The 576,716-nt window shown below is 33.6% G+C and overlaps 7 protein-coding genes, 1 long non-coding RNA gene and 1 other non-coding gene across 10 annotated transcripts; all 9 read left to right on the forward strand.

Annotated features, from left to right (window-relative positions):
* The first annotated feature begins 18,709 nt into the window (after positions 1 to 18,709).
* Positions 18,710 to 49,008, forward strand: LOC113403184 (uncharacterized). The gene is made up of 10 exons (XM_026643648.2): positions 18,710 to 18,838; positions 27,830 to 28,137; positions 36,371 to 36,573; positions 38,075 to 38,202; positions 38,374 to 38,624; positions 45,442 to 45,606; positions 46,405 to 46,537; positions 47,034 to 47,216; positions 47,708 to 47,846; positions 48,640 to 49,008. Exons 2-10 carry the CDS (start codon positions 27,893 to 27,895, stop codon positions 48,777 to 48,779), a joined length of 1,587 nt encoding a protein of 528 aa, XP_026499433.2. The 5' UTR covers positions 18,710 to 18,838; positions 27,830 to 27,892; the 3' UTR covers positions 48,780 to 49,008.
* Positions 49,009 to 50,457: 1,449 nt separating this feature from the next.
* On the forward strand, positions 50,458 to 233,667 carry LOC113403186 (uncharacterized). Its single transcript, XM_026643651.2, has 2 exons — positions 50,458 to 51,321; positions 233,657 to 233,667. The coding sequence occupies exon 1, from the start codon at positions 50,558 to 50,560 to the stop codon at positions 51,299 to 51,301; it is 744 nt and encodes a 247-aa protein (XP_026499436.1). The 5' UTR covers positions 50,458 to 50,557; the 3' UTR covers positions 51,302 to 51,321; positions 233,657 to 233,667.
* On the forward strand, positions 56,090 to 70,335 carry LOC113403185 (uncharacterized). The gene is made up of 5 exons (XM_026643649.2): positions 56,090 to 56,415; positions 57,342 to 58,196; positions 62,334 to 62,472; positions 68,700 to 68,902; positions 69,907 to 70,335. The coding sequence occupies exons 1-5, from the start codon at positions 56,296 to 56,298 to the stop codon at positions 70,171 to 70,173; spliced, it is 1,584 nt and encodes a 527-aa protein (XP_026499434.2). The 5' UTR covers positions 56,090 to 56,295; the 3' UTR covers positions 70,174 to 70,335.
* LOC113403190 (facilitated trehalose transporter Tret1-like) lies at positions 85,782 to 107,638 on the forward strand. Of its 2 annotated transcripts, none has more exons than XM_026643655.2 (7): positions 85,782 to 85,854; positions 97,330 to 97,494; positions 98,876 to 98,958; positions 103,252 to 103,308; positions 104,764 to 104,924; positions 105,381 to 105,556; positions 106,449 to 107,638. In XM_026643655.2, exons 1-7 carry the CDS (start codon positions 85,797 to 85,799, stop codon positions 107,372 to 107,374), a joined length of 1,626 nt encoding a protein of 541 aa, XP_026499440.1. In that variant the 5' UTR covers positions 85,782 to 85,796; the 3' UTR covers positions 107,375 to 107,638. The 2 variants fall into 2 exon arrangements, with proteins under 2 accessions (XP_026499440.1, XP_026499443.1); XM_026643658.2 differs by lacking the exon at positions 85,782 to 85,854 and adding an exon at positions 91,290 to 91,429.
* On the forward strand, positions 179,582 to 324,195 carry LOC113403182 (octopamine receptor Oamb). Its single transcript, XM_026643646.2, has 10 exons — positions 179,582 to 179,747; positions 284,221 to 284,427; positions 300,141 to 300,283; positions 316,691 to 316,927; positions 319,231 to 319,441; positions 320,849 to 321,002; positions 322,205 to 322,481; positions 323,243 to 323,460; positions 323,639 to 323,800; positions 323,948 to 324,195. Exons 2-10 carry the CDS (start codon positions 284,310 to 284,312, stop codon positions 323,949 to 323,951), a joined length of 1,524 nt encoding a protein of 507 aa, XP_026499431.1. The 5' UTR covers positions 179,582 to 179,747; positions 284,221 to 284,309; the 3' UTR covers positions 323,952 to 324,195.
* Positions 324,196 to 327,502: 3,307 nt separating this feature from the next.
* LOC113403183 (serine protease HTRA2, mitochondrial-like) lies at positions 327,503 to 360,623 on the forward strand. The gene is made up of 14 exons (XM_026643647.2): positions 327,503 to 327,662; positions 337,627 to 337,810; positions 341,565 to 341,727; positions 347,821 to 347,910; positions 350,310 to 350,486; positions 351,255 to 351,484; positions 351,817 to 352,021; positions 354,869 to 355,164; positions 356,138 to 356,269; positions 357,300 to 357,396; positions 358,169 to 358,336; positions 359,224 to 359,324; positions 359,853 to 359,917; positions 360,411 to 360,623. Exons 1-14 carry the CDS (start codon positions 327,631 to 327,633, stop codon positions 360,574 to 360,576), a joined length of 2,106 nt encoding a protein of 701 aa, XP_026499432.2. The 5' UTR covers positions 327,503 to 327,630; the 3' UTR covers positions 360,577 to 360,623.
* Positions 360,624 to 361,746: 1,123 nt separating this feature from the next.
* Positions 361,747 to 363,088, forward strand: LOC135194109 (uncharacterized). The gene is made up of 3 exons (XR_010309654.1): positions 361,747 to 361,879; positions 362,248 to 362,293; positions 363,038 to 363,088. It is a non-coding gene; the product is annotated as an uncharacterized LOC135194109 (long non-coding RNA).
* Positions 363,089 to 364,141: 1,053 nt separating this feature from the next.
* Trnav-cac (transfer RNA valine (anticodon CAC)) lies at positions 364,142 to 364,214 on the forward strand. The gene has a single exon. It is a non-coding gene; the product is annotated as a tRNA-Val (tRNA).
* A 153,461-nt stretch (positions 364,215 to 517,675) lies between these two features.
* LOC135194099 (uncharacterized) lies at positions 517,676 to 524,876 on the forward strand. Its single transcript, XM_064218715.1, has 6 exons — positions 517,676 to 517,757; positions 518,021 to 518,114; positions 518,460 to 518,570; positions 519,001 to 519,098; positions 524,174 to 524,233; positions 524,803 to 524,876. The coding sequence occupies exons 1-6, from the start codon at positions 517,676 to 517,678 to the stop codon at positions 524,859 to 524,861; spliced, it is 504 nt and encodes a 167-aa protein (XP_064074785.1). The 3' UTR covers positions 524,862 to 524,876.
* Positions 524,877 to 576,716: the final 51,840 nt, after the last annotated feature.

Consider the following 576,716-nt stretch of genomic DNA (forward strand, 5'->3'; position numbering starts at 1 on the left):
TAAAGTTACATATCAAAAAATTTTTTTTTTATTTCTATGGTTATTTATTTACAAGTCTAGTGTTCTTAATTGATTAGCAGTAAAAAAAATTGTATTGAAAGCTTATCCCTACTGGAGACTAGCTGTTACAGGCGCGCTTCGCTTCATATTGAACAAAAAAAGGTTGAGCACTATTTGTACTAATATAAAGTCTGAGTATTAGGTGAAACTACTGAAAATAGTTGAGTAAGTGATTGACTCACAAGGCAGAGAAATCAGTATATATAAATATAAAGATTTAATCCAGCCAGTTTGTCTAATATGAGTAAATACACCGTAATATTGGGTACGGTAACGGAGAAGAATCCAACACTCTCACGAATACATTAAGGACCGCTTTTCAAAAATCATCTTCATCAAATGTGCAAGCCACAATTGCACATCAGCGTAACTCATGCAGTTGTTGTAATAACGTGTTACACGAAGAAAAAACGTCGCGGAGAAATTGATAAAGAGGGCAAAAATGCTGTGGCAATCAAAATTATTCTTATTGGGTAGAGTCAGGCTGGGTGGCTAGTAATTAATAAGATTGAATTTTGAAATTAACAAATATTTCAGATTAAACAAAAACAATTCAGAACTTATTATCAGGTACGCGACGCCACTAACATAGTTTATGTTAGATATAAATCTATGTATATACCTTCTCAAGTTCAACTGGAATTTTAAGTGGAATTAATAGGATAATAAACTAATAATAATCTTCAGACGTGTACGTATGTTTGTGAGTGTGTATGTGGGCAGCGAGGTCAAAAGCTTTCCACAGCTCCTGTAAGATAATGAAACTAGTTCCTGGTTATCGCGAGATCTTGTATGTCTATTATGAACTTGACATTGCAACTAACTCGTGAACATTATGTTGTCTGCAAACAACATTATCATTAGCCGTGATGGGCCGGTGGTAAGGACCCGTAAATCTTTATGGAAGATTACGGGTTCAAACTCTAGTAAGCACTACAAAATTGTTGTATGATTAATTTGTGTTTATAATAATTAGTCTCGGGTTATGTTAAGGTAAACGTTGTGGCATGAAATATGTAATTCTGCACACTTGTACCAAGTCGCATAGGAATATCGTGGTGGAATAAGCTCCGATTTTTCAAGAGGAAGAAAACATCGGTCTAGCCGTGTCACATTTGCTGGCTGATAATTTCCAACATTATGGCTATAAATTGTCAAATCATAAGATACTCCAATTAAACGTTTTACATTTAAATGGAAACAATTAAAATGACACTATATGTAATTGTTTTAACTTTGTGACAATAATAGCCCACCGCTGATCGGAGGCCTCCTTTCCTTTTAACGAAAAAGTTTGAAACTTACCAAGTACCACTGCGCGCTGTGGGCATAAATGCGGAATGTGGCTGGATATAACATATACATTTTTCTAGCCTTGTTGAGATGATATTTTTTTCTTTTAATAGCAATGCCACGTTTTGACGTAATTACTATTATTTCTATTTACCCCTCCAGTTAAAATTAACGTTTGTGGTGAGAGTGGGGACTGCAACAGCACAAAGGAACAGGATCGAATATGCGACCGTTTAAATGGGATAATCTATACATATAATAAAATTGGAGTGTCTGTTTGTAATATTAAAATAACCGCTTTTTACTAAATGCGTAAGAATGTATACACGGTACACTGTTTGTTCCGGCTAGTCTCTGGAACGGCTGGACCGATTTTGACGGGCCTTTCACTGGCAGATAGCTAATGTAACAAGGAGTAACTTAGGCTACTTTTATTTTAGAATTATAAATAAAATAAAAATAAAGTCACACTGCAATGTCCAAATAACTTAAATTCAATCGAGCACCAAGTCTATTCTAGTTAGTTTAAAAATAAAAATTAAGCCATTCAAAATCTATGTTTCTTGCCCAGATTAGGATCTGAGGACGGTTATGAGTCAAGTGATTTACTGTGCCATGTTGGTTGGACGTCAATTTACATAATAAGAGCCGGAGGATTCAATGCACGTGTGAGAGTCAATGAACTCAAGGCGAGTTAGACCTTGTGAAGATTAAACAAAAGCGAAAGTTACCGAATGGCTAGTCATAGAGATCTTTAAAGGTCACGTCACACTCACATGAGCAAGCGGAGCGAAATGTAAGCGACTACGACACTATATTAAACCACTATTAACTCTATTTTAAAACTCTTTCTCTAATGAATCTCCGTTCTCTCTTTTGTGCTAATAATATGAATATAGTATAGTTTCGGTTAAATTATAGTTATAATATTAGATATTTAGATAGTAGCAATAATGTCATTTGCTGGCAATTAAAGGTGGAATTTAATTAAAATAATAAAAAGAGAATAGCAGGACGAATTGTTGCTTAGAACATCAGGGTCGTTATATGTACCGCTCATCACAATTTCTACCGCAAAACAACATTGTATTGTTGTGTTCCGATATGAAAGGCGAAAGAGCCAGCTACAGGCACGAGGGCCATAAGTACTTAGTTGTCAAGATTGAAAGCGCAGTGGGATGTATGGAGTGGTTAATATTTCTTTAAGCGCCAATGTAATGAAGACCACTTAGCATTAGGTATCCTTTATGTCCTTCGTAGCTTTATAGCAAATAGTTGATAAACAAATGAAGAATATTATCTTCATGCTTTCTGGAATCAAAGATTCAACAATGGTAGAAGCACAAAATAAAGTCGCTTTTCGATCCGTTTGTTATCTCATACTTTTGATATAATAAGATGGATTTTGATGGACGACATTCTTTTTAATAACAAAAGTTATACATTTTATTCTCCATAAAAATATTTAAAAGATTGTTCGTCTGAGACGCCATTTGATGTGAATGACTCAACTGTACAGCTTTGTCTGCATGTAAGTGCTCACGCGAGTCGTCAGGAAATTTCACGAATGCAACGATATTTTCACGGTCACTTTATGGACACAAGTGCACTATAATATGGACCAAGAGGGCCCATCGTATTTTGTTGACCATATTAAATTACATTACATTAACAGCCTGTAAATTTCCCACTGCTGGGCTAAGGCCTCCTCTCCCTTTGAGGAGAAGGTATGAAGCATATTCCACCACGCTACTCCAATGCGGGTTGGTGGAATACACATATAGCCGAATTTGGTTGAAATTAGCCACACGCAGGTTTCCTCGCGATGCTTCCCTTCACCGCCGAGCACGAGATGAATTATAAACACAAATTAAGCACATGAAAACTCAGTGGTACTTGCCTGGGTTTGAACCCGCAATCATCGGTTAAGATGCACGTGTTCTAACCACTGGGCCATCTCGGCTCTTACCATATTATAGAGATATAATATAAATGTACAAACTGTATTTTTTTTGGCTTCAAAATACTTAATAGAAATATTTAAGTTAACCCAACTGGTTAAATTAGCCATCCAATTAAACGCCTAGCTTACTAAACTAGCTACTTTACTAAAAGGCGCTGTTCAACCAGCGCGCGGCCTGAATGTCACTCAGCCAAATCATCTTCTACTCATAGAATAGGGACACTCATATAAATAAAAATATTAATATTGATAGTTTAGGTTGGTGCATAATTATTTAAATGTTAAATATTTAGAATATCGCGCCCATATAGGCGCGGTAAGTAACTGTAATAAAACTATAACTACTCTGGGTACTTACGTATTAACGCCGCCGCAGCAAAAAAAGATTGGGCTTAGAATTCCGTCGCACGATTTTGGGATACTAACAGGTGACCAGTCTGGTGTATCACTGTGTGCGTGTGCGTTTTAGTTTGTATATTTAATAAAGATACATTTCTTGTCACCGAAAATGTTTCTATAGTAGAGTATACGAGGCACAGAAATTAGCGGTAGTAATGAAAAAAAAATGAATCAGGTTCAATTAAAATAATTTCGCTTCCGATAGTGAACAAATTCTAACGACTAGATTATATATTCGATCCAATTAAATGTAGGTTGCTGTGTGTTTGTGTGTTTAAATGAAATTCTTTCGATATGATCTGAGTATTAGCATAGATTTAGAATTTCGATGCATATTTTATCGCAAACAAATACATAATGCAATTCTGAATTCCACCACATCTTAACGTATTAAATTATATATATCTTAACGATTCAACGTGGAAATGCTGCGAGCATTCTTGCCACCATTCCACGCGGTCATTATTTCTCCAGTAACTATTTTTAACTCTTGTTTGTATACAGTTAAAACATTAATGTTAGTAATTCTTATGTAAATAAAGTATTTTTATGTCATGAATTAACTTATTGTATTGTTAATAATATAATACTGTAATATGCAATTTTATTATTAAAATACTATATTGATGTTAAAAACTTAACTCCTTTAAAATTAATTTGTTGTAAGCAAAGCAGGTCTTTCCGGTACATTAAATAAAAAAGTAATACGTTTTCGAGGACTAGTCGTGCGGCGTACCACATCTATCTATATCTCAATCTGTCTATCTTTTTAATGACGAACTCTATACAAACTTTCATTCTCAATTTCACCCTCTCGAGTGATTAAGTTTCAAAAACGTTTAAACAGCTTTTTCTCATAAAGAAAAAGCGAAATTCGATACGTACGTTCATCCTCAATTAAACCACCTCGGGTGATGAATCTTTTTATATAGGCTCGCGGATGAAAAGTTGGGCTACGTTATGGTAAATGGTCACCACGCTCATAAACAATGGCACTGTAAGAAATATTAATCATTCCTTACATCACCAATGCGCCACCAACCTTGGGAAGTAAAATGTTATGTCCCTTGTGCTTGTAGTAACAATGGCTAACTCAAACTGGATCACAACAATACTGAGTACTGCTGTTTGGCGGTAAAATATCTAATGAATGGGTGCTACCTACCCAGCCGGGCTTGTATAAAGCACAACCACTAAGTGCATTTACGACAATGATGGACGAATCGTTAATGTATTTTTTAATATATAAACACAATATTAAAATTGTTGTCTATTCATTCGAGTTACCTGATAACCATTGAATGTATGTAATTAAAACTCAACATTATAGTTTAAATATTGTGCCAATCAAAATGCGTGGGAAGCGTTTCATTTAAGGAAAGTCCATGGTATTTAATGTAATTTATCTTACGACGATAAATTTTTAGACGGGCAGGTTTTGTTTTTATTGTATGGTATATTTACATCCAACCGCGTTTCAGAAAATGATCGATTCAATGCTAATAGAGCCAAAAGATTACAATCACGATTAGAGCATTATAAATCAGTTTAACCGAGTATGAGGAAGATAATAAAATATATACATTTAATAAAATCGTAACTGATCGAAATCTGTACATGGAAGAAATTTGAGAACAAATATTACTGGGGGTATTTATTAACGCAATAGATCACATAAATATGATTTTTAGTAATTTTTCTTCGTTGTCTGTTTATCTGGTCACGGAATCGGTTTGACCGTAATTGATGCGGTTTTCACTGATGTTTCAGAGATAAAACTTTTTTTTAAAAATTCCAGCGCAGTTACATCATCCCTTTGAAAATAAATATCCTACAAATATAAATAGATACAGCGAAGATAACTTTATATTTATCCCGATTGATTCTCATTCCAAAAAACTTTCCGTTTACTTTTAAGCGAGTCCAGTTTTTAGTGCACACGGCTAGCTTTATGTGGCTCTGACGCGTGTGCGCAACTGCAAAAAAATATATGCTTTAATACCCGACGGCACTGCGTGTAATATCGTGTAATATACATTACGCATTTAGACAAATACATCATAACTTTTTAATATTACATGATTTAATTATAAATTTAAAACGTTTGGTTATTCGTGGTTTGTTTTTTATCGACGGAAATCATAATCTGTCTGGACGGAACTACAATGAACTACACTAAAATCTTTGGGAACTACAATGCCACAACACACGCAAATATTCACAGATATGTAAACCATATAATACCCCTACTTTTGAGGCTTAAATTCATGCGAACGGAGTCGCGGTCAACAGCTAGTAATGTAATGTAACAAACATATTAGCTTAAAAATATTGACTTCTCTAATTAATTTGATACTCTGTGTGTGTCTGTTGTGCTTGGTGTATGTATAAATTTTTGGGCTGCCATTTAAAATATGTATTAATTATATATTTTAATTGTATCTTTGTCAAATTGAGTCAAAACAGCAAAAAAATAAATTAAAATAACGATTGGTCATAAAATACCTGATAATGTGCGGGACCCAGGCAGACCTCGACACGTAGCCATGTTTCCTACACGGACACATGGACTTATGATCAATAAATTTCAGTCACATCTCATAACATATACTCGTAGCTACAACAAGAATGTTATTTCCGATCGATCGGAACAAACGGCCTTTCACTTTTAGATTATTTAAATTTTATTGAAATATATCGCCACTGAGCCACTTGCATACTTCCAGACTAAAAAAAAAATAAAAAAAAATTCCACTCAACGTTTTTTATAATTGCTTCATTATTGGTTTTTGCGAATACTTAATTAATTGTATTCGTTTAGATGTCTTTTGGGAAATTAATTGAGTGCGGGGAGATCGAACTTCTTTAAGTGGTTTTATTTTTAATAATTTTATGACTATACCGTTAAAACAGTTTTTGGTCTTGGATAATATTGCTAAGCATACTTTATGAATATAATATAATATTTCAGCGAACGCGTTTCAGCGGGCAAGAATCCTACATAACCCGCAAGGCTATTTTTTATTTCAATGTCTGCTAACTGACGTGCTGTATTATGTATTGTTCAATTATTTTGATTTACTGTATGGTATGTGTATCCAAGAACTTTTTTTATTTTCAAAAAATCTCTGGATTTGTGCGAGGAGTAGAACTCATTAGACATCTTGATTAAAATTGTTACTATTTGTAATAAATTACATTAAACACTTCATGTTTATCAAAAATATACAAGTTGTCATTTTATTAAGCTAACATATCATTACTATTATTAGGATCTATATGTCTGTCTGTCTGTCTGTCTGTCTGTCTGTAATAAGGGCTAATATTTATACTATAAATATTGCCGTTTGATGGTACTAAATTAATTTGTTTTTAAATGTAATCATCGTGAAAGGCTCGCTTTAAATATTTTAACAAAGCCTTGTAGAAGTGGTTATCTACTGTTATTTCATTATCTAAAAATCTGACACGAAATTTAATGAGTGTTAGAAATACCTATGCACGTAATAAAAAGCTGTGGGAAACATTCTATCGTACTGCGTTGTACTGCGTTCGGTCAATCTTTTGATGACAGTGACTTGATAATTACACAAAATAATGAACTTTCTTAAACGTCTCGTGTATAACATGAAGGAAATTATTAGAATATAAGTCACGCGGCGGCGTCTTTGTGTAGAATGTTTTAGAAATAATATAATATTGTATGTATTATTATTTTCATCCTGTCACTCAATTTCTTCTTTGTTTTCTTCTGCCTTCCCTTATATTAAATGTGACAACTGTCTCTGATATTGTTGCAAATATTTTATATTAACGTTTCTCTCTGTTCTCGAACAATATTAATAAGGTAGTATTTTGAAAATAATGTCTGTCTTTTACAAGCATTTTCCTGTGTCTCGCCAACATTTTGTGAATATTATTTTCTTTTCTGCACTTTTTCAACGATCGTCTGGTGGAGAGTGCTGTTAACATTGATGATTATGATGATCAAAGTGATCTCGCCTCGTTATACATATATATTTTGTATAAAGAAATATTATTAATTAATTATTTATGGGATTGTATATCGTCCGAGTTTAAACGTACGAAATTGTAACCGGTTTTGTGACTATTTAAATTTTTTATGTTAGTAAATTTATTTATTTAAACACAGGAACATTCTTTATTTCCTCACTCTGATAATCCAATGGAACGGCAAATCCGACACGACCGGAAAGACTTCAGGCGCTGGATCAACGGCTTTACGTGTTTTCTGAGGCATGGGAGTCAACGCACTTCTAATTGCTAAACTCCGGGCTGTTACTCAGAATTTATTGATATAAATAATTTTTTTAAACATTTTTTTATCCGCCCGACTGTGGTTTGAACACAGAACCTGCGACCTTTTTTCTAGTCACTAGAGCAACGCAGCATTTAACATGAATCCTAATGTAAATATAAATAAATGAATATTTCGAATTAATCCATAGCCCTAGATGTAAACTTAAAAACTGGATTTATTTGACTTCAAAATAGAAAATATTGTATTTCGAAAACTAACTTCAGACCTAAAACTCCCACGAACATTTCATTATAAATATACAAAAGCCACTAAAACCAAACAATAAGTAGATAAGAAAGCATTTGTCAATTAACAGACGACGGCGCGTATGATATTCCCATAGAAGATAACGCGGAGCGAATAAAATAAAAGTGTTTTAATTACGAGATGTATAATTACGAGCACCGTGTGTGGCCACTTGATTGGAGAGACTGACCCTACTGTTTGATTGATGTTCGAGTTGATTTAATTACGAGGCCATTAGATTAATATATAAGTTCCGTTGATCTTTAATCTTTATCTTTCGTTTTCTCAATTTTAATGAAATATTCAGTAGCTTGACGTATCTCGTGGTTTGTACGTGTATGTGATAAAAAATAATCTCAAAATGTCATGTTTTATGAAATTGCTGGTAACTTTTATAAATAAATATTAAAAAATGAATCCATTATCATTTTTTTTTAATCTAAAATATCAACTCAAACAGTTATTACTTATTAAAGTGAACTGATTCAATAATACGACGGCTGATGGCGTCGTGTGGCGTGTTTAGATTAACTTTAATTAATTTCGTTAATCGCTTTTGATAATCGCGGGTTTAAATCTGGGCAAATAGCGCGCACTATTCTATTAACTGCTTATAGTTCATCTCGTGCAGCATTGAGAGAAATAACCGTGAAGAATTTCTTTATGAAATTCCTCAACCTCAACCTTCATAGGGAAGGAGTTCTGTCCAGTAATACGACTTAAAGGGACTGGTACATTACTCTTTTTGACAAGAGTAATGTACCAGTAAAATGTACCAGGTAAATACAGAACTCTTATCTGCGCTGTAGTCGAGTACATCTGAAGCTACTGGTGAGAAAAACTTAAAACATTCATCTTCTGTTCCTTTCAGAAATGTGACGGCTTCCTTCTTTTTATACAAATTTGAATGCAAAAATAAATGATACATCCGCTTTCACTGTCCCTGTCCACCGAAACCTGTTATTGGCTGATTTATAAAAACTAATGACACTGATTGGCGGTTAATGTAATTCAAGATTTAATTAATGATTATTTTCGGTTAAAACGATGTTATATCTACAGAATCGAACTGCACCATTTTAGAATGTTAAAATATTTATGATAAAACAGATTGTAATAACTTTTACTATTGGCAAGCATTTCATTTGTTTTTTTCTAAAAGAAGTAGGAACACGTCTAGCTTATAAGTATAAGGAATGATTTTGTTTCTTATAGATCTAACATAATGTCAAACGTAATGTGTGTGTGTGTGTTAAATTGCTCGAAGAAATACTATGTAGTTCATATTAAACCGTAGAGATATTTTTTTTATGTTATAGGGGCAATTGAGCAGGAGGCTCACCTGGTGGAAAGTGATTACCACCACCCATGGACATCTGCAAGCCCTTGCAGGGGCGTTGCCGGCCTTTAAGGAATGAGTACGCTCCTTTCTTGAAGGTTCCCAAGTCGTATCGGTTCGGAAAAACCGCCGACGAAAGCTGGTTCAACAGAGTGGTTGTGCGAGGCAGAAAATGTCTTAAAAATCGCCCTGTTGCTGATTTTCGGACATCTAGGTTAATTTTCATGCAGGATAAATAATAAAATAATTTTATTGAATTGATTATCAAGAGTTACTTGTGAGTTTCAAGCCTTTGATAAGTACTACTTTACAAACCATGGTAAATTTACATTTATTTTTTTAATCCTATCCCGATGATTTAAAAGTGCTCAGGGGTAACTTGAACTTCGGGTTTTTTTAATTAATTTTTCTAATTATATAGAGAGTAATGTGAACGTATAAGTTTATATATAGACACTTTGGAAGCTAAAAGAAAATAAAGTAATTATGACAATGACTTCTATTCTAGAGCCTATCTTAGGCAGGACAGGAAGGAGGTCAAGCCGTAGTCCCAACGGCTTTACAACCACAATCACAGTTCAAATAATCGCACTAAGCACTTGTAACAGTAGCTTTTAGCGAATTACCACGTACTTACGTAAACGTTAATATAAACTCAAATCTTTAAAAGAGAGACAGTATTCAAAGGAGGAAACATTAAATTATAAAATATGTGAATATAATTTATGAACAGAACTAACTTCTATTTCTTATTAACAATTAATTAATTTTAGATTTAAAAAAACTTTCTAAACCGTTGTGACGTAATTATTTAAGTCAAAATTATAACTCGCCCGAGCGATGAGCGGCCGCCGTTGGCAGTGCAATTATTATTTTAAGCTAGCTTTCCGTCCCGGCTTCACACGGGTACAATAGGACTATTTATTAAAGAACAAATATAAAAATTAAAAAATTTGTTTTATTCCGACTGGAAAGTTGAAATTCTCTGCATTTCTCTGCCACAATATGAATGTTTTACGAGGAAGATTTATATTTATACACATATAAATCTTCCTCGTAAAGCACTCTGTTTATTGGTGAAAACCGCATTAAAACCTGTTGCGTAGTTTAAAGACGTAAGCCTACAGACGGTGGGAAGTGAATTTGTTTAACACTATGTAGAGATTCTTCTTGACTGATTTTCATTGATTATTATTCATATCGTTGAGCAGAATACAAGTAAATGATTTCCAAAAAATTGATAAATCTTTTTTTACATGTAAGGCTTTAAGGGTAAGCGAATTATCATGACACGTTTTCCCGCGAACTTAATATGGTTGTGTTCCAGTTTGAAGGATGAAAGGTGCGGGTTGGTGACGGTGTAAGGCATCATTGAAGTTCAGTTCTTACAGCACCCGCCTCGATATTATAGGCAAACTCAAACCATTTTTTGAAATCATACATCGCCATTGTCTATTGGGGAGGATGACCACCCACAATTATCTGGTCTAATTGTGTCTCTTTCTTAAATCAATTAACATAAATAAATTACAATACGACAATATTGAATTTTGTATTAGAATTCTTTTTTTTTGGGATTTACGAGTAAAATCTAGATCACAAATTACAATAAAAAAAAAATGAGTTATGTCCTTCCGTTGAAATGATCACATCACGGTATACACTTTATATAACTAAGTAACTATTGAAAAATATCCTTGAACTCCCTCCGGTCGTGTCGGATTTGCTGTCCCGTCGCATTGCGAGAGTGAGGGAATATAGAGTGCACCTGTGTTTGCCCACACACTTGTGCACTCTCATTCTACGTAGTTAGCTAGTCTCTCTCGAGAATGCCCGCCGTGGCTAAGATCAGCAACAATCACTAACAGCTGAATTGAAATATATGCATGTATGTTTAAAATGTATATTCATTAAATTCGACAATAAATCTTCACTGCTGAATTTAAATCTTTCTCTTTTAAATTTATAAACGATTTCCTCCAAACGTGTAACAAGCACTGGGTTTATTTAAATCTCTAAAACTTGTGGACTTATTTTTTTGCTATTACAAGATTCATTACATGATTAATGTTATCATATTTATTATTACTTTCCTTATGTAATTAATTAAGTATTTCGCATCCGTCATCGTCATTAATTTCTGGCATTCTTGATTATGTAATAGACTTATCTAACTATCTATCTCATGAGAAACAAATCAATATCTAAGTTTCATTTTAAATATAGTAACAATGTAATTTACACGTAACTCTATTGGGTTTGGATGGCTGAAATCATTCCAAAAACAAATAAAAATCCACGAGAAAGACGTACAGAGTTTTGTGATATCAAATTTTGTGCTTTTAATTGATTACTCCAAATTAAGAGCCTTGTTTGGAAGCATATTCGATTTTATTCGTCTTCAGGTTTCTGACCAGCATTTTTAGAAGCTTCGAGTATTCTACGGTGTAGTTATTACTAACAAAAATAGCAAACATTTTGAAGATCACATGAGTAAATTCAATAGAAATTTTGGTAATCAACTACCTCACTATATAGCTGTAGTTAAATTTGATTTGTAAAGCATGAATAGGTTACAAATTTGAACCATCGATTAATACCTCTTTTCATAAATACATTACGTTAGTGATAGTTGGAATAAAAATAATATACATTTTGCCGAATTCTAGCAACAGCTACCGAACTCCAGTGATAGAGTAAAAACGGGGCCACCTGCCACAAGTACCGGTAGTAATATCAGTAACTTACTAGGAATACTAGTAACCCGATAAAACGGGTATCCTAGTCTAGGATGGCCCCAATTTTAAGTTAAAGATTTTGTAATATGTAACGACTAAAATAAATTTATTAATATGTGCATATCTAATTCTAAGATTTCTCAATGCGCGAACAATGTTTTGCTAAATCATAAATAAATAAAGCAAGCAAGAAATTACATTTTTATAATCAGAGAAAGTTCGGTCGTGAGTCGCGATCGAGTTGAACGTGTATTTACATATAGTACTTTGACATATTCACTTGAGGATATAATTTATAAAGTAACAGAAAATATTACGTAGTACATAATGTCCATAATTATATATGTGTCTACATGTCAACCGGCACCGATAACCGAGAAGTTATGTGGAATGGACGTAAAATTGGGATAAGGGCAGGAGGATGATGATGTCAACCATCAGCTATTTAACTCGGAAGTTGTCGGTAAAAGGCATTATGATTTTGGTTTTTTAAATCTACACACCGACCGTCAATCTTGCAACGTTTGTACGTGTATATTTAATAAAGTATAATTTGGCTGCGTTTTTCCACTATAGGCTTAGAATACTTACAATAATAAACAAATTTGTCGAAATAGGTTTCATGATTTGAAAAGTTAACAATTTCTACTTGAGATTATAGTTTTGTTATTACTTTGTTACACTTTCATTATCATTCAAATGTTCAATCAAAATATACACTATACAAATACGTTCTTATAATTTATGTTTGAAGGGAAACTTCGTGAGGAAATTGCCACGTGTCGGCTGTTAACCTCCACTGGTGCAGAGTGTTGGAACGAGCCACAAACCATACATAATGGAACTGGTATATTTACAGATAGTTATTTGTTAGTATACTTTTCTTGCAAGTACTATTGATGCTTCAATATACAAGACAATTGACACTGGAATGGATTTTTTATCGAAAACATCCATAGCTCTGTGGAAGCATTGAAATTTCTGCCACCAAAATAATACTTAGTATTTTGAGAGACCGGTTTGAAGGATGTATGGACTACAAACGCAAAAGCCATAATATCTCAGTTGCTAATGATGGTGGTGCTTTGGCAATGTAACTGTACAGCGTCCATATTTGTGGGCGATGCTTACCACTTATAATCAGTGGTCTATTTGGTCTTTGACAAGATACTGACAACAGTATTTACTAGTCATTAAAAACCCGTCGAGTTTCTTTCGCTAGTTCTTCTCAGGTCCAAGGTGTTTCTTTCCGAACCTGTGGGAGAATTTTGACAAACCATAAGCAAGCGTGACGTTTATTTATTTAGTAAAGATTATTTAAATGAATATTTATAGTAAATCAACGAGTAGTAACTACGATGCTTATCATTGTTTTGAAACAAACACAAATATGTTTCCAGAATTTTATGTTAGTTTTATTGCCAGCAAAAGAGAGTATTTCATTAGAATAAAGGAGGCGATCGACATATTTGATTAATTCGTCAATTCCAACAGTTGACTGACTATAATTAGTGATGTTTTTCGTTCATTTGACATTTAATTACCAATAAATCTAAATGTCCCGGTCGAAAGTGCGAAGGAAACGGAAGTTATTCTGTAAGAACTTAAACTATCAGACATTCGAAAACTTATAGCTGAGATAGTTATTTTTTACGACAGTTGGTGTGAAATTCCAGATCAGTGATTTTTGTGTTACATAATAATCGGCATTTTATTGATTAAAAATGAGATATACGACTTGTGTGTTGTGTGTTGTTATATAAAAATATTTACAGACTCAGTATTGTTGTTTTCCGATTTGAAGGGTGAGTCAGTTCCCAAGGTTGGTGGCTAATATTTCCTACAGCACCATTGTCTATGGGCGGTGGTGACCACTTACCATCAGGTAGCCCATAAGCTCGTCTGCCAACCTATACCATAAAAAACGAATCTAAAATCTTAATTAACATAAAAGGAAAATCTCATAAAAAGATAAAATATATTCATGAACATAAATAATTTAAAAAAAACAATCATTTTTTAAACACGACATACGACTATAATAGACGCATATTACTATAGCTTATTGCAGCAATCAGCAATCAGCACCGTGAATAACACATAATTATTATACATTTATGAGTTTATACGATAGGATTTAGAGTGAGCCAAGAAGATTGTGGGTTCAAAGCCAGGTTAGCAAAGTTAAATGGTCATGTTTAATCTATGTTTTAATTCATTTAGTGCTCGGCGGTGGAGGCAACCTGCATATATCGAATGAAAATCTGCCTCGTGTACCCATCGAACTTCAATGATCTTCATCGAAAAGTAAAGAGCCCTAAGCATACCAGCGGGGCCTATGTAGGATGTTACTTCATATACAGGGTTATTGGTAATTCGACGTATTCACAGTATAAGTTCTTAGTTGTTATACATTTTTGGAGAGCTAAGAAAACAATTATGTTTTTAAAATAACCTGCAGGACAAGTTTCATAACGTTTTTTTTTTGTTTTAAGGGCATTTTTGTCGTATAAAAATCAAAAAAATATTGAAATAATATCTTTTTCCGTCTCGCATTTTTAAATTTGGACCGATAATTATTGTTTTAATATTGACAAACAACTAGTGTTTATTCGTTTTTATAAATCAGAAGAAAAAAATAAATTTTAATTGATACTTTTATTTAAATAAATTTTTGAAGTTGCAACATAATAACTCAAAAATGGTTGACTTTTGCATATGGGGGTTAAAATTATCGTAAATAATCACCCCTATCACCTCCTAACGGGAATACGTCGAATTACCAATAACCCTGTATAAACATATGTTTTGGAAATGACACTTCAACGAGCGACAAACGAACTCTTGACTGAGCACCTAGTATTTGACCATTGGTTACACAATATTAGTGTAGAAAACAAATGAATGTAATATTAGAAAGTTTACCCGCGACTTGAGCATGTTGTTTGAACGTATTGGGATTTACTCGCGAATTCGCACTAACAAGTTGTCCTAGTAATTGATAGATGGATTTATTTTTGTGGCACATTTGTGCCAATTTGTCTGGTTAGGTACCACCCACTCGTCATAATTATATTCTACCAATAAACAGCAATAGTATAGTGCGACTGCAGGCACAAGGGACATAACATCTTAGCTGCCGAGGTTGGTGGCACATTGGTGTGATTTAAGAAATGGTTAATATTTCTTACAGCTCCATTGTTTGGACAGTGGTGACCAATTACAATCAAATGTCCATTTCGCCGACCAACCTATCAATTACACAAAAAAAAAAATCATTCAACTTATTGGCAAATTAAATGGCATAACACTAAAGGTGTAGGACGTATTAAAAAGTTAATATACATACTGATGTCTTTAGATTATAATTTTATAAATTTTGGTCGAAGAAAACCTTCAAAAGGCCGCCGCTCGCGTTGAGGAGGTTTGCAGTTAATTTAACATAGGAGATGAATCAACTTTAAGTGAACAAAATCTATGTCAATATAGTGGACATTGTCAAAGACTTCTTCCACTCTACATTCATTCACCATGAAATCTAACAATTGAGCCTTTTTAGATTTATGATATATCCAATAAAAAATGTAAACACAGCGTAGGGCTCTCAAGCCAGGTGGACCGATGATCTGAAGATGGCGGGATCCGACGGATGCGGAAGGCGGAAAACCGAGAGCGCTGGTGCGCCTTACAAGTCGCTTATATCCAGTATATTACGATAGGGTGAAGACCGAATAAACAAAGACTATATTTATAGGTTATGATTTATATTTGTAATAGTATGTGCATAGTCAACATTACTGGTATTTTTATCATAACAAGCGATCGTTGACCTCGAGCTAAGGTTGCGAATACATTATTATTTTATTTATTATTATTTCATATACATTGAAAAAACTACTTTAAATGTATTAACTAAAAGTGCAATTTTCCGTAATTGTTAATAACTTTAACTTCTGCTTCAAATTATCATTATCTATTTAAGCTAATTAAGTAAATTAAAGCCAATATAATATACAAATTACTCGTCTCAGCTACGCGAGGATAGAATGATGTATATCAAATCAAAATAAAATATACTTTATTCAAGTAGGCTTTAGCGACCACTTTAGAATCGTCATTTTACATGATTAAATTAAATTTGAGGCTACCACTGGTTTGAAATGTAGATTCTACACAAAATAAACGCCATGAAACTCAGTAGTTACTCCTTTTAGACAATTAGATACATTTGAATAGTTACGTTACAATTACTAAATAGAATCAACGGATTCAAATTCCACACTTTTTTATCATCTACATAATCCTATATCGATTAAAACGTCTTTACATTAAGGTTTTTTTGAACGTTTGATTGAAATTTATTAATTCGCAAAGCTAAAAGTGCATACATCAACGCATTTTATTACGAACACTTAGCCGAAGAAAGGATAAATTGACTCTGCGGCGACGGAAATCAGGTGTTACAAAATCATGACTTCTCGTGTTTATACAAAGTTTATCACGACATATTGAAATACAAACATACAACAAAAAAAGTTTTTATCGGTCCGAAACCTTCGCGGTACGCAGATCACCAAAGTTTCGAACACCGCGTTACAATCGGATGAATACTTTAGCGAAGCATACAGAACAAACACAGAAATATTCATTTGTGTTTATTAAGAAGATAATATTTGAACAAATAATTACAAAATAAAATTCGAACACATAAAAGAAAATCCAAATTTTTCACCATTGAAGGTGGTATTTTTTCAAAATTAAATGTGACCGTACGAAATTATATTCTTCCAATTAGTAAAATAATTTTCTAAATCGGTTCATAAATGACAGAATTATGAGGTAACCAATATAAAAAAGATACAACCGAATTAAGTGCCTCCTTTTTTGAGTCGGCTAAAAGTTATCGTTGAGTTTTGTGCGGGACACCCGACCGGTACCAACGACTGTACCAATACTTTGCAATATGGGATTATAACATGTTAGATTGACAGACTAAGAAGAGCGAAAGTGATCTTACCACCTAACTTACCGTCAGGTAGACAATTTGATAAGAGATTAAATAAAGATTTAATCTACTAACATTCACTATAAAAAAGTGAAATCGGGATTTGAACCGGTGGTTTGGTTAATATCTTTTTTATATTTACTGAACCATCTCGAGTTTATTCACTGTGATTATTTACATTAAACATGTAAGTGCTCGCCTGTACGTGTCACTCTTGTTATGAATATTTGTAGTTAACTCCACCGCGCTGCTCTAAAGGGGGTTGGTGGATACACATAAAGGTTTACTTACACGAAAACTTAAAGCGCTATTCGTCTTTGGCTTTTAGATTGTTGCGGCCATAACTACTGAGTCGTCTCAGTCCATTGCGTGCTTTTTAGTAGAATAAATGCAATGTAGTAGAATTTATGAACACAACTTAAGTAACAATGATTCATGTTCAATCAAAGGGAACCGAGCTGCAACTGGTGACAGACAGTGTGGCGAATGGAAGATCTTGACACCTGCTGGACGGTGTACAACGAGACAGCGCCGTGCGAGCAACACGACGTCTTAAAGTATATTCCAAATGAAGAATAAACAAACCCCAGATGTACGTGTGCCACGCGATTGGTACTAGCTCAGCTATATTGTGCACTACTAACAGTCCTTGACTAATGTATCTTTATTTATTATACATCAATATTCTACTAAACTACTTATATCTACTTTAATTTTATTTCCAAAGTAAGGGTGACAGTTTTTGACTTAATTTTTGGCTTAATCAATCAATCAATCATAATATACTTTATTCAAGTAGGCTTTATAAGCACTAAACTATATTAAGTGAAGCTACCACACCGGTTCGAAATGTAGATTCTACCGAGAACAACCGTCAAGAAACTCAGTAGTTACTCTTTTTCAACATCTAAAAATACAGTAATGTTAGTGAAATGTAATTATATATGTATGTTATATATCCTGCCTAGTACAATCATGGTGAATATCACAGATTGTCTATGCTCTCGACCAATATCCCGTTAATTTGATATTAAATGTTAATTATTTGGCTTTTGTTCTCTTGTGGTCGTACTGTGTCGCTAGATTTTATTTGTCATTCAATGTTTGGCGGCGTTTTTTCATTGTCTAAGCGATGGTTAATATTTTGTCAGTGGCAATGACTAGAAATGATCCAATCTATTTTGAAATAAATATATATCAGAATTGATGCTGTTTTGTTTCATTACATCGACCACACTAAATTTAATGACGAATTAAAACCTCCTTTGTGATCTCTTGCATGATACTGGCGGTAGGCTTTCACGCTGTTCGGTTGTAAGCTTCGCCCATCTCACTCGTTAGGTAAGCGACGCGCGCCGCGCACGTGCGAGGTACGTTACAACTGTATCGTCAGTGTTTGTGGACTTTATAGATGTTAGTGGAAGACTAGTGTGATCATTGTGCCCTGAGATTAACGGATTACATTGAATATACAGTAAGTAATATTTACTTTGCTATTGTCTATTTACTATGTTTATGTTTAATTATTATTGTCCGAAACTAAGTTATCCTAAACTAATTTAAAACTTATATTAAATGTTACACTTTAAGTTCAAGTAGGCTTCGAAATGTAGATTCTATAAAGTAGAACGAGTAAGAAATGTCATCAAATACCTTCGATTAAATGCACAATTTATAAAATATAGTACTTCCAATGATATATCTGATGGTTAAAGATAATCTAATATTTGACACATGAAAAGAAACTCAGTCGGTTCAAATTTTATTGCAAATTCGTTTGTAACAAGTCCTTAAACTATTTACTAAGAGTACACAGCTTACATCTGCTTCGTTTGTAAACAAATTTTGATGTTTGCTAATTTTAATGCGACTAACTTTTCACCGTATTCATTGATTCTTATCACTAGAACTAGAACTAGATTGGGTTATTTAGTTCCATGTAATTTAAAATTGCGAGAATTTTTTTTTAATTCAAACTTGCTAAAATTTCTTTGAATATTTTATTTAATGAGTTCAAATAAAAAAGATCGAATCGCCGCATTATTGATAAAGTAGGTAATCGTGTGTGTTAATCTACATATTGGCGCAAATTTAGTGATTGTGAGGAGTCTGACAACTTAAGTCAACTTACAGAAGTCAAATTGAGGAATAAAGACATTCGATATTGTATGGATTCATTTTGATGCACGTTTATCGCGCGGTTTGGGCACAATTTTTTTATCCTGTTGATAGTAATTTGTAAGTCTTTGTATTAACCTAGGACCCAGGTTTTTTTACGGTTCAAAGATTATAAAATACAAAATGTTATCATTTATAATATTAGTTTAATCGAAATGAGTAGAGTTGATACTCGTCAATTCATAGAGTCTTGATTTCAATTAAATATCTTCATCAGAAATGCATTTAAAATTACCAAAAGAAAGTTAAAACATAAGAATTAATATAAAAACAGGCGTGACCCCAACTGAGATAGAAAGTCATGGAGACCGGTTGATGGACTACACCATAATCGCACCATGCCCGATAACTTGTTTACTCTTGATGAGTTTTATTTTATAGGAGAGAAAGTATCCATAGGTATGTGCACCCAATTCCTATGGTCCTTGTCGTAACGAACCAGATTAGTACCACAGATAATACATACACTACGTATATAAGACGAGTGATGGATATCACCACATTTCTTGTGCTTATTTGTGCTGAATATTTATTTCCTACTCGTAACAATACCAAATATCTAAAGAAATCCCTAATAACTTTTTACCAACCCAACTCCGGATTCAAATCCAAGATATCCTGATCCGTTTATTAGGTAGCCACTAAAAACGAGGCCATCAATTATTCCAATCAGACGCTTGTCCAATATGAACAATATTGTAGTATCAATTGTTTTAAACGGTGACTTTATCCTAACTATACGTGTTTATAGGAATATAGTCCTTTGTAATCTTAATGTGTATCTTCTTTAAATGTTCGATTACTCAAATTTTTATACATTATAATCACTCCTCGCTCAGCGTCGCGCATCAGCGACCCCAGTTGTCCAAGTTCATTGACAGTTGAGCAGTGTTAAAGCATTTGGGGATAATTCGAACGCACTTGACCGTTTCACGGGGAAAAGAGAATTGTTTCTATTTAATTGTTTGATACTTTATTGTACAATATAAATATATTATACTAGCGAACTTTATGAACCCCAAGTAGTATTAGCGTGATGCATTTGTTGAATTCCAGAAAACGTTTATAAAAAATATAAAACTGTGTATGTTTCACTGTTGGATTAGGATATGGATATACATATGTCATATTGGTAATCGGAATGGCAAAGGGCCATCTAATGGTAAGTGGTCACCACTGCCCATAGATATAGGTATTGAAAGAAATCATTCCTCATATCTCCAATAACAAATATCAAGGTTGGAACCTTGGGTAATACCAACTAAAATGTTTTATCCCTTAAACCGACACACAGCAGTTCTAAGTATTTTTGCTTGGAGATAGAATATATGAGAAGTGGGTGGTACTTATCCTGACTCTTTTTTGAGAAAAAAAAACAAATATTTTTTGCAAGCTCGATTTAAACCCAGGTCTTCGAGATCTGCCACATTATACCTACTGTATCAACGAGGTTGTTAAGTAAATATCACGTTTCTTTACTATTCAATTGATGCCATATCATTCAGTTATACATTCATTCATTCGTTCCAACATACATTCAATAAAATATGTTCATCGACCAATAAATATTGACCGTTTAAAAAATATATTCTTATGAAAGATTTTCAATTATATTACAAAATTCGGTGGTCAAATATTTTTTTATGTACGAGACTATAAAAGTATTTTTATAACTCAATCAATATTATAATCTTGAAAGCAAAATACAATATTAGTATCCCATCACTGATGATCAGTTGTAACGTAAACGGTTAATATGAATAACATAACTTTTTAAGACTATCAAGTTTTGTCCAATATAATAATGAAACCTAGAATCCATCAACGAACAAAGGCTTAAATGCCACTGGCAAAATTATAGACCTCAAAGTCAGTAGCATTATAAATAAGCTACTAGATGGACTAGGCAGTCTATAAAGAACAATATAAAATTAAATAGAGTTCCCATGAAGTAGTCTTATTAAAAGGAAGATTTCTGTGTTTGGATTTTAATTGAACTAAGTATAATGTGTTTGTTTATCTGTGAAAATATTATCTTTCACTTTCTCTAGACAATGAAACTCATAAATATATAAATAAATAAAACGGCAAAATCAAGCGAATATTAATAATAGTCCTCGTGATAATAGAAACTCGTGTAGATGTGGTCGTCATAAGTTAAGGTTAATAAGAATCATTAACGCGTCACATTCACTGTAAAACTTTGTAATCTCATTAACTTGCTGTAACTTCAAATCTTAAGAATAGGAATAGAATAGAACAAATGGGGTTTTCTAGCAGATCACTCTAAATGATGATGTCGCCATTGTATTTAACCTGTATACTGTGTTCAACACTTCAATCGATACTTTTTTATCAACAGAATGACTGTTTTAGGCGTACGTAACATACGATCCTACCAAAAACATTTTCATGTAGACTGTTGTCAAGACGAGAACAAGACCATATGACTCGCACTGTCAAAAAGCTATCAGATGTAGAGCCAAGCTTTTAATTTCTAAATCTAGGTTGTTTTTAACAAAGTATAAACCGATTTCAACTAATGCTCTTTGAAAATAAATTATAAATTTTATCCCATAAAAAATAATGTCGTGTTTTTTCACCCTTCTCCTCAATAGGCGAGTATTCCCAGTCCAGCAGTGGGATATTTACAGACTGTTTCTTTACTTTTTATTTTTTTAACCTTAGAGGTTTTTTCCTGCAACATTTAAATGGGAACAAGCTGAAAGTATAATGTACACCCAAACAAAAAGACAATTATCCAAATCGCTTCACAAATTTAATGACGGAGTTCTGTGGTAACTAAAGTCAGTAAGGTATATAAATAAAGAAATTTAAAATGTTATGTTATTTAACTTATTATAGTTATTTAAATAATAAATATAAAAATAACTCATAATCACGCTTATAGTCTGATGGGATAGCACATCTCACATGACCAGATTTTTCTGGTCTCTGGTCAGGTTCGAGCTCAACGGATTAACGTGGTTGCCAAGGCGCGAGTGTAAAACAATGCCAGCTCCAGACTACGATCAACTACTCATTCAACATAATGATGATGACTGAGAATTTCTCAAAGAAAAAAACAACTTTTCATTTGTTCAATCTGAAGTTTGAAAGCAGGATCTCGACATTTGCGGCCTAATCAGTTAGCCACTGGACCACATACATTAAGTTATCCGTAATGTTAAGTAGATTTCTTTACGGCAGACGCTTCGCAGAGTTATTGTGAATATGTAAAAGGAGATGCAAAAATGAATGTCCAAAACAGAGTAGAGAGCGGAGTAAATGATCGCTACAAGTGTAAACCCGTAAATCAGGTGTCGGCTTTCATATAATGTATGTTCAGTGGTCTAGACGGCTTCGAGACTAAATATCCTCGACAGAAATGAATATATTGATGACTTTTAAACGACATACTAGCCGACTTTAAATTTATTTATTATCATTTATATTAATCTAGAAGACAACCAATCGGATATGTTTTGGAAGTGTAAATCAATGTGGTGTGGTAGCGTTATTTACAATGAATAAAGCATTTCTGCAAATATATCACAAAAACATAAACGATGAGTAGCAAGAAGAAATATCTTTAACTAAGAACATCCCTTTACTCATTTATTCGAATCAAAAATCGATTAATATTACAATTTAACTGACAACTTACAACATTCAATTTCCAAAATACTGAGAGGCAACTGAAATAGACTACAAATCCTAAAATTAACTTTTTAATCCAAAATGAAATTATATTAGATTAAAATAGTGACGTGATCAGCAATACAATTACGGTTAATAAATAAAAAAAAACCAATGAAATCATCGTTCGAGTCGACCCATTCATTCATTTCTTCAATTCTGTAATAATAGAAACAGTTATGGTGTCTAACGCTTCAAACCACAACGATCAAAGTCCAAAAGGCAGTCTTGCAACGATGATAAAAATAAATCGTCTATTAACCTGCTGATTTGTGAACCTGCTGATTGATTACTTGAAATCAATTCTCAATAATCATATTTTTAATTCAAGTAGCCTTTTATAACTAATTCTGACTCGACATGTTACAGGACTTGATTGAATGTAAAGTCACCACCGACTCGGAATGTGGATTCTACTGAAGAATCGCCAAGAAACAATAGCTACTCTTTTTCTCAAATTATTTACATAGTAAACAAATCTCCTAACAAATATTGAATATTATCGAATACGTATTGGTTTTTTGTAACAAGCCTTATCTGTTAATGTTTTTTATCATTTCTTTTTCAATACCGTCTATTTTGCTAATTCATCGTAAATAGTATTTGGTTAATGTTGTACCGTCCCTTTGGGGCAAGATACATATTTCAATTTCATCTTGCCAAAAACCTGATAATAATCAAACAAGCTTGATAGGTCCTTTTCTTAAGTTTCTGTCTGCATATTTTCTCATGGAGCTTCTACGTTGATTTGATTAAACTTGTTTTGTATTTCGATTCTAACGAATTTACATGTATTTATTTTAAATATAATTATTCTTTTGTTTGTAATTTTGCTTATGTTGTCATCAGTGTTATTTTTTTGTTTTAATTTTGTTTAATTTGCACCGTTCTTTGTTCAACTTACGGTCTATTGGAAGATGATCTCATTTGCGTTTGAATTAATAAAATAAACAGTTACATAGTGTATCAATACTAATATTATAAATGCGAAAGTAACTTCGTCTGTCTATCTATTGCTCTTTCACAGTAAAATCAATGAACCGAATTTCATGAATTTTCGTATGATACGAGCTGTAACTCCTAGAAAGGAGATAGACTACTTTTTATCCTAACAACTAATGACCAACCAATAAAACCTGAGCTTATCTTTGGGCGACAACTAGTATTCAAGAAATCTTCTGAATATCACAATCGACTCAGTAATTTCTTAAGTAATACATAACGGACGCTTCAGGCGATTCATAATTATAGCGAAGTTATTGAAGTCTATTTACTTGAACATTCCTCACACCGCGAAGTATCTAAGTATCCCTCATCTGTCCTGACGGCTAATGGCGACGAGAGATTTATATTATATATTGCTTTCAAGTAATAAATATTGATTGAGTTATAATTGTTTTTATAGCCTCGCACATAAAAATTCTTGATGACCGTAATATTACGAGTACGTCATTGAATGCTTTTCACATGAACATTTTATAAAAACTTTTATTAAATATATATTGGACATTGAAATAATATCGAATAATAGAAAAAATATTACGAGATGGCATCAATTGAACCATAGATTAGTGATATTACTTGCTAGTCTCGTTACTTTATTGGCCAAGTTTTAAGGCTTAAACAGAGTCATTGCGCTTAAGCATAAGTTTAAGCTGGCTGAGGAGGCTAACTGTTGTTGATATGCGCTCATAATTCCGAAAGCACTTAAAGCCGTTGGACTGCATCACTTCCTGATCTTGTCAAATTTTCCATCGAGATAATGTAAAAGAAGAGTTAAGGGTTATGAGATAGAGTACACTTGTGTAAGCACATATATTTTTTATAATCCTATTAAGTCAATAAAAGACCATAACTACATAGTTAAAACAAAGTCGCTTCCCATGGTATTTTTAGATCTTTAAAACTACGCAACGGATTTTGATGAGGTTTCTTTTTAATTGATATAATGATTTAAGAGGAAGGTGTATATGTATAATACATGCATAATATAGTACAAAAACACTGATCATTTTAGAGATTTCTAATGTGATGTCGTAAATAAATACATTTTCTTGCGCTTACATTGCAAACGCTGGCTGAATCTCGTATTGAGATAGATCAAATTAATATACTACAGTATCGTACACCTTTTTGTATATCACAAAAAGTCCGCGATGGTATATGTTTATCTCTTAGGGATAACCCACAATTACCATTTTTTATCATACTTTTTACGAGAAATAATGGTTTATTTACGAAGCGATTTTAAGCAATACATCATTAATCCTTATCCAATTAAGTACATTAAATACATTGTGCATGTAATATATATCAATATGGCTCTGAACTGACTGAAAAAGCTGTGAAAATTGTATATAAAGATATTCTGTAGTATATTTAGTATCAGCATTGCACCCGAGGGAAGCTCGGGCGGGTCGCTATTTACAAATAAAATAGTGCCGGCTCTTAAGTAATAATATTATGATACATATGCCATTTATGTTATCTACGTTCAGTGGAATACGTAGATCCTTATCACGTGTAAAATACACCGCAAACCGCGCTCAAAAATAATAGAAAACGCAATATTTTTTTTTTGTTAAAAGTGCCTTCTTTCGAATTTCAAATTAGGTACAGAGTTTATAGAAAGATAGAAATCCGCTCGTTCACGCTATTCGTGAGGCCAATAAAATTTAATGAATAATTTGAATATGTATAATGTATTCATGATTATATATCATGACGTACTTAATATACGGTTAAAGTATTTATTGTCATGTATGATGTACCTATTTATTGTAACACAATTTATAATGAGGTCTAACAGTTCAGTAAACGCCCGTTAGATGTCGTTAGTGAAGGTGAATTCAGGCCGCGTATTAGAAAATTATATTGTCATTAAATCGTATGTAATCATTTATTGCTCGACTAGTTGTTGTTCGTACGGTTAAATAACGTACATAGTTATTCTAGGAATGATTTCCGAATTATAATACATATAGATATACATATACCTAAGTAGGTTTTATGCTACCGAACGGGAATAACATTTAATGTCGTATTTTGTTTGAAATCGCGAGTCAGTTAAGAGGCATGTTTAAAGAGCCACTTGGTTTTTGCGATTTTAGGATCGATTTAAGAAGTCGTAAATTTATTACTTCGACACTGTGTACGGCTGAAGATGATAATTTACCAGGATTATACGTAACTGGTCTATAAAAATTGTCAATATAGCTTGTGCTGTAATATAATGCTATGCTATGAATCGCGAGAAGTTTTTTCATACCAGAAATACACTCTTCAAACCGGAATACATAAATACTTAATATAACTGTTTGGCGGTATATGTTAAGTACAAAGCCTCATTGTCAAGGAAATGGACTGAGGATATGTAGAAAAAATTAATTTTAATATATTTTTTTATGTCAATGACTAAGTTACATTATTGAAGATTAGCAAATAATAAATATGATGTTACAAAATCATTAAAAAATAACATGTTACTCAATATATAAGTTTATATAGATGATTTAAAATGTGGAATTTGTATTCGTTGATTTCCATACATGTTGATGTGTAATTTCAGTTGATAATAATCAGTCTAATTATTGAATTTTTGTCGGTTATTTCCCGTCGAATCTTTAATCCAAACTGATCAAAAAATCTAAATCAATATCAACAATTGAATCGTCATTTTATAGATTTGTATTCGGAATGTAGATTCTATTGATGGATTGATAGCAACCGGCAAGAAACTCAGTAGTTTCAACTACTCTTATCCAACATTTGGATTCATCTGCAAATTAAATGCATTCATATATAAAATATGCTGATATTCAACAAGGGTTAGCTCCACGCTTTTTTATCTTCCAAATAATCTTGTGTTGAATAATATTATATTATTTATTAATGTTTTTTTAACAGACGATTCGAATTATATATTTTTATTTTTTAATGTTAGACTTTAATTAATATCAGATCCCAGAGTATAATTCTGTTCCAAGCGAATAATCGCCTATAAAGATATGAATTTAATCAGTAACGTTATTGTATCTATAAAAAAACAGCGATGACTAACGATAGCACCCCGTTAACTTTATCTGTGGCATGGGACCGTAACGCGTCGAGACAAACACTCGCATCTCGATCATGTGAGAAATAGCAGCCTGTATTGATTTTAACGATCTCATTACATTGTGTGTGTTCAATACACGATTTACGTAAAAAATACTTCTCATAATATCTTACTTCTTATAATCATTGTCTATTGTTTTTTATTTTATGTAAGCACATAACAACTGATGGGTGATGATTTATGGGTGATTAATATATCTGTCGTTAAGCGTATTAAAAATACATTTATATTTCTAAGTTTTATTTAAAGTACTAGGGCTTGTTTAAAAGGCTTTAGATCCTGAGATCCATAAGTCAAACCAGTTTGGGAAATTAAAAAAGTTTAGAGCCAAAATTTATACCTTAACAGTATAATACCGACAATTATGTGACATCTTTATGTAAGCAATGTCCCATATCATTCTTTAACAGTTCACAATTCAATATCAAATTTGTTTTCTATATATCACTAATTGTAAAGTTTTTGTTACAGCTGAATATAATTCATTTGACAATCAACAATATAATGGGCTAGCCCTACCAAGAGAACTCGAAAATGAATGAGAGTCGAGAGCGCATACGACGTGAGAGGGAGAGAGAGAAGAACACATATACTTCTCCCCGTCTAGCGTTACGTCGCGTGCTCTTATTAGCCGAAGGACGTCAATTCCGGGAAGCGGCGGCCATCGTCGCGAGGCTCGGGCCAGGAGTGTTACAGAGCGTTGCGTCGGATTTGCCAGTAGATCTGCTGATAGAAGCCTTACCTCATTCTGCACATCTTATCGAGACACTGTTGAACAGGTAAGACAGTTCATATGCTACTTCAATTATATTTAGTGTTAAGATTTATATTATATATGATTATGAGATTTATAAGATTTTATATGATATGGTTTCTATGCTTTATTTATTTTTATTGAGTTATATAATGTAAAGTGGTCGTACAAGAAAATAAAAAACGTTTCACATAGGAGAAAAACAAAGTGAACTGATTTCGTCTGCGGCCTAACCGTGACGTACTACACAGGTGACATATTGTTCCACCAAATAGCAATATTTTGTATCGTTTTTTTCTGAGTTAAAAGATGAGAGAGCAAGTTTAATTACAAACATAAGGGCCATAACACTTTTTATCCTGCTGCTGGTGGCGTATTGGTGACAGGGCTTATCAGTATTTCTTACAGTACTAATTTTTATTGGCGGTGGTGATCCCTTACCATTAGGTGGCCTATTTGCAGTCACTCTTAAATTAAAATGTAGGATACATTTAAATTTCAATCCAGTCGAAATACTTGTTTATAAATATATATTTCACACGAGTCGCTGTTCGCTCGCCATTGTTTGTAAGCTCATTACCGAGTTCGAGATATTAATGAGAGCGTACAGTAGCGGTTGATTAAGATTACATTTGTTTTTATTGTTAAAATACAATATACTTCAATTAACAGGCTTATTCATTAAGTCGCTATATAATCATTACGATGTGTGGTCAGTGTAATACAGTAGAGTAGCTAGTTATACAGTGTAAGTTTACCTAATATCGAAGTCAAAATAAACTTTATTTAAGCAGGTCCTTACAAGCAATTTGAATCGTGATTTTATATATAATTTAATATTAAAATATATTTAAAGTCACCACTGGTTTGATAATTCAGTCGATGCATTTTAATTTACATATGTGTACACGCGAGAGATAAATGGACTGTATAGTTAAGTAAAAAGGGAAGTTGTTATCTCGAAACCTGGGCTCCTACTTTTGAAGACACTTTCTTCATGGGAGCGCTCCCTTGGTCTTCACACACTCGAAGAACACAGCCAAGGGATGGGTGGTGCTTTAGGAGAAGGATAATAAATTTACATAGTGTACGATTTTTGATGTTCACGTAATGTGTTTATTAAATTTAAAAACTAGTATTACTAAAGCTTAAATTGATTTTGATCCTTCTAGATCTAGATACAATCTTAAGTTATATGAGAAAGGCGAATATACGTTTAAATAAAACGTTGTATCTTTAGTTTTTTTTATTACTGTCTTTACCGTAACTTTTATTGTAATGTCAATCATTTTAATGTTTGTTTATTAGACTAAAGACTAATATTTCAAATGCGAGAGTGCATGTCTGTTTGTTACATAGTAACGTTTAAAAACGGCATTGTACGTAATAAAATTTTACCTAGAGATAACCTGGATACGAAATTAGGATCTATTTTGCGATTGCGGAATTGCGATTCAACGGGGAAATGCTGCTAGCATTCCTGCCACCACTCCACGTGGTTATGATTTATACAGTAACTATTTTTAATTTTAATTTATAGATACTTAAGACCTTAATATAAATAGTACATATGTTAATACATATGTCTTTCCGCCTTTTGTAAGTTCGTCTTGTAAGATAATAAATATCCTAATTCACAATCCACCCACTCCACGACATAATTTAATTTTAAATTTCAAATTTCGTTTGCCTGACCAACATCCAATATACTTTCACATTTTAATATTAGAAAGATATTTGATATACGGCTATATTTATTAAGTTGAAATGAATATCTACTAAATAAATTTACTAGAGCTGAGATGGCCCAGTGGAAAGAACAGTTTCGCATTGACCTGCGATCACAGGTTCATACCAGAACTTGCACCTGACGGAGAGGAGGTCTTTGATTATCTTATTATAGCCAATATATTTATAATAACTACCATTAAAGCTACTAATAAGTATTATTACTAAATATATATTATAATAATTTATAAATAATCCAGATTGTCCAGGATTATAAAATTTACCAACTATGACATATATGGAGCCGAGATTGCCCCGTGGTTAGAAGACCAGTATCAAAGTTCTGCAGTTGTGTTTATAATTCATCCCGTGCGCGCTGGTGAAGGAAAACATCGCGAGGCAAACAACATACATACATGTATTCGATATAAATCTGGCACATATGTCCACCAATCCGCATTGGAGCAGCCTGTTGGAATAATCAACTACCTACACCTTCTCTTTACATTGGACCTTCACGAGCTGTTACTTTGCTTATACAGGAGCGATTTTGTCTCGTCCATATTGAAAGAACAAACAGCCTTCCCAGAAGTGACGTCACCATATGACATATAACGTATACTTTTTAAACTATCAAAGCATATCCTAATATAAGATGTTGGATTTGAGTTCCTTAATTAAATAAGTTTGGTAATTACCAGGACGTTGGATATTTTATCGCCAATCAGGGATACTTAATATTATTGTGTTCCGTTTTGAGCCAGTATACCATCAAGCCCATTCGCCAACTTGCATATTTATTTTAAATAAAATATAAATATTGCAGAACAAGTAATTGGCATCGATAATATTAACTAATTCACGAAGTTTATGAAGTAACTTATCTATTTGAAGTTTTGGTAAAGGTAGTCGTAGTAAGTAGTAGGTATTTTAGAATTATCCTTCTCACATTATTGGTATCTGTTTTAATAACAAATCACTTGTTATAAGTAACTTAATAAAGTAAGAGACAATCATGTCCGGTGATGCTTTGAAATTAATAGACTAGGTACTTCACCCAGGAAACCTACTTCCATAGCACTAATAAATCAAATTACATCTAGACTAATACAATTAAACAAATTTGGACCTTAACCCTTTAACTTTAAGGTTCAAGACAACCGCAACGTGTAATACAGTTCACCTGTTGCAGACGCGACTTTATCTTAATAACACCAAACTGTTATAGACTCTATATAGTTCAAGATAGAGTTTATTTCAGCTTGTTATTTTTTATAATATTAATAGATTTATGATGAAAGTACTCCTGACCGGTTGTCCGTGTCGACTTTCTCAATGTAAAGTAATTTATACATGAAATATATGATCGTTATTCAATAAATTTCTACGTAAGGACAGATTGGAGTGATCGCCGCAGCTGGTTCCGCGTCGGCAACCGTCGCTGGATTTAGTATTTGTCAAGTCGCGCCCCCACGCTTCAATCGCGTTAAGTTTGTATTCGACAACTTAATTCTTAAACCTGAATATAATTATTAACGGAAATAAAACATTACATTTTTACCTATATCAGATTTTTAGAAATTTCTAAAAATAGTTTTTAGTAATTATAGTTACTTACATGCGATAAATGTCATTAAATATGCTTAAAAGATCGACATACAGATATGTCCGTAAATTTAAGTTGTTATAGTTTTGAGTCGACTCAACTCACCAAACGTCATCAAGGTAACCTAATAATAAATGTAAAAAATAACAATCACTGGATGTATATACAAATTCACATGATCCAGTAAAAATCAAGTCATTTGATTTGCTATATTAAGGGATCCTGAATATATGAAAATACAAATGGCATTCCAATAGTTAATCATACATCAATGTATGATTTATTGAGCAAAAAAATCAATGTTTTCTAAAAGTAGTCGACCTAATGGAAGTGGTCACGGTCGTCCTTAAACATTGGCACTGCGAGAAATACGACACACCGCCAATTATGTTCTAAGTCGGGGGCTTAGAACATCATTGGCGCATTAAAACAATAAAATCAAATAATATTATTGAGTCTAGCCATAATATTTATTACTGACTCAGAATATTGACTCTGTTGTAAACTGGTAGTTAATAAATATTAAATATCTATACTAATATTATAAACACAAAAGTATGTCTGTCTTTGGCTCTATCAGAACAGAACCACTGGACCAAATTTATTGAAATCTGGTTTGAAGCTTGAACTTCAAGGAAGGACATAGTATTATGCCTAATACCTGACGACCGACCGCTAAAAGGAGCAAAGCCGCGGGCGACAACTAGTCAAATATACATCTGTTCACTTACACGTGCATTACATTACGTTACATTAGCAGCCTGTAAATTTCCCACTGCTGGGCTAAGGCCTCCTCTCTCTTTGCGGAGAAGGTTTGGAGCATATTCCACCACGCTGCTCCAATGCGGGATTGGTGGAATACATATGTGGCAGAATTTCGTTGAAATTAGACACATGCATGCAAAACATGGTTTCCTCACGATGTTTTTCTTCACTGCCGAGTACGAGATGAATTATAAACACAAATTGAGCACATGAAAATTCAGCGGTACCTGCCTGGGTTTGAAACCGAAATCATCGGTTAAGATGCACGCGTTCTAACCACTGGGCCACCTCGGACCATCTCGGCTCCTCGGCTTCGGCTTCGGCTCACACGTGCATTAACAAATATATAATATAATTTGTATTTTTTTGATATATTTATTCTTATATTAGTCATCTCATGCTCACTAAGACAACTTGTAAGCACCTTCGTGAGTGACTGTCATAGGTAAAGTTCTAGATAAGAAGACATACGCGGACTGCGAATATCTGACGTATTTATTGTTGGAACATCAAAGTGCATGTCATTAACATTATTATGTAACATCAGAACATTACATAAGGTATATAATATCTTAGATAACATATGGTTGAAAGATATTTGGATATTACCTTTCATAATCACCATTGAAGATAATAATTGTCAAGACATATTTTCATCAATATTATGTATTAAATATTGAGATGGGACATTTTAATAGCTATTACTCTTAAAATTTTATTATTTTTAGTAGTTGGGCAGACTGGAAAATAGGCAATCTGAACTACTTTGTGCTAGTGACCAGTCGTCACAACTCGTCACAATAAAATTCCGCAGACATTTTTAACTTTGCCGTTTCATAGATTCAAGTCATTTGTAAAAAATACATTGGTAAAGAATTTTATTATTTATTCGATACAAGATTATATTGATGATAAAAAAGCGTGAAGTTAATGATTGTTGACTTCACGGCAGGAGACATAACATACATATATAATTGTATTTAAATAACATGACTGTATTTTTAGATGTTGAAAAAGAGTAACTACTGAGTTTCTTGCCGGTTCTTCTCGGTAGAATCTACATTCCGAACCGGTGGTAGCTTTACTGTAAATAGTTTATTAAATGACGACTCAAAAGTTACTTGAATAAAGTATACATATTTTGATTTGATTTGATTTGATATATTAACCATTCTTACAGCGTCAATGCGCCACCATTTTTGGGAACTAAAATATTGTGACCCTTGCGCTTATAGTTACAGTGACTACTCCAAGGTCAAAGTATTTACCTAAAAACGCCACAATGTTGTGTTTTGGAATTAGATACAGATGTTCGTGCCATTTGTTCTCTTTATCATTTATCGGCGCGGCTCAGGTCATTATTATTTTAAATCTTGCATGCAGCAATTATTATTAGATAAGTTATAAATCTTATTTGATTTTAATTTATTGGGTAGATCAACCGGTAGATCAACCTCATCCCTTTTATTTTTATCATTCTTAAATATTTATTAATTCATCTATTGTATCAATTTTTTGAAACTTCTATGTTATTATACTTGATTTGTTTGTCATTGGCTTGATGCGTGTACCTTAGTTATCAGATAAAGGGTTCATTAATTATGAATGTATTTATAATACATGAAACATATTAACCTTTTCGCTCCTGTGTTGCTCATCATAAAATTGCATTTGGCGGTTTATATTGATGGGTAATATAACCTTTTGTAATACTAATATTATATCCATGTTTTCTCTTCTTCCACTTGTTATGCAATCGTAGAAATTACCTATTTCGTAGATTGTTTTCCTATTGAATGAGAACGAATGAAAATGTGTACATTGAAGGATCGATATATTGTATTATTATATATGCGAACGGTATGAATGTTTTGTATGAGGTTTGGTCACGTATCAAGGGCTGGTCGGTGAAAGTGAGCAGGTTGCGACGGGCTGTCTGGTGGATCAGTTTTTTTAATAAAACTCGTTTTGGTGATTGTGAATGGAAAGTACTCAGGTGCGATTTTGGTAAAACATTATATATACATTCAATTAAGGACTCATCATATTAAGTCTGTTTTTCATCGTAAGGAGCATTACTTGTCTCACTTGAATTAAACTTATTGCTTTTATAACAGATACGACTTATTTCGAATTATGATAAAATTGATGACTTGTAACTAAGAAAAAAAGAAAAATTTATTCTATGTATAGTTATATAATATTCTTCAAGTTGCTATCTATTCAGACGGGCGTGAACAGAGCCTTTCCACCAAGTGTACCTTAGTTCCCAAGGTTCGTAATGTAAGTTTAATATTTCTTGCAGCGCTAATTTTTATAGGCGGTGGTGATCATTTGTCACAAGGTGGCCAATCAATTATGGCATGATTAGGAATAAAATTGTGTCGTATCGTTACAAAACAAGAAAGTGCTTTGCCTTGCCATTAACTATGGCAGAGCTGTCACATTTAATGGCCCAGCCTTAACTCTGGAATAAAAATAAATCCGTTTTCATTAATAATGAAATTAGTGGAACAGTTTGTTTGTTTAAACTTCTTATTAATTTTAGAAGTCGGACCCATAAAAATTCATGGTATTTTGAAATAGTTGCGATTGTGTTTTAAATCGATAAAGCGGTGAATATACTTCTTCTTGTAATGCATCTTTATTTAGTGTGCGTTTTGTTACAAATTCGTGATTTTAGTTCAGTTTGTAATACGTATAAACAACCCACCAAAGTAAAACTTACGTCTTAATATAAGCAATATATACTTATATAGTAAATAATAGTCTCGCAAATAAGCTACTAGACGGTAAGTCGTCACCACTGTTAATCGATGTTGGTACCAATGCGCCACCAACCTTGGGATGAGATGAAGATGTTATGTTATGATTGTTGTTATACTGGTTTAATCACTTCATCTTTCAAACCGAAGTACAACAATACTAAAGTATTGCTCAGTGGGTGGTACCCAAAAGGTCTTGCACAATGCCTTACCACAAATATTAATGATAATAATATTATTTATTTAAATATTTGTGACCAATAACGAGATACCAATATATACTTCCCTTACACAATTGACTGTCATCGGCAGTGTACAACAAGTTTATATAAACATAACATAACATAAACAGCCTGTAAATTTCCCACTGCTGGGCTAAGGCCTCCTCTCCCTTTGAGGAGAATGTATGGAGCATATTCCACCACGCTGCTCCAATGCGGGTTGGTGGAATACACATGTGGCAGAATTTCGTTGAAATTAGACACATGTAGGTTTCCTCACGATGTTTTCCTTCACCGCCGAGCACGAGATGAATTATAAACACAAATTAAGCACATGAAAATTCAGTGGTGCCTGCCTGGGTTTGAACCCGAAATCATCGGTTAAGATGCACGCGTTCTAACCACTGGGCACAAGTTTATATTACAAATCATAATATAACAGTAATGTCATAAAATTTGCGTTACTTTGTTTGTGCCTTTAAGAGATACAATAGCCCCGAGCCCCGTATTATTTCTTAAGAGTCGTACACAGTGTTCTTAGTGATATCTGTTCATAGCACTTCAATATGCTATCTAGAAACAGTACGAAATAACAAAAAGTTGCCAACTTCATAACGGTCTCACAGTACGAGCTGATGCTCTCACCGGTTTATGACGAACATAACCGATGCAATTGTTAGGTTATGATGATTTTTTTCTTTTCTATTGTCAATTGTGATGTGGTAATTACAAACTATGTAGATCTGGCATTGTTTGGACAAATACGGTGTAATTCACATCATAATGATGGGATCTAATATCATTCACATTACAGGGTTTGATTTGCATTTTATCGTTGTGACTTTTCGATTCTCCTCGATCAGACCATTTACTGCCAGTGTCGTGTCTCTTTCTAACGAAAGTATAGAATACATTGTGATATACTGTATTGTAGTATCAGCAAGATGTTAGAGTTAGTTCGGGGTTTCTTTCGTCAGTTCTTAGTTCTGAGCCATTTATTTTCAAAACACAAAACATTAAAAATCTGTCACTAAGCCTAGCCTATTCGCTATCCACATTTAATAGAAAAATAATAATATTAAAGTTAATCTAAATAAGTGGTTTGTTAATTTTTGCATTGAAGACTTTATCAACTAAATGGATTATATTATGATACATGACATTTCTTCTCAGGTTGTTATCACTTGAAATTGTTCCGCGGCCAGAGCTACAATGCGAGGCAGTCGCTTGGAGACTTGTCGGTCTACTTGGAGTAGATCAAGGGTCTGGTCTACGAGCTAGAACCATTCGCCTGGCTAACGCCTTGGCGAATTACAGCCCAGATGCAAGGGATGCTGTTGACAACAGGAGGAGACAGCTGGACGCAGCTGTACAAGGTAGTTTTTAAAAATGTAATATTTTTGAAAATGTTACTTTTGTATTATTTTGACCAAACTAATTTAGCTTGTAAATGGTTCTGCTGTTAAAAACTTATTTTTGAGAAGGTTTGAGATTTATCCACTATGCTGTTCTAATGAGAGTGCTGGTGGACACATATGTGGCAGATTTGCCTCACTTTTCTCTTTTCCTCACCACTGAGATCAAGATCAAATTAAGCATATGAAAATTTTGTACGGCTTTTAGAGGAGGACTCAGCCCGCAACGCCTCACGAGGAAAGATTTAAACCCCTAGCGGGACATTTATAAACTGTATATTTAGTTACGTTACACATAATAAAATACAGGTTATTTTTTAATATATAACAATATAGTAACCTTTAAAAATAATAAATAATTAAGGCGACGAAGTTATGTTATGAAACATTTCAAGTGTGGCGGTTCGCGTGGGTTGTTTATAGGAATTACAATTAGCGTATATAAAAATATTTGTGGCACAACGATATTTAGACTTTGGGTAATATTCTGAACCTTGAAAGTCGAAGTGTTAAAATTATTACTGTTTTGCGTCATACCGAAGCAACAATAATTTCAATTGCTCGGAAACATGTTGAAATTTTTATTTGAAATTAATTTTGGGATGAATAAAAAAAAATACATAAAAACATACATTTTATATATCTCGCTAAGAAGATAAGACCTTTTAAATATGGCCAGTAAAATCAGGTTAGATGCGTGTTTGTTTCTAGTGATACTTTTGTTTGTTTTTTGTCTAAATTCATACTTTTTTTTTAACTTTCATATAATAGTACATATATATATTATTTACAATTGTAACAGCCTGTAACTTCCTGTCTGCTGGGCTAAGGCCTCCTCTCCCTTTGAGGAGATACACATGTAGCAGAATTTCGTTGCAATTAGACACATGCAGGTTTTCTCACGATGCTTTTTTACTAATGACGAACTCAAGATTAATTATAAACACAAATCAAGTACATGAAAATTCAGTGGTGCTCGCCTGGGTTTGAACCCGCAATCATCGGTTAATATGTACGCGTTCTAACCACTGGGGCTCGAAAAATGGTCCCCTTGACGTTGGTTTCGGAAAGACGTGACGAATGTGGAAGTATGGATAATGCTTAATTTCCTAAAACGCCGGATGAAAATACGTAAAGTGGAGGATGAGCCAGAATTGCGTGATTTCCTCTTGATGTATATCTTTGTTCTGCCTTTGTTAGTAAACAGAATTATGGAAAAACATAATCTGATGAGAATTTAAGCGAACGAGATAAATTATATGTTGCACTCAGTAAAGGTTATATATGCGTGTAATACTTATTAAAGACTAGCGAATGGGCCAAATATTAAATAGTAAAGATTTTATCAGAGAATTGTTGAATAATTGGAGAACATCACGGGTAAAAATTAGATTTTCAATTCTCATAATCAGATCACCTCTATCAGGCTTTTGTTTTGATTTATGCATTGTGTTTATCAAAGGTCTAGGGACCCATGGTTTGACAGCTGACGCTTCAGGGTCCCTGATATCGCTCCACGTGGCGATGAAGAACGAGCTGCAGCGACACGTGGAGGTTTATAAACAAGCTCTACACAAGCTGGAGGAACTGGTTCGTGACCCCATTATAACTTACCTTTAATTGTATTATTATTGTATAATGTTTTCTGTTATTTAATGACAACAATTATTTTTAAATTGTGAATAAATATATTTTGTAATAACGATTTTACTATTTGGTTAACATTCACAGATATATATTCTTTTATTCCTTTGGTTCCAGTCATCTGTGACAGTGAACCAAGATCCAGCATCTTCATCCCACCAGCGGTTACTTGCGCTATCCCACGCTGACGTTGAGCGTCGACTTATCGACAACAAGTCACTCCTGACTATTGTCGATAAACCTGCTTTACGGCAGTTGCCAACACTAGTGGCTTCCTTGTCAGCTAGGGTTGAAAGCGACAAAGCTGTCCTGGCCTGCGTTGGACAAATCAAACGGAGTGATCCAACGTTGGATCTAAGTGACACAAGGTAAGATTAAACACTTATTATATAAAATTAATTTATCCTGTAACTTGTATCAACTGTAAATCTCGATTGACGATCTCCGTGGTCGAGTAGTGTGTACACTGGTTTTCATGGGTAGGCCACTCCGAGGTCTCGGTTCGATTCCCAGCCGAGTCGAATCTGTAGAAAAAGTTCATTAGTTTTCTATTTTGTCTTGGGTCTGGGTTTGTGGTACCGTCGTTACTTCTGATTTTCCATAACAATAGGGCTTTAGCTACTTACATTGGGATCAGAGTCATGAATGTGATGTTGTCCAATATTTATTTATTTATTTAATATTTAAATCTCGTTACTGCTCTATATATTTGTATTATGTTCTTTATTGGAACGAAGTTATTTTACGCGGCTTACAGTAGAGTGAACCGTCACCATAAGAAAAAGCGTTATTCCCTTATCTTCTGTCTGTTTCTTTCTAATATAATATTATTTAAACTCACTTCTGCAATTGCTTCAATCTACGCAGGACAATAATAACAATTTTATAATTTTCAATTAATTCTTCCTAAGCGTTTTTAGTTTATTTTATTGTATCGGTAATACATATAACAAAAACAACTGTTCCAATCGGGTGTCCCAATACACTTCTCGTTTTCATATTCCGACATGTAACTCTTGTTGAGTCGTTTGTTGCTAACCGAAACTGAACCTGCTATCATAAAAACAATTATAGTTCTCCTTACTATCGGACACTCATCTGTAACAGTTTTTTTAAAGTATTAGAATGCAAACTAAACTTTCTAATTTCTCATACGTAACATAGATAAGAAGCGTTCATTATAACACGTCGAAATTAAAATGCGACCTTGTATTTTAGGTTTATTAACGCAATAACCTTATATAATGATCGTTTTAAATTTGGTACATTAAAACAAATCATCGTCCGTCAAAATATTACGATTCTCATTCCTCGTAGGATGTGAGTGATGTTATCTGTGTAGGAAGAGGAAATGGCGTTTTCACGGGCTTGATCTTTTTTAATAACAACGGATATCATTCTTGGCCTTACTAGTCAGGTGCCCAATTACCAGATATGCAATAAATATAAACAGATTTTTTATCATCACTCCTAATGTAGGGTTACAAACATTAAAGAATAGTTACTTTTTTTATGGAATAGGTAGACCGGTAGGCAAATGGGAAACCTGATGGTAAGTGGTCATACGTTCCGCCACCGCCCAGACTTTGGCGGAAATTTTCCTCATTAGTCATTCCTATCATTTCTAATGCACCACCAACCTTGGGAACCAAGTTGTTATGCCCCTAGTGCTACAGGCACATTGCTGCTTGTCGGTAGAATATCCCATGAGTTGGTAGTACTTACTCAGATAAATCGTATTCCGTCACGCTACTGGAGTACTTTACCCATACTGAAGTATGGGTTGGTTGGAGAATACAAAGGCGACAGAATTTCATCTAGCACAGCAAGGAATAAACAAATCAAGAACTACAAGTCTTTTAAAAAAAAATCTTACAAATATAATATACTCTAATACATAAATATTGAATGTTACTTATAACAAGAATTACTCAATATGAATAAATAAATAAATATTGGACAACATCACATACATTACTCTGATCCCACCGTAAGTAGCTAAAGCACTTGTGTTATGGAAAATCAGAAGTAACGACGGTACCACAAACACCCAGACCCAAGACAACATAGAAAACTAATGAACTTTTTCTACATCGACTCGGCCTGGAATCGAATCCGAGACCTCGGAGTGGCGTATGAAAACCGGTGTACACACTACACGACCACGGAGGTCGTCAATATGAGTAGTATACAAAGCTTAAAAAAGCACTTTTACTTAGATTTCACCAGTGTTCATAAAACTAAACGACAGTCATAACTACCGGCAGCATAACATGTTGATTGCAAAGTAAATGTTTGTTCAACTTTATCCACAACTCATCTAAAAGCAAATTCAATATTGACGTGTGTTATGTATTAATAAAATGGCATTCGTGATTGATTTCTTCGTTACGTGACCGGTGAAAGCGGAAGTCAAAAAAGCGTGATCATAAATAATTATGTAATATTTACATTTAACTTGAGGAACAATTCCAGTATTACTGAAATTAAATATAATTTTAAGCCTCATCACGACGTTGGACGGGCTATACCTAAGGACATTATTATTATTATACTTTTAAACTATTCTATTCATTAAAAAACATGTAATTGTTCGTTATCAAACAATAGATCTGTGGTTACGTAGTGATGAGTGCAAAAGTAAAATCTGGACTTTGTGAAGGAACACCTGAGAAGATACTGTCAAAACCCCTGTTTGTTTGCAAACAAGATATTTTCAATGAATAACGTCACACGTGCTAGAGTTCAGTGACATTGGTATATTCTCTATTCTCTAACTATCGTTATAAAGAACTTTAAAAGACTACAGTAGGTATTTTTATAAACCTACATTTTTGCCTACCTACATCAAATGTAGGTACTACAAGATTGTAGACCCATAACGGCATATATCTATTTCTTATAGACTCGTGACGGTTACGGTAAATGAATTACGTAAAAATATGTTTTATTAAGAACAATGCTTAAAAAAAACACTAAACAGTGCTTGAGCTGTATGAGCGATAACCTCTAAGAATTTCTTACGAGAAGATTGCCTTGCCCACCTGTGGGACTTTAGCAGGCTTTTACTTTGATAAACATTCCTTAAAGAAAAATATTAAATTAAAAATATCATTAATTGTAATAACTATGGCCTCATTTAGTTATAATTAAAAGTAATCATGATATGGTCATCGAAAACAAAATTGATTATTTAAAATATACAAACGAAAACAAACTTTTGTCGTTTTAAAATTATCTTATATAAAAAAAAAACGAGTTTTATAAGAACGTAAAAGTAATTATCAAGTAGGCGTGAGTGTAAATTTAATTTATTTTAAATATTACGTGATATCGTTAAACCATAAGGGTTATGTAACACTTTGCAGATAACAGTTCTTGATAGCGATGTGTACCTGTTATTCAACTGTTTCCGTTTAGTTTAAATTACATGTTTTATAAGTGATCGGCGTTTTTGTTGCCGGCTTAATGACTTTTATTGCTGCATAAATCTTGGTGTTGCTTTTTATTATCTTCCTATTCCATCTTTGAGCCGTTTCTAAATCTATATACGTTATTAAACGTTTAAGTTTTTATCTAATGCGCTCGCTCGGAAGACACTCTTCTCCAACGATTGAATAACGCATTCTAATAACTAAAATATTTGTACATATTTGTGAGGCATTAGCGGTCGCTGAATCATTTTGGAGAACTTTTATGATGGTAGAAATTGGGGCATTTACCTTACAAAAATTTACCAAATTTCTTCACTCATAAGAACCGAGGATCATATGACACCTACGTGTTGAAATAAGGAGTCTGTTCCACTTTGCAAAATGATACGAAATTTTACATAAAAATTACCGACATAGATTGCATAATTGGCCGACAAAAGTGGCAGTTCAATGGTCACGTATGTCGAAAGAGCAGAGGAGTCCTAGAGTAGAGACTGTGGATTGGCAAACGCAGCGAAAGGCATCCTCCAGCAAGGTGGACCGATGACCCGAAGAAGGTGTCGGGAACTGACTGTATGCGACGTCAATTGATGGCGATTGGCCGACGACGACGACGGCGATTAATTGGTTTGAAAATTGGAGTTATGGCTACGATGACTAAAATCCTTACATAGGAAATTTACGATTCCTGTCATCTTGGTTAATTGGATGCGAAAACTTGGGGAGGCCTATGTCCAGCATTGGACTGTGATTGGCTCATGATGATTATGATAATATGGGAACGATCGCAACCGGTAAAAAAATCACAAAAGATTTTCGAATTTCAAATTACTCGACAAAAATTCTTCAGCCATTTGGTTGTGACGTAACAAAGTGACGGATAAATTAGCGCCTTATTCAAGCATTACGCAGCCCATAAATTTACCGTTTGAAGTAAAGTGTCCGCTGAACCGGCTTGTTTGTTCACACAATGTGCTGCTCGTGTTGTTATTGCTATTGTTAACTTTAATAAGGCTGTAAAGTTTCTCTCCATTCATATTTTAGATACATAAAATTACGACTGCATCTAATCTTATTGTTGAAGAATTGCTTGCTTTGTTATGATGGATGGACTTTTTTCGCTAGTCTATGTAACGTTTAATTTTTTGCAAATTAGAAAACGGGATATTATTTTTTGTTCCCATTTGATGCCATATTGACCGATTTTATTCATCCTTCATCTTTCTAATTTATGAAATGTTCACAGTGCTCGAAGAGTGACACTTATATTTAAGTTTTAGGGCTTGTGATCATTTGTACTGAGATCGGGTCCAAAATAAACGTAATTGCTGCTTCTAGTAGTTTCATACTTTACTATGGGCAACTGGAGGCAATTTTATTTCAAATCTGATTGGTAGATGTGCGATTAAAGCATTCAAACAAACAAACTTTTACTTGTTGGGCATCGGTAAGCATGTCTAGATAGTTACCACCTCCTCATCATATATTCTACCACCCAACAGCAATGGTTGGTATTTTTGTGTTTCGGTCTGAAGGGTGAGTGAGTGTCATGTTATACATCATCTGATTGGTGGCGTATTGGCGATGTAACAGAACCGAAGCCAGCGATGGTCACTTGCCTTATCTCATCCCCGCCTTATACTATATTTACATCAATTTAATCAAAACGTCTGTACTGGCAGGAAAGTTTACAAAATAAACTTTGATTAATATGAAAGTATTCGTAAACAACTTTCCGATGAAAGTTTTCGAAATCGAAGTTTTCCAACAAATCGTTTAAGAAAAAGTTAGGTACGCCGTTTTCTCCGGTATCTAGATGTTGTTTCACGTAGAGAGATGTTACTTATATCGCATTCATTGAGTTGTTAATCTCGTATTTCTTATTAACAGTTCTGATATATTTACTCAGACAACTTCGTAGCGTCTTAGTGAAATTCCTTATTAAAGAAGTTGTAATTGTATTTTTCTTTACGGATCAGTTTTTCTTTTTTATTACTTCTTGTTTTATATCAGCTGATATTTTTCTACACAGTTTTCATAATCATCCTTAGTAATGAGTCAAGTTGCATGTAATTTTCGTGTTGTAAAGGATTTTTATAATAAGAAAAATTCGTGGGTTACTTGTAAGGCGCTTACATTAATCAATAATTACTTGATATAATTGTACTAGCTACACCACGCGGTTCGACCTGCGACGAACGTTACTCCTCCTGCTATGGTGCCACTAAATAATTATTTAGACTATTTGATTAATTTATCTATATATTTTGATTTTCCGTCTCGTATGATCCTGTACAAACCGTATACACTCTTGTTCTATCTCTTCAAATTGAGTCCAAAGTTTTTTTGTTTCCTTTTTGTATTATAAAGTAATACACTTGGTTTTAGCTCCGTGACATTCTTATTTATTATTGAATTATTTGAAGACATTTACTGTAGTGTTATTAAGGTTACACATATAAAGATAACGTGTTTATTTTATTAAAAAAAATGAAATGCAGTCGAATAAAATGAATTTAAAGTAGAATAGAAATAATGAAACGGAAATCTTTAAGAAATGATAATTAATTTGCTCCAAACGGATAATCCGAGGCAAGACTTTCCTATTTCTATCATAACCGGCTCACATTTATGTATTAATTACAATATGAGTCTTCATTACACAAAAAAATTATATAAAACTTTCGTTCCCAGAAACATCGTCTGGGAAAGATTATATCATCAGACTTTGTTCTGAAGTCAGTTCATTACGCGAATTATCATTCCTCATTGTTCTTGGTGATTCTAATTGTTGATGTTCTTTGGACGAGTTGCCTGATCTTGCATTTGCGTTTGAAGACGTTGGATATAAAGACGATTGGAGACTTACTAGTGGATAATTTTGTGACTGGCACACAGCGTTCTGAGTCAATGAAGAAGCCGTTATCATAGAGTTCAACGAATAACTTGTATTAGTGTATGAATAGTTATCGTCAAAAATAATGTTTGTGAAACTGTCTGGCAATTAAAATGGTAGAAAATAATCGGTATGGAGAGCAGACAATCGGTTATTTTTTCCCGAGTAGTGGATTAGGACCTTTATTTAGTATCAACTCATCATTTGTTCTAAAACGTCGAACGAAATTAGGGTATTAACATCAGAATATTGATATTAGGTTAGATATTTTTATGTAATCATAGGTTTGACAATTAAAAGAAGAGAAGAGAAACATTTTTATTGTCATCGTTCGATTAATTACGTTTAATCAACATTAACAGAAGCAACTGCTAGACACAGATTATCAAAATATAAATCTAAAATGTAAAGTTTTTAAGTGTAATTTAATTGTCAGACAAAAATGTTCAATTTATAAAAGCACAATATTTAAACCTTTCAAAGTCATGACCATAGCTTCATTTGTTTCCACATAATGTAGAAGATAGAAAATTATTTACCTCTTGACGACCTCTTTGGTCGAGTAGTGTGTACACTGGTTTGCATGGGTACGCCATTCCGAGGTCCCGGGTTCGATTCCCGGCCGAGTCGATGTAGAAAAAGTTAATTAGTTTTCTATGTTGATTTGGGTCTGGGTGTGTATGGTACCGTCGTTACTTCTGATTCTCCATAACACAAGTGCTTTAGCTACTTGCATTGGGATCAGAGTCATGTATGTGATGTTGTCCGATATTTATTTATATTTCTCTTATATACATATAAACACTTATTACACCTCGGTGGTCACGATTCTATTATTAATTATTTCTATTCCAGGCCAGTTGCAGGTGTACTAATGAGCTACTCCCGAGGTTGTGCAGCTGTCTTGTCTCAGATGAATGAGGGTCATTTGACAGCGGAGACAACGCCGCGCTCGCCGACAGACTCCGCCAGTGACGGGTACCATTCGGACAGCGACGACTCACAGCAACATCCAGACAGGTGAAGAAACAGTTATGGTCCACGACCTTCTCGATATGTTTATAAATACACATACGAGTATAATAAGTTTAGTACCGATAAATATAATATCTCCTAAAGTAAACATATGTAATTATAGAAGTTTTAGATTTAATTCGATATGACGATTCAAAAGTGCTTTTATGAGTCTACTTGATGAAAGAATATTTTGATTTTGATTTTACGTTAGTTTCGGAAAGGATATACGTACATTGAATTAATTTGTATAGTTTATGAGACTAGTATTCTGTTATTTCCGTAAGAAATGTGCATGTTTGAGAATTTTCAGAATCAAGTTTCTATGCGAACGAAATGAACGTTCATAAGTATTACATTCAAAGCGTTGTTTGTTCTAAAATGGCGTCTCAGCTTTGAAGAGAACACATTATAGTAGAGATAGTATCTGTGTATTCCTGAGAAGGCGACTTGAGAGCATCTTGAGTTTATTGTGAAATTCGGAGACGTGGTCATACATATTTGTGAAGACCAAATACAAAACTTATGTCAATATTTTGAAGGCGCTCAATCTTGTTCAAACGCACCTTGTTAAGATCAAGATAGCAAGATTTAACGGTAGACGAAAAGAGTTTGAATAGTAATGTTGCTAATGTCCTATTTCTGGGCTCCATCCTACTCTCCTTAACAGAAAAAGGTTTGGAGTTTATTTAAATGTTCTTGGATGCCTGTGTTTGAACTTTCAATGGTCTATTATGATTCACATGGGATGTTCAAAATAATCTTGTTTATAATTATTTTTATTGGTTTTCCTTAAAATTGCAGAAGTAAACTAGTGTCGCAATACGCGGCGGTGTGGGCGCGTGCGGCCGATGAGACGTTGCCGGCGCTCGCCGCGCTCGAGCCGCTCAAGTCTACACCCAATCTGAAATATAAGATTGTCTTCTCTATTGTTGTTGTAAGTATATGATTAAGTCAATACAATCATGACAATAATAATGATATCAAAAGCGAACTAGTGTTTTTATGAGCAATTTATGTGATGTCAGTAATTGCCATAAGTTTTCTACAGGCGTTAACTAAATATAAATTGTATATTATTCATAGATTCTATAATTTGACTACAAATTATATATTACTTATAATAATAATATATTAAGATTAAGAAAGTTGAGTGCACTTAATATTTAATAAAAAACTAAAACAAAAATACTTATATATTATTACAATTTGAGTCGCTCAGTTTCATTCAAAGGTTCCTTTCAGGTATTTTTTTCCAGGATCAGTTGTCTAATTAATAAATAAGTGTAGCGCTGCTATATTAATTAATATTTTAAATTGATAAGTAGGTACATATTATTTTAATACATAAACCTACTGATTTTCAAATATTATAATCTAGTTTTAAAAGACTAGTAGCAGATTAAAAGAACCATGTTTCCTCATTTCGTTAGCTTTCCTTCCGGGCGGCGATTAGTCTCCGAGACAAGCGAATCAGCGAAGTGAAGGCTCTGCTCGGCTGCGAGTCGGAAGCGACGCCGGGCGCCGCGCAGCTGTCGGCCGCGGCTCTGCGTCTCCTACGGAACACTGCGCATACGTTCCCGCTGGGAGAAGCTGAACGTACCGTTATCAATCAAGTCAGTATGACAGTTTCTTCTATATAAATAAGGACGATTTATTTTGTAACGCCTTATTGTAAAATCTACTAAACCAGTATACAAGGAACTTAAGTCACTCGCCTTTAATTTCCATTAATGTGATGAGCGTGAATTTCGCGTTCTAGTCTTAACTATGAAACACTTTGTTTGGATTTTCTTTTATACCTGTGCTAGACGAATATTTATTTAGTTGTGTTTAAAATATAGTTCTAAAAATAAAAAATCAAACTTTACATTCAAAGCATTACAAAAAATATTGTTTACGTTACAAAAATATCTGTAAATTGCAAGTTGACATCAGCGATCTCGTGTACATGTATGATTTAATTCTGCACTTTCCCGTAAAATTTACGATGACTACTTTTCATACAGCTTATATTTATATTTGCACGTTTTTTTATGTTATGGAGATAATTCCATGAATATTTCAACACTTACGTGGCATCTTAAATGCAGCTTGTGTATTGTAGGTGGCGAATACGCTGCGGGAGTACCCCTGTCTGTCTTCGTGCGGAGCCCTCCACGCGCTGGCGGCGGCCGCGTGTCGCGCCGCGTGGGCCCTTGCTCTACATTCACCGCCATTGCGTATAGACACTGACTTCACACCAGGTAAGGGTCCGCCAATTGTTATACACACATAAGCATTTTCAAAATTGAAATAATTTCAATATTAATAACTACTGAAATGATTGAGAGCCGAGATGGCCCAGTGGTTAGAACGCGTGCATCTTAACCGATGATTTCGGGTTCAAACCCAGGCAGGCACCACTGAATTTACATGTGCTTAATTTGTTTATAATTCATCTCGTGCTCGGCGGTGAAGGAAAACATCGTGAGGAAACCTGCATGTGTCTAATTTCAACGAAATTCTGCCACATGTGTATTCCACCAACCCGCATTGGAGCAGCGTGGTGGAATATACTCCATACCTTCTCCTCAACGGGAGAGGAGGCCTTAGCCCAGCAGTGGGAAATTTACAGGCTGATTATGTTATATGTTATGTATTATGAAATGATTGACGACGAATGGTGGAAATGATCGCGATTTTGATATGACGTATACAATTATTTAACTTGATTTAAAAGTAAATATGGTTTTAAAATTTAAATAACAATAGCCATACTACATATAAACCCTATTTAAATTTCGATTCTTTTCACTTTGTATGCAATTTTGACATTGATATTTTTAGAGAAACTAAATCGAAACGGAGATTATTCATCCACCCTGCTACACTGTGTGTGTATAGAAATGAGGCAGAATTTCATTCGGCATCTTAAGCAGATCTCAGGGTGGCATTCCGTCCAGAGACGAAATTATAAACAAAATTAAGCACACGTATTTTAGCCCAAGCTCGAGTTAGCTCGTTAAAAAGTTTTAATGCATGTTATTGTGTTTGCAGTCGTGATGAACCCTGACAAACACGTACGCTTCTCCCTCGGCGACGCGCGCGAGCGCCGCTCAGACCTCATCAAGTCGTTCGTGTGGCCCGCGCTCATGGACGGCAACAGATGCGTGTTCAGAGCTGTTGTCTTAACTTGACACCCTCGTCTCATATTCATGGACGCATAACATACCACCTTCACTTTGATTGATTCTACTTTAACACCAGAGATTAAAGGCTATTGAAGTTTTAGTAAATAGTATTTATGGAGAATTATATCCCGACTATTTATAAGTGTACATGATACCTTTGTTTGTTACGTTTCACGTCTAACTACTCGACTGATCGTCATGGAATCTGTATAAGTGTCGTCAGTGGAAGATAAGAAAAAATCATGAAATTGAACGCAAAATGTCTTGGACCTAAATCATTATTTACAAAGAGAAATTAACTGATTTAACTTGTGAACATAGCTCTTTTAAAATGTTTTTTCTTTCAAATATCATATCCATGGTTACAGAAACTAAATAACCTTTATAAATAGGCCGTAAATAATAATAAATTAAATGTGACAAGATTTGTTTTCGTTCTTATAAATGATCTGTAAGGAGATCGATTTTAATGAAATCAATTACTCGTGGATATTCAATTTCCACTAATTGAATAGTGGATTTAATTGTTAAGTTATAAATTAGTACTTTGATGATATAATATTTATTTTGTACAAAATATTCTAGATATATTTTTCTATATGTTTTTGATGACAGTAGGTGTTTATATTTATTTTAAATCATTTAAACAATAAGCTATAATAGAATTTTTATTAATATATGTATATTGAATATATGTTGAATTTATTTTATCCTTTTTAACTTTAGTATATTATTGTCAAAAACCAAAATGAAAATATACCTACTATAATCAAGTAAGCTCTCGTACATTCATCATCATTTTAACGGTTTATATTGACTGTAAAGCTTCTATTGGTCAGTTGATTCTGCCAAGAAGAAACGGCAACGAACTCAGTAGTCACCCTATTCCATCACTAATATCAAGTACATTAATAAAATACAATTTCGTTAATATATTCCGCCTGAAACTACATAAGTACTAAAAAGGGATTGGTAAACGACTTTTCTGTCGTAAAATCCGCTGTAACAGTCTGGAGTCTGGAAATTAGTGGAAACCCGTGTTACGTGTTAATCTTTTGACCCGTGTTATTCTTTTCAATCGTGGAGCTGTGTTTTCGCACAGTTGTTTTATGATATAGGTACTATTTGACCTGATGGTAAGTGGTCACCACCGCTCATACATAATGGCGCTACAAGAAATATTAACCATTCCTACATCGCTAATGCGCCACCAACCTTGAAAACTAAGCTTTTATGTCCCTTGTTTATTGTCCCTAAATACAGGCTATTTACTTATTTATTTACACTGGCTCAATCTCCCTTCAAATCGGAACACAACAATATTGGGTACTGCTGTTTGGTGATAGAATATCTGATGAGTGGGTGGTATCTACCCAGACGGGCTAGCACAAAGCCCTACCACAAAGTAAAGTCTGGTCAACTTCCATGCCGTTGGCTAATCTCTATTGCAAAATTCAGAGGATGCGACCGCAATGGGCTTAAATAACATAATAACGATGGTTGTAAGACGGAATATAAAGCTTAATTGGTGACAAATCATACAAATTATTTTCAGTGCTGAAATGACTAACAAATAACAAATGATTCATATTAATCTATCGGATTTATCCATTTATCAGTAACGATAAGATTAAAACGGCGAACAATATAAGCCGTGACCCAATACAGCCGATAGTGATTACAAAAGATACGGTGCCCGCACTCGGACTGTAATTATTACGAGGAACCATTAAACACACACAAGTGTTATTTTGTTGAAAACTAATTACCGTTCTCTAGTGAAGATGAGCTATCCACCACACGGACCACCACCTCCTCCCTACTACGGACACTCAGGATGGAATCCACCACCACCGCCATATCCTCCTCGTCACACTTACCCGCCTACAGATTATGGCCAAGTTACACCGCAGCATCCCCCGCCAATGCCTTACTACGTTCCTGGAACAATGATGGTGCCCGTGCCCGTAATGCCACCACCAGACGCGAATCAACCAACGTACATCACCAACTATATCTACCACGGAGAAACTTCCAGCACGCCGTCTGAACAAGTACAAATATCTGAAACGGCAGGCGATTACGATTGGGTTCCAACGACTTCGACGACAGCCAGCAGTCTTACTGGGAAAGCAGTGATAGGAGGTCAAGAGGGTTGGGATGGCAGTCCTCTGTGGGTGATTCGGGCTTGGCACAATGGGGAATTGATTCCTGGAAAATTGTCCGTGAGACACAATGCAGCGTCTGTCATGTTTAACGGTAAAGAGATTCCAGTTCAGAACATAGAAGTTCTATGCGCTAAGCCTGATTACCTTAGATGGGTGCCGGCCTCTAATGGAGCTGTACCTCCTGGAGCGATCGCTGGAGGAAGAACGACGTCTGGAGAAACCCTATACGTCGGAAGAGCGAGACACCAACTATCATTAACGCCTGGCAAAGTTCATCCGACTCATAATACTTGTTACATAGGATTCGGGGGGGCGGAAATCGCTTACAAAATGTACGACGTGCTCTGCAGGATAAGTTAGATTGGATAAAGACTGATTATGTTACATATTGTGAATGTTTAATGACCAAATTTATTATGTAGTGGAATATCAACTACAATTCCTAAAATGGGAGTAAAGTATATTTTTATATAGTATATTCAATAAAACTATACAATTTCTCAACATTGATATTTTAGAACTTTTATTTAATAATATATTTACTTTAAGTATTGTGAAATCATACTGTGTTTGATTATATCCCTTATCGTTAACAGATATAGTATCAGGACGTGATAAATAACGATAGTGAATATACATTTTTCTTTGTGAGAATTATTGCACGTAATCCTTACTCAACTAGCTACACGACCCGGCTGCGCACGGGCACAACAAGGGTAATAAAGCACTCACATTGGAAGAAAACTTATACACACATAAATAATTTTCATGAGTGTACATTGGAAGTACTATATGTACGTCTCGCGGTGTGAGTAATTATAAAATAATAAGTGAATAAAATTAATACCGAATTAACTTTTGTTTATTTTAATTTTAATAGTAATTATAAGATTTTATAAGGAGTTTTGACACAATGATGTCCTGCCTGGAATGCCATTTACTTCCTTAAGAATATTAAATGCTATTAATTGATTATATCAGAAAATAATAAAGTATCAAATAGTTATATTTACATAAGTAGATCTGAGTGTACCATGATTCTTATTTACGGGCGATAAAAGGCATCGCGTCCGAGGTGTGCAAAGTGTTTAGTATCCATGTCTATCAACTGTTCTATCTACGGTATCTGCCTTGTTTGTTATAGATATTGAAATATTATCGACGTGACGTTTATTTTTTTGTCTTTTTTAGCTTATCTACGTGTTGTTATTGAATGATTCTGCTTTACTTTTTAATATATTGTTGACGTAAAATTTCTTTTAGTGCATTTTTATCAAAATTATGAACCGTTTTGTTCGGTCGAATTAGAATGTATCGTAAACTTCGTAAAGTTACAGAAAAATGCTTTTGACGTATAATATTTTATTTCTGTTTCGTGTACTGAGTGTGTTTATAAACAAAACCTTATATAGATTGGTCAACTGACGGTAAGTGGTCCCCACTGCTTATCGATATTGACGCAGTAGGAAATATTGTCAATTTGTTACATCGCCAATAAATCAACCAACAACCAACTTCGGGATTTAAGAAGTTATGTCTCTTGATAAGACTTATCAACAATTTTGAAAAATGAAATATATATAAAAAAGCAGGAGAAATAGTATTCAAATAAAATAATAAAAACGTAAATAATTAAATTTACAAGCTATTACGAGGCTAACATATAAAATCCGATATTTATATTACAAAAACACAGCATGCGCGACTCGGGTTCGTATTAAAGATATATTTTTTACAATGAAATATAAAAGACGAAAAAAGATAGCACTCTATTAAGTATATTAAATGTAAGGGGAGACGAGAAAAATAACGTAGCCCTCAATTAGGTATATTTCGATGGAAAAACAGTTCAGAGAAAATAGCGGTATATGAAAACAAACAAATGAGGAATACGTCATGACCGACGTGAACGCAAAAAGATCAGTTAAAAATCAAGCTTATAACACTTACTTAAACTGTACCGTAGCTATGTAACTATTGTATTAAAATAAGTAATCAAAGTGTGTGAAATATTACAGCTTTAAATTACATCCACGTGTGGAATTTAAGGATCGTTTGCTAGATTTCGCCCACACATGCTATCGGGTTATTGGGAGCCAAGATGCTCTAGTTGTTAGAGGTCATTTTAATCTATTAAATTATAAAAATATTCTGTGGATTTTATTTCTTAAACTTTTCTTCAAGAGCAGATCTTTGCTCAGCAGTGGGATATTCAAAGGATGTATTAACGGATAGTTACAGCGCCTACTGGAAATTAATTGAATTTGTCGTTTATGACAGCCAAAAGAGGACCTATTTGTAGGCTTTTCTTCCTCCTTCCAGATCATGATGGTCTCATAAAAGTAGGCTGCGGCACTCCATGCGGATCCGATAAGGAAAAGTCCCGTCGGACTTGGCCGTCAAGGGTCTACTTCCACTAAAAATAATACAAAAAGTCCACCACCACTTAAAGAAAGAAATTACTTTTTGATTATTTTTAATTAACAAATTGATAGGAAGACAATATCAACTTTTTAATTAATAATCAGCCCAGAAAGCCTTGCCTCGGATATCTTATGCAAATTAGGCCAACTTTCGTTGAAAGTAATTGCTGCTAAAGTTACAAATTCAATATTGAATATTAATTGGGCGCTGGCATTTTGATGGATAATTGTATTTATTATGCTAATAGCTATGACTGACGGATCGCGGTGAACATTTTGAATTTTATCCGTGAAAATATTGCACGGATCTTAAATATGAGTTGGAATTTATTGTTGAAAATGATGTTAATAGTGTGAAATATTTGGCGCACTTTGCGGCGCTCTCCGCTTCCTTGTGTGTGCCGAGAATAATTGGAAAATAAATCCCATACCGTTTTCTACACCAATTAACTTTCACAGCTACACATAAAAAAACAATGAATTTATTAAATATTCAATGAAATCAAACGAATATGAAACATTGCTCTTACGTCTTATTCATTAATGTATTTTTAAGGTTAAATTTAAATCTATTAATTGGTAAAGCTAAAGGTATCATCACAGAAAATAATATCTGCCTAGAAGGATGTATTGACATTGAGGTGATCTTTTTAACTTTGACATTGAGTTTTCTCAGATATACAGGTGAGGCACATGAAGTGTTATGGAGAATATTCGAGACAAAAGTCTATCTTTTATCGGTGGGCTTAACTACTTCAAGGTCATCTCCACTTTTTTTTAATGGAAGCATGTTTTTTTTCGATGCTGCAATTACCGATTTTAACCGAATTCACCGACCTGTAACTGTGTAGTTGAAACATCAAAACATCAGTATAAACATATTGAAAGGATCCCATTGGAAAAGTGTTTATTTAGAAGGTCGCTTCAATTTTCTGCTAAGCGTACGGCCTCAATTATTGAAAAACGTATCTTTGCATGTCCGCATAAACATGTGGCTGCAACATGACGGCGCACCACACCTGCTCTGTGTTCAAGACAAATGGTGAATAGGATTTTTGGAGAAAAGTGGGTAATACGCCGAAATCCTTTATGCCAGATCCAGACCAGATCTTACATCACCCCAACCCAACCCAACAAGTATTCACTTGTTAGGGGGTTTTGTCAAACATATAATGGCGGCATGTGGAGTAAGTTTTGCAGGAAAAGTAAACATGCCAAGTCAAAAAAAAAAAATTATCGGGCCAGTCAAAAAGTTACTGGGATGGTCTTGCCAGTTGAAAGGATTTAGTCTAGTCTTCTAAGAATTGCTGTCGTAATCGGTCGAGGAGATAACATATGTATCATTAACATCTTAGTTTTAATAAGATTTATCAATATTAAATATTATAATAAAAATTGCAACAAATTTAAAATTAAAGCAATATTGTTTTGTGTAAAAATTGCTTAATGTTATTAACCAGGCGCTTCTTTGGTTGGAACTTGATTATATAAGATCGAGGGAGCTCTTTTGAAACTAAATGAATACATTAAATAATTTAAAGTCATCGAATAACAAAATGATTGTGTTCGTTTGAAACTTTGAAACCATCGCCCACGTGATTTAAATACGAACTATTCAATTATACTAATTGCTATACTAATTTTACATATTTAAGCAAAATAAAAGCTAGGTTTTATAAAAATCGTTATACAATATTTATATATTTTAATATGTTATCTTATAGCATGTTGTGAGAAAGGTTTTGAAAATGGATGTGGATGGATATAGAGGTAGGGGACGACCCAAGAAACGATGGATGGACTGTGTGAAAGACGATATGGTTAGAAAGAATGTTACTAGTGAGATGACGTCCGACAGAGAAGTATGGAAGAAGAAGACATGCTGCGCCGACCCCAAGTAGAGTTGGGATAAGGGCAGGAGGATGATGAATATGTTATCTTATAAAACCAGATAAATATAATTTAATGTATTATTAAATAATAGAGTTGTATGTTATTTTTTTTAATATTAATACTTTTGTAAATATAAATGTATCAAGGTTAGAGCACGTGAATCTTAAACATAGATTGTAGGTTCGAATTTTTCGAACCCGAAGATTTAGAAAAAAAATTAGCAATTTGTATTGGCGGTACAATTCTATCACATAGCAGATTAGTGTAACTCCAACTTTTTGCTCGAAGATGAGGGGGTATTATTGTTTTAAGGCTGTGTACATTAATACTAAACTTCATACATTGAGACCATGCTCGTAATATTCATGCTAACGCGGCTCGTCCATAGTATCGTATAGACGTGTAGGGTTATATCAATTAAGCTAATTAAGCTCTACAATCCGCACATTGCTTTGTAGTTCCTCTTAGCTGCAACATTCTGCCATAACATAAAACAAATGAAGGTATAACAGAGCGTTGCGTGATGGCTTAGTGGAAAATTAGTTATGTGTCTTTAGTATTTAGAAAAAGAAGTGATTTTAATTTTACTTGAAGGATTTCAAGTTTTTGGTATCTTTTATGAATTGTTGTCTTCGATTAAAATCTGTTTTGACAATTTATATAACACTGATTTGTAGAAATTAATTTGAAGTTCTTGCTTATAAAATCGTTCGTTTAATACCGATTGTAAGGTAACTTTTTTAAATATATATATTTCCATTTTATATGTTCATTAACTGAATCTGCTTAGAAAAATAAATGTATAATATGTAAGTTGAAGTCTGTTAGTGTGACGCATTATCACTTCTGAATAAGTTCTATGTTTGTTATTTTTCTTAACAAGTATCACGTCATTGATAAATAAAGCACTTTGTTAAAGATCAGTGAAACAGTCAACTCAGTGATCACATAACATTTAAACGGCGAAGAAAATAAAGCACAAGTAAGAAATAGTGATGTACTTCTAAAAATAAACGGTATTCGTGTGAAATAAGAACGATGGCCTTAAAAATAAGTGGACTGAGTGTACAAGATGTCGTGAAGGTGCTCAAAAGCAGTGACATGAATGAGTTCGTTGATTTTGTGAAGGAGAAACAGATAAACGGTGAAAAGTTATTAGTGAGTTTCTTAAATCTTATCTAAATATTGCACGAAACGATTATTTTAACATTAATATATCCATCGAAATCTCCATGCCTTTGGTGTATTTTATTTTTAGTTTTTAACTAAGATTTAGTTAAGATTTAGTTTGTCTGCATGTTTTCATTAAAAGGCAGCGTCACAATTTAAGTACTGTGAATAAAATACACTTTCTTTCAAATTTAATTAAATTTTATTTATATGTTCTCTTGTTCGTCCCTCAAAATTTTACATAAAGTTAATAAAAATCATAATCATTAAGTTTACTGCAGGTCTTGTGATTCTGAGATTCTTGGGCTTAAAAAGCCATTACATTTTATTGTCAAGAAATTCTTAAGAGCAGGCGAACATTAAGACCGCTACTAAGAATTAATTGTCCGGCACTGAATCTCTCCTAACTGTTGTCGCATTGAATTAAGACGTGTGTCTGTGCATTTTTGCACTATAATCATATCTTTTGCACAATCCTTGATACTGTATTCGTGATGCCACCAGAGTTTCATTAGAACAAATAATTTAAAAAAAATTAGATGCCTATGATTTTATTTACAAAAAAAGTATGATTATATAAAAGAATAAAAATATAGAACACTCTACGACTAATAATATGGCATTTGCGAAATAAATACCTAAGTTTTATCACCGACACACACACACACACACTTGGTCTTAAGAGCGTTAGTAGCAAATATATGAAGACATTGTAATGGGCGTTCAACTTCTCATACGTTCACACGTTATCGAAACTCGGGTATTAAGGTATTATACGAGTATATATTACATGTACCCTACCGTTATCAATAACTCCAATATTAGAGTAATACAGTAAATTAACTCAAGCGAATAAATTCTCCGAAGTTACGAAACTTCGAAACTTGGTCACTTATCTGTGTCGTAATTTACAGGATGTCTCTGAGGGGGTTGTGAAAATATGGCGTCCAAATATCAATGCGAACAAATTCATACTATTCGTAAAAGATTTTAAAAACAATCCGCAAAAATTCCTTACTTGTTTGAATAATGATGATATTGTCACGATAAAAGAAACAAATCTGTGCAGCGAAAATCAGTACCAAACTGTTAGCGTCCGCAAGATAAGTCAACAGGAAACGATCAACTTCAGCACCGTTGAGGAGATCTTGAAAAAGATTACGGCTCCGAAAAGTTTTTTGTACAGAAATCACACAAAAAAACAAGAACGATCATCTTACGTACCCATGGATGGCGGGTCAGCTAAGAAACCTAACAAATTCTTTCGTCTAAGCTTGTACGAATATCCCATTTTCGACCTTAAGTCACGTTTTTCGAAGACTGATAATTGTAATGACAGAGGTTATTATTCTGTTAAGACGGATAAGACGTTTCATATTCAGAAAACTTGTAAAAAGTCAGAATCGAGACCTAAATACAAATCTCTAACTACAGCAGAAGAATTGAATGATAAAATAACAGAAGATCATTTTTACGAAGATCTGTGTTACAATGATATCAGGGATACAAAGAGAGGTAGTATAAAAGACTTAAATAAATTTCCAACGAATCAAGCAAAGCCTTGTATCGTTAAGATACAGGAGTTGTTTCAATCTCTTAAGTTACCGTTCTTTAGAAAGACAGAAGTAGCCGTAGAAAGAGACGAAAATATAAAACAAAACGATAAACAAATAGAAAGAGAAGGCAATGTATATGAGAACAGCTCGAATGATATGTACGATTCGATACATGTTGCGAGGGAAAATTATCCACAAGCAGATGAACCAGGTGTAAGTATGAACAAAGTTATATATTTTTTTAACATTGTTATGTTATTTATGTGCTAAATAATGTACTGGATCCTTTTATAATACAGTACTTACTATTGTGTACGAAATTATATCCTACTAGTGGCCTGCGGCTTCGCTCGCCATTTTGCAGTTGGTCGTCAGATGTTACGCTTAAAGAAGTACCCTATGTCCTGTTACTTGAGTTTCTTACTGAACTTCATCAAATTTGGTTCAGTGCTTTTATCGTTAAAGAGTGACAAACAGACAGTTACTTCGCATTTATAATATGCGAATGTTTTAAAACGAATTACGGCGACGCACTATTTCGATGAGTATGCTTTAAACAATAATAATTATTAGAGTTGACGTCACGTGAATTTTTAGCATTTCATGTTTGTGTTCCTCTTCGGTTTCGATTTTTCTATAAAGAATAGCTTTTCACTTCTCAAGACCAAATATAAATTAGATTTAAAAATTAAAAATAAACACCTACATTTATAAAAAATGCATAAAAATTTATTTAATATCTAGACAAATAAACAAATGTGCTCGAAGGGACGGTGGTTACGACGTGTGATTATGTATTTGTGATTTTAATGTCAGTTTTACGGCGTAATTTGATAAAACCGAAAGAATCAAATTACTAGATGAGACGAGGTCAGGAGTTTAATCCAATTTAATTATGGTAGGTTTGTGTTTATAGAATTACAGCCATTTGTCGTCGCTTGCCTCGTCGATGTTTAGGATTAACGTAATAAGTTATTTATGCATGTATTATTTTTTTCTTTTTAATTCAATATTCGCGTGTTCATTTGTTCCGAGCTGAATTCTACTAACATTTAACGGTTATGGCACGTTCCCAATTGTTTTCTGATCCAATTTCGACTATTTCTTAGAAACTTGTAAATAATTGTAAGTGAAGGCAAATTGTACTTATTTATAACGATTTTTTTCCGATCCAATTTCGAACGAATCGTGACTGGATTGTTGTGTTAGTTAAACGGATACGTTAAGCGGCCGAACGAACACGATAACATACCGATTCAATTGCGATGAATTGACAATTTGTTAGCAGAATTGGCGCCCTGGTGTTCTTTATGTTTTCATGATATTGGCGTTAAGGTTTTGGCGGTGGTGACTCACTCATAAATTATTCTTACACTTGAAATACTTGGCCCTTGGAGTAGTAGTGCAAAAAGCTTCATTAAAAGTATAACACCTCGCCTTATTGCCTTCACTGGTACCAGGAGGGCTGGTTCGTTTTTAGCCCAGAGGATCGGATTTGCGATTTAACGTGGAAATGCTGCTAGCATTCTTGCCACCATTCCACGCAGTCAAGATTTATACAGTAACTATTTTTAATTCTTATTTGTATATATTTAAGGACTTAATGTTAATAACTCTTATGACACTAAAAAGTAATATTTTGTATTGCAGTGTTCTGGTATGTAGGATGAGTGAGCCAATGTTATTACAGGCACAAGGGACATAACATCTTAGATATGAGCGAACGTCTTGCCAAGAGATAGCCATTCATTCATCTTATCTCGTATATGACCTCGTTTCAGATCTCCTTTTTTTTGTGGCATTGGTTGGCGGACGAGCATATGGGCCACCTGATGGTAAGTGGTCACCACCGCCCATAGACAAAGGCGTTGTAATAAGTATGAACCATTCCTTACATCATCATTGGTGGCGTATCACTAACACTCATCATCTCCGTTAGGTAAATGTAAAAAAAAGTTAAAAAATACATATCTCGTTTGTACGAGAAAACATCTATTCTTGTTTTTGATGTCTTTGAAAATTAAAAACAATGTTTGTTTCTATAACTATCACTTAACAACAAACTCGAAACACACCACAAACACAGCTGTTGCTGACTGACAATGATACGCTATTTTGATCTTCTGCGGTGAGTTCCGAGTTGTCTCTTATGGAATAATTCTACTGTACATGTCAAAAAGTGATAAGCGACATTGAATGTGCTCATAATTATAACTTTTCGTGTCAAGATAAAAGTGATAAATAATGATGCCTCATCTAGAACATTTAGTTCCATCTCTGATGCAGTTTTGAATTAAATCACGATGTTTGTATTCACTGCAGTGCTCGTAATGAAATGAACTAACTTTTTAACTCAACTATTTGTCAAAAATTTAAAAGCATTTTTAACTCCTGTCCACGAAGCACTCTGAGAGTTACAATTGCGTTATTGTTGCAGTCACGAATAAAGTCAACTAAGTTAATGACTTCGAAATTTTTGTTCTCTCGATTAACTAATGGTTCGTTTTATTTGTATTTATTAGGTTTTCGAACGTTACTTGTCACACTGCGACATTCCATTCCACACTTTGCAAATGAGATCTAGGCCGAAATATGAGCAAACTTCGACCGTATCGCTTTAGCGTTACATCACCCCTTTGTATCGTGCAGGATTGTCGTTTGGGAGTTTGCTCATTGCGGGTTTTAGTGAAGTAACCAATGAAACGCACAAAATAAATTTTTAATTAAAAAGTTCACTTTAAGTTTTGTCTCGCGTGCCTTGAGCCCCTTAGCACTGAATCCAACCTCGGAACCATGATTTTTTTTACGGCCCAGTCTAATCATCAGTTTTACCGAGGTTAGTGGTGCAGTGGAAATGTTAGGATTGGTTAATATTTCTTAAAGCGCCAATGTCTATGGGCAGCAGTGAACTCTTAACTTCAGGTGGCCTATTCCCCCCCTACCTATATCATAAAAATTGTATAAACTCTGGTATATTTTTTTTTAATTAGAATTACTAATTTGTTTAATTTTCGTCATCTGTCAATTAAGATACGATTAAAATACAAATTAGAATATATATTCGTCGCTATAAAATACGTACTCCGTTTGCCAATTACTTTCCAGATATAAAGTTCGTGACTTTAATTATATCTAACATTATTTAATAACATAATAATGATAGAAATAATAAAAATTAAGTTCTATATACTTATATTAAATATCATTAATTTTAAATATATATAAAAAATATATTAAATTGTACTTTATTCATATGCGCCGACCCCAAGTAAAATTGGGGTAAGGGCAGGAGGATGAGGATGATGACTTTATTCATATACTCTGTTATTGGAATGGTGGAAAAGAGTAACTACTGAGAGTGCCGGTTCTTCACGGCAGAATCTACTTTCCGAACCGGTGGTACCTCTTTACATTTAATTCAACTCTGTAACATGACGATATAAAATTGCTTTTATGAGCATACTTGAATAAAGAATATTTCCATTTTGATTTTATCTATACTAACATGTCTGTCTGTTTCTTGTTCTTTCACGGCCAAACGACTGAACTGAATTTGATGAAATTTGGTATGAAACGAGCTTGAAATACTTTTTGTGCCTAATACCAGACGACGAACCACTAAAATACGAGCAAAGCCGGGGCGGCAATCTATGTATAGTTTATATAAAAATATAACTATATATTATTAATTGCATACCCGTTTTCTCCCTCCCATATCCTTTTAATAGGGGTTGTCTAGAAGAGATGCGAGTAGTTTATGGCTTTGTATGATTTATATTTCAACTGTTTATACCTACTTATTCATCACAATTGCAATAAATACTTAATAATAATAGAATTGAATGAGTACAGTTTATTTAATACAGAAAATGATAAGCAAGTTAAAAAAGAAAATTTTAAGTTTGTATATTTATTCTGTAACGTTTATTTGTTACTTTGTTAATACAAGTATGTTATAAATGAGAAATATGCATAATATATTTATTATGACTGCGACACGACTAATAGATTAATATTTGAGTAATTAACTGCGTAATTGAGGGCGAAATGTAATTGTTGCAGCCTGTTTTATAGCGAACGAATCGTTTCGTTGCACGTAATTTTGAATCGGTTGTAACTTCTGAAGCTTTCATTCGAATAATATTGCGTAAAAGACATTTTAATCTATATTAAATGCCCGACTTATTTATAATGCAAATAAAGATTTATAAGTAATAGAATAAAGTGGTTTAATGACTATCTTTATCTGCAATAGATAAAATTAGTTATGATGGGTGTACCTAAACAGGTTGACTCGTAACATCGACTTTACTGTAAGTTTTTTTAAGTTATACATTTTTATTATTTTAGCCCGAGTTAGCTGTTGATGATTACTTGGAACCGGTGCAAGTGAGCAGGGATTATTGCGATGTCTGTCTCAAACAGAGAGACGATTCACTGCTGGGATTTATTATGAATTACTTCGAGAGTCGGCTCGGCATCAAGCGAGGTAAGAAAGTTGATTCGAGTTTATGATTTATAGATCATCAAACAAACTTCTTGAGTACGTACAACTACATTGTTCCACAACAGCTTGGAACTATGTGGTTGATATCTATTTTCGGGTGTACTGGTATGTAACTTCCTTCTCGCTGATAGTTGCTTTTACTCAAATTGAAAGGCGGAGTGGGGGAGGGACGCTTTTGATCTGCTTGTCTCATCTAGCTGAGTATCCGTCTAATCGATTAAAATCAGCGGTAAGAACTTCACGGGATAACTTGCGCATATTATCTTGTCGACCCGTGTCTTGGCTCTGTAGGATTATTGAACTTCACCTCAGAAGTCAATTACATATACTTTATTTTAGTCTCTTGCAATTTACTTTTATTGGTTATTTTAGAGTTAGTTAAGATTTGTCTTAGCAGCGGCAGTAGGATATAATTTCTGTAAGATACTTTACACAAATGATATCTGTCATTGTAATTGTGGGTAGGCCCCCCCCAAGGTGGTCCGACGAACTGGTGAAGGTCGAAAGCCGCTGCGGGCTGCACAAGACCTGTCGTTGTGGCGATCTTTTCGGTGGCCTATGTCCAGCAGTGGACGTCCTTCGGCTGAGAGATGAGATGAGATTGTAATTAGGCTGAGTGTGATCCTATCCGAGTAGATATAGTCCATATAATTATTATAATAACACCAAACATAAATATATTGGATTTTTGTGATCCGGTTTGCGAGGCGAGTAAAAGTAAGTTTTAAACTCTGACACACGAGTAACCTACCCACACAAAAACAGCCTTTTTATGTTATAGGTAGGCGAATGGACAAATACCACCTGATGGTAAGTGCCCCCACCCATAGCCATTGACGCTGTAAGAAGTACAAACAGACAAATCCTTATCTAGCGAAGCCTGGTATTAAGGCTTGGAGAAGGTTTAGTTTAATAGGAGAACTTCTTCCTAGCACTGTAAATGCAGTACAGGCAGTTACATATATTATATTTACATCGATTCACAGGTCTTTGCACCTCGTAATCATGTATGAGGGGACACGACGTCGGCGTTCATATCCGATCACGTTTCGGGAGGCTGGAGATGCCGGTCGGAGGAAATGATGACAATAACGAATAATCTCATTCGATATAATTTCCGACGCTTGAAACGTTTCGCTCGTTATATTCCACCAGCGTTGGAACTGGATTCGTAGCCATATCGCATCTCGTAGTTGATATATTCTGAGAAGGACTTTGATAGCCGCAGAACACGATCGTGTTATGTCTTTAAGTGATATGTATTTATCATCGCATATTGTTAGGTGGGCAAATGGCCCACTTGATGGTAAGTCAAATTTGGTCATAGATATTGGCTCTGTATGAAATTTACCAACTTTGGGAATTAAGATCTTATGCTCCTTCTGTCTGTAGTTACAGTGACCAGTGATCGGTGACCTTTCAAACCGAAACTTAGAAATACTAAGTCTTATATGGTAAAACATTTAATGAGAAGGTGATATCGACAAAGACGGGCTTGCACAAGCGCCTACTACTAAGTTATGCGACATTGCTCGTAAAAATTATAACATTAGAATGATACAAGATTCAAAATAGTCCATCATTATATTGTATTATTATTGTTAGTAATTTTTTTTTCCCCTTTTGTATAACATAGTAGAAAAAAAGTTGTGTTAGGTTAATAGATAAAACTGTCCCTTTCCATGCCGTGATAACTTTTAATTGAAACAACACTAAGCTAAAAATGTAGTTACCTTTATTTTAAAACCTATAAATGCTGTATGTTTTGTAAGTTGTGTGGTTTTTAATATTTAACAAGTAAGTACTTGAATAAAAATACTTAGTTTATTGTAAATAAAATGAATGAATGAATTATTATCATACCTTTCGATAAAAACCAAGATAGCCCAGTAGTAGAACCATGTGTTCATAATATATAGTCATCGTTTCAAAATCGTGAGGGAATCTGCACGTGTCGGACGAAATTCTGCTAGCTGTTCCAGAGAGGATGCGAGCCCAGTAATAGAACACATCTCATTTTTATTTCATATTTATATAGAGACATAATTAACATCAAGTGATAAGTCCTGGTCTGGTGGAAGGTATTTAAAAAATAGATACTGGTATAACTAAATGAATGGTCAGTCGCGCAATGGAACTAACAAATCTACTAAAGCGGACAGTCGTGTCTCGATTGCTCTGTTTTCTCTGTATTCGTATATGATCTCATCGGAATGACGTTTTAATTATCGTCGATAGAAACTGATAGCCAATATATGTTATCTCGTTGGTCTAGTGGCTGCATAATGCTGCAGATCCTGAGGTTCAAACCTCTCGGAGCTGTAGTAGGTTATTGGATAGTTTAATAAGTATTGAATTTGACAGTGTTTGACTGTCTTTGTGCTACTGAATCATGACACCTAAGATGTTATATCAATTATTCCTGTAATCGTTAACTCATTCTCTTAAAGCCGAGATGGTTCAGTGGTTAGAACGCTTAAGCTTATATTGATTATAATTGCGGGTTCAAACCCTGGCAGTACCGCTGAGCTACCATGTGTTTAATTAGTATTTATAATTTTTATATCTCGTGTTCGGGGGTGAAGGAAATCATCCTGATGGAACTGGCGTGCCCACATGTGAGCAGCGTGGTGGAATAAGCCCAAACCCCAATTATATATTTATCTCCTGATTAATAAACATTGTGTAGTAAACACGGCCTTGGACGCAAGTCTAGCAACTTTGGGTTTCGGTATAGGAGTTAACGCTCTCGTGCTTTGGAAAGCAAGCTTTTTGAATCTTTATTATAAATATCTTTATATAAACAAACTAGCTGCGCCGTACGATTCTATCCGCGTTAAGCCCTCGCTTTAATTTTAACCTTCTTTAACAAGGGGGTTGTAAAATACAAAATAAATCCGATAGACAGTATCAGAGATTTACATGTACAAACAAAAATAAATATTCACGATATTTGCTTTAATCTCAGATAATGAGATGAATTGTAAAAAAAAGTATTTACATGTTTACTTGCCTAGATTTGAAGCCGCTATCTTCTGACACCCTCGTATTTCAATCTAATGAGCCGGCACTGTTATTTTGTTGTTATAATAGTTTTGTTTTGACTAGACCTTTCCATCACTTTCTCATGAGTTTTTATTTTTTATTTGAAACGGACTTGTGTCATATGGAGAACACGTGGCCAGTGATGTGACATTGTTATCGATATATCATTTAAATTAATTTTCGATGTCAACGTGAGTTTTTATTAATATTTTTTTATTAATTTTACTTTATTGAATTAAATAAACACTTCAAGTATATTTACATTAATCTACTATAAAAATGATTTACAAAACAATTTAACTGAATCGTTTACACCGTATCTTATACAATCGTGTACATAGTATTTTTGTTATTGATAATTTTGAGAAAAAAATGTTTGTTTCAATAAAGCTTTAAACTTTATGAATAAAATATAAATTGTTAAATGAAGTTCGTAATATGAAGCCGTTTGTCATAAAACGGTACAACACTAGGGATTTTAAAATAAACGAACAATAAAATAAAACAAAAAAACAACAATATGAAACACTTCCAGTATTGTTTCAGTGTTTGTGAAGTGCGTGACATTACTAATAAGAATACATTTTTTAATTAAGACGGAAAGGCTTAAAATATATTATTTAAACATACTTTTATGACCTTATTAAATTGAATGCATAAAAAAAAAATCAAATGACCAAAATAGTAACTAAATTTGTAAATATATGAATATATAAATATAACTAATCGTAATACCAATAAGAAAAACTTCTAACTACATGCAACAAGACGCTCGAATGCTATGACTAATATTTGAGTCACTCAAGTGGCTCGTCGGTGAATTAACATTAATTAAACCACTCAGCACTGGACGCCATGTGACCTATATGTGACTTCATATTCAAATTTGTGTTTAGACATATATATCATAATCTTACAAAAATAAATCAGTGACAACATCAACTATTGCTACAGTTACCCTAAAAATGCGTAAAATTAAAGATATGTTATAATGCTGTCTTTTTCTTTCGAATGTCTAATCAAGGTGACAGAAAGAGAGAAAGCAGTGTTCAATGCCAATATTAAAAATACAGGACATTAATAGAAGATTTAATATGCTATTTTTGAAAGTGACGGATGCTTTAGTTACTGTATATAAAAGTGAAATTCAAATTCGACCTTGAATCACTCTCACTCAAAGAAGTTTCACTTCGAAGCATTCTGTGAAATAAATAAAAAATTGACATTCAAGTAAAATTAAAATTGCTAGTAAAAACTTCAAAATCTCGAATATATTCTGCTACGAGTTTTGTTTATCATATATTGTATATGATATTGGCAGAATATATATAACCTAACTATAGTCAATATATAATAGTCTTATTAAAGAACATATATACATACATAAATAAAAAAATGTAATAAATTACAAAAATGTGTTGGTGGTTCAAAGTGAGTGTACCATTAGTGTACAATTTGGGTGTACGATTTAGTGACGGCGTACTCGACTTATTTTATGGCGTGTTTCATTGCCTCACCGACGTGATTGCAGGTAAGAGAAAATCAACCAACCAATGACCAGGGCCTAATCATCGTTTACCCAATCAAACGATCGATATAAAGTGGTATATCAAAATGTCCTAACGACCATTAACCTCAACAGTAGTTAGGTTATATTTAGCCTACTATAATTGACGACTATGACAAAAATCTGAAATCATAATTTTTCATAATTCGAATATAAATCTGACGATCCCGAATTTTCGTTTATCGACAATTATTTGTTTTTTTTTTTTTTCTAAAAATCGGCAAATGTTTAATTTATCAAGACATTGATTTTCGAATTGTTATTTTTTTTTTAATTAGACAGATAATTTGTCCCTGATAGTAAGTTATCTTTGTCCTTTCAGCGCTGTCTTTGTGCCGCCAATCATGACACCTAAGATGTCATATCAATTATTCCTGTAATCATTGACTAATTCTCTTAAAGCCGAGATGGTTCAGTGGTTAGAACGCTTATATTGATTATAATTGCGGGTTCAAACCCTGGCAGTACCGCTGAGTTACCATGTGTTTAATTAGTATTTATAATTTTTATATCTCGTGTTTGGCGGTGAAGGAAATCATCCTGATGGAACCTGCGTTAAGCCCACGTGAGCATCGTGGTGGATTAAGCCCAAAACCTTCTTCTCAAAGGGAGAGGAAGCCTTAGCTCAGCAGACACTGACAGGCTGTTAATTTATTCTCTCATAACTGATTTCAACAAAAAATTGAAAGTTCACAAAACACAATAAAATATTGAGGATTATGGTTTATTAAAAAAGTCATTCCGACAAATTGCTTTTGCGAATAATTCTTTTTAGGTACTGTTTGGTCAATAATCCTCTGAAAAAAACGGTAATTAAAAGCGTTTATTACTTTTGGGAGTACATTCCAGTATTAGGATCGATGAAAGGGATATAATCTTTGACGACCTCCGTGGTCGAGTAGTGTGTACAACGGTTTTTATGGGTACGCCAATCCAAGGTCCCGGGTTCGATCCGACCGAGTCGATGTAGAAAAAGTTCATTAGTTTTCTATATTGTCTTGGGTCTGGGTGTTTGTGGTACTGTCGTTACTTCGAATTTCCATAACACAAGTGCTTTAGCTACTTACATTGGGATCAGAGTAATTTATTATTATTTATTTTTAGTCTATCGTGATTTCATAATCATGTTTTATAGGCATCTATAGGAGAAAGTCGAGCCTGTAAATGTCTGGACTACAGCCTCTCCCTTCGGTTTGGTAGATACATATAAGGGAGACTAGGTTTTCCTCACATACAGTTTTCCTGGTCATACAACACTCCTCAACACTCCTGTATTATATTTTTTTATATATTTATCTCCTGATTAATAAACATTGTGTAGTAAACACGGTTTAAATTTACAGGCTGTGACTGTATGCTTGACAGTTGTACTCGTTTAATGGAAACAGATGTCAAAACGGTAATGTTTAACGAAACTGTAGAAACAAACAAGAAATAACGAAAAATATAAAATGAACTCAAACTAACGCCCTCGAATATTTCAAACGCTTAGCCTATTCCGAAGAAATGACTTCTCACTTGAAATGTTTAATCAATAATATTATAACTAAACTAAGTTAATATTTAGAGCTTATCCATTTGTTGATGATAATTTCAGAAACGAACGACGTCACACAATCCGAAGAATCAGAGACGGAGGCGTCCTGCGAAAGGGAATGGGAACGTAACAACATGGCGGCCCGGCCGTTACCGGTGCCGGTGGAGAACGAGCCGTTTTACATGAGCATCGACAGGACGGAGGCAGAAAACCTTTTGATGGGACAACCGGATGGGACATTCATATTGAGACCCTCGAGTCAGGTACCTACCAATTATGTTTAATCTAATAAAAAGCTCGGCCTTTAATGTTCCTGACTGAATTCTAAATATATTTTATTCCAACAAGTAAAGAAGTTAAACGCTTTATTAACTAAAAAATATTATTAAACTTATTACTTAGTACTAATTATTATTTAAAAGAAAAAAAGGAGCTCTTTATAAAGCGATTTGTTATTTTTTTGTCAATTTGAAAAAATACCACTGGGAGATATGGAAAATTGCAAGATGACTTTTTTATGGCCTCGATTTTTTTTTAAATATAAATATATCTCATACTATATTAGTTTTTATATTTTATTTATATTACAAAATTAAATTAAACGTATAGCTAACATCGGGCCGGAAAGTAGATTCTATCGAGTAGAACCGTATGTACGTGTAAATACATATAAATTTAATTTATATGTATGGAAATCAGCATTAATTGCTTTCAACTTTTAACTTTTTTTTATCTATATATTTTTATATCGTATAATAAAGATTCAGTACCATTAACAGACGATATTATATTTATCTGAGGAACGTTATCACAGAAACAAATAGTTGTCCCGGAAGGACTGTATTGACTTTGGGGAGTCGGAAACTTAGTGTTAAACATTTACCTACGGTATGGAGCGACGGGATCTTTCTGATTTATCTTGACTTTATTAATTCATTTGGTATTACTGACTTTAACTGACTGGTAGGTCTTTGTCCGTCTGTCTATGTTTGACGGACTCTCTGTAATTGTTTGACGGTAGAATATAAGATTGTTGAGTGTGGTTTGAATGGTGAATGAGTGCATGTAAGTACCGACACAAGAATCATAAGATTTTAGTGCCGAAGGTTGGTGGCGCATTGATGTAAGGGATAGTAAATATTTTTACAGAGCCAATGAATGTTGGCAGTTTTGACCATTTACCATCAGTTGTCACATTTGCTGCCTATGTACATGTTATAAATACATAAATAAAATTAAATCATGAATCAATGTTGTTCAATTACAGCCAAACCACGCGTATACACTGAGCGTGTCCTGTGCTAACTCGGTCCACAACGTTGGTGTAAGGCGGCGACCAGATGGGCGACTGGCGCTTGGCTTCGCTCGACGCGGCGAACGCAGCTTCACTAGTGTGGCTTCATTGCTACGACACCATAAGAAGAAGAGGCTCCTACTGGTAGCGGGCGGAGAGATGATTGGGGCGACTACACTCAATGAGACGCCGCAGTACTACCAGATCCCAAGCAATCTTCCCGTCATGCGTTGCCCTTGATTTGACAATGAAATTGTTAATTTGTATAGCATACTTTATTTTCATAATGGTCGGTTTCTATATTTAAAGGAAATTTAATGTCCATCAGAAGCCGATCGTTTGTGAGTTTGTGAGTATCGAGTCGTTAAAATCATGCGACTTCGTGATTTACGCATTTGAATTTCGAAGGAAAACTAATAATTATTTAAATATTATATTATCTTTCGTAATAAGATATATTTTTAGTAATATTTGTGTAAAATATATTTGTATCAATGTCGATCAAGATATACAGGATAAGCGAAACTGCCTCTAGCCTAGACATTACCCCCGACTCTAACTCATATTATAAATTTGACATACAATTATGAAATTTTGCATACGCATTATGATATCTAACACCTGCCTCCTCTCCAACACGGGCGAAGTTTCGGCCGGAAACAAATAAAGGCTTAAAGTGCTGGGCGACGAAGCTAACTTATTAACGCTGTTTAGATTCTATACATTTGATAATTGTCGAATAGTTTCTATCCCTCTTTGCTTTAGCGATTCTAGATAGCGTGGATAAAATCGATAGATCAAAGAATAAACCAATGGGGACTCTTCAGAATCCTTTGTTTGAATTGTCAATTGTCTTGATTTCTGTATGGAAACCAATCGAATGACCCTTTCAGAAACAATGTAGAACAGACCGATGCGATATCTCATTTAATAAAACAATTGTCTGCGTCTTGTTACATCGTTGATCAATCATTTTGGTCACGTGATATTCTGAATACGTCATTTCCTCTTTGATCTTATCCCCAAACTAATTCTATGTATAATGAAACTAAGGACACGAATTGTGCTTGCTCCGGTTTGAACTCTTCGACTAGAATTTAGATACTCTAACCACTAAGGCATATCGGCTCTATATATTGTATTATATGAAAACTAATTATGTATTGTATTATATAAAATAATTTTATGATATAATAAATAGAATACAAAGAATTCATCAAATCGTTTCCTTTTTAGTTAAGTGGTTCTTATTATCTTAAAAAAAAAATAAACGCTATGCATAGTAGGTGACAGAAAACACAGAACGAAATGTATTTAAATATTTTTTTTTTTTATTTATTTTACAACATCCACGGGCACACAGTTGCCCGTGGATGTTTGCCTTTTTTTACATTTTATTTTTATAAATTGTGGCGTTATTTTATATTTTTACTGAACATCAGCAGATCTTCGCTGGACTTCGAGCTTGTCGTCTTCTTGGAAGACGTGGCCCACACTGTCATTTTTTTTTTTTTCAATTTAATATAATATGTAAATAGTCCATGTATATAAAATTATATGTATAATAGTGTATTCTCTAACTAGTTGACTTAACACCTTTTACACCGACCCGCATTGACGCAGCGTGGTGGAATATGCTACAAACCTTCTCCTCAAGACATAGGAGGCCTTAGCCCAGCAGTGGGAAATTTACAGGCTGTTACTGTTCTACCTAGTTGACTTTAGGTTACATTTACTCTTAACTCTACTTGTGACTAAATAGTTGAGTATGTTTTTCTTCTATTTTTCAATCTTTTTCTTTCAATATTTTTCAATCGTTTATTTTTGTTTGGTGGCGTTTGAGACGAGGAAGGAAAAAAAGTTCGTAACGTGTAAATTGATATTGTTTTCCTCAATTTTTCAATCGAAAAATATAATATAAATAAATTAGACGTCGAATTTCGACAATAAACGTTATTGACAATTTGGCGGTCGAATATATGTACAGGTTTACCCAGAGACGCTTGCACAAACCCATTCCTAGTGAAGCGATGTCTTGCCTCATCACCGAGCCAGATTTTGCTCAAGAAAAACCTGTGACCTCCGGCTAAGCTCTGACTTATCTCCGATTATATGATCATAACAAAAATCCTCAATATATATTTTGATTTCTATCGAAATGTCTTAATTTAACGGAACAAAGACGAGTCTAATTAGCAGTTTGAAAAGGATTGCTGAAAGTCAATAGGCTTAATACCGGTAATGATCGCCAGCTATCTCCTGAGGTTGACGCTTTGTTCCTGAAATTCGATAATATCTAAGGAAGGATTTTCATGAATGTGCTTTTCAGATCTCGCTATAGATCTTCAGAATTATTTTTTCAATGAAAATATGATTTATTCAATTAATTACAATAATTCATTACCTAATTATAATAACATACTGTTAATGTTCCCCTGTTTTGGTAAGGCTTCCCTTTTAAGGAGAACACTTGGAGGCTTGCGGGTTGTGGATGGATGTTGGCAGATTTCATCCGACATACAGGTTTTCTCATGTGGTTTAACTTTGCCAGAAGAGATTAATTCAAAGCAATATTTTAGTAAAACAAAGTTTCTGTTTTTCTAATCGCTTCCGAAATTACCCATTTCGGAATTTCCAAGATAATTGGCAAGTCAAATGTTTAAGAAGTAAATTTTAATAGTTTATTTTAAAAAGAGAGACTTATTATCTTTTCTCTTTATTCTTCATTGGTCTCTTTCAAATGGTGATGAAAGAGACAGCAACTTGTTTATTTAAGTTCGCATACTTCACTCACAATTGCATCGGTCCGTTGAACTATTAGTGACAGACTCATTTTGGACAATTGAAGCATCATGAAGTCCCTAGTTTTTTTTAAACCTTCTCCTTAAAAGTATTTTGCTATTACTGGGATGTTTGAAGGCTTTAACTTTTCACTTTACGTTTTTACACGGTACATGGTCTTTTATAAAGATCCACTAGTTATTGCGAAGAAATGATCTTGACATCATACACTTCACCCTGTGGTTGTCAGCCAACTTATGCTTTGTCTGGGAATTCAAAGTCTTTATAACTTATATTTTATATTCAAAGTCGTAACCGAACAAAGTTGTACGCACAAATAAAACGAAATATTCTCATAGCGGGTTCATTATTAAGAACAAGATTTTCTTATTGAAATAAAAAAAAAATGTTTTTTATATTTTTACGCAATTAACATCTTAGCTTCTTAAGGGCGAAGTTGCGTCCACTTTCACAAACAAAATTAAACATCGAGATTTTTCATAAGAAACTTTTAAAAATTTCGGATCCATTTCTATTTTGTTAATGGTGTTTTACATTTGTACTCAATTTCTAATTTATAATTTAACAAGCGGTTGTTTCTTTGACTTTGGTTACGTAGACGTTGAAAATTGCTAACACATTTTAGATACTCCATACAATTTCAAAGTGACTTACTGACATAGAACGCTCTCCTAGACCAGTGGGTCCAATAAGATGAAATTTTGCACATGAATACCTTATAGAACATACGTTAACACTAAGAGAGGATTTTTCAATAATCATCTTCTAAGAGGGTTGAATGGGTGATGAAAAATTGTATGAAAATTGTAAAAGAAAGCTGTCAAAGTTTTGAAAATTCGTCATCTAAAAGGGTGAAATGGGGATGAAGTTCCGTATATAATTTCGGCTTTTTTTAATAATTAAAATATAGGAATCGGTGACTAGGAGTCTGTTTATTAGTAAAATACCAACGTTACAGTATTATCGGTAGGATACCCGTTCAAGCACAGGGCTAGTTAAAATGAAAGATCATTATGATCAGAGAAAAGTATGTGATGTTGTCCAATATTTATTATATTATTTATTATTAAAATAATCATCAGCGCCCTCTATTGACATATAATATAAACATTACGCTTAACAGATACGAGTAACGTATCTGCGGATAATATACAAATCACACTAAATCAATCACGTGCATTGTATCGGAAACGACCGCGACCAGTTGATTAATGACAGCAACAACGACCTGTTACCGTCGACACATGCAGATAAATGAGTAAACATTACACACTCTAGCCGAGCCGATACGGCCCAGTGGTTAGAACGCGTGCATCTTAACCGATGATTTCCGGTTCAAACCCAGGCACCACTGAATTTTCATGTGCTTAATTTGTGTTTATAATTCATCTCGTGCTCGGCGGTCTTGGAAAACATCGTGAGGAAACCAGCATGTGTCTAATTTCAAATAAATTCTGCTATTCCGCCAACCCGCATTGGAGCAGCTTGGTGGAATATGCTCCAAACCTTCTCCTCAAAGTGAGAGGAGGCCTTAGCCTAGCGGTGGGAAATTCACAGGCTGCTAATGTAAAAAAACACACTAGCCGGCGACTTGTCATTAGTCGTCACCGGCAAAATAATACGTTACCACGAATAATACTTTAGCCGTTTCTTGCTGGTTAACACGCGCTCATATTCAACCAATCGCATCTTGATCTTGAGACATTTACAAGTTTTCATTAAACTCGTAATGTTTCTAAGTTTGTTTAGGTTATATTTTGAATTAGAACCATTGGTTGAAATTTTACACGTTGGCTCAATTGCGGTGATAATGCCTTTTTACGTAACTCTTCAACGATCAACAGCATACATACGTAATTTAACAAAATATTATAAGTTTAATATGAATATAAGGTATTAATGTCCAAAAAAAAAATTATTTATTTATATAAGGACAACAACAGTATTATATCAATTATGTTGGTATTAAAAAACAGTATCTAGAAAATAGAGCCAATTAATGTTTTCTATTGATTTATATAAAGTAATAGTAAACCCTAGAACAGATAGTCATAGCAACATTTAATCGTGGTAAAACAGTTGAAAAATAAAGCATTCTAAGTGTAAGAAAAAAGAACTTATCGAATATAAAACCGGCACCGTCATTCAGACATTGTATATGACGAACACTCAAAAATTACTTAAGGTAATGTACAACGAACTGTACCCGTTTAATTAACTAAACTACTATTTATATTGATTTGAACAAAGATTTACTACCTCAACTTTATGTTAAAGTTTATGTGTATAAACTGCCTATAAATTTACCAGAGCCTGAAACGTTCCGACGAGTTTGAACTTAGGCTTGGAGCTTATGTCGGCACGGTATTCCAATGCGGGTTGGTCGATTGGTACAGAATTTCATGCATCATGTGCTGCCTAAAGTAAATACAAGTATATCTACAATCTCTATTACAAATTTTCACAGATAATTTTACATATACGAATTAGAACGTTTATATTTCAAAATCGTTATTCAACTATGTAAAATTAAACTAATATATCTTGTTTAAAATAATTAATGAATAAATAATACAAATAATAACAAAATAAAAAAAATTACTACGTCCACAAATCACTCGCAATCTACTCCATATGTTTTCAATTACTTTGACATGGTGTTATGTAGACATAAAATACTTTCATCCCGGAGCGTGGAAGACGTGATGTCCCAGAGGATATTCGACAAACTGTTTCCACTTTTCACGTCAAAGACTTGGACTGGGAGATTAATGTCGAACCAACACAGAAAGAAATTGCTGAAATGTCGATTATCTTAATCTACTTGAATAAAAACTGTTTAAAATAATAATAATTTAATTCCAAAAACTTAAAACCGTCCTAATAATTTTGCCGGAATGTGCGCTTGGGATAAAAATTTAACAATGACTCACTTACAACGGTTCATTAGCAAATTGCCAAGTCGGTAAATAAATGTGTTTTAAAATAATTAAAAAAAAATAAACCGACTTTAATAATAAGAATGCACTTGAAATCAAAAAATACGTAATGAGATTTCCTATTAAAAGGATTTGAGGTACAAGACTTTGGGAAGTGTGCATCAAGCCCAAATACGAAAACTAGTATCAGTTATATGGGGTACTATCTTCGGGCTTGCTCTTCATACAACCATATCTAAGTGTGCGTCCTGAGTTACCGTGCACTGCGCACGCGGTTTCGCCAGCATGATGCAATTGTTTGTATGCGTGTCCGCTCGCAGACCGGACGGACAAGTTCCAATCGTTTCGAGTATACGTTACGTGCGCAGTTCGCCGTCACTCAGGACGGACACTAAAAGACAATGATGAGGTTGCAGTTGAACCGCGCTCGTCTAAAATCTATCTATTCACTCTTGCTTTAAAGATGCTCATGTTATGTGCTGTGTGAAACTTAGAAGTTGCTAAAGTATTCCACATCTAAACTGTTCTGTGCCAGAAACAACGCAATGAAGTTACAAGTAACGGGCTGTAAAAGTTTTCAGTTGTAAAATATATAAAATACAGGCGACTAAGTAACGTAAATTTGAATTGCGGACCCTTGTTAAATGCTCACAATTTTTCGATAGAAATCTCAATATTCCTATCCCTAGGTTTGAACTCTCGGGATTTGAGGCCTTATATCTAGCCACTGGTCCAAAGAGGCACTTAATATAATACAGTATAAATTACCAAATCGGTGTAGCCTTTTTGATTTATCGGTAAGCATGGAAAAAATAAGATCCAGGTCAGACATCCTCCTTCTTTTAAGTCAGCAAAAATGTCAGCCTTTCATTTGTCATATTTCATTCGACTATTTTTATCATATCAATGTAATTTATTTATTCAAGTACAAAAATTCAATAACCCAAAAATATGATCGTTTGTTATATATAACTCACTAGAGTTACACGAGAAATATTGATAGTAGCTTTCTTTCACGACACATCGTCTAAGAATCATTCGAATATTCCTTCCCTTTCCAACTTAGAAGCTCACAATTAGAAAGAGCAGGAGAGATGATTTCTAGCTTCTGAAATAGAGTCTGATAGGAGCGGAACGACTCAAAATGTAACTACCCAAGCAATTCATTCTCTTTGTGTCGCCCGAAACGCGCCTCGAGAAATAAATATGCGATTTATGTCAAAGAATATAATATGTGTAGCAGCTCAGTCTTAAGCTCAACAAGCGCCTGGGTAAAAATGTTCTGGCATTCCAAAAACATTTAAGATAACTCCTGGGGCACCTTACCGATAGTTCAAGACAAGTTGGTGCCCAGATTTTTGCAATTGATTAAGCCGGGCATAATGTTTGATATTTTTTTCTACTAAATAAAATTAAAGTAGCTAGCAAATGTTTTCCAGCTAGCAAATGTCATCCAGCCAGCAAAGGCGTCTTCTTTTATTAGGTAAGAGTTTTGATCCATTCCACCGCTCTGCTCGCTCGGTGCCAATTCTGCTACGGGCATGCTGCACGTGAATTTCATTCAATAGATGATGTTGGTTTCCTCGCGATGTTTTCCTTCACTACTGAGGACGAGATTATTGTACCTACAGGCACAAGGGACATAACATCTTAGTTCCCAATTTTGGTGGCACATTGGCGATGAAGAAATGGTTAATATTTATTTCAGTGACTTTATCAATGGGTGGTGGTGATTACAACTTACCATCAGGTGGTTCATTTGCTCGTCCACCTTATAAAAAAAAAGTTATAATAATTGTTTCTAAGAGTGAAATCTTTAGCCCAGTAGTGGAAGAATAATAACAGACTGGGAGAGAATATTAATTTATTAATTTCCTAATATAACAATTAACGTTCATGCCTATTGCCACATCTCCGCAAAATAATCATTGACACCAAAATTCCAATATCCATTGAATCTTGTCCGGGGCGGGTGTAAAGATCTGTTTTATGTGCTTCCACATTTCCTTACAATCGCAAACTATCTTTAAACATATCGCTCTTATGGTCAACGTGATAAAGATGATTATTGCTCGTTTTACTGGATAGAGCTATAAAATTAAGCGACACGCCGTGTTTTGTTACAGCTAGTTTGACAAGACAGATTGACGTTCGATTTCGGAAATTGTGTTTTGTCAGTCCGTAAAACTTTTAGTTAACATCCAATAGCTGGGCTAGTCTAGATGGCTGCTGTTAGTGCCTTGTGCCCGTCTGGGTAGGGACCAACAAATCATCGCATACTTTACCGTCAAGCATTTCTTAGTATTCTTGTGTTTCCATTTTAAAAGCGTTGGAACTTTTAATGCTACTCTCTCTAATCTTATAGATCCAGGATCTCGGGATCGGTGACCCTACAGGCTAGCTACTGAACCAATGAGATATACCATATTAAAATATTTGACAAGATAATTTTATTCATTTCTATGTTTCTTGGCTAATTAACTAATTAACTGGCTAGTGAATCTTACTTACGGATCATTGGAATAAACGCACCGCATCAAAATACGCACATGCATGCAAATAAAAAACACGCAATTTTTAATTAAAAACACACACTTACAGTTACACAAACACAAACAGACGCTTTATAGTAAGCAATTAAATATATATTTATCGTTAATATCACTATGTAATATTGTATCGATTGAGGGTTGAGGCTCTGGTCACTGGTGACGTCATGTACAGATCAACCTATTTTATGACGTGGTCGAGTAGTGTGTACACCGGTTTTCATGGGTACGCCACTCCGAGGTCCCGGGTTCGATTCCCGGCCGAGTCAATGTAAATAGAAATAATTAAATAAATACATTCATAAATTCTTATGTAGGGAAATGTTAGGGTTTGTCTAACTTCGAATAAAAGCACAATAAAATAAACAAGCCAGTGGATATATGACAATAATTAATTTTTGTCCAAAGAAAATATGCTAAATATTTTTCTTTTTTATATTTTACAAAACTTCCTATAGAATTTTGGCGCTTCCGCGCTGTAATAAATAAAGCTCCAAAATGACTTCTCGGCCTATTATAAAACTCGGTAAGGAATATAAATACAATATTTGCTTTTCTAATGTATTTTGAAAATAGAATAAAAAGGAACTTTATTTAAATAAACCTTTCTTCGAAAAAAAAAAAACAATCGAATCTATTAAATAAATGAAATCTACCGTGGATTTGTCCGAGTATATACTGCTAGGTATTAGCGTTATCTGACTAAGAAATGGCAGCAAAAAGTTATTCTTTCATAAAAATAATCCGATTACGAGGGATCTCATCTCTTTCTTTGAAAATTGGTGAGGTAGTACGGTGTCGAGGAATAATTATAAATGTACTTGTTATCCGCGACTTCGAATGGGTTGTATTATACACAGTATGCCTCGAGAGGGTTTATGTAAACCGTTTGTATAGTAATACGTATATTTCTGTTGTTTTACGAATCGCACGCGAGAACTCCGAGTCGGTATGATTTTTTCCGTGACCAATCATAGTCATATTTCCGCCAAAACCTTGATAAATTATACACGTAAGCCTTTCGCTCACTCCGTCCAATGACGAAAGCCATTGGACACGGATGATAAGCCTTTGGGTAAATTTTGAGATTATCGCTCTCAGACATAGGCAGATGCGGCAAGGTTACTTTGTTTTGAAATATATACTGGTTTAAAAAAATAAACTAAATTAGGACTCCATTGTGAGCAGAAGGTTTAAAGCTTATTCCACCATATTCTCTAATACATCATCCTCGAATTTTATTCGACACATGCAGGTTTCCTCACGGAATCCTTATAAATGCGAAATCGTAATTACTCAACCAATATTTATGAAATTGTGTACTTAATATATCACACACGCGGCTTAAATGTAGCATTATAAATAAAATCAAAGATCAAAAGTTCAGTGGTTGTCCGAAATTGAACTTGAAATATTCGATTGCAATCATCGTAGTCATCCACTAAACCATATTCGCACAGGTAAAGCATATATAGGCGACTTCCAATTCACTTCTAATAGGTCCGCTATACTTATAACATTAGCACTGCAACCGTAACTGTATAACTTTGTATGAACGCGAATGGCTTACAATTCCTGAAACTTATACGCTTAAAGCACTTGTTTATTCTTTCGAAGTACTTTTATGGTTTCCTCAACGAAGCGATGGTAACTTCCTGAAGCGATTTAGATAAGATCCTTTGATAGGTCAAATTCTTTTGTTCTTATGTATAAACAAAGAATAATATCATCAAAAAAACAAATGTTTTAAGCATACATTTCAACTTTCATTATTAATGAGAAACCTTCGCCCAGCAGTGGGATACTGACAGGCTATTAATTTAGTTTGCTTTTATTCTGTAACACTAAAAAAATACATTGACACTCTGTCTCTTCGGAGGGCGTTACATGTTTGACGGGCTCGACGGTTGTCCCGAGAAATACCTTCAGGCTAACGCCGAAAAGTCCCAGCGATGCTAACGAAGTTACGCATAGCGCTGACGCCTTCACTCTGGTCTTCTTTGGCGAACTGATCTTCGTTTACTGCCTCCTTCTGCGACATTCTCATAGAAAGAGACTACATAGGTCGAGCAGTTGGAGGAGAGGAAGAAAGAGCCTCCGCTAACTATAACCTCCGCGCAGCACACTTTGTCAGGGTCTGTATAAACAATACATATGAATAGGGTAAGCCGATTATTGTCCCAGTATGGTCTTATTTTGAAGAGCTCCAGCCGTAGATGTGCAGAAAAATAAAGAGGAGTCTTGATTGCAATTTAATAAATTGTTACGATTTAACAGATAATTAATTTTGGAGAGCGGAAAGAAGTCACTGGCCGGGTAGAGAGCGGCGCTGTAGCTGTATAAAAAACAAAAACAAATGTAAAACTTGCGAATAGTCGTCAAAAAAATCGACAAAAAACCTGTCATAGGTTTCGAAATTCCTAAAAATCTGTCGAATAAACGTGAAGATTCGCGGGCGACCCACTTAGTATCTATTAATATCTGTAAAAAGTCCACCAACCACCACTTACCATTTAAACGGACGAAATGAAATCAACGAAGATAGTGAAAATAATTACATAATCGTGTTGACAGTTAGCACATAACGGAAATGCAAGCCGATAGGGCAGATGAATGTTTCGGGTCAAGGAACACTCATTAGACTAAACATTGCCTAATGATCAATTACTTCAACTCAATTAAAGTGTTATCGAACGACTACAAATCATTCATTAATGTGGAGTAAGAATTAAATATTTATTGGCTTATTTGTTTTTCGCCCAGAGAATCAGAATTGACGATTCACGCGCTACAAGTGACGCTTGACTTTTTTCAACCACGCTACTAGGACTTCCGCTGTTAATGGCTTTTTTTTAATTTTGATTTGTATGTACTTAGTAGCTACCCTCCTGGTTTTGCATGAGTAGAATAAGGGTCTACAAAATGTTTTAATTAAAGGACAAACGAAAAAAAAAACGCTTATCTTTTTAGGTCTGGGCCTTCTTTCACTGGTCTACGCAAAATACCACCAAAGTAAAAAAAATCAAAATCAAAATATACTTTATTCAAGTAGGCAAGCACTTTTGAATCATTTAACAAAGTATTTTAAGTAAAGCTACCACCGATTCGGAATGTAGAATCTATCGAGAAGAACCGGCAAGAAACTCAGTAGTTACTCTTTTTTAACATCTAAAATTACACTCTCCTGCCTGGAAGACAACAAGCATTAACTCCACGCTTTTTTATCATCTATATAATCTTGTATCGAATAATATGCCTTCTTTACCAATGTATTTTCTACAAATGATTTAAATTTATGAAAAGGCAAAGTTAAAAAGTCTAATCATAATTGGATTTTGTAACGCATAGAGAACGTTTATATAAACGTAAGTTATTATTAATTAAGAAGATTCATTTCATCTTCTTTTAATAAAAAATTTACAGTGATATTTTAAATATAATTTTTCATTCATGATTTTCCATGAGCTTACTATTTCAATAAATTTATTACAAACTGACGCCGTTTAGAACCCAGTGATAGGTGTAGTTAATCCAATAGATCATTTCAAGTGAATTTGGATATATCTTCATATTTTTTTGAATTCATTGAGCGATTATGTTTGTTTTAACCTTGCTGTAATGTCGTCTGATCGCGCACGTGACCCAGTACATGTATTCCAACGTGTTATCTGCAATTCATGTACAATAACATAGATCTCTTCACGCGTGCAGCGAGTGACCTTTCATTGAAACGCAGCAATATTTAAATTGGATTTTTAAATTTCACTTTGTACTAAAATACAAATACAAGATAAACATAAATAAAATTCGATAATAAGTTAATTGAGGTTTTTACTAAAAATATTTCTACGTATAAAACTGTCGAAGTTTTTTTTTTATATAGTTGTAATGAAATAAGCGCTTGTCTTCCATCTCACCTGATGGAAAGTGTAGATGAAGACGAAGGTGGTGCACGCCCATCCAAAAGAAACCTGTTCACTCTACTCTTAAAGGTTCCAGAGTTCAACTTATCACGAAAAATAGGAATTCAGTGCCAAGCTTGAAGAATTGTAAACTTTTTATTCCAAGTGTATGCTGCTAGTGTACAGTGTAAAGTAAAAGGTTAAACGGAATTATAATTGAAAAATATAGTCGTAATTATCAACCGCCTTAACGTGCTTTAACTGTACACGTTTTCGTTAGGCTCAGTCATTTTCTTCTTATTTTTTTTTAAAACATCCTGTAAACAGGTAGTAAAATGAGTCCAAAATGCTGTAATTCAATAATTTAAGGTCTATTTTTTTTATTTGCAGAACACGTTTATATTTCGTATACTTCGCGTCAATTAACTACCCCAAAAGTTATTGAGAAGTAAATAAAGATTCATGTAAGGTGCATAACTATTTACGTTGTAAGAAAGTACAGCGACAATATCGTGATCGATGAGAAAATATATGGAATTGTGTCTAAGGGACTTCGCGCACCACATAGCTTGTAGCTTGTGGACGTTACGACGACTGGTCGTTGTGGCGTTGGTGCGTGAAGTTCATAAGGTTTCCTCAGTTATGGTTGCAATGGCGACAGGCAGTCGAGTGCACGAAGTCCCTAAATCTCTATAATTATAACGCAACCAGTGATGTATGTCCATTGTCGGCCCAAAACAATAAGAATCTTTCTTTTTATTTTTGTTCTTGCACAAAAACGTTGTAAACCTAGTGCGACGCCAAATGACCCGCCAGTCGTTTTAGTAAAAGATAATCCCATCAAAAACATAAATGTAAAAATGAGAGCCAAGTCCAATATTGTGATATATACTATATATATATATATATATATATATAGTGATATATACCTTGGTTGTTGACTTCAACGACAAAAGAAGTGACATCTAAATGGGTGCCAAGTTCAATGGTACTTCCTGAAATTTGTTTATCACTACATAAAATATCATTTCTTCTTATAACTTAGGCTAATATATTGTAGCCTAAGGTCTAATTTGACACGTTTATGTCAAATAGTTTATGAGTTATGAGGAGGTCAAAAGTGGCTCCAAATGGTTCGTGTAATATTACACACGGTGCTGCTCGCCAGTTCTGTTACTTGAACTTGGCTGACACGCTACCGCGTGTCTAGATACATATTGACTGAAATAAAATTTTAGTAGTGTAGTTAAAAAAAAACCACTTCATAAATTTTTCCCTCTGAGTTTAAACAATTAAATTGAGATACGTGTACATTGTATTATACATCCTCATATTTACAATATAGAGTGTATATTCGTTTAACTATTTTTAAAACTAAATTACACTTAGTCGGCTTTGAATATCTTCTTCTGCAAACCTACCCTATCCAACAAAACTTGTGAACGCCACAGCTGATAAGCGACTTGCTTAATTAATAACTTAACGAGTCTTCAAACAAACACTGTGATAACTGTTTTTATCTCAAGTTATAGGGTTTTTTACATAAATCTCTCCGAGTTCATTTATTGATGGCATTAATATACTTAGAAAATGGGAGGGATAATTTACATTTCATTCCTAGATTGGTAGCAATGTTAAGGAATGTAAATTTTCTTAAGGCGCCAATGTTTTGGGCTGTGGTGACCACATACCATCAGACCCATTTGCCAGTTCGCCTACCATAATAAATAAAGATTAATTATAATAGTATAAGGGAAGTGAGCGATGTTAAAGTCTCGAGTTTGATTCCCGACCCCGGTTATTGAATTTGATAGAAACCCATTTAAAAATTTAATAAGAATAATTTAGAAAGAGAAAGAGATGTAAAAGTCGCTTAAAGGGGATGACGATTTCTGCCAGTTCAGTTTACTGTAAAAGAACTTCGTTCCAAAAGGTGTCGAAACTCCATTTAAAATGTATAAAAAAAATATTGTATTTATAAAATCGTTGAATTTCTATATTTTACTGTATCCAATCGAATGTTTCTGTCTGTTTTGAATTAATTTCATATGTAATCCCGAAAATGAAATACTAATTCGTTTTCGAGATCTGGATCGGTTATAATTTTTGACGCCATTTTGAAATTAAGGATTAGACACACTTGCGCGATTAAGCGAAGCGTAAGGGAACATGACATGAATTTATCTCCTGAGTTAAAGTTACTGGAATTATTTTTATTGGTTGAAAGAGTTAATCATTAGCAAACGAAGATTTTTCTTAAAGTTTTTCTTTTTTAAAAGTAAGAATTGAATCTCAAATAAATTATAACTATGAAAGTAAATTTATACATTATTTGGTCATATTTTATTTATCTTTTTTGGGTCACTGTGGCCATGTACTGCTACAGATTCCACCTCTAAAACCAACTTTGTTTATAAATGATATGTACTGCTCATTGTAAAGTGAACTGTAAGGTTCTTTATGAGTAATAAAGTTCTATAACCTGAAAAGTTGCTGACCCAAATATATCCGTTACAACAAAATTAATCTTAAATTCCGTCAATTGAGCCTAATAGTATTTTCAGTTAAATATTTGTATTCAATCCCACAAAATTATTTACTTTAAACGATGACCCTGTGATCTGAATAATATACGCACACCTTACATATTTGCATGTTAAACAAACAGATAACGCTTGTTATTGCAACATTATTATTTTATATCATCGTTGTGACTTTCTAAAGCTTTTGTTTTAATAAACATCATTTATCATAAATGAAAATAAATTGTTTTAAATATTCACCGAACATTATAAACAAACGGGTATTTTATTTAATTTCATCTCAATAATTCAATGATTCCGATATTAATAAAGTTAATAAGTATTGTGTATTTGCTGTTTCCTATCCATCAAATTTGCCTAATACCAAAATAGGATTTACTTAGAGACTTAGAGAAGCGATTTCGTAAAAATGGCTCCACAATATAGTTTCAACATCAGGGTTTTAAAGCAGTAGTTAAATAGTCAGTATAATCCATTCTAACAAAAACCATTTGTTTGTCTGTACATCAACGCACATAAAATAATGCTAAGTCAGAGAGAAACATTTGGAACAGAGGTTTAATTTATACCGAAAGCATCCGCTAAGCGAAGATTATTGGAAATTTCGACTTTATAACAGGATAACAAAGACGAGAATGAAATGAAACGACAACACAAAACACTTTACCGTTCAAGTTAGCGGAAAGATATCGTTACAATCACTAATTATATTTTAATTTAAGGCATTTATCATTGTGATGACCTTTTAGATAGTCCCTTTTTTTACTAACCGACTTTAAATAACTTCTATAGAAACGATTCGATGGGAATCAATGCACTTGAACGTGTTACCACATTACCAATTAGGTATACAGTGTCTCAATTGGTACCCTAAACTAATCTTATAAGGAGTACTGAATAAATAATAATTATTTATTATTTATTTATCTCAACCTATCTTCAACTATACAAAAACACCTTATCACAGGACGGATGCATTGATATGGAAATGGACGAGACGTCACAGGCTACTGTTGAATCAGTATTGACTTTAAATTAATTGGAGAAGCAGTTAAAATAAGCACAACACACACAGCACAGTAAATACAAATGAAAAAATAGAATCAATAGACAATTTGGAATAAAGCGATGAGGCTGCTTCTAGTGAATTTTTTACCTGGAATACTGAGTCAATCTGATGGAAAACGTAAGTAGAAATTAATTCTTTGTAAGCGTACGATTAAGCTGGAATTTATCTAAGGGCTGTTTTCGAAATTGAATAGTATTTTATGCAGATTGTATAATCCCATGGGATGGCAGGTTCGGGTGTCACCTTAGTCATCCACGAGAGTGTAATGCTTTTCAACAAGTCATTCGATATTTCTGATATTTTTTTTCTGAAAGATCTAAGATATGATCTAGGGTTATTCTTTGGTAAGCGTGTTTAGAGTTCCAATATTCAAAAGAGTTTGATATGAAGAATTTGTCAGTGTTATGGTATTAGAGGCGTGACGACAATACCCATATAAATGCTGATTAAATTAAAAGATTACCAATAATCATATACAAAAGGTACGTAAGTAACTTTGTTTCGTTTACTTGGTGGGAGGGCTTTGCGCATGCCCGTCTGGGTAGGTATCACCCACTCATCAGATTTTCTACCGCCAAACTACGTACTCAGTATTGTTGTGTTCCGGCTTGAAGGGTGAGTGACCCAGTGTAAGTACAGGCACAAGGGACATAACATATTTGTTCCCAAGGGTGATGGCGCATTGGTGATGTAAAGAATGGTTAATATTTCTTTCAGTGCCATTGTCTATGAGCGGTAGTGACTACTTATCATCGGGTGGCCCATTCGCTCATCCGCCTACCGATATCATAAAAAAAAATATAACTTTTACTTAAAAAAAATATATACCAAAGCGTTTTATAATATAGTCAACAAAGGCCGAAATCGAAGTCATTCGGGTTTATAGAATAGTTCTTAAAAATTTTATGTATTTATTTGAATTCAAACTTTATGTCCTAAGCATAGCATTCAGAATCGATAGGTCCGTTTCGTGTGAAGCAGTCCTAAGCCATTCCCGTTATCTGCTCCTGTCACATCGTAAACCGTGGACGCGTCACTGTTTTCTTTTATCACTTATAGACCGTTTTTATGATTTCAGATATGAGCTTCGTAAAAAATTACGAAGCGCATAGATTTATTTCCATAGAATTTGGGCAGACATAAATCGAAATAATATTTTTTATGGTACTCGTGCAATCTTGGGACAGCGATAAAGTTGAAAATGTTTTTTTTTTTCTATATTTAATGTGAGTTGTATCCTCGTGGCCGTGAGTGAATTGCGCAGGAGGTGTTATGGTCCACAAAAGTGTGCGTTAAATACAGGTGTACTCTTTCTTAATCTCATAAACTGATGACACGGCAATCTGACAGAACCGGAGCTACATAGGTCAGCAGCAGGAATAAGAGTTTTATGTGCTTTTTTGTTGGTGGTAGGGCTTTGTGCAAGCCCGTCTGGGTAGCTACCACCCACTTATCAAATATTCTAACGCCAAACAGCAGTAATCGGTATTGTTGCGTTACGGTTTGAAGGGTGAGTGAGCCAGTGTAACTACAGGCACAAGGGACATAACATCTTAGTTCCCAAGGTTGGTGGCGCATTGGTGATGTAAGCAATGGTAAATATTTCTTACAGCGTCATTGTCTATGACCACTTACCATCAGGTGGCCCGTTTGCTCGTCCGCCTACCCATATCATAAATAAAAACGAGAGTACAAAAACTGCCAACTTTAAAGCTTTGAGCTACTACTAAAGGGTAAGGACGGAAAACCCCAGTATCTTTTATTAGCTTTACCTGGAGTAAGCCTAGAACAGAGCTGGCTGCCTTATGTAAGCTAGATATTTCGACTCTGCGTATAAGATTCGGACCTCATGTGACTTAATTTTTTTTTAATGACAAATATTATACAACAAGGTCACCAAAATGTGGCAATTATTTTAGCAATTTTTCGTGCTTATCTTAATCAGACTGGAATCCTTGACCATTGGTTAAGATTGCTATATACATGGATTACTTCCACATCCACTGGGTTACTTCGGTTCGTTATGTTATTTGTGTGCGTGCTTGTATAATAAATGCATTGATAATTTATGAAATCAATATTATCAGTAACATAGACAGAAAAATATTTTATTATCAATAACGGCTCAACACCGAATTCGATTAAATAATAATTCGTGAATTCAAATTTGGTACTTAGAGTCAGAGCAATAAGTGTTATAGTTCCGTGGATTATTTTATATGTTTTGTATAGCGGAGCTACGAGGTTAGGGTTGTGACACAGTTGAAAGGTTATCACATCAGGGCTGCTCAATATAAAATAATTTTATAATTTTATGTTTTCAGCAATATGTTTATTATTGGATGGACCTACCGTTTCGTTTTTTTTTTAATACGATTAACAAATTTGCTACTGAAGCTAAATCTATAATATCGTTTTCGGTATTTTTAATATTAATAATACTTTAGGATTTTATGGTGATCTTTTCTACTGTCAAATAGAAATGCATTTCCTTCATGAATGACATTATGAAGGGTCAGATAGATGGTGTATGATGATGGCGTTGCGAATGGTAGGACTAGGAATACGCCTTGTAGAATATCGAAATGTATGTTACTGTTTTTATTTATCGTATTTCACGGTTCCAGTTTTTTAGAAAAAGTGGAGGGGAGAAAGATGTCAGAGTAGATCTCTGACCTGGTGGGTTATTTGGTTATATGAGTTCTGTCAAAAACTTTTCAATCATACGTTACATATAAAAGTCAATTTTACTTCATCGCTTACCTGACGACTGTTTATTGAACTGCTAATCTTTTTGTGATTTTCCTACTAGGTACTGTTGTAGGTATCTAAATTATGCTAGTTCAAAGGAACGTTAAATAGGGGTATATTTGCTCTGCGTCACAACAAACAAACTAGTTTGTTTCGTAAACATCGACAGATTATCCATGTTGTTATTACGAGGTATGTTGTAGAATGTTTTTGGTTGTTTACCAAAACCCACACGGGCTTAAATGTTAAAATATAAATTAATAACAGAACTACCGTGTTGCTGTAGTGTTGGGCGTGTTCAGATTCTGTACACGGCTTTGGATTTATATCCCGGGTTCGGCAAGCTTTACTGTCATGAAAATCTTAGTAACAGCTGGAGTAAATTCAAAGGTGGTTGAGCTTCCTGCACATATGCGTAAAGCTGGTCCTGCGTCTGATCTCCTACCATTGTCGTATTGTTATGCCATCGGAATATGAGATTGATGGAAAAGAGATTGCTTTGTATGTGTATGTATATACTCCTGCAATATATCCTGCGTGGTGCGTTGCTTGATTTGCTACTATAGTCCAAATTATAGACCACGCTAAATTTTCATTTTTATTGGTGATCAAAAGCCTATTAAAGTTTCGCGTGACCTCCTCTGGGCCGGTATCTCTAGATCACTAGATGGTTTAACCCGTTGGTGTGTAATTAGTGTACTATCCAGCTTCTACGTTGTGTTACAGTAAGTTGAGTTTCCCATTATAAATAAATTAAACATAAAAAAAGAAAAAGAACGACAAACAAATCTCGGCAGGACTTCTTTTTAAATTTTTAATTACTAATTAGATCTGTATTTATGTTATGAATTACACGGAATATTTTAATTAAACCACTCTTTTTTCGATGTTCTATGAATTCTGAGTTTTGTACATTTATTTGCAAGCAAGTATTTCAGATATTTCGTCTAAAATATGAAAAGTTAAAAGTAAGTTTAGTTTTCCAAATTTTTTTAAAGTATATATTTTGCAACCCTACAAAGCACATTACATTAATCGGTCAATTTCAGACAATTAAATACTGCTAAAATTATCTGGGCATCACAAACCAGTAAATACAAGACACTTTGAATTAACAGAATTTTTGATTAGTCCGAGTGATGAAATTACGACATTTTATTGAAATCTTTACTTTTCCTGATTTGGAAGAAAAAAGTAATAGAGATCAAAAGCCGAGTCCCTTGTCGGTTCTTCTCGGTGTAATCGATAATTTGAACAGGTAGCGAATGAATACTGAAGTCTCGATCCGAAGGAACTTGTAAACGTCTTCCTTTAGATTCGAATATATTTACTTTCCACATCAATGTTTTGACAGAGATGGAGTTTAAATATTTTGAACTGTAACAATACAAGTAAGATTCGATGAAGAATGTCGTGTGGAATCTGAGAATTCAAATGTTGACTGATATTTGTATTGCCTGTGAATATCAATTTACAATTTTTTTTTTTCCATGATGGATAACTAAAATAACATTGACACAAATTACAATATGTATGTATACACATAAAAATAAAAAAAAAATAAAGAAATTTAAATAAAATAGTGGAGTAACAACTAGTAATTGCTGGATTCCGTTCCTTAGAATTAGATATCAGAAGGTTTTGAGCGTATTCCACCACGCTTTGTACAAATGTATTGTTTTCTCAAATGTTTTCTTTCGCCAAGCAGGATGATAAATTCAGAATTTGAAAACTCACGGGCACTTGCTTAGCCTTAAACTCGCTAATTTTCGTCAAATTTTGCATGGTCCAGTAACTGGACCACTTTCTTGACCTGACTTTTAGCTTCAGTCTGAGAACTTTCGTCACGTAGTTGTGTCTAAACAAAACACATAGAAAGAGCTTTGTTACATGCAATTTGCATAAATTCAGAACGGCTCATCTTCATAACATACGAAATTGCCTGCAGTATTAATTAATTCTCCTATTGATAACAATATCACGGTTGAGAATATCCTCATAAGAAGAATGAGGTGTCCATATATGAATAGTTTGATTTCTGACAAAAAAATTGGTTGTAATAATTCAGTGAATAATAGACACGAGGTCATGAGCCGTTTTTCATAAAACACGAATTTGTCGAACCTTTTCACAATGGCCATTTCCCTATTCGACCATTGTTACAATCCTCTAAATCTGACCCTTGTGATGATAGTTAATAATTTCTCGCTTAAATCATTTCGACAATGGCCGAGAAAAAATGTAAAACGTTAATACTCACAGACCGAAATTCTAGTACGACAGGAAATTTGGAAGATTAAATACCAGCACAGATTTAAGAGATAAAGTATTGTGCATAAATGTGTGCGCAATCAGAGGCTTATTCAATTTGTACCGACATATTGTCACAGCACATCAAAGCCGCAAAGGAGCCATTGAGAGAACATTGAACACTGGTTGGTTTGGGTTTTGAATCGTAACTTGGAATAATAATGAATTTTGTTCATTGTTGTTACGTATACATATTTAATTGTAAAATATATTTTTAACATATCTTATTGAATTGTGTTACTTGAACTTTTATTTTTATATAAAAAATGGTTCAAGCAAGTGATATGACCAAAGAGAGTTCAAGTGTAGAAGAAACGACATGATATAATTCAACTACTAAAACTATTCTCAAAGTACAGACAAAGAACTGACCGTTTAAAGTCCATGCGAATGAAATGGATAGTACGGATCTATTCTGGTTCTATTATTCAAAGTATCGTGTAAATAGCGACAAATGTATGAGCAGCCCTGTTATTTTGAAGACGCTGACTTCTTATCAAGATTACATTCATGGGACCAACAGTCAATCTCGTCGCGTTGAGATTCGCGCTTTATTTCATTTAATATAGAAAAGTTTTTAAAAGTTTCGATAACTTTGGGTTTATCGTCGCTGGGCGTCTGTTTTAAAAGAGTATGTGTATTTTTTTTTATTTGATCTAAGCGTATTATGAAAACTTTTAGCAACAATGTTTACTTTGAAATTTGCGTTAACTACATTGCAGATGTAGTGTTATATCACTAATTCCGTTTCTTAATTTGAAAGTTACAATTTGTCTTTTTTGTTTTCATATAAATCATCATTGATCAATATTTATTTAACAAAAATAAAATCATCTTCAACCGATATAATAATATACGTAAACTCATTTTCTTAACTTTAATTGAGTGTTTTCGATCAAAAAGAGTAATTACTTAATTTTATACCAGATCGGATCGATGTAATCTACTTTCCGATACTTTAAATTTGATTCAATCTTGAAAAACGACAGTTCGAAAGTGTTTGGAATAGCCTACTTGATTAAAGTATATTTTGACTTGATTTGGATGAGTATAATTTTGGAAAATTATTAACCAAGTGAATATCTGATGAATTCAGTGACTTATACGTTGATATTTAAAATATTGTCTTTTGCTAGTAATTGTTAATTCAAGAGATTTTCTCTCAACTTTTGGAAAGATATTGGTGATATAATAAATTATTTTATAATGGAAAATCTGTAATTATCTCACTGTCGTGGAAGTTCTCGTGGATTTTCCTTCCAACATTATTTTCTCAAACGATTCGGATCTTTAATTATTCAGTGTTTTTTTTTATTACATCAATCGGGTTTAGATTTGTCTTACAACCAACGACGATAAGATTATACGTGAGACTTGAAACTAACGATAGGCGTTAAGTGATTGTGCTAACCATTTTGAAACATGTCCTCCAGATTCATAATACACTAGTTTATAAAGGATAATAAGAAATTTTGTCGTTCGTAAGAATCATAATAATTGTATCCATAGTTTGCATCGTATTGACAGTTTCAAAATGTTTAATTATTCTAATAATGGTAATACTAATTATTAATGATAAACCACCATCAAATGAGTTAGTTGCAGACGATTATCTTGGAAAAAAGTATGGCAAATATTTTGAGGCCCCATAATAAATAGTTAATTTAATTGCAAACATACACTACTATACATCCACCTTAAACACAAACAAATACACACATATATTCACAGATTTAAATATATTTTTTAATTTAAAACTATTACTAGGCGACTTTAAAAAAATGGAGTTTATCAGGTCGGTCTCTTTTTTTTTTGGGCCTCGGTAGTTTTGTCAATTATGGTTTATTTTTTTATCTTCTAAGTTTATTTCCTAAGATTTATTATTTCTATTCAATTTGTAGTAGGGGAGGCGAAGAGGGGATTTTTGCAGTGGCTCGAGCGTGTCAGATAAATATATAAAGGAAGAATCCTTGTACCCTTTAATATACTTTTATAAAGTATGAACCCTTAGTATGGGGGCGTGTGTTGAGGAGAGCCTGTCAGATTAGTAAAAAAAATCGATCCTCTGAAAAACGCGAGCGCGTCAGAATAAGTAATGACAGATTAATTACATTTAGAAAAGTGTATATTTCAATAATCTGACGATTTGGGCGTGGCGTAAAGAAATTAGCGAGCTCTGAATTTGCAAAAAAAAAAAATTTATCTCGATATACTCGAGCGCGCTTCTAATTTTTTTTAAATCGAAGGAAACTCCGTTGGAAACAAAGACATATAATATTCTGACGGTTTCCATGGGGCGTTTTTGTGTTTGGTAGACGCTTGACGCTGTCGCGTGTTTGTGGTGTTTTGCTGATTTTAAGTGATTCATCTTACATCCATTATAATCATGATTGACGTAAGTATAGCGTGTGTTTTTTGTAAAAAAGAAACTGGTGAAAAAATCAAAAAAAAATCTTCAGAAACGTTAAGCCTACTGTAAGAAAATTGAGCAACAAATGGAAAATTGGAGCCAACTTGGTTACTTGGAAAAAAATCTACCTGAAGCTTATGAAGATATTGTCATAACACCTGACATTTCAGGAGATACTCCTGATTTAGGTACGTTTTATTTCATATATTATACTATCATAACATAAATATAACATAATGATCATAACCATTCTTGGTTACAGAACCCCGAGATGACGAGGATGTCCAGGAAATTGAAGAAGTGGTATCAAACTTCGAAGATGAATCAGCCAGTGAAGATGAGAATTAACATTTCTATTCGTATATTCCATACGGGTCTCTGTTTGATTTTTTTATTAATAAATTATACCTCTTTTATATATGAATACGTATACCTTGTTTCTAGAGTTCCTATAAATCGGTCAGAAGAAGAATAATCCTTCATATAATTGTCAGATTATTATTCAGGAAGACTATCATATCAATATGAACCCCCTGCATAAAAATCTGACGCGCCGGAGGTTCCCAGGATCACGTTTTTTTTTACAGAAAAAAATAATTATTCCTATGGGCCGCATCCAAATCGTCAGAAATTTTAATACGACACTTTTGAGGGTTCTATATACATATACTATGAATTTCTGACACGCTCGAGTAACTTTTTATTTTTTATTTTTCAATCTCTTGTTATAGGCAGCCTCCTTGACTTAATCGTCTGATGAATATATAGTGGTTGTCAGAAATATACAGCGTGTTTATACTATAAATGGCTGACACGTTCGAGCACTTTTATACCAGTGATTTTTTTTTACATTTTTAACAATGATTACCCGCTCTCCTCCCCACTAAAATTAAAAACTTGTAATAAACTTTTTTCTTTTTAAAACATTAACTTTCGAATTCAATAAGTTTCCATGACGCTCGAGAAACTGCAATTTAGCATCCCCGCCTCCCCTACTATTATAAATAAGTGTAAAAAAACTACTCGATACCTTTGCAGATTTATGGTTTTTATTTTTAGGCTGGTAGGTTTTTAGTATATTGAGAAATTTTAGCTAAATTTTATTAAAATTATATAACACTTGTAAAAAAAAAATCTTATACATCAATTTTATTTGATTAAATAATTAAAAGTAACTCCCGAGCTCATGCTGCGATGCTATGAATAATGCTTAAACTTGACTCATTAAGTTGTAAGTTAAGAGTTTATCTATATGTGTCGCTTCTGATTCGACATAAATCACTAAACTGGAACAATAAGATTACTTAGTCTAGACATGTAATTCATTACTATCACATAGTACTACATGTTTTCAAACATATATTATGTTACTATACTATACTATTTAAAAAAAATGTATTCTTGACTGGACTTTGAGCATATAATTTTATAGTCTTATAAGTTCTGACGACCTCTGTGGTCGAGTAGTTTGTACACCGGTTTCATGGGTACGCCACTCCGAGGTCCCGGGTTCGATTCCCGGTCGAGTCGATGTGGAAAAAGTTCATTAGTATTCTATGTTGTCTTGGGTCTGGGTGTTTGTGGTACCGTCGTTACTTCTAATTTTCCATAACACAAGTGCTTTAGCTACTAACATTGGGATCAGAGTAATGTATGTGATGTTGTCCAATATTTATATTTATTTATTTATTATTTATATTAGTTTCGCACGCGGCTTAACCCACGTTTTACTGAGGGGGGAAAGGGTATTGTTAGAGTATTTTGGGGCGGATTCGTAAGCACCTCTAAGGTAACTCTAAGTTACTTTGTCCTTTTCTGTAACATTAACAATGTATACGCAAAATTTAATAAATATCGCGAGCAGTTACTCTTCTATCGAGTATATTGTATTTGTGTATTTACTATTTCACTAAAAATCGTTTCAATGTTACCAACGTTACTCAAAAGAAATATGTCGTATGACATGCTACCTTTAGGTGACGTTTCTCTTTCTGTCTCTTCTCTTTCTGTCTCTTTCTATTGTATACGATTTTATTTCATGATATTTAAACTTAATTTAAATGGTATTATTTTAATTATTTAATTATTTCCAAATATTGTTAATTTATTTTACAGTTACTGTTAATTAATACATGGTATTCAGCGAAAGCAACTTCATTCAAACCGGGTCCCCCACGACAGCAGTCATTTTTATTTATTTTTAAAAAAGCTAACCAAGTAGTTATGTAGGTTAGGGGTTGCCGGAAATGTTGCGGAAAATTGCCGCGAAAGAGATTATAAAAGGCACTTTCTAGAGCGCATTTGATGCAAGATAAGCACGACCGTTCGTATCATGTATGTCCGTTGCGTAACGTTCACAGGTCAACTACTAGCGAGTAAACAAAATTACGTGTCAACTACTTCTCCTTGATAATCACATTTAATAATCACATTTAAGTTTACATTGAGTTGTTTGTTTCTAAAGTGAAACTTCGTTGGGATTCGTTGCGATGAGAGTCAAGTTTAAAGGTACAATTTTGTGTAATGTGTCTGCATAGAAATATCAGTAATAACATTGATTTTTGTTACTTTTAACAATTTTAGATATTAAATTTCATATCTGTGATAGATATTTTTGTCAATTACTAATTAATAAGATAGAATATGAAGATTTTGAGACAGTCTTACTACACCAAGTTCAACACATCCGAGTTATTCGAATTTATAATTAAAAAAAAAACACTTTTAATTAGTCAAAATTTTAATTCGTATTACAATATATTTATAGATATGGTATATTATATACATATACGTATATACAAATATATATATTTTTTAAATTATTTAATTATTTAAAGCAATGAAGGACTAGGAGTTCGTATTCATTGATTCAATACAGAACGATTCAATTAAGTGTACGCCCTTGTAAATTATAATGTTGTTTCTTCTGACTATAATCAAAACCGGTATTAATATTTTTTATAATATAGAATAAAAGCGAAGCGTCCATAGCGCAATGGTTTACGGGCCCACCAGCGATGTAAAAAGTCGCAGGATCGATCCTGATCCCTTGGGCTATTGACGTCTCCACTCCTAACACAAGTGATAAACTTAAAAGGAGGGGTAAATAGGAATATTAGTAATTCCATAATTAATTTGGGGCATTGCTAGAATTCATTTTTTTTTTTAAAAGAAAAAATATAGTATGGACGGGCAAATGTGCCACTTGATCGTAAGTAGTCTCCAACGCCATTTGGACTATTCCTTACGTCAATGCGCAGTTAGCCTTGGAAGCTAAGATGTTATGCCCCTTGTGCATTTACAATGTCTTACTCAATCTTCAAACCGGAACACAACAATACTAATATTTGTTGCTTGGTAGTAGAATGTCTGATAAGTGGGTGTTACCTACCCAGACGGACTTGCACAGCGCAATCCAGTAGAGAGGCAAGTTTACATTTAATTTAACAATGTTAAGTATAAAATTTGCAAATGGTTGTAAGATTTAATTTGTATTCTTTCATCAAATCATTGATTCAATGTATTTGCTTTATATATTGCAAAACATAATTAAATTGTTTAGAAGGTAGACTTAACGTTCAAAATAAAAATATTCTTTATTCAAGTAAGCTCATAAATTGACTTCTGAATCGTCATGTTACAGTTATGAATTAAATTTAAATCTACCACCGGTTCGGAAACTATATTTTACCGAGAAGAACCGGCAAGAAACTCAGTAGTTAATCTTTTCCACCATTTTAAATATAGAGTTATAACAAAGTACAATTAAATTTTACTCAATTTACTATCAGTCAAGCTAAAGTTGTATATGAAACTTATATTTCAATTTCAATTTGTGGAGGCATAAGAATTGACATAAATAACTTAGAACTAATAATAAGTCAAGGAAACTTAATGAATAGAACTCCTGCGAAGGATCGGAGAATGCTTCACGAGGATTCGACAACTATTTTTATTGTTGTAGTTTTGTTAGTCACGGAATCAAAATAGTTTGCATGTGCTCTTCAATGATATATTAAATCAGATAGGAACGTATGACCATATTAATTCATCTGTATGTATAAATTGATTTGACGAGTCGCACTTTTGAATATTAATTAATCATTGTAAATTTGTTACAGTGGACGAGCAAAATGGATCCGTCGATCAAGAAGCTGGCGGGTCACACTCAGATATGCTAGACCACAAAAACGGCCACTCGAAGATATTAAAGCGGTTGGAGACTGTTCCAGATATCAAGAGGGATACATCAGGAATTACTACCCAATACATAGCGACCGGCATAGGTAATGAAATTATGAAACATAACTAAATAATTCTTTAAATATATTAATGGAAAATCGTAGAATTACTTTGACTATAACTTTTCAATATATAGAATTATATTATGGGTTGTGTGTATCTAATAGATGTTGATACAGGCAGGCTAACCTCCTTAGATAAAATAGGTCAAGAACTATCTATCATCAAAGCAATGGCGCCACTAATACTTGTGATAGAATTTCTACATCTTATCGAAGGTTATTTATTGAAGTCAAAATATAAAAATATGTTACGCAGTAGTGTATCTTTATGCTGCGGCCACACTATTTGGATTCGCCGTATCAGGATAAATATGACTAAATATGTAGCACATCGCGGTACAAACGTGCGAAATTGAATACTTGTCGGGGCGCTGTCGGTAAATTGGCGCAAATCAAAACGTTTTGTCCCGTTGCTCGAATACCATAATATGCGAATGTGTGGACAGAATCCTCGTCAGGAACAGAAATTTATATCGAGACAGTCTGACATGAATTATAAAAATCCATATTAATTAATTTTCAGAAAGTTTCAACTATAGTCGGATAACTAACCTTTAAGATTTTAAAGACCGTTTTACCCGTTCTGAAATTTCTGTCCTACTCTTATTTCAATGTTTGCCTTAGACACAAGCGCGGTCACTATTTATATATAAATAATACACAAAATAAAGATGCAGTACTTTTTTCTCCCGTTGATAAACTCTTTTTTTTAAGTATTAAATTTTGAAAATGATAGTAGAGCAAAGGTTAATCGAAAATATATTTTCTTTCAGTTCTCAATAATGATTATATTTATATTACGACCGCTGGCCAAACACTAATTTTACAGACCATAGAAGTGTCTAATTGACATTGAAATATAGAATCTGTCATTTACTTACTTTTATTTGTAGCATGATCTGTATGTATCAAGCTAGCAGTAGCTACTAAATTGAATACGACTACTACTCTTACTAAAATATAATACTTAAATATACTAAACGTCTCGTAAATAATGCACACATTGGGTTATAATAATGATCTCTTTAAAATTTAAATTATACGATTGTGCTTATTTAAAACATGATTATATATCAATATTTTATCGTACATTATATTTATGTAAAATATTTTTGGGCCATATTTTTACGAATGTCACTAATAATTCCTCAGCGCAATATTTCTTATGATCCAATTCTGGCGAGGTAATTTAACCTACTTATTTGCCACAACTGAGTACAAAAAAAGGGCGTATCAACCAATGTATGATTTTAGCGCTAGTAATATGATGCTTAATATTACCAACATCATGAGACAAGTGATTTCTATGGGTTGATGCATTTTTAATATATTCTTGTAATCAATAAAAATGTTCGGTTTTCAGTCAATCTTGGAGCGTTTGCAGCTGGTGTCTGCGTCGCGTGGTCATCATCCGCACTGCCACTGTTCACATCTGGACAGGTTGAGGTGAGCTTATTGATATATTTGGATTTCATTTTTGTTTCAAAATGTTAATATTTTGGTTTGGTTCCCAACAAACTAAAATCCAAAAGGGGCCATAAGGCCATTTTTTTTCATCCAGAGCTGTTCAGTAGCTTGAAGTTAGAAATTTGACATTGCTTATATTCCAAAAATACGTAAAGAAATTTGTCATACGCTTGATCTCTCTCTGTGGTTTTGTTGGATTGCCGATCCATCAAAATATGAGAAAAAAGAAAAGAGCATTATCTTGCGTAAAATCTCGGGATAGAGAAAGCACTTGTCCTTGGACAAGCCCTTGTGCATAATTGTGCTCTTATATAACGTCAATCTCCGCATAACTTAACTAAACATTGAGATTACCAGAAATGTGCACATTTGCAGCTGATAGGGTTGATTGGAACTAATTTTCAGTTGCGTTGCAAGATTTGATTTACAGACTAACAAGTGACAAGAAATAAAATATTCTAGAGAACATTACAATAATACATTGTAATAAGAATCGTAAACCGTATTTAAATTATTCTCAGTCGTACCAAAGGTTATGTATTTAAAATCCTTGTAAATTTTAATTTGCACGCAGTTTGAAACAATATTTCTTGGCAGGCTATAAATAATATTTTCATAACCCGTCCAATAAATAATACCCTGCGGGCGCCGTCTTGGATTTGGTAGATAGGCGTTTTCACTTTTAGCATTTTTGTCGTTTATAACATGAAAAGTAATTATTTAATTACAATTTATTGTGAAATGTAAACTGCATAATAAAACATTTGAACCAAAGGCATATAGCAATACGGTATTACTGTTTGGGTAGTTGCCGGTAGAGCATGTGATGAGTTAGTCATACCTACATAAACTGGCTGCCGTAAAGTCCTACCACCAAGTACAATTACATTAGTAATATAATTGATTGGTACTTATACAGCCTCACTTTCCATTCAGAAACTCAACTCACTCGCAGAAACTTTTTATTTATTTATTTTAAATTACTTATTGTAAAATGGACGTTAAAAAAACCGTCCGTATGAAGCGTACGTAAAGTAATGTCGGTATTCCCAAGACAAAGATTACTGACGAACTTAATGAATCTTAACTAAGGGATGTGTTTGAGGATCTTAGAGTTTGCTAAATTGAATTAAGAAGAAACTGTGTGATAGTTTGACATACTTTGGAGGAAAAATTGAGATAGGAAATTTGTATCAAGTGTTGTATCATTCCAGCCTCGAAAACGATTGAACGAGTGTGACTTGATGGGGGTGAATTGTTTGTTGTTATTCGCAAACAAACTTTACCTATAAATGCTGATCAAGTAGATGTTGTTTGTTTTGTCGGATTAATGTTGCCAGAATTAGAGAAATCAGTGTTTATCTAAACACCCGATATCGATAATTAGTATGTCAACTATCACAGCTGGTTTTGAATGAGAAGTAATTACATATTTTAATTTATTTCAATGATTTTTTTTTTTATTTATTTTATAATTATAGATATTTATTCAAAAATCAAGTTCGAATATCGAAATATATAGCTTATTAGTTAGCGAATGGGCAAACGAAACAGTTTAAAGTGAACTAAGTTTAGTATAACTAAATACCATTCGTAGAATACCTTGTCAAAATAAACCATTTTTAAAACATCATGTTTAAAAAATCAAATTGTTAAGTATATTTATTTGGATTCAGTAATGGCTGATATAATACATTTATTTGGATTCGATAAACGATTGCGTGTAGATACTATAAATTTTATTATTTACAATATTTAACTTTCCACAAGATTTAACACGTATTGCGTTCACTGGTGACAGAATGGCTCTTTACGTTGATATATAAATCTCATTGCTCGTTCATTTTTCATCCAAAGAATCGGAATTACGATTCAACGATTCTCACAGTAGGTATATCATCCGCCATTCCACACGGTCTTGATACATGATCCTAAGATTTTTTTATAGTAACCAACTTTTCAAGTGGTTTGACCATGTTTTTATCTCGCAGGAGATACTGATTTCCGTGTTTTGCCCGCAAAGGGGTGTTGAGGAGAATTTCATTGAAGCTGAGTGCGACAGAATATTCATTAAAAAATATCTTGAAAACATCCCCGTGGGTCTTATATATAATCTTTCTCAATATATATGCTATCTTACGCATTTTTTAAATCGGACTTTTTAATGTTCTGATATTCGATTTTTTATATGTTTAGACTGTTTTCTATTATCTCATTATTTTTATTAATTTTATATTGTTTTATTTTATCAATAAACTTTTTATAATTATAGTTTTTACAATGTTGACTTATACTTCAACTCACAAGTAATTTTAGAACACCTGTAAAAAACATTTGGCAGTTACCCAATTACTTACGATGAATTTTTGGTCTATAGTGTATTTTTGTTGTACTATTTGTGGTTGTCAAATGAATAAATAGATACTTTTTTATTATAAAGTGTTTTTAAATGATCAGTGTAAGAAATCTGCTAAATTGACAAAAGAAATATTTAACATTTAATGTTTGCAAATCAAAGTATTTTATTCTGAATAGTCAATGACACGACGCGATGCCTCTACAATGTTCCTATGGCTCTTATAAAATCATCATTATAATAAAATGTTTTCAAGTGGTCTCAAGACTTCCTTTAATAAGACGACCAAGGTTTCGTATTATATTCGTTGCAAAAACTTTATAATTTCCGTAGGTTTGTTATTTAAATACGGCTGAACAAACTTTGGGCATGTAAGCACTCAGCTTACCTTAGAAAGTAAGGATTTTATTTCTTGAAGCTAAGCGTTATAGCCATGGGGAAGAATTGTAATTATGAAATTAGTAAGTAGCAATCAATGAATGACATTTTAAAAAATACTAACTTTCCACTTATTATTAATGTAGTGTACACAGATCTGTAATAACATAATTAGTATTATACTTATATTTTATATGAATATATATTATCTGTGCATTTATGTATCTGTCATTTCGAGTGACACACAACGCGGAAAGCACGGGAAAAGAAAAATAGGCGCACGGTGAAGACGTGTATGCACAGCGAGCTGATATTCAAATATAATATCTATTTAATGTAACTTGTAAATCGACCTTACATGTGAACATTACAATTAATTTAAAAATCATCAATTCTGCTATCGGACGTACTCGTCTTAGCGCCAAAAGGTCGCAACCATTTCGATCGCTCGCGCGTTTTAATATTATGATATATAAAACGTAAATAATAAAATAACATTGCATACTAAACCAAAGAGATTGAGAAAACGTGCAACCTCACACTCGACACGAAACAAAAAAAGCTTAAAACGAGGTTTTACTAGATTGTATTGTCACTGGCACTAAAATTGTTGCAACATTTTAGTTTAAGCGAAAACTTATGAAACATAAAAAGTGTACTCTATTTCGTTGTACAAGGCAAAATAAAGTGCACGATAGATACACTAATTCGTCTTGTTATTCTCGGTTTTGCTTGTTACCTTAAAAATAAAGCACAAGTTGATATTATTATAAGCTATTAACCTATGAATATTAAAATTCTAGAAAGTTCGTTCAAACGTCAAAGATTCTTGGAGTTAATGCAGTCTGAATTACGTTGAAATTGTCTTAAAATTTGAAATGAGAATTTTATTATTTGTAATCAAACAGAGTATCTTTTTTATATATTGCTGTTTTATGGTTGGTCGTTGTATGATGGCCGTACATCCGGAACAGACAAAAAATACTACTACAAAAATTAAAAAAAAACTAATTAAAATTATAAAGTAAACATCTAAGAAAAAAAATACATTATAGGAAAAAACAAAGAAAAAATATAAATACCTCTTACAGCAAATACAGCAGTGACATGAAAACAGTGTTATGGTAAAAACTATTTCCTTGTGTTAGAACTTTATGCAATATTATTTTAGCGGCCCGGTACGTGCTTCGCTACGTATAAAGTGATATAATACAAAAATGAGTTAGAACATCGATTCATTTCTTAAAGAAATATATGTACTTAATTGCTAGCTATTTCGACAAGTCCGAACAAACCCTGAAAATTTAGTTTGGATAGATGAGCCCGTTCTTGAGTTATAAAGTGACAACGAAAAATCCCACTTATTTTTATATATAAGATAATATTGCCCCTCATTGATCTATAACTAGTTACAACTAGTTTATGAAGCTATAGATTCAGACTTTATTATTAAATAATGGGTGTTTTTCAAACACAAATAATTCACTTCAGATAATAATGTACAATTCGGTATTTAAAATGTACTGTTTTTTTTTTAGTTTCCGTCGGCGAGATCTGAGGGCTTTTCAACCAATGGCACACATCCAAAACTCGTTGTAAGTGTCCGTCGTGATGAATTGTTCATTTTTTGGCGCACGTTTTTGTTGATTTTTATTAATCGTATTTGAATCTGTATATTTATGAGACGTCTGTAATGATTTATTTATCAACGCATACATTAAAAATGTTTAGATCTACAAAGTCAGGGGAAATTGAAAATTATATTCCGAATACCATAGGAACTTAATGAACTCTTTATAAATAGTTCATCTAAAGAAGAAAGAACCTTTTTTACCTTAAAATTAATAAAGTTATCTGCCCCGGATGAATGAGTAATTTTATATAAATATTAAATAATTCTTATATAAATAAATTGTTGTATTAATCTATGTATATCGTGTGTTTTTAAGAGCCGCGATGGCTCAGTGGCTACAAGACGTGGATGGTGATTTTGAGTTCAAATTCGGGCCAAGTACTACGCAGTTTTCATATGCTTAATTTGCACATGTCATGAAACGCTACCGCATACAGAACATAAACATTCAATTATAAACTAAGACAGCAGAACCCTTGGTCCTGGTATTAAATTTCGTGACTAGGGAAAATACACTGGGTTTTTTCCTGGGGGAAATACTCAACAGCAGCTAGAGTATGGTGTTTGGCAGTGACTACAGAGCAGAAATCGCGTGAATGTGTTGGTCCTATTCCTGATCTCTTTCTGGCAGTGACCGATTTGCCGTTCCATCGGAATTTGAGCATGATAGGGAAAAATATTTTCATGATGAATGAGCTCAGTATAAAACGACGCAGTTTATCATTTACTAATTTAATTGAACTTAGAAAGTTACAAAGTTTATTTAACAAAAGATGTCTCAAGCATATTAAATTCATCGTGCAATTTTAGCTTTATCAATAAATCCATTTAATTTATACTACAATATTTGATTTCTTGTAAATAACTCGAGAGCGTCTATTTACCTTTGTAAAGTTCATCGCCTAGTCAAATCGAAATGATCTTCGTAAATAAATATTAATTAAATCGAAGTAAACAGATTGAGAAAATAACAAAGTAAATCAGAATTTAAATTTAATTTACAAAACGACTAATACTAAATGAAGTGTGTTATACATATTTTATTTTCTACTGAAAACAAGTATGCATTTTAAGGCTTTTTAATTAAATTACGTAAATTTGAAATACTAAAACTTATCAAATATTTATTTATTTATTGATGTATTTAAATTGTATCTCTCTGTAATTGGTCTGCAAGACGTTGCTAAACACTAATGAGTCTGCCCGTCGTAAGATCCAACTATATTAATTTTTTAGTCCTACATTTTTTGCTGTATAATGTAGTGTTCATTATTAATTTTAGCTTATACACAATACACATATATAATACAATACTATTATTTCGTAATTAAATTTAAAAAAATGCGCTAATCTTAAGATCTATCACCAGTCCGATTTGGAAATACTGAATGATATCAGAATGTGTTGTTTCTTTTAGCTTACAGAATCAGAAGCATCTTGGGTTGCGTCTCTTCTGTGTCTTGGTGCGTTTTGGGGCGCGGTACCTGCAGGGCTCATTTCTGAACATTTCGGCAGGAAGAAGACGTTGCTGTATCTCGCTCTTCCGTTAGTTGTGTCATGGATCCTGGTTGCTTCTAGGTATGACATCTATGGTATGGTTTTCTATTGAAAGAGTCTCAATAACAGTCCGATGTTTGGGTGTTGGAAGTTTTTACACTCCCGTGCCTCGAAAAGTGAGTAAAGGTGAACTCTTTCGGATCGTGTCGAATTTGCATCACACCCGATAATGACCGTGAAGGAATACGAATTGCACTGGTGTTGGGCACATACTTGCGCACTATAATATGACCTGCTTAGTTGGCTGTTCTCGCTTGACATTAGAGTTGAAGATAGATTATATAGATCTAATAATATTTTAGATACAATATTTTTTCTAGCTACTTATAAAAATTAACGTAAACTTCAATCACGTCAACAACATCAGTTGAAAGTTTATGGGAAAATAAATTGTTCCTAAACCTTATATACAAAATAAAGTATCTTTTCATTAATTTCATGATTTTTTTTATGAAATGGTTTAATTTGCATCCACAGTCCAAATGTCTATGGCATTTACGTCGGGCGCTTTGTGGGTGGGATGGCAGTCGGTGCCTTCAGCGTTGGAATCCCTCCTTACATCGAAGATATCGCCGAGAAGCATATTCTACCAGCTCTAGTTAATTACTACCACGTCCACTTCGCCTGTGGTGTTCTTTTTGGATACATTATTGGTAAGTCGGCATATCGTGTCTAATAACACTCATTTAAAACATACTAGTGGTCGTGAGGTATTAAGTATAAAACAGTAGTCTAACATAATTTCATCGTGACAGAGCAACCGACAGACAGATAGACAAAGTTACTTGCATAATGAAAATACAACAAAGGTATGAATAAATAAAATAATTACCTCAAGCGAGATGACAAGAATGCCAGTAGATGCATAAATGCTAGCAGAATGTCTTTCTTGAGTAGTTGTTTCCATTCTCCTTGTAAGTGAAAATGTTCTCCCGCTACCAGCGGAGATGATTTTTTGTAATTGGAATTATTGATTTTTTGGAATCAGTTGTGCGAAGCATGAACACAGAATTGAAACAGAGATAAGCTGATTTTACAATTATGTAAGTTTCGAGATTACTAAAATATTTGCAACTAATTACAAGCGAAGCATATTTATTTTGTCCTTACTTTTTTGTTATATAAAAGTCGATTTGTTAGCGCTACACAAGAATTGTATTACATATTCTAAGTTAATATTATGATTTTACGTGAATTTTTTCGGGCCCGGCAAAGTCGTTCGTGCGAATACTAGGAGCTGATGTGGTGGCCTTTTTAGTATTCTCGAACCTGCCCTGTAACGCTCTTGTAATAATTTATATTTATTTTATAGCCACTTCAACCCTCATAACAATTTTTCGCACGTCGCGCGTTCTTGTGCCTATACAAGATTGCGCGATACACGCTTTGAGGTGAAAACTAGTTACTATAGAATATGTATAGACCTGAACTAGTTGCGTTAGCCGATTATTAAATTAGCCGTTAATACATTTCAGCTTCAAAGTCAAGTATTATCATCTCTGTTTTTTGGATTCATTTTAAATATTTGTATTCATTTCTTTTCAGGTATGGTTCAAAGTACATCTTGGTTATCAGTACTCTGTGCAAGTATACCAGTTGCCTTTTTCATAGCGTTTATCTTTCTGCCCGAATCACCTACCTATCTTATGTCACAAGGAAAACAGAGCGAAGCGAAAGCAGCTTTTAAATATTTTCGGGGAATAGACAATGACGTCGATGCGGAGATAAAAGTGTTGAAAGAACAAATTAGAAGTTACGCCAAGAATAGAGTAACATTTAAAGAGCTGTTTAGCTCGAAAGCAACATTGAAGGCTTTGTTCGTATCTTTTGGATTAATGATTTTCCAACAAATGAGTGGCATATATCCAGTTCTATTCTACGCAGAGAACATTTTTAAGACGTTCGCTATTTCTTTGAATCCACCCGGAGCTGCTATTATTATGGGTTTCTGTTTGGTGTCTTCAACATACTTCTCGACGATGTTCTTGAAAAAAGTGAGACGACGCGTTTTACTTTTGGTATCCTTTGCAGCTATGGCAGTTAGTCTGGGAAGTTTGGCAATTTATTATCATCTGAAAGCATCAAATTTATCCGAAAGCAATACTTGGGTACCGCTTTTTACTCTTTGCATATTTGTTTCCGTTTACGCCGCCGGTGTGGGACCGATACCTTGGCTGATGCTTAGAGAAATCTTTCCACCAAACGTAAGAAGACGTGCAACTGCAATCACGGCTGGATTTCATTGGTTTTTGGCTTTTGGTGTGACGAAGTTATACCAGAATTTAGTGGATATGGTTAGGCCTGGTTGGACGTTATGTCACTTTGCTGTGACTTGCGTCATAGGAATTATGTTTGTATATTTCTTCGTCCCTGAAACAATGGGGAGATCATTGGAAGAGATACAAAACGAATTTAATGGAATACATAAGAGAAGAAAACATACGCACGTTATTGAAGTAGAAACAGCATAAGTCTTCGTTTGAGCTAATAATTATGTGACTATACTTTATTTATTCAAATATAGTATCAGTATTTAAAAGAAAATGATATAAATTTGAACTTTTTGCAAAACATAATTTACATTTAAAATGTATTTTTTTTATTCGGTTGCATTTTATTTTTAAACTGATCGACATATTTTTTATTATTTAATTTAGGGGTTGCACTGAATTTGAATAGAAGTGTGCATGTATTTATTTATAAAATTAATTTTAATTAAAATAATTTAATATTTTGATTTGTATTATTTGAATAACATTTAGTTTATGACAGGGCGTCAAACTAAAACTTTGCGAGACACCTAAAACTAAGTTATGAAGTTAAGACAAATCCGAAGATTATACTAAGAGCGTAAGAATTAGCAGCCATAGAGAAAATTATTATTCTGTTCACGGTCCTATTTATGTAATTATATTGATTTACTTATACGTAAAAAGTCTTAATAGTGTGTGTAGGTATTCATTAATAAGAACACTAACAGAACACCAGTTAACACAATTCAATACAATTGAGGCGAACCAAAAAATTAAAATTGACATGCAAATAAATCGCATTTCAATCGCACAGCATTCATAGTAATACTTAATTACATAACATCGCCCTAAGGAATTAGTCTAGTACTTGATGAGAATACAAAATTGCCAAGGTTTAATTGAACATAGTTTTAAATAAAATAAAGTAAAAATAATAGTAATTCGAATGTAAAAATTAAATCATTATATATTTAAATCACACTTTTGAAAAAGGAATATTCTAATAGCTTAAGTTTAAATTTGTTGAACTAATCATGAAAAGTATTTAATTCTCGTAAGGCCTTAGAGACAATATATTATTATTTTGCGAGAACATATGGACGATAGAACATTGAGAATCAATGTAAGGTATGATTGGCATTTTAGACTTTTGACTGATCTGGATACGGCTCGCCTTGTGTACTTCAATTATTTCCACAGTATAATGTCGTATGGCATCCTACTCTGGGGTAACGCAGCTGACATTAATACCATTTTTGTACTGCAGAAGAGGCCTATTCGTGCAATTTATAACCTGGGCCCAAAAGGTTCATTACGAGGTAAATTTAAAGAAATTAAAATAATTACTGTCGCTTCTCAATTTGTTTTTGATAATTTTATGTATGTACGCAAAAACATAAATGATTTTCCCAGAAATTGTGACGTACATTCTATTAACACTAGGAACAAAAATAAACTTGTTACTACAAGTGCCCGATTACACAGGGTTAGTAACTCTTTTTTGGGGCAATGTATACGTTTTTACAACAGGATCCCAGAAAACGTTCAAAATTATTCAATTATAAAATTCAAAAGAATCGTTAAGGAGCGTTTGTGTGCTAAAGGATATTACAACACTAATGACTTTTTAGTTGACTGCACACCTTGGGAATGAAATGATCGCCTCCAGGCTGTTTCAAATAGCTAAAATAGAATTATTATTGTAAATGCAAAATGAAAAAAAAATATATATCCCGCTGAGTTTCTTTGGCCGGTTCTTCTCAGGTCCGAGGTGTTAAATTCCGAACCGGTGGTAGATTTTTGACTATCAATAAGCAAGTGTAAACACTTCTATATTGAATAAAGATTTTGGACTTTGACTTTGACTTTGCATTATAATTTATTAATCTGTTCATATTAACTTACCGATTTTTTTTTGATTTGTTAGAAAAAATTGTTGAAATTATTTTTATTTTATCATCGCTAACTTGAGTACATTTATTTGTCTACCAATTTCGCTTCATTAGTATCCATCGAAAAAAATCGAAATTATGCTTTTAAATATGCTTTTGTCATAAAGTTTTAAATTGAAAGTACTTTGATTTAACTAAAGTTTTAAATAAAGAATCGTTCGAGCAAGTTTCGTCCAACAAGTTCGCTGCGAACCAGGTCGAGTCGACGGCGTCTTATAAAAAACTAAAACTTTAAGTGTACGCGAAAATACGTGAGCTTCATAGAAAATTACCGACATTTGGCATGAAAATATGATTCCTTAAGAAATCTCTCACAACCTTTTTTAGGAAAATGGTCGTTATAGAGGTAAAAATTGTCGAGTTACCTCAGGACTGGGGTAATCAGGACGATAACATTCAAGCGGGTGTTTGTTCCGTGAGAAGAATTTTTCTAAACTTATTTGGTATTTGGTATTCTGAGGACGTTCCGCCCTTCGTTATTTGATCGGTTACCTTGGGTGAGGTAAAGATGTAGGTTATCACAGAGAAAGGAAACAATAAAATACTGTAAAGTTACTAATTATGTTTTTATCAATAGAACTGAGGTTATACGTCTTAGGGACGAATTCCTTTGTGAAAAAACGGTTTCATTTGATAAAGAATTGAAATACATACAAGATATCTTAGTATTTTTGCAGTCCATTTATAAAAGTGGACCATGCTTTTAGAATATTTACCATTGAACAAAATATAGAATACACACACGCTAAATATTTGAAATATGTTTTTATAATTTTGATAACAGTAGATGATGTAAATATATAATTTTCCGCGGATTCGTTTAGGTAGGTAACCATATGGATTATTCTAGTAATAATTATTTTTCAAAACCAATATTATAACATGCACGGGATCATAATGGTTGTACACCCTATGTCCGTAATTACCTATACTGGCTCATAGTTAGCGCCTAGGGACGTGTTGCTAGTGTATGGAATGTTTAATATTCTTACCTCTCTCTATATTGTCTCTGAATCACTTATCGCTAGTTGATACTTTTAATTATCTGCTTTCCGAGATTAACAAACAATGACACTAGATTCGTTGGACTTGCTGTTACGTATTAAAATTTGCCTATGGCCTTCTACTTCCATTATCACCATACAAGTTCCATCGTACCAGTCTTTATAATATACTCAAGCGTAAAGCTATATGAGTACGAAGTTTAGCTAAATATGTTTTGTTTGAAAAATTTTTGAAATTGAAATTGTAAGATATTTCGCACTAAAGTACATATAATATAAGACGAGATGTAGATACTGGCAACTATTTTGATTCAGGTCTAAGAAAATCAGCGTTGAATCTAAAATTTCGTTAGATCGCTGCATGCATACAAATGGTACCCAAAGTTTGCGTTTGGATGTGATTGGAACGAAACTCGCTTAGCATCGAGATGAGACTTGAGAGATTTCTAACGGTTGCTTGTTGTTAGTTGATAATAAGTGGCAGGTGATTTTATCGGTTTATGTTTACTTTTATATAAAATAAATTAGAAGATTTTATATTAGTGAAATATCTTATACAATATTGCCTTTTAAAATGGAATCTGTAATTTTCTTAGTGTTAATGTAATAAAAATACCGCCTGTACAGAAAGAATAGCAATATAATTTTAACTTACACGTTAACATTATTGCTAATGCAAAATGGTAAGGGGCCTCTTTAAAGTTTCGCTGATGTTCAAAACACACTTAATAACTGTAAGCTATAATGGGATTGTTCTGAATAAAATAATACCCGAGGGCACATTCATGATACTTACGGATTAAAATTTATATTTACTTCTTTGGTTTATTGGTTTATATTTAAAAAAAAATAGGCTCATGTCAAAAAAAAAAAAACATTGATAAATAAGGCATATTACTTAGTTCTTGTTGATGTCGAGGAAGGATTTATTATTTTTTTTGTACTTTATTGACATATTTTGTAATTAAGATGGTGTAAAAGAGTCGGTTTTTTCAATGGAGTCTACTTTCCGAACCGGTGATGACTTTCAACATTGTAACATGACGAACCAAAAGTGCTGTTGATTAAGAATATTTTGATTTATGAGGTTGGTATTCGGTATTTATGCCAAGAAATTATCATATTATCACTAAATTGGATACCGTGCTATCAGCACTATTAATTCACACAAGCGTTAAAAGCAGTCCAATTATAATAACGAGGGGAGTCGCGGGACAGCCGACTGATACGATGTTGCTTGCTCTGTATAAAATAACATAAATGATGATATAAATAAGATCGTAAATATTTGAATAACAAGAAATAAAATTGTTCTTAAAACGCGTGTGAATTAAAACAATAACATAAATTAAGTTTAATTTTTTTATAGAACCCTTAATGATAGAAGAGATAGATATAGAAATAGAGGGTGAGGTCGCCTGACGTAACGCTTTTGGCTTACATGACGACTGCTGTAAGTTAAATCACTTCGAAACTTGTAAAAGAATTTCATTCCAAAAGTTGAAGATTTATTTTGAAACAGCGACTTTGAAAAATCTTTTATGAATATTTAGTGTTGTATTGGATTAAGCCTTTCTAACTGCAATGTTATATGTGAATGTGGCTAATAAACAGGAACTTTAAAACAAACATTGCCTCATCGATCCTAATTTAGGCATAGTTTAGAATTTGTGTATCCAAAACATGCCAAACGAATTTGTAACGTAATGAAATACAATAGAGTAGAATTTTATATTTCTATGTTAAATTTAATGATAGCCAATTTTGGTTAGGTACGCCTATAATTTCTGATTTGGGATTTTAGTTTTACGATTTCTAGTGTTAATGACTCTGAACTCGCTTTATACAGTTATTTAGGTTTATAGCTTTGATTTAATTTTGAAGACTAATTATTTGATATTGATCTGAGATAAATGCTAAGTTGTATTCATGGATTTTAACATAGGTTATGGTAGTACTTTTTGCACGTTCAAGTAGGGTATCAAAAGCAATGTTCGAAGCAATGCACTCATTCTAACCACTGGGCCATCTCGACTCTTTAAACTATTGAGAGTCTGCATGCCTATAAAAAAAATAGAGTCATTGCTTCTATCAAGAACAATCACTCGACATAAAATTGTATTTCTAGTACGTTTCATTTTTTTTGAGGACAAGCGTAAGTCTCGCCAGATACATATCGCTGTCAGACGATATCGGTTAATAAAATATAAGTATAGTTTGTTCTTGAGCTAATAATAAATATGTTTATTGTTAGTTAAAAAAAATATATGTTATCCACCTTCATTGGGAAACAGTAGAATAGGTTCTAAACCCTCTTCTAAAAAGGAGAAGATACCTTATCAATTATAGAAATATGTCAATTAAGCTCTTTCATTTGAGACCCCAAAGCTTATCATAATGGTCCGTTATATATAAACGCATAAAAAGTACGGATGTGTGTGTGTGCTCCAATATGTGCACAATGCCCTGAACAATTGGATATTTTATTAATTTTTTGAATTTGCCCTGTCGCCAAAATGATCAAGTTATCTTTATCAAATTCTCAAAAATATTATTTATTTTCGTCACCTGATATTATTCATTCCCGAAATATATCCGAATGAATCCATAAATAAATCCCTGGGAATATATGGAACTTGCGGAATATGGGTTTAGTACTCGATGTGTAAAAAGGTCGAACGAAAACAGTCCTATTTTCATATAACACTCCTGATCACAAATACCAAAACACCTGGAGGGAGCATTTGCATGTTATTGTGAAAATATTCCGAAGCTTGTTTTTTACTTTCGTTTTGTGTATGCTTCGAGTAAAATTAAAACTACTGCAAGTGTTTTTTATTACAAATAAGACTTGGTAGATGCTTTATTGAAGAAGTTGCAGTAGTGGGAGCGAACTGGGCTTAAGACTCTTCTGGAGTAGATTTAGAATGTCTATGCAGTTTGATTATACACACGTGACATAATATCATCCGTGCAGGTTGTCAGGAAGAACTATAAACACAAATTAAGCACGAATTGGTCCGAGGCCGAAATCGATCAGGACATCGTCAATAAGGAAATCGAAGCTGATAACAGATTACGTAATTATTTTTTTTAGTAAAAACATGTTACATTAAAAAAAAATCAACTAAATGTCATTGACGAAGTTATGAAACGGATATTACCGACCGCTTCGACAGGTGAGGTCTTGTCAGATGTCGAGCGTGACAAGTCTAATAGCCTGCCGCGTCAAGTGTGCGGGATATTTTGTGGAAATAATAAAAAGCTTCCCCTACGTTGTGTTACATTATTTCTATATAAGAAAAAATAAAAGATTAGCTTGCTTCAATGTTAAATATGTCTCAAATGTTGGAATCGCTATAGCAATAAAGCTGCTCGCACACTATAAAACTGCTGAATATCCTTAGTTATGATGATGCATTGTGCAGTGCACAATGTTTGAATTTTCTTGGTGGCAGTGCTTTGTGAAAGCCCGTCTGGGTAGGTACCACTCGGTCATCAGATATTCTACCGCCAAACAGCAATACTCAGTATTGTTGTGTTCCGGTTTGAAGGGTGAGTGAGTCAGTGTAACTACAGGCACAAGGGACATTACATATTTGTAAATGAAACTTTTGTAAATCCTTATGTATTAAGTATTGGTGCAATAAAGAATAAATAAATAAATAAACATCTTAGCTCCCAAGGTTGGTGGCGCATTGGCGATATAAGGAATGGTTAATATTTCCTACAGCGCCATTGTCTACGGGCTTCTACCACTTCCTATCAGGTGGCCCATATGGACGTCCGCCAACCTATGCCATAAAAAAAATCAATCAAATTGTTAGGCGGATTGGGAAATGGATCTTCTCACGGTAAGTAGTCACTTATGCTCATAAACATTGCCACTTTTTTTTAATTTATTATTATTTATATTATAATAAATAAAAAAAAAATATATTGTTTGGTGATACAATATATGATGGTAACCAAGATGGGCTGGCGTAAAGCCACTCACCAAGTAAACCAAATAAATAAAAAAATTAAATTTTGGAACCGGTCCACAATCCGATCTCTAAGTTTTCTCTATATCCGTGACATTTTCAGAATATTTTGTTTTCAACTTTAGTGTTCATAACAAAAAAAAATGTTTCAGCTAATTTATAAGGCGAGAGAAAATGTCCGCTTCATTAACCCTTATTAGCTGGAGGTTTGAATTCGCCCCATCGAAAAAAAAACATATTCAGATCTGAAAATTACAAATTATTATTGCTGAACCAATTTTATTTATACAAATTAATAAAATTGAAGTATATTTCTGATATTTCAAAGTAACTACCTTGTTTGATGTTAATATGGCGAGTTACTTAAACCAAACCGCGGGTTTCTCTATTCTGATATACCATATAAATATAAATAAATTAAATGTTTTGGCCATTCCTATGTAAAGGTCTGTAGAACTGTTTTACCCTGAATAATAAAGTAGTTGTACTTAAACGGTAACTATTTATGGTAAAACACTCCCTAATCATTCGTTGGGCTTTTCCCCATTTATTTGCAGAATAATATAAAATAAAAAAAGACTTAAAATTATACTCTCTGGGAGTAAATTGTAAATAAAATTTGAGTTCATAAAAATGATATCCTGTATTTATTTTTAGAGGTGGTATATTTTTTAAGCACTCTCAAACAAAAACATATTATTTTCCCAATCGGTTACATATATAAATACATTTAAAAAAATCGATATGATAATCTTGATTTTACTCGGTAGGGTTTCGTGCTGACATTTTTTATCACCAAGGATTTTATTCGGTGTTGTTGTGTTCCGGTTAGAAAGGTGAGCCCGTTTAAATACAGGCACGAGGGACCTCATATAAGGAGTGGTTAAGATTTTTATGGTGCCAATGTGTATAAGCTGTGACCACTTGGAGAGATTTAGTGACCTTTTGTATGTTGCAATAACAGATAAATATAGCCTATTACTGCTAATCTTTTTGAGCATACGATTCGGAACTTTTTCCATCACGTTGTTTTAGTGGATGTTGGTGCCTAATTTGCATTTGAGACATGTTGACTTTCTTACAATGTTCCACCGTACGAGCAACGTAGAAGGTGGTTTATAAATAAAATCTTTTCATAAATAAATACACTTTAATGATAATCGATTAAGTATTTAAAGGATTTACTAATTAAGGTTGATCAAATAGTATTACTGAAATAAAAAATGACAGCCTGTGAATGTCCCACTGTTGGGCCCTTTAGCGAAGAAGGTTTGGAGCTTGCTCTACCAATCCGGTCCAGCGGGTAAGTGGCAAGCAATCATTACATGCTAGTTTAACTATTAATTACTTGTGCTTGCTACAACAATGTACACATATTTCGGCTTAAATATGATCTGATATTTAAACATTTGCTTCTGCTGCATACGTCCTACCAAAATATAGATTGAAAATATTTTGATTGCTTCTACTGAAAATACTTTTTTGTTCCAGAACACAATAAGTATTGATATGAGTGTTTTTGATTAATTCTGATTATTAATAACTGATCAAGATATCTTGCTATAATTTCGGGAAAAATTAATAATTTCGGGAAACTCGCAAACTCAAACGTACTAAAACAGATGGGAGGCAATCTGATGTTACTGGAGAGCATTCACGGGCTTTCTGTACGTATTGAACGTACCATATACATACTACCAAGTTACAAACTTCGATCTGCTTCTCTGAATTTCTTGACTGGACTTAATAAATTATGATTGCATCCACGATATCTAGTCTCGTATGTTCGACTACTTGGAAATCCGCCTTCCCTCTATTAATAAAAAACTATGTAATACGTCTTTGTTGATATTTCATAATCAAGTTATCTCTTTTGGCCCGAGTGAATCGTTGCGTTACTGTAGGCTGTCTACCTAATGATGTTTGTTTTGGGTGGCGCTGCCGCCGTTACGTGTAATGGCCTATGAAAATGACGGTAATCAGTGACGCGATAAGCTTTCTGAAACAATTTTATCAATGGTTGCCGCGTAATTTGACGCTTTATCTAGATTGGAATGAGGGTGCTCTGATCGGCGTATGTTTAACCCATTTCCAAGTTATGGTTTTTTTCTATACATTCAATATTAAATATAACTCGGACAATAGCTTAAAAAATGTCGCACAACATTTGATTTTTCGTGGGGTGTTTAAAACTAACTTGAAAGGGACAACTAGCTGTTGAAGCGTATAATTAAATCGTCTGGTTTTCATAAACTGTACTTTCATCACGCATTCATCTAACTTTGTCATCTTGTTAATGTAACAGCTACCGGTTTCATCTCCATCAAAGTTCATACGAATACGTTACTTTATAAACTTCATCATTAGAATTTATGATGATTGCTATTGAAGCCAATTATTTATTCTATCACATTTAATAGTTATTGAACTAATATTCAAGGTCACATAATATTATATATTTTGATTGTTCCAAAACATTTTTATAAATGATATTGTGAAATAGTGTCATATCTTTAAATTTAAATAACTTCTCATACAAGTATACCAACGTTTAAACAACTTCTTCTGTTGATCATATAAGCTTAATATAAGCTTTATCCATAAGTTCTGCAAGCTATTTCCTAATGACCTCTGTCTTACATTTTATAAAACCTTATGATCGAAAATTACAAATTCAAGCCCAGGCACACACTACTGATTTTTAAAGAAACCGTGGACAATATCACCTTGAATACCTTCAAGTTCGATGAAATTCCGCCCCATTTGTTAACTCCAAATCTTCCCCTCAAAAAGAGTAGAAATATTGAGCTCTGTTAACTTCTCTATCACACAAATTGGTCTTCTGGTCTTAATGATCAAACATCAAATAATCTATCACCAAACAGCAATATTTAGTATGTTTGTGTTCTGGTTTGAAGGATGAGTCACATCTACAGAAACAAGGGACATAACATTTTAGCTCCCAAGGTTAGTGACGCATTTGGAATGTAAATATTTTTTAATATTTCTTATTGAGCTAATGTTTATAGGTGTTTGCGACTTCTTTCCATCAGATGGATACGAACCACCTCTACTATTTTAAGTCGTGAGAATAAATCTTTACCCCGCGTTGGGACATATGTATGTATGTGTGCGTTACTATACGCCTGAAAGCGTATCTCTACAGTTCACGCTCATCGCTCTAAGTCGGCTCTTTGTTTTACCTTCGACCCTTGTCACTTTGAACATTTTTGTTGAACTACTTTTCGCATAATAGATTTATGGACATTCATGATTTTTATTTTTTATTCATAAAAATATTTACGGGTTATGAACTCGTCGTCGTTTATTTCTGTTAACTTGGTTTGATTTGAATATAGGCTTCGTTTGTATGTTTTAGGAGGAATATAGTACATTAAATATTTTTCAAAACCGCAATTATATTTACTTTTATTTTTAAATTGTATACCTTTTTTATAAAGACATCTAAAACATTTTCGTGATATATTACATGAGTTTATAAATATCTGAATTCTGAATATGTCTAATTTAAACGGAATTCTGCCACATGTAAATTCACCAAGCCTCACTGGAGCAGCGTGGTGGAATATGCAAAGTCAAAGTCAAAAATCTTTATTCAATATGGAAGTGATTACACTTTCTTATTGGCACCGGTTCGGAAATTAACACCTCGGACCCGAGAAGAACCGGCGAAAGAAACTCAGCGGGATATATATTTTTTTAAATTTCATTTTCACGATTATTTTAGTATATACAAACGATACGATGCTCCTAACCTTCTCCTTAAAAGGGAGAGGAGGACTTAGCTCAGCAGTGGGATATTTACAGGCTCTACATGTTGTTGTTGTAGGAGTATTGGCAAAACGCTGCAATTGTTATGCTTGTGTAAATATACCAACTGTCATGGCGATTGTTTGATCGGTGCAGAGATTGTTGTGCTGAAGCGGTGAATTACAACGAAGAAGATAGAAGAACAACCACAGATTAAGAGTAGGCTAGATAAATATTTGAACCAGCCATGCTTGAAAATGATAATAAATGATTATAAAATTATTTACACTTATTTGAACAACAAAAATACTTTACAGCTTATAACGGCACAATTACATGAACACAAACTAAACTAGTTTGTGCAAGTTTGTACAAACGGCTTGTGGTTTCTGACGTGATAACAACCTTGTGAATTATTTACTTATATATAATATTATCATATTTTAATAATAATGTTGCCTGGTTTTAATTAAGCTTTAATAGAATTATTATTCCGAAAGCGAACGTTGAAATCGAATCGAATTGTTCCAGATAAGGTTTCATTTTAATAAAAAAAAACAAGAGCATTTAGCGACAGACTGTTGCTGATGCTGCGATTGTTTGTCCATAGATAACTTATCCTACAGACGTAACAGAATATTTGGAAACTTATAGAATTGTCAGAGACATTTGCTTGGTGATAGGGTTTGTGCAAGGTCGTCTGGGTAAGTATCACTTACTCGTCAGATATTCTACTGCCAAAAAGCAATCCTTAGTATTGTTGTGTTCCGGTTTGAAAGGTGAGGGAGCCAGTGTAACTTCAGGCACGAAGGACGTAACATCTTAGCTCCAGAGGTTGAAGGCGTATTGGCAATATAAGGAATATTTATTATTTCTTTCAGCGCTATGGTCTTTAGGCGGTGGTAAGTATTACTACCATGTGACGTTTCGTCCGCTGTACTGTATTATAAAAAAGATAAATATTTTATAATGTTAGAAATATTAGCACAAGAAATGAATACTAAGCTATCTTGAGTAAGAATAACACCAGGAACAGTTAAAGAAAAAACAATGAATCAATTGAAATGAATACTTTAATGTATTCAATGATATTTTCGGAACAAAGTTTTTCATCGCAAGTTATGCCGAATGAGAGTCAAGTAAATATTACATTTACTTGACTTTGACCGTCACGACACTTGCTGAAGTATTTTCGTATACAATTCCTTTGGTAACTCGTTGTGATTGAAATACTCTTAAGCGATAGAACTCATGTTCAACGTTATATGATTGGTTGTTAATTGAATGCAAGGTTTATTAAGAAATAATATATATTCAAAAAAAACTTCACCTTAGCGAGGTCTTCTTCGACATGTTTCGTTTAATGTATTCTCATAAGTTTTAGCAATAAGTATTGGTCCCTCGAGCCGGATGTTAACAAACCAGACGAAATAAATCATATTATGTTATCTGGATATACAAAATTCATCTTACATTTTATTACATTTTTATTTCTAAACCTAATTCTTATTATTTTCTACCTACTTATACATCGGTAATTTCTAAACATTATTGTTCAGACATGAAATACCTCATATTTAAAATTAAATATATTTTTAATCAATTTACTTTGAGTCATTTACAGATAGACCAAGTTAGATTGTAAAAAGAATTAAAAATGCGTATCAACAATTTCATTTCGAATTACACGAGTTAACTTACAAGGCGTCTAAACTCTCTGAAGTTGTTTAATCTATGTTTTTTCCTGGAGGACTGTTACGTTCGCGAAATGCCGACGCTAAAGGCACTCTCATTTATGACAGGTGGCGCGCGAGAGTATAGCGACGACAGAAGTATAATAAACTCGGAATTTAAGAATTTCAATGTTGATAAATGCTTCTCTGAATGTAAATTTAGGCTCTTCTGAATATAAGTTGGTTGTTTTAAATTTTTCGCTCCTTATTTACGAAAAGGAGGGTATGTGTAGTGGATAAAACACGTGGAATTTGACTTAAGATTGCGGGTTTAAATCGGGGCAATGAGTTTTCATTTGTTTTTTTAGTGAAATTCTTTTCATCGTTCTATATCAGCCCAGATCCGTTTTATATGGAGTTTTATGATTAGTTTTTCATTTGCACTTAAAGATACCTATGTATGTACAAAGTAAAGTATTAAAATCTTATCCTATAAATATCCGTGCTGCTACTGCTGAGGTAGGCTTCTCCCGCGCTCTTGAGAAAGATGTTTAGGAGCATAATTTAACACGCTACTCCGTTACCGGCTGGTGACTACATATGTCACAAATTTCCATAATTAACACAAATTAAGCTAGTGATAATTAAAGAAATAATTCGTTTAAGTGGTTCTTCCCCGGGCAAGGACTACCAGTGGTAGTTTAACATTTAATTCAGCACTTTAACTTAACGATTCATAAGTGCTTTTATGAGCCTACTTGAATAAAGAAAATTTTGTTTTTGGAATACCATTTGGTACCTTAACCGACAGAAAATAAATGCTTATACCTTCCACCAGTCAAGTAGTCGCTGTTAAAATATGGAATATGGCGGATGGCGGCATAGATAGAACAGATAGACACGTAAAATATATTGCTCGAATATCCCATGCAGCGCGAGAAATATGAACGAAATTAACATAATATTATGTTCTAGATTATGCTAAGCCTCCCTTAGTTCTGAGGTAACGTATAATACCACTGTATATATATTTATGTATAAGGAGATATGTTTCAAAAGATTCCATGCAATAATATTTTTTCAGTAATATTTCTGATATAAAATAAACTGTCGCTGTTATTTATTTAGTAACGGGGGTTAAACACAAAAACTTTAAAAATAATATTGGTTACTTTGCATCCGAGGCTACGCTCGAATTTTAGGGATTAGTCATCAGGTTAAATCCTATTCCTTGGAGTTCAAGCGTATTTCATACCAAATTTCATCAAATCAGGTTCTGTGATTTGACTGTAAAAGAACCACACACAGACAGACAGACAGACAGACAGAGTTACTTTTTAAATAAATAAATATTGGACAACATCACATACATTACTCTGATCCCTATTTAAGTAGCTAAACCTCTTGTGTTATGGAAAATCAGAAGTAACGACGGTACCGCAAACACCCAGACCCAAGGCAACATAGAAAACTAATGAACTTTTTCTCGAACCCGGGACCTCGGAGTGGCGTACCCATGAAAACCGGTGTACACACTACTCGACCACGGAGGTCGTCATTTATAATATTAGTGTAGATTTAAATTTATTAGTGAGTATTATGAGGTGACAAAAGATGTAATTACATTAATCATAATAATAGTTATTTTTTATTATTAATAAGTACATTATTATTAATTTATTATAATCAATTATTTACATGTAATATTAAAATTAAAAACTATTTGTATTACACCGAAGAATTGGAACTTCTCTGGCGCGTACATAAGTAGGTAGACGCACCTTTTTTTGTTATTTTATCCAAGAAACTTATTTCATTAATTTTACTCCATATTTTTTTATTGGTTTAATTTAGTTGACAAATATTTAATTACATCTGTGCGTCAGGTGACAACCACACGTTTTATAATTCTGATTATAAGATTTTTTCCACGATATAGCGTTAATTGTGATAAATATCAACAATTAATTTTCCTAGCTCTGCGTGGAAATCATTTTTTCGCCCTCAAGCAGATTGTCCCGATAGTCGATAGCTAAACGGTATCTTGTCGTCGGCACTCCTGTCACGTCGCTCGAGGGCGAAATTGAATTATGCACTTCTAAGCCAATCCGATAATCTCACCCGTAAACACAGATACAGAACATTTATTTACCGTATTTTTTTATTGCGATGATTTTAAAGTCATGTTATCTCATTAACGCTAATATATATGGAGTATATTTCTGTAACGACTTAACTAAAAATATATAAATACATACATTAAACTTATATCAGAAATTGCAGCGCTTTTGGAGAAGAATTAAGAACTCAATAGTAGATGCGCTTCGCAGTTTCACTCGCTTTTAATTTAGACTATTGATGTGATATTTTTTTTTATTCTCTGGAAAAATGTATTTACGCTTTTCCGCCCACGAAAAAGGGGGACATTTGAGACTTACTGGCAACCAAGTGCCGGAATACCCACTAAAAACCAGCGGTACTCTCGCCGTCCCTTTGACGGATGCCACAGGATCGCTTGTGCATACAACCGTGGATGATGAAAGGCGTGAAATTCATGTCCTCGTGAATTATTTATTTATTTATTTATTTAATATTTGGGAAACAAACAGATATAAAATATAATCTGATTACATAATACAATTTAAATATCACATTATCCAGCGAAGTTTCCACCGATTGATAAAACATAAAATGCACTCAAATATTTTAACACAATAAGATAAAAAATATTGGACAATATTAAAAGTATATATATATTATTTACTAGATTATAAATAAAGAGCTTACAATACTGAAAATTAAAAATCTTACAAACATATAAATGCTCTAAAATATTTGTAATAACATGTTTAACAACTAAAGCCCGACTACGAAAAAATGCCGGTCTGAAACGTACGAAACACAAAAATATTTTTGACCGAAATTTTTGTGTACCGACTATACAAATAATTCATCAATCAACTAATTCTTAAACTACCCAGCCCTATCAACGGTTCAGAATGTGAACTATTGAGAATAGCCGTCAAGAAACTTAGTATTTACTCTTTTTTAATAAATTATAATTTGGTAAATGATATACAATTGACAAAATAGATGAATACTAGGTAAGCCCATTGTATGTTAGTATGTCAATAAACATCCATGTCATAATATGAGGGTTAATTAATATACTAATATACTATGACAAAAGCAAAAAGATATTCATTGATGTACTAACGAGATTGCAATCAAAGCTTTTAAAAATAAACCATCTAAATAGTACTAATTTGTTCGTTGAATTTTGACGTTCCCTCGCGTTTCGCAGGTGGCGTTTGTACAACCAATATTGACTTAGTTCAAACAAAACAACCTCAAATTCGCTGCCGCGGGGCTTCGGCGATCGTGGGTTGAATATCCGTCAGAGAAAATGAAAATGATGAACTCTGATAGCGCTACCATATAAAAACGAATTTATCGGTATTGATGTCATTAAGCTTGAAATTACTATTGATTGATTTCCATACAGGGTATATAAATTTGAATATATATTATATTACGATTGATTAAAAGAGTTACTGCTCAGTAACTTGCTGGTTCAACTCCATAGTATCTCCAGTCGGAACCGGTGGGAGCATTAAACTTAATTGTTTAATCCGTCCCAACTTCGTACACTTAAAATAAATAATATTATTACAGTAATATCGTAAAATATGCCAACCTGGTGTAAATCCTATCTTCCGATAATTAATATTCCTATGTATAATTCAAACTTTATATTTTCATTATGACATTTTACAAATTCTAACATTGTATTTAAACTCACAATCGATAATTTTGCTTAATTTAATTTATTTTTAACATTTTGACATGAAACCGTATTTAGACTGTTTTCCTATTGTCTCTTTATTTTTATTAATTTTATAATGTTTCATTTTATCAATTAGCTTTTTACAATGTTGACATATATTTCAATTTCCAATTATCTTAGAACACCTGTAAAAAAAGTAGGCAATCCATTTACTTATTATGGCTTTTGGTTTACTGTGTATTTTTGTTGTACTACTTGTTGGTGTTGTCAAATAAATAAATAAATAAATAAAACATATCTCAGCCGACACATACCAGTAAAAATCCTAGCGCGCATATTTTTTTGTAAGGAAAATCGGCCACCTCGTTTAAGTGGTCCACACCAGCAATATTGCCACCGTAAGAAATATTAACTATTTCTAATATTGTAAACCTTGAAAATTAAGATATTGTGTCCACAGGGCACCCAACATAATAATATTAATCATTGTTGTTTGGCGAATGAATATTTTTTTATTTTCGAAAATCATTACCATATTTCAGACAATTACAATAAAAAAAATTGTATATATTTAAACTTATCCATGAATTGGTCCATTTATTGATGAAAACCATGTGAAAATCCGTTTGGTAGTTTTTGTTTATCGTCCTGACAGATAAAGTAATCAAATCAAATGAAATCAAATCAAATTTATTCAAGTAAACTTCACAACGAAGTGTTTTTTAATCGTCGATATGAAAAAACTACCACCGTTTCGGAAAGCAGCCTCCAGCGAGAAGAAACGGCGAGAAACTCGCATAGTTGGTCTTTTCAAATAAACAGACTTACAATGCTGTTTCTTTTTTACAAAAATTAGTGTCCTGTGATGGAACCCGAGCCTAAATCCAGGCGTTTTTATCTAAAAAGTACTCTTTTTAATGAATAATAAGACTTATTTATTAATTTAGTCTTAATAAACTTTTTAAATTTCGTAAATGGTAAATTGGTTACATTTCCCGGTATCTTATTATATATGCGTATACCATTGCCAAAAACGTTCTCTGTACCGTATGCAAACGGAAAGTAGTTACAAGTTTATTCTTATTAAACTAGTTGGTAAGAGTTGGTGTCTGATAGTGTAACTTATGATTGACTAAATTATATATTGGTGCTTACGTATGCACAAAGATACTTTCCTACCTCCTACCTTCAACAAAAACACACATTTTCATCTCTCCACAACTTCCAGTATTGTTTGCTTCAGATAGATCCAACAGGTCCTGATTTCTGGATTATCAATCCAGCAATGCGTCGTTTACAATTATATTCTGCTCAATGAGAATCCAGAAAAAAACTTGGTGCAACAAGTAAACCTCCACACAGGTAAAGCCGCGTGTGAGGTATCACAGAATATATATAACTAAACGAATCTTCAGATTTAATTTCCTAACAATCATCAGTACAAACAATCTGAATAAATCGAATTTCGGTAACGACACGATTGCCAATTACTTTGTAATTTAAAATAAATATGTACGAATTTTTTCGCCTCCGACTTCGTTATCTTCAAAATTTGATATGGAAATAGAATATTCACATTTTCCGTTATGAAAATCTTATAATTATGAAGCTCGTATGTAAATAATACAGCTCAGCTGAGCGAACTGGTGTGTATTAAGATATGTCGAACTATAACGCGCCGGGTTTTATATGACATAATGTCATAATCTCGTGACGTTGGTGGCTCATTGGCAATGTAAGGAATGCTTAATATTTCTCACAGAGTAATTTTTGTTTTTTACTCTCCCTTGAATCGCTCTATTTATTGATGAACACCGCGTTAAAATCCGTTATCTAGTTTAATAGATCTAAGCATGCACACTGAAGGAAGCGACGTTATTTTATGCTATCTAGAGAATGATAAATTAGAAAAGATCGCTGTTTTTTTAACGTGCATCACGCGCAACCACTGAATATTATTTAAAATTGCTTCCATTAAATTAAGTGATTCAGAGAAGATTTTTGGCTAAACAATATAACGTAGAAAGAAGCCATAGCAACGCGTGGCTGGGTTTACTAGTAATCTATAAATGTTGATTTTTAAAAATAATACTTGGCCTTCGATTGATCGTACTCATCGAGATGGGTGGGTACAACTACTTAAATAATATATTAATATTCTACTGCCAAATAGCAATACTTACCAGTGTAAATACATAAGTGGTATAACTTCTTAGTTTACAAGGTCCTGACTACCTATGAAGTTGTAATGAAAAAAATTACTACTTTACATTTCAAATCAATAAATGATAGTTTAGAAGTAGACATATTTAAATTTGGATTATACATTTTTGTTTCGCACAATTCGCCCAATTGGTGTAGTTCCTGCTTCTATTTTTGAAGCCAAGGGAAGTTGTATAGCTTGGATCCTTCCTCATTAAAAACAATTACAATCATAGAAGCTTATTAAGTATATATTTAAATTTCAAGATAAATATTTATTTTTAAAACTAAAATTCAGATCCAACTTTACATGAAACATTATTCCAATTATTAAGATATTCTTAAGTATACTTAGGGCTCAGACACATTCACAGTTAACTTGCCATTGAGATTAGACATATTCCATTTTAGTGATTTTTAATCTTGGAGCATGATTTTTTATGTATGTACTTACCATATATTATTTAAGTTACATTTAGGCTATCACATTTGCCGTTAGTGAACTATATTTAAGATAAAAATAAACACATATTTTAGTCTGGCCACAATTCGATTTTCAAGTAGCGACAGCAAAAACTTCATGAAAACACAAATGCCGAAAAAAAAAAAACGTATTATATACAGTAAAACCTTTTCCCAAACGCGTTGCATCTCCTGGTATATATAAGTTTTATATCTATTGATTTAGTAAATTTGTCATAAGAGAATAATAATAATAATAATAAAATAAAATCTTATAATAATCTTGATTAATATGATAAGAATAATGGAAAAAAATATTCCCGTTATTATCTTTTAGTACCGTAAACGTCGTTACGTAGAAACCGATAAGTTATTTTCATAATAACACTTTTGTTCAGCAAGAATGTAAGAAGCGTACAGCTGACCTCATACCGTCAATGCTCTACCAACTATCGGTTCTAATCTAATATTCCTTGATTCTATAATCACTCAGTCTTCCAAATCAGCACACAGAGAATTAATGCCTGAGATAGTAGCAGCTTGTAAATGCCCCACTGTTGGGCTAAGGCCTCTAACTTTGAGGAGAAGGTTACGAGCTTATTACACGCTGCAGGATGCGGCTCCATGTGGACGAATTTCGTTGAAATTAAACAGCATGAAGGTTTCCTCGCAATGTTTACTTCACCGCCGATCTCGTGATGAATTACGACTATAAACAGAAAATCAGTATATGAAAATTATTGGTGCTTTTCCGGATTTAAACCCTCATACATCGTTTAATATGTAAGCGTTCAGAAGGTCAGCAAAGAAATATTAAAACTACGTCTCACGATCTTTCAATCTAATAAGAAGCATACCGTTTTGGAAAAGAAATATTTAATCAAATTATTGAGTATTTACTTGGTGGAAGACCACATTTAAAAAAAAGTATAATAATGAATCTAATAAAATTTCAGCAACTCTTTCCAAAAATTGTATTTCATCCACAAGTAATGCCCAATAAAAAACGGAACGCCGCATCTGCTGACGGTACGGAAGACAAATGGCTCTGCTTTCCATTCAGAGCTGAAGAGACATGAATTATTGAGGCCTCTCGGATTGAATTAAAGAGCTTAAAAAAACATGGAACTAAATCCCGCTAAGCTGAGGGTTTTAGTGAAATACGGGGAATTGGTTTGTCTTTATCTCATTCTGGTCTTTATTATCTTATTACGGATTAACGGCTTTTAGTAAATACTTAATACGGAGACGATGTTGATTTGAGACTAAATATTAAGTACATTTTTCCTTCGAATCGTTTAACGGTTAATTTTCTTTTTCCTCAATATATTTACAGAAAACAAATTTTTACTTACCTTATCACGTTGCTTTGCATTTGCTTATGTTTATCCCAATAAAAACTCTACTTCTTCTACTATTCGTCTTTATCTCGTGCCATATTTTCTTATCTATGGCATCTTTTGCACGTTCTCTTCTCTTTATTAGTTTGCTTTATGTATGACCCTTCCATCTATGATAATCGGGTTTCTTTCACGAATTATTTTTTTACGTTTCTTCTCTCCATTTAATATTTTAAAATTTCTGGTTTTTTAACACAATCACGTCATCTTTTTTTTGGAGATGAGGTTGTGTTTGAAACGAAACTGGTTTTGTTCGTATCGGACGAGCAAACGGGTTATCCGATGGTAAATGGTTATTACTGCCCATAGACAATGGCGCTATAAGACATATTAACCATTCTTTACATCGCTAATGCGTCAACAATCTTGACAACTGTGATGTTACGTCCCTTGTGCCTGTAGTTACACTGACGCACTCACCCTTCCAACCGGAACACAACAATACTCAGTATTGTTATTTGGCGGTACCTACCCAGACTGGATAGCACAAAACCCTACCACCAAGAAAATAGGTATCTTCTGTGTTCTGTTCGTGTCTCGACGGAACTTTTGTTAAAGAGCGAGAGGGCGTAGTCACCCCTCTCGCTTTTCTGTACACATCAACTACCTTACGAATATTTTAATGATAATAAATGATGTGTTCAGGAATATATTTTGAAATATAAGTATGGTTAAGGAACTTTCAACAAAAAACAGCAGTAGATCTTATAAAAAGTCAAGTTTTGTTTGGGGATTAAACGTGTTCATGACTGAGAAATATGTATACCCATTAGTTAGTCAGGGTCAGTCAAGCCACCGACCCGTGTCACGATACGTCGGGCGACCGTAAAATATCTTATGTCTTTCATTTTTTCCTAAAATTCACCAAGTTTTTCGTTATATTTAACCCAGATTTGTTTTTACGAAGCATGGCTACCGAATTATGTCTAAATAAAAGTAATACGCCCAAATCTAAATTTTAGGGGTATAAAAGACAATCTATGCTAATATGATGGATCTAAAGAATTCGTTTATTTAATTGTTCAATCATTGGAACCACCAGTCGGTTTTTAGAAAGTCATATTGCATTGAAACTTAATATTACTGCTTTAAAAAAAATCAAGGCAATCCAGACTGATTTGATGATGATATCAGGATATAGATCGTTAAAACGTTAAAATTTGTTATATGTGTATGAAAAAAATAGTTTCCTGAATCGCGCTGACGTTTGGTTCACTCCGATAAAAATAAAGAGTCGCAACTTTTCTAATAAAAAAATTGGAATTCTTGGAACGATTTGACTTAATGCGATTACCATGTAGTATATCAACCGGCACTACGGAAGTATTTCAATCTTGAGTGTACAGGGTGTTGGAACTTTTTTATGTATTTTGTATACAAGGGAGCCTCTTGTTTCTTGAACTTCAAAAAGAAAAGAATTAATGCCAAAAAACTTAAGTCAGTACACAGCGATTATTTCACACAATTTTGAATATTTCGTCATGAAAGAAAACGAAGGATCGTACAACATACAAATATTATTTTGTTATACAAATTATTTATTTTAATATTGAGTAATTTCTTATCCATTTTTTAATGTTTTAATCGTTGTGGGACATATATAACTACTTAAACATTATAAGAAACCGACATTTATATATAATACATTAATTTACATTTTGACAAATTAAAAAAAATCCAGTTTAGTCATGTATGTAGCGAAAATTATTTCAAATAATAATTATACGAAAATTATATTTATCTCGAGAAGTTACTTATTTAGATGAAGGACATAAGGTGGAGAGAAAAACATTGTTTTATGGAGCACCGCTTCATAATTGATATCTTGTATATATTGTATATTTTAGAAAATTTCAACTCTGTTGGTGTATTTATTGAGTTGATATTCGATTGGCAATTCATGATGGTTATTATTTCTTCAAATGCCAGTGTCAATGGGTGCTAGTGATCTCTTACCATCATCAGGTGACCAATTGCCATTCTATCCTACCCACACCGTCACCCCATTTTAGGCAAATATATATAAAATGACCATTGCGAACGCTTAAAGTGTAGAATATGTTGTATATAAATTATTTATAAACTACAGTACCTGATGATACGATTGATAATAAAATAAAAATAAATAAAGATAAGAAGTCGGAAAAGTTATTTTTGATTCCATTGAATACGAAGTGCTTTTCAATAATTCAACGATGCATCGCGCCGGTGTAATGGAATAGAAGGGTGAGGTACGAATCGAGATTTTAATTCAGGAAAATGTTTTAAACGGTCTTGACCTGGTTTTGAAGTATCTTGGTTTTTATGTTGTGATATGCAATGAGTTAATTGGTTAAATCGTATTTGCCCATTTTAAATTGTATAAGGGCTAGGTGGAGCTGGAGGTAGAGGTTTGTTCAGGCTGGTCGATAGAATTAGCCCCTTCATTTTTCAGCAGAGCTCTATTGAGATGGTTAAAAGGCATCTTATCTGATATGTACCGTGGATTCCAGCAAGCGAAACCACGAACAATAGCAAAAATTTTATTATACACAATACATCAAATTATGGTTTTTTGTTTAAATTATTAAGCTTAAATTAAAATTAAAATGCTAGTAAAAAAGTTGGTTAATTTCTTGGCAGTTTTAAATTCGTTTCTGATTCGTTGAACAATGAAATAACTATTTATGAACCTGTTATTTTTTGTAAAGTCTGAACAAATATTTTTCAGACACTTGTCAGTTATAGAATACTTTGTTTAATATTTTTTAAATTATTATTAAAAGAAACATCACAGACGAAACGGCGAAAGGAATAGCTCGAGTTTTTATTTACCCGAAGTGGAAGTTTTTGTCATGAAATTGATAATGTATGTAAACGGGATTTCGTTTAATTGGTAGCATCGAGTTGGGTTTACGAAGTTAGGTAGTTGAAAAAATAACGCACCTATGAAGTTTTACTTAAAAAAATCCTTCCCCATCGAACATGAGAACATCAAAACGTAAAACATGAAAACTTAGCGTGTACTAGATTTGAAGTAGCAACTCCGACTAAGATTCTCCACTAAACTATGTTCGGTCATTGATAAATATCAAATCAAATCAAATTCCTTTGTTCAATATACAAGCAGTATACTTACTTATTGATTGACAAATTGAACACTATCACCGTTTTGGAAAATATACCCTGACCTGAACTTACCTCAGAAGAGCTGACGAAAGAAACCAAGTTGTGGTATAGTTTGCTACTTCCACGAAACGTACTTCCCACGATGAGAATGACTCCGATAATGAATAAAGAGTTTAATGATATAACACTTCTTAGATTTAATTGGATTGGAAGTGGTCACCACCGCCCATAGTCATTTAGAAAGATTAACCATTCCTTACCTTCGCCAATGCGCCATCAACCCTTGTTGCTGTAGTTACACTGGCTCACTCACTCTTTAAACCGTAACCCAACGATACCAAGTATTGCTTGGCGGCAGAATATCTGATGAGTGGGTGGTACCTACCCAGACGAGCTTGCACAATGGCTACCACCAAGTAAAATGTCGACTATATACTATAAATTATTAATAAGAAACCGGTTTACGTTATTCATTATATTTCGTATGTTATATAAAATATTCGGTAAAGGAATTCCTTGTTTATATTTGGACGAGAAAAATTATTGGCTCGCCTTAGAAGAGCCTAATTTGATTTAGCCCTCAGCGACGTGACAGGAGTGTCGAGATAGCCCTTCGCTATCGAGTCGTTTATTAATAATAATATGATTTATTACATTGTTTATGGTTTAATAAAAGTCAAGACAATAAAGAGAATGTCATGAATTGTTTTTTCTTATGAGCTTATAAATCTTTAACACAAGACATTCAACGGTTGTTTTAAAGGATTCAGTCATTTTTTTCACTAAAATTTTTATGTTATTGTGATTATGTAAAACAATTTGCGTGTCTTGACTGAATCGTATGCCGTGTATAATCGTTTTCAATATTTAATGATTTTACTAAATATATATTTATTGGTTTTCTTGAATAATGTTATAGAATTAAATCCTCTCGTCGCGTCTATCCGTTTATCTGTACGCAATAAACTCAAAAACTACCAAACGCTTCTTGTGCGGTTTTCAGAAAATATCGATATTTATATTCGTTGAGTATCCTGTCATGGCCATATTACTTGCAGCGTCTCGTTCTAGACCATGACGGTCTCACAGAAAGAGACTGCACCTCAATCCGATTCCATTTCTAACTGCGCTTACTTATGATATGACAAGATGTATTTTAAGACCAAACATCTCTGAGTCTTAACGCTTAAGCGTCCCATGACGATTTGCTTTTTTAATTTACATTTTACCTAACCTAACATAGGACAGGTTTTAGGTATAAAAAGTAGTCTACGTCCTTGGAATTTAAGCTTGCTTCTATACCAAATTTTAGAAATTTGGCCAATAGTTTAGCAAAGTATAGTATTACAATAGTTTTTTTTTTGTGAAAGCACGACAGACGGACAGAGCTACTTTCCATGACCAATACAATCTGTTCAAGTAGGATATTATTAAACTGAGTTTATGTTTAGGTATTACAGATTAATACGATAACTCTAACTACGAAGTACAAGAACTTTTGTGAAAGATATCAATAAAAAGTCTGGACTTGAACAAAGATTATTCACAAAAATAGTGTAACTACTAAAAATTCTCAACGAGCAAGTTTAATTGCGAGCTATGTTAAAGGAACATTTTACTTCGAGTTCCGTTTAATATAACATGCCTTCAGTATTAAACTATTTAAGCTGAAGTTAAGCTGTTGCATTAAATAAATACAAGTTTCAACAAAATAATATCTTGTTTTAAATGGATTGTTCGCATAATTTAATTAAACAATTTCGCCGTCAAATCCAAGTTTCCTTTGAAGTGGGAAAAATATTATAATACCAGTGTGTGGCTGCGGGTCTCAGAACAGGGAAGTATCTGGAAGTGGTCTGTAAAAGCACTTTATATTAAATTTAATGCTGTCGACTTCCCCCATGTTATTATTAATTTTAACATTTGTTTCTATGTCATGGATTTCAGTGAGTATCGTTGTGTGTATATATCATTGATGAAACGTGCACGTGTGAGGTGAAATTCTAAGACATTTAGTAACCAATGTTGGAGCAGCGTGGTAAAATTCATTCCAAACTTATCCCTTTAAGAAGTCGCCTTTGATAGAAGCATGAACTATCCAGGGCTGAGTTTAGAGGCACTGAAACGACTAAGGATTGTAAGCTACTAATTATTCTCTAAATAGTTTACGGAATAAATTAAACTATTTACACAAATATATTAAATACTAAATACAAACATATTTAATGTTTGCTCGTTAGAATTGGATCTAGGAAATTTTATTCGAATGGAGGGGTCTTTCTTTTGGAGGGCTGTAGCTTAGGATACCATCCACTGGAACTATCACTAGACCATTACCTTTTCCACAAGGTCGCCTGTACGAGAAAAGTCTTTTACGACGGACGGACAATAAAGTGTCGCCTTTTGTCTTCTATACATTTTTTATCACATTGTACTTAACAGGTTTTATTAGAGTGCTGTAAAGCAAAGTTATAAGTATACTTATAAGAGCCGAGATGGCCCAGTGGTTAGAACGCGTGCAGCTTAACCGAAGATTTCGGGTTCAAACCCAGGCAGGCACCACTGAATTTTCATGTGCTTAATTTGTGTTTATAATTCATCTCGTGCTCGGCGGTGAAGGAAAACATCGTGAGGAAACCTGCATGTGTCTAATTTCAACGAAATTCTGCCACATGTGTATTCCACCAACCCGCACTGGAGCAGCGTGGTGGAATATGCTCCATACCTTCTCAAAGGGAGAGGAGGCCTTAGCCCAGCAGTGGGAAATTTACAGGCTCTTTATGTTATGTTATTGTTATGTAAGTATACTTGAAGAACCCTACACACGTAATCCTGCTTCTATACGAGTAATGAGTTTATAAAAATTGCCGCGGCGATCGTTTGAACGGTAAAATTGAGTTATTATGCTGCTATCTAGGAGCGGGTTACAAGATTAATACTTAAAAAACAAGAAAAATACGTATATTTGACGATTATTATTATTTATGTAATTTTTTTTTTATAATTTAACTTGGAATAAAGTATTATTCTTCTATCTAGGGCCGAAGCAAAGTTTTTCTTGCCATATCGTATTGTGTTGTTAAAATTAACTTGGAATACAACTTTTATTAATGTACTAAGGTTCATTAATGCCTCCGCAGACTTTAAATATATTTAAAAGATTGTGATTGACTAAGTTTTACTTAAAGGGACAAACATTAATTTGACTACAATTAAAGGTTCTTCTATTTATAAAAATAGTAAAAATAATAGAGATGTCATGGGGTTGCCGCTTTCGCTGTAAATAAATTATGAAATAACAGGTATAATAAATTAAATTATCAAGGTTCGAGGATAATAAAATCTAAGTGACAAAATTGTTTTTTAAATCACGTGTGGATAAAAACAATAACAATTAATATGTTTCAATCTTTTTTATACAACCATATACAACTGTAGAAAGAGACAGATATACAGAGAGGGAGACGGAAAGATCGCCTGAAGCGCGCAGAATGGATTCTCGTTACTTGACAATTGCTGCCAATTCACTCTACTGTTAGCCGCGTGAAAGAACTGAGTTCCAAAATATCGAATGTTTAAAAAAACCTTCTACTCAAAATGTATACGAGATACTTTTAAAAGTATCATAAAAAAATATCTTATATTATATTATAAATAATCTGACATCCTGTGACAGTTCTATTATTTATTTATAAGAAATGTTTTACGCAAACACTTTTGTATACGTGCTATTTCTGTAGGAAGCTGTGTTCTGCCTCGAGGAGTGTGTAAGACAAGTCGACGCGTTCAAAGGCGTTAAAGAAAGCCGCGCAATTGAGGAGAAGTTAAGAAGAAGCTTATTTATATTTAAACTACTATTATTTTTGGAATTAGTTTCATAATTTCATTAAAACGTTATTTCCTTAAAGACTGGTCCAAATGATAGAATATCATAAAGTTCGCTGACACAGGAAATCACAAAAATATAGATCATGCTCAAACAAGTTCCGCTTAAAACGCTGATTAAGAGCTTAGCGATAAATGTAAAAGGATATTGAAAAATCAATTAAAAAAGTCGGCATATTATTGCACGATCCAAAAATTAATTCCGTTAATGACGTGTTTGACGTTTCTTTTTTTTCATTTTTAAACATCAAATTCATTCAACACAGACAAATTTGAGACCGTGCAGTCAAATGTTATCAGTGTAGCGAGTTACCAGTATTATGTTAGAAATGAAAACTATAAAAATATAATGGAGATAGACGGAGAATGGTTGCACTCGACGTTAGAAAACGTGCGGAGCTTACAGCCAGCTCGTGACCACGATACTTGCAACACCGTCAAAACGTCGTCACTAAAAATATGGAGATATGAAGTCGACTAGCTCGAATAAAATGGATAACATCGCGAAATATAAGGAATACAAAGGTAATACGTATTTTATTGTTTAATAAGAGGATGAAATTCGCGTTTGTCACGTCAATAGTTTAAGTTTAAAGCGGATGAAACTGCGAAGCGCAGCTACATTTATAATAATACTAGTTGTCGTCTGTGGCTACATTTGCGTTTTAGGGGTTGGTCATTAGGTCTTAGGTATAAAATCAAAATCAAAATATATTTTATTCAAGTAGGCTTTTACAAGCACTTTTGAATCGTCATTTAACAAACTATTTAAAGTAAAGCTACCACCGGTTCGGAATGTAGATTCTATCGAGAAGAACCGACAAGAAACTCAGTTACTCTTTTTCAACATCTAAAAATACAGTCATGTTAGTTAAATACAATTATAAAACTATGTATAAAAAAGGTCTATGTCCTTGGCGTTCAGGCTGCATACCTGATTCATAAAATTCGGTGTCGTTCCGGGTCAGTAGTATGGTTGTAAAAGCGCAAAACATCTGTGTTGCGCTTTCACTGAGTTACTTTCGAACTAATAATAGAATAGATTATATATTTTGCTCCGAAACGCGCTGCCCCTCGTTATAAGTTTCATGCTTATTGATTAAGCAGATGTTTTACTTCATTATTTATTAGTATAGATTAATTATTAATTTAGCAGCGAAACATTTATACCCTCAGTTCAGCTTACCCTTAACACGGAAACCGTAACCCGTAACTTAATTACTTAGAAGAAATGTTACACCGTAACGTATAGGCTTTTCGTTATTTAATACAATGCTAGCAACATCAAGCTTGTGGTTCACCTAATTAATTCAATCTTAAAAGGCACGATATCTAAAGAGGTACTCAAGTTTTCAAGTTAGAAGTTTGTGAATTAAACATAAGAAATTCTTAATTGTATAAGTTGCCTATATTGACATGCATGACATACGTACCGCTTTATACTCTGTTCAAGTTAGCTTGATCTTTTTGACAGACGGGCTAGTGATGCGAAACAGAAAATATAACATATATAACAGTCGATGGAATGGATTAAATTTTTTTTTTAACTTATTTTCTTTAAAAAGTGTTATACCAGCCAAAGAGATCCCAACCAAAAGAACCCCCGTTCGTAACAATAACTTAACAATGTTCTTTAATAAGGCATTTTTGTAATCGATATTTGTATCAGTTACTGCCTGTTATTCGCGTCCCTACCGGCCGACCGATGAAACATCGTACAAGCGTCTATTATTTTCAGTGTTTCTATTTGAATTTTACTTTGAAGCAATAATATATAATAGAAAAAGTCTTAAAATTTTCGGATAACGCTTGAATCTTTCCGAATTTTTGTATTATATGTATTTTTTAAAATATTTTTACAATTATTAAATTCATTAAATTAAGAAAACAATATGTCATTGCAAAGTTATGTCGATCAGAAAAAAATTACATCTGTCAAAAAGATCAAGCTATCTTGTACAGGGTATAGCTTTTTTATTTATTTATCTAATAACATCCACGGTTCACTGTTGGTCGTAGCTTTTTTCACTTCATGTTTTTGCGTGCGTGGCGGTTTACGGTTTTCGTATTGACTGAACATCAGCAGATCTTCGCTGGGGTTGGACCTCGTTCTTCTTGAATGACATGGAATTGTATCACAACTTTCACATTCATTTACGCTACCCTGAGGCTTAGGAGGTTGTGACTTCACTAGCCGACCTAGCTTCATTAGGCATGTGTTGCAACATACATAACTATCATATATTCTACCGCCAATCAGTATGGTATTGTTTTGTTTCAGTTTGTCGGGTGAGTAATCCGGGACTTGAATTCTACTAACACATTTAATGAGACGTATTACCTGTTTTACAAACGGAACGATCCATTTGCGGTTTAGATTTGGCCAAAGTTGGATCGGAATAGAATCGAAAACGTATCATGATCGTTATAAGGGAGATATTATTATCATATCATAATTCCCAAAGTTTGAACATTGGTGATATAAGGAATGATTAATATTTCTTACACTACAAAATTCTATGGATAGTGTTACGATCGGACAGCCCATTTTCCAGTTCGCCTAACTATATGACATAAAAAAAACAAATATTTGAAAGCTCACGAAAAACTTCTAACCTTTCATAGCGAACAAAAAACATCATCCATCACACTTGTCTAACTATATTAAAATACCATTCGGCTTCTAAAACTCGCAAAGGAAACTTTACATCGTGTCAAAAATTTTATATACATTGATAGCTAAAGTAGAAAATAAAAACGCTGGCGTCGTTAAAAATCGTCAATGGTTTCTTAAACATGTATTACGTTCGGAGTATTTTGTGGGTAGACGATAACGCTCCATTGAGTGCTCACAAATTATCCGCAGATGTACCAGGACGTGTCTCTGTCATAAAACCGGACGGCGTTAAATATATCTGTAGTCTATTATAAGTACGGTATTTTATGAGCTACACATTTTAAAGCAACATGTGCTTAATTTGTGTTTATAATTCACCTCGTGCTCGGTGGTGAAGGAAAACATTGTGAGGAATCCTGCATGTGTCTAATTTGAACGAAATTCTGCCACATGTGTATTCCGCATTGCAGCAGCGTGGTGGAATATGCTCCAAATCTTCTCCTCAAAGGGAAAGGAGGCCTTAGCCCAGCAGTGGGAAATTTACAGGTTGCTAATGTATGTAATGTAATGTAAATAAAAATGACGCAGGAACACTGAGGTGCCTGCTCGGTTCAGATTTATAAACTATATATGATGAGTTTATTAGTCTTAAAATGTACTCGATCGTTCATAATTTAGAACAAATAAATAAAAGCAAGGGCAGATATAAAAGGAATTAGCATGGAGGTCCACAGTCTCTTTCTACGAGACATGTAGTTTTATAGTTGCACCGGCTCACTCCCCTTCAAACCGGTAAATAAGAATATCAAGTATTGTTGTTTTGACGGTAGTATTAAATACGATGAGCGGGTGGACCTATACAGACGGGCATGCATTGATTTTATTTATTAAATTTATTGAAATAACACAAATATTATTATTAAGATGTATTTATAATGAGAATTGATAACACACAAATCACGATCGCGAAGAATGGCGGCAAGAATGCAAGCAGCATTTTCCCATTTAATTGCAATCTCGTAACGTAATATTAGCAGGAAATCATAGAAAATCTTGGACATTTACCGTAGAAATAATGTTTTTTTTTTTTAATTTTAATGAATAATATATTTATTGTCATCCCGATATATAATATACTGGTTCAAAATATTCACTACAAACAAATATATATATTATATGAAATAGGCAAACGATATCTGCAAGACCAGGGCGGGGGGTGTGTACGCTCTCTTATTGAATGTTCCCAAATTGTATCGGTTCGGAAAAACCGCCGACGAAAGTCAGTTCCACAGAGTGGTTATACGAGACAGAAAATGCCTTAAAAATAACACTTTTGTTTATTTTCGGACATCATCATAAATAACACACAATTAAATATACTTGAAAAATTCCATTTGATGAGACAATATAGCGTTACACAATGATTAATCTACGAGAGATTCTTCAGGAAATGCTCAGTCATTGCACACCCTCGAGAAGAATTGGAATGGGGAATCATAAATCATACGAAGATATGCCTCGTTTTTAATATTGGCTCGATTTTGTTTGGGTGAATACGACGTAATAAATTCCGCAAGTGGTATGTGTACACGTGTAGTACCCTCCCGCATCAGGAGTAAAGTTAGTAGTTGTTATTCTTTGACCGCCTTGATGATCTAGTGCCTCGGTTGTATGTCTTCAGATCCAAAAGTTATAGGTTCAATTTCAAGATCTGGTCAGTACTTTAATGATCTTTCCTGTGCACACGTTCTCTATAGCAGTCTTGATTTTAGGATTTCAGGAATTGGCAGTGTACACTCCAGTATCTCAACACGCACGCAAAGTTGAAGATTTGCGCCTGAACAATATCCAGCTGTGTCAGTTTTGCTACCGTATAGGATTATGAAAGCAAGGAAATAAACTATTATTTGTGTTTGCATCCCACTTACATATTATAATATACAGCTACCCTCCCCGATCTCACACGGATACAATAATGATCTATAATACTTTTATAATCCTTTTTTCCCAATTAGTATCCTTTCTCTACTCTAATATACATGTTAAGTACCTTCTTCTTCCGTAGTTTAAAAGACCTAAGTCTGCAGACGACGGGAAGAGATGAATAAATGAACATCGTGGCCAAGCTCCAACAACAGAACATAATCACTTGCTTATAATTATAATCACAATTAGTATAGACATAAAACCTACGATTTTTGGTGGCACGATTTAACACGTATCAGCAGTATACATGGCGTGTTTCTTAAAGATTTTGCTTATTACGACGCCAGCGCCCCGGCTGCGGGAGGCCGTTCGCGCCGTACCAAGCTTCCAAAAACACATAACGAGTTACACTCCACAGGTTGTCGAGCGATTTAATATAAATAAAGATTGATATTTATGCAACACATCTCATATTAAGTTGGTAGGCCGATTGCCTCTAACGGTTATTTCTAATTGTCCATAATTTTTGGCCCCATTCTACATTAAATCGGCAATCACTATGTGTCTTTGTCTAGGCCCTTTGATCTATTAAATAGGTAGTTAAAATTAATTTTCAATATTTGAAATAAATTAAATTAGTCAAAAAATATTCCATTAAAACTACAATAAAGAAAAACACACAGCCAGGTAATCATACTAAATGTTACAATTACGAACCTAAGTTTGAAGTAGTTGATCAATTAATGTTCTTGTTCTCTCACTATCCAAAATACCGTTTGGCACTTGTTATAAAATGGTAATTAAAAATAAATTCAAAGTATATGTTTATGTAAATATAAGTAATATGTTTGCTATATTTTAGAAAAGTCGATACCTTATATTTTTTGGGAAAACGGCAAAGAAAACCGGAATAAACTTGTATCTGCAATCGAATCTTTAAACTAGTTAAACAAAGTCTCGGACTAGGACCGGCTTAATCTAGTCCACTTCAACCCCAAAAGACGCAAGTTTGTGCGTTAACGCCTAAAAAATCACCATATTTTGTCGTATTTCCTCATTTTGAGAACATTCCGACAGCCGCTACAGCTAGTACCGGAATACTTGGCGTTGATGTTTCGAGCCTCGTTCAGTTCCGCGGTCAATTGAAAGGTAAAGCCAAACTGGCATTAAAAAAGCTCGGTGTGCTCCGCAAGGCAAGACAGTATTTCAAATCAAATCAAAAACAATCAAAAAATCTTTATTTGGACATATATTTATATATTTTACAGATCATAGAAATATATACATACAAAATAACAAAAGACACAGAGAATGTGATGCCCAAATTGGTAAACCACTCAGCTTATGTTGAAATCATTGTAAAATGAGTTTCAACGCTGGTATTCTGTGGTCGCCAGTCAATACGTGCGTCACGTCGCAGGTAGTGTATAAATACAAGATTAATTAAAAAAGAAAAAATATAAAGATTTTTGTGATTATATATAAATAACAATAAAGTGAACGCCTTCGTTAAAGTCCGGACGCTCGCTTGATCGAACGTTAACAAACGTCACGGGACTTATCGAGATACTCGTATGTATGCACGGATAATAATTAAATATTACAGTGTATAATAGTGTCTCCTAAATGAAACTACCTAAAGAAGAACTGTTAAAACTAAAATAAATATAAAATGAATGCTACAACAGGGGGTAAGTTGAAAATAAATTCTGTTAATCCCTCATTATGGAATAGATTATGAATGAAATTGAATTTGGTAATATATAGTACAGTCATAATCATTTAATACGCGCTTTTCGCAGCTAGCTGTGGGTATAAAAATAGTAAATTTTATATAACACATTTCTAATTACATTTTTAGATTGGGGGTTTCAATCATTACATCAAGCAATCAACGTGCTTGACAAAATACTGTACATATTTGCTGAGAGCACAGGAGCATCGTCACGCTGCCAAAAGGCCATATCAAAAAGGTAATAATTTGCACCAATTTTACACAAAAAAAACATGCGAAAAAAAAATTGTATATGTCTGTTAAGAATGTAATTGTGAATCTGTTAAATATTTTTTAAATTTGTTTCTAAAGATATTTAATGTTTTCAGGTTTCGAAGAGGTGGCGGCAGGTTGTTCCAGCACTTTGTCGCAGTGTAAATAAAACTCCCCCGAAAGGCAGCAGTCTTATATGGCGGCATGGTCAACGAGTAGGACGATGCTCGTGTTTCGTGGGTTAGTCTCTGTTCGCATGCCCATTTTAATTTGTGATAGAGGTATGGAGGTATTTTGTACTTCACTATGCTGAACAATAATGTCGCGAAATGTAACTGTCTGCAATAGTCCATCTTTAATATCTTAGCAGAGTTCAAATATGGGGTAACGGGTGAGCCTGGTGGAACGTTGAAGCAATATCGAGCACAGGCATTTTGAACATTTTGAATAAGATTTTTAGTACGCATTAGTAATCTCGGGCCCGTTACGAAGTCAGCATAATTTAATTTCGAAAGAACAGGTGCCTGGCATAAGTTTACTCTCACCTGAGGTTTTAAGTATTTACGAATTTGATATAATAATTTTAACCGATAGAAACAATTTCGACCAATGTGTACAATGTGTTGATCAAATTTTAAATTTTCGAATTTTTCACGGAAAATGTTCCGAGGATTTGTTAGGATTAATCCCGACTGCTGAATTTCACCTTCGGACATCTCATCAGAATTCTAAATATCACCCGCACCACCTAGATGTCCAAAAATCCACATCAGTGCGATTTTAAAGACATTTTCTGCCTCGCACAACCACTCGCCGGCGGTTTTTCCGAACCGATAAGACTTGAGAACCTTCAAGAAAAGAGCGTACTCATTCCTTAAAGGCCGGCAACGCACCTGCAAGCCCCCGGTGTTGCAGATGTCCATGGCCGGTGGTAATCATTTTCCATCAGGTAAGCCTCTTGCTTGTTTGCCCCCTATAACATAAAAAATATATATATCATTACATAGTATAAAACAAAGTCACTTACCGCTGTCTATCTGTTCCTATGTATGCTTAGATCTTTAAAATTACATAACGGATTTTGATGCGGGTTTTTCAATAGATAGATTGATTCAAGAGGAAGGTTTATATGTATAATACGTGCACAATATAGTAGAGCAACACCGAAATTTTTAGAGGTTTCTAAAGATCACTTTAGAAATAAACGTCGTAAATAAACAATGCAAACGCTGGCTGAACCCTACAAGATAGATCAAAATAATGTACTACAGTATTGTAATAATATACACATTATAAAACTCTTCAAAAAAGTCCGCGATGGTGTATCTCTTAGGAATAACCCACAATAATCATTTTTTATTCTTTACTTTTTACGAGAAATTATATAGAAGTGATTTTAAGCAATACAGCATTAATCCTTATAAAAATAAGTTCTCTTTACAGCGTGTAATTTAAGTAAATATTTTCGAAGATATTACAGATTTAAAACGAAGGGACATCGCAGTTTGTATTGTCTAATGACTGAAAAACTGAACGTTGTAAGACATTATGTAGTATATTTAGAATCAGCATTGCATCCGTGCGAAGCCGGATCGTGTCGCTAGAATATATATGTATGTAGAACTTAGAAACAAAAGTTAGCGCGATTCAGAAAAAGTTTAATAAATATCACCGTCTTAAAGTTTATGCTTAAGTAAAGATTCAGTGTAACTACAGAATATTCTATATTATTAGAAGGTTAATGTAATAAGCGATTTAAATTCAGTTCCTAAAACGTTAATCATAGTCAAATAAGCTAATTTTTTCAGAATAACTTTAATCACAATGATCATTGGTCTGTGGCAGGCGATGCTTCCACAGGCGACCAATGAGCGTTCAGTTTTATGCCAAATATTAGTTAATTTAGCTTTGATCAGCATTTCTGAAATCAGTGGTCGTCAGAATTGGAATATCATCAAAATATGTATTAAACTCTAGTTGCAACATCCATAGTATGTTAGTTTCTTCTTAGAGCGTTAACGTCACACGAACTTTACTAACAAGGGGCATCTTTGTTTGTCTTTCCATACAATAAAATATGGCATAATATATTTATTTGATCTAGTATAAAGGTTTATTTTTATTACGACCACTTAAGCAAACTAAATATTTTCGCATGTCTCATGAAAGTAAAACGAAATAAATCCCTGTCTAGACCGGAGACGACAGCTCTCAGCAGGCGCCGAGAAGTCTCTCCAGTGTCTCAGATATATTAAATGGTAATTCCTGATTCTGCTTGTTTTATGAATATAAAAAGGAATAAATATTATTCTTATTAAAGTATACTGTAACTTTAACACAATGCACTTGTAATTATGGTCAATAAAGTGTCATGTCTCTCGTGTCTGAAGCGATAGCTCAGCATAAAAAACAATATTAGCTGTTTGTTGGTAGAAAACTTTACTTGGTGGTAGGGCTTTGTGCAAGTCCGTCTGTCCGTCCGTCACTCATCAGATATTCTACCGCTAAACAACAAAACGTAGTATTGTTGTGTTTCGGTTAGAACGGTGAGTGAGCCAGTGTAACTACAGGCACAAGGGACATAACATCTTAATTCCCAAGGTTGGTGGCGTATTGGCGATGTAAGGAATGGTTAATATTTCTTACAGCGCCATTGTCTTGGGGCGGTGATGACCACTTATCATCAGGTGGCCTATAGGCCAGGCCGCAAACCTATGCCATAAAAAAAAATTAAAAAAGAGGGTGTGGTCACAAAGATGACACGATCACATTGTCGCCATAATCTGGTTGTTCATAAGGGCCAAATTTCTTGGGCACCCTGAAAGTAACATTTCGATACAAAGGTCGAATATGAGCACATCGTTTTTATATGCAACATTTGATCTAAATGTTCCTGATGAAATAAAGGTTACTAACACAGTTCACCTGTAGTTCCACACGCTATAAAAGCAATATCGCTTAATAAGTTTTCTTATGAATAAAGCTTTTGTAGTCACGAATTGGTAAAAATAATAATAAGAAGATTGATCGCATTTTTATTACAGGTGAGTTACGCACTCACGTCAAACTGTTTCTAACTATATAAACTGTGAAATAGATTAAATCTCGTCGCTATATTTTGTTGGAAGCCACTTAATACCCACACTCGTAAACCATTAAAGTCGGTCGAAGTTTTCGAAAGTATCCGCGGCTGGTGCGGCGGCACGGAAAATTCGTTTTTCTGACTTCTTAGCCGCGATCCGAATTCGAGCGTTTCGTGTTTAACAAGTTTTTCAACTTTGACGTTTGTGGTTTTTTCAGGGGATCAGGGTGAGGTATTCTCGTAAAAAGTTGGAAACGCCACCTGATGGTGAGAGGTTGTTTCATTAGAATAACGTATATATAAGAATTAATGTTTGTATATTTGTGTATAATCTACTTCGAAAACATTCGACTGATAAAAATAAATGTTGGTACATATATATATTTTGTCATGGAGACGATATTTATGGTGGTGGTCTCTTTGATGTAATAAGCCCTTAGATGGCACTGCAGCTCGTTATTTTCCATCATAATCAATCGCTATGACAATAGGAATATACAGGAAGGAAACCTTCGTAAGGGTTATCTTATATGGGTCTGTTCCGAGTCCTTCCACCAGGTGACACCTTCCTGCCATGAGTGTGGTGCGCCTTCGGACACAGTGCACCAAAATCTAATGGTGTGTGCTGCATGAGTGCCCTGCCGTAGAACATCATGCCACAGAAGAAGGCCGCGGAGTGAGTGCGAGAGGGCAGTGCCGTTCCGCTGAAAAAAATTGGGGAGAAGACTTGGAGGGTACACTATGTACTCTAACGGTACAACCGTGCATAAGCGATCTCGTCGCTTGAAAAAGTGGAATTGTGATTGCATTGCACTATTATATTATATATTATATTATTATTATATCTTCTGAGTACTTGGCAAAGTTTGGAGTTATTATTTGAAGTTATTTTTTTACTCTAGTCTTACTTTTTGTAACGAATATTTATGTCTCATTATATTCCTAAAACTTTATTTCCTGCAATGTTCAAGTTTTGAGTTGGTAAGCCATTAAGCCAATCTTTTGTACAATATATTATAGGTATATTTGTGTTTTGTATTCAAGTATTACAAAGTAACATAAATATAATTCTCGTCGAAGAATAAGAATATATTTATTTAGTAGACGTATTGTAGCAAAAAAAGATGTATTAGTGCAAAAAACTACCAAAACAATTACAAATTCATGAACAAGTAACACAATGGAAAGCAAAAATGTCATGACAGAGTAAATATTAAAACAAAACATCTTGTGTAATAATATGTAAATGTACTCCTCGCACTTGCCAAGTGCTACAAAGGAAACCTATGTCTTAAAATATTTCAGCTACTCTAGACTGAGCAATGTAAATTGTAAAGTTATGTATGTATTCTTGAGATCCACATATATAAAATTGTCTTCGATTGTCTGGTTGGTTTAGAAGTTACTTATATTATAAGGCTGCCGATCTTAAGGTCGTGAGTTCAAACCCATAGGTCGGGCCAATGAAATTGGGGTTTTCAGTCGATAAATTGTAAGTAACAGTTCTACGTTTGGAAGTTGACAGAGCTAAGGTTCCGATCGTATCCGATTGTTATCCTATAGGTATCCCATTATTGTAGTAAAGATTGCACCTCTATGTATCCTATAATATCAGTTATTTAGTCTACGTTGAGAATGGAAAATTAGATCAATCTCGATCAAGAGGAGGAGAATTTTAAGATCTTCTAAAATTATCTGGCTATTGCTATCTCTAGGAACAAAACCGAAAAGTTTTATATCAGCTTGTAAGTGGTCCACTGCTCGGCTAAATCATGTTATGAGTCAGATGAATATGTGCTCACGATTAAGATTCACGTGTTCTAGCCACGGTACTATCTCGGTATCATATTAACTACGATAAATGGCTTCAGAAAATTGCAAGGTAAGAGTTAAAATGTTGCGGCTTATACTCTATTCCAACCATAACAGGAAAAAAGCCAAATAAACAAAATTTGACAGCAAATTGACGCGATATCATTAGTCGAGAGTTTGATTAATCTATGATATTCACTATGGATTTGCGAAAAAATGGCGTTTTGAACGTCGAAGAAACTGTTATCGGATTTTTTGGAAGTGAAATTAAAGTAAAACTAAGTGTTATAGTGTTATATTATAAATAAATATATGTTAATCATTAACTCTAATTAGTGCACAAAATAGCTGAGTTATTAGCAAATCGCATGAAATACGTAAAACTAAGGTTTTGTTTATCTTTTTTCCTACTTCCATTGGAACGGAGCTAACTACATTGCTCAATATAATTTTATCTCATAAACTCTGGTGTGAAAAAAAATTAATTAGAAAGGGTAGTCAGTCTTTTTAATAATCTCGTTATATTTTATTAGAGCAGGGTCAAGATCGCTATTAATGGTCCATTTTCATTCAGCGCCACTAAGTATGGAGGCGGACTTGAAACGTGATCAGAAAATCAACCGCCATCAATCGAATGCGAAATTATTTCAATGTTACAACTTTACTCGCAAAGGAATAAGAAAAACTTAGTTTTTGGAGCGTTCGATTAGTTCATGTTTTGTATTCGGAGCGCGTTTTAGTTGTGAAGTTTTTTTTTGTGGTGTTATTTCTTTGTTTGTTCTAAAGACGATTGATTGTCATGAATTTACTCGATGGTAGGGCTTTATGTAAGTCCGTCAGGGACTCATATAACAACATAAATACAACCAAGCAACAATACTCAGTATTCCGGCTTAAAAGATGTGTGAGTCAGTGTAAGCGCAGCCACAAGGTAAAAAATATTAGTTTCTAAAATTGCCCTAATTTATACGGCTAATTACTGTGGTGGTGGACGCTGCTAATGATAGATTAATAATAGATAGATCTTTTTAATGATAGACTCACAAAAATATATAGTGTATGAAGAGTTAATTAGGTCGTGGTCCTTAGGTTTTACTAATTGGTGGACAAGTAAGATCGGCGCTTATGAAAAAATATTTTGAATTTAATCTAGCTTTTACATTCATACAGAAAGCAACAAGTTATAGTACTCGAATTTTAGGTTTTCGAATAACGACAGCCAATTCCATACCAGCTCAACTGTAACAACATATTTATGATAAATATTTAACACCTTAATGCTGAATGTTAAGGTTCAAAATGCAATGTGATAGAGCTACATCATCTCTCAGTACTAGTAGGCACTTACTCTTTAGGTCAACGCTGAGTATGCGTATAACCATCGTTATAAAACGTTCTGTAAGAGACCAAAATTTCATTTCAGTTAGCAAATTTGATTTAATTATAGTAAATTAATATGATTTTTACGATGGAAGATTCGACAGGAGTGAGTCCGCCTGGTTAGGTACTACCACTCGTGATAATATATTTAATATATTCTGACGCTAAATATTATATTAGTTTTTTTTATAACATTGATATAATGAAACCCAAATGGGCCACCTGATGGAATGCGGTCAGCACTTCCCAAAAATATTGGCACAGTAGAAGAAAAAAGTGTAATATTTTGTAAAGTGTACTGTCCCGTGGCTGAAATCGGTCAGGAGTTAGCGGATTTCTCTGAGATATTAGGGGACCGACTTTAAGTTAAAGGTACTGCTATTCATTTCACATTTTATATTCCGGCTAACACCAGATTATGCATTTTTTTATTATTTTTATGTCAGCATCAACACAATTTTATTTTTTTTAAATAAGTAGACAAGCTGGCAAATGGAAAATATCATGGTGTGTGGCTAACAAAGCAGAGATATATTGTCCGTAACAATAAATATTAACCGTCCTTTCCATCGTCAACACACTACCAACCTTGGCAAATAAGGCGTTATGTCCCTTGAGCCTGTAGTTCCCAAGGTTGGTAACACATTGGCGGTATAAGGAATGGTTAATCCTCCTTAAGGTGATTATGTCAATGGGGGATAGTGACCAATTACTGTTAGGTAGGTTTGCCCATGCGCCAATCACGTTATAGATAAAAAATATATGTCATGTCAAACAATGCGATTTATAACAAAATCGGTTAAGAAGACGTCATCAACACCATATCTTCAATATACACGTTATGATCTGAAACTGTAAATGGTGGTTTCACTGTATTTTACCACGTAATTAACGCCAAATTTACTTGAGGAAACTGTTATTGTTTCGCTGAAATATACCCACAATGAGATAGAAAACAACCGACGTATGAATATACGAAATTAAGCTTTGTATTCCTGTAATAAGATTTAAATTGTACCGCAAGTTTTATTTTGAATATTAGCTTGCGAGTGTGTTTATGGCCATCGTTTTCGTCGTAAATATGACTGATTCTATTGCGTTGTTTTATGTTTGTTATTTTATGCTAAAGTTGGATCAAATGTTGGAAGTGTTTGATATGGTCTTGCCTACAAGCAATGTTTAAGTAGTGACGTGTTACGTAGTTGGGTAATGATGATAATTTTTATTCTATTTATTTTTAGGTTTAGTAAATCTTTCCTGCTTTACTTTTTGGTGATACGTTTTCTAAATCATCACTATTAGGGAAGATAATTGAAAAGAGACCGTGACCTTGATAAATCAGTGTTTTCTCTGTTAAAGTATTTTGTACATTCATCTACAGTCAACGTTACAGATAAAGTAGGTTTGTTTTTATTTACAAATCAATTAATCGTAATTGTTCTCTCTATTGTACTTACGACAAATGAAATAAATAATTTTAGATTACCCACGTAACATAAGTTATATTTTATCTAATCCAAAGTAAAATACAATTTCAAGTTTAGGTTTACAAGCATCTTATTAAGGAAGGCATGCATAATAATTATAGCTGTCGTTCGCCAGAAAGATTCTCTTATCGAAATTTAGCTGCCGCGGCTAATTTTAATTATAGTTTATTAACAGTGGAAAAATCATATGACGCAGGTGTTTGTGCAATAACAAGTAATTCGGTAAAATAAGCGTGGGTTGGGGCTCAAAAGCATCAGCTTTGGATGCATTTGATTGAACTTGGCCAGATTTCTCGATATGGGATGCTAGTGACAATTTTCTATTTCTGTTGATGGAACCCATATTTTATTTTCCTATCACCTCAAATTCCACTGTTGTTGACGATTAATTCCGCCATAGCTTATTTGAACTTTAAAGGAAAAACGACGACATAAATAAATAATAAATGTTTTTCGACGGCCAATATTTTATTTTGTGGATGCAACTAAAATAAACTAGGCGAGTCGTTTCAACATATTATGTTAAAAGTTTTGCAGTTAAACGCATATGCTACAGAGCTGTCTCTACTCGACAATCTATTAGTATGAGGGCCTCATTGCAGTTTAGCTTCAATAGTATACCGTGAAATGAATTTAAATTTTTAAAAATTTTTAAATCTTACAATTTATTGTTAAAAATAATCAAATTTACTATTTCAAATCGAGCGTTGTTCACGTCGTTCAATTATAATATTTAGAAATTGATTTTTTTCTGAGATCTAATGTTTTATACCCTAAAGGATGAATTCGAAGTACATTTTACTTTGAATTCATTATACGCATCTATACTCAAAGCTTCCTTGACTTCGGTTAAAAAAGTTCACACCCGTGTCCATTGCATTACGACGAATGAATCATCATCCTCCTTCCCTTATCCCAATTTTACTTGAGGTCGGCGCAGCATGTCTTCTTCTTCCATACTTCTCTGTCGGACGTCATCTCACAAGTAACATTCTTTCTAATCATATCGTCTTTCACACAATCCATCCATCGTTTCTTGGGTCGTCCCCTACCTCTATATTCCAGATAGTTTCTCGGTTACCGGTGCCACTTTCAAACTTCCTCTTATGTACTCATTCCTTACTCTATCCAATCGCGTAACACCACACATTCCTCTCAGCATTCTCATCTCCGCCACATGCAATTGTGTTTCAGTCATCCCTTTTATAGCCCAAAACTCTGATCCATATAGACCAGCAGGTCTGACCATGGTCTTATAGATCTTCCCCTTAAGTTTAAGGGGAATACGGGGGTCACAAATTATTCAAGCCTGCCGCCTTTTCATCCACCCTGTATTAATCCTGTGCTTCACCGTTCGATCTATTTCGCCATCGCCTTGAATGAGTGAACCGAGATACCGGAAGTCGGAGCAGACTGGAAGGGCCACGCCATCAAGCGCTATGGCTTCAGGACCGGAGAGACCGCAGAAATCGCAGAACATGTATTCAGTCTTCGTTCTACTGATTTTCAAGCCAACATTCTCCAGTTTCTGTTGCCAATCTTCCAATCTGCTCTGGATCTCAGGTCCATCTTCACTAACCAGTACAATGTCGTCGGCAAAAAGCATGCACCAGGGTGCCTCCTCCTGTATATCCGCCGTTAGAGCGTCCATAATTAGCAAGAAGAATCTGGACCCAAAGCCTTCCCATTTTTCATGCTTTTGACTGCTGTCATTATCTCATCCATGCTTATTTCTCTTACTAATCCCTTATTTACTTGTGCCTCTTGGAGAATACCATTCCAGTCATTCTCTTCATTTTCATTCATAAGCTTTTCAAAATAAATCTTCCACCGCTCTTTTATTTCCTCATCTCTACATAACACCTTACCCGCCTCATCTTTCATGCATTAGATATGTGTTATATCTCTCGATCGTCTTTCTCTCTCTTTCGTAATTCGGTAGAGTTCCTTCTGGCCTCTAGGGCTGTTCAGTGAGTTGTACAACTTCTCTTGTGGCTTGGCTCTGGCCACTGCTACCGCCTTCTTAGCTCTCCTCTTAAATTCCTTGTAAACTTCCTTTTTTTCATCTTTTAAACTTGTATTCACATTTTTTACAACCTGCCATTCTTTAAATGCCTCTTTCTTCTCTCTCAGTACATTTTGCACTTCTTCATTCCACCACCATGTATCCCTATCTATCAGACCTTTTCCTTTCGACTCTCCAACCTCGTCTTTTGCGCCCTTCCTTATGTGCCTGGCCATCTCATTCCAATATTCATCTACCAATTTCTCTTCCATCTCATTCATTTCTATCATTTTCTCCACTATATGGTTCCTAAATCTACTAGCACATTCATCATTCTCTAACATACGCCATCTTGTCTTTGGAGGGGGCCGTGTTTGGCTGTTTCTGGGGGAGACACTTATTTAACCTCCATTACCTTGTGGTAATGGAGGTAAAATTAAGCCTATGTTAGGCGACTAATGCTTCGCCCGGCAGCACTTTACATTTTTGATACAGCATAGACTCCTCCGCCTCACTAGGAAGTAGTCTATCTGTGTCGCGTGGTGGCCACTCTTGTAGGTTATTAGGTGTTCCTCTTTTTCTTAAACCACGTGTTTGTTATAGCCAGGTCGAAGGCACAGGCAGCTTGTAAAAGTGCCTCGCCATTAGCGTTCCGATTTCCTAATCCCCACCCACCATGCACTCTCTGATATCCATCACTCTCTCTTCCTACATGGCCATTAAAGTCACCACCCACGTAGACTTCCTCGCTATCCTGTAAATTCATCAGCAGGCAATCAAAGTCCTCCCAAAACTTTTCTTTCACGCTCTCCTCACAGCCTGACTGTGGCGCATACACACACATACACCACGCATTCTTTCAACCTACTATCTAAAACTATACCCACACCATTTCTCTTGCCATCACTTCCACAATAGAATAATTTATACCCTTCTCCTATTTCCCTAGCCCTTGCACCCTTCCACTTCGTCTCTTGCAGGCACGCTGCATTTATCCGTCGCCTTTTTAAAACATCTGCTAGCTCTCTTCCTCTTCCAGACATCGTTCCTTCATTCCAACTTGAACACCTCAATCTTAACTCTCTCACACTTTGAGCTCTTTTTTTTCTTACGTCGCACCCGCCCGTTCCGGTGCGACAACCCTTGTCCATTTCCCACAGGAGCCGGGTGCTGCCCCTGCGCGTCGACTGTGGGGTACGCCCTAGTCCTATCACTCGTATGGTTTTTACTGTCCATGCTGCTAAGGGTTTTGGCTTAAATTTTACGTTCGGCCGCCTGCCTGGCACCAACTCTCCTTGGGAATGCTGTCGTGTTGGTTTACCCGCCACCGTGCGGGTAGCCCAAAGTGCAGGTGATATGCAGTGGACCTTAAATACCCTTAGTCACCTCTTACGACACCCACGGGTAGAGTTGGGGAGGTCCTATTCTAATCCGGGACCATCACGGATTATTACGACGAATGAATATAAATATAAATTTATGCGATAAATTTAAATTTGCGCGTAATCCCGCCGAGACATTTCCAATAAATATAAAGCAAATCTGAGATGAGAAGTTTTAATTACAAGTACAATAAGGCGAATTACTAATTTATGTCGCAGACGAAGCCGAGATGTCTCGGATAAAATACACGGATCTTAACTGAAGATCGCAAGATAAAACAAGGATATTTATTTATTTATTGGAAAAGTTAAACCAAACTTATCACTAAGCACTTAAAATTAATATCTGACTTGGGTAACATACAAAGTGATACGTCTTTAAAGGTGTAAACAACATTATTAGAAATCTTCTTCTTCTTAATAAAAATTAATGTTTGTCTATGCGTTCCTCAACTATTAATTAGATTGTGATGAGACTTTGGTGAGTTACTTTGCGTACGTGGGTACTCGGTGGGTATCGGATGCACCAAAAACTTGTAAATGTTGTTTTTTTTTAATGCTATTTTTCCATTCCATTTTTATTAAATACAAGATACAAAGTTCAATCTTGAATTAAAAAAATATATATTTTACATATTTTTAAGAATATTTTTACTTTATAAATAATAACACAAAATAAGAAGTTACAAATTCCTTTAACAAGCCCCACAATCTTTTTGTATTTTCTGAAGACCTTGATCCTATAAATTTCTAGATTAGTGGCGTTAAATTAATGGCATTTTACAAATATTCAGTATTAGAGCCGTCTTTGTTTTTGGCTGACAAAAACCGACAAATTATGCCAAGAAGAAATAATTTAACCCAAACCGATCTGTAAGTGCAAGGCTGAACTTTATGTCCAGGCAGTACGGTTTAATTCAGTTTGAACGTGTTTTTGTATTGTTACAAGAAAATACATTCCAAATAAATCGCATCGTGTCAAGAATTTCAAGGTAGAAATTAGCAATGTTGCTGCAAGTAAAGATAACATTTATTGTAAATCGTTTATCTTTAAATAATAAAAAAAAAACATAGCAAAGTTCTGATTCTGAAACTAAGACCTAAAAAAAAGTGATGCGAAAATGATATTCGCTTGTATTTGCACCAAAAGAACACGCCGGCTAGTGTTTATTTTAGTATGTAGAAGGTCAAAAACACAAATAAAAATGAATCTCAAAATGAATTAAGTTTTGTTTTTTACTTTGAAAAGTCTGCTCTTTATGCTGTATGTTCGAGTAATTAACATATTTGTACCAATTACGTTCTTACAAGCATTTTTGAATTAGCATTTTACAAGATTAAATTCAATATAAAGTTACCACCGGTTCGGAATGTTTACTCCACTCCACCGATGCGAACTTTGGAAGAAACTCCTCTTCTCCAATTAGATATGTAAATGAAAAACAATTAAATGATTATACATCTGGATGAAAATTAGCGTTTTCTAACTCCATTTGGCCATGTGTTCCATTCTAATTTGGCGTTCTCATGTATAATTTCAACATGAGATTTAAACTATTAATTGGCAATGTTAACTGTTACAATACATTTAAAATTACACCACAGATTCAGGGGAGAGGGATTATTCGTATCTTAGTTCTTCCATGACAAATCTTACAGGAAACTTGATAATTGTTATTCGATTAAAACTTTTTAACCTAGCAGGGTCATACATTTTGCAAACGACAATCTTGGTTCTCTCGCTGAGTGATGCCATAACGTACTGTCTATCTTCCTATCTGAATTTAGGTCTTCTATGTTTGAAAGTGGTCGTAACATTCTTCATGATTAGAATCTTAGACTTCTCCTTTTGGTCATCGTAACAATCGGGTGCCATCTTCAAATTGCACCTGATGTGAAAACACCAGAGTGCGCCAACTTATTCAATATAGAGTAGACTTTTGGTCAGAATCAGAATCCTAGAATTAACACTAAGCATATTTTAGCTAGACATTATCTTTAATCGATCGAATCATCAACAGATATTTTTGTTTGTTGAATGTGTTATTTAGTGCATATGATTATGAAAATTAAAGATGCTGATCTTTTGCTCAATTTTAATGCTCCAAAATTATCTTAGCACAATCTTATCTGCACACACACTTCAACGTTTACGAAAACGTTTTAACTTTTTATTAGACTTTCTGGTATTGATAAATTGAGGAAAATGAATTGACTCGTACTACCACATGTATCCTCCTAAAAATACGAAATCGAAACTTTGCGGACGCGCAACGTGAGGATTTGTAGAAATGTAGAATTCTATTTATTTTATCCAAGAATCTGTTGCGTACGAAGCCGCGATACTTTAATATTAGCATACAATAAAGCATCCGCTAAGGAAAACCTACAAATTTCCGTTCCGTCCGTAGCGGTGCATCCACATAGGAAATTATTGTATATAAGAAAACAAAATTGGTATTGTTTTATTTATTAGTGAGCATATACACTATATATAAATAAAATTTAGCAATCGAAGGTCGGGCATATAGTATCTGGTGATTTGATATCAAAACTGTTGTCAGTTTATTGACCAAAATTCAATATTGTTTTATTAATACGTACCTATTGTAACTACAGGCATACGGGATCTATCAGCTTAGTTTCCAAGGTTGGTGGCGTATTATTGATATAAGGGATTAATGTTTCTTGCAGTACCGATGTATATTGGCATTGGCACCACTTACCATCAGGTGGCTCATTTGCCATCTATGACATAAAAACTGCATATGGAACGACAATCAACAGCAACAACATCCAATAACAGGAGAGAAGTCTTTTGTCTAGGTGAGGCACTTTTGTAGACTATTTGACATTGTTTTTTTTTATTTAAATTTCTAACTAGCAAATTGGCCACCTGATGGTAAATGGTCACTATCGCTCATAGACATTAAATAAATAATAAACATTGGACAACACCACAAACATTACTCTGATAATACTGTAATTACCCAATGTAAGTAGCTAAAGCACTTGTGTTATGGAAATCAGAAGTAACGACGGCACCACAAACACCCAGACCCGAGATAACATAGAAAACTAATGAACTTTTACTACATCGACTCGGCCGGGAATCGAGCCTGGGACCTCGGAGTGGCGTATCCATGAAAACCGGTGTACACACTACTTGACCACGGACGTCGTCAAAACATTGGCTCTGCAAGATATATTAACCATCCCTTACATCGTCAATTCACCCCCAAACTTGACTAGTTAGATGTTATGGGTATACCCCTCGTGTTACTTGTATGTATTTTTCGTAACACGGATACATTATCTTCAAACCGGCATCCAACCATACGGAGAGCTGCTTAGCAGTAAATACCTACTCAAAAGAGCTTAAATAAAACCTTACCACAAAGGAACTTGTGCAAATAATAAGGTAATGTGGTTTCTATTTATAGAACTATATATTTACATTTTAAATAGATATGTATTAAGGTAAAACAATCCTTTAAAATCTAAGCTAACAATATATTTGCGTTTTCTTTGACCAGTCAGGTCCAAGCAAATAGCTGAACCTCTAAAGGACAAAACAAGTAAATGTCGTTATAAAACACAAAGGCTGCTTTGAGTCCGATGGCGATCTTTACCAGTGCCACATACGAAGCGAAGCGATACAATGCGAAGCGATGCAATAAACGTAGGTCATTCTTCACCATCGTTACATAGTATAAAATAAAGTCGCTTATCGCTGTCTGTCCCTATGTGTCTTTAAAATTACACAACAGATTTTGATGCGGTTTTTTTAATAGATAGATTGATTCATGAGGAAGGTTTATATGTTTAATACATGCACAATATAGTAGAGAAACACTTATAATTTTAGAGGTTTTATAATAAACACATTTTTTGTGCTTGCATTGCAAACGCTGGTTGAACCCTACGAGATAAATCAAAATAATGTAGTATAGTATTGTACACCTTAAAAAAGTCTTCAAAAAAGAAATCTCTTAGAATTTTTTATGAAAACAGATTCAGTGCATCTGTTAAGAGTCCTTATCCTCTAACAGCATATAATCTGATTTGTTAATCTAGTTATTTCGTCATTTATAGATAGAATAACTTAAATTAAATCAAGCTTATGAAATTGTATATTTATTTATAAGAAAACTGAGATTTCCATGTTGGTGCTGGGACATCCCAGGCAGTTCAAGATCTCTTTCGAAACGTTGAACTGAATTAGAATTTTACTATAAAGGCAAATTATTCTGATTGAGTCAAGCTTATGCTTTCTTCCCAAGGAGTGGAGCAGTAACCTTAAAATGCCAACTAGTCTGGCAAATTGTACGCAGATACTCTTCATGTAACTGAAACAGGTGTGATGAAACAAGCTGGTTTAATAAATTGTTATCATTAGGTAAAACGCGTAACACAGTTAGTAGTTAGTGTTAGTTAGTAGTTAGTTAGTGAAGTAACAGCATTTAAATTTGAGACTATTGGGCTAAGTATTTCTCTATATTTGAATATGCATAATATTTTTGGAAACGTATTGTGAAGCACCTGTAAGTAAACCCACTTCAATAAATCATCCCGAAGGGAGTCTCGAACTCCAAGATTATAAATAGACTAGACATCATTTTTGTAGTATGAACAGAGTTTCAATATCTGTAGCATTACTCTAATGCAAAATGTCGTAAGACATAATAATATTAAAGTAACAAAAGTACACTAAAGATCGGTATCAACATGTTTGTCTTACTTTTCAAATCCATTTAATATTCATGTAAAGAAAGTTTTTAATTCTAAATAAGGTATTTTAGACCTCACGATATCCTTGAGACAATTAACTTTTTCAACTGTTTTATGATGTCCGACATATAATTTTACGCAAATAACTTATTATTTTGTCTTCCACGAAAAATATCACACACACTCCACACGCCACAGTGGTCAGAGGTTAAACTGTTTATAATTTAATCAAATACATATATCATATAAATAGTTTTACAACATACTCCATAGGAATCTCAAATAATATAGTGCATGCAGATTTCCTCACGACGTTTTCCTTCGTCGCCATGCACAACATAAATTAGAAAAACAAATTAAGCATATCCTACTTCGGCGGCGCTATTCCAATATCAAATCCACAATGCTTGGTTAAGATTTAAATGGTCTCAACACTCGATCACCACGTCACACAGTAAGTACATTATTTGTATCATTATTAATATTTTCGCATTGCAATGGATCGCGAGACTTATCTTTAAGGAGAATTCCAAGGAATCCACTTTTACAGATCTCGTTGAAACATTGTTTAAAATCTAAGAACTTATTTCTTTATACATTGCACAAAGGGTTTTAAAAGATAATTATCTGATAAATAAAGAGAAAAATAGACTTTACAAAGTACTTATAGTGTATATTATAAAACAATAACACGAAAGAGTTGAGAATAACTAAATAAAACTATGATATTATAATGGGAGACAGGATTTTAAATTCGGTTGAGTAATAATTACTTTTTATTTAAATTTTTGCAAATGGGCAGACTTACTTCGTCGAAAGTGACTACCAAGACCCATGGACATCTGCAACATTGGGAAGCTTAAGAAATTTGGTAACACTTTTCTTCGTCGCATCGCTGAAAAAATGATTTCCCTAGTAGCACACATGTGCCTCTGCTCTTATAATCTGGGCTACTTCAAACGAGGCGTGAAGAGGCACCTTGCGGTACGGCATGGCGAGGGCGGCTAGTGCAGTTCATTCTTCCTGACGTTAGTGGCCGTCTTCGCGTTTGGACTCCACTACCACTAACCAACAGGTGGAGTGGAGTCATATGCCAACCAGGTAAATGTATGAAAAAAAGGCCAACTATTTAGATTGGCCTGCTTAGAAGACAAGGGAAGCTAGCTGAACTTGTCTAGCAATGTGACGCTCATAGCTTTGAAGTTAAACGATATTAACGTAAGTTAATTAGAATATTATTCGCAGGTAAACCAATTAATAAGTTACTTGAGTTGAATTGTTTTATTAAATTAATGTTAGTTTCTCATACCTTAAATTAACATACACATTTGTCTGATCAATTTGATTACTTCGTGTTATAACAGCATTAAAAAGTTATTTTGCAATTACGAATTTAATTCTATCATGAGCGTATTTGAAGGTCGAATTTGAATACAAGTATTCATTTGGAACTGTTTTTTGCGTTTCACTTCTGTCCTCTGTGTTTGGTCTTTATCGTTGCTGGATATTGTTAACGTTTTTCAATTTAAATTATTTATATAAAGATCGGAAAATTATATAACAATTTTAAAATCGGACTATGGAATGTAAAATAATTCATCCAAATCCATATATATGCATGTATTTATATGACGTCAGATCTGCGATGCATTATTGTTGTACGTCGTGTGGGCGTAGAGCGGGTTACCGTGAATGAATAACACTCGTCAATATAATCACACTTTATTACACTCAAAATTAAGTTTAACACAAAGTAATAATAATGAGAATTAACAAAAGTACTTAAGGAACGGTTAGATGGTTCCGTGACCTCATTCGTCCAATGCGTTGCAGTAATTGTTCTGCCCAGACACTGCAACTGAAGTTCTGCCGAACCGCATCTAAGTCAAGTTCACAACCGTAGGCGCGCTTTTCGTTCGATTGAGTGTCTGTACGATTGACTTAATGCGACATGCACATTGTCTTGAATATTTACCTGTTATTATGTATTTCGGTAATATAAATATTTAAAATTATCTAATGGTTATTGTTACTTCACAACGATGATGTCCTCCTGATCAATTTCAATCAGTCTAGTCAACTGGTTTTCCTTGCTTTGTTGTGTTCCGGTTTAAAGGTTGAGTGAACCAGTGTAACCACAGGCAAGACATTAGTTTTAGGGGAGCGATGGTACCGATATCTATGAGCAGTTGTCACTACCATCAGGCAGAAAATTTGCCAGTCCACCTTTCTATAATATGACACAAAAACTTCGCAAAACGTATACTAGTGCACAAATGTATGCGCAAACGACTGTATCCTCCATTCCATTTCTTTATCTAATAGGACGATGCCATTGAACGGGCTTGACATGAAATAAATTTTTGGTATTTTGTTATGACAAATGACAACGGTTAGGAATGCAAGGTGTTCTCGTTGGGAAAATTTACAAACAGTTCATAATAAAATTTGAAAGTGCCATCAAGATGTTAGTGAACTTGTTAAACTATTTATACATTAGTTCTATGGGTAGGTCTTTAAGAACACCGATTTTAAGCCGTTAGTGTATCAATTGATGCAATTGCTTCAAGCATCGCATTTGAGTCTTTTGCATGTTGAATATTAATTGGAAATTATATTTTAATTTCAAGACTTAAATTTGCACCAATAATAATCGAATGAAAATATTGCCGCGTATGGATAATTAATATAAATATACGAATACATTGCGCCAAGTTTAAGATTTCCTCGTTGTATTGTTTAAAAAGTCTTTCTTATAAGTCTTTATTTCAAATATATACTTATAATCTTTATTTCAAATAAACAAAAACAACTATAGAAATTTTCACGATTTTCAATTTCGTCATTTTATCTCTCCAATTAATCGTAATTCTAATGCTGGACATTAGCTTAAAGGGTCAGGTTTAAACCAGCTTTTTCGGCCCCTAAGCATTGGCGTAGTTTTATTGTTAACTAGCTGCTACCCGCGGCTTTGCCCGCGTAGAATATGAATATATTTACAAATTAACTTAAAATGTTACGTTAATGTAATACCTCTTTGTATACCGCATTGATGTGTATTTCAGCCCTTAGGGTAGAATATCCAGAAACGCTTAAATGCGAATCAACTCATATTTAATCGGTAGCCCAAAAATAAAATTTCGACCTTCTAACTTAAAAATGACAAACTTCCAGACTAACCTGAATACGAAATGTTAACAACTATTTTGCCCTTTAGGCCTAAAATATCAAGAAACGCTTAAATACGTATCTAATCATTTTTAATCAGTAGCCCAAAAACAGTTTTTTGTTTTTAATTTAAAAAATGACGGACTTCTATAAAAACTTTCATCCCTTATTTCACCCCCTCAGAGGTAGAATATCAAGAAACGCTTAAATATGTATCTACTCATTTTTAATCAGTAGCCCATAAATAAAGTTTCATGTTTCTAACTTAAAAAATTCCATACGAACGTTCAACCCCTATTTCACCCATTTAGGGGTAGAATATCTAAAATTCCCTCCCGAGTGGGTGTCATGATATGTTATTTTATAAGTGTTCTAAAAATTCTAAACATGACAATACTTTCAACAACTTACAACCTTTCATCCCCCTTTTCAACCCTTTACAGCACTTTTTTCCAAATAAAAAGTGTATTTGTGTATCAAATTTCATTTAAATCGGTCCAGTAGTTTTGGCGTGAAAGCGAGACAGACAAAGTTACTTTCGCATTTATAATTAGTATGGAAGTATGGATTGTTATTTCAATCGCTAGAGAGCTCCGATAATAACCACGTCCGATCGCTGCTTAAACTCAAAGTGCTACAGGGAGAACCGTGGTCTCCGACGCGCCTCTAGCATGCTGTAATATCTTCGAAAATATTCGTTTAAATCATATGCTGTGAAGGGCCATATTGATCAATATTAAATTAACAATGTATTTAAGGTATTTCATTGGATAAGGATTAATGCTGTGTAGGTTAAAATCGCTTCGAAAATTAGCCAATATTTGTGGTAAAAAATAAATGACAAAAAAAAATTATTGTGGGTTATCACTAACAGATAGACACATACCATCGCGGACTTTTTTATAGACATTTTTGAGGTGTACAATTCTGTAGTACATTATTTTAATCTATCTAGTAGGGTTCAGCCAGCGTTTACAATGTAAGCGCAAAAAAATTATAAATTTACGACATCACATTAGAAACTTTTAAAATTATCAGTGTTACTTAACTATATTGTCTATGTATATACAAAAACCTTCCTCTCGAATCACTCTATCTATAAAAAAAAAACGCATCAAAATCCGTTGCGTAGTTTTAAAGATTTAAGCGTACAAAGGGACAGAGGGACAGAGAAAGCGACTTTGTTTTATACTATGTAAAGATATCATATTTCCCATCGACATACGTAAATTATCGGAAAATGGACAATGGACGGGTATCGATTTCCATTGTGCCGACTATCCTCTTATCTGTGTTGTTCAGGACGTCTTAGACCAATAAATCTGTTCTAACAATAAAATTGGGGCCAGCGTTTTGTTTGGTAAACGAAAACAACTACTGATTCTTTCAAAACAGATTCTTGTTAGAAGTTAATCTCAAGCACATATAGGTCATTCGTTTCTGGACGATTTTTACGTAACGGAATTGTATTCTTTTTAATTTAATTAATTAATATGACAATTTGAAACTGCTATTTTATTTTGATTGTACACGGCTTAAAATATGGTGTGTGTTTATTTAAAACCACAGGACCAATGCGTATCTCTTGCTCGGAGGTTTGTGGCTTGTTCGACCACACTTCAATGCTAAAATTTTGTAAGGATTTAAAAGAATACATTAAATATAATTCTAATAATATAGATTCTACCAAGAAAATTATATTTTATTTAATATTTTCTCAACATTATATATTCTTAGATTCGGTGTATTTTTTATTTGTTACAGAAATTATTTTTATATTTATATTTCAATTAAAAAAGCTCCGTAGAATATATTGATAAGATTTTCTATAGTTTTACGTCTATAAGTTTTGGCAATGAATACCGTTTTACGGATAAATCCAATAGGGTTTTTGTTGCATCGTTCTAGAATATAAAATAAAAATGTATATTTAATTAAAATAAATAAATAAAACGGGAGAGGAGGGCTTAGCCCAGCAGTGGGACATTTAAAGGCTATTTTGACTTTTATAATTTATCAATGTTTATCCTGAAAATATAAAAAAAAAAATACCAAATAAAACCGAATTCAAATAACATCCTGAGAAAATAAATTATATGTATTCGAGTCCATATAAAAAACATACCGTACTTTTTCATCCAATTTCAATGGGATCAAACAGGAAGTATACTCTCCCAAACAGAAAATAATTATTTTCCAATTCGGTCCATAAATGAAGGAGTTAACAAACATAAAAAACTCAACTGAAAACACATTCTTCTTCATTTGCAGTCGATGTTCAGGACGGTTACAAAATTGGTCTCCTAATTGTATTTTGAATTACTTGATCGAGGTTGTTATCATGCATGCGATTAGGCTCGCATTGGGTTAAACCGTGAGCGAACTCTAATCCGTCAACACCTTTAACTAAAGCCTCATGGGTGACAGCACATTGACAATGTAAATGAACTCCTGGCTGAATTTCGACTACAACGGATAATATCAAAGCCTGTCCAACTAAGTAGAAGGTATTGTTATATATTAATAATCTTATATATAGGAATTGCAACCTATCAAGAATATATAAGACACAGAATAAACAACAATTAATTTCAATTACATTTCTATGAATTTTTACGACTCCTACAATTTGTTCTCTCTGACACCCTTTAGATCTGTATTCAGTAGTGAACTACGTCACGTCTACCGTGCTTTATCTTTATCTATTTATAAAGAAGGAAATATTAGATGATTTGTAGATTTGTTTGTAATAGATAAACTCAAAATCTACTCAATATTTTTTTAAAAATTCTTTCATCTGAGTAGAAAAAATGTTTTTATATGCTTAGGTGGCTAACGCTGGCTAAACTTTAAGAAGTTTACAGAGATGTCCGTGACAGCATGTGTCAACTTTTCAAAATAATTATTTATTACAAATTAGTAAAAAAACTATAGTTTGTTTGCGAAGCCATTTTGTCTAATTCATTGCTATCCCTTATTCAGATAAATATGTTATCTGAATAAGGGATCTATAATAGCAACATTCGGCATTTCATATTGATAAAAAAATTAGTAAATTAACGCCGATTAAATAAAAACAAAGTTGAGCGAGCCATACAGTAGTCGCATAGGATCATCTTACACCTCACCTTGGTATTAAGCAACCTTATATACTCTCGGAAAATAGGTTGGTACATCTGACAGCCAACAAATTAAAATACTGAGTAAGACTTCTTCTTCTTCTTCTTCTTCTTCGAATGTTTCATTACTGAAATTACTTTCATCGATGTGTCGACTAGTGGTGCATATCGATAGTCCAATATCTATAGTTAAGGTGTTAGCCATAGTATTGATAGTCTATCGATAGTATCGTCACGTGTCAATACTATCGATAGTATCGACAGCTCCCCATGAGGAATACTATCGATAGTATTGCAAACCATTACCTTTAACCTAAACTATCGATAGTCCAATACTATCGATAGTATCGAATAGTCCAAATAGCGATAGTTCTGCAACGCTAGTGTCGACCAGCTTCCTCCACACCACTGTGACCTCGGCCAGTCTCAGGGCAGTGGAATATTGAGGCCTGTTATATTTTGAATTTAGTCAGACCAGCGGGTAGCTAATCGACCGCGTGATCCCTTTGATTTTCCCTACTACAACCAGCTTATCCAGACTGTCTGGTTGTCCGGGCAATATGACCAAAATATCTTGGAACTCGTTGGTAGCATATAGTGGATAGCCTGGTAGTTATCCTCAGTTGGTCGAGAATAGACTTCTTGGTTCTTTTTGCTGAGTAAGACGTTGTATTCGTAATACTGGATCAATAATTATTGAAACGATATCTGGGTGATTCGTAATAATGATTCTGAGTACCAATCTACATAGTCAACATCAATCGGAATTACATTTTATTTATCAATATCAAGTGAACTGGTGATGTAGTAAGGGTCACGGGAAACCACTGGATACGGGTAGAGCAAAACCAACTATTGTGGAGATCCTTGGTAGCCTTTGTTCGCAATGGACGTCTTCCAGCTGAAATTAATAAATGAATGAAAAAAAAATTGTTTACTGTTACTTGTTGATTGGGCTTTATGTAAGCCCGTCTTTGGAGGTGTTCCACTCATCAGGTATTCTACAGCCAAAAGGACTTTTTATTGTGTTCCGGTTTGAAGGTTGAGTAGAAGACGTAACAACTTAGGTCCCATGGTTGGTGATGCAAAGACGATGTAAGACATGGTTAATATTTCTAACAGGGCCAGGGCTGATCACTTACCAAAAGGTGTCCAATATGCAAGTCTTCCTTTTTTTTTATTAATAAAAAATAAAATAAAAAATATCTCAAGTATCTGAATACTTACGTATCTCACCAACACGGCATCAACGATAGCAAGAAAGACTATTGTTGTTCATAAATTACAATGTCCAATTTATATCGTCCCGTTCTCAAAAACCAATTTATTTCTTATGAATAATAAAGTTCTCATTTCTTACTTTCCTCAAAAGAAGTCAAAACAACATCAATTTGATGCGTCTTCTAAAAATTTCATCTCAAGAACTGTCTTGGGAGCTCCCTATTACAAGTACGTAATGCCTCCGTAATTGCTTTCCGTTTTCTCTAAGGGTATTAAAGTCGCCTTGAAATACCTTTGATCAAAATGTATAGCTTATAATTTTTTTTTATTGAATAATTTATAGTTTTTATCATATATTTTTAGCGTACTGTAACAATGGATACTACGAAAGAAAAAAAAATATGAAGTAAAATTTGCAAGCTTTGTTGTGTTTGTTGGCCCTTATTTATCGGATCCCTTATATACCGATCGCCTCCTGGGCTTCTATTCATATTCCATATATGTATTTAATTAGATTGACAAAAAAAAGACCCGCTGAGTTTCTTTCGCCGTATCTTCTCATGTCAGGGATCTCCTTTTCCGAACCGGTGTTAGTGTTTAATTTGACTATCAATAAGTAAGTGTAATGCTTGAATATTGAATAAAAGAATTTGAGTTGAGTTTGTATTTTATAATAAACTATGAAGGTTCGAACTACATTGGAACGAAAAGTTCAAGACTTACTTGGTTGATAAATGTTATTACGTCAAGGATTTCTTGGATGACACCATAGACACTTGAACGTAGCTTTTCTAGCTGATAGGTTCATTGTTACTGGCCTGATTTATTAATGCAATACATTATTACAAGTTATTAAATCTGATCAATTTTGTACAATTAGATTTCATATCGTATAATATTGTATGCGTTTGTAAAGCAAGACTTTAGCGATCTGTAGTGGGATCCTGTAAGAAGAAAGTCGAATCTCATCGTAGAACACGAGCGTCACTTTGACTACAATAATTATAAAAGTTTACAGGGTACGAGTAATCACCGTAAGTCAGTTGTCATAATTTCACAAATGATATGCGAAATTAAACCTTAGAGATTAACACTTAAGAACATTATTATATTATATTCATTGTCACTTTTTGTTACCTTTTCAATTCAGAGTACGATTTCATATAGACATATGCTCTTTAAATTATTTATTTTAAGAAGACGTAGGAACAAATGTGTCCCCTGATGGTAACTGATCTCTGTATACACGGGCATTGGAAGTAATATAAACCACTTCTGACACAGTCAATGATTGAATGATCGAATGAATGAATTTATTTTTTATCTCCAAAGGTTACAAAAATAAGTCTTATAAATTATCATATACTGAGACTGGTTGGTATAATGTGCGTGTTGGTTTCTCTCCTTACACTGAATCACCATTTAAGAATATAACGATGTATAATATCATAAATAATATGTGGTTGATTAACTGGTTAATACCCATCTGGATGGATTTATTGAAATCCCTACTAGTAGATGTAGCCTGAGTTAGTAGAACCTTTTTCAGCAATTTATGGAAGTAAAATTCTGTCTTACTTTTTAAAGCACTGGAGTGTAAACACTAGCAACTCTTAGATTCCGGAATGCTGCTGAGAATATATGGCCTGTCTTGAGATTTGAACCCATGACCTGTACCCTTATAAGTCAGTCACTAGACCAAACCAAGAAAGTGAAAAGCAATAAAATATTGTTGATTGTGCGTCACTCAAATACAATGAGAAATAAACGAACAAAGAGACCTATTTTACGGGTTATAAATATTCTATTGTAAGGTATCTCATTTTGTTAAATAAACATGGAACAATTTGGTATCAATGTACGTAGGACAATTTTATTATGATTTTTTTTTACGTAATTTTACACTCACTACAGTTGATATGGCGTAATGGTTAGAATCTTACTGGTACCAAAGCAAGTGCCACTAATTTCTTATTTTTTAATTTGTATTTATAGTTCATCTCGTAACCCATATTTGTGTAACGAATCTTTGCTCTATATATATTCTTTGCACTCAGTTATAGTTATGATACATGTATTTATTTTTAAGAAAATAATAATAAAATCTTATTATTATTTTATCCTACGAGATGGTTTTTCAAATTATAGCCGCCATGAGCCCGCGTGTAAAACACCTGGACCAATGTTAAAATTATTCAAATCAGAGTAACAGTTTTTATTATAAAGGAATCTTATTTAGCAAATATATAAATTGTCTAAATTTAACTAAGACATATGGATACACATCCATCAATCCGTGGAAAATGTAACGTTGAAGGTATGGTTGAATGTTGTGTCATAAAGATAAATATATATGTATGTATTTATTATTTCAATTAAAAAATCTTATGAGTTCAAATAAAAAAAAAATGGCGGAGTTGATGTTGAAAATTTGAATATTTTTTCAACATTACAAAATAGATTTTGCGAAAACAGCAAATCTATGTGCAAATATAAATAATTAAAAAGAAAGCTGGTCATATTTGTTATGGAATGTTAAATTTATATATGCTTAGATACAAAATTTACAAAAATAACAATTAAGTTAAGAAATGTACCAAGATACAAGAATCACAAATAAGTCAAGTTTATTAAACTTAAACCAAAACACTAAATACTTGTAAACTTAATGACACAATAAATGTAATATTTGTTATTGTTTCAATGTTTTTTTTTAATTAAGGTTTTGAATGTCAATTTATTTTTTATATTATTTAAGAATATTATAAATTTTAATTAAATCCCGTGTGGTTCGAACGTAGCTGCAAAAATAAATATGAAATAATTACATACCAAAATCCAGTTAGTTAAATGAGTTTCCTAAAATCCATCTCCGTCTTCAAACTATGAGTTTTTCAAAAGTTAATCTCCGCTCAAATAATTTTAATATTCCAAACGACTTACCTGGTCAAACCCGGTTATTTCCCACAAATAACGAAATGCATCAATTTCTGAATTTCTGGGAAATATTCTTAGAATTCCCTGTAAAGAATCACTCTAAAGAATCATTGTTACGAAACAGGACAATTGAAATAAATACAAATTTCCAAAACATATACAAAACAAGGCAACAAATGTATGAATTAATTTTAATAATCCAACAAGGATTTACTTAAATTTCTTTAAAATAGAACACATCGTTCTTTCAAACAAATTTTTTCAAAGTTTAAAATAAAACAATGTTTTAAAAACTTCGAAAATAAATGTAAGTGAAATTACGACTTAAAAACCGGAAAGAAAATGAAGCCTTCGACAAATGTCAAAACTCATCTCAAAGATAAAATATCACAATTAGGTCAAGAATGCATAATGCAGTTTTTATGCATTTTATTTCAAATGTCAAAGTTAGCGGTAATTTTAAAATTATGAATAAATATCACCTTAGAATCACTTGTCAAAGTCAATGGACAGATGGCATCTAATAATCTAAGTTAATTCAATAATTTTGTCGAATTTATTTTAAATTAGCGACCCGCCCCGGCTTCGCACGGGTGCAATGCTGCCACTAAATATACTTCAGAATGTCTTACAACGTTCACAGTTCTTCAGTCGTTAGACAATACAAACGCTATGTCCCTGCGTTTTAAATCTGTAATATATTCGTAAATGATCCATTGATCCATATTAAATGCACAATGTATTTAAGATACTTAATTGGATAAGGATTGATGCTGTATTGCTTAAAATCGCTTCGAAAATAAGCCATTATTTCTCGTAAAAAGTAAGGGATAAAAAACAGTTATTGTGGGTTATTCCTAAGAAATAGAAATATACCATCGCGGATTTTTTTAAGACCCTTTTAAGGTGTATTGTACACCTTAAAAAGGTTTGAAAATTGTAGTATATTAGTTTGATCTATCTCGTAGGATTGAACCAACGCGGCGTTTGCAATGTAAGCGCAAAAAATGTGGTAATTTACGACATCACTTCAGAAACCTTTAAAATTATCAGTGTTTCTCTACTATATTGTGCATGTATTATACGTATAAACCTTTCTCTTGAATCAAGCTATCTATTAAAAAAAGCGCACCAAAATCCGTTCTGTAATTTTAAAGATCTAAGCATACATAGGGACAGACAGCGGTAAGCGACTATGTCATGATGTTATAATCATGATCCAAAATTACGTTACACACAGCGTCTTGGAAAAGTAGTGTACAGTACGCCCTTTGCCCAGCAGTAAATATTTACTGGTTATTTTGTTTTATTTTACATTGAAAATAAATGCTCAAAAATTCATTCAACGTTCTGTCATAACATCTATCAATCATGTACCAGGGTAACATAAATTACAAAGAGTTCGCTCGAATCCTAACCCATTCATCGTTTTCCTTCATAGCTGCTATCTTTCTCGCCCATCTTCTCGCCCTTAAATATCCGTTGTCCTAATGTAGTGGAAAGATTACACTTATTTTCGAAAGCTTACATACTTATTTTGAAATGAAATATTGTATTATATTAATAGAAATTAATCCTATATATTACTATTTTTCCTATCGTTTATTTTAACGCCAAGGCTCGAATGGATTCTTCCTAATCTCGTTGTTAAAGTTATGTTATTTGTCCTAAATGTTTTACAATGCAGGTTTTTGTGCGGCCTGGTTTGGTTATATAAGATCCAACTCCTCAGATAAACCACACAATATGTGTGGTTTACAACTATATAGAAGGCTACAGATTTTGAGGCTCCTGATTCAAGCCTAAGTGGGACTGTGACAGGTTTTTCTATCGAGACTATTCTCAGCAGCAATTCGAAGTGTGGAAATTAGCAGAGTATAATTATGTTAGGCTTAAAGAAACGAAAAAACTCATTGAGCAAAAAAAACATGTAAATGTTTGTAAATGCATAGAGGCTTAACTTAACTTTTTACTTTAATTCACAAATGCACAAAAATGTAGCTGAATGTAATGTAATAAAATGTACGCTATACAAAATTCATTATTAATCACACTTTGAAATAATTTCAAAGAAAAACACAAGTTTGAAATAATTTCAAAGAAATCAAAGTATGTAGACCAACAACGTCTCATAATTCATACAAGCGTGTTTATTACAGTATACCTAAATGACCCAGTTAACGAGACAACAGAGTAAAAATGATTTATGTGTTCCTGGAACCAACGAATGGTTTTAATTCACGCGTATAAGATAATCCCTTTGTTACGTTAAGAAAAGTTTACGAGCAGAAAAAAGTCTTCGTTCCTTTTTTGAATTCATTTTTTGGAAGGAAAATGGGAATGATACTTACTAGTCGGTTTTTTTATACAATTGATAGGCCGAGGGATAAATGGGCAACCTGATAGTAAGTAGGCAGTTAATGGTGAGTACCACCCATAGACATTAAGAAATATTTACCATTACTTAAAGATCCAACAACCTTGGGAGCTATGATGTTATATTCTTTGTGTCTGTAGATACCCTGGTTCATTATACCTTAAGATTGGAACACGTTACCAAGTTTTGCTGTTTCGCGGTAGAGTATATGACAAGTTCATGGTACCTACCCAGATAGGCATGCTCAAACTTGGAAAACTTCATACTGGCTTCGTCACTTCAAACACCGTCTCTTCGTTTTCTCTGCCTGTAATTATATTGGCTGATTCCCATTTCAAATCAGATCAATCAAAAGCCGAAAAAGATTTAAATTTATAATAGTATCAAAAATATATTTATGTCTGCTTTTATAAGCAGTTTTGTATAATAAATTAAATGTAGAACTAGTATCGGTTTGTAATGACGATTTTAGAGAAGAATTGGAAAGAAGTCTTAAGATAGATTTTTCTACCAATTAAATTAAATACCTACATGTGGCAGAGAATTTCATTTGTAATATATATTGATACTATATAGCTCACCGTTCTTATTTACAGTAAGGGTTTACCCAAAAAAAAAAAACTGAAAATAGAATCTTACAAAGAAAATTTTATTTTTGGGTCAGGAACCTTTGATGTACGCAGAACAATCAACCAAAATTTTGACGACATAGAATAAATCGCGTAGAACCGCGTAGAGCACAAAAATACAAATGTTCATTTTTATTAATTAAGACGAAGATCTTACCTAATGAGTCAAGTTATTAAATTTTACTTTGCGGTTAAATTAATTTCACCACTTAAAACCTTTTAACGGCTAAAGATAAAATAAGATTGATAATCTTCGAAACCTTTTGAGCTAAACGCTTAAAAAATAATTAGACGAGTTTGTATAAAAATAAGAATTACCAAAACTAATTTGGGCGTAAGTTTAAACATAATTTACCGAATCGGCATCTTTAGTATTATTTATCTCCGACGTAATAAATCTCGGCGAAGTTACTTCGATATAACTTCGTAACGTCTAACTTCTCGAAATTGTATATCAATACTGTAGAGTTGTTTATTTTCAAGAATTTCGCTGCCTTGAGAGGTTGAAGATTGGGTATTACATGGTGATGAATTGTTTTAAAAGTTTTAATATTTTAATACTACATGGGTAGTATTAATTTTTAATAATTTTACTATTAAATAATTTGTATGAAAATATTTATGCTACATCAAATAAGGTATACAGTGTGTAACTACCTATAGATGGCACTGTAGCACTTCACATTATTTCCGTTCTAACGATCACCAATTGGCACATATGAATGCAGTCAACAACAAATGAAAAAAATATTCCACCTGAAAATTGAACTTGCTAATCGTCGCGTAAATATTGCTAGCATTCTTGCTAATATTCCAAACGATCATGTTCAACAGAGCTCTTATTTACATCGTTATGTCAGCTTATGTTAAATCACTACATAAGCTGCCTTTGCAATGGGTAATATAGGTAAAACTGAGATTAAAAAGATTGATCCATTTACACTGAATGACTTCAAAAGCTATATTACTTAGGAGACTAGACAATATCCACTTATGTGCGATAATAAAGGAAAATTAATTCAATTTTATTGCTAAGTGCCAATTACTTGTAGAAAGGAGAACTGTTTGTTCAATGTCATGTAGAATTTAGAAGACATGAATAATAATCAATGTCATCAAGAGTACAGCATCGATTTCATCATTAAGGCATATGATTTCCTCCTATCGGGAGAAGTATCTGTGCCCTTTTATTTTCTTTTTTTTTGACATTAACAGCTTGTAAATTTCCCACTACTCTCTCTCTCCTCTCCTCTCTCTTTGAGGAGAAAGTTTCGGACATATTCCACCACGCTGCTCCAATGCGCTTTGGTGGATACACATGTGGCAGAAGTTCGTTGAAATTAGATACATGCAGATTTCCTCATGATGTTGTCCTTCACCGCCGAGCACGAGATGAATTACAAACATAAATTAAACACATGAAAATTCAGTGGTGCTTGCCTGGGTTGAACCCGTAATCATCGGTTAAGATGCACGCTTTCTAACGCTTGCAGTGTCTATATTTATGATAGAAGACTCTTAGTATCTGGTGACCGAATTGCTTACCGGCCTTCATAAGATAAATTAAACAATATTAAATATAAATTTTCGGATTTTAAGTCCCAAGAATTCAGTCGGTATGTTTTAAAAGTCCATCATTATATGTATTTCTTTTTTCGTTTAAATATTATTTGAAGTATACTGTTTTGTGATATGTTTATTTGTCAATTATTATAATATTTTCACTCCGAATATTGAGTATTTTTTACGCCAATAATACTGATTTATTTCGTGAATATTCTGCAAGAAAGTAAATCAATGATGCGTATTCAATTTACGGCATCCTCAAGTATTTCGACACTTCAGTTGGCCCGACTTTTAATAATATTCAGGGAATTTTTGAATAACAATATTCCGTCTAACGACTTTTCCCTTTTTTTAGTAGAGAATAAAAATTAAATAAACTTGTCATGTTCATCCAATTTGCGAATTTTGAATTAATTATAATATTGTTAAAATAAAGTTTCTTTTATTACTCTAAGTTAAACGTGACGTTCAGAAACCAGATTAAGATGCCACTTATATTACCAGACATCTCCTGTAGTTTCTCCAGCCTCTGTATATCTTATATAAATTGTATTACGTTATTTACATAAGAATTATTAACATTAAGATCTTAACTTATATAAATTGTATAAATCTTGACCGCGCGGAATGGTGGCAGGCATGCTAGCAGCATTTCCCCGTTGAATCGCAATTCCAATCCTCTGGGCAAAAAATGAACCAGCCCTGCCATCAGTAGAGGCAATAAAGCTAGGAATATATAAAATATATTTTGCTATATCTGTTTGTGATTAATAGATTTAACCCTCGTTTTAAGGGATAGCCATTGATACATTTTAATAAAGAAAAATGATTTATGTTTTCTTTCTTTCCTGTTGTAAAATAATAAAAAAATCAATTCATATTACACGCATTACATAAAAATTTTTCAATTTCACTAAAACAACTCCTAAATGTTGATTTTTAAATTCGACCTTGAACTTTTACTCTCATCAAAATCCTCTCGAAAAACTACCTGTCACGAATATTTATACGATATAAACTTTGAAGTGCAGTTACAGAAGTTTCCGGCAAACTAAATATAATATACTGGTTACATTAATGTACAAACTTAGAATGTCTTCGCCACAAATTGATTTAAACTAAAGGAACATTTAGTTCTAGGACAACTTTAAGTAGACTTGATTGGTGACTAGTGCATTTTACAAACTATTGTTAACAATCGACTCGACGTCCTGCCGCAAAATGCAAATATTTACAGACTGATTCTGCAGATTCAAACATATCTTTTAATATACTTATTAGAATGTTATGTTAAAAAATATTATGTTGATAGTTTTTTTTCCGGAGGATTGGAATTGTAATTCAAAGGGGATATGTTGCTAGCATTCGTGCCACCATTCCACGCGGTCATTATTTGTACATTGTATGTTTAATATTTATTTGTTTTTTGTTTATAAGGCTGGGCGGACGGGCAAACGGGCGGTGTGGTATGGTAAGTGGTCACCAATGCCTAAATACATTGGACATTAAGAAGTATTAATCATTACTCATACCACCAATGCACCACCGACCATCTTACCTAATAAAAATCGTGTATACTTTCATTTACATATTGTATGTTTAATTTATGAATATGGTAGGTAGGTTTTTCTATTTTTATTTTATAATATTGGTTGACGGACGACCAAATGGGCCACCTGATGGTAAGTGGTCACCATCGCCCATAGACAATGGCGCTCTAAGAAGTATTAACCATTCCATACATCGCCAATGCGCCACTAACCTTGGGAACTACGATGTCATGTCCCTCGTGCCTGTAGTTACACTGGCTCACTCACGCTTTAAACCACAACACAACAATACTGAGTACTGCTGTTTGGTGGTAGAATATCTAATGAGTAGGTGGTACCTGTCCAAATGAACTTGCACAAAGTCCTACAACCAAGTAAATCAGTTAGTAAAGTTTTCATTTAAGAAGTTACATCCATAACAGTGGTTGCTTTCAATTCAATTTAATCTTGTAACATGATTCAAAAGTACTTGAACCTAATTGAAAATATAATATTTGGATTTTCTATCGTAGTTCATAAACGTAACAATTCAAGCTTAAAAATTATTCTACATAGCGAGTTTTAAACACAAGTTATCAAGTTTGTTAACAAAATAAATGTATTTGTATATAGGAACATATGAACAGACTGTACACGTCAATAGTTTTATGAGCTATCGTATCTGAGCACTATTTTTTTAACTCAGCTGTGATAGTTTATTTTGTTTTCAAACAACGGGACACTGCGGTTGGTAAACTTTTCATTTCTCATAAATAAAATATAACCGAGTCATTGTTCTGACGGTCTTTTGCGTGGAGGTTTATTTATATACCGAATATTAATACTTCTTGCTGAACTGTGGCTGTTGCTTTACCCACGCGTTATTTATAAAATACAAACTTCCAACCCCAATTTCACTCCCTTAGGGAGTTTCGTAGAATCCATCTGCACTTTATAAATAACTTACCTGGCAAAATTTTAAGCTTGTAGGTGCTCGTCCTGGCTTCACACCGGCTTATTGTGGAGTTCCGGTTTGCAGAGTGAGTGAGCTAGTGTAACAAGAGACGCAAGGGACGTAACATCTTAGTTCCCAAGGTTGGTGGCGATGTAAGGACTACTTACCATCAGGCGACCCATTTTCTCTACCGTCTACCTTTGTCATAAAAATACTACCAATGAAATAAGGGGTACAAAGTAAAAAATAAGAATATAAAAAATCTGTTTTTAACGTTACCAATAACATTTAATGACTTGTTAAAAAAATCTTGATGAATAAGGCGTATAACTCGATAAAAGATTATGTAGATGATAAAAAAGTGTGTCCTTTCTTGCGTCATCTTTTAAGTAGAATCTACATTCCGAACCGGTGGAAGCTTTAAATTTAATATTATCATGTAAAATGAATGATTCAAAAGTGCTAAACTATATTTTGATTTAATTGGTTTGACCGAAATGGGCCAGTAGCTTCGACGATTGCGAGTTCAAACGGGGGTGAGCACTACTGAGATTTCATATGATTAAGTCATCTCATGCTCAGCGTTGAAAGAAAACCTCGTGGGGAAACCCACACGTGTCGAATGAAAACTTATCAGTGATGTTTGACATTATAGGGGAGGCTTTAGTCCAGCTCCGAACGTTGACATTAAGCAACGGGCTAACGCATCGGCGTCTCGTGATGTAAATACCAGCGCATTCAGAAAGGAATATAACTCTGCCTCTAGATCTTTCCAAAACGTGATTGCTAAGGCGAAGACGGAGTACATTGGCAGAATTAGCGAAAGACTGGTGCGCATCCCTTCAGGAACACGTGCGTTCTGGTCTCTCGCTAAGGCTGTCTTAGGGAATTTCTGTCAGCCCTCTTTTCCATCTTTACACATAGACGGTGAGTCATTGGCCCATACAGTGAAGGAGAAAGATGATCTTTTAGGCTCTCTCTTTGCGGTGAACTTGACATTGGATGACCGAGGATAGTCACTACCAACAATCCCGCGGTGTGATACCACGATGCCAGAGGTTAAATTCCGGCAAAGTGCAGTTCGTAAAGCACTTCTTTCCTTGGACATTCATAAGTCGAGTGGACCCGATGGCATCCCTCCAATCGTGCTACGAACTTGTGCTCCCGAGTTGGCGCCGGTCTTAACGCGTCTTTTCCGGCAATCCTATGCATTCGGCATCGTTCCGAACTCCTGGAAGACAGCTTTGGTGCATCCGATTCCTAAAAAGGGCAACCGCTCAGACCCGTCCAATTATAGGCCCGTAGACATCACCTCCTTGTTCTCCAAGGTAATGGAGTCCATTATAAACTGCTAGCTCCTGCGGTACCTAGAGGAGTACCAGCTGATTAGCGACCGCTGGAACGGTTTCCGTTGCGGTCGCTCAGCCGATGATCTTCTAGTTTACCTTACTCATAGATGGGCGGAAGCAATTGAGAGCAAGGGGGAGGCATTAGTAGCCAGTCTGGACATAGCGAAGGCCTTCGATCGCGTGTGGCACAAAGCGCTTCTTTCGAAGCTTCCTTCCTATGGGCTTCCCGGGAAATTACTCAATTGGATTACCAGTTTTTTGGCAGATCGGAGCATCAAGGTCGTTGTCGACGGTGCATGCTCCGACTTACAATTCGTCAATGCTGGTGTTCCACAAGGCTGCGTTCTATCACCCACTCTGTTTCTTCTGCATCTCAATGACTTGTTGCAAATCAGTAACATTCACTGCTATGCAGACGACAGCACCGTAGACACCTCATACACTGGCCGTGTTAATATTTCTGGGGAAAACGTCGAAGAAAACCGGAACTAAACCTAGTCCATTTCAACCCCAAAAAGACGCAAGTTTGGGCGTTAACTACTAAAAAAACACCATTTGTCGTATCTCCACTATTCGAGAACATTCCGTTAGCCGATACAGCTAGTATCAGAATACTTGGCGTCGATATTTCGAGCCTCGTTCAGTTCCGCGGTTAATTGGAAGGCAAAGCCAAATTGGCATCAAAAAAGCTCGGTGTGTTCAGCAAGGCAAGACAGTATTTCACGTCGGCCCATCGTCTAAGACTATACAAGGCGTAAATTCGGCCTCACATGGAATACTGCTCTCACCTCTGGGCGGGTGCTCCCCAGTACTAGCTCCTTCCATTTGACCGTATTCAACGTAGAGCGGCTCGAATTATCGACGATCATGCCCTTTCCGATCTGCTTGATCCTTTGACTTTGCGTAGAGATGTTGGATTGCTCTGCATCTTCTAAAGAATTTTTCACGGGGAATGTTCCGAGGAATTGTTCGGATTAATCCCGGCTGCTGAATTTCACCTTTGGACATCTCGTCAAAATTCCAAATATCACCCGCACCACCTAGATGTCCGAAAATCCACAACAGCGCGATTTTTAAGACATTTTCTTCCTCGCACAACCACTCTGTGGAACCAGCTGTTTTTCCGGACCGATACGACTTGGGAATCTTCAAGAAAAGAGCGTACGCCTTCCTGAAAGGCCGGCAACGCACCTGCAAGCCCCCCGGTGTTGCAGATGTCCATGGGCGGTGGTTGTCACTTTCCATCAGATGAGCCTCCTGCTCGTTTGCCACCTCTAACATATAAGCCCATAAGGGAGTTTCAGTCGTTAATTGCTTACGTTGAGACATTTAAAGTTCTGAGATCTGTATTGAGATTTAAGAAGAGTTAAAATTTGATTTAACATTTGAGATATTCTGTGCGAATTAAGTTGATATATTTTTGTGTTACAATTAAAACTTACCAGGTCGAAAACTATTTTGACTCGCAAATGCAATTCATAACTGTGTAGATTACAGGTCTAGATTAGATATAGGTAAATTTATAATGTAATATTACACTTGATGCATTTGTACAAGGTACCACCTGGTCGGGTACCACGCACTCATCACGTTTTCTACCACCAAAGTGGTATACTTATTGTGTTCTAAAAATAATAGTTTTTAATCCGACGCCGACATACTCAAATAAAAGAATACGAAGTAAAAATAATATACACCAAAGGCACGGACGACTTTTCTATAGAAATATGATAAGGAAAAAAAACGTGTTCCAGTTTGATGAGTGAGCCAGTTTAATAACCGACGCAAGGAATTTAACATCTTAGTACGGTGAGAAAGGGTGCATTTATGATTGAAGGATTTTTTAAATATTTATTATAGTGCCACTGTCTAAGGGCAGTGGTACCCACTTATCATCAGGTGGCCCATTTACCCCTCAACTGCCTATTATATATAAAAAAGGGTTAGGAAGTAATAACAAAGGGAGAGAGTTGTTTTCTCTTCTGATACCACTGATGTCACGAGGTAATTGCCCAGTCGATGACGACTTCCGTGGTCGAGTAGTGTGTACACCGGTTTTTATGGGTACGCCACTCCGAGGTCCCGGGTTCGATTCCCGGCCGAGTCGATGTAGAAAAAGTTCATAGTTTTCTATTTTCTCTTGGGTCTGAGTGTTTGTGGTACCGTCATTACTTGTAATTTTCCATAACACAAGTGCTTTAACTACTTACATTGGGAACAGAGTAATGTATGTGATGTTGTCCATTATTTATTATTTATTTATTATTGATAACGATACATTAATCTATGTATTAACCCTAACTTCTGCATACTTACTTAAGCTTGACTGATTTTCAAATATATCTGGCGTGGCGAGGAATGCAGCTCCTACCCCTTGCGTAACGAAGAACGCGAACAGCATGTCTGTGGTTTGTTAGCTAAATTCCCTCTGCGCCTACTCATACTTAAAGTCCGCGAATTTGAATCAGTAATCTTTCGTTGTGATTGACGCGTTCTACCCACTTAGCCATAGACTGTATAATAAGTAACAGCCTGTTAATGTCCCACTAATGGGCTACGGCTTTCTCTCACTTGAGGAGAAGGTTTGGAGCTAATTCCACCACACTACTTGAAACAGAGATGAAATATAAATACAAATTAAACACATGTAAATTCAGTAACGCTTGGTTTGAATCCGCAAACATCCGTTAAAATGCAAGCTTCCTAACCATTGGGCCATCACGGTTCTATATTTCGAAGATTCAGTTATATATTTATTAAAATTAGATAACCTCGTTAACATTGCAAATGACAAATACGATAATATTATAATCATTTAATTATTAATTAGTTGATTATTATAATAATATATTTCATGCGTAACGAATTACTTACGCATTTGAACTTTACAACAGATGTAATATATTGTGTCATATTTTATAAACATACTAGCGGGTCGCACGCGAAAATTCGCGTTTAATCGACAGATTTTTACAAATTTCGAAACGCATGACATGGTTTTGTTTAGATTTAATTTCAGTAAACTGACGACTTCTGTTCGCACGTTTACGTTTGTTTTTTTTTTTTTTACATATATATACAGCCGTAGCGCCGCTCACTCCGGCCAGTAACTTTTCCCGCTCTCTAAAATTAATTTTAGAATATTGTTACAATTTAATAAATTGTTAAATCGTAACAATTTATTAAACTGTAATCAAGTATCCTCTTAATAGCTTAATTGCTCTTCAAAATAAGACTATAACCGATCTTTAATGTACAGCTATCGTCCCATAATCACTGGGTAGTTACGAGGAGTTATCGTGCTTTGTGCAAGTCATACTATTTTGGTTACTCTTAAAGTATAGCTGAAATTTCAAAATGTGATTTTGAGGATCTTTTTTTATAGCCTAGTTGGATGGTAGTAGTCACGATGATTGGCGGTACAATTTTATTGATGTTGAATGTAATGTATGGTTAAAATTTCTTACAGAACCTATGGACAGGGGTAATCACTAACCATCAAGTAGTCTCCACCACCCTCCTAACAAAGCTTTAAAAAAGAGGCTTATATTCTTTAAAAATAACCAAAATCAAACTTTCGTATCCTATGAATCCACCCAAAGCAGATGGATCGTGGTGGATCGTGGTGGATTAAGCACCATTTCCACTCAAAGAGAGATGATATTAGCCCAATAGCAGTTCCTTAACTTCTTAAGCATTTTTAATGACCGATATAGAATTAGTAGCTAACTCATTTCAAATAACTTTTAATATGATATTTACCATTAGAACAAATAACACAAAGATATAAAATAAAGTAATTTTAGATTCTATTGAATATATTAAAAGCAAACAGAGCACGATAAATAAATGAATAGCTAGATTCATAGAACTTCAATGAATGAACGACGCATGTCTGCAAGTCGGCTTTCAAACCTCAGTTTACGATAGACCATCGTCAGGCACGCGCGTCCTTTATTATACGCTACGTAAAGTTTCCGAACAATTATACACCGCGTAAATGATTTTAAATTATACATCGTGTAAAAATTGTGACACGTGATTTAGTGGAGTGTTCTTGTATATTTTGTTAAGTGAAGTTCTAGTCGAATGAGATTTGAATAACGGTAAGTTATATATTTATTCTAATCGATTAGTTTTATAATTAAAAACCTTTTTTTTTCATATTTTATCAAAGAATATATTTTTAGTACATAGTTTTATACATCTAAGCGATGGTTTAGTACAAGATGTCACTGTGAAGCCTTAATCGTCGACGTGAACTTTAAAATATTTTTGAAAGAACCGACTTAGGTTCTTTGCTACATTTTATAAAGAAAAGTAAAATTTTAAATATGAATACTTTTACTAGATTTTATATATTTTATTAAAATGTTGCTCTAGTAAGAAGGCTTAGTGGCGAAGAAGGTTTTGTTCCTAACATCGTGGTCTATCGCTAGGTTGCAGTGAGTCTCATAGTTCTATTAATAAGTATTTAATATTGAAGCCGGACTTAATTCGTGATAACATGCTCGGTAGGGTATCACAGTTAATTCTGATGAGAAGCAAATATCAAGTAAATACCTATGACTAATTTATTTAATTAAATTGTGATTTTATTAGACTGTTGTCTTTTTTATTTTATTAAATATAGGCGGTAGGTCAAATACTCTATCTTATGGTAAGTGGTCACCACCGCCCATAGACATTGGGACTACGTAATATTAACCATACATCGTCCATACGTCACTAACCTTGGGAACTAAGATCTCAAGTCCCTTGTGCCTGTAGTTACACTTGGGGGTAGAATACATTTTGAGTTGGTACTTATCTAACTAACCTAAACTACCATCAAGCCTGGGTTTAAAAAAAACAGTTGAGTGTCTACTGAACTACTTAACGAATAATTTACAGAGTCGTATTTTTTATTTGGGTCGCACATTAACTCCAAAGTACTGATATAAATTTATTTATACTCGTAAAATTATTGATTTGTATTTATAAATAGTCACAGGCAATCGTATCGTACAATTTGGCTAATATAGATAAATTAGCGGTTACTCGCTGCATCGACCGTGTGTTTTATTGATTATTCGCGCGAACTTGGAACTATTTGAAATGTTTCAAGCCTCAGAACTTTAAAACCCTACTATTAAGTACTCGCTTATTTAATATATGTACAAACTGAGTTTTCTTGATATTTTCGTCGTGTGGTATTATGTAATTTATTTAGTATTTTTTTCATGTAAATTTAATCGTATGGACCTTGAAAATATTTAAAGATATACCTTGTGAAATAGTTTGTTTAAATACCTTCTCATTCGACGACACTATAAATCAGAAAAAGATGCATTAGACGAAGATTAAAGTGATTGTAACCTTGTAACAGCCTGTATATATCTCGTGGAGAGGATTTGGAGTTTATTACACCACTAATAGATAAAAATCTGTCAGGTTTCTTCAAGATGTAATAAGCACGAGAAGAATTATATACGTGAAAACTCAGTAGTGCTTGATCGGGTTTTTTTTTTTTTATGTTTTAGGGCGTAATCAGCAGTTGAAAATTACTGGAATACCTCGACTTTAAGTTGTAACTTCGTCATTTTCTAAATCATTCAATCATTAATTATCCAATTGCATTGTCATCCAATGCCTCTCCCAGTATACGCCAAAGCTCCCGGTTCTCTGTCATCCGCATGCAGTCGGGTCCCATCATAATTTTTGACGGTGCCGGTGTACGTGTGCTGATCCATTGTTTCCACTCTAGGACTCATCTGTTCCACGTTATCAGCCCACTGCTACTTCAGTCTGATAATTCTGCAAACTCTGTCGGCAACTCCATTTGTTTTGTCCGTTTGTATTGTTGTTTCATCTTCGGATAATCTCATTTCTGAGACTCCCAGCATAGTGCGTTTTTGTTTAGGAAAGTCATCTTTCGGTAAGTGATCACCATCTCACATAGAAATTGAAGTTGCAGGAACTAGAAATCACACAATACCATTGCGCCCTTACCCTTCCTCACTCAATCGTTAAGTCAATACGAAGTATTACTATCTGTTTTAAATAACATATGAGGTCATTACTCAGACTGACCTTCAAAACGCCCTATGTTAAAAAAATTGGTATATATTTCTGATATTTTTCAGATCAAATAAGTATCTTGGTGTGCTTATACGAATATATAATCCTACCTTCAAGCACAAGTCTAAACGATTTCTTATTTTTTTTTTTTTTTTTTTTTTATTTATTTATTCTTTATTATTATTTTTCACACATGCATCAAATTATAAAAAAAATCGATTGAATTTTTTTAAACAAATTTTCACAAATCGGATACGTACATTAAAATCGCTTTTAAAATATATATTATAGAAATATGTTTGCTGGTTAAAAGATATCTTATATATAAGTACCTTCTGTTTGCGATTGAATGTTTTTAGGGTTTAATGTTCATTAAAATGATTCCAGTTTTTAACTTACCTAGTACAGTACAGGGCGTACTTATTTCTTAAAGGCCAGGAACGCACCTGCAAGCCCCAAGGTGTTGCAAATGTCCATGTTAGGCTACATATATTTTCCATCAAATGAGTCTCCTGCTCGATTGCCACATATATCATAAAAAATAGATATTACAAATCTGCAGTTTGTTAGCCTGACTGCTTTAATCTGGAACTAATCTAACCATACGATAAAAAATGTGATAAATAGATATTGACAAAGTTTGTAGATTATTAATAGCATCACGGTACAAACCACGGAGGCTGACATCGCACGGAACAGCTAATTTTATAATTAGGTTATTTTTTTAAGAAATCGGTAGATAAACATGCAAATAGGCCATCTAAGAAATGAAGTGGGCGCTTGAAAAGAAATTTTAATTATTCCTTACATCTCCAATGCGCCACCACCTAGGGAACTAAGAGACACTCTCCCGTCAAACCGGAAGACACCAATAAGAAGTGATATGATGAGTGGATGGTACCTTCCCTAATAATATCCGTATAGGTAACGCCTATTAATTATATATTCTTTCACCAAACAACAATGCTATATTGTTGAATTCCGTTTCAAAAGGTGCTTGGTTCAGTATAACTACAGGTAAAAACTCGTTACATCTTGGGTTCAAAGGTTGGTGACGATTGGATATGGTTAATATTTCCTACAGGGCCAATTACCAGTGACTTATCTAGTTTAAAGATTTTTTTAAGTCAATGAATAGTACACATAAATATATGTACAGAAGATAAGGATAATCTTATTATTACTACAATAAAAAAACTTAAATGTGGATCTAACATCACATTAATAATCTCTCTCGGCTGTGACAAACAGCCGTATGTCTAAGAGAAACCTCGTGATAACATTACTTAGTCCTAAGAAATTGCTAGACAAATATATTATGTTTTTTGAGGCATATAATGTCAACCCACAAAGGAGCATTACGATGTATTAAGTTCTGAATCACTCTCCTTGGCATGAGAAAATACTGCCTCAATCATTTAAATGTATTTTTTTTACATATGAACTACCTTTTCTTCCATTATATTTGAACTACCCTTTCTCCTTTGTTTACGCTTTTTTTTTTCAGGCAAAAGTAGAAAAAAGTATCCATCCACAAAAAAAAGTAAATCAATATTTTTTTGAAAAAATTATCATTATTATGGGATCTCGTCCACCGAGCGATCAGAAATTATATAAGTAGTTACAAATATAAATATAAATTATTATAAAAATAATGAAAACGGTACAATATATCTACGTATCAGCGTGACGTCAAAAATAGGACGCCACTGACCTTATATTGGTAACTTAAAAGCCAACACATCCGGCCCTTGGGTTTCGGGTATGGTTGATTTAAATTTTATGTCGTCGTTATGGATTAACTAAAAATCCGGCAGACGTATCCTGTAAAATATATATTAAAATTAATATAAGTCATAATATATCCTCGGTTTTGAATTAATCGTAATATATAGATTTACTTTTGTGAACTTTTAAAGGTTTTCTTAATATGTACAATATTTTTTATATACAGTATTCTTATATACTCTTACCGTTAAGGGAGCTGTGTACGCATTCGACAATATTTTCGTCGACTTACGTCGCGACATCGGTCTCCACGAAAAAAATCTTTTATTTTTACAGGACATTATAGTCTGTCCATCCGCAAGGTTCGTTGTAAATTTTATTGAAAAAAACTGAAATCGGATAGTTCGCGATTCCCGTTAACGTAAAATTACTTTCTATAAAGAATTCTTTTACAATTATTTATAAAAATCAGTACTAGTCGAACTCGAATATTTTTGTGTTTGAACAGAAACCAGAAACACGGGATATGGACTTCACAAAAATACACTTTAATTATTTTATCTAATACGAATTTACAACAGACTACTGAGTTGTGAGGATGGCTTTAAATTGAATACATAACATAAACAGCCTGTAAATTTCCCACTGCTGGGCTAATGCCTCCGCACCCTCTGAGACGCTTTGGAGCTCCACCACGCTGCTCCAATGTGGGTTGGTGGAATTCACATGTGGCAGAATTTCGTTGAAATTAGACACATGCAGGATTCCTCAAGATGTTTTCCTTCACCGCCGACCACGAGATGGATTATAAACACGTAAGTACTCGTGGGTACTACACAAATAAGTTTTTGTTGTAGCTGAAGGCTTGACTATTTATCATCAGATGGCTAATTTACCCGACCGCCTACGTGTTTTATAAAAAATAATAGTTAATATTTCTTGGGCTATATCGTTTCAACATGTGTACGAATATTATATATCATATAAAAATCAACTATGATTTTAGTTTGGTTTTTTGCCAAAATATTAAAAGAATCCTTGATACTGAGACGAACGGCCAAGTTCTCGAGACCTAGACGAGACGCTTGTAAGTTTTAATGTCTTATCTTTCGTAAAATTGGAATCTTTCCAAGGACAACTCTCAGACTGGCTTGGGTTATTTTTTATACATATTTGGCAAACAATAATATTGTATATTATATTAGAAACCTTTTTCATCTTTATAAGTTGGGACTAGGGAAGCGATGCCAAAGATCCGATTTTAGATTATAATGTTTATTTTTTTAAGAAAAAATATACCATTGAAGTCCATCTTTATTTTTAGGGTTCGGTGCCCAAAGGACGGATATAAGCTTACAACTAAAAATCAGCCGAATATTCAATTCAATTTATTTGGTTCGCGGTGTATTTATAAAATATTTTTCTTAGATAGTACAAGAATCAAAGTATGTCCAATTATATAGCATATCATATGTAAAAAACAATAACCAATTTATCAGTTATAAAAAGTACCTTACTACTATGATAATACGAAGCAAAATCGTTTACATAAAAATGATTTGTCATTTATTTCATAGTAAGAGTTGTACGGAGCCGTTAGTGAGCGAGTCCGCCTCAGCCTGGTCTGTTTGTATTTAAAAATAAAGGTGAATCAGTTTCTTTCTTTGTTTTTTTTTTCGCCTCAAAAACTCTTTAGTCTTATCGAACGAAGAGCACCAATGAAAGGTTTCGTATTATTGAGAAATCTTCGTCTTCATTGTAGAGAATTGGATTTCTCAGTAGACAGATATAAAAATAATGATGTCCATATCTCTGACAGTAGGTACTTGGTAACACCTGCTCATCACTTTGTACAACAAAACGGCAACACTTAGTACGATTGTGTTGGTTGAACGAGAAGGTAACAGAATCAAAATCAAAATACACTTTATTCAAGTAGGCTTTTTTTACAAGGTGTTTTGAGTCGTCATTTAACAAATTATATTAAGTGAAGCTACCACCGCACCGGTTCGGATTTTAGATTCTACTGAGAATAACCGGCAAGAATCTCAGTAGTTACTCTTTTTCAACATTTTAAAAAATACAGTCATATTAGTTAAATACAATCATATATGTATGTAATATATTCTACCTGGAAGTCAACAAGTATTAGCTCCACGCTTTTTTATCATCTGTATAATCTTGTATCGAATAATATGCCTTCTTTACCAATGTATTTTTTACAAATGATTTGAATTTACGAGCTTCATAATAGCTCTGTTCCCAAATTTGGTTGCGCATGGACGATGTGCGGAATTGTTAATATTTCTTACAAACCCTATGTCTATGGACAGTGCCGACCAATCACAATAACTTAGCTTATTTAGCAGTGCGCATAGCTAAATAAAAAAATATTATAATGGAACAGAAAGCTGAGATTTATTAAATGCGATTATAAAATAAAAAAATAGTTCATTTTAATTTTTAAAGCATTTTTGATTTGTTTTTTCAATATCTCGCTAAATTCTCGGCTACGGAACCAATTTTATAGACAAATCTGCTTAAGAGCAACACAAGCGTGTGTGTGTGTGCAAACAGAGATTTTCATGTTCTCTCTCATGTTCTTTTCCCTTATTCACTCTTATGGAAAACCAGTTTTATGCGGTTACGGTTAAAATTTTCAAAGGAATTTTGACACAACCTTTTAGAAATCAAGAGCAATTTTGTACATATTTATAATATAATATTGCTGACTTACAAAGTCTGCTGCCCCTGAGAATTCCTCGAAGGAAGAACTTTATATATATTTATTAGTTCTATTTTTCTGACTAGATCAGCAATCCAACGATAGACAACGGAGGGTAATAAAATTTTCCATGAATATTTATAAAAAAACCGAAGCTTTTCTATCATCGATGTGATTTCTAAATATATTTTCGCAGTTTTGATTAAAATTAAATTAGATAAAAAGTAATTATTCATTCGATACCCAGTAGGTATATAATTAAATCAATTTGTCGATGTTGTTTCGTGTTGCCTCGCAATTACAGACACACCTTAGAATATTAGTGCTTTATAGATTAATAATACTACAGAGAACTCGTCGCGTATTATATTTAGGGAAGAGTTGACAAATGAGTCTTGTAATCCAGCCAGAATTTAAGTCTGTATATATGTTTCAAACCATACCCATAGGAGATGAAACTTTTTTTCCTAACAGTGGGACATTATGAAAACTCGTATATTTTATGGTTATGTTTGTAAGTACTTTTCATGTTTATTTTGTGGTGCGTATTATTGTTACGTGAAGCACTATTTAATACTTGGTGGTAGGATTTTGAGCAAGCCCGTCTAGATAGGTACCACCCACTCGTCGCCACTACCGCTAAGCAGCAATATTTAGTATTGTTGTGTTCCTGTTGGAGAGGGGAGTTAGCCAATGTAACTATAGGCATAAGGAACGTAATATCTTAGCTCCCAAGGTTGGTGGCGCATTAGCGATGCAAGGAATTGTTAATATTTCTTACAGTGCTGAGGTTTTTGGGCGAAGGTGACCACTTACCATCACGTGCCCAATTTGCCCGCCGTCCTACCTATATTATAAAAAATAAATAAAAAATACGAGTGCATCTCGGGACGCCCGACAGAAGTGATGACTTTAACTAATCTAAGTTGAACTATTTAATATTGAAATTGTGTAACTTGAGAAAATATTAGGATTTTTTTCTAATTTTATGTATATTAATGTAGGTAAAGAAATGTTATTTATTAATAAAACCTTTTATTGCTAATAAAATACATTTTATTCTTAGTTACAATTATTGAATATGTACATTAGAATTTTACAATATAGAATATATAAGGGAAAAGGAAGCCCGACAGACTGGCGTAACGCGTTACGTAACGAAGAGGTTTACCCCCTCATAAGAAGTTATCACTTCAAAATAATTATAGCTTAACACAGTTGAGTCACAGTTATGTACACGAGATGGCCCAGTGATTAGAACGCGTGCTTCTTAACCGATGATTTCGGGTTCAAACCCAGGTAAGCACCACTGAATTTACATGTGCTTAATTTGTGTTTATAATTCATCTCGTGCTCGTGCAAGGAAAACATCGTGAGGAAACCTGCATGTGTCTAATTTCTGAAACAAAATTCTGCCACATGTGTATTCCACCAACCCGCATTGGAGCAGTTTGGTGGAATATGCTCCAAACCTTCTCCTCAAAGGGAGAGGAGGCCTTAGTCGAGCAGTGGGAAATTTACAGGCTGCTAATGGTATGTACACGAAACACATTTCGGGATACACGTGTTGATTTGACGCTCATGCGGATGTCTAGTTTTTAATATTTGAAACATAAATGTTCGTTTATGCCAAACCATGTATCTGGCAATACTCACATGGTTAACTTACTTTTATTTCATTGATATACACAAAGAGACACCATTGATTAGTAGGTACCTACTATTTTTTGTGTCATTGATGTTTTTTCTTACGGTAAAATAATCATACTTATCCCCCATTTTGTTTCTGATATAATTATTTGGTACAATTCTATACCTGAAATATCTGTTTTACCTTTTATATTATTCGAAGAAATGTTCTACCATGAAAAAATTTTTTTGTATATCTTACATTCCTGGAAATCTCTGCAATACAATATATATATTTCATTCGCTAAAATATATCTTATTTTAATCAGAAGATATCAATATAAAATAATAACAGAATATCGTTCCTAGGAATTCACTATTCTCGAAAAATCACCAACACTCGTAATATATAAGAACTCATCCATTGAACGCGACATATACAAACTCAAAAACGCGTCATCTAAAAGATTTCTCTAAGTTTGGGGATATTAGATTTTAGACTATTGTAACACACTTAAAATTTTGCATACTTTCTAACATTATTTTTTCTTTTATATGTCCTATAAAGTATTTTTAATTGAATTCAAAGAATAGGCAGAATCTCAATTCATATTATATTTTTACTTATGAACCAATTTTGTTGAAATTTTACCATTGACTCATTGAGAGATATTTCTGGGAAAACTCTTCGTTTGTCATATTTCATAACTCTTTTAGCGAGAAATATTGTTATTCGTAACGCCTGTAGTTTCTTTACAATTTATATGAAAAAAAATTAAGTGATAAATTAATTAAATGAAAATAAGTATTAACTAAGTATGATAATCACTCATGAGGCACAAAGTAAGATGTGTCAAAACGAAAGTACTTTTAAATGGGGAAGCATTAGATGTTTTAGAAACAACACAGTTCCTTGGTATTACAATAGACTCTAAGCTCCAATGGGACCCTCATATAAATAAATTGGCGAATAGACTCAGCTCTGCAGCCTATGTGGTAAAAAAAAAACTAGACTTTTGGCTGATGTAGATACGGCTCGCCTAGTTTATTTTAGTTATTTCCACAGTATAATGTCTTATGGCATCTTACTGTGGGATAATGCAGTTGATTTTAATACCATTTTTGTATTGCAGAAGACGGCTATTCGTGCAATCTATAACCTGGGCCCAAAAGATTCGAGATATAAATTTAAAGAAATTAAAATATTGACTGTCGCTTCTCAATTTGATTTTGATAATGTTATGTATGTACGCAAAAACATAAATGATTTTCCCAGAAATTGTGACGTACATTCTATTAATACTAGGAATAAGAATAAACTTGTTACTCCAAGTACCCGATTACACAGGGTCAGTAACTCTTTTTTGGGGCAATGTATACGTTTTTTTTTACAACAAGAAAACGTTCAAAAATATTCAATTGTAAAATTTAAGAGAATCGTTAAAGAGCGTTTGTGTGCTAAAGGATATTACAACACTAATGACTTTTTATTTGATTGCAACACCTTGGGAATGAGATGATCGCCTCCAGGCTGTTTCAAATAACGAAAATATTTTTATTATTATTGTACATGAAAACACAAAATATATATGTATGTATATACTAATATACTTGTGAAAATGAAATAAAACAAACATATATTCCGATGAGTTTCTTTCGCCGGTTCTTCTCAGGTCCGAGGTGTTGATTTCCGAACCGGTGGTAGATTTTTGACTATCAATAAGCAATTGTAATCAGTTGCATATTAAATGAAGATTTTTGACTTTACACGGGTTTAACTATGAGTTTATTATAGCTCCAAAGGTGTCCATCTTTTTGGTATTGAACATTGTTAAGAGTTATTTGATTTCAAATATACTTTAATAAAAATTTATTTTTTCTGTACTGATATTATAAAGAGGTAAAAATTGTTTCTATACATACATACATAGACGTAATCTGCGGAACCTAAAAAACTTGCAGATTACTCCTGAGTGCTATATAATATATTATAATTTGGTATTTATTCATATAATTTTCTTCATTAACAAATTGCATCTGCGAACTAAGGTTATTACTGGTTTAATATCGTCATATATATTTACGATTCAAAAGCTACGTAAAGAAGTTTACGTGGAGAAAGAAATAATATATAATATACATCAATAACGATTTGAACAACACGTTGTATGTATACGAATATACGTCAATATACCGTCAAGTTAATGTTAACGTTATAACATGATTCCAGAAAACGTAACTGCCTCTGGTGATATATTAAAATTATATAAAGGAACATTCTTTCTGAAGAGGTTAATATATTTATATAATAACTGGAAAATATTTTTCATTGCATTAACCAATCGCCTCGTGGCATTTATTTAATTTTTATTTTCATTTTTTTTTTATATGTAAATTCAAATGGGCCTCCTTATGGTTAGAGGTCACCAGCGCCCATAGACGTTGGTGTTGTAGGAAATATTATCCATTCCTGCCATTCCAGCTAAGAAGTTATGTCCCTTGTGCCCGTCCGGGTAGGTACTACCTACTCATTACATATTCTACCGCCGAACAGCAATACTTAGTATTGTGTTCTGGCTTGAAGGGTGAGTGAGCCGGTGTAACTACAGGCACTAGTGACATGACACATTAGTTCCCAAGATCCATGGATCGTGAAATTGTTATTTTTTTTTTCAGTATCAATGTTTGTGGGCGTTTGTGACCACCTACCCACTAAACATTAGGTAGCCGGCAAGTCCGTTTACCGAATTCATAAAATAACAAAAAAGTCTGAGTTTCGTTCATCCGTTTTTCAGGCTTGCACAAATTCGATTCACCAAGTAAAGAAGAGAAAAAAGAGGGAAGCGATTATTCACTAATGTATTAATAATTCTACCAACAAACAGCGCAGTACATTGTATTGCTCAATTTCAGCTTAAACGGTGAGTGAGTTACTATAATTAGCACAAAGGAGATCACTTACCATCAAGTGATATTTACTTGTGCCTTTCTCTGTGTAGTCAGTACTCTGTAGATGGCGGGTATCGACACGCACACACTAAATTATGGACGGTTAAATTCGGCCAAATTGTATCTTTATCTCTGGTACGAATAAAGTAAATTGTTGCTTGTACGTTACATCATTTATTCAGTATCTGATAATGGCGGTACACTGTAATTAGTAACTTATAACGCCTTAAAAATGAGTTATTTTAATTGGACAATTAGATTCTATTGATGTTGATTTGCTTTCGATGATATTGTATTACAAGAGTTTATTTTTATAACGACGGAATATTACATGATAATAAAAAGGAAACAAATATACTGGTATTCAAAAATCGGTTTCGAGAGTATTAAAATTCACTGCTCTACTTGTGTGTGACTTACGACTTCTATTTTTATAAATGATATTTAGTATACCGCCAAGTAATTGAAGAGATAGAGTTACAAGTAGTAACGTACAGTTTTAATCAAGAATATATGAATATAGATAATATTTTTTTTGCTTGAAATAATAGCTCTCATAGGTTGGGTGGCTCGAAAAACTGACCACCAACTCAACTGACCACACCTTTCAACAAATCATTTTGTGACACATAAGACTATGATTACGATTGATGATGACGGCGAGCTGAATATTTATTAGAGTCGAGCTGGTAACAAGTGGCATAGTGCCTAAAATTGTACACAAGATCTTAATCAAAGATTCCGTGTTCAAGCCGGGGCAAGCATCACTGACTATTCATGTGATTTTGTGTATATGATTCATTCGTGTTCGGTGAAGGGAAACATCGTGAGGAAACTTTGCACGTACGAGGAGAAGTTCTGCCACATAGGTATCCATAATGCAAACCGCTGGATTAAAATATCGCAATATGCTCTTAAATTAATTTTTAAAATTCATACTAAGTTTCTGTGAAAGTTTCATATTGTTCTACCATAAGTATTTTTTAAATAATCTAAATTTTTTATTCGATTTATGGAACAATATTATTTTAATTCTATAACTTATTATAAATGATGAATTGTATAATTATAATTGAATGATAAATTATTTTAATTGTTTTCGTTATCAATGCATGCCATAATATAATTTAATTTTAAGATATTATTACATGTCGTGTTTGCTTTAATATAGTTGTACATTTAGAAAAGTAATTAGTATGTAAATTAATAAATTGTATCATCAAAATGTAACAACTGCTAGCAAACCTAATTAAATAAATAAATAAATAAATAAATAAATAAATAAATAAATAAATAAATAAACAAATTACATTAACTTTTAGCATTAGCATTTGTTCAATTATTGTCATTTGTAAAAACAATTAACGTCTTAATAGGTACTTAATAGCTATTCTAAGAATTTTTGTCGAGATGACTAAAGAATGCCCAAAAGTTAAACTAATTACGAGAAACGTAGTACTCCTTTTTGGAATCATTAAAAGTCATGAACACAATGACGTCACGACACTTAAACGAATATAGAATCGAGCAAGCCGCCATTGTGATCAATTGTACTTGGGTTTGAGAACAATCAATATTGTGTAGGCTGAAATATGTTTTAAATCTTAACATATAAAAATGTTTGTGTCCGATTTAATATCCCATCGAACACTTTATAAATAAACTCACCGAAGTTTCTGAATATGTACATACATATATATTTTTTTTTCGTAAACTCTGTAACAGCTGTATTTTATTTATTAACAGAAGTTGGACACATATTTCCATACATCTTTAAAGAAGGATAACATACATCCTTTTATTCTAAGTTTAAATTACTTAATTAATTGATTTTCAAAAATGCTTCAACATCTGTCTATATGTCCTTACTAAAAGCCAAAATATCTTACATAAGAAATGAAATATTTGCATACAAACTTTTATCCTCCATTTATCACCCAAAGGGGGTGAACTTTTAAAAATCCTTACTTAGTGCTCATTTACGTTCTATAATAAAATAGGATACATATACATTATACATACCTATATGTTTTATAGAAATATACCTTGAATAGTCCAACATTTACAATTCCATTTCTAACTCATATATTTTCGCGATAAATTATATCAACCCTTAACGAACTACCGGAAGGAGTTCGGAACACGTCGCGTCGTGCGTCGCGGTGGCTCGTTAGATATGGGGAAATGTTGTTTTCGATTAGCGAAACGAAACTTATTCTTGTGTTAAATAATGAAACGTTTAAAAGTGTGCAACCAAAACAAATTAAATTAATTGTACTTATAAATGTTCAAAATAATATACATAAACATAAACATAATCATCCTGTAAATTTCCCACTGCTGGGCTAAGGCCTCCTCTCCCGTTGAGGAGAAAGTATGGAGCATATTCCACGGTTTGGTGGAATACACATGTGGCAGAATTTCGTTGAAATTAGACATATGCAGGTTTCCTCACGATGTTTTCCTTCACCGTCGAGCACGAGATGAATTATAAACACAAATTAAGCACATGAAAATTGAGTGGTGCCTGCCTGGGTTTGAACCCGAAATCATCGGTTAAGATGCACGCGTTCTAACCACTGGGCCATCTCGGCTCTTTCAAAATAATAAGAGCCTATAAATATCCTACTGCTGGGCTCTCTGCTGAGGAGATTTGAAACCTACTTCAACGTATATTTCAATGTGGATTGATGTATGTCACAGTTAACTAGTTTTATTAGCCTTTTATTTAATATCCTAGGCATTTTACTTAACTGCTCAACGAGCGGTCTGAAGAACATTCAGCCTATAGATCTTTTGTTCCTTGAATAAAGTAAAATGCTTTACACTAAAATAAAGATATGTATACGCATTGGTCAGGTGCGGTTCGAATATAATTATATTTGAGAGAGGGAGACACCGGGGCACGAGCGGAGCACAGCCCCGGTTTTTATTACCGGTTAATCCCAGTGTAGTCTACATTCTGAACCAGTGTTTTGTGCAAAGACTATTTAAAAGTTTTATTTAGAAGAAATTTTAAGAATTATTTTATTTAGAAGAATTATTTTAAAAAAGTAAAATTTTTTTGTTTGTCTGTGTGTAATTCAAGGAATTAATGATCTAATTTTTTTTTACTTATAGAAACCTACATAATTAATCAGAGCTATAGGTTATAAATTATATTTATTTTGTAACATTTTCTTCATACTATATTTTATTTAAGAAATATATATATGTTAATTATCGAACATCTGTGTTTTTATTTATTTTACTTTAAATAAGTTAATTTTGTAATTATTTTGAGTGTTTTTATATATTTTATTAGTTCATTTTTTAATTATTTTTAACAATACATTATCATAGAACACGATACATATTCAGTTTAAGCGCTGTAGCGATCTCTCCAACAAATCTCTGTGACGGGGACCTAACTACAAAAATCAAAATAGAATATAAAAACAACCAAACGAAAATGTACATGTTTTGAGATCAACTTATGCTTGAAAATGGAAGACAAGAATTTTCAGATTACGGCATCCTTTACATCAATACACCACTATGGGAGTTAAAGAGTTACGTCCCTCGTAACTGTAGTTACGCCGGGTCGCTCGGCCTTGAAATTTGTCTGTTATATGTGATAAGTTGCAATGGAATAATAAATTATTTTAAATAGAAATAAACGGTCTGTTAACGTAGAAATTAGAATCGACTTCGTTGTCTGGAACAAAAGAGTTAATTTTCTAAGGCACTGCACAGCCGGGCACAGCGCCAGCTACAATGCGGGCTATCTGGTTACGATCTTTTTGGACTACAGAGCTGGATAATCAGATTCTATGTACAGTCGTTGTATTGACTTTAACCACTTTGTAATACTTTTATACTTAAATAAACAATGTCCGTTACGTTTCTGTTATTTTGTTTGATATTTTATTTTGTGCGTGTATTATGTTTATTTGAATTTTGATTGTCTTTTGTTTTTGTATATTTATTTAATTCAAAGTTCAAAAATTCAGACGTGTTCCAGGTGTCTTTCCTGAAAGGGTGTTATCGGTTTTGGGATTCCGGATTCTTGGGCCGATTCGTATCGCTTTTGTCCTGACTGTGATCGGATCAGATAAATTAGCAATTGCTATTATCAATTGCCCTAATTCAATCCGATATAATAACTTGAATGTATTTTATAAAAAAACCACAAAGAAAAAACTGGATATAAACTACTTGAGATGCTAGATATTCAGAAATCGGCCCGTTCGGGTCTTGTTTAAATTTAGGGTATTAGGCCTCGAGGCTATTTTAAGATATATCCATTAGAATTTAGTTACAAAAAAAAAAACAATAATTTATAGAAACAAAATTGACAACCTCACAGAATTAATTATATTTTGAATGCTATATTAATGCGTTTACACAGCCTGACATCACACAGTATACCAGATAGACCAGATATTTCAATCTGGAACACCACCTGAATTTTATTCATTCATGTGTTTTAAAAATTCATCTACGATTCCAAAAACTTCTCATCTTAGAGGTAAGGCGCTTCAGAAGTAGCCTAACTTTGGTATTTCAACGAGCTTTAAACTTTGTATTGAGGTTAAAGTGTTTCGGAAAATATTTTGAGGCGAGTATAGGTTGTTTTACTTAAGATGTATTTTAAAGTACCGACTTGATTGGTTTTTGCTTGTGTACATGTTTTTCACGTGTAGTTTGGTAAATTAATAGCTTTGGTAAATGCAGTATCCAATTTTTGGCATGCAGGAAATTATCGAATTACTGACGGTCAAACTCTTTCTAACCTGCTTGATCCATTAGCTTTGCGTCGAGATGTTGGATCACTCTGCATCTGCTACCGCATTTTTTGTATATGTCCATGGGCGGTGGTAGTCACTTTACAACAGATGAACGTCATGCTAATTTGCCACCTATAACATAAAAATAATGCATGGTACGTAGGCAAGTCACAATTTGGTTATTTATAAAAGCTAAATATATCTTCTATTTGAATACGATTATTGCATAGCTCCGTTTTTAATAAAAGAAGATCTAATTATGAATACAAATAAATATCAAGCTAGATAGGGTAAAGGAGCTCCAAGAAGTACCTAGGGCACCGACAGCCCTAACAGGGATAGAATAGCACTGGATAGTTGGTAAATCTATATGCTGAACAATGATTATGGATTATATTAATGTCTGTCTGTATAGTAATGGTAAATTCGATGGTTATAGTTGCTATGTTAGAATCTATACCAGCGTTGCAGAGCTATCGATAGTTTAGGTTTAAAGTAATGATTTTTGCAATACTATCGATAGTATTGCTCATGGGTAGCTATCGATATTATTGACACGTGACAACACTATCGATAGAATATTGATACTATCGCTCACACCTTAAATTCGATAGTCTATCGATAGTCTATCGATATGCAACACTAATCTATACGAACGAGTACCAAGTTTCAAACTAGGCTTTATCGGACTGTCGGTCGGTCGTAGTTGGTCACAAGTACGATCTAAATAAGTATGAACTAATTTATTTATTTATAGTCTATTGTGTACCATATACAAAGATGATCATTAGACATGACAATATACAATATTATGTTATTGTTTGCAATAATTCCACCGTTGGGACCGTTTACTACCAGAAGAATCATCCACTCGTCGACCTATATATAAGATTTTTTTTTTTATTGTTCTCCCCAATTACGTTTTTTTATTATAATATTTCTAGATAGCCTATACGTTGGCCTTATTCTTACACGCTAAATTAAATCAAAAGTTGCTCAAATATTAGGACTTAAATCAGTTAGAGAGAATTATTAACAAAGTTATAAATTTTAATTGCTGAAATACTAGTAGGTAATAAATATAAAAAAAAATTAGTCCACATTTTAGTGTTTATCTCAAAATGTGTTTCCGACACATGCCAAAACCACAACTAAGTTCGTTTGATATAAAACGCTGAGCATCATCATCGTGTCAGTCGGAAAACTGCTCGACAAAGGTCTCCCCCAAGGATTTCCACGATGGCCGGTTTTAAACGCTTTTAGGTGAATTACTTTAGAAAATCTCATTTGTTAAAGTTAAGTTGTGCAATTTATGTAACAAATAAAAACTTAACTTTACGCCGTATTTAAGTAAACTTTAGCAATTTTATTATAAACGGATGTTAATACTTGGCTTGGGTGTCTCGTCTACCAATTTAAAAAGGCTCATATTTGTTCTGATAAGAAAATAAGCCAATAAGTGGTTTTTTGGTAAGAGTTTTGAAACTGCTGTTGAGTGTGAGGTTCTGTATGTTTTTTTAATGATATATATATAACGGTGGGTTCTACATAATGTGGTCAGCACCACTAATAGACATTAGTGCTGAAAGAAATATTAACCATTCCTTACCTTAACCTTGGGAGCTAAGATGTTATGTCTCTTGTACTTGTGGTTAAATTCAGTCACCCTTTAAACTGGAACACAGTAATACTAACAATAGGTATTACTTTTTGACTGTAGATTATATGAGTGGGAGCTACCTACTCAGCTTTGAACAAAACCACCACTGCATAATCAAAATCAAAATCTACTTTATTCAAGTAAACTTTTACAAGCACTTTTGAATCTTCATTTAACAGACTATATTAAGTGAAGCGATCACCGTTTCGATATATACAATAACAAAGTAATATAAGCTAAATACAATTATATGTGCAAATTGTAAATTCAAAAGTATTAGTAAAACTCTATTTAAATAAAAATATTTATTTTGACTAGATTGCAGTGAAAACCATATTTTATTAATAATAATAATATTTATTGCATAAAAACATATTCATGAATAATTACATGGTTGATCTAGGACAATGTAGTTTTCGGTGTATAATAACATAGTCATCAAACGAAATATAGATCAAGTACTGGCTATCCTAGCTAGGGTGATTCAATAGCCTGTATTATGAATAATCAGTCCTCTCCGAAAAACTGAAATAATCGAAACACATCAAAAATATCGCCTAGGTAATTACAAAACATTAAACAATAACAAATATCTGACGTTAATTTATGATATTATTTATGGAATTAAACAAGAAATCTCAATGTTATATTTCGTATATATAATTTTATTTCAATGACCTTAAAACACAATGCGACATTGACCTTGCCGCGTTTTATTTCATGCACAGATACTGCAATAAGTCATTCCGACCGACTCTCGGAGCTGAGCTTAAACCGCTGCGTTTAAACAAAATGTTCGCTAATATTTTAAGAAAATGGTTATATTTATAGAGGCCCTGACCTTTTTAATGACTTGAAATAGCTCTCTTAAACTTTTCGAATTGCAGACAATTCATGCACGTGTTATTTGTAGTCATGTAAAGTGCATGCATGTAGATTTAGAGACATAAAACCGTCGTCTGCAGTGGATACTTTTGTATAATATTTATTAAATATAAGTTCAGACAATTATTTAATTTGTTTCATTTGGTTTACATGTTTTAATTTCAATGTAAACAGACATTCAGTCTGTAATTTCTGCTATGTGAAATATTTTTTTTTTATTGTCTATAAGTGTGCAGATCCTGAGCTTCTAGGCTAAAATCCTGAGTCAGGTTAGTGAATAATTACTAGGTTTTTCATCGATGTTGGAATATTATGATAAACTGTAACTAGGTAGGAGGTGTAGCAAATAGGCCTCTTTATTCTAAGTGGTCACCATCGCAATTAGACATTGGCGACGAAAGAAACAGGGATGGTCATCCCTTGTATCGCAAATACTACTAACCTTGGCAACTAAGATGTCATATCCCTAATACCATAACCTTAAACCTGGAAGATGACAATTTTAAGTAGTGTTACGTACGTTTTACTTACCTACGAATGGTAAGAACTTTTCACCTAAACAATTCGAATTGCGATTTATAAGAGAACAGCTATGATTATTCGTGACACTATTTCACGCGGTCGCGATTTGTTCAGTTTATTTTTGATTTGTATATATTATCTTCCAGAATAAGATGAATGATTCATACGTGGGTCTGTTACGCAGAATCACGATTACGAGAAAATGTCCCGGAATATCTTTGAATATATTTTCCTTTGCGATATTTCTTACTCAAGAGTTTAAGATAAATACGAAGTAATCACTCGACGACTTGTCCTGATTAGAAAGATTTAAGATTAACGGTCACGTTCTCTATCTTTCTTTGCAGTAGAATCGTTAACTTAACGTGACACGACGCAGGTCACGTGACAGGAAGTGATTACTCCTATAAACAGTAGCAATGTAAATCAAAATAGTATTTATCTTGATTGATAATCTTATTTGATAAATTATTTTGTAGAGTCGTCATGTTGTTTCACGTTCGAACGCACACTCACGCACACTCACGCACTGACTCAGTATACAACACAAACGTACATAGTATTCTGTATAAAATAAAGTTAACTATTCGTAAATTGGTGATTATTAAAAGAACTGTAGTGGAACAAAACGGAATTAATAAATATGGAAGAAAATAAATAAAAATAAGGAGCCTGGTCAAAAAATATAGTTACACTGACTCACTCACCATTTATCTGCTATCATTTACTTGCTGTACCGAGTGGGTGGTACGTACTCAGACAGACTTACGCGAAGCACCAGGGGTAAGTGATGATGATGATAGTACGATGCCATAAAAAAGCGCCATGCCATTTTCCGACGTAGCAATCGACTTGCCATCAAGGCCCAAGGCCCTTAATTCTTCGGCTCAAATCCCTCACGTAGAAAAAAACAAATATTCATTGTTCTCGTTTTGAATCCGTAAATCGAATACAATGTGATAAAAACTCAAATGCGACCTATGTAAATAGGCGTCAGTAGGAATTGAAATCTCATCCTCTGAGGTAAATATTGATCGTCCAAAAGGTCGTACTCCTTTTGAATAAATAATGTTTTTTCATGTGACATTAAAAAATAAACATATATATTTAGATAAGAATAAACGTACTATAATGGTACGCTTGTGTTGTAGAGACGTCATGTTTAATAGTGGTCGCTCATTGGCCGACCTTCGACAGTAATTCATTTATAACAAAAATATAACATACATTGATTCGTAAGACAGAAAATATGAGGCTCAGTTAGATGATATCTTGTCATTATTACAATTTAAAAAACAAAACGTGATATGAATAATGAAATTGGTATGAAGCCTCACGACCAGTCCTTAAAAAGCTAACGAAGCGACTGGCGGCAACTAGGGCTTCATAAGTAGGATAGAAGCAAGAGTACACACAACAAGTTGATACGACTTGGGAACCTTCAAGAAACCGGTACTCTTTCCTGAAAGACCGGCAACGCACCTGCAAGCCCCCCGGTGTTGCAGATGTCCATGGGCGGTGGTCGTCACTTTCCATCAGATGAGCCTGCTGCTCGTTTGCCACCTCTACTATAAAAAAAAAACCTATGACATAAAAAAAAAAGTACAAGTACATTTAAACTGTTCCTACAGGTTTAATAACCACATTCAACGTGATTCACCGTCGAGCTCGAAACGAATTATAAACACAAATACAATACACGAACATTCAGTTCAGTAATGTTTACTCAGGATTGTATGCGTGATTTTCGGGCTGAGATAAGTGGAATACAACGTTTACCAATAACTGGCAAACCTTTTATTTTTTCATGTTAAATTTATTTAAGAACTAGCGGTGCCCGCGACTTCGTGCGCGTTGTTTGAATTTAAGTTATTTGGATATTGTAGCGTGATTTTATTTTTATTCTATATATAATTCTATAAATAAAAGTAGCCTAAGTTACTCCTCATTACATCCGCTATCTGCCAGTGAAAATCCCATCGAAATCGGTTCAGCCGTTCCAGAGATTAGCCGGAACATACAGACAGACAAAAATTGTAAAAAATGTTATTTTGGTATATGCATTTAGTAAAAATGAGTTATTTTAATATTACAAACAGACACTCCAATGTTATTATATGTATAGATTTAAGTAACATATTTAAGATACATTGTACACACGGTGTAAATATTGTAGCAGTTTATTAGCGATAGGAAATACATTCAGAAATACGACGATTACGTAATTGATCAATCTAACTGACACAGTTCCTCTTGTGTTGAGTCACCTGTCCCCGTAGCTTGGACAAACAACGCGACGTTTCATTCTGAATGTATTCCCGTTAATTTGAATCGCGACTGAGCAAAATACAGTCGCCAACGATATCTCTTAAGTTAGTTATAGCATTCAGACTCAGATCTGGATGCATTCCACTAGGCAAATTTAGGCATCTAATGAGGAAAAGTGACACTCCCACCTGGGAAGTATTCGGTGTATTAGAAGATGTCTCACGCTTGTTATTGGCATGTGTCCGTAACCGCAGTTTGAGAGAAACACTAAAATATTAACTAAATTTAAATTTGTTTAATATTGGTGCTTTTAATTCTATCCTTAGTAACCCTACGAGTATTTCAGCAATTAAAATTTATGAATTTGTTAGTGATTCTCTCAAACTGATTTAGTCATACTTTTTGAATCAACTTTGATTTAATTTAACGTGTTACGATGGGGTCTACATATAGGCTGCCTATAAAGGCCCCTTAAAGTAACTAGAATAAAAAAAAAAGATATCTGGCTGTTCTATGAAGTTGGAGTACCGCGAGTCGTAGCGTAATTTTTAAGATTGTGTTGTTGCTTAAAGAATACACAAGGGAATAATATGTCCGTAGAGATTTTACAGTTTAGAGAATAAAACACGTAAAGTTATATAGACGTGTTACTTTTCTTAAACGGGCTATCAAACGCAAGAAGCTTTCTTTTTCTAATCGTATTGATCGTGATGTAACAATAATAATAATGTTTATTTCACATCACAAAAGCATGCCTTTCGTGAAAAGTAATGTTTATATCTAACGAGATTGTACATTAATGTCATAGTTTAGAATGTACTGGTATCTGAGTTAAGAATAATAATGGCTGTATTACAGACCACCAGGTCTCCACTTCACAAAAATATTTTAGTTTGACATTTATACCACAGTTTTAGAAAATATTAATTCAGGTGGATATTAAATTTTACAATATTGTGTTCGTGCTAAGTAAATACTTAAAAGTTTTAAAAGATTAAAAAAAAATCTTTTATAACCCTTTCAAATATGAGCACAGAATAACATTTTTTTGCTGATCTGGGCTTTGAACCTTGGTACTCGAAATCTGCGGCAATACACGCGAGCTACTCGTATAAGAGAAACAAGGTTGATATACAAACGGTATAAACCTAATAAATACTTATAGTTACAGGTGGTTAAGTCCAGTGGAATGCCGACGACCCATTCAGATTTGAAAATGACAATACTCGTAGGGTTGTCACAAAAGATTGTTTTCTAGAAGTATAGTCTTATAAAAAATTTTTTTACTTTACTATCCAAGATGAAATAAATGTGCGTCTCGGGACGCCCGACAATAGTGATAACTTAAACTAATCTAAGTTGACGTATTTATTATTGAAATTGTTTAACTTGAGAAACGCGTTACGTGACGAAGCGGTTTACTCTCCTATGAGAAGTTATCACTTCAAAAACTCATTTTAAGATATATATAATAAATTAAGAATAAAAATAAAATACAAGCTTTTACGTGAAAAAAAGCTTACACATTGCGCGAGGTAAGCTGGCGTACCACATACTTCAGTTTAAAGAACTTTTATTACTCATAAAGCCTCCACATAAACCTTACTCATAAGCCTTACAGTTCACTTGCACAATGAGTAATACATATAACTTATATACAAAGGTGGTTTCAGTGGTACGATCTGTGGCAGTACATGTCCACAATGACCCAAAAAAAAACCGAAACTTATGTAAGAAGAACTCCACTTTCCTTCTCTCCGCACTCTTTTGTTCCTCTGTCAAGCCTCAGTTGACTATGATTTCGTATCGTGACATTCCTTAGTGACGAAATGGCGCGTAAGCCAAGGCGACTCGGTAAACCGCAATAACGCTGTCAAGAGGGGGGAAGTCCACTCCCTGATACCGCATCTTCTCATTTCTCTCAAGCGTCCGACTTGATTCACTGTTAGTATCTATTATGCTAAAGCTATCTCTAATGACATCTTCGATTTGACTGACCTTTAACCTTAATTTTTCCCAATAGATGTAAGCCTGAATCAGGCTAGTGCCTTTTTTCAAATAGAACTCTAGTTAGCTCACTGAATAATCATATATAAAAACGTGACGGCCTCGTTGATGTGTTAGCTTTAAAGTCCTCCGGTTCTACGGTACTGGGTTCAAATCACACGTATCTCCAAAAAAGGTCATTGAGTTTTAATCGCGTAAAACTAAGTAGCCCTTCAACAAGTTGGTCGTGTTTTTACTCCAGAGTCTCGTAAGGCACAGAAAGTCTGAACTTGAGCTCTTTTCGGTCTTGGATTAAGGGAGTTTTAGAAAATAGAGAATTGGAGTAACCGTACAAAGACTACGCTTGTATTTGTTTACATTCTTGTGAACTGGCCGAAATTGGTGGTGACGAAGACATCAACGTGGAAGGAAGATTATACAATCAGACAGCTAACAAGTTATTTGTAATATATGAAGGCTGAAGACTTTATGATTTACATAATTAATTTATCTAATTTTTAATCTTATTAATTAATTTATATAATATTAATATTCAGTACCATCGAATCAGCCGTGTTATCAAATGTTATCAATACCCAAATCAGGTTTTGGGTTATGTACAAATAGGGGCAAATTATATTATCAACGAATCAAATGAACATCGGACAGATACGCTGAATTCCCTGATAACCCTTTAATTCCACGAACTGACCAATTTATGGATACGAGACGGACGTTCCATTGATAAAGGGAAACTCAGAAAAAAAACAATAACAATGCTTAAAAAAAAATTAGGACATCTGGTTATACATAATTGGCGACGCGCCACGGTTACGGCACGAGTGCAATTTATCAAGAAAATGAGAAGTGCGCTTAGCAAAAAAATATTTATTATGTATATGTTTATTTATTAGTATATATTATAGCGCCGAGATGGCCCAGTGGTTAGAACGTGTGCATCTTAAACGATGATTTCGGGTTTAAACCCAGGCCAGCACCACTGAATTTCACTGTTGTGTGTGCTTAATTTGTGTTTATAATTTATCTCGTGCTCAGCGATGAAGTTTCCTTCACATCGTGAGGAAATCTGCATGTGTCTAATTTCAACAAAATTCTGCCACATGTGTATTCCACCAACCCGCATTGGAGCAGCGGGGTGGAATATGCTCCAAACCTTCTCCTGAAAGGGAGAGGAGGCCTTAGTCCAGCAGTGGGAAATTTACAGGCTGCTAATGCTAATTATCATATCTCAAATGAGAAATATTAATAATTAAACATTATTGTTAAACACAGAAAAAATGTGTCTACGACTTATAATTTCTAATTTGAATTATTTGAACTGCCAAGGTCAATATTCTATTGTTACGGTCAGATATCCGAGCATTCATTTTACAGCAAATGTCTTTCTTCGTTTTCTTTCTAATATAATTTATTTTTAAACTGAATAGTTTGCGCGAGAGACGCTTCCAAAGTGGTAAAATGTGTGCCCCTATGTTGCCCGTAACTTCTAAAATAAGAGAACAATAAACCTAAATAATATATACGATGAACGAGATCTAGTAAGTAGATTTTTTTACGTCATAAATTGTAAACCGCAATTGGTAAATTAAAGGTATTACATTCATTCAATCAACTCAAATATAAAAAAAAAAACATTTAATTTCATAAACATAATGCATAAACCGTGAACCATTATTTTTATACATAATGGAACGGAACCCTTCGTGCGCGAGTCCTACTCGCACTTGGCCGATCTTTTTATATATTTTCCATTACTATTTTTCAATGTAAGCGTAAAATGAATTACAGTTTACTAAAATAATAGTAAAAAAATCTTCTTAAAATAAGCTTATAGCTTGTTAATATCGTGTGTCGGAATAAAACTCTCAACAAACTATACAATTATTATATATTCTTCAAGTTTAACAATATTAATTGAAAAAGAAAGTCGCGAATAAGAAATAAGAACAGTAAGCTAAAAAATAGAAGAGAAGACATTGATAGCGTAAGGAAGTTTAAAGAAATACTATAAGGCGAAATAAAAGCGTATTAAGCGGGCACGACAAAAGCAGACGCAGGCTCGACGCGGGGAAGCAATAGCGGTCTGCTGTGGCGGCCGTGGGTCCACTGGTGCTCCGCGGTCCGTTGGCTCCGCCCACTTTTGCGCGTCACAAACTGGATATAATAATGGAAACGAGACGGCCAGTTTGCATCGCTCGCAGCCCGTCGATAGTGGTCACCACAATCTTTTATTTAAATTATCTAAAATAGAAAAAATAAACTATTCGGATACATATACGACGAGTCATTCTATGGAGACATTTATTAAATAAAATAGACAAGCAAATCTCGCTTACACAGAAATTTTCGTGTCTATACTGTTAACCTTTGAGGAGTTTCTTCGTGTGAAGCGAATCCAAATTTTAGATCCGTAGGATAAGCCGACGTAGCTATTAATTCAGCGTACAAGATCTGACCTAAACAAACATACATTGCAAGTTAAATAAGAGCTTACAAAAACAACACGAATCTCTTTACATTGCTTTCCAGTTGATATAGTCGTTTTAATAAAAATATTTCGAGTTTAACTTTGCATCGTGCCAGCCGTTTGATAAAAAGCATTTGCATGAACACAGGACGTCGACAGCCACGTTGAATTTTTCATGCATTTGTGGCCTATCGTTCATATTATTGTAAAACATTTGCACTGAGTTATTTCACGATAAAGTCAAATGTAATAAATGTTTTAAAATTATGCTACGAACTTAAACGTTGAAGAAACATTTATTAAGACAAATGTCATTTATTGTTATATAAATATTAAAATTTTATCAGCTATATTTGGAGTCGGTTTCAAACCGAGAGGAAACCTGCATATGTCAAATGCAATTTTGTCATACATATGTGTTTCTACCAACCTTTCCAAGTGTCTCCTCAAATGGTTTTGCCGAGCAATGATACAATTTTTTGTGTGTATTGAAAATAGGTTAGTACACGTGTTAATGGCCCGCCTGATGGTCACTGTTTAATTCCGCTGATAGACACTGGCGTTCTACGAAATATTCCTTATTCCTTACATCAATTCACCACCAACTTGAAAACTGAGATGTTAAATTCTTTGTGTCTATAGTTAATCTGCCTTACCATTTAACTAACTATTTAAACCGTAACACACTAATTTAAGTATTGCTATGCATTGGAATACGGATGAGTGGGTACCAACCCAGACGTGTGCACAAACCCCAACTACGAAATAAATCCACAAATATTTCCAAGGATTTCCCCGAAAGCCTTTCTAGCCTTATAACATAAAAAAAACATACTGGTGCTTACTTCACTTTTCTCTTAATGTTATTTCGTACCCTTCATACCATAACCCAATTCTATTTGGGGTCGGCGCAGCATGTCTTCTTCTTCCAGACTTCTCTGTCGGACGTCATCTCACAAGTAACATTCTTTCTAGCCATATCGTCTCTCACACAATCCATCCATCGCTCCTTTAGTCGTCGCGTCCATGATCAAGACCTTGCTCACGACATGGTCCTCATTTCTACGCATAACATGCCCATACCATGACATGCCGGCTTCCACATAACATCTCAGTTATCGGTGCCCCTTATGTTATTTACGTTAGCTTAATAACAGGAAAAATATTCACGAAGGCTACTCGATCTAAACAACAGACTCAGAAAAGAAATACAGTAACAATTTTAAAATGAATACTTAATTAATCATAAATGATGTCCACGGAGGAGTCTATAAGTCGGCTATTCCATCTTCGTAGTAATTTCTTTCAAGATAATACGCCGCGAGCCCATTGCGAAAGCGGCTGCAGTACTTCATCTTCGTCCATTTTATTGTGTTATGCAGATAACTGTTTATCAGTGTTAAAGTTTTTACGTTATAATAATTCTTTTAAAAATTATAATGGCTTTTAATAGACGCTATGGTTTTTTTAGGGTGGAAGGTTCGATTTCTAATCATGATGTATTTTTAAATATTATTATTATTTTTAATGAAGAAGCCAGGAGGATGGGCGAATGGGCCATCGGATGGTAAGTGGTCAAAACCACGCGCAGATATTGGCGTCGTAAGATATGATAACCATTCCTTACATCTCCAATGCGCCATCAACCTTGGAAACTAAGTTTTGTCCTTTGTGACTGGCTCACTGAACTTTAAACCAGAACACAATAATACAAAATATTGGCGGTAGAGCATTTGATGAGTGGGTGGTACCTACCCCGACGGGCTTGCACCAAGTGGGTTACACAGATCACGGTTTCTGTTATCTTATTTCTTACTGTTAATATTATAAATGCGAAACTTTGGATGTATGTGTTTTATTCAGTCACGCCAGAACGGTTGAAGGGATCTGAAATTTTGGTGCTTTTTATTCCGGTGAAATATACCTAACACCTTGCTATATTTTATATTGGATGACAGCTAATAAATTGATCTGAAACGATGTAAAATGACTTCCACACAAATATAGAAAACGAATTAGATAATAAAATCTAATTGTAATAATTATTTAAAAACCCTTTAAAATAAATGAACTTTATTTTAATATTCAAAATTTAAATTAATGCCAAAATGAAGCATTGGGTTAGCAACACCAATATATGAGAAGTTCGAAATGGGTTAACGGCACGGATTCAAGCGATTTGACACCTTTGTGACGATTTAGATAATTAAAAAAAAATTAAAATTATAAAAATATTTTTTAATGTAACAACCTGAACCACCACGACCAATGAGCGAATTTGCGTTAATAGTTATACTATAATTTGAAATTAAACATTTTGTTTAAGATACCCAAAAGTTATTTATTTCACGTGTTAAGATGTGTTTATAATTAATTTCGGGCTCGGCGGTGACACATCTATCTTTATAACATAAAAAAACGAGTAGTATACTATAAAAATGTGATATTAAAAATTAAATAAAATTATCTATGTAATACATTTTACAAATGAAGGCTGCTGCAATTTAAGGCTCCCTTGCATTGTAAGCATTTGCAAACCAAGTTAGGTAAAGCATAAAACAATAGATGAACTTAACAATGAAGTACGCTCAGTGTAAAATCAGCTGCAAATTAATACACCAATTCAACTGCTATATATAGGGGCTATTAAAACTTTATGTAAACCCTTAAAATTCAGTGCTTTGTTCGACCAAATTGCTAACGTTTGGTTATCCAAGCAAAGTTCGTTTTATAGATCTCGCTAAAGTGTTGTAGAGCTTGTAATGTTGTAGACAGGGCAGAATATGTATTACTAATAGATATTTCTATCTATATAGAGAAACATCTAGAACATTTCGGTACCTTTAAATTAAGACTTTGTTACTTTTTGGATTTGTAATTCACGCTTTTATATTTAAGAAAGAAACAAACATAATAATTAATTGCAATGGTATATCGTAGACTTGGGAACCTTCAAGAAAAGAGCGTACTCCTTCCTTGAAGGCCGGCAACCCAACGCAAGCCCCCGGTGTTGCAGATGTTCATGGGCGTCACTTTCCATCAGGTGAGCCTCCTGTTCGTTTGCCACCATCATATAAAAAAAAAACTTAGTGGCAAGGCTTCGCACTACCCTCTCAGCATAAACCCCTAAGCAGCAATACTTTGTATCGTTGAGTCCTGTTTTGAAGGGCGAGTGCGCCACTGTAACTACAGTCACAACATCTTAGTTCCCAAGTTTGGTGGCGTATTGGCTGTGAAAGAAATATTTAAAATTAATTACAGTGTCAATATCTATATTGGCGGTGGTGACCACTTACCGTCCACAAAATCCTAGTTGATACAAAACAAATCCAAGTATTATTTACATAAATTATTAACTTTTTTATCATTTTTAATTGTAATGTTTAAATGTCAAAAAGTTGTATTTTAGTGTCGTTTGGATTTTATGGTCTCAAATAAAATATTAATTATTATAATTATAGTGAGAAAAATATGAATTAGGAGAAACATTTAATGCGTTACATACTAAAGATTATTAAGACTATTATCAATCTCGGAGCAATTTACAAGTCTGCTTCGGCAAGGGCAATCAGAAATTTCGTTGGTCTGATGTCATAAGACGTCAGTAGGCTTAATAAGGTTTAGGCGAGGCCTGCCCAACCTTTTTCGTTTTTAACCAAGTTGTCTTGCTCTAACATAATTTTTGTAACCAGAACTTTTGGAACATTTTATTTTTTACGAAATAAGTTTTAAGTTTTATATTGAAGTGTTCGACAGTAATCATTCAAGTTAAATAAATATTATAAATATTGGACAACATCACATACATTACTCTGATCCCAATGTCCCCAGATAACATTGAAAACTAATTAACTTTTTCTACATCGACTCGGCCGGGAATCGAACCCGGGACCTCGGAGTGGCGTACCCATGAAAACCGGTGTACACACTACTCGACCACTGAGGTCGTCATCAAGTTATAAGCTAGGAAACAGACATATTCCCACAATTGATCTTACTAGTATTGTAAATACGAAAGTTTGGGTGGATGTATTTTTGTAACCCAATCATGCCAAAATGACTGAACTGATCTGAATGAAAAGCACAGAGATAGATTATGTCTGGAATAAGTTTGCTGGTATTAGACATAGAAAGTAGGTACTACTTTCTATGTCTAATACCAACAAACTTATTTTTTTGTTTTTTATGTTATAGATTAGTGGACGAGCAAATGAGCCACCTGATAATGTAAGTGGTCACCACCGCACATACACAATTCCACTGTAAGAAATATTAACCATTCCTTTCATCGCCAATGCGCCATTGTCCCTTGTGCTTTTAGTTGCACTGGCTCACTCACCCTTCAAATTGTCAATAAACAAGATTAAGTACAGCTAAGGCTCAGTAACAATTCTTTCTAACAAAATTATATAATACGTACGTTTAAATACAAATTTCATTCATTCATTCATTCATTTTTATACATGCTGTAATAATAATGTAACTTTTTTTTTAATTCTATAAACATAAAATAACAAATTCATTTTTAATTATCTATTGTTAGGGTTAACCTTTTAACGACATTTTAAAATGTATATTTCATTATTTTGACAGTAATTACATTGATCCTTATATAAGTACCATATTAATAAATACTAACGTAGTTAAACTATGAACAACAAGCGATCTAAGACTATTTTAAACAGTAAATAGTATGTAACTTTATAAGTAACACTGAAGTGGATTGTACCTGTAAATTTCCCACTGCTGGGCTAAGGCCTCCTCTCCTGTAGAGGAGAAGGTTTGGAGCATATTCCACCACGCTGCTCCGATGCTGGTTTGTCGGTCGGAAATTAGACACATGCAGGTTTCCTCACGATGTTTCCCTTCGCCGCCGAGCACGAGATGAATTATAAACACAAATTAAGCACATGAAAATTCAGTGGTGCTTGCCTGGGTTTGAATCATCGGTTAAGATATACGCGTTCAAATCACTGGGCCATCTCGGGTCTCGGGTCGAGTCTGAAGTGGATATATATATATATTATCTTAATCGCAGTATATATGTTCAATGTATTTGGTGCAATGTATGTTGATAAAAATACTTTTAAATAAAATAGCAATAGCATTCGCCCGTGTGATTTTTCCTCTATTTGATAAGAGAAGCACACTTTGAGCTAAATGTCGTAGCAGCTAATCGAATCGAAGCAAGCACCTCTACGGTGTTCAAGTGCTTAAATTGTGTTTGCAATTTATTTCATCTCGGTTTAAAGAAACGTCTTGAAGAAATTGCCATGTACGGAACTCCTAAGATAATGAGCCAATTTATATTAATATATATAGATCACGTAAAATAGCTACAATATAAATCATGTCAGGTGGCTAAAATGCCTTTGAACAGTTACTCTGGTCAAAGGCGTTTTTCGCCTTTCCTCTGGGCGAAAAATGAAGCCAGAGGTACTTGGTGACAGGTGAGATACCTCCAGAGGTTGTATAGGGCAATACAATCTATAATATTATCACAAAGAACAACCATACTTGTCACTCTGTTATATGACAACACAGAGTTAATAGATTTTTAGGGTACACGAAGTACGCTTTTAAAACTGTTTCCTACAAAACATTAAAAAAATACAAATTCCTAATTAAAAAAATTGTAAGGCTGTTAAATACATATATAATAATAAATACATATAAAAAAATTGCATTTAATAAATTAACGTCATGAATATTTCGGTAAATTAATTAATATTAAGGAAGATATAAATTACAACGCTATTGGGTACAAACGTTATACCGAAGAATAACACATGGGCGATATAAATAATAAACGTATACACCCTGTATTTGATAGCACATCGTTGTTTGACTTACAATCAGTTGAGTCATAAACTAATAGCTACGCAGCGTAGCATAGTGCTACGCAATCGGTATAACTCACCCTGCGGACTACGTGATCTAATATTTGGATAAGAAAAGTGTTACACATATTGAATGATTTTATTTTTAACACGCTTATATTAGCTTCACTTGTAACGATGTATGCAAGAAAATCTGGGAATCGTAATTTGACCACCACCACTTCCCGGTCTTCGATTAGGATGAAATTAGTTCTGATGACAATACATGACTAGCTAAGAAACGTCATTACAAATCCAATATGGCGGCCTCCCCAAGATGGTGGACAGGCTATTTGAAATGCACCCTCATTATAAGGGTAATCAATGAAAGGGTTTGTTTTTGTAATTGTTAGTGCGTGCTAAAAGCGTGTTTTTTAGTATTTTAAACTATTTATAATTATTAGCTTCCAATTCGAATCAAATGAAATCGTATGTTTTTATTCGAGTAAACTTGGCAATAAGGCGCTTGAATTGTCAATAATTTAACTCTACCACCGTTTGAGAAAATAGTTCCTAACGAGAAGAGAAGGAAAAAGTCGCTTAGTTACTCGTTTAACAGTAACTAAGCGACTTAGTTACTGTTAAAGAGGTTAGTATTCACAATTATGGACTTGGTCAGTTTTGTATCGGAATCCGAGCTCGAATCGATGTGTCTTTATTCAAATAAGTATTATTACACTGTTATAATATTAAGTAATTCGTTTAAATCAAATGATCCGAGAGTTCATTGAATAGAACGTGGATTTTAATATAGAATCTTGGGTTCATGAATACACTGAGTTTACGTGTGTTCATTTTAAAAATATTTCTAAGGAAACTTTCCTCTAAATTTTTCTACATGTATAGTGTACTTGAGCGGCATATTTAAACCTGGAGAGGACATTTACCTAGCAGTAAGACATTTGCCGTCTGTAACCTGATACCTTTCATCCATAACGCTTGTATATCTCTTTGATTTGATTGTTCCCGATATGACCTTGAAAACGTTTGCTTACTTTGTAAGTGCCAAAGTTAATTCTAAGTATTCAAAAAATTAAAATCAAAATATTCCTTATTCGAGTAGGCTCATAAAGGCTATTGAATTGAATTTGAATCGTCACGTTACAGTATTGAATTAAATTTAAAACTACCACTAATTCCAAAATTAGATTCAACCAAGAAGGCAAGAAAATAATTTTTGATTTTTTTTACATTTATAAACTGAAGTGCCATAATAGAACTTAATTAATTAATGAAATATATATACAATATATACAGAGAATTGACGAGATGTTTGGGGGGGACAGAGTGTATTTATATAAATATATGTTAGAATTCACAATTCGCTTTCACCTTGTACCGAAGCCAAACAGCTATAACTGCTCGGGTCATTAACGTACCGCCGATTGGTATCAATTATTACCCGCCAGCTGCAAGCAACCTATAATTTAGACGATATATGTATAACAAGCTCAAACAGACAGGCAACACCCAATTATGTGGTAGAATTAGTACTTAGTGTTATACGGATATAGTAGGAATGAATGCTAGAGGAATAGTTACATTTTATTGATATATCTGTTAATGTTTCTATGCCAAGCTCAAATCTTAAGGATCTCTTAAGAAGTTTTGGATATTCCAAAACTCTGCTAAGATGCATGTGGAGCCTCATGGTTTTTTCTTTAAGAGCACAGCATGTATTAGAATGCATTATTATAGCAAGAGATGTTTATAAACATCAATGAAAAATAATTCAGTGTTTGTATGGATTTGAAGTAACAACTTGCCGTTAATTTTTTTTTCATTTATCCTGTTCGTCGTGTTCAAACCGGGCCTCTTAGGCGAAAATGTTATAGATTGGAGAAATCTTTCTTATGTAGTCAAAAGACAAAAATATCGTCAAATCTTTTTAGTTTATTGGGAATAGCAGTACTATTCAAACATTAACTGTTTAATATTCTCGGTGTGTTCCGTGCCGCTGAAAACCAATGCTGAAGCGCTTCTCAACAATAGTTGAGTGGCATTCTAAATTCTTGCGTCACGTTTCCATACAAAATGGTATCTATCTTTTTATTTGAGCATGTCTTAAGTTTATATGAGAGATTGGAATTAATATTTTTAGCCCCTTATATTTAGTACTATGTATTAAGTATTGCTTTTTTGTGTAAGTAAAATTAGTCTTTTTCGGAAAAACATCATAGTTAGTAGTAATTTGCACATTTTCAATAGAAAATTCATATATTTCAGAAATTTTGTGTCAAAGGTAATGATAGCATTTTCCACATTCTTTAATAGTATTCGTTTTATTTGATAAAATAGCGTGAAGTCAGCATTCATTGATATTCGTGCAGTATAATATATACATTGAATTATATAAAGCTGACAGTGATACTTCGTTACGAGTAAAAGAAGAACTAGTGAGTTTTTTGTCTGCCCGTCGGAACGAGCATTTAATATAACAACGACGATTTTAAAGTATCGTATGATAGATGAAAATTCGTAGACCTCTTATGAATAAATAATATTTTAATAATATCTACCTTAATTAAATAGAAACTAAATTGCCGGATTGATAACCGGACAAATGTGCCACCCGATGGTAATTGATCACCACACACCACCACAGCTCATATATTCACAGGAAAGATTCACATATTCACATAGGAAGTATCCACCAATTCTTACATCACCAATACACCACCAGCCTTAGGAACAAAGATGTTATGATTTTTGTGCTTGTTGACTCATCTATCAAACCGGGACATAACACTAAGAAGTATGTTGCTTGGTGGTAGATTATAATATGCTACCAAGTAATTAAATATTGCCTTAAATCAGCTTTTAAAATAAGCGTTAGTATCCATAAATACATATAATACATATCATTAATAACCATAATTACCAAGAGAAAGGTTAAACAAGGTTCGATTTTAAAAATAAAATATCAGACAAGGAAAACAACATCAATCAAATCAATATAGCTGATTCTTCACAAAAATATTTCTAATTCATAAAAGAGTTCGGAAACGACAAAGGGTTTTATGGAAAATAAACATCGTTAACGAATGTCGATCGATTTTTCGAATGAAATTTAAAAAAAATATGGTATCCGAAAAAAGGGCACGAATAGCTAGACAATAGAACATGGAATCTATTACTTATTTCATCGCAGTGAAACCCACAGGACTCTTTCTGAGAATTTCCAATGTATGAGAAAAAAATATTGATGCTTTTTTTGGAAGAGTAATTTCTATATTAGTTTAAATGCAGGGAAAGAATATTCCAATGGATATAGAGTTGAAAGGGCTAGTAAACACATATATAAAAAGCTTTGAATGTGTACTAATACGCACACACGCAAACGCTCGTATCAAGAACGATTTGGAACTATTGAATAAATAAAAATGTCACAGCGCTGACCTTCACTCTAATAACGAAAGGGTTCTCTATCCTAACTTATCATGCTGATATAACGCTCGTTGACAAGTATAAATATAATCACATATAAGAAATATAGATTTATCACTACGTAACAAAATAAACACCAAAAACACAGATATTCGTTGACCAGGAAATCCGTCAATTTTTACGTTGAACTATTAGAACAAAGTCAGACTAATTATGATAAACCATCAAGACGTCTTGAAAAATGTCTTTGGTACTTGGGTTAATTTGAAATATTTGTGCAAATTTATCAAAAAGCTCCCTTAAAATTCATTCGAGTGTTCTATCAAGTCAGCGTGGCCAAGTTAATAGAAGAGTAGTTCGAGTGTCGGTGAGTGGATCAAATTTTGTATTTCTAGAACATCGAAGGCAAACTACATGTGTTAGATGAATGCTACAATTCCATTACTATCTGTATTCAATATTTTTAAACTGGAGGGGGCTCTTTTCTGTCATTAGAAGAGACTACTCAGAAAGGCATATCTATACTAATATTATAAATGTGAAAGTTGTTTGTTTGTTGCTTGTCTGACAAACCACTGAACCAAATATGATGAAATTCGGTATGGAACAAGCTGGAATCCCAAGGATAGAAAACCTGAAGACCAACTTATAAAAGGTGAGCAAAGCCGCGAATGAAAACTAGTGATACATACGCGAGGACGCAATTACAGATACACTTACTATCCCTTCATAGTATGTTGGCATATAATTTAAATTCCGAGACACGTGAGCGACGTGAGATAGCTGCTGATGAGCTGCTCCTAATAATTCTTTGACAAAAACCTTAATAACTTCGCACGACTCAGGTTTCGAACCTGGGACCTCGGGTTATACATCCATATAAGTTAAATACTAGACCGCTAGAGAAGTTAAGCGACCAAAAAAATCGTAATTGTTCTGTAGCATCATAGCTCGATGAGTAGGTACACAAAATAATCGTCCTGTAATCAGAATGTACTTAAAATCGCGCAGTCAACGATAAAACGCCATTGTTGCGGTAACAGTAAATCATGAAAATGGACCGGCGTATTTTATAGGCTACCTTTTTTAATATTGGAGATTATATCGTGAAAAATAATTGAAAATGTATAGTCCAGAATTAAGGTCGATTCATTTTAAATGGTTATATTTCAATGATTTTATTTACTAAAGAATATTATCAAACAGTTAATAGTAACAATTACTTCTTAAATGATACCTTTGGAATCAAATGATCGCCTCCAGGCCCTTTTAAAAATAGAAATATGAAAATTTATATTATAAATACAATCGACTGATCTTCTCCGATCTGAGGTGTTTCTTTCCGAACTGGTGATAGTTTTTTTTCTAGACCATCTTTACGGAAGTGAAATGTTTCTATAATAAATAAAGATACATGACTTTAACTTTGACTAGCAAGTCATGGACTTTGAATTTATTTTCAACAAGTTTCTGCCCACGTGTTTGTGGTCTGGTGTTAGGTTAGTAATTTTTTTTTATATGATTTCGGTTGGCGGACGAGCAAAAGGACCACCTGATGGTAAGTGCCCATAGACAATGGCGCTTTAATAAATACACGAACAAACAAACGAACTTTCGTACTTTCGTATTTATAATATTACTAAGGATAACATGAAGAGATTTTTAGTGATAATCTTAAAAAATACCGAAAAAGATTTTTGAATCTTAATTAAATTCTCTAATTACGCTTAATTAGTGAATTGCATACAATCTTAAAATTTTCGTTCATTTTCTTAATTAGATGAGTAACAAAATACTCGCATCTAATTTGTTTTGAACTTTGGAATAGATAATGTTTTACTTGTCTTGTTAGTAATGAGGCGGTTCAATGAATACGCAGGGATTTCAACCGATGACAGCAGGTTTAAATATAATAGGGGGGCTCCCCTACCATATTTGAACAAGACGTTGTTATGTATACGTTAGATGGAATACCACTAGTTCACGGTGTCTTTCGTAGGTTCTTTAACAAAAAGGTACAATTATTAAATACTAGTCCAACCTGACTTCTTATGGGTGAATTTGAAACAAAGTTCCGACATCTGGTTTCCCCCTTAAAGTTGTTATTTCCAAAAATTCTATTTTTATAAGCGTCTACGTCACGAAAGGAGTTTAAGTATTAAACTCAATAAGATAGTTATTTTAAAAACGTAATAGCAAAAACGTTTCAGACGTCTAGAAGACTGTCAATTTTCCAGTACATGGTAATTAAAATTTTTGGTAAGATTGTAATTCATATTATCATCAAGATTTTTTTAAGTCTGAGTTCATTCAAAAATTCTGCAAACATTTCAAATTCAAGGAAATTATAAAGCAACTCTTCTTTATCTTTTAATTTAAATAATTTAATTATATCTTGTATTCAAGACACAAATGTAGGCATAATCTAAATTAAGGAAAGGAACTTATTATTCGAGTCGGCGGAGCGAATTTTAGGACGACAATATTATTTTAACTTGCCAGAGAATACTTGAAAACAAAGTGGAAAGAGTTGGCTTATTTTATATGTAATCGTCTTAGCAAATATTACTTTTGAGGTAAAGAAAACATTTAATTCACCACTTTGATCGTTTTAACCGAAATATTCAGCGGCAAAGTTTTATCGTGCAGATTGACCTGAGAGAGTAACTTCAAGTTTACCACCAAGCAACAATACTTTGCATTGTTCTGTCTTTAAATTAATGTGTCATTGTTGTCGTTTATTTTTATCTGTAATTACAATATTTCTCATAGTATCTCCATAAACTCGAAGAATCATCGACACAAATCATAGTGAATACATGTACTCGTGTATCTAATATCCGTGATAATAATAGGAAAAAAACACATCGAGAATGTTAGATTGTGTTCAGTTCAATAATTTTTTCAATATATTGCCAATAATGTTAAGTTTGGAAAACGTTGGGTGGAAACATCGATATGAACGTCATGTGAAATTGACTGTAAATTTTTTTGTTCACGTCCCGGAAATTCAGTAGGAAGTGTGAAAAATTTGAATTTATGATTTCATTCTTTCGTTCGTAAATTGAAAAAAGCTTTAGAAAATTTTTTGTTTGCTCGAAATTACAAGCAAACATACTTTAGGTATTAAACAAAATATCTAACCTACTTTGTGGTAGGGCTTTATGAGAACCCATCAACAAATTATTTATGTCCTAAGGTTGCTGGCGCATTGGTGAAAGAAACATTTAATATTACTTACACGGAAAATGTTAATGGCGGTCGTGACCGCTTTTTATCAGATGTCTAATTTGCCAACGGACCTTTTAAAAAAACTAAATTTTATTTTAAAGGAAAATAAAGTAAAACGAACATTTTAGTGAAATATAACCCTTTAACGTTTCATTTATCAGATGTCTCATAAAATGTTATAGCAAATAAATAACTCGGCGGTGTCAACCGTTGTATGATCTCGGTCATTTCGCGCTCGGTCGGTTTTTATACAACATCTACTCTCAGATAAATCTTGTGAGAGCTAGATTTCAAGGATATGTTACACTTTATGTGATTTATATGAACTTTAGCCCAGCAGTGGGTACTTTACTTTTATATAAGCAATGCAATATTGTTGTTTTTTCTACGTTATTAGACATTATCGTGTTTTTGTTGTGGCCATGTTGTTATTGATAAAGACTGCCCCTATTTTTTACATAAAAGTTTGTATCAGTTTTTCATATATTTTCTATGATCACATCATACAAAACAATATTAATTTTAAAGGGTTTTCATACGAATTTTGTTTCAGACACAGGGTATATATCATAAAATACCCGATTAATCTGTCAGAGCCGAGATCTTCGGATGGCTCATTTGCACGAATGCGTTAATTAAAAGGTATTTGAATTTGGTAATACTGATGAGACTGATACAAAATAAACTTATGACTATGGAAACACGAATAAGTAGGATGTGTTCTAAGCGCAACATTGTAGGAGTTATTTATATGTGTAAACAACAATCAGTTTATTTTAATGATTTCAAAAAAATATATTTATAAAAGTTAAATTCAATTGAAATTGTTAATCATTACTTTTTATTTTATTCTTAAAATTGATACACGATATATAAAATATAGACTAGTATTTAACCCAGAGGTACTCCCTTTGAAATATATTTATTTAGATTTCAACTAAATTAGAAAATATTTTAATTATTAATTATATTTTTTTGATTCAAATAAATACCAGCTACAACAATACACGTAGTACCAGCAACCAGTTAATAAGGACATGACATTAAATAAACTGGTAAGTTAAATTGCTGTTAAACATCTAAGCGAAACTCAAATAGGCAATTCATAAATATTAAATTATATTAAATGGACCGTAAAAATCTATGAATACTGAGAACTTAAGTGTTTTTAGAATTTATCTTTTATAACTTAGTCCATGCAATGTTAGAAGTTCCGCGTCAATTTACTGGGAAAGTGTCACGATTGGATTTTGCTAATAAATCACACGAATTTTTTTGTTTGTTGAATACTCATGGAATTTAACGCCATTATTACCTCGATATAAGGATTACTTTCGTTTGGTTTCGTAATATTTCAAATTCAACAAGCCAAGGTACCTCTATTAAGAAGTGTAAGGAATGGTTAATATTTCATATAGCGTCAATGTCTGTGGGCGGTGGTGACCCCTTACCATCAGATGAACTATTGGCCTGTCCGCTTACCATTTAACATAAAAAAGTTCCCTCAACTCCACTCGCGTCAATTTTTTTTTCAGTAAATTAATATTAATAAAATAAAATTTAAAGTAAGTCGTTAAAACTTTTTACAGTGATTGTATTTCTGCATACTGCGCACACCCAGATTTGAAATAAATAAAATTATATAATAATTTAGCAGTATTTTAACTTCCGAGATGCTTAGCTTTGCTTGAATAATTTTTTGATGGAAAATCCCATAAATTTCATTGCTTATAAAATAAATGGCACATGCATTACAGGCAATACATAGGCAATCGAAGAATTTATTCATTTTTTCTTTGAACGTCCGTATCTCTGTTATTACTAGTCGGATTTAAAAATGATTAAAGCATTCGATAGGTAATTATTAGAAGACGTTAATAGCTATTAGCAAAATGCTCTAGCCCGCAGATAACGAGCAAGAATCCGGGTAAAAGAGCGAGATGCAGCTACTAACTTATATAAGTTAAAAACAGAGACAGATAGATAGTTCATCAACTATACGTCTAGTTTTCTTATTTTCTGTAATGCGAAGCTTAAGTCATTAGATTTGAGAGAAAATTAAGATCTTAAGACCACACGCTTGAGAACAAATTGGCTATGTTAGTGAGCGTACAGGGACAAGGATAACGATGAAAAATGAAGAAGTGCATTGACTTGTCTTTCACAATATGAATTTATAAATATGACTGCCACGTCTTTTAACTGGCTAGGTAATAATTCTGCAGACGAGAAATCTAAATCAAAATTGAAAGATGCTTTATTTAAGTACACTTTTACAAACACAACAATTATTATTATACTAGTTTTCGTCCACGGCTTTGCCCTCATTTAAGGGAAGAAGCCAGGGTCCGTCCAGTGTTAAGTAAATTATTTCGTTTTCTGTACTCTTAACAGGATATTTGTAATTTTATGTTGTTCGAACGAGTAGTTCAGACAAACTCAAACTCAAATATCTTTATTCAATATAGAAACATTACACTTACTTATTGATAGTCAAAGTAAACACTACCACCGGTTCGACATAGAAAATATCCTGACCTCAGAAGAACCGGCGAAAGAAACTCAGCGGAAACAGAAATATATCTGCATATTTTAGTATAGAATTGAATACCTTTCTCACGTAGGTATTTATGGACTTTACGGAGTTGGAAACTCAGATATTTTTAATGGTAGGTAAGAAGACTGGCAAATAGGTAACTTGGTAGTAAGTGGTCAGTGTTTATGGACATTGGTACTGTAAGAAATATTAATCAATATGGTTAACAATGCGTTCCCAACCCTGGGAACTAAAATATTACACTGGCTCCCTCATCCCTCAAACTAAAACACAACAATACGCTGTTTAGCGCTTAAATATATGATGGGTGGGTCGTGCTCGACGGGCTTACACAAAGCCCCACCACCAAGTGACAGTGATTGTGAGATCCTTTCTATAAGGGATTTTTCTCTGTGATTGATTTTTTGTATGTAATAGCTAGGTGGACTGGCTAATGGGTCACCTGATGTTAAGTGGTCACCACCGCCCATAGACTTTAGCGCTGTTGGAAATATTAACCACCCCTTACTTCGCCAATGCGCCAACCCTGGGAACTAAGATGTTATGTCCCTAGTACGTATAGTTACACTGGCTCACTCACCGTTCAAACCAGAACACAACAATACCAAGTATTGCTGCTTGGCGGCAGAATATCTGATGAGTGGGTTACCTACCTAACCTACCCAGACGGGTTTGCAAAAAGCCCTACCACCAAGTAAGTCTCTGTTTGTATAATTGTCACTTCGCCACAGAAACTAAACTTGCCCCGTTAATGCCATCTTGCCATGGCCGTATAATCCTGCGGCTGCGCCCGCATCACTTAGCCGCGTATGTTAAATCCTAAAGATTATAGTATTAAGGTGGATCGTTGTGCACGTGAGATGAAATTTGAGTTAATGAAATTTAAGTAGATTATCTTGAGGCCTTTATGTGATAGGTTGTGGAGGATTTCGACGTGGAATTTAAATTTCTATTAAAATAAACTGAAGTTTGAAAGATTTAGTGAAAAAATATTCAATTGTTTAAAGTGCTTTTTTTTACTTTATTGCCATGCCATTATTAAGTTAATGTATATTTAAATAATAGCAGCCATAGTTTGCATTATATCCGCTGGATAGAGTCGTATTGAAAATATCAGGGGTGATTAATTTTTTTTTTTAATTGTTCATAGAAGTGCTCATGTACATCGTAAATGGACCACTTACTATCAGGTAACAAACTTTCCACTGTTTAAAAAGACCAATACATATATATAAATGCTATGTTTATTAATATTAGTATTTTATTGAGATAATATATATATAAATATTCGGTGCTTTTGTATGCAAAAGGAACTGATAAAAGGTTAGATCGATTTCTATAAATTTAAGTGTACTCCAGGCAAAGGCCAGGACGGGTAGCTGCCCACAGGTACATCCATCTGTATTAGCTAGAATAACTATAAATTAATAAGCCGTTTTGTCGAAACGTAACACATACAGACATACGTGTATACTACTATGCGTTTATTGAAACCAGGTTCTTTTAAATCTAATCAAATCAAACCAAAATCATTCAACAAGGCTCATGAAAGCACTTTTATATCATGACAATACAAAAATGTTTTAGCCTACTTATAAGTATTGTATTTAGTATTGAATTAAATATAAAACAACCGCTGGTAGTTCGGTCTAACTTTATTGTATACTTCGTTAGGATAACAACGCCTGCGAACTTTATTTGTATAACTCCTTAGTTTCTCGTATTCCAAAAGATTCTCAGAAGAAAATACCCCGTCGGTTTTTATGTAATTATTAGTTTACGTGTAGTCACTCGAACATCGAAAACCTTTATATATAAATGAAAATAATGGGGGATTTTTCTTTATTTCGATATAATTCTGGCACGGCGGCTTCCAAGGATAACTCTGATATAATTGACCGACGTTATCGACGAAAAACATCCTCATCGGTAGTCTTTTAAGAAGCATTTGAGTCTGATCGTATCGCAACATGACCGTGCTACGAATTGATTTAGTGACCGTAGTTTCATCTTCGTCATCCTCGTGTCTTATCTGCGTGGTTGCCGTCCTCTCGCTTGTAGTAGTTCACCTGTATTCGCATGGGAAAATGTCATGACATGGCATAAAAACATGACCGTGTAGGAACTTGTCAGGCAAAATCATTGTTCATATTGAGATGAAGACTACTCCCATTGGACGGTTCCAACCAACAACGGAGCGTATCGGCATCGCCAATATTCTTGCTGATAATTGATGCTCCGAGCAAAACCAGCGACTATTCTCAATACAAAGAATATATATTTGTCTGATACCTAGCAAATTCCTTTAGAGGCCCAGGATACATAGCAGTACTAATTAATACTGGTCCAGTTAGTTAATGAGCCAGTGGAATGTAACATCTCAGATCTTTGTGTAGGTAACCAACCAGCAATACTTAGTATTTTTGTATTCCAGTTTAAACGGTGAGTGAACCAGAGTATCTATAGGCACAAGGGACATAACATCTTAGTTCCCAAAATTGGTGGTGGATTTGCGATGTACCATTCCTGGTTAATATTTCTTAAAACACCAATGTCTATGGGCTATTGTGACCACTTACCATGTGTGCCTTCCTAAAATAATAAATAATATTTTCCAATATCGTAAGTTTACGCGAACAAATTCAGGGCACAACTCGTGTTCAAAACAATAAAATTTTACTTAAGATTTTGTTTGTGAAATTTGATATCATGAAACCCAATATCATTGAAAGTTTTTAAACAATGGCCATATTAAATTTATATTGGAGTGAATTCGTTTCATTGTAACCGATACTTTTAATAACTGTAATAAAATCATTGTTCGGAATGATTTTCGATTTTCCTGGTATACAATCGAGTTCAAAAGTCGTAAATATCGAAAAAAATATTCTTTTATTCGGAGCGATCTGCCATTGACTTTGCAAAATCAATACACGGTATGTGAATTTGATATTTGAAGTAGTTTTATTGGAATAATTGTTTGTGCAATAGTCGAAATTGGACCATAGTCATTAATAATTAGAGGGAAACCATAATATATTGTACGTTTTGAATATTTATTTTTATAATATTAAAATCCGCTATCAGCTATAAATAGAAAAAAATTGGATTGACAGTGAAAGAAAAAAAGGTTCTTTAAAGCGTTAATACAGCAATGGTAATTTTTTTTTATGGTTAAGATGCAAACGGGCAGGAGGCTAATCTCTGTATGTTGAAAATTGTTTGTATATAGAAAGTATATGAAACAAAGAAAAAATAAATAATGATAATAATAATTGAAGTAAATATGACCTATATCTAGATATATATGTGTATTTATTATATTGTATAACATTAAAAAAAACAGTCAGTGCGGGCCACGTCTTTATAGGACGACGAGCTCTAATGCAAGCGAAGATCTACTGATGTTTAATAAATAAAAAAAAATGTCAAGTGCCATACCTAATTGAAACTAAAAAGTGAAAAGCCACGCGCAATAATCCCATGGATGTAGCGTAACTTCAAAAAAATATTTCTAATTCCTTAATTAATAGTTTTACCAGATAATATTACAAAATTAAACAAAAATATATAAAAGATACTTGAATACGTAAATTGATAGAATTCAGGTTAATTCTTATAAAAATCGGTTTCGTAATTTGCTAGTAATCGAATGTTAAAATAAAGCTCTTTAGCGTTACAATTATTTTGTTTTTGTGTAAATATACTTTTAGAGAGGAGCGCTTGCTTACGTGACCATACATCACATACCTGACCTCTACCTTTAACTACTAAACGTCAACGTTCCACGTTAGAAAATAATTCATCCAAATCACCAAAGTTCAGTCTCAGACCGATAAGATTTTTGTGTGATCATAGAACATTCAAATCTATATTAAAATATACATTTCTTTTAAACCCTTTTGAATCGTTATTTAACAACATTTTTAATATATAAAGCACCGGTTCCGACGGCAGATTCTACCGAGAAGAACCAGCATGACACCTATGTAGTTAAATTTTTTTATTCAACATTTGCATCATTTACACAATTAAATTAATTTTTCTTCTATGAAAATCAACGGATACTAAGACCAATCTCTTTTACCGTCTAACTAGAACAGAATAATATTGCTTAATTACTTGATGACTATTTCAACTAATGTTATATTGTTGTATCTAACTATCAATACTTTTGACCTTGATCTTGTATCTTCACACTTCGGAAGCGTCTATTAATACAAGTCACAACGATTGGACATCCTATCCACAAAAAATAATTGATTAAAAGGTGATCAGTCGAATATGTTGACGTAGATTGACGACCTCCGTGGTCGAGTAGCGTGTACACCGGTTTTCATAGGTACGCTACTCCGAGGTCCCGGGTTCGATCGATGTACAAAAAGTTCATTAGTTTTCTACGTTGTCTTGGGTCTGGGTATTTGTGGTACCGTCGTTACTTCTGATTCTCCATAACACAAATGCTTTAGCTACTTACATTGGGATCAGAGTAATATATGTGATGTTGTCAAATATTTATTTATTTATTTATTATTATTATATTTAGATGTTCTGATAAATATTGACGGCTGTTCAATATATTTATTTATATTATACTATCTGCTGGGAAAAACTTCACTGGTTGATGCACCTGTTTCGATTCCTAACAATTCTGTTGACAATATTAATGGAATAAGTAATCAACTAACTCGCACTTATACACAGAAGACTAGCCGAACACACAGTTTTGGTCTGTGTTTGACGGTAGAAGATATTATGAGAGATATAAAAGTAAAACGTATATTTCCACAAAGCAACAACGGGGAACAAACATCAATTGCTTCTCCTTAACATGATTGCAGGCATTTGTCCAGCGGTGAAATATTTACGAGTTGTAACGTGTGTGAATCGAGCTTAAATTACTAAGCGTATTCAATTGAACACACATTCCAAGTCAATGAAGAAGTTCATCATAGACTCCGAGCCATACTTGCTTTTGCATATGAATACTACACTGTCAGTAAACCTAAATTTAGATTTAGATTCCCGCTGGCAATAATAACATGAAGACATATTAATATTTAGTGAATTATACACAACCAGTTGCCATCCGAGGCTTCGCTAAAAAAGGCATAAAAAAGTAGGAGTTGTCTTTCCTTTGACTTCAAGTTTGCTTCATACCAAATTTCATCAAATTCGGTTGTGGTATGGTTGTGAAAGAGCAACATACTGACAGATAAAAAAAAATCGCATTTATAATATTAGTATAGATATGATTGATGATGACCGATGATTGCGGGTTCAAGTCCAGACAAGCACCACTGAATTTTTATGTGCTAAATTTGTGTTTATAATTCATCTCGAGCTCGGCGGTGAAGGAAAATATCGTGAGGAAACCTGCATGTGTCTAATGTCAATGAAATTCTGCCACATGTGAATCTACCAACACGCATTGGAGCCCCGTGGTGGAATATGCTGCTAATCTTCTCCTCAAAGGGAGAGGAGGCCTTAGCCCAGCCGTGGGAAATTTTCAGGCTGTTACTATTATTATATATAGATAGACAACAATGGTAAAAAGCAAATCAGATTGAGTCAATCAGTCATAATTATATTAATAGATTCATAGTTATGTATTATACAATGCAACTTCAGAAATAAAATTAAATTGTCATAAAAATCTACAAGAATTTATGGTGATCAGTTTAACAACATGCGACGCACGACGCCCACTGATATTCGCGTCGATCTGTTGAATATTTCTATGGGAATTTGAACATCTGTCTACATTATTGACTGGAATGCTCGTAAATACGCAGATTTTATACGTTTTTTTATTAGTGTCGTAGTGGTTTCTTCTGTGACTGCCTAATGGCTTGAAATAAAGTTGCAAATCCCGACGTCCCGGCTTCAAATCCCAAGTTGGGTTAACAAGTCATTGGTGATGAAGGTGCCCATTTAACACAAGACCCATTTGCTCGTCCGCCTACCGTTGTAATTAAAATAAACACTCGTCTCTCTGATATTGAGCGCCATTGTCGAAATCGGTCAAGAGGTCATTATAATGTCTGTGGTTTTATTAATAAATCTTGCCTATAAGATTTTAGGGATGGATCTGACAAATTACTAGTACTTAGCTGGAGACATATGCTTAAGAAGTTCTTTTCGTCGCTGTAATCTGCACATAATTAAAACTACAGAATTATTTGAGGTTGATAATTTTGGTAATCGAAGACAAACCACTAGATTGTAGTGCTCACTTCACAGATGTTCACTGACACAATAAGATGAAGGGTGTACAAAGTGTTACTGTTGTTCGGTAAAATTATTGGCGAATGGATGGGACTCACGCAGATGGTTCTGCACAATGCCATTGGTAGAAATTTCTTACATATACGTTAGTATGTTTTTATGAGTACTTACAATTTCTGGTGCGTCAGTTTTTCTAAAATAAATAAATTAATAATCCATAAAGTCAAAGCAGGTCGTCCGTCCACAATCTGTTCTATATAGTAGAACCAGAAATACAAAGATAAAAGGAAATATAAATGTTTTCTCCCTTGGCCACGTAAGTAAAATAAAAACTGAACAATGCACATCCTAAGAAAATTATTTGAAAAATATAAAAGGCGAAGCTGACTGACTGACGTTTAGCTCTAACCGATGAGTCTAGAAACTTGAATTTTTGCACAAAGACTCCTTACATAACGTAGGCAAGCAGTAAGTTGGGATTTTCTAAAGTAGAATCTTGCGGGGATGAATATTTGAAAAATATTCTATGTTCCTGTAAAATTGAAATTTTCCTATGTTTAAATACCCATAAGCCGAGATGGAGCAATGGTTAAAACGCTTGCATCTTAACTGATAATTGCGGCAAGCATCATTGAATTTCTATGTGCTTAATTTGTGTTTTTAATTCATCTCGTGCTCGGTGGTGACATCATCGTGAGGAAATGCTTGTGTCTTATTTCAAAGGAATTCTGGCACATGTGTATCTACCAATTATAATTTGCACTGAAGCAGCGTGGTGAAATAAGCTCATCCCTGAAATCCTCCTCCTGAAAGTGAATGGAAAACTTAGCCCAGCAGCGTGACATTTTCAGGCTGCTTTACTTATTTTTGACTTTAAATATCCATAGAAGTCAGAAATACTTATCATATGCTGGAACTTAAAACACAGTTATTGAATACGTAACTTTTTTTGGAGAACTTCATTAACACAATTTACACGGTGTTCTGCGGACTACAAGACGAACTATAAAAAATATTTGAAACTATGGTGCCCGTTGAGTGTAATGTTGATTTTATACACTGATCGAATAACAAGTTTCATAAAATGTGCGAGATGATAAACAATATAAATGAATAGTTCTAATATTGTTATCGACATTATTAACAATATATCTGCCCCTCGTGGACTTAAAGTGGATTAATACGAGCAATTTGCCCATCTATTTAGCGTATGACAAGCTAAGAATACGCTTGAGATGTTTCAGATTGATCTTAAAATTCATTTTCATCAAAAAACAGACCTTAAAACATAACGTTAGAGTCGATTTTCCTATAAACAAAATCTAGTTTTACAATTTTCAGCACATATTGAATGCATGAAAAATACTCCAAATGAAAAATTGAGAATTGAAATCGGCTCGTATCGCCAACTATTTCTCATTTATATTCCTTTATTTTTGTTGCTGCAACAGCATTTATCTAGTTCGGGATTTTAATCGTTATTTTTTTTTTACAGAATTTGATAAAGGTACGATATTTTTGGTCAATTATAGAGTAGTTTATTGATTTGAAAGAAATGGTACAAAATTCAATGTTCTATAAAATGGGTAAGGTGTCCTGTCCTTCTTGAGAAGGGTTGGAGCTTAAGTCACTGCTGCTCCGGTACGGGTTGGTGGACAAATCTTCCGACTCATGCCCACGTTTTCCAAAAACCAACGCAAAATATTTACGGAAGAAGTTGTATTTTCAACGTAAATTTTTTGCCCAGCTCACTTAAAAGTCTTTATCTGTCTGCGTGGCAGCCTTTAGGGATACTCCGTTACCGCTGCTTCTAATCGATATACCAACGTGTTATAAAATAGCACAAAAAGGTACTATCAACTTATGAATTATTCTACCACCAAACGTTAATACTTATTTGATTGGTTCACTAACGTATGCAAATTATACGTTGTGTCAGCGTTCGTGGAGGTGCGGCGAACACGCTGAGTCCACAAATTTTTCATAGGCTTTCATGGTATATTTATTTTACATGTACTGAGAATATTTTATATATGTTACTGTTTTGATGATTTGTAAACAGATAGATATTATTATTATTAATAAACTACCCGTTGCAGTCTCACACATAAAATAAGCGCTTACATAAAATGTACATATTAAAGAACAAATACAAAAAAAATGTTTTTATTAGGCCTTCGCGTGCTTATAAATATAATTCACAATATATCAATCAACATCCAATAAAAGGCTAAGGAATACATATGAATAATGGGACAATACTTTTTTTTCCATATATACATATATATTAAATTAAATTGTCAATGTTCGTGATATTATATATAAATATATATTAGTAATCATAAATACAAACAATATTAGTCCTTCTTAGTTGGTTCTATAATTTATATAATTTTTTAATGTTTTATGGCACAGGTGTCACTACTAACCATGGAAATTGGCGCCGTATGAAGTTCTAACCAAACCTTTTGGTTGAACTTAGATGTTTTGTCCTTATGCATGTAGTTATTTATTCATTTATTCGAAACACCATCGGCATATTCACAAAAACAATTCAATCAAAAGTTCACGGACCAATGCAGTGTGATACACCACTACAGGTATTTACAGCACTATTAAATTACAATAAAAAGTAATACACTCATTCGCATCGCAAACTGCATTGTGAGTGAACGCGTCGTTGTGAGAAAACAATATCCTTATCTTTTAGATAAGCATAAACAAACCTTGCGTATTGAGCTCGAGTAGTTGTTGTTTGCGTTATGAACCTTATGTGTAATGGAAGACAACTCTTATCTGGATAACAATGTTATGCAGTTATGTGATTATGTTGACGACTTTGAGAATGGAGATTTACTAGCAGCGACGAGTTGTACGAAACGTTGAAGATTATACTCAACCGATGAATTCAAATAATATGGAATGTAGTTCAAATAAACGTAGTCGCTTCGAAGTAGAGCGAAAAGAAGATCTATTGAGGATATTCAATTAAGTGTTACTTGCAAAGATAAATTTCCTAAACAATTCGGTTTGGCTAAACTACTTAAATCGCAAAATATTGATGGCGTTATGAAAATTAAATATGTTAATCCTTATAAAATTCTTATGAGTTTTAACACAGAAGACTTAGCGGAGAGGTTTATGAACTGCGAAGGACTTCGTAGTCTGGGCTGGAGGAGCCAAATAACATAGGAGGTAGGAATTTATTATGGTATTGTTAAGGATATCGATTCAGATTTATTAGAAGATTTATTAAATTATCTACAAAGTGAAATCGAAATTTTGTCGGTTAAGAGGCTTAGTCGTAGAAGCGGCAATGAGTGGACAGCAAGTGAATCTATTAGAGTTGGGTTCAAAGGATCTTCCTTACCTCCTTATTTTTTTATACTGGATTTGAAAATCAAAGTTGAACCTTTCATAATTCCTGTAATCCAGTGCTCCAAAGTTCCCAGCTGGAGATTCGGACATACAAAAACCTTATGCCCTCTAATAAAATTATATGCCCAAAGTGTGGTGAACATCATTAAAATTGCGAAAGTACCTCATTCAAGTGTGTCAACTGTGGAGAAAAGTATTTAGCGTTATCAAAATCTTGTCGAATTTATAAAAAGGAAAATAGAATCAGAGAGCTTATGTCAGAATTTAATGTCACATATAGGAAAGCGTTGTTATTATACGTGCACCCTTCTCCTTTACCTTGCGAAGAGTCGCAGTCACAGAATAGATCTTCCACACATGGCAACCCTAGCGGTGATGTTAAAATTGTTGATGTACATAGATCTTCAGATTCTTCATCTCCTACTTTTGCCGAGGTAGTTAGATCGGTGAACTCCCGAACTAAAAAAGTGACACCAAAAAAAAAAGTGTGTCAACGAAGACTATCCCTGAAAAGCAATCTAAATTAAAAAATCTTCCAAATAATGCTAAATTATTTTTGTTTAAGTTATTTAATGACTTCCTAGAATCTGGTTTTGTTCCTTTTCAGTGGCGACAAATACGTGTTATTCCAATTTCAAAACCTGGCCGGGACCCTCTTTCTGCCTCTGCTTTTCGTCCTATTTGTTTAATGTCTTGTGTCAGTAAAATTTTTCATATTTTAATTAAGAAAAGAATAGAATGTTTTGTAGAAAATAATAAATTACTATCTGACAATACTTTTGGTTTCAGAAAGTCTAGATCATGCCTTGATAATCTTAGTCTCTTAGTTTCTCTAATTCAAGTTGGATTTCTAAAAGGTTTGTCAACTATAGGATGCTTTGTAGATATTGATAACGCCTACAATAATGTTGACTTTTTGTCATTGACGAAGACAATGGCAAAAAAAATTGGTACAAAGTTATGTTCGTACATTTGGAACTTTCTTATAGAAAGATATATTTATATTAAAGTAGGCAATTATTTCATTGTTAGGACTTGCAGTCGTGGCCTTGCTCAAGGTGTTCCTCTGTCTCCACTTTTGTTTAATGTAGCTTCTGTTGACATTTGCAAACAGATCAAATCGGTCATGATTATGCAATACGCTGATGATTTTATTTTATTTAATATTGGTAATAATATATTACATTCTGCAAATGAATTACAGTCTCGTTTAGATTTACTTTGTAAACTTTTATTCGATATTGGCTTGAATCTGTCCCTGTCCAAAAGTAAGGTTTGTGTGTTTAAAAAACGTCCATTTAGGGGTGTAGTTGAACTTAAAGTCAATGATATAATTTTGGACACAGTTGAAGACGTTAAATATTTAGGGATATTGCTTGATCGGTCTCTTAGATTGGGTAAACATGTAAGCGAGATTAAAGGTAAATGCATTAGGTTTTTAAATATATGTAAGGTTTTGGCTGGCTCAGGTTGGGGAATTCATCCCAAGCACCTACGTAGGATATATATTTCAATGGTCCGTAGTCGCTTAGATTATGCGAGTTTTCTTTATGGAGACAGTTCTCAATCCAATCTTAAAAAACTTGACTGGATTCAAAATCAGACTTTGCGGATTATAGGTGGTTTTATAAAAAGTACTCCTATTCATGTAATGGAAAGTGAGCTTTCATTACAGCCTCTATTTCTTCGTAGGGAATATTTGGGTCATAAATTTTATCTTAAAAATAAATCATGTAAACTCAATTCAATTTCTGCTTTACTAAATAAGTTATCCCATTTAATGCTACCTTACCGCTGGGGAAGGAAAAAAAAACCTTTATTAGCTTCCATTCATAATCACCTTCAAAATACAGTTATAAATGTCAGTCCACAGTTAGAAATGTTTCTTTAAATATATGGATTAGTGAAATTAATTTACAGAATGCTGTTAAATCGAGTATTAAAGATATATCTAAACCAAAAAGGTCTTACGCAAATTTTCAACTGAATTCATTTTATTGCGATCTATGTTCAGAGAACTATGCAGGATTTTATAAGATATTCACGAATGGATCGAAAGATAGTAACAGAAGTGGTGCGGCGTTCTAAGATCCTCAAATTAATTTTAAAGCTAAATTTCATATTAATTGTACATTATCTATAATGCACATAGAATTAATAGCTATAGCAAAGGCTTTGTCTTATATTAAGTCGATCAATGGGAATAAGTCGTATTTACAGACGCTAAAAGTGCTTTGCAACATTTAGCTCGGTGTACCACGAATTTTCGAGGAATCCCCGTAGCTTACGAAATAATAAAGTTAATCTTGGAACTAAACGCCTCTCCCAAATGCCTATATCTACAATGGACCCCATCTCATAGTGGCATAATGGAAAACGATACAGTAGATGAGCTTGCTCAACAAGCATGTTCAGATGGCTTAATAGTAAGGACAAAACCATTCTATAGCGAGTGTTTATTTATTTCTAAGAGCCGTTGCTCGGATTTATGGAAAACATATTTCGATGAAGGGTCCACCAAGAAGGGTATTTGGTACAAGACTATTCAGCCGGAACCGATGTGCTCTCCTTAGATCAACAACAGCTTAAATAGATTAGATATAGTAATAGCTTTAAGAATACGATCTGGACACATTCCATTGAACAAGTTTGCTTATATGATGAATAAGACTGATTCCCCTTATTGTGCGGAATGTGGTAAAATCGAGGATGTGTATCATATAGTTATGGAATGTATCCGGAACGAACCATTATGTACTGAACTGCGTCCTGGCATATCCTTTATCTGCAGGTGCCAGGGTTCTTTATAAACTCGTAAGATTGGGTTTGAGGGTAAGATGATCAAGATCATCATGTCTCAAACCCATTTTTTCTGGTAAAGGAAGACTTATAGAGCGTCATAGTCATTTGTGTGCCAAGCTCTTTAAAAAAAAAAAGTAATACAAATTATTATGAATCTATTGTAAGTGAGCCAGTCAAAAATTAAATATTTAAGAATGTTATCATTAAAATAAACAATAGGCTTAGTCTGTAAATATTTATATTTATAAATTAATATTAATAAAAAAACACATGTAAATCTTCTTGGCGATACATTTATCAACAAAATGAGTATCATAAGGAAATATGAAATGGTTGAGCACGAAGAATGTTCCGCTGGAATATTGTTACTCTTTTGCTTTTCGCCTTTCGTATGAATTAATCAGAAGGCGAGACGAGGAATCGCGGTACAAGAACAAACGGGCTTATCTCACAATTTCGAAATTTAAAATGTAAAAGAATAACTGTTCTAATTTGAATTCATTCCGGAAGTGAATTCATTTGAAAAAACAAACGATTCACTCACTGTTGATTATGAAAACTTTGGCCTACAATTTGACTTGAAACTTATTTGTAAATATATATTACTTTTTTTTAACGGCTTGGCGAACGGGCAAATAGGCCGCCTGATGGCCGTTGGCCACCAACGCTGATAGACATTAGCGCTGTAAGAAATATTAGCCATTCCTTCGCCAATGCGTCACCAACCTTGGGTACAAGATGTTATGTCCCTTGTCCCTGTAGTTACACCGCCTCGCCCTTCAAACCGAACCACAATAATACTTGGCATAGCTGTTTGCTGGAAGAATTCCTTATGAGTGGGAGGTATCTACCCAGATGGGTCTGAGATATTAAAATGATGATAGTATATTGTGACGGGAAGCATTCCTATTTTGTTAAAACTTCCGGGAAGGGTCTCGAGCTTCGAATTATTTATAGCTCGTTTTAAATGTTAATATAATTGATCTATTGTGCCGCAGTTTTAATTATCTCTCCAGCCAAGGAGATATCATTCTCAAATGATATAACTTGCGTCTTCAAAATATAAGATTGAATAGTCTACTCTAGACTATGAGTCAGGCGTAGCCGGATTACGGTCGTATAGGATTATGAGGGAGACGAGAAATGAAACAAATAAATTAAAATGTATTTGTTAAATATTTTATCAAACACTTTAAATATAAATAAATATAAAAAAAATCTAAATATTATTTATTCAAGTAGGCATTCATAAGTAATTTTGAATCGTCATTTTACAGACTATATTAAGTGAAGCTACCACCTTCATGAAAAACTTACATCGTAAGTAATATTTATAATTGTATTGCAATCGTCGTAAAATTTCAGCTAATCTACGGAGTTCTCAACCATCGATTCTTAATTGTCCATTAGTGAAAACCGCCCGAAATCCTTATAGTTCTTGTATTAATCCCGTTATGGGAGACAAACAAACTGTTTTATAATATGAACTGATACTATTCATGGGTCTTTGTCAAATTTCATTATTTCGACTTAAACGATGACCGATGATTTCGGCTTCAAGCCCAGACAGGCACCACTGAATTTTCATGTGCTTAATTTGTGTTTATAATTCATCTCGTCCTCGGCGGTGATGGAAAACATCGTGAGGAAACTTGCATGTGTCTAATTTTAAAGAAATTCTGCCACATGTGTATTCCACCAATCCGCATTGGAGCAGCGTGGTGGAGCTGCAAACCTTCTCCTCAAAGGGAGAGGAAGCCTTACCCCAGCAGTGGGAAATTTACAGGCTGCTAATGTAATACAATCGCTCATCACAAAGAAGACACAACTGCATCAAAATCTATCAACTATCTAGTTAAAGATTAAACCTAAATAACTTGTACTTAATATTATAAATACGAAAGTAACTGGGTCTGTCTGTCTGTTCCTATTTCACGGGCAAACCGCTGAACCGAATTAAAAAAATATATGTTTGAAGCAAGCTTAAACTCCAAGCAAGGACACAGGGTACGTTTTCGTGCTTAAAACTTGACGACCGATCTCTTAAGAACAAGTAAAGCCGCGGGCGACGACTAGTACTGAAAGTTTAAAAGTGTGCGTTTGAATGCGTGCGCTGTGACTTACGACATTTTACTGTACACAGCGATTAACACATTCAATTACTATTTTAATTAATTCCAAAGAGACAGCGGATTACTTTAAAATATTGCTCAATAAAAGATTATATAAATATTAAAATCAAAATCAATATACTCTTTATTCAATTAGGCTCTTAAATGCAGCGTTGTAGAACTGTCGATAGTTTACTGTCGATAGATGACTTCGAAAACTATTCAGGATATCGATAGTATAGTGTTGATCAATACTATCGATACTATCGATAGTATTGCTAGCTCTCTGTAAGCAATACTATTGGTAGCAGCGATAGTATTGATACTATCGATAATATCGATAGTTTTGGACTATCGATAGTTGAGGTTAAAAGTAATACAATTTCATGCTCATGGGGAGCTATCGATACTACCGATACTATCGATAGTATTGACACGTGACAATACTATCGATAGTCTATCGATAGCGGACTATCGATATGCAACACTACTGAAATGGCTCTTCAATTGTCATATTACAGAATAAAATTAAACCATCCGGTCGGAATGTCGTTCAGATAAAAATAGTATTGGGTATTTTTCATGCATGATATTGTATGAATTGATCTCTGATACGTATCAACAACTGAGTGTGTCTAATCTATACAATATGAACTGGGTCTATTAACTTCATTTACTTGGCAAGACTGTGCAACGTGGGTGACGCCCAATCGTCACGTATTCTTATTCCGTTTTAAAGGTTGTCATACATTCGCAAAGGGATAACAATCCTAAGGGTACTCACCGTTGACCTAGAATCATGAAATTGCCAAGAAATAATATCTTATAATACACACAAATACAGGAATAAGAATCTGAAAAATGTAAATATGTTGTTACATCTGTGTGGATATACATATATATACATTTATTGAAACAAATTATTTTTCTATAACACTGTCCTAATTTTTGCAAAAGCTAATCCGATTGACCTTGAATAATATATTGTAATTATTAAAATAATTACCTTAGCACCACTTGGTGTGCTTTTTTAGGGTGCCTTACCCAAATGGTAAAACTTCGCTTTCCGTCCGTCTCTCTGTCCGTCTGTCACTAGGCTGTTCTCATGAACCGTGATAGTTGAAATTTTCACAGACGTATATCTGTTGCCGCTATAACTAAAAAAATGGAATATAAACAAAAATTTTAACAAAAAAAAACGACTTCAAATAATCTTCAGACTTCAAAAAAAAAACCAAAACAAATTACTTTACACTAAAAAGTCAAAAAATAATTGCGTATTCTTCTCCAATTTAATTACCAACTTACTTTTTCTACCCATCAATGTGTAGGTACGATCTATGAGTTTACCACGCGACAGGTTACCTATGAATAACAATGATCAAAATATTAGAATACTTAAAAGTCGATTTACGATAATGTAGTTACAATTATTGTTAGTTTTGGAATAGTTATGGGACTACAAGGGAAGCACTAGCTTTCAAATAAAAAAAAAATCATAAAAAAAATACAGGGGAATTGTTACCTCCTCCTTTTTGAAGTCGGCTAAAAATAAATATTCAAGGGCGCTCCATACAACAGGCATGTGATTTTTGCTGTTTTTATAGATAACGTTACGGAACTCTTGAACTTTGGTAACTAAGATGTTATGTACATTATATTATATTTACTAACAGCAATACATAGTATTGTTGTGTTTCAGTTTGAAGGGTGAGCCAGTGTAACTACAGATTCAAGGGACATACCATGTTACTTCCCAAGGTCGGTGTCGCATTAAAGTCCAACGCCTAGAAGCTGTCATGACTACATCTACCATCAGCATCCTTTCGGTGGTTCATCAGCAAGTCTGCCTGTCTTTACAGAAACACTTTAACACCCTATATTGTAATAGCAGAAATTAACATTACAAAATTGAATTACATTACAACCGCAGTAAATGTTTGTTAATTAATTCATAAAATTTATTTCATAATAATTTATACTCGTTTTGTCAGTAAAATGCTTACAAATTGTATTTTGTTAATTGAAACATACGTACATATTGATTTTATAAGTGGCTTGCTCGTTTAGCATTTATAAGTGATTTCATATTTACTTTAAATTTTAAAGGTCAGGTATGCTCTGCTCTTATAGATAAAGTTTAGATCTTATAACACACTCCGCTCCGACAGGTGGTGGATGCATGGACTTTTCCGTAATTTTCATGCCCCGCCGAGTAAGAGATGAATTTTTTAAACACAAATTAAGAACTTGAAAACTCAATAGTGCTTGTACCTCGTCGTGTGATTTCAGCCGCCATGTTTGGTTAAGATTCAATCTTGTTGTACACTCACGATCCAAAAACCACTTCCGTAGTTCCGGTTCACACTTGTTACTGCTACGTGGCAATTGCAATAAGTTCCAAAAATGCCAATAATATATTTAATAATCCGAGACGCAGTGTCACGGATATATATAGATCAGGGTGAACCAAACGTTAGCGTGATTCAGAAACAATTTTCAGTACGATAATTTATTTCATTATTTACGGCTTAACATCTGTGAATATAAAATATAATAACAAATACAATATGGGGTTAAAACCTAGAGTAGGCCACTCTAGGCCTTAGCCCCATATTGTTGCACCAACAGTTACAATGCATTGCAGGCATGCTAGAGTGTAGAGCAGGCTTAGCCAAATGTAGTGTAGTACGCCCTGTGGTGAGGTGGACTGACCATTTATATTTACAGTTACCAATCTATGCTAGTTCCAAGATAGGGTTGTTTGGCGTTTTATAGCAAAAGGCAGAAAAAAACAGTAAACCATGACACATTGAAATCTTAGTTATATGGTTATTATTTCATTTATGTAATTCGGTCGAAGTATATATACAAAAGCATCTTCTATAGTAACTTACAATATACAGCAAATAAAATACAGAATGTATAAAAATTCAGCCTCCTTACCCACTTATGAGCTTTTACTCTCTAGCTTTTAGAGCTATTTCTAAAGAAGCCTTTGTTTGAGTTTTAAATATTATACCAAGGAAGTGAACACACAGCTTCATGCAACAGTACTCTCTGGATTTGTGAGTTGCAAGTTTGAATTCCACTTTGTCTTATAATAAAAATTCGAATTCATACTCAAATTCCTTTATTTAATATAGAAGTGTTACACTTACTCATTGATTGTCAAATTAAACACTACCACCGGTTCACAAAGAAAACACCCTGACCTGAGAAGAACCGGAGAAAGAAACTTTGAAATAAACAAAAAAAAAAAAAAATGAAACCGGGCAACACAGAAATGTACCTAACCCTGATTATCATTTCACAAATTAATTTGAACAACAACAAAATAAAATTTGTCAATAATTTATTTACTCTTTGTGTCAGTGTCTTTTAAAACAGTAATTACTAATCCGTACTATATAATATTATAAATACGAATGTATCTGTCTGTCTGTCTGTCTCGCTTTCACACCAAAACTACTGGACCGATTTAAATGAAATTTGGTACACAGATAGTCTGGAGCCTGAGAAAGGACATAGGCTTTTTTAATTAGAAAAAAGGTTGAAAGGGAGATGAAATGTTGTGTGAAAGAATTGTCATTTTCTTTAACTTTTTATGTCTAATTCAAACGCGTACGACGTCGCGGGCACAGCTAGTATTATTATAATTTGAATATATCCAGATAACTAAACATATATTACATTGAAATTCTTAACTCGTCGGAACCTCTATTGTGGGGCCCCTCTCTAGTGGAGGCCCCAGGGCTGCCCCGGTTGCGTTCCCCATAAACCGTTTTTTGAGTAAAACGCCTAAATTTCAATGTTTAAACGACTTGACATTTAAATTTAATATATGCCTAGCTGAAAGTTTTTACGATATTTTATTATGGCTAAGTGATTTGAATTTTAAATAAAGTAGAGTGCACCCTTTTCACTCTGCACTATCGTTGTTAGACTTCGATAACAGTCACATCATTCTGAAGCATGGATGTGACTTCCTAGCTTCGGGCTACTACGGAGAATTTCTCGACGGTAAACGTAAGAACGTATTATATTGGTACGACCTTAATATATTTCCGACTTGGAATATTAATCCTATAATACGAGTAAGTACTCGAAATTTTATATTATTGAGTCATAACACTAGTTACAATCTGTATACATATACAATTATATATATAAACTTATATGCGAATAAAAATATATCAACCTCCTTGATGATGAATAGCATGCATATATGAGTACACAATATGTATATATATACCTATATGTGGGCAAAAAACACCACCACTATCTTCCTGGACATAATAATAAGTGGTTGTACCCAAATTCCCGTCAGACTACACACTCACTATGTATTTCCCGCCAAAACGTTAAGATGGCGCCTCGACTCCACTCGACTCTGATTGGTTATGTATGATGCAAATAAAATAGTAACTTTGAATGAATTAGTAAGATTTAACATGGTAATAAACGTATTAATACAAATACAATTCAAGAAATTGATTAAAACGTAAACAATAAACTATTCCGCCACTTTCTAAGATATATACAATTATACATATATCTTCTTCGAGATATACAATATACTTTCGATTGTTATAATAAAACACCCCTTATAATAAGTAGTTGTTTTCAATAATCCTTATACTTAAATATCATTTAAAATCCTTCTGCCATAATTACTTTAACTTCAATAACATTGGACTTTCATACAAAGTATCATCCTCTGTTTTAACCCCAAAAGCAACTCCCTTTTGGGGTTAAAACAGGATTTCTAAAGATACATTATTGGTACATCTGCACACCATCTATAGAGGGTACATTTTAAAGTCTCTTACTTCAATAACATAGGACTTTCATATAAAATTCCAAGCCCCGTTTTACCCCCTTAGGGGTGGAGTTTCGTATATATATACATATATATTTAAATTATTAGAACATTTTCAAACCATGTGTATCGTTGTTGAGATATATTGACATTCCAAGCAGCTTTATTACTTTTTCTATACTTTCTATCACGTGCAACCTACGCGGAGCACTGTCATATTCTAAATTGTAAAAGTACATTTTCTTTGCATGTATAATTGCCAATTATTATTTTTTTGGCTTACACTTGATGATGCCATCCTAACAGACTTCCGGCGGCCAACCGCAAGGGAGACCAACCAACTACGCAGGACATATTATAGAGCACCAATCACAGATGCACTCTTCACAATCTGAGGGAATGGCAAATCCGACACGACTTGAGAGTTCAGGAACAGGAGCAATGGCTTTACATGCTTTTCGAGGCACGGAAGAATACACACTTCCAACATCCATACTCTGGGCTGTTACTGAGAATTTTTCGATAGAGAAACCTAATCACTTTTTATCAACCCGACCTCAGGATCAGCGGCCATTTATCTAGCCACTAGACCAAGGAAACACGATTCTATTTTGTTATTTCTTCGTTTAGATAAAGTAATGTTTCTTTATTCCCATTTCTTAGTAAATATATCAATACCAAGTTCAATAAACTTTTTCTTATTCCATCTTTTAATTTCGTGTCGCACTAATCTGTATTTACATTTTATTGTATATCTTTAAATAAGCGTCCCATCTGTAGTTGAAGTTGCATTATTGCTCATACAAATTGTATTATAAAGTTCGCTGTTCAATACACAGGATTCCCTCAATGCAAGTTGTGTATAAGTTGTCTACAGTTGCTCACCGTGTAGGGAGTTATAACTTGTTGCTTTACAGAGCGGGAACAATGTTCAATACTTGAATATGTTACTAATAATAATAACATTAATGAGTTTGTCTACAAGAAGCGGAGGAGGTTCTCTTATGATTTATTAAATTAATAGTCTACTGCCGAGCTAAGGTATTTCTTCTTAAGGACTGACTACCACCTCCCATGGCCACCTGTAACGGCACATTCTCTAGACTTTGATAGTGATTTTCTTCCGTTTCCATAAAAATATCCCTGTCACGTGCAGTATTAAAGAAGTTTGCTTGCTTTTAAAAATAGTCTTTGAGCCTTCTTTTATAAAGTTCAGTTATCAGGAAATAAAACGAATTTACATTAAAATAGTATTAAAAGATTTATTCGGTAAAGTTGTTACAATGGCATATTCTGGGATTCGAGGTACGCACGATGGTTTATCCGCTGTCAAAAATAAACTACAATAATACTCAATCTTAAAATGTAAAAAATATGTTTGATAAGATTGACGAGAAAATTATGCCTATTCTACTATATTATAAAGCTGAAGAGTTTGTTAACAAGAAGTGCATGGACGTGGATGGATATAGGAAACGAGGAAGGATTTTGTAAAAGACGATATGACTAGAAATAATGTTACTTGTGATATGACGTCAGACAGAAGTATGGAAGAAGAAGACATGCTGCGCCGACCCCAAATAACATTGGGATAAGGGCAGAAAGATGATGATGAGTTCGTTTATTAGCATGAACGCGTTGATCTATAGATCTTAAAGTCTTGTCTGAAGTCATTTATTGAGAAAAGTTATCTTTACTTATAAAATCGTTTGCTCTAACTTAAACCGCTGAGTCTCGAAAGTTGAAATTTCAAATAATATGTTTATTTTCTGTCGTTAACTTAGCGGATGCTAAGAAGGAATTTTTGAAAATTTCACCTTTAAATATGGATGGGTCGACACAAAAAAATGTACTTTTATATCACCGTTAATCCAGTTGCTAGTTTGTCTGCAAAGTGAATTCTTTTGCGAAAACACTAGAAAACAATATATTGAACAAGTAGTTTCCGCTTGTCGAATTTACTGGAAGGATTTCAATTGAAAACTCGAATCGAGTATTGTTAAAACTTTCGGTAACGATCGCTTCACTTCACAGGGAGAACTGCTAAGTGTTCAACTTGGTAAATAATGTTCCGATAATTGTGGTTCCGTAGACAAACGTGGGCAATGAATTTCGTATTTAATATTATTTTATATTTACATTACATTACATACATTAAGAGCCTGTAAATTTCCCACTGCTGGGCTAAGGCCTCCTCTCCCTTTGAGGAGAAAGTATGGAGCATATTCCACCACGCTGCTCCAATGCGGGTTGGTGGAATACACATGTGGCAGAATTTCGTTGCAATTAGACACATGCAGGTTTCCTCACGATGTTTTCCTTCAGAGCCGAGATGAATTATAAGCACAAATTAAGCACATGAAAATTCAGTGGTGCTTGCCTGGGTTTGAACCCGAAATCATCGGTTAAGTTGCTCGTGTTCTAACCACTGGGCTATCTCGGTTCTTATGTTTAACAAAGGATTATTTAATAATAGATTTAATCATGTTGTCTATCAATAAGTGGTTATGTTATATTGTGCTTACTGTGCGTTGTGCACCACTTGATGGTAACACTTTACAGAAGCATGTCTAGGTAGCTACTATCAAATCACTCACTTTTCATTTGCTCGAGCTAGGCTTTGAATGCAGAATATCCGTACCTGTGGCCTGATATCCAGCATCTTCACCAACGAGGACTTCACAACTTGACAACATTTAATATACTCAATATCTGATGCACACAAGATCCCAACAATTAATTATCGAAAATATATCACCGATTTGGAAACAAAAACCTTCTGAGAAAATCGCGGAGAGATATTTGATTATTATTGTACACAGATATTAATTATATACGTATTTCCTTTCGTAAATAATCTTAAATTTATCTTTATTTACACTGTGATGTTTGTATAGTTGGAAAAATATTATTGGCGTAAAAATACCCATTCTTATTAGCTCGATACGTGATTTGATTAGAAAGTCAAAGAATCTGTAGCCTTGGATATGTTAAAATAAATACTTACGTAAATATTACACATAATACGAAAATAACAACAATTACATGTAATTTTAAAAATATATTACACGTGATAAAAAAAAAAGTTTTTGGTGGTGGTGGCTTAAGGGGTGAAGACGGTACCACCTTGACTTTCATCCCTGAACAATCGGGTGCAGAAGGCATTATGTAAAGAGTCCAGAGATCCCCCGCGACAAGTGTGAATACTGTGACCTTCACTTTACAGGGATCAATTCTTGGTACACTTTTCTTCCTCATTTACATAAATGACTAATGAAACACGAGACGAACATTGCTATCCTTGAAACAGTACATTTTTTCAATTTGAATAATCTACTTTTAAACAGTGAGAAAGCAAAGAGTGTTAAACATAGTACAAATATGTAACAATGAATGTCCTATTAAACGAGAAGCATTAAAAGTTAAATAGATAGAAGCATTTCTTGACTATGCTAAGCTACAATGAATAAATAACATTAATGGATTGGCAAGTAGACACAGCTCTGAAGCATTTAAAAGTAAAAAATTGTTGAAACGGCTCGTCTTATCTATTGTAGTTTATCATATACTTAATAATATTGATACCATGTACTTCGTTGCTATACGTTATTATAATAACATTAATTGATTCTATTTCTCTTTACTTAAAAAAATCTTCATTATTTGGACACGACAACGCGTTTATTATTATTTTTTCTTATTGTTTAAATTTTTATATTTAATTTTAATTGCATAATATTTAATACATATTGTGTTTACCTATAAAAAGAAATATATCATCGTGTTAATATTGTTTCTTTGTTATTGTATTTTTGTCATTTTTATTGGTGTTCTTAAGAATAAATAAATAAATAGTATGTGATATTTTATCAATGTCACCCTTTTATAAATATAATTCCGTTATTCTGTGATCAAACCTCGGAGAATCCTTCGCAACGACATCTAACAAACAATGGCTGTTTTGTTTGGAGTCATGCAATGCACTAAAGAGCTTAGCTATTTATCAGTTTCAAACAGACACTAATGTCAGTTCACGGCTAATCTTTTCTCGAATACAAGATAATGCTTACAATATACTTATGCAAATAAAAACACAATAATTATATTTAAAGGCAAATCTCCATCTCTATTAGGATAGGTCATTTGTTTATTATTTTCGTAAGAAACTACAATTACAATATAAAAATTATGAGGAACAAACGGGATTCGTCGCGGACGTGGTAGCGCTTGCCGTTGACTACCCCAAAATAATGGCGGCATTCAAGATTTCCCGCCAACCATCGATACGACGCTTCACCAGACCGACTAGCTGTCAAATCTTGTTTCCTCGTAATTTAAAAGATGGCGCTAGTGATGCGCCGTCATATTTAATAATTCAGTCATCAAATCATCTTTTGTTCTTTCTTTCTTTCTTTGTGTTCCCTATATCATTTATAAATATTTTCAATTCGGTCTTCCAATGTTATAAATACACCGATTAATCTTTACTAATGAATGAGCTGAAATTTTTGTTGTATTGCCTAACTTCCCTGATAGCTGATCAGCGTGAATTTAATATTTTTTATAATTACTTGTACTACGTATATAAATAAGTAACATACCCTATACTGGTAACAGAAGGGCAATTAGCGAATCGCCCAGAGAATCTGAATTGCGATTCAATGAAATTCTACTAGCATTCTTATTACAATTCCACGCTGTCATAATTTGTAGAGTTATTTTTAATTTTGATCTGTATATAGTTAGGTTTCAATAAAAAATTTTTTTTTTTTTTCAACCAATCTGTTCAAACACAAGTTTTTGTTTTCAGTGATGATTTCAATATTACAGTTAAACTGAATCCATACAATAACATGAGACAGTTCAGTTCAGAATTAGATTTTAACCGAAGATCAACGATCACATCCGGACGCTCCTGAAAATTCATGTGCTTAATAAATCAATCAATCAATGTGTCAATGACAAATATTCCTCAAGTCAAGTTATTCTTTACCAAAACTGGTGGTCGTTACTTTGACTATCGATGATGATGTCCTTTTGACAGATTTTGGCCACGACGACTAATCTTAAGATTACAGGCTATATTATAGTGCACCTTTTGATCGATGATTTTATTACTTATAAATAAGTAAACGTACATACTATTTAAATATTTTCCTGTTAAGTGTACTTCTCGTTTTCTTTATTAGTAAATTGCACCTGTGCAAAGCCGGTGCGGGTCGCGATTATTAAATGAAGAAATTTGAATTTAATCATCATATAAATATAATAAATCACAAGGTATTTAACTAATCTTTATATTAAACAGCTTCCCAATTCTAATCGACGTTAGTAGAATTTACAAATCCCCGTACGTTATTACGTATTCCGTCTATGTTTCAACGTCTGATAATTGTTAATTACATTTCTTACAATATTTTAATAACAGTACAATTACTTCCTAATATCGCAATATTGGGTAAGCTAGACTAGAACTAAACTAACTAGATTGGACCACCTCATATGTCTTGTGGTTTAAGATAGAGCGTCTCAAGATAGAAGTCCTCAGTAGAGGAAAAGGGGGCCAGTAAAAAGTTTGGCAAAGTATTCTCTGTAGAAGTCTGGAGTCTATAACTAGAAGTTTGTACACTTCTTGGTCTCAAAAGGCACACTGAAGAAGAATACGTTGGTCCTGTAATTGAACTGGTTTGAATTGTGTCAGACATTCCGTGCCATCGAATAATGAGGCAACATAGTCTGTGTGTGTTGTATTTTCGAACACCCCTTGACATTATAATGATGTTGTCCTAACCAATTTCTAGCACACTATTTTATTTCTCTTGGTGGTAGGGCTTTGTGCAAGTCCGCCTGGGTAGGTTAGGTAGGTAACCCACTCATCAGATATTCTGCCGCCAAGCAGCAATACTCAGTATTGTTGTGTTCCGATTTGAAGGGTGAGTGAGCCAGTGTAACTAAAGCTACAAGAGACGTAACATCTTTGTTTCCAAGGTTGGTGGCGCATTGGTGATGTAAGGAATGGAGAATATTTCTTACAATGCCATTGTCTATGGGCATCCCACTTCCCATCAGGTGACCCATTTGCTCGTCCGCTTACCGATATCATATAAACAAGACTAATGTGTGCGCAAATGCATGTTTCCTCTCTATTTCCACACTCTCATAATCCGATGAGACGGAAAATACGTCAAGACCGAAAAGATTACAGGGTGACCGATCGGAAAGGGCAAGTGCACCAGTGTAGCTACAGGCACAAGGTACATAACATCTTAGTTCCAAATGTTGGTAGTGCGTTTAAGATTTCTAGAAGTGCCATGTCAAGGCTGTGATGAGCACTTACCAATAGATGATTCATATGCCATTCCGCCTACTATTATGACTTCTAATCAGTGAAGCTAATTAGAGGCTTGTAACTAACTAATTACTAATGAAATGTTATATTATGTATTTTTAATTTAAGTCATTAAGTCTTCAAGATGTTAATATTATTGTATAATATGTTCAAGTTACGGAGGAGATACAATACCGTCTAGTCTTTACTGAGTAAGTAATCAAGTAAGTAATCCATTTGTCAACAAGTTACTAACGAAGTGGTTTGTTAATGTATTTCCAACCACAAATATCTGTATAATGTCGTGGTTCTAAGCGAATATGTACCGAGGTATGTGTTTCGTTGCTATGTCTTTAATGTACATTGATTAAATGTGCTATCGTTAGTTAGAATTATCATGCTAATTATTTGTTCAGAAATTGGATTGTGGTGTGAATGAATTTTGTGTGGAGGATGAGTTTTAGGGACAAATTGCGTAGCATAGTTTATACCCACGATAATTATACATGATACGTTAGTTAATTTTTTATATAGTTAGGTGAACGGGCTTATAGGCCACCTGGTAAGGGGTTACCACCCATAGACATTAGCGCCGTAAGAAATTCCTCATATCTCAAAGGCGCCAACCTTTGGAACTAAGTTTTTATGTTCCTTACGCCTGTCTTTACTGATATCCAAGAAATAATTCGTTTTGATTACGTTGTAGAATAATTCAAAACGTTTTTGAAGTCGCTTATATGTGGTATAAACAATCGTATCTCGTAACTCAAAAACGTTTGACTATCGATGTGCAATAATGGTTTGTTAAAGATACGGATAAAGCTGTGTGATCGAGTAAGTCCTCTCCTGTTAAAATCCTCCAGGTAAAGGTCAACACTACTAGCACTAATTTATATGTTAAAATTGAACACGAAATTTAAAAAAATAGCCGATTTCTAAATAAAAGCCACCCTTAGACGCTGTATTTTCTTTCAAATTTAATTAGTACCAATTTGGAATTATTCCTCTAAACAAAAAGAGCACATTTACCAAATCAGTTCATATATGACGGAATTTTGAGGTGACCAATATTAAAAAAAATAATGCATCCGAAGTGAGAACTTCCTTCTTTATATCAATTCGATTAAAAGTAAAATGGCGTTGCCCGGATTTTAAACTTCGATTTTTGCTAAGCATGTGTCACTATTTAATCTAAAATTTTTATTATAAATTTTATTATAAAAAATAGTAGTCAAGTAGTAGTCAATAGTATTCTACAGCGCAATGACGAACACATTACTTTCTTAATTTAATGATTTTAAAAATTGTAAAAATATTTTTAAAAATACATATAATACAAAAGTTCCTAAAGATTCAAGCGTTAACCGAAAATTTTAAGACTTTTTAAAGTAAAATTTAAATAGAAACACTGAAAATAATAGACGATTGTACGATGTTACATCGGTCGGACGGTAGGGACGCGAATAACAGGCAGTACCTGCTACAAATATCGATTACAAAAATCCTTATTAAACATCATTGTTAAGTTACTGTTACGAACGGGGGTCCTTTTGGTTGGGGTCTCTTTGGCTAGTGGTTGGGGTCTCTTTAACTGGTAAATTGTTTTTATAAAGATAAGTTAATAAAAATTGAATTCTAATTTGAATTACGCATTCCATCGTTCCATCGACTGTTATATATGTTATATTTTCTGTTTCGCATCACTAGCCCGTCTGTAAAAAAGATCAAGCTAACTTGAACAGGGTATAGTAATGGACAGAATGGAATCATTAGTAGTTGAATGACATTGAGCTGTCACAGTTGGACATTAAATTAGGAAGTGAGTGATCGATACTGATTGAATTTCGGAACAGCCTATATATTGTAATACGGAGATACTATGTGAAGAAATCTGGACAAATCAATGGTTTACGAGTTCTGATTGATCCGTTTTAATATTATATTGTCTTACATATCAATGCTGAGCTAATAAGTTGAGAATGTGGTCAACGTTAAGAAGTAAAACTTCATTGAAAGTGAGAGTAGCATTTTTATACGTATGTATCCATTGAGTGAAATGCTTCTGACCCTTGAGGGTGTAATTTACTTTTCGAACCGATGCTTGCCACTTTATAATATAAAATATCAATTTAAGATGCTCGTTAATTTTGATTTATGGAGCATTATTTAAAATGTGTGCATCGTATACCCTCGTCGTATAATTAATTATATCGCAGAACTCTTAAAACAAACAACTTTGCTCTCGTTTCGTATTAAAAAACCGAGTTTTAGGAATCAATCAAAGTCAGATCTAACAAACGGGTCGTTTATGATGAATCACACTTTTCGTATATATTATAAAGTATACCAAGAATTTGATGAAAAAATAATGGACAAATTATAAAATGGTACATTTGCTGACGTCATTATCGTTTCATTATTTCAATGGCACTTGTCACTTTGAAATTTCCTTTTGCGTAACCTTTCAAAGTGAAATCTTAACTAAATATCGAAGCACTACAGTTATTGTCAAAAATGTACCTCCGGTTCGGAAAAACCTCGGATGTGATAAGTACCGACGGAAGAACTCACCGGTTTTTTCGATGTTTAAGAAGGGGATATTAATGTCATATGATGTATTAATAATTAATTATAGGAATAAATTTAATGACAATCTTTAGCCGCGAAGAAGATTCACCTTGGAAAATAAAGCTGCTATTAAGTTGAATTTATTCTATTATTTATTTATTATGTACTTGTATCATAATATATTAGTATTATGTTTATTTTACGTTTATCTGACGCCATAACAAAGGCACATTGTCACAGTCTGTCACAGCTATTATTGGGATCCATATTGGGTTTTGGAACAACTTGGAAGTCTATTTTATTATTATATTTAGGGTTCCATACCTGTAAAGAAAACAAGGAACCCTTATATGATCATTTTGTTGTCCGTCTATCCGTATGGGCGTTTATGTCGTATTTCTCATATATTTGCAAAAGGAAATAAAACCTATAGCGTACTTCCTATTGACATAGAATCGTGAAATTTGGCAAGAAGCGATGCCTTGTATATATAGAACAAAATCTGAAATATCTGTCTGGTTGTACAGAACTTTCAGTGCTTGAGTGAGGCTCTAACGCTACATTGCCAAATAAACTGTTCTTATTCTAAGTAAACTAATTTAAGCGGAATAGGATTTTACTTTATGAAGTCCTCTAGGCCAATTTCGCAACGTAAAGTCTCTATTACCTTATTCTCATAGTTTGACGTGGTAATCCGATTTGAACGAAAGCGTTCACGTGGACCAGTAGCTTTACGCTTCTTCTGAGGCACGGGAGTGTATAATTTTTTTAGTATAGTTACGAGGTCTGGCGAATGGGTCTTTAATGGACGTTTCATGGTCTGATGGGAAGTGGTCACCGCCACTCATACTCATTATAGGAAATATAAATCATTCCTTACATGTCCTATACTAAACATCGGGGACTAAGTATATGATTATTACATCCCTTGTGTATGTAGTTCCACTGGTTCACTCACCCTTCGAACAGGATTTTGACGATACTAAGTATTGCTGTTTGGCGGTGTGTGCTTGAAAAATTCTTACCAACAAGTGAATTTACATATTGCAAATATTAACAGAAAACCCCAGCAAAGTTTTATTGACTTACCCAAGATATGTACCCAATACCTCGGTATTGCCACTAGATCAACGATTTAGTTAACATTGTAATATAAGTAAAAAAGTACAGTAACGTCCTGTAAATATCCTACCATCCATCTATTTACGCAATATTTTTTAAATACATAAATACAGGTGTCAGATTTCCATCCGCTACAATTTCTCGTGATGTTTTCCTTCACACACAAATTAGGCACATGAATATTTACGTATGTTTGCCCGAGTTTTAATTCTAAATTATAGATTTAGATTCATGTCTTCTAACCAAAGGACCATGACGGATAGCCGTCAGGTATCAGGTATATATATAGAACTATATCTTATGCGTGTGTGTGTAATTGAACTCTTCCTAAGGCTTGGAGCGATTTTAATGGATTTTTTGTCTTGTGTGTATACTTCAGTGGGTCCCTGGATGATTTAGATGGCACCCAGTAGGTGGCGCTGCGAACGAAAAGTAAATAAAAACATTATGTCAAGCGGAGATACATACATTGCTTTTATACATATATATGGATAAAAGCAACATGGTGAATGTTCAAATAGACCTCGTATTTATTTTACCGAAATATAAGATTCCCTAACGGCTCTGAAAAGATATTACGTTTGGAAATTGGAGCCGTCGGTTTTGCGTCCTTTTGATTTCTGTGGCACCTCGAATATGATTCCTTATTAGATAAATAATCTCTTTTGATTCGAGTATTTTGCGTTATATTAAAAGATAGAAAGGAACTAGATTCGATTCCCTGTTCGTAATGAAATCTCCTCACAACTTAATCAAATTTTAGTAAATCCATTATTCAAATTGGCTTTCATAAGTACTTATAAATTGACATTTTATAAGCTTTTTACAAATGAATCTCTCATTAATATTTTGTAATATTTTTACAATAAAGATCCGGCTGTGAGCTCGATATTTATAATAACAAATACAATATTACTTTTAATAAGATTTATGAATACATATGTAGTTATTCAAAATGAATCAATTCGTCCCAATACTGGGCAAAGATTTCCTGCGGTCTGGTAAGCTTATTCTACCAATGCTCTGATGTAGGTTTATGGATAAACGTGTGGCAGAATTTCATCCGACATGATACGAGATGAAATGTAAGCAATAACAAAAGCCATGTAAATTCAGTAGTATTTCTCCGAGTTTAAGCTTTATCATCAGTTATAAAAAGAAATGCCTATTTCTTAATATTATCGTAGGAAATCTTTAATTATTTTTGGAAACCTACAACATAACCAGATTATAATATCTGTACGAAATTTAATCAAATCCTTTTCGAGTCACGTGAAAGATCAAACTTTCCTCAATCGTGTAGAATTACATTCTTTAGCAAGGTTTGTAACAAAGTATTCTAACCAGGTCAAGCGTACCTCGGCCGCCCTTTACCACCATCGTTAAAGGTATGTATGCCACGAAGGTTATACCTTACGATATGATTAATACTTTATACCGTGCCAAAAATGGCAACGCTATCCAAACATTACTATGCTGAAATTAATTTTTTGATTCCAATTTTGAATTCGGTAAAAAACACTAGGAAAAATAATGAAGCTGTGGCTCAATATAATTTTATAGGATCAAAGTTCAATACTCTTTGAGCGTTAAAGTAATCAATATGAGACAAAATAAAACTCAATAAAAAACCGCCGTGAAATTAACACCAGTATAACAGTTACAACCAGAAGACCGAGAGGCTCAATACCATAGATTCATAGTCTTATCTTTTTGTATTGTTAATATTATTATTTTTTAAATTTCGTTCTTCTTCTAAATGAATGAGTTGGAGTGACAGGGATATACTATGATATGAGCATACATTTATTTTTTACTTTATATAACGCTGTTTACCTCAATGTGTGTCAATGTTAATCTTAGATCATATTAAGGCTTTACAGCCAAAATGTTGTAACTTAATCTCATCACTTCAGCCATGAGGGATCTAAAGTTCAACAATTTATTAATATAAAACAGTATTAGGTAATATTTTAACCAAGATCAAGGATGTCATGTCTATGCGTCATAAACAGGGTCATCAGAATTTACTTATGCTTGAAATATTCATGGTGATGTGAATCCAAAACTAGAGCTCAGTATTGTTGCTAAAATAAGACGCTATGAGATTTATATATGTAGAATGGAAATATATATATATATTTCCATTATATATTTAAATAAATAAATATATTAAGTACGTTACGACTCGGATGCTGCGTCAGATTTTTTTTGGATTTATTAGATTTTTTTTTCGGATTTTTCGTTGTATCGGATTATGAGCGAGGGAATAATCAGTGCGAATCATTCTCTTAGGACCGTCAGAGTAAATTACACCTATTCATCCGTAATTGATAATATGCCCTACGGAATTAACTAAACGCCATTGAGAACGGGCGCCTTGGAGAATATTGCTCCGGAGGATTTAATCTTTTTTTTAAATTATAATATATAAATATATCTATCTACTTCCTATTGTATAATAAATTTCTTATAATTTTAAACAACGTGTTGCTGCCAACCCTACATAAACAGGTCAAGCAGGGCTGCGACCGCCCTTTATCTTGTCACCATAACACAAAAGGTAATGTACTCGAACTACCCGAAAGTTTTCGTATATACAGTTTAATCCGTCGTAAATTATACCAGGTACAGCGTAAGAAATCTTAAAGAAGTTCGGGATAAAATTATACATAGGCTTGATAAAATTATAGCCAGGATCATTATTGGTACTGTAAATGTGATAAATATCGTTTTCTAAATAATTAAATAAGTCAGCATAATTAGAGCGAAAAAATTACGTCTGCAGGACTAGTTAAATCTTTTTAATTCGAGTTGAAACGATTTCTCATGTTTTTCTCTGATTAAATATAACATTTATTTGTTTCAAGTAAAATATCAAAATTAGTTTTAGAATCAGGTTATTTATCAACCATTCCATCAATTACACGTCCTCGAGAGTAGCTACTGAGTTTCTTGTCGGTTCTTCCCGCTAGAATCTACATTACAAACCGATGGTAGCTTCACTTAGTATAGTTTTTAAAATAACGATTAAAATGTGATTGACCTTCTTGAATAAAGTATATTTTGATTTTTATCATGGAGTTCTTGAATAGTCACTTCGAATACCTAATACTACTACACATATAATAATATTGCATACTTAGATATATGTGTGTCAATAGTGCTGGTTAGTTATCATGAAGAGTACCTGCAACAGGAACTATGTGGATGTAAAATAAGTAGACGTGAGTCTTGATCCTAACCAAAAGCCTAGGTCTCTGACGAAGCAGGACTGAGCCACCCGAATAAATCAACTAGAATAATTTACTTAGTGTTTGGGACTGTTTTGTAAGTTTTGAGAAATCTTCCTTTGTGGTACTTGAAGTATGATTCTATGTTTATTCAATGATGTTTGAACACCGAGATGATCCAGTAAAAAAACACGTAAATATTATTGAATTTGAATTTTCATGTGCTAATTCCACCAACCGGCAATGTAACAGCGTGGTGAAATAAAATTCAAACCTTCTCTTTAATGTTAGAGGCCTTAGGCCAGAAGTGGGATGTTTACAGCCTGTTACATAACTTTTTTTTTGTACCTAATTGAATATTATGAATATTCTGTTTCTAGGGGAAATTAGAAAGCTGATATTTAACAGATCAGATAACAGCCGAATCAGTTTTTAATTTAAACGTCGCGCGATAGCGAATATCAGAATATGCTCGTCATTTTTAATAATTTTGCGTTGTAATACAAATTTAATGCAAGTCATATATCGGTAATCTCCTTCGATGATGTTGTGACGCTCAGATTATACGCCATATTCAATCTTATGACCCGGAAAAAAATCTGCAAACTTATCTTGAGGATACGACGGAGCTCAGTTTCGGAGTTTGATTTATGATACACCAAGGGGAATAATTTAGGCGAGTTCGGTGCACCTCTTGCTAATGATGGTTCCCTCAGTTTTTGCCACCACTTAATATTTTTTTATGGACACAGAATTACATCAACAATTTCTTCTTGTTTTAGTATTATTTTATCAAAAAAAAAAAATGCGTCTGAAATGTCCCAGTGAAAGCGTAGTTTTTCAGTTCGTTTTAAGTGATATCAATTAATCTTGTTACAAAAAATGTTTGCGAGCAATCCAAAAACACCAAACATTATCTTAAAAATATGATAGTAGGGTTCTGTACATGGCTCCTTAGTGTACATAATATCCATTCATTAATAACAAACTATAACAAGGAAATAACCCAGTGGTTAGCACCTGTGAATTGTAGAGGGTTCCAAACCGAGTAAGTACATAAAGATATATATTTTTTTATATAATTCGTCACTGAATCGGTGGCAGCTTTATATTTAATACTAGACTAAAACATAAAAGATTCAAAGGGCTTTTATGAGCCTACTGAAACAAAGAATGTTTTGATTTCATATATACCTAAATGATAAAAAATAATCTTAACTATGGAAATATAATTTTATATGTTTTAATGCATGTAGATTTTTCGTTTGATGGGTAGTTCTTTGCAGTATATTTTGAAATGGTGTTTGAAATTTCGAACTTTATATAAAAATTAAACTTATAAAAGTATATTTAGTGCTTGTGTTTTGATTTTGAAAACAATGTAATAAATACAAGTATAGCGGGCGAGATTAAGACCTTGAGTTGTGGGGTGCGGGGGTTAGTAGGGGGGGGGTACCTTTGGGATAAACGAAACGCTCCCTCGGCCTGCAACTGTCGCTATATTTAGTAATCCCCACGATTTAATAAAATACGTCCTCTACGACTACAGCAATATAAGTATTCTAATTAAATAAGGCGGGAAATTTTATCTGCAATCGTAAACACTGCGAAACCAATTGATTGGTGGGACTATTCATAATGTATTAGTATAGGTTTAAGACAGACATCATCATAGATATAAGCATATAGTACTCTTTACATATTTTTTGAAATTATAACCACTAATAATTAGTATATTATTTTTAATACTTAAATAATTTATTTTTTATAAAATCTATTACAATTTTTATGCTCTTTATACAGAATTAAAATAATAATATATTTTTTTTATAATATAATTTTTCGAATGAGCATATGGGGCACCTGATGGTAAATAGTCACCATGGCCCATAGACAATGGCGCTGTAAGAAATATTAAACATTTCTTACATCGCCAATGCGCAACCGACCTTGGGAACTAAGATGTTATGTCCCTTGTGCCTGTAGTTACACTGGCTCACCCTTCAAACCGGAATACAACAATACTAAGTACTGTGGTTTGACGGAAGAATATCTAATGAGTTGGGGATACCTACCCAGACGAGCTCGCACAAAGCCTTATCACCAAGTGGAAATATGAGAATCATCCAGATGAGTCTGCATAAAATTCTGTCATCGGTTTTATTAACGGCAAAGTGAAAGAAAACTCATGAATCGAAAGCGGACAGGCAAATGTTCCACGTGATGGTCACCAACGTCCATATCGGCGCTGTAAGAAATTTTCATCATTCCGTACATCACCAAATCGCCACAAATCTTGAGAACTGAGACGTTACGTCCCTTTTAGTTACACTTACTCATTCACACTCGCACAACGTCCTGTAATTTTATACCCACAATGACAGACATACGTAAATGAACTTCAACTTAGGTCGATCACCCACGTAACTTGCTTGGCGAGTAATTTGATATATAATCTTTCACGTTTCATAACTTAGTCTTAAGGGCAAACATATCAAACGTTCAGTCGTACAAGCGTCACAAGTCTTGACGTTAGGCGTAATATATACCACAAAAGAAGCACCTTCCCAGAGTTGCCGACTCTGAAGGCATATTAAGCATCCATGAAGTCCAAGCGAGCTGCATACATTTGCCTGACTATACTTTAAAGATAAATTTATAGCCTGAAATAGCCCACAGTCTTCCATCTCTTTAAGTAAATGTATAGAGAATATTCCCACAAATTTCCCCTCTGCTTCAATGCGCGCTAATTGATACACATGTGGCAGATTTTTGTTTCATGAAGGTTTCCTCACAATGTTTTCTTCACCACCGAGCACGTAGCATGAGATGAATTGTTTTACATGCATCCATACGACAATCTTCAATTGCGATTCACGTATTATAACTACTGGGCCGTCTTGACCCATAGTTGTTTCAAACGAGTCATCAAAAAGGCATGAACACCCACGGAAGTGTCCAAAAGTCGACGCCTATGAATTAGAAATACCAGTTTACTTAAATATACACTCACTAAAATACGAAATCACGTTATCATTCAAAATAATTTATCTAAGTTTTATTTTACGTTTTAATGTGAAAAAAAAATATCCAATGGACAATGCGATCAGCTATTCTTTAAGGTTATTGAAAAATTATGGAAATTAACAAGTAGGTTCTGTAAAAATAGTCCCCACTACCGAATTGGCAAAAGAATGCAAAGTCTCTTAATTACATTGAAATCTTCTGCCAGGCCAAATATTCTTTAAAGGAAGATTATCTGATAAAACCAGGTATGTCTCTTTTGTCATAATGTTCGCCGCTAATCTTTCAAAACAACTAACAACATCTTTATGCCTAATAGTAACGTAAACGCTCAGCATATACGACGAAGTAGACGCCCAGCATTACACGAACATATCATAAGTATGTTACGTCTGAATAGACGTATGTTCATTTTCATTTAATAAAAGTTTTAAATTAAAATGAAAGTAAATATATTACGACCACTGTAAAATATTACGATTTTCTTATAAAAATTAATTCAAATTTATAAGGTTAAGTGACGTCAGAAGTATGCTCAATTAAATTATAATAATAGGCTATCCTATAAAGATTAAATGTTAGATATGCATATAATTGGATAAACTAAAAATTATCCCCATGAATACTACGAACATAATACGAACCCATGTTCGTATTATATATTTAATTTGAACCCAAGAAGTCGACATTTAAGCTTTAAAGCAAGCTACTAGACCAATTGGGCAATTATAATATCTAAATATAATTTACACAATAAGGATCTTTAAAATTACTCGACTTTTGAATTGTCATTTCACGAAATTATTGTAAATGTAAAGTTACCACCGGTAGCGCCACCGCCACTTGTATGTAAGTCGTCAACTGACAAGAAACTCAGTTATATGCTTATGTTAAGTAATTAAGTAATTATATACCATCACATCAGACTTCATTCAGACCTTAACCTCAAACAATGATGACCAGAACACCTCCAGACCTGATAGTATAAGCATAAAACAAAGTCAATAACGGCTTCATCGATATAGAGGTCAAGTCGTCTAAGAGTCCTAAAAATGCTTTTAAGTTATCAAAGTTTTTCTAAGGGTCGTCTCCCACCGGGAGCAAACGTCTGTATTGTAATACTTTAGATTCGAGCATGCCATCAGTGAGAGAGAATAACTCAGGATTGTAGTGTGCATGTGTGTGCAACCTGCAATGCAAATTTGTCACACAATGTGAAAACTCAATGAGGCAGTACAGTCTCGTAATGCTCAAAACTGAATCATAGATTCTTACATTACAGGCGAATGTTCCCGGTGAGGGACAATCCTTAGGTTTTCCGAGGGAGAGGTAAGTGTTCTATCATTATAACGAAGCGAGGGCTCTTAAGTGGCCGACAAACCCTAAAAGAAATACTGTCAAGTTGAATTTTATGAAGTGTTATTTCTTCAAGATTTTTTCTTAAATAAATGAGGCCAGATAATTTATTGGTCAAAGTCAGAAACGACGGACACTCATAGCTGAGGTTGCGTTCGTGTATAAACGTAAAATTAAAGTATGTAGCCTATAAATGTTTCATCGCTGAGATAAGTGACGAGACCTTGAGGACTAGACTTGGAGAGTATACCACGCTGTTCCTTTTTGAGATGAACAAGGCACATGTGGCACAATCTCATGCTACACTTTTACTTGGTGGTAGGGCTTTGTGCAAGCCTCTCTGGGTAGGTACCACCTACTCATCAGATATTTTACCGCTAAACAGCAGTACTCAATATTGTTATGTTCCGGTTTGAAGGGTCAGTGAGCCAGTGCAACTACAGGCACAAGGGACATCTTAGTTCCCAAGGTTGGTGGCTCATGGCGATGTAAGGATTGTTAATATTTCTTACAGCGCCGTTGTCTATGGGCGATGATGAACATTTACCATCAGGCGGCCTATTTGCTCGAACGCCAACCTATATCATAAAAAAAAACACATGCCCGTTTATTTATTAGAATCACCAACAAGAGTTACAATATAACATGCAAATAATATTAAGTTTTACGGTTTACATTAAATGCATTTATATTCACTGTTAATGACAACTTGTTATAATATTATTTTACGAACATCGGTAACTAATAAAATAAATTATAGTAAATAAATAAATAAATATAAATTGGACAACATCACATACATTACTCTGAACCCAATGTAAGTAGCTAAAGCACTTGTGTTATAGAAAATGAGAAGTAACGACGGTACCACAAACACCCAGACCCAAGACAACATAGAAAACTAATAAACTTTTTCTACATCGAATCGGCCAGGAATCGAAGTGGCGTACCCATGAAAACCGGTGTAAATACTACTCGACCACGGAGGTCGTCAAATAAAGCTAAACTCTTTCACGAAAGTTCCTTAAGGTAAATAAAATAAGCGTACTCGCAAACTTGAGCAAAGACTTGGCGTTAGAACACAAGTCGTTTACTTTAAAATCAAAGTTTGCTTAATTCAATTAGGCTCTTGTTACGGGAAGATTATAATAAAGGGATGAGCGCAGTTGAGAGCCGAATATAATACATAAAATGAAACATCCATCGTTAATTATAAATTTATAATACCCATTTTCAATCAAAAGCAATATTCCAATATAAATTAAAAAGCTATTCATATAACCATTTAGTATTATCATCAAATCGTTGTATTGGTTAATAAATTGAAATCGTTTCGATGATCGCTTATACAAATAATTACTTCATCTTCAATTATTTAAGTTTGTTAACGTCCGCAAAGATATATTCTTTTTGAACAATTCTAAAGCTTTGCGAAAATAGTCTCAAGTGACAGTCAATTTTCGCAACAATATCCAATTCGCAACAAGTCCTTTAATTCTAGTTTTGTAATTCATACGACACATACAACTCATTAGAGAATCGCATAGAATGAACAGAAATCGCCAAAACAAAATTTAATTTGCCTATTTATTCGGTCAAGGTCATAGGGTAGTTTTATATTCACATGTCCCGATAACACACAAAATCCATTGGATTTGATGCCCGATTTCAACCCTACTAGTGAGGAAACAAAGAATGCTTATGAATGAATAGATAACAATACATCCTGCCCAGTATGCTAATTTTCGTTCAGATTCAGCTCCCGCGACCGAAAACAGAGAGAACATTATAATTACATATAAGTATGCTTATTACCTGAACATAATCTTACTGATATTATAAATCCGATAGTTTGGATGGGTGAATTAAGCCATAACAGCTCAATTTATATCTCTAACACAGGCGTCTTCCCTCTTCCACACGTGAGCGAAAATAGTATGTATGTAATATGTATCACGTCCAGAGAAAACAGCACATTTTTTATAAATAATTTAACAAAAGTACCCATGCAGCCAATGGTTGAAATAAACGTCTATATGCAATATTAAAAACACTATTAAATTTTCCCAAAACGCAATTAGCTTTGACGGGCTCATCTCAAAAGATGGCCGTCGTATTTGAATTAAAAATGAAATTAATAGGCCGTCAAATTAATTATTTATAACAGAGGGGAGTGTAAAGGAGTTCATTAATTTTCGGCTCCTATCAAATTAAATATTAGACACCAGTAATGATCCGTCTTTGTGCATATTCATTAGCAGGAATAAAAGTACAGTAATATCTTGTTAATGGTCCACTGCTAGGTAAACTTACTTTTTTATATTCTACCACCAAACAGTAATACTTATTAGTGTTGTGTTCTAGTTTCAAGGGTCATCAAGCCAGTGCTACTACAGGCACAAGGGACATAACAAATTAATTCCTAAGGTTGCAATGGTACATTGGCAATATAGGAATTGTTCACACTTCGTTAAGTGGCACATTTTCCCGACATGCATGTGACATACAAAGAGAAGTTTTGGAACTTATTCCACGACCCAACTCCAATAATAGTTTGTAAATACACATGTAGAAGAATTCTATCCGACACATGAAAAATTCCTCACAATGTTCACTTTCCTAGATGACGGTGAACCAAAAAACTCAGTCCTGCTTCCGGCCTCTGGCCTGCTTCTATAAAGATCTACGTGTGGCCTATTAACTCTGTCAATTATACAAATTATGTACAAATTGCTCTTATATGATTCTGATAATATCAATCAATGCCGCGGGCAAAAAGATTTATCGTAGAAAAAATTAAAACTTCCTTAGCTTAAATTTAATCTACTTCAACTATTGTAATATCTCAAAGCGAACTTCATGTACATTCTTGGTATTCAAAAGGGTTTTTAACATCGTAAGATAAAATACAACTCAGACTAATTAACATATTTTCCCACGCGTTTATTTAAAGAACCTTTTTTTCGAAAAAATAACAACAACAAATAACACGAAACAAAAATAAAAGTATCCGAAGAAGTTTTCACGGAAAATTTATGTTAGGACGTAACACAAACGGCTTCATTACGAAATTGGTAAAATTATTAAAGATATTACGATTCTGTTTAATTCTTGGATATTTAAAATAATTGTAGGCTATTTTTAACCGAAGATAATGAAAGACATTAGATTTTGTCCATTATAGCTGGGAGACAGATTTAGGTCACTAAAACAATTTCTTAGGTGTGTAAAGTATCAGCCTGAAAATACGGGGGATATTTAACGGAATGTACTTAGCTGGCTATGGCCCTTTATTTGCTCGAGAATTAGAGTTCATTCCAGTGTACTGCTCCAGTACTCTTGGATACACATCTGGTAGAATTTTGTGCGACACGTTAAGTTTACGTGGTTTTTATGACGTGAGTACTGCATAAATACTGCAAATTTCCCAGTAACCAAATTCAAGGTTCCAACCAAGGACCAGTTTTCCAGCCTTTCGCAATTCATTGTAAGACTTTTTACAGCGTTATAGCACATTTATTATATTTATTAATATGCAGGTATGTATGGCACTTCAAATAGTGGAAAAAAATTTTATTATCGTTAAATATATATTAATTAGAATGTCTATTTGTTTTCTTATAATTAGAAAATAAAAAACAAATAGACCGGTACCGCTTTTAAGAAAACTATTTCGTAAAATCATCATAATTATTAATTAAATTGCACTCTGAGAGTTTAAAGAGATACCCTGGATTTCATCCATTTTGTCGGCCTCTTATTTATTAAAACGAAGTTGAAACTCATGTCGCTCGCTTAATAGCTTTGACTCTTCAAATTTTCGATTTAAAAATACACCTTGATTTTATGTGGATTCATCTCTTATGTAACGTCATCATTTACTTTTTTCAAACCACTTCTCAATAAAATTCATGAGTTCAGATTTTTGTACACTGTTGATGGGAAATCTTTTAGCACTTGACTTGTGTAACCCGCCTGGGTGGACACGACCTACTCATCAGATATTCTACCGCTAAATAGCAATACTTAGTTACTTATTGTTGTGTTCCTGTTTCATTAGTGAGTAAGTCAGTGTAACAGGCACAACACCTTAATTCTCAAGGTTGTTGGTTATTGTCGATGTAAGGAATGGTTAATATCTTGAATTATAATAATGATTACAACGCTACTACCATAGCGATGGGCAGTTCCACCCCTTGGGTGTAAATCTAACTCATACATCCTGACAGCAATATAATTATTTGAAAATATAATATTTAAAAAAAAACCATATTTAACCACACCACGTGGTTCATATTTAACCACAACCATGTCTTCATAGAAAATGTTTTTTTTTGCTTTTTATCTCATGTGGAGGGGGTTTACAGAAAAATACAAATTTATTATTTTAATAGGAAGGAGCATTTCGAGTAAATAGCGCACAGTACAAAAAAGTACGAATATGCAAATTCCAATGGAAACGTAGGAAGGAGTAGTGGGAAGGAAGTCGTCTATCATATATAAATATGTATTAGCTTCTTACACTTGGTATGTACATTATGTATGTTCCGTACATTAAAATGACTTGCCTTGTTTTCTTAATATTTTTTCTAACGATGAGAAAATTCATTAACAGAGGAAACTTAATTTATTTTAATTTCAGTATTTGTCTTTTTTTTTTCAAATAAATAAGTATTGGAGTAAAGTTTACTAGACGAAACATTTCATTAAAATTTTAATATGACATATCTTATTAAAAAAAATAACCTCACTGGACAGTAAGGTCGGTTCAATTCGCTCTAAAAGATTCGTCATAACGATTGAACGAAATACTGTTAACATTTTTTCCATCATTCATCGTGTTATAAGTCATGACATGGTTACGTTAGGACAATGTTTTTAATTTTAATTATTATTTAAGACTTAGATTAAACCATATAAATGTAATCAAATGCGATAATGTTAAAAAAATATATAATTTAGTTTCAAACATCGTTCCTCATTCAATCGAAAATAAAATATAAATTATTAATTTACATAAAATTAACCTGTTTAACGATTCATTGCAAGTATATTCAGTTTATTGGACCAGAAACTTCATTTACAGCATTCAGCTGTGATTGGATTTTTTATACTTGTATAAATTTAAAACGATTACACCCATTTACCCAGACGGGGTTGCATAAAGCCCTAACACCAAGTATAGTGTTTCTGACAGCGGTATATTACATTTACGATATGTGGTGAGAATTTACTCTTAACAGTCATCAAGTTTATTGTAATACGTACGTATTAACATTAGAATTACTACCTGTTTTTAACTTAACTTCCTTTATAATTATAGAAAAGACAATTTCACATGACAACTACCAAATATCCGTCTCCGCTAAAACAAATTCATCCAAGGGTCAACTTGTCTAAGGAAGCCGATATGATCATTGTGGCTTCGGCCAGAAAAAAAAACACATACTTTCCTTTTTTAAAATTTAATCTCATTACAAAAATAAAAATCAATTATAAATCAAGCATGTTACTCAATGAAAGAAATCCATATTGAAAGCCGTTGGTTCTATTTTGGTGCTTTAAATTGATGTTAGAAAACAACGATCAGTTAGAACTTAAACATTGATAACGGACTTAAACCTAGGCGAGCACCTCTGAATTTAAATGTTTTTAATTTGTGTTTATAATTCAGAAACAGGCGGTGAAAAAACATCGTGGGGTTCTGCGTGTGTCTAATTTTAACTAAATTATGCCAAATGTGTAGTCACTGACCCGTACTAGAGCAGCGTGGTGGTATTAAGCACAATCCTTCTCCTCAAAGGGAAATGAGACCTACGACCAGCAGTGAGACATTAACAGGCAGTTACATTAAATAAAACCTTCCATCATTTCATTATATTGAGTAAGTTCATGCCTCCAATTGTAAATTTGTTTTTTTTTTTATGATATCGGTAGGCGAAGGAGCAAACGGGCCACCTGATGGTAAGTGGTCACCACCGCCCATAGACTATGGCGCTGTAAGAAATATTAACCATTCCTTACTTCACCAATGCGCCACCAACCTCGGGAACTAAGATGGCTCACTCACCCTTCAAACCGGAACACAACAATACTGAGTAATGCTGTTTGGCGGTAGATTATCTGATGAGTGGGTGGTACCTACCTAAAGCCCTATCACCAAGTACTGTAAGAGCCTACTTGAATAAAGTATATTAAGATTTACGCTGACAACTGCATAGTGACAGTTGCAAATAATGGTAATGTATCATCGAATCTTAATGCGAGTTATAAATCAACGTATTCTTGGGCGTAATCCAATATATATGCATTTCCTCGGTAACCATTAAGAGGGCAGATGTGCACATCACAGGAGTCTATATTTAATATCAGAGAAAATACTATCATGTTTGTGTAATGCTTTATAGGTTATTGATTAAACCAAGGGTTTTAATTTAATGTTTTCACTGTTCAGAATTTAAATATTTTTGCTGCTTTTGTTTAGCGAGGATCTGGTGTCAAATTACGGGTTAGTCAATAAAAAGGAATAGTTTTTATTAATGTGGGGAAATTTACAGTAGATGATCAATGTTTTGAAGTGGACAGCGTTTACTCTCTTGTCTTGGCAGGGACATGGTGATAGGGCTCATCTTATTCTACCAATTAACAGCAATAATTAGTATCATTGATGAGCACATCCTAGTTTCCAATGTGGTGGATCATTGACATGGTAAGAATTGGTTGATATTTCTTACAGTGTAAATGTCTATGGATCGTTGGAGATCGCTTAGAAGCAGGTGGCCCAAATGTAAATCAACCTAATATGAAAATTAAAACAAAACGTAAAACTGTTGGACCTGCACCTAAAATCTCATCAGTCATGTCCATTTGTTCGAATTATAAGAGTGAATAATATCTTCATCGCAGTTCCAGCCTGCGTTAAGAATTACTACAGATGACATCGCTAGTATAGTAACAACTTGTTCCCACAGCTGAGCTAAAGCCTCCTCTCCCTTTGAGGAGAAGGTTAGGAGCATATTCCACCACGCTGCTCCAATGCAGGTTGGTGGATTCACATGTGACAGAATTTCGTGGAAATTAGACACATGCGGGTTTCCTCACGATGTTTTCCTTCGCCGAGATGAATTATAAACACAAATTAAGCACATGAAAATTCAGTGGTGTTTGCCTGGGTTTGAACCCGCAATCATCGGTTAAGATGTAAGCTTTATAAACACTGGGCCATATCGGCTCCTAAGTCTGCGTTAAGAATTACCACAGAGGACATTTCTGAGGGAGACATAAAGGTATTTTAGTTAGTACTGCTTTATACTTGATAAGTAACGTTGTAGGCGAATGAAAGTTGCAATAGAAAAGCTTATCGATCGCAGTGCACCTCATCACACAAGGAAATGAGTCTCGTGTCGATCGGCTTATTAATATTTCACCGTGACGTTATTCTTGATTACGTCATAGCATTGTTATATTTAGCTTAGATGCTTAAAACACGTGAAACTTAACCGATGTTGGCGGTGTACCTAGGCGAGCAGTACTGAATTGTCATGTACTTAATTTGTAATACTAAGTTCCTATTCAAACTCACAGTAGATTTTGTATTTAAACTCATAATTGATAATTTTGCTTAACTTAATTTATTTTTAACATTTTGACATAAAACCGTATTTAGACTGTTTTCCTATTGTCTCTTTATTTTTATTAATTTTATAATGTTTCATTTTATCAATTAGCTTTTTGCAATGTTGCCTTATATTTCGATTTCCAAGTAATCTTAGAACACCTGTAAAAAAAGTAGACAATCCATTTACTTATTATGACTTTTGGTTTACTGTGTATTTTTGTTGTACTACTTGTTGGTGTTGTCAAATAAATAAATAAACTTTGTCTGTTACCTCTGCACGCTAAAACCACTAAAGCGATTTAGATGTAATTCGGAATGGATATAGTTTCAGTCCCAGGGAAGGACAAAGGCTACTTTTTAATTAACCCTTCGAAAGGATAAAATGGGGGTGACGATTTGTGTGTTCTAGGTAAGGTTTTATAAGCTACGCATGGTTAAAGCCGCAGGTTCATTTAGTATACACCAATTATGAAGGCGATCAGACGGTCAGAGCGAGAAAACTGACGTACACCATTAGAAAAAAAAACTCATCTTAGTACAGTCTAATAGAATCTTGTATCAAGATTTGGATGACAATTAAACATACAGGAAGATGGAAATAACGTTAATCCAGAATATTGAGAGGAAACGACTGAAGTACGGGCAATGTAAGAATTTACTCAAATAGATATACCAAAATTAATTATTATATATATTGCTGTTTGCCGATATGGCCAAGAGTACGTACATCGATGATTGCGGGTTCAATTTTAATTGTGTATTATTTTATCATTGATCTTGTACTCGGCAATGAAGAAAAACATCGTATATGTGTCAAACTTCAAAGTTATCCTGCAATCCTTCCCCTTAAAGGGACAGGAGACTTTAGTCCAGCTATAAGACATTAGAAGTTACTTTAACACGTTTATCCCAATCACGGGCACATGTTTATTTAAAATGGATGTAAAAGGGATGTACTGCCTTGACATATTCAACCAAGTTAGGTTAAACAAACAGTACGAAACAGTTGGAACGGAGCCAAGCCGTTAGTTCTAGAAAATACGTAAAACACGCGATTTAGTGATATCATTTAATTTATTATTGTGATTTATAAGCACAATCGCCGTATGAGCCGGAATGTAGATAAAACTAACCACTATTGGTTCGTCGTTAAACTGTTTGCCGATCTACGTATAAATTATGTTTAATGTATACTAACTGCTACCTCCTCTACACCTATTAAACGGTTTTTTTATTTAACCTTTTTTGTTTTCTGAGTCAAATTTAGTAATAAAATCGTTACCTCCGGATTCCATATTCAAATAATGGGGCGTATATTTTTGAGTCTTATCAATTAGTCTTAGTCTTATATATTGATATATAAGACTAAGACTAATTGATAGGCTGAAGATGATAGGCTGTTTCAAATAACTAAAATATAATTATCATTGTACATGGAAAATAGTTAAAAAAAATATATATATATCCCGCTGAGTTTCTTTCGCCGGTTCTTCTCAGGTCCGAGGTGCTAAATTCCGAACCGGTGGTAGATTTTTGACAATCAATAAGCAAGTGTAAACACTTCTATATTGAATAAAGATTTTTGACTTTGACTTTGACTTTGATAGGAAGATTGGCGACGACTTGTACCAGGACCTAGCCAATTATGTCTTAGCTTTTAGGAACATTATTTACATAATTATTATCTTTATTTCCAATTAATAATTTATTAATTTATTTATACAAAATTTTTTTTTGGTCGTTATTCATAAACGAATTTATTCATTCGGTCCATTGCCATATACAACTAATGCTTTTAATCCCAGTATTTACTTTTTAAGGATTATAAATTGGAGAAAATAAATATTTATTATTCAATCAATTCACATCAGAGCAATTTATAAATGTACCGCCGCTGGGCTAAGGTCTACTCTTTGTGGCTTACTCGATGCGAGCTCATGGATACACCTGTGGCAGCATAAATTCCGAAACTTATGAAATATAACTGACAAAATATATTTTTTTTTTTTAAATATCTAGAGACATCTGGAGACAATGACCTGGTTACCACTGTCACCATCCCTTGTATCTTCAATGCACTACCAATCTTGGGAACGCTCACCCTTTAAATACGACAATAATAAATAGCGCTGTTTAGGGGTGCAATATCTATACATATAATAAAATTGGAGTGTCTGTTTGTAATATTAAATTAACCCATATTTACTAAATGCAAATGTATGTATACACTGTACATATGCCAAAATAACATTTTTTACAATATTTGTCTGTCTGTCTGTTTGTTCCGGCTAATCTCTGGAACGGCTGGACCGATTTCGACGGAACTTTCACTGGCAGATAACGGATGTAATGAGGAGTAACTTAGGCTACTTTTATTTTAGAATTATATATAGAATACAAATAAAATCACGCTACAATATCCAAATAACTTAAATTCAAACAACGCGCACGAAGTCGCGGGCACAGTTAGTGTATAGTAAATGGCTTATATAAACCCTACTACAATTCTGTTTATTAAAAATATAAATGAAGCTAACATGGACCAAGGGTTAAACACAAAATCTTCGTTTCAAATTAGCGTGATCCAGTCATTATATATCTCCAATAAAAACTGCTTTTTCCGATTTTCTCGACAGAATCTACATTCCGAATCAATTGTTGTATAGAGGTTAATGAGCGATTCTATTTAAATTGAATTCGTTCCTCAATAGTTTTCAATTGTGTCAAGTGAGCACAGATTACTTCGCTAATGTCACATGGATGGAAGACATATGAAGATTGATGCGCCACGGATATAACAATGCTGATTTAATTTTGAATACCAACGACGACAAAGACAAAGACAATATTAGGTATGTTAAATGAACATTTTTGGGTGTTGTACTAGATTCAGATCTTGTTTAATTTTTTGGAAGACTCTTATTGGTGTTCTGATTAAAATTCATTCCAAAAATATCTAAGAAGCACATACTAATGCTTAGTACTGATGGTGATGGTGTGATCAAGTTTGAAGGGTGACCCAGTGTAATCACAGACACGATTATGTAAGAAATGTTTAAAATTTCATACGACAACGATGTCTAAGGATCAATTACCATCAGATAAAAAATCATAATAAATATTGCCAATATTTTCATTGAATTCTATGAATCCTATAGACGTGCCAAAAAAAAATTGTACTAATTTCGAGCACGCACAATATTATTTATGTATCAAAATTTAAGCACGTATTGATATTTAAATACTACGATAGTATATATATTTTTTTAATTCGTATTCCAATATAGGAGAATTTCGTTCACTTGAAAATTGCTGTCAAAAATGTTAACAAAACAAAATGTTTCTTCTTCTAATTTAAATATGACTTAGTCCTAAACGCCATACGAATTTTCTAAATCAGGTCATAAAAGACAGAACATGTTCTTAAGTAACAAAAATAAAAATATCGAACTGATGAATCTTTCCTTTTTATGAAGTCAAAATATGACTAAACACAAACGACCGTGAAGCCGAGTTTAGCAGCCGTAGGCACTATTCTTCGTGGAATTATTATCTTGTCAATCCTGAAGATTTGCACCAAGCGTCTGCCAACTTGAAAGAATGAGTGCTTCCTAGTGTTAGATGTGCCAACATTTTCGTAAACAGCTATCTGATCGAACGTCACGTTAGCATCACTTATAGCGGTATCTTAAGACAACGGGTTCTTACTCAGAAACTTCAAAATCGGTACTAAAAATAAAATAGAAATTGAAAATATATTTATTCAAGTAACTTTTATCTTTGAATATATTTTTTTGCGATATTGAATTTAATGACAAACTACCATGGGTTCAGAAAATACATACTCCTGAGAAGAACTGGTAACAACAATCATATATATTATCATAATTATATATATAACTCCAAGCTCTTTTGCAAGGTATATAATTATATAGCTATATAATTATAGCAGGTATTCACAAAAATCTTACAGCGCCTCGGGTTCAATACAATGACGCACTTAGGGAGCTGCTGGGGCTGCCTCGTTTCTGTAGTGCGTCGGGTATGTTCGCAACGTAAACTGTTTCTTTGCTACTATGCGTAAAAGATGTGGCCCTTTAGTACAAAGACTACGGGGTAGCACCAACAGCAACTTAGGTATGATCTAATAGACTGGATTGTGTATATGTGAACCATTGCTGTGCCATTTCAAGTGGCATAGAAAAATAATTAAAATACTAATCTAGGAAATAAGTTTTTATTGTTACTAACAAAATGAGTCTTTATTTTTTATAAAATATAAATAAATAAAAAATAAAAATAATATCGTACAGTATATGCTTTAATTAGTAAAAAATATCACATTACCGTTAAATTAATTCATCGGTGAACGTAACGGTGTTGTAATTTACCGTACATGTTGTTGTAATTTACCGTAATTTATATATTTTAATTATGTAGTACAAAACCTTCATTAAGAGTATAACGCCTCGCCTTCACTGGTGACAGGAGGTCTGGTTCGTTTTTGCCCAGAGGATCGGCATTGCGATTCAACGGGGAAAGCAAGCATTCTTGCAACCATTCCACGTGGTCGTGATTTATACAGTAACTATTATTAAGTTTTATTTGTTATTAATTATTATTATAAACTTTTATTAAAAATAACACATAAATCCATATCAGCATATTATCGTTTGATTTCGACGCCGTAGCAGCAATTCTGCGTCGAGGTTTTAAAAGAGTAATGAAGATGCCAACGTATGCGTGAACAACCCCCTCCCCCTCTCCCCCGCCTTAATTAACCTGAAAGGATCCGCTGAGTTTATATTAAAAAGTTAGGTGTTTTATGAATGGCACTGCATTTTATGGAAATAAGCTCTGAAATGGATGCCTTTCATATCTTCATCTATTCAATTCAGATTTAACAGATAATGTATGATAAATGTTTAATGAGATATAATTACATTAAAACTATATTTTGAGGTAACGGATTTCACTATAAGCGGATTATGTTGAAAATAATCATCAATGTGTTGTAAAATGATTGGATAATTGAAATCTGGGATCTATTTATATATTTCGAACATTTCTAGAAGTAGCAATAGTTATTATTTATATAATATTAAAACAGTAAAATTGATAGCACTTCTAATTTTATAATTACGACTAGTGTTGCATATCGATAGTAGATAGTCCACTAACGATAGACTATCGATAGTTAAGGTGTTAGCGATAGTATCGATACTATTGTTCAAAACGATACTATCGATAGTACTATCGATATCCTGAATAGTTTTCGAGGTCAACTATCGATAGTCAAACTACCGATAGTTCTGCAACGCTGATTACGACTTGATAAAAATAGTTTCCTGTGGCTACAGCCAGAAGAACAGATTAGGATTTAAAAAATAAATTATTTACAGTAGATGGATTTATTAATCTATCCGTCGTAGACAATAGACATCGTTTGACCAATCAAGATGAAAGTTGGCACAAATATGTGTTTCAATTAATATTTTTATATATACCTAAGATCCACCCTGTCACTCACTAGATGGCTCTGTAGTGCAACAACTCAAACTATTACCATGATAGTTTACATTAGAACATCGAGGGAAATATTAAAGTACCAGCTGCGTCAGACACAAAATGCTTTGCCTTATAACGTTGAATGAAGAAACGAATGTCATACACAATTAAGTTAAATTATAACAGATAGATAAAGTGAAGCGATTATTAAAATAATATATATATTTTATATTTTTGAAGTGAAACTTCTTGAAAATCGTTCTGATTTTTGACTCGATTAAATCAAAATGAGACACAGGAAAGAGACAAACTAAATGTTAACTAAATTGTTAAATTTAATTGTCCAATTCAGTCTAAACGATACATGATACTTTGGTGTTGGTGGAGACGGACAGACAGATAGGCCTTATGTTGACACCACCGCCCATTGACATTAGCCCTGTAAGAAATATTAACCATTCCCTATAACACCAACCTTCACAAGGCGTCACAATCTTTACACTGTTTCAAATCAAATCAACTTTATTCAAGTAAACTTCACAATGAAGCGTTTTTGAATCGTCAATATTCAAATACTACCACCGTTTCTGAATGCCGAGCCTAGATCCAGGCGTTTTATTTCTAAAAAGCATCATTTTAATGAATAATAAGATTTATTTATTAATGAAGTCTAAATAAACTTTTTAAATGGTAAATTATTTATATTTCCCGATATTTTATTATAAGTATATGTATAGTCAGAGTAAGAAACCTTCGTCAGTTTTCAAATTTATTCCTTTATCAAGTCGTAAACTCTTAGTACCTTTTGAAAGTAAAGCACTAAACAGACAAATGCATATAAAGTTAAACCAACATAGTATGATAACTTGGTTCAAAATAGCGTAACATCTTTAGACTACGTCTAGTGTCATATTAACATGAAACCTTTTTAATGGCCTAATAAGTCATTACAAGATTTAAATTAGATATGATATCTTCTACTTAATTGTCAAAGTCTGTCAGTGCCAAATATTTTCTTGCAATTTTACAACAATTAGAATAAAAATCCTTGTAATATTACACAGAAACTTTCGCGTTTATAATATTAGTAGGAAGTAGGATTACTACTATGCACTTTTAAAAGAGACAAGACAATTTCCTAATTTCCGATGTTTCGTGAAAAGTTGGTAATTGTCATCCCGATTGACGGCTTCTTCTTATTATATTAATAAAGAATAATTTAATAATAATAATAATAATTGATTGGTGCAAAAGTAAATATTACAAAAGAAGCTTATACATATATATATATATATATATATATATATATATATATATATATATATATATATATATATGTTTACAAAATTAGTATGACTATTGTTAAATATTACTATTAGATAAGTACTTTGTTTACATGTGGTTTGGCACTTTAAAAAGAGTAAAACTTATTACAGCATTTAAACGATTTTATACTCTTTGCTAGATGCGACTTATAATGACATTATGTCATACTCATCGTTAAAGCAGGCTATCGCTCATACTGAGCACACGAAAATAGATCTTAAGGTGACGAACCTTTTCTTACCCCGACTGTACATGCGTATACCGTTGACATATCTTACTATGACTGTACATATCTGCCCAAAAACGTTCTCTGTACCGTATGCAAACGGAAAGTATGTCAGGTAGGAACTCAGTTAAGTGTCCAATCCCCCAATACGATGCAAAAGCGTGGTGTTTCAAATTGCTAGGAAGCCATCATGTCCAGAGACGATACAATTCTCCGGCAATTTGAAATAACCATGCTCAAATGAATAGAACTAACTGTTAAAATCGAACCATTTCTTTTTAAGTAAGGCGTACGCTTAGTGTGCCCAAAAATCCTATCGTCACAACCAATATCCATACTAAATGAGTCGCTAGAGCATAAATTCTTAATCTTCTGAACGTTGACTATGATAAATGTATAAAACATCCATCAATTCTCTTCTCCAATCCGAACTGCAACGATTCATCAAGCAGGTCAGTCATGTCAGGTCACTAGTCCAGTCTAGAATATCCATACATTGGTAACACAAGAGCAAAAACGGTGCGATATCGAGGCATCCATCGAACCGTGTCTTCCATTACGATGTGTTAATTGAAAAGGCAATGGAAACCGGAGCCCGCTGACAGCGTTCAGAGTTCCCCATGCAAATGAACGAATCTTTTAGAATATTTTAGATATGAGTCCAGTGATTTTGTTACAGTTTTATTTTAAAGTAAATCAAAATATGCGTTATTCAAGTGGTTTTTAACTTTTGATTTTATAAGACATTTAAGATTAATTAAGGCTTCAACTTTCGGAATATATATTTTTCCGAGATAGTACTTAGTTGTTGTATATGATTTCCGTCTAAATGGTACATAGCCATGATATATCTTTAAATACTTGAACACGGTTGACGATCACCGGGTTGATGTTAGATTGTACCGTCAAGGTTATGGACTGAAGATATTTTGAACAGAAAAATAAATGCCAAAGTCACTTTTCGTCATAGTAGAAATCATTTTTTTTATTTCACACGGGTAGGCAGTTAACATACAGGACATATCATGGAAATTGGTCATAATCTCCACTAAACATTGGCAGTGTGAGAAATATGAATTATCCTTTATACGTCAATGCGCCACTAACTTTGCTTAAGATGTTCTATTACATGTGCCTGTAGTTACATTGTCGACTTCGTAATTTACGGAAGACAATATTATTTCAGTCCTGTCTTGTATGATGAGATGGTTCTATTGCCATGAGCTCGATTCCTGCCGCTAGTGAAGTGCGCTCTTACTTTTCAAATCAATCCTTTACATTCATTTACATCTATTAGATATTCTATGGTAAGCGTGGTCTGAGCCTTATCATTATCATCAGTATGTTGTCATGTGAACGCACCAATACCACTTGCTTAAAGTAAAAGCTTGTTCAAAATGCATGCAGGGACAATTATGAAATTGCAAGTAATATTAACAATTGTTCTAACATCAATATATATATTTTTTTATATTAGAGGTGGCAAACGAGCAGGAGGCTCATCTGATGGAAAGTGATTACCACCGCCCATGGACATCTGCAACACCGGGCGGCTTGCAGGTGCGTTGCCGGCCTTTCAGGAATATATATCAATATATGTTGTTAAAACAGATACAAACAAGGTTAGATAATAGTAATGACAATAATTAAACTGACATAAAAAGGAATTTATTTTTACGGAACCAAACAAAAAGTATCACTATGAAATAGATACAAAAATGTTCGACGAACGCGTAGTGCTCGATTTATCCCTTTAACTTTTAATTACCAAAGTTAGTGTTAGCCGCGTTTCATCAAAGTTTCTGAATGTACTCGTAGGATGTACTCGTAATGGCGATACAAACTGAATTAAATTTTGGTTAAACAGAAAATAAATTGTTTCCAACTATTTTCCTTAAGGTTTTTGGAAAATAGTTGGAAACAATTTATTTTCTAGCCCATTACAGACTTTTTATAAATCAATTTATGTTGGTTTTGATTTGCTCATCAATTTTCAGCAATATTAAATGGCATAACTTCGACATATACATATATATTCACGTGTGTTAACCACTGGACAACAAATTATAGAATTTAGGCTATTAATATGTTTGGGTATCTTACACCCAATAATTCTACTATCAAACATCAATGACATGGCCAAAATGCTGTCACGCTTGATTGTTCTACTTTGAAGAGTTAGTGAGAGATTGTAATTATAGGCACAGCATATTAGATCCTCATCAACTCAAGCCGAGGAACTTAATTCATAGTTACTGTATTCATATATCACTGTATAATATTCATTTACCTACGTTATAATATCAAAACCACTAATTATTGTTTAGTTGGTAAAGCGCTTACAGAACAGCGTTGCGAAATAAGCCTTAAATATTCTCATTAAGAAGAGAGCCTTTACCAAACATATAATGATGAGTCAGTTACTGAAGTAACCAATTATAAAATTGCATATTTTTTGATCGGGTATGTATATAATCTGTGCTATATTTTATGTAAATTATTTACGTTTATAAAAATATTTGGTAGTTAGATAGGAAATCATTGAGTTTTATGAAAAGATACGGTGGCATTGTTCTCTTCAAACACTTCAAAATAAAATTCCATAACACTATAAATTTTACTTGGAATAACTGTCTCGGTGATGTAGTTCGTCCGTAAGCGGCTTAGGTCACATGTATATGCTGGGGATGATGGAGTACCAGAGCTTGCTTCGTGAAGTTAGAGGAGTGTTACGTTGTGAGGGGTCTTGTCGGCGATATTCAGCAGGGGTATTTTACTGCGGACTGTAGTTTCCTTCTATACCGTTATAGTCCAGAAGTCAGGCAAAGTAGGATCGCGAAATATTTGAGAATTAATAAATTGAATGTTTGTTTAATTGAAAACACACAAACTATACGAGTATCATTATTTTTAATGGTTGCTATATTAATTTATCCTATTTGTATTTTAACAAAAAAAAAAAACAATTTTATAACGTTTCGAGTAAAATATTAATTCCAATAAATATTTGAGTTTTCTGTTTGCAGATGTAAAGCAATATCTAATAAATGCAGTTCATTTATGGTCGCTGATAACAGTTTATTGTATCTCGGTAAACAGATTACATGGAAACCGACCGAAGAGTAGCTATTTCCTCTTACGTTTGAAGCGAATAATCTTATTAAATGGAATTCATCATCTCATGCTGTAAAATATGGGTCGTGTATGTCGTATGATGCATCGCTGAATCGGGCCAAATATGTTTGCACTAGGCGCCTCATCAAATATTTGATGCCAAATTATACAAATTTGCTTCGATAGAAAAGTAGAGCTTGTCGACCTTCTGTAGGTTAATCACCATTTTACCATCGGCCAAATAGAAGCCCGGAGTATGCGTTTAGCTTTCTCACTTCTTATGCTTACAGCCTAGGCATGGAATAATCAAATCAAAATATACTTTATTCAAGTAGGCTTTTACAAGCACTTTTGAATCGTCATTTAACAAACTGTTTAAAGTAAAGCTACCACCGGTTAGGAATGTAGATTCTACCGAGAAGAAATTACCAGCATCCGAGTATCTTCAAATGAGAAGTTCATCAACCAATATAGTATCAGTAACCCAGCTAGTATAACTTATATTCAAAGGTATCAACTACGCACCGACCAGTTCTATTATTGAAATATCAATATTTTGTATTTCTGAGTCAAAGGGTAAGATCTTTGTAACAGGCTCAAGAGCATAACATCTTAAATACATAGGAAGATTAAACTCATTTTTATTATATGCTTTTTTCCTTTTTATTTGTTAAAGTCATGGTTATACTAAACTTTACTAAGTTAGCTGATTTGTCACGCATGTAATGTGTTAAAATTGACGTTTAATTAGTCGGTTGAGATACACACGTTTTTCACCACACACTTCTATTTACAGTGTTGTATCTGAATAATAAAATATAATAAATTTTCACTGCGTTTAAAAAGCAACCCTAACCATTAGAAAATAGACCTTGTTTCAGTTTTTCCGTTATTTATACACAGTCTCGGATTCGTACTCACCCTGACATTATACAGACAGATGTAGAAAACCTACACGATTAATAATGTAGAGGTACTCTCAGAAATTAAAGGCACACGTGGAAACAACGCTTTCGTAATTAAAAGATTAGTAGGTCTCGTATTTATTTATAAACCCCTAAAGAAAATGGAATGCGGTTTCAGCCGATATCTCACGTAGATGTGTTAACACAATACCCAGTCTATAAATCGATATTTATAAATATTTTATGCCAAATAACGTACCAGCTGAGGACATTTAGCAATTCAATGAACTGTTAGAACTACGATCGTTCTTTTGTCCCAGTAATTGACAATCTAGTGTAGTTGATCATTGGAATTGACCTCGTTTCGATTATCGTTTCGATTTTCGTGACTAATTTACGATTTGTCTTTCATAATTGATATATGCCAGACCGTGGTATCGTCATGAACCGTTTATTTTATTAATATCATTATGCCATTTCTCTCCATTGTAGCCCCACGTGTCGTGAGCGAGTTACAAAGCGGATTGCGAGAAATCTAATGTTTATCCGCAAGAAGTTTTTCTTTTGTTTTATCAGTTTATTTACGCTTTTTGCTTTAAGGTATAATATAGGATAATTTAATCGGGCTCCTTTTATCCCTCGTCCTTTTATCATCTAATGCAATTTATAGATTACACGGTTGACAAAACAATCTTCCATTTTGGATACATTGATCACCTCGGGTAGGTTCAGATAAACTAATGGCGCGCATATATCAAAGACGAAGAATACCTCACTTAAGTGCCGCAACTTTCTAACATTAAGGGCCGAACCTCGTATTCGTAGCCCATATAAATAAATCCTATCACCCTGCTAAATTCGAGAGCTGAAAATTTATCCTTCTGTCTTAGAACAAGTGGGACATTGGGTACTATTTCATTATGAAACTATTTGGAAGCAATTTTATCTAATTCGAGGGGTCATTTAGAGTTTTGAAGGATTTGTAGTAATATCTCGTTTATCGACCAAATAATCAGTCAACAGTGTGTATAATAGAGTTTTGTATTTCAAATAAAATATCTTAAGAATATAAAACAAAATGTCAATGTCTCATTGAACTATTTGGTATAATTTGTCAAATATTTACTCATATGAAATTCCTAGTTGCCCCAGTGGCATGAATATATCAAGATACCGATTCTGAGTGCAAAACTTAGGTCGGACCGATAAAAATTTGGTTTGTCTGAAGAATAATTCTCAGTAACAGTGAATTCTAGAAATTGGAAGCGTGTACACTGCCATGCCTCGGAACGCAGATAAAGCCGTTGATCCTGAGCCTGAACTCTTTCCGGTCATTTCTGCCTTGCGTCAGATTATGAGAGTATAGTGTGCCTATGTTTGAGCACACACTTGTGCACTAAAACATGTCCTGCGTAGTAGACGGATCTTCCACGAGATTGGCCGACGTGTAAAAAGTGACTAATGACTTTCTTGAAGTATCTACATTAAATACAATCCTCTCATCACGGTTCACTTGAATAAAGAATATTTAAATTTAAAATCTCTTATTTCTGTACTTTGTCATCCGTTTGTTTAATATTTGAATTAAACAAACGAATGATAAAAAAAACATAAATTGTCTACAAAGAATCCTCGACGGACGTAAAAATATTTTTTAAAGAGCGTTTTATTAATAGCCTAGAGTCGAATCCACAAAGGATTTGCTATTTAAAATTACCTATTTTTTCTATTGAACTTCTTTTCACATTTTTATTTACTTCCACTCCGCACTGAATTCAATCGTGTTTGAGTGCAACTTGGGAGAAAATAAAAGAGATGTTCCAAGTTTAAATCCAAGTTGGAAAGCGAATTACATTTGAAATTCAAAAACCTATTGGTAATCGTCACCCTGCATAACTAAACTATAATGGTCTTATTTATAAGCATTGTGTAGCAGGTGTTTGGTTAAATACTGATTTCTCTCTCCGTCACCAGTGATTGTACATTTAAAAGAAGAATACAGAGCTATAAATATTTATCACTGGTAAAATACTTTTTCATGAAACATTAAACAACAAAGTGGTTTATTTTATATCTAAAATTTATTCGGTTTGATTTCTAAAAACAAAAAAAGTATTTTTATCGTCATAGAAACGGACTTTTTGTTTAACGAAACACTGATATTTTATTTCATACAATTATATATAATATAAAGTACACATTCTACAAATAACAATGAATAAAAAATACACATAGAAATATAATATTTACAAGAGTTAATTACGTAAACGCAACTACCGCTGAAACAGTTTTCTTATACGTCGAACAGTCGTAGGTTTTTTAATATTGTATACGTATCAAGAAAAGAAAAAATATTTAACGCGCCGTTTTATTACGTTCTATGGTGAGAGGAGGACAGGTTCATTTTCCCCAAGGGAATGTGTCGATTCAACAAAGAAATTCAGCTAGTATTTGGTTCACCTACACCGTTCAAACACGTTTACGATTTTTACAGATAATGTTTAACTATATAGATAAAACTGAACTTTTTTTTACACATTTTACTAATAATAAAAATCCCTTAAATATTTTTAAGTTTTATAATTATCTCGAGATAATTTTGGTACCAATTGTAGTTCTTTCTCTTTCAATTTGTATATTTTTTCCAAAATAAATTTATTAACCTAGTAAATAAGTTTAGATTAATTATTCTCTAGAGACAACCGGCAACCGAATTCAAATAACCAAGTACATGACCACAATCGACTATGGGCTCAAGGCTGAAAGGGCCGAAGTTTTCAAACGCAATTAGAAAGGCAAACATCGAAGGAAGGATGACGGTTAATTAGCGACTGATCGTATGGGCTTGATGATGTTTGGTCTAAGACACGACAGATCTCAATTCAAGAATATCGAAATATATATTTATTTCTATTTAAAATAATTACGCAGACTAACAATTGGGACACTTGAGTAAGTCATAAGTCACCAACGCTCTTTGGTGCCATAAAAAATTAGAATTCCATTCCAATCCTTGTATCGCCCATTATCTTGGGAATAAAGATGTAATGTCCCTTGTGTCAGAAATTGTAAATTTACACTCATTGACCCTTCCAAGTGGATCACAATAATACCCAATATTTCTGTTTAACGGTAGAATATGTAAGGAGTGGTGTTACTTACCCAAAGCCTCTTACTTAACTGACATTTGTAAGTTCCTTGTAACTTATTTTTCTTAACTTGGACCAATCTTTAATCACCGTATTGCTCTCGTACAAGACCAATACTGTAAGAGCAATACATAGGATTTAAAGCGGATTGCTGGCCATAAATATATTTCAGGAATTTTGCGCCTCATTAATTTTCCAAACAATGGGTACATTTACTAATAAAACTAAGAAATAGTTGATCTGAGTTGTAAAGAAAACAATTGATGTTGATGTATTATAATCGACCATTTACTTAAACATTTAAAATTGAAATTGATGAACACTTATTAAATTTTTAGTTATACACCCACAAACATTATGAAATTCATCAATAACGCAACTGACAGTTAATTTTTTTACAACCGTGACAACCCAAGATGGATGCCTCTTTTTCTTTTCTGCGTCTGAAAGATGACGTCACTTTTTTTTTCTCGCTTGAATACCGCTTTACGCGCTTCCCCCACGTGATGGAAGGTGGGGGGGGGGGGGTGAGGGACTCCCCGGAGTCCTGAACGCCTAGTGCGCCCAGGTACGCCGGGTTTACCCACTAAAAAACCAGCGGTACCCTCTCCGTCTTTCGGCGGGCGCCACGGGATCGCTTGCGCATGCTACCGTGACGCAAGATGACGTCACTGCCTTGACCACGTCATTCAATTTTCGTTTAACAATAGTTATCTGTTAAAGTCCAAGTCATCACATTACCATCCAGATCTACCACAATGTCGTTCACCTCTACATAGCGGTAGGTCACGACGGAAACATTATTCTTGCGTCGCAAATTGAGTTAATTTTACCAGCAGCGAGACACCAGGATAACATAACATCTGAAGAGCTATTGTATAAGAACAGTCTTGAATCACCATAGAACACAAAAATTATGAATCAGAAAGTTGTTTGCGACAATGTCTCCAATGAAGTCATTTAAAGGATCAAAAGGCGTATCGCTATACAAATATTAATTCTATTTGGATATCCTTTAATGTAGGCTTAAGACTTAAAAAAACCAGACACACTAACTAAATAAATTGAAGAACTGAGAGCGTTATGCTGCTTGTTTACTAAAATAGTTGATAATATGTTTTTTAACTTTAGTTTTTGATAAATAAGGTCTAGAACTCGAAAAAAGATCGCTTTCAAGAATGTTAAGTTCATATTTGGCGATTTCCATGTAAGATAAAATAATTTAATTGTATTTAATTAAAATAAAACTATCTAGACTAGTAACTTTTGCGTTTCTTAACAGATACTAACGAAATAATTTTGATAATTATGTTTCTAATCGACGGTAACTTCGTATTTAATAAAACTCTGCATCGATTCAAAATTAATCACAAGATCCTAGTTTGATAAAGAATATTTTGATTTTGATATTATGCAACTGTTTACAGCACTAAAAGTTACTAACAATTTCACAATGATTAGTGGTAAAACTGTGTCTTTTTAAGTCATGTATTGATATTATATTCATTATTATATTCTCATCGAATATAAAAATGAAAATTATACAACAATATTATAAAAAAAAATGTTCAGATGTTATGGTAAGTACAATAAAAAAATTACCTGATGCCGATTATAGCATCGAACGGAAACCAATAATGTAGACAGGATTCTCGGAAATACTAAGAATAGAAATAATGAGGAATCAATATTACTTATACTGTATATATTTAATATTCTGATTCTTTACGAATTGTTTTTGTGTGCCACAATCTTTACAATATCTATATCTATACAAATAATAAAACTTGAGTGTCTGTTTGTAATATAAAAATAACCGCTTTTTACTAAATGCATATGTATGTATACGCGGCACATATACCAAAATAACATTTTTTATAATTTTTGTCTGTCTGTCTGTTTAACGGCTGAACCGATTTTGACAAAACTTTCACTGGCAGATAGCTGATGTGATAAAGAGTAAATTAGGTTACTTTTATAATTTTATAAAGTAATAATAAAGTCACGCTGCAGCCCTCGCGTGCACCACTCCGGCGTCACGTCGGGTGCCTCGTACCAACGACTTAATATCACAAAAGCTGCCTAATACAGAGTTAATAAGTTATAGTAAAATCTTCAAACTGAAAAATAACTTTTTTGTTAAATTCAAACGCACTTAGTCGTAGGTGCAGCTAGTATTCATATTATAAATGCGAAATTAGCTATCTATCTGTCTGTCTATTTGTTGCTCTTTCACGGCCAAACCACTGAACTGAGTTTGATGAAAAAGGCAAACTTTTTGCTTAAAATCTGACAACCTCTAAAACGAGAGCAAAGCCGCGGACGATAACCAGTTATTAATATCATCACAACCAAGAGTAAATAATAGATACGTACGTGGAAGTCGTAACGTTTTTGGATTATATCTTTTTGAGGTATATCTGTATATATTATTATAAAGGGTTTTTCTATATAGATGGAAATCTTCAAAGCGACATTCGGTTAAGGTACATACTTTAAAATCTACAGCTACCTTAGCCATGATAACAATATTCGATGCCTTCGAACTTATTACTATTATTAAAACGTCGTACGTTTTGCAACATTTTCAATAAAAGGCGAGTTCTGAGAGAATATAATTAGATACTTATATTATTCTACTGAACGATCTTCTTCATCCACAGATATGTCACGTGGTCACTAACTCGCTTGAACAATCTCGGATTGCGTAAATCACGATAAAATATTCGACAAGTATTTTCCTCTGGTCTGTTTAAGAGATAATATTGTTGTCTGTCAAAAAAATCAAACTTTAATTAATAAGGCATATTACTCGATAAAGGATTATATAGATTATAAAAAAAGTATAGAATTCGTGTTCCTTGATATCCATATTACATTTGGAGAGGCCTATGTCCAGCAGTGGGCGAATGTGGGCTGATGGTAATGACGATATCCATACGGGATACGTAATAATTAAACTTGCATTTATTGCCTATAAAACTAATTATCGAAAAAGAGTAACTAAACTAACTAGAGTAACTGAGTTTCTTGCCGGTTCTTCTCGGTCCAGTCAACATTCCGAACCGGTGGTAGAGGTAGAGGTAGTTTTAATTTAAATTTAATTATATAAAATGACGATTTTGTTACATTCAAATAATTATTTAAAAGTGCTCGCAAGAGCTTGCTTGAATAAAGTATATTTTGATTTTATTTTAATTCATGGTAGGGCTTTGTGCAAGCCTGTCTGGATTGGTACCACCCACTCATCGGATATTCTACCGCCATGTTCCGGTTTAAGGGCGAAGTGAGCCAGTATACAAGCGCAAGAGAAATAAAATCTAAGTTCCCATTTGCTAAAAAAATTATAATATATTATTAATAGATTTATCACATGCAAAACCAGAGACAGCATTAATAGCATTAGCATTAGCAGCCTGTAAATTTCCCACTGCTGGGCTAAAGGCCTCCTCTCCCTTCGAGGAGAAGGTTTGGAGCATATTCCACCACGCTGCTCCAATGCGGGTTGGCGGAATACACATGTGGCAGAATTTCGTTGAAATTAGACACATGCAGGTTTCCTCACGATGTTTTCCTTCACCGCCGAGCACGAGATGAATTATAATTATATATATGAATTATATAAATGAATTATAATATTAATAGATTATATGCAAATAATACATTGAAACTAATTTGCTTACAATTAACTTAAAACAACAAATGAAATATTCATTCTAACTTCCTTTTGTAACCAGTGTTGCAAAGTTGAATTATCATACTGAGTATTGTTATAAGACCCGATTTGGATACAACTTAACGACAAATGTAGCTAGATTAATATAAAGCGTGGAGTTAATGCTTGTTGTTTTCCAGGCAGGAGACATAACATACATATATAATTGTATTTAACTAACATGACTGTATTTTTACTGAGTTTCTTGCCGGTTCTTCTCGGTAGAATCTATATTCCGAACCGGTGGTAGCTTTACTTTAAATATTTTGTTAAATGACGATTCAAAAGTGCTTGTAAAAGCCTACTTGAATAAAGTATATTTTGATTTTATCCACTTTACTTTATTTCTTTAAGCTGAGTCAAACAAATGGTTTCTAGTTACTGATTCCGCTACTGTCTTGCCTATTGTTTCTTAATTAAAGACCCGAGGGAGATACCGAACTGACTAAGAAAGAAAAGTATTTAAATACAGACATATTAAATTCTAACTATTTCTGTACTCCGTACATATAGTACTTCTATTTTTATTATACAAATACTAAACACGGATGGATCGTCTCTAATAATTGTTAGATTCAGATTATGAAATGAGAAAGAGCGCGTAAAACTTTATATTGAAGCAAAAAAACGAATACAAATTCCCGATAGAGCTTTTTGTTAATACCTCAATAATTTATAATAATTGTCATGATTTACATCTTATGATGTAAGTTTCATAAACTTGGTGAACTAGTTATTAAGTTAAGTATTACAACAAAAACAAACTGCTCATTTAGTAAGTAAATTAAATTATAGCATTGATGAATGAATTCATTACCTAATTGGTTATCCAAAAACTTTAACGGAAAGTTTCTGATTTTTAACTAGCGATCCCGGCTACGCACGGCTGCAATGCGAGTTAATATGCAAGTTTTACATTGATAAACAAAATAATATGTTTTTAATCCGCTAAGAAAGTCGAAATATTATAAAATGAATGTATTATACACATAAACCTTCCCTTTAAATCAATTTTTTATTAAAGATAACCGCATTACAATCAGAAACAGACGAGAAGTGACTTTTTAATACGATGTAGAGATTAGTATTAAAAAATTTATATCTGTGTATTTTTTAATTTTTTAATATCCTTGTTATATTATTATATGAGTTTTCGTCTTTTATTATTTCGTTATAATGTTAGAAGATAACGTTAGACAACCTTATACTGAATTCATTTGACTTAACAAATGATATTCAATTTTAGGCATTTAATTTTAATAATTCTTATAAATGATTATTAAATATTTTATCCAAATATATATGAATATATTTCCTTTACAGGAACTGAATTCGTCTTAATGAGCGCACCATAAACGCAAACGGGCGATGCGCCGCGCAACGCGCGCGCTGTTACGTGCGTTGCGCGTAACATGCGCTCGCTAAATGTCACAGCGTGCGCGGCGCTGCTCGAAGACGTGCGCTGGGACGAGCCGACCAGCGTCGCCAGTCTCGCCGTGCTAGCGCTCATCGACGTACTGGTCATCGCAGGTAAACCCAAAACATTTGAGCCTTCCACCGAATAAATCTAAACTAATAAAGAGGTAAAATTCGTTTGTTCTTACACAGGTTAACTAAGGAACTAGAGAGCCAAATTAAAAGAATCCTTAGAAGCCTTTGTACATTATTAATTAGTGCTATACGCGTATGGTATGAATTATATTTTTATCATATAATTTTCTGTATTTATAAATTGGACCCGTGAAGCCGGGGCGGGTCGCTATTTGTAATCGTATATTTAATTTAACACAAGAATAGCAACCTCGTGCTTTAGACATCGTCACACCAATAGTCTTAATTTTGCGGGTGAAATTGCTAAGCGCAGCTACTTACGAAATAATATTAAATACTAAAACCTTCTCCCAGACGCGCTATATCTCATAGTGGTCCTCTTTGGTTAATCAAAAATATTCATATATTTGTGGTAAGACTAGGGTTCTTCCTGCGTCACGATTTGAAGTTGAAGTTATTATATTTAGATCTCAACAATATAACAATAAAAGTAAGAATAAAACTATTCGATACCGCGATTAGTTTTCGGGATATCGTTACTGAAGGATCCAAAATATTGAAAATTTAATCTTTATGAAATTTAATAGATTTACAAAAAAAAATCAAGGAATTAAAATTTTCGATATCTCGTAATCCTATGCCCAATGTTAGGTTTTTGTCAACAATTTAATTATTGCAACTGCCTCCGGCACTGTTAGAGGCTCCGCCGCGTTGCTGGAATTTAACAAAACATTTTATAATTACCATTTACGAATACCGTATTTCAAACTTCGGGACCCTATATACATTTTTGTGAACCAAACGTAAGCGTGATTCAGATAATGTTTTCAATTAAAATAGTACAAAAATATGTCATTTTTTTTAACGCGCTATTTGGTGCGATGGTGTAACTCTGATGTTCTACCGCCAAACAACAGTATTCAGTATTGTTGTGTTCTCCTATATTTCTTTTTATTATGAGCTTCTCTGCATTTTATTAGAAATTAAGCAGTTTTCGATTTTATATTATGTGTACGCTTTATAAAATATCATGTGTGTATCATTGAATAAATAAACGCACACAAAAAAAGCGTATGCCAATAATAAAATCCCTAACCAGTGGGAACAACTGCACTTCAAAGGGAGTGTAGGCGTTTTCATTTTACGAGTTGAATTCGCTTTTCCATTAGTAGATTACATCTATTTGTGATTCGAATGAATACTTCTATTGCAAAAGGTTCAAATTCGATGGATTCTCTTTTCAACACCTGGTTGAAGTCCAGCACGATGATGGAAAATCTAATCGTATAAGCTATGAAACATTATGTAGGTAATCTAATCTTTGACAGATGTCGCTAATTTTAAAATGAAATGAGCCAAAACTGTCTTGTTAGAACAAGTGAATCTTAATCGAAGATTCAGAATTTAAGCTTGGACATCACTGTTCCAACATGTAGTAGAACTTCTTCCAATGACTGCAGATTTCCTCATGACGTTTTCTTTCATTTCATTTTTTTCATTGCTGACGATTCGATGATTTGTAAACACAGTTTACACGACAACTCAATAGCGTCCGCGAGGTTATTTTAAACTCTAGACCATGGAGCTCATAATTGTACATACGTTTGAAGATATCAAAATTTTTGGAGTTCAAAATTCACCGAGTGTGATCAAATTATCAAATATAATTTAAACAGTCAAAGTATTCACATCAAGTATCAAGTAAGGATTAAAGAATTAAAGTGTATATGACTTTTTGTTTAGCTCGTTACTTTAATTATTGTAATCAAAATACGGCTTTAACCACAATTATTTCGACAGTGATAAGGTAAGCATTGTGAAGTCGTCTCTTTCGAATGTAAACTCAATGATGGGAGAAAGAGAGAGATAAAGAACAATGTTTAACTAAAAACTAAGCTGTTCCCATAATTAATTTTATACGAAATCTAACGTTACTTTATACGAGTAAATTCAATTAACTCACGATTTACAAGTCTGTTGTGGTAATTTAAGTTTCAATCTGAGCTAGGAATGTATTTTATTTGCAATCAATGAGAAGGAACAACACGTTCATAGTAGTAGATCAATTTTTTAGGTTCATTCGACTCTAGACTCTAGAAATTTAGCTTTTGGATAGCTTTCATTCATATTTATTAAACTCGGTAAATTATTTTAAGTTTTTTTTTTAATGTTGTTTCAACAAACATCACAGTTACATAACAATAATATAATGCAATTAGATTACTCTTATAAATAAACTTTTTTCGTTCCATTATGATATTAAAGAATAATAACTAGGAACGTCTCCGCGGAACGCTAATGGCGTCCGTTTTGCCGTTTTGCGTTCTATTTCATTCAATACAGATTTCTCCCTCGGCTTGTTGCTTTGAACGATTTATTTATCGTTGTAACATTTATTTTAATTCAACTAAGCGCTTTCGACTATGTGATAGAATATTTATTTGAATCACGGCTTAGGATTCCCTTTATACATAACTCATATTATAATTATTTCTTTGTCGGTTTACTCGATTGGACCAGCTATGTGGCTAGTTTGAACAGCTGCAGAATCTGTTGCTGTCATTTACTTTATTTTAAGTACACCTGATTATAAGTCTACATAATTTTTTAAGTATATCTAAACCCAATGTGCCACCTACCTTGGGATATAAAATGTTACGTCATTTATGCCTGTTAAATCAGTTCAATCGCTTTGTAATTTGGAATATAATAATACCGTATATTGCTGTTCGGCAGTAGAATATATGATATTTGGGTTAGAGATACCCAGTTGGGCTGGAAAAAAGTGCTACCACCATTAAAATTAAATTAAAACAGAAAAAATTGGAAAATGGTATTAGTTTATCATATTATTCCTATATACTTATTGTACAATCGGATTTTAGCTGATCTCAGTTGAATGGAGTCCGATTTTATCAATGTTTATTAAGCGTTTGTGTACACACTTAAACACTAACATATGTCCTGCGCAGTCGGCTCTTGGATAGCCGCCGTGGTCGATTCGATCGAGGGGCTATCATCGTTAGCAATTTATTGTAATACAAACAAATTAGGATTCAGTTTTTATTTATGCGCAGCAAAGTTTGATCAATATCCTTGTATCATTGGACAAAAAGGTGCTATGAATAAATAAATAATAATAAATAAATATTGGACAACATCACATACATTACTCTGATCCCAATGTAAGTAGCTAAAGCACTTGTGTTATGGAAAATCAGAAGTAACGACGGTACCACATACACCCAGACCCAAGACAACATAGAAAACTAATGAACTTTTTCTACATCGACTCGGCCGGGAATCGAACCCGGGACCTCGGAGCGGCGTACCCATGAAAACCGATGCACACACAACTCGACCACGGAGGTCATCAAAAGGTGCTATGAAAGGTGCCTAAATGTCTCAATGTTGGCTGACCTCTTTTTGAGGACAAGGCTTAGAGTTTATTCCATGCTTTAAGGCGTTTTGAGGGTACATATTGCAGAACTTTATTAAAATTATACACATGCAGGTTTCTTTGCGACGTCTTCTTTCATCGCAGACCACGTGAATATTCAGTAGTGCTTGCCTGGGTTTGAACCCGCAATCAATTAATATGCACGCGTTATAACTACTTGGCCATCTCAGCTCAGTTATGTATATACAGAGTATGATAATCCAAATATCTTCAAAGTTAGAGTAAATAAGTATCTTCTAAACAAGCGCTATACAGCTTAGACTGCATCTATACCATTATAAGCATTTGTATGTTTGTATGTGGGCAAGCGTGAGTCTATTTGAATAAAAAAAAGTAAATGAAGTCTAAATAAATTTGGTGTTACACCTTTTTGTAATTTATCTTCTACTGAGAACATTGACAGTAAACTCAGTTGTTCTTCTCCAAATATTAAATTATATGGATTTGTTTATTAAATTATTTACCAACGAAAGTCAACACCGAAACCTGCAGTGCGAGTCTGTAATTCATTTCGGATTTCACGCGTGAAATGTTGACAACCAACCGTTTGACTACGCAATTTTGATACGCGTATCCTAAAAATATTATTTTTTCTACATTTCGAGAATTCGCGCGTGTTCTTCGATGAGTTTCGAGTTTCTTCTTACAAAAATCATCATCAAAATGTTTATCCACCGACTCTCAGTGGAAAAGAAAGACTTAAAGAAAGACAGAAAGAACGTGTGCATGTTAAGATATGATTTCGGGTTCAAACCCAGGCAAGCACCACTGAATTTCACGTGCTTAATTTGTGTTTATAATTCATCTCGTGCTCAGTGGTGAAGGAAAACATTGTGAGGAAACCTGCATGTATCTTATTTCAACAAAATTCTGCCACATGTTGTTACCTTTTTACTGCGGGTATGGATTTGAAGAAAACAGTTTTGTTATATAACTATTTAATTGCAGAAACCAAAATTTATAAATCTTACGATAAGTTTAGTTACAGCTTTTGTACTATAGATAGTTAAAAAAAAATTATGCCAGATAGACTCAGCGTGGGTCACTTGGGATAATAGGAATGTTTGAAAATTCAATGCATTATAATTTATCTTATTAAATATTAAAATTTAGGCGCCACTGACGATTCAAAGATTGTATTTTTAATTATTTAGCACACCGTTCGCCAGGCCGGTGTATCTAAGTTTGTAAAAAAAAATTAAAGTGGGTACATCACCAAATTTCCAGCTCCACGTGGATATTGTTTATATAAGGGAACAGGCATGCCATCCTCGGAGTTGCACCAGCAGCTATATGGACACACTCAACCAGGAAACTGCAGCCGTCCACACTTAATATTTCAAATCCATGTATTGGGTTAAAAAAAAAACCTCCTGCAATACGAAATATACAGGTTCAATAATGAAGTAAATAACCAAGAGATAAATACCTTTACTTACATCACCAGCAGTAATTTACCTTTTGGATGTTCAAAGTCCTGCTTACTTTAAATGACGATTTCAACTCCGGAGAATCATTCCAATGGGTCAAAAATCACTGTAAATCACAAATTAAACATGACTACGACTTTCTGAATTCCAACGCATTTAAGCAAAAACAAGAATTAAAGACTTACAATTTGATTAATGTCGGTAGAAATATGTTGTATAAAGTTTTATCAAACTTCAAAACTCCATTATTGATACATTCTGAAAAGATATATGCTGTTAAAGCACTGAAGTAATAATCAATAACAAATTAAGAAACTCAACTATTAAGGTAACTCACCGATATATTCAGTATATCGAATTTGAAGTTTGAATTCGGTGTTAAACCGCAGATGTAAAAATGCAAAAAGAACGAAATCGAATGTTCTTGAAACTTTGAAAGGTGCGGGAGTGTGGCCAGCATCACCACCAAAATTAAATAGGATTTATATTCATATTTAAATCAAAGAAATAATTATGGAATAATTATTTTATTTAATAAAAGCCAATTATAAAGCAAAATAAATCTGTCATAATAAATATCCGACATTTTCAAACAAATACTAACCCTTCATTGGATGACAGCTAAAAAATTAATCTGAAACGATGCAAAATGACTTCCGACAAATACAACAAACGAATTAAGATGATAAAATCTAATTGTAATAATTATTTCACTGCACTGATTAAATTCAAAGAAAATGTCAAAATGATGTATTGGGCTAGCAATACCGATATATGAGAAGTGGGAAAGGGTTAACGGCATGGATTTTAGCGAATTGACACTTTTGTGACGTTTTATATAATTAAAAAAAAAGTTATATATGTGTATTCCACCAACTCGCAGCGTAGTGGAATATGGGCTAAACCTTCTCCTCAAAGGGAGAGCCCTTAGCCCAACAATGAGAAATTTACAGGCTGCTAACGTATTTAATGTAAGAAATATGGCAATCATATCTAGACAATCTTTTAATCAGGACTTTTGAGGTGAGATTTAAATTAATTACACATTTAAGATACGGGAATCGGCGGAATATTATTATGCAAACAAATTTTGTACCTGAGGAATGATGTATTTACTTTGCGAAGATGGAAACTTGGTGTTACAAGTTTGTCAATACTCCTCGTATTTAAACAGTGTTTGTCACAATTTCTAACAAAATTATCATTATTATTGCGAACATGTCATCAATGCTAATATTAAAAATGTTAAAGTATCTAAGTCTGTCTGTTATTCACGCTTACATCGCTGAAACGGTTTAGATGAAATTTGTTTTGGAGATATTTTGAGTCCCAGGAAAGGACAAAGGGATACTTCTTTTAATTTACCCCCCAGAGAGACATTACCCATTTCATATGGGAGTTGACAGTTTGTGTGCGCGGGTAAAGCAACAGGTTTACCTAGTAGAGTTTATATTGATTTAATATATTATGTGTAGTGTCGATTCACTGAATATTCTAGGCTTGTTAGCAACGTCACTTCAAACATTTGTTTTAGATTAGGTACGGTAAACGGTATAATTATTTGTTGTAAACAAATTTTGTATGAATGATAATGTTTTTTTTCAGTTAACTTTCAAAATTAATAAAGTATCATCAGTAAACAATAAAATATCACGAATAATTTTAAGATTAAAAAGATTTTATGGTTGTTTTTTTATGGCATTGGTTTTTGGACGGACAAATGGGCCATATGATGGTGTGTTCCCACTGCCCATAAATATTCACACCGTATGAAATCTCCAGCCATTCTTCCATAGCCAATGTGCCATAAACCATGGAAACAGATGTTATGCTCCTTGTGCCTGTATTTACACTCGCCCAACCTTCAAATCAAAAACAATGACCCCAAGTATTACTGCTTGGCAACATATACGATGAGCGGGTGTTACCTACCTATACGGACTTGTACAAAGCCCAATTACCAGTGAAAATGTCCTTCACTTATAATTATACACGTAGAAAAAAGAACGGACCTAAAGTGTACCCCTGTGGAACTTTTGGTACAGACCCATAATACTTAATAAAGTAATGGAATACCATTAACAGAAACTTGAATTATTTCACTCAAGTATAAAGCAATAAGTTTGTGAACAATATTTTATGTATATAACAATATTAGGTATGGTTTCTACTAGTAAAAACAAACATCGATAATATTGACTTATGGATGTGCCTTAAATAATAATCTAGGGGAACAAAATCTAAATAAATAAACCTTTGAACCGAGATGGCTCCGTGGTTAAAACACGTGCATCTTCATCGATGATTGTGGATTCAAGTCCAGTACAAATACTGTTTTTATAATCCATCTCTGAAGGAAAACATCGTGAGGAAACCTGCATTTGGCTAATTTCAACGAAATTTTGCCGCACGTGTATCCACCAATCCGCGTTTGAGCAGCGAAGTAAAACAGGGTCAAAAATTTCTTCTCAAATGTGAGGCGGCCTTGTGTCTTGCATCCACTTTGTAAAATTGTTCATCATTTTTTAACAATTGAAAATTTTTGAAGTTGGTTAAGTAAAAGTTCTAAATCTGTGTAATCTTTACCAGAGAGGTTCCAAGTTAAAGCCGTGTTTCATTCCCAAGGTGTGCCATCAACCATGAACTCACTATATTTTATCATAACATTTTGCACACAAGTGATCTTTTAATTATTATTTTTTTATTAAATTGGCTAGAGAGGCATTTTAAAGCTGAGATTCTGTTGTAAAACCCGCATTGTCCCACAAAAGAGTTACTGACTCTATGCAGTCGAGTAACAGGAGTAATAAGATTGTGTTTGTAACTTGTACCAATGCTATGAGGGTTACATTATCTCACAAAATCATTACTATTTTTCCATACAATATATACTCTGTAATGTTATGTAAGCAAGATTAAAGCAAAAATTAGTATCTTGATGTCTTTAAATATATACCGCAAGACCGTAAACTATTTTCGGTATGTGTTATGTAAGATTTTGTACTTAACAATAACTGCTTAATAAACTTTTCTGTTTATTTTATATCTGTTTATATTATGGAGTTCTTGCTATGAAGCAAGAACCCCGTAGATGTACATAGGCAACTATTTCATCCTTTGATGCGGTAATCTTGGGTAAAGGTTCGTATCTTAGTTAGTCATCTTAGTTCCCAAGGTTGGCGGCGCATAGGTGATGAAAGGAATGGTTAATATTTCTTTCAGCGCCTTTGTCTATGGGCGGTGGTGACCACTTACCATCAGGTGGCCCATATGCTCGTCCGCCAAACAAAGCCATAAAAAAAAAACTTATTTTAAATCTCTCCGGTTTCTATGTCACTGGTCCGCGTAGAGACGCTTGTATCGAGTACGCGGTGGGTGTGCATAGTCGTACAAACACGCCCTAAAATTGATCGAAGCATATTAATATTAATACGAAGAAAAAAATACAATTTGATGAAACGTTATCGGTCTGTGTCATATTAATAAGTAGATGATATAATTACCAAAAATTCCTGCGAAGATCTAACTTCATTAAACTTTAGTTCCTATGGCATTTAAGAATAAAAAAGCAAAAAAAATACTTTTATTTTATTTTGTTATAATAATCGCGCACCGAGGTGGACTATCAAATGGTTGACAAGAGACCTGACAGATTGCTTCCCTGGGAACGAGGATGGGCCCTAGTGTGGGAATCTACAAGCATTGACATAATGGCTCTACCTCGTACCAGGGAAAGGGCGTAAAAAACAAACGCAACTTCTTTAATTATGTCTTTCTTCCATTTGCAGCTGATACACTTGGACCTTATAGTAATATTGCAAAGACCTTTATTAAAAGTATAATACCTCGCCTTATTTCTTCCACAGGAGACAAGAAGGTTCTTTTTTGCTCAGAGGATCGGAATTGCGATTTAAAAGGGAAATGCTGCTAGCATTCTTACCACCATTCCACGCAGTCATGATTTGAATTCCATAGCCATTTTAAATTTTTATTTGTTATATACAAAAGTCATATCCATTATGGTCTAAATAAATAATTCTTAAATAAATAAATCCATTAATATAAGTCATTAATTTAACGTCGAATACCTAAATTTTCAAACGATACCGCTGAACTATGTGACCGCTGTTTGTTACATCGATAAAATAAGTTAGTTTTTCTTTTCAGACGTAATGAAATTCTTTGTCAATTCGACAAATCCCAGCCTACTTGGTAATGGGAACAAATCCGTGAAATACGAGACGAATGCCGTCCTAACTGGGTCGGGTTTTATTTGCTGTAACACGCTTATACCTCTGAGATGATATTCTGTATTATCAATAAGAGAATTGGAAGTTATTGCTATTGTTGTAAATTGTAACATTTGATAAACAGACAGTTTTTCTATACACTTTTTTTTATAAAATCAAAATCAAAATATTCTTTATTATCATAAAGCTTATAAAATCAGTTTTGAATTGTCATGTTACTGTGTTGAACTAAATGTAAAGCTTAATTTAAACCACCGGTTCGGTAAGTAGATTCTACCGAGACGAACCGGCAAGGAAATAACTAGTTACTTTTATACACCATTTTAATTATAATAAAAATATATTTATTAACATAACTAAACAACCAGTGACCCCGCACTAGTCAAGTCTGTCTTGCGAGTACCAAGATCAACTTCCGGTTACAATTTCACCCGTTTAAACAGTAGCTCGGACGATATATAATACCATAAAGAACTGAATAATAATATTTATAATTACAGAATGAATGAATATATAACAAAAAAATCATAATAAAAATTCACTGAATTTTTTTTCGAAATGACTGTCTGTCTAATTCATCTATCGAAATTAATTTGGAGATTGAAAGCCGTAAAACCTTCACCCATCACTATCTCATCAACTGAATCATTCCTCACATCCTCAACCATTCACAAACTCACTTGTATTTTTTTAAATCAAGCTGTCATACTGTTATACTGAACACATTCAGAATTATCCGGAAATTCTCATCGAATGATACAAATTTAAATTCAAGTAATATATTTTGTTTGGTTACTGATTACCGGTTCGATAGAAAAAAAAAGGGACTCAGCGGGATTTATTTTTTTGTCAGAAGTATGTGTTTATGTATTATTGATTTTTGAAACGGCCTGTATGCAATCGTTACGTTCCTAAGGCGTGCTATCTATGAAGTCATTAATATTATAATTTATCTCACAAACGTTCTTTGTCAATTTTTTTAACTCCCAATCGAAAAATTTGCCAACAAAAGAATTACTAACCCTGTCAGGTTAAAGGAGTAAGAAGTTTATTCCTAGAAAGTCATTTTTAAGTTTTGAAATTCGTATGAAAAGAGAGTTTGAAATTTTGAGTTTGATTAACAAAATGTTTGTGTGATCAGTGAATTTATTTTTAAGTTGGTGGGAGTATTTAAATATCGACGATTCAAAAACGTATCATTGTATAGTTTACTTGAATAAATTGATTTGATTTCATTTGAAAAGATTAAGTAATATTAACCATTTTTGTTTGGACAAATATACGCAAAAATGGAAAATGTTTTGAATGAATGAAATGAGCCGAGATGGCCCAGTGGTTAGAACGCGTGCATCTTAACCGATGATTTCGGATTCAAACCAAGGCAGGCACAACTGAATTTTCGTGTGCTTAATTTGTGTTTTTAATTCATCTCGTGCTCGACGGAGAAGGAAAACATCGTGAGGAAACCTGCATGTGTCTAATTTCAACGAAATTCTGCCACATGTGTATTCCACCAACCCGCATTGGAGCAGCGTGGTGGAATTTGCTCCAAACCTTCTCCGACCGACTTGATTTTATTTAAGCATTAGATAAATAGTCTATTTAGTGACGTTACAGTCTCACGATGTATATTTATTGCTCTGAATGAAATTTGTCACACAGATATATTATAATCTGGAACAGCATGGGGTACTTTTTAAACCTAGCTACAGCAAATACAATACAACTCCCAACACGGCCAGACGAAGCCGCGGGCGGAAACAATGGGAATTTTCAATAATAATAATGATGAGATTAAATACAAAAATAATTGAAATAAAAATTTTAATAGTGTAGGCATTATTGAAGCTGTCTCTTCACAGTACTCGCTAATTCATTTTCATTTCAACCAGAAATACGGACATTTTCAAAAAATATATCTATATGTTTAAATCCGCTATTTCATTTAATATGAAATCACTTGCGCTTAAAATATACAATAAAGAATAATGGCTTAGAATTCCCGTGGAACGGTAATGGCGTCCGTTTTGCCTCTTTCCATTCTATTTTATTCAATAGTACTGTATTTTCTCTCGTCCTGTTACGACGAACGAATTATTTATCAATGTAACATTTAAATATGGTACTTCCTTAATAATGACAATAAATCTAAATAACGACGATTAATATAAATAGAGATGTTTTTTTGCAAGTCCTTACTATAAAAACTACTAAATCAATACACATAAAACTTATACGGAAGATGCAACGCGTTTCGGAGAAGGTTTTTTTTTAATTTATTTATGCTTTATTGCACCAATACTTAATACTAGATTATACCTAAGGATTAACATTAAAAGTTACATGAATGCAACAGTGATCTCTTCAAGACAACCTTTGGGCAGAGGACTGGTTGTAAAAAACAAATTTGGGAAGGGGTACAATAACTTTGTTAAATCATATATTGCGTATAGAATATAATCATACACATAACTATAAATATAAATAAATACATATATACCGATATAATAGATATAATTCACAAATTTAATAAACTAAAAAAAAAAAAAAAAAACAGCGACAATTGCTTATGGATATGAAAACGACAAAAAAATATATTTATTCAAAGTTTTAAAAATAGCTAATGATGAGCGTGTTGGATTTTTATTTATAGAGACTTAATAAATTACGTCAGGATATTTTAAGAATAATTTATATTTCTTTATTAGTTTATCATATTTTAAGGTTATAAGACAATAAAAGATTATATGAAGCACAAATATTTATTTAATCATTATAATAGCTGTAGTAATCGTAATATTGTATCAATTAATATTTACATTAGCACCATTTCCCTTAATACTAACTTCGTATCTTGATAATTGCAAAAAAAAACAATTCATATATCGTCAATAATTGAACGAGCAATAACAATTATATTTTATTACAAAATTATATCATACCTTAAATGTTAACACAGTTAGTCCAGTGAATAAAGACAAAATAAAGACCGAACTTCGGAAAAAATAGGGGAAAGATGGAGTTTTGAATGAACCTTTGTGGTTCTAAACAAAATCCCAAAAGTCCCCATTGATCCATGTGCCGCTAAGAAAGTTATCCAGGGACAAAGGTCGCGACAAACAGTTTTGCGCGATTATCTCGTAAACATCATTGTATTATAATTAGTTTTGGTAATGCCGCTTATAAAACAATGTTTAATTATTTTTTTTCAAATTGGTGTCTAAGTTACTAATTTCTAAAAGAAATTTACACCATCAAAAACAATTCTTACAAGTATCGGCACTGATTTATCACAATTAATTAATATGATAAATCAGTACCGGCCATATTTTAACAACACGATCATTTTTGTCAGTTGAAATAATTCTTTAGATTGTAATCATATAACAAATATAAATATACTGGACGACATCACATACATTACTCTGATCCCACTGTAAGTAGCTAAAGCACTTGTGTTATGGAGAATCAGATGTAACGACGGTAAGACAAACACTCAGACCCGAGACAATAGACATAGAAAATTACTGAACTTTTTCTACATCGACTCGGCCGGGAATCGAACCCGGGACCTCGGAGTGGCGTACCCATGAAAACCGGTGTACACACTAATCGACCACGGAGGTCGTCAAGTGTAATTGTACAAGCCCGTCCGGGTAGACGCCTACCACTCATCATATATTCTACCGTCAATCAGCGATACTTTGTATTGTTGTCTTCCAGCTTGAAAATCGAATGAGCCAGTGTAACTACAGGCAAAAGGGACATAATGACTTGGTTCCCAGAGTTGGGGGCGTATTGGATGGCAAGGAATAATTAAATATTTAATTGTAATTCATTCACTATTATATTTTCTATCGGTTTTAAAAACAAATGAAACATCATCAACACAAAATACAATACCATAAATAACTTCTTTATAAAGAGAAAGTTAATTTAAATACACACTACAAAAAACAGGACCTACAATTGACCCTTGCCGAACGCCCTTTCTATAAAATATTTAATAGAGATAATAAAAATGTTTCAAATAAATATTACCGTTACATATAGAGTTAAAGTTTACTATTCATATCGTTTTAAATAAAATACTGATTCTACGTTATTTGATATAAACCAAAAGTTTTAAAAAATATTCCCGAAAGAATAACAAAATGTTTACTCTGATAACACGAAAGAGGCCTGCCGAATAAATAGGTCGATAAAAGATAAAACCTATCCGATTCAGCTGCCAGGGGAGTCGTTATGAAACTGCCAAATAAATTGGCAACCAGTTTTAGGTTACAAGAAAAGGCTTCACATAAATTGCACGTATTATTATATTATATTGACAAATTCGATATTCGAATTATTTATTATAACTATGAATTGTTAACCTGGATGTCTGGTTATTAAACGCTACCTGATTTTCGTAGTAAAAATATCCTTTGTCATTTAGAATCGTTTAACCGATGGACTTGCAGTGTTTAAATAATATTTATTATTGTTTTTTGGACTATTTATCTCCCAAATAATGGGGCAAATATTCCAGTCACACGGGTCAATGACCAAGTGTATCTGGGGAGTGAAAAAGTCAGTCAGTACAGTCAGTCAGCCAGCTCATTATTAGATTCTAAAAACTTACGTACTATTCGACAAGTATTTAAAATAGCAGCTTTTTGCATGGTGATGTATGTGAGAGGTGGTAAATCAAGAATTTTTAAACTTTGGTGTAAGTGTTTAGGTATGACTCCGGTAGTGGAAAGCACGATAGGGACAATAAAAACCTTATTTAAATTCCAGATTCTAATTATTTCTTCTTTTAATTCTGTATATTTATTGATCTTTTCCGTAATAGTTTTTAATAAGTTATGTGTGTTTGGAACAGAAACATCAATTAAGTAAGCTATTTTAGATGATTTGTTAACTAAAGTTATATCCGGTCTATTGTAATGAATCGTTTTATCAGTAAGAATTGCTCTATCATAATATATTTTTATTTCTTCATTTTCTAAAACGGGGTTGGGTTGGTATTCATAGTAAGGTTTTAGTGGAGTATTTGAGAAGTTATATTTGTGTGCAAGTTTTTGATGTATGTAGTGAACTATTTGGTTGTGGCGATGGGTGTAATCTGTTTGAGCTAGAGTAGGGCAAGCTCCTGTAATATGTTGTATATTTTCTGGCATTCTGTGACATTTTCGACATAAATCTGATTCTATTGATTCTTTAAGTATATATTTTTTATAATTTCTTGTATTGATAACCTGGTCTTGAATAGCAATTAGAAAGCCTTCTGTTTCGGGGAACAGGTAACCTTTTTGTAACCATTTATTTGACGCATCTAAATCTATGAAATTTTGCTCTAGATCGTGGATATGCCTACCATGTAGTTCTTTTCTTCTCCAATCTTTAATTTTTTCATTTATTTGTTCTTGGATAGTTTTAAACTCTTTATTCTTATTTTTTAGGTTTAACGGTGTGAAATTATCATCAACTTCTACTATACCTGCATGTATCTTACTAGTATTTGCTTTATTGTAGAAAAAATTTTGAATATTATGGATTTGGTTTTGCCAAAGTATTTTTAAATCAACTACCCCTCTTCCTCCTAATTGTCTTTTCAACGTTAATCTTTCTATAGCTGATTTCGGATGGTGATAATTATGTTTAGTTAGCGTGACTCTAGTTTTTATTTCTAACTTCTTAATATCTGTCTGAGACCATTTGATTATCCCGAAGGAGTAAGTTAGGACCGGAATAGCAAAAGTATTTATTGCTCTTATGAGATTTCGCGAATAAAGATGTTTTTTGCACAGCTGGTTTACTCTTTTGATGTACTCTGTGGTAAGATCTTGTTTTAATTTTGAGTGATTAATATCCTTAGCTTGAAGTATACCCAAATATTTATATAAGTCCCCTTCTAACATCTCGGATATATTTATTTCCTCACTTATTTCATAATTTTTCTCAATTAATTTTCCTTTCTTTATAGTTAAAGTTTTGCATTTATCTAAGCCAAAATTCATATTTATATCTTTACTAAATTGCGCTGTAATTTTTATCATTTCTTTCATTTCTTATTATTGTCATATTATTAACTAGCATGATGTTAATAGTTGTACAAAAACACGACATGTAACAATTTGAGACTGTTCTACGGTACCGTAACAATGTACTTCAATAAAAAAGAAGCACTTTTGAGAAATCGTTCCAATCCATGCATCCTACTGCAAGTGGGGGAATACTGGGAACTCTCCGACGAGTGCCAATTTACTCATTGATAACCTGCGGTACCTTTTTCATAGTGAAACGCTAATCCATTACTTCACAGCGATTTATTCATTTTTTCTATTGCCAGTGTGAAAATTTTAATCTTTTCTTTTTTTTCTTTTTTTTTTAATTAACATGGTTATTTTTATTACTAACAGTATTTAAAACGTGAACAAGACATTCGTAGATAATGTCGAAATATCGAGCTCCACCAAATAAAAATAAAAAACATGGTAAATATCCCGTTTTAAATACTGTTAGTAATTTGAATCTTATCAATGACGTTATCTTTTAATATCACAGGTAACTGTCTGGTGATAGCAGCCGTGCTGTGCTCGTCGAAACTGCGTAGCGTGACCAATTTGTTCATCGTGTCGCTGGCGGTAGCAGATCTGCTGGTTGGGGTGGCAGTACTGCCATTTTCTGCAACGAGAGAAGTGTTCAAGGTGAGTAGAAAAGTTATTTTTTTATTTTACTATCGTATAAATACATGACTGCCTCGTTGGTTCAGTCACTAGATATAAGGCCTCAAATCCCAAGATCCTGGGTTCAATACCAGGTCCGGCCAATAAAAGTTTATGGGATTTTATGTTATAAAAATCTCAGTTAAATATGTAAAGCCTTTGGCGCGCCTGATTTTCATCGCCATTCCATTGGATCATGATGCGTATACAGAGTGCACTTGCGTTTACACACACAATACTGAACTATAATATGTATGTCTCGCGTAGTTGGCTAGTCTCCCTTCAGATTGGCTGCCGGGGGACATCTGGCATAGTTTTAACAATTACAAAAATATATAATATGTATGTCTCTTTATATAAACACTACTAATTTGTCCTCATTGCAATTTTTGGGCTGAACCTGCGGGCTATCATATTAGCCCTTACAGATGTCATCATCGTCCCCGAGGTCAGAGGTCAGAGGTCAAGATGTCCTAGATAATTAAATTTCTGTACCCTTCGCAGTACCGTTCTATTTAATTTAACTTCTGGAAAGTTAACCTCACTCTTACCTTTGACTTCAAAGACCATTTTTACTCGCAAAGTTCACTTTTACTCGCATTGTTTTTGAGTCCATGACGTTCCGCGTATTCCTCACAGATAGCGACAAGTTTTTAATATGAACACGACAATGTTCTGATGACAGTTTTATAGATTATTCTGTCTAATTTATATTTAATTTGGGACTCATTTTTACCGGCGATGTTTGTCTATTTAAAGCTTATTATATCAAATATATGTTTTCTATACTTCTATAATATATAATACTATATTATAAATGAAAAAGTAACTAATTTACAGGAAATTTGATGGGATTGACGTGTGAAGATAGGCTGGGGAAGGAAACAGGCTACTTTTTTTAGTTCACCCCTCGAGGGGGTGACGGTGTTGTGTGCTATAGGTAAAGTTTTATAAATTTCTCGCGGGTAGAGCCGCAGGTTTAGCTAGTATAATGTATATACAAATATACTACGAGACGTCACCCTTATCAAATATTTTGCTAACACATTTAAAACGGCTGTATAATATCCTAAATACCTATCATTCGTGTAATTAAGCACTTTCCTGTTACACTATCCACGAAACCATGGTTATTGGAGGGTAAATAAAATATCCAAATAAATATAGACCTTATCCTGACATATATAAATATCAAATTCGTGTAGCCTTATTGTTTTTTTTATGTCTTGGCAAGTTTTAATAATCGACTCTATGCTGAAAAACGCAACTATCAAAATGCTTTAACGTTGCTTTGGTAAAAAAATACAAAAATTAACTGAATGCTGGATCAAATCATTTTGGATCGCAAGTTGAAGAGTTAAGGTTCAATTTCGTTTGTATAATTTGAAAAATGGATGTATATAAAACGTTATTAAAAAAAAACTGGAGCAAACAGAAGGAAGTACGTAGCGGCTGAAATTTCGAGTAGTAAACGTTGAAAGAATGGCTTTAATACACCTGTGTGGCTGAAGTTAAGAGGGGGGGGGGGGGGAGTTTAAGCGTTTCAGAACAGGAAACGCACCAGAAATAGCACGAGAACTTACTACGATATTACTCAAACCCCACACGGCTTAAACAATTTCTAGAAATACTAGTGCTACTCTATTCTGTAGTACTACTAAAATAATTTTCGACCCTTTATTTCATTTTCATTTATTTGGGTCAGCCTTAGACTGATGCCGGAGATTTTGTATAGTCTGATACTCTCCGTGATACTTTTCCACCATACAATTTTTTAAGTACTTAGTACTGCATTGATGGGTGCACTTAAAACAAAAAAAAAAACATGGTCTCACATCACCCACAGATTAACAGTAACAGCCTGTAAATGTCCCACTGTTGGGCTTAGGCCTCCTCTCCATTGTGGAGCTTATTCCACAGATTAAAATAGCTTTATTCTGCTATGCGGGAAATCCCCGGCTTAGTTATTCTATGGTACTAATATATGTAGCAATGAAATAATGTACTTTTCCGAATAGTAGGGACATAATAGTCGTTAAAATTTGGCTTCGTGCAGAAATGTTCTGAAATAATAATAGATTTTATTGAAAGCTAGATAATAATGCATTGTTTGAGGGTATTCTATATACAACTAACCGTTCCTTTGTGTTTATGTGAGAAGTTTCACTGTTCATGTGTACGAGTTAATATCCCTGTGTGCATTATTTGCGTTTAATTTTATGTAGGCGTTGGTGTAATTATGTTTGAATCTGTCAACAGTGTGGTTCACAAATCAAATCCACTATTTTAATCGAATTGACTGTTTTTTGTTTCTTCTAGACTATTATTTTAATCAGTACTAATATAATTGTATATATAATTTTAATGATTACTCTCCTTATTAATATTATAAATGCGTGACAATATTTGTTTGTTTGTTGCGTTTTTACTTCTTAAGTACTCAACTAATCATCATGAAATTTTGGACATACGTTTTCAGAGGTACAGGGAAGTATGTGCTTTACCAACCAAAACCCATACCGGCTCACAGGAGGCCGAGCGAATGTTCCACCACATGGTATGTGGTCACCACTATTCTTAGTCGATAGAGCTGTAAAAGAAACCTTAAATCTTGGCAACCTAGGAAATTAAAATATTATATTCCTTGTGCCTGGAACACTGGCCCACTTATCCTACAACCGGAACCCAACGATAAATAATTCTGTTTCGGGGTAGAATATGTCATATGTCTGGTAACTATCCAGACGAGCTTGCACAAATCCTTACCACCAAAAAATAATACAATCGAGTATATTAAACTTAGGGATGTATAAAAATATTACATAAGTAAAGAAAAACTTGCTGTAAGCTTCGTCGTAGTCGTGTAAAACTTAATGGATTAACTAAAAACGACTCCTAATAAAGGCCATGCTTATACATTTGCCAATAATTGATTTATTCGTTTAATATCCCTAGAAGAGTGAAAATCTGCCTCATGTGTGTCCAACCCGCATTGGTGGAATGAGCTCCTCCGCAAAAAAAGGCATGTGTCGCGGGACACAATGGAATGAAGTGTCTTTTGCTGTACATTGTGTATTAAATAACAAACACAATAGAATAAATTCATAATATTTGAGTATATATCAATGACAACAAATAAAATAGTTATTATATGTTATGTGAATTGAAACATTAACAAAATAAATTTACACAATGTAACACAAAACGAAACGAATGAGATAATCTACTGAAATCTGTATTTGAACCTAGCGTTTTCTACTAAATTACTGCAACAATTTTCATAGTTAGAACAGTGAGCGACAAATACAGGTATCCCAACTTTAAAAATAAGTTTTAACTGTGTTTTATTTAATATATCATTATGATGTGTATAAAAATGTTGCTGTGATAGAGCCGTTTGGAACGAAGCTTTGGCTATGTATTATGTATAAATATAAATGATGAGAAACAATGAAATAAATTAACAACAGTTGAGAACATCTTAACCGATGATTTCGGGTTCAAACCCAGGCGGGCATCACTGAATTTTCATGTTCTTAATTTGTGTTTATAATTTATCTTGTGCTCGGCGGTGAAGGTAAACATCGTGATGAAACCTGCATGTGTCTAATTTCAACGAAATTCTGCCACATGTAAATCCACCAAGCCGCATTGCAGCAGCGTGGTGGAATTTTTTTTTTCTCGCTGGAAAAACGCGTTACGTGCTTCTCTTACATGGTGGTGGAAGTGGGGGGGGTATGTGGGACTCGCCGATGTCCAGGGCGCCAAGTGCGCCCCAATCAACGGAATACCCACTAAAATACCAGCAGTACCCTCTCCGTCTTTTCGGCGGGCGCCACGGGATCGCTTTCACATGCTACCGTGACGTCCTGACGGTCGGCCCGCCTATGCGGGCCTCCTAGCTCTAGGGGTGGTTCCCGGGGTACTGCGACCTCCCCTACTCTCGACTCAAGTGAGGACGAATCGCCTCCACTGTCGCCAGGCCCGCCATGAGTGATCCCAGGTCCCCCTCCCATTGGACGATAAGGGCTTGTTGGGCTAGAGCCCTGATCCACCCGACTTCCGCCGATCCTGGACGGTCGCCGCGGTTCCTCGCCTCGACCCGGAACTGGTACACTTCTGCGAGCACCTCCGCCTGGAGCTAGCGTGCTGGAATATGCACCAAACCTTCTCCTGAAAAGTAGAGGAGGCCTTAGCCTCGCAGTGGGAAATTTACAGGCTGTTAATGAGAACAATTCAATAGGAAGATATAAAATCGCCTGGATAACGCTTTTTCATTACTTTACTCATTCTGTCATTTCACTCGAATGTAAAAGGCGTAAAAGAACTTCGTTCCAAAGAATGAGAAGAGGTATGAACACTTCAGAAGGTCATATGCTTTGTTTAGTCTATAAAGTTATATCTGGTTTAACTATTAATTACACTATATGCTGATCATTATAACGTTCATCAAGGCCTTACTCTTACATAGCCTTCTGGCGAACTGTCAAATATGGTAGATATTGCTCAAAGACTTAGACTTGGACAAATTAACTAGTTTTTACTAATTGTTATATTCTTTTAATCTACCTATATAAAAGCGAAATACCCACTGATTAATAACGAAATCTCCGAAACTACAACAACTTTAAACTTGAAATTTGGCAGGTAGGTTCCTTATATAGTGTAAACATCCGCTACGAACGAACTTAATTTTACGAAACTAACCCATGAGGAGGTAAAACGGGGATTGGAAGTATGTGTTTGATTATTTTCGCGTTAGTAAAGCCGCTAGTCAACTAGTGTAATATATAACATCAATCAGATGTATTTATATTGCGATACATGTATATACTTTTAAAAATATCCACACAAAAATGTCTACTTATTCATAAATAGCTTCAAATAGGTCAGATTTAATGACTTTTTTATTGATAGCATCTACACTGTGGTCGAGCTTTGTAACTAGCACTAATAGCATGCATTATTCATCAACCAAGATTAGAAAGGTGTAATGGAGGGAAATTTTTGGTATTTAGAATAGAATAGAATAATAGTTTATTTGTAAACATAACAGTGGTTTTTTTATATGGTTTGACGGAAGGGCAAATGGGCCTTCTGGTGTTAATTTGTCACCACAGATAATAGCACTGTGAGAAATATTTCTTACGTTGCTTTAAGCCTTGGGAACTAAGGCGTTATGTCCCTTGTGCCTATAGTTACTCTAGCTCACTCACCCTTTAAAACGCGAAAACAACAATACTGAGTACTGCTGTTTGGCGGTAGAATATCAAATGAGTAGGTGGTACCTACACAGATGGGCTTGCACAAAGCCCTACTAAAGGAATACGAAATACAAAACATAAGTTATTCCTTATTAGATCTGGCCTCGTGCTAAAATTGTCAAAGATTTATTTTCCATTCACAAATTTATTTGTGCTAAAACGGTATACGTTTAGTAATTACTAATACCAATAATATAACGCAAAAATTAATATATTTGTTAAAACAATCAACACATGATAAATTAAGGGTACAAAACACAAAATACATCAAAATTATTTTGTACATAACACTTTGATAAATATATTTATGTAAATTAATTAGCTATTTATGTTATACTAGTTGTGACCCACGGCTACAATAGCGTTTAAAAGGTTGAGATCAATTTCAATTTTAATTTGATGATGATTTTCAATTTGAGCTTCCCTCATACCTAATTTTATCAAAATCGGTTCAGTAGTTTAGCCGTGAGAGAGCAACAGACGGACAGATAAATATACAAACTTACTTTCGCATTTATAATATTAGTGTAGGTAGATGATAACTCCCTAGATGGTAAAGCTTAATATAATACTATATAATATGAACCATAACCTCAAACCGATCGTGTTATGGTCCTGCAATCAATAAAAAACCTGCGTTTTACTACTTTAGTAATAAAATTCTTAAGATATAAAACGTTGATTGCATTACCATAAATATATAATTTGTTACATAATGCGAGATTGTAAATAAAATTGTTCGATTTTGGATTAACAAGATTAGAATAAAATCGAAACACGACGATTTTCTATTGACAATTCAAAGTATCGTAAAACTTAGTTCTAAGTGTCAGGTTGAACATCGAGTGTCGACTCTTTAGCCTTTTAATCAGCTTATAAACTGGAAGATCCCTGAGCCTGAATTATTTATCGTCGTATCGAATTCACCAACCTATGTGTTTGTGTGTTTAAGGAAATAGTGAGTGTGCGTGTGAGAAATGTATGCGTACATACTTGTGCCCTGTAATATGTCATAAATGGCTAGTCCTCAACGGAGATTAAATATGGTTGTCGTGACTTAGCTTGTGTCTTATAAAATACGTTTTTAGTTAAAGACCTTTTTTACGCTTAAAAGAGAATATTCGTTCTACTATGAGGCTGCAAATTTCAAGATCCAGAACAAAACTTCCTCTTTGGGGCGTTATTTATTTATTACAATTTCTGCTAAAGAAATCTCTAGAAGATTCGAGAAGGTTCTGTGTTTCATTGGTTTATGATATCGTTGAATTTTTGTTTGTGTGCTTTGCATACATTATTTAAAGCCTTTGCAAGCACTCATTTAAATCCTCAATTCGAATAATTATAATTTTCTTTCGTCGTTTATAAAATTAAACATTTTCGAATGTCTCATGAATTTATAAAAAATCTCCAGTGTACGATGACATTTATCGAAGCAGTCCAAAGGAACTAATTTAAGCTGTATTTTATTTACACAGCTCTAGTGGAAGCTAATAAAGCAAGGTCGCCTTTGTTTAATCGAAAACAATATTTACTTAGTGCTTATTTAACACAGACGAAATAGCATTTGCAGTTGAAATATGAAGTGGGGAATACTTCTCTAGAATCATTTTGCAAAAAATCTGTTTTAGTAATTGAAAGTCCTCCGCTTTATTTTATAATGTTTATTAAACAGATTCTTAGATGTGTGGGTAGTTTATAAAGCGGATCCCAAGGTCCTCTGCTCAAATCCCTGGTCGGATTTTTTTGTTAATTATTGAATAATTGTCTTGCGTTTTTATAACGTAGAAAGTGACTTGTTTTCCGTTACTTAAGGGTCTAATATTATGGAAAACACTTTCGAGTCAATCTATTAGGTACTACCCACTCATTACTTATTCTACACCCAAACAACAATTCCTTGTATTTTTGTGTTCCGGTTTGATTGGTGCTGTAACAGTCTCAAGGGACATAACATCCTGGATCCCATTGGTGATTTAAGAAATGGTTGATATTTTTAGCAGCACCAATAATAATAGCTGGTGGAGGCCACTAACCATCACTTACCATTTGATATTGCAAATATAATATATATTATTATCCTGTATTAATAATATTGTATATTTATAAGTAATAATATAAATGAACCAGTTGTCGTCCGCGTATTGGCTCGCGTTTTAGCGGTTGGTCGTCAGGTGCTAGGTGAAATAAGCCTATGTTCATTCTTAAGGTTAAAGCTTGCTTCGTACCGATTCTCGTTAAATTTATACACAGATATAGACAGAGTTACTTTCGCATTTATAATATTAAAAGAGATTTCTCGAATGATATGAAATCGTTAAAAATAAATTTCTAACATAAGATGTGTCGAGAGGTCAAGGGATCAAGGGCTATTGAATGGATGAGCCATCCATTGTGTCATAAATAAGTGCCAAAAATATATATATTTATTTAATGCAAGTCTTAAATTTTAGAGAGCCTTCACTCTTGACCTTCAGGTGATAACAGGTAATTGTACCTGTATGTCTATGATGACGTGTATGATGACGTCATCATTTGCCGCATGCGCTTGTTGTTGCTAACGTCATAGTACTACATAATGAAATAAAATACTTTAACAATATAATTATAAATGTACCTATCCTCTTCTTTCGACTGGCAAATCAATGAAGACAGAAAGAGATGAATCTATGTTTACCCAAACATCCACAAAACCACTTTAATGAAAGGCACCCTGTGATTTCATCCTTCAAGCAAATATTTTAAAGTTAATTATACACGAGATGTGTCTACAGTTCAAGGGTCATACCCCTCTAAGGTTCAGGTCGGGTATCTCTTCAAAAGAAACAAGATCTTCTGACGCTTCGGCCTTTGAGTACATTAACACTTAGTTGGATGGGTAATACGATTCTTCTACATGACCCTAAACATTTATTTACATATAAAACTGCACCGCGACTTTGTCCGTATTACATTAGGGCTTACGCTAAGGCCTACTTTCCCTTTGAGGAGAAGGTTTGCAGCTTATTCCACCACTGCTCGAATGCGGGTTGGATATACACACATGGCAGAATTTCGTTGAAATTAGACACAAGCGGGTTTCCTCACGATGCTTTCCTTCACTTACAAAATTCAGCGGTGCTTGCCTGGGTTTGAACTCGCAATCATCGGTTAAGATGCACGCGGTCTAACCACTGGGCCATCTAGGCTCTCAATCCAAATTGTACATAAACACTTAATATCAAGAATTGTGTGGATATATATCTTTATAGATCTGGATATGTATACAGATATGGTTTCAGATATAGCTACGGAAACTCATTTATTTCGGGTTAACCGATTGTTTCGAATAGTTTCAATTACGAATAACAGATTATTTAGAATTACAAGGTAACAGTTCGACTTAATTTGTGGGCTATTATTTAATATTAGACAGATAGCCTTAAAAACAATAATATACCGTCTTTAAGTATAACATTATGCAAAAACAACATTTTTTGGATTTGGTTATACGGAGCTCCACAACATCCCTGCTTTATATAAAATCTAAGTTTTGTATAAGGTATTCCATCCGCGGTTTACGGAAGTGATTTTTGAATATTCAAGCTATAAAATAAACTTAATTGGTTGAAAAGATTAACCGTGGTACAGTTTAAGGCTTTGAGCGATTTGATTTAATAAAATTTAATTGTAAAAAGTGACATTCTAAAAATGAAACTCCTAGACTAAGGCCTCCTAACTTGTTCAAGGGAAAATTTGACGCTTATCATATAGTGGATATATAATATTGTGTCAGATTTTATTGCAATGCAGAGTTCACCGTGAGATAATTGTAAACACAGTGTTATTCTCATGAAAAATTTGTGTCAGTTTTCCCAGTTGGAACTCGCAATCTTTGATTGGTCTTATCAGTTGTATGTTTGTATTCATAACTCGTATTAAACGATTGCTCAAATGAAAGGCTTAATTAAGAATTTTAATGATTAACATCCTGAATCAATGTTAGTATCACAAAGTTTGCTAGAACACAGTCAATGAATTATCTTTAGAGAACACGTATTATAATAAAGAGTCAATCAATAATCCAAGTCGTCCTGAATTTCGGCAAAGGTGACCAATGACCATACGTAAAGCATAAGTGCAGTCTCAATTCCCGCACTCTTATAATCCGATGGGACGGCAAATCGACGCGACTGGAGAGAAATCAAGCGCTAGACGAACCGCTTTACGTCCTTTTCCGAGAAACCGAAGTGTATATTGCCAATTTATTAAATCCGAAACACTCCTGAGAATTTCCTACCAGAAAATCGTGCTTTATATCTGATTACCTTTTCTTTAAATTCAATTATACTTAATAATAAAAGATTTTCTCTTTATAAGGTTATATATGACGTCATGTACGTAGATGATATTATGTAGGCATACGTAGTTGTAGGCATACTTCATTCAATGGTTTTAATTATAGAATCGTTCTGTTGAATTATAAGCAAAGATGGGGGATTCAAATCTGAACAAGCATCACAAAATTTTTTTAGTGTTAACATATCGTGCTAGATGGTGAAGTAAAACAACGCAATGAAACTTGCCCGTGTCGAATAAAAATCTACCAAATTGGTATCCACTAACGCGCATTTAAATAATTCCAAAGCTTCTTCAGGGCAGTAAACATTATCCCAACAATGTGACTTTTACAGGTTTACTTTTATTGAATTAATTATTATCACTTCTGACTTGTGCCTGGAGTCGTTGGATCAGCTCGGTCAATAAAATACGTACCGAATTAATGTGCAATTACAATATCGATGTTGCATAAATGAGAAGCAATCAATCTCAGTGAAATGTTTGTTTGCCTAATGTTTTATCGAGTTTGGGTTTTATGGGGGGACTGTGCCAAGTTTTTTGGACTTTTTGCCAAAATCGTTAGTTATTCGTCCTTCCTTGGACAAAATGTTCGGTTATAAAATAAAATCCAACAAATACTTTAAAATTCATTTCAAAACAGTATTAAGTATTGTTTAAGGACTAGAAGCAAATATCAATTTGTAACACCTCGTTTCCGTCTCCGCGAAATATTCAATCTTTCTTTGATGGTAGGGCTTTGGCTGTCTGGGTTGGTACCACCCACTTATCAGATATTCTACCGCCAAACAGTAATACTTACTATTGTTGTGTTCCGGTTTGAAGGGTGAGCCAGTTTGACTAGAGGCACAAGGGACATAACATATTAATTCCCAACGTTGGTGCATTGGCGATGTAAGGAAGGGTTGATATTTCTTACCTTACCAATATCTACGGGCGATAGTTACCATCTATCATAAGATGGCCCATTTGCCCTAACTATATCATAAAATTTAAAAATAAAGAAGGATTCTATAACAAAATTCCGCTAAGACTTTACGCCTTGGGAATTGATAAATTTAAAAAAGAAAAACCTTTATAAATAAAATCGCATTATTCAATAAAAGATAAGATAGATTATAAAAATCCTGAAGTTATCATTCGTTAGTTCTCAAGCAGAATTTGCAATAATTCAATTGTATTTAATTGACTTTCCTATATAATGTAATAGTAGACGAAAAAGATTAACTTTTTAATTTGACTTATTATCTTCAATAGTTCAACGGTTGATAGCGATGGATTATTACGAACTTCTATCACAAACACTGCGCTTAATTGGAGAGAGAAAATATAAATACCAGTGTCTTCTTATTAACAATTGTTATTAAAAAAAAGATGAGTTTACACTAACGTAAAAAATCTAAATACTTATTACTATTGACGGACTCTTATTGACAAAATTTTAGATATATATATTTAAAAAAATATTATGAAATTCATCAAGAACGCAACTGACAGTTTCATTTTATACCATAGTGCCAAACCAAGATGGATGCCTCTTTCTGTTGCTTCGTCTGACCGGTGACGTCAATTCTTTGACCACGTCACTCAGTCTTCGTTCACCAAAAATATAATACCATAGTAAGCAAATGGTTGTTTCAAAAACCTATTATAGTTGATATTTTATGTGTAACACACGCCCTCACGGATCGTTATTATATTTGGATTAGATCTGACGTTTTACTCGTAGTGGCTGAACACACTCGGGCAATCACTCAAATATTACAAGAAAACCGGCAATTATAAGCTTTTTATTATTTAAGTCTTAGTTATTTGTATGTAAAGTCACATTTGGGTTACATTCACACCTATTTTGTCTGTGATAATTGTCGATAACATGTATGTACTTTAAAAAAAACTATATCAAAAGATTTTTATTGACACATTAAATAAAACAATACCAAGAGAAACTTCAGCTCATGTTTGCATTGAAATATTTTTTTAACTAAATGGTTACTTATTTTCTAGCTGATTCATGTTTCATTGTGAACCGTTGTAGAGGTAGCCTAATATTTAATTTAATCTTGTAAAATATCGACTAAGAGATCTTATAAATACACGAAAACCAAATAAGTTAAAATAACAACCTTTTTACTGAACTTGTAAATACTCAGACTTTTTGAAGTCTTCTATTTGAACGCACTACGATTTTCGTTGATACGAAATATTTTTCTAGTGAAATGGTTCGAATTAACTCATCTGCCTTAGGCAGTCGACAAAATACAAGACTAGAACTGAAAATATACTATATAAAACGCGAGAGAATATACTATATAAAAATAGAACTTTTTTTTTAATTTTTCAATAATCTTCTTAATAAAACTGTGATATTGGCTCAATTGCGTTCTTTACGCCCGAATAATACATCAATCAATCCATCTACAAAAACGTATATTTTCTCAAAGCACCTGTCAAAAATTTCGATGGAATTATTTTCGCTACATTTCCAACCATCATTTTATATATAAACACCGAATTTTGACAGGTGGGCAGCAATTCTCAAGGTATTAACTTAACTTGGTTGTCCCTACCACCAAGCGCAAAGGTGCTTGCACAAACTAAGTTTTGCGCAAGCGCCGTTGGGTAAGAATCAACCATTCATAATATATTCCACCGCCACATAACAATACTTGGTATTGTTGTGTTCCGGTTTGAAATGTGAGTGAGCCAGTGCAACTACAGGCACAAGGGACAAAACATCATAGTTTCCAATATTGGTAGCATATTGGTCAAGCTATGGTTAAAATTACTTACCACGCTATTGTCTGCCACTTACCATCAGCTGACCTATTAGCCTTTCCGTCTACCTATTTAACAAAAAAAACCCTTTTTATCAACACTTAATATAATATTGGACAACATCACATACATTACTCTGATCCCAGTGTAAGTAGCTAAAGCACTTGTGTTATGGAAAATCAGAAGTAACGACGGTACCACATACACCCAGACCCAAGACAACATAGAAAACTAATGAACTTTTTCTACATCGACTCGGCCGGGAATCGAACCCAGGACCTCGGAGTGGCGTACCCATGAAAACCGGTGTACACACTACTCGACCACGGAGGTCGTCGAAACACTTATGGTTAAAGATCAAGTAATAGTCTTTAGGCAACATTCACCGACTGCCAAAATTGGCCAATTCAAGCGTCGTTGAAACTATCAATGGAATTGTTTCGACAATTTCACGTGTATTGCTGTCTGTTTCCGAACAGACGGGCGACGTAACAATATTCATTATTATTACTATAATTGAATTTAATCTCAACGCCATCTGACGTTTCCGTTTGAACCCCTACTATGGAAACACGAAGAGTTGAAATTTCAACAGCGTAATATTATTTTGGTTAGGAAAACGAAACAAACATAAAAAAAAATCTTAAACAATTATTAGAAATCAGAAATATAATATAATGCTTTATGACGTTTTTAATATATAAAAAAATTAAATTAATTTAATTGCATACATATATCCATTTTTTTTAATTATTTAAAATATTATTATTCCTAAAACATGCAACTAATCTTTTGTGGAAGTCGCCTCTTTGGCGTAGGCCTCCCCCAGCGTTTTTAATATAACAAACTAAAAATGTTTAACTTATTAAATACGGAAATAATAATCGATAATCAATACTAATTAAAAACAAACCCAGCACTTACAATAATGTTCCTTCTAAATTATATTTTTAAACTATTCGAAATAACTCCAATTTGCTATCTGTTTACTTATGAATGAATACTTATGACCTCTATTTAAACGTTGAATTACGGAGTAAATTTCTCATTATCCATTTATTTCCCAGTGGTAGCGATGGTACTTAGAATTGCGGTGGTAACAATTAGTAGGTATTATAGAGTATATTGTACCCTCATACCAAAATATGCGTCACTAATGTAAGCGAAGTATTTAAAGCAGCTTTTGATACAAGGAACAGTAATTTGTTTTAATGTATTAATCTAAATATTCGTTGTTAAAATACACAAGTTACGATATAACAGTTTCTTTAGCTATACTCTTTAAGAAGCCAGGGGTTCATTGGTTTCCACATCAGTTCCAGCCTAAAATTTCTACCGTCCATCTCGTATGATGCGTATGTTTGATCTTAACTATTATCACTATGGGTATTTTGGTTTTAATTTCACAAGGATACTAGGTTGACGACAAGTGCTGTCGTATGACGTCATTAGCACGAATCGGGTTCACAATTTTCATTGTCATATTATAAATACTTGAAAGGTATTTAAAAGAGAAAGCGCTTATGTCAAAAAAAAATCCTTGCCCAATCAATTTTATTAATGATCGTTTATAAAAATCGAGTTCTATAATTTGATGTACTGTAGCCACAATCTAGGATTCGAAATTCAACTTCAAGATCTGCAACCTTTTAACCAAACCTACGCCTTACTAAGAAAGCATTACCAATAATTACCTTGACAATTTAATTCGTCAAATTTCTACTATAGTTACAAACTGTTCACCGAATAAAACTCTAACGAACGCTCTGTACCCTTTAGTAAAAACCATTTGAGAGATATTATTCACAATAAACCAAAGTGTGCACATGTGTGTGAACTTAGCAGATCATTGTCCAGCAGATCAAAATTAAATGTGAGTTCTGTTAGCATGCTGAAGAGTTCTATAGTTCCTGATAGTTTTTAGAAATAGTTCTGGCGTTTTTACCTAAAAACTAAAAAAAGTTAATCGACGAAATGATTTGCTAACTTCCCGTAGCAGATCATATCACAGCAGATCAAAAATAAATAGGATATCTTAGGGCATAAAGCTGAATTTTACAGTTCCTGATACTTTTTAGAAATAGTTCCGCACTAAGTATTTGGCTAAATGATATTTCAAATTGAGTATTATTAGTATCAGTACTTGATCGTTGTTGATATAGTTATTCATTGTTATTACTATTTAAGCCATATTCTCCGTTTGACTTAAGTTTGACTAGTTGAGAGTTGTTTGCCAATTGGTCAGGTTTTGTATAGTTTTGCAGAAAAATAAATAAATAAAACGAATAGCTCGAATCCATAGTAAGGGTTTGTGCTGATTGATTGTTTGCTCATCTCCAATACAGCTATATATAGTGCAGCACAGCGTAACATAATATTACTTTACATCTGCTGAAAGCTACGTATTTACTCTTGCATCTTCCGTTAACTACTTCGAGATCGGGAACGCTGCTAATACCGTTACAGTCTTATTGGAGTATTTATTAACGTCTGTTTGCTTTAGTTCTTTGAACTTTTGCTTTGAAACTCTTTTAATATTATTTCAGTTTGTTTTAAATTAGAATTAAAATATTACTAACTTCTGAATTTCCAATGGTCACATAAAGACTACTTTCTTTTACAAATGTCTTAACTCAGTTATAAAATTAATTTGTATATAGAATCCTAGGTAGAATGAAATTTATCGATCTTCATACTAATGTATATCAAAATCGAAAATGTAATAGGTATTACACACATCAATAGTGAATTGCTGATGTTAAAAGGCATATGACTGACCCGATAAGTTACCACCACTACGGTTCTACTGTTACAGACAGACTTTGACCTTTCTGTGAGTATGTGTAGGCTTGAACGTTTAGAAGTGAGCGTATATTATCTACGCAGCGGTCAGTTAGAACAAATTAGGTTGGAGAAAAATATTCCGCATGAATAAATATACGTGTTAACTTGAATGGTGACCACACGGCATCCAAATCTATTATTCTCAAACAAGTACATAAATCCTGTTCATTAACGGGGGCGCGTCTACTCGTTAAATCATCGGTGCATTAACAAATATAATCTAATTAGTATTTTATCACGCACACTAAGGCAAATTTTGTGCACGAAAGCTATTCACACTAATGCACGTCGATAATTTAATATGAAGGCGCGACCATTTTTGCTTTCTCTGCACTATCTTCTCACGACTCAAAGCCATTGCCATACAAACACGTAGTCATTAATTAAAATGAAATTGAACCCGAAGTAACACTACCGGTGTTATACGTATACGATGTTTATGATGAGATAACTACATAAAAAAGTCTTGATTATTTAATATTCATTGATGTAGTGTAAGCTGAGATGGTCCCACTTGAATATTAAACATTTTGTTGCTAGTTCAAATCCGGGTAACATATGTGTATCCACCAACTTTCATTGGAGAATCAAAGATCCTCCAAATCTTCTCCTCCAATAGATCCTTAGGCCAACAGTGGTACATTTACAGATTTTACTTTACTTATATATAGTGTCAAATTTACAACGCCATTAATTATTAATAACAAACAATGTTTATCATTTAGTTAGCATTTATGAGTTATAGTCTGTCTGTCTTGAACGTGAAAAACTTGAAAAAATCGGCAAGGATTTCTTTTCGGCATTCATTAAGAAGGAGTTCTCTGTTAATCTGATCGTTTGCATCCATTTGTCCTCGTGTCCCTCTTCACACACTCCATCCACAATTTCTTAGGTCGTCACTCATCACTCTTTTAGCAACGCGTGTTTCCTTTTTGTAGGTGTATTCTTATTATTGCCTAAAATATGACGATGACGTTGCAGCTTTACTGGCGGTTTGGCGTAAATCGGCTTAAATAGCTCTATGTGTTTTACTATGTAAATGTTTAATATAGATCCTCATTCTAACCGTGCGAGTGTTAAGCCGGAACTTTTATAAATGAATACTTATTTCTATTCTATATTCATTTTAAAAATAATTTGATAATTACAACTCGTGTTTTCCTTTCAGATCTGGATCTTCGGGGACGTTTGGTGCTCAGTATGGCTGGCTGTGGACGTCTGGATGTGCACTGCGTCTATCCTTAATCTGTGCGCTATATCCCTGGACAGATACGTAGCTGTGACCAGGCCGGTCAGCTATCCTAGCATCATGAGTAGGAAGAGAGCGAAAGTCTTGATTGCTGGGCTATGGGTGCTTTCGTTTGTCATCTGTTTCCCACCTTTGGTTGGATGGAAGGATAAGAAGGTGAGTTTACAGTTTGCGACTCTGAAAGGAAATATTTCATAAAATAATTATAACAATTTAAAATGTAATTTATTGTCGTCATAAAAGAATTTGATTTTGTTTTAAGTAAAATGTTCGTGTGCTTGCGTATGTGCGTGTGTACATTTCTATCTACGAATCTAATTAAATTTTTGTTTTAATTTAACCAACATAAAAAAATTGGATGATTATGTTCAATCATATTACCTAAAAACGGTTAGATCGATTTGGAAGGATTTTATTCTATTGAGGTAAGTCTTAGAAAATTCCGAGCATATTTTCTGTGATAAGTTCCCAAAGCCATGCAAGAAGGTCCTGTTGCTGAAGAAGAAACTGTTTTCCGGCATACAGGCCATTTGTGCTGCTGAATCAGACGGGCAAGCTCTTTGCGAAGATTGCGGCTGCCCGTCTTGTACAGCACTTTGATGAGGTGTGTCCATGTCTCTCAGAAGCTCAATAAGAATTTAAGACGTATCCATCAATCGTTGCAGCCCAAAATGCCCTGAAGATCCGGATTACGGAGGCTGTGGCCCCAGGTTCGAGCAGAATTATTAGACATAGCGAACGCTCTTAACAGTCTTCCCTTAGAGGCATAAGGGCAATCTGATCCACGGGGTGCTTTCTTATCTTAGGTGGCTGTTGGAGTCATACATACATGAACCTCTGGCACAAACATAAAGCCCTTACACTAAGTAAACAACAAATATCTTAGTTATCTGTAGTTCTTAAAATGTATTTTTTTTTTTATAATTAATAACACTTTCTTTTTCAATAATTTATTTAATGTTAAAAAGTTACACATCCCCATTTATTTATAACTTATATAGTTGATGCTATATTGTCCACGAAAAGGTCATTTTAAAAAGGTTTCATGTCTAAATATGATTGTGTAATCCTTACGTTTAATAAGAGATGAAACGTGACTAGCCTAACATTTCAAGTCTACTAAGACACGTTTTTATATCAAAATTTATTCCTACCTAATACTGATGTTTAGTTAATTTTATGATGCTCAATTACCTTCATTTAAATAAATGCCGAGATAGCTTATTGGTTAGAACGTTAGAACGATTGAGCGTTAAAACCCGTCAGGCAATACTGAATATTCATGTACTTAATTTGTGTTTATTAGTCTTGTTGTGCTCGGGGACTCTAAATTTGGCAGATGAAATTATGACACATTTTTAACTCGATTTGGAGTTAAAATAAAATCTTCTCTAAGATTACTTATCTTCCAGTTTGAACAGTGAATGAGTCAGTGTAACTACAGGCACAAAGGACATAACATCTTATTTCCTGAGGTACGCATTAGTATTTTAAGGAGTGATTTAATTTCCTTAAGCGAATATGTATGATTGGTGGTTTTTTCATTAAATATCAGGTGGGCCTAAATCTCGTCCGAATATTACAGAAAAAAAAACAGCTGAGACAGCATTACAATAGTAAAAAGGTCACGCGTAACTTTTTATTAGCTTGACCTTAAAAGCTAGACTCTAGACTAACCAGGTTTATAGTACTAGCAAAATCGTGGGCGAAACTGGTTCGGTGACATTACATAGAAAGCCCACAACCTCTCATTCATGAAAGCTTATATTAAATAGTTTAATAAGTATCATAAAGCGTAAATGCTTGATATTAACTGCCCACAATCTTCTTTTCATCTATTTTAGGTCTAAAAACCATAGAGCTTTATTATAAAATCATATTTATATAACAAACAAGTGTCCGCCCGCAGCATCGTGTGCAGGTTTTGGATACATTTTAGTGAGATAAAAATAACGGGATAATCTATGGGCTAACTACAGACTATAATCTACATGAGTGCTAAATTTCGTTCAGAATCATTCAGCCATTCTGGCGTGATAAATGACAATCTATCCACTCCAACTTTCGCATTTATAATATTAGTAAGAAGGAAGTTAAATTAATTTTCCTTAAATTTCGGAGTAACTGCTTTTATATTGAATATAATGTTGATATAAATTAACTTAATACTTTCTAGTGAATGCAATAAATAAAGTACACATGTATCTTATAAAAAATATATAGCTATTGTAAGTATTTATTTCAAAGAATGTTAACTTTGAGCAAGCCCATTTGGATAGGTACTCGTTAGATATTCTACAACCAAATAGCAATACTTAGAGCTGTTGTGTTCCGATTTCAAGGGTGAGTGAGCCAGTGTAACATCAGGCAAGAGGGACGTTGGTGGCGCATTGGCGATATAAGTTATGTTCAATTATTAAATGGAATCAATTTAATAAAATCTTGATTTTACCCCACAGCCCGAAGAAGCAGAAACCAAGGAAGACTGGACACTCAACCCACCCTGCCCGTGGACATGTGAGCTCACCAACGATGCCGGTTACGTCGTCTATTCAGCACTCGGCTCATTTTACATCCCCATGTTTGTCATGTTGTTCTTCTACTGGAGGATATACAAAGCAGCTGTACGAACAACCAAGGCCATTAATCAAGGATTTAGGACTACAAAAGGTTGGTACAGATTAATATTTTAAAGGTTAATGCAGTCGCTGCTTAATTATGGTGAACCGTAATTTTGATCTTGTTTAGTAATAGTTTAACTCCGCCCTAAGCGATTGCTAAATTGGCAGAAAGCTGCAGTCACTGCTATCTCCAGGTATTTGGAGACCTGGTTTAACCATCGTTTACTACATGGAATCTTGGATTTTTGCTTTTAATTTTGTCTATAATTTATCATTCCTTCGAAATTATCAGTCAAACTTCGAATTATTTCACAACATCCTTAACATTAGGCAAATCAGTGACATTCTTAGTGAACTATCGGAAAAACTACTGCAAGTAAATACGGCGCAGCTGTAAAATGACCGTTTTATTTTTAAGGAAAAGGATATGAAGCCTTAAAGACGTGTTGCTTCAATGTGCATTGTCGAATGATGTTTTTTTCGTTATGTTCGTCGCAAACTTTTGCTTTCTCGTTTAGCTTGACGAGATCTCAGAATAGAAATTTGTCACTACAAAATTCAAGTGGTGCTAATCTGGGATTATGTCTAATTAGGCTAAAATTATTGGTTCATGCCTTATCTCTGCTGTGTTATTTTGTGAATTGAAAGCTGAGTCATAATTTATCTATAAATTCATGTATTTTGAAACTCTCGTAAAATTTATTTTAAATAATTTCTCGATTTTATAACGTCACAATAAATACTCTAATATTGATAATATAATGACTATTTACTAAATATCGATAATAAAATAAACACGATAATCTTGCTGTTTCATGATGATAATTTTGAGACATTCGTGTAAGTAGACAAGGAAATAAAATCTACTGATAACTGATAAGTCTAAGTAATAGTTCAAGAAAATAACCGAATACAGCACATTACGTTTATTACGGCAAGAAATATGGAAATTAGTTCCACAAAACTTGAAGTAGGTTTTTGTCAAGGCTTACTTGTAAAATTTGTGCTAATAAAACCACGAAATATTCTTCATTTAATAGCTCTTTCTTAAATGTGAAATATAATTTTATGTAGATAATAAATCTATATAATATGTCTGTGTGTCTGTTACGCTTTCACAGTTAAGTAACTGAATCAAGCAAACAAGGGAAATTTTTTATATCTAAAACCTGCGATCGCCTGCGTGTAACTCCTTACACGGATGAAGTCGCGACCGAAATTAAGTATATTATATTTGTAAAAAATGCGATCTTAAATAGATCTAAATTTATATTTCGAATAAAATCGACTAATCTTATAACGAGACAGCGGATATGGCTCTTATATGTTTTTCTTACATTTCAGGTGTCTTTTCGAACCAGTGTTTCTATATTGGATAAAGATTTTAACTTTGGCTTCTACCATAAAACCAATATTTTGTGGCATTAAATAAATTTGTACCATTTTTTAATTTCAGGTAGAGGATTAGGTAGCAGATTCGATGACAACCGTCTAACATTGCGGATTCATAGAGGCAGAGGTTCCGCCAGACCACACGGATCACCTCTCTCCACGGCTTCCAATCATTCTACGAGTACCTCGCTCAGTGCATCTCCTGAAAGGTTGAGAAGGTTGGTCAATTAGTCCGTCTTTTTCTTGCTTCCGAAAAATATCATATGATTGAAAGTGACAAAATATTCTGATATGATTTACTCTTTGTAACTTTAGGAACATAATTTATCTTCTTTGTGATCGTCATGGATCCAACGTCCTTGACTTGCTACTTGTAGTTAATGAGATCTATTCAAATATACTTACACTCATCGATTCAGCGAGATCTGTTTTTAGGACCATTTAATGTATTGATTCTTACGTTTCCAGCAGTATCGGCTCTAACGAATTAATTATAAAACGCGCTCTTTAACCACAATGAAATATAGATTAAAAGTGTTATTCCACTCGCTAACAAGTCCAGAAAGGTCAAGTAAAACTTGATCTTTAAAATCATCGAGCAATTTTTTTTTAATTCAATATGAGCATATTGAATAAAGTTTTCTCAAAATTTTCTTTCAGCCAAACTTATATATTACTTAAACAAAAATTAACATTTACCCATAAATATACCTTTTTTGTGATGAGACTGAAATTTTAAGAGGGGATTGAACTGAGATACGAGTTCTAGGATACGATACTGTAGTTCTTTGTATAGAAAATCAAACTCAAAATATACTTTATTTAAGTAAGCTTTTTAATCGACATTTTACAAACAATATTAAGTGAAGCTACCAATGGTTCGGTACCAAATGTAGATTCTATCGAGAAGAACCGGCAAGAAACTCAACATTTAGAATACAAAGTTATGTTATCCAAATACAATTATCCTGTATAATTGTATTTACTTCAAAAAATTATTAAAAAAAAAGTATCAATTAATATCAAATTTTAAATAAATTTATGAAGTTGAATTTTTGACTTTTTTTTAAAAAAGCTCTAAAACGTGATAACTCAAAAATGGTTCACTTTTGCATCATGCATATAGGGGATAAAATTATCGCAAATAGTCACCCCTATCACTTCCTAACGGGAATACGTCGATTTACCAATAAACCTGTATATGTATATAACATTATATATAAATATCATAATATAAATAATAATCAATAATATGAAAGAGTAAAAATATTTGGAATCCTTATCAATCAAATTCAAATATACTTTATTCAATATAGAAGGGTTAGTTACACTTGCATATTGATAGTCAAACATCTGCAATAAAAAACTAACGTTTAATATTTTTACAAATTCTGTGCAGTTATTCAATTATTCCTTGCAGGCATTCCAGTGCAAGGCGAGCTCATGAAAAGGTCAAAATATCTGTATCTTATCCATCAACCGAACAGATCTGTCCAGCTCATGAGAACTCCAGGTCACCAAGTCGATCCCCAAGCCCGTCCCTTTACGCGGTCCATTACGAGAGAGATGGAAGGGAATTGACCGAGAGTCGACTGAGAGTCAGACCATCACACCACCTGTCACCAGCACCACTGTACGATGAATATGATGATAAACCAAGAACAAGAAGAATGGGCAAGAGGAATATAAAAGCGCAGGTAACTTTTATAGAAGAATTAAGTTAACTTGTATTCCATACAGGATCCATCCTGAGAAACCCGTGAATTAAGGCGTATTGTAGAATATTTTCTGCATACATATTATTTGACGACCTCCGTGGTCGAGTAGTGTGTACACCGGTTTTCATGGGTACGCCACTCCGAGGTCTCGGGTTCGATTCCCGGCCGAGTCGATGTAGAAAAAGTTCATTAGTTTTCTATGTTGTCTTGGGTCTGGGTGTTTGTGGTACCGTCGTTACTTCTGATTTTCCATAACACAAGTGCTTTAGCTACTTACATTGGGATCAGAGTAATGTATGTGATGTTGTCCAATATTTATTTATATTATTATCTTTGATTCATGTGTCAAATAAAATAAATCGTTACGCTTTGTTACACAGAATGTCGCCTATATAAAAAAATCCTAGAAATATAATTGACTATATGGTAGGGACTTATGTGAGCCCGTCTAGGTAAATAGGAGTACCAGCTTCCTTCATTTAATTCACCGCTAACACCATATATTTGTCCTTAGTATTGTTGAGATCTGGTTTTAAGGGTGAGTGAGTCAGCTTAATTCAAACAAATAACTTTTTATGTTCCAATATTGGTGGGGCATTGCTGATGTAATGGAAGTTTAATATTTCTTGCAGCGCTAACGTCTTTTGGTGGTGGTGACCATTTACTATGTCGTAACCCATTAACAATACGTCTGTTAATTTTTTTTAAAATGTACTAAATTAATTAATTTTAATTAACAGGTGAAACGTTTCCGCATGGAAACCAAAGCGGCGAAGACCCTGGGGATCATAGTCGGCGGCTTCGTCTTCTGCTGGCTTCCTTTTTTCAGCGTGTACGTCGTGAGGGCTTTCTGCGGCGACTGCGTTACACCTATCGTCTTTTCTGTGCTGTTTTGGCTTGGATACTGCAATTCTGCTATAAACCCGCTGATATACGCCCTGTTCTCAAAGGACTTTAGGTATACAATTTTTAAGGAGTTATGTTACTGAATAATCACATCTTTAAAAGAAATTACCATGAATAAAATTCCATCTGTTATAAATATGGCTGATGGCCAATCCATTCTGTTATAAAAAAATATGGCTTTTATGTAATAAAGAAATATTTAGTTTAAGCTAAATAATATTTTTTTCTAGGTTTGCTTTCAAGCGAATTATCTGCAAATGCTTCTGCGCTGGTGACACTTCTCGAAGGGAGTCAGGTGCTGATGACGTTACACGTCGCCGACCGCCTCACTCGCATTCACATTCGCACTCACTAGAAGAGGAAAGTTCTATACATAACACAAATAACGATAGGTTAGTTATTCATAACGGTAACGAATATAACGTTATTGTCTAAAAACTACAGTAATTATAAAAGTGAAGATACTATAATTTCAGCTCTTTCTTTTATGCTCTTTTATTGAATCTATAGCCGTAATATGACATTTGTGTTATTTTCAGGTGACGTCCAGCTATGCGACGGCAAAATGCACAGTTCCAGGCGACCGTCGCATGCGTTTAACGTTATATTTTAGTTAAAATAAATAAAAGACTCTTTAAAACTATTCTATTTAGATGTGTGTAAAAATATATGTTGTAATATAATTACATTTTTAATCGTCAATGAATAGGATAATGTGATTCTAATGTAAATATGAACATAATATTGCCGCAATGCAGCGGCAGTCTTACTAGGTTATACAGAAGAAAAAAAATATTTACCTGGTAATGAATGCAAGCCCTTTCGACCTCTCAACAGCAATAGTTAGTATTGTTATGTTGAAGTTGGAAGGATGAGTGAGCCCCTATCTAAAGGCATAACATTTTAATTGTCAAGATTGCACTATGGCGATGTAAGGAATTGTTTATATTTCTGACAACTGTTTATGGGCGATGATGACTTACTGGCAGGTGGCATATTTGCCCGTCCACAGATAACCGTTTTAGATAAAAAAAACGAAGTGTAAACCGGAATATAGTGTGTAAACAGACTAGATATTTCTATAGATCGAAATCTACTCGAAATCAATCAAAGTCAGTGTGACTTGTCTTGAGATTATCATTATCTACATTCGATTTAATCGTTCGATTTAAATACGACGTAAGGTATTTCTTACCTATATAATAAACAAATGAAAATGTAATTTACAAAGTTTTTACTGCAGGGCGTTGAAATTACAAAAGGTGCACATTATGGTATTCAAACGATATCAATAATATATTGCAAATAATTAATTCGCAACGGGATACTGCCTTCGTGAATTCGAAAGTTGTAATCTTGATTCACTATTTATTCTCGATCGAGTGTATATTTGCTGTGTATAATTAAACGGTCAGGCCGTTACTAATTATAACCTTCTTTAAGCGATATAATATGTCGTGTTTAACAATTCTACTGATATTGTTTAGTCCTCAAAGCAATTTAATGAAAATGAATAAATACTTAAACTACAACTATTTTAGCTTTGCTTGAATTTTTTCATTGGTCGTATATTATATTTGTTTTTCATTTAATAAAATATATAATATAAAATCGCTAGAATGTCGTTATCATTAAAATATATTAACATAATATTATATAAAATATACGTAATAATTATCACTGTAATTTAAGTAATAAGTTATTGAAAATCTACAATTTTTTTTATGTTTAATATTTCAGTTTATGTGACATTTTACTTGCTAGCTCTGAGTGAGTGTAGATCTATATTTTAAATTACAAAATTATAAGAACCATAATAAATGTTTTATTTTAATAACAAATTTATATACAAAGCAGCAATACTTAGTTTTATTTTAAGCATCCGATTATTTACCAGTAAATCTAGTCACCCTGTAACAACGTTAAGATATATTTAAGTAATGTAATCGTGTGTTTATATTATTCATAACGTTATTGATTTTTTGAAAAGACTGTTCTAAAATAAATAATTTAAAATGTAAAAAAATTTACCTACGATAAAATGTATTGATTGTATGTAACATTAAAATATATGTTAAGGTAAAGAGCTTGAAATTGAAACATATTTTCAAATTCTCATATTAACTGTTTAAAGTATGTTACCATTATTTGAGATTTTTAATTAATTAGGATATAATTTTATTAGTAAATATTTATAATTTAAAATTATGTTAAAAATAATGCCAAAGATCATTTTATAATATTATATGTGATATGTATATGTTAATTAATCGATCTTGAAGTTAAAATAAATAAATTAACCAAAAAGATTATTCTTTGGATACCAAATGACTAAAATATATATTTTTCTTATGTACCTGAATACTAAGTAAATGACCAGAGCTTACATGATGTTACTTATAACAACACGCAACTTTAAGTATAAGCTATGTGTAGTTAAAATAAGAGATTGTATTAACAAAAAACCTTCCTTAAATGTGTCTCTATACTGTCTATTTAATATTTTTTCTTAAATACGTACTCTTATGGCTTGTTTACACTTTGATTAGGTTTGACAACTAAATAGTTTAGCTTTGAGAGTAAAGGGCATAAATGTTGAAATATATGTGTAAAAAAATATTGAAAATTTCAACAAATTCTAAACTATGACGGTTAATATTTTAGTTGCAGACACTAACTAAGAATTCAGTTAAAATAAATAAATTACTAATTAAAGCGTAAACAAGGCTTTACCTACCTCATTTGCTATAAAAAAATATTCAAAAACATCGTTCTAATGTAAGTATAGCTAAATACGACTTTTATATAAATAAAACAAAATTTTCGTTTTGGTGTATCCGATTTAAATAATTTCATAACCCTAATTAATCACCTTACGAAACTCATTGTTTTTAGGAAACGAATCGTTACATTTTTTGATACGTACCAATTCCTCTGTTTTTGTGTAAGTCGTTACTCAAAAGTTATGTAATACATAATGCAAAACAAATTTGCTATTAACAAGATTCATTTTCTTTAAACAAAGCAGTCAATATTCTTCATGTAATATTTATTATAAAAAAAAAGTATTTGTATTTTAAGACACGATAATAAAAGATCTCAACGTTCCTCAAAGTAATTCGTCAGTGTGTTCGATGTTTCATTGTAATTGTTCGATAGACGAACAATGTATCTATATTGTGTGTCGAAAATATAAATGTTATGTACAAATATATGATATGTTGCAAATTTTCTTTGTTTCATTTCAATAGACAATCTGCACAAATAGTCATGTGTCCATCTTGGCTTTGCGAATTTTTTGAATTAATAACTGTGATATAAATATTCCATTAGAACAAACATCTGTATTATATTTATACAAATATAAACAGATTATATATTAATATAAACAGTATCGTATCGTTCATCAAAATTAAGATTAGAAAAATCCGTATTTTCAATTAGTTATTTTAGTTAAGACTTCGGCCGCATGAGAAGATTAGATCGCGGGCTAGAGAGGAGGAATGGTTTTTTGCTCTATCCTTCAATACGATTTCTATTTACATAAAATTCTCTATTCCGGAGATACTGACAAACATAAATTATATAATTTTATCCTTAAAATTAGATTATTTTCAACAATTTTCAAACTGGGCTTTCAGCGCTACGGCATGTGAAGCACCTTCGCTTTTTGTAAGAAAGAATAAGCGTTTTGAAATATGACAAGCACTTTTATGTGTTGCATCCTAGTCGCACGTTTAAGTTCGACAAAATATTATAGTTTTTCTTAATTTTAGGAAAACGATGCAAATTCGCGCAACGCGAAATATTATTGTTTTAATCAGGAACTAAACCTGTACCATATAAAACACTTAATTTATACACTTAATATTATATACAATTTAAAATATAATTTATTCCAATACAGTTGTATTTAATACATGCAAAGTACACTTATATTATTGTAACACGAAGTACAGTAGGTATAATAATATAATAATAACGTTGAAAATAACTGTTATTATTTAAATAACGTTACCCATAAATGCTATTTGTATATAGTCTGTGGATAATAATATCTGTCAAAATGAAATTGACAACACTCGGTCAACACGCTTCAGTCGGACGAGCGTTGTCGTGGCATAGTCGTGTGTATTATTTAGAAACGTATTTGTTATCATTTTACGCCAACTAGTGTTTTGTATCAAACATAGCCCACGCATTAACAATTATAAACAGTATTATGAACAAGATGTACTTCGGTGGCGTTGAGGGGTGAGTTTTTATTAATAATATCGATAGTAGAAAGGCTTGCCTTGAATTCCGATAAATTTCGTAACGTGTATTAGAGTGTACTGAATATTTCGTTAGTATTATAACATTTATGAATGCAATTAATATTTATTTCAAGTTAGTTACAAGTCGATGGTATGAATATTAATATATTTTGTATTAATATGGATTATTTCTGTGATTGATTTCATATTTTTGTAATTTATGGCATGCCATATTGTGTGTAATAACTAATAAGAAAACAAACTTGCCGGGTTTCCTTCAATTGATTTTAAACGTTATTTCGTATAAAATAAGATGTATATTCAAATTGGTTATTGAGATATGCGTGGAATTTGCATTGGTTAGCAACCTTGGACGTTTTCACCTTTACTTTTCTATAACATTGAAAACAATTAATTCATCAGTCAAGACAGCTGATATTGAACATACCGAAGTCGTAAAAAGCATTAAATTATAAATTTAATTTTCGATAGAATATCTTTGATTTTTCAATAAACACTGATAGTTTTTTAAAAAAAAAAACTGATTTCAAAGTTTTTCTAAATATTATAATTGTTAAAGATTTTGTAAAATCAAAAAAAAGTACGTATACACGTAAATAAATCAGAAAAGTTGTTTTTGCTGTTCCATTTTAGAATATTAAAAAAGTTAAATATATTTACACACTTAGATTTGTAATGAATCATACTAGAGTTTAATTTATAATTAAAAAATATTACAAAATGTATTCTTCAAATTTACCATTATATAAAAATATATTATATTTTTTTTATTTATATATTTACGTACCAATATTAATAATTTATTGGGTTCGTGATTACACTCGCTCGATCTTCGTATTTTCTATAACGTAGATTTTCATTTAAAACATTGAACTAAGTACATTTAAATATAATTTTAATCAAATCAAATTATAAGCAAATTGCGATGACGATAGTTAAAGTTGCAATTTATTATTTAACACAATAAAATTATATGTTATTTCCATTCCTGTGCATTTAGATATTTGTCTGTTTAGCAGCTATCGTGTTTTGATGATAAGTTGTTAATTATATATTTGTCTCTTTCACACGTATGATACCATTTAAAGCAAGAAAGAGACAAAATATTACGGGTTATTATTATTGTAAGACACTATTGATAGTGCGCAGATTTACAAGTACTAGTAATAGTTGTTGAACGCAACTTTCTCTGAAGTAAATTTTGAACACCTACCGTAACTAGGACGCTGATAATAAATGAAATAGTTGACAGAGTTACAACTTAAACGTCACAACAGCAAAGTTGATCTTCTTAATATCACCTTTGAACTTCATTTTAACAGAAATTTAATTTAAACTGAACTTCTACTGACTGAAATTCCCGCCATAAGAATCTTACTCTTATTGTTAAAAAAGTATCCAGGCACCCCATCGCATTTTCAATTAGGTTTTATGACATACAAACGTACAAATAATAAACAAATGTATATATAAAAATAACTTGATGGCGTCCGCCTTTATCTATAAAATTACACTACTGTTATAGAACACGTACATTTTAAATAATTGTTTATAATTCATCTCATGTTCGATGTTGAGGAAAACATCGCAAAGAATGCATTATAGATTTTCTAATGCCTGAGGAATTCTACTAACAAATTGTCACTATCGAAGCATAACATATTAGTTGTATTTTTCCTATTGCACTGACACAACGATCCAGTTGCTTCTCAGTCAATGCTTACATTCAATGCTACATTAGTAGAATTGTCCTCCTATCGTTCACGGCACGGGTTCCCAATCAAAACGTCACATGTCAGTAGTTTAAATTTAGAGATTCGAAATGTTTAACGAAACGTAATTCATTTCGCTTCTCAGCGGTCATTGACGGTTAAACATCAAGAACAAAAGACATATTTGTATAGAATATAAAATATATATTCTCATTGTTGGAGTCAGAACGGATAAGTTCAATTTGTATTCAGTAAAGCAAGCCGGATATAAGTGGTACTTTTGTTTACTTGTTCTATTGATATACGTGGAATATAATTACTAGACTTCTAGTGAGATGAGAGGTGGTCAGATTTGGCGTCTCGTCGGATTTTTAGAATGGGATCTTAGGAATGGTAACTGGAGATTTGTGGTTAAAAATAAATTGTTTTTTAAATGGTGGTAGGGCTTTGTGTAAGCCCGTCTGAGTAACACCCAATCGTCACATATTCTATCGTCAAACAGTAATAGGTACTTAGTATTCTTATGTTTCGGATTTAATGGTATTCAAATTTTATTGATTGTAGAAGGGAAGTAAAAAAGGTCCGCTGTGTTTCTTTCAGGTCTGAGGTGTTCCATACTGGACCGGTGGCAGATTTTTTTGACAATCAATAAGTAGGATACTTAGTGTTATACTTCTAAACTGAATAAAAAAAAATACTTTGACTTTAAACCACCTTTATATGAAACGAGAATTATTTATAAAATTTTTGGTTAGGTTACTATTGTATATTTTTCCCTGCCTGTACTCTTATCGGTGATGCTCCGCAGGGAATCGGCTTGGAGGGTCTCCTATGAGACAGTTTTTACAGCTCACAATCTTTATTCAGCTTACCATCTCGCGAGACAGATGATAATCTAACGGTATTTACAATTTTACGGTGACATATACATAAGAAGGAAGTCCTTGAATTAATTTCGCTTGATTTCTGTTTATCCAACATGACATTTAATTTTGCTTACATTAGATGTTTTCGTGCGTAATCGTAAGGCTTTATTTTTTATTTGGTGTATAATTATTACAAAAACCGGAACTTAGATGTTCTGTTGAATTAAGCGTAATATTTAGTGTTTATTGATTTATATTTATTTTAAATTAAATACACAACAAGTTGATATTAATTGGGCACAACTGGCGCTGTAAGAAATATTAACCATCCCTAAATTCGCCACCAATTTTACTATGAACTAAGATATTATGATCCTTGTGCCTGTATTTACACTGGCTCATTCAACATTCAAATCGAAACACAACAATACTAAGTGTTGCTGTTTGGTGGCAAAATATTTCATAAATCAAGTGGTTCTTACCCAGAAGAACTTGGACGAAGCCCTACCACCAAGGAAAATCGTATTAAATTTAAGTGGTTCTATTCGTTGAATATATTATATTCATTCAAATGCATTATTAGTTTAGTGGCTGTATTATAAGCATAAAGACCGATGTCCAAGTTGGTTGGTCTCTCCAAAAAATGTTGGGCTTTTCCTTCAAGAAGTTCTGTGTATCATCTCGAAGCGTGGGATCGTCTGTCTTGGCTTTGCGACTGTACTCTCCGGTTATGTCGTTTTACCGTTCAATCGGAAATTGAGAGCGAGTTATTTGCGCACAGTGCAGATAGCACGATAATATCTTCTGCGCAATTGGAGACAATTAAGTGCATATGTGTGCTGCGTTGTCTTCGACGTCATAATATTTTTTTGCGAATGACGTCACCCATAAAGGCTAAAACTAAAAGTAAGTCGAATCATCCGCGAAGGTTCCAGAATAAAATAAAAACTACATATCATTCTAATTTCATTACTAATATAAAACATACACTAACCAAGACTTACTAAAAGGTTTATTACTTACAAATATATATTTGCACTTAGCAATAGCAAAAAAAAAACATGAAAATCTTGGCTCTCAATAAATTTAGCTTAGCGCGTCATTCAGCTATGTAGTAGTAAATAGTAAAAATAAGTCTAAAATATAGATAATACTACACATATCACTATAAATAAAAACAAACGAGATTGTGGTACCGGTTTTAATATAGTATTTGTATGTTGACCTTGAAATAAATAAAATAATGTTGATACATTTAAATGTCACTGATTTTGCTGCAAATTGACGAGATTGAACGTTCGTTTCATGACGTATTCATAGATCGTTTTTGCTTGATATTAAAAGGGAATTTAATTTTTGGAACCTATACAGTTGGTGCAGCTGGAAAAATAAATCCGAAAATCATCGTAGACAATCATGTTCGCTGATACGCGATTTTGACTGTTATAATTATAAAATTTGAAGGACATATGCATCAAAATAGCCTATCGCTGTTTTCCAAATTTTCACGAGTGAGACACGAAGTGTCTTATTACAGATCATAACCAGAACTAGATAAAGTGTTGTAATGTTCATACCGTATATGCGGACATCTGGTACCGTTGTCTGGTATACGATATGTGGTATCTGGCGAATTATCTGGTACCGTCAATTTGCCTAAGATAGGGTATGTCAAGGGTATGTGACAATGTTTCTTTGGGAATAGTGACCAAAAAATTATCGTCTAGACAATTGTCATAAACGAAAGATTGTCCTTGTGTTACTAATATAATTAATGCTAAATCCAATTAAACGTTTGATTTTGTCAGCTGTGTAAAGGAATCTGTTCTGTATTGACTATTGACACAATTCACAATCTTTACATCTTGGGAGTGGGTGTGTCTGATTGGCCGATAAAGGTTATTTCCCGCAACAATCGCCCGCATTCCGCTCAACAGACACGCGTTGCATTACAATCTCTTGCGCTTATGCACACTTGTTTTATTTACTAGATATATAAATATACGTATATTTTATATGTTTGGTGGGTGTGTCTTATATAGGGTTGTCAACTGTTATTTTTCATAGCTAAGCTTTTTTTGTAACTTGAATGTAATTTCTGAATAAATTCACGTAGAAAATCTTACAATCGGTAAGATACTTTGGATCAACATTAAATAGCGTTTATCTGTACTTTGTCTCATAAAAAAAATAACGTGAAATTGGAGGCGTACGATGTTTTAGTATCAAAAGGGAGTAAACGTATGTCAGATAAAGTGCCATATATATGAACAGTAATATTTGGTTGATTTTCGTCCAAAAAACAAGCGATTTACAACGATCAAAAAAAAAAAACTCAAAACTCAAAATTCCTTTATTCACCATAGAAGCATCACACTTACTTATTGATGGTCAAATTAAACACTACCACCGGTTCAGAAATAGGAACACCCTGACCTGAGAAGAACCGGCGAAAGAAACCCAGCGGGTCTTTTTTTTTGTCAAATTAATTACATACATAATTGTATATGAATAGAAACAACCAGGAGGCGATCGTTTCATTCCCAAGGTGTGCTATCAAACATAAACTCACTAATTGTATAGTAAGCTTTAGCACACAAGCGTTCCTTAACAATTTTTTTAAATTTGGCAACAGAAGCATTTTGAACGCTTTCTGGGATCCTGTTGTAGAAGCGTATACATTGCCCCACAAAAGAGTTACTGACTCTATGCAGTCGAGTAACAGGAGTAACAAGATTGTGTTTGTTCCTTGTACCAATGGTATGAGAATCACATTTTCTCATAAAAACATTAATATTTTTCCGTACATACAAAACATTACAGAATATATATTGAGAAGCAACAGTTAATATCTTAATTTCTTTAAATTTATACTTTAATGATTCCTTGGCTCCTAGGTTATAGATTGCGCGAATAGCCCTCTTCTGCAGCACAAATATAGTATGGATAGCGGCTGCGTTACCCCAAAGCATAATACCGTAGGACATTATACTGTGAAAGTAACTGAAATAAACCAGGTGAGCCGTATCAACATCGGTAAATAATCTAATTTTTTTGACATCAAATGCCGCAGAACTCAGTCTACCCGCCGATCCGTTTATATGGGGGAGTCACTGTAACTTGGCATCAAGAGTAAGGCCAAGAAATTCAGTTGTTTCAACTGGATCCATCGATTCCCCATTGATAAGTACATCGGGTTTTACATTTTGCACGTTGGGTGTGCTAAATTTTACAATTTTAGTTTTTTTTATTATTCAGCCTAAGATTATTTACGCTCAACCAGTGTACTATATCAGACATAGCATTGTTTACATCGTCATACAGTACCTGTTTCCTATTAATTTTAAAAACCAAAGAGTTATCATCAGCAAACAATACTATATCATGTTTGTTCCCAACAAGAAAGGTCAAGTCATTTATGTATATGAGGAATAGAAAAGGTCCAAGAATTGATCCTTGTGGGACCCCCATACCAACTGAGACCCCAAGAGACCTTGTCCCTTTAACGTCAACCCTCTAAATTCTATTGTTAAGGTAAGAAGTCAGAAGGTCGAGTGCACATTCTCTAATTCCATAGTGATATAGTTTCTTGACCAGAGTTTCATGTTGAACACAATCAAAGGCTTTGGATAAGTCGCAGAAAATCCCTAAGGCATCCTGCGACTTCTCCCAGGTTTCATATATATATCTTATAAGCTCGATACCTGCGTCGGTAGTCGAGCGACCCCTCGTAAATTCAAATTGTTTTCTATGAAGCAGATTGTATCTATTGAAATATGCTAATAATTGATTTCAATTGAGTTCAATTCGGAGATGCGACTGCCACCTCTACCAGTTTCACAATTAATAATTCTCCAAGTCATTTTTATTTTGTCATGTGCATTCTTAATTATATTTTTATATTCAAAAAGCACACTTTTCTAAATAATGATAAAATAATATAGACGGCGACGGTGTGATCAAACAGTTACCGTAATATTTGACTTATAAATTGTTAAATAGGGTTTCTATAGTGAGTTAGAGGGATAACAAAAAGTTGAACAAGAAAACTTTTTAAAATTGAGTTCGTTACCTGCGTAATTTCAGCTGACGAACACAACACAAGGAAACACTGCACATAAACGCACGACACTCAGAATATTATTATATTTCTTATATAGTACATTAATAACTTGATATAAATATATAATCAAAACTAATTACAATTATTTTTTATAAAAAAAATAAGTTTAATTTATTGAGAGGTTTTTTATGACATTTAGCTAGTGTTGCCACAGGAAAAATTCGTGATTAAATCAAAATATACTTTATTCAAGTAGACTTTTAAATCAACATTTTGATGTTAAGTTAACACCGAACAAAGAAGAAACTAAGTAGTAACAATTGAATCATCAATCAAAAAACATACAATAAATAATTATACACAATATAATTTATGTATCCTGTATTCTAACGTATTCTAACTTCGAGGTCTATTATAATTCATGTAATCCTGTACAGTATAACAAATCCTATTTATTAATATAAGCATTCGCTTGCGGCTTCGTCTGCATCAGGTCAGGTGTTCAGTATAAGAAAGTAAGAGCCTCGTTAGTCCTGTGGCTATAAGGCAAGAGGTTGGTTCTGGATTCAAACCACAGCTCGGACCAAAGACAGCTATTACGTTTTTCTGACAAAAAAATTCAGTAACACCTCTGAATCGAAAAATTTAAGTTTTTGTACACTTCCGTGCCTCGGAAAGCACCTTAAAACGGCCAACGCCTTGCAGTCGTATTGGATTTATCATCCCATCGGGTTATGAGAAGCTATAGAGAGTGCACCTGCGGTTGAACACACACTAGTGCAACTATAATGGTTACTATGATGACTGGCCGTGGCCAAAATCGGTCTGGACAACAGCACATCATCATAAAAAGCAGTTCAAGCTAGTCTCATACCAAATCTCATCAAATCGTAACAGGCAGACAGACGGAGTTACTTTCGCATTTATAATACTAGTATAGATTTTTATAGATAAATATTCTTCGTTTTTAATTATCTATGTAATTATTAATGAACAAATTAGATTATAAAAATTCATTTGAAATTATTTTATAATTGTCATGTTGAAATCAATTAATTGCATTTAAATCGCAACGAGACGGCAATTTAATACCAACGTAATATATGAAAGAACTGTCGATTCAATAAGGCCAAGTTCACGATTAGCTGATAACATATCATCAATAACTGATTAAGTCCTTATCAATGGATTTAAATAAATATTATTGTATGCAAATATATCATAAGTGCAATATATGTAATTATTGTTTGTTGATAGTTTAATAGTTATATCATTGAATATATAATAATAAATGTTGTATTTGTTAAGGGGAATACCATTTAAGATAAGGATCTTCGATAGTATGTAGAGACGCGAGTTGCAACTCTGGACGGATAGTGCATTTTTTAATTAATATTGACTAGTTCTTTTTTTTTTATTTATGACATTTGATTAGAATTAATAAGTTACTAGGAAATAAAATATTGTCTGTGTAAGAAAATTTGGATATATCAAAAATTTTACCCTAAAAGTTAAAAAATGTTCACCAAACATTATTTGAAGGGGTTGGGTGTATTTATCTACGTAAGATTTGTCTGACAAGAATTAACTAAATTGGACCATTTAATATTACAGATATTTCCGCACTAAACCGCTTTAAACTAGTTTGTTAGGATTAAACACTTCAATAATGAAAACTATTATAATAGTAAATATATTGAGGAATTATTTAATTTGATATGAAATCTATAATTATGATAGAAGACGATTTGAACTTGCTTCTCGGGTCTCGGTGAAGGTCGAATACATGCATCTGATTTAAAATTGCGCCATAACCACTTCGACGGAAATTAATTGACGGAGCATCTCGAACAGCTTACTGCCCACTCGTTTCGCAAGTTTATATGTTACTAGTTAAAACCAGCAACGTTGCAATGTTTGATTTGAAAACTATTATCTGCTACGATTGGCGACCAAATAATATATGTGCCCAAATGCATAACAATAGGCTATTTGACAATGCGAAAAATAAAGTGTCAATTATTGTAATTATATATATATATATATTATGAGTTTAAAAATGGTTATTTATTAACGAAAGTTGAAAGTAATAATTAATTTATTCAAAAATCCATAAATAAAAATGCATTTTTTTAACCTTTTGTCACATGACACAAAACGCTCCTGAGGGGTCGGGTTTATGATGACGTCACTTGCTTGTTAACCTCGTTTGCCTACTGTATGTGGATTATAAGTGCCACAGATTACAATGCAGGCAAGTGACGTCACCGACCCCTTTGCAGCGCCTTATAGTCAAAGTAGCGTTTTCACGCGCTATTTAAATATGAAATTTTTAATTTGATATATTTGTGCAAATATGTCCTAGAATTAAAAAACACAACTTTTACTGAGTTCCTTAACCTCTACTAAATAATATAAAATGGATTTTAAAAACCAGTCAAATAGCCTATTTTATTGATTGGTTTTATGGTCTCAAACGGATGTTGTATGCTCCAAAATCGATTATTACTTTATCATATATTATTATGCATATAGAAACAACCTGTAAATGTCCCACTGGTGGGCAAAAGCGTCCTTTCTGTTTGAGGAGAAGTTTTGGAACTAATTCCTCAACACTGCTCCAATGCGGATTGGTGGATACACTAGTGGCAGAATTTCATTGAAATCCATTGCATCCTCACGATGTTTTCCCTCACTATCGAGCACGAGATTAATTAAAATCACAAATTAAGCACAAAAATGAAAATTAAACGTGCCTGCCTGAGTTTGAACGCGCTCTGGGCTAACTCGGCTTTTATACCATATGTGCTCATCAATAAACTGAAATACAAAGTTCTGGAGTTCTTTCTCACTAACGTTACCACTGTTTTTTTAGATCTAACCAGTAGTCTTAAAATGAATTGATTCGGAAACGCGCAAATAATCCGTCATGTCAGCAACTTTTTACCTTAAAAAGATCTTTATACAAAGTTTTAATTCTTCAGTCCCCTCGAATAAAAATATTGGTAGATATCATACATGTGACGGTACAATGTCACATGCACAATGTACGATTGCGGCTTTGGCTTTGTGCAAGCCAGTCTGAGTAGGTACCACCCACATATATTCTACCGCCAAACAGCAATACTTTGTTTTGTTGTGTTCCGATTGATCAGACTATTGGTTATGTGTTACGGCACTTAACCATCGCTGCTTTCCATCTTTGTCTTGTATAATAATGTGTGCATTTATGTTTCATAAATATGGTTTTGTTTCTTCAAATAATTGTATTATGTAGTAAAGTAAATGAATATTTTACAGGGGAGCAACACATTCGAATCTGGTGATATGCAACGAATCTGGCAAGGTCGTGGGCAAGGCGCGAGGACCAGGCACCAACCACTGGGCGCTAGGCATAGAAGAGTGTGCTAAACGAATCATTGATATGGTTCACGCTGCCAAAGAAGATGCTGGTATTCCCTTGGACCAACCGATTGACTCTTTGGTAAGTAACAGTCCTACTGTTTTTAAGGAGACGGCTAGTAGATTATTCCATGGCATGGCTCCAATGTAGATTCTTCGCGATGATTTGATTCACCGTCGTGCACGAGATGAATTCCGGCAGTCTTCTACGAATCGACAACCCGCCCGGTGACTGTAGATTCCACTGATCATTTCGAAAAAAAGAAAATTAAGAAAAAATAATCATGCACAACAATAGTTTTCATTAAAATATTAAATAATTATGATTGATAAAGTTTTATAGTGTAGAGATTAGGCCTATTATGATACTATACTGAATCACAAAAATCATTCGGGTTTTACCTATAGTACCTAAACATTTAAATAAAGATTTAATTGATTTAGTTTCTTTTATAATGGAATGTTCCAGAAAAAACCAGGATGTTATCTATTAAATCAATCTATGTATGTTTGACAAGAGACATCAATGTTAAGCCTCATAATTATTATTAGATAATAATGAATCGTGAAGTAAGTCATCACGTTTCAAATTAAAGTTTATAAACGGGAAATTAAAACAATAATTTAAATATAGTTAATATGTTCGCCAATTAATTTTATTTATACATAGTTGTTTTAAATATGTAATAAGTATGTCACCGTTAAAATTTAAGGAAATTAAATTTACAATACTTGTAGGTTAAGTTAGTGCGTTTATGGTTAAACTCAAATTTATTTATATTCAAAATCAAAATCAAAGTCAAAATATACTTTATTCGAGTAGGTCATTTAACAAACTATATTAAGTGAAGCTACCACCGGTTCGGAATGCAGATTCTACCGAGAAGAATGAAGAATGTTATGTTAGTTAAATACAATTATATACGTACTTATTTTGAACAATATTCACTGTTTATAATGTTTTCAACAATTTACACTTACTATTATAAACTAATCTTACAATTGTTCGGTATTATATTATATATTTAGCGTAATAATAATTTTTATAGTAACACACCTCTCGATGAAGTTTATACCTAATTTTAAATACCGAAAATCAATTTTTAAGCCTATTATGTTTAAATGTAATTTCTACATTTTACTCATCACCACTAATAAACACTTACAAATTTAGATTAACTAATAGTTAAATGAAATAAATAAATGAAATTATCCGAAACAATCGGATAATCAGAAAATACGTATCCGTACCCGTATCTGAACTAGTAAAATATTATTCACATATCCGTAAGCTGTTGCCGGTTCTTCTCAGGTCCGAGGTGTTTGTTTCCGAACCGGTGCTGTGGTAGATTTTTGTCTTTGGCATTGTTAAAAAAATTGAAATAAAGACAGGCTTGTAACAGTTGCTGTCTCAGCGATATCAATCCATCCTCATTCTAAGAAAACTTTATTAATAAGACATATTACTCTATAAAGGATTATATACCTATGTATATGATATAAGTACGGAGATAATATTCGTTGATTTCCATTCTGGATTAATAATAAATGTAATTGTTTTTAACTTGTGACTTTCTTGCTGGTTATTCTCTAATATCTGTATTCTAACGAGAACATAAAATTTAAATTAAATTAGCAAAATAACGATTTAAAATTACCTATTAGTAAGAGCTTCTTTGAATCTATTCTAATATTATAAGGAGTTTGTATGTAGAGAGTGATCTTTGGAATTAATAATTCAGTTTTCTTTTTTTTTACTGATATAAAGTTACATTATTTCTGACTATAGGGTAATATTATATTTATTTTCTGTATGTTAGCCGAGATATCACAATTTTAATCTTAAAAGTCTGTAACAAATTTCTTAAACAGAATATGTCTAGAAAATCGTTCGCTGCGAAATTTGCGGTCGGATAACTGACTGTAACAATAAAAATACATTTCTTTATTAATAAATCGCACCTTTGCGAAGCCGGGACGTGTCGCTAGTAAAATATACTTTGATTTGTTATCCACATGTTGTGAGTGTTTGAGATAGGATAGCGGTCAATAACCCCAATGACACGAATTACTTCATTCTATGATTAATGATACAATTGTAGCCATATCAGTTTACTCTTATTTTATTTGACGTCGGCCCTCGATGGGTGCTAGTGGTCAGCTTAGCTTAGGTCCATTGAAATGTTATTGAATTTTCCGACGAGAAATTCTCATTCTCATTTTTTATGAAATAAATGGACAAATGGCTGGACAAATGTTCCACCTGATGGTAAATGGTATCACCACCTAAAGACCTGTAAGACCAATGCGCAATCAATCTTGGGAACTAAAATGTTTTGTACATGTTCCTGGAGTCACACTGGCTCAGACTCCAAACTCTTAAAAGCCTGATATCATCTCGGTCGTCTCGGATTTGCCATCCCATAGAATTGAGATTGACGACATAGAAACTCTGCCCCCTTAAATTGAGAACGGCTGAGTATGAATTAAATGTAAAGAAACCACCGATTCGGAAAGTAGATTCTACCGTGAAGATTTGAATAAAATCGTAATTCACCGATGATAATCCAAAGGGCGATGTCGATTAAATTTGCATTTAGGATAATTTCTAACGACAATTGACATAAGGAAATTGTAAGTATTTTTTTTTTTTTCTAGTTTGTAATCTATAATGCAGTGGACAATTCTAATTTATAACGGTTATGACTTCAAGTCAAAATAAAAAAAAGGCTAAAGGCAACAATTACATTTGGATTCGATTGCGTTAAAGCGACAATATAATACATACACATTAAAATGTCAAGTATCAAAATAAATTAGTAATATAAAATTAAAAGGCTTTAAAAAGTATTTAGGTCACTCGGCTGAGCCATGCGTGTCAGTATTCATTAAATAAAAATTCGTAAGCATATGTGACGTATTAACTGAAAAGAATGCGTTCTAAATTTGAATTTTCATAGCATGATAAAAAAATATTATATGATGCAGATTATAAAATAATATTCCATTTTTCGTTATTATTCGTTATCTGCTGATAATTTGGTATCTTAACGTTATTTATACACAATTGTTTTAAGTGGTTGTTATTTTATAAGGAAATTATATGTTATTTTACTGATTAGTGGTTTTTAATATTTTACTTGATGATAGGGCTTTATGCAAGCCCGCCTGTGTATGTTACACTCAATACATCATCTAAATCATATATTCTACCGCCATGCAGCAATACCTAATATGATTGTGTCCGGTTTAAAGCCGCGTTAGTGATGTAAAGAATGGTTAAAATTTCTTACGACGTCAAAATCTATTTATTGGCAGTGGTATAAACCATCCGACGGCCCGTTTGCCAGATCACTTACGAATGCCATTAAGAAATATATCTTAATTGTTTTAAGATAGAAGAGACTGTCTTAAGATCTAAGTTTAATGTACCTATTTGAAAAAGAAACGAACGTTTAAATTCAAGGTAACAGTAAAATGATTGAATCAGAATTTATTATACGAACGATCATTATTATGTTTATATATGTAGTTATTATTATTATATTGTATATGTAGGATTCAATGACACGCCCTATTTATGCGAAAATCATTTCATCAAAAGTTTTCTGAAGTATATTCCTGGAAGACATACGGAAGACGGCTGCTTCTGCAATCTGCCTACTCGCTGTATAATACCTTAATTTGAAGCTAAATCTTGTAATATTCTCACAGTAAACGCTTAACTAATTATTATTGTAGTCTATTCTTAAAGTGTATGAACGTAAACAAACCTTAAATGACTTCTATTAACAGAATCAATTGAAAGATTGTTACAATTATAACCAATCGCGCAGGGTCTCACGTTGTCGGGGTGCGAGCAGGAGAGCAGCAATGCGGACCTCGCGGTTCGTGTGCGGGAGAAGGACGGAGCATGCGCAGGCGCTATATACGTAGCATCAGACACAGCTGGTTCCCTGTTTACAGGGGCACCAAATGGAGGAATGGTGCTTATAGCTGGTAAGATTCATTTAAATTATATAAACAAATCTTAGGTTTTCATATTCCATGAGATTTACCAATAGATCTACTGTAGGTATTATGCACTAAAACAGTTCTGGATTATTATATATAAAACTTATACCAATTTTGATTTTACTTCCAAAATTCCGACTTAGATAATCCCTTCTGAATATTAAACGCCATTTCTACACGAATACCACGAACTAGTTTTCACCAGCGGGTCGCGTTTTAGGGGTTGTTTGTAGGGTATTACGGACACGTTATCTTTATAAATTATAGTTTATGTGTTATTCTAATGTTTAAGCTATTTCATTGTAAAGTTTCATTAAAATTCATTCAGTAGTTTTTGCATGGAAGATTAACAAACATCCAAACATACAAACGTTCGCCTTTGTAATATTAGTAAGGATAAGGATTATTTATAACGTGACGAATGACGTCTTTTAAGGTCAAAGTTGTTTATGTATTTTAACTCGTAGTAGAATATCATAGTTTTATTTAAGTCCAGTGGAACAGGCATTAGCTTAACTTCGTTAGTTAATTTGTAACTAAAAAGAACCAAATTTAGCTTTAATTGCCTTTTAATTTATTTTTACTTCAGAATTTATTTAATTACCTACTGTCAGTTTAATTATAAATCATATACAGTACAATAACACATTAAATTAAATTTTAATAAGAAATACACGGACTAAATGAGTGACAAATCACAAGGACTTTAATTTAAAAAAAATGCCCTTCACAGGACGCTTTGCAGATTTCAACCATGGAAATTGACTGTTACTGAAAGATTGCAAGTTCTTAAAAAATATATAAATATAGTTAAATGCTTAAAGACTGTTTCGTTAATAAAACAAATATATTTTTCTTATTATTATAATAGTTAACAACGAAGTGTAAAGTACACGTTTTACTTGGTGGTACCACCCACTCGTCATATATTCTACCACCAGGAAGTAATACTTACTACTAATAGTATTTTTGTGTTCTGGTTTGATAGTGTTTACATTACATTAGCAGCCTGTAAATTTCCCACTGCTGGGCTAAGTCCTCCTCTTCCTTTGAGGAGGTTTGGAGCATATTTCACCACGCTGCTCCAATGCGGGTTGGTGGAATACACATGTGGCAGAATTTCGTCGAAATTAGACACATGCAGGTTTCCTCACGATGTTTACCTTCACCGCCGAGCACGAGATGAATTATAAACACAAATTAAGCACATAAAAATTCAGTGGTGCCTGCCTAGGTTGAACCCGAAATCATCGGTTAAGATGCACGGGTTCTAACCACTGGGCCATCTCGGCTCTCATGAAAGCGTGTGAGCCGGTGTAATTACAGACACAAGGGTCATAACATCTTTGTTCCCAAGGTTGGTGGCGCATTGCGGACGCAAGGAATTTATAATATTTCTTACAGCACTAATGTCTATGGGCGGTGGTAACCACTTACCATAAGGTGGCCTATTAGTCGGCCTACCTTTATAATAAAAAAGAGCGCCACACAAAGGAGAGTAGAAAGCGGCACCGTAGAGGGTATATGACGGCGTTAGAGAGCGTCATGGCATATGAGTCGGGACTTCCCATAAGGAGCGCCAATAGTAACTAAGTATATAGGTACTCTATATATATATACATATAATAAAATTCGAGTGTCTGTTTGTAATATTAAAATAATCGCTTTTTACTAAATGGACATGTACGTATACACGGTACATATACCAAAATAACTTTTTTTTTTAATTTTTGACTGTCTGTCTGTCAAAAAAAAAAAGGATTATTGAAAATTTAAATTGTAAGGAGCTCTACATCTATTCTTTCCATATCTTAAACTGTATTATATGAAAGAAAATAACGCAAAATATTTAAATAGACAAGGTTTTTCATTCTTGAAGCAGTTCTGTCGCAGAATCTCAGCGGATCAACTAGAGAACTATGATTTTTATTCCTAGTAATGTTTTTCAATAGACGACGAAACGAAATTTTCTTCTACATAAAAAGTTTATTTATCATTATTGACTCATCACACACGATCCGTGCGATGAGTTCCAAAAAATAGTTTTCATGTAACAAATGCTATTAGGGCTTATACTTTTAAGGCACGACGGACATTTCGAGAGCCAGGCTTTATATACTTTCCGTTGAACACAACGTTAGCGTCATTTAAAATACAAGTGGTGCCACCTAGGACGTAACGGGTAATACAGGAACTATAACTATACATCTAGACATGCATGTTAGGGGATGAAAATTCCGCGTTTTAGGTCCAATGCGAGTTTAGTAGCGCCATCTCAATGTTGCGAGTTTTAGCTAGAAAAGCTGGTACTAGAGGGCGGGATGGAATATTTAACAATGTCTTTTAAGATAACTTTTATTTGTAATGATTAATAAGTACTGTTCTTTGTGTCTATTTTAATCTGACATATTTTCCTTGAATATATTCCTCATTGATGGGATTAATATTACGTACGGAACTAATGACTTAGCATAATCTGTTCCGGATAATCTCTGAAACGGCTGGACCAATTTTGACGGGACTTTCACTAGCAGATAGCTGATTTAATAAGGAGTAACTTAGGCTACAACGATATATTTTTTGTTAAATTGAAACGCGAACAAAGTCGCTGGCACTGCTAGTCACAAATAAAAACCATATCGATCTTGTAAACATTCGATAAATTCAAAAGCGCAATGAAATAGCTGTCTGAAAGCGCTTTATCAGTATGTATAAGTTGTTTACATTGAACTTAAAAGTGTGTCAAGTGATTAATAGGGGCGCGTCCTCATTGAGTACATTTGGATCATCTGATAACCTAAACTCAACCTTCTGACTGGATGATAGCTTAGGACCATGTCAAGGTACAGTTTAAAGCTTTTGATTCGATGTCTATGAATTTAAATTGGTATGAAATACATGAACAGAAATTTCATCACGGGTGATTAAAATTTTGAACTTCGTGTAAAATCTTGGAATTATTTGTATTCGACTTAAAGATTTATTTTATAAAAATTGAGATAATTAAATGATTAATTAAAAGTAATACTAAGTAATTGTCTGTAAATCAGTACTGGATAAACTATTCCACCATGTAGCCGAGTGAGCCGATGCGTTCAATTCCGTAATTGGCAAACTTAATTTCCCATGCAACTACAATTACTTACATCGTAAAACAGCAAGACCTGAGGTCCTGGATTTAAACCTCAGTTCGGGCCAATGAAGAGATTTATCAGAAGACATCCTCAGTAGCAATGTCTACAGTTTCGTTAACCGGAACGCATGTTAAGATGTCGATACTAAGTGTGACTTCACTTCAGTCGTGAGAGTGTGGAGAAATAGATCATGCTCAAATAGTGCAGTCAGCAACTCTCAGCTGAGATTAGATGCCATGATATATGTCGGGAGGATATCGTGGTGTAGTAAAAAGGCTATTCTGTTAATTGGTTGTCTGAGTTACAAGTTGTCTATGACATTCGAGTATGCATATATGATCTATAAATTCATCTGCCGATTATTAGGATATAAAAAAAACTTTTTTTAATGAATGAACGATGTGGGCCACCTAATGGTAAATGGTCACCACTGCCCATACACATTGGCATCTTAAGAAATATTAATCTTTCCTTATATCTCCAATGCGCTAACACACTTGGGCACTATATCCCTCGTGTGTTACATGGCTCAAGCTTCAAACCGGAACACAACAGTACAAATTGCAATGATGTTTGGTAGTGGAATATGTGTTTTGTGATACGTGCACGATGCATATAGATAATGTCTTTTATGTATTCTTGATAACAATTTCGGTCATTATAATCCTCTGATAATAATATATATGTATTATAATATACATATTACATGGGCTGAAAAGTCCTGGGCCTAACACCAATCTTAAAAAGACAACTGTTAAATTTCATGATATTCTATTCATTAGTTTGTGAGTTATTGAACTAAGAGTGATGCTACTTTTGTTATTTTCAAAACAATGGATCAAACACAATTTCGTGTTTTAATTTTACACCGCTTCTTGACGAGAAAAATAGCGTTCAGGCGAAGCAATGACTTGGAAAGTGTTATGGGGACTCTGCTCTGTCAGAAACAACAATAAACCGTTGGTTTGCTGACTTCAAACGTGGTCGCAGAGACACCGATGCTGCAAAACGCAGTGGACATCCAAATGAGGCGGTGACATTAGAAAACATCAAAAAATGCACAAAATCGTTTTGAATGATCGAAAAGTGAAATTGCGTGAGTTAGCTGACATCGTAAAGATATCAAAAGAGAGTGTTGGCTTTATATTGCATGAGCATTTGACTATGAGAAGTCTGCCTTACTCTGTTCAAAATGGCTGCCGCGTTTACTCGCTGTTGACCAAAAACAAGAAAGTGTCGATGTTTCTGAGCAGTGTTTGGCCATGTTTAAACGTAAAAAACTGGATTTTTTGCATCGATATATGACAATAGATGATACATGGATCCATCACTTCACTCCGGAATCAAAACGATCGTCATCTGAGTGGACAGCAACTGGTGAACCTCGACCAACGCGCCCGAAAACAACAATCGGTTAGAAAGGTTATGGCCTCGATATTTTGGGATGTGCATAGTGTAAACATTCATCGAGTATCGTGAGAAGGAAAATAACATTAACAGTGAATATTATATCGCGTTACTCGAGCATTTGAGGCCAAAATTGCAAAGAAATGTACGCATATGGCGAAGAAAAAAAAATTGTTTCATCAAGACAACGCACCGTGTCACAAGTCAATCAAAACAATGGTGAAACTACATGAATTGAACTTCGAATTGCTCCCATATCCACCATATTCGCCAGATTTGGCTCCCAACGACTACTGGCTATTCGGAGACCTAAATAAATTGCACGCCAATAAGAAATTTCTCTCGAATGAAGAGGTTATCGCTGAAACTAAGGCCTATTTTGAGGCAAAAGATAAATCGTTTTACAAAAGTGGTATTGAGATGTTAGTGGCGCTGGAATTATTGCGTTGTTGTTTACGGAAATAACGTTGATAAATAAAGCTAATTTTGAAAAAAAATACATGTTTTCTTTGTCAGACCCGGGACTTTTAAGCCTAGGTGTTAATAGTAGTATCACCCGCGTCTTTTAGGCATAAAAACAACGTCGCCGGTTTTAGACATAGAAAAGTAGTCTATTTAGGCCTTCCTTGGGGTTCAAACTTGCTTCATTCCAAATTTCCTCTAATTAGGTTCAGTGGTGTAAACGTGAAACCGCAATAGAATGACAGACAGACATAGTTACTAAGAACCGTTATCTAAGACTTCGTCATCATCAACGAGGTGAAACGCAACGCTCGGAACCCGAGTTTTTACACCACCTTAAGGGCATGGAGGAAAATTTGTGATGTGGCATTATTATAAATCATATATTTGTTTGAAATGAAACGATAATTCTTTACTAATGAAAACCGGCTTAACAATTTATTGATAAGTAATAGATTCTTATCAGCAATCATTGTTTAATCGCTGATAAGACACGATCAGGAAATAACTTCGATCTATCATTCAATATATATTCAATGTAGGAGAATCACAAGAAAACGCTTTGGTATTTTTACCAAGGGCCATGTCGATCACTTTACATATTGGAGTTTTTCGTTGCCAAAAAAAGAAAACGAACACATTCAAAATTTTATTGTATTTGTTAAAACGCAGAATGGACTTCATCACAACATTACAGTTATTGTATACGATTTATTAATAAAGAAAATAATATGAATATATTAACACCCCATAGCACTTAGGAATAATGAAACTTTCTACCAATTAAAACATATTTAGAATTTGATGATTAGTTCCGATATTTACCCCGTAATACAAAACTTTCATAATAATCTTTTTCCACAACACAATACCTACCGGATATTACTTTTTGGCGGTAGAATACATGCGGAGTTAGTGGTACCCAGGCTGTAATTTTACAGTAAAAGTTGTTAACAATAATATTTTATACTGGTGACATTTCGATTTTTTAAACAAAATGTCTGCCTCGCTTCCAAACAAAAACAGCTTCGCTAAAATAAAGTATTACTGTTAAATGGGTGTTTATTTATTCCAGGTACTGGATCGAATGCATTACTGAGGACTCCGGATGGTCAGCAATATGGCTGTGGAGGTTGGGGCTACCTCTTGGGTGATGAGGGAGGCGGTAAGTTTATCACATATCTTAATTTAAAACCTTCCTGATAGCTATTCCAATTGAAAATGAGTAATAAACATACGTTAGATCAAACATATTTGAAAATAGAAAGTTGAAATTCTCGTATTTTCTCTACTATAGTATGCATGTATTATACATATAAACCTTCCTCTTAAATCACTCTGTTTATTGATGAAAACTGCATTAAAATGCGTTGCGTAGTTTAAAAGATCCAAGAGTACCGCGGCGGTGGTGACAAGCGACTTTGTTTTGTACTATGAAGATATAAAACTCTATTCCATTATAAAAACTTAGCTGATATTTTTAGCGAATCATACACATGTGATGTAATCGGTGCAGGAGACTTGTTTTTGCATAATGCAACTTTATTTTGCGATGTATGTTTATACAGAAAACGATAAAACATATTATTAGATATCGTTATCTCAATTGTTTTCACTGCGTTTGCATTAATCGATATAAAATATAGAGATTATATGTTAATCAAAAGTGCTCATATTTATCGTTACTAGGAATTCAAACTCAAACTCAAATCCTTTATTCAACATAGAAGCATTACACTTTCTTATTGATGGTCAAATTAAACACTACCACCGGTTCGGAAAAAGGAACACCCTGACCTGAGAAGAACCGGCGAAAGAAACCCAGCGGGTCTTTTTTTTTTTGTCAAATTAATTACATACATAATTGTATATGAATAGAAACAACCAGGAGGCGATCGTTTCATTCCCAAGGTGTGCTATCAAACATAAACTCACTAATTGTATAGTAACCTTTAGCACACAAGCGTTCCTTAACAATTTTTTTAAATTTGGCAACAGAAGCATTTTGAACGCTTTCTGGGATCCTGTTGTAGAAGCGTATACATTGCCCCACAAAAGAGTTACTGACTCTATGCAGTCGAGTAACAGGAGTAACAAGATTGTGTTTGTTCCTTGTACCAATGGTATGAGAATCACATTTTCTCATAAAAACATTAATATTTTTCCGTACATACAAAACATTACAGAATATATATTGAGAAGCAACAGTTAATATCTCAATTTCTTTAAATTTATACCTTAATGATTCCTTGGCTCCTAGGTTATAGATTGCGCGAATAGCCATCTTCTGCAGCACAAATATAGTATGGATAGCGGCTGCGTTACCCCAAAGCATAATACCGTAGGACATTAAACTGTGAAAGAAACTGAAATAAACTATGCGAGCCGTATCAACATCGGTAAATAATCTAATTTTTTTGACCGCAAATGCCGCAGAACTCAGTCTACCCGCCAATCCGTTTATATAGGGGAGCCACTGTAACTTGGCATCAAGAGTAAGTCCAAGAAATTCAGTTGTTTCAACTGGATCCATCGATTCCCCATTGATAAGTACATCGGGTTTTACATTTTGCACGTTGGTTGTGCTAAATTTTACAATTTTAGTTTTTTTTATTATTCAGCCTAAGATTATTTACGCTAAACCAGTGTTCTATATCAGACATAGCATTGTTTACATCGTCATACTGTACCTGTTTCCTATTAATTTTAAAAACCAGAGTTATCATCAGCAAACAATACTATATCATGTTTGTTCCCAACAAGAAAGGGCAAGTCATTTAGTCCAAGAATTGATCCTTGTGGGACCCCCATACCAACTGAGACCCCAGGAGACCTTGTCCCTTTAACGTCAACCCTCTGAATTCTATTGTTAAGATAAGGAGTCAGAAGGTTGAGTGCACATTCTCTAATTCCATAGTGATATAGTTTCCTAACCAGAGTTTCATGTTGAACACAATCAAAGGCTTTGGATAAGTCGCAAAAAATTCCTAAGGCATCCTGCGACCTCTCCCAGGCTGCATAGATATTTCTTATAAGTTCGATACCTGCGTCGGTAGTCGAGCGACCCCTTGTAAATCCAAATTGTTTTCTATGAAGCAGATTGTATCTATTGATATATGCTAATAATTGATTTAAAATATTTTTTTCAAATATTTTGCTGAGGGTTGGTAGTATTGAATAAACATATAAAGCGAAATTTGATAATAAAATGTCCATTTTTTTAGAAATTTGGCGTACTGTCCATTGGGCTAGTTTTTGGTAATTGGCCACCAACGCCCACAGACATTGGCTCTATAAGAAATATTAACAGTCTCTTACAACGCCAATACGCCAGCAACCATGAGCACTCACTCTTCAAACTAAAACATTAATAACGACACTAAGTTATGTTATGTCGTGGTAGAATATGATGAGAAGTTAGTAGACCACCAAGTAAAGATTAACCGTATACTATAAGAGGAGTAAGCACATTCATTGTTATATGTTAGAAGTAACTTAAACCGTCAGCATGACAAATGGAAAATTGTATGTGAACACTTACGAAAAAAATTGAAATTATTCCAGCATACTGGATAGCCCATCGTGCAGTCAAAGCGATATTTGACGACGAAGATGGTTTGCTGCCGTCGCCACATCCAACTGTACGGGTTTGGGAAGTAATCAGTGAACACTTCAAAGCTGAAACACGTGCTGATCTTCTTCCCCACGCGTATAAACACTTTGATAAGTCGCATTTTGCAGGTGCGTCGATTTTTTTATTATTTTATATAGGTAGGCGGATTGAAGAAGGTTCAATACTCCTCATACACATTGCCACTAAGAAATATTAACCATACCTTAATCAATCACAACGTCGATGTGCCACCCACCTAGGAATTAAGCTGATTTGCCTTGTGTCTGTAGTCATAAAATTGGTAGACAGACTAATAAACAGGCCGACTGGTGATTAATGGTCACCATTGCCTATGGACATTGGCTTCGTAAGAAAAAGTAACAATCCTTCACATCGTACCTGTAGTTACAGTGGTCATAAACTTTAACTAAAAGAAGAAGATAATACACTAGATATTGAGTGAGTTAGTGTACCTACTCAGATGGCTTGCACAAAACCATACAACCCATAAATTTTTAATTACTTTTTTGGGCTCGAAATTAGTATCACCAAAATCTTTCCACTTCGGGTATGTGTTCGGCAGTTCAACATGGCGATATGCTCCGAACTTTCTTATTTTTCTTCTTAAGAGAGGAGTTTATTACACAACCCATAAATTTTTAATTACTTTTTTGGGCCAGAAATTAGTATCACCAAAATCTTTCCACTTCGGCTATGTTTTCGGCAGTTCAACATGGCGATATGCTCCGAACTTTCTTATTTTTCTTCTTAAGAGAGGAGTCTATTTGTACAGCAATACAGTTAAAGTAATTATCTAAAAACATCGTCACAACTAACTTCAAAAATTGAACTCTATGAATGACAATATTCAAAAGGACAGCTTGTCCCAATTGCAGGTCTCACAGCGAAGCTCTCGAAATTAGCAGAGCAAGGCGACGCGCTGTCGCAGCACGTGTTCGCGGGCGCGGGCGCGGCGCTGGCGGCGCACGCGGCGGCGCTCGCCGAGCGCGCGCACGGCGCCCGCAACGGCACGAGCGCCGCGCTGCGGGTCGTCTGCGTGGGCTCGGTGTGGAACAGCTGGGATGCGCTGCGACCTGGGGTCTTGAAGCAATTAGCTGCGAGACGGGTGAGCTGAGTCATAATATAAGTCACTTTCTTATATTCACTGAGAGAGAAAGATCCGATTGCTTTTCTCCCTTTTTAAAACATTAAAAAGAGATAGCAGTCAATGATAATAATAAACGATCAATCTATACATTTCCCGAATACTTATATACTCGCTTATGCGAATTAAAGTAATTTTTGAAATAATTTTGTGTAAAATAAACTACTTGTTTGTAGAATCTATACACCGAACCGGTTTTAGCTTTCCGTTGGGTACTTGTTAAATTACGGTTCAAAAATCCTTATGATAATAATGAATAATATTCGCATTTAAGTTTACAATATTGTTACCAGGTAAAAATTGAGTTAGAACTCGTTCGACTCAAGGTCTCGAGCGCTATGGGCGCAGCTTGGCTTGCAGCTAAACACGTCAACTACAGCCTGCCCCGAGACGATTCAGCATTCTGTGAAGTTTTCTACACGTATCGGCCCGATGTGAATGGCAAAGTTAATGGAACACACAACGGTAAGCTGGATAACGGACTCCAAGGTTGCGGCTGTGATGACTGGTCTTACTGGAGCTAATGTATGATGGGATCCCTGCTGGTTTATTTATAGGTTGGTCAGCCAATACAAATACAAAAAAAAACGGGAGGTATCATGGGACTGCAGCCGGTTGGAATTATTAAATGACTTTGTAAAATTGTCATTAAAAACCTAGAGTTAAAAAAAATAAAAATATATAAAACCGTATACAATAGAAAGAGACGAAGACCAAGAGATAGAGAGGGAAAGGTCGCCTCGAGGGGGCGTAACGCTTTATCCTTACGTGAGGATTCCTTTTAGTTCATTCTACTGTAAACGGTGTAAAAGAACTTCTTTCCAAAAAATATCAAAAGGAATATAAAATTGACAAATCTTTTTGGATTTTTACCAATGGAAGTAGTTTATGCTCCATATGGCCTGGCTAGAATGTAATCCAGGCTCAATATTAATCAATAGGTAGATTCTAAATAATCCACGTCACTGGAATATTGTAAAGGTTAGTTTGTAATTTCGATATATAGCTCAACTATTGTTATAAGAACCCGAATTAGTCAATAATAATAGTCTGTATAGTCTGTTCCAATCGAAAAAGACATAAAGATGTACAAACCTAAAAGCTAAGCTGTATTGTACAGTACTGACAGTTATTGGTTAATATATCTTTATTTATAATATAACATTCCACTTAACTTCTTATATCCCCTTTAATTTTTCTTCCAAAGGTTCAATCACACCGTCGTCGACGTTAAAAAAGCCATTTTGAAAATCCATAATGATGAGTACCATAGATTATTCAAGCTCTCGACCAATGATATCGTGTCAAATCGTTGTCAAATGTTTTTTTTTTTTTACTTTTGTCCTCTTGTTAAACTAGGTTCTTAATTGGATGTTATACAGGGATTGGATGGAATTATTATAATGTAATATCACCATCTAGTCTATGAATGAAAGATCTGAATGAAATTGATCTGATTGCAAAATGAATGTTAAAAATATTATTGGGTTGATAACTGTGATCTATAATATCGTGTCACAAATGAGACTAGCTTTACAGTTGAATTTACATTTTGTTAACTATTGCTGCACTAGGTTACAATTCTGCAAGTAGAGCAAACTTATTCCATATGCCTCGGTGATCTTAAACACAATCAAACCTCTTTATACAAAGTAAAAATGTTTGTACATAAACAAATACAATAAAAAACAGATGAAAATTACAAGATTTTATTACAGAGGCTAAGATTAAGTTTTGTTGTATAATTAGAACTTCATTGAATTTATATATATGACTGATATTATTTTAGCACTACACCTGACATGTAAATTTAGTATATTAATTCAATTATAAAGTAAATAATAATAATTATCATCTAGGTAAATACAATAGGTAACAGTACAGTAAGTATCAATAAAACATAAGAATTTATTTGGGTAATTGCAGACACAAGGGACATAACATTTAAATTAACAGGTCCCATGGTTGATGGCGCAGTGACGGTGTGAGGTATGGTTAGATTGGTACAGGATAATAAGAAAAAAAATTGAATGTAGCGCCGCTTTTTTTAAGGCCTATCATGACGAAGATGCAGACCATCCCCTTAACTATGGAAATTCTGCAGAAAAGTGACTTTTTTTTTTATGGCGTTGGTTGGCGTACGAGCATATGGGCCACCTGATGGTAAGTGGTCACCACCGCCCATAGACAAAGGCGCTGTAAGAAATATTAACCATTCCTTACATCACCTATGCGCCACCAACCTTGGGAACTAAGATGTTATGTCCCTTGTACCTGTGATTACACTGGCTTACTCACCCTTCTAACCGGAACACAATAATACAGTGTACTGTTATTTGGCGGTAGAATATCTAAAATATTTTTATGTTTAAGTGAAATGTAAATATCAAACATATCGGAACTAAATTTATAATTAATTCTATGATTTAGTTATAGTTCCTAATAATGTATAATGAATGTTACTTGTATACAATGAATAAATATTATATTAAAGTATAAAAGAGTATTTATTATTATTTAAAAAAAAAAACCTATGACAAACGACTTTTAAGTTTATTAGAACTTAAAATTAAAAATTTTTAATATATCAAATATGTTAATAATGGTAAATACTAAAATACATCAGTAATTATATAACAATGTTATTATTTAATAAAAGTGGTAGCAAGATATGATAACTTACTAACATAAAATATATAAAGTTATAAAGGAAGCATTCTTTGAAAGTTGTTGTTTTGTGTATGTACATAAAATGTAATACGAAAAGTAACGTTATATAACGCAATACGTTTAACGATAACTGTAAAAAAAAATGCTTTTATCTGTAGTTATATATTTTTTTTTAAGTACCCGGGCTGCCGATTCGTGGGAAATTCTCCAAAAAGTAGGGTACTTTAAGTTTATATGGGGATCGGGAGATAACATTTATGGGGGATTGTATGGATTAACCTGTTACTTCCGAAAAAAAATAACCATTATTATTTGTATTGTAATATTTAACATCTTTTATCTACATTTTATTTCTTTAAACAGTATCATTGCTTTATATTAAAGCTTATAGTAGATTTTTAAAATTGGTTTTGGGCATGTGAGCTAAAATACTAATGGCAGCACTGCTATTGTTAAAGATTGACAGAACAGGGAAGTATGTTTACATGTCAATGTCATCCCCATTGGTTAATTTAGTTATAAAAATGTCAGTTGTGCGGACAGTATCGCGATTCGTGAATATAAAACCAATAATAAACATTAATTATAGATGTACGTGTCGTACTTTCTCAACATATAAAGAAAAGACAAATCATAGTAGTTTTAATAATAGATATATTTATGGTGGTCTATTAGTTGCAACGGGTATCGTAGGTTATGTTAGTGCTAAAGAAAAAGTATCGGCTGCTTCTGTGATAAGTTTATCAGGTAGAAGGGATAAGTATAACTTTATAGCTGATGTTGTGGCTGTGTCTGCTCCGTCAGTGGTGTATATAGAGATTAAAGATGACAGACGGCGTGATATAGTGACTGGTCAGTCGATCACCTTGTCCAACGGATCTGGATTTATTGTTAAAGAAGATGGACTTATATTGACGAACGCTCATGTGGTCGTGAACAAGCCTAATGCTACAGTTAATGTTCGATTAATGGTGAGATTGATTTCACATAGGTTACATCATTTCAGACTATCAAATAAGCTTTTCTGTCTGCAAGCTTGACTGTCCAATAAGCGTATCTAGTAGCAAGAGTTGGGCAAATAGTATTCACGTATTATGTAGACGCTTGATTATCGACCTCCTGCTATCAGACAGTAAAGTGCAATTTTTTACATAAATTAAAAATCAAAATTGACTACTAAATTATCCATAGTAACTAGCTTTGTCTCTATAATGTAACGATCAGCCTTCTGCCAATGTCTGTATCACAATTTTAAACATCAGAGACTACAAGAGATATATATTACTTCAAATGTATGATTGCTAGGCAAAGTATTTCATTCATGGCGATGGTATGCCCTATGCTATGCGCATCTCTTCACTTTTTTAATATCCTAATGAATAATTTTTCTACCATAACAGAATATTATTCATTACTATGATTGAATGAAATTATGTTGGAAGTCATTTTAAGGAAAATAACTATTTAAGAAAAATTATAGTAGAATTGAAATCCAACCTTCATTATTGGTGGGTACATGTAAAGATTGTGACATATATTGTGATAGTACACTTCATACATACATTAACAACCTGTAAATTTCCCACTGCTGGGCTAAGGCCACCTCTCCCTTTGAGGAGAACATTTGGAGCATATTCCAACACGCTGCTATAATGAGGTTTGGTGGAATACACATGTGGCAGAATTTCGTTGAAATTAGACACATGCAGGTTTCCTCACGATGTTTTCCTTCACCGCCGAGCACGAGATGAATTATAAACACAAATTAAGCACATGGAAATTCAGTGGTGCTTGCCTGGGTTTGAACCCTAAATCATCGTTTAAGATGCATGCGTTCTAACCACTGGGCCATCTCTCGAGATACACTAGTACACTTCATTTTATATATAATTTTTTTTCTTATATAAATAATATAATATTAATGTAATAATTTGTAATTTTCAGGATGGCTCCAACCATACAGGATTTGTCGAGGATGTTGATTTGAAATCAGACTTAGCGACACTACGGATTCCGGTGAAAAACTTACCTACAATGAAGCTCGGGTCTTCAGCTGACATCAAGCCTGGCGAGTGGGTTTGTACTGTGTGATATAAGATCAATAGGTTTAACTCATAAATACTAACAGATAAAATTAAACAAAAGCCTTTGAAATGTTTTTTAAATGCTGTCTCTATTTTTATATAAATAAATCTAACCAATCATGTTTGAGATCATGTAGATTATGTTAAATCATGTTAAAGTTGTTGCCTGAAATTTTTGTTGACAACACAATTTAACAAATACTTTATATTTTCTCCGTTTAATTAATTTTTTATTTATCATTAATTGGTTTTAAATATTTATGAGTTTATAAGTATTTTTGAGATGATAAAAGTGTTAATTTGATAGTAGGTTGACAACTTAATATGAGGATTAATTATAAAGCTAGTGTATAAATATATTTGGTGAAATAATTATGAATATCAAATTTGTTTATTAAGTAACCATTATTATGAAAGGCTTGTTTAAATTGGCAGTAGGGTTTTTTGTAAGTCTGTCTGGGACCTGGGTTGATACCACCCACTCGTCAGATATTCTACCCCCAAACAGCAATACTTAGTATTTTTGTGTTCTGGTGTGAAGGGTGAGTAAGTCAGTGTAACAGGCACAAGAGATATAAAATCTTAGTTTTTAAGGTTGATGGCGATGAGGAATGGTTAGTATACATTACAACACAATGTCTATAAGTGGTGGTGACCACATACCATCCTGTGACTCATGGCCTGTCCACTTACCCATGATACGTGACGACCTCCGTGATCGAGTAGTGTGTACACCGGTTTTCATGGGTACGCCACTCCGAGGTCCCGGGTTCGATTCCCGGCCGAGTCGATGTAGAAAAACTTCATTAGTTTTCTATGTTGTCTTGGGTCTGGGTATTTGTGGTACCGTCGTTACTTCTGATGTCCATAACACAAGTGCTTTAGCTACTTACATTGGGATCAGAGTAATGTATGTGATGTTGTCCAATATTTATTTATTATTTATATATAAAAAGAAGCCATATTATGCAATAAAGTATAAATATTTAAAATATTGTATAAATAAGATGAATTATTTGTAGGTGGTAGCGATGGGCAGCCCTCTAGCTCTGAGCAATACTGTGACTGCAGGTGTTATTAGTTCTACGCAGAGGGCGAGTGAAGAACTTGGCTTAATAGGTCTTGTATCTTTTACAAGTAGCTTTGCCGACGGCTTTTCCCATGTGGTCTTCATTGTGATTATAATCAAAGTCAAAGTCAAAAATCTTTATTCAATATAGAAGTGTTTACACTTGCTTATTGATTGTCAAAAATCTACCACCGGTTCGGAATTTAGCACCTCGGACCTGAGAAGAACCGGCGAAAGAAACTCAGCGGGATATTATTATTTTTTTTTTTTCATAATACTGTATAATAATCATAATACTGTACTAAAACATAATCTGTTTTAGTTTTGTATAAAGTTCTCTTTGTGAAATATATTTTGGTCAATATGTTCAAAATTTTTCGATTATTTAACAATTTTTTCCCCTTTATAATATTAGTATAGATTAAAATAACGTCCGAAAATCTTTGTGGTGTTGTCTTCATTTAAAGCTCATGTCAAAAACATTGAAAAATGAGGCGCATTATTCTATACAAGATAATATTAAAGATGAAAAAGCGTGGCCCTAGTATTTGTTAATTTCTAGGCAGGATATATATGAATTTAATTGATACTACTACTACTGGTACTGACTACTGAATACTGTGTAATTAAAATGGTGGTAAAGAGTTAACTACTGAGTTTCTTGCCGGTTCTACTCGGTAGAATCTACTTTTCGAAAACATGGAAGCTTTACATTTGTTCAAAAACTATAACATGACGACTCAAAAGCTGATCTTGCTGTTTTTATGAGCCTACTCGAATAAAAAAAATTTTGGTTTTGATTTTTATATTTAATTTTTCCAGGCAAAGACATGGTCTATATCCAAACAGACGCACCGATAACCTTCGGTAACAGTGGCGGCCCGCTCGTGAACTTGGACGGTGAAGCCATCGGTATTAACAGTATGAAGGTCACGTCTGGAATATCATTTGCCATACCAATCGACTATGTTAAGGAGTTTCTAGCTAAAAGTATGTATAGTCATATTAAATTATTGGTTGATTCATTAATGTCCGGTTAATATATTTGACTCGAGCCGAGTTGGCCCAGTGGTTAGAACGCGTGCATCCTAACCGATGATGTCGGGTTCAAACCCAGGCAAGCACCACTGAATTTTCATGTGCTTAATTTGTGTTTATAATTCATCTCGTGCTCGGCGGTGAAGGGAAACATCGTGAGGAAACCTGCATGTGTCTAATTTCAACGAAATTCTGCCACATGTATATTCCACTAACTCCCATTGGAGCAGCGTGGTGGAATATGCTCCAAACCTTCTCCTTAAAGGGAGAGGAGGCCTTAGCCCAGCAGTGGGAAATTTACAGGCTGCTAATGTAATATAATATATTTGAGAAACGATTCATTATATTTACTGAGCGTCGAATTGCTAACGAGACGTAATTCAATAGCTTCTCTATTAAAAACATTTTCTAAGAATTTGTTATATACTAGTGTTCGCTTGCGGCTTCGCTCGCGTTTTAGGGGTTTGTCGTCTCTGTTATCTGCTAGGCATAAAATGTAGCCTATGTTCTACCGTGGACTTCAAAGTTTATCACACCAAATTTTATCAAATTCGGTTCAGTAGTTTGGCCGTGAAAGGCCAACAGACAGACAGAGTTACTTTCTCATTTCTAATATTAGTATAGATGTGACGTTTAAGAGTGGAGACGAATTTGGACGTATTTTGTCAACTTTCCTTTTCGATCAATTCTGAAGTAAAGATCTTTTGTTAATTTAGCACCAACGACGAGCAATCTTATCATCAGAGAGGTCGTTCGGTTTTTTGAAAGCTTGAGTTCGTCCGCGAGCGCGTGTCGGGACGTTTTACAATCCTCGTTTTATCAGTATGTATATATTTCAGGCAAAACGAAGTCACCACCAGTGTCCCGGAGGTATTTGGGTATAACGATGCTGTCGCTCACACCGAATATTCTCTTCGAATTACGAATGAGAAATCCAGAGGTGATATAAGATAGATAAAAAAAAATTAATTAATTTGTATTTATATTTAGCCTCGAAATCAACAAAATACTAAGTCCAATTTGTTTATTAAGTAACCATTATTCTGAAAGGCTTGTTTGACTTGGCAGTAGGGATTTTTGTAAGCCCGTCTGGGTAGATACCACCCACTCATCAGATATTCTACCCCCAAACAGCAATGCTTAGTATTATTGTGTTGTGATTTGAAGGATGTGTGAGTCAGTGTAAGAGGCACAGGGGACATGAAATCTTATTTCTCAAGGTTGATGGCGATATAAACAATTGTTAATATATAATATAATACAATTTGTATGTATGTCTTGCCTTTAAATCAACAAAATACGCACACGTTCTTATCATTCATATAATCTTGTATCGAGAGAAATACCTTATTTTTTTACATGGGATTTAATTTTTTTAATCGTTAAGTTAAATTGAATTCCCAAATTCAAGTACTCGTTAGAGCAGTTCTGAATGGCCTGTATGACGATATGATGTTTATATTTTCAGATGCCGTCTGACATCGATCATGGTATTCTGGTGTGGAAAGTCATCATTGGATCACCGGCTTACAAGTAATAATTGATTCTGATTATCATATTTTTGGATATGCCAAACCAATGTTATAAAATAACCATGTTTACATAAATTCATGCAGCTGAAAATTTTTAATTCCAACTTCAACTTGAATGTTTTAAAAAAAAAAATCTTTAACTTTAACAGAATAGATAACCACATTTCTAACATTAGAAATGACGAATTTCCATACAAAATATCATCCCCGATTTGACGCCCTTAGGAGGTCAATTTAGAATAAACATTTCCTAGTGCTATCCGGAAGGAAATTCTGTGTAAAAATTGTATAAAAATTCTGTTAAGCACCAGTTTAAGCAGTGTGTTGTCAGTCGGTCATTTTTTTTTTTTTTTTAAGTACTTGTTCTCATAGCCATTGCTGGATCGTCTTTAATATGAATCGCCATTTCAGATTGTAGTCCAGAATCCCTTGCATAGCATAGTCGCCATCTATGCCATGATATTTTTATACATTGATAAATTTGTAACTCTCAGCGGAGGCCTACAGCCAGGTGACATCGTGACGAGCATCAATGGCAGCCCAGTCCGGAGCGCCGGAGACCTCTATAGTGTTCTGGAGACTGCCCCGGGGAAGCTCTCGATGCTGATAGTCCGAGGGAAGACCAGGACCACTGTCACCATCACGCCAGAAATACATTAAGATTATTAATTATATTATATATACATGTTAATAAATATATTGACTTTCGTTGACTTTTATTTTGTTGTCTGTTGATTGCAGTGCACCACCACTATTATTAGTGTATTTGTGTATTATCACTATTGAGTTGATCTTTTTGAGTTACTATTAACACTATACTAATTATTAATACTACAGAGACCCCGACATACACTGTAATAGCCTTCTGGCGTCTAATTAAAGGCATTTGAACATAGACATTTTTTTACTTTTTACTGTAAGAACTATTCTTTAAATAATCTGCCGTACACGAAAGAAATTATTGGCATCCTAGTAAAAATATTGAGTCAAATCGAAACATCAGGTACATAATATTCTTGTTTAAATAACGATATAATAATAGTGAGGCATCATAAGTGTACATATTTCTTAGTGACATGCCACATTGAGTGACGTTTCACCGGATCGACGGACGAAAAAGTGAGAAAGGTTATGCTAACGGAACTTTTCTTAAATTGTTGACTGAAACTTATCTGGTTTTCCACACAAATTTAGGAGGAATCAAGATGAAGTGGAGTCTACTATTTAAGGAGATTCTTTAGGGGAAAATTAACAAAGAAGTATAATCAAACTCATATTTGCGGTTTCCTCTCAAACAGATGTATAAAAAAAAACTAGGGGGTTGTTAATCGATATTTATCCCCATATATTGAAATTGGTCTTAGGGGAAAAATTTTGTAGGAGTTTGTATCACTGACGCTGCGCTGCCATGGCGTGCAGTGCGTTAATCCGTTGCGACACTATAAATCATAATGAGGCCTCATTCAATTGAATGTAATACTTTGTATTAAATATTATATGAGTTATTATTATCTGTATATTACAGACGAGTATCTGTCAATTAAACATTATAATATCATATTTTTAATCTGGTATATAAAAATTTTGACAGATACTAGTCATGGCGGGAAAATTGATTCTCTGATACATATTTTTCACTGAGTTTTGAGTTAAACATTATTTATAATTCCTATAAGTTCTTACACTGTGGAATATTATATTTAATAATCGGGATTAAATAATGTTCTAACAGATATTCGATTCAAGTTTCAATGCGTGTGCCGTAATCGTCTTATTGAAAGGAACAAGGTATTCCCTTTTTATGATCTTTGAAATTAAATACGTATGTTACGACTTCAACTGGTAATGAATTTATAATTAATTATTTTGGTCATAAAAGTAATTTAACGTGTTCATTTCTAATCAAAAACGACATATGAAGTTTACTTTAGTATTATGTTTTCAATATTTAGATTTATTTCTGGTGAGTTTTAACTTTCCACTGAGACATTTAAATTTTGTGTGAAATAATGGACAAGTATCCGTTATATAATAAATCAAATTGACAAAAAAATAATTGTTTCGTAAACAACGCTGAGCAGTCTATCCCGCGAAGATGATGATGAAATGAATATGTTGCCTACTTATTAAATGACAAATAAGTAATTAAATAGATAAGAGTTTCAGACTAGTATATTTTCTTGTTTTCCCCTTTTTTAGTTTATTTTCCGTAGTCAGATATTGACTTTTGGTTTGCACGCAAATATTCACAACGTGTTTACGTGTAAAGTACCTATCCTCTGAAATTCTGTGAAATATATCTCAATCGTTTAAATAAAGAATTTCATTTAGATCTTCCTACACTGCGCAGAAGATCAGAGCTTCAGCCGGCGACCAAGTAAGCAATAATATTAAAGTGTTGTTATCTTCGTTCATGTGAACAGTCGCCTTAGTTAGTTGGTGGTAGGGCTTTGTGCTTTGTTGTCTGGTTACCTCACCACATAGCTTATCGCCAAACAATAAAACTTAGTATTCTTATGTTTCGGTTTGTTGTGAGCCGGTGTCATTGCAGGCACAAGTGCAACATCTTAGTTCACAAGGTTTTCGGTATTAGCGATATAAGTGTTGGTTAATATTTCTCACAGGGGCAATATCTTTGGGCGGAGATATCACTTACCATCAGGTGGCTCATGATCCCTCCGTCTAACTATATTAACAAAGAAAGGTATAAAAAGGGTTGGTACAACAAAGAGCTAATGCTTATCGATATTAAAAACGCAAATAGTAAGTCTATTCATCATATATGGCGTTAACGAATTTTACCAAAATACGTCTGTTTATTAATTATATTTCGGAAACGATTCGTTTTATATTGGTACGAGCTACAATGCAAATACATTGTTATAAAAAAAAAAAAACGTTTCAAAGTTAGTAAGTAGGTGTGATATTAAAACTTAAACGATTTAAACAATTCATAACTCAAAAAAGGTTTGTTATACAGATTTAACAGAACGAATCGTTATATTAGGACTTGGATGCAATGGTTTTCGCTGTATTAAGAGTGTTTCAAAATTGTATTTATATCGATAATCTTTCACATACTATGTTTTCAAAACAGATTATTAATTAATTAATTCAACAGGCATTGTACAACAAGGAGAAATGTTAATTAATGAATCAGTTTTAAAATCACGTAAGTAACTCAACAATTAAAACATTTTTTTTACTGTTATAATGACCAAACACGCCGTGAATGAATTTATTAATTGATAGCAAGTGTCACTCGGATGATTCCAACGATGCCAAATCATTTCAGACATATTTTTTAAAAATTATTAATGTAGGTATCTCCACATATCTGCTATTCCGGTATAATTATTTTATTTGTGCGATTTATATCTGTGTCTGATGGAGATTAATTTTATAAACATAAATCTTAGATTATTTAATATATCTAGATAGAGACACGCTACCGGGCCGGACCGTGAGTTTAGCCTGGGCTAATACTAATCAGGGGCCCCAATTAAGACACACCTGAACGTAGACTTAAATTAACCGAATGGGTTTGATTAATTCGCAGGGCTGCATCCATACGATATGTTTAAATTAATAAAATGATGGATTCTTTCGAATTATCGTCTATTTTTGACTTTGACGTGACTTATTTGGGGGGGCCTTGAATCCAAGGGGTCCTGGGCTCAAGCCCAAACAGCCTTACGGTAGATTCGGCCCTGCACACTACAAAATAATTTAAGCAAGCGAGTCAAATTCATTATCTTTGTGTGCGTAGTTACGCGTGACACTCGCCAAACATCGTACTAATTTATACTATATAGTATTTACTAATGTATTGTGCGTCTACTCGATATCAACTGTTGCCTGCTAATAATAGAATAGAATTAGAGAATGATGCTTGTGCTTTCAAGATGTCTTTGTGTACGTGAGACTAAAAGTTAAGAAAGCAAAAAATACAAAATGGATTATATTTGTGAAAGTTATTATACTTAAAAAATATTCATCGAACGTGGGTTCATCTTTGATTGAATGAATCATACCACGTTAGATATATTTAACTTATTATTTTATTAAAATAATTTTATAATATATAATGATTGCCAAAATTTTCCCCCAATAATGTACTAGGACTCTATATATATATATATAGTTTATAAAAATAATATGATCCTTTTTGCTGTGCTATAGTATATTTTCGTAATTGAAGTTAATATTCGACTAATACCCTCAAGTTTCCGTAGTGTAGCGGTTATCACGTGTGCTTCACACGCACAAGGCCCCCGGTTCGATCCCGGGCGGAAACAGGTTCATTTTTTATATATTTATTGTCTTTGTATTTTTTATAATTATAGTTTTTTTTTAAATAATCTTTACATTATTTCCTTTAGTACCACAAGGCGGAAACAGAGTATCAACACAACTCCCTTGGATAAATGACATGCGAGCGCGTATCAATCAATTTATAAATAAATATGGTTACCAAGATGCGAAGCCACATATTAAAAAACTCGTCGAAGGTATCACAATAAAACTTATTGCGTTTTAATTTCGAAATACTCTAACTGACTGGAGTCTGGGAGTAGGCGCTGTATACACCCCGTGCCTCATGAAGCATTTAAAGCCGTTGGTCCAATAGCAGTAGGTACTCTTTTCGATCGTTCGTTTTTCTCATCGGATTATGAGAAAAATGAAAAGTCCTACTTGGTACCACCTACTTATCAGATATTCTACTCAGTACTCAGTATTGTTGTGTTCCGGTTTGAACGGTGAGTGAGCCAGTGTAACTATAGGCACAAGGGACAATAACATCTTAGTTCCCAAGGTTGGTGGCGCATTGGTGATGTAAGGAATGGTTAATATTTCTTACAGCGCCTTTGTCTATGGGCGGTGGTGACCACTTACCATCAAGTGGCCCATATGTGTATTTAGTATGTCCTGCAAAATTAATGGCGAGTCTCGTATTGGGATGCCCGCCGTGACCAAATCATTATCAGAACAAAACTGATTCCAACCAGACAGTTAGCTTACCACTAAATATCAATAATTAGATATGTTCAAGTTACGAGAATCAATGAGTTGTTGAATCAAGTAGAAGAGACAAAATTGTCAATGGTGCAAATCCTCGTTAAATGATAATCGTATAGATAATGAAATTATTTTCACTTCTTAGATGGTTTATATATCCAGTGTACAAGTAATGATATCATTAGAACGGTCATTAGACCGCCAGCTTTTCCCCTATAAACATCTAGAGGTACAAAACACAACTATAAATATAGGAACAAAACACACCCAAAACAGCATATCTTCAACTAGAATACAATTTATACAGAAAGTAAGTCGTAACTTAAGTAGAACGTCAGAAACGCTTAGTTTTTAAACGTTATATATGATATTATCCTACGCTGTATGATGGACAATTTTAATTGGACTTTAGAATGGTATCCTTCCAACACTACCAAATTTCTAGAAATAACTAAATAGGTACATAATAATTTTTACAAAGTATAAAACAAATCCGCTTCCAGCGTATACGCTTAGTTCTTTTGAACTACGCAACTGATTGTAATGCGGTTTTCATTAATAAACAGAAGGTTTATGTATATAATAAATGCATATTATAGTAGATAAAACCCAAAAGTTCTAACTTTCCTAGCCGGTAAAGTAAAAAATTATATTTCTTCAATCTAAAATATGTTACCTTTATTATATTATAAGTCGGTTAGCTAGTATTTTATAAGTCACGATAAACACCCATCGTTATATTCCAGAAACAGAAAATTCAGAGAATGTTTTGCTCGATGTCAAAGGTAGGTGTCATAAGTCCAAACAACCCTTACGGTAGAACAACCTTCTTATTATTAATTATCCAAATGAATGCTTCGAACTTTGCGAAGATCAATATTGGCTTAAAAGGAGTCAACAATAAAACACATCAGAAATAAATGGACAAAAATGATAAACCTTACGTTTCTTTTCGTTTTCGTTAGATTCATAATTTCAAATAATTAGTTAAAAAATACATTAATAAAAAAGCATATTATTCAATATAAGATTATATAGATTATAAAAAAGCGTGGAATTAACACTTGTTGATTTCCAGGCAGGATATATCATATACATAGATAATTATATTTACGTAACATAACTTTGTATTTTAAATGTTGAACAAGAGTAACTACTGACTTTCGAGCCGGTTGTTCTCGGTAGAATCTATATTCCGAACCGATTGTAGTTTCACTCTGTAAAATGACGATTCAAAAGTGTTTGTGAAAGCCTACTTGTATAAAGTATATTTTGATTTTAATTTATTACGAGTTTTGGTACCTTTTTTAAAAAACATAATCTTGCTGAGTTTCTTTCGTCGGTTCGTTTGTGGTAAATCTGCGATATTTCTTTCCGAATCGATCGTAAATAAGCAAGTGTAATCGGTGCCGTATTAGCCCATTCCGGGGCCCTAGGGCGCGTGGGAATATGGATCCGCTTGGGGATGACCTTTTATTTAATTTTTTTCTCTGGACCATGTTTTAAAAAAAAATTAACACTTGCCACGTGTGCTCTTATGGTAAAGATGGCAATGATTGTAATGCTTTCATAAATAAAGAAGTTTATTTTTTTTTCTTTTTAAGTTAAAAAAGACGTTCGATTTCACTGTTAAATTAAATCATTACTTTCAGTATAAATAATTAGGATTAATAATAATATAGGTTCATACATTTCAATAGTGTTTGTGTATTAAACGCTTTGGCTATTTCCATTTCAGTGGCTCACAACGGTAAGTTTTCGACTTGGTTACTATGGTGAAACTTTGAACAAGTTTTTCTTAAGATTTTCGACTTTTTATAGCAAAAAACAAGATTAAGCTTTTGATATTAATTTGTATTTGATAATTGAGGCTCTAGCTTTACGCCAACCATCACGTATTCGCTTTGTTTTTATGTACGAGCTGTTCTATGTATAACTTGTTAGCAATATAACAATTAGTAAAAAGTACTAAAATTTGGACATATCCAAATATCTTTGATTAAGTAGTACATATAATATTTCATAGTACGTTAGGTCATGTTAGGAGCACATGTCGGAGGATTTTCTTATTACGAAGTACACTGATCAACTATTAGTTTTAATTATACATTACCTCAATAAAAAGGCAAACGCAAAGAATTTTTTTTTTCCAATATGACTTGTGGATACTGAGTTCAGGTTCAGTATTTATCTTAGCTCTACCCCCGGTTTTATATTTACATATTATTAGCACTGAACATATTTTTTTAAATTTAAAAACATTGGTTTACTGCTAATTTTGAGTATGTCTGCTTAAGCCTGTCACTCTAAATAAAAATCATAGTTGTAATTTTTTTTCTGAAGTATTAAAACTTCTTTGGAAGAATATGTGTATTTGAGAATAACGTTTTTATATTTAACGTCGAAGTATTTTTGACGAAAAAACATTTTCAATCTCGATGAGTCCTTTGTAAAGAAATGTAAATGGAAAAATTAAATTTTACAGGAAAGCTTTTTTAACTATATAATATCATCGACAAAGTTTACTTTTCATTTGGTTGAATGGTAACATAGAATTATACAATTAACTTTAGGAGGGTATACTAATTTTATGATATAGCACTTATACTCTATTCCAACCATAAGAGGAGAAAAGCGAAATAAACAACATTTGACATCAAATGGACGCCATACCATTGGTCGAGAGCTTGATTAATCTATGATGTTCGCCATGGATTTGCAAAAAATTGCGTTTTGAACGTCGACGAAACTTATCGGAATTTTGGAAGTAAATTTCAAATGGTTACTTATAAATAGTTTAGTGTTGTATTATAAATAAATATAATATGGTTATCATGAACTCCTAGTAGTGCACGACATAGCTGAGTTATTAGCAAATCGCATGAAATACGTAAATCTAAGGTTTGTTTATCTTTATTCCTACTTCGATTGGAATAGGTTATTCATCTTTATACTTCCTAGACTATGTGATTGCTTAACTTATTTTACAAGAATTTTATTTTTACAAGAATCTAGATTCGCAATAACTATCAATCAACTCATGTGTAAAACGTCATTCGCTACCGAAAAAGTAATTAAATTCGATGAATTTTAATTTATGTGAGCTGAACGTTGCGGTGAGTGGATTGAACTGCGGCTGGTTCAGTTGACAGCGTTTAATTTGGTTTCGTTGTTATATCAGTTTCATTTCTTTTTAGGCACTATAGATATAAATTTTGCACCAGTTTTGAGATCCAGTAAATATAAAAAAGGTAAATAAAAAAAGCTTTCCAAATAATAAAATATGAGTTTTGTTATGTTATGTTCAATTAAATTATTTTGAATTTAGAAAATAAACGAGGTCTAGAATTCGGTAAGTGTTTTAATTACACGTTCTTATAGGTATACAATTGTAAGTTAGTTTGCAATATACTTTATATATATATAATAAATTAAATATTACAGGCACAAAATTCGTTATCTCTTATGATATGAGAATTACATTTGTATATTTTGCGCATCCACAGAACCGCAATGGCTTGTAGAATTTAAGGACTTCATAAAGGCACTAATTCAGAGCTACGGACGTGAAAATATTGAGAAAATGATGGAACACTTTATTAAAAGTAAACAATTATTTAGTTCATTTTATTAATATAAAAAGAGGCAAAAAAAAACCTTTTTCCCCTATGTACACCTTCGATTTTCCATTTTTAATTAAAAAAATGGATTTGATTTTTGTTTAAAACATGCAAATTAATATCGTCGGTGGAAAGGAAGAAGAGCTGAAATTGTTTTTTTGGGAAAATGAGGTTACATTACTACAACTACCAAGGTAAATCCTACTTAGTACCTATCGTTGTGTTTCGGTTTGAAGGGTGAGTGAGCCAGTGTAACTGCATTCACAAAGGACATAACACCTTATTTTCCAAGGAATGGTTAATTCTCATAGTGCCAATATCTATGAGCAGTGGTGAACACTTACCATCAAGCGGACCATTCACTCGTCCCTACCTATATTATAAAGTTAAAAAGCATCCAATATTACGTTTCAAATTTAGTGCAATATTAATCTTCAAAGGAAAGTGAGTATTTTTGAGATAAGAAAAAAAATTGATCAATTTCACTTAAAAAGACTTAAGGATGAACAAAACGCTTAACTTATAATTAATGCAAAAGCCATAAAAATGAAAGGTTGTCCAACAGACTGTCCTGTGGCACTGTACCAAGTCGGCGCAGTTACCTCTGAATAGTGACACTGTCTTTATTACATTCACAAACTTTATGTTTCAGCAATAGAAATAAAACATCTAGTGAAAATAAAGGACATTGACGGTGAATATTATTTTAAGATACTATCTAGGTACATTTATAAATAGAGGGATTCCCCTCTAGCCGTCGACACCGTATGACCGATCACTTTGAAAATTGACACATTGCGAGTATTGTCTCAAATATCCTATGTAGCGGAACTATTTTTTGTAATGTATTTTCTTTTCGCAAATTATTTATAATGTAACAAGTTGTCATATCTTTGCTCGCGTTTTAGGAGTTGATCATCATGTATTACGCCTAGAGCGTTATAGTTCAAGTTTTTGTAAATTTCCCACTGCTGGGCTAAGGCCTCCTATACCTTCGAGGAGAAGGTCCGGAGCATATTCCACCACGCTGCTCCAGTGCGGTCTGGTAAATTCACATGTAGCAAAATTTCGTTGAAATTAGACACATGCAGGTTTCCTCGCGATATTTTCCTTCACCGCCGAGCACGAGGTGAATTATAAACACAAATTAAGTACATGAAATTTCAGTGACGTTTGCCTGGTTTTGAAACCGCAGTCATCGGTTAAGATGTTAGCGTTCTAATCACTGGGCCATCTCGTAACTTATCGTACTTTATCGTACTTGTCGCTAGATGCAAAATTAAATCAACTTCTATACTATTCGACATATTTACAGACAATTGGTAATGATAGGACAATGTTTGTCGGGCTCAGTTTATTATAAAACTTTAAATGATCTTTGTTCAAGCATCACACCAGAAGTATCTTAGCGATTTCGATGTCTTTTTTTGCGGTCGAAAGCTTTTATTAATAGCTTTCGACCGACTTCGCTCGGCTATATTAGAAGTTCTGCTATATATGATTTTTGCGAATCTAATCGTTTAAGCGGTGCACGCAATGAAAGCTCTCAAAAATATTTCACCGTTTTTATAAAAAAGTCATTGATTCTCTGCTCTTGCCATAACATGATGGTAGGCATCAAGCCTATAGCCCTCCCCAATAAATAACTATCACTGAAATTCAAATCGGACTAGTGGTTCCAGAGATTAACGCGTTCAATCAAACAAACTCTAATATTAGTATTAATGGTATTCCGCTTGAAAACTGGTAAGTATACATTTTTGGTAAGTTTCTTTCGATATAAAAACAAGTGTCAGGTTATTTTCGTTTCAAGTAAAGGAATTTGAAGAATATTTACGTTGCTATGATGACGCGATCCGTAGATATAGTACCTTTTGAGAAATACTCGATTGATATCATATGAACTATACCAAAAAACTCTATTTGACCGAGACCTTGGGCATAATCTAGTATCATTGTTAAACGGAACAGAAAATTTTAATTGTAGTATAAAATATTGTTACAGTTAATCCTTACGGTAAGTAAATTAATTATATATGAATGGATGAACTAATTAAACATTAAATTCTATCTCTAATCACATACAGAGAGTGTCTGTTCAAGGTCGATTTTGACTGAAACCGTTTGTTAAAATGTTTAATTCATTATAATATATCAGTAACTAAAATTTTGTGTTCATAATTAAATTTTTTTATAGGTGAAGTGTTTGTTAAATATGACCATCTTAAAAAATCCAACAAGAGGAAAAAAGGTATTTTTTTATTTAAAGAGCATAAAAACTCTCAGTCTTGTAGAATAGTTAGACAAAATAGTTTATCAATATTGTCCTAAACTTTGTACTGATGTACATACATGAGCTTATAAAAAAAAAGCTTTATCCTTTTAAAATCATAGCACGTGAAAACTGAACAGTGTTTGCTTGGGTTTAAATTCGCAATCAGACAATATTAAATCTTCTTAAAAATTTTAAGACTTAATTTGATTGATAAATCATTATATTTCGTACGATGCATATTATAGTAGACCAATGCCGAGCTTTTCGAATTTACTTGCCAGAAAAAAATGCTTGATCTTCTATCTAAAAGTTTAAGAATAAGAAGAATAAATAGAACCTTGAATCCGTGTGATACCAGGTCATAAAGCTAGTACAAAAATGACTAAAAAAATTTTAAAAATAATAATTTTCCTCTCCAGGACCACGTCAAATATATTCAGAGGAAAGTGAGTATTGTCTAATATTTTTTATGCCTTCATTAGACTGACGGGGCCACCTGATGGTAAGTGGTCACCACTGCCGATATACATTGGCGTCGTAGGAAATTTAAACCATTCTTTACATCGCCAATGAGATCAATCAATCAACCTCGAGCAGTGGGATTTTATCTTTTTGTGCCAGTTTAGTTACATTGGCTAAGTCACCAAATTTGGACTTATTTATTTTTTTAAAGATCGTAAGATAATCTTTTAGTATCAATCACAATAGACGTACACATAATATCTAGCCTTAGATACTTGACATTAATAAGGGCCATTATTTATTTTTTCAACCTCGACAAGCAAAAGACTTGGATTTGTTTACTTTAAAGTTAAATTAATATCAGATTTGGTTACCAGTCCATTGGCAGTGTAGGAATGTTTAATATATCTTACATAATCATTGTCTGTAAGTGGAGGTGACCGCTCACTATCCTATGATGGCTAATTTGCCTGGCTGCTCTTTCGTGTTTTTATTAATTAGTAATATTAATACTTAATAAAACTTAAAAGTATCGCAGTTTTACTAATAAATGAACATTTATATGTAATACATCCAAAATAAAGAAAACGATGAGAAATTTTTAATTATTTTATTGAGGAATAATTGTAATTTTTCGAAAAGACTCATTATGATGGACCATAATTCCTACAATAAATTCCTTAAATTACGATAACAGCTGCGATTCAATAATGAAAGTAATTAAAATTAATGAAATTTTCTTTTAGAATCACGACAAATATCTTCAGAGGAAAGTGAGTAATGTTATTCGTCTAGACTCTGTTTAGCATTTCAGCTTTAGTTATAACGCAGACTGGTAAATAGGTCTCCGAATAGTAAGTCACCTTGAAAACATGATTAAAGTCTCTTCTGACTGCAATAGACCGGTCCATCCTTTCTTTAACCTGGAACAAAGTATTATTGCTTATGTGATACTGTACCATATCGGTCCCAAAAAAGAATATTACAGGCCTACGTGGATTTTCTATGCGGATTATCACCGACACGGATGCTCACACGGGCGGATTTAGGGTTAAAGGCTGTAGCTTGGGGCTTTCATAATAGACATGTGTTTATATAGAAAGAAATCATATACATTTTTGAAGGATATAAAGGATTGAAACATCCAATCGGAGAAAACTGTTCAGTTTATTTCGAAAATAATTAGGAGCATACTTTTTTGGCGTCGCTAGTTCTCCAGACATCTAAAGCCAGCCCTGTCAGGTCTATAAATTAGCGAACTAAAATATATGTAAGGTTAAACTAAATCATGAAATCAAAGAAAAATATATTGTCATTTATTATTACGTGTAACGGATACATTACCGTTGTTAATCGAGGCATGCTGATATTTTTCGAGAAGACCGCAGTTCCATTGTTATTACGATATCCTTCCTATATGAAGCGTGTACATTCGACTTCTATAGATAACGTATATATATTAACAATGTATTATTTTTTCAGTAAGAGTAACCAAAGCTATTCAAGATTAATTTGGTCAATTAATTTTTTAATTAAAAAAGTTATTGAAATGTCTTTTAATTTTTATTGTTGTGTAGTTACATAATTCATATAGATTTTCCTTCTGATTGCGTTCGAAGTCAAAGCATTAGAATTTGCATCCTTTGAAACCAGATTATATTACGAGGCCGAGAAATTACACATAACACACGAACAACAATACATATTTAATGCTTTTATAAACGATTCATCTTAACACAATATACAAAGTACATACTTCGAAGATATTAAAGGAGTAAACAGAACAATATTTACTAAGGCATAACAATTTGCGGAATGGGATTTCTTTTCAAACAAAATACCTACCGACATCATTATAATTTTCATACCCATTATTTGTTGTTTGAGAGCCGATTTGATGGCCTAGTGGTTACACCGCGTGAACCTCTCTATATGGATTTGCTTAATATGGGTTTATGTGTGCTCAATTTGTATGTGTCAGGAAGTTTAATGTGTCTTAATTCAATGAAATTTTGCGATGTGTAACCAACCCGCATCGTAGCAACGAGGTGGAATTCGCTCCGAGCCTTCTCCCTAAAAGGAAGCACTAGCCCAGCAGGACGTTTACATACTGTTCCTTAGTCACTTTTATTTGTTTTCTTTTTTTTATTAAACACAAGTTTATTATAATAAACCTAACATCCGGTTACCAACTTCGCGACAGTTTATACATTATCAGCATTAAAATTATTAACATGAAGTAAATAAGATATAGGTTCCTTTTTTATGATATAGATTGGCGGACAGGTTAATTTGCCACCTGATGGTAGTCATCACCACCGCCCATAGACACTGGCGCTTTGAGAAATATTAAATATTTCTATCATCATCAATGAGCCATGGGAATTAAGATTTTATGCTCCTTGTGCCTTTAGTTACACTGGCTCATATATCCTTCAAATCGAAACAACAATACTAAGTTTTGCCGTTTGGTTAAAGAATATCTAATGTAACGCAGACGGGCCTCAAAGCCCTACTACCAATTGATAAAAATAAAAAAATATATATAAAATGTTATGTCTTTTGTGTTTTTAATAACATATCGCGATCCATTTTTCAATATAACGAATAGACCTCAGATTGAAATTGCCGACGTAACGGTCCACGAATCTACGAAGCCTTTTAATATTAGATTCGTGGTTTTAATACCCTTCGTCTCGAGTTTTACTAACTCATTGTTTTAACGCAAAGCTTTCTAATGTTCATTGAATAAGCAAAATGCGTCAATTTTCATTATTTTTGACATTTCTAAACAAGAGAACGGAATAGCAGATAGAATTACTGTAATTTTACACTTAAAACCCAATACAATACATTAAATCTTGTTTCTAATTTAGGTAGGCTGATAGGCAAATGGATTACCTGATGGTAAGTGGTCACCACCGTCAATAGAAATTGGTGCTGTAGGAAATATTTATCATTCCTTACATCACCAATGCGCCACCATGGGAACTAAGATATCAAACCAGGACACAACAATACCAAGTATTACTGCTTGGCGATAGAATATACGTTGAGTGGTAGCACCGGGGATGTTTTTATTCAAATGTTACGATATGATACGCTATTTTGATGTGTGTTTCATATAAATATTAATAATTTTAGAGTCAATATTGCACATCAATTCTTGATATTTTAAGATAGTTATTTGCGGTTTTTGTACAAGTTTGTTCTAAAGAAACAGCTCTTTGAATTTCGCTTTATTGCCACAGTATCTATACCTACTAATATTATTAAGAGGATAATCTCGGGTACTAATGATCCAATTTTAAATATTTTTTCACTGCTAGAAAGCTACATAATTCCTGAGTGCTAAAAGGTATAAATTATATTTAAGTAAGTATATTAATTGACATATCACGATTTTTACCTAAAAAGTTGCGAAATGGCCGGATAAAATTTTGACCTTTATTAATAAGTTACGCCAGTACAAAGTTTAGGGTATAAATTATAATTATCATTTTCTTTATTAATAAACTGGTTGCTAGTTATATATATATATATATATATATTTGAGCCGAGATGGCCCAGTGGTTAGAACACGTGCATCTTAATCGATGATTTCGGGTTCAAACCCAGGCAAGCACCACTGAAGTTTCATGTGCTTAATTTGTGTTTATAATTCATCTCGTGCTCGGCGGTGAAGGAAAACATCGTGAGGAAACCTGCATGTGTCGAATTTCAACGAAATTCTGCCACATGTGTATTCCACCAACCCGCATTGGAGCAGCGTGGTGCAATATGCTCCATACCTTCTCCTCGAAGGAAGAGCAGGCCTTAGCGCAGCAGTGGGAAATTTACAGGCTGTTAATAATAATAATAGTTATATTTAGCGGCTTATGTCAATATATGCGTTGGATTATTAGTTTTAAAATCTCGTTTTTTCATTCAACTGAGGGACGAGCCCTCTCATTAGAGGGAATGCTAGTGATCACAGAATGTAACACTTAAGAGAAATGACATCAATGAAAGGCTAGCGACACTCAGGCTTGACATACAAAAAATGTTTTAATTTAATTGAAAAGATCGCAGACATACAACTTGTATATAATATATTACACAGACAACGTCTATATAAAAGCTAGAAGTACCAAGTGCTGCAAATATTCTATGCTAATTAGTTTAGTAGCTCTAGCGTGAAATCTGAAAATAACCTAATCAAATTTAAATTTGATTTAACATATTTATTCATATTATATAATCATACATTCACGTACTTATATTTATGGAAATATTACTGCAGTGCGATTCTGTAAGAATTCACTTCGTATCTCACTCGAGAAATGTTGACAATCGAATTACACTTATACGCCATTTTGATACATGTATCCTATAAATTTTATAATAATGACTATAGTCAATATAACACATCACACCGAAATTTCACAATCGTGTTTTTTGGTGAGTTACGAGTTTCTTTAAAATATAGCACTACTGTACTATATGAAAAGTCGTCATTATCTCGCCTGGCTCGCGTGTTACTGAATCGAATCGTGTTGAGCCAATAATATTTAATTTCGGCGTAGCAGGCCGTTGTTATAAAGATGCCAGTCATTCGCGTACTTGGAAAATCATACAGAGTAAAACTCGGTATGATTCCTCCAATTATGTTGGAAGCTACATGCTACACACAAATAAACAGTATTATATCCTTAGTAAATAACTGAAATATTCCATTGTTTACTAAGGTTTAAAAGATAATCTTAAGTTAATTATCCTAAGGGTGTTTGTTGCAAGAACGAAAATAGTTTCTACTTGTGTAAATGCTGATGGTGTTACTGGTCCTATCAGTGTTACCGGTAATACGTCAACGAATACAAAATACATGGAAAAATATACAATAATCACAATAGATTTGGTCAGTGATCTAGAAAGTCCAATAAATGAATGAGCGCCCTATTATCTAGTGAATTAATTCTGAAACAATCGCCTCGATGCCACTTTAATTTTATCATTAATTTTATGTATCGACCCGACCTTAGACCAAGCACCGCGGAATCTATGGTTATATATCTAGCCCCTAGACCAACAAGGTAATCAACCTATTTTTATAATACGGGTCAATCGAATATAACAGTATTCGATTGGACGTTCACAATGTTTCCAAATCTGCACAAACATATATTATTTTGATTGAGTCTGATAGGCGTTAATTTGTGAACACCAATCGTAGCTTCAGGACACGCTTGGAAGTAATTAAGCAAAAGTAGACGAAGAGTAGTAATATATTACTAGCGACCCGCCCCGACTTCGCACGGGTGCAACACTGATACTAAATATGCTACAGAATGTTTTTGTATACAATGTACAATACTGTAGTACATTATTTCGATTTATCTCGTAGGGTTCAGCCAGCCTTTGCAATGTAAGCGCAAAAAATATGTTTATTTACGACATGACATTGAATTATCAGTGTTTCTGTACTATATTATGCACGTATTATTCATAAAAACCTTCGTCTTGAATCACTCCATTTATCAAAAAAACCACATCAGCGACATTTTTTATACTACGTAGATCTTCCAAAAACGAGTGAATTTCAACCAAACATAAGCCACAGGCAGATGTTTCGTTTTTATTATATACAAAGATATGATATATTAATCTCGCAATATACAAATGAAAACCCTAGGGCGAAGTTGAAATGAATGTCAGAACGTATAGTTTCCATACATCATACAGGAACATGTTTATGAACATTTTTAGGTTACGGCAAATGTAATGTAAAGATCAAAGGAAATTGAATGATGAATAGACAAATTTTGTTTATTTTGGGTAAATAATCAGGAGAAAATTCAATTCCAAAGCGGCTTAGCATAGGTTTCGTAGCACTTTAATTGGGTCTTGTTTAATCCTTTTAAATAATATATACAACAATGTTATACCTTTAACATCTGAATTAAAGTACTTTCATTAGTTCAAAATAAAATTAATTAATTCGACGGTCATCGGTCGGTGACAGTTGATGACGCAATTGCCGACCAATCAGCGTTTACATTTAAGCGAAATTATCTTTTAGGTTTAGTATTGATAAACTGGAAGTAAAATTGACTGAGACAAATTAAATCTGGGAACTTTTTACGATTCTTAACTATTTAGCTAACTCAATACAGACGAACGCATTAGACGGCTACGACGGCATGTTCAAAATGAGTGTTAGAGCGAGAGGGCAATATGGAATTCGACGATGAGTGAATGAGATAAAGGAGCATAATCATGATATGTAAGGAAACTTGCAACAAATTCGTGTCAAGAGTCTTAAGGCCAGACATTACGATTTTCTTAGAAAGTTAAGAGTTTAATTGATGATAATTACACACGTTAGCTGCGTTTAAATATCACGCTAATATAATACAGTTGAATATGGATTGTTTATTATGTATGCGAAAGTAACTCTGTCATTTGCTCTTTCACGGCTAAACAACAACCGAATTTGGAGATATTTACTATGAAGAAAGCTTTATGAATGGACATAGGCTTGGTTTTCAATCCTTAAAATGCGAGTGAAGTTGCGATAACTACTTAAAATAAAATAAACTAACACTGATGTAAAACTGATGTGTGAACTGAAAAAAATAATATACAGGCCAATAACGGCTAATAAATTAAATTGTTTTTAAAGATATTGTGGCGTGTAAATTTTCTAATTTAGATCGAACGACACAAGATCCAAATGAACTTTATAATTCATTTTTTGAATTAATATTAATAGAATTAAATAAAATATTTAGAATGAAATCATTATATAATAATACAAAATTAAAGCTTAGTTACTGGGCTACTATTGTTGTATAAAATAGTAGAAATAAATTATACGACCTATACGGTATGAAGCAGTGGAATCGAAATGTAGTCTTTCTAGAATACGTCAATAAATATTCCAAAATGTTTAAAACAGCATTTATGCTAAGTCCTTATATATGATGATAGAATAAAGGCCACATTGGTATGTTATTGGAAGTGTTTGTGGAAAACCTAAAAAGGAATTGATACCAAATTGAACACAAGTAGTAGATACACAAATTCTGAATTAGAAGTTGCAAATTTATTTGAAATATTTGTTGATAACATATCTAATAAAATAACATTTCATTTAAAATCATCTACATTAGACGCAGCTAGATTATTAAATAAGAATGTTTCTAAATGCGTTATTGATTTTACATTTGAAACAGTTTTTGCAATAAATATCATAAAAGTATTTAAAACACTCAATATTAAAGAAACTAACGACATATGGAGCGTTTCGATAAAATTGATTAATAACATCATATACGATGTTGCTTCCATACATTTGATGTTGATGTTCCTACATATATAATTGTATTTAACTAACATGACTGTATTTTTAGATGTTGAAAAAGAGTAACCACTAAGTTTTTTACCGGTTCTTCTCGGTAGAATCTACATTCCGAACCGGTGGTAGCTTTACTTATTATAGTTTGTTGAATGATGTTTCAAAAGTGCTTTTAAAAGCCTATTCGAATAAAGTATATTTTGATTTTGATTTTGATTTTGAAACTTTTGCTCCAACAAATTTTATTTCAGAAAGTATCATATATATAAGAATCTTGTCACGTAAAAGTGATAAAAAAATTATAAACGTGCGAACGCTATTATCGGATTCGATTAACAGATTTCACCCTCCCCCAAAAAGTATTATGGAATTATGTATTCTCTCTTCACCCCTTTAAGATAAAGAGGATTTGGTACGCCGATGGTATATCAAGGTTTTAATATAAATAAATTACAAAAGGTAACTGTTATATACTTATAATTGTTGTTCTTTTCGAAAGAGAAGAAAAAAGTTTTTTTTAGGATAGGAATGTTTTACAATAAAAAAAAAGTATATATACACCTAACAAAAAATAGACAAAGTATACATTACTTGATCGAAACAAAAAACAACAAAAAGAGCAAAATAAGAGATTTAATAAGTAATGACTGCTATCGTGTCTGAAATAGCTAGAATAGTACCATTCAGCTTACAAGTTATGTTTAACAATCCAACGCTGATTTTCAATGATCTGCGATAATTTCTCTGAGTTAAAATGACAAATAAATAAACATAAAATAATAATAACTATATCCAATAATTTAGTTAAACAAATATAAAATAAAAAGAGTAATATTTGAAGTTCAAAATAAAACTTAACTCACATAAAATGCACATAATAAATAAAGATCAACAATTTTTGTTGAGTTAGTAATATGTGCGTGTGAGTCGCGAGAGTGAGATTTTTTTATACCCCGTACAAGATAGCTTGATCTTTTTGACGGTGGTAAATTTTTCTGATCGACATAACTTTGCAATGACGAACATATTATTTTCTTAATTTAATGATTTTAAAAATTGCAAAGTTATTTAAAAAATTGATATAATACAAAAAATCCTAAAGTTTCAAGCGTTATCCGAAAAATTTAAGACTTTTCCTATCATATATTATTGCTTCAAAGTAAAATTTAAATAGAAACACTGAAAATAATAGATACTTGTACAATTTGTGTTGTTACATCGGTCGGACGGTAGGGAACCGAATAACAGGCAGTAACTGCTACAAATATCGATTACAAAAATCCTTATTAAAGATCATTGTTAAGTTATTGTTACGAACGAAGATCCTTTTGGTTGGGGTCTCTTTGGCTAGTGGTTGGGGTCTCTTTAGCTGGTACAACTCTTTTTAGAAAAATAAGTTAAAAAAATGAATTCTAATTTGAATTATGCATTCCATCGTTCCATCGACTGTTATATATGTTATATTTTCTGATTCGCATCACTAGCCCGTCTGTCAAAAAGATCAAGCTAACTTGAACAGGGTATAGTATCCTGTATCTAAGGTTTATAATTATTTTATCAGAATAATTTAATAGGAGGTAAGTTTTGTTTCTTCTTCACCTATCTTTTCATGAATTTATAAATTTAAAGTGTAATTTTATTTTTATGACTATTGATATAGTGACTAGTTTATATAGCCGCGAACCTGGAGTTAGATCCTGGGTTCGAATAGGATGGATGCCATGGAAAACACGTTAAGCCATCGATCGTAAAGTAATGGCACGTTAACATCCCACTGCTGAACCAGGTCTGTTCTCTTAAGGAGAAACCTAGGAGCCTTTTCACCCACGCATTTCCAGGATATCGTTTGAAACATGCCTAAATATGTCTTCCTTCACAACTGATCATGAAAATAAATAAAAAAAAAAAACACATGAAAACTCAGAAGTACCCAGATTAGTATCCGTAGTTCTTATTGTATGATACAAATAATATTCCTTTTAAAAACACATAATGTAAATAACATTTTATTTATACAAGAACGAAAAATAAAAGCTCTATTTAAACAGCCGAGAAAATCCATTTGATGCGAATAAAGGTTTGTTTGAGAGCAGCGGATTGGTGGAATTCATTTTGTGCTCCTTTCAGACTGGAAGTATTCTATCAGACTGTCTAATGAGAAATAAAAGTATTTAAGTTCATTAGGAAGTAATACATTATTTAACTTTTTGGTGTTATAATATTAAATAAGTAGTTATAAATAAGTATATTAAGTAAGTATCTAATATTAAGGGCATAAAATAACTTAGATGTTTAGATAAGACGAGAGTTCTCCTCATCCAGATATCTGAGTCAGACATTAAAGTATTCGTTAACAATGTTATTCAACCGCCAACCCTTAAAAATAAAATTAAAATACTCTTTATTCAATATGTTGAATTAAATGTTACAACCGGTTCGGAAAGTAGATTCTACCGAGTAGCCGATAAGAAACTCAATAGTAACTCTTTTCCACCATTTTAATAACAGAGTGTGTCAATTAGAAAACAACAATTAGCAATGAGCCTCATTTTTTTTCATAGCATCTAAGACGTCATTTGTCGTGCCTGGATCACTGATTCTTTCTGAAACACATCAATGTCAAATTTGCAGATTGCAAAATGATTTGGTAAGTTGGGCCCAGTTTTTGGTGAGACCCAAAAGGGCCAGCACGACGTCTCTCAGCCCAAAATGGCTAAAATTTACATATCTTCAAACTTTCTCAATTGAAACATTTTTGATAATTTCTGTTTTCCATTGTTCCATTAAAGAATTACTAACTTTGCCTTCAGGCGATGGAGGAAAAAAGATGTTGTTCCTCGTATTGGTGTATGGCGTATAATTTCAACGAAAATCCAATTTTATTTTATAATATTTGATTTTTTTTCCACAGACTTTTACGACATGGATAAGATGGATTTTTGTGTATAAAACAATTTACTTTTATGACTTCGTTACAATCTTATTATAAATCACATGAATACTATTTAACAATTATCTTAATACTCCTTTGCATCTTAGTATTACAGCCGTGAATTTCAACGATGCTTACGCTAAGAAAGATAGATTAAAAGTTTCCGTTCAGCTCAAACACGCGGCGTTTTTATTTTTATTGCTATTTTCAAATTATAATCTCGACAATAATCCTTTATAACTCACTAATAAAGTTTCTATCGGATCTAGTTAATTATGGACTTACTCATGTTTAAAGATAGAAAAAGAGGGAATACTGAGCTCATTGTCGGTTCTTTTCAATAGAAGTTACATTCCAAGCCTGTGTTAGCTTTATATTTAATAAATCTTGTCAAATGATGATACAGAAGTGCTTATATCGGCTTACTTGAATACATTAAACAATTTTGTATTTTACACAATAGAGTAGCCCTAGGTTTTGAGTTTTCGAAATGAAATATTTTTTATTTGAGTTTAATTGTTGCCTGTTTGAAACAGGCCTTATCTTGCTACCTCTAGAAAATTTACAAATTCTTTTTTTAATTTCTAATTAGCAAGACGTACTATAAACAAGCCGAGAGCGAAACGCTGTGGGAATTTTTCGCTTATTTTTTTTTAAACCCTCTCTTTGCGTTCCTCTCAATGAGTGTTGGATGTGTTGAGGTTTAAGAGCTTACTGTTTTTTTTGGGAAGTAATTTTTTTTTAAATATTTTTACATTTATTTGTTAACAACCGAAATATTGAGTTAGCTTTTTTATGCCTCGTTGGTTTAATAGATTTTTCATAAGGCTACGTATATCTAGATTCTGGTTTCAAAACCCCGTAATTGATTTCTTTGAAAACCCGTATTTACGCGATTCCCTAAAATAAGAGCAGGCACTCTCCCGCACTGCGGTCTCCTTCTATGACATAACATTTTCGCAGAAGACCATTTCTTTCAGATATCTCTCGCTGCTGAATATGGCGTTTCATTATACATCATTTGACCGCTAGTCGAGCCAATAATATTATTTAAATTTTTCATCAGCAGCTCGTATCAAAAAATTAGTCAGATCACTCTCGTGCCTTAGACTCTGCGTGCTCACTTGTGTATTATATCATTTCCTGTGCACCACATCAACACAGGCGTGAAACAATTATCAAATTTATTTAATGATAAATTTCGGATATTTTTCTATCGAATTTTTTTCAGTCATAATTTTAATTTTCATGCATAATTTTCTTTGAATATTGTGTATATAATATAATTACATTGAGATTGATAGGACTTTATTGTCTTCCCTACTCCTACTAGTATAGGGAAATTTACGTGAGATAACTCACAGGTACATTTGGGACGCAGCATCAGTCTCAGAGCGTTATCCAAACCATAAATTAAATAGCAAGGCTCGTGTCGAGGGATGGTTCGTTTGTTGGAAATTCACTCCGGATTTGCTATGGGAATGGTTGTTCTAATGGATATCCAGAATTTTCCTGGTGCGGTTTCCAGTATAATATTATTGCGAATGTATTGGATAACTTTGTCTCGTTCTTTCAAAGTGTTGCTTCATTTTAAACTTTATTGTACTGGATGTATAATTACAACTATTTTGAATATGAAAGGTTTATTTAGCTTTCAGCAGGTTATTCAGGTATTGCACTTATAAAATATAAATCCGAAATTAAATAATTATTTACAAAATAAAAATAAATGTGCAATAAAAAAATACGAAATAATATAGAATACAGAAAAGAAGAGAAAAAACGAACAGACAGTTGGCTCGGAAAATACAATGAAATACGGATATTCTGGTATGAAACTTCGAAATTAGAGGTTTTTTAAATAATTCATAATTAAAGAAAACCAATAATAATAAATAAAATAATTAAGTAAGTAAAAAAATAATTAAATCCAACAATAAGTTAAATTAATTAGAATCTTAGGAGTTTCCTCAATAAAATAAATGTATTTAACATAATGTTATAATACTATATAGCGACGGAGTATTTTGTAAATATAAGCACCAAAAAACAGTAGCTGCCTGTAAATTTCTAACTGCTGCGCTAAGACCTCCTCTCCTTTTGAGGAAAAGGTTTGGAGCACATTCCTCACGGTGCTCCAATGTGGGTTGGTGGATACACATGTGGCAGAATTTCGTTAGAATTTAGAAATATGCAGGTTTCCTCACGACGTTTTCCTTTGCCGCTGAGAAATAAATGAATTATAAACACAAATTAAGCACATCAAAATTCAGTTGTGCTTGTCTGGGTTTGAACCCGCAATCATCGGTTAAGATGCACGTGTTATATATTATTTATAGTGATTATACACTACGTTAGAATATTTTAAGAAGAATTTCTATTTCTTTATTACTTTAAGGTTATAAGACAATAGCAGATTATATGAAGCACAAATAATTATTAAACCATTATAATAATCGTAATATTGTATTAATTAACATTTAAATTAACACCATTTCCCTTAATACTAACTTCGTATCTTGATAATTGCAAAAAAAAAAATGATACATTTTGTTAAACTCGACCAACGCGTACATAATTTAAATTTTATATTTAGAACCTTATATTTATTTAAGTTGATTATAAATTTTGTTTCAATGTTAGTTCATTTCGTGATATGATTTTTTCATCTACCGTCTACCAACATTAATTATTATTTGCATTTTGTATAAATAGTGATGTATTTACAATGTATGATTATAATTATTGTTGAACTTGAACAGGGTGGTTACTCTGCCGGCTTAATAAATATTGTTTATAACAATACAACAATTCTTTCGCTGTCCTGGCCTTCCGTTTCAATTATCAATAATTTAACAAGCGACAATAATTACACTTTATCAAAAAATTATATCATACCTTTTATAACGGCTTGCTGGCCCACGAAAAAGTGTTTTATAAGGAGCTTCCATCACTTACATAGGCCTCACTATAAATCACATGATTCACAATAATGAACAGAAAAGTCAAAGTACCATCTTATTCAATAACAATGTTATCAATACAATTCAAAATCAATTAGAATCTAATTATTATTATGACAGAATTGATTAAAACATACAATAAATAATGTAAGCGTTTTCGTAATCATTGAATTATTTAATAATTTATTACCTAGTCTGTCACACGCGTTCTAACCACTGGGTCATCTCGGCTCTCGAATATAAGCATCACGTGCAGACAATTTCGTAGGGAGGACATAACAACATAAGACAGCATCGTGGTTTAGGTTACGCCAGGATTATCAATAGATGTTTAACACCAAAAATAACTAAATGGTTATTTATAAAAAACATAAAATATATAATACCTTCCGAGATTCGTTTCTAAGACTTAACGACGTCGTATAACTTTAAAAACAATTTACATTTATAAATTCATCATGTTAGTTAAAGGTGAACGTTTGAAATGTAGAATCTAGCGCGTGTTTTTTAAGTATTTATTCTTTATGTGTGCTATGAAAAATATATTAGAGTGATTTTTTTAGATGTTGTGGCACAGTAAGGTATAAGAAATACACGACGAAGCAACTCGCTAAACCACAAATTAAGTAGCAATTCGCTCGAAATAGACAACTTAACATCTTATCTTATTTTACGATAAATGAAAATTGTGAATGTTATAGAAGTGGTGAAAAAAGAAGAAATTACATAATAATAACTACTGAGCCAAGATGGCAGGCACCACTGAATTTTCATGTGCTTAATTTGTGTTTATAATTCATCTCGTGCTCGGCGGTGAAGGAAAACATCGTGAGGAAACCTGCATGTGTCTAATTTCAACGAAATTCTGCCACATGTGAATTCCACTAACCCGCATTGGAGCTACCGTGGTGGGATATGCTCCAAACCTTGTCCTCAAAGGGCCTTAGCCCAGCAGTGGGAAATTTACAGACTGGTAATGCTAATTACAGTAAGATTATTTTTGTAATTAATTATTTGAATGCAAATAAAAACCTTTTTTAATAACACCAAACGTGCAGCACTTGTAACGCTCGTCCATAAGTAAACGCACCATTTTTTAAACATATAAAATGAACCATCTGATGTAAGGTGATCACCACCGCCTTCAGTCAATAGTATTGTATTTATAAATAATCGATGTATGATATCATGTTGTATACTATAGTATGTATTCAATATGTTGAAAGTGGGTCATGATGAAATAAAATATAAACTGACTGGGTTCTAGGCTGATCTACAGGAAATTAAATGTTTTAGAAGCCAGAAGCCGCTACATACGGACATCGGGTTTGAGATATATACGGATTGAAAGGCAAAGTTATCTTATATATATATATATCTACATATATTGCCAAATGTAGAATATAAGATTCTGGTTTTTGCTTCATTTGCTTTTGAATAATAAATCCTTATTTATACAACCTGAACATCAATATTATTTTTTTACAAAACAATGATAGATTTACGAATGAAACCAACAGGATTTGAAAGATAGTAATTATATTTAGATTATATGTTTTTTTTTAAAGTCGACCGTCATAAGAACATAAAAAAAAATTGTGACTATTTATTGAGGTACACTGACGAAAAAATTACGTGAATTAGGTAATTATATAACATACGCAAGCACTGAGAACATTTGAGCGAATCTATTAAAAGTAACTGGTATCCAAATGAAAAACATAATTTATTTATTTTTTTATTTATAACTTTTGATTTCCATATAAAACTGTTGAAACAATTTAATCCACACACTAGATCACGTAGGTTAAGATAAAATTAAACGATGTTAAACCCCTTGAACCTCGCTTGGCATATTTAAGCGCTAACGCAACTGATTTTTCAGAGTCCCTCGAGATAGGATGCGATCCTACTGTACAAGTTACCTACGTCAATTTAGACGTATTTATGACTTCGGAATAATAATTTATACATCCCGTGCTAGGGTTTTATTTATGCCAGTGTAAATAGCTCGCTCCGTATGTCAGTGTTATCCTGTAACGACTTAACTCATCAGCTGTGATGTTAGACAAAATGCACTCGATAAGTCGAATCGATTTTCAGGTGAATTTGTCTATCATGTATCTTTAGAAATCTAAATAGCTTTGATGTCGACAAAAATGCTTGATATTTATAGACATATTGAATTGTTTGAAAGACGATATGGTTAGAAAGAATGTTACTTGTGAGATGATGTCCGACAGAGAAGTCTGGAAGAAGAAGACATGCTGCGCTGAGCCCAAGTAAAATTGGGATAAGGGCAGGAGGATGATGATGATGATGATTTATAAACATATTGAAATTTAAATAATAATAATATAAATATTGGACAACATCACATACATTACTCTGATCCCAATGTAAGTAGCTAAAGCACTTGTGTTATGGACATCAGAAGTAACGACGGTACCACAAATACCCAGACCCAAGACAACATAGAAAACTAATGAACTTTTTCTACATCGACTCGGCCGGGAATCGAACCCGGGACCTCGGAGTGGCGTACCCATGAAAACCGGTGTACACACTACTCGACCACGGAGGTCGTCTTTAATTTAAAAATATTTTAAATTTCATGAGTATATATTGGGAATATTTACATAGTGTTACCACTATAATCACCAAGATTTTCAATGTATGAAATTAAAATAACATTATTTTAACACACACTGGTACAGAAAAATATATTTAAAAAAAGACACTCATATTATACTAATAAGATGTCTGCACAGCAGTGTACCGTTACAAAAGGGAGGGTACTTGGTTTACGTTGAAACTCGAGGAAGCATACAATGACCCCTTAATTTCAACGCTGATTTTCCGTTGCTGCCCTAGAGGGTAATACGAATAACAGTTCTACAAATAAATCTTTGTAATATAAAATAAATATATTATATAAAATATTTATATACATACTGTTAGAAGTTACATACACTAATATTACCTAAGCACAGCAATTCATCCTTATAAAAGTATAAGGATGAATTGCTGTGCCTTTTTGATAATTAAGGGAGTTCTACAAAGGTAGAACTCCCTTAATTATCAATTCTTATGATAATAAATATTATTGTTATGTAATATTATTGAAACAAATTACATATTTAATATTTTATCCTTAACATTACACTATTTAGTTAGAAATAAAAAAAGCTACTGAATATTAAAGAGGTTGGGACGGAGTGTTTTCAAACGTCGAGAATTTTAACAGTTAAATAAATCAACGAAAAAATATATAATAATTGATACATAAATATATTCAAGAGGATGTTACTTAGTAAAATGTCATTAGAAGTTTTCTCTAAACGAAATTGTTGTGTTAAAAATAATAGCCTTAGTTTCGAAGTCCATCAAAATTTTGCGACGATGAAGTTTGAAAGCTGTAGAGATTCAAAGTGGACTGGAAACGTCTTGGTTTGACTGCAATTAGTAATAGAAGGAAATTTCCGTTTGCACAAGAAATAATTGGATTTCATTGATTTGACTGACATAAAAAATGTAAGCTATATTTAAGTAAGTGAAAAAATTTTAGTTATAAATTCAAGAATTTGAATTGAAATTGATTGAAATAATTTTATACCCCGGTCCCGTGTCCCATTTTATTTTAGTTTAAATTTTCATATACATTTATAATTCCTCTGTTTTATCTTTTATATATTTGATTTTTTTTTTCCGTTACAATTATGCTAACGTTATGTCTGCTAGTCTGTCCAGAATAAATGTTTTCTTATTATTATATTATTTATATAATTTAATATATATATATATATATATTTTATGCCATAAATTAATAATCAATTATCTTCCATTGCCAAGCACTACTTACCAAAACTTCTATTTTTGGCATTGCTTAAAATCTATCTACATAACGATTCAGAAGTGCTTTTATGAGCCTGTGAGTCAGTTAGAGTATGCTTACCTATGTTATGAAAATCACCTGATCAATATTTTACCTACTCAATAAATGTTCATAGTTTTAGACCATTTGTACATGGTATAAAACAAAGTTTTGCCGTCTGTACTCTTAGGGAAACTTAAACTACGAATCAGAATGAATGCTGTTTACCTTAATAAGCAGAGCGACTCAAGAGGAAGGTTTATATGTATAATACATCCATTTTATATTAGAGAAAAGGCGAGAATTTATCTTTCCTAAAAACTTTAAAGAATTTTATTTTGATGTATGTTCTTCAATCTAAAATTTGTATACACCTTTAATGTATCCGCGTGAAGCCGGGTTGTGTTACTAGTAGGTTATATAGTATATTTTAGCTGCATATTTTTAAAGGTAAAGTTTATCATATCGTTCCGGACGGTTCCTAAGCGAACGTTGTCTGAAAACTGTATCAGTTAGGAAAACTTTGTAAGTAAGATTTATAAATCACTCGTCCCAATTTCACACGGATACAACAAAAGTCTACTCTGCTCTATGAGTTTTTTTAAATAACGAGATATAAAGTAAACTAAAGTAGCCTGCACATTTGCTATAAAAAAAAAAAACAAAAAAAAATTCAAACTTAAACTGTGATGTGTGACTGGCTGGTAACAAAAACACGCAGCCACACTAAAAAAAAATTACAAATTAAAGATACAACATACACCAAAGACACGGACAACATGACGTGTGTGCTAGAAATCATTATCATTCATATAAAACAAAGTCGCTTACCACTGTCTATCCCTGTGTATACTTTGATCTTTAAAATTACACAACGGCTTTTGATGCGGTTTTTTTAATAGATAGATTGATTCAAGAGGAAGGTTTATATGAATAATACATGCACAATATAGTAGAGAAACACTGATTATTTTAGAGGTTTCTATAGTGATGTAAATAAACACATTTTTTGCGCTTACATTGCAAACGCTGACTGAACCCTACGAGATAGAACAAAATAATGTACAACAGTATTGTACACCTTTAAAAAGTCTGCGATGGTAAAAAAAAAAATTTATCGTTTACTTTTTCCGAGAAATAATGGCTTATTTACGAAATGATTTTAAGCAATACATCATTTATTCTTATATAATTAAATTCCTTACATACATTGTTCATTTAATATAGATCAGTATGGCCCTTTACAGCGTGAAATTTACATGACTATTTTGGAAGATATTACGGATTTAAAACGCAGGGACATAACGCTTTGTATTGTCTAATGACAAAAAGCTGTAAACATTCTGTAGTATATTTAGTATCAGCATTGCATCCGTGCGAAGGCGGGGCGGGGGGGGGGTCGCTAGTATAACAATAAAAAAAAAAAAACAACGTCCTATTGCCGGTTGAATTATTTTCTTATATGAACAAGATTTGCAGCTTAATGTGGATTTATGTGTCTGAATTTCATCCGACACGTGCTCGGTTCCCTCACAACACGTACCTTGATCGCCGAGCACGAAAAACATTGCACGAATTAAGTGTATACATAAACAACGTGATAAGCTTGTTCGTATTTGAACCCGAAATTTTCAGTTAAGATTCACATTCACTGAGCCTGAGTACACACCAATGGTTTTTTATTTTACGTAATTATCTTCGAGTGATCGCTATTGGGGCTTCCTTGTACTGATTGTGTCCCACTATATTATTTTTCCTTTTTAGGTCTAAAGGATTTTAATTAAAATTCTATTGCATATTATAATATATATATACAATTAAAAAAAAAAAAACACGCTGTATATTTTTAAGCAATCCAATCGAAAACTTACCGTGTTCCAATTTTAAAGAAAATGATATAGGGTCGCCTTGAAGTTATACTAAACTTAATGCAAAGTAATCATCTAAATTAGTTCATTTACAATTTAAAAAAAAAAACAAGCTTTTCTACGCAAAATTTCACGTCAATGCTGTTGACGTTTGAAGAGTTCCTTCTTTTGGAGCCAATCCTAGGTCGAACCAGAAATTAGATCATACAATACATACATAGTTACAATGGGAGATTAAAAAAATAGATACTTAATATTTCATCGAATAGAATTTCAAAAAATATTCAAAACACTTCTACACTAAAAAACGTCCATAAAATTATAGTAATATTTCCTTTCGCTCATAACGTCACAGAAAACCCTGATCCACCGTAATGAATCTTGTGATACGAAACCCTGTCGAAAACATTCGATGGGCCACTAACCCCCTTTATGTACTTCCATGGGGGAAGCTAACTTAAGTCCAGTGGCGTGTTACCTCCCGACCAGAGCGGACGTGCTGGCCGGTGCCCTGAAGTTATCGTGTTTTATTGTCAGTTTAACATTGTGATTACGCGGTTTTTCTCGAGCTGTCTGATCTGGTAAGTTTGGCATTTTTTTATTTTCGAACAAGTTTATATCTGTGCTCTTGAGATTTTTAATAAACTTCCCTATAAAGTTTGTTTCAAGTAAAACTTAGTTTTAGATTTTTGTATCTAGATGAATATTAAAAAAGTTTTGTAAAAGTTAAGTATGAATTTATATAAATAAAATATCAATTCTTAATTCACAATACTTTACGGAGTTCCTTATTTAAAAAAATGTGCAACATCGTCATTAAAAAAAAAAACAGTTAATAAATTACGAAATTAGTCAAAATCTACAAATATTTTTTTACTACGTATTATTTTATATTACACTAGCGACACGCCCCGGCTTCGCGTGCAACTTCTAAATAAAAAAAATGAGAAATACACGTAACAAGAAAATATTAAGTTGATATATATATTTTATAACGTGTATTCATTAGTTTATAACAGTATGTTATTAATGAGAAATGTGATTTTTTTTTCATTCATTGGGCGTTGGATTTATTAGTTTTTTTATCTATATTAAATACCCAATGTAACTAACATTTTTATCAGAATAAGGAATAACAATGATTTGGATAAAATGGCTTCGGAAATAAACTAAAGTGTTTTTACTAATTTGTAATAAAAAAAAAAAAAATGAGTTTATCTGAAAAGGTTACATATGCTGTCGCGGATTTTTTTTTAGATTTATTTAAGATAAACGATTTGGTAATTGTTTCGATGTATCTCCTAGGTTCTAGTCAGCATTAGGCATGAAAGCGTACAAAAGTAATTTTTTTTGGGTTACCGATTTATATTCAGCTATTTTGTACAAAATATTTACAAATTATACAACCGCATTGAAATACGTTGAGTGGTAAGTTGGAATTAGCGGAGATACAGACAGACATAGAAAGCGACTTTGTTTTATACTAATTATTAAATATATATTTAACGATAAGGCAGGCTGGCAATAGCCGGGATTATTAAATGCCAAGCAGAAGTAAAAGAGATTTATGACAATAATCAATCAAGATCAATTCTTTCATTGGAATCGGTTAAAGGGATTAATTTGAACTAAGAGGAGTTATTACGCAACTACGAGTATAACAGTTAGGCATATAGTGGACTTTATTGTAGGTAATTATGAGTTTAGTAGACAATCACAATAATATTATGAATCGTCAATAGTTATCGCAGTGCGCGCCAAATAATTGTATTTGTAAACATTTTTTTTGATACCTTGACATTATTGCTATTTTCATAGAAATTTCATTTTTAAAAGAAATAATTTTTAAAATCGTTTTAGCAAATTTTTAGTTTCCATTACAAACAATCCAATCTTTCCTATCTATAATATTATTTATAACAGATATAGATTTGTAATTAATATGTTAATAATGTTTAATTAAGATTTTGACTTAATTCTGGCTGTTAATAAATTTAAATTTCAAGTTAATTGGTAAAGTTTATTACACAATAGGTTATAATGAATACGATGCGAAAGCTTGGAGTTTCTCTTCGTTGATTTATAACAGGTAATTGAGTGTGTATTTCAGATAAGAATTGCTGAGTTTCTTGACGACCGATCTCGCTAGAGTACATCACGAACCGGTGGCAGCTTCACGTAGTAGCTATAGTTTATTTCTGTAACATGACGAAACAACAGTGATCATAAAAACCTACTTGGAAAGGGTATATATCTGTGTATATTCCGATACAGATTTGATACTTTAAAAAATATTGATAGCAACTTTTATAAAAGAAATAATAAGAAAATGGCTCTGAATTCTTAGAAAGAAAACTCAAGACAGCACACACGTGGTCTGAGGTTGTTTTGTAAATCAATATAAAAACTTGGTGGTAGAGCTTTGTGCAAGCCCGTCTGGGTAGGTTCATAGGCACTCATCAGATATTGTACCGCCAAACAGCAATACTTAATATTGTTGTGTTCCGGTTTGAAGGTTGAGTGAGACAGTGCAACTACAGGCACAAGGGATCTTAGCCGCCAAGGTTGGTGACGCGTTCTTGTTTTGTAGGAAATGATTATTATTTCTTAGTGTCAATGTGTATTGGCGGTGGTGACTTGGCTTTTAAGGCAAGATTTGACATACACATACAACATATTAGGAAATAATACTCCAGTTTTTAATTAAAACGAGTTTTTTTTAAAGATGACGTCAACGATGAAAGAAGTCAAACCCATTTCATTGGCATTAGTGATTTAATTGTTAAACTTCACAAATACGACCTTGAAATTTTATTTTCAGCGCGCCCAAATACGTTTATTATGAAACACATAAAATTAGCATAACTACCGATGTAAGTTATTTTAATTCGTGTTATATATTCATTTGAATTTAATTTTATAATTAATAATTTTAGGTTAAAAATAAAACTGAAACGATTAACGAATTGGCTTTTCCTGAAGAGTAATATTATGATATGCTAAAAATAGAAATGTACTCGTTCTATATATGGTATAAATTTGCATGGATTTAATCAAGAAAAATAACTTGGACTTCCGTTACGTGGAAGCCACAAATCGAATGTACCTACACGTTTCAAGATAATATACAATATACAAAAAAAAATAAAGTGTTTAATTTTCTCGTATTGAGTTAACTCTGTAAAGTTTTAGTTTCAGTAAATATGTATAATGTCAATTTTAGTAAAGAGAATATCATACTTACGTAGTGCTTATGTGAATTGTGTACAAGAAAAAAATCTTTTATTTAAAAAATACATTATGTATAATGATATCAATGGTTGCTTTAATTAAAAAAATATTTAATATATAATCGGAATTTGCTTTAACCAAGTAGTCGTAAAAGAACACTTGAAAATTTGAATCGCCATTTTACAGAGTTTATTTTAATATTAAGCTACCGGTTCGAAATGTTGATTCTACCGAGAAGAACCTTCAAGAATAACAGTATTTACTAATTTCTATACGAAAATGTGCATTTAATCATCATAAACAATTATTTTTATGTACCCTGAATGAACACCAACGAATATAAACTCTAAGATCCTCTACCATTTATATAATTCTGTACAGAATAATAAGCCTTATGTGATGTACATATATTATCTTCTTATATTTAATTATAGGCAAATTACAAATATACTTATTATACTTGAACTTAAGTAAACTTGCTCCAAGTGGGAGCCTAATTAATAATAATAATTTCAAAGTAATGCGGTTGTCCAATGTCCATTTCTAGGAAATTTTAATTATTCATATGTCTCCATATGAATACTTGTTATTCTATATAGAGCATATTAGCTCTAATATTATTTCCTGAGTATTTCATTTAAATGGAAGATAATGGAACTGGTCCTGTATTTGTCCAAAAACTTTGGTCGAATTTTGGCCTTTTTTACTTGAATTCGATCTGATATATGCAGGCTTTTTAATATAATAGACACGTAAACGGGCGAATGGTCTGTTCTTTGGTAAGTGGTCACCACCGCTCATAAACATTGGCGCAGTAAGAAATAAACATTCCTTAGATCACACCCATGCGCGTCCAACTAGCTCACTCAATCTTCAAACGACACACAAAAATAAGTATTGATGTTTGGCGGTAGAATACCTGATACCCAGACGTACTTGAACAAAGCCCAACCATCAAGTATAACCTAAGTAGTTCTCTCATGATGTTTTTTTCTGAGCACAAGATTAATAAACATTAAGTAAGCTCATAAAAATTCCAAGCTCTAGGCTAGTCCGAGTTAAAGTAATCTTCCGTTAAAATCTGTGTATTTCCATACAACAATTTAACTGCACCGTTTATTCGAAACGAATCAAATGCAAAAAAAAATTCGCTTTCCGCGAATTTTTTACGTAATTTTATTACTAAACGAAGTCGAAACTTTCGAAAAAAAATAACACTACCAAATAAACTGACATACCAAACGTTTCATTTAAACTTGGTTAAAAAAACCAGCCGAAAACAGAACTAAGCCTAATATTTATCTAACGGACACCACTCGACATTTCGTTCGGATATTATTTCATAAATATTTCTATTTCAATTCGATTTCTGATTCTTGATATTTGATTTCAATAACTCGAATACAGATAACGAAATACGTGGCCTAGAATTTATGGAACATCTGTAGAACAAATGTTAAATACAACAGCGTTTCGTTTCAGGCAAGCTTCCTGGTCGACCAATTTAATTTAATTTTAAACTCCTAGGCCACCTGATGGTAAGTACTCAGGTCATAGGCCCTAAATATAATATACTTTGAGCTTAAAATTACACTGGGTCAGTATCTTTCACACCAATACGAAGTCGTGACGTTTAGCGCTAGGACAAAAACATACAACTAAGTTAGATTTTTGGTAGATTAATTAGTGGTTAATAAGGAATGTATCTGGATGATATCACCAACACGCTATTATTATGAATGATTGAAACAAATAAAGCTAATAGCATAATTTCCGCCATGCGGTCTGTGGTGTGTCCCAAGAACAACCCCATCGTTATTTCTGCAAATGGCTTAATCTCAGTCAGCCTCGATCGCCATCTGAGGTGGCTGGGGTTTCCTAGGCAAAAGGCGGTGCTGGGAGATTATTTTTTTTTACGTTATAAAAATATAAGAGTCGATCTGGATAGCCCGACGGTTTAACTAGCTGTCGCTCTGACCCAAAGCATGATATTTTCAGACAGGGTATGATCTTTCGTCCGCTACAAATATATTAATTTTTATCTTATCTTTATATTATATAAAAATACAGAATACTGGTTAAACTGCGTTTTTTTTTATCAAATTGAAGTAATTCTAATTATAAGTATAGAATAATAAATTATTCGGATGCAACATAAAGAAGGATTTTATACTACGATTCGAGGAGAGGTGTAACCGTGACTTCTAACTAGAAGTCCATCTTTATTTTTTTAGTTTACTTATTATATATAAATTCCTGGATACGGACGGCAGCGTCATTCGGAACAAAATAAACTACCCAGGAATCAGCCGTTTAGAATGATGATGACCAGTGATGTAAAAAAAAAAATTACATATATTTTTTATGAAACATGAGGACCACCTGATGGTGAATAGTCACCACAGCCCATACCATGAGTGATTGGTACCTATTGGCTTGCAAAAAGCCCTAAATCTATATATATAAAATAACAACCCCTGACTGACTGATTCATCATCGCCGAGCGTAAACTATTAAAGTTAGGGCCTTGAAATTTGGTGAGTAGGATCGTTTTATTGAGTAGACACCCACTAAGAAAGGAATTTTGGAAATTCAACACCTAAGGGGGTGAAATGGGGGTTGAACGTTTGTATAGAAGTCCGTCATTTTTTAAGTTAGAAACATGAAACTTCAATTTTTGAGATACTGATTAAAAATGAGTAGACATGTATTTAAGCATTTCTGCATATTGTACCCCTAGGGGTTGACATTTCTTATGTAGGTTAGTCTGGAAATCTGTCATTTTTGTTATAAGCATTAATCTTTATTTTTGGCCTACTGATGAGGAATGAGTAGATATGTATTTAAGCGTTTCTGGATATTCTACCCCTAAGGGTTGAAATAGTGGTTGAAATTTCGTATATAGGTTAGTCTTGAAGCCCGTCATTTTTTATGTTAGGAGATTGGCGCGCCAATCATGTTACTGAGGAATTTAAGACCTCAAAAATTATGCAACGATACCAGACTAATATTTAATGTTCTCTATCGTAATGTCATAGGTTACAGTTATCACTGGATGTACTAAAAGAGAAATAGTGTATATTCCACGAATATCTTTGATACCATCAGAATACCCCTTTAATTTTAAGAGAGTTCGCGATTAAAGTATGCTTCACCATGACAATTAATAAAGAAGATATAAGAGAAGATTCTTTTCGCATAAACAGTTGCATAAATCGTCGCATAAACAGTCACAAATGAGGTCTTAAATTAACGTAATATTTTAAATTATCCTGTAATATAATCAATTTCCACGAGAGCAAAGCCGCGAGAAACAGCTAGTTATATATAAAAATTATAATTTCAATTCAACAGGAGCTCAAGTAAATTTACAAAACAGGCTTACATTAATAACAACAAATATATAAGAAAATAACCATAATAAACGTTGAAATAAATACTGTAACCATATCCTGCTGTGCCCCATAAACTGTTTTATGACTTTATCGAGTGACGAAGTTATCAACTGCAGCTGTAAAGGTTTAGTCAGAGCAGTATACTAAGGGAATACAGTTACAGATATATGGACGAGTATTCTCTCACAATGAATTGGATAAATAGGTGCAATCATTTTTTTATATTATAGGAAGGCGAATTCGTCACCATTGCCCATAGTCATTGGTACTGTAAGAAATATTAGTCATTCGTCATATCACCAATGTACCACCAATCTTGGGAACTGTATGTTGTGTCCCTTGAAAATTAATTATTTATTACATCACAATAAATCAACGACTACTAACAAAATACAAAATCATTTAAGCTTTAAACTTTATAAACCTTTAAATTTTAAAACGATAACAATATATCCATAAGTGAAGTTACAAAATTCAGAACTCCTCCGAAATTAGAACGAGAAATATAAAAAAGGGGAAACAGAATGCAACTACGATAAAAATAAATTAGCATTAACGTCAGATTTCGATTTTCGAATTAGCTTTTGAATTTAAAGTTCGTCTCAATAGTCTATCAAATAAAAAGGAGGTCGAAACGAAAAAGTTTTACATCGAAATTACTGGACAGTAGCTAAAAGTGTGAAATTTACTTATAACCTTTTCAGACCGGCAGCTATTTAGAGGTTCTTTGGGTCTTATTATAAATATTCAAGCGACGTGCCTCTGCATCCACAAAACTGGCCCAGTTTTTAGCGACAGCCGACTTTTGTGCAGCGAAACTTTATTATTTGTGAAGATGCGGAGAGCAAGTCGGACGTGGTTTTAAAATTTGTAAAATCTTACGTTTTCAGCGGGTCTTGCGAGATAAAAAAACATTTAATGAGCATAGAAGTTACCATAAGAAGGCTGCAGGGCTGACTTTAGTCAACTTTGTATCGTTCATTTGTTAATATTAATGTATTTTGTTTTTATGCTGTGATATTTAAGCGTATCAATTAACTAAAAAAAAATTATATAGCTTTCGTAACGCTTTCTCTCATCTTAGAAATAAAAAAATATTGAGCAAAGAAAACAATTTTCGACTTTGTAAAATTAAAGCATCTTACCATTAATTTTATTTGATTCTAATTTAAAAACCATAAACAATTTTACAGGCTATTAAAAAAAAAGGTGTAATTAATCTTACACTCGTCTCCTTATAGAATTCACATCGAATCAAAATTAAATATTTAAAGGACAATGCCCATTTTAATATGGAACCCCGTCCTGTGCTGCGTCAGATTATATATATATTTTAACGTAGTATTGTATAAAAATACCTTTAAGCAATTATTATTTTTTTAATCAACACTCGTCTTTTGAAGTTATCTAAATGTGACATTATCTGAAAAACGGTGCTTCGTTTGACATTGTCATTTTTAAAACCATAGCGAGTGCCGTTTCGTAAATAATTTTTTAAATCGTTATAAATTGTCAAAATTCCTCTGATCAGTTGTTTTTAAATAATTATTTATTTACTCAATAAAAAAAAAATTACTAGAATATTATCGTTATTTAATTAGTTAAGAAACACAAGTGAAAGTTATTTTACAAACATAAACTTGTCTGCAATGTTTGTTTATCCTAATTAAATGTTTAATTATTTTTTTTAATAGTTGTAATGGAATAGGCGTTTGTCTTCCATCACACCTGATTTCATCACCTGATGGAAAGTGTAGATGAAGACGAAGGTGGTACACGCCCATCCAAAAGAAACCTGTTCACTCTACTCTTAAAGGCTCCAGAGTTCAACTTAATTCTTATTCAATTAAGTATCAACAAATAAATAACTCATAAATACACGCGAAAATCGGTGAAAAGATTTGAATAAAAACATCGAAGTATTTATTCGAAGCGTTAGTGACGCAATGGTTTGCAGGCCGCCTAGCGATGTAAAAAGTTGCAGGATTGATCCTGACCCCTTGGGCTCTAGTTGTCCCCACTCCTATTACAAATGATAAGCTTAAAAGGAGGGTTAACTAGGAATATTAGTAATTCCTTAATTAAATTGGGTCATTGCTACAACTATTAAAAAAATATTACCGTTAAAAAAAACCAGCCGATTGAATTAAGAAGTTCTCTTTCATAGCAGAAGCAGTACCTAATATGGAAACTGTGACATCTTCTTAAATACTCTTTCAAAGATATAGTTTAAATGATAATTTTAATCTATATTAAATGTCCAAGGTAGCTAATATATTTATTTGAATAAGGATTTACAATTGATGAAAGAAAATTTCTTAGCAAAACCGATAGTTTTTTATTAATTTTCAATAGTTATTATTTATGTAATTTAGAAGATACTATTGCGGATTTTTCTAAAATTTTTAAGGCCTACACTTTTCTTGCATATTGTTCTGACTTCTGTAATGTGAAAGAGATCCATTACTTAAAAGAAAAAAAAATACGCTGTCCAAAAGGTGACCAACGAAAACGATGACGCGTATGTTTTTTTCACACCTAAGCTCGACCGACAAACGTAAATTCATAATTTGGTCGATTTAATTTGGTCAACCTCGTCAGACCGAGGATTCTCGTAACCGAGAATATAAATCGTGATATCGTACTTCAACGACTGGACAGCAAATTAATCACCCAAATTAGATGATCAGCTCTGCTCAGTTGGACATAAGTCATCTCCATCGCAAACATGATTCCAACCGTTGGATCCATGTGTGTAACTGTCATTAATAGCTTAGTCTGCATAGTGATTGATTAGGCTTCGTGTCGCGCCGTAGTCAGTCTTTTGACGGGCCGTTACTTCATAATTACGAATGCGAACCGCTTGCAATATTAACAGTAAAAGTAAACTAACAGTCTTCTTTTCAACAGTCTCACTATTTATTTTGTTTCTAAAATTTCATTGAAATTAGATACATACAGGTTTTTTCACGATGTTTTCCATCACCACCGAGCACGCGATGAATTATAAACACGAATCAACTAATATTTTAAATCTTTAACAAGAATGGCATGAACCTTTGTTGTCACAAAAATAAGTAAAATAAGTTCTACCAAATATTCTTTGAAAAAACACTTTTTTTCAAATTTTGGTTCTTCATTGAAGTAGGTAATTGACCGACCACCAGGGCAGCATAGTTGGACATAACCGATCACGTGACGTCCTTCGAAGGAACGGAGAGTGTACCGCTGGTTTTTTAGTGGAAATTCGGTTCACGGTGAGTCCCACATACCCTAAACCGTACCACATAGACCTCGCTTCATGCGTAAATGAGTTTTTCGAAAGAAAATAATTGATATGTGTCAGAATATATTGAATAAGACACCTAAGAATCTACTTTAAATTTAAAATTAACATATTTAAAAATACAAGTGGTTATGAATAAAACAGTCACTTAAGTATTAAGAGGCAGGAAGAGCAGTAACTAACTCAATGGTTGAATGTTTAGAGGTCAAACTATTTTTATAATACCAAGCCTTATCTATCAAGTGATATAAACTCACTCATCCTTCGATAGAACTACACTGGCAACTATAACTTAGTTAGCAAACAACAACACAAAGTTTTGATGGATGTAAAAAAACTCAAACTCAAAATATACTTCATTCAAGTAGACTTTGCGGTGTGGTGCTGGCTTCGTGCTATTCGTATAGCACCACCCCGTCTCTACCCGTGGGTGTCGTAAAAAGCGACTAAGGGACTTTATACCAGAGGATGGGCAGCAGCATCCATCTGAGTACTGTAACATCATACTGCGATCGCCAACCCGCATGCCAAGCTTGGCGATTATGGCAAAACCCCCCAGTGGTTATTGCAGCAAGGTATCAGCCCCTAGTCCCCGGCGGCCCCGCTATTCCTGGTAACGGTAGCGGCCATGGTAACGGCAGGGCAGGGGGTGCTAAGAATCCCCGGCAGAGATCCGGCTACCACAACCGACGACGGCTGGCCCTGGCAACATATAACACGCGCACACTGCGGACTGACGAGAAGATCGTTGAACTGGAGCAAGTATTAAGCAAGATGCATTGGGATATTATAGGATTATCTGAAGTACGAAGAGAGGGAGAGGACTCGATAATTCTCAAATCCGGTAACATCTTTTATTTCCGGGAAGGCGACCATCTGTCCCTAGGTGGTGTCGGGTTTATCGTCCACAAGTCCCTCGTGAACAACGTGGTCAAGATCGAGAGTGTGTCTACAAGCGTACCTTATATTCAGAATTACCAAACGGTACTCGTTGAAGGTCATACAGGTTTACGCTCCGATTTCGACACACTCCGATGATGTGGTGGAGTGTATGTATGAGGATATCAGCCGAGCCATGCGTACCTCCAAAACTCACTACACCGTTGTCATAGGAGATTTAACGCTAACTAGGCAAACGAAGCGGTGATGAGCTACGAGTGGGGCAATTTGGAGTAGGACGTCGGAATCACCGGGGCCACATGTTTGCCGGCTTCATGGAGAAGGAGGGACTCTATATGATGAACTCCTTCTTCAAGAAGCAGTGGGTGGGGCACATTGCTCGAAGAACCGATGGCCGACGAGTTCTCGAGCGGCGACCATGGACCGGAAGACGCAACGTAGGTAGGCCCCCCACAAGGTGGTCCGACGACCTGGTGTAGGTCGCGGGAAGCCGCTGGTTGCGGGCTGCACAAGACCGGTCGTTGTGGCGATCTTTGGGGGAGGCCTATGTCCAGCAGTGGACGTCCTTCGGATGACATGAATGAATGAAGTAGACTTCAATAAGCACTTGTGAATCATTGTTTTACTACCATCGGGTCATAGTGAAGATTCTACCAAGAAGAACCGACAAGAAATTTGGTAGTTACTCTTTTCCAACATCCTGTCTGAAAGCTAACAATTATTAGCTGCACGCCTGTTTTTCTACATCATATTGTGTAGAATATACTTTATTTATTAATTATTTTTGACTTCGCAGAATCGGAAACTTGGCATTATAAGCTTATCCTTACTTCTCGTATTCATACAGTAATTGTCATTGCTCCTATCAAAGTGATCAATGTTAATGTAAATATATTGTAACGCAACTCGGAGGACGGAGTCTCAAGTTCCAAGATTATTATGAATATATCCTCACCAGTTCTATCATTAAAAGCGGTCACATTTCTACTTGCTAGTAATATACATATTTTATTGGCCAATAATTTTCTTTTATCCATCTGACACCACTTTAATATAAAACGTATCGAAAGAAAAATGCTGCTTAAGTATATCCGTTAAAATATTGTTCTAATAAATACAGACGTATATTATCAATTTTTGCAAGAACACATTAACTTAGCAGAAATTCTCTCACAATTATATTAAGAGGCTCTGTATATGTAAGATCCAGTGAATAAAATATCCACCAAGCCACATTGGAGCAGTTTGGTGGAATAAGAATCAAGAAATATTTTTGCAGGATCATGACATCAAAAGATGGATTTTGAATCTTCATCTTTTTTTCTTCATCTATTTTTTTTTAGTTGAAATATGTAGGAAAACCACCACCACCGACCATATAACAAATATATATTGTGATTAACATCGTCCATGCGTCACCAACCTTTGGAACTACAGTGTTATGTCCATTAGATGTTGCTGCACTAGCTCAATCACCTTTTAAATTGGAACACAATATTAAACATTAATTGTTAAGTGCTGGAGTATTTAATGAGTGGCTAGTACCTAACCCAGACAGCTTGCACTTAACCCTACATCCAAGTAGTAAATGATTACGTCAACAGCGGCAATATCGTTTCGTCAAATACCCTATTCGTCTCTTTCAATTTAACATTTAAATTTGAAGTCCAACATTAGGCGTAATATGCAAAATGCTGGCTGCATTCACAGTTTCCTCCGCTGCATAAATTCTGAAGTTTGTGACGTAGACCGTTCGTATATAACGGTCCATTGGCACTTATCCAGGCAGGTAAAGTCTGAAGAAATGCTTAGCTGTTGTAAAACTTTAATGGACTTTTCCCGCGACTTTGTTCCTTTCGACTTTGGATATAAATTTGATGATGACCTGGCACCTATTATTTGGCAATTTATGACATCGAAAAAGTAATTATTATATTACTAGCTACCCCGGTTCCAAACATGTAAAAAGTTTTCATGTTTCTAACTTCAAAGGACAAATTTCAATTTCATACCAAGTTATTCTTCCATCAACAAAGTTGCATTCCCACAAATCCTTTCTTAGCAGACGTTATAGATTAATCTCTGTTCCAATTTTAAACTCTCTATTCAATAGTTTTGTCTGTGCGTTGTATCCACCAACCTGCATTGGAGCAGCGTGGTGGAATATGCTCCAAAAACCTTTTCCTCAAAAGGAGAGGAGGTCTTAACCCAGCAGTGGGAATTTTACAGGCTGTTAATGTTGTTGTCTGTGCGTTAATAGTCAGTCAGGAACAACAGATAATACTAGATATATTATTAACAAATGTCAGAATATAATTGAATAAAAACTACAGATTAAAATTTAGAATAGTTACAATCATGATCGTGAAGGCGATCGAACCGTGAACGCTAGAATCATTTTCACGTTGAATAGCAATTCCAATTCTCTTGGCGAAAAATGAGCCAGCTCTCTGTCACAAGTGGCAATAAGGCGGAGTGTTAAATCTTTAAGTTTTTTCATTTGCATTTTACTAGATCTTAGTGTTACAACTAGCAAATGAAACGAAAAGAAAACGAAATGATAATTAATTTGAGTTATATAATAATATATTGAGTTATATAACCAATAGATTATTAAAAAATAACAGCAAGCTAATTTTATTGAAACGTCGATATGGTCATAGAGAACACATGAATCTTAACCGAATATTGTGATATCAAATCTTGTCCAAAGCAATTAATTTCCATGATAGGACTTAGTGCAAGCTTGTCTGGGCAGGACGCATGGATGGCATCAGGTACTTAGTATTGTTGTGTTCCTACTTTTAAATGTGCATGAGACCAATCTGCTACTAGTCTACCAGAATTTGGTGAAACTTGTTTTAAAAAGCTTCTACTCAAAATAGAGAAAATCTTCTACGCACAGACATAGCTGTGTTTAAGTTTCACAATATGTAGAGATTTTATATTATAAATGTAGCTAAAAATCAGCATCCTGTCTTGAGCACTGCACGAGCTGTACTTGTCAGGCGTTTACATAAAAGATACGAGTATATAAAAATGAATTCTTATTTTGAATTTTTGGCTTTATATATTGACGGAATTTTATTTAATTTGTTAATATTAGCAGTTCAGTTTCAAGTTATTTTACTAATTACCATTTAGGCTTTTTGTTAAGTTATTGAAATATTTTTTTGTGTTATTTGTGCAATTAAATTAACTTAAGTAAATGATAAATTAAAACTTATGTTTAAAAATAAGAGATAACAATGAATACATAATACAAAAATAATTATATAAATTTAGTTGATTGACTTCATATTTCATTTGAGGAAAAGTTTAACTTCTAAGCTCTTTCAAAGTTCTTTTTGTTCTTCTTTCTTACTCCATATTCTGAATTGTTATAGCTTTACATTCAATTTAATCCTGTAACATGACAATTCGAAAGTGCTATTGTTATGAGTAAAGTATATTTTTACAAAAATACTCCTTTGTTCACTGAAACACTCAACAAACAAAAATATGTTTGGAGTCAAAATAAATTGTGGGTTAGACAGAACCTATTCAGATAAACCTACAAAAAGATCCAATCAGCAATTAATATATTATTATAGTATAAACTCTATAATATAGGAAAACTACACCATTACCAATATTTTCTAAAAAACCATTTGATCAATATTGTCAAAAAGAATTGCTACAATTTAAAATGAACTGTCAAAGTAATCATCTTCAACGATCACCAAATACAAAGACGTCAGTGAACAATGTTACATCATTATCTTGTATTTTCATAAAAATTGGCTTAAATCCAGAATACGTTATACGCCCAATACTTTCATGGAATTATAATATTATATTGGGTACATAATATGTTTCCGTTGTTCAACGAAAATATTGGAGATGTTCGTATATTTTCGGTGTATTTTCTTACGAGAGTTCTTTCTATTTTACACTTATAGTAGCTAATCACAAGTTTAATGTCTTGGAAATATGATATTACCAAATTGAGACGGACTATTGTCTTCCTATTTTACCATTTTTTTCTTTTTCAGCAAGAAATAAATACCAAAATAATTGTATGAAAAATTTACATTGCAATCTTGGAAAAGTATGTTCATTACTTTGACTATTAAAATTATTGGTCTCCTTTTACTTATAATTACCTTATGATTATACCTCTTTTTATCTCTTTTTCTTTCGTCTACCCTATGGTAGCCTGGAAGAGATAGCTGTTTTAGCGATAAGGCCGTCTCTTTTGCACCTTTCTTGAATGTGACTAATGTATGTGTTTATTGGTGTACAATAAAGAGTATTTTGATTTTGATATTATACCAGAGTTATTCAACGTAGACCAAACATAGCCTTCTAGCGTACTGTCAATTATATATACTATTACTAAACAAACTAATCAGGTGAATGAGTCAGAGTCAATACAGATACAAGTATCATAACAACTCAGTTCCGGGTTTGTTCAGGGTTGATGGTATGGAGCCAATCTCTATGGGCAATGGTAACTACTTACCAATAGGTTAGTCCAATTGCCTATCCGCCTACCATGGGGTGCCGACCTATCTTAGGAGGCGTACCTCCGGGACAGGGAGGTCCTCTGGGCGGGGGTCGATGGGAGGTTGGTCCGACGTCGCGTAGACTGCGGCGTTCCACAGGGGTCGGTTCTCGGCCCAATTCTGTGGAACGTCGGTTTCGACTGGCTCCTTCTGCGAAAACGTGATGTCGCAGAAGGAAACCGCGGAACGGGAGCGGGAAGAGAATGCCGCTCCATCGAAGTCGACCGGGGAGGAGGAAGAAGCGCTACGTGCACCTTCTCCCCCCGCCTCAATAGGCGTCGCAGGGACTAGGGGGGTCTCAGTACCCCGAGAACCCCCCCTAGGTGTTGGATAGGCGGGCCGACCGTCAGGGCGTCACGGTAACATGCGCAAGCGATCCCGTGGCGCCCGCCGAAAGACGAAGAGGGTACCGCTGGTTTTTTAGTGAGTAAACCCGGCGTACCTGGGCGCACTCGGCGTCTAGGGCTCCGAGGAGTCCCACACACACCCCACTTTCTATTTCTTTCCAGCGAGAAAAAAAAAAAAAAGAAAATTGCCTATCCGCCTACTGATGCCACAAACAACCAGAATGTACAAATAAGTAAATTGTGAAAATATATTTGTTGAAGTTAGTTTTTTCCAATGCTTATAACTAGGCTCAAACGGCTATTATGGTATTTTTTTCTGCAAAAATATTCAATATGCATACTGCGTGGGTGAAAAACCTTTGATAAGAACTCGTCTTGCCGAATAACGATATTATGTTGCTGCTGAGATCGCAGAATATGCACTGAATATGAATTGTGGCTTATGTTTTACATAACAGATTGTAACAGACTATCTGAAGAGTAAATATTTTTCGTAGTAACGGCAATCAGCAAGACTATTCCACTACACTCGGAAAAACTATACTCAAATTGATTGTAGAGTTTTGTGCTAGCACGTCTATTTAGTATACAACAATATTTTAAATAAACGTATGTAAAATAAGAAACTTATTTTTCTTCTGACAATTATATTACACTAGGGGAACCAGCAATGGCGCCCGCATATAACTCAGTTCGTGACAAAAGTGCAGGTCGTAGGGATAAAAAAATTATCCAGATCCGTTCAGACGTTCTGGCGTGATTGAGTATCAAACAGTCTTCCGTCCAAACCTTCGCATTTATAATATTAGTAAGATAATATTCAAATTGTATCTCTCCATAAATATTACATACATAGATTAAGAGAGCTCTAGATATTTTTGTTTCTTCAGAAAAAAATCTTCACTAATCTGAATTTGATTCAAAGATTCTCCGACCATTCGGAGACACAGATAACATCACTTTATCAAGTCTTGACAGCGTAGACCGTTGAAAATGAGCTCTCGATGCCAGAGCTATATGTAATTGTATATTTAGAAGTGGATCGACGAGTCTGATTAGTGGAACTTAATCAGATTTTTGGAGGCGTTGCTTTTTTATTTGACTCAAATATATATTCTTACGTACTATTTATATTACAAAGATCAATGGCCTATATAGATAAATGACCCACTGCTGGGCTCTCGCAACATTTCTTTTTGAGGATAACTGTACGAGCTTAGTAATTTGGAATGAGAGGTCACCTTTGCCTTAAGATATTAACACTATCAGAGGCAAAAATAATAATCGTTGTTTATTATGAGACCGAAAAAGTTCTTTCTAGTTTTAATATATTATATTGTACTCTTTTATCCATACTAATATTATAAATGCGAAAGTAACTCCCCTACGTACTCCTGTAAGTACGGTTTCACGGCTAAATCACTCAACCGAAATTGATGAAATTTGATATGAAGCAAGTTCGAACTCCAAAGAAGGACATAGGATCCATATTTATACCTAACAAAAGAGAGCGAAGCTGCAGGTGACAGCTAGTTTTAAATAATCACAGCATAGTTGCCAATGTTGGACATATACTATAAAATTTGCAAAAATGGGCCGTATTTTTTCTGACTTATTTAATTTTTTAGTTAATTAATTTAAATATTTTTAATCTGTAATTGTTTAACTGACCGTACCTTTTATCTGTGAAAGATAAGCGAATTCAAAACTCAGAGTCAGTCTCGTAAGTCTTCCTGTGTAATCGTTAAGGTCGCTAGCTTTGCTGCAGCATCTTAAATATCGAGATATATATGGCGGTTAAGATTTAGCTTCAGTATACACGTTACATTGCCAGAATAATGGCGGGTTGCCAATATCCTGGCACACACGTAGTGAACGAGGATTTAAATTTTCAGACTAAATATATTTTGGGAACACAATATGTAAGATATTGTTTGATCAATACAACCTATCAACTTTTGGAATTATTATTGGGAATTTAGCTAAATGCTGGTTTATTATTCAAAATAAGCCGACAGCTTTAATATTCATTCCAAAATATAAATTATAGGTTGAGCCTGTTGAGTTCAGTCCTCCGCGACATTTATTAGTAAATAAAAAACACGCACTCTGCCATAATATTTTTATCTTCACTCACAATGAATATACCAAAAAAAGAAAATGTTTTCTCTCTCACAATTACCAGATAGCACATTGTTAAATATCAGAGATGACGAATGAAGATTGCGGGTTCAAGCCCGCTGCACTTTAGTGCGCTTAATTTGTGTTGATGATGTAAATATCGTGAGGAAACATTCAAGTGTCGTGTGAGATTTAATCGCATGTATCAATAGTTATAAACTATATTGCATCGAATAAGCCCCAAACCCTCTCCTTTCGATTTCATTTAAGAGCAGATATTTGCCCAGCACTGGGACATGTACAGGGAAGCATTTCTTGACTTTTATATATTTCCTATAAGCATGTATTTTCCGAAATTACTTTTGTCCAGCTCCCGCAAGAGATTAGAGTTCGATTAAGCTCTATCGATGTAGTGCCGGGATAAATTGATGGCACTCGGAAAAATTCTTTAATATTAGTACAGTTACGAAATAATTACTCCCAAACTGTGATTATCATTTGTTTTAATAGTTCAAACATTGCGGTTTCAAGTAGTCTAACAATAATAAGTTTGATTTATCGTGAGCATTCATTGTGATGGAAATGGTTTAGTGGTAAGTGGTCATAACCGCTCATTGATATCGGCAATGATAGTAATTATCAAGTATTCCTATTCGGCGATATTTTTGGGCTTACAATAGTCCACTCTGGATAAATACATATATGTTATAATTAAACACACTTGTAGGTTTCCTCACGATGTTCTCCTTTACTGCAGATCATGAAATGAATTTAGCAGATGAAGTACTCATCTGAATTTGTCTCAAAATCTTCGTTTACCAACTACCTGTTCTATCTGCTGAACTTTCATAAAGTAAGAAACGGAATCGCCGTTTCTTACTTTGTGAAAGCTGAAAAAAAAAACCACTTTGCTAATGTTAAGAATTTAGCCATTTTATTTCTAGAACTAGGTCACTTTGAGTACTCTAGACCTTATATTTTTCTTTCCTATTAAATGCTAATAAGGTACTTATGTTCAAGTTCGTCTATGGTCAGACTTCCTGCCACTGTTAATGATGTATCTATCATGGTCGCTGCAACTTTGTGTAAGTCGTCTCACGTATATTAGAGCTATTTCATTTCATATATTTACATAAGGATTGTTTACGTGAAGGCTCTAAGTATATAAAAATAAAAATTTTAAATAGATACTTTACAAATCATGACCATGAGATATAGTGGCAAGAATGCTGCCAATATACCTTCGTTCGTTATATTGAATCGCATTATACAATTTTTTGATAAAATTAAGTAGTATATATTTTTAAATTTACCGTTTTATGTATTTAAAATTCTATCAATTTTTTTTTATATACCACCGTAGAATTGTAAATACCGTTAGATTGTAATCTATCTCACGAGATTGTAAACTGCCGAAATATTTACTTTAATTAGCATCGGTAGATTATAATCTATCGAAAATTAATTCGTTAATTTCACAATCTCGCGATATAGATTATAATCTAACGGTATTTACAATTTTACGGTGACATAGGTAGGTATATAAGGCATGTTATTCTATAGAAGGTTATATAGATCATAAAAAAACGAGTTAGATTTCTTTATGTTGATTTCAAGGTATAAATTGTAAATTGTATTTAAACTAAGATTACTCTGAACCCCAACACAAGGAATAATTAAATAACACTTTTCAAACGATATAATTAAAAATAAAAGTGTAGTTTTGTAACAATAACATTATACCTAAGGGTGGTCTAGGTGAGATTAATAATTATACATATTCCCTAGTCTTATTGATAATTGTGTTTTGATGTGGTGTACAATAACAATCAACTTTTAATGTTAGGTTGTACAAGTGTTATGTGTGGCCTAAAGTACATAATATGTTGTTCAAATTTATAAACATAACATAAACAAACACCTAAAATACTCACCCCGAAAAATACTTTAATCAAGTAAATCACTTTCTCTCAGAATATATGGACCGCTGTAGATACAGGTTCCTCGTAAATCTGAGACACCTCCGTCCCAATTTTTCGAGGCTCAGCAAGATTTATATATCTGAACCGTGTCATTTATACCAGCCCGTGTTAATTGTGTCTTCAGAGCGAGCTGTTTGTTTTGAGTGCATCGTAAAAGTATTATTAACCTCCTTTAAATGTGTGTATTTAGAGGCCAAAAGTTAGTAAGTACCTTCATTAAAATAAGAACATTCGAAAGATTTAAATGAAAAGTTAATTTCAGACTAGGTAAATTAATTATTCTTATTTCTTCTTAGTACGTTGAAAACTAGAACGTAACATGTTTTGCTTTGATTTGATTGCCAATGTCTATAGGCGGTGGTGACCACTTACCATCAGGAGGTCCATTTGCACGTCCTACCTATTAACAATATCAATATCAAAATAACTGACTTTTGAACTACATAATAAGTAATGTTTTAATAAATCAAAATATACATATAAATAAGGTTTGATTGCAGATCTTTAGGGTGCCAATATTTAAAGGTGACGATGACCACTAACCATCAGGTAGCCACGAGCGACACTCACTACTAAAGCACGATTATAATAATTTAACTCGGAGTTAGCAGATCTGGTCCACGCTATGAAAATATCTAATGTAAACAATTGTACACAATTAACTAAACAATCGTTGGTTCTTTAGCCAATATCTCCGATTGATCGGAATTATTGTACATTTATATTTCGAAGTACTGGTAAATATGGTAGCCAAAATAAACAAATCAATAATTCATCTGTAAAAAAGGTCGCGTTTATATTTTTAAATATTGTTGTATTCATTATCAGCGCTTCGAAATATATAGGACCAAGCGGAAGTTTATCCGAAATTCATGGTTTAAAGACCAGTTAAACTGTAATCATAAATCGTTTTGGATCTTACACTGGCATTCTTAAAAAATAACTCTACTAAGTAGAGTAATGACCAGACAGACTCCCGAATTAGTAGAGTCTACTCGGGCGTCTGTTATTTACCGAGTAATCGACTAAACTTTTATAACTGTTGTTGTGGTTTTTGTCTTTTATATTGTTTGTTGGGTTTTTGAATTCTATATATAAATATTCAATATATTTATAATTATTAATTTAATTTATTTATTCGGAATTAGGAAAACAAACTAAAAGAAACAAAATAGTATGTACCATTTTTCCAGTAATAAATAGTAATTGAAAAAATCACAGAAATTAAAAATTAAAAAGACGCCAAAGAAACGACGGATGGATTGTGTGAAAGACGATAAATGTTACTTGTGAGGTGACGTCTGACAGAGAAGTATGGAAGACGAGGACGTGTTGCGCAGACCCCAAGGAAAATTGGGATAAGGGCAGGAGGATGATGAATAATCGTTCAATATTCTTCTATTAATTTGGTGAATATCATCATAGAGTGCTTTACTAGAATTAAGAAATAAAATCGCTTATTTTCGGCAAATATGTTCAATAAACTGTTGTTAGTTCACGTTATCACGATAGTTTGCGTACCATTGTGAAAATACTTTAATGAAGGTAAATTCTGAACTCTAAAAAAAAAAAAATAATGGAAGCGTAGAAAGATGTGTCGTGGGAGACCCAGTTGCTTTTGCTATATTATATTATTTAATAAATAACAGACACTATGTACAGTCAGAGTAAGAAAACCTTCATCAGTTTTCAAATTCATTCCTTTACCAAGTCGTAAACTCTTAGTACATTTTGAATCTAAAGATTCATTTATTAGATTTATTATTAAAGCCAGATCTATGATCATCACTCACAAACTTTCGCGTTTATAATATTAGTGGGAAGTAGGATTACTACTATGCACTCTCTTTTACAAGAGACAAGACAATGTCCTAATCTCCGATGTTACACGAGCATTCACGAAGGACTATGAGGTTTCGTGAAAAGTTGTTAATTATCATACTGATTGACGGCTTCTTCTTATTATTGTTATAGCTTTTAAACGCTATTATACTCTTTGCTAGATGCGAATAGATACCCTGGTGCATGCTTTTTGCCGACGACATTGTACTGGTTAGTGAAGATGGACCTGAGATCCAGAGCAGATTGGAAGATTGGCAACAGAAACTGGAGAATGTTGGCTTGAAAATCAGTAGAACGAAGACTGAATACATGTTCTGCAATTTCGGCGGTCTCTCCGGTCCTGAAGCCATAGCGCTTGATGGCGTGGCCCTTCCAGTCTGCTCCGACTTCCGGTATCTCGGTTCACTCATTCAAGGCGATGGCGAAATAGATCGAACGGTGAAGCACAGGATTAACACAGGGTGGATGAAATGGCGGCAGGTTACGGGAACAATTTGTGACCCCCGTATTCCCCTTAAACTTAAGGGGAAGATCTATAAGACCATGGTCAGACCTGCTGTTCTATATGGATCAGAGTTTTGGGCTATAAAAGGGATGACTGAAAGACAATCGCATGTGGCGGAGATGAGAATGCTGAGAGGAACGTGTGGTGTTACGCGAATGGATAGAGTAAGGAATGAGTACATAAGAGGAAGTTTGAAAGTGGCACCGGTAACCGAGAAGCTATCTGGAAACCGGCTGTCTTGGTATGGGCATGTTATGCGGAGGAATGAGGACCATGTTGTGAGAAAGGTTTTGAGAATGGATGTGGATGGATATAGAGGTAGGGGACGAAGTTGTATAACGGTTCCTCGCGTGTCAATTTCTGCCAGTTCACTTTACTGTAAGCTGCGTAAAACAAAATTCATTCCAAAAAAACATCAAAATAGTCCAAAAACTTTTTCCCGTCAGACAAGTGTGAAACCTGCTAACAGTGTATAATATATACCAATCGAAGTAGGAATAACGGTAAATAAACCCTAGATTTACGTGTTTCATGATATTTTGAATAGAGTTTTTGATTCATTATTTATAATACAACACTATTTCACTGAACCACTTATATCCAATTTAATTCTACTTCCAAACTTCCGATAAAAGTTTCGTTGACGTTCAAAGCGCCATTTTTTCGCAAATCCATAATGAATATCATAGATTAGTCAAACTCTCGACCAATGATAGCGCGTCAATTCGCTGTCAAAAGTTTATTATTTGCCTTTTGTCCTCTTATAGTTGGAACTTGGGAACAAATATCTAATTGTGACAATTTTCTCCTCCATTGTGAATGACTATTATACTGAGAGTCCCTTAATTATAATTAATAAAATATATATTTCCGTTTAACATTGGCCATAAATATTCTGCAAAAAGTAGAATTATTCTTTTTCGATTCAATGAACGTTATGTGTCGTACGATTTTAATTTTCCATTCTTATTGCTTTTACTAATAATAAAAATAAAAAAGGTATATCTATTATTTTTTTATTAAACTGTACCTGCCTGGGTTTGAAACCGAAATCATCGGTTAATAAAGTTAATAAGGCGAGCACCACTGAATTTTCATGTACTTAATTTGTGTTTATAATTCATCTCGTGCTCGGCGGTGAAGGAAAACATCGTGAGGAAACCTGCATGTGTCGAATTTCAACGAAATTTTGCCACATGTGTATTCGACCAACCTGCATTGGAGCAGCTTGGTGGAATTTGCTCCAAACCTTCTCCTCAAAGGGAGAGGAGGCCTTTCCCAGCTGTGGGAAATTTACAGGCTGTTAATGTATGTATGTATAATTGTACGTCTGTTTTACCTATTGGTATGAATAAACGTTTTCTTATTCTTCTCGGACCGTGACTAGGCTCGCGTTTTAGGGTTTGCTCGTCGGGTATTAAGCATAAAAAAGCCTATGTTCTTTATGTCTAATTTTTCAAATTCGGTTCAGTGGTCTCACCGTGAAAGATCAACAGACAGATTCACTTTCGTATTTATAATATTACTATACGTAGCAGAAAGTAAACAGGAAATTACCAAGATCGTAGAAATTGAATTTAATTAATTACTGCACCCCATTCGGTAGACTATAACATCTAAGCGTTCCATTAAACCCTTCCTTTAGTAAAATAAGCTGTTAACTCGGTTTATTAATTAGCTATTAAACTTTCATTATTCATTATTAAAGATAATTGTTTCACGAGATATAGAGCCTGGTGAGTGTCTGAGTTTAATTTGATGTTATATCTATACTTATTTATTGAGTTTATTTACTTGGTGTTACGGCTTTGTTCAAGCATGTTTTGGTAGGTACCACCCACTCATCGGATATTCTACCGTCAAACAGCAGTACTCAGTATTGTTGTGTGTTTAAAGGGTGAGTGAGCGAGTGTAACTACAGGCACAAGAGAAATAACATCTTAGTTCCCAAGGTTGGTGGCGCATTGGTGATGTAAGGAATGCTTAATATTTCTTATAGCGCCAATGTCTATGGGCGGTGGTGACCACTTACCATCAGGTGGCAAACGAGCAGGAGGCTTACCTGATGGAAAGTTACTACAACTGCAACCCACCAGGGGGTTGCAGGCGTTGCCGGTCTTTAAGGAATTTGCAAAATCGCTCTGTTTCCGACATCTAGATGCTTGTGTTTGCGCACAATTGTACGAGACTAGTTATTGTTAGACATAAATACGAGTCTGAAATCGGTCAAATATTATCGTTGGTAAGCGGTTGTATAATTAGACACAGCTTTTATTCTTACTATGATCATTGATTCGAAGAAGACAAAACGTCGCTTAAGTACTCACTCACTAAAAATTTAGAAGATTAAGCGGTTAGTTTTTCATGCATATATAATATTATTGAAATCTGCTTAGAATTAATTAAAAACGAAAGGAATTAATCTTATATCGTCTGAAGGTTTCAGTTTTGGATGACTACAGAAAATTAGGTCGAGTTTCTTCCACATATGATGCTAGTGCTAATTAATATCTTGATAATGTACGACTGCTTAGCAAAGACTCAAAAGTATAAATCACATTGCAGTCTTCTTTATGAATCGACGTATTTAAATATCCGGAGACATCTGTACTTAAGGTGTTTTGAAGTATATCAGAATGGAATCACGTATCCAGTATACTGAGGAAAATTGTAAAATTATTCGTGAACACGCAAAAAAACCGTGATAACGCATCCGAATTTTTAGGTATTGTCTGGGTAGGTACCACGCACAATGCACATATTCTACCGACAAACAGTGTTCAAACAGTTTACATATATGTTTACAGTCCACTTATTCACAATGTTTTTTAGTTTCAAATAAACCTGCGTACTAGCTACACGTGCTTTTATTTAAACAATCACCGATCAAACAACATTAAACTCAATATCACAAACAAACAGCAATTAGACAGCAGCTTAGTATTTTTATATTCCGGTTTAAATGATGAGTCAGTGTAACTACAGGCACATGTAACATAACATCTTAGTTCCCAAGCTTGGTGACGCATTGGTGATATGAGGAATAATTAGTGTGTCTGCAGTACCAATTTCTATTGCAGTGGTGACCACTTATCCCCTCATTCGGCACATGCCTGCCCGAGAACATATAAAGAAATTAAAAAAAAATGGTAGAAATTTCACCAAAACGGAGGACAGAGATTTTGATAACTACATTTTACAAATGAGGTAAAGTGCGGGTAATTAATTATCAAATGTATTTTACTAAAGGTAAGGCTCATTAATGTCTGGTAACACTTGCTTGTAATTATGCCAAGGGTACGCTCCAAGTTTTTAGGTCATATAAAATCATACCTCTAAAACGTATTTCGCTGAAATCAGCGAGCTATTTCGATAATGAGTAAAACTTGTATCATGTAGTTTTGGATATTCTACATATTTATTTTTAATTTGAGTGTTTTTAAATATATGACTTGGGTTATATTCAGTGCAATTCAAATTCATCTCTTGCATATTTGTAATGTTATATCTCATAACATTAAGTATATATACTCGTATATTTAAATGGTGGGTTCCTCGGTGGTAGTTTAACATTTAATTCAACCCTATATGACGATTCAAAAGTGCTTCTTGAGCCTACTTGAATAAAGAATATTTTGATTCGGATTTTTTGATTATGCGTTATCCTTCTTGCTAAGTTTTAGTGATAATATTGACTTAAGGTTTTATATCTTAGCCGTGACGGACAATTCATTTCTATTGACATTTCCAAGAACAAACTTTATATTAGAAGCTTTTTAGTAGTCTAGTAGTCGCATATGATATGCATGTTAAAACGATCTAAACGAACGAACGTTAAAACGAACGAAACGTAAAAACGATCAATCACCCGCCAAACAAATCAAGTGTTACGAATCTCTGGATAACATTTAAAAAAAAAATATATAAAAAAAAAAAAATTACCATACTAAACGTCCGTAATTATCTACTTAAAATTCAAGATCTACTATCAAAACTTTAGAGGAATTAAAACTAAAACCAAATGTATAAGATTGTCTTCATTAACCTCAGATTTTGATATAATAGCTGGTACAGAGACATGGCTGGACGACGGTGTCCTCGATAGTGAATTATTCAGCAATAAATATTCTGTGTATCGTAGAGACCGCTCATCGACTTCACTTTCTGGCAAATCTGGAGGAGGTGTTTTATTAGCTGTCTCCAAAGATCTTTGTTCTAAGCGAGTCGAACACTTTGAAAGTTCTCTAGAAGATTTGTGGGTCTCTGTTAAGACTGATGAACCTGGTTCAAAGGAAATTTTATTCTGCGTCCTCTATCTTCCTCCTCCGGTAACAAGTACATCGCTGGACTTAATGCTAGAAAATATTAGTCTAGTTATGCAATCTCACTCCAGCGATATTATAATTCTAAGTGACTTTAATCTAGGATTTATTGATTGGTCAGATAAATGTCTCGATACCCATACTATGTCTCCTATTAATTATAACTGTAATCTCGGATATCTTTTCGTAGATTTTATGTCACACAATAACTTGTATCAATTTAACAATGTAAAAAATCACAATAACCGAATTCTCGACTTAATTCTGAGTAACTGTAGAGATATTTCCGTGAGTGAAAGCCTTAGGCCATTAACAAAAATTGATTTACATCATCCTGCTTTAGAAATTGACTATAAACCAAACATTTTTTCACATACTATTAGAAAACAGTTCGCTTCGCATAACTTTAAAAAAGCCAACTACTCATCAGTTAACTCAAAGTTAAGTCAAATAGATTGGGAATTAGAGCTTTCCCCGTTTGAAGATGTCGATATGGCCGTGACAAGATTTTATGATTTGCTTACTTTCGTTATCAATTCTACTGTTCCTAAAACTAAACCTCGTAATTTAAAATATCCTCCATGGTTTACGCGTAACTTGATCAGACTTATTGCAGAACGTAACAAAATTCGTAAAAGATACAAAGTATATAAAAATCCTAGAGATCAGTTAGAACTTAGAATAAGCAGTGATAGAGTGGACACATTAACAGTTTCATGTTACAGCAACTATCTGAATGTTACAGAAGAATCTATCCTAAAAAATCCGAAGAGATTTTGGTCCTTTGTGAAAGATCATCGGAAGGAGTCTTCAGACTTACCGAAAGAAATGTTCCTTGAGAATAAGGTAGCTCACACTGGTGAGGATATTTGTAATTTATTTGCCTCGCAGTTTTCATTAGTATTTTCTCCTCCTGATAAAAACCTAACGCCATGTTTAACTGACTGTTTTCCTCAATTCTCCCTAAGCAAAATTAATTTAACAGAAGAAGTAATATCGAAAGCCTTAAAGTCCATTGACATAAGCAAAGGTGCTGGTCCAGATGGTATACCTCCATTATTTATAAAAATGACACGCAAGTACTTGACGCTTCCTCTAAAAATATTATTTTCGAAATCCCTACTATCCGCGACATTTCCCACAAAATGGAAAGCTGCCAATATAGTACCAATTTATAAAAAAGGCGATAAGCGTAATGTGAAAAACTACCGACCAATTTCAATATTAAACACAATTCCAAAACTCTTTGAAAAACTTATCTGTCCATTTATAACTCAATATTTTAAAAGTATTCTCTCCGAGCAACAGCATGGCTTTAGACAGAATAGGTCTACGACTAGTAATCTCTTGAGCTACGTAAACGATCTTACCAAAAATGTCGACGATAAAACTCAAATAGATGCTGTTTATACTGATTTCAGTAGCGCATTTGATAAGGTAAACCACGTTATATTACTGGCAAAATTAGAACATTACGGTATTCATGGCAATTTATTAAGTTGGGTCAAATCTTACCTAAAAAATCGATCACAGCGTGTTATTACACATGGCTATACTTCTTTTGCATTTGTGCCTACATCTGGTGTTCCTCAAGGGTCTCATTTAGGTCCGATACTCTTCCTGGTCTTTATCAATGACATTTCAAAAAATATTAAATTTAGTAAGTGCTTAATTTTCGCTGATGACCTTAAAATATATAGACCCATTAAATCACCATCCGATATTGCTCTCCTTCAAGCAGATATAGACACCCTCTCTAAATGGTGCGAAAAACACAAAATGGATATCAATATAAATAAATGTCTTCATATCAAATTTACAAGAAACAGAAACCCGATTCCATCTAATTACTCAATTTCTAACGATGTTTTAGTAGAGTCTAATACAATTCGTGACCTGGGAGTAATAATGGATAGTAAACTAAACTTTAATAATCACCTAGACTCCATAATATTGAAGGCATGGAAGATGTTAGGTTTTTTGAAACGTACCGGGCAGGACTTTAAAAATATATCCACTTTACTCTGTGTCTACTGTTCCCTTGTACGGTCTCACCTCGAATATGCCTCTTCAATTTGGAACCCGTCTTATAAAATTCATGTCGTAAGGTTAGAACGTATACAGCGTAATTTTACCCGATTTTTAGCTTATAAAGATCGCAGTTGTCCTTATCGGGCTACCTATAATACGAGGCTGGCTCACTTTAAAATTATATCGCTTGAATTGCGCCGTAAAATTACTGACGTCGTTACCTTATACAAACTAATTCATGGTGACATTTCTTCACCTGAATTAATCCAGCATATCAACTTATCAGTTCCTCGTACTATTCCTAGACGTCCAATTAAAAAATCTTTTTGGACTCCAACATCTAAAACAAATTTAGGTAAATATGCACCTCTTAGCAGACTAATGAATTCGTTTAATGACTTGTTATCGAACGGCGATATTGACATCTTTCATAATAATAAAACTAATTTTATTAAACATTCCAAAGATCTCATTGTTCGATCTCATACCTAATAAGTAATAAATTTAAGTTTTGTTTTTTCTTTTTTATTTTATAAATATTCTAATTTGCTTTTATATTCCTCAGTACGGTATTTTTTCTTTGTTATCTTAATTTGAATTTTTATTTAGCTTTTTAAATTTAATTTTATATTTTATATAGGTTAGTTTGGCTTATATAGTTTCCTATGAAAAATATTTTTGAAGGTCAATGTTGTTTACACCTTTAATGACGTATCATTTTGTATGTTACCCAACAGATATTAATTTTAAGTGCTTAGTGATATGTTGATGGTGTAACTTTTCCAATAAATAAATAAATAAATAAATAAATAAATGTTATCTTGGTAATAAGCGACATTAGTAGAAAATCCTCTCGAATAATTAGTTGGGACCAAATGATGGTCAACTCTGGCACGGCGCGCGCTCATTGGTCAAATCAAATAGCGCGTTCTTCCCCGACTTTCTGTTATAAACTTCCGTCCCTTTTTATGAAATCACTGTCACAGTTTGCAGATTACAAAAACAATTCTGATATTATTTACGGTTATGAAGCTTTCGTTCATCAATCAAGAAATTTCATAACATTCACAGAATGGAAAATATCTTGCAAGTGACATTTTTCAAGTTTAATGATAAATTGTTTTGTTTATACTTTCGAATATTTTATTTCTCGCACTTCGAATGTTACCAAATACAAATTCGTAAGTTGAGCGATAGTTGGAAGTGTGTGAGAATAGTCATCTTATTTGTAGAGAAGACTGTTCAAGCGATTTTGGACCGAAAAACAATGGAATAAATGTTAATATTTGAAACAATAAACTTGCTAAATAAATAAAATGCTTACGAGAATTTTTCTATTAAAATATAGTCCAAAGGTTTATTGCATTAGTAATCGCAATTCAACGAAGAAGTGCTGCTGGCACTATTTGTATTGAATATACTTTTTTATATCTTAATCAATCAATCAAAATATACTTTATTCGAGTAGCTTTTACAAGCACTTTTGAATCGAGACACGCGGTAGCGTGTCAGCCAAGTTCAAGTAACAGAACTGGCGAGCAGCACTGTGTGTAATATTACACGAACCATTTGGAGCCACTTTTGACTCCCTCATAACTCAAAAACTATTTGACATAAACGTGTGAAATTAACTGTGTTTTGATTTTTTTAGATTTTAAGAAATTTGTGTTTATAATTCATTTGTAACAGGCTTAGAACTTGCGAAGGCTATAATATAATTCGTATATGAGAACTAGCCAAGACAGATCTTAGGCTACAATATATTATCCTAAGTTATAAGAAGAAATGATATTTTATGTAGTTATAAATAAATTTCAGGAAGGACCACTGAACTTGGCACCCATTTAGATCTCACTTCTTTTGTCGTTGAAGTCAACAACCAAGGTATATATCATTGGCTCTTATTTTTACATTTATGTTTTTGATGGGATCATTATTTCACAAACTATATTAAGTGAAGCTACCACGGATTCGAAATGTTGATTGAGAAGAACCGGCAAGAAACTCAGTAGTTTGTACTCTTTTAAAATACAAAGCTATGTTAGTTAAATACAATTATTATATAATATATCCTGCCTGGAAGTCAACAAGTATTAGCTCCACGCTTTTTTATCATCGATATAATCTTGTGTTGAATATGCTTGTTTTATTATTGTATTGTTACAAATGATTTGAATTTATGACTCAGCAAAGTTAAAAATATCAGCGGAATGTTAAAAAAGAGTACTTAAGAATTTATATGCAAAAATGTTATTGAAAATTAAATTGCACTTGAAGTTTACTTCCGATGTCTTAAAAAAAGTATTCGCTAAATCAGCTTACAAACGATTGGATCAACATTTCTAATAAATTGTTAATTATAACATTTACATTATACAACTAATTAAAAAATTTTTTAGACATTATTATAAAAAAAAGTTTGTGTTGAAACATATTTATAATTTTGTTTGCTAATAAAGGTATTTGTAGTACATCATAATTTTAGGTTTAGTAATAAGCTTAAACAATAAAAATAAAAATAAAATTGGACATGAAATATATTTCCAATATTTTAGAGAAGTATACGGTAAATCAGCTTACGGTACATTGTATGATCTCATTTATGTGAAGAACATTGACAACCAACATTTGATCAAAAATTTGATCAACATTTCAACTACACGAGTTTATTATATACCTACCTAACTTATTTTTTTGCAGAACTTAAAGTCCAAGAGTGTGAATAGTAGAAACAGCTGAAATTAAAAAAAAAGAACAGTATACACTTCCGTTCTTTGGAGAGCATGAAAAACCTTTCTTCGCCATATCAGTCACATAGTGTATCATTTATACGTCCTAAATTATATCCTGCGGAGTTGACTGGTTTAGGGCAAAATTCACTTGGAACTTCATCAATTCTACATTTTGAACTCTGCTACTACAACAAACAGATCTTGTTCAATATAATTATTATTAATAAAACACTATTACACTTAACTATTCACATCCATTCTACTTTCGATAACAAATACATCAAATTCAGAAATATATTTTCACGAATCTAAAAAAGGAATACAATAATTTATTCAAATTCTCGACCAATGATATCGTCCCATTTCAACGTCAAAGTAATTTGTCCTCCTGTGATTGGAACACGTCATAGTTAAGTGGATTCGACCGAAAAGAACCGGTAAAAGCTAGTTACTTATTAACATTCAACTATTTTATTCATAAGGCAAACGTTTCACTTTAAAATATCAACATTACCATGTAAAACGATCCCATATCATTACACATAAAACCGACAAGATTTAATAACAATCCCACGTCTTCTAAACCACTTATTGCTTTGCGGTTGACACTCAGCTTTGGTTCGTGACGTCTCTCATCTCATACGAACTCAGTATTAACGGTACTTCAGGCTTAATGAGTTTGCTAGTTAGAAATCCGAGATGTCTGTTAGGGCAGATCCTATTGTATAGTATAAGAGCCAGTAGCATACATATGATGCGGCTGCGGCTTCGCTCGGATTGTTTATCAGGTATTCACACAATACCTTTTTAAATTATAGCCTATGTGCTATCTAGATATATAAGCAATATTTTGTTGTAAAGTTTCATCAGTAGCTTTTTTTTATGTTAGAGGTGGCAAACGAGCAGGAGGCTCACCTGATGGAAAGTGACTACCACCGCCCATGGAAACGCATCTGCAACACCGGGGGGCTTGCAGGTGCGTTTTTGCGTGAAAGAGTAACAGACATCCATTTAAGCTGTCCAACTGTACATATTCCGGAAATCTCTCATAACCTACTATTATTATTATAATTCCAATTTAGTAACATCTGATACGAGACTCTCAGACGCTCCAATAATTTCGATATTTCAAATCTGACAGTGGGTGAAATTTGACCACGTTGACTCTTTTTTGATTTTGACAGAAGTGTGTAACGGCGAGCCGAGCATGCTCGTTTATTAGTCTTATACTTTACTGTATTACATAAAAACAAGTCAGACATTATTCGTAATATTTACTCTTTCATGAATAAATTTTATTCATGAATCCAGGACAAATCAAACTCACAAACAAGTACTTTATAACGATTTCCGTTCAAGCTGTGGGCTTATTTCAAGCTGGGAGAATTGGCGCGGTTCCAGTGTCATACGGATTGTCGATTTTCTTTGATCCTTTTGGTTTCGTTGAAGTTTTATTAATTGTTTTTATCCCCGATAGGCTTTATGCATGGCGGAGCGGACCAATTAATTTGAAATTTGATTAACTATAGCCACCTGATGGTAAATAGCCACCACAGCCCAGATACACTGACACTGTAAGAAATATTGACCATTCTTTACGTCGTCGATGCGCTACCAACCTTCGGAGCTAAGATATATCCCTCGTATATATCGTTAAACTGGTTGAAACTGGAACACAACAATACTGAGTATTACTATTTGTCGGTGGAATATGAGATGAGTGGATGGGATTGCACTAAGCCCTGCAACTCAGTACCTGGCACTAAGTTTAATTTATCTCGTGCTTGAAGCAGTTAAGTAGATCATAGAGTAGATCTTACCTTTCAAAAATAATTATACGTAAATGCGTATATTTAATTTATCAATATTTTTTTTTTAGTTACATCGTTTTTTTAGTTTTAACTGTAAAATATTATGTGATAAAACTCCCGCATTGTACGTTGTTGCTATGCAAACCTTCAAGCAACTCTCAACAGCTGTAAAAAGCTTAATTTCAACCGGATGGTTTAGGAACGCGTACGAATAAACTACATAAGCAAAAAAAAATCATATTTATCTAAATGGATCATAAAATACGTATAGTAAAACTATAGCTACTGAGCTAAGCTCGAGAAATGTTTGAATCCAAGACCTCGAAATCTTAAGCCAAACACGCCAGCCACTTCAACAAAGAGCTTGTATTTTAAATATAATTTAAGAATGATTAAAGTATACTAGCACGTTGTTTTAAATTAGAAATGGACAATGTATCATATGTAAAAAAGTATTTTTTCCGAGATATTTTTTTTTTTTAGATTTCATGGTAAAAGCTGGCAAAAGAGATTAAATAAAGATACACCAAAATTTGAAAAAAGAATTTGTACATCTCTAAAATGCCCATGTCTTAGAAAAAGCACTAACGTATACGCACGGCATTTTAATATGTTATAGATTCGTGAAGTAATAATTTTAGTCGTCTAATGTTAAAGTTAGGTCAATTAATATCTAAGAATAGTCAAATTGTTCGTTCTTTGTGCCTTAATGGGCTTTGCTTGTAAAGTTCCACGTCTGCTTGCTTGCAATCCATTGCGATCCATTTTAATGCACTTTGCAACGAATTCCCGTCACTTTAAGTAATTACTTCTCCACCAAAAATCGCTCAAAACAACCTCACTTAGTCATACCAAAAGCAACTGTTCCACCTTTCAACAGAGTACATTTTCTCTTGACAAACAAAGGGATAGTGTGAAGTGCATTCAATTAGTAACTTTATTACAGCGTCGCAAAGTTGCTTTTAGCTCGTTTTGAAGGGAAAATTATCTGCTGAATGTAACAAGAGTCGGTCAAACAGCTTTGTTTGTTGTTAAGACTGAAACGGTTCGTCTTCGGTTCACTTTGATGGAACACTTACGAATATCCAGTAAAGAATACAATTAGTTTCTTGAAAGTATTACAGGGAAATAAGGAGATTATACGAAGGATGCTGTGGATTTAGTACATTTTCGGAAGATTATTTCTGAAAAATAAATAAATAATGATAATGCTACTAGCAAAAGAGACTACGTACTATATACTTGTGGTCGCCCATTGGTCGAAATTCATTCGTTTATATGGTAATAGATTTTATTTGACAATCAATGACTGCATATTGAATAAAAATATATATATATCTAAAATAATATAACATACTAACACTAATTTCATGGATTCACAGAGGAAACTTAAAAAATATATAAGCGTTTTGTTTTATACTTTATTTTCTAAAAAGAATGGCGCTCTTCGAAAGTCGATTGGATAAAGCGGAGGACTGAATTGAATTGATATCTTCTTAAAACCACAATTCAATATTTCACAAAATTCTTAGTACGACTTCTTTCGACGACGAAGTCTATAATCCAAATTTTAAGTATCTAATACTTTGATGGTGAGTCACATAGAACCTTTTATATAAGATGAGGAAAGCTATAATAACAATTATTCTTCGTATATTGTTAATTCATCAAAGCATATTCAAAACTCTCCTTATAATATGAGTATAATGAAACCGCAAAAAAATTAATCTTTTCTTTTGTAATAAAATGCCATCCATTTTTCAGTCCTCCATACGTTTCATTCATATAACGTTTTATGTACCATACTCACAAAGACATCGCTTTTTAAAATTAGATACTTGGCTAACTGTACGTACGTGATTTAAATATTCTCAAAGAACATAAGGATGTTCCTTGAGTATATTTAAAACTAGACATGTTCGTGTAATGTGTGAACAGCTTACGTTAGAACAGCAGGTTGAGAAGTGAGATATAACCAAAATATTTTGGAATTTATGATAATAATCGTCTAATTATACTCCATTGTATTGAAGAAACCAAATTTAAATAACGGTCTAACTTCAAATTTTAGTTACTCAAGTCTTTTTCAATTTAAATTAGAAATAAAGCTAATAAGTTGACCGAGTTATTCATTATTCTTATAAACGAAACGACTACCGCGATTTCCATCGTAAAAATACAAAAAAACCCAAACATTTTCTTAATTAACCGTCCAGTTTTCTTCTCGGTAGAATCTACAATCCGAATTAGTAATTATACGTTTACTACAATTCTGTAAAATGATGGTTCAAACGTGCTTATATTAACAGCCTGTAAATTACCCACCGCTGGGCTAAGGCCTCCTCCCTTTGTGGATAAGGTTTTTTGGAGCATATTCAGCCACGCTTGCAATGCGGGTTGGTTGATACACATGTGGTAGATTTTCGTTGAAATTAGACACAGAAGCAGGTTTCCTCACGATGTTTTCCTTCACCACAAACCACAAACGTGCTTGTTAAAGTATATTTTGATTTTGAATCCAGGTTAAGTCTGATTGATTATTTGGCTGCACCTTGAATCTACCTTGGTACCAGAAGCGGTTAAATTAAAATCAAAATTTGATGTATATAGGTATTACATGAATGCCATACTTAGTTCAAGTCTAATCCAAATATGATAAAAAACATCGTGACAATAAATAAATGTTCGATCCACAGTTAAAAGACATCGGGGTACCTGAAACATGAATAATCTCACATTTTGGACCTTTTTAACGACGTTCCCATACATCGGGAGTTACATAAAATTAGAATAAAACCCCGATTATCGCTTGCTGTGAATTGACGTACATACTTTATTGCCGTAGAATTACAAACAAAATGGATAATAAAAGATAACTACTAACCAAGCAATAAAAGACACTTGTTATATAACCATAAGGATAAATTGACTTCAGTAAATTTTATACTATTCTTTTATTTATTTACTTGGTGGTAGGGCTTTGTGCAGGCCGTCTAGGCACTCCATCAGATATTCCACTTACCATCCACTCATCAGATATTATTTCGCGAAACAGCAGTGGTGGTGGTGACTACTTACCATCAGGTGGCCTATTTGGTCGTCCACTTAACTTTATCATCAAAAAATGACGATAAGTACCACAATTTTACTTGGTAGGGTTTTTTGTTGCCCAAGCCCATTTGAATAGGACCAGCCATTTATTAGTAATTTTATGATTAGTCCACCTTGCTGTGTTCTAGTTTGAAGGTTGAAATTGCCTTTGTGGTAGCAAAGCATCCCACTTTTAATGGGCGGCGCTTTGAACGGAGTTCAAAAGTTAATATATTTGGCACAGCCAATGACTATTGGTAGAGGAAACCATTAAACAGCAATTTTCGGTCGCAAAATTTCCGGTCTATCTTTTGCACGAGTGCAATTTATTAAAGAATAAAATAATACGAAATAAACATATTTTATACCCAATATCAATCAGGCCTAACGTAGCTTTATTGAATTTTCTTAGAATTAAATCATTAATTCTCGAGATTACCGACGTACATACAAACAAAATTTACAATCCACAATACAATACAATGAATGTGAAACCACAATAGCCACATTAAAGTTAAAATACATCGGACTCCTTTGGATATTTACTTGGTGGTAGAGCTTTGTGCAAGCCCGTCTGGGTAGGTACCATCCAATCATCAACCGAGGTTGGTGGCGCATTGGTGAAATAAAGAATGGATAATATTTCTTACAGAGCTATTGTCTATGAGCGCTGGTGACTATTTACCATCAGGCCCAAGTGCTCGTCCGCCAACGTACATCGTAAAAAAATATTTCAGTATTCATCCTAACCAATATTATAAATACGAAAGTGTTTATAACGCTTTTCTTTCTAGCTAAAATCAGCTCAACCGATCAAAATGCGTACGCTATCAGGTGTACAAAGGCCAAAGATAAGGTACCTCAGATCTGCCAGCCACCTCAACAGGCACCTAAGGCATGGACGAGAACTAATCTAAACTAATATTACAAATGTGAAACTAACTCTGTCTCTCTGTCTGTTGCTCTTTTATTGTCAAACCACTGAACCGACTACAATGAAAGTCACGAAGCAAGTTTGAACTCCAATGAAGGATATTGACTACTTTTTTATGCCTAACACCTGAAAATACGAGCGAATTTGAACAACGACTAGTTTGCCACAATTATGTTATTGGAACACATATATATGTAAGTAATTATATGTTAAATGAACCAACTTGATGATATTACTATATCTAAAAACCTGTGCAATACAATCCCAAACAGCTATAGAAGTATAAAAATGGAGCTAAGCGCAAATTTTAGGACAAAGACTTTGTTTACATAGTTTTTCATTTATAATCTAGCTAACAGTCTAGATGGCCTAGTAGTTGTGAATATTAAATGTTAAACTAAAGAATACGGGTTCAAACTCGAACAAGATGGTTTAATTTATTTAAATAAATATTGCACAACATATAAATAACTGATACTCCAAGAGAAACAAAAAATCAACAATGGCGGTCTTCTCGCTCATAGTGATCTTTCACAGACAAACTTTGGTCGTTTGGAAGTTTTGTAAGATAATAGGTCCATAGTTCATCCGGTGCTGAAAATATCTCGAGAAAACCTGCGTGCGTTAAAAGGAATCCTATCACAAGAATATCGACCAACTCGTACTGTAGACGCCTTTTAAAATGGATAATTACTAGACGGCTATTATTTAACAATAATGTTGGTGACATTATTCATGAATGTTTGTGCCATCAAATACAATATCCAAAAAAATTGATCTTAGTTCTTTATTCTTCACTTGGTGTATGAGAGAGTACCCATCAAATATTCTAACACCAAAACTTATTTTTGTTATGTTCCGGTTTAAATAGTGAGTCAGTGTAACAAAGTCACAAGAGACATATAATCTTTATTCCCGTTTAGGTCCATCGCATATTAATGATGTCAGGAATGGTTAATTTTTCTCATAATACCCAATGTATTTCGTTACTTCTGATGGTACCGTCGTTACTTCTGATTTTCCATAACACAAGTGCTTTAGCTACTTATTTTGGGATTAGAGTCTATGTCTATATGTATCTAATATTGTATGCTTGATAATGGTAACCACTAACCATCAGATGGCATGCTACAATAAAAATATATAGCAATAAACATCACCTACATTAGTAATGGAGAGCAATCATATTAACAGTTCTACTGGCGTTTGGTAAAAGTTTTGTTCGTGACAATATTTGAGTAAGAAACATAAGACGATAGTTTATGAGTTGTTTTTCTGAAAAAGTATCTGAATTTCCGTCAAAGAGCGCAAGTTTTTAAGAATCTTGTAAGTATAACGGGATATTTACCATGTTTTTTATTTTTATTTGATTATAAATACTGTTAGTAATAAAAATAACCATGTCAATTTAAAATCTTATATAGTAATACAATATTTTACGCTAATTTGTATTATCCTACTTTTCCAAAGCTAGAGACAATGAGTATTGCTCTTTGGCGGAAATACCTACCCAGAGAGGCTTTCACAAAGTCTTGTCAGCAAGCCGTTGAATTTAACTCGAGAACTTATATGTAATATATATCTATCAGTATATAAAATGCAACATATTTTAACTATCGTTTACAATCTAAAGCCTTTAAAACCCTACGTTTAAAGGATCGGGTCAATTGATCGTCTGCATAATGCAGGCGATTTGCCAAATACATTACATAACATTATGTAATAAAATTGCAGATTATAAGGATTTTGTCACGGTTACAATTTTACACTAATTAAGTGTATTTTCATTTAAATAAATTTATTTAACCTGGGCTAAGGCCTCCACTCCCTTTGAGGTGAAGGTTTGGAGCGTATTCCACCACGCTGCTCCAATGCGGGTTGGTGGAATACACATGTGGCAGAATTTCGTTGAAATTCGACACATGCAGTTTTCCTCACTATGTTTTCCTCCACCGCCGAGCACGAGATGAATTATAAACACAAATTAAGCACATGAAAATTCAGTGGTGCTTGCCTGGGCTTGAACCCGAAATCATCTGTTAAGATGCACGCGTTCTAACCACTGGGCCGTCTCGGCTCAAATTAGTTTATTTATGTATAATAAAAGCAGATCTCACAAATATAATACTAGATATGAGTTGTTTTATAGGTTTCTTCGATTACAGCCCAAGACGCCAAAAATATTCGAGTTTAGGAAGTCTCGATATATAATTGCTTATTACGTAATATAAAAGATTCATCAAGTATTCCAATTTTGAAAAATAGATTTGTAGAATTTACACTGAATAAGCAATATTTCTTATTTTTTTTGAATTTAAGTATTATTAAGTAAGTAGTTCGAACTCTTTTTAAGTAAATATTTTGATCGAGTTTCTCTTGAAACCGAAATTTTTGAATTGTGTGTTAATTAATGTTTAACTTTTCTAATTAAAATTAACAATTTTTGGAGAAATATTAATTAATGAAATAATTAAAATTACATTTCCAAATTTAAAGTTACTTTTTGCATACTTTAAGTTGTTTAAGTACGTAATGAGGATACGAAAAATATTAACCTAATATTAACATTTTATAAATTTAATTAAATTTCTAGCAGGTTTATTTTAGTTGAATCTACATTTTGAACCAGTTACATCTTTGCTTGTAAAATTAACCAAAAGTACTCATAAAGATTTATTTAAATATATATATATTTAGACCATTTCGCCTTTGAAATACAGACAGATGATTTCTTATCAAGATTAGTATAATGAAGTAAATTTAAAGCTATAATATATATTGATGTCGTAGCTTTACGTAAATTTTTAATTTAACTAAATTGACAGGAATGATTTTGTCATCTTTTTTAATTCTAATATTTTTTTTGGGGTATAAGTAAACAAACGAATAAATCATCGATGTGATGGTAAGCGGGCACCACTTAGACATTGGTACCGTAAAAATTATTAACCATTCCTTACATCTCCATTGCGCCTCCAATCTTGGAAATAAGATGTTATGTCCCCTGTGCTTGTACTGACACTGGCTCACTCACCCTTCAAACCGGAACACAACAATACTGAGTACTGCTGTTTGACAGTAGACTATCTGATGAGTGGGTGGTACCTACCCAGACGGCCTTGCATCAAAGCCCCCACGCTAGTTTAAGTATTAACTCGATAAAACAATAATATAATAATAAATTAAATCGCCAAAATTAAATAATTTAAATTTATTTAATAATTCGTAGTGGTTTTGTTAAATAAGTGCTTTGAGTAATGGAGAAATAGTAGGAAAAAAAAGATTTTAAGCATTGTAAGCAAGCCATAAAAAATATGCGTTAATTTTTTTAAAACTATTTTTAGTAGAATTTAAATTTATCAATTGCCTTCGAGTACCACATACTGAAATTACGTTTGTGAATAAGCCCGACCTAATTTGAGGAAAATAGGGATATTGGAAAATACCAAAGGAGCATGCTACTGAACTTTTATTCCGGCATTTTCAAAGACCTGTAATTGTGCGGTGAACCGAAATTTATTTGCAAAACATTTGCATACGAATTCACGATGGAGTTTTTAGGTAATTAAATTACCAGAAATCGTTGAAAAGAAAATCATTATGTGAAATCTTACGCCTGCTTGGCTAAACTCTTACTAAGCTGTTAAATACAGTTCTCAACGGATATCTACATATTATAAAACATAATACCCCGCGGCGTCTGTCTGTTGAAGTGGTTTTCAACAATGGCGGTAATTTTTGAGGAATGTTTAGATGTAGACTTAACTTACTAACTCATTTTTCGTAAATTGGCTGAAATTGAGGATTGTTGATGGTACCGGAGAAAATTATATGGACTGGAAGCTTTACTGGTGTGAACCGCATAAACAAATAGATTTTTTTCTACTTGTGCGAAGCCGGGACGGATAGCTTGTACTGTTATAACGCTTGGTACTAAAACGGGTGAGAAAGACTAACGGTTAAAGAGGCAGAGGTGGAGTTCAATTACAGGTTGGACAGCAAATATAATTGGCAGACAGACTGAATGTCATGCGGTTACCACCGCTCGTAAAATACATTGCACACAGTGCTGTAATATAACGTTTGAAATTAAGATATCATTATGTACCACGTGTCTGTTGTACTGGCTAACTCAACTTTCAAACGGGAACACGACAATACTTAGTAGTAAAGTTTGGCAGTAGAATATTTAATAAGCGGGTGGTGTAGGTGCCACAACCAAGACGGGCTTGCAGAGCCCTTACAACAAGTAAACTCTTGAAATTTATACGCCCGCAATACCCCTGGAAGTTTTATTTCAAAATATCTTTTAAAGTGTTGTCTTATTTTTATTAGGTGATGAGTATTATTAAAAAGCAATCAATCATCTTTTATTAATATAATTTACAAAATTATATTACACGTAAAGCCAACGGCTCAAAATGTATTTTACCGAAAGAGCCCCATGTTCTTCAGAAGAGGGCTTAGAGGATAATCCACAACGCTGCTCCAACGCGGGTTAATGTATATACGTTTTGGGCAGAATTAGCCGAGTCATTCACTCGCGATATTACCACAGATAATTTATAAATAAATATATGAATGGATTCAAATCCGCAATCCTCGATTAAGGTTCACGTGAGATGTTTCCATAAATTCTAGAAAAACAAATGCTTCCAGCATTAGATCAGAATATTAAATATATAATAAAAACTTCTAACAAACATTTTAATCCTGGAGGTAGAATTAGGTCAAGTTTAATAATACATTGTCATCGAAGGGCAATCACTACAATGGCTAAGATGATTCTAGAAATTCAAAACGGGTACAAGACAATAAAAATATGAAGAAAATAATTTATATATAAAAATTCGTGACATAGAAACGATTCACTTGATTCTTCTTCTAAATGCAATTCTAGATGTAGGATCACGTTAAGATGTATTGTGTGCATGTAAAATTTCAACTCCGTAGGACAAGAGGAAGAGATGTTATTTCAGCTTGTAAAATTTGACTTTAATTAACAAACATTGCAAGTTAAATAAAAGCTTGTAAAAAACATGGCTTTGTAAGTGTTATGAATGGGCCTCGTTAGAACAAATTACAGGGATTTTTAGCCATTGAAGAGTTCTATCTACATCGTTGATGATACAAAATTATGCTATTGTCTACGAATTGACTGACTGAATTAGTTGTGCGATTACAGTACGTGTACAAGTGAAACTTGACTAACTCATTAGTTTATGAGACCGTTACAGATCAAATAAAAATATAATTTATTTAAATAGACTCATCTAAACACTTTTGAATCATCGTGTTGCAGGATTAAATTGAATCAAAAGTAATCGGATTCGGAAGACTGTGTATCGAGAAGAATTGACCCGAACCTCAGAATTAAGGCTTAATTTGAATTGCCTTAACTTATGTTAGAAATGCTCATCCGAATTTCTAGCCATGTTTGATTAATATTCTCATAATCGATTCACTTGACCATTTCTTACACGACTAGGTACGAAAATAAATTATCTCTCCCCTCGTATAATAAAATTGTACAATTTTAACTATAACCTGTAATTATATTACAGTTTTAAATGGATATCGCTGGTTTTGTTTGTATAGTAACACTATGAAGTACAGCTATTTAATATAAACATGATTTTAAATTTCAAATTTTTTTCGAAAAAGTAAATGTTTTCTACAACGTACTGCATGTTCTGGTATAAGTTTTATGTATATAGCTTTAGTAGTTATTTCATTAGGCATTAGAAAAAAAAAAAGGGTCTCCCCATTTATTAGTAGAAATATTAAGCAAATTGACAGGTTTAACCTTAAATACTTTTATCGTAATGCAATATGAATATTTGCTTTTAGAAGTATTTTCGAGTCATTTTCCTGAGAATTGCCAAGAAACTCAGTAGTTCCTCTTTCCCAAGATTAGAAATACAGAAATACAGATAGAATAAGGAAATCGTTATGATATAACCTAAACAAAATCAGGGAAAAGAAAATATGATACAAAATAGTTAGATGATTTATGATATATTGGCGAGTTTATTTGGTATAAATATTTGTACGATATTGGGTTTCAGATTATCGAATTTCTTGCCCGAGTCAAAGGTACAACCATTAAGTCAAAACTCTAAAGTAAAGTAACATGGTAGAATTTCATCTGACTCATGCAGGTTGAGCTGAGATGACCCAGTGGTAAGAATGTGTGTATCTTAACCGATAATTGCGAGTTCAATCCCAGGCACCCCACTGAATTTTTATGTGCTTAATTTGTGTTTATAGTATTAGATGACAACTGCATTAATTAACAAAAAAAAAAAAAACTGCCGATACCCTATAAAAACAGGCAGCGTGGTCTACTCAGGTTCACTTTTGTTTTGGGTCGTTGTGCTGAACGAACGTGTTGTTTACTTTGTTATAACTTTGAAATTCCGATTTGTTATTTTTTTGTCATTTATTACGATTTGCTTATTGCTAATTTTGAAATCTTGTAATATTTAGTACTAATCAAGTTTATTATTTAAAATGTGATTTTAATTTCTATCTTTTGTATGTTTTTTTTTTGTTGTGAAATATATTTTTTTTAAGTAAAAAAGCTTCTGATTCCTAAAAATAGTTTATCTCGTGCTCAGCGTTAAAGAGAAACATTCCGCAATCCGCATTGGAGTAGCGTGGTGGAGTAGGCTACAAAGCTTCTCCTCAAAAGGAGAGGATGCCTTAGCCCAGCATATATGTACATATATACATATTATTATAGCCCTATATCTGCTGATTGCACGAAAACTTGCTTGGATTTTAACTTGGAATTTTCACACAGAAAAGCTCGTTGATAAAAAGGGCACGTAAATATACTCGTATATAGTCATTATCTACTAGAAAGACAGGCTGAGTGAAGGCCATGTGACCTCTCGATTATATAATTTTATGGTGTATTTTTACGTCTTATTTAAATCCTGACCATAAATGCTAAGAAACTAGGCTATGTATTACAAAAAGCAGTTTAATAGTTTGGGCTGCAACAGCATACGGTACAGGAAGTAATTATTATCCATTCTGTTCCTTAAATTGGTGAAATATAATTTAAGAAAGCCATTTGAACTTACTTCGGGAAAAAATTATTATTTTTATAATATTTATATTGGCTTCGAAGATTCACTTCAAAACATTCTTCTAAATTCAAAATGACGATCGAATTTTACCACTGTGATAGTTACCATTTTGAATTCAGACCACGTGTAAATAATTCGCTTAATAATTCTAACAGGAGTTTCGTTGGTTTCAAATATGAAATCCATCCGGGCTGGAAGTATTTATTGTCCAGAAATATCGATATGTTTGTCATAAGCTTGGTTACAAAATCAAACATTAATCAGAAAACAAAGGACGAAACAGCTGTTCGATTCCCAATAAAAGCGATCGCTTAGGCGATGTACTGAAATCAACTTTATTTACATGGTGTTGGGTTCATAATTGATTGTTAAAACGATTGGCCTACAGCCAATTGGAAATAAGATAGGATGAAACATCATCATTTTGATTGCTGAAACTTCATGAAATATGAAATAGAGAGTTCAATTCTAATTTCTATCTGATAACTAATTGCTACATATTTTAACGTATTTTGTTGAGCGATATGTCAGTTGTTTACAACTGGCTGTTATTTTATTTTCATAATTTATTATCACTGTGGAATAAGACCAAAGCCTTAATATGAGAAGATTTCTTTCCGCAGCTGTGGGATACTTTACGTACCCTTTACGTAAAATGAATCAATAAATATGAAGGAAATTAGATAAACTTTAAAATGATTTTCTGTATGCAATAATTGTGAAAACTAGGTTTAGTTGAAATTCTAGTTAAAAAGTTTAATTAAAAATGCTTAACCATTTTAGATTAAACAAAAATACACCGGACACTATCATATCTACAGACACAAGGGACATAACATCTTAGCTCCCAAGGTTAGTCGCGCTTTGGAAATATAAGGAATGGTTAGTATTTCTAACAGGGTCAATGTCTACTGTCTATTGGCGAAGGTGACCATTAAACATCAGATGGTCAACTTTCGTGTCCACCTATATCACAAATGAAAACATACAAAGAGAAAAAAAAGTCTCTTTATGATGTTCAAAAATAAAACACTTCCAAAAAATACAATTCGTGATTTCAATTGAAGGTATAGAGCACAAAAATTTTCTTAAAATGACCAAAGCAATTTATATCCGAAGCGATGCCAATTTTTCATTTGCTACAGAGCACGTGAATTATTTCTCCAGCGAAACAACTAAAAAATGTCCCATTGTTACCGCGACCTTTGCCGACATCGCTGCAAAATCATAATGGGGAAAAACAATGGCCACAATTACACTTTTCATAATGCCGCTTTAATTGTCTTTAGGCCTAATTTTCTTCTACCTTTTAAGTATATTTTAAAATAACAGACTAAAAGTGTCCCACTTAAACGTAAAATATTTTGTAGCTGCAGGCAGTTCCTTATAATTATTTGTTACCATTTGTATTTATAATATCAAAAATATCATCCTACGAGTCTTGAATGCCTCGTAGTCCTGTGACTCGGTTATTAAGATGCAAACCATAAAATCCTATGTTCGAATTCTGTGTTAGGTTAATAAAATTGCATTAGGTTTTCCTATTCAATTTTTTTCAGTTACCATCCGAAGTTTGGATTTTAGCACTGTGGTGCTGGTCTGGGCTTAAATCCTTAATTATAAGTAAGATTCACGTATTGTTATCATTAGGACATATCGGGGTTATCACTAATCAATAAGTTCAAGTAATATCTGAAGTACAAAGATTTAGTAACAATTTTTGGTATTTATAAACTTGGAATTTATCGACGGAAATATATATTTTGAAAGTTATTCTGGAGTTTTCGGTTGAAAATCTAAAACCTTTTCTAATGTCACTCACTGTTCATAATATCCTTTTGTAAAAGGGTTCGAGAAGTTTATTACCCGTTGCCCAAAAATTCTTTCTTAATTAAAACTTTGAGCTTTCTAGACTTGAATTATTTCTTGTGTATGCAAATATATTTCGAGTTAAAATTTCTGTTCAAGTCAATTCAAAGTTATAATCTTCATTCAAGGTTGACATTATACTTACGATTTAATTATCATAAATCTGACACCAGTTCGAAAATAAATATCTCAGACCTGAAAAGAGCGATAGATACCAAGGATTTTCTACCTGGCTGATTTGAGCAACGACCGCCAATCTCAAGGGAGACTAGCTAACTTGGTGGTAGGGCTTTGTGCAAGCCCTTCTGGGTAGGTACCACCCACTCATCAGATATTCAACCGCCAAACAGTATTACTCTGTATGATTGTGTTCCGGTTTGAAGGGTGAGTGAGCCATAACATCTTAGTTCCCAAGGTTAGGGACGCATTGGCGATTTGACCACTTACCATCACATGGCCCATATGCTCGTCCGCCAAACTATACCATAAAAAAAATCGCTGATCAAAAATTGGCGTTTTGATGTAAAAGCGCAGATTGCCTCAACATATTTACCCGCTGAATCGACTGAGACAGTTATTGAAGCGAATGGTGACTACGCTCCGCAATAATCATTCAAATATTTTTGCTAAGTATTTTTATCATTTGATCAATAAACATTGTTGAAAAATAAAGCTGCAATATTTAAGCATCAACCCAATACTATAAGGCAGTAAGAATATATTATAAACCAAATTATTTAAATTAAAGTGCCGACAGGAAATGATTTCTGTTAATTATGTTAGTAATTGTTAATTATTTAGTAGAATTATTCAGAGAGATCAAGCTAATGGATAGTAATCAAGACAATTGTTATTACCAGCATGACAATTAAATAACAATTAACGCATAGACACTCCGACTCCGCAGTTCCATAATAAAAGATGAATGTGTCGCTACTAAAGATCATATTTATAACTAATTATTTTTCTCAAGATGCTGACCATAAATATCTTCAGTCTCAAGTTTTCGTTAGACATTTTCTCTCATTCTTGCAACAATAAGGGGTACTGAAAAATGATAGGGGGATGAAAATGATTGATTGCCGTTGAAAATAAAAATGCGTTTAAACTGTTGACTGCCTTTGTTGTATTGAAATGATTTCAAACGGACAGAAAGTTATAGACACAGTAATGGTCGAAGAAACGGTATTTTATTCGAGCTACAACTAGCTTAAAGTACTTTTAGAATAAAACCTTAAATTCTAAGCGTTGCTCGTTTATGTCCCACTGTTGGGCAAAGGCTTTCTCTTCCTTTTGAGGAGAAGGCTGGTCGATACACGAGTCAGATATTCGTCCACCGCTTGCAAGATCCATCCATAATAAATAAAATTAAGCCTATAATTTTAGCGGTGCTTGCCTCGGGTTTGAACTTAGAATCATCGGTTAAGATCCACATCTTGTAACTAATAGCCTTTCATTTTCAAAAGAAATAGACACACTCGTGCATACATATGTATGTGGGGTGACTAAATAAGTTAAATATATATAATCCAATTTCAATCAAAATATAAATAAAAGAAAAAACTTTTTATCAAACATTAGACATATGAAATTAATCAAATCACACATAATAAACATGTTTTAAATAACAGCATTTAATATAACTTTTTTCATAGATGTTAGAAAAAGAAGCTTAGTTACCGAAAGAAATTCAGTGGTATATTTATTTCGTCTAATTCAGTAAATGCTCTTTTTCTTCGCCTTGCATTAAGTGAATGTTACTTATAACTTTACAACAAATATTTTCAAATCTGAAGCTTAATATTGTAAGTATTTTTTTTTAAATAGGACAGTCTTTTACTATTATTGTATAACATATTCAGCCAAGTGGTTTTACGTTATCTGTTTCGGAGCGCGCCACAAACGCGAGTACATCCATTGTTATGCCTCTTCATACACTTGAGTCTCGAGATCGCAACCATATACCAAATTAACTATTAAACCTTGGAAATAAGGACTATTATTCTTTGAATATATTTGTGTGGTTATTTAGATGGAATGTTTTTATTAAATTATTGAAATAGTTTTTAAGTGTAATTTTTAATAAATTTTTAATTTTTATCTAATGAAGGTCTATAAGATCATGGTCAGACCTGCTGTCCTATATGGATCAGAGTGTTGGGTTATAAAAGGGATGACTGAAAGACAATTGCATGATTTGCAGATGCAGTTTGGATAGAGTAAGGAATGAATACATAAGAGGAAATTTGAAAGTGGCACCGGTAACCGAGAAGCTATCTGGAAACCGGCTGTCTTGGTATGGGCATGCTATGCGGAGGAATGAGGACCATGTTGTGAGAAAGGTTTTGAGAATGGATGTATATGGATATAGAGATAGGGGACGACCCAAGAAACGATGGATGGACTGTGTGAAAGACGATATGGTTAGAAAGAATGTTACTTGTGAAATGACGTCCGACAGAGAAGTATGGCAGAAGAAGACATGCTGCGCCGACCCCAAGTAAAATTGGGATAAGGGCAGGAGGATAATGAAGGACTACATAATACAATATTGTTTACTTCAATTTAATCTCCTTTCGAGAATAGTGCATGTGTATCAAATCCTCATTGGAGCAGCGTGGTGGAATAAGCTCCAACTACATTACAGTTACATTTTTATTTTTATATACAACCTAGCTTAACCTCTCTTTTCCCGTGCTTGATTTATAAAACGTTACCTGTAGCACACAAGCTGTCACCCCCCATTTTGCCCTTTCGAGGGGTGAAATAAGAAAGTGCCATTGTCCATCTCCGAGACTAGAATTATCTCAATACCAAATGACATCTAAATCGGTTTAGCAATTGAATTACTATAGAAATTCTAATTTAAATTCTGTACTGTATTATAATTCCTTGCTTCACAGCAACACGAATTCAAATATTGGAAATTATATTGACGCCAAACATCAAATCACAATATTATTTGCTTTTATCGTATAAAATATTATTTATTTTTTGAGAAATTACGCGCCTCGGTACTTTAATATTATCAGAGAAATGGCATAAATAATTTCACCAGAAAAGTTTATTGTTAATCATTTTCTGAGATAACCTAATGAAAACATTTTTAAAATACGAATATATTTGATTTAAGCGGTTTTGGATACTTGATTACGTGATAAGGATTATATTGACGGTGAAAAAGTTTGGAGTTAGTATTACACGCGGGATAATAATTCTATTGTTGAAATCTTTGTATAATTTTACTTAATTACCTATTACAGGCGACGCACCCTGACTTCTCACGGATGCAATTTATTATGAATCTCGATATGATACTCGATGTATTTCATTCGGGTTAAGTATTAATTCAATTATTGTAATTAATGATTATCGGATAAGAGCAACTATTGAATTTCTGGTCGGTTCTTCTCGGTAGCATCTACTCGTAACTTTAAATTTAATTTATTTAAAACGATGATTCAAAAGTGCTCGCAAGAGCCTACTTGAATAATGTATATTATGATTTGAATAAAAATTATAAGTGAGTTTGTTTATTGGTTACTCTTTCACGCCTTATATAATCAACCGATCATAAGGTAGGAAAGAACATAGGATACCTCACACGCGATCGAAGACATAAGCGGAAACGATTATAAATGAAATAAATTTAATTAACTAACTAAAATAACTACATGCTTTATATTCCTGTTGAATTTCCTAACTGATCCTTAATTGCAGGGCCGGATCTACCATATGGCTTTTTGAGCTTCAGCCCAGGGCCCCGTGGATTCAAGGGGCCCCAGGTACTTCAAGTCAAAGCCAAAAATAGACGATAATGCGAAAGAATCCATAACTGTATTAAATTAAACAGATCGTATGGTTTGCAGCGCTGCGAGTCCTGCAATTAATCAAACCCATTCAATTAATTTAATTCAAGTCTACGTTCAGATGTCTTAGGTGGGCCCTTAAGTAGTGTTAGCCCAGGGCCCTAGCCCCTAAACTTTAGGCCCGGACCTGCTTAATTGCTAAAATTGCTAACCGCAAAAACATTATAGCCCACAAATGTTTTGAGACATTCACGTCTGACATTACTCTCATAGTATTAGAAGTCAAGAAAATCTTGCGAAGCGAAATCGGGCGCAAGTGTAGTGAATTGATCACATCCAACTTCTTAACTCCGATCTGTTATTGAAAGTATGTTGACAGAAGAATCTAATAACTTTTATGGCCCATAATCGAAATTCGAACGCAGATTTGGATTCATTTATACCGAGACGGACTGTCACGAATATAATTCTTTTGACTTATGTTACATATGTTTTGTATATATGTTATATATTATATATATTTTTGAACTAATTACACCCAGACGAACCCAGTGAATTGGAATCTTTGATATACATTATTCAAATGAGCTGTTTTCTCATTTGCTTCGAAACCTTCGAAGTTAGATCGGTCCGCATCTACGAAAGTATTTTCTCTACATTAAATAGGTCACTGAAGTTCTCAAGTAATGCGGTGTATGTGTATCTGTTAAATTTATTTGAATCATAAATAAATTTCGAAGAAAACAAAGTTGAATACATTAGTATTACAATGCTTTGTCGAAATATTGGTTTTGTTTAAATTTATATATTTTGGGTAATTCAAAAGAGTTACTAATATTTATACAACCTTCTTTGTTATATTTTTAAATTTAGAACACAATTTTCATAATGAGATTGATCGAAATTATTTTGTCTTAAAATAAAACTTTTCTAACTTTTTATGTTTGGATTTATTTCGTCGTCGCGTCAATAAAAGTATGTCGAAAGTTTTCGGTACTTCGGTTCCAAGTTTGAAGGAAGCTCTTAAAGATTAATTATGTCATGTATGTCCTGTGACTTTGTATCTTGTATCTACAAGACTTGTTGACACTATTATGATTTCCGAAATAGGCTAGAATTACTTTTGACGTGATTTAGTTTCAAACTTAGATTTCTTACACCAGATCTTATATCATTGTATTGCACCTGGAAAGGTCTGAGATGAGTCTTTCCTCTACTGGAAAATCTCAAAGTTCTAGAAGCATAACATAGCAGGTGATGTGTGTAGCTAAGGCAGAGATTTTAGTAGGTAACAATGAATATAGAACACAATTACTTTAAAGGTATCCCCAGTACTTTGTTTTAAAATCCTAATTATCAATTTATCACATAAGTTATATTATAACCTCATTATCGATCGTATATTGGAAAGTAGAATGAAAAATAAATGAAAATCGAACCGAAAAATCCCGTAATATCCGTCACTAAGTTTTCGTTTGATCTGCGCTTCGGCTGGGATGAAAGCTATTAAAATATCGAATTTATTCAATTGCGACGTAGACTCTGCGCCCTTTCAAAGAGTCAGCTACTACTTTAATGGGCACGTGAAGCGGTTATGTTATTGGATAGTTTTGTCATCTTAAAATGATCTCTCTATTTACTTGGTGTTAGGTATCACATCAGATATTCTCAAATATTGTCAAATAGCAAAACTCAGTATTGTCGCGTTCCAGTTCCAGACCCAAGGGACATTACATCTTAGTTCTCAATGAAGGTGCATGGGTATTTTAAGCAATGGTTAATATTTCTTACGGATCCATTGTCTATGAGCGATGGTGACCACATAACATCGGGTGGCTCACTTGCCCGTCCACCTATTTCCAATAATGAAAGAAATATAACTTTAAAGTTGGTTGTATAATATGAATGTTTATGAGTGGTTCGGGTACTATCTACATTATACTTCCAAATAATTTTGTTGTATTCCTGTTTCAATAGTAAGTGAGCCAATACTTTTAAAGGGATGAAGGATATGCCAACTGTGATTCTTAGTTAGTTGGTTGCTAACGGCGTAAATATTTTACGGCTTATGTTTTTTACAATTCCATTTCCTATGTGCAAAGGGGGCCAACAAACATTGAGCATAAAATAATAGAAAGTCGAAATCAGGACCACTTTTATTTGCTGAATATACTGGTCATTCAGATTTTTGAGTTTTATGGTATATCGTTGTACGTGGAAAAGCGCATCTTATATCTTAGATTAGGCATCTCATATATCCAATATTATTGATAATATATTAAAAATTCGTAATACTTATTTTTTAAAGAATTTTGTGATAAATGATCGTTACAGCAAATAAATCTTGGTAAATGTTTGTTAGGAAAGACAAGAATATAAGAATGACAGTCAGATTTGTAGCCATTTTCTCATTCAGTGTCACTCAAAATAATTTACAAAGGAAGGAAAAAATAAACGTTTCGTTGTTACAAAGGTTATTGCAGACAGAGTTATATATAGAATTGTAAAAATAGCTGAAAAAAAAACAAGATATATCTCAAGTTTCTGAAGCACTTGTTAAAGTCAAACTAACTAACCGCTCATTGGTCCTCAAATTAACTGACCGTTCATTGGTTGCTCATTATGTCATCGGCTGCCATCGACCAATTACAATTCAGAACGAAGTCAAATTAATTAATTTCAGAACAGCATATCAACGTTTGAAAACCTAGCAATCAATACTTTGTTACATACATTCCGAACAAGATCATACAAACCTACTAAAATAAATAAATAATCAGTCAGACAAACGTGTAGCCATTTGTTAAGCAAAGTTCGTTAAGCCAATGAAATTTGTCACGCAGTTTAGCCTATTAGTTACAATATCAATGCAAATAATTTAATTTCACCCTCCAACTAACTAACTTTGTCATTTTCATTCAGGTAACGGCAAAACATTCGTAAGGATTACTATGTTTGTCTGTACATATTATAAGTACTGTTAGCTGTTGTTAACTTGGCTTAATAATTGCATTTGCTGTCGGGAAATTATCAGCAGCTTTTAGTCAGGAAGTTAGTTGTATTATATAAGTACGTATAAAGCTTGCAAGATTCTTTGGAGATTCGCTTGATATCTTTTCAATTGAGTCAAATTGTAATCTAATTGGATTATGAATGTGCATATGTGCTTGTGTGTGTGCAATACTACAATTGAAGAAGACTATTATATTTGTCATATCAAGACAAAATAGTTTACTATATTTTTAAACATTACGTTGAAGACAACCCTTCATAGCATTTGTTGGTCTCTATTTCTGAAAGGATGATAGCACAATTTCATTGTGTCTGTACAATGCGGGCTATCAAAGCCATTACAACCTACAGATAAGGGAGTCTCTGTATTTTGAATTTACTATTACGCTTAAGATAGTACCTACAATACATAACTCGCCTACAATAAATGCCTCGCACAACCACTCTGTGGAACCAGCTTTCGCCGACGGTTTTTCCGAACCGATACGACTTGGGAACCTTCAAAAAAAGAGCGTACTCTTTCCTGAAAGGCCGGCAACGCACCTGCAAGCCCCCCGGTGTTGCAGATGTCCATGGGCGGTGGTAGTCACTTTCCATCAGGTGAGCCTCCTGCTCGTTTGCCACCTACGACATAAAAAAAAAAAAAATATATATATATATGTATAAGGATATTTGCCAGTGATTATGTTATGTTAATATTATTTAATTTATATAACAGAGGAAAACTGACCATGTTAATAGATAGAAATATGTTAAAGATAAAATGATTGATGGTGTTCTTAGGTTGCGTTTTGGCTACACTGACGAATTTTAAGACCTCTCCGTGCTGGAATTTTAACAGAGCACTCTATTTCGTATTTTTGGTATGTTGGATCAGCAATCTGAACGGAAAGACGCTGGGCTAAATATTTTATGAGCTATCGAAGACATTCAAGCGATTCCATGCAAACTTTTTATTTTAATGGGCTTCTGTACCTTGTATGAGATCAATTAATCTCAAATCATAGGATTAAGTTTAGCTTTGGAATCCTTTTTCATTCTAATCTATGTTATTTACTGATGTAGATAATATTATGACTATATTTTCTATAGCATATTTGTAGGTTTTTTATTCATATATAAGATTATTTTTTTAAGTAAAATAACTGTGTGTGAATGTCTCCCTGCCGAATTAAGGCCCCTTCAAAGGGAGCTCACTTTAAGGTTTTCTTCATGTTTTGGAGTTTTTTCCACCACGTTGCTCTAGGGTTGGATACACATGTGGCAGAATTTCATTGAAATTTGACACATGCAAGTATATCCACGATGTTTCCCTTTACCACTGAGCACGAGATGAGTTATGAACACAAATTAAGTATTCGTGTTGCTGGACTGGATTTGAACCCGCGATCATTGTTTAAGATGTAAGCATTCTAACTACTAGACCGTCTCAGCTTTTGCTGGTTTATAAATTTCAATAAAACTGATGCGCAAAGATGACACCTGATACGTTCTAAATTTTGTCGATAAACTCAAGCACTTTAAGAAATATTAATCACTCCAAACACAGTATATATTACGTTAACTTCTAAAATTTCAAATTTATTTAAAAAATAATCGTATATTAAAATAATTCTGTTTGTAATGTTTGAAGATAGACAGTTACGTGGATCACCTGATGATGAGTTATCACCAGCAATAGAATAGTAAATATTGGCAATGTAAATTGTATAAACTCTCCCAAATCTCAAACTCAGCCAACCATTAGATCAAATGAGTGATGACCCTTACGCTTGTTTTTATATGAGCTAACTGTGAAGCTTACCTTGACGGCTTTGGACTTTTTTGACGCAACGATGAATCTCTCGTTTTTTATTCAAAACGTGTAAGTTGACTGATTAATGGGCTGGGATAAGTGGTCACTACCGCACTTCATCTTCGAAATATGGCCGCTTTCGACAATCCAAAAATAGTAAATGTTCTACCATTTCGATTCGAGATAATTTAAAATGCCGTCTGATAAATATATTAATGTATTCTCGTAAAGTTTATTCTAAAAATAATATATTAATAATAGATTGTTATTGTTAAGACGTTGATAAATGAGCAGGTAGAGTACCTGCGGAAAACACTTTGTTTAATGTGCCCACTGAATGTTTTAGTATGAATTTATGCACGCCTTTAAGAGGGATGTTTCCGTTTCAAGTGATTTACTTTTAGCATATCTGAATCTTTGATGTTGATTTTTTATTCTTATTTTCTTTGATAATACAAAATTGATCAGGATTTAACTTTGGGATTAAGTTAACTTCTTTTTTAACGACAAAAGCGAACAGAAAATGCCAGTTCTACGAAGTCGACCTTTTTAAATTGTATCCTCTTCAGAATTCTCTGATCCGTTCGATCTTTTATTTATTAGACACTCCATTAAACCGAGATGACCCATTAATCTTTAAATGAAAATGTGAATCTTAACCGATGGCTACGGGTTTAAGCCCGGTTTATCTTAAATTATCAATAAAATACGGAAAAGACAGAATATTCGAGACGAATGAAGAGACCTTCCATTCAGGGCCTCTCAGTGTTTTCTAAAGTGCGAGAGTAATTTGGGCTATATACATTATAACTTTCTAATATCCAAGTTGCTACTTTGCTATTATTAATCCTGATCATATTCCATTGGTCCTACCTGATGTTCGTATCTTGAACCATATTATTAATAACATTAAACTGATAAACTGTTTTGTCTTCTCTACCTTAAATATATATTTTCCAACCTGAAGTCGAGTCGAGAGTCGAGAGTAAACTAATTTCAGAATCAGTTCCCATGCAGAATGTAAGGTCTGTACCCAAAATAGAACTTAATACGACCGTCAACTTGAATTGAAGTTTATGAGTATGAAGCTATAAAGAAAATTAGTTGTGTAATAAACTAAATTATGTTTTAGTACAAAAATTCACGAATATAATATTCAAACTTTATAAGAGTAATAAGTATGCTCGAAAATAATCAACAATTTTCCAGTTTTTCCAACGTCGTTTTTTGGGCTTAAGAAATTTCGGACAATTTCGGTTTTAGGATACCTTTCATTCCTCTTGCAGAGACACTTTGTGTATCTAAGATGAGCTCTCTAAATGTATGGAAGAGCGCTCCTTACAGACTCCAAGAGGACTTTCGTCTTTTCGTTATTTAATTTTTTAACATAACCTTAAATAATATTTGTTTGTTTCGCGCATGGTACGACATTTCGGTACAAAAATTAAAATAGGAGTGAAATTATTTAAAAAAATACTTTGTACTTAAAATTTTACTGTCGTGGCGCACAGAAGTTTGACAGAAAAACTATCTAAGGCTGTGTATTTCTTATAAAAATCTTTAGCCTAGAATAGTGGAAAGACTTTTCTATTAATATTATTTTGCGTCAAATGTGTTCCATCCAAAAAAGACCCTTGGAATTCAGACAAATTGCATGCTCGGTATCATGCCACAATTTTTTAACACAGTTCTTATTACCATTACAGGAAGGTCTATAATTCAAGCATATAATATAAGGGTTATTGTCGATCTTAAAACAAAATAGGACAGTCACTTGGAACAACTGCTATAAATCCTTTTTATCAGTTTCAATCAATGTTTTATTTCGTCCGAAGTTATGGTTGTTATTCCGGATTGAAATTGTACGTGAAAAACTTTGCTACATAATGTTAAACGTAGCTATAAATATACAAGTTAATCATAAACATTTTGATCTTTATTATAGATACCTAAGAGTTAAAATAAAATAAAAAATCAATAAACTTATTATTGTTTAAATTATATATGTATATAGCAGTTTATCGTTTGCTAGTTTTAAAATTTAATGTCCTCGTGAAATGCTTTAACAAGATCAGATCCTATACATCTATGTGTCCGTCCCAGTATAATTTATAGCATTGCCGAGAAAGCAATAGTAAATTCTACTTGTACAAGAGAAAGAGCTCAATACCTGAGCTCACTAGTTAACCTAACGACAAACAATTTGGACAGACGGGCCAATGTTTTACCAATATTTTCCAATTATCCATTTTACCGAATAACAAATCCCGTCATTAATATTTTGTTGATGTAATTATGTAACATGGCACAAATTACAGCTTAAATCAATCAAGTAAAATTTTATTTTGACTTAACAACTTTGTACTAAATTATATATTTTGTTTCGTAGAAAATGTCGAGTGCATCGCGATTGGCAATTGTTGGCATATTGCTGACATTGGTGGCTGCTGCTGCTGGCATCAAATGTTGGCAATGCGGCCAATATAGCGACGGGGTCGGGTCCATAACACCCTGCAATAACCGGAGTGCAGCAAGACTCAATCAATGTCCACCAGACGCAAAATATTGCATCGTAAGTATTACATATTTTATTAATTAAGATTTAGACCAAATACTTTTCCGATTTGACGAAACCTAACAATATATGTATTTGTTCTAATTACCCCAGCAAGTTATATTAACGTCCTATATACTATTACATATTCCATAAGTCCTAGTTACCTATACAGGCTTGAAAAAGCCCTACCACCAAAGACAATTTAAGTATGGTGAGGATAAAAAAATAATAGTCTTAACTAAATAAACAGAATCGTTAATGAAAAACGAATTGACTAAACGGCGTTCTGTTATCACAAGTACATAATATCTTAGTGAAACTATCTTCTCATCACATTTACAAGATATTAACACTGAACGTAATAACATTTACCAGACCCTAATTTGTAGTAATATTGAGCGTATTAACGCGATGAGTTTATCTTAATAGCAAGATACCGCAGCCATTTTCCAAAGGGTCGGATACAATGAAATGGCAGACGTTACTTTTTGCGCGGGAATTAGAATTTTACGCGCTCTCTGTTCTTAATCAGTATTTTACTTATGAAATTTTCGGGACTATGAATTTCGGCTTTAATCAAAAAAGTTTAGTGAAGTATTTTCGTTCTTAAGTAATGTTTGAAGGGAATTTTGTTTTGAATTGTCTTAGGGCCTTAAGGAAAGTGCCTATAAAAGGCTCTGTTAGGATAAAGTCTATTCTCCTTGAAACGATTATTATGTTATTTTAACACTCGGTCCCAATACGTGTTTATAGATATGACAGATTTCCATACTGATTCCTTATAAACAATTTAAAAATTCAGTCACTTTTGCCTCCATTTGAATTGGATATCCTCAGTTCTGATTCACGTATTTTAACGACTGCAACATCTTGATACCCCTACTTTTACAGATACCTCTATTTTTATATCAAGATTTAAGTTTTATATTTGAATAAATGTTAAATTTTAATGCTAATAATTCAAGGCTTACAAGAGGGATTATTGTCCAAAATATATTCATCAGATTTAAGGAAAAGTGTTACAGGAAAATTTAGAAAAACATTAATCTAACAAATGGCATGATTTCACTATCTAATAACAAAGATTGTGCATTTATCCCAGGTTTTACAGCCTAAAAGTGATTCTGGATGGTAAAAGTTCTTTATCAATGTTTTATGACTTCAAATGTGTCTTGAAATAGACCCTCGAGATTCAGATAAGTTGCTCGATCGGGATGTATATTTTAATGTATTCAATTACCATTGCAGGAATGTTTATGACTTAATCATAATACGTAACAAATTATTGTAGCCTTAAAAAAAATTTACATGGGTTGTATGAAGTTTTTATCAGTTCCCATTAATGTTTTTATTTTAATAAAATCCGTATTTCAAGAGAAACTTCGTTGATGTAGTTTAAAGTATGTCTATGGTACCTGAGATCCTGATTTCAATACCTGAGTCGGGCAGATGAAGGGTCTTTGTGAATAGAAAATCAGAATAAACCTTCATCACATAGAAATGTGGAAATCCTTACTAGTTCAGAGTTAAAAAGTTGGCAAAAGAAAGCCATTTGTCCTGTACCTGAACTCTCATGACTTCTGTCAAATTGCTGTACAATTATTATGAGATTTAGGGAATAGAAATTTATTCAGAGGATACGATTGTGTTCTCTAATTTATCCAGCAAAGTCTTTGTCTTAGTCTATAATCAACATCATTATTTCAAGATCAAGTCCTTACGGGCACGAGGCGAATTATAAAATTAAATTAGGCAGGACCTGATCTGCTTGCCTAGAAGAGACATCTCTGTTCCACAAATAAATTGCATGCTGATAAAATATTATCATATACGCAAATATATGTATTTATGTTTACTTGATGATTGGTTTTTTTTGCAAGCCTGACTGGGTAGGTACCATTAACTCATGACATATTCTACCACTAAACAGAAAGACTAGGTATTATTTTGTAACTAAAGGCACAAGGGTCATAACATCTCAGATCCCAAAGTTGCTGGCGCATTATCTTTGTAAGGAATGGTTTTCTTACGGGGCAATGTCTATGAACTGTTACCATCAGCTGACCCATTTCCTCGACGATCTACTTATTACATTAAAGAGAAATGTAAAGGTTATAAAACTTAATAAAAACATAAAATTATAATTGTCAAAATAAATTTCAATTCCATAAAAATTTGTTTAACATGGAAAAGAGATCAAAAAAATGCCCAAAGGTTGAGAGAATTGACGTAATTTTATATTCATGTATTAGGGAAAATGGAGGAATTTAAATTTGATTGGTTACACAGTAATCATGAGACATTTTAATTGGATTGTTTTTAAAAATTATAATATTACATTAACAGATTTTATATTTTTTATTCGTGTTTAACGAGATTCTACCTTTTTGATGGTGAACGTGAACATGGCGTAAGACTGAATCGTATGCCGGCTAACAGCATGACGTCACGCCCTCTGCTGCCGTGCCTTCTTCTTGTGTGTGAGTGGCGCATGTCCAATATGCTTCGCTGGTCGTTCAAGCCTCCAATCCCTTCGAGAAGAAGTTCCACGCTGCTCCAATGCGGGCTAGTGGTACTATCAGTACTGATGGGCATGTTGCAGAATTTCATTGAAATAAGACATTGGCGGGTTTCCTCGCGATGTTTCCCTTGACCGCCGAGCACGAATTAAATTTTTAACAAAAATGGAAATTCGATGGTGTTTGGCTGGGTTTGAACCAAACCACTGGGCCATCTCGGCTCGCGATTATTGTACTAATAATATTAAATTTACTTTATAAACTAACAGTGTTTTTATTTGTTTAACTTCATATTTGTTTACTGGTTTTCTTTAATTGTAAATTATTTTACTCGTCATCAATTTTCACTTATCACATCTGCTGAGCGTCCTTTGACGGCCAAATTTTAAGATTAAATAAAAAATATAGAATGGAAAATGTTCTGTTGATAAAAATGTAAAACATTTAATAGCGGAAAAAAACTATTGTACAAAAAAAAGGTAAAAATAAACCTATTCCTACGCCTATTCTAATCACAGGGGTATTGACACATCTTCTGGTACTGGTACTGGTCTTCTGGTACTGGCGCTGGTACTGTCCTAAGACCAAGAGACCAAGTGCCTCACTCAACAAAGGAACACACTGAGAGATACATCATTAAATCTTTATATTTCCTTCAGTCGGCTGTGTAACAAAATACGTGCCCGTCTTATATTCTTTACAATTGACAAAACGTTAGTTTTAAAGATTGTCAGTTGATTTAAAGATGTCAGGGACATGTCACGTTGTGTGTTATTGTCATTCTAATAAATGAGGTCGTATACCCATGTACATTAATTATATCTAACTTATATATATATATATATAGTTATAGTTAGCCTCAGGTTTTTATACGTTTAGAATTCGTAAAGCATCATTATTAATTAAAAAAATTAACACATTTAAATGAACTTGATTTTTCATTTACTAAAGTACATATTATTTCATTTTCAATTTCCTCACATGCAACGAAAACAGACAGATTCGTTCGTGACTACGCTGATAACATTATATTGTATAGGTATCGAATAATATCTATCATTCCGATTCAAATGTTGTAAAACGATAAATACTTCAAAATTCAGTGATGTTTGTTATCAATTTTATAATTTATACTCGGGTTTCAACCATGATCCAACGTTTTTTAATATTTTTCGTTTTAATGTCACATATCGCGAATAACGTCTTAAGACCCGATTAGGCTCAGTGATTTCGAAATGTGAATCTAAATCGGAGGTTCAGTGTTCAAACTCGGGCAAGAACTTTGGGTTGATAATGACAAGCTCCATGGTCGAGTAGTGTGTACATCGGTTTTCATGGGTACGCCACTACGAGGTTCCGGGTTCGATTCCCGGCGGAGTCGATGTAGAAAAAAATCATTCATTTCTATGTTGTCTTGGGTCTGGGTGTATGTGGTACCGTCGTTACTTCTGATTTGCCATAACACAAGTGCTTTAGCTACTTACATTGGGATCAGAGTAATGTATGTGATGTTGTCCAATATTTATTTATTCATTTAAATAATTCATATCGATCTTGGTGAAGAACTACGACAGTAATAAAACGCCATACGTCGGTTAAATACACTAACCCGAATTGGATGATCTCGTCTTATATATGTGTTTTTAACCGTTGTTAATATGATATGCTTCAGTTACCTGTTATTATGTTGTTTACACCTTTAAAGACGTATCATTTTGTATGTTACCCAAGTCAGATATTAATTTTAAGTGCTTAGTGATATGTTGATGGTGCAACTTTTCCAATAAATAAAAAAAAAATAAAATACCGTAAGCTAACTTAATATTTAATTATTCATTACCGTCATAAGAGCGCACTTAATCTCATCGTACCGTAATGAATATTAACCATTCCTCAAAACACCAATGCGCCACCAACCTTGGGAACTAAGATGTTATGTCCGTCGTGCCTGTACTTAAACTGGCCCATAACACATCAATACTAAGCAGTTCGCTTGTAGAATGTCCGATAAGCAGGTAGACAGGCTTTATTGAGCCCTTAAACCAACGTTTTAAAATATATTCTATTTAATCGTCATCGGCATTTTAGATAATAAATTATATTTAAAGTTACCTCAGGTTCCGCTATATCGACTAACGAGAAGAAGAATTACATTAGATATATTACATTAGCAGCCTGTAAATTTCCCACTGCTGGGCTAAGGCCTCCTCTCCCTTTGGAGAAGGTTTGGAGCATATTCCACCACGCTGCTCCAATGCGGGTTGGTGGAATACACATGTGGCAGAATTCAATTGAAATTAGACACATGCAGGTTTCCTCACGATGTTTTCCTCCACCGAGCACGAGATGAATTATAAACAGAAATTAAGCACATGAAAAAGTGGTGCTTGTCTGGGTTTGAACGCGAAATCATCGGTTAAGATGCACGCGTTCTAACCACTGGGCCGTCTCGGCTCTTAAGTTTGTACATTAATATGATTTCTTATGTTGGATTGCAAATGTGAAATACTTTAAGAGTTATACGCGAACAACAATAAACAAATAAGCTTTCATAATTCTCCTTTTTGCGTCACAATGGAGTCCTTTAATAACTGAACTCATTATGAGTTTGTAGCTTGACTTGTAATTTTGTTTAAAGTATATTTTTTTTTTGTACTTACCTTTCTTAATTTTCTAATTAACGGCGAAAATGAGAAAAACTATAAACAGAAACAATTTATTGAGGTGAAAGTCCATTAGCATTTTAATTACGATTAATGTTATGGAGCAGATGTTTCATTTTAACGTCAGTTTAATGGACGTGTCGTCTTTTGTAAAAAAACTATTTTTTTTTTTAATAGAAAAACCGACGTTCATTGCAACAACTTTTTAAATTAATTATATGTTATCATTTAATATGGCGCTTCGTTGTAAAAAATTTAAAAGAGGTTTCTTTCCATAACCTATATCTAGATTTATGTTAAAAAAGCGCGGAGTTAATCCTTGTTGACTTCCAGGCAGGAGACATAACATACATATAATTGTATTTAACTAACATGACTGTATTTTTAGACACTGAAAAAGAGTAACTGAGTTTCTTGCCGGTTCTTCTCGGTAGAATCTACATTGCGAACCGGTGGTAGCTTTACTTTAAATACTTAGTTTGTTAAGTGACGATTCAAAAGTGCTTGTAAATGCCTACTTGAATAAAGTATATTTTGATTTGATTTGTTGAGCTGGGGAGTCATTTTAAAGTTATAAAGTTAATTTGTGCTTGGAGTCCCCGCCCTATAGAGCGTGAACCTGGGCCCTTGGATTGTAAGGTGGGGTGGCCTTTCATGTCCTGTTTCGCACGGTCCTAAGAAGGACTTACTGAAGTATTGTTGTGTTAGAGATTACCATCGACACATTAGTTGAAAAAAATCCTTACTCCTCCATTTATAAAATCAGTAACTATGACTACAAACAATTGTTAAAAATTAGGAAGCCCAAAAAGATAATTAATTAAAAAGGCTAAGTATATACGCAATTATATAAATTTAAATTAAATCATATCGTGGAACGCGTGTGCGTGAAACGTGTGTGTGTGTGTGTATCTGTAGAGTGTGATGACATACGTTAATGACAATAATTATGATAGAAACCATCACGCAAATGTCAAAAACGAAAACCAAGTGATCTTTTTTTACACCTACAATGACGTCACCCAAGCCATACTTAAATGTCATAATAAATTATTATAAAATTAAATAATTGACTCAATTTAAGCATCTAGAAGTGTTTACACAGTCAACGACACAATAAGGATCATGCAATAATTGAAGTTAACAAAGATGTGTTTAGTACAGTCTGGTCCGAGCTAAATAAGATGATCTTTATTAACTTTATTTTGTTTTATTTTATAAAACAAAACAAAAAAAATGCAACAAGCGTAGTCGAAAATAGACGCTTGTTTGGACTTGCGGCCTCTAGCCAACTCCAAATCCGTGATGTGAGATGGCTATTATTTCTTACAGTGTCAATGTCTAAATACAGTGTGTTGTGACCACTTACCATCAGCGTCAGTCCACTTACCATCACGTGGTTTTATAAGAGCAAAAGTCGTGTGGTAACATATACTTTAAAAGCAAAAAATATAATGTACAATATTGCATAGTAACTTGAATTGTCAATTAATGTCATTGGTTAACTAAGTTTTTATACTAAAATTATATATGCGAATATTTGTATGGATGAACGGCTGAACGGATCCAAATGGGGCATAGAGATAGACCATAGTCTAGAATAACATATAGATTACTTTTTATACCGTTTAATAAAACCTGAACCATCCCATTGCACGAGCTAAGCCGCGTTCCGAAATTAGTATTAAATTTTATCAACAAGCTTAATTTTACATTATTGTTCAATTCTCTAAATTCGTCTTAAAAATTAAAATGATCGAACATGAGGTCAATATTATTTCAAACGAATATGCGGATTTTATATATGTATGTAAATATATTTACGGTGATATTTTTATATATCATAGTAACATAATAAAAATAATGAATTTGAATTTCGAAGTACAGTACAGTATTGGTATTGATTCTACCGCCTGCTTTGTGAATTTCGTTCGGAATTTCCTCGTCGTCCTTTTGAAAGGGTCTTTCGGCTGAAAACCATTGATACCCTTTGATAAATTGTACACCCGCAGGCTTAAGACAAACAAAACAAATGGCACGGCATCTTAAGCCGTTAATGTAGCAACTTTTGATTCTAGGTCTTTGGTCTAGACTTATTATATTATTTTATAAAATTAAATTTTATTGGTAGATAATGTATCAATTCAGTTTTCGATATTTTTATAATATATACAAGCGGACTGGCTAATGATTGAGAGTGGTCACCATCACTCATTTACACTCGCTGTAATAAATTTTAACCATTCCTTACATCTCCAATATGACCTTGCTTGAAGTTACATTGTATCAGTAACCATTCAAACTGGAACTCTACTCAGTATTGCTGGCGATATAATATCTGAAGGGAGACGAGTTGGCAGAAAGTCCTACCACCAAGTAAAATGGGAGGCTAAACCATTTCGTTACGTAACGCGTTACGGCGCCAGTCTGTCTGGCTTCAAATTTAAATTTCAATATTAAATAGGCCAAATTAGATTATTTTAAGATACGGAGGTTTTTTTTAAATTCATAACTGAAGATATTAGCTCATTCTACTCCTTATAGAATTAAATAGATTATAAATATATGACAAATATAGATATTAAGAAAATATTAACAATGCTTGGAATCATTTTATATGAAGAAGTGTGTGCACGTTTTGTGTATGTGTATGTATGTGTGCGTGTCTTCATTTTAATTACTTACGAGGTCACAGATCCCGATGACTTAGGTTTAAATCCGTGTAATAAAACTCAATAAAATTGATCGGATTTTTCTGTGGAAATACCTCTACTCTTAAGCTCCCTAAAATATATTAATCTTTGAAGTATTTTATTATGTACTGATGTTACTAGCTTATCTCATCAATCTGGAAGTTCAAACATTATTCTATCACGCTTCTAAAGTGCGGATTGGTTATACATGTTGCAAAATTGCAACAATACTCTTGAAGTTTTTATAAGGCACAATTGTAACTGTTAATTACAATAATTAAAATTAAACTATCGAACCGAATATGTCTTATAGAGAAGCGAGAAGCGGTCCAACGTTTGTATAAAATAAATTAATTAGTTTCCTTAACTTCCGACCCTCTTCCATTGAATAACCTCCAACCCCAATACTTCCTGTAACCCGACTCGATTAAAAAGCCTTTTTATGTTTTAAATACCAGCAATCAGAGTGAAATCAAGATAAATAGTTATGTGGTAAACATAAAAGGATTCTCGTAACATCGACCGGATAATGCTTGACCTTTAAAGATTCTATCTGATTTTTTTTATCATTACCGCCTGAAATTGAATGTTTTAGAAATACTTATGAATATTGTAATAAACTACCTACTGTGCCCACCTTACACGAGTAAAATAATACGTGCAGTTTTACAGTGAAATATAAAAAAATCAAGAACAGATCTATTCGCCCTAGACAAGCGTACAAGAAGCCCCGCGTATTAGTCACTCGTTTATTTAAAGATCTTGTAATATTTCTGGAACTGTTAGAATTGGAGTGAGAATAGTTTAATATCTATAGATTTAGGTATATGTTATTGCAATGGCATTTTCACTCCGATTACGTCGGCATATATTATTTTTTTATATACTTCCTACGTCTAGGGTAGACGACGATAACTGGAACAAACTTGTGTCTGAAATAGACGGGGACGGGGCAGCTAAATTTAGTCCAACTCAACTCCAAAAAGGCACAATTTTGTCATACCTCCACAGTTTGAGAACATTCCCCTTGCTGCCACAATTACTCTCGGAATACTGTACGTTGATGTTTCGAGTCTCGTTCTGTTCCGCGGGCATTTGGAAATTATTGGCATCTAAAAAACTTGGAATGCTCAGCGAGGTAAAACGATACTTAACGTCAGCCCATCGCCTAAAACTATACGAAACGCAAATTTGGCCTCACATAGAGTACTGCTTTCATCTCTGGTTAGAAGCGCCCTAGAACGAGCCGTTTCCATTTGACTGTATTCAACTATCTTATCAACGATCAAGCCCTTTCCGACCCGCTTGAATCTTTAACTTTGCGTAGAGATGTTGGATCACTCTACATCTTCTACCAATTTTTTTCATGGGGAATCTTCCGAGGAATTGATTGGCGGTGGTAGTAACTTTCCATCAGGTGAGCCTCCTCGTTTGCTACCTATATATATAATATATATATGTCTGGAAGAAATGGCTTATAAGCCATAAGACCGCCATTTGCTTGGCCAATTTTGTTTTAAAGAAAATATATTTTGTATCTTTATGTATATTTGGTGTGCAATAAAGAGTTAAATAAATAAATATATATATATATATATATATCTATATATCTATATACATAACAAAGGACAGATAAGCAAGTGATGGTTAATGATCACCACCGCCCATAGATATTTGCGCGCAATGGTGCAAAGGTGGTATTGGTAGCGCATATAACCATGGGATCTAAGATGTTATGCCCCTCGTACCATCGGACCGAAACACAACAATACAATCGCTGTCTTTCATTAGAATATCTGATGAGTGGGTACCAAGCAATCATCAAAATCAAAATATACTTTATTCAAGTAGGCTTTTACACTTTTGAATCAAACTATTTAAAGTAAAGCTACCACCGGTTCGGAATGTAGATTCTACCGAGAAGAACCGGCAAAAAACTCAGTAGTTACTCTTCAACATCTAAGAATACAGTCATGTTAGTTAAATACAATTATATATATATGTTATGTCTCCTGCCTGGAAGTCAACGATCATTAACTCCACACTTTTTTATCATCAATATAATCTTGTATCGATTAATATGCCTTCTTTAGCAATGTATTTTTTACAAATGACTTGAATCTATGAAACGGCAAAGTTAAAAATGTCATAAATCAAGAGGTATAATCTAATGACGTCATATGATAAATAACACAATGATATTGTAAACATCATCCCAGCTTATTTTGGGTACGTTAATAATATTATTGGGAACGTTGCTTGCGACTAAAGTCGGAATGAATAATTTATGACGTCGCTCCGAGTAATGAATGTCTTCATGTTACCTTCCGTAACGGGAACATCCGCCTTAGTTTTGAATAAGAAGATTCGTTTCGACAAATTAATTAATAATTCGAAGCAATTGCATTTAAACAAATATTTTAGACTTCATCATTCATCATTAGCAGCCTGTAAATTTCCCACTGCTGGGCTAAAGGCCTCCTCTCCATTTGAGGAGAAGGCTTTGAGCATATTCCACCACGCTGCTCCAATGCGGGTTGGTGGAATACACATGTGGCAGAATTTCGTTGAAATTAGACACATGCAGGTTTCCTCACGATGTTTTCCTTCACCGCCGAGCACGAGATGAATTATAAACACAAATTGAGCACATGAAAATTCAGTGGTGCCTGCCTGGGTTTGAACCCGAAATCATTGGTTAAGATGCACGCGTTCTAACCACTGGATTTTAGGCTTGTATATAATCATTTTAATATTAAAAACGTTAATAAATATTCAATAAAATATCGTAATTATAAAATACACGCTGATCCGATATACGTTGTCTTGTATAGTATTTTTTAAGTCTCTGTTAAATATTAGACTCAAAGTCCGTATTAGAAAAACCGTGTCTACTGTGACAACGTATAAATGGTTCGAATCAATTTTCAGCATGAATCTTTATGAAACTTAAACAAAGTATTAGAAAACTTAAAAAAAAATAATTAAATCGGAGTACCTACTGCCTTGACGGTGCTTCTAATATTATAAATAGGAAAAAAATGTTTATTTATATTTGAGGGGGAATCTCCGGAACTAACAAACCATATCTAAAAAACCAGTGGTATTAAACTACACTAGCCCTGAGTTATATATTATATTTGTATCATAAACTACCTACTCAAAATTATATGGCTATGCACTTAAATATTAGAAATAAATATATTAACTATAGATTTATTAATAAAATTTTGAGTCGCGATCGCAGCGTCACCGGATCCAATCTGAACTATCCAGTGACTCACTCAAATAGACACAATCAATTTCATCGAAAATGATCTAACTGTTGAGGAGTTGATTCACATACACGCGTACAGAATATAAAGCAAGTATGCATGCGGCTTATATCCTGCAGTCTTTTATTCGAATAGTTCGATGAAATGTTAATCAGATATTCTACTGCCAAACAGTAGTACTCAGTATTCCTGTGTCCCGGTTTGAAGGGTGAGTGAGTCAGTGTAACTACAGGCACCAGGGACATCTTAGTTCCCAAGGTTGGTGGCGTATTTGTGATGTAAGGAATGGTTAATATTTCTTACAGCGCGATGGTGACCACTTACCATCAGGTGGCCCATTTGCTTGTCCGCCTACAGATAAGATAAAAAAAAATTAAGTGAGATCAGTCATCAGACACAAGACCCAAGTCTTAAATGTTTTCCCAGCTACGATATTTTTTAAAATGAAATAGGTAAATACAGCATGTAGTTACATCCCTTAAAAATAAAGTAAGATATGTTGACAACACTGGTTATTCGTGATATCACTTACGAATAGAATTTTACAACTCCAATAACTGTAGTACCATTTTTTATCGAACCATGTTTGTCTCGCTTAGGTAAGAAACACGCTTATTCGTAAGTCGTCGCATTTTATTTCAATAATTTATTATTTTTAGAATAATTTTTTTTTATTATGATTTTTCTTCGGGACTTGACATAAAAGTCAAAATGTGTGGGACTGGTTCAACTCAGTAGTTACTTCTTTCCACCATTTTAATTACGGATTTAATATAAATAAAGTACATTTGAATTAATATACATATATCCAACCTGGAAATCTTTTATCATTATTAATATAGTCTTGAATTGACTTAACTTATTTATCAACTTATTTTTTACATGGGATTTTATTAATAGGCCAAGATAATATAATCCTTGTAACCAATACATTAAGTTTCAACCATAATCATTATTGAAAATTTTAATTAATTTTAAATAACGAATTTACGGTATTTTTGCTATGTATTTTGAAATTTATTTTAATAGTAAACTCGTCAAAAGATACCAAACATAAACAAGCGAAATCGGTTGACTGATAAAAGAGAAAAAGTGATTATTTGAAATCTGTTTTATTTCAGCCTTTTAATATCATAACTCGTTACTGGTAACATACAGTTCCCCACTGCCTCAATATAACTACGATCATAACATGAACAATGACACCGGCGTACCCATCAGTGTACACCTTTCCATAGTTGATACTTATAACAATGGTTACATGAAAGGTGTCAAGTGACTTGAAATTCTAGCACATCCATAGCACGAACGACTTGCGGATAAATATTCGTATCGTAATCGACACTAATCTGCATGAGATTTGAACAGCGCTCTTGTAATGAGAATAAAGAACTAATTTTGGCAGCACGACAATAGAAACTTTAAGTGAAAAACAATAATTGAAAGGACGAACTTTAATTTAACATACGTTAATGTAAATTCTAAGGCTGGCCATCGAAGAGGACCGAATTCGTGTGGTTCGTCCCTCAGTGTAAAATAAACAAGCGCTCGTATTTATCTTTAAAGCTTTTCGTTTCGTAAACGATTTCAGGATTTGTTTCCGATTTTATTGTCTGATTTTTAGTCTGCGTCGAAAAATACGTTCAACGTAAATAGATCTGAAATGTATATTGATTTCAAACAATTTAATGTATTTGCATTTTAGTAACATGATAATTTGCAATTTAGATATTGAAATTTAAATAAGTAAAGATTTTATTACACTTTTGAACGTGTTAGTTTTCAAGGTTGTTATTATATGTAAACAATGCTGTGACATACGCAGGTTTCTACGATGTTTTTTATCACTTTCGAGAATAATTTCAAACGCAAATACAAATTAAGCTTATGAAAACTCAGATTAATCTTGGTTTGAATGCGCAAGTTTGACAAAATTTACTAAAACATCTTAGCTAACTTTTATTAATGGCTCCTGGATTTATTAAACTGTCACTATCTTTAAATATATCTATAATGTCAATAAAAAAAAATATGTATTTAAAACTTATTCAAAATTTTAAAAATAATTCTTAAATGAAGATGAAATAACAAATAACATTAAAAGGCTTCACAAATAACAATCAACTTTAAGTAAATAAAATACCGCAACCGAATTTCGATCGTTTTTAATCTGACTTGATTCGGTTATCATATTTCGAGGTTTTTTATTGAATGTCGAAAATTTAATTTAATTAATCATGGCGAGCAAATCGGAGATCAGAGATCAAAAATTATGTTCGTATGACATTACAATGGTGATATTGTACTTACATGACACTTTATGGAGAAAACCAATATTTTTAATTGCGGATACTTTGGTATCATCTAACACCTATGCTAAATATGAACTATTATTTTGTCAATTGAAAAAAATTAATCGTTATCCTGGCTCATTCACTGCTCGAAACGAAACACAACAATATTAATTATTGCTGTTTATCAATAGAGTATGTGATGAGTGGGTGGTGCCCATTACGGGCTGGCACGAAGTCCTACAACCGAGCAAAATAATTGTGTAATTTATTTCTTACCATTCAGTGTAATTCACTCATTAATTCTCTTCGCAATGTGGTATGTCCCGAACGTCAGAGCCAATTACTCGCTACTGTGATTGACATTCATTTGTGTTAAACATTAATGATTGCAAAGTGCATTACATATTGTACAGCGGATGAATAGACTACAATATCATTCGGTCTTTCATTCATTTACATCCCTATCCGTAATGGAACATTCTTTTTTTAAAATGATTATACTTGGTACAAAAGGTTTTAGTCCATTGTTGCTTGTTTAATTTATAAATATGTATTAATTTAGTTAGATTAATTTGCTCTCGATTTAAAGACGTTGAATAATTGGTAAAGAATTTGATATTTCGGGTTTGAATAGTTTGTTTATGAATTATTATTATTATTATGTTTTTTATTCTGACAATTGAGGCATCTGATGGTGAATTGTCCGATTGCCCTTACACATCGGTACTGTAAGAAATCATTTTTTACATCGTTAAGTTTCCACCGACCTTTGGAACTGATCTGTTATGTTCCTTGTAGCTATAATTGCACTGGCTCACTCAACCTTCCAACCGGAACACAATATAAAAAAGTATTGATATTTAAGGATAAGTAGGTGAAACTTAGAAAGGCTGTAAAATTAAAAAAAAAAATTACAAAAATAACCAGACCTCTACTAAGCAAATCTCACAAACGTGGTTCTATACTGATTTATGAGCAGATGTATATTTCTAGTAATACTTAATTGGAAAAACTACTACTTAAACAAATTTACATAAAATTTACACCAGAAGATGAAGTTCCGTAGAAAATTTTAACATGCATATATTATTATTATATACGTAACTGCATTTTGCACCTTTAGCTATGTAATAGGTAGGTTTTCAAGTTATTATCAAATTACCAAAATTTTCTCCCAAGCTGGCGTCTTTCGTAATTTGTTAAATGGCTCCTAAAATGTATATTCCTAGTTTCCAGGACGTGCCTGGACTTAGATTTTAAACGTTGATATGAAATATTCGCTATAAAACCCTGGGGCTTGTTTGTTAAATTTAAAATATGATTACAGTTATAAAGGCGTATGAATAATTTATAAACATTTCAAGGTAAACATAAAATTAGTCGTTGGTGTCCTTACTGTGTTTATTTTATCTAAGATGTGAAAGTAAGTAGCTCCCAGTCTATCCCGCTTCTGGTCATAGGTCTGCTCTTCTCTTGGGGAAAGATGAAAAGATTATTCCTCATCGCTTTTCCAAGCAAATGTGGCAGAATTTCATTTGTTGCAGATTTTGTCGTGATATTTTCCATTCAACATAAATTATATATACAACCAATGGTACCCAGCTTTGTACCCGCAATCTTCAGTTAAGCTCCACATACTCTAGCCAGACGGCTTTCTCGGATCTAAAATATATATAAATATCATAAACAAAGTACTTTGCATTCATACAGATAGCGCTACGAGCATTTCATTTCAAACTATTCGTGTGGAAAATTTGTAAAGAAAAATATCACTGTTCTGGAAACTTAATGCAAACGGAACTGCGGTCTTTGTCTCTCGTAATACAATGTAGCAAGTGAGAAAGGGACAAAAGACGGATTAATGTCAAACCCCTTAAGCCTTAACCCTTTCTTGCCTAATCGCATTAACACGGGAAATGTAGAGGTGGAACTTATATGATGGGATTATTCTGACATACGCCCAGATTTCTTAGTAAGCCTCACTTACATTTCGATAAATGCATCATGAACCCATGAAACATAAGCTCATTAAATCAATTATACCTTCAGTAACACGCGATGCTATTCAAATGTACTTTATATTTACAAGTTTTGAAGGTCAATGTGTAATCGCTTTATATATATAAGTCAAATGACAGATTGTAAATGTCCTACAGCTGGGCTAAGGTTGTCTTTTTTTGAGGAAAAGATTAGGAGCTTATTCCACTACGCTGGTATAGTGCAGCCCGGTGAATACACATTTTACTGTGGATTACTCTACGATTTTTTTCTTCGTCACCTTGCTCCAATGAATTATTATCAAGAAAATAATCTGTGGCGAATGCCGCTGGTCCAATTCATAATATCAATAAATCACAATATAAAAAGCAAGAAACACTACAATATGTCTGAAGGCAATGAGATGAATTTGCGTCAAGATTTCAACTTTTTCAATTATAACTTCGCTGTCTGGAAATATTTGTGATCAGATTTGAACATTGTTACTCTTGGATGCAAGGCTTAAACTGGATTATATCAAGGGAGAGGAGATAATTGAAATGCTCAAAAATAATTGGTTGTTTTGTTCTCTAATTTGAGTAAATGTTCGTTTGTATTAACTTTATGAGTTAAAATTCAAATAACATGATCCCATTTATTTTTGTGCGCTTTTAATGCTATTTATAGCAACTAAACTAAATTTAACTCGGTCAGAAATGATGCATGAAGTACAATCCAAAATAGAAACTATTTGTAATAGAAACTTTGTTTTTATTAAACTTTGGGCAATGTCTGTGAATGTGGATTTTTTAAATTTTGTAATCGACTTTTATTTCATTCCTGGTGAGATAGAGACTGGAGAAATGGCATATTGCATAAAAAGTTTGCTTTTAATAATATATTCATAATTAAATCTTCTGAATTTAAATTCATGGTGCTTAACCAATTATGATTATGTCGTTCTGTCGGATTTAGGTCACGACATCTAATTTCTAGAGAGACCAGTCAACTACGCAGGACACACACACACATATGTGTACTATAATATGTTTCATAGTACAGTATTCCCTCATTGTCATAATCGGATGAGGCGGCAAATTTGACAATACCGAAAAGAGTTCAGGACTATCAGTTTTACGTGCTTTCTGAGGCACGGGAATTTAAACGCTTCCCAACTTCCAAACACCGACTTGTTGCTAAGAAATTTTCTACGGAAAAAAAACAATAATCTTTTATCGGCCTGGGATTTGATTCCAGAACCTCGGGATCTGTAGCCCTATGTAAAGGCACTAGGCCACCGACACTAAACAAAATATAACAAAGTTTTCAACTATAACAAATGTTAGCAATATTTTTAGTGATATTTGCATGAATAGGTAATTTAATATCAGTAGCTCTATTCAAATGACCTTCGTTTGCGGAAAGCTACCAATTTAGGGAAGCCGCTGCGCCACCATCTACCGTTGAAAATTTTAACCGTAAATATTAAATCATATTTGAACCGTTGGAAATAGGAACACTTTAGGCATGGGACTAATTCGACCATTCTAGAAAGAGCTCTTCCATCTAGTGGCCTGCACTAGCTTTTTGGTTAGACAACAGCTATAAATCAAACTGCATTCGTACAACGAACGTGTACAAACTTCATTACATAATATCGGTGGAGTTATATACGGTCTATGAAATGCTAGGCATTTTTTCATAATCTGTTGGCAAATCTGACACGACTAGAGAGTGTTCATTCGCAAGACCAATTATTACTGTACATGCTCTCCGAGGCATGGGAATCATGGGATTATTAGGACTGCAAACATACAAATCTGGCCACTACTGAGAATTTCGTTAAAACCTTCAACTATTTATTGGTTCAACCAAATCCCGGTTACACAAACAGAAATTCCGAGTACGATGTATAATTATTTAAAGAGATGATTTAATGTTCCGAGTGTAAATTATTTAAAGTATGGAAATATAAAACGTTATTTTAAAAAGTTAATTCCAAAATAAAATTAGTATTATAAGAAGTGGATAAAATTTCGTCAGCAATGTCTACATGTGACGTGGACAGATGCCGAGGACAATGGTCGTTGATTCAAATAACACTAAGTATTCATGAGCTTTTATTGATTCATGATTTATATCGTTCTCGACGGTAAATTCACATCATATTCGACCGCCAATACTACCATTATTATTGTGTTCTGGTTGAAATCGTGAGACGGTTGAACTACAGCGAAATGGAACATAACATCTCAGTTTCCAAGGTCGATGGCGCATTGGCGATGGAATAGAATGATTCATATTTCCTACGACGCCAATGTCTATGGGCATTGGTTACCACTCACCATACGGTACCACTCACCAAAAAAAAAAATTTATGTGTTGACCTCACCTCGTTTTTTTTTTCAGGTTTATTTAATACCCAGCAAAGCGGGTAACAGCTATTCAACATATAAATTCTTGAATACATACTATTTTTTCTAACAATTCTTAAAATTTAGCAAAATTGTTTTTTTTTTTCATTCAATACTTACTGAAGAATAATACCCTATTTTTTACGGCCAAACTATTTTGATGATTAAACAAATAAATATAATTTTATGGGCTATATAAATTAGTTATTGACATTAATTGCTGGAATAATATTACTCTTAGTTTAGTACCAATAAAATAAAACTTTCTGCAAAGTAAGTGGGACGATCTAAACATAATTATTATAGCGACGTGTGAACTGGGAACCGGGAAATGCTTGCCTTGTAAATGCAAATAAGACACGACGATTTTGTTCAAGGAATCCATTCTAAGCAGGGAATAGCGTACTGAGCTGGAGATATTATAGTGGTCTAGTGATTGCGCAAGAGCAAGTGCTCTCCCTGTCTCTTATTGCTCATAAATCGATGGGATGGCTAAACGAACCCCATACCTTCTCCTTATATCCAAGTACAGGATATTACTTAGGATCGTTGTCTTTTGGTCATCCACCAACCGCATTGGAGCAGCGTAGTTGAATATGCTCCAAACCTTCTCCTCAAAGGGAGAGGAGGCTAACACTGCCCAGCAGTGGGAAATTTACAGACTGTTAATATTGTTGTCTTTTGTTTGAAGCTCAAACAACTATTTTATATAATATAAGTAAGTAAGCCAGTATAACTACAAACAGGGTGATAACATCTTACTGGCCAAGGTTAGTGATACAATGACGATGGAATCAAAGGTTAATATTTCTAGTAGCGATGTTTATGAGCAGGGGTGACCATCTTTACTCTCAGTCTGCTAAGCTATATATCTATACATATAATAAAATTAGAGTGCATGTTTGTAATATTAAAATAACCGCTTTTTACTAAATGCATATGGATGTATACATGGTACGTATACCAAAATAACATTTTTTTAATTTTTTTGTCTGATTGTCTGTTTGTTCCGGCTAATCTCTGGAACGGCTGGACCGATTTTGACGGGACTTTCACTGGCAGATAGCTGATGTAATAAGGAGTAACTTAGGCTACAACATTTTTTTGTTAAATTCAAACGCGCAAGATGTCGCGGGCTCAGCTAGTATTAAAATTAAAATTACATTTAAAGGGCTCGAGTGTGTACTTAAATCTCCTCCAAAGACCAGCATAACTTAACTTGTTCTTACCAAACATTGTACATATATTTCTGAGAAAAACCTGTATCTTTTTGTAACGTAAAATATAATTTATAAGTCTGGAACACCTTCCCGCATTCCCAGATAAAATAGTAATATTTCATCCACTTGACTGTAATGGCTCAATAACTCGCGGTATCTGTGCAATGACGGCAGACACCTTATTTCCACATATTTTGTTTTCAAGTGATAAAGTCACATTGAACATGTTAAGGCGAGAACGTTTTTAATATTAATATTTATGAAGACATTATTAATACTCCTATATTATTTTGCCTAGTTGTTTCAGTGGCTATTTTATACCTGAGCACAGCCCCAGGTCGCGCAATTAAAAGCTTTTAAGTTTTCTTTCCAGAAAATCTCAGTTGGTAGCAGATCGGAGTTTGGATGTTGGCATTTTTTGCGATCCCGTACCTCGAATAGCACGTAACCCGTTAGTTCTGCTTGAACTCTCGCCGGTCGATCTAGATTTTGCGTTCTACCGGTTATGTGAGCGAGGAAAGTGACGATGAGATTTTATTTGCGTACGTGATTTGAAATTTGCTTAATTTATTTTTGGTTAACGATGAAAGCCACTGAATTCTATCGTTGAAGGGGCGAAGTTAAATTAGCTAGAAAGTTTCTCCCTAAGAGAAGATTAGGCTATTGAAGCTCGTGTACTGTTTAGTTTACTGGTAGTAAGCCTTCCTGCAAACCATTGGGGTAGGTATAACTCGTACGACCATACATTTTGGTCCTTAGTTTCTAACGTTGGTTGTGCCTTTCCGATATTTAGAAAACCTTATGTTTCGTACAGTGACAGTGTCTATGAGCAGTGGGGACCACTTGCCATTAGGTGACTGATTTTTCAGTCCGCTTATCTTTATGACTTAATAAAGTTAAGTTATTTATTTATTTATTTATTTATTTATTTATTTGGGAAACAAACAATTTTAAAAACACTGTAATATAAAACAAAAATAACATAAAACACAAATCAATCAAGTTTCCACTTAAAGCTAATACACAAAAAAAAAAGAAATATAAAATTAAAATTAAAATTAAAATTAAAACAAAAATAAAAACAGCATATAAGTACTTATCAATTTAGATACAGTTAACATTTTAAGATATCACGAACTGCTCTTTTATATACACCAATTTTTGGGCAAAAAATGTCTAATTTTTGGAAGTTATTATTATGATTTAAGCAAGAACGGTACAAAAACACATTTTTTGTAAATTTATTTTTACATGAGGGTACAAAGAACAATGAATTATTTCTAGCACTAAGACGAGGACATTTAAATAATATGTTACTTAGAAGATATTTAGAGTCAACCATGTTATTGATTATTTTATACAAATATAATTGGTCTCTTAATTGTCTACGCACAGTTAATGGGACTATTCTAGAGGTATCTTCGTTATCAGATAAACCAGCTCTGAATCGCAAATGTTTTAAGAACTTATTTTGTAATCTTTCTATCTTATCTACATGGATGTTATAATTGGGATTCCAAACTGTAGAACAATACTCAAGTATAGACCTCACGTATGCGTTGAATAAAAGAATAAGGGTGGAGCAATGTGTAAATTCTTTACTCAATCTTAAGATGAACCCAAGCATACGATAAGCCTTGGAAGTGATATTATCGATATGACAAGTAAACGCTAACTTGTGGTCTAAAAGTACACCCAGATCCCTAACCTCTGATATTCTGGCTAACAAGGTATCCTGTAGAGAGTAATTATATACGATAGGGTTTTTTTTCCTTGTGAACGTAATTATGTTACATTTTTTAATATTTAGATACAAAAGATTTTTAATGCAATAGTTACTTAAGCTATTAAGGTCAGATTGAAGTGAAACACAGTCTTGAGCCGAATTTATAGTTTTAAAAATTTTTATGTCATCCGCATAAAGTAAAATATTGGAATTAGATATGATTTGGGTAATATCATTAATAAAAATATTGAACAATAAAGGCCCAAGGTGAGACCCTTGTGGTACACCTGATGTGACGGGCACAAATGATGAACAAAACCCTTTAACAGCAACAGCTTGACTGCGGTCTCTTAAATATGATTCAAGCCAGCGAAGTAGATCACCGTGTATACCTAATAAATTAAGCTTTTTGATTAATAGGGAATGAGAAATCTTATCGAATGCCTTTGAATAGTCCGTGTACACTACATCCACCTGACCACCACTATCCATCACAGCTATAAGTTGATGAGTAAATTCACATAAATTAGATTCAGTCGACCTACCATCAATAAACCCATGCTGTTGATCAATAATAACCGGCCTTAAAATAGGGTATAAATGGTCATAAACAATTTTCTCGAACAACTTAGCAATTGTATTCAATTTAGAGATAGGTCTATAATTCTGTATATTATGCCTATCACCAGACTTATGAATGGGTACCACATATGATTGTTTCCACACCTTAGGAATTCTTCCGCTACGAAGAGATATGTTAAATAGCATGCAAAGGGGTAGTGCTAAGCTATTATAGCAGGATTTCAAAAAAATCGGAGGGATTTTGTCTGGACCACTGCCTTTGGTAATGTCAATATTTCTCAAATATTTTCTAACAATATCGATAGATACATCAATTGAACCTATAGACACAGACAGAGAATTTAAAGAATGGTCCAATGGCAGTGAAGAAACATTACTAGTATCTAGTTCGAAAGCAGACTGAAAGTGAGTGTTGAAAAGATGACAAATTTCATTGCCGTCCGATGATTCAATGTTATTATAAAACATCAAATCAGTTATATCAGATGTAGCATTCTTGGATTTTATGAAAGACCAGAAGATCTTGCTGTTACGTTTAATGTTATTTTCAGCATTTCTAATATATCTATTGTAACAATCTAGCTGCACACGTTTTTGGCGATCACGAAGATAGTCAAATTGATCATAGTCACACGATCTGTCATATATTTTCCACTTTTTATGAAATTTCAGTTTTTCATTGATAATTTTTATTAGAGCTTTGGAATACCAAGGAGGATGGCGTGTATTAAAAGATTTCTTAATTGGAACAAATTTTCTAATTACGTTGTTAATAATTTCATAAAAACAGTTAAGGGATACATCTATGTCACTGTCATCAATTAAGTCAGTCCAATCCACCTGAGATAACTCTGAGTTTATTGCATCATAATCTGCAATCCGAAAGTTAGGTATAAATCGCACTGGCGGCCGCAGTGAAGGGTTCCATGATATTTTAGGATAAATAATCAAAGCTGGGTGATGAGAATCTTCAATGACCAAAGGTTCATTACATCGACTCACGCTACAAGTAACTCCACTAATGACTAGATCAAGAAATCTTTCATTTATATTTGATACAGCATTGAATTGATTAAACTTTGTAAATTGAAGAAAACAGTACAATGACTGGACTAATACATCGTTGCTAATCATTAAATTATTGGTACACGAGTTACAAGAGCTCCATCCAGCTGCACTGATGTTAAAATCACCTATAATTAAAAAGCAGTCATCAGGTTTATTTACTTGGCAATTTGAGACGGTTTCAAAAAAATCATTAAGACAATCTAACTGATTACGGCAGTGAGGAAAATAACAACAGAACAGATGCAGTACCCTATAACTTGGCTGTTTATTTAATTCTATAGAAAGCATTAAAACATCAGCGGCAGAACTGGGGAATTGGTAATTTTTCGTTTCTTTAACCATCAAACCACGTTTAACTGCTATAAGCACACCGCCTCCAAATCGATCACCTCTTGAGACATAATCACGGTCACATCTATATACATTGTAACGGCAATCAAATAGCTCAGCATCGAAAATACCTGGAACGAGCCAGGTTTCACTCAAACATATAACATCATAGTCATTAATTAATAAGTTTCTGAAAAATGTATTAGTTTTTGTTCGAAGACCTCGAACATTCTGATAATATATAGAAAGATTAGACGAATCCACAACTGATGGTGGCCAATTTGACACATTTAGTGATACGATTATGGAATGAGTGGTTATTCTGATAACAAATCGAACATATACCATAACGAACTTTTATATGACAAAACAAACATATGTACCTAATTACAAGTAAAGATGATAATCTTAATACATTGTTGGAAAATAATTTCTCAAAAAATTTAAAAAAATAAATAAATAAATAAACATTGTACATTATTATATAGAAAATCAAATTATTTAATGTTAGCTGACTACTTTAAAAACTTTAAAAATTAACAGCCAGTGTAAAATTTCTTATTCAGCAACAGGCTCGAGTAAATAAAAAAGGCTATAGACATTTTATCGTTGTTTTATTAAAATTATAAAGAATTATATGGACATGATCGTTAAAACTTTTTTATTGGTGACAAGAAGGCTTACGTTCAAATTGATTTAATGGTCGTTTTACCAAATGAACTCTAAGTAGCTACATATAAATATGTTATTTATAGTGGCAGTTTATTGCAAGTATTTAGGTATTCAAAGAAATAATGTTAAACAATTTAAAACAACTGAAAAATAATGTATGTATATAAAACATACGTACAGTAACCAAGCGGAGCGTTAAGTACATAGCGGCCAGCACAGAACTCTCACAGTCAACTTGAACATTTACTTAACAGATCAGTGGTCGAATCCTACTAACAAATTGTTACTAGATTTGCAACTTTATTGCAATCGAGTCGGAATGCAAACCTTGCTGTTTAGCTGTTTTCCAATTCTACTAACACTTCATTCCAGTTGCGGTTCGGTAAGTTGGATCGAAATAGAATCGAGATCGTATCGTAATGTTTATAGATTAGTAGAATTGTCCTCCAGCATCGATCAATGAAGTATCAAATACACTGCAAACATTGGCGTATTTGGCATATTGGTCGTTAAATATGTTATCATTGTTTTCTTCGTATTTGAGTAGTGTAGTTTTCGTCAAGAGGAGACAGTGCTGTGCCCAGCGCTGGGCCATATATAGGCAGTTACTTTTTGTATATAATACTATGATTTAGCTATTAAATTTAGTATATTTATACTCTCAGTCACATTTTTATACACAATACTAGTTTGTGTTCAAGATTGAAGGTTAAGTGAGCCGGTGTAACAAGCATAATTGACATGACACATTTGATCAGCACACACATTGTATCAGTAACGTAATAATCCATATTTCTTACAGTACCAATGACTATGGGCGGTGACCACTTAACATCAGATGGTCCATTTGCTAGTCTATTTACTTTTTGAAAATAAGAGTCATATTTTTAAATAAATTCAAATTCAAAATGCTCTATGCATTAACAGTGATGCACTGTGAACTGAACGAATGGTAAATTTAAAATGATTTAATAGTTTTTTATTTTTATAATCACAATAAGAGCAACACTTAACTAAAAGCTGACATAGGAAAGCGCATTTAGGGATAAACAGGAAAATGTACCTCTCCGTGTGATTTAAACGTACACATTTGATTCCCAGCGGGATAGCAAGATAATGCCTTCTCAATATTTCATTCAATACGAGTGTTAATAAAAATGATTACCTTTTTAAGAATTCAATATAAGTAACGTCTTGCTTAGTGGGATAATGAAGTATCAATAAAAGTAATTGCCTAGATTAAAAATGTCTTAGTTTCTTTTCCGTTTAAACGTTTTTACGTCATCATTAAATTTATATTATATTATTATTTTTTATTTTTAGTCATAATGACGACCTCCGTGGTTGAGTGTCGTATGTCATCCTACTCTGGGGAAATGCAGCTGACATTAATACCATTTTTGTACTGCAAAAGAGGGCTATTCGTGCAATTTATAACCTGGGCCCAAAAGATTCTTTAAGATGTAAATTTAAAGAAATTAAAATAATGACTGTCGCTTCTCAATTTGTTTTTGATAATGTTATGCATGTACGCAAAAACATAAATGATTTTTCCAGAAATTGTGACGTACATTCCATTAATACTAGGAATAAGAATAAACTTGTTGCTCCAAGAACTCGATTGCTCCGAGGTACCGGGTTCGATTCCCGGCCGAGTCGATGTAGAAAAAGTTCATTAGTTTTCTATATCTTAACTTTTTACTTCGATATTGTTAATGTTCTGTTTAAAACAAGAAACCTTGTTATTAAAAGTGATGTAGAAATAAAAATTGATACTTTGTTGTTCAGTCACTAGATGGCGCTGTACGTTAACTTCTTTACCGTTCAACCGATCACCATGACACGTTATAAACTTGTGCTAGAAGAACATTTTAACACAAGTCGTATCGGGTAACAGTTGATAAACTTTGAACAGGAATTTCAACGCTTGATGACTATTAGGTATTACTTTGTAATATCATAATGGCGTCCTCTGACGTATAGATCTATTTATTCACGAAGACGTCTCCTCTACGTTAAACTATTTTAGTGTGAGTGTGTGACGCTCGTTACTACAATACGTCTTAGTGTGCGTGACTAAAAGTAGAGACAGCAAAAAAAATACAAATTAGTTTATATTTGTTTAGTTTATTTTATTTAAACGTCGATTGTTTAACGAGGAGGTGCGCACCTTTATGAGAAAAGAGATCTGCAATGGAAGCGATTCTTTATACTCCTTACTCCTATTCAGCACACAATATTCTTCTCTTGCTACTCCTACATATGAAATTCATGTTAATAATAATAATAGTAGCAGCCTCTAAATTTCCAACTGCTGGGCTAAGGCCTCCTCTCCCTTTGAGGAGAAGGTTAGGAGCATATTACACAAAGCTGCTCCAATGCGTATTGGTGAATTCACATGTGGCCGAATTTCGTTGAAGTTAGACACATGCAGGTTTCTCGCGATGTTTTCCTTTACCGTCGAGCTCGAGATGAATTATAAACACAAATTAAGCACATGGAAATTCGGTGGTGCTTGCCTGGGTTTAAACCCGCAATCATCGGTTAACATGTACGACGTATTCTAACCAATATTTATTCTGCGTTATAACAATTTGCCTTATAAAAGTACATTAGTACTCGCACACACAGAAAAAGTTCCAATTTTCGTAGCGCTTCATATTGCTACTCCATGAGGATTAGCCACATCGGGATAGCCTATATTTTATTCCCAATATATTTAAACTATCGTATGTTTGCAAGCCTGTCTGGGTAGGTACTACCCTCTCATCATATTCTATCGACAAGCAACAATTATCAGTATTGCTGTGTTCAGGCTTGAATGGTGAATAGGCCGGTTGAATTGCAGGCACATAAGTAAGGTATGTATGGTACATAACAACCTAATTCCCAAGGTTGGCGGCGCATTGGTTTTGTTAGAAATAGTTAAAATTTCATACGGCATCAATTTATATTATACATATTAATAACCAAAATCTTATATAAAAGAATACAGATAATAAGCGTGAATAGCGCAATGGTTTACGGGCAGCCTAGCCTGTAAAAAGTCACAGGATCGATCCTGGCCCGTTGGGCTGTTGTCTCCTAACACGAGTGATAAGCTTAAAAGGAGGTAAGTAGGAATATTAGTAATTCCTTAATATATTTGGGACATTGCAAGTTTATTAAAGAAAAAACATTTATTTCACTTTAGATAACCCTTTTGTTAGGTAGTTCATAATATATTTTGTATCTATATTGTAATTTTCATAAGTAGTTTTATTGTTATATATCCGGTTCACGTCTTATCGTGATACAATAAAACCAGCAGTGCTATTCTCTAAGCTCGCTTCGTGTCTCACTGGTGAAACTAGTGTTTTTGTATTGATTTGTTACATTTGTTTTTTGTACCTTTGGATAATTTAATTAATAAATAAAGTAAAAAGCGAGGCCTGCATATATCCACTATATGCGTCCGTTTCACTATGTTCTACCCTCCTCCACCTGATGGTAAGTGGTCACCATCGCCCATAGATAATGGCATTGTAAGAAATATTAACCATACCTTACATCACCAATGCGCCACCAACCTTGGGAACCAAGATGTTACGTCCCTTGTGCCTGTAGTTACACTGGCTCACTCGCCCTTCAAACCGGAACACAACAATACTGAGTACTGCTGTTTGGCGGTAGAATATCTAAATAAATATCCTCTTAAAAGGGTTTGGAGATCATTCCATACTTGAATAAAGAATATTTCTATAAATTATGATACAAATAATACCACCCTGGCCGATTTCAACACGGCGGTCAATCTTAAAGGCCCATATTACAAACCACAAGAATGTCCAAAGTTCAAGTGATTTTTATTCCCTTACCCTCTTAATGGGCGCCAATCCAACAAGACTAGAAGAGTTTGGGCTCTACTTGCTTTCCGATTGTAAATATCGCCAATTCCCGGATTCCGACTTGCTTCTTATATTTTAAAGAGAATAATCTTGTAACTTTTAAGCTTCGCTTAAAAACCAAACTTCAATAAAGATTAGTATGAATGAAGTTTTGGTTTTACTCGATTACGTCATATACGGATAAGATTTTGGTATGTTCGAACTTCGGTCGCTTAGAGATTCAACCTCTTATCTAAGATCCAATTAATTATCATATCTAAAACTTATATATTCCCTAATACAACTATCAAAAAAATCATAATGTACTTTATTTATGCAAGCACTTTTGAATGGTGATTTTTATTCCATAGGCGTAAAGGCAAACGGATCTTCTGATGGTGGTCAGTCATCGGTGCTATAAGAAATATTAACCATTCCTTAGATCGCCAATACGTTACCCACCTTTAGAATACCATATGAGGAATGTTTGGTCGTTTGCATAAAATAAAATGAACGTAAACCTCTCGTAATTTTATACAACGGGAATAGCTGGCAAGAAATTCAGTAGTTACTCTTTTATGAGGATTAGACATGGATTATAAAATTCAATGTATAGTATTATACCTAAGGTAACTACCACATGTAATCTTTAAAAGTAACAAGATATTATATTTTTATAACTATTCATAAACTGGGATACAAAAGTCAATGTACATTCAAGCTTAATGTACGTCACTGAAAATTTATAAAGAATTAGTTGTCGCCCGCGGCTTCGTTCGCGTTTTAGGGTTTGGTCGTCTGGTATTAGGTAAAAGTGTATTTCTAAGGATTCCAAGCTTGCTTCATAGCAAATTTCATAAAAATCAAATCAACGGTCGTAAGAGCAACAGACATACAGACAGAGCTACTTTCGCATTTATAATATTAGTATAGTTTATATATACTGGCTCCCCTCTTCATTAGTTCAAGTTGCGTGGTGGGGAGATTGAAATGAGATGCTCAGTGGCATACATTACAAGAGGTATAACTAATATTACCAATTTGCAAAATACTTACTGTATGCAGTATACGGTTACATCGTCTTATGTATCTTTTTCAACATGATCATTTTTTTTTAAGTGTAGATAGGCGGACGGTCCGGACGGTTTTTAAGTGTGAGAGCCGAGATGGCCCAGTGGTTAGAACGCGTGCATCTTAACCGATGATTTCGGGTTCAAACCCAGGCAGGCACCACTGAATTTTCATGTGCTTAATTTGTGTTTATAATTCATCTCGTGCTCGGCGGTGAAGGAAAACATCGTGAGGAAACCTGCATGTGTCTAATTTCAACGAAATTCTGCCACATGTGTATTCCACCAACCCGCATTGGAGCAGCGTGGTGGAATATGCTCCATACCTTCTCCTCAACGGGAGAGGAGGCCTTAGCCCAGCAGTGGGAAATTTACAGGCTGATTATGTAGGCGGACGGTTAAATGGGACACTCGATGGTAAGTCACCACCGCTCATAGACAATAGCGCTGTAAATATTAAACATTCCTGACATCACCAATGCGCCACCAACCTTGGGAACCAAGATGTTATGTCCGTTGAGCCTGTAGTTACAGTGGATCATTCACCCTTCAAACCGGAGCACAATACTAAGGATTCTGTAAGACGGGCTTGCACTAAGATATAACACCATGTAAATAATTAATTTTTAATCAATCAACACTATAATATAATATACTATGATATTAGGAGTTTTATTATATGTACAGTTTACATTAAAAAAAATATATCAAAATATAATTTATTTAAGTGTATTTTTTTAATGATAAGCGAACACCGCTTTTAAATGAAGTTTCTTACAAACGAACCGGCAAGAAACTCAGTAGTAACTCTTTTACAACATTTGAAATACAAAGTTATGTTATCAAATACAATTAAGTTTACATTCCTTTATCATCTATACAATTTTCTGTCGAGTAAGATGCTTACAAAATATTTGAATTTATTAATTGTCGAAGTTCAAAAACACAATATCATAAATTTATAAAGTGTACTCGAATTCAAAATCAAAACATACTTTATTCAAGGACTTTTATATCATTTTACAAAACTATATTACGAGTAAGTGAAGCTACCACCGGCTCGGGATATAGATTCTACCGAGGAGAACCTGCAAGAAACTCACTAGTTACTCTTTTTCAACAGTTAAAATCCAAAGTTATGTTAGTTAACCACAATGATATATGTATATTATACATCCTGCTTGGAAGTCTCAATCAACAAGTATTAGCTCCACTTTTTTTATCCTCTACACACATATATAATCTCGTAAATAATATGCTTTTTTATTAAACAATTTTCACAAATAAAATTTACGAATATACTAGTTTCTTAGCTAAATATAGCGTCACTAAGAAATATTCAGTAGACCAACAGCCTTATCACGATAGCCTACATTTCATTCTCAGCCGTACTCTATATCTGCTATATGGAACATACATATGCGATAATATTGTATATTTCTCGTGTGCGCCGTATTTATTCCATTCTCGTATTATTTGTGGCCTGCGGCGTTACTGGGTAACGGGTGAGCTATAAATGTAGGCCTTTTTGGGAATTGGTGTTACGACCCCAGAGACTATTACCCGGTCCTTGGGAAATGTATAGAAGGTTTTTTTTTTTAATTTAAGCCGCTTTTTTGCTCCGTTACGTTAGCTGATGATTTTATCCTGTAGATTTTCTCGTTATAATTTTGCAAAAGAATGGTGAGTGTAGCAGTATTCGACCACACTATTTATTTTGAGGTGATTTTTTTTTTTTAATTTTCTAATTGTCAGATAGTTACCGTCACAAAAAGTTTATTATAAACTTTCGTGTACTTATGTACGCGCGTGAGATATTCTTCTGTATAGTTAAAAATAGTTTTCAATTTCGAAATAATTAATTACAATAAAATAAGGATAATCTTCTTATTAATAATTAAAACATTTTTTTTATGATGAATGTAATATCTTATTTTTTCTCCACTTTTATTGCCGTCACTCACAATATAAATTTCCAATGAAATGAGCACCGTGAAATAAAATAAGATGTGAAGTTGTCTATTTCGATTCACTTGCCACTTATTACGGCTTAGTGAACAACTTCATTATGTTGGTTTCATGTTAAATATTTCATTCATAACGCCAAAAGAATTCAAAAATAACAATATATCAAAATAGTGTTTATTTCTGATAATCCTGATTGTATCCTGCGGAAACAGTTATTTTTTTAATGAATATGGATTTAGTAAATAGTTTTCATATAGTTTGGCGATTGATGTTATTTGTAGGGAGTTATTGAGGCTATACTCTTATATTTCCGTAACCGTCATGCACGTGAAAAAATCAGGTCTGGAATATATTTAATAAATGTAAAATTAATAAGCTATGCGTTTATTCCCATATCCGTCTTGTATGGAAACAATTCAAATCTTGAATCTTTTGTAAATATAAAGTGTTTGTATAACTGAGTTTGAAATAAGATCGCTTTTGTTTCAGAAATACGTGAGCGAACTGACCGTTGTCCGGGATTGCGTGCCGACTTGCAGTGAAAAAGGTATTTTATACATTTACTCATACGCAAACTTACTCTGTGATTATTCCATGACGATTTTGTGGACGAACATATAGACGAACAATGGCGCTGTAAGAAATATTAACCATTCCTTACAACGCCGATATGACACCTACCTTGGGAAATAATATGTTATGTCCCTAGTGCCTGTAGTTACACTGGCTCAGTTACCTTTTAAACCGGAACAAATATCTGATGAGTAGATGGTACCCACCCAAACGGGCTAGAACAAAGCCCTACCACCAAATTAATCATACAAAATATACTTTATTCTTCCATTTATTTTACACCGGTTTTGACGTATATTCTACCGAGAACAGGCCAGTAACTTGTGTATTCGTTTACAATTATATGTATGTATAAATACTGTATGAGAATTATCGAATTCTAATTCCAAGACTTACTACCTGAATAATCTTTTACAGAATAATACGCCTTATTAATAAGTATATTTTTGGTTAAAATTTAATTTGACCTGTAAAATTAACAAACTTTTAAAGGCTTACCTTTCTTGGAAATAATTTTGCTGATTTCGGACCACAATACCAGTTGAAGTCATGAGACCGGCGACACCGGAAACTTATTCAATTAGGCGACAATCTTATATATTAATAGCGTAAGCCGATTTTTGTCCCAGTGATTATGGGACGGTAGCTGCACGATCGGTTATGATCTTATTTTGACGAGATCCAGCCGTATATGTGCAGATTTGAAGAGGATTCTTGACCATTTACTAAATTGTTAAGATTTAACAAAGAATCAATTTTAGACAGTGAAAAAAGTTACTGGCTTGTTGAGAGCGGCGCTACGGCTATATGAAAAAAAAAACAAATTTAAAACGTGCGAAAAGACGTCGTAAGTTTACAATGAAATTAAATCAAAACAAAACCTGTCATAGGTTTCGAAATTCCTAAAAATCTGTTGAATAAACGCGAATTTTCGCGGGCGACCCACTAGTGTTAATAAAATATGAACGCTATGCGTGTTTAAATAAGATACAAAATTAATCCCATGAATGAACGCACGAAAATCCTTTACCGTGCCGTGACGTTCTGTTAGATGAGCGCCACCCTCCTATTGAAAATATCCTCAGTAGGCTCATACGTCCCGCTGACTGAGATTGCACAGCCCTGTTTTACTCTGCCGGAACCAACGGAATAAATATTTGTCATGGCTTGTAAATATTTAAGCGGGTGCAATCCCATGTAGGTTCAGTTTCGAAATAATATATGATCTTCACGTTGAAGCTTGAAATGGTTTGATTTATAATTCATTCATTCAAATTAATTTCACGACAAAAATAAATTTTCATTTTCAAGTACTAGAAATGCTAATAACATCTGTTTAGGCCCATCAAGAACAATATATGAAAAAAAAAGTATTTTGTTTGATGGAGCTTATACCTACAACAATTTGCCGAATAATATCAAAGAAATAAAATCGCTTCATTATTTCAAAAAAATTCTTAAAAGCCACATTTTAAACGAATGTTCTTAAAATTAAATTCAATCTTATATAAAATAACAGCAAATACATATATATGTAACTAATATAACATATTACCTAATAACACTATGCTACAGTAAACTTAAAACAATATTAATTATAGATTACATAGATAGGCACTTTATGTAAAATAAATACTAAAATATTTATTTAACATTAAATTACCTAATTTACATTCATATATATTTATTATAATATAAATTATAAACATAATCATAAATAAGTGCACACATTATATACCACACGTTACCTATAAAGTCAAAGTCAAAGTCAAAAATCTTTATTCAATATAGAAGTGTTTACACTTGCTTATTGATTGTCAAAAATCTAGCACCGGTTCGGAATTTAGCACCTCGGACCTGAGAAGAACCGGCGAAAGAAACTCAGCGGGATAATATATAATATATATATATATAAAACCATCAGATAGATTTAATATGTCACCTTCCTTACTAATCATTATTTTGTTTAAGCAGTACATATATTTTTTTTTTAGTAGACTACCCTACATTTACATCACAAAATATCCTCGTATTCTTAGCACTGTACTGATATTATTAGGTTATTGTAATATTACTCCTATTATGTAAGCCTATTCGACTTAATTTTTATACTAATTGATTTGTAATTTTCTCTGTAAGTGATTTAAGTGTAAATCTTTTGAGGATATAAATGTCTCTAACCGTATATACGAAATTGCTTACCTTATACGGTGGAAAGCGATGAAGGAAGACGATTTTCAGAAGTACTTTTGAAGTGATTATTATAATTATTTAAATTGAGTTATTTATATTGGAGGTTTTATGGACGTTTCGAGAAATGTTAATTTGTCCAGGAGGGTGAAAACCACAGTATCTAATCAAATAAGCTGGTAGATTTCATACTTATATTGTAGAAGCGAACATCTTGCTCAGTAAAGGATGAATTGAATTCGCAACGACGCAAAGCTTTAATCCCACAGATGGGCAAAGATCTCCTCTCCTCTTGAAAATGCCCCAATTCACAGTTACAATACATAAAAAATATTATGGTTTGACCACCGTAGCCACTAGGCTATTTTAGCAACCGTCCTCCTACGATAAATTAAATAAAAAAACCTATATCTGTCAACGTTTAAGCGTGAGGTGACCACATACCATCAAAAAACCAATTTATTATAACGCCTTCCTTACCCTTCCTAATGTGGTCGCTATAATTGGACTGTGACTAAAAGTATGTGGGTCGACCCTGCTCTTAGTAAATATTTATAAAGGCTAAATTAAATTTGTTTGTGGTTTGAGATTTAAAACTGTCTTCATTCTCAACACACACAGAGTTGTTTATACAGCAAAAAAAAAAGCGGAATAAATTAGTTTAACCGGTGAATATTAGATATTATAATAATTATATATTTTTATAAGGTTCTTTTGAAGATGAAGATTTGATATGAGAATCCTGAACTTTCATTTTTATCGTATTTAAATAGAGAAGGCAGACTGACGCGGCCTAAAGACATTGGCCCTATAAGAAATATTACCCACCCCTTATATTAAAAATGTGCCTTTGGTTGCGCGTTTGGTTTCCATTATATGGTGACTAGCTGGTACCCAGACAGGCGAGGTACACAAAGCCCAGCCACCAAGTTGCCTTTCCCGTTGGATTGCCGTCCCATCATTTATCAACGGAAAAAGAGAATTTGTCATCAGACGAGTGCAATTATTTTAATTACATAAATACTTAAGAACTAAAATAATTCTTGTATAGTCTATGGAATTTCCACAGTGGTCGGAAAAGTTTAAATAGACTCCGTAATTATTAATAGGTGAGGAAAATGTAGTTGAAATAGGCTTAATACAATTATTACTTTGAACAAAAACAGGGGTAATATTCGAGCGTTTTATTAAGATGAAACATTTATAATAATTATGACATATTATTCTGCATAATGTTAACTATAACATATGTATATCTGGGACTGTAGAGCGCGTAGTTTGTTGTAGAAAATAAAAATAACAAATTAACTTTATTGTCTGTTTACATAAACATAACATAATCAGCCTATAAATTTCCCACTGCTGCGGGCTAAGGCCTCCTCTCCCGTTGAGGAGAAGGTATGGAGCATATTCCACCACACTGCTCCAATGCGGGTTGGTGGAATACACATGTGGCAGAATTTCATTGAAATTAGACACATGCAGGTTTCCTCACGATGTTTTTCCTTCACCGCCGAGCACGAGATGAATTATAAACACAAATTAAGCACATGAAAATTCAGTGGTGCCTGCCTGGGTTTGAACCCGAAATCATCGGTTAAGATGCACGCGTTCTAACCACTGGGTCATCTCGGCTTATTGTCTGTTTAAAATATCTTATCGTTCCAGAAAACTTAATAAGCACAAGGGACGTAGTAAATTAATTCTCAAGATTCTTGGCGCATCGGCAGTGCAAGAAATGGTTAAAATATCAATGCGCGCCAATGGCGACACGGTACCATCAAGAATAATAAACGTAATGTAGGGTACTCGTAAATTGTCACGACAACAAGCTTTCATAGTTCCACACTGTTGAATGAAATAATTATAATATTAGAGGATATTGAAATAGCTATAAGTAGTCGTTTTACGATCCAATTGAACAATGACTACAAGTTCACCTCTGACTATTGTCATTCTACGTAATCTTTAACTCGATAAAGGATTATATAGATGATAAAAAGGCGTGGAGTCTGTGTTCGTTAATCCCATGCGGGATAAGTAACAATTAAATTATTTTATTTAAAAATCTATGTAACTGATTGTCCGAAAGGAGTACCAATTATGTTTTGAGTCGCTTCTTCTCGGTAGACTCTACATTCCGAACCAGTGGTTGCTTAAAATCGAATCAAAAATTATGATTCAAAAGTGCACACAAGTGCCTACTTGAATACAAGTATATCTTTATTTGATTTGATTGATACATGTATATAATAGAAAGTTAAGTTACAAACAATACACTACGTTAAAAGAGAAAAGACTAACTCCTGAGGTTACTGTCGCCTGAGACTAACTTACGAATTAATAGCCATTACCTTACATAGGTATTATAATAACAAACACAGTAAATAATTGTCATTTAAAAATTAAGCCTTAATAACGTTGAAAAAGTTTGATCACTCGGCGTATTTTGTAACTCCACGATAATGAAAATCATAATACTAAACTTTAGATTTCAATGACTGCTTTGAAAACGTAGAGAGCGAGTACAGTTTGACAATGAAAGGAAAACATACTAACTAATTTAATTAGTTATCTTAAATGAGACATTTAGATTTTATATAGGGTTATATTCATATAGATAGGTTTTCCATAATTACTTCAACAATCAATGATTAATTAGATTTGCAGCAAATTGGACTAAACATTACATAAAAACAATTCGCGCCGAACAAAAACAATTTCATTATACACGTATATTTCACACGTACGAAACCGTAAAATATTATCATTTCAATTCGCTTGGACAATCGTGGTAATTTATAAGGCTGTAATGGAAACGAATGTTGCCTAAATGTTGATAATTTACGCTCAGGCCCGTTTGAGATAAAAGTTCAGTAATAAAACAATGTATGAACTTGTTCCGTCTTATTACTAAATAAAATAAATATTATTTCCTTTAACAACATAAAATATAATAAAATAAAAAAATATATTTAACAAATATATTGCATACTCAGTACCTATAGTAGAGTGATGAGGTCATCATTCAGTATCTGACTGCAATAGGGCTGATTTGAAATGTGTTGCGTGAAGTCACGTCGCATAATAATGAGGAGAATAAATTAAAAATTACAAAAAAAAGTACAAAATGGAATTATTGTATTAGTGGAAAAAGTACCAAATTGGAAAACTAGCCTCCATGTCAATTTTATCGGCGTGCATTACATTAGTGGTGCTTATGCTTACAAAATGTCTTACTGTACGTGAGATGACCAATGTAAAAATACAGGTAGATAAAAATACAAAAGAGATTCGTATTTAATATTTGATAATGCACGTCGATTAATTTTACGTAAAAGTTCGTCGTCGTGAGTGTGTGTGATATTATAATATACATATACACATACAATCCTCATCTGACCGATTTCCCTGCGGAGCAAAAAGTGATAACGTTTTCTCCCTGAGATGAGATGGCACAGTGGTTAGAAGACATGCATCTTAACCGATGATTTCAGGTTCAAACCCAGGCAAGGATCACTTAATTTTCATGTGCTAAATTTGTTTTTATAATTCATCTCGTGCTCGGCGGATAAGGAAAAGATCGTGAGGAAACCTGCATGTGTCAATTTCAACGAAATTCTGCCACATGTGTATTCCACCAAACCGCATTGGTGGAATATGCTCCATACCTTCTCCTTAAAGGGAGAGGAGGCCTTAGCCCAGCAGTGGGAACTTTACAGACTGTTAATGTAATGTTAATGTTTTCTCCCTGTAACCATTATTTATTTTTCATACTTTTTGGTAACTTTGTAGATCTAATGAAAAACTAGATCTATACGGCTTTTATGTATAGATCTATATTTTTTAATGCAACTTAATTGAATTAAAAAAAAGGAAAACGTACACACTTCGATAAAGATTTACTAAAACTAATGATACGAAAATTGGCTCATTTTCTAAAGGTTAGTGAGGTTAGGATAGTGAAACTTTATCGCTCGACACAATATTTCAAAACGGACTGTAGTTATAAGCCTCCGAAACTTACCATTCTCGCTATCGTGTGATACGGCTCGGGATAGACGGGATGAAACAGCATTTTTGAAAATACCTACTTGTGGCGCATATGGCAAGTCACAATCCTCTTAATAGAGACTACCAATGGGGAGTGGCGTTTCTGTTCTGTACATCTAACCTAACACCTAACCAACACCACACCCCCGTGACGTGGACGGAAATTAGTATTAAAATATTTAAATAACAGTGATGGGTAAATGTTTCCTTTTCTATCAGAAAGGAAAGAACGGAGCAAGAAGCAGTACAGTTGGTAGTCGTAGATTATGTACTGTAGCAGAATATCATCCCACGCGTGCAAGTTTTCAGACGATATGTTAAGCGATACATATAAAAAAATGAACTTGCATATAGTATTTTCCCATTTGCAATACAGTCGCAGTTTTTAATCTAAGAGTGAAAATAACTTGAACGTGGAACTGTCCTCTATTGTCTCGTTGCAGAAATCTTGCAAACAATGGCGTACTTTACAGATTTTCATCTAAACAAGTATCTATATTTATGCTTCGACCAGCGACTCGACCGGCTTCGCACTGCTGCAATTTATTAATAAAGATCATACACATCAGGAATAATATAAAATTAGGTCATTAGATTAAAAACGCAATCCCCACCTGATCAAACTCGGGATCCTAGGTTTAAAACTCAGGTCGAGCTGGTAAAAAGTTATTGGGGTTTTCTATCGAAAAAATTCAGTTGTAGCCCTGAGTCTGAAAGTTGGAATGGTGAACAGAAAAGCATATAAAGCCATCCTGCACCTGAACTCTTTCCGGGCGTGTTAGCCGTCCCTTCGGATTATGAGGGTAAAGAAATGTAGAGTGCACCTCGTTTACGCAAACATTTGTGTACTATACAATTTCCGAAATCTGTCATGACGTCATCAGACTGTCACTGTTTTCTTGGAGATTTTTTCGCCATTCTCGTGTCAGTTGGTAAAATTTCGACCGACACATGAAGGTTTCCTTACGATGTTTTCCTTCACCGTTTATTAAAAAACACCGAATTATAACTACAGATTAAGGTTTCAACGTGGTTTTTTTTTTATGTTAGAGGTGGCAAACGAGCAGGAGGCTCACCTGATGGAAAGTGACTACCACCGCCCATGGACATCTGCAACACCGGGGGGCTTGCAGGTGTGTTGCCGGCCTTTCAGGAAGGAGTACGCTCTTTTCTTGAAGGTTCCTAAGTCGTATCGGTTCGGAAAAACCGCCGGCGAAAGCTGGTTCCACAGAGTGGTTGTGCGAGGCAGAAAGTGTCTTAAAAATCGCGCTGTTGTGGATTTTCGGACATTTAGGTGGTGCGGGTGATATTTGGAATTTTGACGAGATGTCCGAAGGTGAAATTCAGCAGCCGGGATTAATCCGAACAATTCCTCGGAACATTCCCCGTGATAAATTCTGTAGAAGATGCAGAGCGATCCAACATCTCTACGCAAAGCCAAAGGATCAAGCAGATCGGAGAGGGCTTGATCGTCGATAATTCGAGCCGCTCTACGTTGGATATGGTCAAATGGAAGGAGCTGGTACTGGGGAGCACCCGCCCAGAGGTGAGAGCAGTATTCCATGTGAGGCCGAATTTGCGCCTTGTATAGTCTTAGACGATGAGCCGACGTGAAATACTGTCTTGCCTTGCTGAGCACACCAAGCTTTTTTGATGCCAATCTGGCTTTGCCTTCCAATTGACCGCGGAACTGAACGAGGCTCGAAACATCGACGCCAAGTATTCCGATACTAGCTGTGGCGGCTAACGGAATGTTCTCGAATCGTGGAGATACGACAAATGGTGTTTTTTTAGCAGTTAACGCGCAAACTTGCGTCTTTTTCTGGTTGAAATGGACAAGGTTTAGCCGTCCCAGTTCGAGACTTTCTTTAACGAAGATTCGATTTCAGACACAAGTTTGTCCCGGATTTCTTCGACGTTTTCCCGAGAAATATTAGCACTGCCGGTGTATGAGGTGTCTACGGTGCTGTCGTCTGCATAGCAGTGAATGTTACTGATTTGCAACAAGTCATTGATATGCAGAAGAAACAGAGTGGGTGATAGAACGCAGCCTTGTGGAACACCAGCATTGACGAATTTTAAGTCGGAGCATGCACCGTCGACAACGACCTTGATGCTCCGATCTGCCAAAAAACTGGTAATCCAATTACATAATTTCCCGGGAAGCCCATAGGAAGGAAGCTTCGAAAGAAGCGCTCTGTGCCACACGCGATCGAAGGTCTTCGTTATGTCCAGACTGGTTGCTAATGCCTCCCCCTTGCTCTCATCTGCTTCCGCCCATCTATGAGTAAGGTAAACTAGAAGATCACCGGCTGAGCGACCCCGACGGAAACCGTACTGGCGGTCGCTAATCAGCTGATACTCCTCTAGGTACCGCAGGAGCTGGCAGTTTATAATGGACTCCATTACCCTGGAGAACAAGGAGGTGATGGCTATAGGCCTATAATTGGACGGGTCTGAGCGGTTGCCCTTTTTAGGGATCGGATGCACCAAAGCAGTCTTCCAGGAGTTCGGGGCGACGCCGAATGCATAGGATTGCCGGAAAAGACGCGTTAAGACCGGCGCCAACTCGGGAGCAGAAGTCCGTAGCACGATTAGAGGGATGCCATCGGGTGCACTCGACTTATGAATATCCAAGGAGAGAAGAACTTTACGAACTGCACTTTGCCGGAATTTAACCTCCGGCATCGTGCATCGGCATCGGCATCACATCAGTGGCGCCTAAATTTTAATATTTAATAAGATAAATTATAATGCATTGAATTTTCAAACATTTTTATTATCCCAAGTGACCCACGCTGAGTCTAGCTGGCATATATTTTTTTTAATTATCTATAGTACAAAAGCTGTAACTAAACTTATCGTAAGATTTATAAATTTTAGTTTCTACAATTAAATAGTTATATAACAAAACTGTTTTCTTCAAATCCATACCCGCAGAAAAAAAGTAACATCGCCTTTGATTTATGGACTTTGCGAACGCTGACCTTGAAAACCTTTGCGTGATGGAAATAGAATGCCATGTGTTGTTGTTCAGCTAGTCATTTGATAGTATTGCAAGACTAATGGATACATCGCTGCAAACAGCAATGGACTGCTGTTATGAATTCGAGACAGTCAGAGTAATTTGAAATTTTAAATAAAACTGCGAAAGCTTTGTTACTGGCAATAAAATCTCACGATAGAAAATATTTTTGGCAGTAAATTAACTGTAGAAGGTTTTATGGTCTATGCTATTATTATACATATAAAAGTAACTTTGTCTATTACTTCTTCACGCTTAATTCGCTGAATCAATTTAGATGCCATTTGGTATGGAGATTGTTTGAGTTCTGGGAAAGGACATACTTCTACTTTTACGGCTTCTTTTTTTAATTCAACACTCGAGGGCTTAAAATGAGGGCTGACAGTTTTTGCAGGGTAAAGCCGCAAGTTCAGCTAGTTTTATTACAATTTCAAGGATTTTTATATAATGTTTCGAACTCGAAAATCTGTTTTGTATGAAAGCAAGCTGTATCACCTGCGAATTTACGAACCAAGTCGAATCTCCTAAGATTTTCATACACTTGAAATAGTTTCATTCAATTACTCGTGAAGATTTCCTACGAAACAATTCTGTTCAATCCCATTCATTGCGTCACCCAGCCTCGTAGCCAAGGCTTCACAGAGTCTTCTCAGAAATGCAAATCCCTTATATATTGGAATAAATTATACTATATTGCTCTCACACCTGAATATATTTCACTATTTCTTCGCTGTTTTATTTTAAATCTTATATTAAAATGGATTTTCGTATATTTGTTTGCTATGAGACTTTCACACCGTTTGAGCGATTACCATAAGCAAGTTTATGTATTTTTTATGGAGAAGATCGCGCAGCTATAAACTTTGATACCTTTCCACCAGTCGTCACGACAATTGGTATATACATATAGTTCTAGTTCTGTTTTAAAAATAATAATAGTATTAATCTCTTTATTGAAGGTATAAACCCAATACATATAAAAACACATAGGAAAAACTATCAATAAAAATAACTAAAATATAATTTATTTATTTTTACCCTGGTGCACTGAGTGCCAATGTTTGAATATGGAACAGTCCAGATTCTCGGTCATCGTACTACGAATCTCGTTGCTGGAGACGCGTAGCCAACTCGGAAATGACGCGATTTCAGGTCTTATGACCGGAAAGAGGTATGGTGCTCTGTCGTAATCAAACGCGACAACTTCATGAGGATACGACACGACTTATAAATACAATCGTATATTATTTTAATATCTATATATCGGATTATAAAGAGTATCAACTGAATTCCTTGCTGGTATCCCTCGTAGAATTTGCGTTCAAGGATGGTGGTGGTTGTTAATATTATTAATATAGTATAACATTTAGCTAGCTATTGGGCTACCTGATTCGCAGGCCATATAATTCCATCATTGTTTCTATAAGAAATTAACCATTCCTTACATCGGAAATACGCCTTGACCTTGGGAACTTGGGCATGTTATATCACAGGGGAACTGTAGTTACGTTATATCATAGAACAACAATATCCAATTTAATTAAATAGCTGTAATTTAGTACATTGTAATTAGAACAATTGACGCTACGAACTGCAAGTTGAATAATTAACTGTACCACTAAATTGTACTCCGGACTCACGTTTTGGCAAAACACCGTGTACTAAATCCCATCTGAATCGAGCCAAGTATTTAAATAAACTACATTTCCATCGAAACTCCTCGGAACGTACATTTCATTTTATAAACGTAATCTTCAATAATAGACGTAATCTACTATTAATGCTTAACGCGCAGTTATTATGTAAAACATACTTATTCAAATCAAAAGACACAAAAAACAGACGACAGAAAACTTGATTTTCTTTGTACGTGTCGTTAATGCACATATTCGCCGGCAATATTCCTAAAAAAAATGATGTAACATATTAACTATTCCTTACACCGCAGATGCGCCGTCAAACTTTGGAAATAATACGTTATGTCCTTTGTATATTATATATGACTTATATTTATACTCACCGTTTAAACTAGAACACAACAATAGAAAATATTGGTGTTTGGGGGATGTGATGAGTGTTTGATCATCTAACTTATACACGTCGACGTAATTACTCAAAGCAACCAAGTAAACCACGCTTATTTTCAATTCCCAATTAATTGTCTTACAACAAACTCAAAGTCCAGGACAATTTGTATCCGTAGTTGGTGGTACATCAATGCACTGTCTATGGAAGGTGGTGACATCAGGTGCTCCATTTTCTCGACCTATCCTATATATTGAAGAAAAAATTTCTTGCAGTTCACATTTTAATTAATTAGGTACCACTATTTACCTTACTTTTACTTTTGTTTAAATTTAATTTAGCCATTATTTAAGGTTAGATGTGTTTTCCTGTAACTGAAGGAGCATACATTATAAAATATTGCACGAAGTAATGTAGTCGCAAGTGTATCCTTTGTTGGAGACCCTTAATAAATAATAATCACAAAATCAATTTTATCAATATTTCATTTCATTCAGGAAATAAAAATTTCACAAAACACTGATATCAGATTTACCCTTACAATGGCGAATGTAACAAAAATTTTAGCACCAAATTTTATACAAGCCATTCGAGTTCCCGCGTTACACGTGACGAACATACAGATAGAATATCTCTCATCTTTTCGGGATCAGTTCTGGAGTCGTGCTCTGAAATCTGTAGTTTGTAACATTTATTATACTTAACTTAGTAATATTTCTATTCCCTTTGTAATTTTTATAAGGGTATTTATAACTTGCAATACAGAAAGAAAGTGTGGGGAATTTACCGTAAATTTTAACTAAACTTTAAAAATATGTAAAGAAATACCTCGTAAATGTCCCACAGCTGGACAAAGTACTACATTTCTCTTAAAAAGATGAATCGTAGATTTGGTATAATTTTTTGAAAGAAAGATAAAACGCGTAAATGGGCCACATGATTGTAAATGGTCACACCATCGCCCAAAGACATTGGCTGTGCATGAAATAATAACAATCTACCACTAACTGGAGGGGCTAAGATTTTATTTGCCTTGGGCCTTATATTGACTCACTATTCAAGCTGGAAGGTTTTCCCGCTTCAAGCTGGAATACATCAGTACCAGGTATTGCTGTATATGTGATGAGTTGGTGGTACATACCAAGTGACACAGACACATGCAGATTGCCTCACGACCTTTCCTTCTTCACAGAATCCGGGATTATTTATAAACACAAATTGAGCACAGAGCTTATCACTGCGCTAGTCTTAAAGACGAACATCTAATTTAGTAATAAAAAAAGTAATCTAGTAGAAAAATATTGGAGAATATCTAATGAAATTCAACAATATACAAGATTAATTTTGCAATAATAAATGATAAGGAACTTGTCCGAAAAGAAGACAGTTCCCAGGGGTTGGTTGAAATAATTGGAATTCAAAGTTTATCGGTGAAGCAAAGGGAACATCACGCATTGAAGTTATCGGAATAAGTTATTGAAGTAAACCTAGTAAGCTCTGGAATACGGAGTTGTCAATAAAGGATTTTCCGTGAAATGTAATTGTTATATTAGGTGTCTGGTGACGTCACATAACCTAAATCTCGGGTTACTCTGACGGGCAATTTATCGCCTCGTCGCATGTGTCGTATGCAAAATTATTTGAGACGCTATAATTATTACTAATGCAATTTATCTTCCTTTGAATTGTAAAATCAGTCTTATAATAAAGCGAAGGAGATCGTTAGGAAACATCCTTGAGTCGGATAAAAATCTTGGTGTAGACCATCACCAAGAGGTATTGGAGCAGCGTTTTTTTATGGCACTGATTGGCGGACGAGCATAGGGACCACCTGATGGTAAGTGGTCACCAACGGCCATAGACTATGCCGCTCTAAGAAATATTAACCATTTTTTATATCGTCAACCCCAAACTTGGGAACTAGGATATTATGTCCCTTGTTCCTGTAGTTACACTGGCTCACTCACCCTTTAAACTGAAAAACAACAACAATGTTTGGCGGTAGAATATCTGATGAGTGGGTGGTACCTATCCAGTAAGTAAGTAGTGGAATTTAAACAATTTATACAAAAATGAGAATAGGACTTAACGGGAGGTAATTAGGACTATTTTAGGCTGTAACTTTAAATACATTTTCAATCGATTATCAAGGAACACACAGACACACACATATATATGCCGCTATGACTGAAATCGGTCAAAACAGCATACTCTATAATATATATAGTAAATATATGTATATATTAAATAAAAATAAGATTTTTATTACCACACTCATATAGCGAAGAAACAAATACTCACATTATTTACAGCATAAAAACATAACATAATCAGCCTGTAAATTTCCCACTGCTGGGCTAAGGCCTCCTCTCCCGTTGAGGAGAAGGTATGGAGCATATTCCACCACGCTGCTCCAATGCGGGTTGGTGGAATACACATGTGGCAGAATTTCATTGAAATTAGACACACGCAGGTTTCCTCACGATGTTTTCCTCCACCGCCGAGCACGAGATGAATTATAAACACAAATTAAGCACATGAAAATTCAGTGGTGCGCCTGGGTTTGAACCCGAAATCATCGGTTAAGATGCACGCGTTCTAACCACTGGGCCATCTCGGCTCAGTGGTACACATAGTGTTACAGCATATAGAAAGTAAACTAAACATATAACACATATTACTCGTATCCAGATGTACATTTGTGTTACGTCGTTCGTTCGTGGCGTTATCAGATAATTGAATTATATTTTGCTGCGTAACCATTTGTATAACAGAAAGCAATTTGAGTCTATTTATATCTTTTGTGACGTTAATACGTCGTATGATTCATGATTAAATCAAAATCTATTTATAATTATACAGTATCGAAGTTCGATCACAATGTATTGGAGTATTTGATTGATACTGCCTTGTGCTTAAGATGTTTGAAAAGATTCTGTTGATGCCTTTACATTTAATGTGATTCTGCAAAATAATTATTCAAAAGTCTACTTGATTGAATTTAATACTCGTTGACTACCAGGCAATATTACATACATATATAATTGTATTTAACTAACATAAATGTATTTTTAGATGTTGATAAAGAGTAACTACTGACCTTTCTTGCCGGTTCTTCTCGGTAGAATCTACACTCCGAACCGGTGGTAGCTTCACTTGTTATAATTTGTTAAATGACGATTCAAAAGCGCTTGTAAAGGCCTATTTGATTAAAGAAAATTTTAATTTTGAGAATATATTGAATTGATTCAAAAAATTGGAATCAGTCGCATAATAAGATTATATTAAATCTTATATAGATTTAGTCAGTCATAAAAATGTCATCGTTAAATTATCACATGAATATAAAAATAAAGTAACATACATATAGATATATATATATTTATTTTTATGTAAATCCTCATACGAACCTAATACATCTTATAAGTACCTAAGTAAGGTGCACGCCTTCGTGATTGAATAATACTATAATCGATTGGAAATTATGATAAGAGGAGACAAAAAACACCATAGTCACTTTTCTACATATTTATTAATAACAAACTTATGTTAACTTACTATTTATTTTAAATTAACATGGTTATTTTTATAACTACATGTATTTAAAACGGGATATTTACCATGTTTTTTATTTCTTATTTGGTGGAGCTCGATATTTCGACATTATTTACGAATGTCTCGTTCATTTTATTTTTTTAGCATTAGCAGCCTGTAAATTTCCCACTGCTGGGCTAAAGGCCTCCTCTCCCTTTGAGGAGAAGGTTTGGAGCATATTCCACCACGCTGCTCCAATGCGGGTTGGCGGAATACCCATGTGGCAGAATTTCGTTGAAATTAGACACATGCAGGTTTCCTCACGATGTTTTCCTTCACCGCCGAGCACGAGATGAATTATAAACACATATTAAGCACATGAAAATTCAGTGGTGCCCTCCCTGGGTTTGAACCCGAAATCATCGGTTAAGATGCACGCTTTCTAACCACTGGGCCATCTCGGTTCTCGTTCACGAGACTGAAAATAAAAATCATGGTAAATATCCCGTTTTAAATACTTGTAGTAATTATTTATTTATTCGTGACAATCAATGAATACTCGAGGCTTTATCATCTGTACAATCTTGCGTCGAGTGATATGACTTTTAATGAATGTTTTCAATTTATTATTTGGTTTAATTTAAAGTGCAGCGCAATTATTAATTATTTTTATTTATTCAATTTAATTAATTAATGAAACGAATACTTTGCTCCGGGAAAGATTTATTTACTCAGAGAATTACACAAAAGTCACTCGAAGATTGAAAATTAATTGTAATTTTGAAGCGAATAGCGCAATGGTTTACGGGTCGTCTAGCGATATAAGAAGTCGCAGGATCAATCCTTAAAAAAATAACATAATCAGCCTGTAAATTTCCCACTGCTGGGCTAAGGCCTCCTCTCCCGTTGAGGAGAAGGTATGGAGCATATTCCACCACGCTGCTCCAATGCGGGTTGGTGGAATACACATGTGGCAGAATTTCGATGAAATTAGACACATGCAGGTTTCCTCACGATGTTTTCCTTCACCGCCGAGCACGAGATGAATTATAAACAAATTAAGCACATGGAAATTCAGTGGTGCCTGCCTGGGTTTGAACCTGAAATCATCGGTTAAGATGCACGCGTTCTAACCACGGGGCCATCTCGGCTATATTAAAAAAAAAAAAACATAAAAATTGTAATGGTTCTCCAATCACTAAATCAAGTATTTAATTTAATTGCTTTTAATTATTACGTTACTTTTATTGTTATTTATAGTATAAGCTCTCGGTTTCAGATTTGTATTCGGTATGGTACTTAAGATTGTTTTCCGATACCAGTGGTCAATCCCAAACTATCGCAAGTTTATGTTAAAAAATAATTATATATATAGTTATTGAGCTTCGTGCAAGCCAGTCTGGGTACCACTCAATCATCAGATGTTCTACCGCCAAACAACAGTACTCAGTATCGTTGTGTTCTGGTTTGAAGAGTGAGTGAGCCAGGGACATAACACCGAAGTTGGTGGCGCATTGGTGATGTAAGGCATGGTTAATATTTCTTATAACGCCATTGTCTATGGGCGGTGGTGACCACTTACCATCAGGTGGCCCATCTGCTCGTCCGCCTATATATATATAGTGTACTAGTTTACCAAGCTTGAGTTTTCAATATTTTAAGCCATAAAATATATCTGATGAAAAATGAATGAACACGATCATATAATAAAATAATAGAAAGCAAAGTCGCTTTACGTGTCTATCTGTACGTCCGCTTTTTTCTAAACCGTTAACGGATATCGAAACGTTTTTCACGAATAAAAAGAGCGGTACGAACGTAGGTTTGTATTTATAGCTTGTAAATAATTCACAATGTACAAAACGGCTGAACTATGACTGTCTCTTGTCAAAGATACTGATTCTATACGTTTACACGGCTAAAGCGGGATAAACCTTACATCGAAACAATTTACTAGAAAAACGATTGTCGTAAAATGTCCACAGAAAAGACAGAGATAGCATGGATCTATCTTTTAAGTATTCACACCCGTATTTACTACTTTTATATTTACTAAAGAAGGCATATTATTCGATACAAGATTATATAGATGATAAAAAAGCGTGGAGTTAATGCTTGTTGACTTCCAGGCAGGATATATAACATACATATATAATTGTATTCAACTAACATGACTGTATTTTTAGATGTTGAAAAAGAGTAACTACTGAGTTTCTTGCCGGTTCTTCTCGGTAGAATCTACATTCCGAACCGGTGGTAGCTTCACTTGGTATAATTTGTTAAATGACGATTCAAAAGTGCTTGTAAAAGTCTACTTGAATAAAGTTTATTTTGATTTAATTTCATTTATGTATAACTACTATGTTACTCGGAGTGTGTCCGAAATGAGGTGTCAGACAGGACGTTGGTATTCGAAAACATCATTTTGACAAATCCGACATTCGCAGCAGCAAAAAGGATTTATAGATGAAGCGCAATAATATTAATCGTATTATTAATTAGTTTTAACATAGTCAGCTTATTAAGTCAGTTCTTAAATTGAATTCTCTTTAAAAAAAAAAAATAATGATGTTACTATTGGACGCCTTCACCTGTCTGAAAACTGTAGCCTACGTCCGTTCTTGACTACAAAGTTTGCTTCGTATCAAACTGCATCAACACCGATTCAGTGGTCTGACCGTGGAAACGTTACTGACAGAGTTAATTTCGCATCCATAATATTACTACAGATTTACTACTCAAACCAATTTTTATATTATATATATTTTTCATTTTGACGTACTTATATAGATGAATAAATAAATTAACGTTATGGTACATAACACACACTTAATATAAGAGCTCTACTCATTCTCTTTATTAATAAACAGCTTCCGTGCAAAGCTGGGGCATTTGCCAAATATGCCACTTGTTGGTGAATGGTCATCAACATCCATAAATATCCGTAAGAATTATAAACCATTCATCCATCGCCATGCACCAACCTTGGTAACCAAATCAAACGCTAATAAAATAAAACTTATTTCATAATTTGTTTTAAAAATTTCATCACCATCAAACTAGCCAGCCGAGATGGCCCAGTGGTTAGAACGCGTGCATCTTAACCGATGATTTCGGGTTCAAACCCAGGCAAACACCACTGAATTTTCATGTGCTTAATTTGTGTTTATAATTCATCTCGTGCTCGGCGGTGAAGGAAAACATCGTGAGGAAACCTGCATGTGTCTAATTTCAACGAAATTCTGCCACATGTGTATTCCACCAACTCGCATTGGAGCAGCGTGGTGGAATATGCTCCATTCCTTCTCCTCAACGGGAGAGGAGGCCTTAGCCCAGCAGTGGGAAATTTACAGGCTGATTGTGTTATGATTATGTATAAACTAGCCATTGGGCGAATACATTAACAGAACGAATATAAAAAACATCACACAAAATCGAAACGAAATATACTTTATATGCAAACAAGTTTTTACAAGCACTTTTGAAATGTCGAAACAAAATTTCATAGCATTACCTATTCATCGTTTCGGTTGTTCAAAATCAGTTTTAAACTTGTATCGGCAAATATACGTTTCAAGAGTCGTCGGATTTATAAAAATAATAATTAATTTACATCGTTCTGAATTGTTATGTAAGCATTGTTGTTGTAGTACTTCAGTCGCTCTTAAAACAAATGCTGTTAGCATTCTCGCCATCATTCCACGCGGCCATGATTTGTACAGTAATTATTTTTTTTATTTTCATTCTTGCATAATTAAAGTGTTAATGTTATTAGCTTTTGAAGCTATAACATAGGTGTATAATTGCTTTTAATGGTAAAATCGATGAGTGGGAAATATGACTTGATGGAAGGGGTTTGTGCAAGTCTGTCTGTGTAAGTACCATCCATCATAGTCATGTCAAATTTTCACCGTAAAACGCAATACAAGGGACGTAACGTCTTAAGTTCCCTAGGTTCGTTACATGGTGATAAGGGGTGGTTAAGTTTTCTAATAGCTCCTATGGGGGTAGTGACCATTTACCTCCAAGCGGCCTACTTATCAGTCTGCCTAACTATTTAAATTAAAAAAAAACCTATTAACGAATGAAATGGCTCGTTCGCTCTTAAAATGTAAAACAGAAATACCATTGCTACGAGTATTTATAGGTACGATGACTTGTTAATTTCTTCGCCTACCAGCACTAGTAGCAAGCCTAGTAGGACAACAAACAGTAATTTATATTTGCCCCCTTTAAACATATTTTTCATCCATGCTAACTACAGCTAGTAAACAATGCATATTAATTCCTTTATTAAGCCAATTTACTGCGGAGCCATTTAAAATATAACCCACGTTATGAAGTCCGCTTACAAACAAAGCGTTTTACGTTCGGACACCCTGTTTAATGGGAATTCCACTATGTTTTATTATACTCCATTTTCTGTAGAGTTATGGAGATTAAGTGCCATGCACTGTACGGGAACTTGATTACGTTACTAATAACACAATGTATTTTAAAAAATAACACTAGAAAGTAAATAACTTTTTGTATTTAGATTTTTAACCAATTACGCTATAAATTGTTTATTTAGTCATAGCAGCCTCGAATACAGTTTTACTCCATTCCGGCCAAAATTTATCGTTTGTGTGGTCAGCCTTAACATTAAAATGATAGCACGTAGCCACAACTTGCTGCCAGACAGCAGTTTTATTACCAAGTACTTCTGGATTATTAATTTATACACCGTAAAATAACGAAGGTTGAAAACGTGTTTTGTTAAAACGTTCGAATCGAAATGAACTCAAAGGAAATTTGTTGTTCTGGCTTGTATCCTGTTAACGAATTAAAATCAAAATATTCTTTATTCAAGTAGTCTTATGAAAGCAATTTTGAAACGTCATGTTAGAATGTAAAGCTAGCACCGGTTTCGAATAGATTCTACCGAGAAGAATCGGCAAAAAACTCAGTAGTTAATCTTTTTCAACATTTTAATTGCATAGTATGTCTGTAAAGCATAATTAAATTTTTATATACCCCGCCTAGAAATCAACAAATATTAAGTCCAAAGTCTTTCTCTTCAATATAATGCCGCCAAAGATTAAATCAGACACAACAGATTATGTTCCAAAAAAATTACGGAGATAAAATCTTGTACTCAATAATACAAGATTATCAATAATTCTTTTTTTTTTTTTGCTACACAAAACAAGACTACTTAATCTACAGCCACTCATTATATAATCTGTGACCAAACAGCAACATTTAGTATTGTTCTGTTCCGGTTTTAAGGGTGAGTGAACCAGTACAACTACAGGCACAAGGCCAACATCTTATTTCACAAGGTTGGCGCATTGGTGATGTTATGTATGATTAACATTTCTTACAGCGCCAATGTCTGTGGCGTTGGTGATCATTTACTATCAGGGGCCCATTTGTCCGTCTATGTTCGTCTACCGTACGTCTTCTTTATTTTTTCGTTTAGTTAGTGTTTCGTTTAGTAATCAGATAATGTGTATTGAACTGGAGATTTTATCAGAGATAAACATAAATATCGATATTATTTTATATTAAACGTTGAAACTCCGTGGTCGAGTAGTGTGTACACCGGTTTTCATTGGTACGCCACTCCGAGGTCCCGGGTTCGATTCCCGGCCGAGTCGATGTAAAAAAGTTCATTAGTTTTCTATGTTGCCTTGTCTGGGTGTTTGTGGTACCGTCGTTCTGATTTTCCATAACACAAGTGCTTTAGCTACTTACATTGGGATCAGAGTGATGTATGTGATGTTGTCCAATATATTTATTATTAATATTATAATATCTTACGTTTTCTACATAACATAACCCAAGTTTTGATTTCAATAACAATAATTGCAAATAGTTATCGGCAATAATTATATATACGACGGTTATATAAACGTCTAAAACAACTTGACGCCACACCCGACTTTCCTTACTATCGGGCTGTTTGTCATAAAACCTTGATAGCAAAAAAAATGTGCAAAATTAAAAAAAAAAATGTATTTGAACATTCGAATTACAACTTAACGTGAGAATGACACTGACGCCCGCAAGCAGTCATGACGTATGCTAATCATAATATACGTGAAAATATCAGCATGTAAGAACTCCTTCGAGGAGAATCGGGGCGTCTTCCACGCTGCCCCAATACTGGTTGACGGATACGTACTCGTATGTGACAGATCTATGTCCGATGCATGCAAGTTTTGTCACGTACGAGACGAATTATAAACACAAATTAAGCGAATGAATATTCAACAGAGCGTGGGTTTGAACCTGAAATCATTGTTTAAGATTTACGAGATTTACTACTGGGCCATTTCGGATCTCGTATTATATGTACAGTGTAATAAAATGTATAATATATTAATCACTATCCTGAACAAACAAAGCCTCGGGCTTGTGAGTAACTGTTAAATTCATAAAGTCGGTGACCTGAGCTTAACCACAGTTTTATGTTGATGGAGTATTTTAACGGCAGTTTTATTTACCTAATACGATTCAGAGGTACCTCATACGTTTTTGCTGTACAAATATTTTATGTAGATATAATAGTTTATATAAATAAAAATATTTTTTGTACGATTAATCAGATTGTGATGAGTCTGTGTAGGTTTCTGGCTCAAAAAAGATTACTTTGTTTGTTCGTCCTTCGGTGTAATTATTCTATCCATACGTAGCCGGGACGGGTAACCGATTCTTATTATATGAGAGAATATGGCTCAGTTGATAGGATTCTTACCAAAAATTGGTTATTTCAATTATTATACGAGTATAATTTAGTTATTAAAAATTTGATTTTAATTTTTATATAGCTTAGCTTGGTTTATATTTTTGAAGGTGTTTAAGATATTGTTTACACCTTTAAAGACGTATCACTCTGAATGTTACCTATATCAGTAGTTAAAGTTTAAGTTGATGTTGTAACTATTTCAATAAATAAATAAATAAATTATTCATCTCATGTCTAAGGTTGAAGTTATCCTTCACCCATCATTAAGAAATTCGCATAATATGAACTTTTGTTACATATTGACAAGTCGCAATGGAATACTGTAGTGAAATTAGTTCTTATTTTAATTAGGCCTAAGCCTTGAAGCTGTTTAGCAGTTAAAGATCAGGCTAGCACCGAACTAACCGCTGATCGTGTGTTTGAATACGAGCAATAGGACTGGGGTTTCTTCTGTTAAATATGTTTAAATAAATTGCCTCGTACTTCATACTAAAATGTGACATCGGGGCACACGTGTTAGTTGTTATGTCACCACCACTTAGTGGATCAGTGGGCTGTAAAACATTGTAGTGTAATAAGCTTGTAATCTTCCTTTCAATAGACAAAGAAACCTTGATCCAATCACTAACTATATACCTTGCGTTTCTGTTAAAACTGGTGCTCGCTTAGTTCTGCATTGTTTCGTCACGGTAGAATACGAAAGCGATCCTGTGACCCCGCTGAAGGTCCGGAGAGAGTACCACTGCTTTTTTTATAGTTGTACTAGAGAATATTACATAAATGTGGGTAAACGCGTAATGCATGTTTGCAGCGATAATAAATGGTCTGCATTGTTTGATTATAAATTTTGGTTAATTGTTCGCTTCAGGATTTTCCACAGCGGAGGACTCTTGTAATTAATTGTTTGTCGATTTTGGGATGGGGCCAGCGTGTTAACGCACGTAGCGTCCAACACCAAGGCCCGTCCTCGTTCCCAGGGAACCAATGTCAGTCCATCAGGTTTCTTAACATCATCACGACTAATTTCACGGTGCTCAGTAAGAGCAGACGTCGATGGTGTGTATTGTCAGTAATTATATATAGAGGTAAATTATTGCTAAATGTTAGGTCTTGTTGGTTTCACGAATGTCTTTTGTCTTAAAGGAATCACGTAATTTTTCATCTTTACAGTAAACGATGATTGATTTGCGTAACCCGTTTTATCTAGAAAAACATAATGGCTTATCGAATATTCTTACATAATCTTTACTCTACGTATTTACTCTACGAATACTAGCTATTTACGGTCTAAACTAATATCATGTACCCATAAAGCAAGTCATCGTATATACTCCTTTGGCCGATCGCCACATGCGTAATATAGCAAAATATCAGATACTGTATTAATATGATGAGCATGAATGTATATCGGAAATTATTTTTCAATTTTATCGAGAGATCGGTTTTATAATATTTCGCTGAAATGTTCCAATAATTTTTCCATTACTCACGCCAATGGAGTTCACAGCTACCCGTGTTAATTAATATCTTATAAATATTATATTAAATATGTACAACATTAACTACTAATTAGTAATTATATATTGAAATATTGACCGAATCGTCCCTTTTTCCAAGGTATTTTAGTAGTACAAAGTTTTCTAAATCTGTACTAAAAACGAGTGTTTCACGGGGATAAACATTAGGCCCATTTCAGTTTATAGTATGTATAAGTGATCTTACCTTCTATATTATAGATATTTACAGTAAATTATTATTTGGTGATAATACTTCTTTATTTTTTAAAGTGGATAGAAGCAAACGAATTATGTCATATAACCTAGTGATTAGAAGACGTGAATCTCAACGGATAACTGGGTTCAAACCCAAATCAAATACTACTAAATTTTCGTTAAGTTAGTTTGTGTTTGTGAAAATCCTCTATATATCGGATACAAATCTACCAAAATATGTTTATCGACCAACCTGAAACGAGCAACGGAGTGCTATAAGTCACACCTACTCAGAGAGACAGGACGTTTCCTCTTTATACAAAAGATACGGTCTGTTATTTTTAATTAAATAATTATGTTTATCGAATAATTATCGAATACAAGCCGAGATGGCCCAGGGGTTAGAACGCGTGCATCTTAACTGATGATTTCGGGTTCAAACCCAGGCAGGCACCACTGAATTTTGATATGCTTAATTTTTCTTTATAATTCATCTTATGCTCGGCGGTGAAGGAAAACATCGTGAGGAAACCAGCATGTGTCTAATTTCAACGAAATTCTGCCACATGTGTATCCCACCAACCCGCATTGGAGCAGCGTGGTGGAATATGCTCCAAGCCTTCTCCTCAAAGGGAGAGGAGGCCTTAGACCAGCAGTGGGAAATTTACAGGCTGATAATGTAAAAAAAAATTGTTCTCGTATACGATTCTCAATAAAGCAGATAATCGCTTATCACGAAATAGCTATAAGTAATAAAATACATTAAAAAAATCTATGCAAAATTGAGCCTTATTGATAATAGTTAATAAGTAGTCATTGAACTGAACTCAGCTCAAAACGAACAATTACATAGAATCGATTCCAATATCGCGTTTCAATGATGGATTTCAACGTTTTAAAGTGTATCGCGAGCTAATATGAATTTAATTGCATATTCTTGTTCATTTCAATATAAGACTCGAGTGCCTCATTCGCTTAGTGACTTGCTTATATAACGGGGATTGTTTGGGTTCAAATCCAGAAGTACTCATAATTAGGTAGTAATTGACTTGGTGGTAGGGCTTTGTGCAAGCCCGTCTTGGAAGGTACCACCCACTCATCAGATATTCTACCGGCAAACAGTATTGTTTTGTTCCGGTTTGAAGGGTGAGTGAGCCAGTGTAACTACAGGCACAAGAGACCTAACATCTTAGTTCCCAAGGTTGGTGGCGCATTGGTGATGTAAGGAATGGTTAATATATCTTACAACGCCATTGCCTATACGCGGTGATGACCACTTACCATTAGGTAGCCCATTTGCTCGTCCGGCTACAGATATCATAAAAAAAATAATTGAAAGTCACGTACCTGGAAAACCATGTTCGACTATTGGATATGATAGATTTGGCTCAGGATCATTGAGTCATTATTTCTGCCCTTGAATTTTCTCCATTCGTGTAAGATTGCTCTCTCATCGGACATGACAATAAGAGAGTAGAGCGATCACTCGAGTTATACTTAGTCTCCAAAATTGTGTACACTTAGTACACCAGTTTGAGGACTATGTATAATCGCCATTTCCTTTGCGCTTATGGTTAGACTTTGAGAAAGGCCGTTGACATTGTCAGGAGGACACTATTTTCACGCCTGTGCCAATCAGTAAGTAAAACTCACTAAAATGTCAGAATTCGATATGCGATGTAAACTATAATAATATAATCATAATATGATCAAGATATCCAAAAAGCGTAAAATAATTTAAAAAAATAAACAGTCTTGTAAAAATAAAACATCAAAGATGGTGATTATTATTTTTTCTATCAGGTTATTGTTTAGTTCCTCTCATTCATTAAACCACTCGTATATCTCCATCACAAATGAAGCTGTCTTGGACATTGAAGATCTATCACTTCCTTCTTTAAATTTATACAAACTTGAAGCGTCAACGAAAAATTTGGTTGTAAGGCTTTGTGCAAGTGCAAAGGAACTATTCATATATAATTAACCAGACATAACATACATATATAATTGTATTTAACTAACATTACTGTATTCTTAGATGTTGAAAAAGAGTAACTACTCAATTTCTTGCCGGTTCTTTCCGGTAGAATCTACATTCCGAACCGGTGGTATTTTCACTTAATATAGTTTGTTAAATGACGATTTAAAAGTGCTTGTAAAAGCCTACTTGAATAAAGTATATTTTGATTTTTAATTTTTTTTTTTTTTTGATTCAGTATTCACCGGCAAACAGTGATAGGTTTATAGGTTCACTTATGTCACCGATGACTATGGGTGGTGGTGACCACTGACCATTATTAGGCTGCTCAATTGTCACTCTCAGTCCTAGTGACTAGTAGTACCAATTGGCCTAATAAAATAAAAAAACGTATCATAAAAATACCTGCTAAAATCAAACTTTGAGAAAGAAACTCATATATACTTACATACATACTCCGAATCCTGAAAACAGAACGCTCTTTTTTAAACAGACGTATAAAATAATTACTTAAGAATATTAGACATAAAAAAACAGTAAACTGTCTTAATAAATATCGGAAAATGCACTAAAAATGAGCACCTCAGTTAGATTTTGTTATGAATATTTTTTTGTTATGTTTAATATGCACTAAGTTACATAAAAATGTATTTCAAAACCATTTTTTTTCATTCACAGAATGGTGGGGCGCGCGTACATTCTGCTGTGACACGGACGAGTGTAATGGCGCCTTCACACGAAGTCCCATTATCGCACTGATCATCACAGCGCTCACGATCGCGTTCGGCCGCTGACCGCATTAGTAATGTATACTAGAATACATTTTAAGTTGTGTTTCGTGATTATACAATTAATTTCCTTAGCGCATTTATTCAATGTTTTAATAAAAGTATTCATTCAAACGAAATCAATCAATAAAATATGCACGTAATATCTCTTGAATTTAATGTTAAGTGTTAAGAAGTACAAGATATAACGACGAATATTTTTATTATATTAAAATTTTTCTTCATTAATGTTAAAAACGTTTGCTTATCATTAGGTGAACATAATTTTATATAAAATTCAGTATTTACATTGATTAGTAGATTTAGATATTGAGCGTAGGAACTCCTGAGATTAAATTAGATACATAGTTCCAGATTATAATAGTATTATTTGTATTTGATTACACTGTATTAAATATATATTAAAAGTATTTAAAATATTGATAACAAGTAAACAATATACCTTATCCCTCAGGACTAATCTTGAAACAATATCTTGAAGTTCTTGATTCGCAGCAGAATTTTAACGTGATAACTTACTGGAAGTTTTTTTTAGGAAAAACAGTTTAATAGTTCAAATCAATGTCTGTCAATAACGAAATTAAGAATACGAAAAATAAACATGAGGAATAAAATAAGATAAAATGGAAACATGCATATTTATGAAAGAGATTCTGTATAATTAATGTAATAAATTTTAACGAAATAATTCTTGAGTGTGTTCTTCAGTTTCATATTAACGTGGAACAATGAGATCTGACAAAATTAAATATCGAGTCACTAGATGGTATGGAAAACTTTATGCAAAGTTTTTAATTAACGACAAATAATAGGTATATTAAATATATTATTATGTTGTTTTATATGAAATTATAAACGTCAGTTATTAGAAGAATATTCTAGAATAACTCTATACCTAATGTTATCTATCGTTAAGTTGGAAACTAAGCGCAAAGTCAATTAAGTCGGTAAGCCGATTTTCGAAATCGATTTTAACTCGGAAAATTTTTAAAGCCACGCTTAGCTGTTTCTAAACTGTTTGAACTTTGAATTTGATTCAAACTTTGATAAATGATAACTCATTAAGAATACCTTTATCGAGTTGGATTACTTTAAATTTGGAATCAATAATCGTTGCATTTATTGAATTAAGTAAAAAAAACTACGATTACATTTCGTAAATAATTTATATATTCTTATTAAATTTGAATTTCCAGTTATAAAGTATTAAAATTTTCTCTATTACATTCATAGTTAGATGCATAATAAATCCTTAAAATTTTAATAAGCAATGTCCTCATTATATCCTTAATACGATAATTATAGAGAAATATGATTAATTTTAAACACATGCGTTATATTTTAGAATAATATATGTAGAAATAATTTTCATATTAGATATAATTATGTTTTCAATATAATATAATAATATATTAACACTTTAAATGAAACGCTTTATAGATTTTATCACGAATAAACATCAAGAAAACTGAATTATTCTAAATTATCATTAAATATTATTATTAATTAGAATATAAGTAAATTAAGTTATTATAAGCAAAGCCTACTGGCACACGTTATCCATCACATATAATAATTTCACGCTTATGTAGAACCATAATAAAATATACGTTGTAATTTTTTTTAAACACAAATGACATTATGTTTTAAAGGTCACACTTTGAAGAAAATAAAAATGTTTAAGTTTAAGTTACAGAAAAATGATGTAATATTTATTAAATTTAAATGCTTTTATTATGAAGTTTATAAAGGTAGGATCTTATTTTTAAAAGCGCACGTTTTTTAATTGTGTATGAAGCTGCTTTAATGATTACGTTATGTGTAGTATGTGACCCGTTTACTTGCAACACGTTCGTGGAATTGTTTGATGTATAAATTAGATGTTAGGATATCAGTGATAATGAAATAGCATTATCGTATTATGTACAATTTTGTAAAACACCGCGCTGTTTTAAATTTCGTTCCTAGCTAAATAAAGACCAATTTATCGATCATTATACAACTTTTTTATTTCATTCTATACTTGAATATTTGTTATTTAATCTGTCAACCGTTCAACCGTCCGATGCCTGAAGCTGGAAGGATTCTGAAGTCCATCATGTAGTGGGAGATATTTTATTTATAGAGAACAGGTAACATTTTCTTGAAAATTAATTTAAAATAATGAATCATTTGAAGAGAGTAAAAGCTAGCAGTGATTGACGTGTTATGACGTCATTTTTTTGTATTGCTATCTCTGTCTATCAAACACCGTGAATTGAGATTGTAAAAGTTACAGACTTTATAAGGTCTCTCGGGGCAAGATCTTGTCTTCTGTCGTGGAAAAGATTTGTTGGATATGCGTGTTGCAGATTGTGATTTTGATTATTTGATATTTCCAGCTTTAACTTGTAATCAAATAATATTTACGATTTCTAACCAATGGACGATTTTGTTTGAAAGTTTTAAAGTAAATAGCAATAAATTACTTATAAAATAAGCCTATCACAGCGGGATCTAGGATTACAGTCGACTTATAAAAATGCCTTTTGTCTTAGCAAAGCAAGGAGAGGTAAGTGGAGGATTAAAAATTTCCTTTTTTTTTACTGAATTCTTAATTTATATGCTTAGATATTTTTGCCTAAATTGATGATGATGAATCGCAGCAATTTTAGTGAGATTTTTAAGGTCAAAGTGGAAAGATTCTTAATTTTCTTTCAGTCTACTCAACGGACAAGAAAATCAATAGATTTGATAGAAAAGTACAGTTTTGGTTACAATAGTAATAAAAGTAGCTGGAGATGTTTCACTATTGAGTCAAGGCCTTCCTCTCCTTTTGAGGAGATGGTTCGGAGCTTAACCCACCAAGCTACTTCAAATCAGATTGGTTGATACACATGTAGCCGACACATTCAGATTTCCTCACGATTTCCACGATTTCCTTATGAGCGCGAGATGAATTATAAACACAAATCAATATCATGACAACCTTGTGCTTGCCTGGGTTCGAGCTCGCAACAATTGTTTCAGGAACAGTTGCTAAAAACCCTCATCAGTTATCATTATATTTGTTTGTCGTTTTTTTTTATTGGTCATCACTGCCCATAAATATTTTTGTCAGAAATATTAAGTATTCCTTAGGTGGATGACCCGTGGACTATGTAAGGAATGGTTATTATTACAGCTGGCTCATTTGTCCATTCGTATACCATAAAAACCACCTTGAGTGCCAAGAAATCATGACCCTTATGCCTGTAGTTGTACTAACTCACCCTTCAAACTGGATAACCACGATATTAAATATTGCTGTTTAGTGGCAGAATATCTTATGAGCGGGTGCAACCTACCACGACCGGCTTGCACACAACCAACTGGTACTTACACGTAAACTATTTACAAACTTGGTGTGACTAGTGTACGTATAAACTTACTTATTGTTCCTAAGAATTACCGTTTGAAGATAATCTTCACTTATAAGATAATCACTAACGTAGAATATATGTATACAGGTTTTATTCTGGAAAATAAATGGAAATAAACACACAACCTTGTGTAAGGACTATTATTTCTTAATACGAGTAATTGGCGCCAGCCCCGCTCGCTTCATCATTCCGTAAGAAAGATTAATTGTATGTGGTCTCGAGCGCCCTCTTGAGCTTATATTCATTGTTTGTAAATGCTTTACGTTTACGCAGCTACTATATTAAAAAACCAGGGAGTAATTCTGCTAACAAATTGTCTCTGTATTGAAACGAACGTACGTAATTTTTAGTGTCTAGCCATTTTCCTGGTCAAAGTTGGCTCTGAATAGAATCGCGGACTTAATCGTCAGAAAATATTAGAATTGCCCAAGATAAGATTCCGCTGAGGTTTATTTTTGTTAGGTATAGAATCGGGAACGTATCGTAATCGTTATAAATTAGTAGAATTGGCCCTCAGTTCATTAGCGTCACAGGTAGGCAACGGCGTCTTTTTCACTTAAGAAGACGTATTAAAGCTTTTTCACCGCTCTGCTTAAATTAAAGCCCGCGGACATAACAACACTCGATCTGTATTTTCTCAATGCGTCAACATTTTTATTTTTATTTTAGTTATAACAGTTACATCAGCAGCCTGTAAATTTCCCACTGCTGGGTTAAGGCCTCCTCTCCCTTTGAGGAGAAGGTTTGGAGCACATTCCACCACGCTGCCCAATGCGGGTTGGTGGAATACACATGTGGCAGAATTTCATTGACATTGACACATGCAGGTTTCCTCACGATGTTTTCCTTCACCGCCGAGCACGAGATGAATTATAAACACAAATTAAGCACATGAAAATTCAGCGGTGCTTGCCTGGGTTAGAAACCCGAAATCATCGTTTAAGATGCAAGCGTTCTAACTACTGGGCAATCTCGGCTCTTTTATAACAGATACGAAATCCTCTATCTACTTTTGTTTGTTAAATATTATTTACAATTAGTAAGTTCATTAATATAGAAGTTCATAGTCTCGGTAGTGGAACGACGTCCTCTTGTTTTTTTTTAATTCAAATGAAATTTGACAAGTTGATACTGTCATTGCGTGGCTACAAGGGAGACAGCTGAAAATCAGCAGAGGGATAAAAATCCCTCATAGCCTGAGCTGTCTCCTTTTGACTGCACACAAGTGTCATATTCATTATATTTAATTATTTTTTCTTTATTATTATATTGTTTTTATATCCATTTTTGTATATATATATTTTTTTTCTTTATATGTGTGTATGTCAATAAATGTTTTTTCTTTCTTTCTTTCTTTCAAATTCTTTCCTTCTCGATTTTGAGTTTTTTTTTTTATTTATATATATTTATTAATTCACAAGTTACTGTGTAAAAGTAGGAAACAAATTCTCGTACAGTGTGATACACCAATACAGGCATTTACACTATACATTTTTAATCTATGTAATATTGACCGAATTCGAATGGATTCTGTATATCAGGTAACCGGTCGTCGTTCTCCATGTTCAGTTAACTCAATAACTCACAATTGAACTTTCGCAAGCTGTTAAGCACTTAGTAACTTTGGAATCGGTACGATAATTGAATTTCTAATTACGCGACGATATTTTCAGTGTTCACGTTTATAAATCCGTTTAACGATATTGTTTTAAATATAAGATTTGATTTTACGTTTTATGATTACATTTTTCATATTGGCGATTTCTTGAACCATTTCAGTCACAATTCGTGGTTCACAAGTGCGCGCTAGCACTTTTAAATAAATCAATAATAATAGTAATAATATTAACCTGTAAATTTCCCACAGCTGGACTAAGGCCTCCTCTCCCTTTGAGCATATTCCACCTTGCTGCTCCAATGCGGACTAGTGGATTCACATGTCTGCATGTGTCTAATTTCAACGAAATTCTACCACATGTGTATTCCACCAACCCGCATTGGAGCAGCGTGGTGGAATATACTCCAAACCTTCTCAAAGGGAGAAGAGGCCTTATCACAGCAGTGGGAAATTAACAGGCTATTAATGTATGTAAAAAAATGTAATATACTGAGTTTATACCTTGATTATTATTTCTACTGCCTATCCCTATAAACGGTTCCATAATAAAACGTACAATTGAACCAAGAACCACAAGGCTTGCAATTTCGAGTCCACAAAGCAAAAGACCACTCTGAAAGCGAGTGCCTCAAATTGTTTGATGCGACAGAAAAGTGTTCACGAAACGAATAAAATATATTACGATACGGTATTTGGGTATCGCTTGTGTAACGCTGTTCGCTTTATGGTTTAGAATTATTTACTTCGAATTATCTCTGCTCTGCGCTGCCGTTTTGTGCTCTGCTCTGTAATGATGCAATGTTTATTATAATTATGATGCTTTTGTTTTAATGTATTTTATTTGAGCGTGTATAATGTATGTGTATTAAATGTTATTCTTTACAAGCTAGTCGTTTTTTATGTAATAGGTAGGCGGACGGGAATATGGGCCATCTGATGGTAAGTGGTCACCACCGCCCATAGACAATGGCGCTTTCAGAAATATTAACCATCCCTTACGTCAATGCGCCATCACGCTTTGGAACTAAGATGCTAGTGCTTTGTGCCTACAATACCAAGTATTATTGTTTGGCGGCAGAATATCTGATATCCTACCCAGATGGGCTTGCACAAAGCCCTACCACCAAGTTTCCAACTTCCGGTTTTTAAGATAAGTTTATCGCGTTCAAGCAACCAGGAAAACATTAAGATAGACAGACGCGGCGAGGGGTTTATTAATTTTATTAGATTTATGAAGTGGTGATTTTTAATAAGGGGTTTCAACGAATGTACACCTTCCGTCTATTTAATTTCGTACAAACCGATAGTAACATATATTTTATAGTTATTGTATGTGATAGTTTCTTCCCAGATACTGAATGTGTATATATATTTTTGTATGTAGTTCATAAGACTAGTTTTTGCTCGCGTTTTAAGGGTTGGTTGTCAGGTGTTCACACATCTTTATAAATTATTATATATGTATGTATGTGTTATTCTGACGTATATTCTATATTAACATATTGTTTCATTAAAATTTATTCAGTAGTTTTTGCGTGAAAGAATAACAAACATCCATACATAAATACTTTCGCCTTTATAATATTAATAAGGATTTTGGCGTGATTATACTATTTATTGTATTAAGATTCTTAATGATTATAATTAAGATCAATAATAATTTAAATATTTAATAATTTAATGTTATTTTGAATGTTTCACTTCTATTGAGACACAGAGGAGATAAAATGAGAAGGAAGAGCGGCAGACCACCGGCATTAGAATCAGTACGCTTTGTCGTCACCGACTCGTGAGTTCACAAAACGAACTGATTCTTCAGTCGATGGATGCTCCCACGACGGAGAAGATTAGAAGAAGGATCGAAACCGACTGAAGAAGACAACGGATACAATCCAAGTGATTAATTGTATTGTTAGTTATGTATTCTTTTATGGTATAAGTAGATGCAAACGGGCAGGAGGCTCACCTGATGGAAAGTGACTACCACCGCCCACGGACATCTGCAACACCGGGGCGCTTGCAGGTGCGTTGCCGGCCTTTAAGGAATGTGTATGGAAAAGCCACCGGCGAAAATAAACATAAAATATTAATCACAAGAATACAACTATTAACATACAATTATTTACATCATACTTTTAAAAATATACATATATACATAACTTGGTTTACATATATACATATACATATCTATATATATCATACAACAAGTTATAATCAACATTTTGTGATCTAAGCGGCGGCCGTTTAATTAATAATTTAATTCATAAAATTGTTATGATGGGGTCATATAACAACATAGTTAATTATCTTATATGAAGCAAATGATTAATCATGTATGTTTTGTTATACGGAATAACAGTTTACATTTTTGTATTCGGTAATAGGCAGCCTGTGAAATGTGTATTGTATAAGATTTGCAAATCTGATAGAGGTATGGTAAATCATGGTTTAGTTTTGACATCGCCAGCTGAGAGGATAGCATGTTTGAAGATTCTTAATCTGTTTTATTGTGTTTATAAATAAATAAATCACTCCGTGGTAAGCAATAAGGAGAAACATCCTAAGGACACCTGCATGTTTATCTTTTTATTTGAAAAATACAAATGAGTATTGTTAATACGACGGTTACGACTTCTAATGCAGACTGTTAGAGAGATTGATCCAAAAAATTCTAGTTTTTTAAGGGACGGAACCAATTTCAACTGGTTCGATTAATTCAATATTTAGTATCCTGTGACGTCAATGATGCTCCTGAATGCTCTCATCACCTGGGATCACGAATACGAAAACGATAAAGTAATGTTGCTTGATATTTATGAAAGTTAATTTCAGGGATTTGAGAATATAAACTCACACGATCACTAAATAAATTAAAAGTAAGATAACCTTTTTAAAAACAAGCTTTTATTTAAATGCGATAAAATGAAAAAAAAAAATCTACACTAAAACTTTTACTGTTAACTTATAACGGTTTTTCCCATTTGACACAATTTATATGATATAAAAGCTTGTCGCGAGATTTAAGTACTCGTATTTACTTAGTTGAAAATAGAAATGGATAAAATTATTTGTTTACCTACATACTGGATCGCGCTACAGTAACACATTTACACAAAGTACTAAATAATAACATAAAAAAGCCGCGTGCCGAGCGTAGGTATGTGCGCAAATTTTTCAACCAACTCATTAGGTAACCGAATTCCGAATTAACAGGAATCGCGTGCGGGGGCGGGGGTGTGGTCTAGTCGACTAACTTCCACTGCTGCTTAAGACGCGAATATTGTTATAATAAAACCCGCGTTACAATAGTAATAAATGTGCCGAGCTGAGCTAAGGTCTCCTCTCCCTTTGAAGAGTAGGTGGTTCAACCACGCGGCTCCAATACGGGTTGGGGGCTACACTGTGGCAGAATTTCATTGAATTAGATAAACTACTTCATCTACAAACATCATCAACATGCTCGTTGACTTCCAGACAGGAGACGTAACATACATATATAATTGTATTTAACTAACATGATTGTATTTTAAGATGTAGAAAAAGAGTAACTACTGTCTTTCTTGCAGGTTCTTCTCGGTAGAATCTACATTCCGAACCGGTGGAAGCTTTACTTTAAATAGTTTGTTAAATGACGATTCAAAAGTGCTTGTAAAAGCCTACTTGAATAAAGTATATTTTGATTTGATTTTATTTGATACAAAACAAATTGACTGCGGCAAATTTATCTAAATTTATCTTGTGACTCGTTTGAGGAATATTAGGTATGTAATTTGTCGGATTACTGGAGGCGGCAGTACTCTACTTCTGAGAGTTTTTTTTTTTTAAGTTAAAGGTTTTTATTTTTAGATTTAGTTATATAAGTCAAGCCGAGATGGCCCAGTGGTTAGAACGCGTGCATCTTAACCGATGATTTCGGATTCAAACCCAGGCACCACTGAATTTCATGTGCTTAATTTGTGTTTATAATTCATCTCGTGCTCGGCGGTGAAGGAAAACATCATGAGGAAACCTGCATGTGTCTAATTTGTTGTATGTAATGCATGTGTGTAAATTGTATTCCACAAACCCGCATTGGAGCAGCGCGGTGGAATATGCTCCAAACCTTCTCCTCAAAGGGAGAGGAGGCCTTAGCCTAGCAGTGGGCAGTAGCAATTTACAGGCTGCTAATGTATGTATGTAATGTAATATTAATCAAGAGAATTGAATTGTGATTCAACGTAGGCATACTGTTAACTTCAAGCCGACTAGGACTTAATGATAATCCAATAGCACATCTCAATTCTACAAGGGAAAAATCAAGCGCAGTGCGACCTGTATCACGTGAACCTAACTTACCCTAAGGATCTGTAGCCTTCACAACAACATTAATAAACCCAGGGGAATAAATACAAGATAAAATATGAAATAAAAAATAAAACTAATTTAAAAAAGAACCAAAGAAACATTCCCACTGACTGTTCAACTAAATTAAGTGATAATTTCGTTGCGTTACCTGCAGCCGCTTGCTGATGAGCCTAATGAGGGAACACGGCGCTCTGTTCCTAATGACAGCGCTTAAGCTTAATATTTCTCGCTTAATTTTATTCGTTAACGCAAAAACATTCACATTGGTCAGGAACGCTTTGATCTATCCCTTTGTACGATAGTGTGACTTATATGCTATCTGAACTCTATAAACTAGTGAATAGATTGCCATACGGTTTTCAAAAATGGTCGTGATAAAAGTTTAAGTGCATAATTAATTGATTGTTTGTGTAAATTGGCTGAAATGTGACGACGATTTTTGGAAAACGCGGCAAAAAGACTGACTGGGTATTTTTAAGGCGTGTCACACGTTAACCAATAGAGTATATATATTTTTATATAAACGATTTATATAGAAACTTATTCTGCAGCTGAGATGGCCCAGTGGATAGAACGCGTGCATCTTAACCGATTATTGCGGGATCAAACCCAGGCAACCACCACTCAATTTACATGTGCTTAATTTGTGTTTATAATTCATCTCGTGCTCGGCGGTGAAGGAAAACATCGTGAGGAAACCTGCATGTGGCTAGTTTCAACAATTTCAACGATTTCTGCCACATATGTATCCCGCATTGGAGTAGCATATGCTCCAAACCTTCTCATCAAAGGGACAGGAGGCCTTAGCTCAGCAGTGGGAAATTTACAGGCCGTTACTGTGTACTGTTCTTATTCTGTACAAAGCCGGGACAGATAGCGTTTTAGTGCTAAATTTTCCATTAGGCTTGGATACAAGCAGTAAACAGCAGCAGCAGCAGCCCAGTGTAGTGTATAAGTATCTCTGAACATCAAATAATAATAATGAATATACTTTATTCAAGTAGGCATTTACAAGCACTTTTGAATTTATTTTTTTTTTTATGGCATTGGTTGGCGAACGAGCATATGGGCCACCTGATGGTAAGTGGTCACCACCGCCCATAGACAAAGGCGCTGTAAGAAATAATAAACATTCCTTACATCACCTATGCGGCACCAACCTCGGGAACTAATATGTTATGTCCCTTGTGCCTGTGATTACACTGGCTCACTCACCCTTCTAACCGGAACACAACAATATAGAGTACTGTTATTTGGCGGTAGAATATCTGACGAGCTTGCACAAAGCCCTACCACCAAGTATATTATATATAAATATGCTGCCTTAAAGTCAAAAAGTATTAGCTCCACGCTTTTTTATCATCTCTATAATCTTGTGTTGAATAATATGCCTTATTTATTACTGATTTTCTAACAAATGATCTAAATTTACGAAACGTAATTATAATTATTAAAAATTTATAATGTTTTAAACATATCGTATACGCGAACTCGGGTAGATAATATAATTTTGGAGTACAATTTTACTTGAAAATTATAAGCGAATAATTCTAGCAAATGAACGCGACTTAAACGCTTCCGATATAGAAGTCTTATCATATAACACCCCGAGTAAAATGTATTTGAATTTCATGAAAATATGCAAATGAATCTAAACGGAGTTATATCTTAATCTGGATGGGCTGTCTCCGCTGTATTATTATACAGATGTGTACTTATACACTTATACAGTAAATAAATATTGTGCATCGGCTGAAATCGTATTTACGAACAAAGCCGAGCGCATCGAGAGGTTATGCAAGATAGAGTTCTTACCAAATTCTAAAACCTAAAGATTGCGTTTTTTCTATTATTTTGATCGCTGGAGTGGAATTCGGCTGGCCGTGTCTTCAGGTGCCCTTGTATTGAGAGCCGTGCACTTTATGTCTTATTTAGATACTTCAATAACTGATATGCGTTTTAAGTTTATCATATTTCATATCAACATTCATATCAACTGTCGCTAAGTTATTAATAATAACGTTTGAATTCGAATTACGAAATCAAACCGAATAATTGTTTCATATCACAGAACAGCGAGTGTATATCTTGAACGTACGTTTTATTCTAATGTTTTTTTTTTACGTGTACATATGTGTGTTTACGTGTATATATATATGTGTGTATAGTATAAAGTATTTATAAAAACAATACAATACATGGAATAAATATAAAACTAATACATTCTTATATCTAAAATATAACTAACGAGTTGTCGCTCCCGGCTTTGCTTGCTTAGGGTTTGGTCGTTAAGTATTTGATACTGACTGACTTCTTACTGATATAATTAATCAAATGTTATTTAAGTTATTCATATTGTGTGTCAGATATATGGAAATATAATCTGTGATTTGTTTGAAGAATACTATATGTAGCGCGTGGCTTCGCTCTCTTTTTTAAAGAGCAAAACTAGCCTTCCTTGAAATTTAAACTTTCATCATACGATTTTTGACGTGAATGAGCAACAGACAGACAGACAGAGTTAATTTTGTATTTATGATATTATTATATGATAAAACGTAACCAAACACATCAAATGAGTTGTCCATCAATTACGTGTTTTAACGCATTTTTAGCCTTTTTATTAACTCGTGGTCGTTAATACCTTATATAGACACGAATAATTTTCACAACCGAAGTCAAAGTACATTTGATCCTACTCAAAAGAACTGACATGAAACTCAGTAGTTTTTTATCGTTGATATTTATGTATGTAGATTAACATCTATGATATCAAATTACTTAAGAATTCAACCAAAAGTCCCTTCGACACACAAGCGTCACTTGTTTAAGGCACGTAATCCGATCTCTCAATGCCAGAATTTCTGACTAATTTTTAGATGTCATATGCAACGGGTGTAGGAGAGACGTCAGTAGTCCTTTTGCATATGTTTGATTCCATTTCTGAAACCCTTATTGTTCGTATGCGACATTTAAGTTTTCATTTTCATTATAAAAACAATATGACTGTTAATAATGTTCTAGAATATTCTACAATTTTGTTACTTCTGTTCTTTATGGGTAAGATTTGTATGGTGTTATAGATTATAGTTAATAATAATGCATTCGTGATGATTATGGTGATATTTTTGATGCATACGTCATTTTTATTTGGCGGTAGGGCTTTGTACAAGTCCGTCCGGGCAAGTACCACCCTCTCAACTCATATTCTACCTGGCTGTTGTTCTTGGTGTGCCAGTGTAGCACAACGAACACGATTTCTTACAGTAACGCATTGGCGAAATAAAAATGGTTATTATTTGTAACACAATCTACTAAAAACTAAAATTATATGAAAAATACAGGTGTCGCAGGACACAACATGACATAACGAGATGATGCCTTCGTTATATGTACCTATATATGTATATATCCTCCGTGGTGCTGGTGGTATTATTTAGATATTCTAGTGGGGCCAAATTCTTTGTCTCCTATATCTAACCCGTTTGACACCAAACTCAGGGTATTTGTGACGTTAGGTTCCAGAGATACAGCTCACAGGGTTCGGTAAATTTTCAGTCGGGAGGTTACATTTTTGTGCTACTCTCGCACTGATCCGACATTACTCCTGATAAATGATCCGCGTTAAACTTCCTGGTCAGCCTGGTCAGGAACCCTTTGTCCTAATGAGCTGCCCACACTTGTGCAAGGTTTAAGTGTGTACCATCAGCACTAGTGTGGGCTTAAACACATCAAGTGTGGATTCAAACACATCGCGAATCACTTAAACATTTGTTTACAGTTTGATTGATTTTTTTTTGTACGTAGCCATGTTGTACGGAGTTTTGTTCGCTCGTTTGTTAAATTTTCATTAATACTTCCAATAGGAGTAAAATGTGCAAACGATGTGGAGCTCTGGTGCGCAGAGTGCGGTGCAGTACCAACAGCATCCTGAAACTAATCGCGAGCAGGCTGGACTGCACATATGTGGGCACATATATTCCGTTAGAAACAGCGCAGCAGTGACTCGCATTTCTAAATATTCATATTTTTTATTTTATTTTTAGTTAGCCTTAGGTTAGGTACTAACAGACATTTAAGTTTTGTATTATTAACAAAATGAGTCGATGATACTTGAAATAAAAAATATTATTATTATTATAAAATCATGTATATCAGAATCTGTAACATAGCCGAGAAAGTCGAGACGAACAGCTAGTTAAATATAAAACCACTTCATTATATTCCAGTTTTAAAGGCAGACACAAAAGGTCCGGCCACTGTTAAAGGTAGAAGACAAGAGTTACCAGATGAGGAAAACACCGAGCCAACAGCCTCTGCTAGGTATTTTTTTTTAAGAAAGTAAAGTAACCTGTAAATATCCCACTGCTGAGCTAAGCCTCATCTCCCTTTGAGGAGAAGGCTTGGAGCTAATTCCAACACGCTGCTCCAATGCGGATTGATGGCAGAAATTACTGTCATGATGCCTTAATTCATCGCTGAGCACGGGTTGAATTATAAACACAAATATAAATGTTAATTCATATTTGTCCGAATTTAAACCCACGATCTTCGGTTCATATTCAGAATGCAGCAACGAATTGAAAGGTCAGGGCATATCGTGTACGCGATGTGAACGCATTGATCTGGCTTCCGTAGATAGTTATAAATCCGTTATTCCTGCTATAGGTTTACGACGGCCTCGTCGACAAAGAAACGCCCACCGCGAACTACGCCACTGCGTGTTTCGTTTGAAGAAAGTTGCGACTACTTGGCACATTATTGCTTAAAAGCCTATAAGTATGCATAATTACATTTTATGGATAGCTATCCAATTTCGTCGTAATTTAGTTAGGTTTTATGATATAGACAGGCGGACAGGAAACTTGGCTACCTTATGATAATACCTGTACCAGATCCCGCTCTTCCGTTTCAATATTGGTAATTAATTTTTGAATAAATAGTGCCCATATATCTATTAGCTTATTCTTTGCACGTGTGTGTCTTGTTTTTGCTCGGGCGTGCGCGGGGACCGAGTATCAAGAGAGCTTATTATATACATACATTATAATAAATATTCATTCTATAAGTTAATTATTATTATAATATATTTAATATAATGGAGTAAATATACTAGAGTTTACGTTTAAGTTATATAAGATTCAATGGAGATTTCGAAAAATATCAAATACAAAAAAATATTACATACGAAACAATATTATTTTTTCAGTACCGGAATACTCTGCGGCAGGACATTGTATTACACTTACCACACCTTCAAAAACTACTGTTTACTTGATTACGTGAATTGCATGGAAAGATACGAAGGTAATGGATTAATATTAAAATACGTTTTAAAAATATACAAATTATCTGGTAAATGCTGTTAACCGTTGAGGAGTTCTTTCGTCTGGAGCAATACTTGGAGCAATTTGTAAGTAATTTTTAAATGTTGCCTGTTTAAATATTTGTAGCTCATGTCAAAAAACATTGCTAAATAAGACATAGTCATCAAGATATATTAAAGATTACAACATACAAGATTATATTAAAGATAAAAAAGATGGATGAATAAGATAAAAAAAAAATTGTTTCCTAGACAGAATATATAAAACTTGACTTATGAATTTGACTTTAAAGTTCAAATTTCAAGGTTAAATAAGAGGAAGTGTTATTAATTCAGGTTACAAGATTTCATCCAAAAAATTGAATAACTAATAATAATATTACAAACAGTTCTTCCAGACAAATTATTGTGTAAGCCACTAGAAATACGCCATACGACGAGATAAGCCATATTGTTTTATACTATTTATATAATTATAAATACAAAAATTAAATCAAACTTCCTACACAATTTAGATGGTCACGTGTATTTGTATTCGATGTGGTTATTTGTGAGTGTGCAGTAAGTACATGTGAATCTTAATTATAGTTATTAGTGATCTATGACCTACTTGAAATCTCAGCTGCTTGATAAATATTTGAAAATATCGTTAGAAAAACAGAAAGTGTAACAACGTAATTTAAAAAAATAACAGAAACTACAGTATTAAATATAAGCCATTTATTTTTATAATAACTTTATGAATAACTTCTACTACCTACTATTTGGGAAGGACACAGGCTACTTTTAACCCACTCTTCGACGTGGTAAAAGGGGGTCGCAGTTTGTGTGCTATAGGTTTCTTCACAAATTTTATAAATTACTCGCAGAAAATCACAGCTTTATCTAGCTTAAAATAAATAGATAAATAAAAACAGTAACGGTTATTGTTTTTTCTACAGCCGTAGGACTTAAAAACATCCAAATATTTTACAATTACTTTAATTATATTAAACTATTACACTAACTTAAGACAATACTGAACATTGTTTTTTTGTTTTTGAATGATCAATTGAATGATTAATATAAATTTATAATTAATTACGAAAACTATATTCTGCTGATGAGGACTCGTTGATCTGCTTCTCACGTGGAACTGGCGGCGCGCAGCATCAGCGATTCCCCTACAGTCGTCTCATGTAAAACGTTCGTAAATAAAACAAAACTCAAAACATTTCAGACCACAGAAACTAGGACGATATAAACTTTAATTAAATTATTCACAGCTGCAATCTGATCTCTTAAATAAAAATGTCAGTATGTTAAATGCAATGCTCAAAGCTTCTGGACGCTTTTTCACTTTAATTTTCACATTTCGCATGCCGACTCTTCGCCTAATTTTTGACGTTTTTAAATCGATCTTCCCATGTTATGTAATAGTTGAACACGTGGCTTCACCAGCGTGTGATTGAACTTGAGACGAAAACACAAATGACTATTTGTAATAGTAATATTAGATATAAAGTATATAAATTATTTGGAAGCAGCGATAGTCAAGTATGGACACTGATGAGCTTCAACGCAAAAGTTCGTACCATCGGAATGTACTTCTAACTTTTCGAAGTTACATATGTCTTTCGAAGACTAAGCTAGCGTTATATTGAAATAATATATTTTATATAATAATAGGCACTTCCTTATATATTCAAATTCAAATGAGATCTCAAATTATTATGAGTTGCAGTTTTTTTTCGTTTTTATAACGTAGGACCACTTACCACCAGGTTTTAAGTGGTCACTATAGCCGCAGTTACTTGCAAATACCTACTTATACCTATTAACATCAAAAGAGGAAGTCTTTTTTAATTACAAATAGACACTTCAATTTATTTATTTGTTTTAACAAATATTATTGTAAGCAAAAGATAGGGCAGTCAGTTTCTGCGTTACCGATTTTACTTGTTCCTGGTTGAGACATTTGTATCTACGATACGTGCGCTCCCCTCCAGTCAAAGACACCCTAAGGCCAGACATCATTCCAAAATACACAAAGTCGAACTAGATGTGAAAGTAACTCTGTCTATTTGTGTGTTGCTCTTTTACGGCCAAACCACTGAACTGACTAAAGGACATGGCTACTTTTTATGCCTAACACTCAGGTGTCCGTCAGCGACCAACCACTAAAACGCCAGCGAAGCCGATCACGATATATGTAATGATATAATTACAAGGCATAATTTAGTGTATCTATTAAATGTATTTCATTTTTAATATATTTTCAAATAACATACATTATTATGTCAAAAACTACTCAAAGTTTCGAGCGAAGTTTTGAAAGTTTGGGACGTTCCATAGTCAGTCACTTTGCTCTTGAGAAACATGAATAGTGGACTTATGTAAGTATTCTTGTCATCGACGTAACAAGACTTACTTAGTTCCCAAAATTCAAGATGGAAACATTTGTTTACACGTTTTGAAAGAATTTGAAGAATTGATAAAACTATACCAAATGGGGAGACGTATTTGTAACGCCTAACAGAAAAAAATAACACTTATACCAGAAAATGCTGTGTTCATATTTATAAAAAAACTGCGCTTCAAAATTTCACCGGCTTTAAATTTACATAGTGCAAGTCGTCGCCCGCGGGTTCACTCGCTTTTTAGGGATTTTTCGTCAGGTTTTAAGTCCTTCTTTGGCTTCATATAAAATTTCATCAAATTCGGTTCAGTCGTTTGGCTGTGAGAGTAAACACAGACAGAGAGAAAGACAGAGACAGAGTTACTTTCAAATTCATAATATACTTATGTTACTTGTTTGAATTTTGGATCTTTGATTTATTTTTGTAGTATTTATAATTATATGATTATCTTAGTAATATTTTGGTGCTACGGCGTCGTGTCCGTCTGGATTGGCACCAGCTCATGTTTATTTTGACGCCAAAGAGCAATATTTAATATTATTGTGTTCCAGTTTAAAGGGCTAGTGAGCCAGTATAACTAGAGCCACAAGGGACGTAACATAGCCAACTAAAGTTACGCTAACACAATCTCTCCTACCGATTCTTGATTATGCCGACACTTGTTGCTAACTTAAGTGAGGAGCAACTAAATAAACTTTGAGCGATTACAAAACCTATGTATACGGTTCATATTTGGTTATATTTATATTATATATATTTATTGTTATCTGTATATTGTGTACTATTATATTATGTATTTATACAATAGGTAAACTAAATAAAAAACCATAAAAAACTAAAATAAAAAAATTAAAATTACTGTACCCTTCCCATATATGTATGTAAATATAATCATCCTCTGCCCAAAGGTTGCCTGGAAGAGATCGCTGCTGAGCGATAAGGCCGCCTGTTGCACCTCATGCAACTTTTGTGTAACAAAATTTTTCTTTTAAGTTTTAAGTTTGGGTCCAATAATGAGTTAATAAAAAAATAAATAAACATTAACAAGACATTAAGAAGAAAACATTCTCAAGGTAGGTAGGGCATTGGCGATGTAAGGAATGGTTGATATATCTTACAGCACCAATTTTTATGGTATAATCACTTGCTATCGTCGCCCATTTGGCTGTCGGCCTACCTATGCCATAAGAAAAGCCTAGCGTAATAATGACTTGGAAGAGAAGGAAAAATACATGCAAACATTCTTACGTTTACGTACCTTTTTAGGAGGTATGGGCTAAAATCACGAGCCCTCTTGGTTTAGTCAGAGTCGGACAGTTATAGTTCGGTACTTATTTTGTTAACTCAACAATTGTTGTTTTCGATTTACGTCGACAACGTTCCCTTTCGTTCTGATAGCACGCGGCTGAATTCCAGAGCATAAACAAATATTATATTTATCAATAAAGATAAATTGAAAAGTGCGGAGTTCTCATCGTTTCGCATGCAGAGTATTAAATTATTGTTTTTTTTTTGAATAGTGCATTTAATTGGTGCAAAAGAATAAACAAAGGATTTAAATATCGACTCTATACTTGTTGACATTTATTTTCTGTGAAATTTATATTCGAACCAGTAGTATGTAAATTATAATGTTAATCCTGTAAAACGACAGATTGAAACGGCTCGTGACGTTGATCCCTTTATAAAATGTGTTCCAATTTGCTGTAAGACCCACGATGCAGGATAATCTAGTATGGAAACAACTAAATAAAAATTTGTTGATTTTTTTTATTTTAATAATAAAATTTTTGGATTTTCATTGATGGAAAAATTCGCTAGCCATCACAGTTGAAAGCATCCATAGCAATATTCAAGTTTGATAATTATATATAATATTTGAGCCGAAATGGCCCAGTGGTTAGAACGCGTGCATCTTAACCGATGTTTTCGGGTTCAAATCCAGGCAAGCATCACTCAATTTTCATGTTCTTAATTTGTATTTACAATTCATCTCGTGCTCGACGGTAAAGGAAAAAATCGTGAGGAAACCTGCATGTGTCTAATTTCAACGAAATTCTGCCACATGTGTATTCCAACAACACGCATTGGAGCAGCGCGGTGGAATGTGCTACAAACCTTCTCAAAAGGAGAGGAGGCCTTAGCCCAGCAATGGGAAATTCACAGGCTGTTAATTTAATGTATGTATGATAAATATACATGATGCCACATACTTGGTGGTAGGGCTTCGTGCATTTCTGGGTAGGTTCCGCCCTGTCATTAGATAATAATATACGTAGGACATATTATAGTACACGAGCGTATGCGCAAGCACAAGCACTCTGTATTCCCCCACTCTGATAATCCGATGGGACTGCAGATTTTTATCAGTCCGACCTGGGCTTTGAACTCAGGATTTCGGATTCTGCAGCTTTATATCCCGGTACTAAACCAACGAGACGGAATAAGATATTCTACTACAGAAACTCAGTGTTGTTGTATGAAGGGTGAGTGAGTCAGTGTAACTATAAGAGATGTATTAATGTTCCCAAGGTTGGCAGCGTATCGGCGATGTAAAGAATTGTTAATATTTCTTACCTATAGTTTATGTGGGTTGGTGCTGCTTATCCTACTAACCTATAGCTCAAAACATAATTGAAGCTATCTCTCTATTCCAGTATGGCAAGTAGTCCACATGGGGGAATGTTTCAACGTTACTGAACTATCTGAATATTTAGGTAAGTATACTCGTAATCTTTATCTTAGGTAACTTTGCATCCTTGTCTGACGTCTGAAATTTGTCGTGTGGAAGATAAGGATGGATCAGATGAATTTGAAGACAAGCAGATTATGTATTATTACGAGTGTGTGGTAATTAAACTAACTAAAACAGCTTCACTCGGATATTTGGTGCACCTATATGCTCTTCTATGCTTTATATATCTGTGCCTAATGTGATTCAGATCCGTCCAGTTGTTCTTGTGTGAGTGATCCATGCGTCAAAATTTTCGGATTTATAATATCAGTGAGCTCACTATAAGATTCAATAAGCGATATGTTCTATTTATTTTGTTTGATTTCGTATTTATTAGCTCGATGTCCAAATAAAGATTCAATTCTGTTTTTTTATTTAACAGTTTTTGATATATTCAAACTTAGTTCACAGTATTACCTACATCTTCATTTGTTTAACCAGTTCCTCTTGACCCTCGACTTCTAGTATCGCATTGTTTATAACTATTAAGATTTCAAAAATAACAGAAATTTTTGTATTTACCTAAAATGTAACTCCCGTTTTTTTTTGCAGTGTACCCCTATGATGACGACTATTTCCTAGATCAGTACTACGTGCTGGAAGATCACTGAATAACATAAATTTAGAATTATGTACATCAATTTTATTAACTGTGAATAAAACAACCTCAAAATAATTATCTCACTTCGGGTATAACTAAACACAAGTAAAACACATCACTAATCACACAGGTATATTAATTAAGATTAATTAAGATTAATATACCTGTATAATTGTGACATTAAGACGTATACATGGAAATTTTACTACATTTAAAAAGACATTTCTTCAACATTAGTACTTAGAACAACACCAAACGTGAGCGCGACTTAATTCGGTATAGCGACTCAATCATTAAAATAATAAATTAAATATATCAAAAATTAACTTAATACAATATTGAACAGCTCCATCTGAAGACCTATTGAACCGCACCGATTATTCAATGTAATCTTCTCTGCTTTGCTCTTTTGCATCAACGATCACTGCTTTAGTATCTTATGACTTTCCAGCTAGTTTTTTATGTCAATACAACAACTTGGGACCACAATTATGATTTTTTTTATGATACGTGTAGACGTGAGCAAATGGGCCACCTGATGCTTTGTGGTCACCACCGCCCATTGACAATGGCGCTGTCAGTAATATTAACCATTTCTTACATCGCCAAAATGCCACCAACCTTGGGAGCTAAGATGTTATGTTCCTTGTGTCTGTATTAACACTGGCTTATGCACCCTTCAAACCAGGACACAGTAATACAGAGTACTGCTGTTTGGCGGTAGAATATCTGATGAGTGGGTGCTACCTAGCCAAGGCGCTACAAGTAATTTTACCCTCTCTCAAGTCAACATAAATAATTAAGTACAATATACATATTAACAGATCTATATATTAACATTGATGAACAGAATACTCTGCAAAATATATAACAAAAGTAATTAATTCGCTTCTAAAACAATTTGATATATACCGTAAAAATAATATAAAATACACAATATTAATGTTAAGTTTTTTATCAATTAAAATATTTAAAGTATTTATAACTAATTGTTTTTCTTTCAATTCTTAATTTCCTCTATGGTTTGCAATTGCAATAAAAAATTAAACACTTTATTATCCACATGAAGGGCGCTTTTGACAGTGCCTATTGACGGGCTATATAAAAGCCGATTACCAGTGAAAAATTGCCCCGCCTATGTCTGTGATACCTGCAACTAAAGTTTGTATCCAGGTATTCACTAGCAGCCTAACGTCATAGCGTTAGGCTAGGTTAGGTTAAGTTCCATAGAACTTACTCCTGGATCCTCTATTGCATGGATTCGACTAGAAGCAGGCCCATTCCCGGTTTTCATCGATGACGTCGCACTGGTGTTCTTGGGAGATACGTTCCAAGAAATCGAGCATGAAGCAATAATGGTACTCGACTATGTGTTAGCGGTTCAGCAATATTAGCAGATAAAGTTCGGTAATGAACGGTGAGTGGGAAACAGCTCAATCGGTCTGGGAGTGGAGTTCAGCCCGTGCTACGGATGATAAACTAGAACGCTAAACGTTCCAGCTTATGGTAAGAGGTCACCACTGCCTAGACATTAGCACTGTAAGAAATATTAACCATCCCTTAAATTAAAATACGACCAAGATAAAATGTGGTGCCTGTAGTTACACTGGCTCACTCACCCTTCAAACTGAAACATAGCCTTACTTACTACCTATTACTTTTTGGCTGTAGCATAAGTAAAAAGTGTGTGGTACCATATTGTATTTTTTTTTCGCTGGAAAAACGTATTACGCGTTTCCCCCAGTAAAGTGGGGGGGTATGTGGGACTCACCGGTGCCCAGGACTGCGCTAAGTACACCGGAATACCCACTAAAAAACCAACGGTACGCTCTCCGTCTTTTCAGCGGGCGCCACAGGATCGCTTTCGCATGCTACTGTGACGAAGTGGGTGGTACCTACCACGAAGTAAATAACAATTAAACAAAAGGAAAATAAAAAAATGTTAATTATCTAATAATACGTGTTCGGTATTCATTATATAAAAGTAATCTCGCTAATGTTAATCTTCCCCTACATCGATGTAAACATATTAATCATTCATCGCCAGAGTTTAATTTCGTTAAGGGTTTCCTTCCTTCAGCCTATAATATATCAGACTTATATGGTAACAAGTCGGATTATTAAGAAAACTTTCATTAATAAGGTGTCTAACTCGATAAAGGATTATATTATCACTACACAGTACAAAAAAAAGTCGCTTCCCGCTGTCTGTCTGTCCATGTATGGTCAGATCTTTAAAACTACGTAACGGATTTTGATGCGGTTTTTTTAATAGATAGAGTGATTCTCGAGAAAGGTTTATATGTACAATACATGCATAATATATTAGAGAAACACTGGACATTTTAGAGGTTTCTAATGCAATATCGTAAATAAACATATTATTTGCACTTACATTGTAAACGGTGGCTGAGCTATACTCGTCTTCAATCAAGTAGTCAAAAAAAATAAAAAAAATAAACGAATTCAGATAAACCATATTGTTTAATTTTGTAGCTGCATTGTCGCATAACGATTGTCATGTAATATTAGTTGTAAGAAGTTAAATAAATATAATACCCTCTTATTTTTAAGTCAGTTAATAAAGACAGAGCCAATAAAAATTAGAACCTAATTAAACGTCTAATAAAGGCAGTCTGGCGACCTTACGTATGGAATCATTTATAAGCCTCTGTTAATTTAATCCTAATCCGCGTTACACAATTAATATTTTTTTTTCAAACGTGCTGTTCTACTTTACTAGTTGCGTATTTAAATATTAACGTAGACTAAAACCTTTTTGGATACATTTCATCTGAACAATATCATTAATAAAAAAAATCGATGTGTTGTACAAAGTGCTAATGGCTGTTAAGCTATTTCTTCCAGACAAATTATCGTGAAAACCACTAGAAATGAACGTGTGATTTACAATAAGATAACGAACAAGATAAGCCATATTGTTTTATACTATTTAAATATTATAAATACAAAAATTGAACCAAACTTACCTTATCTTACTTGGTGGTAGGGCTTTGTGCAAGCCCGTCTGGGTGGGTACCACCCACTCATCAGATATTCTAAGGTTGGTGGCGCATAGCTGATGTAAGGAATGGTTAATATTTCTTGCCTTTGTCTATGGGTGGTGGTGACCACTTGCCATCAGGTGGCCATAAGCTCGTCCGCCAACCAATACCATAAAAAAAATGTATTATTATTATATTGTTGTATTATATATAGTATATTCGATGCAGCTATTTGTGATTGTGCAGTAACTACATGTGAATCCTAATTATTAGTAGTATTATGTTATCATCACTGTCCAATGACACTGTAAGAAATTTTAATCATTCCTTACATCATCAATGCGCCACTAACCTTGGGAACTAAGATGTTATGTCCCTTGTGTCTGTAGTTACACTGGCTTATAACTGGAAAATAGCAACATGGTTTTTTCTTTGGCCATAAATTATACATATGGCTCTTCTGTGTGACACCGACCAGACCAGAGGGGTCTACATAATGCTCTACCAACTTATACAACCATATCTTTGCTAAAATTGTCACGAGAACAAATTCACTTACAGCAGACCAGTAGGGAATAAATGTAACAATATCTCAGAAAAATGTTTTGGATGTCACACTTGGGAATAAAAACTCGTTTCGTCTGAATCTCCCCATATTTACTACCACATAGTGTGTTTTTCGAAAATGATGTCTCCCTGACCAATTACGGCTACTGGAACCATTCTTAAAGAAGACTACCCAGTGCGGAGCATGTTATAGTGAGTCATCATCATCATCCTCCTGCCCTTATCCCAATTTTACTTGGGGTCGGCGCAGCATGTCTTCTTCTTCCGTACTTCTCTGTCGGACGTCATCTCACAAGTAACATTCTTTCTAACCATATCGTCTTTCACACAATCCATCCATCGTTTCTTGGGTCGTCCCCTACTTGTAGTGAGTATTGCACTTTAATACGTCGATGTCGATGGTACCGCAAATCCGACAGGACCGGATAGGTTTTAGGCGCAAGATCAACTAACTAGAAAGGCTTTGAGATGAAATGGCTATTGAAAAACGTGCTCGCGTCCATTCATTCCTATTTTTAATTGCATTTAAAAAATACTTTAAATGCTTATAAGACACTGAAAAATTGTATAAGTATATATTGTTATTATAATGATCATTTACGTATTGACTCATGACATATAAGCAGCCTATAAATTTCCCACTGCTGGACTAAGGCCTCCTCTCCCTTTGAGGAGAAGGTATGGAGCATATTCCACCGCGCTCCAATGCGGGTTGGTGGAATACACATATGGCAGAATTTCAATTAGACACATGCATGTATCCTCACGATGTTTTCCTTCACCGCCGAGCACGAGATGAATATAAACACAAATTAAGCACATGAAAATTCTGTACTTGCCTGGGTTTGAACTCGAAATCATCGGTTAAGATGCACGTGTTCTAACCACTGGGCCATATCGGCTTCATCATCGTGCTCAATATTTGTTAAACCAAGTGTTTCACGAGTCAATTTTACTAGCTTTCAGAAATAACATAACAAAAAAACTGTTCCATATGTCGGCCAGTTGATCGCAACGACTTCTCAACGAACCTCGCTTTAAGGGCAAGTTTCTCGAACAGTCACAATAGTTTTATTTCTAAATTAAGAAAAAGCGTAAGTGCATATCGGTACTTTGACACATGTGCCATTTGTACACCAGCAATAAAACTATCCTCGTCCAATCCCTTGCCACATCTAAGACGTTAATATTAACGTCCGTTAGTTAACCGTACAAAGCCGAGGTCTGGGTAAACCTAATTAATTAATAACCAATCAAATCAATTGTTTAATCGTTGTACGTTGGATATAATTGGTTCGATATATACTGTGCACTTAAGCAGATACGTCATATAGATCGTTAAATTATTAAACATATAGACAAAGTAGACCCATGTTAATAATTAATCTTATGTATTAATGACTACATTAATTAAATGATCACGAGCCTACCCGTGAAACATTTTACCTTTACATGAGTTATCGCAATAAATGTATATTATGTTATGTATCTAGGTAGGACTTTGCAAGCCCGTCTGGGTAGGTATTCTCCCACCAAACAACAATACTCAGTATTGTTGTGTTTCGATTTGAAGGGTGAGTGGGCCAGTGTAACTACATGCACAAGGAACATAACATACATAATAAGGAATGGTTAATATTTCTTACAGCACCATTGCCTGTGAGCGGTGGTGACCAAAACTAAATAGAGTTCAAGGCAAAACTCACACTCACCGACATATCTTCTATACAGTACTTATAGCATCTTAACATCACATAATACTTCTTAGTTAAGAACGTCAACTGAAATAATGGAGTGTCTATGTGTGCGTAAGATGCCTCGTCTATGTGTGCGTAATATGCCTTGCTCAATAGGTTGGACACAGTTCTCCATTAGCCGTACAAAATAGAACACAGTATAATTAAAAAAAGATTAAATTTTATAAGCTGACGTTCGCAATTAAGTTAGTTAATGAGAAGTTAGTAATTCAATAGAGATGGTATTATGTATAGAACTAATCTCGAGCACTCTCCAACATGTGCTGAGTAATTAAAGTTCAAATTCAGTTACCGATGTTTAATCGACTAAATGAAATGTCATTTTTCATTTAACATACGTTTAGCGGGATTGTCGTTTTTAATATTGTGCGTTTATTTTATTATTTTTTTTAAATTTATTTATTTATTAAAAAACCACCAACAAAATTACATGTGGATATTATACATAAAATGTATCTATCCTTAGGTTGCAATTATACATATAATTTCACTTAAAGGTAGTTACAGCTAGCATAAAACATAAAACTATACGAAAACATATAAGGCGAAAATTAAAACTCAAACTAGGACTACCAGTATTTAAGTATATATGAATTTATAAAACATAAGCTAATTAATAAAAATAGGGTAACTTAAAAAAGAAAAACAAACAAAAGCTGAAAAATCAATTAAATATAATATGAAACATTTATTAGTGGCAGGATCGTAAAATTTATAAAATAACTAAATCTTATGCAAAGGTTTTGTATGTTTTATTTGTATTTATAGTTTATCTGTGTGTGTATATGTTCAGTTGTGAAAGAAAAAATGATGAGGAAACCTGCATGGATTAAATTTTGTTGTGAATTTTCTATCAATTTCAATTGCATTTGCATTACATTTGCAGCATGAGGCGACCTCCAAACCTTTTAAAAGGAAAGGGAACCTTTGCCTAGGAATGGGATCTTTAACATATATTGTTAAATCAACTTATCCCCTATACCTACAAAATGTATCAAATATATTAGCTGTTTTTGCTGCGTGTTATACGGAGGAGGGGGGGGTGCTTATCGTCGTAGATTTAAAGTATACATAAGAAGCATAGACCTTCCTAGGATTAAAAGCCTACCTTATATAATAAATTTCATCAACTTCAGTGTTTGGTTCAAGTAACAACTGATAGACAGGGTTACTTTCGCTTTTAAGATATTTGTATAGATTATTTATTTCAGTAATTATTATAATATACACTCATGTCCAACACGATCACTACGTGTTCATTTTATTTAAAGGAAACGTTCCAAAAAAAGTCATCTGTGTGTAAAATCGAGGACCTATATATATCGCGGTGAAACAAACGTTAGCGTGATTCAGAAAAGTGTTTTGTCATAAAAAAAGAGTACAAAAACTGTTATTTTTACCCTTTAACAAAAATATTATAAAATTAAACAGATATCATCACTTCATCATAGTTGGAAACTTAGAATTGTTTGTCAGAAAGTATTTATAATTATAATTATCTTGAAACTGTTCTCTAAACGATCTAAACCGTTGGACAGCGTATCAAATCTGTTGCTGAACGAAGTTCGATTGTCCGTTATTAATTAATATAAGGCTTAGTAATGCAGACAACTCTAAGCGTTCGTGGATTTAATTATTAGTATCAGATAATACAAAATATACTATATTTTTAGCGAAAATTCGGAAAAATATTTAAATTCATTAAATTCGTACCTAAAGCAAGAAATAGATGAAACTATTTACTACAAAAATAAATCTGAATTGCAATTCAACGGGGACATATGTGTAAGTGTACTTTCCATCATAAATTTTCGGGAACACGTCCACGACAACTGGAAGGAACTTATGTCTGAAATCGAGCCATTGTTAACAAAAGTCTTAGACTGAGGCCGGCTAATCCTTGTCCAATTCAACCCCAAAAAGATACATTTGTACGTTAACCGTTAAAAACGTCAAACTTTGTCGTATCGCCACGCGTTGATAACGTTCCCCTTCTACTACAGCTAGTATCGGAACTTGGCTTCGATATTTCAAGAGTCGTTCAGTTTCGCGGTCATTTGAAATTTTAAGTGAAGATGGCGTCTAAAGCGTGGGGTACACATCGAGGTGAAACAGAACTTCTATCGCATTTACAGGGAATATTTTGAGGAATTGTTTGGATTAATCCCGCCCGCTGTATTTCACCTTCGGATATCGCGTCGGAATTCCAAGTTTTATCCACACTCTCTCAATTTTTGAAAATCTACTACAGCATGATTTTTAAGTCATTTTTTGCCTCGCATAAACAATCTGTGGAACCAGCTTTTGCAGTCGGTTTTACCGAATCGATACGTCTTAGGAACCTTTAAGAAAAGTGCCTACTGATTCCTTAAAGGCCAGCAACGGAACTGCAAGCCCTGGGGGTTATTGCAGATGTCTATGGGTGGTGGAAGTCACTTTCCATCAGATGAGCCTCCTTCTCGTTTGCTACCTGTCATAAAAATAAAAAAAAGTTTGTTTTTAAATTTAAGACGATGGTTTTAAAAATCAATATTATTAAATGGAAATAACTAATTATGACAGCCATTTAAAAGGAATGGTGGAATAACGTAACCTACATACATACATGACCTTGAAATCATTACACTTCTTTTTTGGACAGTCGTGTATATATTACTTATCACACGACTGTATATAGCCATAGCCATACAAAAGGCTAATTTAATTGCTAACTAATACAACGTTCACCGTTATCTCTTACAACATAAACTATGAACTATCGGCAGGCCTCGACGAGAAAATAATAACAAAGTTGCTCGTCTGTACTATCGCATCCGGTGCTATGAACACCATATTTTCTAGATATCATACAAAAAATAATAATGTAAGAAAACCGTATTATGCATCGCAAAGTCTTACACGCCTAGGATAATGGTGAAACAAGGATACAACGCTATCTCCCGAACTATAAACATTTTTAATTCTTCTCATTTATTATATTACAGTATTCATAATCAATCAAAGACCAATCGTGGTATCGGATCATTTAGGAACGTAAAGTGTTATTTATTTTTCTTTTCCGCCAAAAAAACATGAATTTTAAGTACACATTAAGCACATGACTTATAATCATCGGTCGAGTGTCATCACCAATTTTGTCAGCAAATTCTACGACTATGTGCAAACCCATCTGGGTAGTTACCACCGAATATCAACAATGCTTAGTATGGTGTCGTTTATTTTAAAAAAGTTAATTTAAAATTTCGAAACCTATGACAGATTTTGTTTTGATTTCATTATAAATTGCAAGTTACTTATCTTAAGACAAAACTTAACCTTATTTAAATGAAATATTTAATGTCAATTCATATACATTAGTTTACATAGAATTGCAGTTCGTCGATAACAATTCACTTTAATTTTGCAAACGTTTTTTTTTTTTTTTTTCTTATACAGCTGTAGTCTAGATGCACTAGCCGGCCAGTAACCTATTTTGCGCTCACGAAAATTTATTATTTGTTAAGTAAATTGCAATCAAGAGTCTTCTTTATTTTTCTGCACATCTATGACTGGACCTCTTCGAAATAAGACCATAACCAATTTTTTATGTCTCAAAATCACTGGGACAAAAATCGGCTTACGCTGCGAAAGGTTTATTTATTTTATTTATTTATTTATTTATTGGAAAAGTTACACCATCAACATATCACTAAGCACTTAAAATTAATATCTGTTGGGTAACATACAAAATGATACGTCATTAAAGGTGTAAACAACATTGACCTTCAAAAATATTTTTGATAGGAAACTATATAAGCCAAACTAACCTATATAAAATATAAAATTAAATTTAAAAAACTAAATAAAAATTCAAATTAAGATAACAAAGAAAAAATACCGTACTGAGGAATATAAAAGCAAATTAGAATATTTATAAAATAAAAAAGAAAAAACAAAACTTAAATTTATTACTTATTAGGTATGAGATCGAACAATGAGATCTTTGGAATGTTTAATAAAATTAGTTTTATTATTATGAAAGATGTCAATATCGCCGTTCGATAACAAGTCATTAAACGAATTCATTAGTCTGCTAAGAGGTGCATATTTACCTAAATTTGTTTTAGATGTTGGAGTACAAAAAGATTTTTTAATTGGACGTCTAGGAATAGGTTACTATACAATTAGTGAGTTTATGATTTATAGCACATCTTGGGAATGAAACCATCGTCTCCTGGCCAGTTCTTTTCATACCAGACATAATTATGTAAATAATAAAATTGACAAAAAAAAGACCTGCTGAGTTTCTTTCGGCGGTTCTTCTCAGGTCAGGGTATTTTATTTTCCGAACCAGTGGTAGTGTTTAACCAGACAATCAATAAGTAAGTGTAATGCTTCTATATTGAATAAAGAAGTTTGAGTTTAAAAAACAATTGATGCAGTCCTCATTGAGAATAGCCTGAATCACCGAAGTTATCAAGTAAGATTTCCTATAAAACAAGTTCCGCAATATTAATGAGACGTTTTACTGGCAGACAGGATAATTGGATCACATTTTGTAGCAGCAGAAAATATAGTTTTTCTTTGATTTCGAATATACTTGTTTTTATCGTGGAATTGCTAGACTGTAAATTTTAAACGAAGACCACTCTACCGTAGTATTTTTAGCAGTAAACTTTTTGTTCATTTTTATGCACCGCAGTTTTTAAAAGCGAAAAATATATACCTCTTTGTACGATTCGTTTTTTAAACTCAGATATTTGCTGGAAATGTCGTCGACGATACCCTTAACATCTGTGACTACACTCGTAAGACTTGGATAATCAAAATCAAAATATACTTTATTCAAGTAGCTTTTTACAAGCTACTTGAATAAAGAACAAATTTCCAGAACTATATTTAAAGTAAAGCAACCACCGGTTTCAAACGTAGATTCTACCGAGAAGAACCGGCAAGAAACAATTTTAATTTTTACACGGTGTACCTACTTCAGATCGAAACCCATTTTATGGAATAGTCTTTTTTATGTAATAGATTCGCGGACGGCCAAACAGGCCACCTGGTAAAAAGTGGTCACCACTGGACATTGACATTAGCATTATATATTTGTACATATCTTACCAATGCGTCATCAACCTTGGTAACTAAGATGTTATGCCCCTCGTGAATGCAGTTACACTGGCTCACTCAGCCTTCAGGCCGGAACACAACACTACTAAGTAGAATCAACACTCCTTAGTAGTCTTTTGTGGTAGAATATTTGATGAGTGGGTGGTACCTACCCAGACGGACTTGTCTATAGCACTATCACCAAAATTTATAACTTGAAGGAGAAGCAGTCAATGTTGAACTTTAAGTAGATATTGAAGTCGAATTTAAATTGAAACACTTAAAAAGTACAGCAACTGTAGTGACAACTTATTTTGTTGCTTAAAACGAGAGCCAAGCTGATTTTGTGATAGGTACTTAAACTTACATCGGAACTCAGCTTCCCACTTTTACAAAAATCTTTGTTCTGTGTTTAGAAGGTCTTTTTATATTTGCATGCCGTGACGGAAAGGTCAAATTTGTTTGTAAATTGGAATCCCATTTCGAAAAATCAAAGAAATGCAATAAAGGTCACGGTTCAACCCAAACTCGATTAAAAATTCTAAAGTTTTGGTATTTATTCGAATATAACCATACTAATAGTATAAACGTAAAAATAATTCTGTATTTCTGTCTATCTGTTGCTCTTTCAAGATAAAACTACTGAACCGTCTGTGATGAAATTCAGGGCCGGATCTACCATATGGCTTTTTGGGCTTCAGCCCAGGGCTCCGTGGATTCAAGGAGGCCCTAGCTAAGCCAAAGTGAAAAATAGACGATAGTGCGAAAGAATCCATAACTTTATTAAATTAAACAGATTGGTTTGCAGCCCTGCGAGTCCTGCAATTATTCAAACTCATTCAATTAATTTAATTCAAGTCTACGTTCAGATATATCTTAGGTGGGCCCCTAAGTAGTGTTAGCCCAGGGCCCTTAAGGGTCCGGCCCTGATGAAATTCATTTTATTAAGCAAGCTTGAACCCCAAGGAAGTCGTTTTTAAGTCTAACACCTAACGACCTACCCCTAAAACGAATTATAATATGTGTTCATGCGGCTTAAAACATTTTTCTTTTACACTAATTTAATTGCATTTTGTATTAACAATGTACTATACGCCTCACTTCCTTATAAAGTATTTTTAAATAGAATAAAAAGGTGTTCATGATACTTTTTAACTTGTACACGCTAGATCGAAAAATCGTAAAAAACTTAGTATGGTCCATCGAAAAATACATTGACAGTTTTGATTCTTTTGGTCATATGTTGAACGGTATAGAACTTGATGAGCTGCAGCGCCATCTGGCGACGACTTCCTACAAAGTACGTAATACTGTACTGAGATTATAACACGAAAGCCAAACAAAACGCGCTGACATTATAGCAGAAGCGAATACAGATTCCTGTAGTGCAAAACGATGTTAATAAAATTAATAATCAAAGTGACAGCACTTTGATGTTCCGACGCTCTAATATTTATGCCATAGCCTGAAGTACCGCTTAAAAACATTCTCCGTACAAAAATACATATATCGATGTACGACATTTAAGTATCACTGTATATTGACATCCGCTCAGCCCTGTCATTACAAATGATAGTGTTATTTCTTTATTGACTATCGTATTATGAGCACATCCAAACTCAAATCTCGATTAGTGAGGAATTCAAAAGTTCTGATGATTTACTCTAAATATATTTCGCATTCTGTTAAAGTTAAACGCCGCAAGTAAAACCGCAAGTCGAGGAAGAATTAGCGATGCATGTGCCCGCAACCGCAGTTGAATAATAATGTACGAATTCTTGTTTAAAACAACATTCCTTCCAAAAAACAAAGAGAGAATTTTTTTGATAAACACACAAAGCGCTCGCTTTATCATTTGAATATAGAATTACACTTTTGATCAATCACGGCTGTACTAAAAATGATATTTAGAGGATGAATTGTTAAACATTGCTGTCTCCTTCTTTCCAATGTTAAGTCCATTATGCCAGAAAGAGAAAAACAACTAAACAATGTCAAGACCGTTAAACGCGTGAACGCGTCCAGTGCAGGCGATTATATCGGCGAATGTTTATTGCGAATTTTTATAAGTTTCGTGGTATATAAAACATCTCGCGTTGCAATGCTTATTTTACCTTTATTTTATTCTCCTTTTCCCGTACAAAGTCGGGTTGAATGTCTAGTAAATTTGAATATAGTATGTATCCGAAATAATGAAATACGGCAATTATTATGATATTATAATAAAATTAATTTCATGTTATGACACGAAATGAGATTTCGAATTACGTCAACAAAAATAGCTTTAGATTGATTAAAAATAAAAGCGTAATAACTAAATTAATCCTTGGATTATATTCTGATCGAATACAACGAAACAGTCGCTTCATATAAATAATTGAATTTGCTCTCAAAACAATGCAATGTTATAATATATATTTGTATATGGTCATATTTTATTCATAAATCATATTCTCAGAGGACTATTTGAGGTTGTCTTTTGTTAAAATCTTATATTAGAGCTAAGAGCCAATCACATGGAATAGTTCAATCTAAGGTTTTTTATCTTTTATGATTTTCGATTAGATAGTCTAGTGCTGACGTGCTGTGGACTAGTATAAAATTAAATATTTTTTAAAGTTAAATTGCAAAGGTCGGAAATACCCGGTTACGAGTAACGTCAAAATTTACGATATCCCTGAGAATGTCCGTAAATTCGACTAATTGCGTTTGGTCTTGTGGGATGGATGAAGAAAAATCTTTGGAAGGGAAATTTTGTCGACAAGAGTTCTTGAAGTTGATTATCTAAATTTTCATTTAGAAAAATATTTTTAAAGGAAAAAAATATTACAAAATTTAAACATACCGTATATTTAGGTGACAACTGTTAAGCAACTTTTTATATTAAACCCAAGCGAATCGACCTAGTTTCGCAGTAGTTAAACAAATGAAATGATATAAATATCTATCAAATAATATAGCAATCAGAAATAATGTAACTTTCTACCACTGAAAAAAAAAATAGTTCCAGAGATTACTTCTACATAGAAACAAAACAAATACTTACATCTTTATAACAATAGTATAAATATACTAAAATACCATTCGTGATCATCGAAGAGGTATAAAGATAAAACACGCCCATTGCTTCACAAAAATTGACATTTACGAAATTTTTCTGCTTTTGATTGAGTCCTAATCATGACATCACAGACATGCTATTAGTACCTTTGATGTATCTATCTTTAATTTGTTTTTGTGCGCCTGTATTATTACCAGACAGCATTATAACTTAAGTTTTAGGATTAATTATTATTACTCTTATTTTTTATCGATAAGTTGTTTTCATAAGCAATATAAATGTCTGTGTGTTGAGAAATCGTAGAATCCAGACGGACATTCAGAATGGATCCTTTAAAGGGTGTTATTAGTTTTCTTTCGATTCTGGATTCCATGGGCGGTCGAGATAGTATATTTTTTTTAAATGTAGGCAGGCGTACGGGCGAATGTGCCACCTGATGATAATTGGTCATCACCACCCACAGACAATGGCGCTGTAAGAAATATTAACCATTCCTTACACCCCCAAAGCGTCATCAACCTATGGAACTAAGATGTTACACCTTGTGCCTGTAGTTATATAGAATGTAGAATTATGATGAGGGGGTGGTAACTACCCACACGGGCTTACACACAGCCCTGTCACCAACTGAAAGTATTCGGCCAGTATGTTTACTATCAGATCATATCTACTTTGGATCGCCTTTTTCAGTTTGTAGTCCTGAATCTTCTTAGTAATCATTTGTGCCCTCCTTGCCCCTGTTCCCAACGTGTCTTCACTATCGTCGGTATAATATACGAATCTTTTCGTTTCACGCGATATAACAAACACGTGATAAACAATGACATTTATATTATAACTCAACCTTTGTACATTACCAAAAGAATATCTTGTTTCATCTTTGTCATCACAAAGAGTTCGATAGTTTGATGTCTTCAAGTTGTTATTTCCAGCGTGACAGAATTTAGGTATATAGTATAAGGAAAATAAATCTTTCGTATGCGGTCATTGTTACTGGAGTAGCAGTATTGGGGGCAGCGAGCTCACACAATACCTCGTATTGACGTAAGCTCTTTTTCTATTCACAATGCGAATATGTAATAATAAGCTTTGATATCTAAGAGTATTTAAGGCTTCATATTATTATATAAGACGAGAAAGCTCGCGGGTATATAAGCAGGAATATATGTTTTAGAATATTTTAAATAACTCCTTAAAATTAAAGTAGCACTTACCTTTGCGGAGAAGTTTTCGAGTTTATTCCAACGCGCTTTTCAATTGTGGTTTGGTGGAAACAAATGTGGCAGAATTTCATTGAAATTTGACACATGACATATGACACATTCTTCACGATTTTTTCCTACAGCGCTTGGCACGAAATAAATATTAATTATAAACACAAATTAAGTACATGAAAATTCAGTGGTGGTTTAGATGCACAGGTTCTGAACAAAGGGCCAAAATGTCTCAAAAGGAATTAAGTAACAGTCGATAAATATCCTATTACTGGACTAAGCCCTTCTTTCCATTTTTGGATAAGATATGAGCTTGTTCCACCATGCTGCTCCCGTGTAGATTAGTGTAGACTGACACATGTAGGTTTCCTCACGATGTTTTCCTTCACCGATAAGTACGAAATTAATTATGGATACAAATTAAGCAGACATAGCATCTAAAACCAAATATGGGCGAAACCACGTGCGTAACTAGTATAATATAATAAAGACAGTCGCATTAGACAGAGTCGCATAGATCATATTTAATCTGACTGTTCAAGCGAACTGCTTTAAAAGGAGCAATCATAGATTAACCCATTTCTCTCCCATAATCACGAATGCTTTTGAAATGAAAACGATTGTGATTGCTATTTTATTTTACAAGTAAATTAAAGAATATATACATTATTATTTAGAATAGAGTTGGTAGCCTGTCACAATGATCAACTGATGGTTAATGGTTACAGTTAGTCGTAGTCGTTACTGCTTTAGAAATAGTAACAATTTCTTACATCGCCAATGCTCCACCAACCTTGGGAACTTAATATTTGTTGTGCCTATAGTTACACTGACTAACCCTTTAAACTTTGCTTTGCTTAGTATTGCTACAATAGCCTTGCGGTTGAATATGATGAGTGGATGGTACCTACCCAGAGGGACTTGCATAACCAAGCCAAGTATAAAATTAGCGCTGTACTTTTAACACTGATACTACAAGTATAACAAATGTGGGTTACATTGAAGTGGCGTGATGGAATACGTTCCAAACTTTCCTCTCAAAAAGACCGGCTTTGGTCTAGCAGTGAGATGTTATATTATTTACCTTGATTGCGAAATTGCAGCCTTGCCCTAATAGCAATCTCATATAAGTAACTTCGGGTGCAGTGAGATGTAGTACACAAACAGGAATTCTTTCCACAAGAATACAATTTTTAAAGAATTTTCTACCTCACACAACCACCATGTGGAACCGGCTTTCGCCGTCGGTTTTTCCGAACCGACCTGGGAACCATCAAAAGAACATACTCATTCCGTAAAGGCTGGCAACGCACCTGCAAGCGCCTAGGTATTGCAGATGTCAATGGGCAGTCACTTTCCTTTAGGTGACCCTCCTTATATTTTTGCATCCTGCAAAAAATATAAATATATTATTTGGATCGGTTTGATTCGTCAAATTATTCGTCGCTTAAGATTGCGGATGTACAAAAATATTGAAGAGGTGCCTTAATCGAGGATTCACAAATGAGATGAATCTTCTAAATTTTAAGTATACCTATCATTCATATTTAATCCATAAATCCATAAAAGTAAGCAATGCCTTTTAGACATCCGTCGTATTCCGATTTCCGATTTACCCAAATGGGGTAAAAAGTACCAACCTCTTGTTCACATAATTTCAAACACATAAAAATGCAACTCACACATAAATACCAATGTCTGCATACATTTCGTTTTTAATTTTAAAATGAGTAATACACGAATAATATAAAAGCTTCATGTCATTAAAGGACGCTGAAGTAAATGAAATCTGAGGAGAGTGAGCTGAAAATGTTTTCAATTTTGCGTATTCACTGCAGTTAAACTTTCTGCAGGGACGCGTCATAAGGCTCCACAACCAGTGCATATGTTGTGCTATGCCATGATATGCTAGTTAATGCTACTGCGCATAATTTTAAATTCATACTAGTTGATGACAATTTCAATGATCTCCTCCTGACTTCGGTCATGATGGCAAATGAAGATTGCGCAGAAGACATTATAGTGCATAGGAGAGTGCTCAAACATAAATACAATTTACTTGTGCTATGGTGGTAGAGCTTGATGTAAGCCCGTCTGGGTAGGTATCAGCCAGTCATCAGATATTTGTACCAAACAGCAGTACTCAGTATTGTTGTGTTCTGGTTTGAAGGGTGAGTGGGCCAGTGCAACTTCAGGCTCAAGGGACATAACATCTTAGTTCTCAAGGTCAGTGGCGCATTGGCGATGTGAGGAATGGTTAATATTTCTTACAGGGTCATTGTCTATGGACGCCGGTGACTACTTACCATGAGGTGGCCCATTTGCTCGTCTACCTACCGATATCATAAAAAAACACTCTCAAAATGGGAGTGTAAACGAAAAACGTCAAATTTCAGACACCGGCTTGCAATCGATAACATTTTTACTTTTTTTTTTCAAAAAAAAACTCAAAATTCCTTTATTCAACATAGAAGCATTACAGTTACTTATTGATGGTCAAATTAAACACTACCACCGGTTCGGAAAAAGGAACACCCTGACCTGAGAAGAACCGGCGAAAGAAACTCAGCGGGTCTTGTTTTTTTTGTCAAATTAATTAGATACATAATTTTATATGAATAGAAACAGCCAGGAGGCGATCGTTTCATTCCCAAGGTGTGCTATCAAAAATAAACTCACTAATTGTATAGTAACCTTTAGCACACAAGCGTTCCTTAACAATTTTTTTAAATTTGACAACAGAAGCATTTTGTACGCTTTCTGATACGGGATCCTGTTGTAGAAGCGTATACATTGCCCCACGAAAGAGTTACTGACTCTATGCAGTCGAGTAACAGGAGTAACAAGATTGTGTTTGCTCCTTGTACCAATGTTATGAGAATCACATTTTCTTATAAAACATTAATATGTTTCCGTACATACAAAACATTACAGAATATATATTGAGAAGCAACAGTTAATATCTTAATTTCTTTAAATTTATACCCTAATGATTCCTTGGCTCCTAAGTTATAGATTGCGCGAATAGCCCTCTTCTGCAGCACAAATATAGTATGGATAGCGGCTGCGTTACCCCAAAGCATAATACCGTAAGACATTAAACTGTGAAAGTAACTGAAATAAACTAAGCGAGCCGTATCAACATCGGTAAATAATCTAATTTTTTTGGCCGCAGAACTCAGTCTACCCGCCAATCCGTTTATATGGGGGAGCCACTGTAACTTGGCATCAAGAGTAAGGCCAAGAAATTCAGTTGCTTCAATAGGATCCATCGATTCCCCATTGATAACTACATGTTTTACATTTTGCACTTTTGGTGTGCTAAATTTTACAATTTTAGTTTTTTTATTATTGAGCCTAAGATTATTTACGCTAAACCTACCCTACCTAGTGTACTATATCAGACATAGCATTGTTTACATCGTCATACTGTACCTGTTTCCTATTAATTTTAAAAACCAAAGAGGTATCATCAGCAAACAATACTATATCATGTTTGTTCCCAACAAGAAAGGGCAAGTCATTTATGTATATGAGGAATAGAAAAGATCCAAGAATTGATCCTCGTGGGACCCCCATACCAACTGAGACCCCAGAAGACCTTGTCCCTTTAACGTGAGCCCTCTGAATTCTATTGTTAAGATAAGAAGTCAGAAGGTCGAGTGCACATTCTCTAATTCCATAGTGATATAGTTTCCTGATCAGAGTTTCATGTTGAACACAGGCAAAGGCTTTGGATAAGTCGCAGAAAATCCCTAAGGCATCCTGCAACCTCTCCCAGGCTTCATAGATATTTCTTATAAGTTCGATACCTGCGTCGGTAGTCGAACGACTACGGAATATGGGTTGCAAATATGTTATCTATGCAAGTTGCTGTGGAATCTGTTATTCGAGTTGGTTCTTAGAACTGATTTACCAGATTATATGAACTTAACAATGATCTGAATCTAATACTTGTGGTTGTATTATGCAGTAAATTTATATTAAAATCTCCACAAACAATAATTTCTTTATTAGATTCAGATAATTTCGATAAAACATTTTCCAATACATTTTCAAACAATTCATATAATACACTAGGGGGCCTGTATACGCATACAACAATGACACGCTCAAACTCTGCACAGGCTATTTCTATAGTTTGCTCAATAGAAAGACTCACAATATCTTTACGTTCCTTAAATTTAAAATTTTTACTCATAAGTATTAAAGAGCCACCGCGTATATTTATTCCTACTGAACAAACTAGCCATCTGGTGCCCACTAAAGTTAAACATGACCTGATAATTCAGAAGCCAATGTTCAGTTAAACACATAATATTCAATTTCTAGGTCCTTCCCTAACATTCCTTGAATATTTTGGTCACCAGGTTTACTATTTTCTTTTTCTTTTTATTGGCTTCTATGGTAACTACACTATTGGTGCCAGAGACTACCTCTATTGTCTTAGAATTTAATTTAAATTACTTGGAACATGTTCCAAAATATATGGTCTTGTATTATTATACTGCTCAATAGAAGCATTATTTGAATAGAATTATTATCTGAAGTTTTAAAAGATTAATATGATCAATATTCCATAAAATATAATAAATTTATTCAAAAATTAAATATTTATTCTTATATTAACATAAAGATATTTTTTATTGTTCTGTATTATTGTTATAGACAGGATTCGTTATAATTAGGGATGGAGTTGTGGACGAATATTTGTTTGTAAATTCGTTTTTATTTAAGTTGGAAATATGAGAATCTCTGTTCAGGTAAAAGTAAAAGACCAACGATATAGTAGTTCCCGACGAGATATCCTAATCCTAATCCGAGTACTCGAGTAGTCTTATTATTTTATCATCTAAATATACGTTCCAGGAAACAATAAACTAACTAGTAATAAATTGTTATGATATATTATGATTATTTATTAATATGACATATTTTTTTTAATTTCATCGTATTTATTAAAAAAAAACTAATTACTTTAACGTAAATAGATATATAAATTAAAGATGTCTTATATATTAAGTGATTAGCATTAGTAACTCTTTATGTGGTCGAACAGTTTTATCTTATTTGGCTTTGAAACAAGCGTAGTAGAGTTTGCGGTGAGATTTAGAGTTTACTTCAAAATTTATTTGGTATTTGTTTTCAAAATTAAGAGAAACATTTACCGTTAAAACGTGTCGGTAAAATTTCTTCCTGACTGCGGAAATATAACTTAAATCTTAAAATTAAGGTGGAAGTAACCAAGAAATATAAATTATATTAATTATGTATGTACATTGCGTACGTGACGCAGGTGCTACGTTCGTAGCACTAACCGTAGCAGCTTCGCCCGCGGTATGTTAATGGAATATTAATATAAATTGCCATACAGAGACTTAAGTTTAATCTCGGGACGAAGGGAGGAAGTACCCTATATCAGTGCCGATGTCGTGCGATGAACGGCCCACTACGGGAACTCGATCCTTGTCTTTGGTCACACAAACTATAGGGTGTCGACCGCTGCAGAACTGAGATACATAAATTAGCATAGTACGGGGCCATTACCTACGGTAGTAGTCTTTATGCGGTTTCCGCCCTTGGACATTCTGCCAGATATAAACGTCTATAACAAGATCCGTGTCAGATGCGAAAGCAGCCCTCCAGGTAAGCTCAAGGCGTTAACGCGTTAAGAGTCAGCTAGCTAGCCACTTGACTAACAAGATAGTTTACGACGCATTATAAGTTACTTTAACGAACGTTTCACGTACCCTAAACTACAATTTATATTTTTATTTATTTATTTACCCTTTTTGCACCAACACTTAATACTACATTGTACCTAAGAATTAACATTTAAAAGTGGCATGAATGCAACAATATACAAATAAGTATTAGCCTCTGGATCGCTGTTTTTTTTAAATATTTATTTAAATATTATTGTTTATAGAAACTATATGGATTCTAACCCTCATTTGTCAAACAAACAGATGGAATGTAATTTGTTGGAAGCTCTCAAATGCATGAATTAAAGGAGGGCTTGTCGAAATGATTGGAATTTTATTGTGCAGAAAATAAACGCAAACTTCACGAGGTCGTTATATTTGCGCCTCTACCGTTCGCTCGATGTACTCTGAACGCTCTATTTGCCGATTTGCCTCCCCACCTCCTCAGCTTGCTGTTCACATCTTGTACTTAAACTGCACCTCGTTCACCGTGTAATTAATATTTTGAGAATGAATGAAATATAAGTCAGGCAACAGGAGTCAGTCAGATATTTCCTCTAAATCCTGAAATTATTTTTTTTATGGAGATTATTTTAAGGATGCTTAACTTCTGCATTTTTAATTACCGACTACATGCAAAAAATAAAGGATTTTTTATTTTTTCTCTCAAACATTGAGAGCTAAATTTCTTTTCGCAGTTACTGTTTGAATTTTAAATGGATGGAATACAATATGAAGTCTTATCCAAAACGAGAATGTAATCCTGCAACTGAATCCATTCGTTCATCAACGTCCGTTCTTGGTCACGTCCATCCTTAAACTTATTGGTCCCATGCCAATCACTCTAATTAGAAAGGAAGAAATGTCTGAACCCCTTAAGGAAATGTTGCGCAATCACGTTTTGAATTAAAGATCGTCCAAATTATAAAGAAGGCTTTTTATTTCCGGTATTGATTAGAAATCATAAGGACTGGAGAGGATTTTTTTTTAACGATTGATTGGAAATTGTGGATATAAAAAAGTAAACATCCGATGTATTACATTGACTGCTTTTTTCTCGGTGATCGTTACCGGAAAAGATTAGAAAACTTTATATGCTAACCTAAAACATATAAAGCATTTTTTCTTCTTCTCCAAAAGCAATAATCATTACATAGTATAAAACAAAGTCGCTAAAAATAAAACTGCAAACTATCCTCTGAATTTGTTATCATTGTCCTTTTTTCTCCTAAACTGTCACAGATTTTTTAATCACATATGATCATGTTGACTTTTTAAGATGTTTGTATTATGTGGACTCTTGTCAGAGAAGTGAAAGAGAGAGACAGAATATCACATAATATCTCGATTAATGGAGTAGTTTCTTGAGTCTAAGTGCAACACTAAATGAAGCGTGACGAGCGAATGAACAAAGCTAAAATACCGCTATAAGTTTGCTATATTTAGACAGTCATTAAAACGAAGAACCGAGCCGTGTGGACGAGACACACACTTTATTCTCAACGCTATTATTCTTATTCTGCTTTGTACTCGAGAATCATTATTCTAAGTCCATTCCTTTGAGTTTAATAAGGTTATAGAGAACTAGCTCTTCCATACGGCTTATAATTTTAAGCTGTGTTCTCGACGTAATGTTACTTAAACTGTGCTATTTTCAACAATGGATGGTTTTTTATTATTTTTAAGAGCCAGGTTTGCGCTTGGCTTTAGTTATACCTGATGATGGATTTTTATTGAAGCAACCAAGCATGAATCACTCTCCAGAATATTTGCTTGGTGGCATGGCGTCGTGCAAGCCTGTCTGAGTAGGTACCACTTTATTACTATTGTTGCATGTTAGCATTTCTTACAATACCAATACGCCACCGACCTACGGAACTAAGACGTTATGTCCCTCGTGCCTGTAATTGAACAGGCTTACGCACCCTTCAAACCAAAACACAACAATACTGAGTACCTACTGCTGTTTAGGGGAAGATCATCTGATGAGTGGGCGATACCTACCCAGACGGGCTTGCACAAAGTGGTTCCTGCCACTAAGTAAAATAATATACATTTTTGTTAATTTAGTATTTATTTATCAAAATAAAATAAAAATAGAAAGCTTCCCGTTATATTTTGCTGAAAAGATGACGACAATGACAAAATATTTATGCTTTAAAATACAATAATAATCGAACAAAACTCAGAGGTGTTGCTTGGTTTGAACCGAGTATTGTTTTAGATGCACAATGGCTTGTTTCTAAAGATATGTCCTATTATATAAATGGGAAAACCATTTCAAGCGTTCCAGTGACGATAAAGCAAAGAAAATAAGCACGGTCGTTATACATAGAACTCATCTTGAGGCTGCATCAATTTGGCTGTTTGCCAGCGTCAGGTGCATTATATGACGTACACACACACCAGTGTTCCATGTGTGTGTCCCTGAAACTAAATTCAAAGTTAAAATTAACCGCTGACTATGAAAAATATATCAAACCTAAGTTAGGTATAATAGTTACTCACTGTTTCATAACTACCGGTGGTCGTGCTGGTCAAAATTCGACCGTAATTCTTCGATATTAAAATGAAACTCGACACTTACAGAAATAATTATTTATCAGTTCATTTTAAAAATACGTAAAAAAATATGAAGCCAAAGTTTGGTATATATATAAAAAAAAGTAAGCTTTCTACACTCCGTATAAACTTTAACAGTTTTAAATATCACGGCCGGTTACTTTAACTATACGTTAAAGACGTTACATTTTCACGTATTAGTACAATTATCGGGAGAAATATTTCTTTGAATAATCTTTCAAATTAATCTATACATATAATTATATTGGAGTGTCTGTTTGTAATATTAAAATACATATACCCAAATAACAATTTTTTTACAATTTTTGTCTGTCTGTCTGTTCCGGCTAATCTCTGGAACGGCTGGACCGATTTTGACGGGACTTTCACTGGCAGATAGCTGATGTAATAAGCACAGCTAGTTTAAAATAGGGAAATAAGTCATACAGAAAATATAATCTTTGTACAAGCTTTTAAATTTTTATGTATTTCTTGTAGTAGTAGTGGCCTACACTGTATTTTCACCAGCAACAAAAGTATGACTAATTTCAGCACAATTAGTTGGACGGAAGCCGATTAAGGTGAGAGGCGGAACTGTTTTAAAATCCAGTTGCAAGATTTAACTCAAATATAATAAAGTGAAGTGTAGTTGAAAGAAAATGGCCGTCAAGAGACGGATGGAGGAAATTTTTGTTGCGTGTGCAGATCTACGCACACAGAAGCACACACGACTAAAATCTATAAATTACCTAAGTGTAGTTTAAAGGCCAGTAAGCAGATCTCCATGGGTGGTGGTAGTCACTTTCGATCAGGTGACGTTTGACACCTATAGTACAAAATAAAATGTCTTTATTTATTAATTGCAATTTTATATAAGTATGTATTGAATACATATTAACTTTAAACGTTTCACACCTGTGGCGACCATTTTGTTTGTATTTCGGCGACTCGTTATATGACAGCCGAGATTTAATAAATAAACAATTTTTTTAATCGATGATTGCGGGTTCAAGCCCAGGCAAGCACCACTGAATTTTCATGTGTTTAATTTGTGTTTATAATTCATCTCGTGCTCGGCGGTGAAGGAAAACATCGTGCGGAAACCTGCATATGTCTAATTTCAACGAAATTCTGCCACTTGTGTATCCATCAACCGCATCGGAGCAGCGTGGTGGAATATGCTCCAAACCTTCTCCTCAAAGGGAGAGGAGGCCTTAGCCCATTTAGTTATATAATAAGGTATAAATACGTATACATAAATGCATTATGTCGAAACAGTTAAAAATTCAACATACATTGCTAGCATGCATTAAAAGTTTAAATTATTTCTCATATTTAGCACACTGAAATACTTGCAATGAAAGAATTCTACAGGCTTAAAAACACCGCAGTTTTTTGAAGCCAAACTTTCGAAAACAACGTAGGAATTTTTGTGAAACGGAATGTATTTTTTATTTACAATGCCGGTGCCATAGTTAAACGACAAAGGAAATATGTTTGTAGTTTTTACATATGGCAAAGAATGTGTTTTTAATACCTTCTTAAAATATTAAATAGAAAATTTATCATATATTCAAATTTCAGCCACGATGACTAATCTCTAGAGACGAAGGAGACACAATTTTACATGTGTTAAAAAACAGGTGCATTCTGTTCCTCGAACTCATAATACGATGAGAGGAGATCCAGAGTTATAGAAACAATATTTACTGGCAATCCCAAGGATGAAAGTGCTACTGAACGACAAATTTTCTAAACCCAATCAGGAATTTGAACTTGGGACTACGGAAAACCGTGAAACAAAATCCCTTTTATAAAGATTTCTTTTTTTCAAAAAATGTAAATCAAATTTTAAATCAACAATTTTCAGTAATAAATAATTCAATATAAATAAAAATAACAGATTAATCTTAATTTCAAAATATCGTTAATTTTCATTATAATATAAACTAGTCGTTGGGGGTTTGAATTCGGAATTAATTTAAATTGTTTGTTTTTTCCTTCAACATAGATATCAACACACTTAGTTATTAGTATGTTGAATAAAAAAAAAATATCTTTTCACTAAAATAAAAAACCTAATTCAAAATCTTGTGATTAGAACACGTGAATCTTAACCGATGATTATGGATTCAAACCCAAATTAACACTACTGAATTTTCATGTGTTTAATTTGTAATGAAGGAAAACATCGTTAGAAAACTTGCCGTGCTAGGATAAGCTCTGAATCTACTCTTCAAAAGATTTTACAACTTACAAACATTAATTACAGGTTACAAATATAAATGCAACTGTAGTTTAATTACGATAAATTAAACTGCTTTGTAGGTATAATAAATAAATAAATAAATAAATAAATAAATAAATAAATATTGGACAACATCACATACATTACTCTGATCCCAATGTAAGTAGCTAAAGCACTTGTGTTATGGAAAATGGAGTGATTGTTATTTTAATTTCTACAATATTCCAAGACACTTGAGTCCATTGAGATAATCAAAGTTAAATTAACTAATTTGAGATTAATCTCGATGTTCATTGGTCGGTTGCAGTCGATGAAGGTATAGTTGCCCAATCAGCGTTGAGTATTTACTAATCTGAGTTTGAATATGATTTTAGAAACTGACTGTTAAAGAGATGTTTTAGGAGAAGTTTTCTAGAAGGCAAATCTATTTGGATTTGAAGTCAGCTCCAAAAAAAAAGAGAGAATTTTATTGATACTGATTGTACCTGTTTTTGAGCAAACACTTGATCTATACTATCATAAACGTATCTTGATAGCAACTCATGTTCTCCGTTCATCATCATCCTCACTCTCCACTCTTTTCCGCCCCACCTCTCTACTTCCTGCTGTTTGTATGGCGCATATACTATACACATTCGGCCCTTCAGTCATGATAGCTTAAGAGAGTCTTCTGTGAAATAGATTAGTGCCCAAAGTTGGTAGTCCATAGATGATGTGAGGAATTGGTAATATTTCTTACAGCACAACGTCTATGGGTGGTAGTGTTCACTCACCATCCCCAAGTGACCCATCTGCCAGTCCACCTACTTATTTTCAATAAAACAGTCACATTATTAGTTTTTTATAGAGGTTCAAAATATATGTGAAAAAAACTCATAGCATACAATTTTAAATAACTCAAAAATGAGAATAAAAGCTTGAATAACACAAAAATATATTTGTTATTAAATTTTTCGAATGTCGTCGGAAATGTGTGTCATTTTTAACATTGAACAAGCGAAGTTACAAATGATAAATACTGGAGTTAGTGACGTCGTTCGGTAAATCTGAAACCGTTTAAAACATTGCTGTAGGAATGTCACAGTGAAATTATCAAGGAACGTTCGAAACGATGGTTAGGTTTCTGCCTTATGTGACGAAGTGTGATCAATTTTATCTTGAAAATCTAGATACGCTTGGCGGTTTCGCCAGCGTCAATTTGGATTATGTATGCCCGTTTCGGACTAGTATTTTCTGAGATTAGCGCACTCGTCTGTACCAACTCTCCAGCTTTATGATATAACCTACTAAAAGCCTGATTTCGGTATACGCGTTCTGAAATATTTTCCTAAATATCGAGAGTAAAATATTTTCGACAACACTATCGAGAGGTTCAATACTGGACGATGGCCAATTTGGCAGTCGATACATTCCGATTTGATACTAGCAGACTCTATACTTCATTCTCGATCAAGCGGAGGAAACATCTCTAATAAATCTGATCCGTTTATTGATGGTATTTCTTCCAGATCAACACAGACAGTCAGTCAGTCTACTTCTTACTTTCCCGGATTGTTATTCGGCTTTTCCCTGCTCAGTTTTAATTACTTGTATCTATATCTAGATAGAGTCATATCGATTTAAAATCAGCAATCTACACTAGAGACATAATCCCAATTTTTTATTGACTATAGTATTTTTTTTTATATTGGACAACATCACATATCTTACTCTGATCCCAATGTAAGTAACTAAAGCTCTTGTGATATGGAAAATCAGAAGTAACGACGGTACCACAAACACCCAGACCCAAGACAAACATAGAAAACTCATGAACTTTTTCTACGTGGACTCGTCCGGTAATCGAACCCGGGACCTCGAAGTGGCGTACCCATGAAAACAGTCTAACAAAAAAAGTCTAACAGTCTTTACTCTAGATTCACACTGTTTCCTAGTAATTTATATTCTATACCCTTAATTTAATATTTATCTAATATGAATTATTATTATAAATGATTCAAATCGCACGAAGCTAATGTATTTTCGTTACAAGTTGAATTCCACACAGACGACGCCGCGGGATCGACTAGTATTTAAATAGATACAATTTTTAAAGTGACTGTACCTGTCATAGCTTTTTTTTGTTTTCTTTATGAAAATGATAATTTAAAATGTGATTTTTCTAAGGAAATTTGATAAGGAAATTGTGTACAGACACCTGACCATGAGCCATTCCACGGGGAGATGTTAACCAAACAATTTCCTTTGTAAAATTGTAACACCATTTTTATTGAAAATTTTAATTATTCTTTCACCTTTTTAAATATGAATAAGGTTTTAATAAAGGAACAATTTAATTTCAACCATAGTTTAAATTTACTATTGTATATATAAAAATGTACGTAGGCTTATCACATTGAAATTCGATTTAATTCAAATATTTATTTCAGATTGTGGATTCCAATGTTAACAACATTGGAAACGAAAATTCTTAACACAACAATCCTCTGTGACATAATCAGCCTGTAAATTTCCCACTGCTGGGCTAAGGCCTCCTCTCCCGTTGAGGAGAAGGTATGGAGCATATTCCACCGCGCTGAATACACATGTGGCAGAATTTCGTTGAAATTAGACACATGCAGGTTTCCTCACGATGTTTTCCTTCACCGCCGAGCACGAGATGAATTATAAACAAATTAAGCACATGTAAATTCAGTGGTGCCTGCCTGGGTTTGAACCCGAAATCATCGGTTAAGATGCACGCGTTCTAACCACTGGGCCATCTCGGCTCTACCTCTGTGATATGACTTGCATTTTAAATTTCTTAAACTAAATATTTAATTAATTTCGACTCAACACACTATAACATTAATATTTGTGCTGCAGAAAAGGGCTATTCGCACAATCTATAACCTAGGACCCAAAGAATCACTAAGGTATAAATTTAAAGATATCAAGATATTAACTGTTGCTTCTCAATATACATTCCGTAATGTTTTTTATGTACGGAAAAATATTAATGATTTTATGAGAAAATATGATCCTCATAGCATTGGTACATGGAACAAACACAAACTTGTTACTCCTGTTATTCGACTGCATAGAGTCAGTAACTCTTTTGTGGGGCAATATATACGGGTTTACAACAGGATCCCAGAAAGCGTTCAAAATGCTTCTGTTGCCAAATTAAAAAAATATATATTAAGGAACGCTTGTGTGCGAAAGGCTACTATACAATTAGTGAGTTTATGTTTGATAGCACATCTTGGGAATGAAACGATCGCCTCCTGGCTATTTCTATTCATATTCAATATATGTACTCAATTAGATTGACAAAAAAAAAGACCCGCTGAGTTTCTTTCGCCGGTTCTTCTCAGGTCAGGGTGTTTCCTTTTCCGAACCGGTGTTTAATTTGACTATCAATAAGTAAGTGTAATGCTTCTATATTGAATATGGAAATTTGAATTTGAGTTTGAGTTTGAATCGATTCACACACACACATATAATAAACTATAATATAATAACAAATTAATTAAAATTATATTAAAAATGGAAAAAAAACTATAATTAAATTCATAAATAAGATATAAACTAAACCCTTTATATAATAACTACTTCTGTTATTACAGTTTGTCTGTTAAAAAATCTAGGACTGAATAACATTATTTTTAAGAAAGATTTCTTTAATTTTATTTTTTTATGTGGCAACATCTATTCTTCTCTCGGGTTAAAACTCCATTGAGATCATATAGACGTTGACTTTGACAAGTACATAAAATCATGTACTATAATTTTTGGCTCGCACGTGACATTGGCGAAATAATCTGTTCCCTCTTGGCACAAATAAAAGTCAGAATAAAAAAAAAAAGTAATAAAATAAAAATAATTTTTGGCATGGAGAATTATTTAAATTTGAGAATAAAGTATATTTTCACGCATTTCGTATTGAATAAAAGCTTACATATTAACTAAAAGAGACATTTCTCATTAGCTCGTGTATAAAACTGGAGAATTAAATTAATACCATTCAAAAGGCTTTATGTCACAGATGAGAGAAAGTAAGTCTAAGTTAATCCAAATATATGGGCCAAATTTGGCACAAAGCAAACTCGTGACTATAAAACAATGAAATCGAGAGATCAAACAATATTAACTATACTATTAATTACCAGATCAATTAACATACTAATAAAACGTGGTGGTATATCTTAGCGCAAACCAGCTTGAGTAGGTATCATTCACTCATCAGATGTTCTAACAAGCAGCAATACTTTTTACTATTGAGTTCCGGTTTCAAGGGCGAGTGGACTACAAGTACACTTGTCAACTACTACAACTACTACAGTCAAGTATTAACTTAGTTTCTAAACTTGGCTGTACATTATATATAATTAATGCTGTTGATCACATACCATCAGAAGGCACATTTGCCTTTTACACACAAAATAAAAAAAATATCTATATGATATGAAAAATATATAAAATATTCATCATGGCTTTCAACTTCAAGAGTGGAAGAACTATCTCTCTTGCTTTAAGCTACTGCACTTCCTGAGGTACGAAGTTCATCTACATTATACCAAAAGACAATAGCAAAGGAGCCCTTTTGCACGGCACACGGCAGTACGCATGAACGGACACGCAGAGATTAGAACTGTCGCTGCTACGGATCTTTCTTTTAAAGTAAGTATTATAAATTGTAAGGAAGGAACTGTCCCACTTACTGTGTGCTATTTCACATGCTATTTGACGTATGAATATTGTCGTATGAAACCTCCACTATAAGTAATATCACGAAAAAACGGCTCATTTTCTTACACAATTTATTTTTCCAAATTGTTGATACAAATTATTTGCGGTTTGAAAAATTTTGGACCCTGTTGGCCTGAGAAAGTTTCAGTTTAACATTTGTAAAAATAAAATATAATGAAACGTCTGGCAGTAATACTTAATACTGCCGTTTGGCAGTATTTAGTGCACTATATTTTAAAATCTGAAATTTAAGATTGAATTAACATTTTTACAGAAGAAAAATCTAATAAATAAATTTTAAGTGATCATTGCCAGATCTTAAAATTCAGTAATTTAGTTTCTGTTCACAATTGTGTCCACCAGATGGTTATACAAAATGAACTATGAATACCAAAGATATAGAGTAGACTAGATATCGCATGTTCATTAGATAGTATAAACACCGAGACTTTGATTTTTTTATACCTACGATGACGTCGCACCAGCCATATTTTAATATGATAATAAATATTTTAAAGTTGGTACAGCTGTTTGAGCATCGAAATGACTTCCGGTAATAAATCTATTCATTGATTTACTACTCCAGAAGAGTTTTGACAGTTTATATCGCCACAGTTACGAAAACAAACAAGTAGTAGGGCGTTAAGTTTGTGCATAGAACAAATTTCGAGCACACTTTGTCGGCTTGCGGTATCTAGCCTACTCCGAATCTGTGATGAATACGCACTGCGGTAGACTGAAACAGAAGCCAAGCGTTTATTTAATTAGAAACTTGAATTTTTTATTTTAAAATTTCTTTTTTTCTATGGATATATTAAAATAGATTTTAGTAATGATCGTTTTGGGATTAAAGGATTTCGACACCGTTTGACCGATGACTAAAAGTTCTCATTTTCAATGAGAAGGCTTTTATCTCACTATATCAAGTATGCTATACTTATAAAAGGCCAAGTTCAAACACAAATATGTAGGTATCAATAATTTAATCAACTAAAATCTCAAAAGATTCTTTTTTTTAAATAAATATTAACATATATGGATTGTAATATAGAAATTTCGTTGTACATTACTTACTTTAAAAATAAAAGCTAAAATATGTATAAACAAGAACATTTTCTAACAAACTTCTCACCATAATTTTAACATAATTTTTTATTTAAATAAATATTCAGAAACACTTAGGGGAAAAAAATGTGCTGAGACTTTTTAGCCCTGTATGTTTATTTAAACTAAAACAGCCTAGCCTTAAGCTACAAATAATCGTACATACGACATTCTGTCGATAGAACATAACATCTAAGATTCAGCAACAACAACGCCATGCTCTTAGAATGCGAACACTCAAGAGTAGGTGACTAATCAAATGGCCGATCATGCCGCCTTTATACTGTCAATGTGGAGTAATCAAGTGGCCTTTATAAATCACTATCGCTGTTTGCTGTATCAAGAGAGATTAAATGTATTTAGACTTTATTTAAAGCCTCGTTACCTTATATCGTTACCAAACAATATTAATGACTTTTTCACAAAAAATTACACTAGCAGCTCAAAGGTAGGTAAGTAGGTAAATAATGCTGACATACGGTTGTACTATTAGTCAGCATTACTTTTCTCATTGGATTAGATACGTGAGGAAATAGAAATGATTATCAATCTTTTGTAATAACTATCCTTCGTATTCATCATCATCATGATCGTCAAATTAACCAAACCATAACAAATACACTCGTGGCGAAAAAATCATATCAAATTATGGATACGCTAGTTTACAAGTTTTTAATTAATTTTAACTTCACATTAATATGGGTCATAATGGAGGAAGAAATATGTTGGACCTGTGTTTTCGCACGTACTCGCACTTTACAATACGTCCTGTGCAGTTGGGTAATCTCCGATATGATCAACCGCCAAAATATGATCCATACGACATACATGACGCCATATATCCGATATGATCGACCTCCTCTCTCTCCTGATCTCTCCTCGACACCTGGTTGAGTAGTGTGTACACCGGTTTTCATGGTTACGCCACTCCGAGGTCCCGGGTTCGATTCTCGGCCGAGTCGATGTAAAAAAAAAAGTTCATTAGTTTTCTATGTTGTCTTGGGTCTGGGTGTATGTAGTACCGTCTTTACTTCTGATTTCCATAACACAAATGCTTTAGCTACTTACATTGGGATTAGAGTAATGTATGTGATGTTGTCTAATATTTATTATTATTATTTTTATTTTCAACATTTAATGTTTCTCCTCTTTCGAGGGGGTTAAAACCTAAAACGCGGGCCACAGCCAAGCGTTAAGGAGTGTTTATATTAAGAACGTGGACGATGTAGTTGAAGATGTTATAAACTTTCGTGTGATACGGCAGGTGTTAAGAATTGTGGCTTTCTGGAGCATGTGGAGTAAATATGTTGGCATTTGTAAGGTGTTTAGACTTTTTGTCAGGGATTTTGGTACGATACCTGTCGATGAAAGGACTATTGGGACTATGTGTACTATTTGTGCTTTCCATTGTGTTTTAATTTCTATGGCAAGATCTTGATATTTACTTAGTTTTTCTGATATTGTGGTTTGTATGTTATGTGAATTGGGAACAGCTATGTCAATCAGATAAACAACTCTATTGATTTTATCGTGAATGGTGATATCTGGCCTATTATAATGGATGGTTTTGTCAGTTATTATTGTTCTATCCCAGTAGATTTTATGGTTTCTATTGTCTAATACACTTTGTGGTTTATATTTGTAGTATGGTTTCATTTCTGTTATAAGTTTATATTTGAATGCTAAATGTTGGTGTATGATTGCGGCCACTTGATCATGTCTATGCTTATAATCGGTTTGTGCGAGAGATTTGCAAGCCCCCGTTATATGCTGAATAGTTTCAGAGACTGTGTTACAATGTCGGCATAAGTCAGTTGGTTGATTGCGATCTTTCATGATGTACTTCCTATAATTACGTGTTGCTATTATTTGATCTTGAATAGCGAGCATAAAACCTTCGGTCTCAGGAAACAGTTCACCTCGTTTGAGCCATTCGTTCGACTTATCTTTGTCGACGTAGGGTTGGTTCAAATCGGCTAGATGCCTTCCATGTAGTGTTTTTCCGGCCCATGCCGACATTTGTTGTTGTATACTTATGAGGTTTTCATTTACTTGAGTGTTTTTGTCATGTAAGTTTAGTGGTGTAAGTTTTTTATCTATTTCTGTTGCGTGTTTATGTAAAGGTGAGTGTTCGGATTTAACATGGAAATATGCTCTGAGTGATAGGATCTGCTTATTGTGTAAGTTTTGTACGTCTATCAATCCTCTTCCTCCTTCTTGGCGAGGTAATGTGAGCCTCTGGATACAAGATTTTGGATGATGTTTCCTATTTTTAGTTAAATGTGTGTTTATTGTGCGTTGCAATTTTTTGATGTCGCTTTTTGTCCAATGTATTATTCCAAAAGAGTAAGTAAGTAATGGTATTGCATATGTGTTAATAGCTTTTATTGTATTTTTAGAGTTGAGATGTGTCTTTAATACGAGATTTAGTCGATGAGAGAATTTTTTAAGCAGTTCTTGTTTTATTGTCGTTTGTAAAATTTGCCTAGATTGTTTAAAACCAAGGTATTTGTATGTATCTTGTTCATTCATTGGCTCAATTTGTTCACCGGTTTCAAGTAGGTAGTTGTTGTTAGTAAATTTTCCTTTCGAAATTGACAGAATTTTGCACTTATCGACTCCAAATTTCATTTGAATGTCTTTTGAAAACTGTTCAGTAATTTTTGCTAACTTAAACAAGGTGTTTTTTTCGGTTGAATAAAGTTTTATGTCATCCAAGTACATGAGGTGCGATAAGGTATACTGGGAGTTATTACTGTAAAGTGTAAATCCTTCATTGGTTTCATTCAATAAATGTGAAAGAGGATTGAGGGCCAAGCAAAACCACAAGGGGCTAAGAGCGTCCCCCTGAAAAATTCCACGTTGGATGCGGATTGGTTCAGAAGTTAGAGATTTCATGGGAGATTGTTTTATTCTCAGTACAGTTTGCCAGTGTTGCATGGAATTTTGAAGAAAGGATATTAATTTTGGGTTTATTCTATACAGTTTTAAAACATATATTAACCAGCTATGTGGAACCGAATCGAATGCTTTTTGATAATCTATAAACATAGTATGAATGTCTGTTTTTGCTTTAGCGGCACTATTTAAAATGATTGCGTCAATAGTAAGTTGCTCTTTACAACCTTGACTATTTTTTCGACACCCCTTTTGCTGTTCGGCTAAAATATTGTATTTAGTTAAGTGTTTATGTACTTCTTCACTTATGCAAGCTGATAGAATTTTATATATGGTTTGCAAACAAGTAATTGGTCGGTATTTATCTGGATTTGTAATATCGTATTTGTCTTTAGGTATTAAATATGTGATTCCTTGTGTTATGTATTTCGGTAGTAAATGAGGCGATTGAATAAATATGTTTAAATACTTGTGTAAGTATGAGTGTGTGCTAGTAAATTTCTTGTACCAATAGTTATGAATATTGTCTGAGCCTGCGGCTTTCCAATTGTGTGTTCGTGTAATGACTTCTATGAATGTATCTATTGGTATGAGTTCAAACTGCATCTCTGGAATATGTGTAGTCGTTTCATTAACCCAGTCTGTGTGTTCATTATGATGTACCGGGTTTTCCCATCTGTTAGCCCAGAATTCACGAAATATTTCTAAAGGAGGTATTTCTAGATTTTGGTCAATATCTTTACCCGTCGATATTAAATTTCTATAGAATTTTTTTTCGTTGTTAGCAAATTTATTGTTTTGTACTTTACGGGCTGTACATGTCAAATACCTCTTGAGCCTGCTTGCTGTTGCATTGAGTTTCTGTTTCAAAGTATCTAAGAAGTGTTCTACTTGTGTGTTTGTGTTTTCATGTTGTGCGTGTGTTTGGTATTGTGTTTTGATGACTTCTACTGCAGCTACTACTTTTCGGTTTCTATTTCCCCTAATATATTGTGTTAATCTGCCTATGTTGGCTCGTAATTTCCCTATCTTATTTTCTAATCTTCTTTGCCAACTAGGTTTTCTAAATGATTTATTTTGATTAATGTTTAGGTTGCTTTGGGTTGAGAATGACATTCTGGCCCCATTACATTTAGCTGCAGTCCATGCTGCCGAGTAAATTATTGTTTGTAGAGTATTAAAATCAGTATCAGTGTTAACAAATTTTGTTAGTATCATTGTATTTATGTATTTTGTAATAAAACTAAACTTTTTAGATGTCTTTTGTTTAGGGATGTATGGTCTGCTAGTTGGTTCGGTACTAGAAAAATGTTCTTGAGCACGTAAGAATGTATTCTCTATTTCAAGGTTTACTTCTAAGGTAGTATCGAGTATAGATAGAGTGCTGTTGAGTCGTTCCATACCGTTAATAAAGTTGATCCCGCCTGTAGTTTCATCATCGATAGGTGTTGCTGTAGTAGAATTAGTGCATGTAAATGTAGTGTTTTGTATATTTCTAGATTGCAAGTTGATTTCTAAGTTGGATTTTAGTGTATAGTTGGGTGAATGGATGTTTTCAATGTTACTTTGTTCTCTTGTTTGTACCTGTTCATTATCTATGTTTTCGGGTAGCGTATGTGTAAAACGTAATTCATCAGCTACTTGTTGTTTAATTAGAGTTAATCTATCCTCTTTTATATATTTGTTATTTATTATAGCTCTCCTTTGATCTGCTAATCTTTGCTCTGTAATGTGTGCAAGCTCTGGGTGTAAATTTATAAACTCTTCGTGTAAACGTGTCCTATAAGCAGTCTTATTGGTCTCTAAATGTGTGACTCTGAAATATATTTTAATAATTGCTTCATTCCATTCGTTTGTCCATTTCATGCGTTTTCCTGATAGTTTCTTATTGGATGTTTGAAGATTTGTAGAGTTTTGTTGTACTTGGGTTTGGATAACTTGTAATTCTGCTTTAACTTCATCGTATATCTGATCTATTGTTTCTTGTGCTAATAGTTTTTTTTGTATAATAGCTCTACGCTGGTCGCCAATTCTCTGTCTGCTTACTTCCATATGTGGATATTTGTCTATAAATTTGATATGTAATGAAGAAAGATATGAGTTTGTGTCTGTTTCTAAATTTGTAAGATAAAGGTACGTACGCAGGATAAACTTATTCATTTCTGGACTCCATTTCTTACGTTTTTTAAAGTTACTGGTGATGGGCACGGGTTCGTTGACAAATATTGTCTCCTGCGCAACATCCGCCAGTTCTGCACCGTTTGATGATGAATGTGACGAAGACGCACACAAAAATGGCGCTGAAGATGGTATTGATGGAAATAGAGATATGGAGGATGAGTCAGAAGTCTGTGAGGTCTCTTCTTCTACCGACGGCTTATTTTCCTGTATATTTTTATTTATTTTGGACCTAGTTATCATATTATTCCCACGAGTAGCTGGGGACCTAACGGTCAATCACAGCAGAGCCCCGCGTTCACTGTGATAAGGGTAAATTAAATTAGAGGTCCCCTAGTCTCTAAAGTTCGCATACTTACGACTAAGCCCCCCCTTAGCCATGGAGCCCTCGGCGTATGCTGTTCCACCTTGGCTTGGGTTGTATCTCTCTTGGTCTGTCTTCTCATCTTAGGCCAATCCGACAGGAGTAGCTCTATCGGTATAGCCCTAAGAATCATTGAAGCGCGCAAGCCCCATCACGTCGGCAACGTAGAGATACGACGATGGGGTTATTATTATTATTATTAAATTGGTCTCTGTTATAATATAAAAAAATAATAGAAGTTTTAATAAGTTGTAGAATATATCCCAAATCGAAACAATGTTACTTGTTCAAGGACCAAACAGAACAGCATTAATTTTGAAAACTATTCCAAAATATCGTCAAAGCTTTCTCACTGAAGGTCCCCGTATACCAGAGACAAATTAATTACGATGCTGCTCAAAGACGCCTTCTATCTGAGCTACGGTATTCCAATCAATAAATGATGAGGCTAATACTACACTGGTTAATAGTAACAGATTCTCTAGTCTAGTGTCAGTCTTTGGGAACTAATGCCAATGTTATGAGTGCAAACTCAAACTCAAACTCAAATTCCTTTATTCAATATAGAAGCATTACACTTACTTATTGATAGTCAAATTAAACACAACCACTGGTTCGGAAAAGGAAACACCCTGACCTGAGAAGAACCGGTGAAAGAAACTCAGCAGGTTTTTTTTTTGTGTCAATCTAATTGAGTACATATATTGATTATGAATAGAAGCCCAGGAGGCGATCGTTTTCATAAACTCACTAATTGTATGGTAACTTTTCGCACACAAGCGTTCCTTAATATTTTTTTTTAATTTGGCAACAGAAGCATTTTGAACGCTTCCTGGGATCCTGTTGTAGAACCGTATACATTGCCCCACAAAAGAGTTACTGACTCTATGCAGTCGAGTAACAGGAGTAACAAGATTGTGTTTGTTCCTTGTACCAATGCTATGAGGATCACATTTTAATTTTTATTTTTATTATTCAGTTAATATCTTGATATCTTTAAATTTATACCTTAGTGATTCTTTGGGTCCTAGGTTATAGATTGTGCGAATAGCCCTTTTCTGCAGCACAAATGTAATATGGATAGCGGCTGCGTTACCCCAAAGCATAATACCGTGCAAAGACATCGTGTGTTATTCGAATTTTAGAGTTAACTCGAACTATTAGTTATCTTACAGCTAAGTTACTTTACTGCAGTGGAAGTTGGTTTTCAAAAATTTTCATCATCATTTCTGTTGTTTGGTGCTTGTATTTTTGAACGCGCGTGAGAAGTTCTACTTCTGAGGCGTAATTAAAATTAGATAATTAATTATAATAAAATAATAATGATTTACTTATTAATAATTACTATCATGATTAATAATGTTATCAAGCAGAAGTGTAATTATCTTTTAAAGTGGAATAGACTGATAACGATATAACTTTAGTATAACAAAAACCAACTAAAAAAGCATATTTTCTGTTACTCCGAAATAGTGTATCGGAGGCACACAAATATTCAATAAGTAAAACCAAGCCTCTGGGACGGGCGTTCGAAAGATCTTTTTTATAATGTGTTAATACTACAAGTTATTTATGCATTAGGCGTTCATTTCAACATTTTAAAATAAGACAAGTTATCTCTTTCGAGCGACTTAATATTAGAGCTGTCTTTATAAACACAATGTCATAAGGGAAATAATTATGAATTGTTCCGTAATGTTCCGTGAAATGTTCCGTAGCTGTATAGTTTTAAAAATAAAATTGACATCTCTCACTTGCTTCTGGAACGTTCTCGAATGTATTAACATACGGATTAAAAATATTTTCTCATCTTTTTGGTGTTTGCATTTCCGACATTAATCTATCACTTAACACTTAATCGGAAGCGTAGTCATGTAGTTTTCAGGTCATAAAAAATCTCGGCTAATTTTTTCATAGTGCACTAAAAGAAGTATAACTTGAAAAAAATATTTATATAAAGTTGTTGCGTCCGAAGAGATCACTAAAACAGATAACGACCCTTCCATGTGACCCTAGGGTGTTTTTTCTAGAATAAAGGATGAATAGTTGCGACAACGGCAGGTTTGCGATTGTTCCAATATCGTCACAGAAAAAAGTTTAAATCAAAAATGTGTACAAGCTTACAAATTATATACACACCTTCAATTATGCGGTTCCCTGTTTATCCGAAATTATGAGAGTAGACTGAGACAATGGTCTAAATTTTGACTCGACTGTGATTATAAACCAATTTTGAAAATTAGAAGAAAAGAAAATTTTCGAATCTATTTTCCAAAATTATTATTTGTTAAGACTAAAACTATTACACAGAGGAAAAACCACCAACCCGCATTGGAGTAGTTTTGTAGAGGAAGCTCCCAAATCTTCTCCTTAAAAGGCAGAACCCTTTACCCAGCAACGGAATGTTAACAGGCTAACATTTTACTCAAAGTGACTAATTACATATGTTTATAGATAGAAAAAAATATATATATTGCATAAGAATTACATTAAATATAATATATGTGGTCATATATGTATTTGATATAAGACTCAAATGACTAAAATAAAAAAGAATCGCTCGTAAAAATTTAAACATCTAATGTAATTTTAAAAAGTCTAATGGTTATTCATATTAATAAAAATAAAGAGAAATGCCATCTTCTTGTCATATTTATACAAAAGACACGAGGAAAATCTATATTCTAGGAATGCCTAAGAATAAAGATGCAAAATAAACTCCGTAACAAGGCCCACTTACAAGTATTTCCTATGATTTCACGCCGCTTTAAAGTACCCAACTAACCGTGAAAATGGCAACACCTTCAACTGGCCAAATACGGGTATTATCAACGCTTGAGCTGCTACACTGTCGGCCATGAAAAGGGATGAACCCTTGGAATTTCCGCGAAGATGAATGTCATGGGTCGTTACTTAAAAGGGAAACACGCTTGTGATGACATTTTTATATATATTAAAAACTAGTTCCTTCAAATTTTTATATAAGTTAGTTATTTTGTGATCAAAATTAGATCACAAAAACAAAGCACAGGCAGACATGGACCAAAATTAAAGGAGGCCTTTACACGTGGAAGGAATTATCAATCATTTATAAATTTAAACACAATGAAATTAATAGATCGAAGTATCAATATTACAATTGATACGATAACTTGGACACAATAATAATAATAATATGTGCCCTTTAATAGACCGGACATTATGCGACATAATAAAAAAAACTGAGACGGATATTGATACTCATAATATAGCCTCCAACTGAAACAATTGCCAAGTATACTGATTGGTCTATCGAAATTAAATCTCAGTGGAATCTAAACGCCGTAATAATTATATCCGTCATCATCTCACCAACTGGACTCATTCCTCACTCACTATTCTCTAGCTTACAGGCGCATTTACAAACTCACTTGTATTTTATTACAGAAAACAGTCATGCACAATACATGCAGAATTGTCCGAAATTTCTTATCCAATGATTGGGTACCCTAACTGTTTTTGTTTGGACAAAATCCCACAATAATAGAAAAATATCTCGATAAAAGGCAATCAGTTAAATAGTAAAATAAGTATATAATCATGATAACGAATTAGTCATACATGTCATAAATTAAAAATGAGGCGCTGATGTTAAATATGTTATGGAGTACAGTATCCTGTAACATGACGATTCAAGAGACTTTCAAGAACTACATACAATGTTTGTATCGTCAAAATCTTTCTTATTCTTTATCTTTCATCTAATCTCAGCCTTTATTCAATATAGAAAGAAATTCCTTAACCTGAGAAGAATCAGCGAAATAAACTCTTATAAATTATTTATGTCTTTGTTTTTCAATAATTGTTTGTTTGCTCTAGAGCTGATCGTTTTATTCCCAAAGTGTGTTATTCAAAATTCAATAGGTTTACGATCTCTTTTCAATTTTACAGTTTTACATTTTTGAACGTTTCCTTTTGTAAAAGCGTAGACATTGTCCAATAAAGAATTAATAAACCTGTCCGGTCGACTTGCTTATGCTTGTTCCTGATTTTGACTACATAGTATAAAACAAAGTCGCTTCCCGCTGTGTGTCTGTCCCTATGTATGCTTAGATCTTTAAAACCACGCAACAGATTTTGATGAGGTTTTTTTAAATAGATAAAGTGATTCAAGAGGAAGGTTTACATGTATAATACATGCATAATATAGTAGAGAAATACTGATAATTTTAGAAGTTTCTAATGTGATGTCGAAAATAAACACAATTTTTGCGCTCACATTGCAAACTCTGGCTGAACCCTACGATATAGATCAAAATAATTTACTACAGTATGGTACACGTTAAAAAGTACTACAAATAAGTCCCTAGTTTGATCCCTATGAGATAGACAGATAATATTTTTTTATCTTTAGTCTTCACGAGAAGTAATGGCTTATTTTCGAAGCAATTTTAAGCAATACAGCATTAATCCTTATCCAATTAAGTACCTTTAATACATTGCATTTAATATAGATCAATATGGCCCTTACATCATGTAATTTAAAAGAATATTTTCAAAGATATGACAGATTTAAAGTGCAGGGACATACAGGTTTGTGTTGTCTAATGACAAAAAACTGTAAACGTTGTATATTAAGATATTCTGTATTTTATTTAATATCGGCATTGCACCCGTACAAAGCCGGGGCGGGTCTCTAGTAATAGTAATAAATAATAAAAAATTGAAATTCGAACATAACGTTGTTAATACGATTGCGTAGCGGATATTTGTTGATAAAAATAAAATTGCGCATCGTATCGAAAAAGGAAAGGATAATGTATTTTATGTGATAATCGCCGATGCCGAAAATGCCTAGTTCACCCCATCTCACCGGAATACCCACTAAAAACCCGCGGTAACCGTGTGGTTGTTTTCAAGAAGAACGTGTTCAATATCTATCTAAGAGTATTGATTATTCCAAAATCCAATAATGCGGTTTTAATTTTCATCAAAATTGCGCCCGAGACTCTTTTGAGCATTATTGCTATTCCTCATAAGTTCGGATTAGTCCATACACTGGGTAATAAAAAAATAGCTCGAAGTTTCACCGCATACAAGAGCGGAAAGAGCAACAGCAACCAGGGATCACGACGTTATGAAAGCGTCTCATGCCGTTTGCCGTCACGGCATAAGAATCGGTCAACACCCAAAGCACCCCGATACATTAGGTTTGACATAAAACAATCGTTTATATTTGTACAAATATAGTACTCCGAATTATTATTTGTGCTTAGAAATTCTTTATTTAAAACAAGTAAGACGTGTATAGTCATAAAATTAAGCTAGTATTGAGCTCGTTAGTTAAAAGTGCGACACTGGAGTTGAATTGGCGTCGGTCCAAAGCATCCAATTTGTATCATTTACCTCCTCCATTAACAACTTCTACTGGAATAAGCTGCGCTCTTATTTCAAGAATTGATTTAAACATATATTTTTTTTGAACGAAGTACATTTACGCGGCTTATAGTAGAGCTTACTTGGTGGTAGGGCTTTGTGCAAGCCCGTCTAGGTAGGTACCACCCATTCATCAGATATTCTACCGCCAAACAGCAGTGCTCTGTATTGTTGTGTTCCGGTTTGAAGGGTGAGTGAGCCAGTGTAACTACAGGCACGAGGTACGTAAAACCTTAGTTCCCAAGGTTGGTGGCGCATTGGTGATGTAAGAAATGGTTATTATTTCTTATATGGCCATTGTCTATGGGCGGTGGTGACCACTTACCATCAGGTAGCCCATTTACTCGTCCGCCTACCGATATCATAAAAAAGAGGAAATTGGCAAAAATCGTCACGTAAGGAAAAAAACGTTATGACCCTTCAGGCGACCTATCCACCGCTTTCTCTTTCTACTGAATAAGGTTTTATATAATATAATTTTAAATTTTTGTCATTCTATTTGTCAGTTTTTTTTACATTTTATTACATTACATTAGCAGCCTGTAAATTTCCCACTCCTGGACTAAGGCCTCCCTTCCCTTTGAGGAGAAGATTTTGTCATTTAATAATTCTCAAACGTATTTTATTTATGGCGAAAGAAACTTCTTTCCAACCGAGTGACCCGAGACACCTCTCGTATGTAGTAGTAGATTGCTCTTCTCATGATTAAATATTGGACAACATCACATACATTACTCTGATCCCAATGTAAGTAGCTAAAGCACTTGTGTTATGGAAAATCAGAAGTAACGACGGTACCACAAACACCCAGACCCAAGACAACATAGAAAACTTATGAACTTTTTCTACATCGACTCGGCCGGGAATTGAACCCGGGACCTCGGAGTGGCGTACCCATGAAAACCGGTGTACACACTACTCGACTACGGAGGTCGTCATAAATTATCGTGAATCGATCTAAAACCAGTTTGTGAGAACTTCATATTTTTTTAAATTCAAATAGATAGGCAGACTTGCATATGGGCCAACTGGTGGTAGAAACCTTGGCGGTAGGAAGAAATACTAACCATTCAGTACATCGCCAATGCACTTCCAAACTTGAGAAAAAGTATGTTATGTTTCTTGTGCATGTACCTTTAAGCCGGAACACCCAAGGTCGATAGGACATTGATGAGTGGTTAGTATTAATAACGTCATTGTTTAGGACTGACCACTTACAATCTATTACTGCTATATATTATAAATAAAACACAAAAAAACAAAACATTTTTCGATACCGCAACGATTCTCGTGCAGTCATTAGCGTGACAACTGCGACGGATTGCGATAGCATGGAATAAATTGTTATCAGCTTTACGAGTACACATCAAAGCTATCTACAATAAAACAACCAATAATGTTCGTATCGTATGAACGACAGCACTGTAATGGCCGCCAAACATGTCAATCGACAAACATTTCGAGTGAAAACAATAATCAGAATAGTTAACATAGGCTATACCAAAGCAAGTAAGAATAGAGATAAAAACACCTTACTTTTACGTATTTCATGCGATTTACTAATAACTCAGCTATATTTTGCAATACTAAGGGTTTATGGTTAATATATCTTTATTTATACTGAAACACTTAACTACTTATTTCCACTTCAATTTTACTGCCAAAATTCCGATGACAGTTTCGTCGACATTCAAAACGCCACTTTTTCGCAAATCCATAGTGAATATCATAGATTAATCAAGCTCTCGACCAATTATATCGCGTCAATTTGCTGTCAAATGTTGTTTACTTGGACTTTCTCCTCCTATGGTTGAAATAGAGTATAAGTATTTAATATTTCTCGTGAATACTAAATAATATTAGGAGAATTAGATGCATTTTTTTTGGAATTCTCCCCGCCCCATTTTCGTCTCCGAGGCCGTAAGAAGTTGTATTCCGGTCCGCCACGACTACGTCGTGTTCCCGCCAAGGTAAGCGAGCCAGTGTAACTCCAGGAACAAGGGATATAACATCTTAGTTCACAAGGGCCCAAGTGATATAAGGAATGATTCTTTAAATACCAATGTTTATCTATGGGTATGGGTACATATTATCACGTGGCGCATTTGGCAGTTCACCTGCCTATACGATATTAAGAAAAAGCATTGAGATCGTCTCTTTATGTCGAGTGAAGAGAGACTAGCGAGTAGTTAGTCAAACAGAAATGCTTTACCCACATTACTAGTAGTAATGCTATTAATAGAGCAATTATTGAAATTAATTTTGTACAGTATAGTATTCTAACTACACTGCCTACAATACAGGATGTGCTAATTAAGATCAAACAACATACAAACAACAACATTAACAGCCTGTAAATTTCCCACTGCCGGGCTAAGGCTTCCTCTTCCTTTGAGGAGAAGGTTTGGAGCATAATCCGCCACGCTGCTCCAATGCGAGTTGGTGGCACATGTGGCAGAAATTCGTTGAAATTAGCATGGCATCATCAATGCGCCACGATACTTGGAAACTAAGGTTTGGCTCGCTCACCTGAACTGGAACACAACGATACTGAGTATTGCTGTTTGGAGGTACAAAATGAGAGCAGTGGGAGACACACGACAAAACCCTACCAAGTGAAGCAATAAGTTTTTAAACGTATTAAAAACAGTTTCAGCATTATTTGAAAAGACAAAAGTTCCCCATACAATCAATTCCACCCTCCGCACCGCAAGCAAACTCTACTTGCACAATAGCATTGATGTCCCGCCATAGAAATCACTCCTATTGACATACGGTACCACAGCGACGTACGAGACTCGTCTATTTGTAGTGATTTGTATCCATATAAGTACGCTGTGCTTGAACGTGATTACGTCACTGTATTGCAGCAAAATATTGCAATCGGAAGTTTATCATATTTTAGAGTTATATTGGTTTTTATAAGATGGCTATTCACTTGTTGGTAGGGTTTTATGCAAGCCTGCCTGGGTGGGTTATCAGTCATCAGATATTCAACCGTAATTGGTATTTTCGTGATCCAGTTTGAAGGGTTAATGAGCTCCCAAGGTTGAGGTATGTTATTGATTTACATTACATACATTACATTAGCAGCCTGTAAATTTCCCACTGCTGTGCTAAGGCCTCCTCTCCCTTTGAGGAGAAGGTTTGGAGCATATTTCACCACGCTGTTCCAATGCGGTTTGGTGGAATACACATGAGGCAGAATTTCGTTGAAATTAGACACATGCAGGTTTCCTCACGATGTTTTCCTTCACTGCCGACCACGAGATGAATTATAAACACATTTACATTAAACACATGAAAATTCAGTGGTGCTTGCCTGGGTTTGAACTCGCAATCATCAGTTAAAGTTCACGCTTTCTAACTAGCTTATAATTTTAGTATATATAACAAATATTTGTTTATTAAAGCGATGGGATGGGACTGTTATACAAAATAATTTTATAACGCAGAAGTAAATAATCCTCAATAAAATTCATTACTTTGTAACTTATTCTTGGAACACCGCTCATTCTTATTAAGTAAATTTTGGTCCACCCACACAGTCTACTTAAAGCCTAACCTATTTTAGTAATATAATTAATCAAGAAGAAAACTCGGAGTTCTGTGATCCATCTTGTCTCTTTACAAAAGAATTATTTAATTTACTTAGTTACTAAAATGTTTATATATAAAAATTTGTTCACGTGTAAGAACATTACAAAAGTATCTCTAAACGCTTTTGATTAATTAATCGGGTTTCAAGATTTATCTTTACAAGAAAAAAAACCAAATCAACTAAATTATTGCCACATCGTCGGATAATCGGGTCGGGCAGCTAGTACATACTTTTATAATTACCTGTAATTACACTAACCCACAACTTTAAACCGGAATATATCTATATCAATACTATATATTATAAACGCGAAAGTAACTCTGTCTGTTACTTCTTTACGCTTCAATAAAAATATACTTTATTTAAGTAGGCTTTTACAAGCATTTTTGAATCGTCATTTAACAAACTATTTAAAGTAAAGCTACCACCGGTTCGGAATGTAGATTCTACCGAGAAGAACCGGCAAGAAACTCAGTAGTTACTATTTTTCAACATCTGTATGTGTCTAATTTCAGCGAAATTCTGCCACATGTTTATCCACCAACCCGCATTGGACCTTCGTAGTGGAATATGCTCCAAACGTAGTGGAATATGCTCTAAACTTCTTCTCCTCAAAGGGAGAGGCTTTAGCCCAGCAGTGGGAAATTTACAGGCTGATAATGGTAATGTAAACTCCACTCTGCCTGTTACTCTTTGACGGCCAAACCACTGAATTTAATGTGGTAAAGAATAAAAGTTTAAGCCACACACACACTACTTTTTATGTTTAACACCTGACGACCGACAGCTAAAACGTGAGCACAGCCGCGGACCACAACTAGTGTTAGTATAAATATGAATTCATCAATTTAATTTTATTATTTTATCAAGGTAAAGCCGCAGGCGTCCCGCTCGCCGTTCAGGTTTTGTTTAATATCATGGTGTATGCCATATCTGTTCCAAATTTAAATCGAATCCGTCAAGCCATTATCACCATCCAGACACACCAACTTGACATTTATAATATTTCTAGGATAAATAAAAAGTGCCAGCGTGTTTCAGTGGTGGTGTAAAACCGATGAGCGCCATCTATTGATAGATATACGTAACACAATTTACATTGACAAATATATCTATATTCTATACAATAAGCTGTCGAACATCCTATGGGTATCGTAAAAGACAAAGGCAAATAAATTGGTATATCCAAGGAATTCCTCTGAGCATATAACATAGTACTGCGGTAAGTACCTGCCAACGTAGAATATATAACCGATGTCCTGTGAGATTATTTATTTATTATTATTTATAATCTATTTATTTCGTCATCATCCACCTGACCTCCTCCATACTTCTCTATCTGACGTCATCTCACAAGTAACATTCTTTCCAGACATATCATCTTTCACACAATCCAACCATCTTTTCATTTGACGACCTCCGTGGTCGAGTAGTGTGTACACCGGTTTTCATGGGTACGCTACTCTGAGGTCCCGGGTTCGATTCCCGGCCGAGTCGATGTAGAAAAAGTTCATTAATTTTCTATGTTGTCTTGGGTCTGGGTGTTTGTGGTACCGTCGTTACTTCTGATTTTCCCTAACACAAGTGCTTTAGCTACTTACATTGGGATCAGAGTAATGTATGTGATGTTGTCCAATATTTATTTATTTATTTATTTATAGGGTCACATATTCTAAATACTTTCATTGGTCGTCCCCTTCCTCTATTATAATCTACTTATTTATGTTATATCAAAATTAATTATTTAAGGGTAATTTGTCGTTGCCCGTCATAGCCACAAAGGGTACCATCGAAAGTCTCAGGTTCTCAGACAAAACATACACCTAAATAGTATTATATAACCAATTTCTGACAGTATCCTGTTCTGTAACATATCATGCTATCCGACCCTGCGTCGTATTTTTAGAGTTACGGTCTACAAGTAAAGTTTGTTTTAAAAAACAAACATACGGAGAAAAAATCCTTTAACCGGATTAGGAATACAGAACAACTCATCCAAATTTCATTACATTCGGATGAATGGTTAATGAACGTATTCAGAACATACATACAAACGTACATTTCTCATTTATAAAAAAAAATAGATGGATTTGTTTTCTTTAAGGTTTTATACTTGAAGATACTTAAATACATAATATACTCGTGTGTTTATATTAAATTTTTCTATATGTTGTTTGATTATTTAATTAATATTTTATGTCTAAAATACAAGCTCGTTTTAAACAATGATTGTTTCATTACCATTCTAGATATTATATTTATTATAAGTAATCTACTCTACACAATCATGTCTACAATATTTTTATTTTTTTTAATCCGATGCAGTACGGTACCGGCCTCACATTAGCGGTGCAGCTCGGCCTCACATGGTTACGTCAATGCGGACATTATAATATAAGGAAATATATTTAAAGAATACTCTTTGGTTGTATATGGTCCGTGAGATTATAATTATAATTAATATTGTCGATAAAAAGAAATGACTTTTCTTTTTTTTTTATTCAAATCAAATCAAATTTCTCTAGTCACACTTACTTATTGATTGACATATTAAACAATACCATCATTTCGGAGAAGAAAATACCCGACCTGAGAAGAACCAGCGATTGTAATTATTTACAAATAACAGAAGGCGACTATTTCATTCCCAAGGTGTGCTATCAACTATAAACTCACAAATTGAACAATAACCTTACGCACACAAACGCTCTCAACACATTCTTTTAAATTGGTAACAGAGGTATTTTGAATTATTTCTGGGATCGTGTTGTAGAATCATTGCTCCACGAAAGAGTTACTGTAGACTGTTTATATTATGGTAAAATTTAACTAAGCAATATTCAAGAATTAAACGTACCATACCTACCAAGTTACATCAAAACCAATTTCAGTTGGTTAGCCATGAAAGCCAAGCAGACAAAAAAGCGGTGCATTTACGTTATAAAAAACAAGTCTGTCCCGACGTTGTACGAGTTAAGTTCATACAAAGTTACCTACACATTCAATTTCACCCTTTAAATTTCCAAAAGTCCTTTATACTACTTAGCGTGACAACGTCCACCAACCATCGGAGGTGGATCTTATCGCAGTTGGCAATCCTGTTATAAATTATAAAAATATACGAATATCGTCATTAACGACTGGTTATATTTTATCATAATTTGAAGTCAAATTAAAATCACTTACAGAAGATAGTTTTGAGTGGGATGTGTGATGATTTAAAAAGGCGCGATTTACGCTAATTTTTATAGTAATTAAAGTCGCTTATTACCAACAGGAGAAATGAAAATACAAATATAAATACCTTCACTGTAAAACGTAAATCATATAATCATTAAAATATAAGTTTAATTAATTTCATTAAAATTATAAAATGTAAATTTTATTATATGTATAGAAATGTTTTTGAAACTTTGTTCAAGTAAGATTTTCAAGCACTTTAACAAGTTAAAAAGCCTGCTTATACGATTATACGAGTATAGGTACGTAATTAAATACAATTAAATTATATATTTGTATATTTTACCGAATGGTAGGAACCTTGTGCAAGCCCGTTTGGGTATATATATCATCCTTTCATTGTGTACTCTACCGCCAAAATAAAACATTTAATATTGTTGTGTTCCGGTTTGGATGGTGTTTGAGCTGTAATGATAAGCGCAAAGGATAAACCAACTTGGTTACCAAAATCGTTGGTGCAGTGGCGATGTCAGAAATTGTTAATATTCCTTACATCGCCAATGTCTTTGGATGGTGGTGAACATTTTCGACCAGGGGGCCATTTGCCCGCGTATCTATATTATAAAATCTCAAACTCGAGGTTGCTTGTAAGAGATCGTTATTAATGACAAGGCCACATCTTCGCTATAGACGAAAATAATAATATAATGTCCCACTGCTGGGCTAAAACCTGTCTTTGTTTCCATCACGCTGCTTCTATTTATAACGTTTAATTTAAAAAAGAACTGGAATTTTAATTAAAAATTTTACTACATATGTAGATAAAACATACATACATAGTACACCTGTTTTTCATCATGTTGACATCCATAAAGGCGGTAAACGAAGTAAAGAAAAAAATGTCCTTTCCTGTACTTATATGTAGTTTAAAGTAAACCTAACCTTAGTGTCTTAATAATAAGGTCTATAACGCAACACGCATGTCACAATTCTTTCATCTCTTTGTCGTTAAACGAGCGTACGAGGAAAATGTAAGTATTATGTCGAAGTTTCATTGATTTTAATCGTTATTTTGCTGACCCTTCGAAAGATATCGGAAACTATTTCTTAATTGATCGCCTGTTTAGTAAAAAAAACCGGTCTTTTTTTTAAAAGTTCTTTTTCAAATAAAAAAAAATATGTTTATTATTGTACATGGAACATGAAAATAAAAAAATTATATATATCCCGCTGAATTTCTTTCGCCGGTTCTTCTCAGGTCCGAGGTGTCAAATTCCGAACCGGTGGTAGATTTTTGACTATCAATAAGCAAGTGTAAACACTTCTATATTGAATAGTTCTTTGACTTTGACGATTTGATTTGATCTTCACAGACACTAACACATTAGATGTATCTTTATATTGTTTTGATCGAACTTCGTACTTCTTTTTTATAATAAAATTGGTAAAGGCGTCGTAAGAAAACTTTAATCATTCCTTACATAGCAAATACCCCACTGACTTTGTGAACTGTGATGTTTTGTACCTTGTACCTGTAAAAAATAATACTAGGTATTGCTGTTTGACGGTAGAATATTTGATAAGAGGGTGATACCTACCCAGATGGGATTAGACACCAACAAAGTCAAATGATTTAATGAACACGCATGTTTTTACTCCCATTCAACAAAAACTTCGGCTTAAAAAAAGCTAAGTACCTATTTTGTTTTCAGTGCGACATATAAAGTTAATTCTTAACTTTAAAATATATATATGTCACTACAAATCACAGGTCATATAAAAATCTAAATACAATTCAATGATAATAATGATTCTAAGTCTAGACAAAACAAGTTGCATATGATTGTGTAAAACTTAGTAAGAAAATCTTCAATCTTGAGACTATAGGTACTACAAAATAATAATGCAATACTATTTCATTTCCCATATATAGAATCCCTGAAGCCTTATAAACCTCGATAGCTGTATACTGCGACGCTTGAAATTTACTTACCGCAGTAAAAAAAATCACAGACGAAAGAGTTTTATTAACACGCTTTCCGCTAGTACTCATCAATGAAGGCGATACCCTAAGCAGTTTTTCTTGCTTGGATAAAAAAAACGTTGTAAAGATTGCGTATGATTGAGAGGGCGTGGAGGGCACTCGATTTTCGGTATATTTCAAGGGCAGCCTCAGATTTATAAAGTATTTTAGTTTGCGACGAAATGTAAATGTGATGTGTGTTTCGTCTTGTTTTTGGTTGAGTAAACTGAATAAAGAGGGATGTTTTATCGTTTTTAGGTGGTAATATATTCAATACGAATAGTATGTATTGTATATATGTAGGTGAATTATTATTGTGTTTATAATTAGTTTATTAATTTATCATATTTATTTATTACATATTTCACTAGCTTTTATTATTTAATTGTTTTCGTGGTTCATATTGTTATAAATTCTATCCAGTTCTGATAGAATTTATATTGCTTTCTTCTTCCGTACTCTGTTACCTTCTGACTTTTTATTTCTGTGTTAATTGTGTGCGTATTATACGAGTTACTATCAAGTTGTGGACTTTGACGCACAACCCTATATTTACATTATACATCTGATAACAGAGGCCGGCAACGCACCTGCTCCCTTTTGTTGCAGAAGTCCATCGGTGGTAGTCACATTCTATCACATGAGCTTCCTGCTCATTTGCCTCATATAAATTATTTATCTACAGATAACATATTGCTATTTAAACTTAGATAAATCACGTCTAGACAACCTTTACGTGAGATATAAATAAAAAAAATCAGCTAGGTGCACAAATGTTAAGCAATTAATAAAAACAATCAGTAAAGAAATATTTTCTATTATAATTAACAAAGTAAACAAAGTATAATTAATATATTAGCAGGTAATTATACTTATTTATAAACACTGATTACAATGAATTCTATATTAAATAATTAAGTTAAATTACATGATTATTACGGAATAAATACAACAATACGCTCACCTGGGTTATTACCAAATAAACAGTTCAGAGAACCGATAGTGCCGTGTTCAACACTGAACCACTACTGATCTGTTCACATTTGTCGAGTATTATAAAGACGTCATTTGAGTCAATTACACAACCGTGTTATAAGACCGGAACTTAATTAAAAATATTATCTCCCACATATCAATAATCCATAATATCAAATACTTTGAAAG

This window comes from Vanessa tameamea, chromosome 24 (genome assembly GCF_037043105.1).
Source record: "Vanessa tameamea isolate UH-Manoa-2023 chromosome 24, ilVanTame1 primary haplotype, whole genome shotgun sequence".
Classification (NCBI taxonomy): Eukaryota; Metazoa; Arthropoda; class Insecta; order Lepidoptera; family Nymphalidae; genus Vanessa; species Vanessa tameamea.

Bases quoted from the DNA above. Each gene is read 5' to 3' on its own strand.
- LOC113403185 (XM_026643649.2), top strand. From the start codon at position 56,296: ATGGCCTTAAAAATAAGTGGACTGAGTGTACAAGATGTCGTGAAGGTG. The intron at 58,197-62,333 runs GTAAGTATGAAC...TTATTATTTTAG, and splicing joins CACAAGCAGATGAACCAGGT to CCCGAGTTAGCTGTTGATGA. The intron at 62,473-68,699 runs GTAAGAAAGTTG...TGATAATTTCAG, and splicing joins TCGGCTCGGCATCAAGCGAG to AAACGAACGACGTCACACAA.
- LOC135194099 (XM_064218715.1), top strand. From the start codon at position 517,676: ATGTGGAGCTCTGGTGCGCAGAGTGCGGTGCAGTACCAACAGCATCCT. The intron at 518,571-519,000 runs GTATGCATAATT...TTATTTTTTCAG, and splicing joins TATTGCTTAAAAGCCTATAA to TACCGGAATACTCTGCGGCA. The intron at 519,099-524,173 runs GTAATGGATTAA...TCTCTATTCCAG, and splicing joins TTGCATGGAAAGATACGAAG to TATGGCAAGTAGTCCACATG.
- LOC113403186 (XM_026643651.2), top strand. From the start codon at position 50,558: ATGAGCTATCCACCACACGGACCACCACCTCCTCCCTACTACGGACAC.
- LOC113403183 (XM_026643647.2), top strand. From the start codon at position 327,631: ATGAACAAGATGTACTTCGGTGGCGTTGAGGG. The intron at 356,270-357,299 runs GTTTGTACTGTG...AATTATTTGTAG, and splicing joins ACATCAAGCCTGGCGAGTGG to GTGGTAGCGATGGGCAGCCC. The intron at 357,397-358,168 runs GTCTTGTATCTT...TAATTTTTCCAG, and splicing joins TGAAGAACTTGGCTTAATAG to GCAAAGACATGGTCTATATC.
- LOC113403182 (XM_026643646.2), top strand. From the start codon at position 284,310: ATGCGCTCGCTAAATGTCACAGCGTGCGCGGCGCTGCTCGAAGACGTG. The intron at 284,428-300,140 runs GTAAACCCAAAA...TTAATATCACAG, and splicing joins CGACGTACTGGTCATCGCAG to GTAACTGTCTGGTGATAGCA. The intron at 322,482-323,242 runs GTAACTTTTATA...TTTAATTAACAG, and splicing joins AGAGGAATATAAAAGCGCAG to GTGAAACGTTTCCGCATGGA.
- LOC113403184 (XM_026643648.2), top strand. From the start codon at position 27,893: ATGAATGAGAGTCGAGAGCGCATACGACGTGAGAGGGAGAGAGAGAAG. The intron at 36,574-38,074 runs GTAGTTTTTAAA...TGTTTATCAAAG, and splicing joins GCTGGACGCAGCTGTACAAG to GTCTAGGGACCCATGGTTTG. The intron at 46,538-47,033 runs GTAAGTATATGA...TCATTTCGTTAG, and splicing joins TTGTCTTCTCTATTGTTGTT to CTTTCCTTCCGGGCGGCGAT.
- LOC113403190 (XM_026643655.2), top strand. From the start codon at position 85,797: ATGAGGCTGCTTCTAGTGAATTTTTTACCTGGAATACTGAGTCAATCT. The intron at 85,855-97,329 runs GTAAGTAGAAAT...AATTTGTTACAG, and splicing joins GAGTCAATCTGATGGAAAAC to TGGACGAGCAAAATGGATCC. The intron at 104,925-105,380 runs GTATGACATCTA...TTGCATCCACAG, and splicing joins TGGATCCTGGTTGCTTCTAG to TCCAAATGTCTATGGCATTT.